Consider the following 563055-nt stretch of genomic DNA (forward strand, 5'->3'; position numbering starts at 1 on the left):
TGTTGCTGGAAATAAAATTATATAAAAATAATAAAATGATATAATTAATATGGGCGTTGTTTCCGATTTCTTTGTCCAGATAGGATAGGTGGGTGACAATATACCTAATTATTTTTTACGTCACTTTTATTTTTTAAAATACATTAATGTGATCGTTTCTATAAAAGATAAAACAATATTTGTTCAAACAATTGATGTAAACAGTAATTATTTCCCGCATGATAAATTAGCATAAATCGGCTATTCATGTAACGATTATTTTTCCCGCTAATCAAATAAAACCCTTGTGTCCCAATCCAGAGTTTTATTGGTCGCAAAAAGAATAGAAACGAATTCAGCCGAGTGACACGATTGGACCGAATCGAGCGCGGATTTCAAAATCGACCAATCGTGTGTTGTTGTAAACAGTCTGCTGTCGGCTCGAATCTAAAGTGGCGTGGGGCCGCGTTTACGAAGCCAAGTGTTCAGTAGTTTCGAGGCATCGAAAGGTAAGAAATATTAATTATTTCTGTATTTATTTATTGTCAGTGTATGATTTTTGCATAAGGGTTAGTGTTTTTCGATATCTGTTTTTTGATGTTAAAATGTTTTAGTAAAATTCTTCGAAATATCGAAAAATATTTGCCTGAAAGTCGTCCCGTAAACTCTCCATATAAAAGCTATAGCAAATGGCTGCCATAAGAAAAGCATAGGAGCCGTGCTGTACAAGTCGTTTGATTTTTTTGCGAGGTTATTACTGCTGCTACGCTTTTATGGATTTTTATACAGTTTTCTAATTTTTGTTTTGATCATTTTCCAAAGTTTCCGCTGGATATTTTTATTGCATAGGTAGGAAAATAATAATTTTCGGGTCGGGCTTTGTTCATATGGCTGGCTAGTGTACAGCGTATACGACTCCATTTGCACTGGGTTTGCCGTATGCTATGCTTTCCTTACGGCATATACGGTTTGTATAGGGTATTTCTATTGGAGAAATTGATATATTTCGGGTAATTTTACGATAAGTTTTTAGTTTTTAATGTGTTCAAGAGCTTATTTGTGTATTATAAAAAATCACCTCATTGATGACGTCGGCTAAAATGACGCCTTTTTTACGTTTTGGGCGTTTATTGGAAATATTGCGAGTTTTGTTACATTTTGCCGCCAATTTTGTCCGTGTAGGTGTTAGACTCTGTTTTTTTTTTATGGAAAAGTTATTTTTTTATTGCAATTTACGTAATGAGTTATAAATATTATGGACAAGCGTTGATATAAAAAAAACTCCATATTTAGGTCGTTTTGAGAGGGAATCCATTTTGGCGTCACATTGTATAGGTACCTTCTTAATTGTTTAGGTAGCCTGAGTAGCATCATTTTTAATTGTCGCCGGTGAGATGTGTTACCTTTTCGATTTGTTAATTTTTTTTCTTAATTGTTTTTTAATCAATAGAAATATGGGTTTAATTGAAATATTTCCCAATAATAATTAAATTAGATTTTAGTTCAAGTAATTTTTGTAACAATAAAAAAGGCTCATAAAACCAGAATAACATATTTTATATTTTGAAATTTTTGCAGATACCTACCCATAGCTTCTTGGGAAATATGAACATAATATAAATATAATAAAATAATAAATAAATAACATAATATAGGTAATATAATATAAAGATGAATTCAAAATTAAATACTAAAAAAACATACATAATTTACTAATTAATGCCCGCTTGTAAAACTACCCTCAAGTACTTTAATAATTTAAATTATTGTTAATGATATTATTATTGAATTTTAGACATACTCTGCTGCATAAGAAAATTGTATTTTATTTTTTATTTATTTCAATCCTAATAGTTTACATAGCATGTCAATATACACTTTAAAACAACCTAAGAAAATCAGCCAATATAGTAAACACAATTAAATTTTTCTTGCAATAATTTGGCGGCACAATTAATTTTGAAAATCTATGTGTGCAGACCTTGATAATAAATCTACAACTAAATACTAAATAATGACGCTGTAAATAATATAATTATTCTTGTGTTACTTTTTCTAATTCAATATAAATTAAACTATCAAGATAGTGAGTCAAGTCACTCCTTTTTTATAAACTCTTCAGATTCATATTGTTATCTTAAATCCCTTTATTTATTGGTTTTTTTCATCACACATAAACCTTTATTTTAAAAGTTAATGGTAATCTATAGTAAAGTTTGAGATCTAAAAAAACAAATAGGTACATACATATATACTAATAAGATTGTTAGTTTCACCTGTCGTACATTTATATTTCCAGTGTTAAAATTATGTAGGATATTACATTTGAATGAGTAAATCTATGCTAATATCTTATAATTGTTTTGAAAACTGTTCTAAAATAACAAATTGCAACATTTTAAAACAACCTAAGAAAATCAGCCAATATAGTAAACTCAATAAAATTTTTCTTGCAATAATTTGGCGGCACAATTCATTTTGAAAATCTATGTATGCAAATCTTGATAATAAATCTACAACTAAATACTAAATAATGACGCTGTAAATAATATAATTCTTATGTGTTACTTTTTCTAATTCAATATAACTTAAACTATCAAGATAGTGAGTCAAGTCACTCGTTTTTATAAACTCTTCAGATGCATATTGTTATCTTAAATCCCTTCATTTATTGGTTTTTTTCATCATACATAAACCTTTATTTTAAGAGTTAATGGTAATCTATAGTAAAGTTTGAGATCTAAGAAACAAATAGGTATATAATAAGATTGTTAGTTTCACCTGTGGTACATTTATATTTCCAGTGTTAAAATTATGTTGGTTATTACATTTGAATGAGTAAATCTACGCTAATATCTTATAATTGTTTTGAAAACTGTTTTAAAGTAACCAAGTGTAAATCATAAAAAAAACAATTGCTAGGATATATTCTTTTTTTTAAATAGATTATTTTACTGATGTAACATTTGAGCCACACAATGAGACTATAACTCAAGGTAGCTGTAACCAATGAGAAGTATGCCACTCCACAAGGATTTTTATCTGAAATATATTGCTTAAAAGTTAAAAATAACTTTTCTAACCCCTCCTATTTACAATGGCCAACAAAAGTATAGAAACATTTATAAATCTTTAATATTTTTCAAACTATTACAATTTTTTAAAATTAAATTAAATTTTTGTATTCTGTAAATGATAGAAAACAATACAGTTTCAACAATTGTCATTAAATGGACAAAATTTAATATAATATTATATAATATAAGAATGCAATATAGCATACAATAAAAAGATAAATATATTTTGTAGATTTTTTTTAATTAAAAAATATGTAAACAAAAGTATGGAAACATTTTTAAATTATAAACTACTATTCATTCAATAAATCTTTTTTTTTTAATATTTAGTTGGCCACCCCTTAGCCTTAATGACTGCTTGGCATCACCTTCCTATTGAGTCAATAAGCTTCTTACAATATGATTTGACAATTCATTCAAGATTCTTACAATGAAATTTTACTCTATTCTTGATCTTCTTGATTTTTGGTGTTTTTTTTCTAATTGGATTTTTCAAGTGCTGCCAAAGATTCTCTATATCGGGTGATTGGGAAGGCTAATCCAATGCTGGATTTTTAAGCCAATTCTTAACTAATCTGGAGGTGTGTTTAGGATCATTATCCTGTTGGAAAATCTATGATAATGGCAGATCCTCTTCATATGGCAACAACATACGCTCCAATATGTCAACATTTTGAGCATTCATATGGCCATCAATTCTGACTAGTGGACTAATCCCATATCACCTAATACACCCCCACACCATGAGATTTCCTCCACCATATTTGACAGTTGGAATCAAATACTTTCGGTCAAACCTTTGACCATGAGGCCTTCATACATATCCTGTAGTCACTCCCAAATAAATTAAACTTGCATTCATTGCTAAAAAGTACTAAAGCCCACTGATTTTGTGTCCAGTCTTTGTGCTCTCTAGCAAACATCTAATCTGGCCACTCTATGTTTCGTCAACAATGGTTTTTTAAACGCATGTCGACCATTAAGATTTCCAGTTATAAGGCATGTCAGAAAGCTTAATGTTTAGGAATTCCTCCTTAAGACTTATTAATATCAACAGCAGTTTTTTTGGGTCACTTCTGGGTTTCATTAAAATTGCTTGGTCTATTTTTGACCCAGTTTTTCACAGTCTTCCACTTTCAAGTGAAGGTTCTACAGTTCCTTATTGCAAATAACTCTTAACAATTTTATTTACTGTACTCCTCCTTATGTCAAGATATTTAGAAATGTCCATTTGCTTCACACCTTTTTGGTATAATACAACTATTTTCTGTTTAAAGTCAGCATCATAATACTTGCACTTTGGCATTGTTCTTGGTAATATTTTGTTAAACCACAAGTGACTAAGGCCAAGCAATAACTAAAGTAAACTTTATAGAAGAATATATACAAATTTTTCCATCCTTTTGGAACAACGAAATTCTATTACAATCTGTCAAAAACAAGTTGAAAGTTTTATATGCTTTATCACTAAAATTGCTGGGTTTTAACAAACATGCATAGAATATACTCTTGGCCGTAAATAAGGTAATCATAAGAAATAGTTTAAAAATAAAATGTTTCCATACTTTTGTTTGCCACTGTTCACTGAACATGATTTTTCCAATTCAAGCTCTCATCGATTAACACTCCCAAATATTTAATAAAACAGTTTGTTCTTTTAATTTTACCCTACATTAACTTTCTCATTTCATTTCATCCCAATGAATGAACTGTCGTTTCTTCAAAATTTGGTATATTCAATTTTTTAAATTATATACTTATCTTTTCACATTTGTTACATTTAGTAAAAGCAAACTATGTATAATCTAACTAGTTCTTAATTTTCATAAAAATTTGTTCAGCTTTTATTATCACTGATTCTTGAAGTAAAGAGTCACAAGTCAATACAGTTGGCATATCATGCACAAAACAAAAAATACCCTCACCAATTATACTCAACATTTTATCTGTATAAATATTAAACAAAAAGTTCCCCAACCCTATGGCACACCAGACCTAACCTACAGAGAAGTGAAGGTATTTATGGCCAACCAAATAATAATAAATATATTTATTTCCGTACAGCAAAATATAACAATTACATAAAAATAAATCAAATTTAGAGAAATAGGTGATATTTAACTTAATAGCTATTCTTACATATATCCTACTACATTACTATAAATAATACTTTTAAGTAGCTGAGTAGCAATATTGAAAATTTATTCACAAATGACTAAGCAAAGTTGTAAATATCACAGTGTTTCATGTAATAAAACATAACATACTTATAAATATAGTTTGTATTAAAATGATTGTAACCATCATATAATGGATTAAAATTAAAACATATAATACAAAGTTGAGTGGGGAAGAAAATCCTTGACTTCCCAGCTATATCTATCTGGATTAGTTAATTTTTATTGCTTTGTATTGAGGTCCTCTGCAAAAAAGTAGACTTGTAGGATAACTTAATTGGTTCCAGTTTCTAGTAACTATTCCCATATTAAAGGGTAACTAAAATAGTTTCGGTCATCCTCCACTAAATTTATTTGAAAAACCAGTTATCCTACATGTTTCAGACATATAAGATGTCCATCATCAGGGATATACAAAGAGGGTTTTCATCACAACACATAAAAAGCCACAGTGCTGCCACTAGTGTGGTAATTATGTGATTTTAATGTTTGTGTAGACCCTGTTTAGTCACTTTCTCATGCATCTTAATAAGCCCTTTTTATTTATTGTTAGTAATTTTAACCTTTGACCTTGCCAGAAGCACTGTGGCTTTTTATGTGTTGTGATGAAAACCCTCTTTGTTTATCCCTGATGATGGACATCTTACATGTCCGAAACATGTAGGATAACTGGTTTTTCAAATAAATTTAGTGAAGGATGACCGAAACTGTTTTAGTTACGCTTTGACAAATTAACTCCACTGCAAGTATGGACTACTTCTTCAACTTTAAAAAGGCTGGTCTAGCTACGTTAGTCCAAGAGTACAAAAAGAACCTCCTAAGAAGGAAACTAGTACAACTCGATATTTGGTTCAACCAAGAATGTGTAAGGAATAATCTAAAACCTAATTTTGTCAATCTGAAGGCCAACAACTCTTCAACTTCAGCCGCTAAAGCTATAAATTTAGCTACGAAAGTATGGTTAAAGGAAGAAATTAAGAAACATTACTTTAGACTTAACATTATTGATCTTAAACTAAAATTCTTGTATTTTAGATTAAGTTCGTTGTTGCATGCTGCCGAATGGGACACCTTAATTTCACAATTTTTAGACTTTATTTATGATCAAAAATATATTAAATTCCAAGGCTTAAAAAATAAAATTCACATTTTAAAATCTAGAAAAGAAAGGTCAAATATTTCCATATTATTAGAATATTTACCAGCATTTGTTTGAAATACTTAAACATTTTTCTTTACATATTGTACTAAGGAGTGTAAGAAGTTTAAATGAATACCATTACAATTTCTAGTTTGGCAAATTCGGGTCTTCAGGGATGCAGACCAAAAACATAATAGAATGCATTTTTTGGTGCCTTAAATATCAAATTTTTTCCTTTCCAATATTTGCAAAAAAGTGAACAGAGATTTTGAGGTTTATTGTTGACAGTTTATTTAAGATTTCTCTGATTACACCATCCTCTCATCAGTTCAGCTAAGGAAAACATATATAAGTAAAAGTTTCTTTTAGTCATAAAATGACTGGTGTCTTTGTTGATAAATTACTGATGTATTACCTTACCCCCTACTCCATAATTATTTAGTAAACTGGTTTAGTAAAATCTGATGATTAATGGTTCAAGGGCCTTAGTTCAGCCATATGTTCATTCCTATTTATTTTGTTTATAGTAAACTCGACAGCTTTGTAGGTAGTAGATTCAGTGTTCTTTTATTGATGATCAACTAACAGATGATGTTTCTTAATCACAAACACAAGCCTGGATAACCTTTCTTGTGAAAACTGGTATTACTTTTGCTTTTTTTAATGAGTTTTGGAATATCCCACTGTCAAAGTGGGCATTTATTATATGGTTAATAATATATGAATTAATAATTTAAAAAAATTTCATGTTCAGAAGTGCATTTAAAAAAATTTTGCTCTAGCTTTTTTATTTTACAAAACTGGTATAATCTTATTACTTGTTTGAAAAGTCATAAAACTGTTCTCTGAAGGCCCTATTTACCTCAATGGGATTATGATTGCTAGTAAGATTGGATTACATTTTTAGTGATCTAAAGTTTACTAGTATTTTGAAGCTTCATCAAAATTTAAATAAAAAGATAAAAAAATGTGTTGTATTTCCCGTCTATGTCAATAGCTCATTTTACTTCAGTCACAATTGTGTTTCAGTCTCCATAGATTACTAAGGATTTTCTTGTGTTATATGTATTTTATATTAAATCTTGAAATTCTAATAATGAGTAATCAAAATGTTCAATGATTTAACATTTTTCAGTATATATGTATAAAACAAATATTCAATATGAAAGTTCTATGGTGAGACCTTCAATATTCCATGTTTTTTCTGTGTTTCACAAAATTTCTGGCCTCTTTGATCTATCTCTTTATGAGTGTAACATGGGCTTAACCAAGGCAAAGATAATCAAATCGACAAATTAAAACACATCACTTTCAACATTGTAGCATTATTAGCCAAAAGGCGAATTAAAGACCTGTAATTAGAGTTGTAGTAATACCATAACTTGGAGTAACATAATAAGTAATCGGTTCATTATATTCAAGGATTCAGTTTTATCCCTTTATTTTGAATATTTTTCTGAAAAGGGTAATTACTATATAATATTATAAGATTATGTTTATTTTAGTCAATCCTAAACTTATGTTTCCAATGATCATTTTTATTTTTTTCTATGTGTAGGTTCTAACAGAGCTCATTGTTATTTTTCTATATATTTTGGCCTTATATATTTTGGACTTATTATTTGTAATCACCCATTTATCTTTGGCATATACTATTGACATGAGGTCCTATGGTTTGCTTCGCCTAAATTTGTTTTTAAATAAGAATGTATATAGAATTTTAGTATTCCTCTTAATAGAACAAGAATAATTTGTTACTAAACTATGTTTCTGCATTTAAAATAGCTTTCAATATGAAAATCTTGACAGTTCTTAAAACTAATTTTAAATATGTCACAGGTTTTATAAATTGCTCCTTTCACCACTTTCCCTTCAAAACTTTTTGAATGAAAATGTTTGTTTATTGAAAATATCAATTGTTAATTTTTAAAATAAAAATGTTTATTGCTTTTAAAACAAAGCTACAATTGTTTTTTGAGTTATACATAGCCATATATACCCAGAACTCTTTGATACCCTGTTGAGTCTTTGCTAGCAGTCGCCTTGTTTTAGAGCAGTCATGATCTAGCCTAACTATTTAAATCATACTAGTGAATACCATATTTTAATATATATGAAACAAATGGGTCAAAAAAGTAATGATGCAGAGTAATATCTTATAGTACTAAAAGATACCATACTTAAATCCAGTATTATTAATTAAAATTCCTACACGGAATATAATGTAAAATGAAATGTATTATTTTAGATGAAAAATATATAAGTTTTGGTAGTCACTATCTACAGTGGTGGCCAAAAGTATGGAAACTTTTTTAATTTGTATTTTTTTTTAATAAGAAACCAGGAACTATAATAAAGTTACTCATATTGTGATAAAGTATATATAATATATTACCTAACTTAACATATTAATTTGAAATTAAACGTATTATAAAAAGAAAATAAAAAAAAACTAATATTTTCTTGGCCAAAAGTTTGGCAACTGAAGAAAGTTATTTATATAAATTACATCTAAATCAAAATCTGCTAATATTTTGTGGCATATCCCTCCGAATTTATTACTTCTCTACATCTTCGTGGCATAGAATCGACAAGTCTTGCACAGTCTTCACTGGAAATGGCAGCCCACTCAATTTGCAGTATTTCCCACAGTTGAGCCTTGTTTGAAATCGAATGGTTTCGAATCTTCCTGTCCAAATGATCCCATAAATTCTCTATGGGATTCAGATCTGGGGACTATGAAGGCCAATCCATTAAAAGCAATGCTCTGTTCATTTAATCAGTTTTTCACAAATTGGGACTTGTGTTTAGGGTCATTGTCTTGCTCAAACAACCATCTCAATGGCATTTCCTCCTCAGCATAAGGCAACATGTTGTTCTCTAATATGTCTTTGTATAGAAAACGGTCCATTATTCCATCAATTTTAACCAGGGGGTCAACACCTGATCGGGAGAAACAGCCCCACACCACTACGCTTCCACCATCATGTTTTACCGTAGGCATTTGGTATTTGTGGCTGTACCTTGTACCTTTTGGTCGCCCGACAACGTCTCCTATCACTCTCAAATAATTGAAACTTACTTTTGTCACTAAACAATACAGTTCCAATTTTGGTGAGACCAGGTATGATGATCTCATGCAAATTTCAAGCGATCCTTTCTATTTTTCTTTGATATTAGTGGTTTCTTTACAGCAACTCTTCCAAAAAGCCCCACTTCATTTAGCCTTCTTCTCATCATGCGAGCAGACCCAGAAATCCCAATTTTACCCATTTCTCTAGAAATATCTATAGAAGTTTTCTTTGGGTCGTTCATCTATATTCTTTTCATTACCTTCATAGCCCTTTTGGACAACTTTCTTGGTCTTCCTTGCTTGTGGCTTACCGAAACATTTCCTCTCTCTTCAAATTTTTTAATTATTTTTGAAACAGTGCCTTTTAAAATGTTTAACTTTTGACTTATTTCTTATGGTATAAATAAAAATAAATCTGAAAAAGATAAGGAAAATTTTATAATTCCAACTCCACATTAAATTTAATTTGTCACAAAAAAAAAATATTATTTGTGCATGTTTAGCATTTTCTTTCGCCCGCTTGGCATTTTCAATGTTTGCGCTGGTTTCCGGTACCTTCATTCGAAACGATTTATTGTTTTTGTGATTGCATTTTACTTATTGTTCGATTATCATTGACACAGTTAATTTATATTGATGGTATATAATTTAAATTGTAGTATCTGAATGGAAGGAGCAGTTATGTAATAGATATGGGGCAAGCATTCCAGACCTATAGGTCTGGATTTTATCGTGATCTGGAACCCTTCTTCTAATGCCAACCAATCGGAAACACAAATACAGTAATTGTCTGTACATTTCTCTCAAAAGCAATATTTAATTTTTCTCTCAATAAAACTTGGTTAAAGCAACATTTCAGTATGATTTTTTTCCTTACTTCCTAGTAATATTGCACCTAATGTTTTACAGTATGCCTTTAGGACCAGTTACAACATTTTAATTATAGTCTATTATTACTTATTACATTATATTCTAACTTCCTTAGTTTTATGTTTCTGATCATTTGATGTTAATACAAAAGTAGGTAATTAATTTAATTGTCAAGGGAAAAAATCTTCAATACATTTAGTATTGTCTAGTCCTTTTCCCTAGTTTCATTTTTGGACATATATTAAAGGTAGAAAAATAAGTCTATATAATATTATTTGGACTAAGGACGTTTTGTTTCTCTATTATATTTATTATTTAATTTTTATTCTAATAAAATCTGCATATATATATTAAAGATCATGAATATTGTCCCTGTCAGCAAAAAGTTAACTTGCTATGCTAAATCGTTAAATCAATAAGTCTTTAAATTTTACCCATTTTGCAGCACCTTATTATTTTAAGAAATTAGACGTCTTATAACAGCAGTTACTATATTCAGTTTCCCAAACAGTTTTAATTAGCAAGACGAAAATATACTTATACTGCATTTAAAATGCCTTTCAGTAGAATCACATTTTGTACCAAATAAAATTAAAACCCCGATTTTGACAGTGGCAAAATAGCGATTTTTTTTGTATCAGATCCGCTTGGTTCTTGGTGTTGCGATCCTCGATTTCAGTCGGAATATATCAGTCTCAAGTTTTTATATCAATGGAGTTCGATCGTTCTGTGTTCAATATCAATAACAGGAATATTAATTCGTTATTTATTTAAAAAAATAAATGAATGTTAGAAATTTATGAATAGATAGCACTGATTTTCTTAAATAGCACAATGATTATATTTTGGTGTGTTGCTCTATAAAAATGAAATTACGGTCCTATCTCTCCTTACGCCACCCTTTTTGCCTGTCATGCAAAAAGGGACGCCCCAGCGTCCTGGGATTTTTCAGAGCGGTGGGGGAAACTGCGGGGCCCCAGCTCCTAACAAGAAAACAAGTCTCGCAGAATTATTAACGAGCTGGGTTTAATTACGCAGCGTACATTCCCAGATGGAAGACACTGTTGTCTTTTTTCAATTTTTTCTCCAGATTCTAGATTAAGAGCTGTTTACATAAGAAAAATTTTAACTGTTAAAAAAAAACATAAAATTTAGGATTTTATAAGAAAATAGAACTGTTTCAATATACATGGTTGCCCAGGATAAAGGGATCACTATGTCTATAACCTCTTTGTTAAGCAAATTAAATTTGATATTTCGGACTGAGCAGAAACGCGCATTTTGACAGAATCAATTGCTTTCTTCCATTTCCAAATGAGAAATTGCCTTAATTTATTTAGTATAATACGAACATAGTGGCAAGTAGACATCTCTGGATGCTTTTTTATTTACTTCACTACTTACAGTCTTAACAGATTTTCTTTCTGCAAACAAAGCATTGCCACCATGTTCTTGTTTCAATTTTATTCTGAAGTCATGCATATTTGTGGAGGCCATTTTATTCCCTAAGGGCATTTAAACTGGAACAGATGAATGTTAGAAGCAAAGCTGGATATATTTGGATGGCATTGGCAGGAATTTGCCGTATTTATTCGTAAAACCGATAATATTATTTTTTACTATTTGTTGTCGACAATTCTATTTAATCTTTGGTGACCTTACACGATAGTTAGGTAAAATTTCTTATATATTTTGTGTAGTAAACCTAAAATCCTTCTCAGTGGGGCTTTGTCATTGGGGCAAATAATTCTTCTATTTAAAATTAAATTCTTGGAATTTGGTACCTCTTTGTAATTTATTCTTTAAATGGTCATTGCTGGAATTTAAATTTTGTTTTGAAATAGATATTTATGCTTAAATTATAATGTTTTTTTTTTCTCTTTTACGTTTAATTATTTATTATTACAAAGCTATTTAAATTTAATGTCTAATTAACAATTAGAATTCATTTTGAAGGGTCGAAATACCAGTTCAGGTGAAACTTGCAATTTGAGCAAAATTATATCCATAAAAATCTCATTTAGGCGTTATGTTTAATTTCGCATTTTAAGCAATATAAAATAACTTGAAATATTTTAGTTGTTTCAAAAAACCATGGTCCATGGTATGAGTCACAGCATCCTTGACCGAAAATAAGATAAAAAATATTTACTTTCTATATACAGGAGATTTAGTAATACAAAAGAAGAAAAGCTTTAGCTTCTAGAAACATAATGAATGCTCGGAAAGCATATTTTTTTTAAAATTTACATGTTGTAACCTATAAGTACCAGTGAATCGCATTTCTTACAAGTTTTTTATTGGCGGAGGTAATAATTACTTTAAAATTGAATAACAAAAATTGGACTAGTTATTTTAATTTTTCATGAAATTTCCCTTTCGTAATATCTATATTTCTTGTAGGAGATAACGTTAGTAAAAGCTCCCATTACATTAAGTAAAATAACATGTTTTAACTCTCTTTCTCTGAGAAACTATTACGTTATTAATTTATGATTATTTGGTAGCCGAATCTTTACATTTGTTTAAACTTAAAATTTGAATCTAATTAAAAACAGTTCTTTTCTTTGGTCCCATGATCTTCAATATAAAAAGTCCTGATTTTGAGATTTACACCTCCTAACATTATTCTACTATAAACATAATGTACTTGCTAAATATAATTTATAAAGTGTTTTCTCGTTTTTTATTCCTCTATCAAGACAAAATGTTCATTAATCTATCTTTACCCAAGCAGCTGCACCACCATATTTTATTAAAAAAAAAAAGAAACGGAAAGTTCCCAAAAGCAAGCCAAACGATTTAAAGCATATTCCCTTAACGCCACCCAAGTTACCTGGCATGGTTGATATGGCAACACCGCTGACATCCAGCAGCCGTCTTATTGACCGTTGCATGGCAAAGGGCCGCGGGTCAAGGGGGGGCACCGAACCGGCTTCGCAGAATCGATTGCGCATGCCCGGTCGATTACCATTGGCCCGCGTTGGGCCTGTCGGCGTTGCCACATCGATCTCGTAGCATTTTTACCGCGTGAACCGAGCCTTACACGACGTCGTCGCCGTTGTTCTGAAATATATGGTGTATGCGTGTATAAGAGTTATGGTGGGAAGAACGGCACAAGGATAGTAAAGTCTAGTTCGTAAAAGTGAGCGGCTATTTCGGATTTACCGCCAATAAATCGTTGTCGGTTGTGTGGTGACGCCGCGTGGTTCGATTTAACGTTGTTTTCTCATCCGTTCGTGCTTTAAAGTTGTGAATATATTTCGGTGTCTTGAAAGTGGATTTAATGTAAAGGTCTTGTGTGGTGATCGTGCGCGGTATAAGGGCCTTTTGCAGCCGCCGCCATGTCGGACAGCAGGGCTTGGGAGGGTAACAATATGTGGTGGGCTAACCCGGAACAACAAATTCAGATGCAAGGGTCACCCTTGCAGAACCAACCAGGGTTGGAACACAACCCCGCGATTAGTTCTTCCGGTCAAACTCCCCAAAATCAAATGTTTAGTTACAAGATGGCCAGCACCTTCGAAAATACTAACACTTCGAACTCGAATTGTGATACTCAGTACAGTAGTCAGCAGCAACAGCAAATTGATTATAGTCAGCAGGGACAATGGTGGGGATTCCAGCAGAGCCAGCAAGATATGCATGGTACTGGGTTGCAAGGGTTGCAAAATATGTCCAACCAGCAGCAGCAGAGTATGCAGAATCATGGGGTAGAGAAACCATCTTTTTCCTAATTTGCTAAATTTAAACATTCAACAAACACAAAATATTCTTAAACAGTATAAATGGCAAGTGTGGCCTAGGAAAATATGTTATTTTACGTTTTGCTTGTTGGCTGCTGAAACTTCTAAGTGAACCGTTTTTAACGTACAATACGTAAATATTTTACTTGTAAACGTTTAGTGCTTTAGTTGTCTTTCTATTTATTAAATATTTTCCATACATACCTAGTTAGGTTGCATCTTACATTTAAACTTTTTAGGAACTTATTCTTCTTAATAATAATTCACAATCAGTAAGTAGTATGAATATTTCACTTCTAACACTTAAAAGGGTAGGATAAATATGCACACATTCTTCAAATAGAGGGCTTCTATATTATATTTAATTAAATAATTTTATGACCAACATTTGCAGTATGAGAATTGTAAGTGGTAACCTGTTCCTATACTGTATAATAGAGCCTGATTTGTAAGGTCTAATTAATAATTTGGTAGTTAAATTCTATCGAATGTTAACAATTTTATTGATGCAATAAACAATTTCAATAACATTATTGACCAATTGATTCAAATTATCAAACACTCTGTCATCACATCCTATAATAATCATATGCCAAACAGATTTTGATTTTCTTTATTATTTACAATGTTGGTAATGAGTCAACATTAAATATTTGTATGTAAACTGATACCAGTAATGCAAGCATTTCATTTAAAACCATTCATTGAATTTTCAAGGCTCTTTTTTTAGGAGTATTTTTTGTACATCACAAGTTCTGTTATTATTATTTTTTTATGATAACATAGTAATTACTATTCCTATGTTTTTATGTCTTGTTAAATCCAAATACACTTGATTGAACTCATCACTAAAAGATTTTTGAGATTGTAAGTAACTGTTCTGTTAATTCTTTAGTGAATTCTGACCAACCTAAACATTTAAATTCGCCCTTTAATAATGTCAGCTATTTAACAAAGTAGAAGGTACAATTATTTCCAACCCTTTTTCTTTCATTATCAAGTCAATCAACATGACCTTAATTAAACAATCAAAAATTCCACTCCCCTACGCCCCTGGACCAGTCCAGTGGCGGAAACAAAGGTTGAATATCTTTGTTGTCCGCCTACCTGGCCGTAACCTGGAGGCACTCACCGGTCCACCAAGAGGATCTTGATCTCGACCCAAGAAAAGACGATGGCGCTGCGGGCACCATGTTTCGACCCGAACCGTGATGTTCCGCGATGGAGCGGAAAAAAAATTTGTCCGCAATCATTTGTGCGTTTAATTTTCGGTGTTTTTTACTTGTAGGATTTTATCCGGAGATTAAGAGACCCCGCATAGACGAGCGTATTTTTTCAATATGCGATTTAAAGGATTTTGATCGTATCTTGCCGTTTAGAAAATCATGCGTGCCGCCTTAGGAATATCTTCATCGGTAAATTTTACACGAATGCTTAATACTCATTAGCTTAAAATATGCATTCCATTGGGTTAAGAAATTGCCATTGGTGGCCTTTGCTAGTCTGAAGAGGTTATATTAAGATTCGTAAGCAATTTTCTTTAAAATGTTAAATTTTCATTTAACTTTCTTTGATCTTCTAGCTTATAAGCTAATCTCGCTAGTTAAAATACCAAAAATCATTTGTTCATACCCATATAATATTAAGACTCTTGATGTTACATATTTTTCTTAACTGAAGTAAATATTCTCTAATAATTTGATATCTTACAATTTGAAATATTTTTAAAGACAATAATTTAAACAAATATTGCCTGGTGTAAAATAGACGGCAAGATTCTAAGATTAAAATTCCTCAAGATTTCTATCAGGTCTATTTTATAATCTTGACACAGTAAAAATCAAATAGTTTTTTAAACAAGCTGGATTTGCAAGTGATATGACAAAACTGGTTTTGAATATAAAATGCTTAATATAAGGATATTTTTTTTAAGTTATGCTCAATACCGCCCTTTAACATTTTGGACAGCAGTATTTTCTACTTTTAATTTAAAATTTTCCAAATAAAATAACCTCATCCGAGCTTTTTATTTTTCACAAAGAACTATCCTTTGTAACTCTCATTAAACTGGAATTTGTTATTACAGTAAGTGCAAATGATGAAAAAATGTCTATCGCCTTAGTGGATTCCATCTTAAGTCTGTTGTAGAGACGTCATTTCACTTTTAAGATTGTAAAGTATGTTTATAAATTTATTTCGTGACAAGCTTTTAAAATATATTATTTTTAAAACGCCGTTTTAAAATTATATGATTTTATAAATTAGTCTTATTTTATCATAATAATTAACTTTAATTTTTAGTGCAATAATAATTCAGTTAATAACTGTAAATCTGAAGAACTATAAATATTGAATTGTTGGTTGGAAATTTTATAACATCAACTTCAGGACATCCTTTATTAGTCTGTGATTAAATTTATTTACTGGAGAGGTTTGTGAATTGAGACGACTGGACAGTACAGGACTTTTAATAAGGAAATGCTTCGGTAGCGCGATTCATAATTTGTAAACTCCAATTGAATATGTCATATTTTAATTAGGTTTAGACTAAACTAACATTTATTTTGTAACATAAATGGTAAAAACGGACTCGTATATATACTATCGTATTTTTTACATTTTATTAAATAAAAAGCAGTTAATATAATCAAGCCAGGCATATTTTTGTTCTATGGAGAATATATTTCATTATAAAAAATAATTTATAGAATATAATAAACCTAATTAGAATGAGGTGATTTGTTAGCCAACACCTTATTTAATATGGTGCTTTTTCTTCGCCCACACTCGGCAAATCTCAATAATAAAATAAAAGATCGTAATTACAAAACCGCTCGCTGCCATTTGATATTCCGAGAAAAGTCCATTTCCGAGGCAATAATTAAATCAAAGACTTCGAAATGGAAAAAAAGAAATAAAAGCCTGAAAGGTGAGGGCAGGTGCTCTCAGTTCGAGTCGTGGCCCCGCCCGTTGAATTTTTTACGCTTGATTTTTTTTTTTGGGCTTGGGCTCGGAGCGCTCGGAGCTGTTCAAAGCTAAAATCTATTATCTCTCCTCCGTTGTGAAACTCTCTTATTATTTTAAGATTTTTTTTGTATGCCTTGGTTTGCATAATATAATTAGAAACGTATTGGCTTGTGTAATATCGTGAATCTAGATTGATAACTGGTTGTGCGTGAGTTTCATAAAGTAAAATGTGCGTCTTTTGTGCTCGACAATAAATCACGTTAATTCCCGATATTTTCTTAACACCTGCCAATCTTTATTTGACATCTGATTTTTTTCTCGGACCAATAGTTTTTTATACAAAATTTAACACTGCGTTTTGACTGTAAAATAAGTGTTGGAATCAGATGGCTGGGAATAGCGGATGGGTTCCTGTTCCCATGCGATACTCAAATGTTTAGTGTATAAAATAATTTTGTATAATACCTGTTTATGTGTATATTACGTATGTTTTGGTATAATTCTAAAATTTGTTACAGCAACAGGACGCTCAGTCTAGACAGGAAGAAGCACAGAGACAAGAAGTAACCCGACAGCATCAGGAGGCTGTTCAAAGGCAGCAGCAAGAGGAATACAGGCAGGTCACATATTGTTCTTGCTATTATGAAAATTTAATTTGACTAAATTTTTAAAAATTAAGCTTATTACTCAGATTGTAGACATTTTGTCATCAATTCCTTAAATTTTTTTACAGGCAGCATCAAGAAGCTATCCAACAACATCGTCAAGCAATAGCCGAAGCTCAAGCCAGGCATCACCAGCTACAACAGCAGACGCATCAGTTGCAGCAACAACTTCAGCTGCAAAACAACCACCACCAGGTAATTTTTGATTTTTAATATTTTGTATTTATCAGGGCGTCTTAAATTTAGGGGTTGGGTGGTTGTTCATTCTCTTGGAAGCTTGATTTTGGGTCTAAGTTCACAATGTGGAGGTGGAAGTATATGGTTAGTTGTATGGCAGGGGCTCAGTTTTGGTGACGTCAGGAGCTTTGAAGAAGCTAAAGGAAGAATATGGTGTTGGGTAACTCAATATAACATCCTGCTCAAAATCAAGCTTCTCCGTTTTAATATGTGGTTCAAAATTTATCCCAAGGTCAACACATCACATCTGTCTTTTAAAATGACCTTATATAAGAGTTAGGAAAATAGCTACCATGCAGCAAGAGCAGAGCTGAGCAGGAATTCATTGTTTTTATTTTTGAGTTACCCATCTTCATTCTTAGAAATAATCCTAAAATGCTCCTAACGTAACCTCTTGGCATCTTAAACATATAGACAAAGGAGAATCAGTTTCTTTAAAAATTAGGCATTTATTTACAGACTATGTATTTTTTTATTAAGCAAAAATTATACAGCAAGTACAACTTTTTAATATTATAGGACTTATTGGTTAGGACAGGGGCGACTCTATATTTTGAAGAAGCTCATGTTATTGTTTCATGTTAATGTTAATCTTAATGATTTTGAACCGTATATTTTGATCATATTATGTTTGACTGCATAATTAAACGCAAATCTGTAATATAGTTACCAGTAATGTAGATAAATTGTTGGTCGCATATATATGTTCATTCGTACTTAATCTTATAAAAATAATGCTTAGAGGGATGTTCGCATTATATTTTCGAAATCATCATTGTTTTGCACAACTCTGCCCATCCTTCTGTTGTATTTTCTCTATTCATGTTTTAGAACGGATTGTATATAAATTTGGCATACTTGGGATGTTCACGTTGCGAGACCTTCACGTTATCGAGACTCTACTGTTGTTAATTACTTTCATTCCGAACTTTTGTCACGATAAATTAGATATTTTAATGTCGGGTGTCTTTACAAATCAATAATTTAAGCACGTCAATGCCCAACTTTCCACAGTTATCGTCGGTCAGAATTTATCCTTGTTATCCGAATGAAATTTTTACGGACAGTTAACTTTTTGGTCCAAATAGAAGATTTTACGATGTTATGCAATATACGAAATTTTAAATAGTATCACCGAAATAGATGGTTCATTGATTATGTTGTGTAAATATTTTTAACTCAAAAATTGGAATTGTTTCTTAACTCCCGCAATCTTTAGAAATATATCTCGCTAGAAATAAGTGTATATATTGTTCAAGACAAACTATTGCTATGTTGCAATGGGCACCAAGTGTTCAGAAATATTTTAAAAGAGTGCTTCCTATCTTTAAGCCATCATCAGTGCTAATTGAATATGTCAACATTTTCAACAGAAAAAACGATCAAATCGCAGCGATAAAAACAAAATAAATATTTTTTTTAATAAATGTTTTTTTTAAAGTAGTTCGAAGCATTGTTTTATTAGATTTGCCATCGTGAAATATGTTCATTATTTTACCTATTATATTAAAACGAGGTAAGACGTACATTTTTGAAAACTGTAAATCGCACGCCATATTAAAAAAAATACCTTAAATACTTGAAAAATTGGTCTCCTTTAAATTATATGTTTACGATTAGCATCCAGTCTCTATCATATAACTTAACACTATACTAACCTGAACTTAGACCTTTTTTTTAGGTTCCATGAGGGACTCACCTGGATAATCTCCACGGTACCGACGTAGTAGGGTCACCATGATGCCTGGTAGCCCTATGAATTCAAAACGCGGTCGACCGCCGAAAAAAACAGTGTCGTGCACCTGGTGTAATGAGGTGAAACTACCTCTAAAATATGTCTATCCCACAACAAACGGCAAACGAGAATTCTGCTCGGAAACTTGCCTCGCGGAATTCCGCAAGGCATACGTCAAAGGCCAGACTTGTATCCAGTGCAATAACATTATCCGCGGCTCTAACAAAGATTATTGTTCGACTTTTTGTATGAATAAGCACCAAAAGAACAGAGAACTTTCGAGAGTGGCAAACGTAGGGCCATCTACTTCGGCGGAAAGTTCTCCTATTTCATTTCAAACGTTCGACTGGGAAGATTATTTGCAAGAAACGAGCAGTATTGCAGCCCCACAAACATGTTTTAAACAAAGTCCTAAGCCACCCCTTAATGACTTTAAAGTTGGTATGAAATTGGAAGCAATTGATCCAAGAACCACTACTTCTACATGTATAGCTACTGTGATCAGTACTTTAGGACCTAGGTTAAGGCTTCGTTTGGATGGGAGCGATAACAAGAATGATTTTTGGCGACTTGTTGATTCCAGTGAAATTCACCCTATTGGACATTGTGAGAAATCTGGTGGCATGCTTCAGCCTCCATTAGGATTCCGTATGAATGCCAGCTCTTGGCCGATGTTCCTCCTTAAAACATTAAACGGAGCTGAAATGGCACCTGCAAAAGTGTTTCAGCGTGAGCCACCCAGCCCCAAGAATAATATTTTTCAAGTGGGGCAAAAATTAGAAGCTGTTGACAAAAAAAATCCGCATCTAATATGCTGCGCCACAGTGGGAGCTACAAAGAACGACCAAATTCACGTTACATTTGATGGATGGAAAGGCGCTTTTGATTACTGGTGCAGATATGACAGTAGAGATATATTTCCTGTAGGATGGTGTGCTAGATCCGGACATCCCTTGCAACCTCCTGGTCAGAAAAATAATATGGGCGGTGTGAGCAGGTTCAGTTTTAAACCTGCCATAATTCCTTTTATTCCGACAAGCACTGTAATATCTTCTGTCACAGAAGTGGTTCAATCAGAGGCTGACACGTCAGCTTCATCTCTTCCGCCAACGGTTATTTACTTTCGAAGAAACTGTAATGGCGGTGGTGTAATAAATACTGCGACATTACCAATCAGTTTAGATGACGTTTCTGTGATGGCACTCCAGAAAAAATTTCTGGAAGAACTCTTTAAGGCTTCAAACGAACCTGATAAATTACTTGACCGATTGCAAACTCTAAACGGTGAAGAATTCGAAATACACTTTAAAGGAGATACGCATATTTTGACTGTACCCAAAGCAACTTCCGCTTCGGACTTGGAAAATTTATTTCAGCTAGTCAGTCAAGCACTTGAATGTTGTCAGAATCTCTTTGGAATTGAGGAGCCCGCCAAAGATTGTACTTTATGCGAGATCAAAGAGACTCCTAGGGTGCCCGCTATAAAACGCAAAGCACCTCCAGAACAGGAACCCGCAACATCAACCACTACCACCACTCCGGTGGGACCTTCAAGTTCGACAGCGACACCACCAGCTACAGTGAATTTGAGCCAAATCCCGATACAAGAATGGGGTATTGAAGAAGTGATTCAGTTCATTGAATCTACAGATCCCTGCTTGGGAGCCCATGCGGAGTTATTTAGGAGACATGAAATAGACGGAAAGGCATTTTTATTATTGAACTCCGACATGATGATGAAGTACATGGGACTAAAACTCGGACCTGCTCTGAAGATCTGTAATTTGGTGTCGCGGTTAAAGGGGCGTCGGTTCGCAGTGTGACTGCGAAGTTCTCATTTAGTTCTCCAGTTAAGATTTATTATGTATTTTACCATACTTTGTAGGGTATGGAGTTAACCATTTTGAAATAAATTATATTTCAGTTTAACGATTTTTCTTTATTTTCTCTAATAATTTTCATCGATGACAGGTGAAACTTCAAAATGTACTCAAATATTGCATTTTAAATATACAGAATGTCATTAATAGCAGATATAGTAAAGTTTGTCTAACCTTTAAATAGTTATTATAAGAAAATTGTGGAAAATTTAAAAGGTTTCCCAAAGAAAAGGCTTTAAAAGACAAATTCCATTTAATTAGAAAAAAAAGGATTGGATTTATTATTTTATATTAGAGATAGCTTATTCAATTCAGATAAGTTTTCCATGAAAAAATCAATCTGAATTCAGAAAAAAATTAGTTTGGTAGAACCACTAAGTTCTATGAAACAGATGGCATGCAGTTGACTTCTCTAGATAAAAAAGGTAAAGTTTTTAATACCTGCACGCATATTTTTAAGTTTATATTTTTAATACCAATACTCTTACTAATAAGTTTAATTTACTATATTATATTCTTAATGAACAATGTTTTGCTGTCATTATGAGATATTTTTATTACATGCTCATTAGATACACACTAAGATGCTTGTGCGATGTTTTATTTTTTATGATTATTGAAGCTATTATAAATTCATTTTTGTTAAGTTAGGTATCACCAGTACGATCATTACCAATTTTTAATTCGGGCATTTTTTTACGGAATTCTTTTTTAACCGGCTTTTTTTTCTAAAAAAAAAATATTCGCGTAAATGTACAATATTTGAGACATTCACTCGGCTATACAACATCTCGCCCAAGTGCCATTATTTTTTTATTCCGTTCTAAAGAGAATTTTTTTTCTTAAATAAATAATTCATCGAAATTATTAGACAAAATCTCGGAATAGGTAGCCAAATTTGGCTTAGCAGAGAGGTACCTTTATTCTTATATTTCACAATAAATATTTAGAGATGTTTTAACATTAGTAGTTCTTACAAATCTTTGGCTAAATATAATGTAAGTCATCTATTGTATTGCTTAGACAGAGTATCTTTATTAGACCTTTTTGACGTTTTTATCTTTTAATTGATTGTTTTAAATTCAAACCCCTTACAAGTTTTTTTTAAGGAATAACTTAAGGTTTGAGAAGCCAGCCATTAATTGTTTTTCGATTTTAAAATAAAAGCAATTTTCTATATTTTAAATTTGATAATGCTCATCGATTTTACCTGTTTAGCGTGATTTTCCTTCAGTTTTACTATGCCCAATTATAATGAAGACTTTCAAAAATCTTTTAAAGCAACAAATAAAATTAAAATATTTTGAAAATTAGGAATCACTAGTCTGACATATTTTTTTGATGCAGTGTACATCATATTCAGATTATTTTCTTTTCAATAAATCATAAATTTAAATAACTATTTTAAGTTCATCTGTTAAATCCTCAATTTGTAATAATCTGGATGAAGACTTGTACTGACCATATTGTTGAAAATTTGAAGCCATACATTGTGTACCGAAAATTGGAAATACGAAATTTAATGTAATCTTGCCAATTTAAAAACAGTTAAATCTATGCATCGAAATTAATAATTTTTTCGGCAATCTTAAACCATTTATCTCCTTTCTCCCAAAGGTTTTACAGCAACAACAGCAGTTTACTCAGCCACACAAAGGCAGAATGCCTAAAAAAGCGGACGCCAAACCAAGGGGTCGTATGACCGCCTACGCGTTCTTCGTGCAGACCTGCAGGGAGGAGCACAAGAAGAAGCACCCCGAAGAGAACGTCGTCTTCGCCGAATTCTCGAAGAAGTGCGCCGAGAGATGGAAGGTAAGAGAAAAAAGCAAACTGGTTTAGTTTAAAGTTAATGAGATTACCTCGTCGGTTCGTTTTCAAGGTATTATTAAAAGTATGACGGAAATTATTTATTGATAATAAATTTTTGGACAACATAGGTTTTATAGACATATAAAATACTGTGATTTTTTTCACCCTCGACATTGCTAGTTGCGCAAGTCAAATGTGATCTCCCTGTTCATTCAAATAATTTAATTTTGTTAAAAATATTAATGTTACATAGGATTGTGAATCATCACTATATAAAATATGCTCTTGAAATTTTTTTCGGTGGTAAAAAAAATGTCAGTAGAACGTTGCCTTTGGTTGAGGAACGGCAAAAATCGGATTGACCTTAGGTCTTAAGAATGCGTTTCTAAACGACTTTCAAGGTCATTGGCAGACTTCGGCGGCTGTAAGCTAGATCGATCCGCTCGCAGTTTTTGCACGGTAACAGAATTCGGGCGCGCAATAAACCCTAATTTCGTTTTGATCTTTGTTTTAAGTAATTTGGGTACTTTTTATTGTAAAGATGAAAAGGCAGCTTACTTTTTCTATAGGGATTCTAATAACCAAATAAGATGGAAAATATAATAATATAGATATATTTTATGGCTTCTGCTGGATTGTGTAACCTTAATTTTAGTATTCTTATAATTCTCTTAACTCTCTGTAACTAGATTAATTTGGACAGGTTTATAATTCAAAAAAAATATATATATTTTTTTAAAAATATCATTCCGTTAACATTAATTTTTTATTCTAAACGCGTCTAGGAAATCATTCTTGAATTGACATATTATGCAACCAAAATTACCTGACGGTTTTTGTTTAATTATGTTATATATTTTTTATTTTAGGTTTTATGTAACGCTATAAATAGAAATATTGATCGGCGACGATCCTTAAACTTCCTATAATATATTAATGCGGCATTTTTAAGCCCTTTAAAAGTCTATACGAGTTTAATAATTGTTTAAATATATACTTTCTTATATGTTGGTTCATTTACTGGGATCTAGTCAGAACTATTTTAACCAAGCTTTTTTATTGTCAAAATTTATGTCAAGAAATACATGTAAAAAAATGATATAAGATTTCTCATCTTAGACTGATCTTTGCTTAAAGCGATGTGATTCGAACAACAAACATCAGAATATTAATAAATCATAATCACAAGTAAGCATAGGTTTCTTCATTTTAGTTGTAGGTTTGTAAGATATCGTGAAAGTATCTATTTTTCTAAAGGTTTTTATTTCTCATAAAAAAATATAATAAATATTATAATTTTCTAGATTGTCTAAGTGATGGCCTTTTAAGAAACTAGGGACTAATAAGACATTTTAAGAAAATAATAAAGGGCAGTAAACATCATTTGAATTAAACGAAAGTGAACCTTGCAAAAACTCCTAAATCCCAACCCATTAATTATTATCGTTATATCATAAAAAAACACTCGCTAAAGCGTTCCCGTTTGGTTTTAAATTACCTTTACGAAATTAGTTTCTTGATGGAAGATTTCAAATAGGATTTATCATGTCCATGATAATTAATTTTTAAGCGCTCGCTGGGTAAATCGTTATTTGCTAATCTTAAACACATTTTGGTAATAATTCCCATTTACTTGTTTTAAGATGAGTGTTATATATAATTTTTTTTTCTTAAATGGGTATATTCATGTAAAAATGATTATGTAATATTATAAAAGCTGTTCAAAAGATTAAATTAAAAACAAGAAGTACCGAGAGTAACGTTTTCAAATACCTCAAAATCAAGATTTTAAAGCTTATTTAAAAATATTTAATAATGTTACCTTAATTTAGATTCAACTTCGCGGATTTTGCAGAGAGACGATTAATTATGTTATTTCGATAAACTTCAAGCCTCTTGCAAATTGTATTTTAAAAAAATCGAATCGGTGTAGTAAAATAGTAAAACTTGTTCTAGACCATGTTGGACAAGGAAAAGAAACGCTTTCACGAAATGGCTGAGACCGACAAGAAGCGTTATGACACCGAAATGCAGAGCTACACACCCCCCAAGGGCGAAAAACAGAGAGGCAAGAAAAGGAAACAACAGAAAGATCCTAATGCACCAAAAAGATCATTGTAAGAATCGTCTTTATGATTTGCGATAAAATTATTAGGAGCAGTGACTAGAATGCGGTTTTGTTTCAGGTCTGCTTTCTTTTGGTTCAGTAACGATGAGCGTGCTAAGGTAAAGGCACAAAATCCCGAATACGGAGTCGGTGATATCGCCAAGGAACTGGGCAGAAGATGGGCTGATGCCGATCCTGAGGCCAGGGCAAAATTCGAAGCCTTGGCTGATAAGGACAAAGCTAGATATGAAAAAGTAAGTTTAAAGATTGATAAAAATTGTTACCGATTTCTGTAGGGCACAGTTTGATCAGTCATCATCTGAAATATTTAAATGTGTTGGCTATAATACTGTGCTAAATTATTGTTAAAATACCATTATGAGCCTTAGAGGAATATGAATACTTTGAGGGAAATTGTAATTTTATACAGTTTTTTTGGTTCTTGTTTTACGATTTTTGAATTCTATTTATGTTTGATTGGAGAATTCTGATATTAATATTTTTTTCTAAAATAAATTGAGATTTACAGTAATTCTATATTTTTTGTTTCTTTAGAATAATAATTAAGCAGTAAATTGAAAGTTACTTTCAATAGGCATTTTTCTAGATGAAAGTCACATGTAATTTAAAAAAAAATAGGCTATTGTTTAGTTACCCCAACTAGTTGTTATAATATTTATTACCAGTTTATAAATCATTTAAATGCCACTAAGTTTAGAAAACTTTAAAAAAACTAGTTTTTTTTCGTAATTTTCTCTCAATTTTTCATTTTACTCTCTGAAACATTCCAAAATTCACTGTGAATTGAGCTCTAGCTTTGTGCAATCATTTGCTGGTTTTGTATAATAATAGCTTGTAGTATAGTGATAATAGCTTGAAAAGAACAACAAAACATGCCTCTAATGTTAATACTGAAATTCAGCCAACCAGAGTTTTTTTTTTTTAAAGCAATATCATAATTTTAAATGTATTTATTCCGTGCACGACACAATGTGAATACTTACTACGAAATGGTTCAACTAAACAGGCTGATTTTTTGGGAACTGAATAGATTGATAAAGAAAATAGTGAAATTTAGGCAACGAAAATATTTTGATATCCAGTGATACCTATTATACTCATAGAAAAAAATTAGTTTTTTTCTATGAGTATAAAACAAAAACTAGCAAATGCAGCACCATTGTTCTCAAAATATATTTTTCTATCGAAATACGTAATAACATACCTAGTATCTCATTTAAAATAAAAAAGTAAGTGTCACTTCACCAGTACATTTTTAGATTTACCTAATAATCTAAATACATTTTATATATAATTTACTTACTCAACTAACTACTAACTCAACAACCTATATGATGATTTTTATTATGATATATTTAGTAGTATTTGACAAATAGTAAAGTAATACAAGGTGATTGTAATTGTAGTTACAATTTAAACACATATTCCAGAACATTTCAAAAACCACAAATTGTCGAGACTTTACCTAAATAAGGTATGTATACCTAAATAATTTTGCTTCTTTTAAAATTTTTGGTACGGCAAAATTTGAAAATATATGGAGTTCTATTCAATAAAAACATTTCAATTGGCCAATCAAAAATTCAATTTTTGCGGTTTTTTCTTAACTACTCTGGATTAGTATTTATCAAATATTAGGCAAATACGATGAAAACCTATTTAATTTTAGTGCCCCAGTTAATTGTTTTTAGATTTGGGATCTTATGGGGCCCCAAATATTTCCAAGGCTTTTTAATATTTTTTTTATGTCAACATTTCGACCTACCCTCAAGACAACAATTAATAAAATATTTTAAATACCTATATTTTTATTACTATTATTACTCAATCACAATTAAAAATTAACAGTTTAAAATAATAAAAAGAAAAGAATTTTTAATGAGTATTATACGTATGCGATCTTTGTAAAACAAATACTAAAATACTCACTTTTTTTTTAAATATAAGAGTTAAAAAATTAGTATTAAAAGGAGGGAATATTCTGTGTAAGTACATTTGAATACTTTTTATTTTTTTAATGTTATATTTACTTTTAATTGACCATTGTTAGACATTTTTTTAAATCAATTTTAACTGTTTACAAGCAGGTCATTGAGAATAACCCTGCATACACAATGGAAATCTTTTGATATAAACGAATGTAAAAACTTACATTTCGTTTTTCTTTCAGGAAATGACAGCTTATAAAAAGAAAAACAACCCAGCTGCCCAACAGTCTGTACCTGAAGAAGAACCAGAGGAGGATGAGGAAGTCGAAGAGGAGGATGACGATTAAACAAGCGACGTTTCGTTTTAATCGCCCTCTCATTCCCTCAGGTTTCAGACTGACCCCCAAACATTGCCCTTAATTAATTATTAAATTAAAGTCTGTGTTATTCCCGATGTTTATTTTATACGTTTAATACTAAATTGTATGTTATACTGTCTTCGAGCCATAAGGGTTTTAATGATTGGCATTCAGTCGGATTTTTGTAAATAGTTATCCCGTAGCATTGTAATTTTTTGTTCTTAAAATATGTTTTTTACCCATTCAGTGTGTACTTATAACAGATTATAATTTCAGGATTACTCAATTTTGACAGAAAATTTAATTTGTCCCTTTATGGGGTAAATTTTACGTTTCTCTCTGTATAAAGTCTTGACTTTTGAACTCTGTTATCCAACTGACAGTTTGGGAGAAGCATGCACAAGCCAGTTATTTACAAATGACGATACTTTTCTAACGTATATAGTTGCTTAGACTTGCTTCATGTTTGAACAACTTTTTTAATAATATGACTGGTTCATATTATATTACTTGTCATTGTTAATAGTCTAAAAGTCACTGTATTCGCTCAGTGTTTTGCAATTATTATAGTAATTTTTTAGTTTTTCATTCGCCTAATTTTTAATTTACCTCATATATCAGCTCCAATAGATTTCAAATTTTGGTTTTTGCTATGAAAATTAATCATACCAGCAGCCATGTATCATAACAATTTGTACAGATTAAATATAATAATTTAAAATGGATAGGTCATTGTCATCTTAAATCTTAATGCATAAGGTGGCCTGTGAGTTTCGCCCAACCATTGTATGGTATAATATAAAAGTTTTTCTGTATCGCAGTGTTATGTTGTCTTTTATATGGCCAAAATTACATTACTGTCCAAATTTCTCTTGGTAAAAAGTAAATATCCTTTGGGATTTCGGTTAAATTCAACATGTGTAATTTTGGTCCAAAAAAAGAAAGCAAAGTATTTTTTAGACGTATTTAATAAAAGAGATAAAATTACACTTTCCCTAGTGCATAAGCAGAGCATATTTTTTTTAATTAATTTGACTTCATTTAAATATATTACATTGAATTGATAACCAAAGTGGGGCAGCCGTCCTCTTATTTACATGTTAGTGAATGTATATTCTGTCATAACGAACAATACTTTTTTAAATAATTAGTACAGACTGAGTTTGAAGTGTCTCTTGGATATATTTAATATTTTTGCAAATTTCAATTTAATAATCTATCTCATATTATCGCCAATATGGTGTAACTCGAGAACATGTAAATTTTTGTAAGTGAAATGTCTATTAGTTTACTATATTTAAGTTAGTCATTTAAAGATAATTTGTTAGTATTTTTAAGGTACTCCATGTGGATCCATTAAATGGAACATTTCACTTTCATAGCTGCGCTCTGTTCTTAATCGTAGGACCAGATTGATATAGGAAACAATGTTTGTTTTTTATAATGTCTAGGGATGAATAAAAAAAACAATTAATTTTTGTTTTATTGTCCTAAATTTTACGAAATAAGGGTAATGTTTATAAATGATAATTATTATAGTGACTTTACATTTTCAGTTTTTTTATATGGGGCCGAAAAAAAAACTTCAAGATGTTTTATTTTTTTTCTTTTGGGCCAACGTTTTGGCGTACTTAGGCCTTCTTTACAACGAAAAGCCTTAACTTACTTTCGTCGGCCTGAAGAAGTCCTCACGTTGTCAAAACGTTGCATAAAAGGAAAAAAATTAAAATTTAAAGCATGACACTGAGACAACTTATTATTCCGTTTTAGGCTTTACAAATCTCTGATTAAATACTATTGGTATCTTTGTTAATACTTGAGATACAGGGTCGGGTAAAATAGCAAAATGGGATTTTTTCTACTGATTTGTTGATTTTCACCATTTTCTAGTGAAAATAGAAAAAAACATCGTGTTTCGAGAAATTGTGAAAAATGTACTTTTCAATTAAATTGAATCCCCAGATTTTTTTACATAAATCAAAAGAAAATATTTGTTTAAGTTTATGTACGCTAATAGCCTGAACCTGGAAAAACAGTTATAGCGATATTAATTTAGGCAAGTTGCAAGTATATGCATAAAAAGTATTTTCTACGTTTTACGTAAGAATCTTCTTACATTAACTCCAAAATTAGGAGACACGCCATCTTGTTGAAACCATATTTGATGAAAATTCGCATTATCATATCTTATTTCTGGTAAGATCTGATTTTCCAGATATCGGGTGGCGTCTAAATTATCCTCAATGAGAAATAGACCAATTCTATTGCCAAATATATACCTCCAAAACCTTTACTTCTTCAGGCATCCAGTGCGCATTTTCATCTGACAAATATCTGCAATTTAGGTCGATTCGCTGCGCCATTCAGCATGGCCATGAATGTCGACTCATCAGAAAAAAACGACGTTTTTTTTTAATCTATTTTTTTCACGTTTGCATAAAATATCACAAAATTCTAAGCAGCGGTCAAAATCATCTTCACATAATTCATGTACTAAGGTGATTTCATAAGGATGAAATTTATTGCGTTGAACCGCTTTTCCACATTTCTGTGGCATTCTTATTCACGCTTAACTGATTTCTCGAACTCGTTCTCTCCTGAAATCATTTGTCGGATTGTATGCCTGCCTCTGTTCATGTTCTTGGCAGCTTCGAATTCAAAGCCCGTGTTAGTGCTTAGTGCATCTACTAGCTTAGGTAGATGTGCCCTATGTTACAGGATTCAGGAATGCTTGGATTGCCAAATGTTCCAAGATCCTTTCCTAGATATCTGGATATGCCAGTCGAAGCAATCGTGCTATATCAATTCTTCAAATTTTTGCAAAGACTCTGATTTTTGCCTCACTAGGTGGTCGTACACGTCTTGTCCTTCTGGAGACATTTGGGAAAGATGGCATCTCCTTTCAAGACCAATGTAAGGGCACTGACTTTCTCCCTAGATGACCAATCTTTTGCTCTTGCTACCCGCTTCAAACTGGCGCTGGCAGATATTTCAGGATATAGTAAGTCGTTGAGTCGCACCACAGATTTTGTATTGCTAGCTGGTCTTGTGGTCCACTGCTGAATGTCTACAGGGTAGCTCATGAAAAGTATTGACGTTTAATGTTGCAAGATATTTAGTTTTACTGTATTTATTTAAAACTATTTAAATTTTACGCCAATATGCCGAACTTTACTTCACTGACAACTATCTGCGACGCGTCTCCTTATATACTTGACAGAACACTGTTTTTGCTAATCTTTCAGATTGTGCGATCCACCACTTATGTCATTACGGAATGGCGGAGAATCAATTGGTTTCTCGGTGTTTACAATATCATAAAATCTCCAATAACTAAAAAAGCCTGAAATGAGCGTAGTATTAGTAGCCCCGCCTCGAAACACCTTGTATACACCCAGGTTAATGGCTTGCGAACATAGTGAATATTGTATTCCATTGAAATTTTAATTCAAAAAGGAAAAATCGGCGAATGATCTCTTGAGCTAAAGAGGAAACTAGTCTTCGGCTTATTGCAGAAACATATCAATGCTCTGCACCGATAATATCGTCTCTGTGGTAACTAAGCCACTGTCCTGTAAGAGCAGTTTTACTCCCTATCTCCCGTTACTTAACATCTTTATACGCGTTTTACCACATTAGTAGGCTAACAGTAGAATCGCGTTGAAATCTGCTTCAATCCACAGATCATACTGCGATAATAACTGTACATTCAATAATAAGTGTATATAAGATCTCTTTTACACAGGCACATTTAACTTACCTACTCTTGGATGAAACCATGGAGACTGAAGCAGGTCAACACCAGATGGTCAAGATCCAAGTGGCGTTCTTTTCCAAAAAAAGAAAGCTGTATTTGGCGAACTGAAATTTACGGAAATACCAATATCTGATTTTTGTCCGGGCCCATTATTTAGTTTCATTTCTATCATTTACGACCAGGGGAAAATAAGCTAAGGCTCATGCTGGCAAAGGTAAAGGGCAGCAGGTAAAAGGCGCTCTCTACTCCCTTCTCCATCCCAACAGCAAGAGGGTACAAGCTTTTAGATCCAAATTTATCAAACTGACTTTCAAATTAAAATAATATAGGTTATTATTTAGAATTTGTGTATGTGTTAAGTAACTCAAGTCTGATGATGGCAAGAACACTTGCCGAAATGCATCACTCCTGAAATTAGAGGATTAGCATTTTATTTGTGGAGAAAAGACTTCCCCTACTAACTTTTCAATATTATAAATGAATATTATTCATTCGTTTATATTAATTGTAGTTGTTGCGCTAAGTAAATACTGTAAGTGATTATTATTGTTTTTGTACTTTTTGTTTGATCCTGATCTAATATGACCGACATATCCAAAAATAACTGATCGTAAGAATTATAAATGCCTTTTAACTAATAAAAATCAATTTTTTGTCTCAATCAAAGTTTTAAATATAGTAATATTCATATTTCCTATAGTTTTTAATGTTTTATTTTTACCCACAAAATCCTAATATATGGAAAAATATTTTTTTTTGGCAAAATTTACAGGTGTTAATAGAAGTACAATAATTTTGATATGTGATTATTTTAATGGTAATTAATTTTAAGACAGGAGATCAAATAAGCATGTGTCAGTAATGGCTTCGTTTACGAGATACGAGAGTGTGTTAAAGTAAATAAATAAATTGTTTTTTCGTAAATATCCTTTATCCAATTTTTGTTGTAATTTGGAGGTGTAATTTATACAAGTAAAATGTTGATTTAGTCCTAGTTTAATTACATTTTTAGGTTTAGTGGCATTCCGAGCGATACCCAAACCAATATTTTTGACTAACAAACTGCACGCCACCAAGTCTCTTTAAATTATTTGATTAAAAGAGAAGTTTTCTTGTGCCCTTTTTTTGTACCTTACTTAGTTTTCGAGAAAAGAATTTAATGAATATAGTTTTCTTAACCCTTGGCACAAAAAAGATGAGTTTTTTTTTTGGAAACAATTTTTTTATTAACAATTAATCAATAAATAAGCATTAAAGTAAAATAAGTAAACTAAGGAATTTTAGTTTTGGAAATTTATATTTCTTCTTATTTCAATTCGTAACCATCAGAAAAAGCAGTTATATGGTTAGGACATAATGTAATTATGGATATTCTTATGACTTAATAATAGAAACGTATCATCCATTTTTTCTCTAAGAGACCAAACGAAAACAAAACAAAGGTAAAAACACAAAGTCACGGTCTCATCAAATCCATATAATTTTTTTAAAAGCTACACGTGTTTCGCTCCTATCGGAGCATCATCAGGCCTAGACCTACACAGATCACATTACAACATTTGTCAACATCTCACTGTTAAATAATTTAGGGATAACAAATGAGAAAGAACGCTGAAAAAGAGTAGTTCCATGGCGAGATATATTGAGTAAATTATTGTAGCCTGCCCGGCGGTTATCAGTACTGGACCGAAATGTGAGCTTTTCATATAAGTTCTTGGGCTTCCTTGTCTCAAACAACTTATGCACTTGAAGCATGCCAAATGAAGCTTAAGCCATCTTGCATATTCAACCAGTTTAATAAGCTCAACTTGTGACTTACATGGTCCCTATTTGTAAGGGAAAATATGAAACGAATACAAGAATTTTGTATTCTTTATAGCCTAGCTTTAGACTGGACATACAAGCAGGGACCATACACAATATTTGCGTACGAACACTGGGAAAGAACCAATGACTCAAAAAGTTGTTTTTAAAAGGATAATATTTAATATTCCTTTACTTTTATAAAGAATTTTGAGTAAAATAATTATCCTTTGCACAAGTTCTTGTCACAAAAGTTGCATATTTTATCGAGCTTTGTCTGGACCAAAAAACATCACAGCTGATTTGGATGGATTAAGTTTCAATCCATTATTGTGAGAATATGTGTAAATAGATTCGAGAGATTCACTTATTATTATAGCAGTGTCATTGATTTTATTTTTATTAAAGCTTATACACAATTGTGTATCGTCTGCATACCTCTGTATGTCACAATTTCTAACACACCTATCCATATCAAATGTATATATTAAAAACCATAACGGATCTAATATGGATCGCTGAGGCACTCCTCTAAGCACAGAAAATGAATCAGTCATTTTTCCGTCAACGAGTACTATCTGAAACATAATTCCTCAAAAAAACGTAATGCATCGTCAAAAAAATCATAATAATTTAATTTTGCACATAAAAGCCGGTGGTTATCGAATGCTTTACTACAGTCCAAAAATATTAGGCTGGATGCTTTACCACTATCCGCTGCACAAATTATGTCAAGTATTTTGATTACTACTGAGGCCGTGCTATAGTTCTTTCGAAATCCTGACTGAGTGTCCGATTGAAAATCATTTTGTAGCAAATATTCTAATACCTGTGAATAAATTATTTTCTCAAACAGTTTTGATCATCCTCTGGCACGACTCTGATATTTCTCAAATACGTGCAGATTTGTTAAAAATAAAAGACTGGTGTGATGCAAATTTTTTGACATTTAATGTTTCCAAAACAAATATCCTTAATTTTAAATGTAATACAAATGATATATGTTTGAATAATGAAGCCATCACCATGCCATCACCGTTCAGTAAGTTTTTGGGTCTTTCCATAGACAAGTTCCTTAAATTTGAAGATCATATTGTGAATGTATGTAGAAAAGTCTCATCAGGCTGCTACGCCCTAAGAGTTATTGCCACCAGTCTTAATTTCTCCATCGCCACATCTGCATACTTCCCGATTATTGAGTCGCACCTTCGATATGGAATTTGCTTTTGGGGTTCATGTTCAAATTCACTTTTTAGTTCAGTGTTTGTACTCCAGAAAAGGGCCATTAGATATCTATATGTGGCCAAGCCTCGTGACTCACGTCGCCCGCTTTTTGTAAGTCATAATATTTTAACCCTGTGTTGCGGTATCTTTATTTTGGAAACAGTTTGCTTAGTTTTTAGAAAATATAAACAGGAATTCCACTTAGGAAGCCACTATAATACGCGACAAAATTATTTGTTGAGGCTGCCCATTCCTCATTTTGAACTTGTCCGTAGCTCTATCATAAAGCCTACGTAGGGTTTATACATACAAGGGCGAAAATATTTCTTGCTAGTAAAGCGTACTATAGTTTAAGTGAATTTTTTGATTAGCATTTAAGTATTTTTCAAAGTTTTATATAATTTTATTTTATTTTAAATTAGTTTCTCGTTTTTATTCATTTAATGTACAGTCTATTGGCTTTGTCTACAACTTCTATGTTTATATTGACAATAAAGCATTTTTGAGTTTGAGATACAACCGGCAGCAAACTAATGGGTCTTAATTCCGAGATGACGTATAGCTGTTAGCCTCTCGAGAACAACCATGTTCCAACTTTTGAAACTGCCCGTTTCAAAAATTTGAGCATGGAGCCCATAAGGTATTACACGCTGAGAAAATATGTCTCCATAAATGCGTCTTGCAACATTGACATTTCCATGAGCCATTCCAACTGTCAAGTTCCTCACTAATGTTGCATTTGTTGTCCAACGCAACCCTTGATTATCAACTACTACGTATTCCTTAATTACTTAAGTAAAAACGGATTAGCTTAGGTATTTATGAAGCGTAATTTAATTTAATGTTTATTAAAATTTATCGCTGTGGTTACCTAATAAAAAAAAAAACTTTTTTCCATGTTTCTCGTGTGGTCTAGAGATATACAATTGAAAGCAACGTGTGTTAACAACATAAGCATGTGAAAATAAAGTTGTAAAATCTAACTGTTGTTTCTGGGTCAAAATAATGTTGACATGGTCTGCAGATTGTTGTATCGCGAGTGGACCACTTTAGAATAATATTTTAATTACTTTTTAGGTTGTGGGCTTACAAGACTTTTTCCGAATTTTTAATCTGTCATGAAATATCTTTAACTGCGGGTTAGCACTCCATTAGCCTTATCTTGCGAGGTGTAACTTGTGATTGCTTTGACTAAAGTTAACTCTACAGACTCAACATTGATCTAATTCGAACAACTTTAGAGCCATAGAGTTAAAAGCGCTGCCAATACGATCTCAGTCTATATAGAATTCAATATATCATATTAATAATTGCGTAGAGGAAAAAGTTTTCACGGAAAATAAATTCTTTTTTAAAAACAAAAATGATAATGATGAAATAAAAGAACATGCTTACAATATTTAATTATATTCATAAACCAATATAACGTACAAATCAAAACAACCTTTAGTACAATTTAAATAAAAAACATTTCGAAAAATACACGAGCATCATGATGCTCTTGCCACCCTGAATAACCACATATAATGTAAAATTAATAATAAGGCAATACGAATATAGTAACCAATAACTGGCTCAGCAAAAATTGCCAAAGTATTTAACGCCTTATTGAACACACGGAACGCTGACCTCGGCAAATATATGAATAGAGATAATATATAGGTATATAATATTTAGTATTTTTTAAGATAATGTATATTTATATAAGAGTATGGAGTTTATAGTCATTAAAATACTGAAGCTATAGTTGAACAAATTTAACTGTTAATTTTGAGGTTAAGCAGAGAAACAAGAGTGCGTATAGCCTATTTATGATTATTATATAAATATAGGTATCTCAAAGGTACATAGATTGTTACAGTATTGATAAAAACAGTGAGCCCTGGCAGAACAACTGATTAATCTTTTTAACCAAATATTTGAAATGTCAAAATTACAACTATCATCACGTACTACGTTCTGCAAGAACCACTGAATATACAAATTGAAAAAAACATTTTCTATCAAAAACACAGAAAAACCACTTCTTGATAGAGGCGGGAAAATACTTGCTTGAGGTTTCAAAACAACGACACACTGTGGCACGGCATCTATAAAATAGAAATTATGTGTTACTATTTCAATATATCAAATTTTATTATTTGTCCCCGTCTCTAACAGAATATAATGCATTTAACATTTGGTACACGTGAAATGTTGCTTTTGTAAATATCTAGGAATATATCATTATGGCATAATAGCACGATTATATTATTTAGTAACTTATCACTAAAAATCTTTGGAAAGAGTTAACAATATTAGTCAAAAATGTATACATTTTTCTTAATTCGTTTAATATGACAGGACTAAGACACAGTTAATTATTTCGTTTATTACTAAGATAAAAGTGTCGATTCTTCAACCGTGACACTACTTTTAATTAATTTTAAGGTGTCTATTAGCAAAAAGTAGTACCAAAGTTATAACAGGACACTTTCAATGCCTTGCATACGCATTCTTAGGCCAAATTAGCAGATAGCAATTTAGGACGGGGAGAAATAGGACGGGACAAGGAAATAAATAAAATTGGATAAACTTTTTTATCATTTAGCATGTTATGAGCCTTTTTTACCTAGAAAAAAAATTGCAAATTATTGAACATGGTGTCTCAAATTCTAGAGAGACCATTGGAATTTCAGAAACTGTAAGAGATACAAGGTTGGTTCAATTAGGACAAAGTTTGTTAATTTGATGCTTTTAATGCTAGTTTAATAATTAAAAAAAAAAATCCCCTTTTTACATAAGGTATGATCATGACAGTGATCTAAAAATTATAATACAATGTCTTTTACCAACCATTATAAACTTTTTTTTCTTATGGACACTATATTGTAATAAAAGCAGATATACATAGACCTTTCAACGACGACGTATCATGATTTTGAACTAACCAACACGAAGGGTGAAAAAAGTAGCCATAAAAAGTTTCATTTATGATTATTTTGGCTCCATGGTTTGAAATGACAAAAAATATATAAGGAAATAATATTTTTCGTCTAATTTTAGATATCTATGAAAATAGTATTTAAAAAAATTAAATGGTTTTTGACATTTTAATAAGTATGAACTTATTTTTTCCCAACTTATATCTCTTAAGGTTACCAAGAGTCGCCCTCAAATTCGCGACATTGTACAACCTGAACCAACCTAAATAGTTAGGACAGCTTAATTAAAAAATCTTTGTATAGGCAGGATTACAAATCTAAGGTTTATAAGATGACACCTCTCTAGTTAATGCGTAAAAATACAACTGCACAAATCAAGAGATATTAAATTTAAGGTCAAGCAAATGTTGAATTGCCTAATATAGGTTTCCTACAAATTGTTAAAATTATTTAATTGCCTCAGAAAATATATTTATTTTACTGTTCAACGGAAACGTTATGAAAAAAGAGCTTAAATCTAGTTATCATTATTAACTTAATTTATCCCAAACGGCTCATTTTATAGAAAATTATTCTGTTCTTAAAATAGCAAAAATACATGCTTTTGTTAGCAAGATTTCCCCCAAGCCCCAGTAGACCAAGTTTGGGAGAAACAGATGGGAAGCATGTCGGTAAATACTACCAAAAACAGCTCGATTTTTTTTTATTGGCGCTAAATTAAGGAATGTAAGAAAATACACTATCCATAGATGGTATCCAGAAATTCATATTTTTTCCAACAAAATACCTTTGAGTGAATTAGGGCGCTATAAGACATGAGGTTTGAAAAGTCATCATAAGGAATGAAAAAAATATGGGACGAATAATAATAAAAACCTTTGATGATAAATCGGTCAGTTTAGAAATATTATAATTTTACAAATAATTGTTCTTAGATCTATAAATCCTAAATATTAACTAGTCGCAGTTTTAAAATGCTTTTAAGATTAAGAAGATAATAAGTTAATTAAAGCAATAATTTATTGACTTTTACTAATAAGACCATTTCTTAGAACTATTTTTATAGCCTTCGAAATGTGGCAATAATAATTTTTAAGAAATACCCAGCATTTGTAAATTGAATACTTATTGAATCGTATGTTGCGTCAGATTAACGGCCCCTCTAAGGTGCTAATAAAAATATAATTAAAAAAAAAGTTTAAATATTTTTCTATATAATTTTAAGTAGAACCAATTAAATAAATTTCAAGAAATATACTGTTGTACCAATAAACATTAACATTCAGCTACAAAGGTGTTCAAACGGTAAAATCGGTAAGGGGTTTCTAAGGTATTGGTATAAATATAGCTAGTTACGCTTGGCAACAGAGCAGGTAGGTCCAAAAATATAAGTTTAATTAAAATGTGAAAACTTTGTATATAACATTTAGAATTGAATTAAATTCTTAACGTATGCAAAGCACGAGCCCATTACTAGATATTACTACTATTAATTCCATTAAAACACTTTTTGTAATGACATAAAACTTCTTAGAATATGTTGTTGAATAAAAGGGCTTTTTAAACATGATATGTTATACACACATACTTTTACAACCATTTGTACTTTAAATACGACTACTACGATACTAAGATTGAAGCCACGATTGAAATGCAGGAAACATCTAAGAATGTGAATTGTTAACTGGTTATTTATGTTTAAACAAATTTTATTCCTGGTAGGTGAAATACATATTTTCATGCATTCCAGTTTTAGATAACAATAACCAATAGTTAAAATTTCACATCGAGTAACAACAATTTTGGTACAGGAAGTGTATAGTATAATATTTTAAATATATTATTTAACACCTACTCTTTAAATACTCGTCGAAAAATGAAATAAGACCGAATACAAAATATATTTTCTCAAGGATTTTTAAGTATATGTATATAATTTTTGGTTAATATTACTTTTAGTGCGATTTAAAATTAGCTTATTGCTCTAAAATCCTTTTAATGATAGCGAGAAAGGTTATATAACATGGGCAATTACGGACGTTCAAAAGAGAACCACCTTTAAAACGTATTTTATTTCAAGTACCTTCAAATTAATTATAAGTTTATGTAAATACACACAAAAGTTAGTATATATAATAATATACGGTGTATAGAATACTAAAAAAATAATTCTCAGTATAAATAAAACTATCTAAAAAAACAGATAAATAATAAAAATAAAACAATATTAAATTCCTTTTTTTTTTGAAACGTGAAAAAGAACTTTGAAGTAATTGTTCGTTGTCGGGTGAACTATTATGCGCCGATAAGTTCAGTTTCAAACGAATCTATATATATATATATAAATAATACGACGATTCTTTAAAAACAAAACCAATATGGGTTTAAAAACATTGTAAAAATCATCTATACCTATTTTCTTAAAACTAACACGTTTTTTATATGGCCATGTTTTAGGCTACAAATAAATAAATTCTCAGACAGTGTAAATACTATGACAGCAATATAAGGCGTAGTTAAAAAAAAATGATGACCAAAAACATAGCCAAAATAATATAATAACACCCGAAGTGAGTACTTGAAACAATATTATCACCATTTAAAAAGCATAACAAAAACCTTCATTTCAAAAAGGAAATATTGTACTTTTTGATTGTGCCTAAAATGACGAAGCACAAATGGTTAAACAACACTTGACATTTTAAAACGATTTTTTTTAGAATATTTTTTTTATTTTATTTTTTAAAATTTTCAAATACCTCTAGACATAGAAACTAGTTTAAAAATGTCAAAATACTTAGTTAATCTGCGTTAATCCGCGAGTAACTAACGTCTCGAGAGAAAAGTGCCAATAGTATGGAGGACTGTATAATTCATTATTATTGTAAATATAGTTCTGAATAGCGCAGGTGGGCGAGTTTTTACATATATGGTTTTAGCAAGCTAAAATTGCTTTCTCTATACATATATAGTTCGACATAAAAATTACCATAAATAATGTTAATTTATTAACTGACTATGTCAATTAATTAAGGAAACAAATTATAGGTTCTTTTAATACTTTTAATTATCAATTTTAAATTGCCCGAGTTACTGCATGTTTCAAACTTAAGTGAAATCTGCATAAATATTATTATGACGTTTCAGTTTTTTTTAGGATCGTTATATCTCAACTCTTTATTAAAGCATGGACATTAAAAAGAAAAACAAAACTGTAAAACATTACAAATAGATTTTTTTGAGAGTAAAAAACAAATTTCATTTTTTTTTAATGTGTTAGCAAAAGAACTATCTTTTTTTTTATTAAAACAAAAACCCCATTCTGTAACTCGAGCAAGTATTTTGTATATTAGTGAACACTGAAATATAAGAAATAATAAATCCACTTAGATAATAATATAATAAATTTAGAAAATAGCCCTCAATGGCCTGCTAAAAAAAAATCAGTCCTCACATACAAGGGAACTAACACCTACAAAACTTTTAAAATTCTACCCTAAATACTACAACACTGGACTATGAAGAGGAAAGATAAAATGTTTCGAAGGCAATAGTTTTTTGTTAGGAGCTTGGGAGTCCAAAAAACAGACCGATTAAAAGTTTAGTTAGGAAAGGAAAAAAAAACGGTCACAACCATTTTGTAACTGGGGTGTGGCAATTTGCGAAAGGTAAGCCAAAAGGGCTTCTACAGTACACTGATATATAGATATTTATATTATTAGGTATATATTAAGTAACAATGCATTATATTAATATATTTCTTACTACATCTGTCAAGATTTACGAGTCACAACCCGTAAACGTTGACAAATTTGCTACACCTTACTATATCATGCGCGAAAATTGTAATTTTCAAACAAAATTTTCTTCGAGAAAAAAAAATACAAAAAAAGACCAAAAATCAACAGATGATACGACCGGTTTCCATGCAAAAACGCGACCGAAATGGAATGATTAATAAAAAAATGGTTATGCTCTGAATACTGAATCGAGAAAATACTTATTGCTAAACGAATATATATCATAAAAATTTTCCTTCGTAGTTCAACTAAAAAAAAAACTCTAAAATACAAACGAAAAGTGAAAATACACTTTTTTGTAAAGTTATTATGTATATAATATTATGGCAAAAATTACTGGTATACGAGTATCTAAAAAATGTTTGGTACACACATTTACTAAAAGTTGTGATTGTAAAAATTATCGAAAATTCTATCACATTGATAATGTATCATATTACAATAAAATAAATAAAAGTATAATATTCTTTTATTTTTTGGTTTTTTATTTTTTTTACATTCCAGGTGCAGTGGTTCTCTTAAAATTGTAATATTTTTTTCCTTGAATAATTGACCCGAAATAGTTTGTAAAATTGCAGATATGTAACACATTCGATGTTCCTTCTAATTGCATAATACATGAGAATTTATGTTAGGTATTATTTTAACATTTAATTCAAACACAGTGTCTTATTAAAAATATCGCGCATTTTTTTATTTATATTACTCGTTTAGAGACACTTCTATAATAAAAAAGCCTCTTATAAGCCTTAATTTAATATATTTTGGATGGAACCTGGACTCAGATACTGATAATAAAAATATTTAATTCGTTTATTATAGTTAGACAAATTAAATGATATAACCACTTTAAAAAGACATTTTATTCGGCACGCAACACTGTGTGATATATCGAAATTCAAAAACCACAAACTTCTCTAATTGTTAATAAACTGACCTTAAGAGCGTTATTTTTAATAAGCAAGTCTACAAATGAATCCGATCAAAAAACCACTGTACCTGGAAAAAATTAACTTAAGTGAGCAAATGCAAGAACGCTACGCGACCTAGACGGACTAAAAAAACCACGTGATATAACCCTAAAAAAATCAAAAAATCCACTCAGTAAATAAATAAAAAATTCACATTGTAAATATATGACTATAATATGTCAAATATTGAGATTATTGACATCACATTATCATACGAACTTTTGAAGAACAACGCCTCATTGGTACGAGACTGCCTGAAAATACAAAATGTAAATGGAATTTCCTTTTCTTATTTACATAAAATATAACAAAAAAAAAAACAACCAAAGCAACATTTTTTAAAAGCAACAAGAACCCACTATTTACATGAAAAAAATGGTAAAATAAAAATATATCTCTTTGTATACATATAAATATAATCGAGTCGAGGAATAGGCTTCACACTCGAAGTAATACATAAAAGAAAAAATATATATTTTATAAGTAATATTATGTATATACATCTGGCGTGTCTGGTTAGGTACCATCACCAATAAAAAACTAGCATAAATAGCGATAATTTTGTCCAACAAACCTTATCTTTTTTGTACCAATACCTAAAACGGTATAAAATCATCAAAAGGCGTGGATATAACATAAAACTGGAGGCAGTCTCGTACCGTTTAGACAATGAAATAGTGTATATAAGATACGATTATTTTAAATACATAAACACTCTGGCTTAAAATTCGAGTTTTTTTTTTTGTTTTAAATTTTATTTATATACATATAATTTTAAAAACCGCTTGGTAACACGAAGACAAAAGTCTCACGCGCAGCTTTCGCGGCATGAAAAATAACAACAAGAGACTAAGGTCACAACTAACCTGAAATACTATTATCACAGGCATTTAAGACCTTTACAGGCTCGCGTCAATGAACGCTGATTGGTTTAGTTATTAAATTCCTTTCTTTTCTTAATTTGACCTAAATGAGGTAGTTTACATTTTTTAACAATATATATTTTTTTTGCATTTAAAGGCATTTGATATTGCTATTCCTTGGTGAATCACAAAATATTTATGTTGATTGTTTATATTTTTTAAATCATTTGGCAGCCTTCAGCAAAGAACGGTATAAAGTAATCCTGACTTTTAGAATAATCCACAAATAAAATTATTCGATCTAAAAATAAAAAGCTCTAATTAGAATTGTTTACCCCAATTGATCTGGTTGGCTCATCTTTGTTGACGGATTATCTGAGGAAAAAAAAAATTTTGTTCATTGCCCCTTTAGTTCAAGGACTTTAAAAAAGAGTTAAGGCCTCTATTTGATATAGATTTTATATTTGATGACCCTAAACACCTTAATAACTTTATTTTTGCTTTAAAAGTCGTTAGAAATATATAGGTCGGCAACGTCATCATTTTTGTCAATTATTAGATTACCGTAAAAACTTTTGTATATTAAAATAACTGCAACGAACCATGTAAAATGTGACTTAAACGAACCGTTTGGTTTATTTTATTTATTCAGTCAACATGTGAACTACTAGGGTTAATTCTTTAAAGGTTTATACCTTTCAATATTAAAAATGAAAATGGCACTCAACATGAAGTTCATAAAACATATTTTTTGGCTCTTACAATTCAAAAAATTATAAAACTATGCGGCAATGAATGGAGTCACGAAAAAATATATTTTTTTACGGAATTACAAAAAGTTAATAATGTTACCAAGAATGAAAATGTTAAAGAGGATAATCGTCAGTAATAATTTGAGTTTTGTTGCGAGTACTTTCAAACAATGTACTTTTCTGACAGCAGACTCATTCTATACCAGATAGAACTTAGCTTAAAGAGAGGAAGTTAAGTGTACGTCTGATGATTTTATTAATACTGTACCAGAAAGATTTTCCTTCTGCCTATAAATGAAAAAAGAGTAATCCTTGTAATATACCTCGGGAAAGGTGCAAACAATAAAGGCGAATACGAATTATCTTACTCTTACAAAAACTCTTTTGAAATTAACGAAGCGGCTACTGAACCAATGAACAAATATAAATTAGTAGTATCGTAAAAATCTAGATACCCAAATCATAGTATATCCAAATACAAAAAAGATGACGTGATAAAAACCTTTTCTAGCTTGATCCTTGAAAATCGATTGAGATTTTGGCAAAATGTTCCGGTTTTTACCGGATCTCAGATCATTGATTTAATGCTAAATATTAAAAAATATGTTAACTAACTTTTTCTGCAGTATTTATTAACTTTTTTTTTGTATCATATGCTCCAATGAAATTTTATATATTTTTTTAATATTTAAATAAATATTAAAATGTAACTGAAAATGATCTTATGATCATAATTTAAAACCATTAATAACTACGAATGTTTTACTAAAATACTTTAATAAAAATCAGTCGAAGTTAAGACCTATTGTTTAAAATAAAAATCTCCTTTAGTAAATTAATTAGTATCTGCTTATCGTCCTCAAATTTTTTTTATAAAAAAAAACATGTTTTGATATGTAATTTAGAAACATAACCTTATTAGAAGAAATTAGCGAGCAATAAACTTTAGCTTGAATTTTCTCAAAACATACATTTCTGCAAATCTGGTTCCCTAATCAGTAGAAACCTAATCAGTTAAACATTTTAGAGCTAGCTATATCAGAGTATTTATCTCATCAAGATGATGCCATCTTTGGAGAAACAGGTATCGAATGATAAAGGGGCAATTTGGGGAACCGGTAATAAAGTAAAAATACTATATGCAGCAGACTAAGCAAAGTTTAACCAAATACAGCAAAATAATCCAATTCTAATAACAATGAATCTTCTTCTTTAAAGAAACTTTATTCCAAAATGCAATAAATAAATATACGTTAAGCGTCCATTTATTCTATTGAATTAGAAGAACTAGTTAAATTCTCTGTACCTCTTCGGAAGCCAATTCATGAATACATTGTTTAATAAGAAATTTATAAATTTAGCATTTTTTAAAGATTTCTTTTAAAATTTTAAGCTGGTATTAACTATTTTAATTTCCTGTATAGGAAATAATAATCCATAAATGTATTTTTAATCTATTATAATCTAATTATATCAGAAAGTTTTTAAGAAGAAATAACATATTTTATAGAATTATAATATCTGATAGAGGGATCATTTTGGTTTTAATTCCAGGGTATTTCCGTTATTTTTAAAGATAAAACAGAGCATAGATAGTTCAAACAGGAACAAACAACATACGTACAAAATGATGATAGCTTTACTAGCATTATCGTAATATTCGCTTTTGTTTAAATAAAAACTATAATCAATAAGCTTTCATTACCTTCACATTTTTTTAATAGTGTTTTCTTTACTATACTCCGAGCTTTGCCCTTTTAAATTGAAAAAGAAGTTCAATGAGGAAGAATTTGCTCGAAGTTGATGTTTCCGTTGTTTTCAATTAGTACAATATTGCTACAAAAATACTAATTTAAAAAAATTAATACCGATTTTTGGTCAAATGATTTGTAAAAATATAAATTTTCAAAACCAAAGAAATTTCGTTCAAAAACAAATTTAAAACAATAACGGATTTTTATAACTAAACCAACTCATTAAGAGGCGATTGTTCATAAATATATTGGGATAATGCCTGTAAAGGTTTAGTTTCTTCCTGAGACCTCTTTTTTTTTTTGAAGATTATCTGACACTGGAGTGAATAGTAAAAATCAAGCTTTCCTACTAATTAAAATACATACTTTGATTTATAGCCACTGGGCGAAAAAAAGTAAAGACTAGATTGTTAGTGCCAGAAATCTCTTGAAATATATCCCAGGAATATGATTATATAAAAAAAGATGCGGGTAATCGTAAATCCGATCGATGAACACCGATCCTTGCTTTAGAGCGACTGCTGATTATAATGTAGAGAATACAATCTCAAATAAAAATTCTTCAGTTAGGCTGCGACTTTAGGACCTATTCTACAATGGCACTTTATTTAATGCGAGCAATCGGCGAATTTTTTAATATGAAATCCGGTAATGATTTGAGCCAAAATTTCTTTTGCTGAGATATAACTTAAAAAAATTGTATGTTTCATTTTTTTTGCGCTTTTTTCAAGCATTTTTTAGATTTTTTTTAACTATTGATCTTCAACTTTTGGTTACCATTTTTGGTCATTATAGAGGGAAGGAAAATTAACTATTTAGACTCTAACTCGACTATTTTGATCTCAGCAAAGGATCTTTGGTAGTAAAATTTTAAAAAAATACCGAAAACCTGAGGTAAAAACTGGTAAATATCGAGAAGACGTTTTCGGTTCCTTAGAACAACTTGGAATGAGAGCTTTATCATTCACTACCCGAAAAAATTAGATTACGATAAATCGGAATTAGCTTGTATAACTTTTTTCGGTAAAACCCAAAAAAAACTAGCTTGCCGAAGAACGCGTCCTCAATAACGTGAATCATGCAATACTATCTTTACAAGTAACTGTTCAAAAAAACTTTAAAAGGTTATACGAACATATCTTCCGTATCATACGCACATTTAAATATTATAATAAAAAAAAATAACAAAAAAGCGAAAATTCCAAGCTCTTTGCAAATAGATAAAACCTAACTAAAAAAAATAAAAAATGGCACTATTAACGGCTGAACTCACACTTCCGTAAAAATAAATCTTAAGTCATAAAATTATAATATAAGAAAAAAATAACAATAGAATATTGTTTTAGGAACCTTCAATATATGTATGCGCTTTCCGCTAAAAAAAATGTTATTTACGTCAGTTTGCGGTGTGCTATTGCGAGTATACCAAATTAATTAATATTATATTCAACAATAACTAATATACTATAAAATAACCCCTCTTAAATATACGGCAAGTTGAGTAAAAAAACTTGGCTCCACTTGCAAAAGCATATACCTAAACCACCATAACACAAAAATATTAAATTTATGTAAATAAATAAAAAAATATATATACACCCTAATATCACACGACTCGCAAAAGCGCACCGCATGCGCGTGTAACTAAAAGCAGATTAATAAATGAATCGATAAAAATTAAACTAATATTAAATTTGCCCTTAAAAAATAAACTTTGGATAAATGTCAGTTACCTCGAAATGAATAAAAACCTAAGCTAACTAGTTTAATTGAAAAAAATCAGTTCTTCGCTATATACAAGAGTACGTGTGCGAGATCAGTGGTCTGGGCGAAGGAGGCTAGAGAATGTACAGAGTGTTCAACACTAGCACATGGTGGTTATTCTTTGCCAAAGTTACCACATAGCCCTCCGACGTTATCTTTAGACCACAGCAGCGAGACACCTGAAAACAAAAAAAAAATGTTTTAAGCCCAAACGAGATATTTTATTATTAAAATATTATTTAAAGAAAATTATACACTAGGATAGCAGAAACACGCAGAATGTTAACCAAGGAAACCAAGGAAAGAGAGAACGTTTATGGTTATAAAAAATAAAATCAAATAGCAGCTAACAATAAGATACAAAAACCAATAAAAACAAACCAAAATTTTAGATTTTTTAATGGCTAACTAGACGGTGTGTCCAGACTGACGCCCAACATTAACCTCTCCATAACACGATGAATTACTTGTATTTTATTTAATATCTTCTCCAAGTGTCTCTGCTTCATACGAAATCACTGACAAAACATTGATCAAATGCTATACTCTTCTAAGATTATGGGAATTTCCGATTTATAAACTTTATTTTATTTTTTATTTTTTAAGGTTACCAAATGCCGTTCAGACCTAATCTTTTTTGGATCTCGGTGGTTTGAATAGGTAACTGTCCAGTTTGTTTGTAATTCTCTTTGTTATAATTTTCATGAACCGCTTGTAAAGATGGGATAAAAAGCTATTGGGTCGATAGTTTCTTAAATCAGCTATATAGCCCTCCTTATACGTGGGAACAATTATTGCATTGTGCCATTGAGAGTACCTTCTATTCAGAAAATATGCGTTAGAGTTTTTGAAATATGCGTGTTAAAATATTGCCTCCTTCTTTAATTAATTCGATAAGTATATCATCGTCTCTAGGCGATTTATTATTTTGCATTTCAGAGAGGCGAGCTTTTATTTCAATAACTGTTACTTCAGGCATATCTTCAGATCCTACATTTTGAATTATTGGTATCTGCCTTGGTTCCTCAACTTTTTTAATAAAGCTTTTTGTAAAAGTTTTCTGCCATCTCAAGAATATTCTTTCTATTGGTTTTTGTTGTCTCAATTTTATTAAGCAGGTTGCAAAGGTTTCTTTTACCTTCACTAAGTTTTATCAGTAGCACCTTCAAACTATTATTCTAATTATTTGTCTATTTAAATCATTACGCTGATGCTCTATTAGATTTTCAAAGCTCTAAACCTTCAAAGCTATATTTCCTTCGTATTCCTTTTGATCGATGTCCATTCGTCCAATTTTGCTCTTTCCTTTATTCATCTTTATTCTTGCTCAAACTAGTCGATGGTCACTGCCTATAGGGTTAGTACGGTAATATTTTGGATCACATTCTTTTCAACAAACAATTTAATTTTTTATTGTGCCATCGGTTCTTATTCAGGTCTATTTCCGTTGGAGTGCTTTTTGGAAGAACGAGTTCATAGTATAGAATATATAATAAAACATATAATTATTAAAAAGTACAACTTAACCATATCCAAGTGGCCGATGGAATTTAGATGTATAGTGACAAGACCCTTTAATGAAGACCGTAACTCAACTTAGTTATAAGCCGAGTGGTATAATCGAGATAATTTTTAATTTTTCATAAATACTCTATAACACTTTTTATTTTGCGTTTTACAGCTATAAATTTTTTTCCACATTCTCAATAGTTTTCGAGAAAATGTTAAGAGGTTTTTTCTAATTTTGTGGAAAACTACTGAACTTAAAAATTATTTTTCTATTGCATCTGATGCGCATTGACATGCCAAAAAACTTTTGTTTCTACAATTTTTTTTAACCAATAGTTTGTCCAGAAAAAAAAATTAAAACTATTTTTTGAAAAAATTGGGGATAACTTTTTTTATTGGTCCATTTAAACAAAAAATAAAAAAAAAAATGAATTTCTCGAAAAAAAATTATTTAAAATTTTTCACTCAAAAATTTATCTAATTTTTCGAAAATCTTTCATAACTCTTTTATTTTTCGATTTAGTGTAAAATGGTATTGCTTATGATTTGTTCTATTTTTGATTGAGATTTCAATGCTAAAAGAAAGTTTTTAATATTCTCAATAGTTTTTAAGAAAATAAAGAAAAAGTCCTAAAAAATTTTTCCTAAATTTTTGGAAAAATGTTGGACCTAAAAAATATTTTTCTATGATCTGATGCGCCCTAATATTCCGAATAATTTTGTCTTAACAATTTTTTTTTGAAAATAATAGTTTTGCAGAAAAAACATAAAAATCAAAGAAACAAACATTTTCCCTTTGGATTTTTTAAGGAAGACTTTTTTGGGAAAATTGGGTATAACTTCTTTCTAGTTATTTTTCAAAAAAGTTTTATAAGATTTAAAAAAAAAAATTATATTTTTCACTCTAAAAATTTATCTAGTTTTCCAAAAATCTTTCATAAGTCTTATATTTTTCTGAGATATTTTTATTTTTCGATTAAGTGTAGTAAAATATTATTCTTTCTGAATTATTCTATTATTGATTTGGATTTTAATGCTAAAAGAAAATTTTCCATAATCAAAATAGTTTTGGAGAAAATGAATAGAAACTGTTAATAGGTTTTTTCCCAGTTTTCTGGAAAGTTTTATAAGACTTTTTCAAATCTTTTTTATTAGTTTGTAAAAAAATTTTTTCTCATTTTTGATAGATAAATTTTGGTTTTTTTTTTAAATCCATCATAACTTCTTCACTTTGAGGTCTCATCAAACCGTAGAATCAAACCGTATAGAATACCATTTAGTCGTAAATAAATATTTTTCTATACGGTTTGATTAGGATTTCAATGATAAAAGGAAATTTTTTTATATTCTTAGTAGTTTCATAGAAAACTAGAAAAAAAATTGTAGAGGTTTTACTCAAACTTGAATTTTCGCCTCTTTGACTGGGATTTTTAATCTTCTTTTAGGCCACATGGTTATAAGAAAGAAGTCTTATTTTCACTCCAATAATACGCTCTAGAAATATGAGCACCAAATTGTGTAACTTCCTGTATATAAATTTCCAGCTCCAAAAATTTATGGCTAACCACAAACTAAAATTAAGAAGTTAAAAACCCATATTTATCTTCAAGATTTAAATATTGAATAGAATTTTAACCGAGAAAACAATTATTCTAAGCCGATTCCTCCTTAAAAAATATTTTCGTTATATTATGCTAGTTATATCTACGATAATGGCTAACTGTCCAGTAAACTTATCAAAATATTAAAACTTACTGTACAGGATGAGTCAGGAGAGGTTATCATTACTGTTTTCTACTACTGCTATGTATTATACTGATTTTAGTTTTTAAATAAATAGTAGAGCAGATCCCAATTTATTTCCAGGAAACTAGTATATAGTATTCTGAGATCCGCTCTTTTAGAATTATAGAAGACATTTTCTACTTTAAGATGATTGTGAAATTGTTTATTAGAAGTGTTTTTAAATTTAATAAGAAGTGATGGATTAAAAATATCCTCTTTTAACAAAAAATCATGGCAATTTCAATGGAAAAAAAACTTAGCAGTTGGCGAAATAACGAAATCTAGTAACCGTTCTTAAAAATTATATATTGAAGTCAGCTGCCAGTCAAAAAATTCAAAAAAAATATTAGTAAAAAGCAACTTTTCTATTTAAGTTTCTCGTATTACTATACTCAGGTAAGTTAAAATGACCAAACAATATTACCTTAGCCTGATAAAGATATGTTAAAGACGAAAGATATTCAAATAATAATTCGTACGTCGCAATATTTTGATTCGGTGGTATATATATATGAGAATAGTGTATAGGCAGCTAGTGTCAGTCACTATTTTTATTCCTATTATATCAACTATATTACAAATCGATCGATTGATCGAAGCAATAATTTTAAATTAGAGACCGCAAAGTTCTGCCTAATAGCGAGTATTACACCCCCTCCACGATTGTTCCATCTTTCTACGTATTTTCTATCGCATTTGTACACAGAGTATTCCTGTGAGAAAAGTTCTGAATCGGAAATGCTATCGTTTAGCCACGTCGCGGTTATAGCAAAAATATCAAAGTCGCAGATTTTGTTTTCGTTCGTAGACCTTTAATACTCTGATAATAAATGCGAAGGTCACTGTGAGCCTGTTGCTGCCGCCAGGCAGTCTGCGATAATTGAACAGACGAGTGGCTTTAAGAGCGAGATGCAAGTAAAATGACCATTACATTTGAAGTAACGAGTGACTGAGGTTGCATCATAGACCTTGCAGTCATCCAAATATCTATTATTCCCACGAATCTATTATTATGTACTTTGAGACGATTGTATGCGATAACATCCAACTGTAAATAAGCCTGAAATATATTGGCGTTATTTTTAGTGGGTCATATTTTAATACAGATGAATTAGTAAAAATATTTTTATTTTGAGACTGAATAAAGTTGTGGAGATCTTCCCTTGAATACTCTTCTGATAGTCCCACGATGGTAACTTTTAGTTGCACAAGCTTAAGTTCTTTTATTTTATAATCCTCTGTAAGTCTCTCCCTGGCAAGATTCTTAACTATAGTAGCGCCAATAGAATCAGCTGTCAAAAAAATACCTCCATATGCGATATTCTGAACCTTGCTTAGTTGAATTCTTTCGTGTGCTGGATTAATGTGAGTTAAGATATCTGTCTTCGTCTCAGTGTGGTCTTGATTTGCTTTGATTGTGTTTTGACAAGAATTCTTTCAAGCCTGGAACCAATGGAGTGTAAAATAGAATCCTTAACCGAATATATATATTTTTCGTCGATGTCTGCTTTAAAGAGTGCTTAATTACATCCAAGGAAATGCTTTTATTTATGGAATTTTTAATTGTATTTTTAATATCCATGTCAGGAATATGTCTGCATGTTGGGCAACACCAGTGTAGTCCTGGGACCGGAGATAATAAATTTGCTTCTTTACTAGGTTTACGCATACAATCAAGGGGATATCGCTTGGAGCAACAGCCAGAGCATGTCACGTATGGCTTATTTCGGGTGCTGGACGCTGATGCATTACAAAAGCCGCACTGAGACATGATGTTTCGTTTCTGTCTTGCTCATACACACATGATGAGAATTAGGAGCATGCGGCATCGACACATTTTCAACACTTGATAGACCACTCACCCCTATTCCTCTATACTTCAGGAAGGCCTCAGAGACTTTTCAAACTTTTTGCACTTATTTACTTCATAAAATAGGCATTATAAGTATTACAGACAGAAACATACGATATACTCTTATAGACTCTCTACTCTAATTATTGTGTATAAATTTCGACAACAATACCCAAGAGAAAACCAATTTATATAAAAATATTTACGTACCTTTACATAAGGGCATTCAAACTCTGTTATAAGCGAGCCATCACGGGCGAACACCGCAACGTGGAAGCGGTTTCCGTGAGAATCACCAATTAGGACATCGCCCGCGTCAGAAATATCAATTCCGTTCGGAAAATTTGTCAGGTTCTCGCATCCGATGCGTCGAAGAAACTGACCATCTTCGTTAAACACGACAACATTATGTCCTTTAAAGTCGCATACGTAATATTCTTTACCTAAAAAAGATTTTTGATGGCTATAGCAATTTGAAAAGGTTTGGTAAATACATGATTATAGTTTATTATTTATTGGACCAATTACACTGAGGAATACATAAGATTTTTAAACTAGAACAAAATGTATTTTTAATAAATAAATAAATTTTCATTTCATTTAACAAATAAATTTCCAGTAATGAACATTTTTGCATCTTGCATAAATATTGTTTTAAATAAAATCTCTCTACTAATTTTAGAAATACCAGGTGGGCCAGATAAAAGGAGCACTATATAACTTGTTTTCTGTGACTTCCGGTTTAACGGGAAATTGTCTTAAATTTTAAATGGGATGTTCACTATATTCTTACATATCTGTAGAATATTATATTTTAAAAACAATGATACTCCACTTAAAATTTTTTGTCACGTCAAAACAATTTTATATTTTTAATTTGGAATGCAAATTATGAATAGGTTAAAAAGCTTGCTTATCTATTGAAAATATGTAAACATGTATTTTTAGTGTTTAATTAATATTCAATAATTTTTTGTACATGTTTTTCAAATACCGGGTGTTAACGATTTGACCAGAAATGTTTTTTTAATTCTTTGAACAAATCAAAGTAAAAGAAAGTCTATTTCTTCCGAATATATGTGATAGTTTTATAGATAATGTTTAATTTGAAAACTTAAACATTATCTATTTATTTATGTATTTGCATATATTATTTGTTAAATTTTGAATATTTAGTTTTTGATTTTTTGCTATTCAACTTTAAAGCTGTTATCCTCAAATACATTCAATACAAACCGCTGAATCTTAATAACCTCCGTTAATTTATAAATTATTTTTACTAAAAAACTTCTCTTATATCTTTAATACTTTTGAAGATATTTATTATTAATTAATTTCAGAAAGCGAATTCGAAAAAGCCCTACTTAATTTCACTTGTTTCGTTTAAAATACACTGAAGTTCTACAGAGTTCCCTTTATCCTGGGCCACCTGATACATTTCACAATGTTACAAAGATATTATTGACTCTTTAAAAGTGGACTTAGTAATTTAGTTTTAACTGTACTATCCGCTGCTGTTTTAGAAATAATTGTTATTAATAGCCTTTTATAGTTTGGAAGCGGAGTTCTTAAAATTCAATATATAATTCCTCAGATTCTTTAAATATTTTGCAACATCCAGATTTTATGCTTTTCTTTGGTAACTAGCCCCAAACTACGTTATACCACTGATTAAGCTTGTGACTATTTGACTAATATAAACTTTAGAAGTATGGCCTACAGAAAATTGCAAACCTCAAGTGTTTCTTGTTAAAAATTGACATTGGTATTTTTACAATAAACCATTCCATGTTTTAAAAGCTACTAAATAATTAGTAAATTGCTGGGTAAAGTATGTCAAGAACAAATAAAATCAAATAGTGCAAATGCAATGCGACTTTTTCTTTTTGTCATAATAATATTAACAATATAATATTAACTGTATTTGCACAAAAAAAAAAAAAATTACCATGAATAGCAATATCAGATGGTTCTCTCATGTAGTCGCTACAATCAAACCAGCGCAAAAGATCTCCATTTTCATGGATGATAAAAACAGTCGGGCTCACGCTATCAACCGCCACAATTTCGCCGGTGGTTGTAACTGCCAAACCAGCTACAATATCAATGTACCTACAACAAGAACGTGTTATACACAAAGGTATATATTACTGAAATAGATTGTTATACGTAGAGGTTTTAATTTAATTTTGCTGATATTTCAGGTGTTAAAATTGGTAACAAATATCTTTTGCCAGCTCTTAAATTGAGTTTTGGATAGGAATAAATATAATGCAATCAGGAATTCAGTCGGTCAATACTTTTTCCTGAAGATGAATTAAAAAAAAAAAAAAACGACAAAAATTATTAACTCTCACAATTTACATTTATATCCAGATAAAAAACGAAAAAGTCTATTCTGTCTTTGTAGAGTATTCGAGTTAAAAAAATAAAAAGATAGTCTGTTCATGGAAAGCAAAATAATCCACATAAGTCTTCTGATTTTTGAAATTTTACAAAGTATCTTAAATATATATATATTTTTCTTGCGAGCCATCCAAATCCAGGAGATTGCCCACATATTCTGAGACAACTTAAATATAAATATAATTTTAGTTAAGTGTATAAATCAATAACTCTTTCCGGTTAACTTCAATCAACGTAGAATTTGACACGTAGAAAGCGACAATAAATGGAAGTTTCCTGTTATTGAATATTTGGGGGTGCTACACATTTTTACACGAGTACACATTTTATTGTTTAAATTAAATTGTATACTACTTTTTTATGTAATTTTATTAAACTGGTGGTTTGAAGAGCTATGCCGGGTTACAGATCTTTTTCGAATTTATTGCAAAGAGTATTATTCCAAATTATATATTTTATAAATATATTATTCTAAGATAGTACCGTAACATCCAATAAAATAGGTAACTAAGAATAAAAATGATACACTTTAAAAAATCGCATTACTTACCTAATAGCAATTTTCTTTAAGAAATGCCCATTTTTGGTAAATATCTGCATGCGGGACCTTTCATTTCCGCGATCACAAACCACATATTTTCCGGTACTGCGCATTACAGCGACCTTTCTTGGATACCACAATTGCCCCTCATCTTTACCGGGAATACCAAATTGGAACTTAAATGCACCAGTTTTCTCAAAAATCTACAAAACAACACAAAATTTAAAAAAATGGAAGAAAGTGATCAAAAGATGTTTTAATTTTTCGTGTAAATCTTCCGCAATTTAAAGATTTTTAAACTCATGCATTTCATTTTAATTAGCATAAAATTACGCAACTTGTTATAATTGAACTAAAACTGTATCTTTGATCGTTTCCACGATCCCAATGGTCACCCTTAAATTTCGAATTTCCCGCTGCACACTGAGAACATTCAAACCTAAATCATCTTACGCCATAGCTATATTAGATTAAGTTTACCTAACTCCATCATAAAAATGGCTAATTTGTAATTAAAAAAATCGAAAGTTTATTCCTTTTACAAAATAAGAGCCTAAGTAAGATTTACGGTCATGTGACTATTATAACTTACTCGGTAGATATCACTTTTTGTTATGGGAATCAATTGAAATATTATTTTTGAAACTCAGAATTTATAACACACTAAAGGTCTTTATTATTACTCGAATTATTCTTTTTGTTCATGTTACTCTTGAAAAAGTAGTTTTCTCAAGAATTACTGCAATTTTAACCTAAACGTTCTAAAATTAGTCCCCATGGACTAAGTGATATACTTCTTTTTGTAGTAACTAACCTGAATCCTATGGTTGTTAGTATCAGCAACAATAATATCTTCCTCTAAGCCCAGACAGAATCCGTGAGGAGAATTGAACTGACTTTTACTTGGTCCCAACTGTCCAAATTTACATCTAATCTGCATCGGGCTGACCTTATTAGCACGACTTGGCAATGGGTTGCTGCTGGTGGTACTCGGAGGCAAAATACTGCTTAATGTGCCATCTAAAAAATCAACAAGGCAATCTGTAATGCCCAAAATTTTATTAAAATATGCTTCTAAAATTACTATTATTGAAATTAAATGATTTAATTATTACCAGTGGACATGATATCTTCTGGTGTAGATAAAAGCGGTGAGGTAGATGTAGATACTCCTCCAAATCCGTTAATCATGTTGTTGTTGCTTAAGTGTTGGTGCAAAGAGGCAGATGAAGTGGAACGCACTAACATATTTGCCCCATTTGGCGTAATCGTCGAATTAGACTCAACTGAAATTAAAAAAAAAAACGATTAGCTTATTTATTTAACTTCAATTACTTTATACAATATAGTACAAATATTCAAAAAAAAATTTAAAAAAAAATAGAAAATTAACTCTCTTAAAAGGCTTGTGGTTGTACAGGATGTGCTTTTTATTAAAAGCCTAAATCTGTTCTTAGAACCTAAGCGTTTTAAAAAAAAACTTTAATTGCAAAGTCTTTTAGCTGCAAACAGTTTTATAGACAGGGTGTTTTGTTTGTAGGGATGGTACCAACTATGTTGAACTATTTTTTAGCTGAAATACGTCATGTATTTGACATTGTGTGGTGCTTATGCGAAGTAGCTTTAATAACTAATGACAATGCTGGTTAATTAACTAAGATGTCGTTTTTATTTTTTTTTCATTTTTCTTTCGGATCTTGACGTTAAAATTTTATAATATTTAACTTAAGTAAACTTTGATTTTTTTTCTTTTTAATCAGGTTCCCTATACATATATTTTTAAGGTTACAATGTTAAGTGAAAATTGTTAATGTGGCAAGATAGAATAACTGGCGATATAGTGATTTATCCTGCCCTCCATTATTCAATTTTAAGTAGTTATAGATATATTAAAAATGCTCTATTGGGGCACATAACTATGAATATTCGTTATAGTAATTTTTAGATTTTCCAATAAAATAAAGATTTTTGCTTTATCTTATACTTTATTTTGTTCTTTCATAATTCTAATTTAAATATATTTCTTAACTAATATGTTAAATACATAATTTGTACAATTCGGGCACTATGAAATACAAAATGTATGTGCACAAATTTTTTCCTAATTATTAATAATTTTCTTATAATTATAACAATACTAAGATAAATGTTTTTAGGTGTATATCATTTAGCGAATTTTAGAAACCAGACATATATTTATATTTTGGACTTTATCTGGAACAAATTCGATAAAGAATAAATGGAGGCTAATGATCCAATAGTAAAAAAAGATAGTTTTTAATTAATAAATAGTAAAATCGCAAAAGCGCTTGTTTGTACCTTGGTTATGAATGGTTAAGAATGAGGTAATGAAATTAGTGCCTTATTATGTATTTATAAATAAGTGTCCGCAGATTTTCAACCGGATTTAAATCGAGCGACTGCTACTGTCGAGGCAAAACATTGATATAACCATATTATGTTCTTTCATTCGACGGTGAGAAAAAGGTGAGAAATATGACGTGACAGAAAATCAGGACATCGAACACAGAAAGCCCACCGCATCGAAATAAATTTAACTTTGATTGGTCATTGGTCGCTAATATCGGTCGTCACAAATTTATTTCCATTGATCGATATTTGTATATATCATATTGATCGATGATATATTGATATGGTCGACGTGCCGTTAAAAAACTGTTGTTGACGAAACTGCATAGAGTGGACGGATTTAAGTTTGCTAGAGAACACAAAGACTGGACACAAAATCAATGAGCGTCAGTAGTTTTTAGCAATGAAAGTAAGTTTAATTTATTTGGAAGTGATTCTACAGGATATGTACCAAGGTTTCCTAGTCAAATGGTGTTTTAGGCGATATGGGTCTGGTCCACTAATCAGATTTAATGGGCGTAAAAGTATGTTGACATATTGGAGAGTAACTTGTTGCCATATGAAGAGGATCTGCCATTGTCATGGATTTTCCAAAAGGATAAAAGGATAATGATCCTAAACACACCTCCAGACTAGTTAAGAATTGGCTTTTAAAGGAGAAAATTCGAGTATTGGATTGGCCTTTCCATTCACTCGATTTGAACCCTATAGAGAATCTTTGGCAGCACTTGCAAAGTCAAATTAGAAAAAGAAACATCAAAAACCGAGAAGATCTATGGATAGTTTTGCAGGAGGAATGGAGTAACATTTCAGTTGATTATTGAAGAAGCAAATTGACTAGATGAGAAGGCGATGCCAAGCAGTCATTAAGGCTAAGGGGTAGCCAATTTAAAATTAACAAAAAAAGATTTATTGAATGAATAGTAGTTTTTACCGTATAATTTAAAAATATTACAGATTTATAAATGTTTCCATACTTTTGTTCGCCGTGTTTATATAGGAGTTAAATATTATAAATTTTAAACATCAATATTACAAAGCCTTTATAATCTTAAACAACTTCGCTTTCGCCTAAAAAGATACTAATATAAAATTAATATTAAACAAAAGCAAAATCGACAAATATTACTGAAAAAACAACAACATGATAATGACAGTAAAAATAGCATGTCAGATGTGATAAGATCGATCAGATTGAAAACTGGATATATATAAGTGTCAAAGGATCTATTTAATAAAGTCAGAAAAAATAAAATAGATATTGTTAAATTTTCATTTTTCCAAAATATTGTATAATGCATAACATGAAAACTTTTCAAGTTTGTCAGGGGGCATGTAAGAACGCTTTAAAGAACTCAACTAATTCCTAATTTAACCTAAGCTGTATCTTTAACAGTTACCGAGTTCCCAGGCTTAGGATCTTAAAAAGGAATAATCAGGTATATTTGTTTTTTTGTTAGGTATGAATTCTTATCGCCCATATTGATTGTCGCCTGCGTATTGCTCTCGTTTTCTTCAAGGCCTGGTTAATTAAATATTCAGCTATTGTTAATTTTTTATTGTCGACTTTTTTGCCATGAGACTTTTTCTATTTTACTTAGCCTATCAGGTATATAATGTCTGTAATAAATATAAGTATGAACTTCAATAATAAGAAGATTTGAAATGTATGCGAGTAAAGATGCGACAGTTAGGTTAGTTATTGATTGTAGTTTTTTAAAAACGGTAAGAGGACGAAATTGTGATCACATTGTATTCACTTTCATAATCTCATTGTTTTTCGTAATTGCCGCCAACAATAATTAAAGTCTTGTGATTTTTATAGTCTCTCTTTGTTATTTGGGCATTTAAAAAAATATTTTAATTTGTATATACATCTTTAATAATAGTACAATAATTATAATAAAACATACTGTGATCTTAACCGCCGCGAATATCCCAAATGTTCTCAGTCATTCGGGAATCATCCGGAGACACGTGGAATATTAGCGAATCTTCCGAAATAACGGTCTAACCAATATAAAAAGCCTTCACCGCTAGGAAGCCACGAAAAGTTCGACACAATCGAAATAAATAGTAGGAAATATTTTTAGTAGTGTAAGTTTGTAATAAATAAGTTGACTATTTTTATGATTTTTTTTATCCTGTAGATTCTGAAAAAAAATATAGGTCTCTAATAAAATCTCCACTCTGTACATCGTAAGGACCATAATTAGGGTAAATAAATACCATCTGCATATCTTAGATTATATGGTGTCTCTATAATTTTTCTCAATTTTATAGATGGTGAGACAATGTATATGTTTAAAAACGTTATGTTATTATGAATTCAAATATTTTTTTACTAAATCTCATTAAATATCTTATCCTGTTATAACCATTTTTCATTTTCAATACATGCTTTCTAGTCACTACTTGAAATAATATTCAACTTACCACCTGCATTTAATCCAAGCTTAGCCAAAGAAGCCAAATTTTTCACCGCAGTATCGTTGCTCAACAATTCAGCAAAATTAAAACCAGAAGGGGTGGGTGAAGTAGCTGCGCTACTGCTAGTTTCCGCCAATGTTGCCAATTGTGCCAAATTAAATTCAGCAATACTAGAAAATCCTTGCAAAGCGGGTGTAGCAGACACTTGAGGATAAGTCGGGCTAGATAGCTGTAAATATCGAATATTTGTTATCTTTTGCAGAATTGAAACTAGATGTTATTTTCAAATGGAAAAATTACTTAATTGATAGTTAAAAAAACCAAAATGGCAAAATTACATACTTGAGTAAAGTTTTGAATATTATTTGTTAGGTCACCGTCAAAACTTGATTGCATTGAAGTCGGTAAAGAAATTGGACTTCCCCCGTTCGTAATGGGAGATGGCTTACATAGAGGTGATTTATTTATACCATTGATAGCCAATGGGGCTATCTCGTTTAAAGAACTATTTGTGGGACTCTGAGGACTATCAACAACCAAAGTAGTCTCAGTCAAAAATGTGCCAAAATTCTCCTTCAATACCTGTAAAAAGTATATTAAATAATATTACTTCAATACGATGTTATGAATTATAACGAACCTTCTCAAATTGTCCAAAATCAGATTTAAATTCCAAATTAATAAAGCTGTCGCATTTGGGAACCCTAGTATTTAGTGATAAAAGTCGGTTGGCTACCACTTGACGCAAATAAATCATCTCTAAAACAGTGCCGTTATCTAGTAGTTTAGAGGTATATCTGCAAGCATCTTCAAAATTGCTGATTGTTTTTCCAAGATCATCAGATTGCTTCATCATTTGCAAAAATCGGTCGTGATACAATTTATTCAATTCCTCAAGGGCTTCATCCTAAATGACAAAGAAATAAATAAATAAATAAATAAATAAATAAATAAATCCATAGGAATAAAATGTATTTTTAGATAGACTGGGTGTCCCAAAAAAGGGAGGCCAATCCGCCGGCCACATATCGGGTGGACCAAAATAATGCGACTTTCGTTATGCCATTTTTTAATTGGGCGCTCGGTTTTAAATATACAGGGCGTCAAAATGAGAAATATAAAATGGTTTTTAAGAAGTAAGTCTAGTGTTTCGTAAGATATTAAATTAAAATTAGGTGTGAGGGGGTTTTTCGGAACGAGAAATTAAAATCCGTTCACGGATTCGCTATACCATGTGTTGCAATACTTTTATGCACTAAAACTTTTTTGTACCCATGTATAATAAAGTTCTAGTAAAAAATTCTAATTATCCAATCTTTTCTTGTAAAAAAAGTATTCTTAGTAAATGTCGGACTGAGAATCCGTTTATTATAAATCTTTTTTGAAATCTAGATTTTAGACATTTTAACAAGTTAATAAAATAAACGTAAATTATTTTTTTCTAAATTAATGCTTAATTACTTATTATAATAAAAATCATAGAATAATGACCCTAAATTATCTGTTCTAAGTGATTCATTTACAAGCCCTCTTTATTAAAGAAAATCTAAGGCTTTGAAAAATATTTGGTTTCAACCTGAAATGCTCTCCAGCTGCAATGATTCTTTCCCTTAAATGATCCTCGTTTAAAATCAGCAAAAAAACTATGTATACATAAATTATGTCCAATACCAAAATTTAATAGTTTAGAAAATATTTATTAGAGTGATATAAATTCAACTCTACAATAACGTACAATAATAACGCTCTTTGAACAAATTTTGATAATTTAGTATTTCACCATAGTAGGTTGCAAAATAACAATAGTTAATATCCGCGCTTGTCGTATGAGGTACAGAATAATATTTAAACCACTTCTGTGACATTCGAGATTGTCTACCAAGACAAAATATTTTTGATTTTTACAAATAACTTGTTGAAATAGCCATTTCATATAGTATAATAATATATATAAATATATAAATTTATTATAATAGTAAAAAAAAACAGCAACATAACGGTAACTAAATTCTAAAGTAAGTTTTCAATATGCCCTCTATTTTGAATAATACATATAGGTAGTATAAACTATACAACTTCTAAATGTTCTATAGCATTGGATACAAAATCTGTTTGATTTAAGTAGGCTAGAGCCTCTCTAATACTTCTTTGCATTTCATTTACCGTAGTAAGCCTTGGATTGTATTCTATCCTTTAATCTTCCCCACAGAAAGAAATCTAACGGAGTAAGATCTGGACTTCGAGCTGGCCAAGGGATTGTTCCATTTTGCCCTATCCAACGGTTGTAATGTTGGTATAGGAAGTTACTTATTCCATCTTGATGCCACATTAATTTAGCACGTTGGTAGGCCGGTATTTCATTTTCTATTAGCGGTTGTATTTCATTCCTTACCATATCTAAACATCTTCTTGAATTCAAATTTTCACTAAAGAATATCCTATAATTTTTGATCGATAAATTCCGCACCACACTTTTACGGATCGTCTTCCCTTCTTTTGCACTTCCAAAATCTTTGTCTTATTTTATCACTCCAGTACTGCATATTTTTCCTATTGAAAATTAGTGTTGATGTTTGTTGATGAAAAATTGACGTCATCAGTCCAAACAATCTTATTAAACAAATTTTCATCGAAATTCATGTTTATTAACCATCACAAAAGTTTATTCTTCCATCATAGTCTCTTTCTTCTAAATGTTGAACAGGTAAAAATTTAAATGATTTACGATTATTTAACTCCGAAGCGGTTTGGCTGGTGGAGGTTTCAGGGGTATATCCTCAAAATGTAGAATTTCTAGCTGCTTCTCTTCTGGTAGAACTCTTCGGAGTCTGTCCTTAGGTCTTGGGAGTAAATTACCATCTTACTTGAATTTTGCATCAATTTTGCCAAAAAAACTTCTTTTCCAGAATTTGCCCTTACGGAAATTTTCTTTAAATCACCTGTAACTATTAGTCCCTGGATCATTTTGCTCAGAAAGAGCTGTTAAGGTCATGTTATTCACCTTGTATTGCTCCTTTGGATTGTTTGGTCCAATTCTGAGTACTGTGCATTTGGACTCATTTAAGACTGACTCATTTAAGGATATAGGGTATTATCCTTGACCATGTTTCTACTTTCTAAAGATCTATTTTCAGCTGCTCTCCATGTCTAAGAGGATTTGCATATATTTTAGCATTATCGGCAAAGTTTTTGATTCTTGTTTCTGAGATCTGCAAGGTCAAAGAGATATAGTGTAAACAGTATGGGTCCCAACACCGACCCTTGGATAACTCCACTTTTTACTAGGTATTGCTCTGACATTACTCCAGTCACTTTGACTTGATAATATCTTTCCTTCAGCAGTTCTGCAATCATATTTAGTAATTTTCTTTTTACTCCAAAATGTTCGTTTTACTAATAAAAAGTTATGTGGGACTTTGTCAAAGGTTCTCTCATAATCCAGATAAATGACATCAGTTGGCTTAGAGTCATCATGATTTTTAGTCCAATCATTTAAACATTCAATGAGGTTTGTTGTATTGGAGCGTTTTTATATAAATCCATGCTGCAATGATGGTAGTAAGTTATTAAAAAAAAAGGCAATTAGTGCTTGAAGTAATTGCCTTTTTTTAGGTTCTAAAATACTATATAACTGTGTTCCTTTAAAAAAAACTTAAATATTGCGCATTGAAAATTTATATCTTATAACCTAGGACACCCTGTACAAATATTAAAATACCTGGTCACCGTCGATTAATAGCAGGTAGTCTTCTTAAGTCCTGGTAGGAATTTTATTAAAAAGTCTTAATTACCAGCGTTACAAAACGCTTTATGACGAAGACATAAATTTGCTAAAAGAAACGCAAAACCTTAATTTCTGTCTAAACTACACAAAATTCGAATATTAGTTCTTATAAGAGTTACCTTTACTTCGCCCAAGGAACCTAAAAAATATAATGGTTGTCCCATTTAAAATTCTAATGTTAAAGCCGGTGCAGCGCTTTTTGAACACCCTGTATTGATGAAACTCAAATAATTTAAAAATTCGCCTAAAGCGAAAACACTTCTGTAAATTTTTTTTTTGCACACCATGTAGATTCTGAGAAAAAGGTATAGGCCCCTAATAAAATGGCCACCCTGTACATGTTTTTACAATGTTCTCTATAATGCAATCGATCTATCACTCTTACAGCTTTTCGTTGTATACTAAAAATTCTTTTCATGTGTGGAAAATGTCCCCAGCATAGCATTGCATATGAGACTCCACAAAAGCATAATAGACGGTTAAAAGAACATTATCAGAAACAACATCCACCAGGCCACGTAGAGCAATAGTCTCCTCCATAGCATCTACAATATGTCTTTTTGACAAAGCCCTCTATATTACTGTAGGGTCATCCGCAAAAATTACAAAACTTTGATCTGGATTAGAACTAGGGTTACAGCTCTCCAGATACTTTATATAAATTATAAAGAACCACGGCCCCAGCACTGATCCCTGCGGAGCACCGATCTCATTTTCCAATAACTCAGATTTTTCATTATTAAAATATGTAAGCTGATTCCTGTTTGTGTATTCCGGTTAAATAAGAGATTATTAAGGTAATATTGGTTTTTCTCAAATTTGTACAATTTTTCGATAAGAATATGTGGGGGAACACAATCAAAAGCCTTTGTCGGTATTTATAATTTTCATTAATTCATTCACGGCTGTTGTTGAAATAGACTATCTAAATCCAAATTGACCCCGATTTAGAAGTTTATTGTTTTCAAAATAATTTGTGATTCTACCTTAAGAAGTTTTTCGATTACTTTAGATACAATCGGCACTTTAGATACGTATTGGTATATAATTGTTTACTATTTCTGTTGGACCTTTTTTGTGGATGGGGTTAACTTTAGAAATTTTGACTACAGATGGAAATACCCCTTCTTTAATACAATGATTAATTGAGTTATTTAAAGTATTTTTTTATATTTTAACATTAAATCCATCACCTTACCTTGGGATGTGAAATGCACTCGAGGGATGCTTTTTTGGTACATACAGCCAAAGGTATTGTTTTGAATTAACTTTAGAGGATATAAAATTATAAAAATAGTTGTTTTTCTTTGTGTAACTAAAATGATAAACCTTTGGATGCCTTAGAAGTTCCCAATGGTCACTATACAATTTCCGAAACCATTTTCATTTACTTAAATTTCCTTTAGTTCAAATTTAAATAAGATTTAATATGCTATATTGCAGCATTTACGCTAAAATTGTGTATTAATTAATATAATATACAATTAGGTAACACTTATTATCAGAAAAATATAAAGTATTAAGTATATTTTGGTCGAACCAACATTCACAATAAGGGCATTCAATAAATAATTCTCGTGAATGAAAACTACACTAATAAATTAAAGGTACACATATATTTAAATTTTGATACCATAATTTTTTAAAAGACGCAGCAAAATAAAAATTGTACGCGGGCGACAGGAGCGTTCCTATTTGTACATTAATTCATACATCATTTCGTTAACTTACCTTACATTTTTCTAAAACAGCCTTATAACTTTGGTACGTTTCATTAATCAGGTCTTTAGCAGCACTGCGCTGATGTGCCAATTCCTCCAAATTATTTTCGAGGTCGCTAGCGCATTTCAGTAGCGCGTCCACTTTTTCTTTGCTTTTGGTGAGCAATGACTCCATGTCTTGCCTCACTCTCATTTCCGAATCGGCTATAGCTTCGGTAGGATGTCCTTTATGATCTCCCTTGGCGCACTGAGCGCAAATCAAGCAGTTGCAACCGGCACAGTTGTATATTATATTTTCGCCAGGGTGTTGTTCACAGTCTAGTGGTTTGTGGATCATTATCTTCTTTCCTTTCTATAAGAAAGAGATAATTAAATACAGCCAGATGCGTGATATTTGTTGGCAGATTCAAAAAAAAGTTAATAATAAAAGGTTTTCTGATTATGGTCATCATACATTCTACAGTGGACACAACAATAAGCATATTTTTTGGGAAAAATTGATAGATCTACCCTAAAGCCACGCAACGCTTTAGTATTTCCGGTTTACAAACAAAAAGAAGAACAGATACGAAATGATATAATGGCAAATGATAGTTGCACTGAATTACTGCATCGCTTTGCAGTACTATTCAAGTATATCTTAGTAATCTGTTGTAACCTTCGGAAACGCTTTTAATGCAAAGACACTCTTCTCATCACACTATTTTATTTAGCTCATAGAACTTACCTTACGCATTTCCTCAAGGTCAATAACAACATGAGACTCAAAGCAACGCATGTAGTGATGAGCAGTGTCGCAGTTGTTGCAAAGCAAGTTGTGGCAGGTGTTACAACAAGACTTGGCCACCTCTTTCGCGGTGCACGAGGTGCAATTAGGGTTTTCCGTGTTAGATACGTCCGATACGTTTGTTTTTATTACATCCAAAGGAAGAGCACCTACCTTTTTCAAACCCACCTGTAATTAAAGTACAAAGGTAGGTATTGCAAGGATTTCATTTGAAATTAAAATTGTGTGAATGTAAGAGTTATTTTAGGTTGTATTCGTGTTAAGTAGGACTAGCAACATTTAATAGGTCTACTATCGTTTAACTGGTTTGTTATTTGTTTATTTGTTATTGTTTACTATTAACCTCAGTAAAAAAGCGATGTTTGAATGTTTCGTCAAAGGTTTTGTTGGTATTTCAAAGCGCCATATTCTCTAAAAGAGTGGATTGATTTTTTAAAACTACACAGCAACGTATGGAGAAACTGGGAGAGGACCCTTCTACTTAGAGGGTTGAAGATTTTGCTGTTCTCTGCTTCAAGCCTTATCCTCCTCAGAAACAAACATGACGTGTTTTTGAATCTTGCAGAAAAGTTCTTTGTCATGCTGTAATGTCTTGCGGTACGTTTTTGTTGGGCCATCCTGTATCGTTAATTACGTTTACAAAAGCTTCTTTTTATATCTAACTAAAAAAATCACAATAATTTCTTTTCTATTCCCAATCGACTGAATCCAAATGATATGAAATCCATTTTTACATTAGGAATCTGCTTCTGATATTTTAATTTAATTGCAGTCTGTTTTGAGTAGAGGAGTTGACAAGCAAAACCAGTATTCTTCCCATAACACACTGATTATAGTAATACGTAAAATCTTTTGGAAATTTGCATGTCCTAAGGTTCCTCTTGACATTTTCCTTCCCAAAAATGGTAAAAATGGTGTAAACCCAACTTTAGGAAAGGATTCAGGAAACATAAGATATGGGCCTTTTGATGGCCCATATCTTATGTTTCCAAGAAGAAATTTGAAAATGTAGAACACCATCTAAATGAAAATTTTGCATTTTTAAATCAAATTAATTTGATTTGACAAAAAATAAAACAGTCACAGCCCACTTCGTTTTTTCTAATTTAATAATGCTCCCTTTTCGTTTATCAGCGATTTTCTCGAAAACGCTTAATTATATCGAAAAAATGGAATAAACAAAAATTTTATGTTTTTTCACGGCAAACTAGATGGTGTTGCTAGATTTTAAAATTTCTTATAGGAAATAAGATATATAAGATATACATAAGATACGGGCCATCAGAAGGGTAAGGTCCCCTAAAACCTCCTTTAAAATTGGATTTACGTAATTTTTGAGACGGAAAATAAAAAAGAGCACCCAAAAAACGGCGACATGCAAATTTTCAGACGAATTGTTGCATAATTGCAGTTACGGGTCTAAATTATCCACTTTCTTTAAGCAATTTGCGCTGGCTGTAGCTCTGAGGGGATGCATTTTAGGACACATGTTTATATGAAAAAAGTCTTATTTTAACTCCAACAATATGCTCTTAAAATATTTGCACAGAATTTTGTAACACCCTGTAATGAAATGCTTTTTTATTAAATTTTTTACTTCGATTTGGTGCAAAAGGGTATAAAAAAGGTTATATTATTACGTCAATTATTTACGTTTAATCAGCGTACTTATTTCTTTGGAATTATCTTCAATAAAAATATAATTCTGTTAAATGTCAACCTACGTCGACAAAATATTACAAATTTCGACAGGTTGGTTTCACTTCTTGACAAATATCTTGCCTAGTCAGGGCTTTCATTTCTTTTTATGTCCTACAGAAAAAAATGCAATGGCGTAAAATAAAAACCGTAGGAGCTATGCAAAAAGTGTCTAGGGCTGATCCATTTTTGCCGATATTCCCGATCTAAATATTCCATAACTTTACAATGAAAAGTGGGGAGAGAATCTTGTTGACACCACATTTTTTACATAGATTAAGAGGTACTTCATAAAGCCTGACGTAATTCAGTCAGAATTTTTAAATATATACGGCGTGAGTTTCCAGGATATTATTTCACTCTGGAAATTTTAACAAAGCCTGACCCAGATTTGGAAATTGTATGTAAAATTCAAAAATTTCGTCAAATACAGCATGTTTCATTAAAGGAAATATTGCAATTGCAAACATTTATAAAATGTAGAGAATATCCAACTATTCAATAGTCCATTATCTTTTCTTGTGTCTGACGCGAAGGAAAAAAATATAACAAACAACTTGTGACAAACCACCAGTGAAAATATGAAAATCAAAATTTGTGAGATTTTCGAACTTCTATTTTTAGAATTTAGGAACTTCTATATTTATTTTCGAATTTTCTATGTTAAAAAAGGTTAGTGACTCATTTTCAAAAAGGACTAATGTTTGCCCAGAAAATTAACTTCAGTCTTTAGCAGGTATCTTAGACCAATTAAATTATAGTACAAATTTTCAAGTCTAGGTTCCATCTGTACTAGTTACAATTTTTTAAAATGAACCCTCTAAAAAACAAAAAAGAAGAAAAAAACTAATTACTTGGCAACGCCGCATGCAAATTTAAAAAATGTTATATAAAAGTAAAGTTCTCTTCATGGCTAATCTTTTTGTAAAATAACATAAGAGGGCATTCTATTAAAAAAAAAAACATATTTTATGATAACTTTGTTGTGACCAAGCCTTCATATGTGAAAGTATTTTTAGTTTGTAAATTTTTGGCAATCCTACAACTTTGATATAGAAGTGTTTGCTCTACCTTATATTTGTCAGACTTATAGTACAATGGGCTGCCGGAGGCTGTTATCCACATGCAATTAGGATTACCAGGGGCCTTGGAAAAACCAATAAGGCTCTTCGATTTGAAAAACTTAATGGCTCGGTACCCTTCTTATGGCTAATAGCGCTATCTTTGCCATACAACGTTGACGCAGACCCAGTATATAGATAACAGTATTTAGATAACAAATGCCAGATTGAAGATATTGTCAAAGATTTTGTGACAGCTTTTGACAACTTCATATATTCCACCGGGTTCTAACTTAGACATCTCCTTTAGAGCATATTCCATAGTACAGGATGTCCCATTTTCGGTACTTTTGCAGGATATCTCCGTTAGTTTTAGAGATAGAGAGTCGCTATGTCATCTTTGCTACGGCATCTTTAGTTGTAAAATTAAAGATGCCGTCAACAAAATTTTCATAGCCGTTTTAGTTTTTAAGACACAGGGCATTTTTAAAAATTTTGCATTTTGGGACCTCTATCTCCTTTATCTTTAAAGTGTTTGTAAAAGTAAAAACTCATTCTTATAGATTTTTTTCCGTAGAATCCAGTGGTGTAGATATACAGGGTGTTCATTTGAAAACTTCCCACCACGGATTTATCAAAAACCACTGTTAAAAAAAAAAACGCCGAAATACGTCAAAAGGTTTGTCAAGGGGGACAACTTTCTAACCTAAAATTACTTCACCCCTTTCACCCTCTGCCCCCCAGAGTCATCCCCTTAAAAATTTTAAATGGCAAGGGGTATCGAGTAATAGCTTGTTTAAAAGGTCTGTCGAAGTCTTTTATTTTTTATATTTCGTTTTCGAAAAAATTAGAAAAATCTTTATTTATCTTAATTTGCTCAGATAGAAAACAAAAACATGAAAATATCAGTTCTTATTTCAATAAGTGTTCAAAATGTTGCCCGTTTTTGGCCAAACATTGATATAGGCGATGTTCAAATTCCTGACGGACATTTTCAAAAACATGTTAAAAGTAAAAAGTAATTTTAGGTTAGAAAGTTGTCCCCCTTGACAAACCTTTTGACGTATTTCGGCGTTTTTTTTTTAAACAGTGGTTTTCGATAAATCCTTGGTGGGAAGTTTTCAAATGAACACCCTGTATATTTTTTTTGATAAATAGTTTTTGAGTTCTTACCCAAACTTATGTTTTTTTTAAATGGAACACCCTATATATTTATATTCCATAATATTGGCCTTTTTTACCTTTTTAAAAAGATATAAGAGTATGGACTTATTTTTAAAAATAAGCAAATAAATAACTAAATTTAAACGATCAAATTCATAATTTAATGGGAGGCCATGGCTATTTATAACAAGAAATAAAAAACTGACAAATAAATAAATAAATGTCAACTATCTTCGGGTTTTGATTGACATTTCTGTTTTTGATTGAGTTTATGCTCCAAAATCCATTTATTTTCGTTATTTGTTAATTTTGCCAAAAAAATGGCAGCATTTGAAAATTATGATATGCTTGTATGTTTTATCAAAGCAATGAAAATGCTGAAGAAGCTTCGGAACCATATTTCCATAGGTAAGTTAGAAGCCGTTATATGACTAGATCCATTTTCTAATCCACCAATTTCACTACACCAATAATGTTGTAATTTTATGCCTCTTAGATATCCAGAGAGAAGGCAACCGTTTTTTGGTATATTTGCTCGTTTAAAGGACAATTTACTTAAGCACGGATCTTTTGTTCATCCGTGTTCTAAAGCATACAATAAAGAAAATAGGGAAGAAAAAGAAAAATAGAGTTTTAGGTTATATAGAAGCGACACCCACAACCTCATGCAGAAAAATTGCCAAGTGTCTTTGGAGTTGGAGTGTCTTGTTTTATTTTTGGAAAAGAAATAGTATACCCATTTTTGAAGGGAATCTTACAGCACGTAGGTACCTAGAGGAAGTTATTCGAGAACTTCTGGAAAATATCCCTCTAGCCCAATATAACACTGTCTACCTACAACAAGATGGTGCCCCAAGTCATAACTCTGGGCTAGTAAGGGCATTTCTTGAAAATAACTTTGCTCAAAGATGGATAGGTACCAACGGACCCGTTAGATGGCCTCCACAGTCTCACGATCTCTCGATTTTAGATTCTTTTTTATGGGGGTATATATAGGATCAAGTGTATAGAAGACAATGCAATAATCTAATAGAACTTCAAGATGCAATTCATTTAGCATTTCAAAATCTGAGAAGGAGACAAATTATTATTTTGAATGCTATTCAAACGGTTACAAAGATGTACCAATTTTGTATCAGAGAGGTCATTTTGAACATTTCTTGTAAAAATATTGTTTTGTTACATTGTTGTTTTGTTATATGATTGTTTTCTTATAGGGTTTATTAAATTTATATATTTGTTTTTTATGTTCTTTTATTACAAAAAAAAAATAAGAATGATGCAATTTCCCATTCATCGTTATTAATTTGTAACTTTTTATTTGTTTATTATTGTTATTCATGGCCTACTATTAAATTATGCATTTAATTTAGAAAATTTCTAAACCACTAGATTCTACTCTATTCTTTTACTTTTACAAAAACTTAAAAAATAATGGAGATACGAAGGAGGTCCCAAAATGCAAAAATTTCAAAAATGTTCTGTATCTTATAAAATAAAAGGGCTATGAAAATTTTGTTGACGGCATCTTTAGTTTAACGAAAAAGTAGCACAGTGTCGCGAAAACCGCAACTCTCTATCTTCAAAAATAACGGAGATATCCCGCAAAAGTACCGAAAATGGGACACCAATAAAGCCAAAGTGGTTAATAACAATTGTATAATATTGCTACTTTCTTAAGCTCTAGAATTGTTATTTAGAATTTTGGTTGTAAAATGACTGTTGGATACTTTAGAACAGAGAATGATAAATAAGTAAATAATTTAAATTTGAATAAGTTTTTTATTAATTTTGACTAAACAACACGGGTCTATGTCATACAAATTCGAAATCTTGGGGTCAATTTTGCTTCAGAACTGTCTCTCAAGAATTACAGGCTTGACATCAGGGGCTTTTAAAATGTATATTACTGTTAGACATTAAGACCTATTTGTTTTCAAACACACAAAGCATTTGTAAGTTACATATAAATGTGAGAGATATGTTGGAATATTGTTCATTTGTTTGGAGTCCTTAGTGTTTGGAGTGCTTTTTTAAAGAAATACAATCTCAAGTCTCTCTATGTGGTTTTTGTACATATTTAGAAACAAATACATGACTGATCCAGACTTGTTAGCATATTCATGTTTTTTCTGTGCAGCAAAAGATATCAACAAGACAGCATGGTTTCCAAAGTAAGAAATCTATGTATACAAATCTCTGTGAGATTATAGAAGATATTACTAAAGCTCTTAATAGGAGGTGTCGAATTAATGTAATATATACAGATTTTGTGTGCTTTCAGACAGGCAGACAGAGAAAATTTAACCAAATTCTTTACATCATACTTGGAGATGAGACCTCAGCAGTTTGTCATAAAAGACCATTATTTTGCAATATCAGATATTCCCCAGGGATCCAACCTTGAGCCAATGCTTTTTCTCTTATTCATAAATGAGTTGGTTAAGCAGGTAACTAACTTGCAAAAAATATATGCCTGGTCTATTAGACACAAATTACATTGTAATACCGATAATTACTTTGTACTTGGCTTCAATAGAAAAAAAGCCCAGGTTGAAAATAATTATAAGTTGGAAGAAGCAGTTTTGGCAAGGATTGATGAAATGCGCAATCTTGGAGTGGCTTTTGACTCACAGCTATTTCTCATCTTTCAGTAATTGTGAGGCATTGAATGTAACTTTAGAAAGTAACTTAGAAATATTAAAAGAATTCTAGAATATTACTCTGCCATATGGAGCCCCTGTTATGAAACCTTAAGATATTTATATTATCAGCAAACATGTGTATACGAAATGCACATATCTAGGTTAGAGATAATGAATTTTCACAACCTTTCAGGCTTAGAAAGCATTAAAAATATTCTTGCAATATTGTTTTTATATAAATTAATAATTTTATAAATGCTTCAGATTAACTCTGCCAAATTAACTTCTATGCACCTAGGTATACAACATGAAATCCTATGACTTTTTATATGGACAGTACTTGTACCTTACAAGTACATATTTACTATACAAATTCACCACTTTTATGTGCAAATTACATAATTAAATTTGATCTCATTGTGACTGGTGAAGTTAATAGCCAGGCTTAAAACAATGCTCTCAAAAAATCCTCAAAGTCTAAGATTGAGAAATTTAGTAAAAAGTATCTGTAAATATAAAACTACCAGGCATGTAATAACCATTGAATTGTATTTATTCTTTTCTTAAGATGTCTTAAGATTTAATGTTTCGGCATACAGAACAAGAGTCTTCTTTATTTTATGCAGATAATAAAAGAAATTAATTATTCTAGAAATACTACTGAATTAATGTTATGTGCAGTGCACTTTGTGCAATAAAATTAAGAGTAATTTTTAATATTCTGTAACTGGATATATCGTTTGTGGAGTTATTATGAAATAAAGCATATTCATTCTATTAGCAACGACACCCAAAAAGAAGTATATAAAGTGAGCTTTGCAGGCATAATTTTCTAAATGAATCAAAAAAATACACTTACTTATGAAACCTTTGAGAATACATTCAAAATGTATATCTGTTACCAACTTGTAAACCTAATATTTATTACCTGCAGTTAAATTTGATTTGCAAGGTTATAAAATTATAATGACTGAGGTATTTCTTTCAGTTGAATATGAAATATAATATGTTCACACCCACACAAAATAGACTGGCATATAATAACCACATTTTGAAACTTTTTATTCAAGTCAGTAACCCTTTTTTTCTAACAGTAGTGATGGAAGTAACTAAATTCCAAAATAAAGATAATAACACAAGTTAAATTTGATGTTGATGTTTAATATAAAATAAATATTAATGCAGTGTTTTTAAAATATTTATATATTTAGGAAACTTAATCTGCCTACCCTGACAAAAATATTGTTTGCAGGTAATAATGGTTACCTGAATAATTATTATTAATACCACAGAATATCATATATTAATATCAATACCAATTACTGATTATAAATCAAGTCAAACCGCTATTCTGAAATTAGTCAGGTTTCTGTTTATTACATTATCAAATTTTTAACATGGTTATGTCTTTAAAGCTAATAAAGAAAATTGTTAAAATATAAATTAAGAGATATGTACTCTAATAGGGTAGAAAATATTAGTAAAAATAGTATATTACTACAAAATACAATGAATTTGAGGTAATAATAATATTCTCTATGAATATCAGCAAATATCTGATTAAACATAAAATTTAATATCTTACCTTAGTTTCATAATTGCAAGTAGGGCAAACAATGGAAGTGTTAGGACTGCCAGCATCTCCTCCTTCCCCAATGAGGGTCTTTTCTAAGCAATGCTCACAGAAAACATGAAGGCAGTGCAGCATCCTTGGCCTTGTCAGAGTTTCCCTAAGCACATTTAGTATAAGATTAAGATTACACTACAATAATTGCCCTAGTAGAAAATATATTCTTACCCGCAAATCCCACAATTATCGGGATCATCCAGAAGAGCATCTCCAAGCTGCTCTCCACATATTTTTCCATTGATTTCTATTCCTCCGTCAATAGCATCAAACCCTTCGGACTTCATGAACTGTTCATCTGATGAATATTCCTCCTTCCCGTTTGTACTCATAGTTGTATGAACATTGACAATCTCACTTACTGTTTTATAATGCAATCTATTTCCAGTTAGGCTTTTAAGAGTGCACTGTATGAACAAATGTTTATCTAAAACAAAATACAACATTTATTTAGTATGTATGTTTATTGCCTTCACTAAAAGAGATATGGTATATTTTCTTAATTTTAATTCCAAAGAAAATAGCTGAAATTTTATTTCATAAAATATAAATAAAAATTCTATTCTTTAGAAAACTCTTAGGCTGTAAGAAACCTACTACTCAACTAATCCAAATCCAAGTGGCTAATGAAATGCACAGATGAAAGAGACAGTGTGCAACAGGGATAGAAAATGATTAACTATACAAAATGAGATGTATTGATCCAATGTCTTATTTAAAAAACAGATCTGTATGGAAATCCAGTTTCCTATCCATATCCTGACCAGCTTTTGTGTGTGCCTTACTATTATGTTTGCTTTCTTTTTTGCAGTACTGCATTGATAGTCCAGTGAAATTCAGAATCCATTGTTGGTCCTGCACAATATTATTTCCAACCTGAGCAGCTAAGGTGTTATATTTGCAATGAAACATTTTTTTCAATGTTACTGTGATTCATGTAATAAACCCATGTGTAAGGCTTGTAGTGGCATAAAAAAAGCGATGGAAATTAGAGCTATTCCTTTAGGCCAAAAACAGAACATTGTACAGAGAAGAACGTAGTTTTATTGCAGAGAGCAGATGCTCCAGATATTGGTTCAGTGAGTCATACTCCCTTGTTCTCGATAACTTCCAATGTTTATACTGTTAATAAAGCCCACAAAGTTAAGAAAACATTTAAAAATGCTAAAGAAGAAGACTGAACATAAAAATGATATTTTAAAAGAAAACAACTTCTTAAGCAGTCCAGGTAATTGAGCACTGTGCCCAAGTCAGAGATCCAGATATTCAGGTATTCTGTTTGGAGAAGCGGACTGGGTACAAAAATAGAACTATGGTAATATGAAAATCAACCGATGTCACTAATGATATAATAAAACGCTAAACAACTGAGCAACAAGACAAATTTAAAACACCTTTTGATTAGTGAGAATAGATCACAGAAACAGTTCTAGAGTATAAACAAGCTAAGACAGACAGATTAAGTGCTGAAGAAAGTCATCTAAAGATTGTTTATCATAATGGTAAACCAATAATTTTATTGAATCATAATTTAAACTAGCATGGTTGTCTAACATGCATATGACTTTCACCTATCAGAATGTCAGAAGGCTTAAACATAAAAACTGGGGTAATTTTATGTCTGTGTCTTTTAGTAATAACCACTTGGTGGTAGTCACAGAAACCTGGGTCCAGGATGATGTTTTTAATGGTGAACTATTTAACCAGAACTACAATGTATTTAGAAATAATAGGAATTTGGATGTGATGAATGTAGTCAGAGAAGGAGCAGCTTGGTGTTAGGAGTGAGTACGTTGAAAGTTTTAAATCAGATACACATATTGGGGCGTAAGCTACTAATCTCATTGAAACCCATATATATTTTCGTTATTTATATTCAAGCACAAACACCACTGTCTCAATATCAACTTTTTTTGATTAATTTCCTGTGTATAAATTTATACAAAATAATAAGGTCATCAGGTATATTTAATATTACATGTATTCCCCAACTTAAGTTAAATGATTTTATGACACTACGCAACTTAAAAGAATTTAATACATTTAAAAATTCCTACAATAATATATTGGATCTTATGATAAGTAATTTTAAGTGTGAAAGTACTAAAGAAAATCATTAATTTGTCCCTGAAGATAAATCACATCCCAGCATCAATATCTCCCTAGTCTTAAAGAAAAAATTATCATGCAACTTGTTCCAAACAAATTATAACAGCAAATGCTACAACTTTAAACAGGCCAATTACCCTCTGGTGTATATACTCTCAGAGACCGATTGGCAATTTTTGAACTCCGCCTCTGATGTCAATCTGACTGTATCTTAGAACTTGCTGTATCTGGCTGTATCTAATCAGCAAATTGGTGCATTTGACAAAGTGTCAAGCTTGATGTTGTCATTAATATACAAGGCAAATGTGGATACTTCCCTGTGGAACTTCACAACTATTTCACATTTATCAGAAAGAACATTATTACATTTGACCATTTGATATCTGTAAGATTCAAAAAAAACTAAGACTATTCCGTTATTTTATTTTTAACAAAAGCCTTTTTCAACAAATTGTTTCGAAGGTTCCTAATAGGTCCAAGAACACAACTTCAATGGTCTGGCCACCATCCCTCATGTCCTTCCAAGTATGCAAAAGCAAATGTATAACAGGCTCACATGAGTGATACCTTCTAAATTAATTCAGATTGATTTTTATTTAATATCTTATTTTCAGCACAGTACTACTTTTGTTTTGTAAACTGTTCATAAATAATTAATTCTACTAATTTTTTAATTGCTGGACGCATATTTATAGGGCAATAATGTTCTGCTTCCTTGGGTTATGTGTTTTTGGAATGAGTTTTACAAATGAGCACCATAGATCTTTTGGCAGTTTACCAACTTTCAGAATTTAATTGATAAGATTCAACAATGAGTATCCTATAATGTAAAATATAGATTTAAGAAAAATGAAGAGAAGTCCGCACTACTGATGACATTTATTGTCAAGTGTTATTGTCACAATCTTGATCAAAGTTTGACTGAATTATTGTTAATATGTCTATGATGACTATAATAGACATATTAACATATTAACGATATGAGTTGACTATAATATCCTGAATGCTATTGAAGTAGAAGAGATTTAATGACTGCACATTTGTTAGTGGATCAGAGACATTTTTATTTTTCAGTTCAGAAATGCTATCATCTATTTTTCCATTTGTTACGGATTTAAGAGTTTTCCATATTTTTGTAGATTGTTTGTAGTGTGTTATTTTTGTAGATTACTTTACGTCAATTTTTGGCTAATAAAATACTTTTCTTCCTCCCTTTATGTATTCTTAAACCTATTTCTACAAAGCTTATAATTTTCTCATGATTCAGGTCTATTTCAAATTTTACATTCATTCTAACTATGGATTTCATTTTTATAATCCTCTTTAACCATATTATTAAACCATGGAACACCCCTTTGTCACCCCATATGAGAGACCCTCATTGGTGTTGCTATGTCAAGACCACTTTTCAAGTTAAGTCAGAGAACATTTTGTAAAATGATATAACATTACACCTATTACCCAGTTACAGGTCACAAGGTATACCATGACCATCATGTACTTTTACAAATAATTTTTTATATCTGAAGCATTCTGCTATTCCAAGCAGCCAGTTTCTTTTTTATTTATACTATCCCACCATAAAATTGATGCACCTGATCTTTTAAGGGACTTACACTTTTTTGTTCACCCCATGCAGACTAGAAAACAACTTCCCTTTTATCTAGAAAATAGATTCAATAAGTTAGCAAGAAAATTTATGTTTATTTATGTCAAAGACTTTGTTCATGTTAGAAAGCTTAAGTTGGTATATAATTCTGTTGAACAGTCATTTTTATTATGTAAATTAGGTGAAGGTAGTTTTGTACTTGGTGGGGTATATATTCCACCAAATTCAGAGGTGAGTTTGTATGAAGGGCACTGCCACTCAGTTGATATCCTTAGGCAGGAGTATTCAGGTACTGATTTTTATATTTTTGGCAATTTTAATATAGCCAGCTGGAGAAATGGTGACTCAGGGGTAGCTGTTTCTTGCCCTTTGAATTCACATGGGTCAATTTTACTCATACCTGAATTTTTATCAGCAGATAACAATTTCTAACAAAGACTAGAATGGTCTTTTTAGATTTGATTTTTTCTAATATATCTAACCTTTTAGTTAATGATGCTACTGATTATCTTTTTAATGAGTCTATTCATCATAAAGCATATTGCTTTTCAATAGTTGCTGCTAGTGCTGCAACTAAATTGGTGCTAGTGCTAGTACTAGTGCTGCAAATAGGGAAAGCACTTAATTTGTTGATTTTTACTATGCCTTTAAAATGGCCAATTATAATGGTATCAATAATTATCTAGGTGCAGTTTACTGGTACGCTTTATTAATGTCAAATGATATTAATGTCATAGTCGCTCAATTTTATTATATTTTAGAAATAGCTTTAGCACTCTCTGTGCCATAAAAAAGGTATAAAACATCTCAGTTTTCTTATTGGTTTTCAGCTGAATTAAGATCATTGGTTAAATTAAAGAAAGGGGCTCATAGGTGTTACAGGACCAGTAATCGAGCAACTGACTATTTAAATTTTTCTAATCTCAGAGCAAGATGTAAAACTTTGAGTGATATTTGCTATCAAAATCACCTTTTGAAGCTTAATCAGCAACTTTATACTGACTCTAAAAGTTTTTGGTTTAATTTAAATAATGATAGAGAGGTAAATAGAATACCTAATTTGATGAATTACTAGAATAAGGAATTCTTTGGATATGAGGAAATTGCAGAGGGTTTTGCTTATTTTTTTTCCACTGTATATAAACAGAATAGCCCAAATAATCTTAGTGCTTGCAATCAGACTAGGGTAAATAATACAATTATTCCCAATGTACATTTGTTACTTGAATTAGTACTTTATAACATTTTTAAGCTAAAGCGAAAGCTAAGGTGTCCAGATGGTGTTTCCAATAATTTTCTGCCAAAATGTGTTTGTACCATTTCTCACCCTTTTATTATCAAATATGTTAACTTTTATAGACAAGTTTTATGAACATATTTTATAAACAATGGTGTATTAATAATAATTTATGTTTAAACATTAGCAAGTATATTATTAAGTTTTTACCAGGGAAATAAGAGGAAAGATTCATCTTAAAGTGTTGCTGGCCATAATATTCAGTACTGCAGCATGATAAAGGACCTTGGGAGATGGTTTGATGAAGAACTAATCTTTAATACCAAAATTAATAATATAAAAGTCGTCCAGAGTTGGCTTTGTGCTTTGCAAATGTAAGGATGTCTCACTGGAGACCTGCAAGAGAGTTTATATCTTGCTTGTGATTTCTCTGCTCGATTATGGTTCAATGGTTTAGTCACTAATTTAAATGAACAGCTGCTTAGCCTTGGAACAGGTTCAGAACAAGTTTGTTATATTTTGTTTGGTTAAGCTAAATATGAGATTTCCCAATAATCATATATATGACTATGCTTTCGAGATGCTAGATCTACAAACTTTAAAACAAAGACATTTACTTTCAGCTCTCAGTTTTATATTCAAGTTGTTAAAGGATCACATAAATTGCCCTGAAGTTCTAAGGATGATTTTTTTTAATGTGCCAACTAGAAACCTAAGACATAATTGTTTGTTTTCCCTGCCTTTTCACACTAATTATGCCTCTCACTCTCCAATTGAGAGGACTTTAAGATTGTTAAACTAAGGTGAAGTGGACATTTTAGGCATTACCTTGTCTTAGTTTAAGCATCAAATTAGGGAAATTATTTAATTTTTTTATTAATTAATCTTTTTGGTTGTAATTTTGTTTTTGAGTTGGAGAAGGTGTTAAAATTTAGTAGTTTATTATGTGGTTAGGTTCTAAATGAATTATTATATTGTATTATCCTTTTCTGTAATAGGGTTGATCCTGTATAATAATAAATAAATAAAAATAAAAGAAATGCACCATTATATCAAACTTGCTATTTTACACATCAATAATCTCTCTTTCTATATAAACACTTCATTTACTTTTCTTTTGCCTGTAGTGTACTATGGAGATGTGATCTTAAAACTTTGGTTGGTTCTGAATCATTTCAATTTTTGTAAACCATTGAGTTTTTATATGCCGCTAACTTAAGCTATATAATTTTTAGTTTTTTACTTTTTTTTTTAAATAAAAATTTTTGCTTTGTATAATTGCTTCTAGATCTGTAAAGCTTATTATTCTATCTTATTATTAGCAATTTCCGTTACATAATGTTTAATAAATAAAATAAACAAGGGTATTTTTCCTGAGAGCTTGCAGATGGCTTTCATAAATCCATTTGTCAACACTCTAAAAAATTATCAAAAAAATTGTAATAAAGCAGGTAGTTGTTGGGCAACACTTGCCCTGTTCCTTATTTACATAAATAACTAGCTTTCATGAACAAATTAATATGAACATTTCATGTTTGTTGACTTTTTATATTATTTATAGTAACTTGTTTAATTGGCGTTGGACTTAATGTTAATATTTGTTTGTCTTGGTAAATTAATTCTTTTTTTTGTTAGTATTGTATCATCTCAACAACTTTAGTTTCTGTATTTTTTCTTCGGGCCTTATAAATGAGGATATACACTCTATACAATAAAACATTTTTTGAAATGCAATTTTTTATTAATATTTACTTTTACTTTCTGGCCACATCAGGATTGCAGTTGGCTAAGTGGAGAAATGGCCTATTGCTAAACTCCACCAATAGTTGTCCTGGGTGTGTGCGTTATGATATACAGGGTGTTGCACCACCAGATGGGACATAGGAAATTCCATGTAATTTTTAATAGGGTCAAATATTGGCTCCTCTAATTTTTTTAGAGGAAAAATGTATTTGAATAATTTAAACAGCACCAAAATCTGCAACCAACAACATAACTTTAATTATTCTTGGTTTGTCCATTTAAGAATAAGAGCCAAAAATCTTTAGGAAAATTTGTCTTTTTATTGCCTCATATTCACAGGTATGTCAGCCAAAATTTATTACCTTGACTGGTGATATCATCTACAATAAAAAAACTGAGCTATAAGTTACACTACTGAAAAAAAAGTACTAATGGTTTTCCAAGGCAATAGTTATATTGAATATCAATAGAGTTAATCAATAAAAATTTCAGACTTGTTTGCAGCTTTTTTTCCTAATAGGCCAATAAAGAGAATGAAGAAAATGAGACTTGCATGTTTTTTTACATGTGTAAGAAAATGAGGAAAAATAAGTATAAGAAATCTTGGAGAGTTCATAAGCATTGATCATACAACTGCGTTTCGGGCTTTACAAAAACAGAAATATTTCTTGCACAACTAAGGCATCAGTATATTTAAGGCAACAGTAATATTATATATATTATATATATATATATATATATATATATATATATATATATATAATTTTAATTTTGTGTAGGGCAATGATCCATTTGTGATACCAAATATGTAAATATATATATATATATGTAAATAAGGTTTGGTATCAAATGGATCATTGCCCTACACAAAATTAAACCAAGAAAAATAATGCTTTCAATAGGAATGTTATTGGCCTGTAACACTTAATAAATTGGGCATCAAGGTCTCCTAATATCTCTCCCAATAATTTCTATCTGTGGGGCCATTTAAAAAATAAAATTTACAAGGATAAGAATTATCCAAATCTTGAAGAGTTAAAAAATGCAATTTCTCTGGACTGTAGCAAAATTTCAGTTATCAATTAGGGAATGTTAGTCAGTCAACAATTAGGGTGAAATATCAGGCTTTATATAAGATATTAAATTCACTGAATAAATGTCGGGTAACAGTTGCACTGATGCTTGACCTATCAAAGGCATTTGACAGAGTTGATCGCAGCCTTCTGCAGGAAAAATTGGAGAGGTGTGGAGTGCATGGGGTTGATCTGCAACTACTTGGCTCTTGCTTGACTGGGCATAGTTAGTATATTGCTGATTCAGGCTATGTGTCGGGGGTAGAGGGGGTATGTTGGGAAGTACCACAGGGCTCCATACTTGCTCCTCTATTTAATATTACTTGCACCAATGTGTTACCAGAGGTGGTGAGCGACACTGTTCATTTTGCAGATGATGTGAATGTTACTTTGTCCACTGAGAATGAAGAAAATATGTCACAAAAAATCTTCAGCACCTTATCACTACTTGAAAATTGGTTTAATAATAATAACCTACTGCTTAATGTGGATAAATCCCAATTTATTAAACTCAACTATAAAAAAAATGCTGATTCATCTACCTAAAGCAGATCTCAAACAAATTGAAACTCTGGTTTATGTAACTTTTCTGGGGATCAGGTTAGACCATAGGTTGGATTGGACACATCACATTGACTCTCTTGCAAACAGAATAGCCCCTTACTGCTATCCATTAAAAATAATTTCCATGCATGTAAGTGCAGAAACATCATAAATAACATACCATGCCTATGTACACTCTCATCTAAAATATGGAGTCATATTCTGGGGTGACAGTTAGGAGGCAGGTAGGATCTTTGTTCTTCAGAAATGCTGTATCAGAAACATATATAGCCTAAAGGTGATGGAGACTTGCAGGGAAAAATTTAAACAAAGTAAAATCTTAACACTCCCATGCACTTACATTTTGGAAGCAGCATTGTTTCTTAAAGATAATTGAGACCTCTTCTTAAAAACAAATAGGGAACATCCCCATAAAACAAGGCATAAATACAATTTAAAAAATTTAAAATGTAACCTTAGTTTTATTCAGAAAAATGTTCAATATAATCTTATACAAATTTTCAATTAAATATCTATTGAAATAAGAGCACTTGAAAGCAAAAAATTTAAAACATTTTTAATTTTTTTTTTATTTATTTAATAGACAGGATCAAACCCATTACAAAAAAAATATTACAAAGTTCAATAGTTACACCTAACCATAACTTAAAATAGCTAAAATACAAATATGTTTTTACAGGCAAACCAACATAAAATCAACAGAAGAGTTTACACAATCTCTCTAATTTGATTCCTAAAACTAGACAAGCCAATGCCCACAACTTCAATATCCTCAAAATTGATTGTTCTGAGCTCTTAGAGAGGCTAGATCTTGCAAACTCTACAGCCTTACAGATGTAAAAGTGGTGTGAGCAAAATCAGTTAGTCCTTAATTCAAGTAAAACAAAATTCATTTATTTTCAAAACAAAAGGCAGACTTTGAAACTAATTGATAATGATATGCCTCTAAACATAGATGGGATTATTGTATATGAATCGGATGAAACTAAGTTTTTGGGTCTAACTTTACACAAAAATTTAGATTGGCAAAGCCATGTTGATGAAATATGTAAAAAGATAACGTCGGCAAACTTCGATATTTACAAATTAAAAAACTTTGTCAGTAAGGAATCAATAATTCAGTTTTATTATGCATATGTACATTCATGTATATCTTATGGCATAATGTTTTGGGGATCTCATGCAGAGTCAATAAAAAGAACATTTGCTATTCAAAAAAGAATTGTATGGACAATGTGTGGATCCACTTTTCGAGCCCATTGTGCTACTTTGTTTAAAAAATTAGGAATTATGACAATATATTCTCTTTACTTGTACAGGGTATGCTGTTTTGCCTCCAAACACAAACATCTCTTTCAAAAAAATTGTGATGTAAATATTAACAGTAATAAGACAAGAAATAGATTCGATTTTGCAGTGCCTAGGCATAAGACAATCATGTATGGGTTAAGAGATTCTTGTAAACCTCTCTTTATATCTCAAAAAATCCCAACTCTTTTTTCTCTTTTAATCTTAGAAACAGCTACTCTTATTCATAAATGTCCTAAACCTCCCTCTAACACTGGTCATATGACTCGCCAGGTTAACGATTTTCCCTTACCAATCCCTACATCCTCCCTCACCAAGAACTCACTTATATACCTTAGCAAAAAAAATTACAACCATGTTCCTCTATGTATCAGACAAATTTTAGAAGTTAAGAAATTCAAAAAGAAATTAAAATAACTTTTATTATCCAGGACATATTATAGCCTTGACGATTTTTTTAATGATACCTTTTGACTTGTGCTCTGACATCATTTTTGTTTGTTTCCTATTAAATATTTTAATTTACTTCCTCTAAATTCTGTTTTATTGACAGCTTTACTTATTTTTTAATCAAATTTATCAAAAAGATGGTTTTTTTTTCAATATGTTTTGTTATAATTCATTTTGGTAATGTGTGTAAATTTTATGATAAAGTGTTTTAGATGTTATGTTTGTTTGAAATTTAAAGTGAATTTTAAATTTTTTAGTTTTTAGGATGCTTGTACACAAGATTTTGTTGTCTTACGTAATATAGCACATTTTTTTTCTTTCTTTCTATGAAATGAGTCCCTATTATATGTGTGTCAAAATATACAATACATTACCCAATGAAATTAAGAAGATAGAGTGGTACAGGTAGTTCAAGCCAGTAGCTAGGACGTTTTTTGTTCAGCACCCTTTTTATTCAGTAGGTGAATAACTCATTCAGATAAGCTTAATCTATTTGGTTTTAACTGTCCATATTGCTAGCTAGTTTTTTTTTAATATACCTAGTTTGAATATGTAAGTCTATGTCTGCTGCTGAAGTTAGTGTTAAGTGGTGTGTCTTTTACTCTTTATTTTACTTAGCTCTAACTATTTTAATTTTAAACTTTTTAACTTAATCTTAATTCTAGTACTATCCTTAAATTGACGACCTTATATTACTTATGTATTCAAAAGAGCAATAAATGAATTTGAATGATTCAAAGAGTGCTAACTCAGTACCTCTTTTGCAAGAGAATGTGATGTGCCACAGTGTTAAAGGCTCTTGCAAGATCAATAAAAATGCCTAAGGTCTTATAACCCTCATTAAAACCATTCAATATTCACTCTGTTAATTGTTGATTTGCATCTTCAGTGCTCATTTTACTTCGAAAACCAAATTGAGAATCTGACAATAATTTATGATTTTCTAAATGTTTTGCCAATTTAATTTTATTGCACTTTTCAAGTAATTTATTCAGGGTACTCATTGCAAATTGCAATAGGGTGATAGTTTTCAATGCACTGGCTGTCACCAGACTTAAATATGGGAGTTATTATGGAGTTTTTCAGAATATTTGGGTAAATGCCTGTTTTTAGTACTAGATTTATAATGTGTAGTAAGGGCTTCATTAAAGCTATATGATTGTCTTTAATTATCAATGCAGAAATACCATCCTTTGTACATGAAACCTTGCTTTTAAAAGAATTTATTTGCATTATCAATTCATTTACCGTGATTTCGAAGAAACTTGCTGTTACAAGGAGTAGGCTTACTAAACACATTTATTTATTTTTAGGTATTTTTTCACAAAGGTTTTTCCGGATATTATTTATTTACAGAATCCATTTACAAAAGTGTTACATAGCATACCCATACAAACATATATATTCAGATACAAAACTATCTATAAATCAATGAAAGGTGTAGATGAGTTAATTAATTAAAGCCACTATGAAATAATATTCTTTAACTGCCCCTGAAAAGATGTTATCCTAGAGTCAAAAAAGTTTATCTGTCCTGACAGACCATTAGCACTTTGAGCCATTCATGTAATTGGCTCATTAATGCCATAATTGGTATGGTGGAATGGGACTGAAAATATTTCTGATTGTCTATTCAATCTGGAAGGCACCCTAAGTTTAAAAAGAGACAATAGCTCGGGACAATCTATAGTAGCATTTAAAACCTTATGCATAAAACATAAGTCGAGTAATGTTCTTCGTGACTCTAATGTGGGTAAGTTCAGGTTATCCCTGACCCACTGATAGTAATACTCCCGTCTCTTGTAACCACATCTAAAAGCCGCCACCCTTAAAAATTTATTTTGAGTTTTTTCAATCTGCTCAATGTAGCAGTTATATGACGGGGACCAGACAATTGAGCCATACTCCAAGATGGGCCTAACAAGAGAGCAATAAAGTAATCTAAAAGTAAACAAAGACAAATCAGTTGTAGACCGTTGGATAAAACCTAGCATTTTCATTGCTCTACCAGTCACCTGATTGATGTGACTTTTAAAAGACAACCTGGAGTCAATAAATATTCCTAAGTCAGAAACCTCTGTTTTGACACCAATTGCTACATTATTTATTTTATAAAGAAAAGCAATAGGGTTTCTTTGCTTAGAAAAAGTAATCTTATGGCACTTATTGATATTAAGGGATATTCTATTCAAGTGGCACCAATCAAAGAACAAATTGAGGTCTTTTTGCAGGAGCACAGCATCAGAAAGGGATGTAATAAGCCTAAATAGCTTCACATCATCAGCAAACATTAGCACACGACAATTTTCAAGTTTCCAAACTAAATCAATCAAAAAGAGGCAAAACAAAACAGGGCCCGAGTGAGAGCCCTGTGGCACCCCAGATGGCACCAAAATTTCAGAGGAACATGTACCTCCAAAATTAACAATCTGGGTTCTACCTCTGATGAATCCCGAGATCCACTGAAGAAGAGGCCTCACAATACCCAAAGCCCTAAGCTTCTGCAAGAGTACCCCATGGTTAACCATCAAATAAACCCCCGATCAAAAGCTTTGGAAAAATCTGTATATATTGAGTCAACCTGAAGTCCCTTCTCCAAGCAGCGGTAGAGGTAGTTGACATACAGCACCAAATTAGCATCAGTAGATCTGCCTTTTATAAATCCAAATTGCTCAGGATTAAATAAAGATTTAAAACTCCAGGCAATCCTATGACTGACCAGGCAGTCAAGCAGCTTTGGCAACTCAGATTGGTTACACACAGCCTGATAATTGGAAATTTCATTTCTACTACCAGATTTAAAAATGCGTTTTAGAAAACTTCTCTTCCAGAGAGTGATAAGAACCAGTACCTAGAGATTTGTTAAAAATGAACAGTATTGGTTTCGTAAGAACACAAACACATTTCTTTAGGAAGAATGCCGGAATCCCATCTGGTCCAGCGCAGAGCTTATTCTTAGAGGAAGTAATAACCTCATAAACATCCTGCGTTGACAGAGTTGCAGTGCTCAGACAAATCGATTTATCAAAATCAAAAGATGGTATGTCATTGACTTGCTCATCCGAATAGATGGATGAAAAGTATTCTGCAAACATATCTGCAGTATCCGAGATATTCATACTAATCCTGTTATTGTATGTCATTCTGGAGGGAAGACTAAAACCAGTTCTTTTATTTTGAATATATGACCAGAAGTACCTTGGATTGCCAGCGAGATTCATTTCCACCTTATTAATGTATTGTTGATAGCGAAACTCTCTTAAGTACTCACATTGTTGTCTCAACAATACAAATTCATCATAATCCTGTGTCGACCACTAATTTTAAACTTTTTGTGAATTTGTTTCTTTCTTATGATCAAACTGCGAAGCTCTGAAGAAAACCAAGATGGAAAAGAAGAACTTTTGTACCTCTTTAGAGGAATAAACCTTTCCATTGAGGAGTAGATCACATTATAGAAAATTGAAACTATGACATCAATAGATGTCTCTCCCAAAAACAATTGATTCCAGTCTATCCCAGCAAGACAATCGTTAATTGCTATGTAATCTCCCTTACCAAAATCATAAAAATATTCCTCATATATCATATCATCAGAATTTTCTGCACAACAAAGGTCAAAACTAATTGCTGGTATAGTATGGTGTAGGCTATTCTCAATAATTTTGTCTATTGCACATTCAACACTAATTTAATCTGAGCTACTAAATACGAGATCCAAGGCAACCCCGTTGGTATTTAAAACCCCATTTACCTGGAAAATGTTATAGAAGCTAAAGCAGTTTTTTTTTTTTCAAGTACTTTATTGTCGAAAATTTGGTACATGTACACGAATTTTATTGACAAAGCTTCAGAAAATAAATAAAATCAAATCAGATTTTACAAAACAAATATAAAAAATTTATACAACATATAAAATGCCTAAAAAAAAAATGCAAGAGAAAATGTTACAAACAAAATCTTTATAAAATAAAATACATGCATGTAGACAAAGGTAGCAGAGATAAAGGGACACATAAAGGTATGTTCAAAATTAAAATTAACAGATTAAAAGCTTAGCATCTACTACACAACATCCTCAGCCTTAAAAAAGTCTTCAATCGAATAAAAGGCTTTTAGAAGCAAATATGACTTCAGTTTACAACGAAACTGGCGCAAAGACTGAACACTTCTTAATTCCACGCTAATGTGATTATAAATCATTAAACCGCGATATATAAATGAATCTTTGATAGATGTAAAATGAGGAATAGGAAGGGGAATATTATTAATCTGTCTGGTAGGATAACTGTGATGTCGGATTGGAAAACTGTTCTTATTTTTGAATATTAAACATGCAGTTTCCAAAATAAATAATGATGGTAGGGTCAAAATACAGCTCTCTTTGAAAAGATTACCACAATGCATTCTAGAATGGGCCCTAAATAAACTTCTGACAGCCCTCTTTTGCAGCACAAAAACAGACTGAAACAGATAATTTGAACATGCACCCCAAAATGGAAGAGCATACCTTAAATGCGACTCGAACAAAGCAAAGTACACATCACGAGCAACATCTCTCCCCAGTTCATGAACGGTTGCCCTAACAGAGAAGCAGCCAGAAGCAAGTTTTTTATTTAACTTTATTATATGGTCAGAAAACTTTAAATCTTTATCAATGACTAAACCAAGAAATGCAGAATTGTCTACCATGTCCAATGCGTTCTCACCAAAATCAAGACTCTCAGCTTGAAAATTGAAACCAATAATGTGGGACTTTGACATATTTAAGCAAAGTTGATTGGAATCACACCATTGCTTTAATTTCAGGAGATCGGCTGCAACATCTCTGACAAGCTGCTTGGGATCTTTATTCGACCATTGTGTCGTCAGCAAACAATGTAAAATGTCCACATATGCTAAGAGTAATAAGATCATTAATGTATACAAGAAATAGAAGGGGACCAAGAACTGACCCCTGTGGAACACCACAATCCACAGACTCCCTACCAGAAAAGTCACCATTAAGGTACACAGACTGCTCGCGACTAGACAAATAGCACTCAAACCACTTCAGTGCAACACCCCTAACTCCATAAGCAGAAAGCTTCTGAAGCAGTATCCTATGACTCACACAATCAAAAGCTTTGGACAAGTCACAGAACACCGCCGCAGTCGCCTCTCTTCCATTAACACCCTGGAGAAGTTTGGACAAGAAATCAAACATAGCGTCAGAGGTGCTTTTCCCTGATAGAAAACCAAATTGTTCATCTCGAAGAACCCCTTCCCCCAGAAGAAACTTTAAAAGACGATCCTCCATAAGTCTTTCAATTAACTTAGATAAAGTAGACAAAATTGAAATAGGCCTATAGTTGGATGGACTAGAACGATCACCACCCTTATAAAGAGGCAAAATTTTTGCTAATTTTAGGCAAAGAGGAAATGTGCCCAACTGAAATGAAATATTAATAGCATCAGAAAGAGCCTGAATAGCACTCAAAGGAAGTTTTCCCAATAAATTCACTGAAATACCATCATCACTAGATGCCCTTTTCTTTTTCATCATGTAGACAAACAAACTACTTGAATATCTACTATATTCATATTCAATGGATTCACAATGGCTTAAATAGGCTCGAAGTGGAGATGGAGATGGTATATAAATGCAACCAACAACAAAGCTTTGATTGTCTATTGTAAAAGTCAAATAGATCTGATAAATATCCACATCAACAAGTGGGATACCAATTCTATGTGTACATAAACTCTTTTTAGCCGCAATCAATACACCACCTCCACGAGCCTTGGTAGTATTCATACACATTTGACGATCATATCTATATAAATCATAGTTTGATACACCAATTTCAGCATCTGAATATTCAGATGTTAACCAAGTCTCTGCAATCATAACAATATCATAGCAGCAGCAACTAATTGCCTGCTCAAAATCTTTTATTTTAGTTCTCATACCACCTGTATTAGCATAATACACGCAAACACCTGAACCAGAATTATTATTACAGTAATAGTTTCAGTTACTTCCTTACCATTTTCAATTATAGAGTTTATAATTACATTTTTATTTACGGTTTCTTTGGTTACTTCCCTGATGGTTTCCCATATTTTTTTTGTAACATTTATGTTTGTATTTAATTTGTTTTTAAAAAATAAATATTTAGCTCTTTTAATTTAGTGCGGACATTTCTGTACAGTCTGTAAGTTTTTTGTGTTTGGAAATTTAAAGGATGTGTCAAATACCCACATTGATATTATACTTAGGTCTTCAATTGCCATTGTGTCATGTGTCTGTGTGCTTTTTTAATTGTATTGTATTTAAAATTAGTGTAAGTTTTATTTTAGAAAATTTTATTACTAAAATACAGGGTGTCCATTTATAAACTGACACATTTTAACTGCTTATAAGTCGAGAACGAAAAATGACAACAATGTGCGGTTTTCACAGAACTTCATCAATCTTTTTAAAGTTTTTTTTGACAGTATTGCCAAGTTTCAAAATTTACCTGAGATAGGAGGAAAAAATTGAAGATTTTCAAAGGCTGATTTCTCAAAAATTTTAAATGTAACACCCTGTACTTTTTAATTTCACATGAAAGCCTGTTAAATCCCCTTTCCGAAAATATATAAATTGTCTTAAATTTATTATTTTTTTTTACAGAGCTAATTTTAGTAAATGACACCTTTTTGAAAATTTTCCTAGAATACATATTCGGTGATTGTCGATTGGCGAACATTTTCTGGTAATTGCCTATGTATCGCTTTAGCATGATCATAATTAAATAATTTGCGCTATTGCCATGTCTATAAAAGTATTTATCCTATGTATTAAGTTACAACTATTTATAACAATTTTAACAACAAACAATTGAAGAAATTAATTTTAATTTATAACTAATAAATTAGCTGCTGAATATGACCCCCATTTTGCTCGGAGTACAAATGTAGACGGAGAAATAAGTTGCCGAAGGCGTTTTGTAGCATTCGCGGTGTAATTTGGTTAAAAACGTTTACTATGTTGTTGCGCAGTTCATCCAAATTTCTTGGGGTTCGATTGTAGCAACGTCTTTTACATATCCCCATATACAAGAATCTGGAATGGTTAGATCGGGAGAATAAGGTGCCCACTCGATTGGACCTGCTCGCCCTATCCATCTGTTTCCAAAAGTAATATCTAAGGAATCCCTTGCGACCCTGGAGAAGTGTGGTGGTGCACCGTCTTGCTGGAAGTAGACCGTGTCTAAAATTCCATCCTGCTGAAGTTGAGGATAAAAAAATGTTTCCAACATATCGGTGTAATTGTTTCCATTCACTGTTGCTTCGTGAAAAAAAATGGCCCATAAATTTTAAATTTCGATACTGCACACCAAACGTTCAGCTTAGGAGAATCTCTTTCAAATTTGTTATACACTCAAGGATTTTCATTTCCCCAAATTCGGCAGTTATGCTTATTTACTCGACCACTGAAATGTTGCCTCATCAGACATTATTAAATTGGTATCCGGCTCATTTCTAAAAAGATCTAGTAGTGTTTTGCACATTAAATATCTTTTTACAAGGGCGCGATTTTCTATTTTTTGGAAAGTTTGAATTTTGTAGGGTTTAAACTTAATTATAAAAAAAAAAATAATGAATTTAAGACAATTTATACATTTTCGGAAAGGGGATTTAACAGGCTTTAATGTGAAATTAAAAAGTACAGGGTGTTACATTTAAAATTTTTGAGAAATCGGTCTTTGAAAATCATAATTTTTTTTCCTCCTATTTCAGGTAAATTTTGAAACTTGGCAATACTGTCAAAAAAAACTTTAAAAATATTGATGAAGTTCTGTGAAAACCGCACATTGTTATCAATTTTCGTTCTCGACTTATAAGCAGTTAAAATGTGTCAGTTTATAAATGGACACCCTGTACTGTGTAAGCAATCTAAGTTTTATGCTAATTTTAATTTAGTTTATAATCTTAATTTTATTTTTTTCTTTCGATACATCCTACACCTATTATTGGTTATTGTTCTTTTGGATTATAAAGATTAAGGTGGATGTTGCTGCTTACAGAGGAATATTTGAACATTTGTTATAACCTTTTTTTAAGTTAATATTTTAGGTTTAATAAATGACTTTTAATAAAAAAGTAAAGTCTTAAAGTTTCATTGTTTATATTATAATAATTTGTGTGCATGTGTACAATTGTACGAATTTTCAATACTAATTTAATTAAAACCACAATTTTATTATGACAATTTTACTTGGCAGTTTACCCTCCTTTCTCAGCTTGAGATACCTTTAAGAATGGGGTGACAAAAAAGAAAAATTTTTTACCAAGATTTTTGCCAATAACTTCTAAACAGGAAAACCCACAAAATTAAAAGTTATCTTGTTGGTTCCAGAGTTCAGTGCTCTTTAAATTACTCTGATACATTTTTTCTCTAAAGTAGTTAGTGCCAATATTCGACCCTATTAAAAATTACAAGCAATTTCCTATCTCCCGCCAGGTAGTGCAACACCCTGTATTTTTACTAGATATTAGTATAACAATTTTATATAAGTTATTTATTATTAATATTAAGGAATTTGCTGGCTGGGAAACCATGAATGTAAACATTTACTTTTTAAAGTAATTTTTTTTTTATTTGGATACTTCTTAAATTTGTTCATTTCAATATAATTTTTTTAATTGAATGTCAACTTGATGCCGTTTTAATTACTTAGCAAAACCCTAAGACACACTTATTGCCTTGATTTGGTGACTAAACTATTTACTAAGGTCTTAAATATATGAATTGAAGATAGTATTGGCAAACAGGATATTATAAATGGTAAAAAAAAGTATTAATGACTACATTATTAATTAGTCTAATGCCTAGACAATAAATAAAGACAGTTTGCTATATACTAATAACGAAAAACTTCTGTTCTTGCAATATTGGGAAACTATAATTTTGAAGCAACTGGATAGCACTAATTTAATAATCAGCAATAATTTTTAACTCACCAAATCATCAAACAACAGGCCGAATTCTGCAATCAATTTAAAGCCCTCTATTACTAGGGCAATGCTGTATTGTAGTGATACAAGTGCTTTAAACTTTTTGCCTACAAACACCACACAGGAACGATTTATTTCAACCGCGAAGTTTCGCTGATTTCGGAAGTAGTTTCTCCGAAAACTATTTGTAAGTAATTAAGGAACTTCGAACTACGTCTTGTTTACTATTTTTTTATGCAATTCCCGGTTTAAACGATTTAATTCCTCGGAAAACTTACCAAAGCCATGACGAGCAATGTTTAGCAAATGGCGCGTCCGCGTCTGCGTCCGAGCCTCAAGGGCAAAATGGTTATTGAATGAGAGAGAGAGAGTTTTTGCAATGTCCCAAAATAGATGAGTCACGTCGAAATATGATAATAATGATGGCTAATGGTAGTGTGAAGCTATAGACTAAAATGACTGTCACATTCGTAATTTTCCTGCTTAATAACATTTTGTTTTTATTGTTATGCAATTGGGTCATTTAAAAGCATAATAATTAGCTATACAACCAAACTTGCATAATATCAAATAAAAGCTAATAGGTAGGTGTAGTAGTTGTTTTGTAGAATGCTATAGAGTTGAAAATTCAATAAATATATATTTAAGATCCTATACCTATTATGTATAGGTTTTTCAGAAAGGTGTATTGTAGGTATTTGAGAAATGCGTTTTAAGGAGTAACGCAAAAACTTAAGAAACAATTTTGGAAAAATAACCAAGTGGTGCCCAGAATGTGTTGAGGGAGAAGTGGAGAATTTTCTACTAAATTCAAGGGACCAGCATTTACTAGAAAATTCTCTCTTCTTCCCCTTCCAATTTTTGAATTAATTTTAATTATTATATTTATTAAGATCAAATACAAAAAGAAATAATGTGAACAAGTGAGTAGCTTATAAAAAGTAGTTATATATCTTTAGCAGTTTTTGGCGGCACTGCGGATATTTTCACAAAAAAAAATTACTAATTTTTCATTTTAAATACCTAATAATTAGTTTAATAAATTGGAACTCCAAATCTACAGTTTACTTAAAATATTAAGTATAGTATATTAAAAACATATAGGTCACCAAATGCCTAGTTTCCGAGACATAAGATGTTTAAAAGATGTAAGTAATAGTAAATCTGTAACTTAAATTGTGAATACCTTTTGAAAGAGTGATTTTATGTAAAAAACGTTATATATCTTTTTTTGCACAGCTTTAAATTTCCTTTAAGAATCTATATTGTTAATTTCTATATATCTATTTTTTCATTAAATACAATATTCCAAAATAAAAAGGCAAATTTAAAAAATATATAGGTATCAATGTTCAAAGATTGATTATTCACAAACAACTCGTCTGGCTAAAATTTTCAAAGAAAGATTTTTTGTAGAGAATTTCCTATAAATATATGTGCTGATAATTTTGTTTACCCCTATAGTTTGGCAGCTTTGATACAAAAAAAAGCGCAAATAGAAAATCGAAATTTAAGATGATAACATAATATACCTCCTAATAATATGAAGGGCTCAACGCTCCACGATATATATTTTTTGTCACCTTAAACCATATTTTCGATATATTTTTCAAAAAAAAATCCATAAAACCTAATACCTAAAAATATGTTTCTGTTATGAATAGCGGCAAACTAAATGAAAAAATGTATAACGGTTTGGTGCAAACTCTATGCGAAAACTCTCCTAAGTTAAACGGATGGGGATTAGAGTTGGGAACGGAAAATATCTGCAGCCCGGAAAACGAAGTTACGCAATTTTCGACCCTATCAGACGCCCCATTAAGAGACTTGTCATGTGGCATGCCATAACTAATATTTTATTTGGGGTTTGTTGCAACACCAGACCAGCCAAGCAGGCCAGACCAAGTGATGACGTAATTCGAACTTTAGAAACTCAATTTATTTGTTATATTTTCGGCTTCCATAACCCACATTTAAAATAAAAAGCCGCTATTTAATTGGAATCCGCCTTATTTTACGTTTTAACACAAATATTCGTTTACTTTTTTTAATCGTATAGAAAATATTATTCAGGTGCCCGTTTTGTTCGGCGGACTGTTGCTAAGGGCGACAACGCCGGTAAAAGCTTTGTTATATTTTTTTTTCGCGATAATTTGTCTATTTTTACCTTTACAAGTACAAAAATTGGCTATAGGTGAACGTTTAAGGATATTAAAGCTTTTTTACCAAAATTTTTTATAAAAAAGATGTTCTTACCTGAAGAAAAAAAGCCAAAAAAGTTGCCGAAAAATCCACACACACATGCACAAAAATCTAAAATTACAAAACCTTTGTTTGATTGTTACCTCATTTCATTTGTTTCTTGCTCAAAACGCGGCCAAAGGGCTCTTGATCGAGAGCGCTTGGCGCGCTTTTTTAATACTGGATATATACGGGGGCAACTCGATTAGAAAATGTACCTTATAAATAAGATGCAGAGGTTAAAATTTAATTTTCGAATCTGTTTTTTCTCTATAGCTCAACTTGCTTTTAGGATATCGACATAAAAAAGGAGTATCGGGTGTTTTTGGGGATAAAGAATATGATTTTATTCTACTTTTTGACATAATGTGCAGAGGGCGCTAATTACACTATATTTACACTCTGTTTCATGCTATAACTTTCGTACTAGTATAGTTTTATTATTTTTTATTGAAGCAACCGATGAAAGATATGATAAGTTTGATAAGTTGACAAGAATGATAAGTTTTAAGAAAAAAAGGTAAATTACATTTATTTTGGTTAAACAAAGCGTTTTCCAAATATTTGCATTCAAACATTCTGTGGCACAGTTTCAACAGTTTTAAACAAGGTACTTTCTTGAAATAAAGTACCTTGTTTACCCCCGATAACATTGGTGGAATAGCGAGAGATGGATGATGGATGCTTTAGACCACTTTTAATATTTATTTTACTTATTCTATAGTCAAGTCAAAGTCAAAATATACTTCTTTCCTTCAAAATATACTTTATTTCCTACTAAGTTTATAAACTACAATATTAGTAATTATTTGGTTAAACTTAAAACAGGATACAGAATCCATTTTGATTGTACATAGGGGCATATTTCATATCATCATAGAAAAACTAATAAAAAAAGAGAAAAGGTAAGAACTAACATAAAACAAGAATTTAAAAAAATCTGATCAACAGATATATAACTTTTTTAACTTTTTTATAACTTAATTTTAATATTAAAATGAGTCGTTGAAATACTCTTCAATGCTGTAGTAAGCTCTTGGTAAGATTAATTTCTTTAGTTCCCTCCTAAACTTTTTAAGGTCTGTAACAGTCCTAATCGAAAAAGTAACATGATTAAATATTTTACGACTAATAAATAGTTTCTCGTAAGTGAGGACATGGGGATTGGAAGAGATAAGTTGTTTACTTGACGAGTATTATGCCTGGTGCAGGATGGTGGACTAAGGGACTTATGTATGAGTGTAGCAGTTTACAATATAAAGAGTGAGAAAACTGTTAAAATTCTTTCAGCTACAAAAAGGTAAACCTCTTCTTCCCTAAAGAGACTCTTAGACCAACACCACACATGTACCTTAATGCTTTTTTCTGAATAGTAAAAGTGATGTTAAGGAGCCCCTTGGAGCACAAACCCCAAAATGGCAACCCATACCGGATATGAGAGTCTGTTAAGGAGAAATAAACTGAATGAGCAAACAACCCCTTTCAACTCATGCCTGTCACCTCAAAACAGCAATTGTCAAACCTTAAACTACCATCAATATATTTTAAATTTAAAGCGAATGCGTGCACCCAAATTGCTAAAATTAAACAAATTAAAAACCAAAGACCAGCATAAAACAAAAATATATGTACATATAGTTTTAGTTATTATTTAGGTTTTGCTCAGGGCTGTTGTCCTGGTCCGGTTGAATGCTTCGCAGAAGCATAGAATGTAAAGAGTGGTTTTTTTCCTTTTCTCCCACAACCTCTACACAGCGGTGTATACATATACTTTCACCAAGTCTGTGTAGGTGTTTCCTGCCGGATGAATGGCCTGTAAGCACCCCTGATACCTTTCGGAGCTGCTGCCTGGAGTGGCCCAGTATGTTCTGCCCCTCTCTGAATGGCGGGCTGTCCAAAAGTTGTTTGGAGAGTTTCAGCTTTGACAGTTCTTCCCAGTTGGTTTCATGTTTCAGTTCCAACCTTTTCGATGTTTTATCGCTGACACAGCATATTGGTTCTGAGCCGATGAGTCTGTTGCTGGCCCCCTTCATTGCAAGTTCAATTGCCCTTCTTGCATCACCATGAATACCCACCCATATTCTGTGATGATCTCTGGCCTGTTTTGATCTTTGACTAGGTCCGCGAGATCCTCCCAGCAGTTTTGTATCGTCTGAAACTGTCGTAAAGCATTTTTTGCTGCGTGGTCTCCTGTAATGATTGCGAAGGTTTGGCCCCTTAGTCCCCTTCTCTAATCAGTTGGACACAGATATGGATACCTATTATATTTGCCTGTAAGTCTGTTACTTCCTGGCCCAGGTTCAGTATGCATTGCCTGCCCTGTTGTCCATCCTATAGCACTGCTGCCCCGATCTTCGAAGGTGTGGCCGCAGTATACCAAACTGAATAGCCGTCATGCCTAAGCTGGGTAACTTTTGTTCCCCGTGGTTTCTTTCCTTCCTTAATTACAAAGAGTTTGTTTAGCTGTGTAAACCAAGGTAGGTTTTATCTGTTCTTAGTGTCATCGGCCAAGGTCCTGTATTATGTTGAACTTTCAATATGATCGTTGCGCCATTCGGCAGTAGCCTTTTTGCCCCTGATATTGCTTCAACTCGTGCTAGAAGGTGTATTGCGCTAAGCCCTGTCAGGTTTTCTAGGGCAGCAGTCGGTATGGTTCACATCACTCCTGCTATACCTAGACACTGTGTGCCATGCCTTTCTACTGTATGCTACGATATTGGTGGTGCGTATGTAATGATGGGTCTCACCATTGTTGTGGATACCCAGTGTATCATTTTTGGTGATAGTCTCCATGATTTGCCGAACATTCTCTTACAATACATAAGAGTGTTCGTCACCTTGTTTGTATTATTTATTATATGCTTTTTGTAGGTAAGTTTTTTTATCGTCCCTAGATAGTTGACCATATCTGTGAGTCGCAGATGCTTGCCAAAGATCATCAGGTATCTTATGAGTTATAGTTTCCTTCTTTTTGTAAAGGAAACTAGGCTGATCTTTGCAGGGTTTACCCCTAGTTGTTCTTCCATGCACCGGTGCTCAACAACGTTCAAAGCCCTTTGCATTTTTCCGAATACATGAGCCTGGTTGCCCCTCCGTGCTAGTAGTATATTATCTGCGTATCCCACAGCGAAGATATGCTGTCTCTCCAGTAATCTCTGCAGGTTGTCCGATACAAGATTCCATAGCAGCGGTGAGAGTACTTCCCGCTGCAGTGTTTCTCAGCATACCTTGGCTTTTACCGTGAGACTCGGTGAGATTATAATTCTATAAGCTTGTATTGACTTAAGCATCTATCATAGGATGTATGTGCAGCTATGGCATGGTTGATTGAGTCATACGACCTGTTGTCAAATGCCTCAATGTCTAAGAAGGCTCCGAAGGCGATTTCTTTGTTGTTCAAAGATTGTTAGATCCTCTGAATTATCTCGTGGATCGCTGAGATTTTTGAGATTTACCTGTTTGAAAGGCATATTGGTGTCGATATAGAGAGCTAGCCATCGTTCTTGAGATACCTTTCTATAAGCTTGTCCCCTATTTTCAGGAGGAATGAAAGGCGCAATGGTCGGAAGGATTTGGATTTCGCGTATAAGTCGCGTCCCACTTTTGGTAGGAATACTATCTTTGATGCCCTTCAACTCTCGGGCATATACGCCGTGGCTAGACTGGCCTACAATATGGTTCCCCTTTCTCCTTTTTGTCCCTGTTTGGAATAAGAGGAGTCCGGTGTTGGGCCTGTGTTGATTGGAGAATTTCCGATCCCGGGAAGTGGGTGTTCAGCATTAAGCTGAGCGTTTCCTTCTCGGTTACCGTATATCCTCCATTGGAATTTATACACAAACATTCCAAATGCTGGTATCTCAATAAGGTCCCTGCATAATTTCCTCCATTCTCCTCTTTTTGCATTTTTTATGGCATCATAGAATCTGGTTAAGCTTTGTCTATATTGATTCTACTTTCCAGTTTTCTTTGTTCTGTTAAATAGTTTTTTTAGTGTCCGCCTAAACTCACTTACTTCTTGGTTCCACCAGAAGATGTTCCCTGCCTGATATGGTTTGCTTAGGGGACACAATATCTCAAATGCGTCTCTGATAGCCTTTGCTCATTGATGTTATATATAGAAGATGGAATTTGTTGCATTGATGTTAAGATTATAATCATTGGCATAATTAAATATTACATATAATTGTAAATAATACATATTGTAATTGTAGTGTTAAAAAATACAACTATTATATAAAAGGCAATAGAATTGATCTTTGTGGAACGCCTTTTGTTATTGGTTCATACTCTGATTTGTTTACCCCAGATTCAGTTGCGATTGATACACAACACGCTCTATGAAGCAAGACATCTGAAAAAAAGTTTATTGCGTGTCAAGAACAATTATAGTACTGCAGTTTTGCAACCATCATTTTGTGAACCAAGATGTCAAATAGCTAACTTACTAAAGTCTAGTTTGTATTATAGTAAGGAGTGTCCATGACTTTACCTCCTTATGTCACATGTTTCATGTCTCCTCCTCCATTATGTTTCATGTCGTTAAGGACTTTGACCAAACATGACTGCGTACTAAACTGCTTTAAAAAGCCCTTACTTACTTACTGACAGATTGGAATAATCTAATTTTTTTCTGAAAAGTTTCAGTTTTTTCAGTTTTTTCTGAAAATTTTTTCTGAGAAATTTTTATGTTAAAACATTTGTTTTTACATTATGACATGGCCGTTAGTATATACTGATGTGCTTAAGATCGTTAAGACTAGCCAGTTCTGCAGTCTTTGGAATCGGCTTAACTATGCTCTTCTTCCAGACATTTTTGTAAGATTAGCCCGAATGTTAACTATTTTTATGGTATAGATCTAGACATTTTGATACCTATAACTGAAAATACAACATACGTGTGTATTTTTAAATTCTGGTATGTTCACTGTACTATAGGCCTGTAAACAGGTCATTATTGATGATATACGCTTGCGGCGACATGCGGTTCAAAACCATTCTTATCTAAACATGCTCGATAAGATATAAGAAAATAAAATACAATAAAATTTATTTATCGCTTACGGTAAATAAAAGTAATATGTCAGTGTCCTTTCTGATGTACATAGGTACCTACATTTTACATCTGTGTAAACTCGAAATTTTCATAAAAAAGACATCAAACAAAAGAATAACTTAAAAACTTCAAGATATTTTTGGTAAGTCACATATTATCACTTGTAGGTATGTCACATAGGTTTGTAAATAATATGAACTTCTTGAAAACATTATAGGTATTTGTTGATGCGCCCTCGTATTTTGTCTTATATTATTTTACTTTTGGGGGTCCCAATCAAAATATTTGGCATAAGTCACGTGCCAAGTCGTTCATAAATAGGCTGTTTTCACGTGACTTGTTTTATAACTGTTGCCCTCGACAACTGTCAATTAATAGACAGGGACTAGAGGCAGTAGCAGTTGTGAGTTTGTTTTCAAATTGTAAAATGTAAACCACTGTAGTTTTTAAAATCAAGGAGTTGTGGAATAATTCAATAATTCTAGTAGGGTAATATTTAATAATTTTTTTTACAATGACGTATTTACTATGACGTACTAGATGTCGTACTGACTAACCTCATATTATAAATAAACAAACAAAAACAAACTGATATGTCATGAAATTCAAAAACATTATATTTTATTTTCTCTTTTTTTACAAATTTAGGTGAGGTGGCAGGTGCAACTGATTGCAAGTGTAGATCATGTCCATGTCCGTTCCCCTAGCTGGAAAATTATATCAGTTTATCAACTGCCAAATTATTAGGGACCACAAATTTATCAAAGAGGACTTATGGGTTAGAGATGGAAAAATTGTTGACCCAGAAAAGATATTTTATGATGAACAAGTTGTCGCAGATGTTAAAATCGACTGTAAAAGTAGGATGATTACCCCAGGATTCATTGATTTGCAAATTAATGGTAAAGCCGATTTATTTAAAGTATCCTTTCAAATTAACTTTTCCTTATTTCTAGGTGGATTTGGTTTTGATTTTTCATTCCATGAAGATACTCACAGGGCCTTAGATGTAGTATCAAAAGGTATATTGGAGCATGGAGTTACTGCCTATTGCCCCACAGTAGTAACATCACCACCAGATATTTATAGAAGAGTACTGCCACGAATTTATGCAAAGCAGGGAGGTAAATTCGGTGCTACTATACTTGGGGCTCATGTTGAAGGACCATTTATCAGTAAAGAAAAAAAAGGTGCCCATCCCATTGACTGTATTCTTGACTTCAATCAGGTAAGCCCTTACACTTTTTTTACATTACTACATGAACTGAGAACACCTTTTTCCTCTATTCTGTTAGGACTACTATTGCAATTACTTATTTTATGATTTCAATAGTGTACAGGGTGTCATTGAAATGGTGTTTAAATTTTGGGGGTTGATAATACTCCTAAAAATAGTAAAAAAAGTTTCTATAAGTATAGGACAGAAAATGCACATTAAGGGAGTTAGGGGCACTGAAAGGGTGAATTTAAAAAATAGTTTTTCTTTAAAAAGATAGGCTTACAAAATGAAATAAAATTTCTAAAAAAATTTATCTGTTATAAATTTTGACCCTAAATCAAATGATGATACTAAAATATTATTTGAAAAATTGTATAGCGTAGCTTTTGCAAGAGTAGGAGGTTGTTTTGTGAATGCCTTTTTTGAAGTTATTTTTCCATGATGTGGGTTTGTTTTTGAAAATTACATACCTTTGCTTAACAAAAAGGTATTCTTGTTGCACATCACCCAGAGCAATGGTTTTTGAGAAAATTAATGGTAAAGAGATTGCTTTGATGGGTTGCTAACTGGTGAATCAACATAAACTTATCAGAGTTATAGCTATTTAAAACTAATCAAGTAGTTTTTAAATAATTAATTAAAAAATCAAAATTTCATGATTTTTTAAATTATCTTATAGCTTTAAAACACTGAATAAACCAAGTGCCAAAATACCTTAAATTCTGTAAATGAATTAATAAATAATCATTTTATTGCATGATCTCAAATTACAATGTATTGATCTCAATTGACAAAGTTTGCCTAGGCAATTACCAAAAACAAAGCAAAAGATATAAGGTCACACAAAGGATATTTGCTGATTGATCCCACAAAGTATTTTAATAATCAGACTAAATTCAATTAAAATGAACACCTAAATAGGTTAAGTATTTATGAGTTTACAGTAACGATCTATGGGAGAATTTAGCCATAGTATGGTGAAATCGAATACGGAAAGATTAAAAGACACACCTTCCAATCCTAGCTGGTAAATTCAAGTTTATGCACTCCAACAAACTGCTACCATTAATTGCATCTATGCAATAATTAATTAGCTTATGTACAAACATCATACCCGACATATTCCGCCTATGTTCCAACGTAACCAGATGTAAGCAACTCTCAATTAATGAATAATCATGATTAGCAATAAACAAACCCATCCTAAATGCGCAAAATCTTAAAAATGTATGCTGAACTCCTTCCACAGTCAAGTTGTATACTGCCTGATAAGGTGACCAAACTATGGAGGCATATTCAAGCTTAGAGAGAACCAGCAAGCCATAGACACACTTTATAGTATCCAATGAAAAATTCTTACAATGCCTTACAAATCCAAGCATTTTGGATGATTTAACTGTAATTTCAGATGTTAATTGAAAGATAGATTCTCTTGAAAAACTACCCCCAAATTTCTTACATTGGTTACATATTTTAACTGTTCCCCATCAATAAGATAGGAAGTAGTGTGTTTTCTGACCCCCTTATAAAAGCTAATAAAACAGCACTTCGACACATTCAGACTAAGCTTATTATCCCTATACCAATTGGCAAGTCCAAGTCCTCCTGCAAAAGTGTCTGATCCTCTTGACAGTGAATTGTAAAGTCATTAGCGAAAGCCAAAGCAAAACTGTTCTAAAAAGCAATTAAAAATAGTATTTGCAAATAAATTAAAGAAAATTGGGGAACAGTGTCCCTCTTGAGGTATCCCTGAGGTAATAAGAATTGCTTCAGACAAAAAAGAACCTATTTTCACCCTCTGCTGATGCTGATTGAGCCTACTCAAAAAAACTCCATGATTAACTTGATTGAAGGCCTTTGAAGAATCTGTCTAAATTGAGTCAACCTGTTTAAAATCCTCCAAGGCTTTGATTAGCCTATTTTATTTATTTATTTAGCAGTTTATTTCCAACAGGCAAAGTCCAGTTACAGGAAAATCTACAATTAATGCTTTGAAAGTGTAAACAAGTATTAAATTACTATAAATTAAATAACAAAAAAAAGAAAAATAAGGAAAACTTAAATTACTATAGTAACATCATGTATATATCAAAATTAAAGGAGATGTAAATTAACATTAGAATGAACAAAGAAAGGGATTCATGGGACAAGGGAAAAAAGGAAGAGAAAAGGAATTATGATAACTGTTGATTTGTCAGAGACAAAACTAGATCCTTTATGGAGCATACAAATATGTCACAGGTTAATGATACTGAATTAAAAATTCTGCACATTTGATATACGGGATCCTGAAACCTAATGTTAGTTCTGGCGCGATCTAAAGCAAAAGTGATATTTGCTCTAGAAGCAAATCGTGGTACATGAAATAGAATATCGTTCAAGAGAGGAGGAGAATTTATTTGATTATTGACCAACTTCCATAAGAGTGTTACAAAATGAATTGTTCTCCTCATGGCCAGAGATTGCAGATTAAATCTACCTAACATCAGATCATGATCATGTCCCCTAAGAGGATATATTCCATCCTCACGAAACATAAGAAACTTTAAAACCCTTCTCTGAACACTGTCAATGTCCTTTCTATGAAAGCCAACATGGTATTCATAAAAAGGACACCACACCAAGGAACCATATTCCAGTCTTGATCTAACAAAGGAAAAGTACAATAGTTTTATTGAGTTTGAGTTGTTAAAGAGTCGGCTATTTCGAATGACAAAACCCAGAAGTTTCAACGAGGAGGTCACTGTCTGTTCAATATGTGGCACAAATGTGAGCCTATCGTCGAATAAAACCACTAGATCTTAAATAGAAGTACTTCTACAGAGGATTTGATTGTCTATATTGTAATTAAACAAAACAGGATCCTTGGTTCGGTGAAAGGAGATCACACAGCATTTCGAGATATTAAGACATAACTGATTTTGACTGCACCACCCCCTAATTAGGTCCAAGTTACTCTGTAGGAACACGCAGTCCAAGATACTATTGATACACCAGAATATTTTCAGATGATCAGCATAAGCTAGTCTAAGGCAGGAAATCAATTCTATAAGATCATTAATATGAAAGATAAAAAGAAGTGGGCTGAGATTGGATCCCTGTGGGACTCCAGAAGTTGAAAGGTATTAGATCTGCAACCTTCCACCTCAACAAACTGTAGACGGTCAATAAGGTATGACGAAAGCAACGAAATTAGCCTTTCTGAGAAGTTGAATTGCTTGTTCAATTTTTCCAGCAGAATGCTATGATTTATCTGATCGAAAGCCTTACTGAAATCAGTATACATCACATCAACCTGACTTTTTCTATCGAGGGCTGAAGAAATAAAATGAGTCACATTACAGAGGTTAGTGATGCACGATCTTTTAGGAATAAAACCGTGGTGATCTATAGAGAGTAGTGATTGAACTTTGGGAAGAATTCTATTATAAACAATAGTTTCATTAGTTTCAAAATTTTTGGAAAAATTGCAAAGTATGGAGATAGGTCGGTAGTTGTCGATTCTGTTTATATCGTCTTTTTTGTGAATTGGTATTACTTTAGCACATTTCCAGACGCCTGAAAATTTGCCAGTTTTCAAAATAAGGTTAAAAATATGACATAAAGGCTGACAAAGGACAAACATGCAGTCTTTAGCCACAAAACTTGGATCAACATCTGGACCGGCTGTCAACTTGTTTTTTAGCCTCCGACTAGCAGCAATAATTTCCTCAGTGGTAATTGATGGAAGAACGTCAATGAGGTCTGAGGAATTAGAAGGAGGATAGGTTTCTGCGAGGTTGATTGGATCTTTATAGGCATTCTGAAAAAATTTGGCGAAAGCTGGCACAATATTTTCTGTTCCTTGAAAAGAATTGGCATCTCACATGATAGACGGAAGTGAAGAGTGACCTTTCTTAGTTCTAACAAAAGACGAAAACGATGAGAAGTCAGTGACAATGTTCTCCTCGGTTTGGGTCACAAATGAGTTATAGGCCTCACGGGCTTGAGATTTTACTGTCTGACGAAGCCTGTTGCATCTGGAAAAATTAAATTCAGTTGGAGAGGATCTATAATCACGATATGCTTTTTCCTTCATAAAATTATTAGACATAATTTGTTTTGAAAACCATACTGGAAATCGCCGTCGTCTTCGTTGCTTTAAAGGTGCTGAAGCAGCAGAAGCTGAATCAAGTCTTTTGTAAAGTTCCTTGCAAGCTCTGTCAACGTCAGAAGACTGCAAGACGGACAACCAGTCTGCATCAAGCAACAAATTATACATGAGTGGAAAGTCTGCTTTTCTGAAGTTAAACTGCTGTAAATTATTTGAACTTATAATAGGATTATATTTATGAGGGGAAGCCGATTTAACAGAAATTGTCAAAGCAGGATGATGCAAATCTTCGTCAATAAGCGGTGATATACTTTTGATGACACTGACGTCGAAATTTGAAAAAACGAAGTCAAGAAGCCTATTATTAACATTTGGAATATTGTTAAACTGCTTAAGACCAAGGATCTTGCATAGGTTGGTCAAAAGCTTGCACTTGACACTGCTAGCTTTGGTTCTCTGATAAGACGGAACATTAAAATCTCCAATAACGCGTTTTGTGTGGACCAGATCCAGAGACATAATTGTTTCACACAAGGTCTCAAAGTCTCTCTCGGTTGTGTGAGGAGGGACATAGATTACAAATAAATAAAATACAAAATAACCATAAGTGAGCTTACAACCTAAAATATGTATAAATGGTGTGGAGTTAAAGATGTCTTCCAAGTCAACCATCTCTAGGTGGATGTTGTGAGAAGCTGCGACCAAGCAGCCACCACCACGAGTAGCGGCCACTCTATCCAGCTGTCTGTCAGATCTGAGCACTCTAAATGTTTCTGGACACAATTCAGAGTCGAGAATATCTGGTTGAAGCCACGTTTCGGTGAAGGCAATGATGTCAAAGTCGCACACGGAGATCCCTGTATAAATCTTATCAGTCTTGGTGCGGAGGCCACGTACATTTTGATAACAAAGACGTAGGTGGTGTGAAGTGCTGGAAGGATTTAGTTTTTTGTGGCGATGACAGGCCTGCCACTGTCAAACTTGATGTACAGATTTGTTTCTCCATTGGATCGCCGATGCTCAAGTACGTCCTTGACCTTTTGCAGATCACTCCTCTGACCAGGAGTGAGGTCAGCCTCAACATAAACCGCCTTAGCAGAGCTAAACCTCCTCTGGTTCTTTAGTACATTGGTTACATCAGAATTGTTTGATAGAACTATCTTGAAACATTTACGACCTTTACTATTTGGTCTGCAACACTGCAACATATATTACAACAAATTTGTGACTGTCAATCAACCAGAAAAAAGCCATGTTGTTGCATATTGACTTACTTTCGGCACATCCACCTCAATTGATCACTTACCAAGCTATCAAAGAGTTTGGAGAGAGAAAAGGAGTGAGGTCACCATTCTCACCATTCTTAAAAACGGGGATTTCAAAACTATACTTCCATCTATATTAAACAAAATGTGAAGAGGTTTAACAATTATTATGCAAATACACTTTTTGAGAAGCACATTTGGTATGCCTTCAGGACTCAAAGTATATCTATTAGGGAAGCAACAAATCCCATTGAAAATGTCCTGAACCAGAATTGCTGCAAAATTTAGATTTTGCGAAAGATTCATTGCTGATGCATTGGACAACAATGGATTGTTCATCATCGGCAGATTTTTCATTATAAAACAAGGAGTGAGGAAGATTTTAAGTCTCGAACATATTTCCAAAAATATTTAGGATTATTTTTAAACTCTAAATCAACGTTGAACATAAATTGGGACCAGAAAACTTCTCTCTTTCTTTTAGACTCAGATCTCAACTTACATGATAATGCTTCATGGTGAATGTGTAATTAATGGTTTTAATCTTAAGAGTTTTGAATGTAGTGATTTTAGTTGTGAAATGAGCTTTTCTCCAATATTTTAATCCTGTATATATTCTGAGTTTATGGTTCTTGATCGTCTTGTTCTGAGGTCTTATTGCTTGACTTAGAATTTATACTGGAAGCCTTACTTTCATATGCATCTGTATTTGGTTTAGAAATGCATGTTGATTATTTCACGAATAACAGCAGATACGTCCTCTATCTTGGACTAAGTCTGTTCAAACATTGGTAAACAAACACACAAGTAGTTCTGTAATAAATGCTGAGTTTTCAGGTCATGAGACAATTTATTCTGAATTTTACCTCGAGCAGGAAATATGCACTAAACGCAAAAGACGTGGTCGACAATACTCCAGGCATAATTTTACTAAGTTTGCCAATGCATGTCAGAGGTCGTTTATTAGACCATCTTTTAGACTCTTAGAGGTCTTTGAAAAAGTATTTCCTATTATAATAAGATCTACTCCAAAAAAACCTTAGATCACCAAAGGCCTACGGATAGTCTACTGGTAGAAATATGAAATGTTTGTATTCAATTCGCAAGTTTGCAGTTTATAACAACCATTTTGTGAAATATTTTAATAGATACCAAAGCACCTACCGAAGAAAAATCCGGCAGTCGAAATTTAATTATTATGAAAGTAGGATGCAAAATGCTCCCTATAAATGAAAATAATTTCTTTGCCGTAAGAGGTAAAAAAATATTCTAAAAAAAAGCCCGCAATTGAATACAAATATTAATCCTTTTTATTGTTCAATTGCTGCTGGTCTTGCTAAGACTAGTGCAGCTTCTACAATAAACCCTTTAACCTATTCATAGAATATATCTGGGCGTAATACATTTTATTTTATATAGAGGGTTAAGAAGGGCGGGCAGACTTTTCTCCACAAATGAAAATGCCACTCTTTTTGTCAAGAGTAATCCATCTTGATGAGTTCACTCATCATTATAGACTTACACTACATAGCTCCGATGTTACAAACACTAAATACACACTAATATTATGACTGAAATAAAAAAAACTCTTCTGGCTGGGATGGTACTTCTAAATTATTGTACAAAATAAATTCTTCTACTGATGGTACTTCTAATTTATATATACTTAACTGATTTGAATGAAATATGCTTTATTTTTACAAAACATAAAAAATATTGTTGACAAAGCTGCCTTAAACATAAAGTAAACAAGAATACAATAAAAGAAACAAATATGAACACGTAAAAAATAAATTGATCAATGAAATTAAAATATCAGAATATATAAAACATTTAAATATCACATAAAAAAGCATTATAAAAACCTTTAAAATAGTAGTAACTAAAATTGGTCAAAATCTGTGTCGTAATTATTCATCATGCAATACTCTAAAAACCACCTTAAATTAACTTTTTTTGCATCAAATCTGAACTTCCTACAGTAAGTCATTAAAGTCAAAGTCAAATATACTTAAAAATGGTCCAAGAAGTATTCTTCTATAGTGTAGTAGCCTTTTACAACTAACATCTTTCTTACCTCTTTCCTAAATAACTTATAAAAAACTGTCTTACGAAAAGGCCGTGGAAGATGGTTAAATATTCTTTTACTTTCGTAAAAAAATGCTTTTTTGGTTAAGGAAGTTGTAGGAATTGGTAAATTTATATTATATAAGGACCGAGTATTATTATTATTATAACTATAGAATACTTCTCAAGGAAACAGTCTCCAGTATAAATAAAGATGGAAGACTCAACATTTTCTAGATAATAAAGTGAGCTTTGCAAGACTCATGATACTTAAGAAGACATAAATGTGTTTGCGGATGCTTGCACCCTAAAACAAATCCCATAGCGTAAGTATGATTCGACCAATGAAAAATTTACGTGGTATAAATATAAATATTTACGGCGTATTTAGCTACTAATATACCTAGATTACTTTTAATTGTTCGTATAGCAAAACATCCAAATGCCAACTTAGAACAGAGCTGCTCGGTGTGATCTTCGGACTTTAATCTACTGTCAATAAGTATATCTAAGAACTTATTAAAATTATTAATAGTAACGATTTATGAAATCAAAGAAACATCTAAAATACATTTAAATTTTAAAATATTGGTTTCTGAAACATTAAATGATAATATGTTACTGTTACACCATCCTTTAATACCAGCTAGATCCTTGTTCACCATTCCTCGGAGGATAGTTGTATCTTTATTACGCCAAAGAACAGTAGTATCATCAGCAAAACATGTGCATTGTCCATGCTTCACAGCAGATCATTTATATAGATCAAAAATAGTAGGGGACTAAGAACAGAGACCTGCGGCACACCTACTGTGACACCTAACTTTTCTGATTCAAAACCAGCAAAACCTTTGATACCTGTCAGATAAAAATGAGTTTAACAACTTCAAAATCGGACCTCTAAAGCCATACATTTCTAACTTTTGCAACAGTATTCTATGTGACATACAGTCGAAGGCCTTTGCGACATCACAGAATACTACTGCGACTGCATCCCCATCATTGAGGCTCAGATAAAGCGTCTGCAACATATGAAAGTAAAGCTTTCTATTAAAGTGTTTTTAAATCTTCTAGTCTCTTCACTGACATCATTGGCCAATTGTATTAATGATTCTTTCTTAAGTGGTAACTTTCCAAGTCTTCTAAATAGTAATAAAATTGTGGAGAAATTTATGAAGGAATGGAGAGAGCTCTGAGTACTTCTTAGTTTGGCTTTCAAGCTTTAAAAAATATTAACGATGCAGTATTTCACTTGTTGGAAAGAGTCTATTTAGGACTCAACGACGGAGAAGCAGCAGCAGTCGTTTTTTGTGATTTTTTGAAGGCTTTTGACTTAAGACCGTGTACTTACTGTTGCAGAAGCTTGAAGTATATGGGTTTAGATTGGGAATTGAGGTTCGAAGCATACGAATCGTACTAACTTAGTGATTCGTATCAAAAGATTCGTATTATTCGTAGGAAAATTAAATCATAGATATCGATAATACGCCGTGACATACGTATTGTATAAATGTATTTATATAATATGATGCCAATAGTACGAAGACGATTAATACGATATATACGAATTGCGATTGCCGATACAATCTAAACGTAGTCGATAGAACTAGGGTTGTTCGGTGCGATATGAATTTATACGAATACGAAAAGGCTATTACGATTCGTATGACTCGACAGTAGAATTCGTATCATTATTCAGGATCATACGAATACCACCCATATCTCTGATGTAAATGTTAAAAATGTTTTGCCGCGCATCTACTTGTTGCTTTAAAATTTCTGTGCTCTTCCCCATCTGCAGTTCTGCTCAACTTTATTGTATAATGATTTGAACAAATGCAGAATAGAGCAAAGAGATTTAGTTTAGGTTGTAATCTTTATTTAGTTATTCGACCTGCTTCGTACTTGGGTATTTCTGGTCTTTGACTTGGTATTTTTGGAAAACTGAGAGGCTTTAGTTGTCCACCGAATATCGGAACAATGCCTAATGTCTTCCATGAAATTACCCGAGCATAGACGACCTAGAAAACATGTTTCGTAAGACGCACGAAACATTAACACGAGCCGACCATACAACCAACCTCAGCAGTAGTATCAATTGTTGATATTTCGCAAATGAAGTGAAACGCAACGTTTAACAATTTAATCATATTATGTATATTTGAACCATTCGAGATTTTATTTATAAATGTAGCGCTTTTTGACTAAACAAATAACATTATTATTATTACTATATCTACAGGGTGTCGCATAAATAATGGTAAATAATTTAACAGCAGATTTCGTTTAAAAAAAATGAGGTTAACTTAAATTTTCCTAGTTCGAAAGCCGAAGTATGAGGGTGATAAACCTTAAGTAATTTTTTGGAATTTTGGCTATAAATTTAGCATGTGTTCTTCGTTTTTATCAAAATTTGAACAATATTTGTTTTATATGGCAAATATTAAAATGAACCTTTTTTAAATTTGTCATAGAAGGCGCCACCAACAACATTTTGATTTCTTTAAAACTCCGTAACTTTTTTACGATTACCCTCTCTACAATTTACCCTTTTTGAAATATTTACCTTAAAAATTAAAATATTTGTATAATAAATAGCCAAAATGACTTATTATAAATGTCATTGCCAGGATTATGGTCTTGTCAGTTACTTTGATTGAGTGGGGACAAGTGGTTATAAAACTTCAAACTTACATCTTTAGTAACGTAACCTTTTATTGCATTCTTATTGTTATTTCTGTTAGTTATTATTACTTACTGTGTATGTCGTGGAAATCAAAGACCTTTGCCCGCACGAAGTCCAGACTTTAAAGTTTTGCATATGGGGATATATGATTAATGGTAAAAATATTTACTGCTGAGTCATTTGGAAATGAGCAATTATATTTTAAAATGTATTGAGACAAATGGAGGTCGTGTCGATCATTGACTGGCAAATATTCATAATTTTTGTTTTGAAATTTATCTTTTATATTTTATTATTCATTCAAAGTGTAATAAAGCAATTTAAATAGTTTATGAATGTCATTTTTTTTAATGCATTGAAAACTTAAAATGTAAATATCTCGAAAAGGGTTATCGTAGTAGAACATAAAGGTACACTTTTTGAAGTGTACCTTTTTTAAGTAAAACTGATTGCGCAATGTTGCTGGTGGCGTTCTCTAGGAAATTGTTTAGGAAAAGATTATTTTTAAAAATTGCCATATAAAGAAAAAAAAAACATTTTCCAAATTTTATTACAAACGAAGAATTTAAGTTACCACCCTGTATCTTGGTTGTATTTGACTTTTGAACTACGAAAATGTAACTTAACTTAATTCTTTTTTAGAAGGAGTCTGCTGTTAATTTGTTAACCACTTTATGAGACAGTCTGTATACAGGGTTTTCTACGTTAAGTCGGCGCTATTGCTAACTTCATTATTATGGGAGCTACAAAGTCGGTGAAATAAGCCAATTAGTAGTTTTTTTTCTGCTGATAATGAATTAAAAATCGAACAAGGCGTTCGCAATTTATGGCAAAATAATTCAATTTTCTTAATGGGTATGCAAAATTTTCAATTGGTAGTAAATTTAATTCCAAACAAAAGTTGATTTTTCACCTTAAAATCAAATATAAAAAGCATGATTGATGATTTTCAAAATCGTCAAGGTGGCTGAGTTAGTTGCCATAATATTGCCTTAAGAAAAATATCCAGTATGTAAAAAATATCGTTTATTTAACTTTATTAATACATTTTTAATTAAATGCTCAAACATAACACTTCTTGGTTCCAAACATTTTCGAGATCGCGAAACGCTTCTAGTGGCTCTGCCAATGATTCTGCCCTCAATATTGTTGATTGCATCAATTATGGTTAGCTGAAGATCTTTACGAGCATATTGCCTCTTATACACAACATCTTTTAAATAGCCCCAAAAGAAATAACTCCAAATAGGCGTTATGTCAGGTGAACGAGAAGGATAGGGATAGTTGATAAAAAGCGGTCATCAAAAAGGTCGTGTAATAGGGTACCAATCTGGCGACTATTATGGGCAGGAGCTCTATCTTGTTGGAGAAGATTCCGTAAATTCAAATTATCTAAGAAATCACTAAGTATGACAGTAAACATTACGAAGTACCGCTCACCCGTCAACGCGCCTTGATAAAATATAGGACCTACAATATTCTTGAGCCGATTAAACCATAACATACACGTTAAAGCGACTCTGCGGATTACAGGGATGGAAGTTCATTCATTCGTCAGATTTTCTTGACTCCGATAGTGGAAAGTGGAGTTTTTTCTTTTAAATATACCCATGTTGAAGATATTTGATTTATTGCTCCAAAAAAATAAGTGCCAAAAATTAGCTCTAAGCCTGGCTTGATAACTTAACCATTGAAAAAATTGAATGCGCCATTCTTGATTCCTGGCGCAAGCGTCTGTGTAGGTTTTTACCTCAAGGGCACAAGTTAGGCATGGGAAATAAAGCACTATCACGTTCACGACCTCGAAGACTGTTTTTTTGACAAATAAAATAATAATAAAATATAATAATATCAGATTCTATATCATATGACATTTTTTTCTTTCATCATTTCATCAGAAAGCACAAACTCTTAAGTTATTTACTCAAGTACAAGTACCATTGTATATGAAATCATCTTGAGATTTTTAACAAACTATCCGACTTAACTTTGAAAACTGTATATACATGTATGAAAACTCGCTAATTATTATTAGTATATTAGTATTTCTAAATTAATGATGGCGTTGCTTCTGGAGTAAAGAAAGAAGTTGGAAGAGATAAAAAATTTATTTTTTAAGGGTATGTCAGAAGTACAAACCACTTATGGTGCCTTTGAGAACATTAAAATTGTAACGCTTGCACCCGAACTGAAAAATTCATCGACTGTGATAGAAGAATTAACAAAAAAACAAATTATAGTTTCATTAGGTAAGGATATTTTACGTGTTAAAATATAATACTAATTTTTTTGTTTTTTTTTACAGGCCATTCATCAGCTGATTTAGATGAGAGTGAACGAGCGGCACTGAGTGGAGCAACATTAATAACTCACCTTTTCAATGCAATGATGCCTGTAGGTATTCTTAACGTCACAATTTTGTATACTTGATAACTTTTTTGTTTCAGTTTCATCACCGAGATCCCGGCCTTGTAGGTTTATTGGCTACCGAGTTAATACTTAAAGGAAGGAAAATATTTTTTGGCATTATAGCCGATAACATTCACACTCATCCGGCTGCCTTAAGAATAGCATACAGAGTACATCCTGAGGGTAAATTGAACCATTATTAACATTCAAAATACTGCATTTTTTATTTTTTAGGTTTGGTATTAGTTACTGATGCTATATCAGCCTTAGGTCTTCAAGCAGGAAAGCACAAAATTGGACAACTGGATATTGAAATTAGAGACAATAAGGCTTATATTGCTCACACTAATACACTTTGTGGGAGCATTGCGCCTATGATCACGTGTGTTCAGAATTTGATAGCAGCGACAGGTTTGTAAAAGCCCTTACTATTACATTGTAGTCTTTTCTATCGGGAGGCTTAGAATAAAGGGCATACTAAAACCTCGTATCTGTAGAAAAACTCGATACGTAGGTATGTTACATAAAGGATAATTTTTAACAATTGGCTTATTTGTGTCTATTTTTACTTATCTTAATAGAAAATGGTATTCTTAATGAAATGATATAATTTCATAAAGTAGAATGATTTCCAATAAAAAATGTGAATTAATTTCCAGATCTTCATTAATAATTACAGAGCGAAAATAATAAATATAAACTATTGGAAAAACAAATGTTTTCAATTGTCCTCGATTAAGCAAGCCAAGTAAAATATAAGGCATAAAACTTATTTTTTTATTCAATTTTATTTTATTATTTATTTAAAAAAATAATAAAATAATTTATTATTTCAAATTTGTTATTTCACGGTCGTAATTGATTTTTATGGTATTTTGTTTTCGTGTACTTGTCTTCAAATTTTATTCAGGCTTAGGAGTGGTATAACAAATTTAAAACACAAGATTTAAAGCGTTTTATTTTTAACGGCCAAAAAACATAAAATATATTAATACTATTAATGACACAATATAACATTTGCAACAAAGAAAAACTAGATTAGAGGTTTAGCCAGGACTTACAGGACAATACAACTAACCAGGAAACTAGCTAGACGTTCGACGCCAGACCTAATTAATTTTAGAATGAAATATCAGTAAGGCAAATTACTGGGAGTTGCGGTAGGCGCGACGTCAATATATAATAACAATATTCTTGCCCCACTCTTAACAAATTCGTTAGTGTCAAGATCTTATTTTTTGTAATATTTAAATTCACGCAAATTAGTCAAATTTAAGAAACCTATTGATATAACGATATATTTAGCTGTTTTTGAAGGTGGTAGACAATGGTACAGTGAAAACATCTTGTCGGACTTGCATTGTCTTATTTATTTAATGTAACACGCCGTTTCGGTTGGCACACTTGATAACGGTTGGAGATACTTACCAACCGAAACGTCGTGTTACATTAAATAAATAAGACAATGCAAGTCCGACAAGATGTTTTCGATATATTTAGCATCGCAAGTATTGACTTTTTATGAACATAATGAAATAGATGACTCATTTTTACCTATTTTTCATGGTGTGAAATATACAGGATTCCTGCAGTTAAACTGGCACTATTGCTAACTTCATTATTTCTGAAGATACAAAGATAGGTAAATTAGTATAGAACATCGCCCTTTTGAGTTATTTAAAAAACATCTTTTGCTTAAGGTCACAACATAGAACACCTATTGAAAGATTTCTTTTTCTAAATAAATAATCTCAGATCCACTTGCCTGAGCCTACAGCAGAATAGACTGAATAATAAACACTTTTTCCTCTTAATCTCTATGTCGATGTTCGACGTAGATAAAATACATATATATATATAACTGTTGCGTATGAACCTTTGTACGGTTTATATACTGTAAACCGTACAAAGTTCAAGTATAATTCAGTTTTTCTACGGTTGCTACAAGACAGTTATTTTTATTAGTAATTGTCAATCAAATATACCAAGACTCTAAACTTTAATGCAAATACTTTAATATCAGTATCAGAGATTTTATTCAGAACAGTTTCAATGCTATATTTTAGTTCTTGCTTAATTATATTAGTTTAAAAATAGGAGAATGTTTTGCGGAAACAGTTCGTAAATTGCGGGGCATTTTTGGTCGACACGATGCACCAAATCACACGACCGTCCAAAAACTAATTGATAAATTTGAACCAAATGGTTCTGTCGTGGATGTAAAAACACCAGTGCGTCACCGTACTAGCCGTTCTGTTGAAAATATTGCCGCAGTGCGTGAAAGTGTTGGCGAGAATCCGGGAACATCCAAACATCCGAGAATCCGGGAACATCTATCCGTCATCGTGCACAGCAGTTGCACATTTCGAAGAGCACTACCTACCGAATTCTAACAAAAGATCTTCATTTACATGCCTATAAGATTCAATTGACCCAAGAATTAAAGCCAGTGGACCATGCGACGCACCGTACATTTTCTTCTTGGGTATTGCAAAAACAACAAATGGTTGTCGATTTTTCGAAAAAAAATTTGTTTACCGATGAGGCACACTCTCACCTTAATGGCTTTGTTAATAAACAAAATTGCCGAATTTGGGGCGAAGAAAATCTGGAGAGAGGCTGAAAATGCAGTTACCGTGAACAGCGAACGCTATCGTAATATGCTCACTGATTTTTATGGCCTCAATTGGATGGTATGGATACGGGCGATATGTGGTACCAACAGGATGGTGCGACATGTCACACTACACGTGAAGTAATTCAATTGTTGCAAAGACAGTTTCCCGGTCGTGTCATTTCACGGAATGGAGATCAGAACTGTCCCGCAAGATCATGCGATTTAACGCCTTGTGACTTTTTTCTTTGGGGTTTTTTAAAATCCCTCGGATACGCTAATAACCCAACATCAATTCCACAGTTGAAAAACGAAATTAGACGTATTATTAGCGAAATTGGGCCGCAATTATGTGAAAATATAATTAAAAATTTCTCAAAACGAATAAGAGTCTGTCACGAAAGTCGAGTTTGCCAGATATTATTTTTCACGTTTAATTGCAGTGTATTAGCTTTACATTAAAATATAAATAACACTCAGTTTAAAATAAATTATGACTTTTATTTACCAATTAAAACGTGCGCTCTTATTGGGACACCCTTTATAACTGACACAAATATTTTGTCAGGTGTTTCAAATACGAATAAACAGAAATTGTATAGGGGTAAAGTTTTTAAAACTTTTAAGATTCATTCTGCGGTAGTAATGAGAATGTTTTTTAACATTTATTAAATTTATTATGGAAGATACAATTTGAGCGTAATTATTTTTTTTTTGTTTAATAAACGAAAGAACTACATCGAAGATGCTTTTAATTTAATTTTTCTGGTTACACGTCAACACTATTTCCTCAAAAACCAGATAAATGCAAACTAAATGGAAACACTAAAAAAGTACTGCTCTATATTATTTAACGAAGAGCTTTAATTTTTCTGTTCGCCCTGAAGAAGGCTTAATATAGCCCGAAACCCCAAAGATTTAAACAGCTTGGATTTTAATTGATCTCACATCCAAGTTAACTCTTAAAAGTAAACAAAATTGAACTAGGTCACTAAAGCAACATATTAAATAAGTTTTTACAATATAAGGAATTTTAAAAAGTTTTTCTACTTTTGTCCGATAGTGTACATTATTTTGGTTTCCTCTCAGTATTATTAAAATTGTTATCAGCAATTTTTTTTGGTTTCTCTGATATAGCCATTGTAAGTGTCTAATTGTGTTGTATTGTCACGCTATATAACTTATCAATTTACATAGTCAATTTTCATTGCTTTCAAGTCAATTTCGGTAGATTATAAAATAATTTGTTTTTCAGCATGTTCTCCAGAATATGCTCTAGAAGCGGCAAGTTATCACCCGGCGCGGGTTCTCGGCATCGAAAAGCAAAAGGGCACCCTCAACTATGGCGCTGATGCAGATTTTGTAATGTTAAATGATGATTTTTCGGTTTCTTCTACTTGGATAAATGGAGAGTGTGTTTATGAAGCAAATCTCTCTGGCACCACTTTGTGTAATACTGAAGGCGCTCAATAAAAACTTCAGTTTCAATGTTTTATTCCGCTTGGCTAGTGATATTTTGTGGACTATGTCATTTAAAAAAATATAGTTACAAGATTAAGGATTGATACGAACAACATTGCTTTGTTAATAAATAATGTTTATTTTTTATATATAATATACGGTTTTGTTAAAAAGAAGAGAATGTTAACAATCAATTGTTGATGTAATAAATTTTATATAAATAAAGGGGTTTTTATTGCTTAGTTACTATATTTATTAGTTAATTCCTAGGAGGACCTCGTCGACTCCGAAATTCCATTGAAGTACCTGAAAAAAACAGTGTTTGTTAAATGTCTCTATTTTAAGTGTATAAAGTATTGGATTAGATTTTAGAAACATTTATTTTAAAGGAAAGTAATATGAAACGATTGGTCGTTTTGTAATTTTTATTATAATGAAACGTTTCAACCGTGGATGCTAGTTTGCATTTTTACCAAATTAAAATTACGCATGGCACAAAATCATAAACAATATAAAAATAATAGACAAAAGCAGAGCATATGGAGCTTGACACATATTGTAAAATAGGTTTTTTTTAGATTTTTATAAAAAATGTTGGTTAGAAGAAAGAGTAAGATCTAATACACATTTAAAAACATAATTTTTTTTATATAAATTATGTTTTATACAAAAAAAATTTCATGACTGACTAAATGACTTCTTAGAAACATTGCAATGCAAAAACCTCCAACATGTCAATTTTCTACAAAGAACTTTTTACAGTGTTGACATACTTCCACAAGGTTTAAGTACAAGTCGGCAGTTATCAACACAAATCAAAGATAAATTCTGGTTTTCATTTGGAATTTCTTGTGGATTTTGCATTATTCAATGTTTATAATACTAATGTAAAAGTAGTGAAATTTATCTTCTATTTGAACAAGCACTGTTAATATAATTTTTTTCCAAATAAAAAAGGTAACTGAAATTTATTGTAAGAAGTGTACCCAACCTTTCCTCAACCAACTCTAAGGTTGGTACCTTATTCAGGATGTCAGCAATAACAATTTGTTAATTATGAACATCAAAGCTCCAAAATTAATGTCAATTAATTGAAAATAACAACTTAATGAACCACTTTAAAAAAGTATTATTAAAAATATATAAGATCAATAGAAAAGTAATTAGCCCGTGACAATACCATTGTATATTTAAATATAAGTAAATAAGGATACAAATATAAAAAATAATCAAATCATCGACAACATAAAGTAAAAAATAAAAGTGGTTTCGTTAAACATGTCAAAAAAATCGTTGGGCCGTAAACTGCTCAAATCACCTCAAAAAGTATGTAAGGCTTTTACTATATTTAAATAACTCAATTTTCTATATCTATTATTTTTCTATAAATAATATGTATTTAAATTATCACTCTTACTATTTATAAAATGTTACGAAAACGTGAAACATTAAACGTCAAGTTATATCGTCTAAGGTACAAATAAAGCGCAAAATAGAATATGGGTGAAGACACCTATCTATACTATAGTTTTAAACACGCGTTTATGAAGTCATAACCCAAACTAAAGGAGAAGATACAGCAATTCATTTTTGATAAAAAAAAAGTTTAATGATGGGATCCAATAATGCCACACCATTTTAGTATTTTTATTTTTAGGAAACGAATTTTCTTTTTGCTGCAATTGAATATTGTAAAGGGATCCAAGGACATTTTTTAGACTTTTGTTAGAAAAAATTGAATCTTTAGTCTTATTTGCAGTCTCCAGATTACCTTATTTAAAGAATTGTATTTTAAGGGTTACTTTCTTTACACAGTCATTTACAGTTTTACTTTTTAATCTAAATTACTTTTTCATTTTCTCTAATCTGTCGGATAACGTTTATATTACATTTGTCTTACCTGAGAAATTATTTTGTTGATAATTATTATAGTTATTAGAATAATTTTTATTTGGCTGATTGTATATATTGGCAGTTGCTGAAAAACAGTCATTCTTAAGAACCTCCTCGATGTTCCCATAGCCCTTAAATTGAACTGCATAGGTCTTATCTGTTATTGCTGCTATTATTGCTGGATAAAACTGCAAACATAAATTATATTGAATTTATTATTTAAATAATTTATTCTATTATTAGAATTTTAAGCCGTTAAATACTCAAAAAAGGAGGGTCACACAACATATCCCGCATTTCTGCATTTGAGAACAAACAATTCAAGTCAAGGTATTTTTATTCAAGGGTATTTTTGCAGAGAAGAAAAATTTAAAAATAGGAATTTATCTGACAATGAATAACCAAAGCGCGATAAAATTTATCATATCTTGATTACAATAATACAATTAAGGTAAATAGTCTATAAATACAACAGTTAAACCTAGCCAAAAAAAGAAATTTTAATTACATTTAGTGCCCAAATATATAACTGATATGTTTTAAAAAAGGCCTTACACCAATGCATAACAATATCATAATTTTATAACATTAAAAAAAGTATCTTTACATATTTTATTAGTTTACTTTGATAATTACAAATACCTTGCCATCCTCCCAATATTTAGCCAGACATTGATCTCCGACTTTAAATTGAGGACCAAAGGAGCCATTTTGTTGCTGGTGAGGCTCTTGCTTTTTCGGAGGACCCAAATTCAAATGCTGTCTCAAAGATCTACTAGCAAATTCATTACTCACTGACATTTTCGATAAATTATTTGCTAGCTGATGCATTTCTTCGGTATTTAGCTGTGCATCAACTGCTTGAGGTATCGACTAGAAGGAAACAATATCATGGTTACATGAAGGCTTGAATTTTATTTTCCGGTATTACAGATAATAAATAAATCAACATGTTATGCAAAATAAATAAACACATTTTGGGATTTAAGACTTACAGTTTGATATGGTTGTTGATTATGTAGGTTATGATTCGGATTAAATTGTTGCTGTTGTGCATATTGCTGATTTGAATACTTTTGGTTGTAACTACTCTGCGGGGTATTAGCTGGGTATTGTTGTTGATTATAGCTATCTTTTCTGTAGTTTGTGGTATGGTTTTGCCTAGACAGTTAAATAGGTTTTTTTTATAGATTAAAAAAAATATTTATATGCAAACATTACCTGTCGTTTGAACCTTTATATTGATTGTAATTATTATGCTGTTGTTGGGAATATTTTTGAGTTTGACTATGCCCTTGATTTTGTTGCATAATATCATTAGTTGCAGTTTGGTCTCTTGAGTATTTTTGAGGGGTTCTAAAAATGGCATGTACGTGTAGTTTTATAATACGAAAAAATAATCAATTTATAGATAGCTAAGCGGATACGAAAATCGTTTGAAAGACCGTTAACATGCAATACCCATAAACAGGGTATTTGATTAAGGCTGGACACATTCCGTATATGGAAAATTACTGGTCCTATCCACTTAATTTTTTTATATACCTAAGGTGCCATGAATAATACCGAGGGCTTAATAATATAGGGACGTATCTGCCATTTTTGGTAACAGGAGTTTTTTATGACATATGCCTAGGTAATAATCTTCGAGAAAAAAGCTATAGTTCGACGTAGCAAAAAACAGATAGCTGAGTATATATTTTGCTTCTGAAATATTGATATCGTTGATCCGCCCTCGTTATAAAGCCCTCGATATAGTAAAAATACTTTAATTTTTAATAATTAACGCAAGGTCGCGCAATTGGTCACACTAAACATTTAGATGTTAACGACAAAGACAGAAGTATTACAGTTTCAAACCCTACAATCAACTTATCAACCTCTACCTCTGCCAAAAAAGCAAAACGCACATTTTTGCAGTGACTATCGTCGGACAAGCCACTTTTTAAAACTATTACGCGTTTTACATCAGGCTGTATAGAAGAAGCGAAGAAGTTTGTGAGGTTTGATTTAAAATAATGGATTTGATACCAAAGAAGCTATTTTCAGCCTACAAATACTAATCCGAACTAATAAAGAACTGCCGTAATCAAGGCAAAGGCGTTTATATACTTTATCGACTATGGGAAAGCATTTGATAATGTCAGGCACGATTTATTATTGCGATATTTAGAGGATAAATCGCAACTTCTATTGGAACCAAACCGCCAAAATACGTCTTTCCTTTGGAAGCAAAACAGAAGAATTTACAATTAAAAAAGAAGTAATATACGGATACATTTTGTCACCAACGTTTTTCAAGCTGTACATGGAGAGAGCATTTCAGGAAGTATGACAAGTACTTTAGGAATTAAAATTATGGCATTCCTTCCTATCATCAATATCAGAAAAGCTGATGATACTGTAATCTCAGCTGACACAGCAGATGATTTACAGTCAATTTTAAATGCCCTAAATGATGCAAGTAATGCGTCCAGTCTAAAAATAAGTTGCGCTAGGACCAAGCTTATGACAATGCGAAAAAACGTCCTGCGAATGTTGTTATTTCACCACTGTTTAGACATTAAATTAAGACTCAGGATGACCAATTGTTATGCGTGGCCTGTAGTCCTATACGGCATGAAAGCGTTTAGGAAAAAGTTCGTTAATTAACCTTGAAGCAGTTGAAATGTGGACCATTTCTCCAATGCTTAAAGTAAGAAATTTGAAGAAAAAAAAGTATTGTAGGAAGTTATTTTGGTTACGCAACATCCCACATTGGAGGGGAATTAAGCACTTTGGATCATTAAGAGACGCTACAAATGACAGATATAGGGTGTTCCGTTGATCATGTTACAAACTTTTAAGGTAGATAGAAAACGTAAAAAAAAAGAAAAGTTCATGGGTCCGGGAATGTTTTCTCAGAGAGCTAGAGCTCTTTGAAGATAAGCTTTAAAAACCCCTTTTTTTTCGCTACTTTAGCTACCGCAACCAATTTTGAAACATAAATTATTGTTAGTATGTTTACCCTTTTTAGCTAATTAACAAAAATTATTTTAACCAGGGGCGTGCGAACCAAGGGGGGGGTATTGGGTAAATTTAACCCCATTTCTCTAAGCATTCAATTTCTTTCCGTTTGGGCATCAGATTATGATGTTCTTATGCATTTTGCATAAAAAATAATACTTTGCTCTCAGTAAAATTAGCTATTTTTAGTATCCCCTTCTTATGAAAATTGCCAGCTCCCTGAAGAAGCATTTCTGAACCCATGTTCATATGAACTTTTTTTTTAACGTTTTCTCAGTGTTGGGACCACTGTTATTTTTACTGTACGTGGATGACTTGAGTTCATTGAAACTGCAGGGCAAGGTGGTTCAGTTTGCTGATGATACCACCATACTATGGAGCCATAAAAATTCTGACTATATTAAGACTTGTATCCTTGAAGACCTTCAGATTTTATCAGGGTGGTGTGCTTCCAACAGGCTCGTGTTTAATGTAAGAAAGACGTCTATTATGGGGTTTAAGTGCGATGTTCAGGGTCTGATGTTTGACGAAAATTCCCTCTTGCAGAATAAAGAGTGCTGCAAGTTCCTAGGAATTACCATTGATGATCGCCTTCGGTTTGACGATCATATTTTACATTTAGCTGGGAAATTATCTTCTGGATGTTTCGCAGTAAGAATGGCAAAACAAGAGCTGGGAGGGGTGGTTGCACGTTCAGTGTACTTTTCACTTATTGAATCTCATATTCGGTATGGCTTGCCTTTTTGGGGTTTAACCAATAAGAGGCTACTTAACATTATCTTTGTTATTCAAAAAAAAGCAGTTAGATACCTGTGTTCTGCTAAGCTAAGAGATTCTTGCAAACCCCTCTTCATTTCTGAAAAAATCCTAACTCTTTTTTCACTCTTTATCTTAGAAACATCTGCTCTTATTCACAAAATTCCCAAACTACCCTCTGACACTGGCCATTTGACTCGTCGTGTAAACGATGTTCCCCTACCTATTCCTACGTCTTCCCTTACCAAAAACTCATTAATTTACATAAGTAAAAAAATTTACAATCATGTTCCTTTGTGTGTTAGACATATATCGGATGTTAAGAAATTTAAAAGAGAATTAAAGTCGCTTTTATTGGCTAAGGCATATTATAACCTGGATGACTTTTTTAATGATAGGTTTTAACCTTGGACATGTTGGAAAGTTTTCTTTTTTTCCTTTTTTCTTCTCTAGTTTTGTCAACAAGTTTTTTAAAAACCTTTATTTAGTAATTGATTGTTTTATTTAGTTATCTTTAATTTAAGTATGTTCAAAAAGTTTTGTCTTCTTGTGTTTAATTTTGTTCATTGTTTTGTAAATTTTTGAAATTGTATTTGTGTTTTGTTTTTTTAGCTTGTAGGATGCTTGTACACAAGATTATTCTTACGTAATATAGCACATTTTCTTTCTTTCTTTCTTTCTATCTACCCTAGAAGTTTGTACATTTTCAGGATCAACATAAGACATAAATTACACTTTTGACACTTTTCTTACGTTGAAGTCTTTTCTTACGTACAGGAAAGAAATAAAAGAGAAGATTCACATTCTTAGAAATTGGAAACTGGGTCTCTCTGGGTCTAGGAATTTATAAGTTTTTTATAGTTCAAATTCATCTAATTTAGACATAATTAATCAGATTTTTTTAAAATGCCTTGTCGACCTACTACTATCTCAATATATAATATAATAGATCTAATAAATATACTTATTGAATATCTATTTATTAGTAGGTAACATAATCTTATTGGAGGTTAAGCCTAATTACTTACCTAGAGCTGTCAGTGCTAATACTTTGACTATTTCGTTTATCATTTGAGGCTTTTACTGTGCCATTATTTACATTGCTTTTACTACCAGTTTCCATCCTACCAGGAGCTTTTCCTTCTACATTATTAATTGTAGCTTTTTCTTTCATTGGTTTAAGACTAGCGTTACTCTCCACTGGCCTATCCTTATTAAAAGCATTTTTATCAAGGGGTTTTCCATTTTGTCTAGCTTCAGCCCTCTGTTGGATTCTTGGGTCCTTTTGGTGGTAATTTTGACAGTTATTTTTGTTACACGATGGTGAGGGAGCTGCGGGTTTTTTTGACTCCGTCGCTGGTAATTTGTCTTCCAAAAATGAGAATAAAGATACTTTTTCAGAAGGTTTTTGGGGTTTTTCAACCTCACCATCGTCTCGTGAGAACTTGCCTCGTCGGCCTCGGTCTGAATCTCCTCTCTCATTTGGTTTACCTACAAAAATTGTTTATTTTTAAACAGATTTGACAGAAAAAATGTTTTAAATCCTCGTTTTTGTTATATCAATAATAAATATTATTATGTTATAAAGCTAATACGGACCTCGATTGTATTGCTGGTTGGTTTGAACAGGTTGAACATTTTGCTTAACCCGACCACTGAACGTCTTTTTGACAGCACCTGTTGATGCTTCTGCAATTGCTTCCTTTCTTTGTTGATCAAATTCAGAATTTCCGCCTCCCTCCTTGCCTTTTTCCAATGACTTAAACCCTTTTTCATGGTTACCCGATAATATTTTGTGGCCAAAAGCAACCCATGGAGGAGCACCATCATTTGAAACTGAAACAATTTAATCCCTTGAGTATATGTTTCAGGGCATTTATCTAGATTGTTTACTACCTTGCCTATGGCTTTGTTGTACACTTTTTGCTAATAACCACTTTTCGTACATGTGTGCAACTTGTCCCCCAAGTACTGTACAGTTATTGGGGGAGATGAGTAAATAACCTGAGACTACCGGGGCTCCATTAATAAGCACCTTTGTACCAGGAGCAGTCTTTTCTCTACTTATACTACTAATATGGGTTGATTCGATTGCTTGCACATAAGATTCCCCATCAGTTAGAGTTAGTTTTAGCATTCGAGGAGCTGCTTGAGACTCTTCCCTTGATTTGGGAGCTGAAGTGTTTCTTATTTTTTGAATCTGAAGTACTACCTGGAACATTTTGTTTATTTAGTCAACTGGTATGTTTGTATGAAAAAGTAATAAAAACGTGTGTATGAAAATGTACAAAAAAAGTATACTAATATTACTTGATAAGAAACGAATATGTATAATTTTAATAAATATTGTCTTAAAATGCTTGAAATTTAAAGTTATTTATACAACTGAAAGAATGTATGTTGAAAATGATTTGGCCTTATCTACATTTAAATTGATAGAGCTAGAATAGAAAGAGTAGGATTTTTGTTTTTGTCTCCCAAAAATACAAAGAGTGCATTCAGTAATGGATACCTACTAATGAGCTATAATAATAGAAAAAAAATTAGTGTAATAAGTGAATGATCTTAAATTATTTTATAAATTAATTCTTCAAAATTACTTGAAAAAGATATAATAAATGTTGTATATACAGGGCGTCCTGTACCATTGTTCAAATTACTTATCATAAACTCCTAATTAATAAATCAAAACACATGAGTTTTGGTGATTCTCTTCTCATATGGTTGAATGCTTTTTTAATCTAATAGGCCGGTGTTTAAAGGCCAAAACTTTTTAATTATTTTGGCTACCACAAGTTTGTGGTGTGATTTAAAATTTTTCAGAACAATTAAATTTATTATTGATATAACTCTACATTGATGATTTTCATGACCTTCAGCTTTTGGAAGCTTTTTCCAAAATAACCTCAAGAGGATCAATAGAGGTAAGAAATTTGATTAGCATTTAATATTTCATGAGCACTATATTTTAATTCTTGGTAAGGCAACCAAACAACTCAATCTAGTTCTGTGCAACAATAAGGACCTCTCTCATATATATCTTGAAACGGTTATGGACTGGAGTATATTTTTCTTAAATTCCAGTCTATATATTCGTAATTACCTATGTTACATGAGCTTACAGGAAGAAGTTCTGAGAAGAAGGAGTACTATCTGATTGTTAAATGAAACTATTTATGCACCAGAAGATAGGACAGAACTGATTTAAATTTTTTACAACTCTCTCAGGTAATAAGATGTTTTAAGAGTTAACTTAAGAAATACATGTATCTTATTACATACAATATAATTAGGTGTTTGTAATAGTATAAATAAATAAGGTGCTTTTCATCAACTGTAATTGCCAATTATAAATTTTTAATGGCCTATGAGTTTGTAGTATTTAATGTTTGGCTGATAAATCGCCTACAATACATTCCTTTGGCCTATTATCCCCTCCAGAAAGTAAATATGGATCTTAAACAAATCAGTAAATACTGCAAGAAGAATCTGAAGCTTATAGCTAAAAATGCTTAGCTTCTTAACCTTTTGCCATCCTAGGCATCAAACAATACCTACGAGTATACACTTATATACAAACGTCGATAAGTTTCCTTATATAAGATAAGAAATACGGAGTAAGAAATCTTTGTCTGTTAATGTGTGTATTAGTAGTAGTAACTTAATTTCATGAATATATATCAATAGTTCCCAAAAAAATTTTCTTGAGACCCCTTTACAGAAATACTATTATCATTAACCAGAAACTAAAAAACAAACTTCGTGAAAGTATTATTTTGCCATGGATGAATTAATGCTATTTACTTCTTTCGATCAACTATAGTATAGCTAATGCAAAAGTACTTGCTGTAGATTTGTTGTGAGGACGGAAAAAATATTAACATAGAAATACCCCATTTCATGACAATTAAGGCAGCTGGAATAATGATAAACATCGATGCCAAACCCATAATGTTGCCTTAGGGCATGTTCACAGATTGAGTGTGTCTCACTTTCATCATTCGGTTTTCCTGAATCTTTATGATGTCTACTTTACTTTACAAGATCAATAAAATCCTTCCCATTTATCACCTAATAAGTTTTTACGATTGTCTTATTATGAAATAGGAATATACTTAGAGCTATATTTTGGAAATTTGTTATGTACCTTTTTGGCATGGCCTGCAACAGTTGATTATTACAAAATATATTCGATGCATCTTTGATAGTCTTATATAAACCAATTTATATAAGACTATATATGTTATTTTCTTTGTTAAGTTTTTCTATTGCACCTTTAGAGTCGGTTAGGATTAAAGCTTAGTAAATATCAGAGCGTAGAGCCCTCGTCAATTGTAGCAATTTCTGCAGTAGAAATATCTACTTCGTCGATAATTCTTTTTGAATAATTGTAGTTTTTAATTGGACAACGGACTCAAAATACCGTTCTTGTGCCCTTCTTAGATCCATCTGCGTAAATTTACGTGAATTTATCATATTTTAGGGTGCCGATGCTATCTATAAATTTTCTTTTGATATTCAAATCATTTTTTCGCAGACTAAGGTTAATACAGGAAATACACAATGCAAAGCATGCAAGAATTTCTCTTTTTATATTATCAAAAGGACCAAAATAGTCCATAGCCTGCACCAAAATATGATATATCTGATCCTTTCTAATAATTCGGATTATGCATTTTATGTTCTTTGATACTCCTGAGATTAGGTAGAAGTGGATGATCTGTAATATTATAAATTTTTGAAATATACTTCACAGCAAGCCTTTTCGTCTGTGCTTCAAATTATTAAATCCTGCCTCTGCGAATAATGCGGGACAATTCTCACACCCCAATGGGTTTATCTTATACTTAACTTTTTTCTTATACTTAATTTTTATATGGAATAGTAATCCTGTTTATGGTTATGGGAAGGATCTCAGTCCTTCTGTTTCCCTTCACAAAATGAATTGATTCACATTTGGAGCATGCTATACTAAGGTAATTTAGATTAAACCAATTAGTTATTTCTAAGAGTGCCTTTTTGATTTTATTTAAATACCATCTCGCCAGCGTTTTTTCCTTCACAAAAAGCACCAGATCAGTCAGCATAGGCTAAAATTTCCATTTCTCTAGGAATAATTTCTGAATATATATATTAAATAGGCATGAGCTTGATGTTGGATTCTTTGTTAATGGTGGCACCGAATAGTTTAAATTCTATTTTATTTTTATTTTTAAAAAATCATCTTGTTTTGGCAATGTTTTTGATGCATTGCTTACGTTGGGTAAGCTCTATTGAACAATCCTGATCCCAATCCTTTTCAATAAAAAGATAGTATTCATTCCAATTTGCTTGATTACATTTTCTAATTGGTTATCTTTTAATTTTGTAACTGCAGTGGTTACTATTTATAATAGGTTCATTGATATTTAATATAGTCAGATAATGGTCATGATTGCCAGTCTGTTATCTTATTCCATGTCATATGGTCTGCCATTTCTATGTTTGTAATGAACAGATTCAAGAGGCTAGTGTTATCATTAGGTTATTGTACTCCTTCACTATGGTGCGCATTTAGGTCGCCCATTAATACTATTGGCTGATCTAATTGGTTTATTGTAGTGGTTTATTGTTTGTTTTTCTTTCTAGCCAGTTTTTTCAATTCTGGAGTTTGATGATGTGCATATGCTCTTAATTTATTAAGGTCATAATGGGGACTATTTTACATTCTAGGTCCTGGTTTTGCTTATTATAGTTAATAGTAGGTATTGAGAATATTATATTGTTGTTGATGCCTATTGCCACCTCTCCGTAGCCATCTGGTCTATCTTCTCTGATAAGAAAATATCCTAGCAAATTGAAATGCTGGTCTGTTTTTAGTCATGTCTCATTTAAGAAAAAGACATCCGCCTTGAACTCTTGTATTATTTTTGTTAAGCCATTCTTAATATGTTCAAGGCATGTTTTACAATAATTTTCAACTCAAATATATATTTGATCATCGTTTTTATTATTATTATCTCGATTATTTAGGCTGAACTGATTCTGAGCTTGAATAGTTTTTTTTTTAAATCTACTGAAGTTGAAGGCTGGTTATTGTTTATTCTATTTTGTGGTTTTATAGGTAAGAATGTTGATTTGTTATCTTTATTTGGCCTAGAATTGGGAAAGTTTAGTCATTTATCAGGCTCTACTTTGTCATATTGCTTACTTGCTTTTTCTTTGGTAGGTTTTCTAATACTTGTTGGTAGGTTCTTTTATTCATTATGTTGCTTTAGGAAGATCTTCTTTGTCCTATGGCAATGCTTTCATAATCTCTATTATTTTCTTGACAGATGGGAATTCAATAGGTATGTATACAAAATTGTCATTTTCTGTCCTTCTATTAGGGATGGTATAAGTTTTATAACACATTCTTTGCACATCAAAGTGTGTAAGATTTTCATTAACCATTAATTTTTTAATACTTTTTTGTCTCTCAAATTCTCAACATTTTTTTGAAATACTGATATGTTCTGAACTTTTACAGTAGTAGCATTTGTTGATACCATTTTCATCTTGAACCATCTCATGATCTATTTCACCATGTTCAAAACATTTTTTTCCTCTTGCAATTATTTTTAGTATGACCCTATAGTAATCAAGTAACATTGAGTAACAGGGGAGGTTACAGCCCTTGGTAAATTATATAAAGTAATTTCCTTAGGCATTGTGCATAATGCCGTTAAAAATTATTATAATGGAACTTGTGGGTACACATATAAATTTCTAACTTTGAGGATCTTTAGATCTGAAAATTTGCCTAAATTTTTATAATCTGGTCAAACTATAAGTATATATGGTAAAATATCATTCTCTTCATAAAGTCTCTAAAACCCCTTTTTCTAGATTTATTAGTGTGATAAGTAAGTACTGTTATTAGACATTCCTGACATTTAAATGTGCATAATTGTAACAGAATCTTTACTAATTCCCAAAACCTTAGGAATTTAATTCCTATTTTCCATTTATCCATTAAATATAATTTTAAAGATTGAATAAAGTCAGTAGATTTTTAAAATTATTAACCATCAGCCATACTCATCTTTGCTAATACTGTGGATCATACTCAACATGCTAATATTCAACAATGTAACATAATATATTGTAATATGTAACATAATATTCGTCAATGTAAGTAATATATAATATATACTTAAACCATGTTAAAACAAATGTTGCTCTGCATAATTTAGTATGAAAAGCATCTACTACTTTTCATTATTTACTTGTAGAAATAAGAAACTTTAGTACTATATCAGTTTAACAGTGCTGTTAAAAATTATTTTTGAACCTATATCATGGAATGTCACAAAATATATTGTCTCTAACACCAATCCATTGTTTAGATTAAGTAAATTTCCTTTTCTTAGTATTGTAATAAATTCCAATTTATATAGTAATTATTAGGTAGGGTCGCTTAACCAGTGAATGAACAGCACCCAATAAATGAACAGTGAGTTAAATTTCTTGAAAAATAAGAATATTCGATGGAAAAGCTCTATTATCTCTTTCTAACACATTGCGCACATCTTCTTTATAGAGTTCATTTACTAGCCTCAATTAGGCATTGGCAAAACAGTTTAAAACAAGCGACTGAAGTGTGACTGTGTCACCGCGTGACCATTTTGTGTCTCTGTTTTATAATATTAAGGTAAGCACATGTTTTTTTCTAGGCTTCATAGCTATTATATTTTATGAAATAAGTATAAGAAATGCACTTTATAGGTTAATACAAGCATAATTGTTTTCTTTAAAATATTGAATGATTGAATAATTTTTTTAAATATAGTAAATGAACAGTGTGTTCATTTACTGGATTTTATTTAAAATATTTTTTTATGCGAATTTCAACCCTAAACATATCTTACATAGAACTGAACTAACTTGAATAATAGCATTTATACCCAAATGCAGTCAAACCAGTAAATGAACGTTAATAGAAAACATTCATTAACTGGTGTTCATTTATTGGACAACAATTATTTTTCAGATGGCTCCAAAATATTCACGTTTTAAATACACGGAGGAAGCTTTGGATGCAGCAATTAGTGAAATTCAAGCTGCAACTATTTCATTAAATAAAGCTTCTTCTAAATATGGCATACCAAAGTCCACTTTACATAACAAATTAACGGGAAAGGTGCCACATATTCGAAAGTTGTCAACAAGTTTTAAAACTAAGAAATGTTCTGAAACTAAGAAATTAGCTAAGAAGCTTAAAAGGGTTGTTAAAGAAGGGGGACCAGAAAAAACAAAAGATTTAAAAAAGTTGATAAACGGAGTTCGAGAAAATCAAGCTCATTTTAACTATACCTAATAAGAATTTAGAATAAAATGAAATTTAATGTATTATGCTTTTAGTTAAAGAAAAACAAAATGATGCGGAAGCGACCAAGATCCAGGATGTTGATGATGAAAATAAAAAGTTAGCCGGAAAAGAGAACAAGAAGTTGAAATTGGCTGTTAAAGAAGGGGAATCAGAAAAGTTTATTGAGTTCGAGAAAATAAAGGTGAGTTTAGTAATTATAAAAAAATGGATTAAAGAAATTATAATGTTGATATTTATGTGCTTTTAGTTGTTAAAAAAGAAATAGACGACGAAACGAAGAAGCCTGACAAAACAAGCAGTAAAAGTAAGGAAATAAATAATGTGTGTGGTCTTATATCATATAGATACATGGAAAATATATTTTAATCATATAATGTATTCACATTTGCAGCTTTTAATATTGGAGACTTCGTGGTTATAAGTTACCGAAAGAAGAGGTATCCAGGTTTAATAAAAAATATAAATCAGGGTGCCCAAGAATATGAGATCAGCGTTATGGAAAATATAAAACCAAATTTTTGGAGATGGCCCAAAAATGTGGACCAAATTTGGTATAAGAGAAAATTTGTTTTAGAAAAAATTTCAGAGCCAATATCATCCAAAGGCAGTATATATAACTTAAATATTTGATAATTAAAAAAACCTTATTAAAAATAAACCTTATGTTCATTTACTAGTCTTATAGTTTTCATTTATTGGAGGAGTTCGTTCATTTACTGGGATTTTGGGCATTTGTTATAAAAATTGGCAAAATTTAAAAAATATAAAGGGTAACATATCTCTTGTTGTTCATAATAAGAGAAAATTGTCGAGACTTTTGTCTTTAAAAATGTTATAGTACTTAAGTAAATGTATAACTGATTTACTACTACTGATTAAACTTTTCTTATTTGTTCATTTACTGGTCTAGTGCCTATTAAGTTAAACAATGTATAAAAGAAAATACTATTGTTTTGTAGTAGTAAGAATCTCTTACCTTTCCAATTTGACTCTTAGACAACTGGTTCGGTAAGGTAGACTTTCCAATGGTTTTTAGGTCTGACTAAAATTTATGAAGTATTTAGGAAATGTTAGAGTTGGAAATATTAGATTACATACGTCCAAAGCCTTTTTAAGAGCCGTTTTCGGGTCTTTAACCGTACCATTTTCAGTGACAATATTGATACCGTCTGGGCATAAACTCCTAAGAAAAATAAGTGATGTTTAATAACAAACACTAGCTTTAAATTACCACGATTTACCATTCAGGGCCTAAAATCTGGGAGGACATGGTGTTGGATCCGGATCTATACAAATCATAGATATTTTTGGATTTTTCTGTTCTGGATACAATAACTTAAAAACTAACCAACAAATTTTTTTTTTTACATCAAATTTATGACATTGACGTCATTGACTTTAAGCACTGACAAGTAAACTTGTTGAATAAAGCGTTCAAATGAATCCTCGGTCGTTTTCTCTGGTTGCAGTTTAAATTTTCTCAAAAGGCGTAAATACAGTTCATCCGTAAAGTAGCGGATAAATTCAATAAAAATGAAGGGCACAGGGGTAAAAGGGGCTCATTGCAATTTTACTCAAAACTGTGATATTTTCAGGATTGATAGTATTTCATATGTACTTTTACCTCCCATATTCCAAACTAGATAAAAGGTGCTCATTGAAGAGAAAATCTGCTTTAAAAAAAAAGCTATACACGGGTAGAACGAGCTCATTTATCGTGTAAACCGAGCAAAAACGGGCTCATTGTAGAAATGAGCGCGTTTTTGCATGCAATGCGTTTCAACCATGCTACCTATTATTAAAATTAATTTGTATCAATGTTTAGTATTATCGCGTCAGTTGGTCGGTCTACTAGACGAGAGCGTGCTTGTTTGGTTTCTTTTTTTTTGTTTTATCCTTAAAACTCAAAAAGTTCTCATTATGGAAGGTGGTGAACATAGCAGTGATGAAGAACTAAACCTGAAAAATAGTGTAATGGAGCCTAGGAGCAAAAAAAGAAAATCTTACGGCAGATTAAGGGACGTTAATAAGAAAATGAGACTCCAAAGTCATGAAATGGGCCCTGATTGCAACTGTTTAAAAAAGTGTTTTGATGTTGTACCCAGTGATACAAGATGTAACATATTAAAGCATTTTAACATGCTTAGTTCGACTAATGCTCAAAATTCATACCTTAGTGGCTTAATATCAGTACATCCGGTTCAACGTAAGATATTGAGAGAAGGTGCTAAGCACTACCGTGCATCCTACAAGTACAGGGTGCGAGCTGTGGTAGCAGGTAGCACGGAGGAATTTGACGTGTGCCGTAAAGCATTTATTGCTATACATGGCATATCAAGAAAAAAAGTGGAAATTTTGGTAGCAAGCTTGAAGGAAACAGGATATGCTCCTGAAGATAAACGAGGTAGGCACCCAAACCATTCTAATAAGCTTCCAGTAGAAACTATAAGCCTAGTCAGGCAGCATATCAATTCATTTAAAGGTCGTGGAAGTCATTATGGCCTGAAGGACTCTTCAAAAATATACCTTTCTGAAGAGCTAAATATAAAAAAAAGCATAAAATGTTTAAGGAACTTCGCCCTGGCAATAAAATATCGTACGAGTCGTACAGGCAGGTGTTTTGCCGTGATTTCAATACCTCCTTTGGTTATCCACGAACGGATACTTGTAGCAGCTGTGATGAGTTCACAATAAAAATTAAAAACTTAGAACCTGAAAAACTGGTGAAAAACTCATCTGAGGAGATCTTACAGATTTCTAGGGAGATGGAGAGATTAACTACAGAAAACGCGTTACATAAGAAAAAAGCGGAAACTTTTTATAGTAGGAAGAGGATGGCTAAGATAAACAGTAAAAAAAAATCTAATTTAGAGGCAATTTGTATGGATTTTGCTAAGAATCTTCCAGCGCCAAATATACCAACAAATGATACCTATTACAAAAGGCAGCTATCAACATACGCATTTAATGTTCACGTATTGTCTACCTCTGAGAGCTATTTTTACGTCTATCCAGAAATCCAAGGGAAAAAGGGTTCAGATGATGTGTGCTCACTGCTTCGTAACTTCATATATAAACATCTAGATCGAGAAGTAAAGCACCTACAAATATTTTGTGATTCGTGCAGTGGCCAACAAAAAAATTTTACCTTTTTTCGTTTTCTTCATAACTTAGTCAACAACGAGAAAAGGTTAGAATCAGCTTCTATCACGTTCCCCATTCGAGGACATTCCTATATGGAATGTGATAAGAATTTTGGCCTCGTAAACCAAAAAAGCAGAGCAGATCTTCCTAAAGACTGGTTGAAAATATTGGAAGAATCCCGACATTCCGCAACTCCATTTACGGTTATCGAGGTCAATCACACCTTTTTCCGCAGCTGGGGAACATTTATTGACAATAGTTATGCAAAAAAGTCGCCATTCCCATCTAGACCAATCAGAGAAATTAAGATAAATAGAGGACCTTTGATACAGTATCGCACTACATATAATGGATGTTGGGAGTCAGCTTCGCTGCAAGGAAAAAACCGAAAGTCTTCGCGATTAGCTGTTCGTCATCTTCAAGACAGCGAATTTATGCTACCTGAGTTAAGTTATGAAGGTACACATTTTTTTATTATTATTAAATCTGTTTTTTATGTATTTTATTTATATATTTAAGGCAGCTTCCAATATCTGCTGAGAAGTTTCGGGACCTGTAGCATTTAAAAAAGTTTTGCAACAAAGCAGCGCAAGATTTTTTTTCAAACCTGCCGCATCACTAATTAACGAATTGGTAAATTTTAAGGATAAGGTCGGTTTTATAGATCTACAATAGTAATATCTATTATTTTTTTAGGAATATTGTTTGGAGCCTTTCGTACTAACGACGATCGAGGTTATGATTACTGTGAAAGAACAGGCTCATTTCAATAAAATGGATCCCTTCTTCCCCTGTCACTTTTGTACCTGTATGTGATTTTATTTTTTTTTTGCACTGAACGGAAATACAAACAGTCTCAAAACACTTAGGGAGTTTGTTTATTGTTTTATCTTCACAAAAAAAAAGTTAATTGATTGAAAAATGCAACATAGCGTTCGTAAGCTAGAATTTCAACCTTAAAATCGCTCTGCTGAAAAATCACAAAAGTGCTCATGAGCTCCTTTTTCCCCTGTGCCCTTCAAATGAAATGAACCGTTTCTGAAAAAAACCAGTCGATTTTAATATTGGGTTTAGGGTTTGTCTACATGAAAATGAAATATACAGGGTGACTAAAAAAAGATATGACGTCATCAATATGTTTTTTAAATGGAAACCGCCATTTTTTAATGCAGAATCAGAAAGAACAAATTTTTTTACAAACGATGTGGTACAAATCAATAGTGGTTACATAAACAATTTTCAGCGAAAAATGATGATAAAATGTAAAATTAATCAAATACCTCTAAATTAAATGTTCGAATTGAGCACCGTTATAACAACCTGACAATAACCAAGGCGATTTAAAAATTCTTTTAAACCTTGTCAATGACATCTGGAGTAAAATATTTCTAATTTCCTGGAGTATTTGGTCTTTCACTTTTTAAGTATCCCCATAAAATGTGATCAACGGGAGTTAAATCTGGCGATCTGGGTGGCCATTCAATGAACCCTCGTCCACCTATCCGACGATTTGGAAAAACTTGTGGAATATGAAAACGTATTGTGTCTGACATTCTGTTAACCAATGAGGGTTTTCGGTCACCCTGTATCAACAATTCTGTCTGTTTACATGACCGTTTAGAGTAAACGTTGCTTCGTCAGAAAATATTATCCGTTTTTCAAAACTATTGTTATCATTACATAATTGTGAGGAAATTGCATTTCCTCACAAAATTCATTTCGGCGATCAAAATCATCTTCCGATATGAAGTAAGAATATTTTATAAGGGTGGAACTTTGCTTTTTTCAATACTTTATGCACAGTAGATCGCGATAAATTATCATTAGAAGCCGTATCTGTGATTGTGGCTTTGGGATTATCTTGGACCGTTAACAGAACGTTAAACTCATCTTCTTCAGTTATTGAACCGCGACCAGCTTTTTGAGTATCCCGAACATGCCCGAATTCACGAAACCTTGCTTCAACTCTGCTTACCATGCTTTGGCAAATAGGTGACCGATCAGGATGCATTGCATTAAACAAACTGAACCACCTCCTTTTCAGTAAGCGACATGTCTCTGAAACCAATCATGCACAAGATTTCGATTCTTTCACGTTTGGTTAATTTTCTCATATTTCAAACAATAACAGTAGGTAATAAAGTGTAGTTACTAATAAAACGCAAGATGACACTGCTTTCGCCTCTCAAAAAGAATAAACATCACTTGCAAATGTAAAAATATTTCAAATAGTTGCACCAAAATACATTCACTTTTTGACACTGACAACAACAACTAAAAAACCAAAATACTGACATTTAATTTAGATACGTATTTCTTTAATTTAACATTTTATCATAATTTTTCGTTCAAAATTGCTTATGTAACCACAATTCATTTGTATCATATACTTTGTAAAAAAACGTTCTTTCTGATTCTGCATTAAAAAATGGGATTTCCCTTTAAAAAAAACATATTGATGACGTCATAGCTTTTTTTTAGTCACCCTGAATATTTAATTTCCACGTAGAAAATACCTAAACCCGATATTAAAATCGACGGACTCGGGCATTTTTTTCAGAAACGGTTCATTTCATTTTTATTGAGTTTATCCGCTACTTTACGGATGCACTGTATGGGTTCGATCGGTTACCACCATTAAAAAAAAATTAAGCAGCATGCAGCAATCTATTTATAGTCCGACAAATTTTTTTTTCAATTTTTCAAATATAGTAAATGAAATTCCCAAAAGATTTTAATAATTTTCCGTTCAGATAAAAGTAATAAATACTACATCCTCATCATAAACAAACCTCTACAAACTAAGGTTTGTAGGTTTGTAAAGTTTTTGTGAAAATTAATGAATAATGATAATAATAAATAATCTTTTTAAATGACTTGAAAAATCCAAACATTGTTTTACTAAATAGTAATTAAATAAACTCTAAGTCACAGGTCTCATGTTTATTAAATTATTAAGTTAGAGGATTACACGTGTTTCGCCTATACTAGGCATCATCAGATCCACTCGTGTATTTACTAGTAGGCTTTATGTTTACATTCGGCATTTGTGAAGTTTTATGTTTAGTTTTTGATTGAAAAAGGAAAAAGGTTGAGTCATTTAAATGTTTTTGTGAGCTATTATGATAGTAAAAAGTTGTGCCTTTTGTGCTGCACCTTTGGAAAAAGGCGATTTAAGCCGATCTCTTCACAAATAAATACCGATATTATCATAACATCATATCAAGGGACAACCGTCGTCATAAACGTAGAATATTAAAAACTTCTATAATAATAATATAATAATAATCTATAATAATTATAAAATATTTAATTTCCATTAAAATGCTTTTTATTAGATAAGTAGTTTTACTCTAATGAAGTACGTTAAAAAGCGCATAAAGAGTTCATAAACAGTAATATTGTTTATAATTTAAAGTATAATCTATTAATCATAAATATTTATCATGTAAATATTTTTTGATGACGTTACTGGTAAAGGTTACTTGTGCCAGTGGAATCCACAATGCGATCGAGCGGCGTTGCGATGTTGTTGCCTTGTTCTCTAATATAGGGACGTTATCTACATTCATTTAATTTTGAATGTTGACTTCGTTATTATCTTATCATATTTTCTGAAAAAAAATGCTTCATATTTTATTAAAGAGTTGTTTTGCGGCTGTCAAAATTAGTATAACTATGAAATTTTTATGAAATTCCCACTGAAGATGGACTGAGTCCCCTGGTATGAGACAGGCCAAAGCGCACATAAGTGGGCTCTCTGCCATTAAAGATCTACTACGCCTAAAAAGACGCGAAAGTCGGCTAGTGACAGGTTTTTTTGACCGGACACTGGCACTTAAGAAGCTATCTCCATACCATTGGCATTGCGGACAACTCGGAATGCCAGTGGTGCTGGAAGGAGGATGAAACCGAAGACCACTTGGTGGGGGTCAGCACTCAGCGTGCCAGTTTCAAATACTTGGGTAACACCTTCAGTGCACCGAGCGACTTTAAGTTTTTCAGACCAGAGAGACTTATCGGTTTTTCTAAGGCCATTGGACTCTCGTAACCCCCGGGCATGGTGGGTCTACCAGGAGACCTATATGGACAACTGCCTCTGGCAGCCCACTGTTTGACAAATTTCAATTTCAACCATCTTGAATCGGTTTATCACACTACAATTATAACAATTCAATAATTTTTTACCAAAACATTTTGTTTGCAGACGTTTGCAGTCATCTCAAATTGGGAGTGAATGCCATTAGGACTTTTTTTTTAAATCTAACCATTTAATAATTTTTTACGAAAAAAACTTTCGGTAAAGAGGTTTGCAACCTTCATAAATCCATACACATATTTAATATTATTTTCAGAACAAAGTTTTAAATAAATCCTTTGGGAGTTTCGGGAGGTACGGCATCGGACGCTAGGTTCACACTTAATCTTTAACGAAAAAAATGTTTCTAGAAGTTTAAAACCTCTATAAAAAGACGTAAATATTTTTACAAATTTTCATTATTGGTTATTTTAGGAAGAATAATATTATTAAATTGAAGAGATATCCTAGAATTTATTAAAATCCCTTAAGAATTTCAGGAAGTAGGGGCATTATATCGAATAAATAACACCGGGCGCATACTATAAGTAGGTTGTGGGCAAACGACATATGCTGTGTTCTTGATCCCTGGCAACCGATCGGATCGGATGCTTCACGCACATAAACTTCAAATTCAAATTTCAAATGTTGACAACAAATGTCAAGTTTCCCGGTTCTTTGGAAATGGTTTCCAGAATAAATTCCGAAAATTGGCGGTTTAAGTCGCACATCATAAATTTACGTATCGTGTTAATATCTAACGTAGTTTCAAGCAGAACATCAATTCAACAAAGTTTTAATCTTTAAAAGCGTTAGTCTATAACCTCACAAATTGTGTTTACAAACAAAACATGACTGTTAAAACAAGCCCCAAAAAAGTGAAGAAAAATCCTTTAAGACCTAAGAGTCAACCTCGAAATTATAATGTAACTAGATACTTTCAACCCGGAGAAACTAGCTTGGCTTGTCATTCCAGTATCAATGCAGTAATACCTTACGTAAATGTAGAGAATCAAAACTCAGCAACTCCAGTAAAAAACATCAAAATACATAAAACAGTGTGTGGTACTGCTAAGAAAGTTCAATCAGTTGCCAAGGAACCTTCCAATAATAACGTGTCCGCTTTTGAAAGAGCAAAATCATATCATTTTAATAGAATACAAGCTGAACAAAAAAAAGCTAAGCATCGTGATATGCTTAAAAGCAGTTCATCTTCTAGCATTGATGGGAAGATCGAAAAGTTTACTAGGACAAAATCAAAGTCTTTTCATGAGACGAGTAAGAAGCATTATGAAACAAAACAGTTATATTTAAGAAGTGAAAAGGGATCCACATCTCAAGCAACTAGTAGCACTTTTAAATCTACAACTGATCCGGCACTTTTGCATAGAGTCCTCAAGGTTAAAAACTTGAAACAAGAAATTTTAGAAAATAGAAGGGCAACTTCCAATGTAAGATATCCAAGTAGAAATTCATCTTTTGGAGACAGTAGTGCTAAGATCAGTGATCTTACAAAGGAAATTAGTCAGTCGAAAACTAATAATATAGCCAAGAAGAAAATTCTAATCACAGAGCTTCATTCTGAAATTGCCCAATATAAGCAGTATAAAAACTTTTTAGTGTACAACAGTACTGAAGAACCTTCAAATTTAAAAAATGAAGCTATGGTCTCAAGCAATAATGAATCAAGCATAAATCATTCATCAAGCAGCCAGAAAAGACCATCAGGAGGAAAGAGAGTGTCAATTTTAGTCAAGCCTGAGAATATTGATATATCTCTTGACAGAGACTCTTCATCTGCAGTCCTTTATGTTAAATCTAGACACAGCAGTAGATCAAGAAGCCGAAGTGGAACAGGTAAAGATTAAATAAAGTTAGAAAATATCATATATTGTTTTTAATAAAATGTTTCTCCCTTTGCAGATCCTGCAGATTCTGTTTCTGAAACAAGGTAAGTGAAAATTCACAAATTAATAATGGTGAAAATATCGGAAACTATTTTGGTGAATGCGATAGGTAATAGCTTAATGTGCTTGAAATGATGAAATTGGAGAATTTTTAGGTATTGCCTTACAGTTGCGGCAAAGCTAATAATAGTGTCAATTATAAAGAAGAAAATAAAAAAAGAAATAACTTTGCCTATAGTATAATTAGCAAGGCTAGGCAAAACTGCACATATTATCAAGGCTTCATTAGAATGCATATTTATTACAAAAAAAATCACTAATAGTAACATGTTATAAATAGTTATAATAAATAAATAACATGTTATGTTTTTTTTTTTAATAAAATGTGTTTACTATTAGTGATGATTTTCCAGACCATTTAAATTTAATAAAGTTACATTTGTTATTCTAGGATATACACATATATTTATGTGTTTGGTATTTGAGCATTGTCTCATTAGGACAATGAATTTAAAACAAAATTAAATGAAATTTTGCCTTTAATAAAGTTCTGTTAATTGCCTGCTTACCACCAGCTAACTTTACTATGATTTGTTAAATGGGCACTCCCTTCAGGTAACACATTATTCAAGTGTACAATAAATATTAAAGCAGTAGGACTTACGAGCAAATAGTGTGCAAAAATATGTGGAAATAATGAATAATTTATTGATCTTAAACTGTGGTATGTCAAATGGCTATCCTATTGTGTGATACATCATTTTAAAGAGTATAGGATCTGCTACCTGATGCTGTTACAAAAATTTAAATTAATACCCATATCAGCAATAAAGGTTTAAAAGATTTGTAAAAAATTAACAGTTTTTCAGGCTAAAGAATTCAAATTTTTAAATCATCAGTATTTTGAAATGTGGTCTTTTAAAGTAAATTTAAAGGTAAAAGTCTACTAGTCTTGAGTCCGTAAGTGTTTTGCACTTGCATTTTTAAATAGAAATAAATCAAAATACTCTTTTTAATGGCTAATTAGAAGTATCCTTAGCCATTAGACCTCTTTTTAACTAGGAAGTTCATTAATTAAAAAAGTAAAGTCAGAAAAAAAAGGCATATATTATGCACCTCTTTTTGAAAATGGATAAGAAATTGCAAAGGTTTGAGTATATTTTTAAATTCATTAGTTTTCCTTTAAAATTCGGAAAATTTATATAAATTAATTGTACTAGGGCTCAATTATATTTAGAATATAGCTTATAAATTTCAATAATATAAATATACCTAGGTTAAAAAAATAAATACTTAAAATGATAATTCCCAATTATTAAGTTATTTTTCATGGCTGGGAAATCCATCATACTATATTTATGTCATATCCTGTTAATAAAATTTAGTGTTATAATTATATTATTCTATGGAATACTTTTGTATGTAAAATAAATGCTTGAGGATGATTGTTAAAAAATACTTCAGGTTTTATTGAAAAAAGGTAATTTTTATCACAAAGCAACTATTTAGACATCTTTGATCTAATCGTCGTTTAAACTCTAGTATCAATACATATCATTAAGAATTCTTATCTTGACACCATATACAAAAAGTATATTTATTGAACCTAACCTACCCTACCCACAAAACTTTCTATAAATAGGTTGATTGTAGGAAAACAAAATACTCATTGAGACAGATTGAGTCAATGCTAACATTATTCCAATCAGTATGGAGTAATTGTGCAATAAGGACAAACAATGGAGGTTGTTTTATTATTTATTGCAATAAATATGCACATGATTTGATAAATTAAAGGTTACACTTTTGATTATATTTAGGCATATTTTTTATATTTATCTATTTTATGAACTCTTAGATAGGATTTTTATTCTTAAAACGTGATATTTTAAAACAAAAAGCCTATATATCTTAACTTGATTCGTTTTAAACTTAAACACAAGATCCAAAATACGAAAACGTTAAACCGATTATGCTAAACAATTTAACCAAACAACATTTTCATATAATACAGGCAAATATAAATATAAAATATGTGGTAAGACCAAAGAGTCCCATTAAGTTATTTTCTATAATTTCAGAACCAACTTTTATCGAAAATTGCTCTTGGTGGTTACATTGCATGCTGATCCTTACCAAGTATAATTTTTGTGCAGGAAATTTTTTGTTGTATTTCATAGGAAAGCTTCATGCATCTGATATTTTAGAAGCAAAATTATTTTAATAAGAAAGGATGTATGTTAGAAATGTCTTTATAGGTTAAACGTGAATTATTAAAAACAGTTTATTCAACCTTCAGCATGTTCTGATTATTAGTTGGCCACATTGCTCATGAAGAATAAATGACCTCATCAAAACTTTATATTAACCAGTTTTTTATATTCGACTATTTATTTTAGTTGATTCAGTTATGTTTATATTTTTGCTTAAAAAAAGTGCGAATTTATCATTAATATACTAATTGTCAAATATTCGTAATGCCCTTTTTAATATTGATATTTTATACCTATTTTGCGTTAAATTTTGCAAAATTTCGATTTATGAAGAAAATTGGTTTTATTTCGGGAAAATTAGTTAGTATTTAGATAAAGGGATATCACTAACAATAAACAGATATAAAGTTTACGAGTTTACGAGAATATTACCAAATATTCAAAAAAAATTCGCAAAAGCAGATGCATCATGAAAAATATAACCATAGTATAATAAAATAGCCCCATATAAAGGAATGGTTTCACAATTTTGATAAATTATTGTAGTTGCTAAGATAATTCGATTCACCAGGCCTTAACCAATATTCCGTAGTCAAGACGACAGAAGAAGAGTAATTCAATTCATAAATTACATTTATGTGTAAAAAATTACCGAAATCATTTCAAAATTCAGCAACTTACAAAAAACATGACATGCTACAGTTCCCAATTATAACTTTGGTTACAATCTTTTTTTTATTCTATTACCATATCTATTACTGACGTTTTCAGAGCGATTGATGGCTTCAAAACTAAACATTCTTATGGACCTGATGGCATCTTATTAAAAATTTGTGTGTCAAAACAAATTTCTTGACTCCAATATATAAGAGTGGAGATAGAAATGACATTGGCAACTACAGGGGTGTAAGCATTCAATCTGAAAATTATTGAGAGCCGTTTTGCCAGTTTGCTCATGGCATAGTAGAAACATAATTATACATCAGTAACACGGTTTTTCTGAGGATAAATCTACCGTAATTAATTTGCGTACATATCAGCAGTACTTAAGTACGGTGGACAGTACACTGACTTCTCAAAGGCTTTTGACAGAGTGACATCTCATTCAGAAGTTGCGTGCAATGGGTCTGGGCGATAGTCTTTTGAAGTGGGTTGATAGGTGTTTGTGGAATCGTATTTAATTGGTATGTATAAATATCATCATATCTGAAAAAATTCAAGTTTTTTACCGTGTACCTCATTTTCTCCGTGCACCTATTTTATGCATTCTATTTATTAATGGCCTTTGTTGTGTTATAGGTCTGATACTGTGCTGATGTTGACAGTTTTTTTTTATGGTCAGTAATGGTTTGGAGCTTAATATTAAAAAACACTCAAGCATATTTTTTGGTCGCTCTCTATTAGCTATGCATCATTACAAAATAAATGGCTTAGTCCTCAAATTTGGTACTACTGTTAGAGTCTTGGGTATTACTGGACAGTAAATCGGTAGTCTTGAAGCAAGGAGGACTCCATCAGATTTACTCACATTTTATAAAATATTAAATGGAATTTTTTGTTGCTCTAATATTTTAAAAACTGTACCATTGAATGTCAATATCAATAATAGATCTCAGAATCCTGCTATGTTTCGTTTTCCTTTCCATCATGCTAATTACGGATTCTTTTCTCCAATCACTAGAATAATGAGAGCATTTAACGAGCTTAATCTTGACCCCTTTGTAGATAGATCTGTTAATTCATTTAAATTAAGACTTAAAAAACAAAGTGCTGAAGTTGTCTATTGGGTTATGTTTTACGATTTTGTATTTTTTGCTTTTGGTTTTTGCTATAGTTATGCTCATTTTCATATTATTGATTATGACTATATTCTTTGCCACTTATTGTATTGTACTTTATATTATATTTATATTAAATAAAAGTTGATCTTCATTTCCTACAGTGGAACTAATATTTAAAAAATTGTGGATAAGTGTTTTTTTCATTTCATTTTGTGATAGCTAAGAAGCTTAATCCTAAAAGGTAAAAGTTTGTAAGACAGGTCATTATTGTAAGCATCGTTTACTCTTTTTTGTACTCATTATTGTAAGCATCGAAACACTAATTGAATAGAAACCTATCATCCATTTTTCTCTAAGAGACCAAACAAAAACAAAACAAAGGTAAGAACACAAAGTCACGGTCTCATCAAATCCATATAATTTTTTCAAAGCTACACGTGTTTCGCTCCTATCGGAGCATCATCAGGCCTAAAAAATACATTGAGATATATTTCACAAAAAGAACGCTTAATAAATATAAATTATGATAAAACTCATTACCTAGACCTACACAGATCACATTACAACTAACAACAAAAGAAAAGCTAGGTTAAGTTAACAATTCCCACCATAGATAAAAATGTATGCTTAAAAAATAAAAAATAAAAAAGTAAAAATGTAAAATGCCACCAGTGGGGAACGATCCAGCAACCTTTAGATTCATAGGCGCGCGTCTAACTCATAGGCCACCAAGTAACATTATCAAATATGGGGAACAATCCGAACTATATTAATAAGTGTGAATATAAGTAAACAATCTTAACAATAAAAACCAAAAATATATAAAATTATAACGAAAAGGAAAAGACTTTTTAAATTCTTTGAGAGAGGTTGTTATAAATGAGGTGAGGTTCAAACGTGAAAATATCGTTCACACACACAAGGACAGGGCTCTTCTTAGCTTTAGTTATTTCCATTTTTTCCAACAAGTCCAGTTTTTTGCCTTTTGAGCACTCATGCAAAATATCCGCTTCCTGAGTTAAAGAAAAACCACGTGAGGAGGCCAATAAATAATTTGCAAACGCCGATTTAGTTTCAATCATGTCAGTATCCCTGTACCTGTCCACCAAACTTGTATGTTTCTTTATTCTGGTGGAAATTTTTCTCCCCGATTGCCCTATGTAAATGGCATTACAGTCATTACATCTTAATGAATATATCACCCATTTTGAAAAGAAATCTGCCTTATCTATTGTACTAACTAGCTGCCTCTTTAAACTGTTTGTAGTTTTAAAAGCAATTGTGAGATTTGTAGACTTGAAAAACTTTCCAAGCTGAAAAGAAATATTACCAACAAATGACATTGATCTAAAAAGGTGACTATTTTCATTATTAAGATGGATTAAGTTGTAAGTTTATATTTATTATAGAATTTAGAATAAAGGCGATTAATTATATCAAGTGGAAAACCATTATTAAAAGCAATATGTTTAATTATATTTAGTTCATCAAGGAAAGCTTCTCTAGAAAGGGGGATGTTGAAAAGGCAATAGAAAGGGAAAAGAGAACACTAATTGAGTCTAACTTGCTTGCATGCTAATGCATCAAAGTCCTTCTAAAATGTAAATTTTATTGTTCAGTAGTACTATTCAGGAACAATTGTTGCTTTCTGGAGTACATTTTTAAAGTGAGACAATTTCCCAGTTATAGAAATAATTTCGTTAGTTTTTTATAAAAATCAGTCAATCAACAAAATCTATCAATAGATATACGCTTTTAAGTACATGTATAATTTGCTTATTTTTTTGTCCAATAATTTTCCTAACTACCTGGCGTAATAGCTCCAATTACTGTTTTTTAATTTTATTAAGCTAGAGTATATAATATTCACTAAATTACTTTGAAACGACATTAAGTGATGCACTGAATATACTGAGAAAAGTATGGATTATTATAAAAGACATTGAATTGTTGAATTTCAGTATCTCAGAACACTGAATATATCTCAGAACATAAAATGGAACGTGTCCATTGCATCTTTCTATTGTGTGGCCATTCCGTAGTCCTGTCTGTGATTATAACTCTACATTTAAAAATGTGTATATAGCTTTGTACAAAAAGTGTGACAGTAATTTTTTTCAATTTTTTGCCAATGACCACTACGTTTGATTTTATTGTACATGGTGCTCATTATTTTCTGGACCGAACTTCAACATTTTTAGTCATTTATTGATGGGGTTCTTTCTAAATGGGACACCTAGTATTTAATATGAGCAACATAAAAATAATTTAACATGCTTGTTTACTAGGATAACAAAAACATAATGTTAAGTTTCTATACTATTTGTAGAAACTTAACAAAATCCAACAAAACTTTGCGAAATTTCATTTTCTATTTCGAGCCTCTGTAAAAATGAACTATGTAAGTTTGATTGATGTAATGTACTGAATTTAATATTAAAACCAGGACCATACTTATAATGTAGCGGATATTCTCATGCAATAGAATCTCATGCATAGAGAATATAGCATATAGCAAAAATATCGAGCATGCTGGTTGTGTTAAAATATTAATTTATTTTCACATATTTATCATATATACTTTCTGACAAATTAATAAACATATACAGGGTTATCCAAATTAACTGTCCACCATTGGTAACTTTGTTATTAGTGAAGATGCTCGAAAACACCACCTTGTTTTTCAATACATTTTTTGGCACGTTTTTTAGCTGCTCGAACTGTCTTAAGTATGGTCCTACCATCTATTTGAGTTATCTTTTCCCTAACTGCAGTCTTTAAAGCGTCGACGTAAACTTGGTTCGATTTGGTTTTTTAAGTAACCCCACTTGATTACTTCTTGTTCTTAGATCTGGCGATCTGGGAGGCCACTGATTGGAGCCTTATGTTCCTATCCATTGGTCATTAAAAGTAGTATTTAGAAAATGATAAGTACCTATGTAGTTGTGGGCAGGTGCGCCATCTTGCTGAAAATGCAGCCTACTTATAAGATCCAATTCTTCTAAGAAATTATTCAAAATGTCCGTCATAAAGTCACCAGTTAGGGTGCTCTCATAAAAGAACAGGCCAACAGTTTTTGAACCAATTATACCGCACCAAATGTTGAAACTGCAACCGACTTGTGCACCTCTTGCACTAACAATTAAACTAACAACAAACTAAACAACAAGATTTTTTCTTGACCAATAATGGTGGTGTTTTCTATTAAACGTTCTTCAATTTGTACTTTTTTAAAATCCTTTGAACAGTACCATAACTAAAATTAGAGTCCTTGGGAATATCTGGTATCTCACTTTAAGCTTCGAAATATCCAATAACTGCAATTTCCGCGGCCTCGCTTATTATTAATTCTTTTTTGCCCTTGTTTTAGCAAAAACATTTTCGTTGCTTCTAAATTTTCGATAGAGTTTCAAAAAATATCGTTCATACGGTTGATGCCGCATTCAACCGTATGAACGATATTTTTATAATAGGATAAATATTAAGAACGATAATATAATATATCATACTTTTCTTCATGAGAGAAAATCATTTTTATTAAAATTAATAACTGACACAATAAAGCTTATAAACGAGTATTTGACAACCACGCTAATGTTTGACATTATTTGATTTTATCATTGTTTTCCAAAGCCTTCTAGTTGCGTTTGTTTAAAATTTGATGTTTTAACAGAAAAAAATATAATACAGGGGTTTCCATAAAAAAAATGATATTTTAATGAAAAACTCAAAAATACGATTCTCAATTTTTCTTTTTTCTTCTCATTTTTACCAGCGTTAAAAATACTACTATTTTGCTAATTTAAACAACTTTGTATTGTCAGTAATAACAAAGTTACCAATGGTGGACACTTGATTTGGATAACCCTGTATAGAAGGACCCAAAGTATATGTGAAAATAAATAAAATAGATGCTATTTTGACTTAAAAAAAAAGAATCTCAAAAAATTCGGCGCTACTTAGGACATAATGCATATTAATGTTATAATATACAGACATTTTATTTTCACTCGGTTTCAGTCGGTTTATGTCGGTTTAATTCTTTAAGTATTCCTAAGTTTTATAAAACGACCTATACTTTTAACTGCTTAAAATAAATAAATACGATTTTTAGATCTTTTTTTTTGTAGAAAGAATACATCTATAGGAGATTTTAAAACTAACACAAATTTTGGATAAATCATATTTTGTACTAAAAAAATACCACGAATTGACATAATTTTGTCTTGGAATGCAAAAAGTACAAGTATATTTGCCAAAGTTATCATACCTGACCAACGTGAGCAAATTTCATCAGATTTGGGTAAAAGAAATTAAGTGAATTTCCTACCATTTAATGTGCATATATACCTAATATAGAAGAACTGTATTATATTAAAAAAATATAGTATTGTGTATGTAAACTCATTATTGTATTGAGTATTAAGGGTTAAGTTGGATGTGGGAACAAGTAAAATCTAAACTAACCCAGAACAGAAATTCTGCTAGCCCTAAATATAGTCCTAATACATGCCGAAACGTTGGCAATAAAGAGAAAAAAGATTTAAACGTCTTGAATTTTACTTGACTCCCACTTCCAACCTTTAAAACTCAATACAATTAAACTGGTCACTAAAATAACATAATAAAACTTATTATTGTATTTTAACACTATTTACTTATAAAGTATTTTAAAAACTGAAAAGTATAACGATCCCGCATTTGATATCTGAAGAAGAAAAATATAAATTTAAGGAGGAGGACTGACGTGCCTCCAACCAAACTCCATCCTCATAAAGCTAACTAGATATACCAGTAAGGCTAACAAGAGGTTATTCTCAAATTCAGTTTTTTATTTTAAACTAATTGTAGACTGTTGTGTGTTTGGCAAAAAAATAAATATTCTGGGACAGACTATTGCTCACAGTTCAGCATATTTGTAGCAGAAAACTTTTGAGAGGAATATTTGTTTTTTTTTGGATTTGATCTCTGTATTTAAGAAAATTATGAATGGAAAAAAGTGGCGACTGCAAATTGTTTTTGAAAAACTCGTTACGGCATTATTATACGACAAGATAATAAAATTATAACAAATTGATACCAGAAGCTCACTTTTTCAGTAAAATTTCTTAATTACCAACTTGAACCTTCTTTAAAAAAAAAAAAGTAAACATAATAAACAATCTTAAAATACGGGCAGTAATACTGTCACAGCTCTGTTAAAAATCGATAGTACGAAAATTTTAAGAAGATTATCTAATAAAAATATAAAATTTTAAAACATTGAAAACAATCTAACAAGATTTTGTATAAAAAAAGTGCTTGAGGATGCATTCATTTTAGGAGAAAAATAACATATTTAGAACTTTTTGTCAACACAAAATTAATCTACCAGTTCTGGATATTTCAATTTTTTAGAATTTTTTAGGCAAACAATAATAAACTTTTTCTCAAAAAGCTCCGACCCAAAGGTGGTTCTTAGAAGTGGCCAAATGAAGCCTCATCAACATTATCCCAAATGTCGTTTCAGAATAAATTCAAAACCCCTTTATTGTTATTAACCCAAAAGTTGTTAACAAAAGCTGTAAAAAAGAGAAAATAGTGTAAAAGTATTTATTAAACAAAACAAGGAAACATTATAGGTAAAGGTTTTAAAACTTATAAAGTACATGTATCAAAACTAGTCAGTAAATAACAATAATAAAAATAACATATAAAACAAAACAATATGACTAAAAATGTCTGGCAAAATTACTGGCAAAATTATGACTAAAAATGGCCGGTAAAATTCATCCAATAAGTAAAAAGCTTCACTTTGTAAAAATGTCTTTAATTTTTTCCTAAATTTAAGGTCACATTCAGTATTCCTCAAAATAAGATGTAAATGATTAAAAAGCTTCCTACCGACATATATAAACGAGGCCCTTACCCTCTCAGTTCTTGAAATAGGAAGAGGCAGAGAAAATGTGTTACGAAGATTGTACTCAGATGGAGAATTATTAAGCTCATGTTTGTATTTTTTATAAATAATACAAGCGGTTTCCATTATAAATTAGTAGGGCAAGGTTAGAATGGAAAGCCTCAGGACAAGATCCCGACAAGAAGTGCGAGAAGAGATACGGCATATCAGCGAATTACCTTGTTCTGCATAAAAAATAAGAATTAAACAGATACTGGGCATAAACTCCCCAGAAGACAACTCCAGACCTAAGATGGAATTCAATGAGAGCATGGTAAGCATTTTTGGCTACAACAAAGTTAAGGGAATTAGCAATTACTCTATATTAGTTCGATGACAATTTTTTTTGCAAGTAAGAGATGTGGTCTTCAAATTTTAAAAGCTTATCGATCGTCACACCCAAAAATTTGCTTGCGACAGATAGACTGATTGAATTATTATGCAAAGTAACTGCCTCTAGATCACACCTAAAGGATAGAATTTTAGTTTTAGAGCTGTTAAAAGCTAACTTGTTAGCATCACACCACAGCTTAACAAGAGTCAGATCCCTGTCAATGGCAGCTCTCATTCTTCAGGGTCGGTATCATGCCAAACTATAGTGGTATCGTCGGCAAAAAGTGTAAACTTTTCAGAAACAGGGACAAAAGGCAGATCATTGACGTATAACAAGAACAATATGGGACCGAGGACAGAGCCCTGGGGCACACCAGCATCAATGAGCAGCCTACCAGACTTAGTGTCACCAAAGAGCATTCTTTGAGTTCTACCCGAAAGATAGGACAGAAACCAGTTAAGAGCAACTCCCCTGAAACCATAGATCTCGAGTTTCCGCAGCAGAATTCTGTGACTCACACAATCAAAAGCTTTGGATAAGACAGAAAACCGCCGCCGCTCATTCACCAGAATTCAACCCCAAGTAGAGGCTCTCCAAAAGGTTGAAAATAGCATCGCCCGTGTCGACTCTCTCCGGAAAACCAAACTGATAAGACGCTAGACGCTAAGTCGATGCCTTTTAAGAAAGTCCACCACACGAGTTTCAACCAGTCTCTCAGTCAGCCTACCAAGAGGCAAAGGGAAGCAAAGCTATTGGCCTAAAATTTGATAGACTGTTTTGGTCACCTCCCTTGTACAATGGAATCACCACAGCCTCTTTAAGAGAATGAGGAAAAGATCCAAATAAAAAAGAAATATTGATTACGGCAATTTGTGGCAATGCAGCTCCAGTACTCTCACCGAAACTCCATCCTACCCACCAGAATTCTTACTCTTTATGCCACGCAGGACAGCTTCAATTTCATTTGGATCTGTAGGTCCAAGCAAAAATGTTTCAGAGGGTTGAATGCTAGTAAGATGAGAGACTCGATCGACATTACACTGGGGTAAATTCTCAGAGAGATACAAGGAAATACTCTGATAATAAGTGTTAAGGAACTCAGCTGTTAAAGCTTCAGAAACACGATCACATTGTACACCACCCATCATGTTGTTAACAATTGTTAACAATGTTGTTTTCTAAGTCTCCCTGGATTTATTGGATGATTGTTCAATTCTTTTAGAGTAATATAAGTTTTTTTGCCAGCTTAATAGAGTTTTGGGAAATCCTGCGGTAGTTATTAACATAAGACCCAAAATGTGCATTACCAATTGCACATTTTCTAATTACGATCTGAAATTTTTACCCGAAGTTAGCAGTCCTTTAGTGTACCAGGGTTTTCTTTTTTTTTTTCTTAATTTTAACTAAGCCGAAAGCTACATTGAAAAATAAATATTAATTAAATAAAAATCATTAAATTAATCATAAAAATCATAAATTTCAAGCTTACGAAAAAAATGCGCTTTAATACCTGATACTTTAGAAGTGTTAATCCACATCATCAAAACTTTTACTTTTAAAAGTTTTAAGATCACGTGATTACCAACTATTTGGCTATTGGCTGATTGAAGACTAAGAATTATTATATTTGACATTTATCCAGTTTATAAAGTTCTACAAATAATTATTGCTACTTAGACACACTTAGAGCAACTATGTAACACACTAGCCTGAACCAGCGGTTCCGCTCTCGTGGTAGAAGGAGAGAGAAAAATATAGAGAAGTGGTGGTTGCATACAAACCACGAACTTAAAAATATACCTGGACTGCTAATGCATATGGCCACGATACCCAAAAATGACCACTGCATGGTGGCCGCCATTTTTATAGTGGTTGTGTCCTTTTGATGTTGGTCACTCCGAAAATTTTTAGTGTTGCCAACAAAAAATATATTAAATAACGGTAATGAAGTTGACATTTGACGTGTGAGTATAGCGGATTGCCTAGTTTTTGACGATTTGTAAACGACGCTTGGGTATATCGTCTGCAACAGGCGATGTATGTTTCTCCTTATTTAATACGTAAATAATGTATCACCATCTTTATTTAAAGGTATTTGGTTCAGTTTCTCAAAACCGAATTATTGTGAATTGTCCGTCTGTGTTGTTTATAATAGAATAATATATTGAGTTGTTGACAGAATAATATATTTTTTCTATATAAACCCTTTATAATTACAAACCCTCATAAAATCATCTATATTTTGATTCTTATATATGGTTGTACCTATTAATGTGGAAACGCTGTACATGGAAGGAAAGTAAAACTCGTAATCGTAAAAATAGAAAGAAAATAAGTGTTTTTAACTGAATTTGTTAAGTAAATACAAGCAAACATTTAAATGAATATCATAATTTTCATGGCATTAGGATTTATAAGATTCAAGATTATCAGAATGATAAAACAAATATTTTAAAGTGCACGCATCTATTCCAAGTTGATTGAAACTTTGTCTCGTTTTAGGTGAGGATTATTTTCTTTCATAAATTTTAACGAAATTCTTAAAGAAGTACCAGAAAAATCACAGATCTAACGCAACGATCTTAAATTCTTACCTTTATGTAACTTTCTATTTTGTATTTTTGTAAACATAACCTCTCAAAAACTTTAATTGTTTTGTTTCCCTACAGTTGGCACAATTAAAATTTGTCAGAGTGACCAACATCGAAAGGACACAATCACGCAAAATGGCGGCCCCCTAGTAGTGGTCATTTACTTTTCATTGAATTGGCAGTCCAGGTATATTTTTTAAGTTCGTGATACAAACTGATAGAAATTCTTCCGAGAAATCTGTTAGCGTCCTCTCGCTTGGCAACGGAAACTGTTGTAACTAATTTTTCTGTTTGACGTGCCTAATTGGACCAATTAAAATGGTAGAAAGGCGTGGCCAAATTAAGGGGGGAAATTCAAATTTCATTTAATAAGAAATTGTATAATTTTATTATTTAATTACAATTACACACTTTCCACACTTCAAATGCTTGGATTTATCAATAATGTCAAAGTGACATAGTAGTTCATAGTTACGACGCCATCTAGATTTCCCTTGCCTAGTTCGCACGTAGCAGCAACGGTTCCCCATGAGGAGAATCTAGGAGAATAATATTTATTTTCCAAAGAAAAAATGTTATTTACAAAATTACAATGTTAATTTCCTGCACAAGCATAGTAAATAGCTATCTTGGTTTTTGACAGCCGAAACATAAACTAATTTTAAATAACAAGAGGACTCATGCGATACATCCTTAGAAGATATATTTTAATTTATGTACATCAAATATTAATTTTTTAAATTAAAAAAAAAATGTGGGTGCTAAAGGAAACGGCAGGTAACGAACAGAAGAGTATAGGGTGCGGAAAGAGGCGAAAAGCTCACGTGAGTTAAATGAAAAAAAAGTATATAAAAAATCTTTTTTTTCTTTCGAATTTATTTTTGGCTCTGCGACTTCCTAAACCTAACAATTCCTGATAATTTGTAATTCTTTAATTCTTCTGATTAATTTTTTTAAAGCTCTTGACTGATAACCCTTACGCTATCCTTATTTACTAATGTTATAAGGATCAAAAAATGTTTAATCTTGGTGGAGAACCAACCGTGCGACATGATTGTGAATAGTGCATTTTATAGGTGTGCACGCGCAAATCGTTTATTTTGCTGGGAGTGCATTCTTGTCATAACCTGAAAAGTTTCAGATTATTTTCAATAATGGCTCGTGCAGGTAAGTTATTATTTATTTATAGAATTTAAGGGAAAAAAGAAGTGCCTAATATTAAATAGGTATAATAAACTTCAATTAAGTGTATTGTTTTTAGAGATTGAAAATATCTTTTAAATTGTTGATTCCAAGAATGGTTTTGTTATGTATATCACAATTGTGAGCCACGGGGGTTTACGTGGTTTGGTTTTAATTAAGTTGGATACAATTAATTCTTTGTTACAGAAAGAAGTAAGGAAATTATTGATTTGGACCATCTAAGGGATGACGAGGAGGCATTGTTCCAACTTCTAGAGGAAGTTGGGTCGGATTTAGAGTCCGAGGATGAAGAAGATGAGTTTGAAATTCACGAAAAGATCCCAATTGTAGCACCAAATGAAGCTGATAGCTTTTCACATTCAGAAGATGATTTACCCCTCATACATTTCCAGACTCTCCAGTGGAAGCATGGAAACTAAAAGCAAGGATTACAACTTTACTTCTTAAGAAATAAAGACATTTTTCGGAATAAATGCTTTGATGGGATGTATTCATCTTCCAAGGATACATATGTATTGGAATGGAAAATATAAGTTCCTATTAATTGATGGGGTCACCCGTCAAAGGTTTTACATGATACGTGTAAATTTACATGTCGTTGACAATCTTAGCGTATCAGAAGAGGAACAAAAAAAGAATAGATTGTGGAGGATACAGCCGGTAATTGATTTGGTTCGCAATAGATGTAAAGCCATTGAAAGAAAAGAAAAGACAGCTTTTTCTATAGTTCGTAGATGTTTGCGACCAAATGATGGAATACTATCGATCTTTCTTTCGAACCCGGAAATGGACTCTTAAAGCCATCCTACATTTGTTCGACTTAGCAATAGTAAACAGCTGGATGGAGTATCGAAGGGATTGTTATAGTCAAAACCTTCGAAGCAAAGATATTATGGATCTTTTGGAATTTAGACTTAATCTTGGGGAATATCTGATTGCCGGTACTAAGAAGCGTGTATTGGAGGAAACAGAATGCCAAGAAAATATAGAGGAAGAGACTAGCGTTGAAGGAAATGAAATAAAAAAGAGAAGAATGCCTTCCAGTTTGCCCTGTGCAGACAAACGCTTTGGTGGTTTTGAACACTGGCCAAAGAATAAAGAACCCAGTTAAATGCAGGTTAGAAGGGTGCAAAAGTCGGTCCATAATGCGTTGCCTAAAATGTAATGTTTTTCTTTGTTTAACCAAAGATAAAAACTGTTTTATTTCATTCCATACAAAGTAATAAATTTTGTTTCACAATTGTGCTTTTCTAATGTTGGCTCCCTAGACACACAATTGTGTACTCCCTAAATCCCTCCCTTAACCCTTTCGAATATTTTTTAAAATAATTTTCCGTACCTTTTGACCCAAATTTATCGGCGTAAAATAAATATAAACCGCAAACTCAATTTTTTTTATATCGGTACTGTAAGGGATAAAACTAACGTTCCAAACTGGCCCTTACATGCTAGAAATAGTAGCGAAGCGATTATACTTGTTTTTTAAACCAGTTCATCCACTGGTAAACACATTTCTTTTTCCCAAGTTTTGTAATTCTTGTGTCATGCATTCTAAAGATATTGGTAAATATATATTTTGACATAATTGTATTATAGCAATGGGACCACAATACATTTACTTTCGTAGAATTAAACATATTAGTATAACAAGTGAATATTATTAATAAATTATTTTTAATGCACATAGTTTTTAAACTAAGGTAATACATTACCAATATAATATTAATAAATTCGAAATATGATAAGAATACGTAAACCATACAGTTATTATTATATACAAAAAATGTTTGGTACCCAATTTAAAATGACTTGTTTCACCTCGTTATTATTAAAAGAATATTTGCCATTAATTTCGCATTTGCGTATTGGGCGGTGGTATTGAAATGTGGAACTGCTCTTGGAAATTTGGTCATTCAAAATTGAACCCAGAAAATTAAATATAACACTGCAATGTGGAAACTTTGTACTAGTTAAACTTATAACTTATACTAAATGAGGGTCAATATATATTTTTTTAGTTTTTATTTTATTATACATCTGCGATGCAAAGGCAATATATTTTTTTAATAATATTTAAAAGAAGTATCTTATTATAATTGTCTATAAGCAAAGCACACCGAAAAAAGTTCCCAATTAGACTTTTTGAAATTGAATAGGAACCTTTAATTAAAAGCTTTTTATTTAGGCAAACTTATAAATGCAAAATTTAAAAACTGAGCCATGAAACCTGAAAAAAGATAGCTTCATGACAATATAAAAACTTTGAGTTACAAATTATTTAAATGAAAATGTGCCTACTATACCTAATATACCTGCCTCGTCTGACCAAATAATTTTTTTTTTCAAAATTATTGTCCTGAGCTTTTATATTTACAAACCAATTGCAGAATTCCTATTTACGTTCAGCATCACCAGGATACAGATAATCAACAAGTTTATACTTTTAAGGCCTGCATTTACTTTTTTTTATATTCTTTGTACTTCTGTTTTAGAAACACCGATCTCATATTTTCCTGCATGAGGTTTCGGGAGTGGCTTGAAAAACTGCGGAAACGTTGGTCTTTGATTCCTCGTTATCTTTGTTGTAAACTCGGGGTCGACATTTCTCAAGATTTTTCTCTCGGATTATCTTCTTTCCGGATATCTTTATGACAAAATACGTACTTAAAAAGTATATAAATTCTAAGGTAAAGATTAACTGACCTGTTCAGATAGAGTTCTGTTTGAACCATATTAAAAAATAATTAAACAAGAAAGATAATGATAAAAAAAAACAACGAATAACAATAAATATCAGCACTAAATTTGAGAACATCTAACCAGTAATAATTTTCAAGATGCACAAACGTTAAACATCAAATCAAATGTAAGGTAATTACAGAACGGTAATTACGGAACATATCTTAATGGCAAATTTAATTAGTGCATCTTTTGTTTTATTAAAAAGTAGCACGGTGTCGCGAAATTTGCATCTCTCTATCTCTTTTCATAAGCGAGAAACCCCATAAAATATATGAAAATGGGACACCCTGTACTAGTTCACTCCTTGTTCGCCTACCTCTCACAGCCTTGTGTGGAGATGATGGTGGTTAGCTTGCCGGAAAACAAAACAGGAATCCAAAACTGAAAGCCAAAACCCTAGTAATGTTTAGACGACTTCAAAAACTCCCTCATCCAGTGGCAATTTATCCGGGATTTATACCCGTCGGTAGTGATTAAAAACCTTTAACGACCCCTACAGTCCAACAAAGACCTCCCTTTTTTTTATTGGAACATTCACCCACCTTTGAACAGGAGGCTACTTTTCCAATTTTTCTCGTTGAAGGTTTTATTGAAAAAGAACGATGAACAGACTGCCATTTAACAGTTGATCCTAGGACCAGTTGAACTGCTGACAGCACTGTTGACAATTTTCTACGACATTCTTAGAGACTCTATTGAAACTTGCCATATTGAAACACCAATCAGGAAGCGGGATAACCAATGTGACCGAATTGAATAACCAAAATAGTCTAGGTCACCGTTACTCAAAGTGTGCTTCGCGAAACCTCCGGTAGGGCTCCGCCAGTAGTCATAATAAATGAATGCATGTATTAAAGTGGACCCTATAAGAATAAAGTTACCTAAGATAAAAATAAACAACCAAAACGAAACGCCTACTTATAGGTGTTACTGGTACATATACGAAAATTTAATAATTATATGAATTATTAAGTATAACATCGAAATGTTACAGCGTTACTCGTACGCCACCATTCGCCCCGGACTATAAGCAATCGAATGACCTCGGTTCGTCGCGCTGTTTCTCGTGCTCGTGCGTCGACGCGTACTTCGGAGAAAATCGTCTGGCTCTCCGAAGTTTCTGAGGAATTCGAGATGATTCGATGGTTGCTGGTATAATATAAAGGAGGATTGTTTGCCGCGCAGAATTTATTAATCAAGCAACTTACGGTAAACTGTACTCACACCGCGCTCAGTATTTTGTTCGCTTGTCTTGTTGTTCGTAGTGGTTGTAAAATCTTGTATTTTGTGCGTCAAGAGATACTATTTGTCATAAAATTGACCAAATCAAATTAGTGTTAAAGAAGAATGGAGCGCTGGCTTTATTAACAATTATTAAGAAGCCAAAAAACTATGACGTATGCGACTCAGACTGTGAATGAAAAGGCCATGGAGGCATCGTATTTGGTTAGTTACTGCAATGCCCAAGCAGGAGAAGTGCACACTATCGCTGAAAAGCTAATAAAACCATGTGTGGTAGATATAACAAAATGTATGCTCGACGAAAAATCTGTAAAGCATATTTCTATACAGTGCCGTCGAGTTTCGAACGATACAGTTACGCGCCGAACTGGGGATATCGCAGCAAACATAAAACAAGAACTGGTTTCTCGGATTCAAAATAATAAATTCGTCTTGCAAATGGATGAGTCGACTGATGTTGCTGGACTGGCCATCTTGCTAGTAATTGTGCGATATCCATATAAACATTCACTCGAAGAAGACTTCCTTATGTGCTCATCGCTGCCTACTAACACAACCGGAGAAGAAATTTTTAACACGATTAACATATCTTTTGAAGAAAACCAACTCGATTAGAATGATTGCATTGATATTTGTACCGATGGAGCCAAGGCAATGATAGGTAGAACAGCAGGAGCAACATCACGAATAAAAATGAAAGCGCCAAATTGTAGTTCCAGCAACTGCATCCTGCATAGACAATCACTCGCGGTTAAGAAAATGCCACCAAATCTAAAATTGGTTCTTGATGAGTCAGTAAAAATTAATGTTATGGATTATGGTAGCGATCATAAAACACTATTGCTCCATACTGAAGTGAGATGATTGTCTTGGGGTAAAACTTTGACCAGGCTTTTTGAACTAAGATCAGAATTAGAAGCTTTTCTGACAGATGTTCCTTTTAATTTAAAAGTTTGTCCGATAAAAGCTGGTAATTTAGACTAGCATTTTTAGCAGACATGTTTGGAAAACTTAAAGAATTAAACCTGGCACTACAAGGAAAACAGACAACAGTTTTCAAGTGTTGGTGCAGGGTTCGTGATGAATATCCACAACTTGCCACAGAAGCGTTAAATGTTCTTCTGCCGTTCCCAACAACGTATTTGTGTAAAACGGAATTTTCAGCATATACAGCTACAAAAACAAAATACCGCAATAGACTGGATGCCGAACCAGACGTCATGAGAATTCAACTTTCTTCTATCAAGCCTGACATTACCCAGTTTTCAGATTATTAATAAACAATTCACATATAACCACTTTTGCTTTTAGTTTAGAGTTTAGGGTTCCGTTAAAAATGTAGTTTTTTAAAAGGGTTCCGTCACGAAAAAAGTTTGAATAACACTGCTCTAGGTTAATTATCACCCAAAAATCAGACCTGAATTTTCATGGGAATAAGTGTGTAATATAAGTGGAATGTAGTGTCTTCGTCCGATGGATAACAAGCAATCTATAAGTGTTCACTTTTATTGTCACTTGCCGGCAGTAAACAAATAATTCAATTGCGAAAAATATGAATTTACAATCTTTTTTTGATCAGAATCACTCCGATGTTGAAGCTAGAATAACCTGATTAAAAATATTTCATTTTAAATATGTAGGCACACTTTAAATTAACCTTCATACAGTTGCTTTTCTTGGCTGTCTTAAATCACAAATATATCGCTCTTTAGACCGGTGAAAGCTTTTTATAGCTTGAATTTATTTGAAATCCTTGTCACTACTAAGACTAAATTTGCATGTTATAGTGAAGCAAGATTCTCAAATTCTTGCTCAATTCTTAACACCACCCTGAAAATTTCATTACTGTATCAGATATAAATGATTTTATAAAATGCAGTTTTTTTCTTTTCTTTCCTGTATGTCAGTTGCTCTTCCGAGTTCAAAGGAGCAGATGACAGATTATTTAATCATTTGGTCCACTTTGCATTTTTAACGGTTTCCAATATATGCACCTATGCACATCATTTTAAACGGTGCACTATGATGAATATGTGCACAAGGAAATTTATGATATTATTTCACCCTGAAAATTTTACTAAAGCCTGAGCATGATTTTTTTTATTTTGGTAGTAAATTTTGGTAGGGTTTTATAGTAACTACATCAAATGTTAACAAAAAATATCACATTGTTTAGAAATTATAGGTGAAATAAAAAAATTAAATTTTTTGCTACAACTCTCTGTTTTTTAGAAGCTCCTGTATAATTTCTATTTGCCTTTAACGATGCTTCATTTCTTAATGATGAAATTTCTTTCCCAATGAAACACCGTTATATTAAAGACTTGCTGGTTAAATGTATTTTCTTGCATTACACGTTTGCATCAATTTTATTTCTTATTCATATCGTGTGATCATAAAATACACGTCAACTTTTCTTAAATATCCCTTACCAAATTTGGAAGATGTTATTAAACTTTTCTCCATTCAATCTAATAAACGTAGTGTAATAATAACAAAGGTCTACAATTCTAGACCACGACCGGGAAATCCAGACGTACACGTGCAGCGATGCTGGATCAATGTCTTTCCCCTCTGGGTAAAGCCCCTCATTCGCCCGGGAAAACGTTGGGCTGTGTGGATCGATAACCCACTAAGTGCACACACACACTACATCGGGATTTTGGTGCGCAAATTAGCTGCGCTTTGGATGTGCCTCTTGTGATCGATGGGTCTTGTCCCAACTGTCCGAAAAAGAAAGTAAATGACCTAGCGTGGCGCACGATTCGGGATTGATTTTTTTTTCGTCTATCGAAATGGTCAGAAAGGTACTTACCATACCACATATTTAATCTAGACTCAATCATCTATAGAGGATATATAATCTATCTATGGAGTATATGATAAACATTTGTACAGACACACTATACGATTTATTTTACTAGGATCCTCGTACATTATAAGAGAAACCCATTTTGAGTCCCATATTTCCACTTTTCTCTTTATTTTTTACATTTTTGGCTAAGTCCTGTCAATTTTACTCAGCTTCAAAGGATTAATAACTGAGATACTTTTTCTTCGTTTTGCCGTAAAAATGGTAGTTTTTTTCTATTCCTTCTAGAATAGTTTTCTTTTTTGTATTTTTTTTGAGAAATATATATGCTGATAAATTTCTAAAATCTACTAAAAAATTGTTTTTTGAGGAAACTAGAACAAGGATATTATGTTTGTATTACGAATCAAGTTTCTCCGTCCTTAGACTTGATGAAAACTGCAGTAGTTGTGATAAGGAACCATGTCCCAAAAAGATCATGGCGTCAAACAAATTTATATCTATGAAAAAAGCAGAGTTTTTTTCTTCTTGACACTCATTTGTAATTCGTATTCACCTAAGCCTAAAAGACTTTTCGCTCATCACATCATACCTATATTTAAAGGGCTTTTTCAGCCATATTACATTTGCATATTTTTGGACACTACTACGCTGCCAATTCATTTAACCATTCCGTTGAATCCATCGATGCTGTCGATCATGAATACATTAATTTCATTTGTAATGCAGATGAACCTACACTTTATCTTCAGCAAATGCGAATTCAATATTTTGAACTCATTTACATCGTAATACTGTATGCGAGAGTTTCGATTAGTTCTGTCCAAGTTCTGTATACAATATCTGTTTAACCCAATGAGATAAATGCTTAATTCCTTTAAAGACCCTTGTTTGGACGGTCCATTGTTTAAACGTCTTTGTAATGTGTTCCCATAAGATAAACTGTGTAAAAAATGTTTTACCTGATGCCTAATTTTTTTATTAAAATAACAAGATCCTTCGAGGATCTTCTTATGATATATTACTCTTTTCTTGTGAAGCTTAAGGCAATAGTCACTTATTCTTGCTTGGGAAGCACACTGATATCAACCTTCTCTTCAACTCTCGTTTTATAAAGTGGATTTACTTGTTTAGCTTGTTAGTATTGTTTCTAGTTATTAAAGTCGATAAATGTTATCTCGTTTGTTACAAAGCATAATGCCCAACATGGTACATATTAAATGTTCATACTCTAGGTCAGAAGTGAAATGATTCCCTTCATTGAAAACTCGTGAGATTATGTGATTTTTTCTACATTACAATCATTATAGTACCCATATAGTAGGAAAAATAAGTTGCTTTGGATCCATACTATCTCCCAACAAAAAGAATTATAGTGAGAATTGGGGAGGTGTGCCCGATCTTTCAGAGGTAATTCCTGTCAATAATTAGGTCGAAAAGTAAAAAAGGTGTAAAAGAAAACAAATCAAAATAATAAGTAAGAAATGGAGGATGGTGAAAAAACAAAGATGCTATAAATGGTTAAATAATATGTCTATGATAGACTACTTAAATAATGGAGCTGAGGAAACTGGAAAAGTATAGTATAGAATAAAGAAGCTATATAGTGCGACAAGTTGATTTTGCATAAGAATAATACCAAAAGAAACTTGTTTTTATGAAGAAATTGTGACAGTAAATGAAAATCTATGGGCGAAAAATTTTTACATTATCAGTTTAAGCTAAAAACATCTTCTACAAAAAAAATACATTTTTGCATGGCAATGACCTATAACAATAAAAATATTGGACGTAAAAACAGTGTTAACAGAACAACGAGCTACTGAGAGGGAAAAATCAAGTACGAGAAAAATGTAAAATGTCTCTCAAGATCAGGGGCCGTGTTAGAAAATCAAATATGAGAAATACGGCAAATATGTACCAGTATCATATGAGTTCACTTTAGGTATTAGAGAGTGATGAATTTATGCCTTGCGAGAAGCATTCTTATTTTAAATACATTAGAGATGAGTAAAAGTGGCTATCCAGGGATGACTTTAAAAAAATCTCCATTTGGAGCTACATGTTATGCTATACAGCTGGAGTTTATCTTTATTATATTTCTTACATGAATTAGTGTTCACTGGCACTTAAAGCAAGCTATTAAAACGATGTACAAAAATTTACATAGCATCGGGTCGAAACAATAGACGTAAAAAACTACGAAAACTACTAAGAAAACAATGCAACAATAAACCCTTCACACCATTGTTTCTTCTTAAAGAGTAGACGTCACGAGTTCGCGAAGCAAAACGAAACGCTTTACCGAAAACAATGGGGACCATAGCTCGACGGAACTATTCCCATGACTTACAAAGTCGAGTACGTTTCTGATAGGGTTTATAATAACCAATTTGATATTAATCGTAATCAAATCAAGTAGTCCTTACCAAAATCTCATCCATGCAAAATAGCATTTAGGTTAAGAATTGTAGGTATGTAAAACTGAATACCATATAATGGATCCATAAAATAGATCACTTGCAGCAAACAACCTCAAGAAGTATTTTGGTAACCGAAGTTTCAGTGTGGTTTAACAGCGAACCTATATATCAATTCGACCTAACTGCTTTTGGCTTATTGTTGAGATTCATTTTCATTGAGACATGCAAAAAAGGTGCTTATTTTATTGTTGGTATATTTTATTGAAGGTTTTTAGTCAGCTTCCCTTCCCCATTAACAAATATTTTATAATAATCTAATTTAATTATTCTTGTGAATTGGTGACCAAAGATTGTAATTTAGATGTGGTGTTTTGTTGGCTAAATTGAAACAAAACTGTTTCTTGCCAACGTTTCGAATTATATTTTGTGCATCTTCTTCGGTCGAAGTCGTGGTTCTCTCGAGCTAACTTAAAATAGTATATATTATAGGGATAAAAAGCTAAATATCACATACCGGACGGAACATAGGAAAACTCATGTAAATTTTAAGGGGGTCAATTATTGGCTTCCCTGTACATTTTATAGAAAAAATGTAAGATAACCTTTTGAAGAGACCAATCTGGCAAACCCTTGTGCAAAGTTTCAAAAAATTTTAATAAGCGAATCTTCAATTATTCAATTAAATGTAATTGCAAAATTAGCAAATTTTTATAAGCTCCTATACCACTATTGATGATTTGTATTGTTTCTTCTGATATTATTTTTTCTCAGATTATGGTAAGCTATATTAATTAACACATACATCAAGGCCGGCAATATTAAGAGTAACGATCTTCTTTACACTCTTCTTTATTCCATTAAAAGTTAAGATCGTTTACCCCAAACATACTAATTTCAAACAAATAACCGTAGCCAGACCTCAGTCCCCTTTACTGTAAGCAATGATCAGTGTTCCTTCGTAGGACGACCTCGCTTACATGGTTCTTCCAAGCAATAGGTATATTGGTAGTTTGACGATTCGTTGTCATATTCTGATGTTTTGCACGATATATTTTATTATCATCTTCCTTAATTACTTCAGAAAATGCGTAATGCTTTTATAAAGTGTTTTTTCTGTTGTGTATTTAAAATGTAATTTTAATATGCTTGGGGTTATTCTGTTTAAAATCTTATAAATGTGACAAGGGCAAAATAAATTATGGCGAGGGTTCTGAGAAAAGATTCTTCACATAATAAATCTTCCACCACAAAGCCGTATTGATTTTACGAAAGTACGGGGCTGGAACGAGGAGAAAAAACTTCCTTTATAGACTAGGAGCGAACATGTCATGATCTTTTGCAAAGTAGTATCGATAGCGATGATAATTGCTTAAATAGATCAGTTAGGACATTTTTATTGTAAAAAGATTAGTAGGAATAAATGTGAATATGATTCCTAAGTCTATTGACAGTTCTCAGATACTTCTTTAGTTCTCAGTGAGAGCCAGGAACCATTAAAACGGATGTTTGTTGGCTAAAATATATATAAAATATACCGGGTGACCCAATAAGACTGTTCCTCGGCCGTATCTCGGGAACCGTTCGACGTATGACTTAGAGGTACAAAAAGTGTGTAAAGTAAATCAATCATGAAGAATCGCAGGAAAAAATTTTCAAGTTCTAAAGATGACCACCAGAGGGCGTAAGTGCGATCTTAAAAATTGAAAATAGCATTCTCTAAAATTTCGCATACATAAAATTCGACAAATTTAATAGTATTTAGAGTACGTGTAATAATATTTACGTACGTAATAATATTTAGAGTACGGGTGTTTGGTTTTTATATTACTATAAATAATAGGAAAGATGGATTTGCGTCGACGGCTTGGACAACGAGAGCTAGTTTGTGAAGCGCAAAGAATAATGGATGGAGAATCTAGCAGTGACGATGGCCATATCGGTGACGATGATGACTCTCTCGATGAGTACCAACCAAGTGGAAGTGAGCACTTAACCTCTTTCGATGACGAGGAGCCGTTTGTTTTAGACAGAAATATAGAAAATCATCAACAAACTGACGATATTTGGAATGAAGGTCCACAGCAGAAACTAAAAAGAACACCTGAGGATTTTATTTGGAAATTTGATGAAGAATTTACACCAAAAATATTCGAGTTCAATAACTCGAACAACCGTATAACCGATAAATGTTCATTTAGTGAAACGTCTTGCGAACTTGATTTTTTTCTTAACTTTTTTGACGAAGCCCTAATGAGTTTAGTTGTCAAGGAAACAAACATATATGGTAAGAAAAAATGTAAAAATAAATCCTCACGGAAAGATGTAGAGTTGGTAGAGCTTTATCGATTTTTTGGATTGTGTATCTTGATGGGCATTGTTGAAAAACCAAAACTGAAAGATTACTGGTCTACAAACTATCTTATTATAACACCATTTTTTTCATCGGTATTTGCCAGAGATCGTTTTCTAGAGATACTATATGCCCTTCATTTTTCCAGTAGCTAAAATCCTGAAGATGGCGCTTTAAGAAAAATCAGTCCCGTAGTGGAACAAATTAAGACTAAATTTAATTCCAGTTTTTACCCGTTCCAAGATTTGTGTATTGACGAAAGTTTATTTTATGGAAGGGTCGGCTTTCTTTTAAACAATATATTCCGTCAAAAAGACATAGATTTGGTATAAAGCTTTTTGAAATATGCGACGTGGAGAGTGGTTACATTTTGGGGTTTATTTTATACACTGGTTCAATAACTATAATGGATCAGAAAATGGAAAGTTTGGGAAAATCTAGACAGATTGTTGATACCCTAATGAAAGAATACTATAATAATAATCATATTTTGTATGTAGATAACTGGTACACCAGTCCAGAATTATTTGAGTACTTAGTGACGTAAGAAACCAGAGGAACTGGAACTGTAAAAGCCACCAGAAAGGGGATGCCCATAAAAAAAGGAGAAGTTGAGAGTGCATCCACTGAAAACATGTTAGCCCTGAAGTGGCATGATAAGAAATTCGTGCACATGTTAACTTCAGTATCAAAGCCATCCATGCCTCAAGGAAACCGAAAAACTCAATCGTAAAACTGGTGATCGTGTTTTGAAACCTCAGTGCGTGTTAGAATATAATTTAAAGATGGGAGCAGTTGAAAAAGTAGACATGCAAATTAGTTTTGTTAGAAAATCATTGGAGTGGTATAAGAAACTGTTTTTCCATTTAATGGACTTATGCTTGTATAATGCGTATATTTTATTTCAAGTCAAAACAGGAAATAAACCATCGTTTTCAGACTTTCGATTGCAAGTTGTGGCTCAAATATTCGAAAAATATCCCATTTCTACGAAGAAACGAGGCGCACCTGGTAGTGTTGATAATCCAGCTCGACTAATTGAAAGGCATTTTCCAAGCCCCGTTCCACCAACTGCAGCTCAAGGATCGAGAACACAAAGAAGATGCCATGTTTGTGCCACCACACAGCTTCGAAAGAAAGAACGCTCAGATACCCGCTTTATGTGTAAAGAATGCAATATTGCACTTTGTGTGCACCCTTGTTTTGAACAGTATCACTCTTAAAAAGTTTTAGAAAACTATACTTGTTATTTGTATTTTCGTTCGTTTGTGTTTTTAGTTTGTTCTTTGTATTTTCTATATAAGAAATTAACTTTTGTTTTTTGATACTTACGAGTTCCTGAATTAAAAAAATGTGAATTACAAATGCCTTTTACTTGCCCCTAAAAATAAAAAAATGCCGTACCTGTACGTCAGTCGTCCTGCTACTAATTAGTTTTCTAACTGTCGTACCGGTACGGCAGCAGTCTTTCAAATAGGATATAACTGACGTACATCTACGGCATTCGGCCAAGTGTGATGTATAATGCAGCAGTACATGTATGGCACCAGTCCAGAAAAAAATTAAAAACCCTAAAATGTGTACGGCAGTCGTCCCAAGCTATTGCATACAAGGTAGTACATGTACGGCATCAGGCCATCAATGTTCGCTTTGAAAAACGTACCCGTACGTCAACCGTCCTGAATGGGTTAAGCAATAATATTCGACCAACATACAGTTAATTTAACATCCAGAGAAGTCAGTGAAAACCGTTTTTCAAAATCTCGTTCCTAACCTCAAATATTGGAAAAATGAGATTAATGGATCTTTGAAGGCCAAGGATCGCGCAGTAAATTTCCTGAAACTATTAAAAATGAAGCTACAAAATGAATGAGATGTTAAAGAGGCAATTGTAAGTCTAATCATCATCATTAAACGCATCCTGAATTTATTAAGTCACTTTAATATTATAGGTATAATCGAGGGTATATTATAGTTAGTGTACTGAATTCTTTTTATGATTTGGTCTGTAGCTCTAAGAAGAACCGTTTTTTAATAAAGCCCATGAAAGGAAAAGGAAAGTGATCTAATGGCGACCCAAATGTTCAAAATAGCCTCCGTTATTTTGGATGCATATCTGCAGACGCCAATGAGTTGGAAAAACAGCAATCTCAATTTCAGCTCTTGGAATGTTTAAGGAATGCCAGATGGCATTCCTAGTTCTTGCAATTATATACTCGCTGGAAGTTGACCTTGGTGCAAAAACTGTATCCTTAATCCTTCCCCAGAGATTGTACGCACAGTGTAGTTTCAGAAGTAATTTATATTAGGACAAAGTAATAGTGGAGACTTATGATTTTATTTACAAGTTAAATGTGAGTTTATTTAAAATGTTTTTGTTAAGGTTATTGATATGAGTGAGCTATTCTTACTTCATAAAGAAAACTTTTATTGATTTTTTAAGATTCGAGGATCGTTGGGTAGGATGAGTTTGTGAGGTTATGTCTTACTAACTTTTTGTTATTGGTGTGATTTAATTGAAACTTGGTGTTTAGGGTTTATTTAAGATGCGGTTAATGAATTTTCACATATATTTGACACCCGATTTTTTGAGATTATATTTCTATTAAATGTTAGTAGTTAGGTTAGGCTATTAATAAGTTAGGTTTTTCTTTGCTATTGAGCTGATTTAATTTTAACTCGTATTTAAGATACAATTTAAGCATTTTTATCTCATTTTGATTTTAAAGTTATATTTTAATTGAATTTGGATGTAATAGTATACCTATTTGGGATTTTACACTACTTTTTAAACTAAAGGTAAGAATTCCGAAAATAATATTAAAGTGACGTAATAAGTTCAAGATGCTGTTTAATCCCGTTGGAGCAACATGAATGTTCTGATGATATACATTTTTTAATGATTTATATTTTTTAGACTTATAATTGCCTCTTTAACATCTTATTTATTTTGTAGCTAAATTTTGAATAGTTTTAAAAAATTTACCGCTCAATCCTTGGTGTTTAAGGATACATTAATCTCATTTTTCCAATATTTGAGGTCATGGCGTCAAAACTAGCTCCCTGGCCGAGAAGGATTCATTCAATTCAAGGATTAATAAATTAAAGCAGGTTATTGCAAAAACAGTTGAACGACCACCAACATCTTTATTTTTGAAATACCTTTTTTTTTTACGAAACTGATAGATAAAATGATTTGAAGTCTTCTAGAAATTTTAAGACAAAGTGAGAATATAAGGAAACAAATCGTGTTTCAAGGCACTCGGTGATGTAGGTTGCCCGCATACTAAATGACGTTACCAATAACAAAAAAAATAAAGAGGTTAGAATAATTGTAATATTCCTATACACATGAATATTCAGTATTTTTGAATAAAATTAACGTTTAATATAAGGCAGCATGCCAAAACTTTAAATCTGCGGTAAAACTAGATCTCAACAAACTTTTCAATTTAAAACATTAGATCGCATCAAATCTTTTATGGTACGCACTTTATGTGGAGGAACGGGTAAGAAAAAAAAATGTGTGATAAACTTCCGCTTACAAACAATAACAAAATCTTAGCGAACTGGTTTTTCCAGAAATTCCAGAGAGTCACAACAAAGCCGAGAATCAATACTATAGCCAGACGGGGTGGGAGTGAGAAGGGAAGGGTACATTCCTGCAAAACCGTGAAAGGGCTTTGCGTTGATCGACCGGGCTGTGTATACCCGTAACAAGGGCGTGACGCAGAGCTCATTTGGACCTACCCTATCTCTATTCATGCCATTCATCGATCTGCAGGCAGCAGGAACAGCGCAGCGGGACGTTGATTTCGTTTTTTATAGACCAAGAGCTTTTATTTATTAATGGATTAACTCTTACAAAGACAATACATCATTAAGCAAAGAGAGATATAAAAATAAGAGAATAAAACTATAAGCTTACATAAGGTCTTAAATTAAAGCGATACTCAACTATGAATAAAACAAAATAAATAAAAAACATACAAATTGCTAGGATTCTGATAGTTCGGTGTCTGAAATATAAGCAATTTTCTGTAAAAATCTGAATATCTAAAAATCTCAAAAATCTATTTTGACATATTTGCTTTAGGTGGCCATGCAAGGTCATGACCAAAAAATGCTATGCTATTGATGTTTGACGGTTACATTTAGTTGATTAATAATAAATACGCATGGGTGTTTTTTTTTTAATGGTGACCTGAAGTTTACCCAAGCCTGTAATGTCTGATGAGGACAACATCGTAAATGTTTTAGCCTACTTTCACGCATATCCACAAGCTTCCATCCGGAGTTCAGCAGATGATTTAGGCCTAATTCATTATTCTGTGCAAAAAATTCTGGACGACAATAATATCCCTTAAATTCCATCCCTTTAAATTTTGAAAAGGACATCAGCTGAAACTGGATGATTTATCCAACGTCGCGTTCGATATTGTGAGATACTTCTGACACGCACTCAAGAGGATCCAAACTTTCTAAAAAAATGGACAGATGAAGTAGTTTTCTAGAGAAGGTATTTTTAATAGAAGATATCAACATTTTTGGACTAATCAAATGCGGTTAAGGAAATAGGATTTCAAGAAACAATTAGTTTTCCTGTTTTTTGTTTACAATCGACAATCAAATAGCGTTTTTCATTTACGACGGGTCATTAAACTCTCATAAATACCTTCAGATTTTGCGCTCATTAGTAGAAGATTTTCAGGAAAATTTAACGCTTAAAGATTTTGCACTTGCTGGTTCCAATTGGTTGAGACACCCGCTCATTGCACTGACGAGGTAACACGAGGTATTTGAGAAATTCGATGACCGCTGGTTTAGGTGTTTGGGACCATGGGATTGGCCTGCGAGATCACCTGATTTTACACCACTTGATTTTTACTTTTGGAGTAATTTGAAGCAAATGGTATACATAAACAGTAATACACCGGTAAGCAGGAACTACGTCAACGACTTATCAATTGCATTGGTCAACAAGATCCTTCTGAAATACAAGCAGCGACAACACATGCTTTACAACGCAGGATTTTGAAGTGCTTAGAAGTCAATGACAATCATTTTGAAAATTTATTGTAAATTACTTATAATCTTGGGATAACTAATTAAACCATTTTTAAGTTATGAAACGAATTGTATAAAGTTATAAATTAGGGTACATTTCGTTGAACTTTTGGCATTTTCTTGTTACAATTTTGTCACATTGTCCATGAATAGATTCATCAAAACTTCATTTGAATAACTATTTCTTTCCATTTCAATTAAATTAATTTTTAGGTAACTATTTTTTGAAGAAACACCCACATGTATTACTATTATTGATCAACTAAATGTAACTGTCAAACGTCCATAGCATTGTTTAGTCATGACCACCTAAAGCAAATATGTCAAAATATTCTGATTTTTACAAAAAATTGCTTTAATTTCAGAAACCGAACTACTTAGATATAGGAATATGATGCCTCGTTAGAAAGAAATGTCAATTTCCTTTTAGAATATGTTATAATATAAAGGGTGTTCCAATTAAAAAAATACATTTTTCACAATGTTTGTATTTAGCGGTCAAATCACTAATTTTGACCAATCATGTTTAATGTAGAACAAATTTTTATAGTGAAATCTAATGTACAATACTTCCGTAAATTACGTTTCTAATTTTAATAATCTCCGTGTTCAGGTGCCGTAGTAATAAAAATTTATTTGGATCTATGTTTTGGTCAAAAAATAAAAAAAAAAATTAATTTCTCGAAAACCACTAAAAATAGGTATAGGAACACCTTATACAAAAACAATCATAAAGCGATAGCGGATCGGAAATAAAATAATATACAGGGTATTCCGTTTAAAAGAACAAACTACTTGCTATTACTTTTTGGTATAAACGGCAACGCTAAAATATTTTAAATCGTTAGATCACTACCTAAAACCCATGATGCTAAATTTAAAAAAAAAATCTATTTTCCGTTCTCCATAAACGTCTCGGGTACCATCAACCATCAATCACCCTGTATATCTAAATGGTAAGCAATTAGTTATACTAATATCAAAAACCATTAAAGACTGCATTTATAAATTGATCTTAGGGCCTAAAAATACTATATTGTTTATTAACTGTAGATTTTTATATTTTAATCTATTAATGATAAAATAAACAAAAAGAACACTTAAAATCATCTTCGTTTTTGTAGTGAGATCATTTTAAAATCCCCAAGCATGCTTTTAGATATATGATTATTTTTATGAAAAGAAACTTGAGAAATATTTTTTTTGAAATATTTTCTATCGGATTATGTCTTCCTGTGGTGATCACACAATAGAAGCATACTCTGAATGGCGTCTCACAATTGTATTGTACAAAATTTAATGATACAGTTAATAATCTTAAAATATCTAGTGTTTTCCATAAGAAAATTCTAGAGTTCGGCGAAAGTCGGTAATTTATAAGGAGCTGCTACACAGCCTATTTTTCTGGGGAATTAATTGAAGATTTTTCTATATTTAAATGTAATTTGCGCTAATTCAACCAACTACACATTTTAAGTTATGACGTAAAATCAACCAAACAAATAACATGTTTAAACATCTTAAAATCATCAGCAAACATAAGACAGAAATGGACCCAAGCTACTGCCTTGCAGCAAACCTAATGTTCAGTAATCTGCATAAAAAGAAATTGAATTGTGTATAAATATTTCCATAAATAATAGTTTGAAAAATTTTGGCTACAGAATAACATAACATAACACAATAACATTGGTCTAGGTTTTTCATTGGTGATTTACCTCCTGCCTTAAATTTAAGTGTAATAATTTCACTAACAGCGTAAGGGAAAGCTTTAGTTTTAATTAATAGATTGAATAGTACTGTGACAAAGTTTCAGCTATATTATTGGGTCAAATCTTACAGCGTCTCCTGATGCGTAGCTTGCTGAACTACTCTGTTTACTTTTCGAAGCAATAAAAGACCAGAATTAGGTGGTATCTACAGGTTGTTTCAGGAGGAATAGTGGATATTTTGGTATGTTGTAGTATCCATAATTCTGAATAGAAAAGATTATATAAACGTGTATCCTAATCTTTAGTTGCTGAGGTACATCTACTTGTATTTAATGTTAGTATTTGATAACAATTTTTAGTTAATAACTTTTAATACAAATAAATGAAAATTCGCTGTTAATAGTTCAGCGGAACGGTACGAAAATCCCACAGCCAACTTCTATATACTTTTCAGCTCTAGGAATAACTTCGAGTGTAGCTCTTTGGATGGCATTATGACATTCCTTAATGCGCGCAGTACAATGCATAATCTTAAGGATTAACTCGTCTCGCGTATTTAGTTTTTCTTGATAAACTTCATTTTTCAGCCATTCCCACAATCCAAAATCTAGGGGAGTAAGGTCGGGCAATTTTGGTGGCTGATGGGACTACTGCCGCCGATCCATTGTCCCGGAAAAGTTTGATTCAATTGTGATTATACGCTAATGTAATTAATGTAATATCCGCCATACCTTTACGTGAGGGAAACTGATGCGTACACCAATTCTCCGTGTACTCGTACCAGGACTACGTTCCACCGTTCATTCTATTTCATACAAGTTTTGTTGATTTGGACTTTCGGGTTTAAACCTACTGGGTACACTACCAGTCTCAGGCAGTTTGGCGAAGGCACGAGTAAATACTCTTGGACTCGGTAATCATATGTTCTCATCGGAAATCGCCGATCATATTCTCAACAAGATGCTTCGGCACTTAAACGAATACTATATCGGCATATTCTGCATGCGTAAAGACCTGCGGCATTCTTAACACTTTAACAATTTGCAGTAACAATTCTGGAAATGCTAACTAATTATTGCAACTGTCAACCATGAGAACATTTGTCATTCACCGCCTACTTAATCACGTATGATCAATATCTTCTGCTATGCTAGACCAACTTCAAAAAGCTGTATCTTAGCAACTATTGAGATTAGAATACATGTTTATATGAACTTTTTTTATTCAGTTTTATGGATACTACAACATACCAAAATATCCACCATTCCTCCTGAAACACCCTGTATAAGCAAAATAGATACGTTATAGATTTTTTTAATGTCTTTTTTAAAGCTAGACTCAATATCACAATTATATTTAAAATTAAATACTTCGATATGGATATTCTTTTTTGCTGCAATGACAGTCCTTCACCAATGGTTTTATCACTGTTTATCATTTCGGAATACATGGTACCTGCAGTCAAATTATTCTGCATAATAAAAGCCTTCAACAACCAATATAACCAAGAAACTAAGTGAAACTAAGACTCAGTAAGCACAATATTTTAAGACCCAAATAAGGCGTAGAAATCGTGTACTTTGCTTCTCGATTTGTTTATTACTTGTCATGTAATTTTTTTTTGATCAGTTGATTAAAGATTTTTGATGTGTCTTAATTAATTAAAGTCTTCTGATCTCTGTCGATTTCGGGACTTTTACAACATATATTTCCCTAACCTTGGGGGAAAAACCACGTGTTGCAGCAGTGTCCCTATATTGAAAAAACAGATATTATTAATCACTTGAACTTTTCAAAAGAACTTGTTTAAATGCAAAAAGTAAAAGCTTCCTTTTGACTAAGCAAGGCACATTCTAACCCACCCTCTTTTCATCTTAAACCAACTTTCAGGTGTTTAAAATTCGGCACAAGAAGATTTATGGTTTTGTGAATTGTTGTGCGCGGTAGGGCTAAGTTCGGCTTTATTACTATTGCTCTATCGTCGCCGGTTAGGAAAGGTGTCATTTTTAGAGGGTTAAGGCGTAATATTTATGCATTGCAAGGGTAGATTAAGAAATCACCTTTGCTTTGTAACATTACCAAAAAGAGCTCGTTTCAATATTTTGATTAAATTAGAATGCTTCACATAAGCCGACAGTGTACTGGACTTATGACTAATGTCCATAAAAAACTTAAACTTGAAACCTAACGAGTCAAACCTTAATTCTCTTATGTATCAATTAACTTTTATCTTCATAACTGCTTTCAATTTCTCAAAACCAACTTGAGTTCTTAATTTAATAAAGATTCGGGTCCATATTGGCTTTCTCTTTGGGTTTTCCCAAGCAGCGCAAGAGTGCTTGATATTATCATATAGCACGCTATATAACATTCTAATAAAACTTTATTGTCGTTTAACTTGCTCGTATAAGCATTTATAAATCATGTATAAGTTCAAAGAGGACCCACGCTAATAAAAAAAAAATTATTTCATTATACTCGCTTAATCGCTTTAAGATTAAAGATTAAGATTAAATTAATTATTAAGATTATATTTTCGCCTTAAGATTATAAAATCGATTCCAGTCTATAATAAAGCATTTACAAAATAGTTTATTAATGTTATATTACTAACTTATAAGACTATATAAATACAATTATAAAATATAAATATTTCCATCAACACAATTTGTATTCGGCTCAGATTATTTTATCATTCTTATTCTGCCCTACATTTATATTGTGTACATAAATAAATTAGAAGTATCACAAACTACATTGTAATTCAAGTATGTTTTTGTTAAAATTGCATATGCATTTAATTTAATTCGTAAAAGCCAACGTGGCGGAAATAAACCTAAATAAAGAGTCATTAAGAAATAGTATTATTAGATAAATCTATTACATTTTATAAGAAACACTAATATAGCATAATTATTTTATCTCACATTATAGTTTGTTGCTCTCAACCTTAGCTCACTACTGGTCTCTTTTTGACATGTTTTTTGAAATGTCAGAAAGTTTGTTAAACTTATTAGTGCTATTTATAACTTTTACTTCTTCATCATCGATATCTGATATATCAACATTCTGACCAATTTCTAATATTCCAGGTTAATAAATGTCCTCTGATGAAGACGGCGATCTAATTACCTCACTAATATTTGAATCCGAATGAAAGATTTTCCATGATATGGTTTTTAAAATATTCTTTACTTTCCTTTTAAAATTTCTACATTTTTTAAGTTTTTCCAAGAAGAAATTCTAGACATTTTGAAAAAAATTATACTTTATAAACTCTTGGCTAGAAAAAACAAAACAGATTCTATTCTAGCACATATCACAAATTAATTTAAAGTGTAGTATTTAGTAAGTTTTAATAAGTAATCTTCTTAAGCAACAATTTTGTGAACAAAAACACATATTTATTTTATAAAACTTTTATACTATATGAATAACATTTTAGAGAGTGTAATCAAATATTTTCATAAACATAATCTTTATAAGTATAAAATCACTGAAAGTAATTTGTTTTATAATGAAGTCTTCGTTCACCTAAATAATTACAAAACCTTTATAAAATGATTTTATAACTGTTTTATAGATATGTGTTAAAGCAATTATTATAAAGCAACTAAATAACAATATTTATAAATGCTTTATACCAAATTACTTATGGCATTATACAATTATTTTATTAAACTGTTACATAGTTATCGATAAAACTTTGTTGTAAAATAAAGTTGTTTTTAAAACAGAATTATTTTACATGAATCGGTTAAGTTATATTTTATTGTTTAATACGCTCTTAATATAACTAATATAAAATAATTTTAAATATTGCGGAGGGTTGTTGAGAGATAAGAAGATAGAGAGAGAGAAGATAGAGACAAGATATTGGGCCACAAACACGAAATTGAAAATAAAATAATTTTGTTTCGTACACTTTGTGTGCTGCTTGGATCTTTTCGTTTATAGGAATATTTTTATGCTGGAAGTTTTTGGTATTCTCACACACTCCTTAAGGAACTTGTTAGCCGATAGTGAAAATATAGTTTTTATGTTGTGTCCGCATAAATTTTATGCTATTCGGTCTGTAAAAAGATAATGCGGTTGGTATCATGTTCCAATCCTGATTTGATCGTCAATATTATGACGTGGAGAAGCTTTGGAATGTATTATCGCAATCAATCTGTGATAATGATATCTGGTAGACATAACTAAGTATTTTGACCTTGTTTTTACCTCGAATCATTACGGAGCCATGGATTTTGTTATGAAGATTTACGACGAAGAGTTGTTATGAAGAATAACTTTACGAAGATTCGACCCTCCTAGAGCTATAGTTGTCTTATAAAATTACTTAATAATCTTATAAAATTACTTGACAGATAAAAACTTCAAGTCAGTATCAGTTAAGTTTTTTATCAAAATAAGAGGTAACATATCCAATCTCCTCTCTGTTACCTAAAAAGACAATGTTAGCTGGCGAGCTTTTGTATATTTTTATAGATTTAAATTGATCATTAGATAAATAAAATCAATAAAAATAATTCTATTTATGTCATTAGCTATAATGAAATGATCTTTAAATTTGAAAACAAACATCCCAGACTTGGCAGCGTTGGAAAGCTTTCGCACAAAAACAAGCAAAATGCTACTCGGCTAACGTGTACCAGCAGATCAGCGGTAATAAACATATGCCTACGAGAGCTGGTTTGGTCGGCCACAACCAAACCAGTTGTATTTTTACGTTGTCGTCAAAAGTGCGACGAAAGAAGGCAAAACAGAAATGGAGTTCAAGGCTGCAGACTTGGACGCGGTTCTACGGGTACCTTCACGTTATTCTTGTATACGTGATTAGTTGTTTCTTGCGTTTTTCATGGCCACTATTAAATAGACTTGGAAGATGCTGGTAGCAGGAATTATGCCTTTAAAACACATATTCGCTTGCCAATAAATTGAACATTCTTCTCACGCGTTCTTTTAATTTCCTTGCATTATCACCCGGCTTTTATTCTGGCCATGTCTCCTCATGCGAAGCTATAACCCCTTCTTTCCAGATGCTTTTCATTAACAGTAAAAGCCCCCTTTCTCGCGCAGATTTGTATAGATCGTTAAATTTGAGTCTCGGGACGATTTTTGCATTTAAATATTATTTTTCATTTTTAAAGGTACATAAAATGCGATTTTATAGAGTGGGACGAATTCTGCAGTGTATGTAAATGATCTGGTATAGTACTGTTTAGAAGTGTTCGTGTAATTGAAAAATCTTAACTTTAATTAATCAATCCGTCTTTTTGTAATAAAACGGTAACACTATTATTTTTTTACGTCGGTTTCCCATTCCATTGTTTGTAAACTGAAAAATAATGATGATTGTCTTGAGACTCTTTATATTTCACATGCAGTAATTTTTCTTTTCCATTTTATTTCCATTAGTTGTTTGAAATTAATGGAAATGTTCAAACCTTAATTTTCTACTTTATGTCTCGTTGTCTCTGACTGTTTAATAATATTTATACATAATTATAATTCTGTTAGAATTAAAATGAGGAAGACAGATGGAAGATAAGTTGAACAAAAATCACGTTGAAAACTTTTTTACAGAAGTAATAATTTCGAAAATGTATGCCAAAATTTCTCATTATCATAAAATAAAAAGGTAATCATAAATTCTGTAATTAGACTAAACAAAAACTTCAATGTTTCTAAGATGCCGATGAATACATTTGTTATATAACGCTACGTAAAGATAAAATGTATCAATCCCATCACACCTGCATCAAATGGCTGCGACCAGAACGTGTTGTGCCACGAGTTAGCTGAACACGTTTACCAATTGAGGTCAATTCGAGATGCAAATCTGAAAAAAAATAAGCGATAAATTGCGGTTTTTATAATTTTCTTAATTGTACGTTTCAATTCCCGACTATGTAATAGCATGCGACACTTGGTGTTGCAATAATGTCAAGGTATGACTAATCAATTTATTCGTAGAAATATAAACACTTTCTCCAGATTATTTTGAATTGTAATTTTTGTTTCCAATTTTTAGAATCTGACAAGAATTCCATAATTAAAACTACATACCTATAGTACAATGTTTACAAATATTTATTTGATTTGGTTTAAATTTATGGTCTAGAAGATAAATGTTCTAAAATAAAGTCTGAAAATATGGGAATCAGTCTACTATTTATTTTAACGATAACTGTAGGAGTGAAGATGTATTCAATAATTCTCCAATGCAATTTGTATTACATATAATTAAATTTATGTGTGAAAGAACATTAAACAAATCCAATTTGCTCAATCAATAGAAATTATTAACAGGATACCAGAATATTAATGAAGCTAAACAGTAACAATCAATCTAGTTTAATGGTTTTAAATTTTTAAAAGAAAGTGTCGAAGAATATCGTTTCGAAAGAAGGTAGGGAATAATAATTATTATTAATGGAGAAGGGTTGGAGGAGGAAGAAAAAATATCTTCGCAGCCAATGGTACATCACCCGCATCTCCTGAATTAATAAACGATGAATTCTCAACAACAAGAATTAATATTTTTGTAAATATCTCTCTGTAAATACTGGGTGACATAGGAAAAAGGGAACACTTAATTACTATTTTACTCTTCAAGATAAACAAATAAAATTTAGTATATCGATGCAACAGCTATAAGAGCATTTTTTTACATATTCAATTCTTCGTCACTTCCGGTTTAATCGGAGGACTTTGGTATATTATTACGTATTTCGATTGAAAATAATATTCTGAGAATAATGATACTGAATTTGCTACTCTTTGTTTTATACTCATAGAAAAAAATCAATTTTTTAAAATTTTAAAATAGGGTCCCATGAATGCGTTAAAAGTTTTAATTTTTAATCAAGTAATCACGGGAAAATAGTTTTCATTACATTTTATGGCTTAAATCTTTTACATGCCTATTTTAAATGTCCAAACTAGTAATTTTGGAATATGCTATATTTTTTTAAATAGCACGTTTCTAGGAACAACCACTTTTAAAATGCAGTTTTTTCCCAATAATTTGATATGATTTTTTTGCAATCGATTGATAAATAAGCCTATAAGAAAAAATTTTGGTTACATAAATAAATGCATTTAATTAGTAAAAATAGCATAAAAGGCTTTGATTTCTTGAGTAGGAGTTCTTCAATTATTTTTGAATTGATATAATACATAATATCTTGTGAACTATTTTAACTATCGATATACCAAATTTCATTTGTTTATCTTGAGAAGTAAAAAAGTTATTAAGTGTTTTCTTGTGTCAACCGGTATTATTCGGCACGGTTTAAAATGATTGTAATTGGAAATTATTGGTTTAAAAAAAACTAATATTGGAATATTCTTTTACCTAATAATTTGACAAATAACTCATAAGGAAATAAATTCCTTACGTCCATTTAATTCTGTTAGAATATATATGAATTAAAGTGCTGCTTTTCGACACTCTGACTGGCAGTCTTTTATAGCTTTTACCTATACATTCAAAAATTTTGCATCACCATAAATTACCGAAAGATTTTTTTTACTGGCAAAAATAGGTTAGAAACTTATTGATTAGTTTGAATTAACAACACAAATAGAATGCTTGTAAAAAGAACTTTATTACTTTTAAAATACAGGCTTATTTTTTAATACAAATGAAAATTAACTAATTGACTTTTGAAAATGATTTTTGAAAACTTTTTAATACTATGTGTATTTCCACCTCTATCGTTTATGCCTGGAGAGCCATGCCCATACTGTCTTTGAGATTGGAGATATGCTGTTAAGGAATATAATTCTGTGCGACTATTAGACATCTCAGCCCAGAGCATACCAATATATCCGATGACTATTCTGCACCAGTCAGGAAAAAACATAATGGTCGGCCATACCTCAAACCTGTTGCTAGTATTTTCCCCGCAATGTGGGGACCGATACTTGAATTTCCAAACCATCACATATATCTCTATGGAGTGCTAGTATTGCCCTAGTTAGGTTTCTTCGGATGATTAAGTGAATATAATGGTACAGTTATTGATTAGTAACACGCCTTCTATTGCTTCTCGGTCTATCATGAAGAGAATTAATCTGGAGATAACGATTCCGAGTGCGAGATACATAACTTAGCCAAACCCTAACTCTATTAGCCGCGAACCTTCTTCAAGTAAAGGCTTATTCCTGAATGGTCAATCTCAATTATGACTTTTCGAGCCATCGTTTTACGTTAACTCGTAAACTGTAACTGTCTTGACCTTAATATAGTCCAACCATAAATGGAAAAATTATTAACATTTTTCTCGGGCAACAAAAAAGCGACGAAAACGAAAGATTGATAAACAATTTTTTCCTATACTGAAAAGATGTGTAAGTATAAATGCCACAATTGGAGCCATTTTTCTTACAAAAAAGGTACAAATAGGGACGGTAACAAATTATTAAAACAATCTCTATAAAATTATAATTAAAATGTCCTTAAAATGTTGATAAGTGTTGCAATTTGAAAACAAATTACATACAATAATATCGAAGAATCTGATATATTAAAAATAGGAACTGTTACAAACTTGAATTATCCTAGATACCCAAAAATTGAAAAATTTCCAATAATATTGTAGAGTTATTAACAAGTAATTTGACGTACCTGCATAAGTTTATAAACTGTGGCTGTTCTTCTAGGAAAATTTGCATTAGCGTTGTAACATTTTTTGTTACGTTTTATATATTAATAGCTTACTGTTTGTCAGATATTATAGAAAGAAAATTAAAAATATTGCTGATATATCTATTTATTTATTCATACCAAAAAGTACAAACTCTTTCACAAGTCAAAATACAGAAAAAAAGTATTACAATTAAAATTACAATAAAGCCCATCCAGTAACTATATAATAAGATAAGATAATTCACGATTAATGGAAAAATACATCAAGGATTAAGCGTTAAGCACTAAGTAAAACTAACAAATACAAAACAACTTTAACAGAAACACAATATAAACATGAAAAACATAATACTCCTAAAGAACCATAGTGGAGTAAAGAAATTCCTCAAATGAGTAAAAAGGATTATCAATTAAGGAAATCTAAATTTATTTTTAAAGCCATTTACAGAATGTAGCAGATTTGCCTTTTTTTAGTTTAGTTGCTATTTTTTTAAACGATATTTACTTTATTTTACAATGTGTAAAGGTAAAGTATTAGGTAAGCTCATTCATGTTTTTTTCAGTAAAATGTCCATTAGCTTTACTATATTATTATTTATCGTATAATCTGTATCTGCAAAAAAAAAGATTAACGTACTCCAATTTAAAAAATAAATATATTTTTTTTATTTTAAATTAATGGTCTGCAATATTTATTTTTACAGTTGGGCCCTTGGAGCCATGAATGGACACTTAACAAGATATGCAATGATGAACATTGTATCTCTTGTTAGTGTCTATCTCATACGGTGGGTCTCCAACCAATATTACTGGACTGTTGATAATTCATTTTCATCATAGTCATCACTGTCTAGAAAAAAATTTTGTATGATTTTATAACGTCATAAAACTTATAACTAGCTTCATTAACACATTTACGATTCAGGGATTGTCTATTTGCTTATATTTCAATTCTCTTGTACTGTTTTCGAATTTGGGTATAGTGATGGTATAATTTCTCCCTTGCTGCCTTTGGCAAGTTATCTTTTTCTTTTACATAAGTTATATAATAAATAACAATTCCACTAAGATTACTAACATCATTGAGAGTACTAGAACTACTACATTGTTCAAGGTCTAGAATTTGAGATTTTTAAAAAAGACCACTGTACCACTTCCTTATTCCTAACAGAGAGTTATCCATGAGTTCTAAAGCACTAACTACAAGATGAAAATTGAAACAAAATGAAAATTACTTTTGAAATATGAAATTTACTTTTTTAATAATAAAAATTAAGAAACGCTACTGGTGTTTATATTTGACCCACCCTTTAACTTTCAGGAACTAACTCTGTTTAGTTAGCTCATTTAGAACGACATTTTCTTCGGTTACATTACCCAAAAGAAAAGAAAACTGACCGACAAATGTTTCAATGCGCTGAATGAGATCGGGCAATCCCCATCTTTTTAATTAGTCCTCCACTGTTCAATGCACTAAAGGGTATGTTGCCCGAAAACCGGGAACACGGGCATTAAGACCGGGTTCATCTACGAGAATGGGAACCACACAACCACAGATCAAAAACATTATAGAGACTTGGTGGTTGCATACAAACAGATATTTCTGTGACAGATCTGGTAGCGACCTCTCACTTGACAACGGAAGCTATTACAACTAATTTGACAGTTGGACGTTTATGCCTTATTTATTTAACCAATCAGGATGTCAGAAACCCTAAATAAGGTGGTAACATCAAATTTTATTTGACAAGAAATGTCTTAGAGAGTAGATGTAATATATTAAAAGCAATAACTCTTTCAACCACTTCATTAGCACATGATGTGATTGTAGCAAAATACATAAAGCGACTCACTATTGGACTATTTACCACTTAACACCAGTAATTTAAAATACTGTCAGATTTGCTTTCATATGCCCATAGGATTTATTGCCACAAATAAGAAAAAATTTGCTACAATTTGTGAAAAAAAGGACGACGCCACATTGTAATAAAAAATTCAAAGCCGTTTTTTACAATGTATACAAACAAGATGATGTAAAACTTTTGAATCTATGTATGTGTATTTAGACACTGCAGCCTGTAATGTCAGGTTTACATTACAAGTGGGGCTTTTCAATATTTCCTATTTGGTATTCTATTTTCAGTGCTTTCTGATAATTATACTATTTTATCACCTATTTATCACTATATTCTTTCACCTATTTACCAACATCTATATTAGTTAAATAATAAAAATAATTTAGTCTTTTTTCATCAACATCGGGTGAAAAATTCAATGTTTCCATCTTCTTACATGTACCGCTCTTAACTGAGTTAAGAAATGAGTAATTTTTTATATAACACCATAATTTGGGACACATTTTGTGATATGCATCAAATAACACATATTTTTTGTCATGGGCGTGCGACCTATAAACCAATATACCTCTTGTAAAATTACATACACTCTCAATCACTAATAATTATTTGAATTCATAGAAAGAGTACCCCCACGTAGTGGCCCAAGAGCAGTGCGTGCAATCATTGTTATTTTCCATCCGATCGAGATTCCGATACCAGCCATCGACGAAACCGGATTTGCGAATGTCTTTTAGACCATGGCTGAAATAATTCGGCCATAATTTACTCGCAAATAATGGGTCTCCGGGTATGTTAACCGTACTGAGAACCTTGGGCCCGATCGCCGCTTTGCGTTCTTACTCGTAAGAAGTTTTTATGGTTTTTGAGCATTGGCGTGCCACTTTATAACTCAAAATATAAAACTTTTAAATCGCTTTATATTAAGGTGAAGCTATAATAGTAACTAGATTCTACGAATTCTTTTGAAAGTTTGAAAAAAACTATTACCTCTATGGCCAAAAAAAAGATTTAATAAGCTACGAAGTGTAAGGCGCTCATTGTTATACTGGATAATTACAGTACGTAAATAAATCGGTGTATTATATTTTAAACCATATCAATAAAGGATGTATTAAACAGCCCTCTGGTGGACTCGAATTTTACTTATTACATCATGTGCAAAGTTTGGAAAAAAAAATTGTTAAATAAATCTGCCGCAACAGTACCGGATATGCTCTCTCTTCTGGATGTCTCCCAATTAGCATTTATGATGCCCCACATGGTCTTGGATGGATTATCAGAGTTTCTGAGTAGGGTATCATTTGAATTAACTTTCGCTTCCTGGATACCTTTCATTTAAATGTAAGATAAAATATTTCAACAATCATAACTACAAATTATACTTACATCTGACACACGATGTTTCATATATGAAAAGGTGTGTGTCATATATTTTCTTACAACTGTAAACTACAGAGATGTATTTCCTTAAACAAACATAATTTTCTTCTATTAAAGTATTGATGTAGTTGTAAATAGTCAAGCGCCGAGCACAATTTCCTGAGGCACAGCACACTCTACCGAACAAGACTCGCTAAGTGAGTCACCAATTCTTACTTGTTGAGATATGATGTCATAAGATCATATGGTACACCTCTTATACCAAGTCTGTCAATTTACTTCAGTTGGGCAGAATGTGCCATAGTGTCAAATGCCTTGGTCAAGTCCAAAAATATCAACAAGCATTTATCATTTTGATTTAGGCATTTAGAGATAAAAGAGACCACAGCATCCTCTGCCCAAAGCCCCTAAACCCATACTGTGAAGGTGAGATTTGCTTTGTTCGATCTAGGAAATCTTTTTCTATTATTTTGCTAATGGGGCTACTTAGCGCTTTAGGGCAGTAATTATTAAGTTCTTGTTTTGAGTCAGATTTATGAATCGGTATGACTATTGTATTCTTTAAGTAGTTCGGGATACATGCGAGTGGTGAAAATTAGACTTAAAATTGTACTGCGATGTTTTCATCACCAGTGCTAAAAGTGTTCTTCAATAATGAAATTATTTTTATTAGTTCATTTTCTGTTAAAGGAGACAAAAATAAAGAGTTATTTAATAAGATATATTCTTGTTTGTTGTTTTTATTTTTTCAGTTAATTTTTTACCAATGATTGAGAAATAGTAATTAAATTTATGTGCAATATTTGTGCCTCTTGTAACTTTTTTTGTCTTCATTTAAAATGAATGTAATTTTTTGTTTACTTTTCATCTCATTACTGGAAGATTTTATTAGCTCTCATGTTTTTTTCGAATTTCCTCTGTTTAGTTCAAATAAATGTTTGTAACATTTTGCTTTGGTCTTATTATTTAATAGTTTTTTCTAAAACTTCTAAAATTATTTAGTACCAAAATATCATTGGGATTTAAAGTTACCAGCTTCTTTAAATTATTTCTTTGATATATGGAAATTTTTTTGCCTTGATAGACTTACAATAAGTAGATAATTTTATGTAATACTGAAATTTTTTGATTAGAATTTGGACGCATACATCAACATTTTAGCTTCTCTATCTCAGGACTCATTTGCTAAAAATATAACTAATTTCTGATTATCTAATTTTAATTGAAATTTAGTATTAGTTTGAGATGGAATTTTATTTAAATTTAAATTTAATAACACTCGAAGGTGATCAGAAACAGGTGCATTTATGATTACATAGTTTACGATTAATTGATTTCTATACTTGAGAAAGATATGGTCAATACATGTTGCACTATTCTTCTCTACCCTTGTTGCTTTGCTGATAACAGGGTAGTATCCTATTTCACTAAGACAGTTTAAATACTGGCTTACATCTAAATTATTTAACCATATATCACAGTATTGGTCAATCATATTATACAAACGAAAACCTGAATCTCTTAAAGAATAATGTTTAACACTTTTTTTGTCTACTATATAGTTGTTTGTTTAGGCCTTCCAGCAAATGGTAAGCTATGGTTACAGAACAGTGGAAAGTTGGTAATTTGCCTGAAAGCTAATGTCAAAAGACCATCATTCTCTGTGATATTTTGCATTGTAATTTTATATCTAGATTAAATAAATCCGATCTAAAAAGCTTAATGTCTAAGGAAGCAAAATGATAATTTTTATTGGCCACGATCAATGTTATAATTAAAAGGTAACATTCTCCACCTCTGTTTCTAAAAACATTTCGTATTCCTGCCACGACTACGGCGGGCCATTGCGTTACGTTCCCAAGCCTGTCACGTTTTATAACCCGACGGCGGTCTTGGTCTTCGTCTTATATTGATGCTGCAGCAAGTTTACGGGTTTGCTTTTTTGCTAGGGGCCCGGTTCGTGACTCTCGGTTTTAATGCCGTCGTTGACGACTACCTCGAGAACAGAACACGTCTTCGTCGGATGCTGGAGGAAGGAGAAGGCAGCAGTCGCAACGCCCAATGCCGTCGCGCTCCGTTGGACCGTACGATTTTTAGAACTGCCATCAGCTACGACTGGCCTTTTAATTTCACTTTGAACGTAAGGAAATGGGCTTCGGCTATATATATTTAGAATTGCCTTGAACCCTGGCTTAAATTAGAATGTTTGCCCTAGCTGCAGACAAATATAAGAACTCTGCTTTATGTTTTACATCAGTGGATTCTTGGGTTTGTTACGTTTCAGAAATGTATTTGTTTCGATAGCCTCTAGTTTCTTGGCCTAACATGTTACAGTACAGTCAGTGACTGTACACTACAGGACTGTCAAACAGTACGGTGTCTGTACCATTTCATTCAAATACTAATATTATTTATGAATAAATTATAGAATTATTTATTTCATGTAAAATGAAAGCTTAATAAATTCGAAATTTGTAGAACTATGATCACAAAGTATGTATTAAATGAAACTATATAATTACTTTTCTGGATTCTTCTGGTAATCGAAAAACAAACTCATGTCCATAATGTTACTAAAACAAACATTTAATCTTAATGGTAGTCACACTTTAATTCCTTTATATATTTATACAATATGCATGGATAACTTTTGTCAGGCTTTCTAGAAGACTTGTGGATAGAAGAACGATATGCCAATAGGAATGGTTGTATATAGGTATCTCAGTTGGTTTGCTTAGAGTTTACCACAATTCCCAAATAGGTTTCAAATATGCGATTAAATCTTTTAACCATTCCATCAGTCTGAGGGTGTAGACGAATTGTGCGAGTCTTATTGATGGCATACTTGTTGAAATATTCGTGACTTAAAGTTTCCTCCTTGGTCTGTATATATCTCTCTGGGAACTTTCGAATAGCACTTCAGCTACTGTGATTGCTTCTTAGTTTGGAATGGGAATCAGGCAGTAAAACCGTTCTCCACTTCTGTCAAGATCTTACTCGAAAATGTCCTCCACCAACACCGGCATGAATAACTTTAAGGACTTTTGGAATTCGTTTTCGAGGAAGGACAGTCAGATATGTCTTTACTTTTCCATCGGTACTGTCCGAAACTCTTTGTAACATCACACTGATCCTGGATTATACTAGCTGCGTTCCACTCTTCAGACTGTTAATGTCAATATGTTGACAAGTAAATATCTCTGGCTGTTGTCTCAATTCCTTCTTAAGATAATGTTGACATGTTTCCATACAAGGTCGTCTGGATAAAGCATCGGCATTTTCATGATGTTCGCCTTTCCTATGTTCCATAATAAAGTGATACTCCTGTAGCCGTTGAAGGTTTCTTGCTATTTGTCCTTTTTTTAAACTTTTAAACAGCCATTTCAGAGAATCATGGTCAGTCCTAAGAATGAATGGTTGATTAAACAAATATTTATGGAACTGTTCAATAGCTTTTACTGCTGCCAATAATAGCTCTCGCCTGGTCCCGCAATAGTCTCTTTTTGGCTTTGATAGCTTTTTACTTTAATAAGCTATCACTTGCTCGCCATACTCATATTTTTGTGAAAGACGACCCCAATTCCAGCATCGCTTGCTACAGTATCTAAAATAAAAGTTTGTCCAGGAATCGGATATTTTTTGCACAGTCTGCTGATCAAATAAATACCATTTTGTCCTCCGTGAGCTTATATAGAGGTCATGCAAAGTTAGTGGAATTTCTTGCAAATCTTCTGTAATATGTACAAAGGCCCAGGAAGCTTCTTAACTGTTGTTTGTTTGGTCGTGGCCAGTTTTCGATTGCTTCGACTTTCCGATATAACATCGAGTTATCGAACTTCTTTTTGAAATAAGCAAAATTTTTTATGATTTAGTTTCAGGTTGGCATCTCGGAGCTTAACACATAGTACAACAAATCACAACAAATCAGTACTGCCCAGATTATTATCGTGTAAGGAAAATACATCTTGATTTTCTTCAAGAAGACGTCGTAATTTACTATTATAGTTCATGCTCAAATTGGCAGAAGAATCTTCAAACAGATTTTGTAAACATACAGGAAAAGGTCTGCTTTAATCACGTATTCTATAAGCATTTTTCATGACTGCCGCTACTTTAGAGTATACCCCAGTGTTTTTTCCTTGTTTTAGGTGTTGGTCATATCCTTTCAAGTTTACAATCCAGTGGATTGCTTCTGAGTGGATAACGACTTTGCTGGAAGAATTCCTTGACCGTATACTATACATACATTACGTACATTATTCATAGGCTTAATCAAAATAGTTTCTTCATCTTTTCCTCCAGTGGTGGCATCAACCACCATCTTTAAGTTAGCTGGTATGGTAATATCCTGAGATAACTTAACAACTCGGGCATTTCCATAATCTTCATGTAGGTGGTGCATAGGATTTCTTCAATTTTCGTCATCAATATGAGGCTATATATACATCCATTTTAGATCTGCTGCTGGAATGTTGTTAAGCCAATTGCGACTTTAGCTTGACGTAATCCAATAATCAAGATCCTCCTTCCATTCGCTGACTTGAGGATTAAATTTGGTGATGGTGAAATTCTATAAAAAGGTTCTATAAAAAGGCTAGAACTAAATTCTCTTTACTCTCATCTCTAGTTCTTGGATCTTTTTTTTGTATTTACCCCAATTCTTCTTCAACTGTTGCTTTGAAGTTAGTCATTAATTGTTTCTGTTTCATTTCCAGATCTTCTTTATGTTGTAAATCTCATTCCTTTTGTTTTCTATCTTGATCTTCATTTTCTTTCTTCAGGTCGGTTCAATTGTCTTTAATAAACATTCCTGTTTCTTGTTTCGTTCTTCTTGTTCTTCCTTTTGATTCCCTCTCTTTTCTTTCTGCTCGTTAAAATTCCATCCTGGCCTGACTTCTTCTTAAAGGCATGCACTAAAATAGGCTTCCAAATATCCTTTACTTCTGACACCAATTGTAACGAAATTCAGGAAGACACTCCTACACTTACTCCAGGAATTCTTTTTTATGTCCGGAGCACACCTTTATTGAATACGTCACCTTCCTCATTAGCGTTGACTGTCGTTTAATTGTTTCCAAACAATTAAACAACAAAACTAATTAAAATGTCTCGAAACATTATCCCTTTAAAGACCCATGAAATAATTTAGAAATGTTTAGAATTTTGTACATTCTTTTTGCCAATGGAGACCAATAATTTCAAGAGAATACTAATAGTTAAAGCAAGCACGTATACAAGTTTTAGAAAATATAAAATACAGGGATTTACAAGAAAATAACTTAAATTGAGACCCAAATAGGACCCTCAAACAAGATGAACTATTTAAAAACTAGACACTAAAAATAAATGTCTAAATGTGAGTCTACTACAAAATACAAGCAAAATAGTACAAAAATTATGAGAATGATTAACCTTTTTACATGTTCATACCACTATAAAGATAACTCACGGGCAGGTAAGAATTAGTTTTTCATCCTCATAGTTGATATAGGATTACTGATTCCACTATTGTAACAAATACTTAGTTTAATTATAAAAGTTTTTTATTCTCAAATTTTACACAAGCTATTTTAATAAATTTACACAGCTTAAGCAATTTTACACAGCTAGTTCATTTTCTAAAATCGAAGACTTTTACTATAATTTCGAAAATTTTAGTTACTCTATTTTAGGGTTCTATAACAACGTCGTTAAAAGAACGTTAAATTTTTAAACTCCGCATATATTATACATATGCATATCTACGTTACAGTTACGGACCCAGTGGCACTGACTTAAACGAAACACCTTGCCCAATTCTTGACTCACCCTCTTTCTTACAAGCCTGCACGAGTTGGAAAACCTTTATAAATAAAACTACGCAAATCGGCACAATACAAACAACACACGCCATAAGCAGCTGCTGCCTTATAGTAACCCTAAGCTCAAGACATCTGCGGATAAGGCGACGGAAAGGGTCGCCTTTTTAAAAGAATCCAAGCAAGACACAATGCCTCTATTCTGTGTCTCATAAGGAAAGGTGTGCAGGGTGCTGCGATGAGACGTAGTAGCGATACAGCGGGACAAATCCACGGAAAAATGAAAAAAAACTACTATCGATAGTACTTTCTTGGCCTCTGTCTCGTTTATATTGTAAAATTTCTACATTTTTTAAAACACATGTTTATGAATGTTAATTTTGCCGACAGAATGAATAATAAAAAAGGAAATTTTACACATAAGTAACATTCAGATTATTTAACAGGATTTTTAATTTTATTAATGTTATATATTATGTTAGTAATAAAAACTTGGTAAATAAATGACAGGATCCATAGTTATCTTAACGTGTAAAATCAATTCATGTAAATAGTTATATAAATATTGTTTGAAAACAAATGTTAGAAAAAATAAGTAAATTTATAGGGCAGGCTTTATAAGACATTAATAATTATGTTACTAATGCATTTTTGTCTCAGAACATTGCATTGACTTTATATACTTGCCGCTGTACGTGTGCCTTTAATATGACTAGAGAGGGTCTCAAAAGGGATGACGTAATTCTTTAGGGACCCTTCGTTTTTTCTTTCATTATTATTCCGCCGGTTCTTTATCGATCTGGGTCGGGATAGGGAGGATTCTACTACAAAGACCCGGTAATCCTTGAGGCGATAATTTTAAAGCGCAAATAAAGGAGGGCGATTTTTCAACTGGTTTTCTCGTTTCCCTTTCTAAGGCTTCGTAAGCGATCTTATAGACTTTGCGGAAATTGATTTAGTCAACATTTATTAAAGCGATGCAGGATCCCATTAAACTATAGTAAATCACATTTTTAAGACAACCATTATTAGTAGTTCCTGATACTGTGAGAAGTGTGTCCTAAAAAACGGAGAATACTTAGGTTTTAAAGAATTTATTCCTAATTTGATTTCCTTATTTTCTCGGCTATGTAGTATTTTAAAATTTAAGCTAGTAAATTGCAATATATTAGCAGTATTTCAAAAAAATATTTAGGTTCAAAAGATATAAAGAACTTGGAGTTTGGCTGAAGTATAACTGCTACTACCTTTTAAAATATGGTACGTTAACAATGCTCCATTATTTCCTTTTTGACTACTATCATTTTCTAATCCAAAAAGTGTACATGATAAGGATACACTTACATTAAATATACATTACGTATGTGGTATGAGTATGTGGAATATTAGCTGTTTATTTGGAAAATATTATTTAGCGTATTTATAGCGTAACTTCATAATGAGAAGCTTATCATTAACACAAAAAAAAATTAAAACATAAATCGTCATGACCGCTAGAAGGACGAAAAACAAATAATCTTATGTATGTAATCATTAATGTATTTTCGTTGATAATTTTTTACTGCAGCGATAGTTCTACGTATGTAAACCTTTTGATACACACCTAAATTAATTACGAATAGATAACAAAACTTTCTTAACTTATATGGCAATACCGGTGCAACGGATTTAAACTAAAGAAAAACAATTACGTCAGCTGATGTTTACCAAGTAGAGATAACACGTGCCTTTCTCATGTCTCATTATTTTATTGTGATCCTGGTCACCCCCCAGTCATAATTATAATCTGTTTTGTTGACAGAACCGTATAAAAGAGGTTTTTAACTAGTTGATAAATCTACAAAGTATCTAAAAAGTGTTGAGTTCTAAGCTTTAATCCTCCATCACCTTACCCTTGTTCTACCTTCTGAACCCACTATTTTGTCAAAAACTGACGGGCTACGGACTATAATAGCAAAGTATATAGATTTCAATTTTCAAATTTCATTTATTGTTATACTGTGATTATTAATGAAAAAGTTTCTATACCACAGAAATTCTGAAGCCACAAACAGAAGTAATGTTGTAATGAGTCCAGATTCTGCTTACATCACAACAATGGACGAGTTCGGATATGACGACGAAAAAGTAAGCATATTTATTGACTTATTGAAATTTGATTTTCTTATTCCTAAATAACATATCCGACAGATTTAAGAGATTTAGAATTTTAACAATAGTCTTTGCCAAAAAAAGCAGAAAACGATAACTTTTGCAAAAAACTGTGAATATTGTAGACTTACAAAAACTTTTCGAAAATTTTAAATGCTAGAGAAATGCTGAGTAAGAGATTGCTATAGTGTGGAAATGTATAGAGGGCTGTAATGTATAATTTCGATGAATTTCGTGGTCGTCCATGGGTCTAGTTAACATTATCATTTTTATTAAGCTTAATGATGTTTTATACCCTATAATTTTCCATACCCAATAAGGGTTTACAATATACATATTAGCAGTTATTTAACGTAGGTAATAGAGACACATATTATAAATACTTTAGGTTGGAAAAATAAATATTGGAAACAAAAATTGCTATGAAAAAGTGAAGAGTTACTCATCTTTATAGTAATTCGAATAAAGCTTTCTTTGGGGTTTTGGGCCAACATGCTTCTTATAAAAGATGTTACCAGATTATACAGATGTTAAAATTGAGTTCCTTATAGTTTTCCCTAAGTAGTTTTATAATTTTTTTCGAATTCGTGTAATCGTTTCTTTTCATTTGATTGTTCTTCTGGTCGAAGTCTCGAGCAAATTTTTCAAAAAAAATTCTTTGGCTCATAAGTTCATCCATATTTTTATAATCACAGATAATAGCGGTATGTATGTGTCAGCCGGCGCATTATATTATATCAGTTTATTATCTAATTAGATTGATAAAACAATATTCAGGTATTAACAAATTATTTTTAAAACATCACTTGAATTTAAGTTGGCACTGAAAAAATTGAAATTATTGAAAAAAACGATTCCGATTCATTTATATGTTTTAAGTCTTAATATTCCCTGATGCCAACCCAACTATGATTTATGATATGATATATACTATATATCATATAACTATGATAACTATAACAATAACTCACATAACTATGATATTATATATACTATAGTTTTTTTAGACTTATAGTTTTTTTTCTAGACTTAATTTGTAATACCAAGTTTGTTTAATTAATCTTTAATTGAATAATGTTGTATTACAGTAGCCACAGATTGGCGCATATGTCATATTTACTCTTGTGCGTTGATATTCGATGTGTCTAGGAAAAATTGTAACCACAGAATTTCTATGTTTTTGTTAAATTTATTAATTTTCATACATATACGTCAGTCTATGGCCACCTTTAAGTATGATTGTATCTGCGCATATTTTGTTGAATTTTGTATTTATTATTTTATTCAATATATAATATAATAAATAAGGTTCTTTTAAAATTTATTACTGCACTTGATAATTTATTTAACATCACAAAATTTCAGTAGTATTTTTATTTTAGAGCTGTAAATATTACACTAAGTACGACCCTTGTTATTTATTATTGACGTTTCAAAATACAAGAGTGTCAATAAAATCGTTGTTTGGGTTATTGCAGAGATAAGAACTTTTAATTATAATTTTAACGTTTTACGCTTTGGACTAATAAACTAAACATAAAAATAAATTATGCGTAACGGAATTTTTACTATAATTGTTATTAATTTTTTTTCTATTTTTTTGATGTATTACTTTTGTTTTATATGATATTCAATTTATTTGCTTTTTATATTATTAAGGTTAAAATGTTATTCAGTATTGTTATTATTAATAAATATTATTATTAATTAAAAACAATCTTAAATAGAGTTTTTTTCCTCGTTATTTGAATATTATTAGGTTATATTTTTCGAAAATGTGAAATGATGCCTAGCTCTCGTTATATAAAGTTTAGTATTAACAAATTGAATTTTAATAATGTCATTTTTATTTTTCATCATTATAATTTTCATTTAATTTTTTTGCCATAATGGAATTTGCGTTTTCAGAATATGCTGTTATGCATCTAATGTATGGATTTGCATTATGTAATGTCTTAGAAGCTAAAAAGTTTTACACGAAATGATTTCTGAATCGTAGAATTCCTGATAAAAGGTTTGAAGGAATTCATCGTCATCTGAAGGACACTAATAAAAATTACATTTCTTTTTTTGATTGGGAAATAAACGAAAGCAAAATTTTAGTTACGTTTTGTCAAAACTAAACATAATTGTAGAAATCATTTGAGGCGAAAGCGCATAATTCATACGAGATAAAAGTTTTAAATGTGCAAACTATATACAACTGTGAGAAAATCAGAAGGTGAGTTTGACTGTCCAAAATCTACTATTCATTAAATTATTAAAGATATATAATAGATATAATAATAATGAAACTAAACTTCTTTTATTATGGACATAAATACATTGTATCCATATGTACATGTAATTAAAAAAAAACACCAAATGTTTCACTTCCCTAATGGGCGAGATTCAGTTCATTTTTCCAGATGAATCGCGAAAAATTGCCTGTCCACCTAGCCCTAGTACCATAACCGCTAATTTAACTTTATAACACAAAAAATAATTCTTTCCTGTTAACCTGGCTAGATCTGCAGTTTGAAAACCTCTTATGGAGTAGAAAAGTAATACATATAATCTATGCATTCATATGCGCCTATATTACCTACTCTAATGTTAACCAATTAGTCTCTTTAAGAGTGCGAGAATTAGTATCATATTTTCTGATTCCGTAGATAAATCGTAGGCAACTGTTTTGAAGTCTTTGAATTCGTGCTGAATCAGCTTGCCGCAGGCATGTCTCATAGGTTATATCGCAGTGGTTTAACTGGGATAAAGTATAGGCTTCACACAACATTGTTTTTTTTTTATAAGACTTGACGTTGTTGATAAAATTGTTTTAAATTTATATACGCTCTTTGTAAAGATAAATGAATGTGCTCAGTAAACCATAAATCTTGATCCATCACTAACCCCAAATTTTTGAAAGTTTTAGAAAATGGTATTGGAATAGAGTCCAATTTAATTTTGTTCCTATATGTTCTTTAAAAAGTAAATCTTTGCCTTTCCGGCCCAAAAATCATCAAGTCCGATTTATTAGAATTCAATTTAATGCAATGTTCTGTAGAAACTTGTAAAACATTATTTAAATCAAAATTTATTGCGGTTATAGCTTGATCGCTTTCTTCCATTAAAACTTATAGATACATTTGTGAATCGTCAGCGTAAAAATGATACTTACAAGTTAAAAAAGGGAGATGGAAAATGAGACACATACATAGTATATAACAAAGGACCAAGAATCGATCCCTGTGGAACTCTTATTAATACTTCTAAAAAAACTGAAGCCTGACCCTCCCAAAAGACAGCTTGCTCCTGGAATGACAAAAAGGTTTAAATGAGTTAATTAGTTGATCAGACAGCCCAATAAAGTGAAGAATTGCTAAAAGAAATGGTTACGATACGGTTTAAAGTATCGAATGCGTCTTTATAGTAAAAAATAAAATAAGCACAGTAATGTTAGCTCTATCAGTGGCTTTTAAAATGTCATCTGTGATTTCTGCCAGAGCTGTGGCACAACTATGATTTTGTCTAAAACCTGATTGATCCTGCAAGATCTTGTAGTTGATCAACATAGAATTAGTAAGACAAGTATTTATTACGTGAGTTACATACGGTAACACGTAGGGTAAACATAGTTTAATTGTTAAAGTATTTATACCATCCATTCCTGTCACTGTAGTTTTAATACTGTCTATTATTTTTAAAATATCCAGTTCTGAAATCGCAGTAAAACTTAACTCAGTTGAAGTATTTTGAGGTTCATAAAATAATGTGTTATTTAATTCAATTTATAAAGTGGCGAGTAACTTTTTCTACATTTTTAAGATCGCTTGGTAGATCGCTACGTATCATACATGTTTTTTTCTAATATTTATTTCTTTTAAATTTTTCCAAAGACCTTTCATATTTTTATCATTTTCTACTTTAAAAAAAAATTCTCTTATGACAGCGGCAGTCTTACCATATTACAAAGTTATTTGTAGGTATTCCAATCGGCAATGTATGTTTTTTAAATTTGGCAAGCATTTTGTCTCTGTCCGGAATCATTTCTTTTATCGCGATTGATAACCAGGGTAAATAAGATTTGGTAAATCGATAAGACCACCATGTATTCTTTTTAATATTTTAAATTAGATACAAAAATCTTATCTTTATACCTATATTTAGATTGTATCTCTTTTGTAAATTGCATATATGCTTAAATAGCATACTATGAACTATGGTTCGTTGAAAATCACTGAGTATTTAAAAATAGTCTTGCAAATAACAAACAATGTAGTGAAAATATGCACTTCTTCTAAAAAACTAATCTGTTTACAGCTCGTTTCCGATGAAATTTGAAACATTTAAAGATGTTTAGTCTTCAAGAATTGATTTTGTGTAACATTGGTAAATAATTTCGCTTGCTTATTGACGATTGTCACCGTTTCTTTGCTGGTTTTTCAACATTCTTTAAAATGGCTAAAACAAAAGAGTTATCGGTAGAAACAAAAGGTATTATCATTGGACTTCATAAGGCTGGAAACACTAACCGTCAAATTTCGACGGATTTGGGAATTTCAAGGCGGACTGTCGATTATAATGTTAGGAAATTCACCAGAGAAGGGACTATCAGCAACAAACCTCAATCGGGAAGGCCAAAGGCAACAAGTTCAAAGGAGAATTTAAATATTATAATTACAAGCAAACCGAATAGACGCCTTACCGCCCCTGAAATCACAGCAAAAATCAACAAGGAGCGTAAAAAAGCGGCCAGTGTTTCGATAGTAAAACGGCGACTTTATAATGCTGGTCTTAAAGGACGTTTAGCTGTATCAAAACCGCTACTGAAGGATGTTAATAAGAAGAAAAGACTTGGTGAGGCCAAAAAGGTGGGCCCAATCACACAAAGAATGGACCATTGATGACTGACTGGAAGAAAGTTCTCTGGAGTGACGAGTCGAAATTCGAGGTTTTTGGAACGAAGAGGCGAGTTTTTGTTCGCCGTTATGCCAATGAAAGAGTCGCTGAGAACTGTACGGTGGCCTCAGTTAAACAGGGTGGTGGTTCGGTGATGGTGTGGGGTTGTTTCGAAGGATCTGCAGTGGGCGATCTAATTAGAATAGAGGGAATTCTTCGAAAAGAGGGTTACAAAACAATTTTAAGTGACAATGTACTTCCTTCTGGTACTCGAATAATTTGGGAAAACTTCATCTTTCAACATGACAATGACCCCAAGCACACGTCGAAATTGTGCAAGCAATATTTAGGTCAATTACAAAGGCAACATCTTCTGAAAGTTATGGTATGGCCCCCACAATCACCGGACCTCAATCCTATCGAATTACTGTGGGATGAACTGGATAGACAAGTGCGAAAATCATGCCCCACATCAAAAGAAAACTTGTGGCGGATCATCCAAGAAGAGTGGCACAAGATACCTCAGGAAACTTTGGACAAATTAATTTATAGAAGACTACCGAAACTCTGTGAAGCTGTTATTAAGAATCGAGGCGGACATGAATCCAGGATGTAGATGAATCCAAAATTTGATTTTCTTAAATTTAATTAATTGAAAAATCTATTGTTTATATTCATTTTGTTATAAATAAACCGTTTCATAAGAATAACTGATAGATTTATTATTTTTAGTTATAACTTTAAAACTGTCATATGTGGGCAAATACTTTTGAGCGGTAGTGTAAGTCAAGAAGCGTCATAATATTACTCTACGTCATCTGTCAATTGATCTGCGAGAAACCTCTCGGATTCAGATACAGAATAAACAAATAATTTGGAACTTATACTCTTATAAAATAATTTCCTAAAGGCCCCTTTTACGAAGATACGTATACGACTTAAATCGGTTTTTCTTGAATAACTTTTTAAGTACTTGGTATAATTTAATAAAAAGTTGACGTGATCAACACTACTGTTTTATTTTAATTAGAACCAATGCATACAAGACGAAAGATCATATATGAGATGCATATCTGCATATTTATTAATCGTGAATTCCAAATTTCGACTTAATTCAATTTAAATTCACCAAGAAATTTATCATTCATCAAAAATTAATAAATTATTATGGAAATAAAGAATCAATGTATTAACAACGTGAAAAATGGCAAGTTTTGAAAAATAGGTACTTGATTATTGTGTCTCATAAAAACGTTTGCAAGAACGGTGCATTTAGAAAAACAAAAAATGCCGATAAAGAGATGCAAAAACATTTTTATTTTTGCATCCTTTTTAGGATGTTTTTTTAAAAACCATCTAAAAATTATTTTTTTTTATTTTCATGTTCTTTTTTAACTCATTAATGTACAATTGACACACATCAGCTTCGTTGTTGTTTATTAACATCTATGACTGCTACTTAGGCAAAGAAATCAATATTTCTCCTCTGATTAGCTATGATTGCTTTAGATAGATAAGGAAGAAGAAGCGACACGCACCAGAAACAGGAAGTGGGTACATAAGCCTTTGTTAAAAGGGGGAATTGATAACACTTTTTTAGGAATTATGCAATCGTGACAACTTTGACACCTGATAAAATTCCATAAATCCATGATTTTAGAATGTCTATAGATTGTTTTTATATGCTTCCTAATAAATCGAGCTCCAGTTAAGAAAACAAGATAAAAATTGGAGCAGAGCTATTACACCAAAGCGGTGTTTCATTTTTAAAATAGCTAGGTCTTTATGCATATGAAATTCGTAACTTAGTGGCATACATTATCTGAAAAAAACTTTATTTTGTGGAGATTCATATATTCATCATAACCCATACCTGCCAAATCCACCACTTTCATTTCCATTAATTTCAATTCCTGGCCTAAAATTTCTTCTCGCTCTACAAATCTCAGAGCCTTTTTGACGCATGACTTTCGAACTGCAAAATATATTTATTTAAATGTAGCGACAACACACTGAATTCGGCTCAGGAAGAATGCAAATTTCCATTAATGAAAATCGGATCGTTTATTAATATTTACTTCACAAACATCAGATATGATTCTTCTAAAAATTAGTTAGGGAATAAAATGAATCAAAGTAGTGGAAGATGGAATTTTAATTACTTAAAACTTAAAACAGTACTATGTATATTGCAGGTAAAATGATTGAACACCACATAACAATTTTTTATTTGAAAACATATACACAACTTAAAATTCAAAAATATATAAACTGTATGGAACTAATTAAGGAAAATAAATAAATATTTATTAAATCTCATTCTAATTTAATATCTTAATTTTGATTAAAAATTGTATATTGATTTTAATTAATAAGTTTTCTTTAATACTTACTTGTTTGTTTTTGATTCTAGAATTCCAATAAAGAACTAATTATCAAAATAATGAAATCTCTGCAACAGAAGTACCAAGTTAAAAAATATCAAAATAAATCTTAAATAAAAGAAAATTTAAAGCAATATTAAGTTATCTTATTAAATGTAAAGAAATATATTTTATCTAAACATCCTATACATTTAGCATTCTTTAATAAGCTTAGTATTAAATATTGAATAGCAAAAAATATAATATTAAAACTAATTAGTATAAAATAATTTGGCTACATTATAACTGATATGATATTAATTATATAATAAAATATAATATTTTTAACTTTGTTTTTTTTTTTATTGGAAACAATTTCATACCAATACCAGCTGGACAGACATTCAAAGCTACTTATAGTAATATAGCCAAAAGATCTACATGCACGCCACATTACCAGGTTCACATTTTACTTAGAATGTACTATTTTTATCTTAAAAATTAAAAAAAAATTAATTTATTGATTTATAAAAATGGTACTCCTATAAAGTAAATAATCTAAAATTATTAATTCAAAAAAAGTGGTTTGCCTCCTGTGAGGTTTGAACTCACGACCCCTGGTTTACGAGACCAGTGCTCTACCACTGAGCTAAAGAGGCTTCTATTAACGATTCGGAACGAGCCAACTTTATGGTATGGCGTAGTAAAGCGAACGAAATATTTAAAAACCAATTGTTCATTTTTTTACGTACAGTTTACATAAATATACTAAACGGAGCCATCAGTTACTCTAATGATTTGGATAGAGTGATACACTAAAAAGAGAAAAATATGAAATAATGGTACAAGTAACTGCAGGGACGGATACAGACAAAGAACGGTCGGTGAGGGGAGCCAATTACGGTCGGCCACAGACAATGAAACTTACAATTTTTGTGAGGTATAGACTAAATTAAGGTTAACTGAAAATACATGCACGTATCATTTAAATGTCTGTATACACGTAGTGAAAGATTGTTTATTAGCGATTGTACTTACATTGATAAATATATTATTACAATGTTGTTCGAACAGATATCAATTATTATTATGTGAAGTATTATTAATATGAAAACAATATTTAGCCGTATCAGTAATAAGTAAAAATAAAAAAATCTCCTCTTCATCGGCCCGTGGAAGTAAGAATAAGAGACTAAAAATAACACTATAGTAATCTGAACTGTAAATGACAAAAAACATTTTTCTTGTTTTACTTATAAATCCATGTTTATTTTCCATACATGTTTTTCAGTGTGAATTGTTATGTTTTTATGGCATTATGTGAGCATTTCGCATTCGATATACACCCCTTGGATATTCCCAGTCCCATGAGCTAGGACGTAGACAGGAATTCATTTTGAATCAGTTAAGTCGGATTTTATTCAATCAGTATTATGTGTACATGGACCAAACACACAGTGTATTTATATATTTATACAAATGCCAATGGACCCTTTAGCAAATCTATTTAATTCACTTCTCATTTTCTCATTCTCTTGAACCGTTTCTCTGTGTACACTGAATAAGAATTATCTTGTAAAAAAGAGTAGAAAAGAGAGTTCTGGGTCTTTGCAGTTTCAATCTTAACATATACAGAATCAGAAAAGAATATCCACATACTACTACGAATAAGGGTTACGTTTTACAAATATGATTCATGCGATAATGATACTCTCAATTAGTATTCATTCATCTAGTGCTTCATCCGATGCGGAAAGTGTTATGCACAACGTCACTGATGCGCCAAGTGGACTCTATACTGAATTTTATATATTGATCAAATTAAAGATCTTTGGTTTCCAGATTATTATTTCCATTTTTTAGATTTTGCAACATAAAATCATATGTTTATATAGTATTAAATACCACATAAAATCACCTCAACTATGTCACTAAACGTTAATGGCTATTGACAGCTGATTAGCATAAGTGTTGTAACAGTAGCAGTATAGCGCTGCACGGTATTTTGTCGGCTGAGCAAAACCCATGAATCTCAGTATAATGAACTTGATGTCCATGTAAGTTGGTAGTCCACTTAATTAGGAGTAAATGAAATTTAAAATAGATCGAAAAAAAAAATCAGTAAAATATCTACATGTAATACTCAAATTCGTGATTTTCAAAAAACCCGAAACAAAACTTTCAATGCTGCTAGAGCAGCTTATTTCCACATTATTGTGACGGCTGAACTGCATCAGTTGATGCACTGGAAATCTCCATCAAAATCTACAGGTAAGGCAAATGCCTCCCTCTGCTTATGCCCTTGCCCATGAGAGTTTCAATGCTAGCACACAGAATATATATTCTATTCAGAATATATATTCTATATATTCTAAGCCTAATCGGCGCTTCCTCGTATAGTAGTGCTGACCCTATATTGGAATATAGTTAGTACCACTATAGGTATAGTAAGGAAACACATGAAAGAATGGGATCAAATTAGTGTTAGGTTTTTGGGTATTAATGAACGTTTGCATGAATGTTTTTTTTTCTTTTTGCTTAATTTATTTTCAATAGAATTGCAAATTCGCATAAAAATATAAAATATTTGAGGGTTATTGTTAATCCATGTGAAGGCTGCCACAATATAATTCTTGGCATCCTGCAAAGCCTGTTTTCTGTTTTGTTCTAATTCAACTTTAATTTTAGTGCATAAATCTCCAACGTGTACTCAACTTTTGTATTTTGGCACCACCACAAGAATTTCATTAATATTGAATAATATAGAATATGGTTATTCAATTTAAATAAAAACTATACTTAACTTGCATACGGCCTATCCGCAGACGCTTTTCCCTGGCCACAATAATTGTCATTCATGCGGTTTAACTGAGACTGCTTTCTTTTTTCGGGGTCATAGTAATCGATTCGTGTTTTAGCTGGACTTTGCACCTAGGTTAGAGTAAGTTATGTTGATATCATTTTAAAACACTACAGTTCAACAAATTGATTCTAAATAGGGATTTTGATGGATATGGATGTTCGATCGAGAATTCGTTTGTTGGCCTATAGCATGTTCAGTATATTACAAAGTTCAGAACTGTATGTTTGCTTCAAAAAAATTCATCATCTTGTCTTTATTACTATGTGTTCATTTAAAGAAAATATAAAATCTTAAGGATAATGCGTTTTCAGTTTTCCTCTATTAAAAATCCTATAAATAATATACGTTTTACGAGCATCCTCTGTCACAGCACCGAATCATTGTTTTTAAAGAAATTCCATTGACCCTGTATCGTTTAGAGCAATTTAATGCCTATTGGTATATTTTCCACCAGTAATATAATTTGATGTTTCTTTTATCAGCAAAGATGCTTAACGGCCAGAAAATTAGAATATTGGTAGAGGCAACTATATATTCTAGCATTTTTTCCCAAATCCCACCTTGAGTGTTCATAGAAACATTTGTGCAAATCCAAATCCCCTATATAGTATATTTTAAGTGTATATTAAAAAATTTATGTATGAGGCGAAAATTGTGTATGTAAAGCCTCCCTTCCACTCAACATCCAGGCAAATAGTACCTTGCTGTCCCTGCCCGCTTGTATAGTACTGCTGTCCCTGTCCCACCTGCACGTTCTGCTGCTGCTGATTACTATTTTGTCCTTGTCTCTGCTGACTATTGTTGCACCTCCTGTTCCTCGCGTCCATTTCGTCCTCGGAAAACTTCCCTTCTCCATAATTTTCTTTTGTTATTTCTGTAAGCGATTGGGGAGCTAAACAATCGGTCGGGAGAGAGAAAATTTTTGGCCTAAGCGGTTAGTAAATTTGGATTTCGAACACCAAGAGTCTAATCATAATTATTAACTAGAAATTAAAAAAGAGTTGTCACTGCTATTGTTACGATGCTTTTAGCTCTAAGTTTTACGATATATGTATGTAGAGAGAGGCCGGAAGTTTTCTAAATATTGCTATTTCTTTCTACATATATACTACATTCTGTATATATATTTCTTGGTTCATTTGTTTTGGAGTGTACGAAAGTTATAATGTATAATAAGTAATGAGTATTAATGATGATTACATTATATTAATCAACTAATCCAAGTCAATCCAGATAGATCTTGAGCATTTTCTTAAATCTGAAGGACCCGTTATTGTATTTAAAAATACCACGGAGGCTTAACACATATCAATAATATGTCATTTGAAAACACCATTTTATTATTATCCTTTTGTATCCCTTATTTTTTATGTTAATTCTAAGTTAAAATATTTAAATGAAGTATTTATTAGCCTTTTTGCTTAATAAACCAATTGAAAAAATCCAAAATGTAAGCCGTATCCATTTAATTTTTGTATTCAAAAATTTTTTTCTTTCTACACCTTTACAGTTAAGGTGTTTTCCTTTTATCTTTTTAATCGATATTGTTAACTTATATGTTAAGGCGTTTCTTGAAAAATTATGCTGGTTATATAAATTTAAAATTTTTTATTGTGCCTGTGCCCCGTTTTAACGAAATATTAAAATTATATGCTACCAATGCGATTTGAAGGACCACGACAAACTTTTTCTTTAAAATCTAATATATGGATGAAAATTCAATTTTTTTTTATACTTTCATAAAATATCTTGAAATCTTTGCCAGTTAGTGCATTTTGTAAAATAACTTGGAAAGAATTAAAATTTATAAAAAAAAAACCTTTAAAGATTTGTTAATATTTTCGTTAGATAGGCTGCAAATTGACAAAAATGAAAAAAATGGCTTGGGACAAAATGCTCACATATCTGAAATTCAAAAAGTTATAGATTTGAAAATTGGAGTAGTGATTTCTGTAAAAAAATCAGTGAATAAATTCAGCATTTTGTTTTTAAATTATTATTAGCCAATAAAAAAAAACAATTTTAGATTTTTTTTCAAAAAAATATATTATAAGAAGTTCATAGCCTTAAAAATTGGAAAAAAAAATTAAATATCTAGAGACAAACTGCTCAAAAACCAGAAAAAGTTAGAAATTTGAAATGGATATAGGTTTGTTGGATGTGACTTAAATCAATCGAAAATAATCAAATAATTTATTTACATACTTAGGCCCAATACAGACGAAGCAACACGATACCCGAGCAACATGTCGCTCGAATGTTGCCGACGTGTGTCAGTATCCAGACGAGGCGATACGATATGAGATATTATCGGAACATAAAACCAAATTACCAGTTTATCTAAAGATGTCCAGTAGCGAAGAAGACTCTAGCGACGAAGAAGACTTTGCTTATTTATTTATATTTGCGAAATCGGAGAAGAAGAAGACGACGACGAAAATATTGGGTACATCCTTATATTGGAAATAACAAAAGGAGAAGACTGTTCATCGCAGCGAGAGAATTAAGGCAGACTGATAAAAAATTTCAGGCCTTTTATAGGATGTCCAAAGAAAGTTTTCAAGAATTATTAAGAGTTGTGGCACCTTTTCTTCACAAACAAAATACAGTGATGAGAGAATGTATCAGTGCAGAGGAAAGGTTACTTATAACACTTAGGTAAGTAAAAAAAAATATTTCTTTAGTTTATAAAGTTTAATTTTTTTGACATTTTAAATATTTATAGTAAATATTATAAAGTTATTGGGATTTTAAAGGTTTTCCCAAAAGGTTTGATTGGTATGAGATTGTTCTTCCCGTTCATATTTATTTGGTGGTGAAGTGATTCCTATCTGGGCCTCCGAAGTGAAATTTCCATTATTAACTTTATTTCCATAGTCCATTATTAACTGAATATATTTTATTTGTACCAAACGAATGTCGTGATGAAACACTTCTTGATGAAGACTATGGGTAATTATTTGAGCCAGTGGAGGAAAGTGGGGTTGTTATTGTAGATGGTCCTGAGCTTTTCTTTATGTTGTCAATCAAGTGCAGAACTTCTAGCTTAAAGTGTCGCATTTGATCATCGGTAAGTGTTTTAATGTCGGGTAATAAACTAAGCAAAAAATATTTTCTAGCAGTTTCATTATCATCAGTAGGGGCAAGTTTTTTTTTCTTATTCTGCAAATACTCCAAAAATGATTTGTCCAAATTATTGTACATGTTCTTTTTCCCTGTTGTGTTGTACTGTGGGTTCTTCGCCGACTTTGAAGTAATAGGGACAGAATCTTCTCTCTCGGAGTTATTATTAAATATCACTTCTGATGGTGCAGGTGATTCTTCATCTTCATGGTTATTTGCGGCAGTCTCATCCACTTGCAAAGCGACTTGAGTTTCTGAAGGATTTGGTGGGCCCTCAATATTTCCTGGTGATTTGGTTGTATTTATTGGTTTGATATAGGGCAGAATAAATAACAAATAATCATGAAGGTAGTATGGTTTCTTTGACTTTGCCGAGGAACCACTCGGGGCTGGCTTCAGGCTGCGTACAAATGCTGATCGAATGTTTTTCCACCTCTCTTTGCATTCTTGATCTGAAAAAAATACATATATGTATTAATCGTTATTATTATTATTATTATTATCATTATTATATATGGCTTTTTTTTGTTTCAGATACCTAAGATCTGGTTGCACCTTTATGTCCTTGTCATTATATTTTCAAGTAGGACACAGTACTGTGGCAGAAATTATAACTGCCACAACACTGCTTATATGGCAAAAACTGAAAGATGACTACATGAAAATACCAAATACTGAGGACTGGCAAAATATATCTCAGCGTTTTTATGAAGTCTGGAACATACCAAACTGTTTGGGACTGATCGACGGGAAACATATACGGATTGAATAACTTCCTAATTCTGGCTCAACCAATTTTAATTATAAACAATATCATTCAATTGTTTTAATGGCAGTGTGTGATGCTGATGGTTTGTTTACTATGGTGGAAACTGGATTTGCTGGGAGGAATAACGATGGTGGGATATTTAGAGAATCCCGAATGCATTATTGGTTAGAAAGAAAAGGCCTTAACATACCGGAAAATTCACCTTTGCCTCATAATGATTCGCAGCAAGATTTCCCGTTTTATTTTGTGGGAGATAATGCGTTTCCGTTAAAGCAGTATATGATGAGGCCATATCCTTTGACTTTAATAGATAACAAAAAAGAATTTTCAATTACAGAATAAGTCGTGCAAGAAAAACCATTGAATGTAGTTTTGGAATGATGACAGAAAAATTCCAAGTATTGAGCTGCCCAATTCGTTGTAGAAAAATAGAAAATACGGTAAATATAATAAAAGCTGTTTGTATTTTACATAATTTTGTCCGAAAACGGGAGGGGTCTCAGTATACAACATCATTATCACAAATAGACCGCAAAACGATATTCTTTTGCAAGAAGAACATTAATTTACAGCCGACTTTAGGCCCAACGACACTGCGAAAATATTTGACTAACTATTTTATAAAACCACGTGTTTGCTCTTCCTTGGCAAAATTAATATTGTTATTAGTGTATTTGTACCAAAATAAAATAATAAAACAACCTCAATTAGCATTAAATAAAACTTATTTGTTTGCAAACGTGTTTTAAATTAATTAAATAAATTTGTTACTTACCAGAAAACTTGGTTTCTTTTGATATTTCATGCCACGCTTTTTCGGTTATGTCCTTCCTTGAATAATCCGACCGTTTGAAGTTATACAAACATGGAAATTTTTCCACTTCAATGACAATTTTTAAATTATTGTCTCGTTCGGCGGCCATTTCCAAAAAAAAAAACAATATCGCGAGGCAACAGTTTGCTGGCGACTAAGGCCGTCGTCCCACCAAAGATACACGACAGCGACGCCACTTCTCCGTGATGTCGCCAGCGTGTATCTTTCGTGTCGAACCCATGTTTTAAAATCATTTTTTCCCCACCAACGCTGCGCCGAAGACACATCCAAATGCGTATCGCCTTCGTGTTGCCGGGAGACTGGACGTGTCAGTTGCGAAGCAACATTCAAGCTGTGTGTGTTGGCGTTTTTTTTTTTAATTTATCGAAGTTTTGTTTTTTGTTTATCATGGCACAACAAAATGCTGAACTGGATTTTAATGGATGTCTGTGCAGCTCCTTAGCAGCAACAAACATTCTTTTTTTTTTTTCTCAATAAAAGGATGCACCCACAATTTTCTTTTTTTTTGCCTTTTTATTTTTTTTTCTATTCCGCAAATACCAATACATTGCAACCACATCCTCGTCTTCACTCGACGACATTTTGAACTAAACTGAACAACCAAACGTAGGAAACACGAAACGCGTATCTTTGGCGGGGCAACTGCATGTCGTCTGAATGTGTCCAGGCGAAATCGTATCGCCTTCGCGTCGCCGTCGCGTATCTTTGGTGGGACGACGGCCTACTCTACGAAACACGATTATCTCTTAAGACTTCTGGAAATATTTATTTTTACCGTATTTATGTGCAACTATTTATGTCCGTTAAATATCGCTCCAACATTCCGAATTGCACTGCAATGGATTGACAACTGACTCCCAGGCTCTCCAGGCTTCTTATATACTCGGGTAATCATAATTCCGGAAGATTAACTGACGTTCGAGACGTCTTGCGGTGACCCACTTGTGTCATTCTGGAATGACGGAGAATCAGTTGATTTCCCGTCGTTTCCAATATCGTTACAATATCATCAATACTTCATATAGGCAAAGTTTACTGAATAAAATATTTTATTCAGTAAACTTTGATATAGGTAAACCTATGGATATAGGTAATACGCGGTTTTATGGCTCAGAAAATCCACTGACGTGTGTGATATGTTCCCAACAGTATATTTCTTATACCATTAGACCACCTGGATTTTCTAATTTGAATCTACAGCTTTGGAAAATATCGTTCCGACGCTCGTACTATCTATCCCACAATTTTAGCGTGAGACACCTGATTGGCCTTGCATGTATTTTGTGTACCACTCTTATGTACTTCTTTTTCTAATGCATTAATTTCCTATCTGTAATATTAATTTGCCAATACGGTATAAGGTGTTCGATACTAAAATAGGTCTGTACATAAGTATGAGGAAGTATGCGAAAGCATAATTCAACTAAATTTTTATCAGAAACTATTTTAATTATTTTTTTTGGACTTATCTGCAGCAAGATGTCATTAATTAAACAAATATTTAATTCTGTATAGTAAAAATCATCACAATTTCTATAATAATGTTGTAGTGCAAGAAAGCTGATTTAGCTAGATTAAGTCGAGCTACAAAATCGAGAAAGACAATAATTTTTGATGAAAATGAAAAATAAACACTTCTCGCCAGAAGAGCAGCAAGTTCCCTACTATTCGGTCGGCAGAGCAATCTGAAGAACTCAAGAACACACGTCATGTTAATATTATTAAATATAAAGAGATTGGAATTACGCCAAAGCTGGACTTGTTTAAGCACTTCATTTGTCATAAGCCGAACAAGGTACGTAATTTACGTAAACAAGAAATAAGAGATGGCCTAAGACAAAACCCTCAGGAACTAACTCCACAATAAATCTGTAGGCAGGGGTCTTTTTTATAGCTCTCAGACTGTGCTCTCTACAGTATGATTAAAACTAATCCAAGTAGTTCCTGGCGCGATTTATACTACAGGCACCATCAAAACATATTCTCTTGGAGAAATCCTGACGGTTGCGTTAATATTGCTTTCAACTCAAAAATCAATTCCTAAATATACTTAAGTATGATCATTTGCGATGAATTGCATGCTAACATTTAAGTCTAAATTGAATGCACCCTACACTCTGTGTATTGCCCCTAATTATACAATTAGCGTTAGATGTTAATTAAAAAATGGTCTACAAAGTACATTCATAAATTCAAGTTCAAAATCACTGCTGCCGGCTCACTGCAAATAAAAAACTCAAAAACGAATTTTTAAGCTCAGATCGGAGGCTAAATTGTGCGTCATTCAATAATATACAACTCGATGTACGTCAAACCGGGAAAAAACAAAATCCTCGGCTGCTTTATTATGTAATTAATTGCGGATTGCTCGCAAAAATAGGTTATCTCCCCGTATCCGTTATCGAGGTTGTGTTTGGTTTCTGAATTGGCACGTTTTTTTTTTTGCAAATATTGGCTAATTTCGTTAGATACGACCGCTCATCGGCTTTGTTTGTTCTTTAAACAGATTTTTATAAATATTTTTTATACCCAGTAATAATAAAATACAAATTTTGAAACGAATTATAAAAAAAAAACAAAACAAATGATAATTGTGACTTAATAGTCGTCACAACAAACCAAAGTACAACGTGGAGTACTTGTTTACGTTAAAGATTATCTATAAAATGTCGATATAAATATGTATTGATACGACTTAAAACACTAGAGTAGAACGTCTAAATGTTTTTTAATGTAATGCATATCCTTTAGAAAAGTTGGTTAGTTTATTTTGCTGGAAAACATTTATTCGAGGAGAAACTTGACGACCACCCTTAAGCCACGTAATGGAAAATAAGTCGATCGGCAAAGGCCATCTTGCCGCGATTCGAAGAAAAAGCACGAAAATTATGATTTATATAATAAATAGCGTAGGAGTAGTTGACTAATATAGAAATTATAGCAGGTGAAACGATGCAATTTTTTAGACGTCATATATAAATATGTACTGTTTATAGAATAAAGTTTCTGCCATACTTCAGTCTCAATGACAAATTCTGATGTTCGTGAACTTTGGTCTACCTTGGGATTTTTAAAGCAAACAGTTGATGAAACTGAAATTTTTAATAGGGTTGACTATATTTTTAAATTATCTTAACGTCATACTTAAAATCAGCAGGACAGTTTTTAAGCGATTTTTGGTTTATCTTTACAAATTGCTGGTTTGTCATTGTTTGTTATGTTTTTAATTTAATCGGTTATATGGTGTACCTACTACTACTCTGACTTTTTAATAATTTCAGAAATATCCAAGCTCATGTGCTTATTCTTAATAACCTAAGCTACTGTTGTTTGAATCTTAGTCTCCCGGTAATTTTAATATTAAAATTGAGGAGATCGGGTTAGCACCTTCTGCGTGTGAAAAAAAAGTTTGGATTGAGATTGAGAGCGTTTGGAATGAATTTTGAACTCATATGTCTCGTTTTCTTCAAAGTGCTTACGTTACGTTAAAACTGTTATACATGCCATAAAATATCCTTTCCATCAATGTTAATAAGAATTATGTGATTTATTAGTTTTCGTATTTTTCTTATAGTAATGTCGAAATGTCGATCAGAATTGTTGCCAAGTTTTGCTACGATAGTAAGAAATTTGACTAAGTAATTATTTAAGTTTATTTAAGTTTAGTATCCTAAGTGCTTAAATCTGAAAAAAAGCTGTCTTATGCATATCTCTACTTTCACCTACAAAATTGTTAGGAACCCCAACATATCTTTTCAATAAACTTCTGTCAAACACTACCACCCAAGGTCGATATACAGTAACTGCAATAACCTTGTCCTTCCTGAACAGGGCTGCTAAGTATCTAAAGAGTTGTACCTATGTACCTATAAAATGTACCTACCGAACAATAAATTAAAAAGACCATTCTTTCAAGGCGTTCATAAAATTAATCAATATCTCCGATATATTCCCTATAATTTTGGATATTCTATTTATTTATTTCCTTTATTACAAATATTTTTATTTTCGCATTATAATACTTTTTATATTAGTTCGGCTATCATTAGCTGGACGGTTAGCTGGAGTAGCTGAGCTAAATCTCGCCATCGGTTAGAATTAATCTACGTAATTTTTGAAATAAAAAGACATTTATTACTCCTATGATTTGAAAGTTATTTTATGAAATATTTATTTTAAATAATTGAAAAAAGTCCATTGAGATAGATAACCTAAGCTTAAGCATTCTTAGTTACCCAATTATCGAAAGAAAATAACATAACATTGAGCGTGTGGCAAAGTATTTTCAACATAGATATTTAATTAAATATCTTTATCGCATGGCAATTTTTTTCTAGCCTTTCTAGCCGAACTTATCACTCAGTAGTGAGCAACCAGACCAGCTACAAAACGATCGAAATGCTTAGTAGCTCCAGTAAACATAGTGGACTTCTGAGCTGAAGTATTCATATAAATTAAATGAAAATCTGTTTGTCCTTTATTATTAATGAAATAATATGGCAGTAATGGCAACCAAACCAGCAATGACAGAAAAAATTCATGCAGGTAGTTAGTAGGGAATAATTTACTGGAAAACATTCAATAATACTTTTTTGCCATTTTGTATATAGAGAAAATTGGAAATAACTAATTACGAAAACTGCCACTGTCTTTCTTCCGTCTTTTGCTAGTTCCACTATATATCGTCAAACCTGATAGAACTGAACAATTTGTCATCAGTATTAAGTGAATTAAAAACTGGCATTAAAGTTTTGCATATCGTGTACCAGTCGATCGAATTAAAACTGAAGTCATAAGATCTATCTACTCGAGCTTTGCAGGACCAAGATAAAATTTGTAATTTTTTTATGGCGTGGTAGGAAGAAAATAAGGTTTGGTTAACCTCTCCTACTATTATTTATCAGTTTAAATAATAGTAGGAGAGGCAATGCATTATCTGTATATCCAATGCATATTCGTGATGAAACAGTAGGAAAAGGTTGGCAACCTCGCTTTTTTTCGGGGAAAAATAAACGTAAGCATTGGGGGGAACCAGCATCGGGCTAAAATTAACTGAACACGCAAGTCGTCGCGGGACAAGGGGAAAATACGAGAGAGCGGTAGTGTGGGCAAGAAGGCATATAGGGGATCTAAAATTAACCGTAAAAAAACATGCGAACCTCCGTTTCGTTCGTATCAGACCAGACGAGAATGGCGTCGGTCATAAATAAAATCAGTTAACATAGGAAACAGGGCCTAAAAATACCGACTTAATGGCATAGTAAAAATATATGTACTATATGGTTTGACGCTGTTTATGATCTGGCATTGAGAGAGTCTTCATACTTTTCTTTTTAGTTTTTGAATAAATTTAGTATCCTTCACTTAATAATTTGCATGATGTGTTTCACTAATATCTTAAATAAATAAAAAATAAAATAGTTATCATTATCTCGATGATTAATCAGGATTTCGAAGATGTCCTATTACTGATATGCATAACCCTTTGAATGAGAAATTGATATGTCATTGGCATTCGATATATTGCTGCATTATTTGCTAATTTAATGCATTTAATGCTACAACTCTAGACGCCCAAGCTCTATTAAAGATATTTCTATAAGTTGCTTTTTGTACTATGTCAACAGTTCAAAAACGTTAAAAATAATTTTTCAGTAAGTTAAATTCATTATCAGTATTAGGTATTCTTTATATTTTATTATTATGATAATGATGGCTCTTCAATTTATCTACCAAATCATCGTCTATGTTTTTTATTGTTGCTTTGGCATGCACTCAATAGTGTATACCTATGCTGCAGCATGTTATCTGACTTGCAAGAGTTGGACAAGAGGTTTCCTATCTTATTTAAAGTCCTGAGTTTTAGTGCTGTCACTTAAAGGACGAATAAATTGTAAAATCTGGCATCCTATAAAATAATCCAAATTTTATAGGATGCTAGGAGCAGATTTCTTGTCTCCAGTCTGAAATTTGGTTCTGGACAATTGCAATAAATATTTTATCTGGTTGGTCTTTATACTGCAGAAGGTGCGCTTTGATTATTTACAATGCAAAACTTAGCCAATCACATCAACCACTATTCACCCAGGCGAGTATTCTCATAGTGAAGTTCCTAGCCCCGCATACAAGCATCATAAAGTTACCATAGGAAATCTGAAGTAACGAATGAATAATTTATAACTGCGTATTCCTATGTCCATTTTGACGCAAAAATATATTTCTGTGAAGGCTTTATGATGCTATTTAATCACATCTTTTGCAATTTTACAGAGGTAGAATAATTATAATTCCTACTCATTATTTTTAATAAGGTATTTGTAATTGGACAGAACAAAAATAGATTAATGATTAGTATGGGTTGTATTTTTTGATGAAGTCCATTCTAGACGCCCTATTAAACATCTTTCTACAACTGGCATCTTGTAATTTGTCATAGGGACAAAAATAATTATACAATCAACAGGTCTATGATTTCATTACTCATTATCAATATTTACGATTCTAATTTATTTATACTTTATCTGCTTCTCAGTTCGGTTTATTGAAAATGGTTACCACATCCGTATATATCTTTATCTTATTGTACACGTGTCAGAAAAAAAAAATAAAATGAACTTAAAAAATTATCTCCAATTATCTCTAGACCCATTGAGACTGGGAGGTTGTTGCCATGCAACATCGCCATATTTATATCACATGATAAAACTGGTAAATAATATGATAAGGATCCGTTATCATTTTATTTAAGCTTTATATTTTTTTAGTAAGACGCATGCATATTTACGATAGCAGCCATGATCCGCGATGGTGTTTTTCCTGTTATATAAAAATAAAGAAAATGGGACAATAACATCTGGCTGAGAGATAAATTTTGTTATTTGCGATAAGATTATTGCATCTATCATTATTGGTGGATCAGACAGACAAGGCGTGATGAGAACTTTTTTGTCATGGTTTGAACGGCTTGATTAATGCAATATTGTTTTATTGTTCAATTAAACCGCATTTTGTCTTTTGTCATATTGAGATAACTAACATTGTTTAGTTTCTGTTATTTAAATTTGCCATGTTTAGGCGAGCTTGCTGAAATTTAGATCCATTGGAAGAAGCTCCTTACCCTTATCAAACAATTTAGGCCTTCCACCAGTATTTTCCCACATGAAAAAAAAGAACACAAAGCACATCGACTACTTTTTTACTACATGCGAAAATTTCTCTTTTAATATCAGTTTCAAGAGAATTATCAGTTCTCTCCAAAGTGGCTTCAAGGGCAAATTTACTTCAAATTCAAAGATCACATATATCGAGCACCATCAAGTTTATTCAATCAATAATAAATGTAAACCAAAATAGTGTTAATTTGGTTTTGAACAAGCAATATTGGAGATGACCAACCTGACTTCGAAGACTCCATAATACTATCTTGGAGCATCTAAATTTTCATTGTTTTTTTTGTTTATATGGAGAAACAGGGTAATAGCTTTGCTTAATGGATGCTATTTGAAGTGATTTTCTGATGAACTGCAGAAGTATGTCATGTTATCAAAATAACCACAAACTATAAATAAATAAATATATCTTTATTTGGTATCAACTGCACATTACATTACATTTGCCGAAAAAGGCAAAGATTAGCTAAATTTACTTTTATCTCTTAACCTTAATAATAATAATTACAAATGTTTTGACAAACAAGTAGTAATATAAAAGTTAACCAAAGAACAAATTGAAAGAAAATTTAAGAAAATTAATTTTGCAATTGTTCTTCCAAGAAGAAAATATTATAACATTTTGAAAGTGTGATATTGAAATTGAAAAATTAGATCTTAGTCGATTGTTACGACATTGTAAGTATTACTACGTGAAAAAAGAGCTGTGCTATGGTGTGGCAATGTCACAGTCTTATGTCGTATAATTCTATAAAAGATATTTTGGCCTTTGTTTTTTATAGAGTCGATACATAAATGTAAGAAAATTAAACTTAAAAAGGAAGCCATTTTTAGCCACTGCAATCAATAGATATATCGATTTTAATGATCTATGATCAAATTTTCTTAAATTACACACAAATCGACAACACGTATTTTATCAAGACAAGGATAATAAACGATAAAACAGTAATTTAAAATGGATAACACTAAAGGATATTGAGAGTTTTTTTCTTGTCTTAAAATTTAAAATATGTTTGTTAGCATAGAGCAAACGCATACGTAAATAGCACCTCTGCAAGACAGTACTAATATGTCCTTTGAATCTTAAGAAAGAATCAATAGAATCTTGATGCTCTCAGTAAAAACCAGAGGGTTATTATCTAATTGACTGTATATATTTTTTTCAATATTAGTACGACGATTTTTATTGGCAAAAAGTAATACCTTAGTTTTATTGGCATTAATATTAAGATTGTGTTCTTTCGAGTAGTACAAGATTAAGTTTATATCTCTATTTTTAATTTCAGAAGCCTGTTCTATATAATCTGGATCTAAATAATAAATTAGCTGAGTATCATCAGCGTACTGGTACACCTCAATCTCCTTACGACTAAAGAAAGATCCGAAGTATATAGCAAGAATAAAAGAGGTCGCAGAATCGATGTGTGGTAAATCGGAGTAACTGTTATTGACACGGACTTAAAAAAAGAAAGAACAATTTCATTGCAACCACCGAACTTTAACTTGGCGACTAACTAAGTCATGATCGATTACATCGAAAGCCTTTGAATAATCTAAGGCAACTAAAATTAGGGCCAGTTTTTTATCGAGAGCTCTTATTATGTTGTCAATGATGTTCAAGAGGGTGGTAGATGTACTAATCCTTCTCTAAAGCTAGACTGTTGAGTTGAAAGTATGTTATTCAGTTATCAGTAAGATAAAATGACAACTGTGCATAGACGACTCTTTCCAAGATCTTCGATATTATTGGCAATAAACTTATAGAGCGCAAGTCTTGTACGGATTCGGATTACATACTTTGGGTATGGGGCACACAACTAACTCACGCCATGGCTGTGGAAAACTTGCTGATTCTTAACAAGAATTTATGATATTTGACAAACGAGTAACGAAATGCCATCGCAACCTAAGGCAGGTGACCGAATCTTTTGAACTATTTTATACATATATCTACAAAATTAAATATTTGATCGGAAAATTTGTTGTTAGAGTTGTTTATTAATTAATTCTATTTTGACAGTTGTTAGACTTATTAAAAATATTTATAAAGTTATTTATTGCAATGGCATTCCATAAGGTGGGAGAAAGCTCCTCAATTTCTTTAGATGTTTTAATATTTAAGTTACGCAGACCTTGCCAGAAGTTTTGAGAGGATTTATTTTTCTAGATAGGCAACCTTCTCCCTTCTCAAAGATGCCACTGCGAAGTTACGCATTTTCTCATAATGATTCCAGTTTTCAACTGCATTCTTTCTTTTATATTTGGATAGTGCTTTATCTCGCTCTTTGAAAATTAACTTTGAATTTTCCGTTAGCCACGGTGCCCGAGTTTTGCTAGCTTACTCTGACGCTTTTATAGGGCGCATGTATCTTAAACAATAAATTAATATGATCTCCAAGAAAACAAACTTTGTCGTTTATGTTATTCATATGAAATTACAACATTTCATTGTATATCGGAAAGATTATTTTGAAAATTGTGAATGTTAATAAATTTTTGTCTATAGGAGGTTTTTCAATTTAAATATTAAATAAACAACAAAATGTATATAAAAAAAGTTATATAAAACACAAAATGGCATTTTATTATCATCACTAATATCTAAACTTACTATACGGGAGTGAAGAATTATTTCTTTATTATTAATAAAAATTGGATTCAAACAGATAGATGGCTTATTAGAGATTCTAGTAGGTTCGTTAATCAACTGACAATAGCCTTAAGTATATTGAGTCTTGAATAGTGAATTTGGTTTAAGGTCCACGTTAATATTAAGACATATTAAAACGCTGAATTTAACCAGCACTAATTTTTTTTTACCCTGAAAGTAAATAATTTGTGGATAACTGACAATTTCAGAGGAGAAGAAACTCTGTATGGCGCATGTCCGGGACAATACCTAGATTTTTTCAAAAGTCAATTCCAGGTACAGTGCATTTAAACTATTCCCAACTAACTGAACCAAAAAAAAACTCTATTCGCTTCGGAATTCGAAGTTAACATTCGAAGACAGTCTTTCAGTTTTTCAACTTCCTCGAGATTTTCTCAAGTAAACAGTCTTGACAAGTCCTCTTTATCGAAACCATTTTTTTTCAAGAAAAACCTTTAATCATTCCAGATCTGCTATATTATAGAACATCTTAGATATTTAATTGATTTGTTGCTCATACTTAATACAAAAACGAAGGGCTTCATCCTTATATTCAAAGAAGCTACAGGGAGCCGCAGATCTGACACTCTATCAAAAAAGGTTTCAATTTCCTAGTGAATGATATTATATTCTAGATTTAGAGGATAATTTATTATTGGCTTTTTTATTTTTTTTTCTTATTTTTGGTTTCGTCCTGAACTCCGGTTTTCCCTTTCGTTAACCATTTTGTCTTCTTGGGTTCTGAGATAGAAACCTGATATACCGGACGGGTTGAGTTGAAATCTGGGCTCTTTCGGATTCTCAGCTTTGCGTCAGCTGTTTCCACGATTTTGATAATTGAATTGAACCATCTTGGCTTTGTGGCTGGATGAAGCGTAACTACTGTGTGGGTACTTAAGCTAAGAAGCCAATAAAATAAACTCTTATTTGTAATCTAACTATAACATTTTTTTACTTGATAATATTGATTAAAATGATATCTGTCCTTAGTTTATCATCCACATTATAAAGTTTTTACTCTATTAAGTGTACTTAAATTAATTAAATTGTTTGTATGACTTGTAAAGCATGTATAATTCCTACATTGTTTCCGGCTAAGGGTGGCTCAAAGCGAAATTTTTAGTTTACTGTTTCTTTTTTATAATAATTAATAATATAATTAATATGTTTGGTTTATAAAATGTAAACTAAACATATTTTTTTAATAATTTGATTGTTGAGTTTTTTATGTTACGCACAGGAGCTCCTTTAGTGGTTAAAGGAGACTTTAAATGATTGGTCTGTAAAAATATTTATATTTTATATTGGATTTTATTTTTCCGTATTTTTATCCTCTTTAATAAATATGACTTGAATACTACCCTAGGCCTTTTAAATAAATAGTGACTCTCATTAACATATCTCAGGGACGCAACAAAGTCACTCCTGAGTAAAGTTTAATATTAAATAGTTAGAATTGTAATTTAAATTTTAAACGGCCTGAAAACGACCTTTCTGGTCTATAAGATTTTAAATCACAATCCTTAATAGAGTTAAATATTTAGCTATTTAAATATTTTGAATTGTTATTGTTGTTGAAGTCTTTTATCATCGGTAAGAAACTGAAATTGACTTATAAATTTAAGTAGCACTGGCAAATTTAGATAACCAGTTATAATACATTTTATTTACAAAGTGTGTCCTAATTACAGTTGTGAAATGTAAAGGAATATTTAGAAGATAATTTTTTATGATTTCATAGATTTCATTCCGTTTAGTTTCTTACAAATTTAATTAGTGTTAATTTAGTTTTAATTTAATTAACATTTAGAATAATTAGGAGTGACTAATGGACAACTTATAAAATTATCTTCTTTTGATAAGTTAATGGCATATTATATACTGGATGCATCAACAAGGCGTACGGGAAACTAAATTATACGATATAAAACAAAAAGTTCTATAGCAAAGTTGTAGGATTGCCAAAATACAAACTACAAATATTTTACATATACAGGGTAGGTCACAAAAAAGTTATCACGAAATATGTATTTTTTAATGCCATTTTTTTAACGCCATACTTGCCAGCAGGAACATGGCTTGTAGCCTTCGCCCAATCATATCCCAAACATGTTCTATCGGGTTCGCATCTGGATTCAACGCTGGCTTCTCTAAGACAGAAATGGCTACACTGTCTAGTGTACGTTTCTTTTATGTACGTATTCTTGAGCCTCCTTGGTAGCCGAAGAAACCCCTCTTTAGCCTACCCTACGACTAAAGATACAATTTGCAAAAGATTCTTGTAGCCTTCGCCATGTCCTTTTACAATCATCCGGATATCGTGGGCTAAATCTCGACTCATCAGTAAAGAAAAGGCGTCCCCATTTATTTTCACCCCAGTGTTTACGATTCCCAGAAAACTGAACTTGCACAATACCATCACGTTTAAGAGGCTCTGAACCTGTTGTGGGTCTATGACTAGCAAGATTGGTTTCGCCCAATCGTCTGATCGACTAGAAGTCGATTTTTTCTTACAGCATCAGGATCTCGGAAACTGTAAGATGATAAAGCGATCATGAGTCTTAGTCCTTAGTATTATTAGTATTACCGTATAAATATGATGCACAGTGCTATCTGATCCGGGATGATAACGTTGGGCAACATCACACTCACTTCTTCCTCTTGAATCAACGCAACCAGGACAGCCGCCATTTCAAAACTAACAACAGGCATTTTTAGCTCAAACAAACTTTAAACATCTTGAACACAAAATTAATATAATTTTAATATCCAATATGAGAAGTCAATAATAAAAAAGTTCGTCACATTCTGCCTTATTATTTTAAACATCATTCCCTTAATGGTAACAACACTGCTTAAACTCTTTTGAACAACAGCAGAATGGTTTAATATTTACTTAGGGAAAAATTAAAAACTTGTGTGTGTTACTTACCTTTATAATGTGTATAAATTACGATGAAACATTAGCTATTTTGCATATGATACATTTCTTTAAAATGCCTAATCAGTATCTATACAGTGCCTTTTTCACATTCATTTAAATAAGTTCTTTGTGCTGAAGATTATCATTTACTCTAAAATGTGTTTACTATCTAGAGTGCGAAATACAAATTGGTTGATTGCTGCTGGTCCGAATCTTATGTTATATTGATTTCTTTTTTCTTGATGCTGCCAATAACAATTATAAACCATTATTATAACAGTTGTAGAATATGCAAAAAAACTTTCTTTCGTATACTTAGCTAAAATGTCTTCCTGCTAGGATGAAACATTTAGAATGGCTTTGAAGCATTTTGAGAGGTTTGTCAAACATTCGTCCATATTATTAAACACAATCAAAACTAATTTCCAACTATATAGTTTTGATTATAAAATTTTGGAATTTTTATTTTAATATACTTTTGATTAAACCCAGTTTTTTTAAATAGGCGAATGATTGTTTTAGTTAAAAACTAATAAAATCATCTAATTACTTAAAACATGGTCTTTTACATGTTTGTATGTAACTTATGAGAATAATATCACAAAAGATAAAAACATATATAAAATGTTAAGTGCGCCATTGTTCGTGCCGATGACTGTATTTACCTTCTTACTTTACACATATTTATAAGGGTGACACATTATATCAGTATTTCTAAAAATATATATTTTGTGTGATTCTGTGACAGTCTAGCCCGATTAAGATAAAACATTAAAGTCTTCCATAAATGCAAATTCTCTGTTAACATCTTTCAAATTTAGAATCGAAAGCTTCAAAAAGTATTTTTCAAAAAATATGAAACCATTCTAGTGGATATTCCCGTGACTTTTTCCGACTTCTGATGTAATTTGTGTGATGGTGTAAAACTATTTAATTAATTGCACATTAACCGCTATCAATCTACGGAACTAAGTTATGAATAAAATATAAAATATCATACAAATTGAAATTTATTAATTACTGTCAATATAGACAAATAGTATTTTCACAACTTAATACAAATGTGGAACTTTGATGCTGGATTCTCGATACGTTTTCGGACTAATATGGTTCCCGTTGTTCATCCACGTGCTATATAATTTGGTGAAAATTAAAATGTATACAAGAGCATCGGATACAAATTGAGCAAAACGACGACCCTATTTTTGCTATTTTTAATTCACTAATATAATTTCCAAATTTAACATATTGAACCTTTTCACTTAGCTAATTCTGAAAGACACTTGAAGAACATTGAATCCCTTATGCAATAAATCTGTAGTACATTCAGCAAATCTAAATGTAGTACTACAACTTTCAGGAAAAATCAAATTGTTTTTTTGATATTTTTAGATGTGTGATCTTGATATTTTTTAAATGTTTAAAAAAAATAGTCTAAATTATTAATTACACTTATGGAACGATAATTAATTGTCATACACTATGAATTCCCCTGTAAAATTTTATGAATATTTGTGTTTTTGATAAATTAATCTTCAGCAGTGTTTTCAAAAGGAATTCAAATTTGATTAATTTCAATATTTTCCAAATAAATTTCCAAATTTTTATTTTATTATCTTTTAACACCTTTATTCCCTGAACCATTTTGATGTGTATATTATGAGTCTAAAAATATGCAATTAAAAACTTCTTGTATTGAATAAAATACATTTCTTATCAGCATTTCTTTCATTTTGATTTTAAAATGTAGTAAAGACCATTCAAATATTCAACCCGTATAGTTAAAGTACTTTTTGCTGATAACACTCCACCTATACATATACTACCACCTAAGTGCGGCTATACACGATCCGGTTTCGACGTGTATAGCCGGATGTGGTAGAAATGGATGCGTTTCTACCGCATGGGATATACGCGATACACACTGCGTTGCAAACGAACATTAACAAAAAATCCAAAATTTATTGCTTCGAGACTTTCATAGATTGATAATGTTTTCATTGCTAAGAATTATTTGTGGTCTTCAAGCAGAAGATTTTTTGCGAGAGTCAGTATAACGTAAACATTGAAGGCATCCATTTTTTGAAGGTGCTGTAGAAAAAAAAATCGACAAATTTTATACATATATTCGGCAGTATAATGATAAGTTTTTCAATTATTACAGAATGTCTAAAAAATCATTTGGCGAATTGTTAACTGTGTTAAAACAAGATATTTAATGTACTATTTTGGGTCAAAATGGCTGAAACCGGATTGTGTATACCCGCACAGTCATAATTAACTAGCTTTTGTAAGATTAGTAGTAACTTATTATAGGGCACACAATCATCAAATATTTTCAATTAATTAATCAAAGTTTTAAATAATTTGTAGTTTTTAGTTTGAAAAGTATTTTAAATATTTACAATAATATTTTTACAACAATATTTTTAAATATTTAGATTCCATTTAGATTTGCTGAATGTACTACAGATTTATTGCATAAGGGATTCAATGTTCTTCAAGAGTCTTTCAGAATTAGCTAAGTGAAAAGGTTGATTATGTTAAATTTGGAAATTATATTAGTGAACCATAGCAAAAATAGGGTCGTCGTTTTGCTCAATTTGTATCCGTTGCTCTCGTATACATTTAAATTTTCACCAAATTATATAGCACGTGGATGAACAACGGGAACCATATTAGTCCGAAAACGTATCGAGAATCCAGCATCAAAGTTCCACATTTGTATTAAGTTGTGAAAATACTATTTGTCTATATTGACAGTAATTAATAAACTTCAATTTGTATGATATTTTATATTTTATTCATAACTTAGTTCCGTAGATTGATAGCGGTTAATGTGCAATTAATTAAATAGTTTTATACCATCACACAAATTACATCAGAAGTCGGAAAAAGTCACGGGAATATCCACTAGAATGGTTTCATATTTTTTGAAAAATACTTTTTGAAGCTTTCGATTCTAAATTTGAAAGATGTTAACAGAGAATTTGCATTTATGGAAGACTTTAATATTTTATCTTAATCGGGTTAGACTGTCACAGAATCACACAAAATATATATTTTTAGAAATACTGATATAATGTGTCACCCTTATAAATATGTGTAAAGTAAGAAGGTAAATACAGTCATCGGCACGAACAATGGCGCACTTAACATTTTATATATGTTTTTATCTTTTGTGATATTATTCTTATAAGTTACATACAAACATGTAAAAGACCATGTTTTAAGTAATTAAATGATTTTATTAGTTTTTAACTAAAACAATCATTCGCCTATTTAAAAAAACTGGGTTTAATCAAAAGTATATTAAAATAAAAATTCCAAAATTTTATAATCAAAACTATATAGTTGGAAATTAGTTTTGATTGTGTTTAATAATATTAACGAATGTTTGACAAACCTCTCAAAATGCTTCAAAGCCATTCTAAATGTTTCATCCTAGCAGGAAGACATTTTAGCTAAGTATACGAAAAAAAGTTTTTTTGCATATTCTACGACTGTTATAATAATGGTTTATTATTGTTATTGGCAGCATCAAGAAAAAAGAAATCAATATAACATAAGATTCGGACCAACAGCAATCAACCAATTTGTATTTCGCACTCTAGATAGTAAACACATTTTAGAGTAAATGATAATCTTCAGCACAAAGAACTTATTTAAATGAATGTGAAAAAGGCACTGTATAGATACTGATTAGGCATTTTAAAGAAATGTATCATATGCAAAATAGCTAATGTTTCATCGTAATTTATACACATTATAAAGGTAAGTAACACACATAAGTTTTTAATTTTTCCCTAAGTAAATATTAAACCATTCTGCTGTTGTTCAAAAGAGTTTAAGCAGTGTTGTTACCAATTGTTATTACCAAGGGAATGATGTTTAAAATAATAAGGCAGATGTGACGAACTTTTTTATTATTGACTTCTCATATTGGATATTAAAATTATATTAATTTTGTGTTCAAGATGTTTAAAGTTTGTTTGAGCTAAAAATGCCTGCTGTTAGTTTTGAAATGGCGGCTGTCCTGGTTGCGTTGATTCAAGAGGAAGAAGTGAGTGTGATGTTGCCCAACGTTATCATCCCGGATCAGATAGCACTGTGCATCATATTTATACGGTAATACTAATAATACTAAGGAATAAGACTCATGATCGCTTTATCATCTTACAGTTTCCGAGATCCTGATGATGTAAGAAAAAATCGACTTCTAGTCGATCAGACGATTGGGCGAATTCAATCTTGCTAGTCATAGACCCACAACAGGTTCAGAGCCTCTTAAACGTGATGGTATTGTGCAAGTTCAGTTTTCTGGGAATCGTAAACACTGGGGTGAAAATAAATGGCCTTTTCTTTACTGATGAGTCGAGATTTAGCCCACGATATCCGGATGATTGTAAAAGGACATGGCGAAGGCTACAAGAACCTTTTGCAAATTGTACCTTTAGTCGTAGGGTAGGCTAAAAGGGGGTTTCTTTGGCTACCAAGGAGGCTCAAGAATACGTACATAGAAGAAACGTACACTAGACAGTGTAGCCATTTCTGTCTTAGAGAAGCCAGCGTTGAATCCAGATGCGAACCCGATAGAACATGTTTGGGATATGATTGGGCGAAGGCTACAAGCCATGTTCCTGCTAGCAAGTATGGCGTTAAAAAAATGACATTAAAAAAATAACTTTTTTGTGACCTACCCTCTATATGTAAAATATTTGTAGTTTGTATTTTGGCAATCCTACAACTTTGCTATAGAACTTTTTGTTTTATATCGTATAATTTAGTTTCCCGTACGCCTTGTTGATGCATCCAGTATATAATATGCCATTAACTTATCAAAAGAAGATAATTTTATAAGTTGTCACACTAATGAACTTACCTCGCCACTAATTATTCTAAATGTTAATTAAATTAAGACTAAATTAACACTAATTAAATTTGTAAGAAACTAAACGGAATGAAATCTATGAAATCATAAAAAATTATCTTCTAAATATTCCTTTACATTTCACAACTGTAATTAGGACACACTTTGTAAATAAAATGTATTATAACTGGTTATCTAAATTTGCCAGGGCTACTTAAATTTACAAGTCAATTTCACTTTCTTACCGATGATAAAAGACTTCAACAACAATAACAATTCAAAATATTTAAATAGCTAAATATTTAACTCTATTAAGGATTGTGATTTAAAATCTTATAGACCAGAAAGGTCGTTTTCAGGCTGTTTAAAATTTAAATTATAATTCTAACTATTTAATAATAAACTTTACTCAGGAGTGAGTATGTTGCGTCCCTGAGATATGTTAATGAGCGTCATTTTTATTTAAAAGGCCTAGGGTAGTATTCAAGTCATATTTATTAAAGAGGATAAAAATACGGAAAAATAAATTCCAATATAAAATATAAATATTTTTCCAGGCCAATCATTTAAAGTCGCCTTGGATTATGAACCATCCGTTTTTCGACTTGATTTGCACTAGAATTGTCAAAGAATTCTCCGTAGAATCCGAAAATACAAGAATACACAGGAGGTTTCGTTTAAGAAAAAAAATATTTTTCTGCCATACACACCCTGTATATTTACACTTGATGGCAAAATATGCCCATTCTTATACTGAATTTATCCGTTATTCATGCACAATCCTGTATAAAAAAGTTATTTTAATTGTCAAGTAAAGTACGATGGACTAATTCATATAGCAATATCTATATTGTTGTGACGAATTCATAATTAGTTAGGTATTTATTTTGTTGGTGATTACGTCCCAATCTAATTAGGTAGCAATTTGGAAAATACTATCTTATACGCTAAATTATTGAAAACTAGAAGAAAATAGAATTATTTACCTATTTAGAAAAAATATGAACTTAAATGTTTAATGATACTTTTCCTTGTATTTAATTCAATTTAGTCTAATAAATCTCAAATAAAATAATTTATTTAAAGTATAATAGATTTTTGATGTACGCAGGAGCTAAGGTGTTATCCTCCAACTTCTCAGCTCGTTTGTTTTTTTTTGTGAATTGTATAAAATTCAATATAACAAAAGGCATCGTTAAAAATTTAAGTTTATATTTCTTCTAAATACGTGAATAAGTCTGTTTTCTTCTTCTTTTCAAAAATTGGCCATATGAGATAGTATTTTCGACATTGATATTTACTTAAATAGTGACGTAATACTTATCAAAATAAATAACTAATTCATTTAGCGTTTAAAAACCCAAAAATATATTTATGTTCTATCCGTAAACCTATAGTCTTAGTATAAAAAGCAACAAATATTCCCAAAATAAACTCACCTATGTTTATCGTTTCGAATTAATTTTTAGAAGCGAAAAATGAATTTCTGAATTTTGCCAGAGAGTTTTGCCAATACTGGCATGATTGATAGAATTCAGTGACCTTAAAATAGATATGTGTATACAACAGGCAGATTTTTGGCATCGGATCCATATGTATGTTTGATTTTTTTATGTATATTGCACACCTACTTTCGTTAAAATAGTTTTAGGTCATGCCGATGCTCTTTGCTAATTTTCTGTCGACACCTTTTTTTATGTTCTTTCAGTTTGAGTTATATCAAGAATCTGGACATCAACATCAGTGTGATGAAAAATTTGAGCGTGTGGGACGTAAATAATTAGTTTCTGCTTTACTGATAGGGGAGAGGGTTTGGTTGTGAATCCGCTTTTGTTTTTAGTTGTGTAATTTTTTACAGGGTAAAAATATCGGAGAATTGGCCTATTTTTTGACTCTTCCTGGCTGGGTTCTGAACCATGTGTTGAATCTCGGTAAAGTCGGTAAAACTCTTATAATTTAATATGAATAAAAAAATTGACTTATTCATAAGGCTTGTAGAAGCAAAACAGGTAAAAGACAAGTACTATATAATGGCGTTCCTAGCTGCACAATCAGTGTGTGTGTGTGCGCGCACGCATATGTGGCTGTGTTAAAAGGCTTAATTAATCAATGGAAGTGTCTACTCATCGAAAAACAGTAAGATTCCAAAAAATCAACATCACTAACGGTAGAAATATCGGTAAAATGGTCGGCAACTTTTTTGCGTATCGGGGGCCAGAGTAATCCTGCCGACTCGATATTCACGAGAGCCGCTCGTATGGTTTTTTTTATCTAACAAATTGTCTTTAATTGCACCTAACAACCAATCGAAGCTATAATTCCTTTGGATGCGGCAAGGTTTTTCGGTCTTGCGGCAGTTTTTTGTGTGGTTCACATGGCATAGAAATACTTTATTCTAAGATATTCCACAATATTTAACAATTCTAGTACAAATCAAGTCGAAAAACGGATGGTTCATAATTCAGCCGCAAAGATGGTTAACCTCACACAATTTTAGTAACGTAAAAAACACTTATAATCTTACTTAGACAACCAAATCTTAAATCGTGAAATAGAATCGAAACACGAAATAAACATGCATACACTCACCTTTTTCAGATGAATTTAGCCATTTCGATGCCATTTTAAAAATAGTCGTCAAGATTTTCTTCGATACGACGACGTCTGTAGCTGGCATAAGTAATATGCATATACACTTTGGAGTACAAAAACGTTGCCTTATGTCGAAGTACAAACTGACAGTAGATGGCGCTACGGGTCAATTAAGTCAAGAAAGAAAGTTGACGCTTCACAACCCACTACTACTATTCTGTAGTATTTGAAAAATATTGTTGATTTCAGAAAAGTTGTACAGAATATGCTATAAAATAGAAAAGACAATGAACAGTCAAGTTTGTGTATTCTGATATGATCATTGTCTCTCGGAAACAGTATAAAACTCACATTCTTTTAATATTATCATATATATACTTTTATGACAAAATTCTTTTAATTGCGTATATGTAAACATCTTGAATTCAAACACCTCGTTAAGGTTATCAATGACTGGATATATTTAAAATATATATACAGTAGCAAGGGTATTAAAAATATACTTAAATGTGGACGTCCCAAACACAAATATCAGAACTAGAAATATATTTTGCCAAGTTTTTATAGATCGATAAAATATTTATTTTAGGCAATGCTTGTACGAAGATGGAAAATTAAACAATTATCACAGCAAGTTAGTACCATATTAATAATTATAGTACTTGAATTGATGTGACAGTTTAAAGTTACTAAGTGTGTAACACAGAAATATGATCTGTTATAAGATCATACAAGTTTTCAAGATAGATACAGGGTTTTCCATAAGTAATGATCAATAACTAAATAGCAGATTATTAAAAAAATTAGGGCAAGCCAAGTTATGTTAGTTTATAAGTCTAAGATACACGACGATACATTTCATTTTGTTTTGGATTAATTTATAATTTTTAGAGGAAATGGCAAACTTTATAACTTCACATTATTTATTTTTTTGTATTTGAAAGTATTGCTACGGCTCACTTACTATTATGCGTTATTAGTTAGATAACTAAAGTACATTACACGAATGTAGAGAACCAATATACCAAATTATAACAAAGATAAATCGGTACGAAATGACCCTACAACCTTAAAATCTCGAAAAACCAAAAGACGATATTTTAATTTATTTCCGCTCAGGAGCAAGTATTGACTTTCAGCCGGAGCCTGAGTGTACAGGATGGAAATGAACACAGGGGAATCCTTGCCGCTAAGGAAACACACCACAGTTTTCTGAGCGGTGGTGACGAGAGACATTGGAAGGTAACGGGGTGGGTAGGGGGGTTGCATCTACTCCGATAGTCAAGCTGCCCTCAAGGCGATTCAGAAACCCAGGGCCAGCTCAGCGCTAGTCCAGGAATACAGAGACGCATTCGAAAGCCTTGGAGCACACAGGGAAGTGAGACTGAGGTGGGTCCCAGGACACAAACAAGGAAGAATTGGAGAAGCACAGAAGGATGTAGACAGGCCAAGGAAATGATACCAGACCATGACGGCTCTAAAGCAAGGCGACTGCTAACAAAGACCCGACAAAGTATCAAAGACTTGGTGGGAATCCTGACCGGACACAACAGTCTGAACAGGCATCTACACCTTCTTGGTATAAGAGAAAGCCCAACCTGTCCGAATTGCGGTACAGGGGAGGAAACTGCATACCACATACTAGGTATCTGTGATAGGTGGAGTCACCTGACAAGAAAAACTTTCGGAGCAGCGACACTCCAACGGGATGATCTTAAAGATCTGGACTGGGACAACGTGCAAGCCTTTATTAAAAGGACGGGCCGATTCAATCGCGAAAAGAGACTGTTCAGGCGTACTTGCCGAGCTCTAGCTCCCCCACCCTTACTACTACTACTACTACTAGTCTCCAAAGACTGAAAGTTGCAGTATTTCTAGTAATTTTGAGTCTCTTAATACGCATATCGAGGATATGTCGGCCAATAGATCTCCTCATACTTAGAACTGAATTTAGTGATAAATATTTTAAAAAAAATAAACAATAAAGCCTCTAACAAAACGTCGGACTTTACTAAATTACAAAATAATTTTTATACTTTGGAAACGTCTCTTAAACCATGTTTGCAAGATCTTAAAAGCAAATGTATCAAATAAATATTAACTCATCAAATTAGCAAACATCCGCAAATCACGCGTCTCACAGTGAGCCAGTTAAGGGCCGGTCGATCTTAAAATGGATTAAAATAAGCTGAGTGTAAAGTATTAAAGAAATATTTTTTTTATTTTAAAGGCTCATAAATATATGCTATTATGTATAGAATACAACATCGTTCAAATGTCCGCCGCGGTTTCCCACAGTGGCACGGATCTGAGTGGCCGAATCTGAGCGATAGCCTGGGTTAGGCTGGCCTTAAGGGCATCGGTCGATACCCGTTTATTGGCATAGACCGGCGACTTCATAAAACTCCACAAGAAATAGTCTAGTGGGGTCAAATCGCACGATCTTGGTGGCTAATTTATTTCACCTATAAGAGAAATAATCGAACCCTCAAATCGTTTACGCAGAATATCCATCGTGGCATCCTTTGTGTGGCAGGTAGCGCCGTTGTGGAACCATAGTCATCTACGTCTATATCGTTCAATTTCAGCCAAACCAATCAGTTATTAGTACAGTCGTGCAGTATGAGATTGGATGCAAAAATTAGATAGAGGATGAAATGTTACAACTTTTACAACTAGCACTTACAACTTTGACTCCATAAGATAAATTGTTCAGAAAAATCAGAGCTACCTTTTCTTCCACAGAGCCGAATTCATCCGAGTTGATTTAGAGGGTGTAAAAAGGGGGTGAAGTTTTGAAAAATTGGTTTTAAATTAATTTTGATAAAAAATCCCACGAATTTTGTTCAAATAATAAAGTTATAGCTCTCAAAAAGACGCGTACATTGATATATATATTGACTATGCAAAACATTTTTGAAACCCCCAAAAAAATTATCAAAAAATCCAGAAAATTTTCATTTTGAAATAACTCGAAAACTATACATCAAAGAAAAAAGTTGAGAGAAAAATTTTACCTTCAATTTGATAGTAAAAGCAACCCTCAACTCCGTACGTAAACCACCCTTATGAGGGGTGAAAATTTTGAAGAAGAAATTTTTTTGGAGAAGAAACTATCAACTGTACGATTTGCTTCTACGCAACAAATGGAAGCAAAAAGTCTAAGCTATCATTTCTTCCACAGGGCTGTAAAATTAAGGGGCGCATATTAGAAACCATTTTTTTCGAGTTATCTCTTCGGATAAGAATTTTTCAACTTTCAAAAAAGTTGATCAGATAGAATCATCTCGAGTTTAATTAGTACTGCCTTTGTTGGAGAAGATGATTTTTCTATAAGAGGTTTTACCTCATTTATCAGTTTTTGCAAAAAAAACCGCTTTTAAATATAATTAATGACTGTATTTTGGAAAATATATTTCCTAAGTTGTGAAAAAAGGCTTATTTAGCTGAAGTTTCAGACACGTTTCAGGTTTTATACTAAGGAGCCTAAAAACCGTCTGAAGAGACTCTGAGTCCGTAAAGGTTCAGTCGAGCTACTGGTCTTGTAAAACTTATTAATCAGAAGACATACTTAGCAAGGAATACCCTAAAACTCTAAAAGTTATAAAATGCGTATAAACTTGACAACAGAGAATCGATGAATATGTTTGTAAACAAAACACTCCCCTTGCCCTTGTGCACATTTTGAACTCAAAAAAAGTTGTTATTTACTAAAGGAAAAATTAAGAGAAATATAAAATGATTAAAAACTGGATTTTAAAGTTTTTAATTTTAAAGGAAGTTTTTAATGTTAATTTCAAGCTAGTAGAGTATATTTTAAAAACAAAAAAAATTAAAACAAGTTATACCAAAATAACATTTAGAATACATTTATTTTTTTCTTTTTTGCATTTCATTTTAAACTTTTAAAGGATTCATTTCATTTTTAAGAATTTCGATAGGATTGATTACTGAGACAGGATTGAGGAGATTGATTTAGATCAGCTGGCTAGTCTTAAACACGAATTCTTTAACACGAATTCTGCTCTTCCAAAAAATTTTGAGTGATTTTAGCTGAGTGTGGAGTGGCATTAAAATCAAATTTGCATTAATATCTTGCGTGCGTGCGTTTGGAACAAAAATAGAGATCTTTAACGCAGCTAAACGATCTAAAAGAACGACCTGAATTCGACTCCCAAGAGAAATTTCTGCCCATACCAAATTGTTCCTCCTCTATAATTGTGGAACCTCCTGCGTATGATGAATTCGATTTTTGTTGTGTCAGGTGCCCCCCATATAAGTATTAGCCAAATTCATCAGTAAATAAAATATTTTGCCATCGATTTTGCTCCAAGTGACGTTGACATTTCAACCTAGTCGACTGGCGCGATTCTTTTGGTCTAAGGGTTAGCATCTTCAAGGCCTTCGGCTTACTAGAATATCTTTTATCAACCTTCTGTAGATGGCATGTCTTAAAATAGTCATATAATGTGCAGATGACTATTAAGATCACTAGTAACTACTAGACTTGACAATAAAGTAATAATATTCTACATTATCAATATTGTGTATTTTTTGTGAGTAAAATATTTGCACATAAATTTAACTCGTATATTTACATCAAAGTCTATTATATTTCAACAAATAATAGTTAAAGTTTTAAACATCCTTAGATTTTGAGCATGCGTGTGTGTCATGTGTATATGATAGTCCCTGACCACGATGCCAGCCAGTCGGGACGCGTATTTACATAGTATACTACAGCACAGAGCACCAGAGAACTCTGCACTGCAGTATAATATGTAGTTAAGAAATGCCTTATTTATCACTACATACTACACTACGCTACAGAGCATTAGAAAAAAAATGTTTTATGTGATTTGTTTGGTGCTGTAAAATTGGTAGTAAAGTCCAGTTCAGAGATCTATTAGAATCTTTGATGTGTTGCAGATGCCGCACTAACTAGTCCGTGCGCCTATGTCATATTTATTGTTGCATGATATATATGTTTAAATGGCAAAATTTTATATTGTCTATCTATGAAATCATTTTAAATATACGTAAAACCCCATGTTTTATACTATTTTTTATTTTTTTTTGAATATGTAAATTTTTAGAAAGAAAATAATTTAACAAGAAAATAATATCAAAAAATTGACCGCGGACTAAAATCCAAGCATCTTACAAAATATTTTAAACACTTCCAGCACTCACAGACTTGTCACCTCTTTTTAGCCAGTCTATTAAACAAAGATAAAACACCTGCGTTCAGGCGATTCCTACTTTAGGCTGTGCAAGTGATTGTGTATCTCTCTCTATCCCACTGATTTTAAGAATTACGGGGCCGTACCCAAATAAATTTTTGGGCAGTTTTTGTATTACTTTCCACGTGTTTTTAAAGAGATCTTTAAGGATGGGTCTATCGCCTTTAAAATAGTTGTTGAATGGGTCTATCTCCTTTAATAGTTGGGAGGGAGGCCATGTGAGGGTATTATTTGATGTGTTTTGCCGGTTATGCTTTTTACACGTTTATAAAAGTAAAGAATTTAGAATTTGGCCTGTATTCGTCTAAATTTTTTGCAGTTTTTACTGTGAGGAAGTGTGTTTATTTATTTGTGTTTGTGGATTTGTTTTGGTATTATACCTAAAGACCTTAAAATGTTTCGACCCTGGGAAAATAGGCAGGAAAATTTGGCAAATGAAGAGGAAAGTGTTTGTGCGGGCTTATGGAGACCGTGGGTGTACAAGAAAGACAATAACATTTGTGATCAAAACAATAAGAGTGATCTGGACAGTGATTTAGACTTACATAGTTCTGATAGTTCATTTTCTAGTATTGAGGAAGCAAAAAGAAGCAAGGGAAGTAGAAGCTACAGAGGAAATCAAGCAGTTTTAAAACGTAATTGTTTAAGTACAGACGCCAAACAAATTTATCTATATATCTATAAGAATCTAAGGAATGATCCTCAGTTCACAAATGATTGTAGTGCTTTGCAAAAAACAGCGTTTTTAACAGGGGTTCCCTATAGTACAATATGCCTGTAAAAAAAAAGGATTTAAGACAGAATAAAAAGGAAAGATGCAGGACAATCAAAGAAACTTGACACGGATATTGCCAAATTGCTAAGGAAAGGTGTGTATTCTAAATACAAAAACAATGAGGTTCTGACCATAGACACACCTTATCGGCAAAGGACAAACATTTCTCAGTCTCAACCTTGCGGAGATACCTGATAAAACTTGGATTTAAGCTTAAGATGGTTAACAAAAGAGCTGCTGTAATGGAATTGTCAAGTGGTGTATAGAATATTTGAGGAAAATTTAAAAAAATTGGGAGGAAGAAGGATCCATATATTATTTAGCCGAAACATGATATGATACATTTATGATTGATGTATGATTTCTATTCTCTAGGAAAAAAGTCCCTTTTTTGCCATAGTAAGAAAACCATATTTTTATTAATAAAACAAGTTTAAAATTTTGTTTTTTACAGCTTACTGCCCCTGTTTGTCCTTCAGTGACACAATAAAGACTGCTTCTTCCACCAGTCTCTGGGAAAAACCCTTTTTTGCTATGGTAAGAAAAACACTGTTTTTAATAAGAAAACAAGTCTAAAATTTTGTTTTTTACAGCTTACTACCCCTGTTGTCCTTCAGCGACACAATGAAGACTGCTTCTTCCTCCATTCTCTGGAAAAAAGTCCCTTTTTTGACATGGTAAGAAAATCCAATTTTTATTAATTAAACAAGTTTAATGTTTTGTTTTTTTCAGCTTACTGCCCCTGTTTGTCCTTCAGCGACACAATAAAGTATATATAATGTAATGCTTTACTATCCATATGCTGATGTGCGAGATGAAGTTGGAATCCATGGCGGCAACAGAGAAACTGTTTCCTTCCTTAATGGAAGAAACTGCTAAAGAACAATGGCAAAAAAACAGAATTTAAAAAATTGTATTAACTTTTTGGGCCAGATTCAAAAGAGTGGTTAAATTTATAAAAGTATTTAGTATCCTCTCTGTAGTTTTAGGATCCAGTATACTTAAAATGTAGTGTTTTGTATAGGATTTTTAGTTTTTAGTAAAAGCATTTATTTTTGTTAATTTTTATCTAATCTCTCCTAATATGTATAATAACTAAATATGAGGCAAATAAATTAATAAATATTACATTCAGGATGTAAAGTGTGTTTTTTTTATAAGTAAAACTTGTGTCTTTTAAACGCATAAAGTATAGACAGCTAGATGATTTTTAATGTAAAAGTTTATCTTAAAAAATATACTTCCAATTTTCTGACTACATAATTACTTTTTATCAAAAGTAGTTTGGAAAGGTTCTAAATATAAAGATGGGGGATTTTCATGAGTATATTATTACAATAATATATCATAATATGTACTAGTTAAAAAAAACTATAATAAAGGACATTGAATATGGCAGCCACAATCCCCATTAATAATCACCACCATGTAAAAATAAATCTCAATTCCCAAAAAAAGGAAATATATAAAATTTGAAAACAAACCAAAACATTTTACACTTTTTTGTCAAAAAGTAACTATTTAATGCCTTAAACACAGAATAAATGGGCCTAAGTAATTCGTATCACCTATTCTCTGATCAAACTCAAAAAATGCTTTATTATCAATATAAACATAGAAGTTGTAGACAAAGCCAATAGACTGTACATTAAAGGAATAAAAACGAGAAACGAATTTATAATAAAATAAAATTATATAAGACTTTGAAATATACTTAAATGCTAATCATTAAAAAATTCACCTAAACTATAGTACGCTTTACTAGCAAGAAATATTTTCGTCCTTCTACGTAGGCTTTTTTCAGTCTTAAGTTGTCTTATTTCTAGTGGAAGTTTATTAAACAGCTTTCTATCTCCATATATGATAGAGCTACGGAAAGTTCAAAAAGAGGAATGGGTAGCCTTTACAAACAAATAATTTTGTCGCGTATTAGTAGTGGCTTCCTAAGTGGAGTTCCTGTTTATATTTTCTAAAAACTAAGCAAACTGTTTCCAAAATAAAAATACAACACAGGGTTAAAATATTATGACTTACAAAAAGCGGGCGACATGAGTCACGAGGCTTGGCCCCACATAGATATCTAATGGCCCTTTTCTGGAGTACAAACACTGAACTAAAAAGTGAATTTGAACATGGAAGGTGCGACTCGATAATCGCGAAGTATGCAGATCTGGCGATGGACAAATTAACTTGATTGAAAATGAACTGGTGGCAATAACTCTTAGGGCGTAGCAGCCTGATGAGACTTTTCTACATGCATTCACAATATGGTCTTCAAATTTAAGGAACTTGTCTATGGAAAGACCCATTTGAGAAACATTAGAGTTGTGCCAGAGGATGGTGGTATCATCGGCAAACAATGTAAATTTGCCAGTTACCTGCAGTTGTAGCAGATCGTTCACATAAATGAGAAAAAGTAAAGGACCAAGTACTGATCCTTGCGGACCACCCACATTTATATTAAGTTCCTTAGAGATACTACCATTAAATTTGACAGCCTGGACACGATTTGATAAGTAGGTACGAAACCACTCAAGGGCAGTTCCTCTGAAACCATAGAGCTCCAGTTTCATCAGCAGCACTCTGTGACTCACGCAGTCAAATGCCTTGGACAAGTCACAAAATACCGCTGCTGCAACTTCACCAACATTCAGTCGGTTGTACAGGTGCTCTAGAAAGCTAAAGATAGCATCATTTGTGCTCACAGACTCACGAAAGCCAAACTGCTGAAGATTCAATAGGCCAAACCTATTTAAAAATGAAACCATCCTCACCTTAACGAGCCGTTCCACTATCTTGGCTAAAGTAGGCAATAACGCTATAGGTCTAAAGTTACAAGGACAGTCGCGATCGCCACCCTTGTAAAGAGGAATAATCATTGCTCTTTTTAAGCACTCTGGGAAAACTCCAGACATAAATGAAAAGTTAATTGACTCGGCCAAGACTTGCAAAGCAACAAGAGGTAAAACAGAAAATATTTTAAGAGAAAGCCCATCTCAACCTGATGAACTCTTATTCTTAATATTAACCATTAACTGTTTAAGCTCTTCTACACTTGTGGGGGCAAAAAAGAAAGATTCGGCTACTACCACATTGCTGAGATAGCTCCTGGGATCTATTTTTTGTGAGAGATTGGCTGCAAGGTTACTAGCAATATCACAGTAGAAGGAATTGAGGACATTGGAATCTAAGGTACTTGGAATAACCAAGACATTATTTTTGCCCCTAAGCTCGTTTAAAATCTTCCAAGACTCTTTTGCTCTGTTGGAGGAATTATTTATCCTCCTTTGAAAGTAGGTCCACTTAGCCATTCTGATTGAGTTTCTGTAAATCTTGCGGTATCTGTTATAATAATTTAAAAATGTTGTTCATATCGTATTTTCTAATGTAAAAAAGGGAGCGCATATTTTTCCCAGATACTTGTAAACCCTTAGTATACCAAGGTTTTCTATTTCGTTTCTTAATATTGACAACAGGAAAAGCAGTGTTAAAACTGTTTAATACTATTTGATGAAAGCTATGCAGTGGGTTAACAGTAGTCCATACATTATTCCAACTTGACATATTGCAAAGCAAAGAGACTTGACTTGTTATAAGGGACTGATGGCGCTTAAAACTAAACTTATGAAATTAAAATTTTTGGTTAAACTCATTTAACGTACGTAAATCTTATATTTAAACTAAATATTATCTTGCTATCAACTATCCTGAATTTCTAACTTAATAAAACTAAACCTAAAAATCCCGAATAATAAAGTTTTAAATACAAATAAATTTTAAGGCCGGACCTGTGCAACTTTTCACGCTTGAGTGACTGTGACTAAGGTCAGGCGTTTAACAAAATAGTACGTGGGCGCATGTAGTCAAATTTTACGAATCAAATGTATAAATTCTTTAAAAAGATGCTTAAAACATTTATTTATTTAATGAAATGATTAAATATCGCTTAGAATATTACTTTATGACTCTTTCCACATAAAATTTTGCGATTTAAACAAGCATGTCATGTGACAATACAAGCAACACCGGCACACGGACTATTTGCGGTACATCAAAGATTCTAATAGATCTCTGAACTGAACTATAACACATTTAATTATTGTGTAAATATTTATGTTGTTATTATTATTGAATTTTGTTTTTTTTGCTGGCGATTTCGATATACAAGATAAAGGATGTTTAAATATTTAATGAATATGATGCGACTGGAAAATTTGAAAACAAATAATGTTGTGAAGGTGTGTTGTATTTCCAAAACTTTAATAGTGGCTTGTAGCCTTTTAAAGGTACGTAAATACAACTTTTAAATACGTACGCGTAAAACGCAATTTATTTATTCCATTCCTGAATTTTGTTTAATTTTAAAATATAGGTTTCGCTTCAGAATGTACAGATTTATATTTTTTATCATTAATCCTGCTTGTATGGATAAAACAGTGGGCTAAACTTTTCTGAAATAGCGAAAAAATGCCCTCAAGTTGGTAAAAATGTTCAACGTAGCCAACGTAGCAACGTAGTTCAATGTGTGAACCACAAAATAGTAATAGCGCAAAAGTTGATTTATATTATTCTGCAATTCATATGAATTAAAAACTAAATTAAAAACTCTTTCAGTGGTTAAGCTTGACTACGTTAGGTATTCTTCTGAAGTTTGCTTTAAATTTTTTTGAAAGTTCAGAAAAGTTTGCAAACTGTTTAGAATTCGAGATGTACCAAGTAAGGATACGACTATAAGAGATTATTTTATTAGATTAATTTTAATAGAAAAATAAAACAGATTTATAGGTATTAAACAAATATTTATTAAAAATAAACACAGGTATATACTTAACGTAAAATAAAAATAAAACATCTCAGTCTACCAAACTTTATGTTAGTATCTTAACCTTATTATCTAATTAGTTGTATTAGTATCTAAATTAGTAATTTTACTATAGTTAGTTAGCCTTAAACAAACTTTTTAATGAGATTTAGCGTTTTGGGGATTGCAGTCCAAGGTTTGATTAAGTGACCTTGGAACCTTACGTCTTCGGATGATTTTTTCATTTCATGATTTCTGCCTTATTAACACACAAAAATATGCTTCTAATTTTACCATTTCTAATCCGCAAAGTCTTGAGGTTTTGCTTTATTTAATACTTTAACTTAGAAACAAAGCACTATCGAAATTCAACAACAAAAACCAATAATAATAATAACAAATAATTACACATTTATTCACTCTGTTACTACCAATTTTGTAGCACCAAACAAATCACATAAAAACATTTTTCTTTCTAATGCTCCGTAGTGTACTATGTAGTGATAAATAAACGCATTTCTCAACTACATATTATACTGCGGTGCAGAGCCGCCGAGTTCTATGGTGCTCTGTGCTGTAGTATAGTATGTAAATACGCAGTCGGGACAGCTAATGAGGAAAGCCATCTTTAACCAATTTTTACCTTACTGTGTTGTGAAGTTTTTTTTTGTTGTATTTTTCTAACATCCGAAAAGTATCCATTTACGAGAGGGGGTCAGATGACGGAGAGCCGACTCAAGCGTTTACTCAATCCGGAGTTAATAATATTTAGATGAAAAGACATCTTTCCTCCATCGCTTTATTTCAACAGATACTACAAAAAAAAACGAAATTTACTAAGGCTTATTTATTATTTGTAATATCTGGTACCTAGGCAAAATTGTATAAAAATGTCATTGTGGTTATTTGCCCTAGTTGCATCGTCTAGCGGGAGTTCTAAGAACTAATGTGATTCATATTAGTTTGTTGGCGTTTCCTGCGCATTTCTCTTCACTTCGTTGCCTGCCCTTAAGCATCCACGGTGCGGCTTTTGTAATTAAAAAAACATTGTGGCTAAATTAAAAATCTATTTTTAGGGTTGTATCACGTAAGATCATTTTTATTTAAGTATGCTTGGTTCTTTTAAAATCAAGGTGCATACCATTTCGTATTATTTTGTTTAGCAAATATTTTTTTAATAATATTAAGTTAAATAAATAAAAAGCTCCAGAACTAAAAATGTACCATCCGCATTGAGCTATTTAGGATGCAGCAGAAAAATGTCTTTTACGTTTAAAACAATTCATTTACAGCACCATTTTGGAAGACCTTCATTTGTACATTTGTACGTTTCCAATTATCTGCCAAGTTAGGTTGAGATCCTAAGGATGACTAAGATAGAAAAAATAAATTTGAAAGAATGGAAAAACATAGATCTTCTTTAAATTCAAAAGTTTTATTTTATGATAAATTTTATTCTTGTCTCCAATGTTGCCATCATGCGATACCATATTTGACACCCTCGCCGCAAAAAGGTTTATCACATCGCGTGGGTAAAATGTAGCACGAAGGGAATCGTCATCGATCTCGTGACGTCAGAGATTGTTACAGTACAGTCTGCATAAAAATAGGAGGGCAGAGAAGCAGTACACTCTCCTGTGCAGTATGGGTGTTTTGGTATTGATTTCTGGGAAGGGTCGGGGGTTTTATTTTTGCTTGTTATTTACTTGGCGGGGTTGGCGAAATTCGAGGGAGGATTGTTTGTGTATGAAGGGTATCGAAAATATAGGGCAATAAAAGTGAAGTGGTGGTGAATTAAGGACTTTTATTTGGTTTTGTCATTCTGTGCGGCGTAACCAATGTTGTAAATTTATGATTGTAAATTTTAATATCTGCTCTTAGTAATAGATGAAATACACCTATGTTTGGAACCTCTGGTGTGAGCTGAATTTGCTTATTTTCTTATCTTTTTAAAATGTGGTAAAGTTCTTAAGATTAACTTTACACTAATGTCTGTTCCTGTCGTAATAGCCATTGACCCTAGTAATTATTTTAATTGTCTTTTTTTTATTAAATCTGTTATCGAAACACGTGTCGAGAAAAACAGGTTTGTTTAGTGATAAAATTGTTTTGTGATTTGAATATATGAAATGTTCTGATGTAGTTTTCCTAAATTTTGAAGAGTCTATTGTATAGCTCCATCTATCACGTTATATTGACTTAATTTATTGAAGCAAGTACTAAATGAAGAACTAAGTCAGAAAAATATATGATGGGTTCCACTAAAAGCCACGTCGATGTATACTGGATTTTCTAAATATCATATACCACTGCAAAATTATTTGGATAAAATTGCGCTATTTATTGCAACATATGTTTAAGTATACAAGGTATATTTCACCTATTCTCATTGGCCACATCTGTGAGTTAAAAAAAAGTAAGCATCAAAATAAAATCAAGTAAGCCTTGTTTTTATATGTATAATCACCTCTCAAAGTTAAACTTGTTAAATGAGCTATAGATATGAAATATGCCAATACCTCTACAGACCAAAAAATACATAAATTTTGCACTTTCACGTCACCTTTCTCCCAATCAACACGTGGCTTCTTTGGTCTTTTAAAATTCGCTTCTAAACCCCTTCCATCCCTAGACGGTGGTTAATAGAACCTCCTCATGCCCGTAACCAATCTTGATAATTGAAATTAACTACCCTTTCCGAAAACTGAGAATTCTTAATCCCACTACGCAATGTGGCATGGGTGAAAATTTTTGAAAAAGAACCTTTTGCTCAATATAGCAATATACCAATATACCAATCCTGATAATTGAAATTAACTGCCGTTCCCCAAAACTGAGAATTCTTAATCCCACTACGCAGTGTGGCATGGGTGAACATTTTTGAAAAAGAACCTTTCGCTCAATATACAAATACTAGATAGAGATGAGGAACAGAATAGCCATATCAGCTTAGAAGAATATTAATTTTATTATAAATCATATGAAAACAGAAAAAAGATTAAGTTTAACGACACGATCACCAGCACTCTCACAGGAATCTAATTATAATCCATACGAAGTCAATTGGTCCATTTAATAAATTACATTTGGTTAAATATGCAAAAAGCCAGGACTTAGTCTCACTTAAAAAAGCAAAAGTATTTTAATAAATTCACATCAAATAATTTACCGGATTATGTTTAAAAAAAAAGGACGCGTTCCCATGATTCGTAAAAAAAGCACCGATTTAACGGAATTTAGTTTTTATACTGGTCCAACGGACTTCACATAAACTATACCAAGATCATTTCACTATACACAACATTCAATATACTTAAGTTGTATTATTGTAGGACCTGCTCTATTCAGTTTCTCTTTCATTTTCGCCATCTAAAATGCTTATCTTTCTTCTTCCTCTATACGCCCATGCAATAAAATTTTAAATTTTTTTTATTTGTGGCACATGTGTAGGCATTTCATCCAATTAAAATAAGGAAATTTAAGACTAAACAAAAGTTTTCAATCAGATATCGCTAATGGAGGAGTATTACTACTAGATGTGGTGTGATTAACATATACTCTAGGACACATCTCACTATATCGATAATAATAAGAAATGGGATTATGATGGCTGGTCTAGGCTTTGAATGTTCTCATAAGATCAGATCCATATTTTGATTTTCGTAAGCAAATCTATCTATTGTAATTATTGGACAAAGAAAATTGTAGAACAACTAAAGAGATGCAAAGGAAATGATAAAGACCTTGACACAGCATCAAGGGCTTAGAATCCTAACTAGCAGCCCCTACATAAGATATGTTGTAGGTATGAGAAAATTCACCCTGTCCTTTGCATAGGGGAAAACTATGTTTTACGTTTATGTAATTCTATCTCAAAGCTATACTGGCATCATAAAGAACGAAAAAATATAGTTTAGAAATTAAATAAATCTAAAAATACGCTATAGACGCATAGTTGATGTGAGTTTATTTTATTAGAATAAAAATGTAAATCTTATGATAAAGGTGTTTGCATAAAATGTACACAAAGTTATTTATGCGCAGAACATAAACAATTGAAATTATGTATTCCTAAACACGTCGGCTGTTAACGTCAGAAAATACAGGGAACTTAAACAGTTTACTTTACTTTCGCAGTCGTAAAATATAATGGATGTTATGACCTATCAAATCGTGCTGTTTATTTTTATGAAAACGTCGTAAGTGCGCGTGATCAAGACTTTTAACATCTCGTTCTACTCACCATTATTGTCAATAATGTTTTATTTCTGAAATGACTATATCATTGCATATCCCAACGTCCATTGCAACATCTTTAGTATCCATCAGTAAATAATCTTAAAGGTCTTAAGACTGCCCTATACAGGGTGGACTATTTTAATATATGCATCCAAATTGCTTTGAATGTAGGCTAGATACAGAAAAATGATTCAGACCAAAGTTATTCAGGATAGAGAGGGAAATGTATCTGTGGAAGTCATTTAGAACTTGAGGTTGTTTTGAAGGCCAGCATTTTTTTTGTAAATATGAATTCCTATTTGTTGTAGCAGGTGCGAAAAGAGTGAAAAATTTTACGTTTAAAATAATATTTCAAACTAAACTTTCAACGATAACAAGTAACCTTGAGGTTAAATCAACGTCAAACTAGAGAAAGCTGTTTAATAATGTTTCTTTTTTAATTAAACATTTGAAAAATACTTTAGAAGATAAAGCATACAAGCACAAACATTAAAAATAACCTTAACCATCTTGACCTTGAGGTCAAATATCAAGGTTTTTTCAGGTTGGAGTAATTTAATTCATTCGGAAACAACGACGTGGCCATAGTAACTTCTGATTCCCTTGGGATGCTTGATTTGCATAAGTCTCCTTGTCACCAAATGTTTGAATTCACCTCCATTTGCCTGAAAACCGGTTACGAATGTTAAACGCCCAAGAAATTCGCGTACGGTGCTTATAATCATAGTCTTAAAATCTCAGCACATGCTTCACGAATCCGATTTTGCATGTTGTCTCGCCTCGTAGAAATAAGCCTACAAATAAAAATTTGGAGAGGTCATATCGGGTGAGCCTGCGAGCCAGTTAACCAAACCTCCTCGAATTATCGAATAGCTGCTGCAAAATGTGCCGCTGCATCTTCTTGCTGGAATATAATTCTTTGCCTAGCTTTTAAGTCGACTTCTACCAATAGTTCTGTCAGCCTTAGAAACTTCAAGTAGCTGTGTTGCTCAACATTAGCCTCAAAGAGGTAAGAACCAATCGAATAACCATTTACAATCCCACTTCATACCATAAGGCACCAGCGATGTTGCTGATTTACTTCTTAAAAACGTTCTTCTTAGTATACCATTCGACTTGGTGACTACTAAATTGCTGGTTTATTAGTGTTATCGAAGAAGGAAGCCAGCCTGAACAGACTCTCCATTAAATAAAATTACTCTATCCTGGTAATGACCTTGATCTTAAGGTCAAGATGGTAAGGATATTTAAACATTTCTGCTTTATACACCCACTAAATAATTTTTAAGATGTTTAATTCAAACAGAAATATTAATAAATAGCTAGAAAGCAGTTTTTTGAAATTTTTTGAAAAACCTTTTTTTTCAAGTTTATGTACGATAACAAAGTGTAAAATATAACTTTAAACGTAAAATTTCCCGCTCTTTTCAAATCCGCTACAAAAAGGAGTTCCATTTTAAAAAGATTACTCTGACCTGAAAAACAACCTTAAGGTCAAAAAGACCTCCACAGTTACATGTCCCCTTCTGTCCTGAACAACTTTGGTCTCAAATATTTGCCTCGCTTACTTTCGGAGCAATTTGCGTGCATATATAAATGGCCGACCCGATAGTATTATACAATCCGCATTATCGAATAATTGCTGCAGAAAAGTTGTAAGACGCTGCCGCTGGCATCTCTTCTCTTGATCTTACTAATTTTCGTCTATCAAGTCTATAAGAACTTGCTTCTGATTAATTTCTTTCGATTTTTTTAAACTTTTTTTTATTTTATTTTTACACTAGTGATGGCAGTGTAATTAAAGTGTTAGGCCAGTCAGGTTTCGGGCAATATACGTATATCAGAGTTATTTAATGAGTCGAGCAACATACATTTATCAAGTCACATATTTGCGGAATTTTAAACTTATTTCAGAAAAAATAACAGAAGTTCCAATTGATTTTAGTCATTCCAGAAATTGATTTTATAGTTTTGGAAGGTCTTAAGCCTGGCAGGAAAGTCACATTTGAATAGCAACATTTGGTTTGAACCATAATTAGGGGACTTTCTAAAGAATTCAGAAGATCTAAAGAAGATTATGAATCTGTGAGACTAGCTGAAATCAGTGGAGTACATATTATAGGGAAAACGTTTATAAAAATGTTTAGTAAGCTCAGTACATACTACGAGAATCTAGTCCTAAAGGACTAGGTTATTTATCATCAAAATCTATGATTGAGAAAGCTTTATCCGTTGGCCATTAAACAACTAAAAACATTTATTTTAATAATATGAATAATTATTTCATTTTTTAAAATAACTTCGTAGTAGTACTTAGTTTTATAATAACGTACTACTTTCTTGAAAATATTTAGTAGTACTTGTAATGTCATGTACAACCAATAGTTGTATGTAAACATATTATTGGTTTACAACTGACGCGAGACAGTAAATTTTTGTTAACATTAGTCTTTAACAACAAAAGATGTGTCGTGTATATAATTTGCAAACATTTATTTTGTTTCCCTAATGCATTAAATGTAGACATTGGTATGTCGATTGTGAGGAAAATTGTTAACATCAAAAATTTAGCGTATTTAGATCCTATTATCGTATTTAGATTGAACCTATTACAGATTTTTTTTGCAAATTAATGCTGTCAAATTTACCTATTACATGTTGGATAAATCAACAAAATGTTAGTCGTAGTCATCTTTAATTTAATAACTAGAAGTATATATTTTCTAGTACATTAATTGTATTAAAATCTGCATAGTACAATTGGAACAAAGCCTATATAACTCATCAATATCGCTTTTTATTTGGAACATATCTTGGATTAATTTTGAACATATCTTATTTCACCATATTTCACAAGAATATTGTCATTCTTCCTTAAGTAGTTCTTCAGGAATTGAATTTTAAAAATTGAAAAAGATGATGTAAACCAAAACTTTGGAGATTTTTTCCTTTTATTTAAAATATATATTTTTTAAAACTGAAGCTAATGGTTTTAGTACAGCTTCTTCCTCACTCTTATTTCACCATTATAGTATAATCGCTGGAAGATATAATTTCTTTTGATCTGTCAGAAACCTACTTGAACTTGTCAAAGAATCTGACAAACAATGTAAATAACGAGAGGCAACATAGTTGCGATAGGTAAAAAGCAGGAGTTTTGTTATATGTTCAAAATAAATTATGTCTGGCGATGACAATATATTGATCTTCTTAATTAAGCTTCCGCGTACAAATTCGGTTTTCTCTAAATCAACTGCAAAATATAACAAGTAAACTTTAAGCTAACAATCTGTCATTCTATGCATAAATTTTATTTCAAACAAGTTGTGTCTATTTTAAGAAATTATTCTTATTTAGCCATTTATCATTTTTTTAAAAAGGCCTATTTTCCAAAATATTTTTTGCCCGCTTTTCTTAACTAATAAAATACTCATCATAATGTTTCTTGGCCATAAATATATTGCTCGATTCACCTGGTCTCAAACTAGTAGGATTTTTTCTGTTCAAATGTTGAAAACAGAAAAAATATTGAACATCGCATTTTCGAGAAAATGTAAAAAATGTACTTTTGTTAAATGTAATTCCCTTTATATTTTAACATAAATCAAAAGATAATATTCACTAATAGCGTAGACCTACAAATAACAAAGTTATAGCGATATTAGTAATTTTAGCCAATTTAGGCAAGTTGGCTTTAAAATAAAAAAATAATATCAAGTACAACCTACCAATTTACAATAAATAAGCAAAAAAATTGCCTAATATACCGGGTGACACAGAAAATACAGTATCATTGTTTTCAGAATATTATTTTTTAATGAAATACGTATACCAAGTGTCCCTTTTAAATGAAAGTTAGTGTCACTTCCTGTTAAACCGGAAGTGAAGGGAAACAAAAGAATTTGTCAAATGATGCTCTTATAACTAACTATTCTATCAATATACCAAATTTCATTTGTTTATCTTAAAAAGTAAAAAAGTTATTGTGTTCCCTTTTTTCTGTCACCCGGTATATTTGAAGTTCATGACAATTCTGTATGTAATCCCAAAATAAAAGTCGACAGGGGTTAGGTCTGGTGATCTAGGTGGCCAACGAATCAGGCCACGTGTTGCCATCCATTTGTCGTTAAATAGTCTATAATAATAATATTCTTACATTATTTAGTCGATGGGGAGGTGGTTTACCCTATTGAAATAGATTTGTTGCTCTTTTCTGCTCTCAAATAATCTTCAACCTTTCTAGATATTATGAGGTTCCGGTCAAAGTATTATTCGCTTTTATTTGGCTTCCTATTAAGTCGCACCAAACGTTTATGCGAAATTGATTTTTAGTGTTTCTCTGATTAGTAAGGAAAAGATTTTCTTGGGACCAATAATGTACATTTTTAGGGTTAAACATACCCTTGTCTGGAAAATTAGCTTCATCTCTCCAAATTATACACTTTAAAATGTTATCATTTGCTCCAAAAGGCAAAAAGCAAGTCTTCTTTCGTTATCGCCAGGCACCAATGTTTGTACTAGTCGATAACTTTTTAGTTTTTGCAATATTCTAAAAACTTAATAAAATTAAATTATATTTTATTTCTTAAAACTAAAACTTAACTGTACAGAGTGTCCAAATTTGGACACTTTTTAAGATTATTTCGGTTGTTATAGATGATAGAGCCATGCGGTTTTCGCATCAACAATTTTATTTTCATGTATGAAAATAAAATATGATATTATCAAAAATTTGACAGCTGTCATAGTTTATAATCTTAAGTATCTCGGTTAATATTTAACATATTAAAAAAATATATAATGGTTTTAATCGGAATTTTTTCATAGAACAAGATTATGTTATTTGTTTTATTGTAATGATTTAGATGATATTTTTAAATAAAGAAATTCACTTTATTTTTCCTTTTCAAATATATATAACATTATGCACTTATTTTCAAAAATAACGAAATAAGAGAGAATTTCCATAAAATAATTACCTATTATTTTTATTTTAATAGTCATGCATCTCTATGGAAACAATGCCGCGCAGACTAACAGATTCTTATAAAGCTGTCAATTTAAAAAAAAGCTACAATAATTATTTTTTAATTTAATTTATATTATTTATTATTTATTATTTCCTTTTTAAAAATTGTATTCAATATTTCATAAAAATTGGTTTCATTTTCTCTTACACAAATTTCGCTGTAATTGTTCAAAATGGAAAGATCGGTAGAGATCTGGCTACGTCTACGCGACGCTAGTCTTATGTCCTGGTGCACTTCGTGTCTTGTTGAAAATAAATATTGCTTAAATTTGCCGAAATTTGAGAATGACTTGTTGTAGTACCGGTTTGCTGTTAGTACCCCTTCAACCATTCTGAAAACTAGTTGCCCACCTAAAATGAGGCATGCAACGCTAAACCCGGACTTTCTCTGCCGTTGACATTCAATAGTCATATGAGGATGTTCTTGGTGCAAATTCCACTTGATGAAAAATAGGCTTGATCGCTATATTTTACAAATCAACCAACCTTAATCTTCAATTGTGTCTGGGCAAAACAGCCATTTGCGTATTTTTAGAATAAAATTGGGGTTGCTTTTCTTAACCCTGACTTCAGGCTCTAATAATCTACAAGTTGTAGATGGATTTGCAACTACGCATGCGAAAACATTAATTTTATATTTTAATTTTACTTTTTATCCAATTGATTCCCTTTTTGATAATTTTCGTCTTGGTTTCGAAAAGGCTGACAGGCGATGACAGGTTTCAAATTTTTGATTATGGAATATTTCGTTTCATAAAAAAGTAGCCGATAATGCGAAAATCGCAAGACTCTATATCCTAAAGCAACCGAGGTAACCTACAAAAGTGATTTATGGAATCCAGGATAGTGACTCCATAATTGTGTATTTTGGATTACAATTGAATTTTCTTAGTTGAAGGTTAATCTATTTAATTTACAACTGATTTGACTCCTAATTTTTTTTGTTCTATGGATATACAAGAGAACGACAATTGTGGCGTATTTGCGCACGGATTTATTTTTTACTATGATACTCCTTTAATATTTACTGTCTACGCTACATTTGTTGAGGGTTCTTTTAAAATAAAATTGTATATATCAATTTTAATAAATTTTATAAAAAATAAAAATACGTCGTACAAGCAAAGGTCTAATATTACGGTGAAAACATGAAACACTATGAACAAACTGTGTGTAAACTGTGAGAAAAAACTCTAATTATAACTAACTTATTATACTATACTAATCATAGTATAAGCTACAATTATTATATAATTATTATTAAATAGAGCTATTCTTAGAGCTAAGTAACCAAGGATACAATTTAACTTTATACCACTATATGGTCTATGTTTTGGTTCAAAGATATGGTATTTTAAGTTTTTGTCGGCCAGTCTGTATATTTAAAGCCAACATTTTTGTTTTAGCTTTGTCTCAATATAAAAAAAAATTGTACCAGAAAAATAAAAAAATCAGTAAACACTAAATGATGATGTAACATAATTTTTTAAGTTCTTTTGTTATTTATAAATTATACATTCCTCTTACTGAATGTTATTTGAAGTTAAAATTTTGTCATTTGCCAAACAACTAAACTACGAAGTATTTAATATCATTTTCGATTGTTAAAAAAACTTCTGTGCATACACAGCCCAATAGAGAAGTCACAATCAGTATAAAAAATATCTCAGGTGCAATATTTTGTTTACAATACAGTAGCTCACCCAAAAGTACCTTTATTAACTTTATTATTAAATTTTACTTTTATTTCATCTCTTACTACAGATAATACTAATAACCTACACAATCTAACTACATTTAATCCAGTTTCACTGCCTTACCATCGTCGATGATATTTGGCAAAATAGAGATCTTATAAAAGAGCAAGAGGAGGATCTCGATATTCAGGTAGTTCTAACTACTTTAAAGAAAGGAAGGAAGCCAACTTGGGAAGAAGTATTCTTCCAGTGTCAAGTCATATTGGGCACAATGGAACTCACTAATTTTGGAAGATAGGCTCTTGCGGCGGAAAATAGATGATCACGACGGCAAAGAGGAGATAAGGTGAATCTTTGTGCCTAAATATCGGATTTGGGAGTTGCTAGAGAACATCTATTGTGACAGAAGGCTTTGATGCATCAGTTTGCGCCAAATTTGTAGCGGGATTCTTTACGTACTTGTCGTATGTCCACCTAACCTTTGACGTCGCAGGGTATCCGTTAACCCCCCTCAGTATTCCTTTGTACAGTTATAGGAGAAAAGTGGACAAAATGCTTCGGGCGCCACTCTAAGTAATTAAAGGAGCTTAGAGTTTCCTCTAGCCTCTCGGGTAAGCCTTTAAACAGTGGAGCAACCAGGTGGATGTTAAAAGTAGACTGTCCGGTTATAATGAGATCTTATTGCTTTTAATCTTTATTATTACAAATGCTAGTAAGTAAGTAACATGTTTGGTTGCTTAAAACTAAATGAACAAAAGTGTCCTTAAAATCTAACAATCTCCCATTACCAATGTCTATGATTAAGCACAGGCAGTTATTTGAGAAAATGTGCCGGAAAATTCGGCACTCTATTAATGACGCAAGACAGTATGATTTAAGGGACGGGGTTATGATGTTTTTGTACAAGCGGTTACGGATGACATTCGTGAGGCAAAGCCGGAAACTCAACACCAATCAAGCGAAGCAATCTCAATCAATCGGTCAACATTTACCCTTGCTCTGTTAATATACGGACAGTAATTATAATATCACTGACTCGGTTTACTTGTCTCTCACCACTTTAAGAAGACAAGTAATACAAGTAATACAACGTGAGAAGTTATAAGAAGAAGAATAAGTACATCGTGGTCGTGATGGACGACTTCCGCAAATGGGTTGAGGCATACGCTCTATCAAAACAGTAAGTTTCTACTATCGCCGACGTCTTAATGAAAGAATGGATCTACCGATTTGGTGTACCTTTAGAACTATATTCAGACAAGGACGAAAGTTTGAATCAAGCTTGTTCCAGAACATCTGTAAGATGCTTGGAATCAAAAAAACAAGAACTACTGTATTACATTCGCAGTCAGGTGGCATGGGGGAAAAATGAATAGGACCATTAATCAGTAATTGGCCAAAATAGTCTCCAGCCACCAAAGGGGCTGGGATAGGTTTCTTCATTTGTTTTTGGTGGTTTATCGATCGGCCTTTTATGAAAACGCAGGCAAGTCTTCGGCTCAAATAGTGATGGGAAGAGAACTCTATTTTCCATACGATCACTTTATTCTTCACATGCGATGTGTTACTGAAACTTCAAATTTGCTTGAGATGAACCTTGGGATGGGCCATACGAAGTTATGGAAGCCACCAACGATGTTTGCATCGGTTAGGATCAAGCCAGCTACATGCCAAGAAGCGAAACCGCATAGAAATTGCTGGGTATTTTAAGTAATTAGTCGACGAATTTATAGGCTTTATAATATAAAATTATAAATGGCAATTCAATTTAAAAGATAAGGCGAAAATATTAAACCTATCCAAGCAATCCCATTGATGTATATCGCATCAACACGCTCCTCGTCCATTGTGAGTTTAACTAATGCGAATAATAAATGGAAAAATAACTTTGAAGACCATGTTACAATCTTCCTATTTTTTCTTATAACTGTACATTGACTTTTAAATTAACATTACTAAACATTGCTCTTCTGTCATTGAGCTCTCGGCAACGGTGAAAATTTTTGTCGTAGTTGCAGATTCGAGAACGAAACAACTTATAATTATATTATTATTATTATTATTATTACTATGTTTGTTGTATTTTTGAGAATATTGATTGGGAGGGCAATTGACCTCATGAAGGCGTTGCCATTGCCCTGTACGGCATTGTATAATATCACATCATTGATTACAAGACACACACTTTCCAAATTCTTAAAATTTTTAAAAAAAGTTTAATTATATTTTTTATGGCATGTTTATTGAATTGACAAAAACATTTTTTTCTAAGATACGTCGTCTACTCATTTCGTTCTATTTTAAACTTATTTAAGTTTTTAATAGCCATATTTGTATTTACTCCCACATTTATTCTGTAACAATTGGCCGCATCAAAATGTTTCCTTTACTTTGGAACTTATTTTAAACACCGATTTCAAATGAATTAAAACATTATAAAAATTATGAGAGTGGAAAGATATATGGACGAGTATGTTGCTTTTATTGTTGATAGCTTTTAGCACTATAAAATAGGTCTAGTTCAAGAAATGGTATGTGATATCGGAATTCGCTTTTTTCCAGTTGTAAGCCTTTTCAGCTTCATTCGGATTTGGTCATCTGCCTCTCTTTTTTTAATTTTTGTAGATATCCACGTGTTGGTATTTATTGATATCCATCGCAATTCCAACAGAACTTCTGTCTTCTTTTCACTCCAGTTTTTCTTATTAACATTCCCTTAGAACATTGAAAGGCTAGAATAAACATTGCCGAGGAACTATGGCCAGTTTGTTTGCGTGCTATATAATAATAATAATAATAATAATAATTAACACAAACAAAACACATCACAAAGTAAAAGATACAGTCTGTTAAATGTATGTATATCATAATATATAATCTATTGCATTAATTGTTTTTGTTATCATCATCGGAATAGAGAAAAGAAAGTAAAAAGAAACAAAACAACCACTAAATTATGCTTTATTGTTCCTGTAGTAATTTCTTAAAAATGTATTTGCTTAAAGAATATAAGCTAAAAATGTTTTCGGTATTAGTTTGTCTCTGATGCAATGATGCCAAATGCTTATGTAGAAATTGCAAAGAAACACACTTTATAATATCATAAAAATTTGTCACTTATTTTAACAGGCACAAAATAATACTATTCCTTTTTAGTAAAATAGGAAGCATTTTTTTTCACAAAATATGATATGATACTCTATAAAGAAGTCAACATTCAAAGTTAAATGAATGTTATATCTCTATTAGAGAAAATAAAATCCCAACGCCGCGCAACTCTATGCGTTTTTTTAACGTACTTCATTAGAGTAAAGGCACTTATCTAATAAAAAGCATTTTTATGGAGAATAAATATTGTATAATTATTATCGATTTCTTAATAAGTTTTTGTTATTCTACGTTTATGATGATTGTTGTCCCTTGATATGATGTTATGACCATATCGGTATTTACTCGTGAAAAGATCGGCCCAAATCGCCTTTTTTCCATGGTGCGGCACAAACGGCACAAGTTTTTACTAGCAGGTTCACAAAAACATTAAAATGACTCAATTTTTCTCCTGTTTTCAACCAAAAACTTAAGAAAAAACACAGAACTTCACAAATGCCGAATGGAAACACAAAGCCGTTTGTCAAGATGACATTTCGCAAGATAACATTTCAAAGCCATTTCAAGTTTTTTAGAAGCGGTTTTAGGAATAAGAATGTTAATTTTTTGCTTTGAAGTTTTTATTTCTACTTTTCATTTTTAATCCAAAATCTAACATCAATAAGTTAAATTAACATTATTATATGTGTTGATATATAGTTGAAAATTTCCTCTTTTGAAAATGCGTGTAAACTTGACAACAGAGAATCGATGAATATGTTTGTAAACAAACACCCCCCTTGCCTCTGTGCATATGTTGAACTTAAACAAAGTTGTTGTTTACTAATTCTAGCCTTTCAATGTTCTAACAGCATTCCTAACAGATGATTTACTTCTTTAAAGGTTGCCCTTAGTGCAATTTATTCTGTTATACGAAAAATTGTACAATAAGTACTTATAAAATGAGGAATTTTACAAAAAAAACTAAAATAATTGGTTAATTAACCTAATTTCAAGGTTAACTTGGAAAAAAAATTAAGTTAACCTAAGGTTAACTTAATTTAACTTATTTTACACGAGAACAAATGATATTTAAACCATCCTATTTGTATTAATGCTCAAATTATTAATAGGAAGGCTCAAATATGCGTACTAATTTTTAGGATACGGGTATTTACATGTAATATGAGAAATAATGCATGCCATCTTTTGAATCGCGTCTTAAATATTAAGTACGTACGGTGCAGAATAATAAATGTTGTATGTTCTTAATGTAATATGCTACAGGCGTTACTTTTGCAAGTATTTAAAAAATACATTATACTCTGACTCTATAATAATCTAAATACAAATCTAAATACACTATACTCTAAAAAATACATTTACACCCGAAATAATGTTTCTTTAATTCCATTAAAATTTGTACTACGAGGTGTCTTTCAATATTCTTCTCATTTCCTTTTTTTTTTGTCTACGTTCTGCGTAAGTTTTGATCTGCCTTGGCTTTTTTAATTCTTGATTATATGCCATAAACAAACGTCTTCTGGGTTTTGTGTTTGTGTTCATAACCCCATTATAGTATTTTGGGTCATCGTCGCTCATTCGGTTCGAAGTGTATAATAATAAAATTAAAATTAGATTTAGAAAAATCGTGGTGGATAAAGGAAAAGATTAGATTCATTTACCGCCAAATGCCAACATCTCGAACGTAATATGACGTACCGACTAACACAATTCTAAAGGACGAATTCATTTGGTTGACTGGAGAATGTTGAATTCTAATTTGCTGGGCACATTTGCATTTTAATGAGTTCTAGATTATTCGATAACCTTTAATATTCGTCTCTGCCATGTAATCCGCGGTTAAAAGCCGATACAAATGACCAAATTTTAATGACGATCTGCAGGGTATAATTGCGGCAGAGGCCCAAATTGTTTGCAAATTGTGCAAAGCATGATGCAAATTTCGAACGATTAAGTCAGTTTAATACCACATGACAAGCCTAATTTTTTATGGAGAATTCATACTTTTTAAACGTTATTTGAATTCGTGAGAAGGAGCCTTTACTCATCTATTTTTGTGAGGCAATAATATAGCTCCATTACCATATCCCAATTTAAAAGGCGTTTCATTACTGTTCGTATAAGTGCCTTTGGTTATGCTATACAAAAAAATAATAGACTAAACGTAATGATCCTAAACTGGAGTAATGATCATGATCACCAAGGATGAATAATAATTTTATTTTAATTATTTATTTAATAGTATTTTTTCACCTAATGGATATATAATACTACTTATAATCTATTTTTATCCCTAAAGGTTTTAGAAGCACAATTTGTATTTGAAATAGTATGTGTACACCCATTTCAATTAATTCTAAATATAATTTTTATTGTGAGCTTGATTAGTAAATCCAATAATTTAAAAAAGGTCTATACTCTTTCTTTTTAGAAACTTTAAATACTATATATGTACTTCTATCATTAATAGTTTTGACTTTAATCTTTAAATCACATAGTAAACGGCATATAGATACACTATCAATAACCCATGTTATTAATTTCTTTTTTACTGTGAAATATACTATTCGCCGTATAATTATTGTAAATCTTGCAACCCAGACAGTAAATGTTTCTCTGCCATGCGATGTATTTAGGGTTTTACGGTTCATCTTTTCCCTGAGCAGCATTTTTCTTTATATTCATTGTATTTCATCTTACAATTGATTAAAAAAAAACTTATCTAGGTTAAGTATTTTACTATCTTCGAAAACAAACTCAGATAGGGTGTATTTGATTGAAAAGCATAATTTTTATTGCACTTTTCTAAGATACCTATAACTTGATACATTTACATTTGCCCTTTTCTCAAACTACTAAACCATACCAAACTCCACTGAAGCCAAAATAAATCAAATAGTAAAGTTTTCTAAAATTTGTTGTTACATACTTAACATGATTTTTTGAAGTAAGGATTTCATCCACAATAATTTAAAATCGACTATTATACTGAAAGTCGCAATTTAAGTCATAAATCTTAATGTTGAGACAGAAAGGGTGTAAATGAAAAATATTAAAGTTGAGAGAAATATACCTTATGGCACACCAAATTGATCTTCCAAAAAATCACTTTCGTGACTCAAGACATTAATTGTGTTTTGTTTAAGTCCAGAAAGATGGGGTCGCATGAGTCTATTTAGAATATTCCTGATTCCCAGATTCTCCAAACTACCCAAACGATATTAATGTTCTTAACAAACCCATACACTATGTTCCGTGGCTATATCTGTGGCGGAACTGCAATATTCTTCCCAAACTCTCCATAAATTCTTTTTTTGAAATGACAAAACCTTTTTATAGCTAAGACATAATCGCTGCATTATTTTATTGAATTATTAATAGTGCAACCTTCTTTTTCACCCTTGTGTACAAATTGATTGGCTTTCACTACGTATAGGTTCATTTAATAATTTTAATGTCTAGCTAGGCAGATGCTGACGCAATTATGAATGAAGCGCAGGTACCGATTTTAAAATATTAAATTTAGAGTTGGCAGTGAAATCAAATTACTAAGTATTCAGAGTTAATTTTATTATGGGATCGTAATCGTAAAACGTGCAAATTGCGAAAAATAAATTGCAAAACAAGAAATTTAAATATAAGTAATTATTGGTATATTAGTGTTTTACGTAGTTAAAATGTTATAGTTATCGTATATTTGGCATTTTTACCAAATACTAGTCAATACTGATAATCGGATTGAACCAGTCAATGTTATGATGTTGCCAAATACAGCCATTCTTAGAAAATGCTACTCCTCAATTCCCTGAAATGCAAACTGATTTCGTTTCCTCGAAGCCATGTTGCCACAATCCCATTTAATCTTTAATCATCTAATTTTTCCGCCAAACCTTAATTTCATTTGTTTTAAAAACTCTTACCTCTTTTTAGTATGCCTTTATTATTCCACGTTACCAAGTTGTTGACCTATAACTGTTAACCAAATAATAGGCATATTGTATACATATATATAGACTGTAAACCCACATGGCAACATTGCATAAACACGGGGAGTGAAGACGGCAGGGGTCGGTCGAGTAGCGTGATACCCCGGTGGGGCAATCGTTCGTTACGGTAGTGACGTCACGGCCAATGGTTGCTGCCCGCTACGTCACAGGCTGTGCGCGCGGCGCAAAGCTGATGTGTATTTGGGAGTTGTAAATTGCAAACGTTTTCGATTAGTCAGCACTGTTGCCGTGTCTTAGTAAAAATCCCTCGTTAATTTTACTAAGAACTTTAATGCGGTTAAGATTTTAAAAAATCATTTATAGGACAAAAATCTTTTGATCAACAATGATTTAAAAAAAAAAACAGCCAATCGAGAATGTCCAATCTCTTATGTGGTTAATTAAATACTTTATTGTTTATTGTATATATTAATAAATAACTTCAAAAGCGTAAGCATTAATTATATCGTAAAAAATAGTTTGTCTTTATTTTTTACAGTACAGCTTATCGATTTAGGATTTATTGGATCGATCGGTTATTTTCGTGAATAGTAACAGATTCGACTTTGCAAATGCCTTTATTCCTGTCTTTAGTTTTCCAAAAACAAATTATATGATCGCTTACAGCATACTTTCTTCTAGAATAGAGTCTTGCCAAATCTGTCTTAGAAAATGTAATACTACTAACTACAACCTATTATAATCTCTCTCTTTTTATACAATTCTATATCGATATCTTCCACGTAGTACTAAATTATGGTATCCTCGTTAAGGGGCATATTCCTTTTGTGGCAGTACTGTTTGGGCTACAGAGTACGACCATTCGAACCATGTCTTAAAATGTAACCTTAATCTCCCAATACAAACTTGAAAATCTCTTATACGTAAAGAACAACTTAAGGAAATTTAGAGTAAAATCACAGTCAGGTCTACAGTTATAAAAAAAGATATTTAGCTGCAGAAAAACTTTTACCTGCTTAGTAGAGATTAATAGATGTTAAAATGGCCCAAGCTACCCTAATCACATAATTGATTAGGTTTTATAATTTTCTATCGATGTAAAAAAGTCGATATGGTAAATCTTTTTGTTGATATGGGTAAATAGTTGTCTGTATAGTGACATTAATAAATTGAATTTGAGGTTATTTTTCAACCCTTTTTTAAATTTTAAATGCCTGTTTTAAAAATATTAGAATCAGTTCGATAAAGCATAAGAAACGTATGTTTCTTACGCCTGTGTAAAAAACAATTTCGCATGAAATGTGCCAAACATGCCATCTAATCATTGTTTTGTCTCTTTTTTTACATCTTTAATGTATTCATCCCACCTGGCAAATGACCATTGTTAATGTCAGCTCGATAATAGAAAAATAAAATGTTCTTGACGTTGGTTTTTGTCTGATGTCCTTTTTCGTTAAAGTTAGCAGGAGAAAGGAGGTACGAATATATTGTAAACATAGAGAAATATATCAAGTTCTTACTTTCGCAATTTCATATAATTAATAAAACTATTTTTAATTAAAAACAAAACATAATAAATTAATCGGTGCGTAAAATTTGTTTTAACTTAATCGAAATTTTCGTCACGCTTTGGTGATATAACACAAAGATATTATAAAAACACAATTGATCGTATATTAATATTATTTAAAAAATAATTAGTCAGAGATACTAAATTCCCATTTTTAAACTCTTAATTATATATACCTATTTTTCTACAATTAAGCATTAACCTAAATACCCTCTTTATAAAAGAACTCCATCCATCCTCTCCTTGGAGTGGTTGCTAAATTTAAAATGATCAATAACATTTATAATTTATTTTAGAGGTTAGGTCAAATATCAAAACAGTCCACTCTGTGTTTGATTATTTAATTAATAATAAACAATGTATTGATCAAGCTAAATTTAAATGAGGCCCTGAACGCATGTTTATTTACACGGATGGATCAGATGCTATAGTTGTAGAGTTTTTGCTACCCTATAAGATAGGTTTTTCGAAGGAATCCCCTTGGCTATAATAGAGCTCTCAATATGATTGAAAGTGAAAACATAGGAGATCGAATTGAACTATATTCTCTGATTCCATAAGCGACCCTTAAAATTGTTTATAATGTCTCTTGGGAGAATGTATTATACATTTCAGAGTAAGAACCACAATAGAAGAAAAAATCTCTAATTAATTTGGTGTGGTAATCCTGTCACTGTAGATTCAAAGAAATTAAAAATGCAGACGAGCTTATGATAAGGCCGGAGTCAAAGACTTTTACTTATTTTAAAAACATTTTAAATCAATGGACAGCTTAAAGCAAAACCTAAGGGGTAGAAGCACTCTTGGAGAAAAACTGGTTTAGGAAATCCAAATTGAAGAAAAAAAATAGAACCATGAATAGTAGTAAAGATCATTGCTACTATTCATGGTTCATTGCCAGGCAACTTATGTCCCGATAGAAATGTGAGATCACTCAAATACATGTTCTTTGGATGCCAAGCATGCCTTAAGGAAATAATCAGCCTATTCTAAGGTTTAACTCCATTTTTATTTATTTCCCAATATTACTACATGATAGAGTTCAAATCTTTATCTCTTAACATTTCTGACGAAAAACAATGAAAAACACAAAGTCACGGTCTCACAACATTTACTTAAAGCTACACGTGTTTCGCTCTATTCAGAGTATCAAACATACATTTAAGGTTAGGATGACTGTTTGGTTACTGTTTTGCCAACGTTAGTGGCTTTTTAAGGTTTTAGTCTTTTTAATGAAATTTAAAAAAAAATGAGATTTCTATAAAAATAATTTTTCTCAAAATGTAAATTTAACAAGAAATCAAGCTGTTTAAATAATTCTCATAATCAGTACTGTCTTGTAAAATCTTCTTCTGATACTTTTGACAGAAAAAGTAATACCTGAAGCTTGCAAAAGTTGTACTGAAGCTCTGAATGAAATTGTATTATTGTAGGATTTCGTCTGGCTATTTATGGTACCAAGCAATCTTGCCCTTCTGTAGTGACTCTTCCGTGACTTCTTGATTTATTTTTTAGTGTTTCCAGCTCCAGACACCTCAAATTCATTTTTGAAGCAACCCCTTGTCTAACCCCCACCGTTCTTACGATCTGTCTTTGTGCCATGTCTTGTTCTGCCAGATCAATAATTCTTCCCCTTTGAACTTTCCATAACCCCCCTTACAGCATTTTTTATTGAAATATGCGAAAATAAAGAAATTATAATCTGAATGCGACTTGCGAGAAAAACAAAAAATATATTGCCAGGACAAATTTGTCTACCCGTTCTTGTTAGTAAGCATATGAACTTTTTCATAGATTTTAACAAAAAAAAATTAAGCGAATATTTCATATTAATAGCGTGTGATTCCATATGAGTTTGATTGTGTCTATATCACCATTTAAAGTAATATCTAATTTGCCTTTCTACTCTATTTTGGGCTTTCCTATACCCAATTTTTCATATTTTTATAAACTACTGCAATTTGTTAACAAATATTTTTAAATAAATTTTGATATTCCTAGAGACCGATGATAATAATAATAGCTGTTAATATATATAATAATAATAATAATAGCTAGCAGAAAAATTTGAAAAGAAAAAAGTCAAGTCAATAGCTTTTTTACTTTTCTTAACAATGTTATAATCTGTCACCTACTTTTTAGTTCAACGAACATTAATAAAAACTAAAAGAGTTATAAATAATTTCTTATAATAATAATAGATTGAAAAGTAATGCTAAAATTGATGGTTTGACCTTCTAATTGTACTGTAAACATAGATATATTTTAAGAGGCGAGTTGTCTCTTAACGTATCCTTAAACAAAATTGGTGCAGTGAAATGTAGGTATAAAAAAATTAACAATGGTTGTTACTCGTTGAAAGAATGTGACAGAGACCTATTTGAAATCTTAATTTCTTAGGGAATGATTTACAATAAATTTGGCCTCAAAATCTCAACTGGTAGTCAAAAAGTTATGGTTATAATAATAAAAGTTATGCCATTATCGTGAAAGGTGCATTCATTACAAAACAATACACCAAAAATAAAAAAGTCTTCTAGAAAAAAAGAAGACAAAAAAATGTATTGTGCAAAAAACAAATATAAACCAAAGATGCCACTTGCAGAAGATTATAGGGATGACATGCTGCCTATTTTCCTAATTTTTATAATAAATTATATAGTAATATAAATATACAAAATAAAACAATTATTATCTAGAAATTTGGTTTGGTATATGGCATATTCAACTTGAATGTTTGATGAACGATCTGTGAATTTCAATTTTTTTTTAATTTGTGTGCAAAAATAAATGTAATTCGGCGTAGGAACTAAACTCAAAGAAAAAAACAAGCAAGTGTATCGGCAACGTCGCATCGCCATTATCGCAACCCGGCGCTTGCACAACCGCTGCTGCCCGCTTCAAACAAACCGAGTAGATACGTTGTCAGTAAGCTAGTTTCGGTCCTTCGAACCGGGGTCGCGTATTCGCACAGCAACTGCCTTATAAGTGTTGTGTAAATTTGCTACTTACTCCATTTTCCGGCATAAAACGTACATTTCGTATATTTTTGTGTCACTTGTGGATTTATATTATTTAGTGCCCAAAATATTGTTTATTTTTTGTGTTAGTGTCAGCATGCCACCAGAGATCTTTATATATAACCCCATGTATTGATATTAGCAACTTGGACTTGCCATCTCTACTACTAGACACTTGTAATGGTAAAAAACTTTTTTATTTTGTTTTAATATATATGGTAAAAATGTCGGTAATGCAAATGCAACAAGCCAAAAGGCAACAGTGTTATTTATGCGACCTGCCTCGCATGCCGTGGGCTATGGTACATGACTTTTCTGAAGCCGTGTGCAGAGGCTGTGTGAACTATGAAGGAGCAGACAGAATAGAAGTTGTACTTGATGCTGCTCGTCAGCTCAAAAGGGCACACGGTTTTCAAGAGGGTAGGGCCGCAACACATACTTCTAAGGGGCATAGGGAACACCAAAATGGTGAAGTTGGCGTTGGAGCTAGTAATAGAACGCAGAGCCAATCTGCTGGACACCATCAAAGTTATACTATGCACCATAGCACTCGCGGAGCTATGATGGAAGGACCCTATTCTAACCAACCACCTCCTCCACCAAGGGGAAGTCAGGCCATGCCTAGACCGCAGGTTGATGCTGCCACTGAACATGAAGCATTGGTAAGTGTCAAGCTTCAGTAAAAATTTTTGGTTTTTTTCTGGGGTATTAAGACAGAAAGCTTGAAATTTGTAATGGAACAATAATATGAAATTGGTTTTATTATCTTTATGATATTATAACAGTGTTTTTATTTCAAGTTATATTTTTTTGGAATCATGGTCTGCAATAGTGAATAATAATGCAATAGTCAATAATAATAGAATGAAAGGCTCATAATCAACTTGAACATAATAATAATATTATTGCAATATTTCTATTGGGTCCTGTGTTTTTGTAGTATTTTAAATGTTATTAGTTATCAAATGTGAGGATAAAAATTAAATAGGACACACAATTTTTAATTATGTAGTGATTTTTATTATCTTCTACTATATTTATATTATCAAGATATTGCTTATTGGGTAATAGGGCTATATAATTTTAAATGTTGGTAAGCTAAATACAATGTATATCTATATCTTATATATGTATATTTTAATCTGTCAAATCCACAGTCTGCAATATGCTTTTTAGAAATAATATTAAACTTCTTTTACATTTTATGAAGAAATTGTAATGTAAGAAAAGACATTCATTACTATTAAAGTCATTATATTAACTCACTATGTTCTATTCAAATTTCTGTGAATATCCAGAAGTAACATTCTATAAGTTTCCTACGGTGAATACGCCAAAAAAATTATCGAAAATTTCATCATTGTACCCTAAAACTTATTTTGGAAAGTGGTTCCAATTTAAATACTACATTGATCGCAGTTTAATTGTACAGGGGCAACTGGTATGTTAAGTGGTAGGAAACTTTGTTTTCTTGGAGCAACACCCTTATGCAGAGTGGGAAATGCCACTGCGTTTTACGTTCCAGCAGAATAACGATCCAAAACACTCTTCGCGAATTGTTCGAGAGTGGTTTTCGAGAATACAACGTTCGAGTTTTGAAGTGGCCGGCATTATTCTTGGATTTCATCTTAATTGACAACTTATGGGAAGAAGTATAACGTCGTATTCGAATACAAATGTTTCCGAATATTATAAACAAATGTGTTAAATGTTATTTGTTGTCATATTTAAAATGAAAAAATGTTGAATTAATTTTGTCGCACTGATTTTTAGCAATGTTGATAAATATAAATATGTTTGATCTCAAATTTTATCTAAAATAATGTTGTATATGTCATAAGATAATGTTGTGAAACATTGCTTTAATCTTAGAGATATTACTTTTTCATTAACTATATCCAGAAATCACCTGATAACTTTTTTAAACTTTCGATAAAGACTTTGTTGCTTTGCTTTCGTCAGATAGTGATATATAAACTTATTTAATGTTATGTCGACGTAATGTGTATTCAAAATAAGATGTGAGTGAATCAAGGGCATTCAAATTACTGACCAGCTTAGCAAGCTTAGTAGTGTGTTGATCAAATAACTAGTTAATTTTTATACAGGGTGTTATTAGAGTATCTAGACAAACTTTAACCAACAACTCCTTGGCCAATTTGAAGACGAAATGTTCATAATATGAACTTTAGACTGCAACTGCTTTGTTTCCCAGCTAGAGAATCATAATAAAAGATCATACATATATAAAAAAAGATACATTGTTAGTGTGTACATACATTTAACAATGTATAATAATAATAATAAGCTTTATTTCCAACAGGTTACAAAAACCCAGTTACAGGGAAAATCAATTAGATATATAAATGTACAAGTACGAATGCATATATCTATCATGTATCTACACACTATGTTAAAAATGGTGTATATAACCTGTATACAACTCAAAAATAAAGTTTTTGTGGACCCATATTGCTATGAACATTTCATCTTGGAATTATTCAAAGATTCATTGATTAAAATTTGTAAACCTTTTTGCATAAGGATAAATAAAACTGTACTACCTTTTTTTGTTCTTAATAGTTAATTATTATCAGCTAAATTTTTGTTTTGTCTCACTAGTTCCACTTATCAAGCTTCTGGTTGATTAACCTCGAAAAATCCATGTACCAACTATATCAAATATGTTTTGGCTTTTTTTTAGGTTACAAGGGCAACTGTCCGACTTCCTACACATTTAGCTGCAGCCGCACACCATCCACTTCAAGCTCACCATCATACACCCTCTACCCGTCAGACAAGTATGCCCACTCAAGGTATCAAAAGAGGCTTATCTTCGGCAGATGACGATGACCACCATCCACATCACCATTCCAACGGTGAAGTCAGTGCCAAAAGGATGCTCGCCGTAGATGAACACGGTAATATAAAGCAAGAGCCACCCATGGTGAGGCCACCATTGACGAGAGGAGAGAGCCTACCAGCGGTATCTTTGGCACAACCATTTGTAATGTCTGCGGAGAGGACTTTCAAGCAGGAAAAGCACCCTATGAGAGGCGGGTCATTCGATGCTGGAACTGGTTTTAAAGTAAATGGTAAGTTTTTGTTGATAATGCAACTATAACACTCAAATCAAATAGAGTAAATTCAGTTTACCTATGTAAAAATTTAAACCAGGTCATCACCATTTATATAATTAATTGTTTCTTCATATCTATTGCCGATAACATCGGACGGGCAGACCTTGCGGTGACGTCATAAAGATATTCTCGTCACGTCGTCTCAGTGACGACGTGACGTCAGACTGTGTACGATCTGCGTTATTGTTTTGTTTCCTGTTAGACAGAGTAAAGGATGGTTGCAAGTTGTAAATGTAAACGTTGTCGCCCAGTCTTGTCTGGCGTCAAAATAAAAGTCTTGTCTAAGCCGATAATTATTATTGTCCTATGGCGGTCGTTAAATAATTTATGGTTTTGTTTTCGATTTTCATTATCACATATCCGAGATGTGGGGACCTTTCCTGTTTATTTAATACTTTATAATTTTAAATTCTTAATCTATATATATATATATATATATATATATATATACATATATTCACATTTTTAAATATATCTGTCCCGAGTTTCAGCAGCACGCCTAAACTGGGCTACGGAATAATACAAAAATGACCACACCTACATATGTGTTTTTTCCGGAGGAAGGTTATAGATATGGTTTTAATCGCGGACTCGTCATCGATTTTGCAATATGCGAATGTTGAACACTAGAATGATATGCTCGTTTTCGCACAGCGTCCATTGATTCGCGATGTCATTCGGTACTACTTACAAAAAGTCGATAATTCATTCGATTTCCACGGAAACAATGCCGCCGGACTAGGCTAGTACTATAATATAAATTATTATTTTTTTTCATAGAGACGATAAGAGTCTTTTTTATTAAAATCTATGTTTTGGTATTATCTATTTTGTAGGATATTACGTCAATATTTCAATAAATTTAAAATTTATAAAATAATGTCTTATATGTACTTAACTCTTAATTTTTAATTCAGTTTTAAACTTTTAATTCAAATGAACAATGCTGGTAGAAAAAAAGAAAGAAAATGTGCTACACGTAAGACAAAATCTTGTGTACAAGTACATCCCAAAAACTAAAAAACATAAGAAGAACCTTAATACGTAGTTCTAAACTATACAATTTGTAAAAACACATTATCAAAAAATTACAAAACAAGCTTAAAAAAAAGTGATTTTAACTTGCTTTTAAACTTTTTATTATCTAATCTAATTTTTTTAATCTTAATTTTATTGTCTAATACCTAGAGGAGCAAGATTTTAATTTTTTTTTATAAAGGTAGATATATGAGCGAGTTTTTGTTAAGGGAGGACGTAGGGATTGGTAGGGAAAGATCAAGATAAGTGTGAAACTTGGGCTCCGAATTTCAAATTGTCTGGCATATTATAAATTAAGACGCTGCTTATTTATGTTTAAAGATTATCAATACAATAACGATTAAAACCAGTCCCGGCATATATTTACATGTAATTAAAAACTACTGCGCATTTTTTTATTGGTATACTAGAGTTTAATGAATGTGAGTCATTATTGTCTGTGTGTGGGTTGATTCATTTGAATTTTTTATTTTTGTTCAACATTATATTCTTTTTAACCAATTTATGTAATGCTTTCTTAAAAGTTTTTAGTAGAAAACTATTTATAAATTATAATTACATACTAAATGGACAGTTAATATAGAAGGTTAATTTAATTTAATTTTATAACGGTATCTTTATGTCTAAACTGCATTATTTGTCACAAAAAATTGCGACTAAGCTCTACATCCCATCGAAAATAATGGATATTATTTTGCCGGTATAATGTCAAACTAACTTTATATTTTCATGCAAATAATGTTCTGAGTAAATTTGAATTAGCAAATAATTTTTATTATCTTCAAGACATTAGCAATCTCTATGTAAACAATAGGCACTAAACCGTTCTCTTGAACTTTGTGTTTCTTTCGCATTGTTTATTGTGTTCCTTCTCGAATATATAATCCTACCTTCATTGATAATGACGCAAACGATTTTTTAATGAGCTATTTAGCATTCCAAATAAATCTCTCTATTGTTCAAAGTCAATGCAAAATAAATAATTTTGAACGCAATATTCGTTGATAACCCAACTAAAATTTTTATTAGAATGTGAAGGTAAAACAGACAAAAGTGAATACTATTTTAAACTCATATAGAGATTTATTCATATTTAACAGCTGACCTAACAAACTTCCAGATCTTTTTGACCTAGTTTTTTCCCATAGTAGACCACCGTTTTATGCTATGATCCGACGTCTCTTTCAGGCAACAAAAACTGGTTAATGGGTTGTCAGGGTATAATCAAGGCCCCGCCAAATGGGCATTGTGTTGTGCTCGGATGCATCCGAACAAGCAGATGTAAGGTTGCTGGTTACAGACATTGGGTAGACGCGTCATCCCCGAGACCGTGAGAAATGGTTGTTTCGTTCTAAATTCCAGAATATCGTTGGATGAATTAAACAGTTAAAGAGTTTTTGATGTTTTCATTCGAAGTGTTTGTTTTCTATATATTATTTCAAGAAGCAAATCGCTAATATCGATTAGTAAGAGTTAACTTACTTTATTAAATAAGTTTGAATTTGGCCTGTTGTTAAATTTATATTGAATATTTTGAAAAACTTTTAAAAATAGAAGCGTGCTCATGGTATTTTATTGCTAAGGTTATATTTGGCAATCTATGACTTAAAGATGGTAAATTAACGTTAAGGTTTAAGGACCGTAACGATGATGACCTACTGATGCTTTGATCAAAAAAACATTTTCCTATTTAATTAACAAACATTTTTGCTTATTATAAAAATTTCAACATACTTATTTTATTGAATATGCTTTCATATTATTGCTTGCCTAACTGCAAACTAAGATCTCGTCATGTGATGTGGCAACAAAGGAAGAACCAGACAGACACCAAGAATGGCGGTCGGTTAAAGTGACGTCACAAGGTTGACCGCGCGTAGTGAAAGCCCACACGCTTCTGCTTGAACCGTTGTTGCACAATCGACGGAATAATAGCGTCTACGGTTAGTACTACTGATACTCTTCTATGATGACTTGTTTATTGCCTCTTGGGTTGATGCGGTAGTCACGGCCCTTAACTATCTTTATTTCCTGATTTTAAACATGTTGACGATTATTTATAATTTTTGTCTTTTCCCAATTAACACCCTCGAAGTTGAATATATAGTTCGTTCCACCTTCATTTATCGCTTTTATAATGTTTACCGTGAAGCCTGTACCAGACAATATTAAAATAAACACAAATAAATATCAATACGAATAGAAAAGGAGTTCAAAGAATTCTTTGAAAGGCCACCATTTTATTAATAGCATCGCTTCAATAGTACATAGTGGATCACTAATTTAAACGATTTTCCTTGTAACCATTGATAAATATAATTCTGTTGCGATGGGTTTTGTTAAGAAAATATATGTACCATTTTAGTACATGCTCTATGGAAATTATTCGTTTGATATATATGATGATGAAATGATGAACCCATTGATCTAACCGAAATTGAAATAAAAATCTTATGATCTTTTATGAATGAACTATTGGATGAAATCATCGACATACAATTATTACAGTGTAAACTTGCATTTTGCATTTTAGTTTAAAAACTGAAATAATTTCTTGGCTGTTAACAATTTGCTTTTTAACTCTTGTATTAGTTAAAAGCAGGTTCAAATTTTCCATTAAGTTAGTTTCCTTGTTTATCTCTTTCTACTCTTGTTCATCCTTTCATCCTTGTATCAACTATTTTATAATGGTTATCCTTCAGCTATTATTATGAAATTTATTATAAATACTGATCATCTACTGTTTATATGTCATTGATTCTGTTTAAACCTCATAAAGAGCTTTGTGGAAGTAATCTAATACTCGTTACCATTTGTGCTTCCTCATTAACCCAATAAAAAAATATATAATCTATTACATAATAATATACATTCATATATAAGCTTTTAGCAGGGCCACTTTAGGTCGTGAGAGTTATAAAAAAATGCTATTTAATTATAAAATATTCTAAATGTAATATATAAGTCGTTTCCGACCCTTATCTTTTTTAGATAGCGTTCTAACTCCACAATGAGCAAAAGTGGATATATATTATTCTACGCTCTACAGAAAATAATACATTATGCTATAAATTATCAACACTGCATGAAAACAAAATCGATTCCATAAGTTTCATTGACCCGAGCTGTTGAAATCAGGTAAACATTTAGCCTCATATCAGCCGTTCTAGCTTCACGGTTATTACGAGCGAGAGAAAAATTCCTAAGCATCGAGTGTCGAAGAACGGTATCTATAAAAGGGGGCCAGCTCGTAGCAGGTATATTATCCGTTGTCGATGCACAATTATATTTCTCGTCTCTCCGAGCTGTCTTGGTGCAGTGAACAGACGGATTAGTGTAAAACCAGTTGTGAAAGCTGTCCTGTGACGTCACAGCAACGATGGTGGTCTCGTCTTTGGAGCAACTCCGACGCTGTTGCCGATGTGTTGGCGACGCGACGTTGTTAAATCAATACTCTATTTTAGATGATGAGCCAAGCGTATTGACTGAATTGTATTTGTTTCCTTCGGTTACATGTGTATTATTTAAATCGTCTTATGATGTCTGACTAATGTTCCATTAGTTACGTAAAGAAATTAAAAAAATAATAATTTTTGCATGCCATCAATTTTTGCAGATGCATTATTTACATTTAAGCACCAAAATAATCGCTAATTTGTATGCATCTGTCTCATCTTTTCAATTCTTTGTTCCAAATGGTGCCCCACCAGCTGTTTAAAAGGAAACAGGTACTTAAATGGCTTACGCACCTGCTATGAGTTTTATTCATGGGATCCGCTGATATGATATTCAGAGTTCGTTTTGTTTTTCCTTTCAAGCGAGCAGGTTGACGTATATGTAAATTATTTTGTATAGACCTTGAACTTAAACTGCCGAATTATATGTTACGAGTATCCTTTTGTGGAAATTATAATTGAAGTAAGATAGTGGATTGCCATAATACATGCGTGGTCACGCCATATCATGCATTTGTTTGGATGATCCGGGGCATCCCTTTTCCAAAAGTAATTTCAGTTTTAGCCAGGTCTGGTGGTTAAAACTGAAATTACTTTTTCTACGATATAAGTGACCTATTTTAGAGTGTTTGGAGTTTTTCAGATCGCCGTATCTTTCTGGTTTTACATATAATTGTAAACAAGAATTTCTTTGCAAATTACATAAACGAATTTTCTGGTACATTAATGACTGCGGTATTTTTTGTACATTTTTAATAGGACATTTATCTTATCCGATAAAAACCTTGCACATTATGTAGATACATGTAAAAGTGTTACACAAAATCAGCCAGGCAGGCAACAGCAGCGGTTTTCTGAGTTCATTCACCTACCGACTAACCTAGAAACACCACAAAAATGTTGTTTTCGTTATAGCGGGTAACTTTCATTTCACCAATTGAGCAATCGCTTATTCTATGTATATTTACATAAGCACGCGGATATTGACTTTTGTGGCACGTTCGGAGTTTTTGCTCATATCTCCTATGACGTCATAGAGTTCTTTTATCCTCTCTCTATTTTTATTATTATAAAAAGGAAATAGGACCACAAGTTACTATGTTTGTATAGTATATTATTTCCAAACAGAAGGAAGGAATGTCAATATATTTCTTCTAGGAGTAAGTTATATTCTCAGTAAATTGAACTGGTACAACTTCCGAATGACCTTCACACATTTTTAAGTTTTAGTTCTGTGGTGAGCATAGCGATAATTAGCCTTCCTTGAATTTACCTGATATTTAATATATTTTTTTGTATACGTGCGGTTTATTCTGTATATATTTGTTTTATAAATGCTCGGTGAAACAGAAATTTTTTAAAACAGTGCCCAATCTCTTCAGTAGGGCAACTTCATTGAGGGTATTTGCTCTGTTTTCTCCTTGGTTCCCTCATATCGTCTTGACCAAATACCATAGAATATTCAGACCACGCGTGCGCAATAATGTGAAGTAGGATATTTTTTATTATGTCATCAAAGGTTACTTCAATAAATCCATTATAATAATTATATTTATTGGACATTGTGCATTTAGCCATTATTTAAATTTTAAAGACAATTATAGAGAATTTTTAATAAATAATAACGTCACTATTATGCATCAATTTTTTGGTCAAAAGTACCCAAAATAAAATATTTCGCCAAAATAGTAAAAATGTTTAATTATTTATTTTTCTTTAGGAAATATCAGACATCACAGTGATAAACCCATAATATTTTTAATGAGCGCGATAGCTTTGTTTATTCCACTTTATTTGCCACATGCCAGTCTTATCAGTTTACTGAATAATTTGTAAGCTTTATTTCTACAGACAGTAAAATATTTTGATTGTGGTTATGAGGCATTGTCTTTTATTTACTTATTCAAATAAGTCGTCACTTGAACCATAAGCCATTATAGACTATTCATTCAAAATTTATGAATTAACCACACTGACCTAACCAAAAAATGCAAAAATCGTTAAAAATATCTGTCAATGCTTAGTCTTTGTTGATGACGTATTTTAATATTTTTCTAGCGCATTAAATTGCTTTATTGAAGCATATCTACAATTTCTAATATCTACAATTTATTATCAATTCGACTGTTTCAACAACAATTGCCAAAAAATATTCAAATATACGCAGCAGCCATTCCCTCATCATAATGTAGGAATAAAGAAATGTAATTTTGGTAATTTTATTTATCCATTGCGTTGATGACCTTTAAAGCCATGATTACTACGTGCAGCGTTTAACAGAAACGATGTTGTTTAACGCAAAGGTCAGTGGCCTTTATATGGCGGCTTTTCTGGAGCGCATATGTATTTAGAAAGTGAATCTTAATTTAAAATATTTATTAGGGAATTTGTATACGATCTTGGTATATTTTGGTATATACATCGCTCTTATGTTCTTACGGTATCATTTAATGACCCTTTCAATTAAAATAGCTGAACCAACGGAACAGTGACGATGATGGCATCAATAAGAAGCTACTTTTTGTGCTTTTATTCTACATTTTTTCTCCTTTGGGAATTCTATCTCTAAAGTTCTATGCGGCTTCAATAATTGGTCAGACACCGTATCTATTTCTGTTTTGAGCATTATTAGAAAATCAAGTGAGCAATTAATTGCTCCTTGGAACCTCGAAAGTAACTTAAGAGAATCAAAATTTAGAATTTCTCTAATAACTAGAAAATCTAAAAATCTTTTCTAAACCTCATAAATAAATTTAAAATTTGAATCAGCTGCTACAGTTGTACATTCTGTTTTAGTTAATGTAAGGAAATTAAAGTCTCAACAGGGAACGAGATTGCGGTAAAAAATTGCCCACTATTCAGCCTGTTTTAGGTTTGTTACCCTTGGAATATATTGTTCTACTTTATAAATTATATTATAAAGTATTAATTACTACTACTAATGACTACTTTACCAATAGTTAACCTTATTTCAAGATCATCTTTTAAACAGTTTTTATATCTACCATTTGATTTCTAACTCCGATTAGCTTCTACAGAGCATTTCATAAATAATGATAATTACTTAAACAGAAGATTCCTTCAAAAAAAAATAAGGTTAGGTTAGATTTTCCTAGTCCGAAAATCAAAGACAGCCAATGTTTTGGCCAAATTTCGCATTTATCTTTTTTTTTAAGTTGTCTTGGTGGTTTCCTCTATGACGTAATTTAAAAAAAAATAAGAAGTAAATAAATAAAATATAATAAAATAATAAAAAAAAGTAAATTTTAAGATTTGCAATACAAAAATAACCCAATGTCCAAATTTTGTCAAAAACGATGAATAAATGCTTATGACCAAAATTTAAAAAAATTACTATCAGTTTATCACTCTGTATGTTGGTTTTCTTTGAGTTTCGAACTAGGAAAATTTAACTTAACCTCATTATTTTTTTAAAAGAAATCTGCTGTAATTTGCCATTATTTATGGGACGTAGCCCTTTTTAATTTAAATCGTCTCACGAGATAAAAGACGTAGAGACATGTAGAAGCGTATATGGTATTAAAACGTTCCAATTCAATAATAAATACCTTAAAAAACTACCTTACCAAAAGTAAATACCTTCTGCAGATAAAGTCCTTATGAAATGTACAATGTTATTTATTCATGTACCTTTAGTATTCTATACAGAGTGTCCCGCAAGATAAGGGACCAAATTTCACCATGTGTTCTTTAAGAGTTAAAAATTACCTATAAACATCCGCATATCCCTCCTTTTTTCTTCCTCCTCCGGTTCGTACATTGTGCCCAGATTCACCTCAGCCTAAATGCTTGTTGTATTCACCCCGATATACATATATGCTACCCAACCTACCACGCCGCTACCCTGTACCAGCTGGTACAGGTCTTTTGCTGCAATAGTACCTAATGCTTCTGGGTCCAGTGTGTCTCTGCAGCACAAGGCCTGGTAGTAATTAAGGTCTACATTATACACTCCAATTCTGATCAGGTGTTTTCTAACGACCACGTGTTCCGTCCTGATACTTATAAGTGTTTCAGTTTGTTCCTCTCAAATGTAAGGAGGAACTCTCTAGTCATTTTTTTGTCTGTTTTAAAGTTCATAAACATGTTTTCTCTCTTCAGCTGTCTCATTTCTGTCCAGTGAGCTTGAAGTTTTCTTTTAACCCAGTCCGTGATCTCACTTCTTGGCACTCCCACTGCAGGTTCTGGTCCGATGCAAGATGCCATAGAGCCTTTTTTGCGCTCAGTTGATTAAAAACTCTCTTAAATACTAATGTATATTTCGATTTGGATACCGGCGGTGGTATTCGATCACCACTGTTTTACTACGGTCGTTATCTGTATACTAGCAGCATGTCTGCGTCTTCTTAATTTCTGAAAACAAACATGCCACTAATTTGTGCAAATTTGAGTTGTACTGACGCAACTAATGTAACAGAATCAGAAACGAAAGAAGTATCCATAGCAACCAACAAGAAAAAACTTAGTACGCATGACACTTGGCCTATTTGTTGTTGATAGAACCTCATAGTAATTATTATATATTATTATCATAACATTGCAGTTTTCGGCACAATAACACTATTAAATTAAAAAAAAATATATCTTAATAAGGAAGCATTTGTGGACCTATATTTATAGGATATTTTCGACTTAAATTTATCTAGAGGACACAGTAAAATTTTGTCCCTTACCTCGCGGGACATCCTATATACAACATAAACCGAAAATGTGACTATTGGAAAAGTCCCATTTAAAAACGTTTATGGCGTACATTTTTTGCTTTTTAAGCAATTGCTTAATCATTACGATGTTCAACTTCTCCGAGCTAAAATACATCTATTGGATTTCTTCACTTTCTTGCAAGATATGGAGATAATAAAAAAACTGTGTCATTTTTCCTCTTAAAGGGAATACCCAGTATACCCCCATCTGTTTTTCATAAAAATTTAAATTTATTATATTTATGAACTAGGTAGATCAAATTTATCTTCAACAAAGACAATTATATATTTTATTTCTATAAATCAAATTATTGACATCTAAGCATGTTCAAGTTTTGTGAGTATATACTTAATAGATCGACAGTTTATCACGCAATGATCTTATAGTGTCCGTTACGCCCACGTTTCCGCCATACGCGGCAACCTGGTACGCGACGAATGATTGGCAACGTTGCACAGTGACGACACTTCCGTTGCCGCTAATAAAAACACGCGACGTCAGAAAACTGGTCGGGGTCGCATTCCGACGTGCCGAGCTGCCCCGAAGCAGGCCGACGCCATCTTGCAGCGGCGGCGGTCCGGTTACGTCACCTCAGCGCTGATGCGTACGAAACCGGGTCACGTGACCACCATGACCTCTACTTCTCTCCTGTGATGGCGGGCGGGCGGCTCGCAGCGCAATTTATGTATGGTATGGTATGATGTGATGTGTGGCCGCCATGTTGGCGGATGCGGCAACTGTTTTCGCAATAACAAAAAAAAATGTTTTCGTCTGTGTGCGCGTCCTCGCTGTTTTCAAGTGGGGATGGAGGAGAAAACGGTTAACGACTAGATGCAGCGATAGGTTATTGTTGGCATTCGGTATGTTAGTTCATTTCTTAAGCAAGAAATAAATTATGTACTAGATAATATGTTAACAGTAGTTGATTTTAATGATAGTTTAATTTTCATGTCACTGATTCTCTGTGCTCATATTGACAACTAAAGTTTTAGCTTGGTTTGCGGTGACAGTCCTGCACCAATTCCGAATTACTTCGCATGCGCATTGTAAAAAGAACGTATCTGGTTACCAGTACTGAACTTCTAGTTCGAAATCCTGCCTTTTGCGGATGTTTTGTTATTTGTTCCGGATCAATCTCTAACTAGTTCAATCGATACTCAGCTCTCAGTACAATTTTCAGTTCTGAACTTGCGCAGTAGATTTTTAATGACATATTTGATGAATGTCGACCACGAACTTATAAATATAGCTGGACTGCTAATGCAAATGGCCGCGATCACCAAAAATGACCGCTTCCTGGTGGTCGCCATTTTTATAGTGGTTGTGTCCTTCTGATGTTGATCACTCTGAACATTTCCAGTGTTGCCAACAAGAGATATATTAAATAAAGGTAATGAAGTTGATGACCCTGGCGTTTGACATGTGATCTGTCATGAACTTAAATATATAAAGTCATGACTCGTTCAGTGTCATGCACTTTCTTCACTCATAAATAATGTAATCATATTACATAAAAATCACAGTTTAAAAATTAACGACGGTTCCTTAATTTTAAAATGCCTTAAATTGCTTATTTTATATTATTAAAATATGACTTTGCAGGAGGATATTGGATGTTATAGTCCATGTTCTGGAAAGCTTTCCTCTAAGAAGTATAGTATTCATTAGGTTTCTTGCTACATTATATTTGGCAGAAAGTTGATCAACCGTATCAATCCCACATTTGGTGGAGTTATAAAAAGTAGTTATTTCTGGCTTTGCCTGTTCACCAGTAGATTTATCGATACAATCATCTTGATGCAACGTTGACGATATTATCACCTGTTTTTTTTTTAAATATATCACACAATAGTCGTATCCTCAGTAAAACCAAACATGCTTGCCTTTTCTGGTCATTGAGTTAAAAAGATTGTTTGGAATTTATTTTTCTTAGCGTACCCACTATGGTCAACTGATGATTTTTATTAGAGTATTATCCACTTTCACCGAACTAAACTAATTATCCATTGTAAGATTCCTTCTTGATTTGGATATTGGTAATATTGTTGTTAAAAGGCATAGCGTTTCAACAACATCAAAAGAAGTGTTACTCATGCAATATTGGGCTGGAAGCTGTTTACCGCAATCCACCACTATATTAAAGGTATGGAAAGATTTTGAATCGACTAATAAAAATACTTATAAGATTACTTAAAAATACTTAAATAGATTCCATATTGGGTGGCCTTATTTGAAATAGACATTCTAAAGGGAAATCTTGCAAGTGCCATTATTGCAGGAAAAATCTCCACACCGGTACCATCCCTGGGCCAAAATTCAAACATCTGTTGGCCTTGCATCAGATTCATTTTTGGATTGGTGACATGTACTTTCAATGTATATATTCTTATTAATCACCAAATCCCTAATTATGTCGTTGTCGAAAAAAAGCTGCCATGTTTCTAATAGAGTTGATGCATTTTTGGCTAGGCCAATTACTTCAGGAAATCTATTTAAACACGCTGGTAAAATCGCAACAATATCAAACATCGTTGGCTATTTTTAATTGTTTTAATTTACACCTAACCAACGGGAATAACATTACAATACCATATAGCCACAAAGAAAGCCAAATACAGCAAGTAACTGTTTGTTTATATTGATAATAAATTACTTCATTCGTTATATTTAAATGTCTAAGAATTACGAAATAAAAGAATACAAAAAAAAATTAACTGATGAAACAGTGCCAGAATTTTATTACAAATTACAATTTATTATTACAAATTAGTAGCGACCAGCCACTGTACCCCATTCTTAACCTGGGAACTGTATCCCAAACTAACCCAATAAAATATATCTAAACAAAAAAATATAATTTATGTATTTATTATTATTATATTTTTTTGTAAAATATATTATTTAAATATATTTGAAAAAAAATACCATTGTTAGTCAAACCTAAAATATCATGCTTCGTTACCTAAGATACTTTAATGTACAAGCATTAATTAATTAAGTTTCTTTACGGAAAAAATAATATGATAAAAATAATATAAAAGGTATCTCAAATTTTCGTATGCACGCTTTAAAACAACAGACACTAACACGACAATCGTAAAAGATAGAATGGGCAGAGAAAGAAAGACAGTTGGTACGGTGGTTTGCCCCCTTTATTCTAGGTGGCGTAATATATAAGTTCAAGGAAAAGACGTTATTTAAAAGTTACCACTGTGCCCGGGTGTCTACTGTGCCCGGTCTTCCCTACTAAAGTAAGACAAGACTGGATCACTAAGAGAGACAAGAAATAACATTTCTTCCTTTCTACCACTGAAAAATAAGACAAATAAACAAAGTATATCTAGTTTTTTTTGTGATGATGCATTTTGTAGAGCTATAGTAATTTTTTTCATCAGTGCGGTTTTCAATTTTTTTTGTAATATTTGAAATAAAAGAATGTAAAGCCAAAGTATATAGATTTCAACTGTTAGACTGTGGTAAAGCCTCTAGACTAACCGTCACTGCCGTGGATTCCAAATTTTTTTTGAACGTGATAGAGAGTGGCAAAATAGCAAATAATTACTGGTACTTCATTGTCATTATCATTGGGTCAACTCCTTCGAAATATGTATATCCCGAGGGAATTAAGTAAAACCCTTAAGTCATAGGTTTCACTGACTCAATATTCGAATTTAACCGGTAATCTAAACCTCTCACCTGCTGATTCGTAAACGTAAATAGAAAGTAACTTAGTAAATAAAGTAACTTACCCTGGATATTTTGGGGATGGGTGTGGTAGGTCACGTACCGAAAAATACGCGCGTAAAACAGTGTCGACACTTATCGATCAAATCGGTTTTCGGTCAATGCCAGAATTGCTGCTACTCAATTCACAGCTTAGCATAACCTTCTCCTTTTCTCCCACTCTTTTCGCATTCGTATTCAATATAAGGAAAGATGTGTATAGTTCAGGAATATACAAAAGGTGGGAAAAGGAAAAGATGTAAGGCAAATTATGTAAAGTTAAATAAGTTATTAGCAAAACGCGTATTTTTGAATGCATAAATATTAAATACAAGTAAAGAATTAAATTAAAGTTAAAGTATCACTAAGTATTGATTAAGAGAAAATTAAAGTTAATAATTATAATTACTACAAACATGTGATGACGAAACATCCCCACGCCCATGAAAACACTGGGTTTTCATTCGAGCAAAAAAAAAAATTATTGTAAAGGTAAAGGGCACAATTTGACCAATGGTCTCTTAAAATTACCCTTAGTAGTTTTCACTACAGCAACCCGCGGTACATTATCGCGCCCAGGTAACAACTCCACGATCCGCCCTAGGAGCCACTGTAATGGATGTAGATTCTCATTTTTTATCACCACCATGGTGCCTATTTCAACCTCGCCGATAGGATCTAACCATTTGGCTCTTTGTTGCAGAGTGTGCAGGTATTCTCTGTGCCAACGATTCCAAAAATCGCGATGCATGCGTTGTAAGAGTTGCCAGCGTGAAAGTCGATTTATATTATGATTCGTAAAATCAGGGTCAGGTAAAGCACTAAGAGGTTGCATAGTTAAAAAATGACCAGGCGTAAGTACTGCCAGGTCAGAGGGATCAGAACTTATTGGACAAAGTGGTCTAGAATTAAGAACTCCCTCTATTTGTACAAGTACAGTGTTAAATTCTTCGTACGTTAATCTTTGAGTACCAACAATTCTTATTAGATGCGACTTTACAGATTTAATATTTGCCTCCCAAATTCCGCCCATGTGAGGAGCAGCTGGAGGGTTGAAATGCCACGCTATCGCTTCAGCTTTCGCACAATTGGAAAATATTTGCCGCAGATATTTATCGCTACCAACAAAATTGGTACCGCAATCGGAATACAGATTTAAGACTTTTCCTCGTCGTGCAATAAAACGACGGAGACCTGCCAAAAGGGCTTCTGAGGTAAGATCCGATAATAACTCCAGATGCAAACATTTAGTATTTGTACAGATGAAGAGACATACATAAGCTTTGTAAATTTTAGCACCCCTTAGCCGACCCATAGTAATATCAAAAGGTCCACATAAGTCTAAGCCTGTATTTGTAAAAGCCTTAGGAATTTCTGAAATTCTAAAACTTGGAAGATTTCCCATAGGGGGTGTATATGGTTTTGGATTTATTTTCCAACATGTATGACATTTTCGAATAACTTCACGTATAATTTTCTTGGCAGAAATGATCCAAAAATGTTGAAATAGAAAGTGCTGGGTGGTTTGTATACCACAATGTAAATATGTAATGTGTAGATCAAAAATCAACAAACGTGTTAATTTAGCATTTGAAGGCAGTAGTAAAGGAAATTTACTATCATAACATAGTGAGTAAGAATTACATAACCTGCCACCTACTCGTAAAAGACCCTGCTCATCAAGAAAGGGCTTTAATTTTTGTAAATATTTTGGAAGAGGCTGTTTATTTTTTATTAGCGCAATCTCAGAAAAAAAGTATTTATTTTGTACATATTTTGTAAGAAACAACAAAGCATTGTTCAATTCCTTGAGAGTGAAACAAGAATATTGATTTAATTGAGGGTGACAAGATTTATTTCTAATATTACGAAATAATTTGACACCACGCAAAAAGTAAGCAATAATTCGTTTTATTTTATGTAAGGAATTAAACTTATCAAATAAATAGTCAAGATCGGTAAGTTCATCATTTTTTTGTACTAAAGAAGAAAGTATAATTTTCCTTTTTTCTAAATTTAAATCTATGGGAATTACTATTTTAGAAAAATTCCATGTGTTACAATGATCAAATAAAAAATCAGGGCCATTCCACCACAATGAAAAATTAGCAAGCTCTGACAGAAACATACCACGGCTACCGCAGTCAGCTGGATTTAATTCTGATGGGACATGGCGCCAAACTTCGGGCGATAATTTTTCCTGAACGTATGAAACTCTATTGCTTACAAAAGTTTGCCATTGGTGTGGTGAACCTTTTATCCAATGCAATACAACAGCACTATCAGTAAAAGCAAATGTGTTAGAAAATTGTAACTTGTGTGAATAAGTATGTAAAATAAAATGCATGAGTTTGCTTAGCAATACAGCACCCAAAAGCTCTAATCTTGCTAGACTTAGAGTTTTTAAAGGGCTAACCTTTGACTTTCCACAAACTAAATACGTTCTATATATATTATCAGAGTGTAAAGTTCGTATGTAAACCACCCCGCAGTATGCCTTCTCTGAGGCATCACAAAAGCCAATTAATTCATATGAATTTGACTCTGTTATTTTTATCAAACGAGGAATTTTTAGTGTATTTAAAAGGGTTAAATCTGCTTTAAATTTTTCCCATTTATTAGTGATTTCTACTGGTGGTTTTTCATCCCAGTCTATACCCGACAACCATAGAGATTTAATGAGTAGCTTTATAAAGATTGTAATAGGGGTTAGAAAACCGCAAACATCGAATATTCTGGCGCAAGTACTTAATAAAATTCTTTTGGTACAGTGGTTATTTTCAACTGAAAATGTATAGTAAAAGCAATCCTGTCTAGGATCCCACTTTAAACCCAAAATTTTTAAAATAGTTATGTCATCTTTATCAAAAGAAATATCGTGAGCCACATGATTTAAAGGTAATTCTTTTAACAAATCGGGACAATTGCTAGCCCATTTTCGGGCTTCAAACCCTCCTCTAAGTACAAGATCGTTAAGTTGATTTTTTATAGAGATTAATTCGTAGGGTGTGTTTGAACCTCCGGTTACGTCGTCAACATAGGTCGACGTTTTTAGAATATTTGAAGCTATCGGCAAATCATTGTAATCATCAGCAAGTTTTATTAAGGTTCTAATAGCCAAAAATGGACTACAAACAACCCCAAATGTAACTGTATTTAATTGGTAATCGGAAATGGGGTCATTGGGAGAAAAACGCCATAGTACCCTTTGAAAATCACGATCTTTAGGAGTTATCAAAATATTTCTAAACATTTGTTTCAAGTCGCAAGTAAAAACATAATTATGTAATCTGAAATTTAATAAAATATTTACAAGATCCCTCTGAAGCTTAGGACCAGTATGTAGTGCTTGATTTAATGAAATTTTTTGATTTGCGTGACTACTTGCATCATAGACAATGCGTATTGGAGTTGAAGTTGAATCATTTTTAAAGACAGCATGATGACTGATATAAAAGTAATTATGCATGTTAAGTAAAGAAGGTTTTTGTACAAGTTGCATGTGATTATGATCTATGTAATCCTGTACAATTGTAGAATAAGAAATAAAAAACTGAGGATTCTGAGCAAATCTTTTTTCTAAAGATAAAAATCTGCGGAGAGCAACGGTATATGTATCTCCAAAATCTGGAGCAGTAATTTTGAACGGTAAAGAGACCACGTATCTACCCGAAGGTGTTCGATAAGTGGTATTTAAAAAATATTTTTCACAATATTCATCGTCTTTTGATTTAACACTGACTTCCGGTACTTCCTCAATCTGCCAAAATTTTTGTAAGGTTTTGTTTATAGTGTCCAAATTTGAAATAGTAGTACAAAAGGTACGAACGATTTTATCAGTAGATGTATAAGATGTTTTACCAGTTACAGTCCAACCAAAGCAGGTATTTAATAAGACTGGTTGATTAGGCCCATTTTCTATTTTTCCATCTTGCAAAATGTACGGGAAAATATCGTTTCCAAGCAAAAGATCTATAGATGATTTTTTAAAGAAATATGGATCAGCTAAGTTTAGTTCCGATGGAATAGTAAAATGTTCTTTTGAAAATGAGATTGACGGCATATCATTGCAAATTTTATCAATAATAATAGCTTCAAAATTAAAGGATTGATTATTATCGTAAAGTGAAGAGACACTGCAATTCACACCTTTTTTGGCAGTTGAGTACATACCATCGAGTCCATGCAAAGACATAGAAATGTTAGAGGTAGGTAAAAGTAATTTATTCGCATAATTTCTGGAAATGAAGCTTGATTGAGCACCTCCGTCAAGGACAGCCCTACAAGTATGCCAATTATTAAAGACATCCTTGATTTTAATTAATACAGTAGATAATAAAACCTCATGATCATTAAGTAACATACAAGCAGTGGTAGATCTAGGTGTTAATGAATTATCTGATGTTTGAGGATTATCCAAAGGAACTTGATTTCCAGAAGTATTTGTAGGTTCACATGTTTTAAAACAAAGTAAAGTATGATGTTCAAGGGAACATATACGGCATCGTTTTTGTGAAGAACAAGATCTAGCAGTATGAAAAGTAGCAAGGCAATTAGTACAAGCCTTTTGTGCTTTTACTATATCAAAACGTTCTTTTACAGTTTTTGAGAGAAATGTGGGACATCTGTACACCACGTGGGAACCCTTGCATAAGAAACAAGTATTTAGTAAATTAGGTTTTTGGTTATTCGAAAATAAAATAGAGTTATGTTTGTGTCTATTATTCGAATTATGCAAAATACGAGGATTAGTAAATGAGAAATGTTGCTTAGATGTAGAGGGCTTTGAGTTTTGAGACATTTCCAGTTCTATGGTTTCAAGAGCAACACATTGTTTTTGTAAAAACAATCGTACAGCATCGTATTTGGGCACATCATTTGATGCGTGTTGCTGTTCAAATGCTTTGCGCGTGGCAGGGTGAATTTTGGAAAGTAAAGAATAAGTAATCGGAAAATCCCAAAGACCTGTTTCAAATTTTAAGTTATTAAGAACAGCAAGATTTTTAGCAAAAGTGTCTAAGATAATTCTTAAGCTCACAGCGTTATCAGATGTCATTCGAGGACATTCCTCGATTAACTTCCAATGAGTAAATGCTTGTAATCTTCTATTACTATATCTTTCGATAATAGTATTATAGGCTATTGGATAATTTTCATTTGTAATTAAAATATCTGCTATCAACTCCCGTGGAGGACCCTTCAATGCGCCAAGCAGGTAATTAAATTTGGAAATGTTACTTAATTGCTTTTTAGAGTGAACCATAACATTGAAACTTTGTTGAAAAGTAGGAAAAGTAGTAATGTCGCCATCAAACATAGGAATAGCCAATTTAGGTAAATTATCGTAATCATGATGAGTGTAGTGATCGTGCGCAGTAAATATAGGATGAAGGGATGTATCTAAAATACCATTTTGTTCCAAAGGCAATTCAAACAGTTCATAAAAAATGGTGTCTATTTCATGACATCTTTTCATAAAATCAAGAGAAACCTTTTCTTCGAGTAATAATTGATCAGGAGTAGAAGCATGTAAGGCTAAAAGAGCATTGTTGTGTTTTTCATAATCCTTTTTAATTTTGGGCAAAGATCTATATCTAACTTTAAAGGAATTTAACTCTGCCACATCATTTTTTGCTGCTTGGGCAGCTTCTATAATTAAAGAAAGCTGACTTATGGCCGTTTGCCGCAAAGCTTTTGCTTTTAAAACTTTATCGGCGTTAGGTGGCATAATAAATTCCAAGAAAACAGTAATAAATAAATAAAGACTTGAAAATAAAAACTATATTAACTATGCAACCTCTCCGTGAATCCTTTGAAAAGTCCCCTGTATACTTCAAACACGCGACCAATACCTTTTTTTTTGTGGTATTCGATATTTCATAAAAAGATAAAATATTTGAAGTAAACAGGCTAAATACCGCTTAATTTAACGCACAAATTTGCTGCAAATCGTAAAAATTAATCCAAGGTCAAGTGTGCTTGGAATCTGGCTTGTATTTAAATCTTTTAAAGAAAATTATAATAAATTTAATAGTATTGTAAAAGTATGTAGGTACATAAGTACGTAAAATAAGTATCGACAAAAATATATTATATATATATATATATGTAATAGCACACAGGATCAAGAGTAGTAATAAGATTAAAAGACCATTGCAATTATTATATTTTAAATAATGTAGTAGAGTATGTAAATGTATGTATATATTTGTCTATAGATAAACGTAGTAAATAATTAATAATTAAATTATCCCACAAAATATAAGCTCAGGCTAATGTAAAAAAATAGAAACAGTAAAAGAGTCGTTAAATGCATTCAAAAATGTAGTAAATCAGCAGATAAGGCTGTTAGATTCCCGGTCTTATTCTGTAAGAAAAAAAAAACCTATCCAGGCTTGAAGGACCAATAAAATGGGTCAACTCCTTCGAAATATGTATATCCCGAGGGAATTAAGTAAAACCCTTAAGTCATAGGTTTCACTGACTCAATATTCGAATTTAACCGGTAATCTAAACCTCTCACCTGCTGATTCGTAAACGTAAATAGAAAGTAACTTAGTAAATAAAGTAACTTACCCTGGATATTTTGGGGATGGGTGTGGTAGGTCACGTACCGAAAAATACGCGCGTAAAACAGTGTCGACACTTATCGATCAAATCGGTTTTCGGTCAATGCCAGAATTGCTGCTACTCAATTCACAGCTTAGCATAACCTTCTCCTTTTCTCCCACTCTTTTCGCATTCGTATTCAATATAAGGAAAGATGTGTATAGTTCAGGAATATACAAAAGGTGGGAAAAGGAAAAGATGTAAGGCAAATTATGTAAAGTTAAATAAGTTATTAGCAAAACGCGTATTTTTGAATGCATAAATATTAAATACAAGTAAAGAATTAAATTAAAGTTAAAGTATCACTAAGTATTGATTAAGAGAAAATTAAAGTTAATAATTATAATTACTACAAACATGTGATGACGAAACAATCATTGTTGATAAATATGTCCAACAATATGAGATAAATTATATGATTAAAAACTTGCAGATCCGATAATTAGTCCTATTCTGTAATTTTACTTTGACCCTGCATCTATCTTTATACTTAATGAGATTACCACCTAATAAATAGGTATCGGTGTTAGAGAAAATATTAAGGCAACTTCTTGTTCTGACGGTGTAGCCTTTCCCAGGTTAGCTTAATTAGTTGGAGCGTGATTTTTTTACAAAAAGGAAAACAAGAAATAACCTGTTTCATTTTTTTCCCAAGAAAAATTTGAGAGGTTTAACTATATTACAAGTACTTTCCCAACCTAGAATTGATACACAAACCCGCATTTACAATAATGGAATTGATTAACTGTGAGTAACAATTGTTATTTCCTTTATGAACTCGTAACGAAGTTTTTCCCAGATGACTCCTTAAGCAATAAAATCGTCGGGTATAATAAAATTAGAATAGTGTATAAAATATAAATAGACTTGATAGTTATTTGTTAACCCACTTAGATGACATCAGATCGATGGGAAGGATGGCCTAATTTTAGGAAATAATACAACTCTTTTTATTATAATTAGAGTTAGATAACTATTTGCAGTTTTAAAATTCTAAGTTTTAGCATATCTTCACCTTTAGAGTATAACCTTTGCGATGCAAAATAAAAATTAGTAAGCATAAAAATCAAAAAATTTAATAAACATAATTAATATATTGTATATGTTTTGAAAAATGCTCATTGCACGCGGGTGTGACGGTTTATTGCCACTAAAATTGACTATAATAGAATAAATATACTAATCTCTTTTATTTTCATAATTTTCTGTAATATTTAGAGCATATTCGGACGAATATAATTGAGCCATTGAGTAATTCCTTGGCAAAGGCTGCAAACGGATTTTTGAGTAAATGTTGGAGGGCGATGGCTCCACAGACTCCTATTTTATTGGATACTTGTATTTTGGTTTCGATGATTCGCAACATAATATCCTTGGGCAACGGCACTGGAATACCAGTTCTTATGCCGCTTCAAAGTGAACAATGATGATGATTGGGAAGATTCAGAAATTCGGCGACTTTTCTTGCCATATTTCCTTGTTGATAGCAATTTTGCGCAAACAACCTGTTTTGCGCATTTGCCAGTGCATTTTATGTTATATTTTGTGGACGAAGAGTAAAATATTTCTTGCAAATTTCATAAAAAGGATCCGGGGTCTTTTGTTTTTGTGTGTTTTATTTTCACCAGTATTGCTGAATCAAAGTCTTTCATATCCTCAGTTGTTAATTTAACAGCCTAAGAAGTTAAGATATACTATATTAGTTTCTAATTCATGAATATTATTATCTAAGTAAAGTACATTAATTAGCAAATATTTATCGTCTGGAGCAGCAGATAGGAACTGATGACAATCCTTTTCAGTTAGAATGTTGGACTTCTTTGGAATATAATCTTCTGATTTTCTCTTTAGGAAAGTAACCAATTTCATATAATTATCCAAATCGTTGTTGGGTTTTATTTTCAGCGTAGTTTTTTAACATCGAAAATTGTTTACTGACTTATATTTGTTCGAAATGCCTTCTAAATAGACTAACGCTGCATTTTCGGAAAATGATTTTTATATTTTTGTTGGGCCTCCAAACCATGAAATTGTATAGGCAGTTTTGTAACGTTTTCGAGATTTTTCAGGTAATAGGCGCAACGATATAGTTGCGGCTTGCTCGGTCAATTCGGAAGAATTGGTGGATTCAATTGTGTGCTCTATTACCCGAAGATTAAAGGGAAAAAATTAAGGGAAATCTGATATTTAACTTGAATTACTTTTTAAACCATATGGCACTGATAAATACGTTACGCGAGAGACAATATTGTTGTCTTTGGTTTACACGGCGACAACCTTAGATATCAATTATTACCAGGAATTTCACCTTTAACGTAAGAGTACTCGAATATTGCACACTACAAAATTTGCACACGGCGTGTGAAAAACGTCACTTTTAGATTGATTTTGGCGTGCGTTTTTTACCGATTTACGTAGCAGTCGTAGAAAAAAATAATGTGCGCACTTATTTATCGTTGCATCATGTTTATGAGATATTTTGAGAAATTGATAAGATCACAAACACAGATAAAATAATGTAATCAAGTAAATGTTATTACCCACTAAACGTTCTCAGTGAATGAGAACTTTTATCCAGAAATTGCCTCAGAATTAATTCTTCATTTAATTTAGTTCAATCAGTACTTCTTAAACTTGATGGTCGGGAAATAAACTTTGTAAAGCAACAGATTCGTACAAAAATTTGTTCTTACTTTATTGATAAGAGTATTTTTTCACATAATTTTATCAAACACAAACACTATTGAATCTTTGTGAAGTATTACAGAATACTTTATGTTACAATATCATTTTACGTCTAAGCTAATAAACCGTTGACGTCTCAAGGTCTCCACTTACTTTTGCCGTTGTTTCCCAACTATATTTTTTTCACTTTAAGTGCTTACTCATTGTGTTATTCGGCACTTAAAATTTACTGACCCGTGAAAAAAAAAAAAACTAACTATAAAACTAGGCTATTAAATAAAAATAAACTGGTCGCTTGTAACAGCAATTAAGTTTGGAATTTTCGTTATTAAATGCTTATGGAAATAAATTAACTTTTTACTGTTACTGCCTAACCATAAAAATAGCGATAGGGACCTGGGTCTGATTATAAAATTTACCCGATTTTTCTTTAGTTCCAGTATCAATAGCTTCAGCAAATGGGTCCAGCAATTCTCCCTTAAACAGAACCCAGTCTCCTCCAGAAGCTAATACAATAGCTTCAGTGGCAAGTCAAGCACAGCCACAGACAGGTTCCGGCCCAAGCCCCATGGCTGCGCTGATGTCAGTTGCTGATAATTTACCCCCAGGGAGTCCCAGATCCACAGGGGGAAGTCCTCCTAGTAATGTTGCTCCAAGAAGCGCTAGTAGAGGTAGCCAACATTCTCCGAATTCAACTGGTAAGCTACTCACAAATATTTACTTTTATTTATTATCTATTCTTGAAACTTCAATAAAATATTAGAGTTTTTCAAAACATTCCATACTTTTTTTTGTGTTAAATTAATGATTAATTGAAAAATATACCAATATTTTAAACCTATGAACTATAGAATTTCTACATATTTTTGTTAAAGATATAGTCATTGGATTAGAATTTTAGCATATTATGGTAAACCTATCGTATTTTATTTGAAATCGAAGACAAAATAAGAACTATTTTTCCATACATTTTTCTGGGAGATATTCTCTCATATCTTAAATCTCCTCGAAGACTTCGTTTTCCAGAACAAGTTTCATTCAAAACCTTTGTTGTTTTCACATTCACTTATCTGTGTTTTATTATTTAAACATTATTCGAACATATGTGTTCTTTAATTTTTATCATAAAAATTAATGAACAATATTCAAGGCCAACTATTTATCGTTGTTACTATAACTGTTATCCTAGTAGCATGACGATTTCGTAAACATTCATCCATTTTAAAATAAATTATGCTAATTTACATTTATACCTTGAACTCTTGCTTTCAGCTCTTCAGTTAATAACATTATAAGAGTAGCAGTACTAGACGTTGGGTACCGTTACGATCGTTAGTGCTTTAAGAAGAAGTATCTTTAAAGAAGTACCGTTAAGATACTGGTTGTACAAAGAAATACGTTTTAATTAACGGATTGACCGAGTCGAACTGAAAGAGTTTTTTCTATAAATTACCGGTAAAGGCCGTTAGAAAGCTAGGTTAGGTACGGCTAACAGTTAGACGTAGTATTTATTAAACTTATGAAACTACGGGATTGGCATACCTTATTCGATCTTCTGATTTTCTTAGAAAAAGTGTCATGACAACATATAAAACATTTAATTTATTCGTTACATCAACCACAGCTGTGCATTTGTTTGGTAATCCCCACCATTTCGGTATATTTGCTTAATAACATAAGATATCAAAATAGCACTTTCTTTCTTATGATATTTGAATTTCAATGAGACACCTTGGATTTTAATTAGCAAATATTTGTGTAGGTTCTGCGTCATAACATAAATTATCACTTCTGTACTGCATTACATGTTGCTAATTCTGGTGACTTATTATTTACTATTCTTAGTTGAATAAATTTTTTTGTAAATAAAAGAAAAAAGATTTCATATCTCCATCACGTATTAACGAATTATCACGACAAGTATTTTACCAGCACCTCTTTTATCCAATTCTCTTGGGCGTTTTTTTACTACTAAATGAAATATTTTTATCTCCCAATTATATGTTTTAAATTAATTTTTCATTCTATTTGACGTATAACTAATAATAAGTTTAATTTAATTTGATAATTATTCAAACCCTATATATTTTCTATTTTTTTCAGCTGGATCTACAAGTGGACGCAGATCTAGTGGTTCTCGTCACGTCAGCTCCACAACGGTAACGTCAACAGAGGCTGGAGCTATGACCAGCGGTAATGAAGGGTTGCCAGGTACTACTGAGGGTGGAGTAGCTACTGCTACCACCCCAGCCACCACTGCTACGTTAAAGTGTACGCTTTGCCAGGAAAGATTAGAGGATACCCATTTCGTCCAATGTCCTAGCGTACCTCATCATAAATTTTGTTTCCCTTGTAGTAGGGATAGTATTAAGAGACAAGGCGCTGGCTCTGAGGTAAATATATTTTTACATTTACAGATATTGTTATGTGGGCTGTTAGTATATTTTTGGTAATGAAAAAAAATACATTCACGAGTATTTTGAATGAGTTTTGGTATTTATGAAACTTTTGTGACAGACCGTTGTGTACAAGTAACTTTAACTCATTATTAATTAAAAAACAGAGGCACCAAACTCCAATCAAATTTTAGATTTAGTATAAGCAAATCTTATTTTTCAGCTTAGTTCACGTATGATGAAATTATTAAATTACTGATCCGGTTGACACATGTTGTTTTATTGCCAGAAGTCTAATTAATTAAATTCATTCATGCACTTCGATTACAATAATTTAACTCGAATATTGTGCAACATAATCGCACTACGAGTTAATGTTGTTCCGAGATAGCTTCAGTATGAACGACTGTTCACTTACTTGCAGCGCAAAGTTACAAATAAATCTATTTCTACGAAAAAAAATATTCAAAGTAGCATCTCTGCAAAATTAAATCAAATACGAAAGATTAATCAATGTAATTAATCGTTAAGTAGCCACCTCAGTGTTCTTAGTCAGAAGTGTACTTTGCTCCGATTGGCTACTTTACGCGTGGCAGTATTTTATCCTCTTAGTAAATATTGCTGAAATTAGTTATCGTTCATTTTTATACCGCACGCTTAGCATACAGATCAGTATCCGTACATGTAGATTCTTTGATTCTAAACTCTCAAAATAGGTCTTATATAAAAAAATACACTTTTCTAACTCTCAAATGTCCTTTTTCTAAAGATAAATTTTAAAGAAAGTATTTCAAGGAATATTAACGTTAAATAATTCATCAAAGCTTTTATTGTATTACACTTAGTCAGCGCTTGAGATTCTCTTGAGCAATTATAGTTTAAAATATATAGCGTAATTCAGTTTCAACTGTTCACTAAGTCTCCGAAGATAGAATAGTTAAGTCTGGGTTTTATTAAGAATATTTTCATTTTTTAATCCAAAATGATATTTCTCTATGTAATTTTCTATATCACTTACCATTAATATTCTTTGGCGCTTATGGATACTCCTCAACTAGTCTCTAATGTAGATCAATCTCTCAGGGAATAAACACATCTAAGGTGTCCGTCGAACCTGCCAAAAGGCTTATTTGAATATTTTATCTAATAAGTAACTTTGAGATGACATCTGCTCTATATTCGAGTAAAACGTACGAATAAATAAATGTATATACAGTAAAATTTTATTTTAAAATATAATAGCAGCCTTTATTATAGAAATAAAGAAAACAAATTTTGGGAATTGACAATAGAACTAGATTTAGTCTTCTCTAACATATTGTTTTTTACAGGTATATTGTCCAAGTGGTGAGAAATGTCCACTAGCAAACTCGAACGTACCTTGGGCCTTTATGCAGGGAGAAATCGCCACGATTTTAGGCGAAGATTACAAAGTGAAAAAAGAACGTGAACCGTAACAGCTGGGTTAAAAAACCTTTAGGAGAAAAAAAAATTGAAACTTGACGTACTTGTTGAAGCCATGGAACGGAAAAAAATGGCGATCGTTCGATATTTTTTAGGGCTGACGAGAGGAGACGTCTTGTAAAAAGTGGAAATATATTGTTGAGAAATGGCTGTGGATTACTTAGTTGTTAACGCTGAAGAGAGATAAAGTTGATAAGGTCCAGTTAGTATGACCGAATTTAGATAAGGCCACTATCGCCGAAAGGTTTTTTTCACATAATTTAACAGCGTGGAGAAAAATGAGTATATTTGTCATGGCAGCGGCCAGTTTTGGTGTTTTTCTTTCTTAATTTAATTTCTGGACTTTTTGTAGATACATACGTGTTTGTAAATAAATCCTAAAAATTGTAAATTTTTTGTGTTGATTTTTGTTATAAAAGACTTTGCTTTCATCGGGGCTCTTGTTTGTATAGCCTCAAAAACATTTTTTGGTTGTAAATATTATATATTTGTCAGCTTTTTGGAACTTACATGTTTTGACGACCAGAAATCGACTACAGGTCGATTAGTCGGCTTATATTTGTAAATGTTTTTTATTTTATAAATGGGTCTGGCTAATATTTACTATATAACTCTGTATAATTTAAAAAAGAAATTTTGAGATTTAAAAATTATTAACCCGAACATTTCTCCCAATAACTTTTAAGATATTTCAAAATAGCAAACGTTAGAAGGCATAGTAAATATTGGCCAGAAAAAAATTATTTCTTTTATATAATGGTACGTAATATCGGCCATAGATGATTACAACTATAACATAATTATTTTAATCGTGAAGAATTATAAACTAGTCAAAAAACAGGCAAGGTTTTTTAGAACTTTGCTTAATAGGAACTCCAACACTCGCTCATAATTTTTAAGAAGAGTATTTTAAACATTTCTGAATATTATAACGAACTAACAACTGGTCAATATATTATGGCATCCCTCAACTATATATAGGGTACTGTAAACCCTGTATCATATTGCAGTTTTTATGCTATCGTAAATAGTATACTTGATTTGTGACCAATTTTTGAAAATAAAAAACCATCATTAAATTTTTCTTAAAATTGTTTTTGTGTTATCAACTCGATACCAGTTCAGTAGAAAGAATTTTCCTGTAAAGAAAATTCTTATTTTTCGCCACTGTGTAAATAACAGACATAATATATCAGCTGTTCTTTATATAGTGACATAATTGTGTAAATAGAAATTGTATCCCAGTACATTCTTACTTCTATAAATAAAATAGTTTTTAAAACTATTTATTTGTTGTTTATTTTTGTATTTGTAGCACTTAAAGCTACGAATGATTCCTGTACATTTATTGTAATGACAATGTCAAAATTGTATATTTTATACGGGGTTGTGAGTTATAACAACCGAAAGATCTACTATAAAATAATATATAAGTTATTATGTAAGGCTTGTACAATCGTTTTTGCTGTTAGTCGATGTCAAATAATTAATAAAAAAATCTTAATAAATTAGCAAAAAAAGTTGTTTTATTCTATTAATGATTTTAAAAATTTGGGTATCCAATAATCCATTGATGATAAGAAACCCAGATCTCTTAAGTCTGCTTATTACATAGAATGTTATATTTGGATTGAAATATGCAGACCTTTTTTATTGTTGGATCGTAGGATATTTTTATCTATACAGATCTATTCTGCTCCAAATGTAACATACAAAAGATACTACTACTATTAACTCTGACTTAACTCTTAAAAAATATATTTAAAATTAATGCATTAGAACTGCGGGTCTACAGTTTAGATCTCCTATATATTAAGTATGTTCCGTCCTATACATTCAGATTAAATAATGTTCAATATGTGTGATACTTTTATCAGAAAATCTAATTATTTAGTAAATTAACATTGATATTTTTAAGTAATTGGATTAAAAAATAATTACCGTCGCATTCATCAAATAAAAATTTTCAAAATACTCTTAGTCATTATATTTTTTAAAATTTAGATCAAATTCGAAAGCAGAAACTCTTTCCGATAGATCAGGAAAATCAAAGGAGCTATCAGATCCAGAATCCGCGGATGACGAAGTAATCAGATACAAAATTAAAGAAGCCAATCAGCTAATAGAACGTGTACGTAAAGCTCTTAGTAAAATAAAAGCAATACAAAGTGGAGATGAATCAACAACGCAGAAGCCAGACAAGAAAAGAGATTCTGGGTCAAGTTCTACAGATATTGAGGAGACTATTAAGGGTTTGAAGTTACAAACCAAACAGTTATTGCAAGAGTAAGTTATTGCCATTAAAAACATAAGATAATATACAGCGTGGCCCGGGATATGTGGGCAATCTCCCAAATCTGGATACAAATCCGGATTGCAAGAAAAAAGTTTAATTTTTTCTTCCTTCCAGCCATTTCTTATAAATGTATAAATTCCTATATATCTTGTTGAATTAAGATAACTCTAAAAAACTATTCTTAGTCAATATTATCGATTTAATGAACGGTTTTCGAGAAAAGGCCACTTTTATTCAATTAAATTTAAGATTTAATTTTTTACATTTTATATTAGATTAAAGATTTAATTTTTTTGTTTCTTAAAGGTTTCAAGTTCTATTTATGATAAGTAGGCAAACGTAAACTTATAGTTTTGGTTTAAATAATGCCATAGGCATTAATAAAATTACTGCATTTTACCTGACTGCCCTGTACATTGTGATTTGACAACCATAAATAAAAGTTTCATTTATTCACTAGCACTTCATTTATTCATAAAAGGGACTGAAATGTGTTTTTAAAAACTTATTTAAAATAATATTGGTCTACAGTATATCTTATCAACAATGATGTTTTCAAGATGTTTGTTGTTCTTGTAACGGGTTTGTATTTAAATTTTATTTATTTTATTTTGTTTGTATATATTTCGTTCGTTTTTATTACGCTATAGTTTCTTAAGGCACATTTAAAAATATTTATAATAAAAAAATATATGTAATAATTTAATTAAAAATTAGTGTATGCTAATCCAGTTGACATTAGAAAAGTTATTTTTTTTTAATACTTTTTTTGTTCAGATCAATATTTAAATATGGTGGATCGTTTATTTAATATTTTTTCTTTAAAGAATAAAAGAAATCGTACGTTTTGCAGAACATAACCTCTCGCCCTATTGACCCTATAAATAAAAATATTTTTTTATAAATAATCACGTTTAAAATATGTTTCTTTTTTATTTTTATTCTTCAAGCTTAAAGCTTGAATTTAATAAAATTAGATTTTTCCCGCAAATCGTTCATTTTATTATTATTAATTAAGAGTATCTTTTGTTAATAATAAGATCCGTCCCTAGAAATCAAAATTTACTAGGTTCATTTTAAGGTGACCTTTCTACTGATCATCATTGTGCCAATGATCAGCTAAGAAAATGTGCCGTTTTCTTATACATTAAAATGTTCTTAATTGATCTCTCGTATTAATTGATTTTTCGTTTTTACCATTAAAGTATCAGTTAAAGTAGTCAAAGTTTTATTAAAATTTGCACTGATTAAATTCTTCAAATATAGCTTTTTTTTACTGCCACTAGCTTATCCCCTGCGTTATCCAGAACATCATTGTTACTTATAAATTCGTATTTGCACATTTATCTATTATCTATCATTTATGATTATGGATTCTGAATCACCTCTCCTCGGAAGCCCTCGACCTCTGCGATCAGCCAAGAAATATCGGAAATTGACCTGGTAGGATGTAGAGTCAAATTTAATCATTTCATAGTCAAAGTCAAAATATACTTTATTTGCTAAGTTTACAAACTTGTACTAAAAGCTTCCTAATCCTAGAATCTATAATACTATAAGTATATATATAGTATTTATACTACTTATAGTATTTATTTGGTTATATAGGATACAGGACAAAAACAGAATACAGAATCGATTTTGATTGTACATAGAAGCATATTTTATATAATCAAAGAAAAAACAAAAAAAGAAGAACAGAAAAGGCGAGAACCAACACAAGAAAAACAAGAATAATAAAAAAAAATCTGATCAACAGATATATAATTAATTTTAAATATTAAAATGAGTCGTTAAAATGCTCTTCAATGCTGTAGTAAGCTTTTGGTAAGATTAATTTCTTTAGTTCTCGCCTAAACTTATTAAGATCTGTAAAAGTCCTAATCGAAAAAGGAACATGATTAAATATTTTACGACTAATAAATATAAGAGAGTTTCTCGTAAGTGAGGAGGTGGGGATTGGAAGAGAAGAGTTGCCCACTTGACGAGTATTATGACTGGTGCAAGATGGTGGACTTACGGACTTATGTATGAGTGTTGCAGTTTCCAATATAAAGGGTGATAAAAACTGTTATAATTCTGTTAAAATTCTTTCAGCTAAAAAAAAAGTTTACAACAGAATCTCAGACCAACACCACACAGATACCTTAATGCTTTTTTCTGAATAGTAAAAATTATGTTAAGGAGTCCCTTGGAGCACAAACCCCAAAATGGCAACCCATAACGGATATGAGAGTCTATTACAGCGAAATAAACTAAACGAGCAAACAACCCCCTCAACTCATGCCTGGCAACCCTGACTGCAAAACAACCAGAAGAAAGTTTAGCAGCGAGGCCCAAAACGTGGTTGTGAAACCTTAAACTCTCATCAATGAAGAGGCCGAGAAATCGACAATAATCCCCACCATGTATTGGGCTCTGCTCATCAAACAAAAAACCCTCTACATTACACTTAGAGCCCAGAACAAGTCTTATCAACATTGAATACAAACTGATTGCAGATGCACCACTCTTTAATTTTGTGAAGGTCCTCTACTATGAGATATCTGACTACTTTTTGATTTTTGTTATGCCACAGAATTGTAGTATCATCGGCAAACGTGGTTCCGTAGTCCATGCAGTGGTTGACCATGCAATGGGAGAGCTTAAGTCATTAACGTATAATAAAAATAAAATAGGACCTACCACTGACCCTTGAGGTACACCACATTTAAGGTGTGCTATCCTTGACGAAAATCCAGATGCAACCACCCTCTGGGTGCGGCCAGACAGGTATGACTTCAACCACCCCAAAGCCACTCCCCTAAATCCGTAAAAATCAAGCTTTGACAGCAGTATTCCACACAATCGAAGGCCTTGGACAGATCACAGAACACCGCTGCTGCAGCCTCCTTGGAGTTCATAGATAGATACACACTCTCCAAGAATCTGAAAATGGCATCCTGCGTGCCCCTAGATGACTGAAATCCATACTGATTAGGGGACAGCACATTGTACTTGGTCAAAAAAGAGATAATTCTCTTTTTTGCAAGCTGCTCAAGAACCTTGGAGAGGGTAGACAAAATTGATATGGGACGGAAGTTAGAGGGTCGGTCCAAGATACCACTTTTATGAAGAGGGATAATCATAGCTTCCTTTAAACAGGATGGGAACTCCCCGAAAAAATGACTGATTGATTGCCCAAACCAAAGCACCTAAAGCGCTCGCAGGCAGAAGTGACAGCAGACGTGAAGAGATACCATCGGAACCCGAAGACCTATGATTCTTCAAGCACTGAATTGTTTCAAGGACCTCGATGGCATCTACAGGGTGGAAAAAGAATGATTGGTTGATAGCATTCCGATTAAGATACTGCAATGAATCGCCGTCACTGGGAACTGCTTCGAGTAACTTCTCAGCAATATTAGAAAAATATTCAACCAACCGCCGACGAGAAGACTGCCTACATTCGTTAATGATTAACCAACTTATCTTCTGTCTGTTACCGGACGAGTCTAAGCGCTCATTGTAATACAGTTCCTTTCTGACTTTTTCAATTCAAATTGTTCCCACTAAACACTCTCCCAATGCGCGGCCAGATTTTTTTTTAAGTCACCAGGGAATTGGACATACACCCCCTCGTAATCCGATATACCCACTGTATATTTTTGTACTGTACGTTCCTCCTTCCATCGACTCCATGCTATTAGAACGCTTTCTCGAAGCCTTTTTCATGGTCAATGCAATCTATTCTGAACATGTAATTATCCTGGGAGACTTTATTGTCCCCACTTATATTTAACACTCGGTATCTCCCAATAGTAAACGTCAACTTCTAAGTAATTTTTTTGATTTCCTGAACTATAAGCGATTCAATAACGTGGTAAATAACAATCTTCGCTGTTTGGATTTAATCTTTGCAAGCTTTGATAACTCTGTACTTAACAGCGGTGCGTCTCTTGTCCCGGAGGACACCCACCATCCTTCTCTGTCATTTGAATTCCATGCAGGCCTTACGTCTTTCAATAACCTACCCCTTAATAAAGCTGAAATAAAGGAATTTAATTTTGGAAAGGCTAACTTTCGGCTTTTGTATCAGCTGCTGCTAGATACTGATTGGTCGCCTGTCACGGTGCAGCAGGACGTCAACTCTGCATGTGATGTTTTTTATGGTATAGTGAAACAACACTTTTGCTAGGGCGGTACTATTCAAGGTAAAATGTAAAAGACGTTTCCCTCCCTGCTTTTCGACGGACATAATTCGTAATATATATAAAAAGAAAAGAGCATTTCGTAATTTTAAGATTTTCAAGTCTAATCATCATCAAGAGATATTTAGATATCTGCGCAAGGCAATTAAAGCTGTAACTGCACAAGCCTACAAAATGTACATCCATAGTATTGAGAACAGAATAACCTCCGATCCGAATGACTTTTGATCTTTTATTCGAAGCAAACGTAATCAGTCTCAAATCCCCGGCTCAATGAAGCTTTCTAACCAATCATACAATACGCCTGGCAGCATTGTGTCAACTTTTGAAAATTATTTCAGGAGTGTATACACGAACTCACTTTCCAGCGATCATCCTGTAGTCTCTGAACCTTAACTTGCATAGACGTCATCGCGCTCGCGGCTACCGACATTATAATGGCGAGCAAGTGTCTCAAAAGCAAAATGACCTCTGTCCCAGATCTAATTCCTAGTTTTTTAGTTAAGGACTGCTTTGTTGCACTGACAGACCCTCTGCTCCACATTTTTAATCTGATCCTTAACACTGGTATTTTTCTCAATATCTAAAAGCAAGCCAAAGTTTGCCCTATCTTTAAAAAGGACAATGCTGGAACAATAGAGAGTTATCGTCCTATATCCATTCTGTGCAATTTCTCAAAGTTATTTGAGTTGGCTCTTTATACATTAATTTTTCTCAAGGTGAAGTTCATGCCTTCAAAGTAACTTCGAAGTTCATGGCTTCATTTCATGTACTACAAACCTAGCATTCTTTTCTCAGTTTGTGTGTGAAGCACTTAATGATAAAGATCAAATCTACATAGACTTTCAAAAGGCTTTTGACCAGATTGACCATTTCATCCTATTAAATAAGCTTGAACGCCAGTTTGGATTCTCCGGTCGCTTGATAAAGCTCCTTAACTCCTATTTAGTTGACCGACCTCAGTTTGTAGGCTCTAACTTGGGCCCTCTTCTCTTTATCGTTTTCGCTAATGACTTGATCTCCACCCTCGATTGCTTTCGGTTAGCATATGCTGATGACCTAAAGCTTTTCCATAGCATTGACCCTATAGCAGATTGTTATCAACTGCAAGAGAACATCAATACTGTACACCATTGGTGCACTTTCAACAGGCTTAACCTTAATGTTACCTAGTGTAATGTGGCCAGCTACTTTCGAATCAAAAGTTTAATTGTCTTTAATTACTCAGTCAATGGAGAGTCTCTGGCAAGAACTACTTGTTTTAAGGCTCTTGGAGTCACCTTTGACCAAAAATTTTTCTTTATCCCTCACATCGAAGATACTGTATCTAGAGCTACTCGCATGCTCAGCTTTATTATTAGGAATTGCAAACTTTTTTCAAACACTGCCACTGCTTAAACTCTCTACTATGCATTTGTTGGTCTCCCATTTACAACCAGCATATTTACCTATTGGAATCAGTCCAACGGCTCGAAGGGGTTTTGACCATAACTTGCTGCTCGCTAGATATACTGAACGGACACTTGCGAAGAGGAGAGAAATGCATTCGGTGAAATTCTTGTTTATTTTACTTCACCATAAAATTGACTGCCAATCCCTTTTGCAAAGGATTTGCTTTGATATATCACGCCAAGGATCTAGGCAGCGTCCAGCTTTTAACTTGGACACAGCCAGGTTCAACATTCTGTACCAGAGTCTTATTAACTTTATGTGTCAATACTTTAACATTATTGCTGATTCTTGTGATATTCACCATGACAATCTGGCTTTGAGGCACCTGCGGTGGGGAAGGCTGGGTTATTTAGTTATTAGTTTAAATAAATTTATTTACTAATTTTTTTCTGCTCTTTTGATTTAAATTTATTCTTGATTCTTATTGTGTAATGATTTTTTATTATTTATTTTCACAAACTCACTATTTTTTTATTATATACCAATTCTTTTATAGTTTAGTTGCATGGATCTAATACAGTTCATGCATTCGTACTTTTACATTTATATATTTAATTGATTTTCCTGTAACTGGGTATTTGTAACCTGTTGGAATTTAAGCTTATTATTATTATTATTATTATTATTATTATTTTTATTATTATTATTATTTATCATTTATCTATCACTATCCAACTTTCTTTAGAGCTGGTATCTTAAATTGCTATCTAGTAAAATTCTAACCGTTTCCATTTCTTAAATATTTTGTTCTGTATTATTTTTGTAATTGGCATTATCTTCGTATTCTTTAGAAATAACTTACGATTAATATTTAGCTGTTTAAGCTTAATCTATTTCTTCATGTTTCTTGTTGGTTTTATCATTCAAGCGTCTTATAAATTTGTTTTACTTCCATCTCAGTGCCTAGTATTATCAATATTTTGTAACTCCCAATAGAATAAACTGAAAGTGATCCTGAATAGAGACTTCTTCCCCTAATTTAACTCCCTAAGATACCATATGAATTAATTAAATTTCTACCGTCGAACTGAGATGGTACCTAAAACGGTATACGCAATAAAAAATAATACACAGAAGACCCTAAATTATACAAATCTGCTGTCATTACTCTAATACAGAGGATAATATATTTTTATGGTACTTTTGGAAGACAACTAACGAAGGGTGTACTTTGAATACATCTGGTTTTGTTAGAATCTGTAAAAAAGCTTCCTGAAAATTAACTTGTTGCTCAGATGGATCTGATTAGTTTGTAATTTTCTAGGGATACAACAATAAGACCAACTTTAACTAGAACAAAGTTGGCAATTCAAAGAAGCACTGATATTTTGAAACAGAAAAGCAATATATATCCAAGTCTCGATAGAAGCGCAACCGCTGTTATGATTTCAAAAGAAAAAGAAACAATCATGACTAAAGAAGAAAAAACTGTTGTTAAATCTCCACGAGACAAGAATACTGAGGCTAGCCAAATTGTAACAATTGTATCGAAATCAAAGATACCGAGACCTGTGCAGCAGACGCAGACGGAGGAATGTAGTAGAAGAGGAATAAGAGACTGCTGCCAGGTTCCGGGCCTTGATATGGAGAGGCCGATGACTAGGAGAAACGAAGCTGGTGAGTACAAAAGAAAAGTAGCTTCTTGGTAGTTTTTCCTTACTGTCTTTGTTTTAGTCAAATTTGTTTGTTATAATAACATTTCGTATTCAATTTCTATATCTGAAAAAAAATCCTTCCAAGCATTCACCTTTATTAATGCAACCCACGTTGCATCCAGCAGTTCTAGGTACAGCAGAGTTCATAGAATGAGAATGGCTAGATTAAATCATATAAAAGTTTCCATCTATGCATTGCGTATGTAGCCTTCAAACTAATTGAATCTTGAAATACCAGGGTGTCCCAAAAATCAACGATAAGCCGAAAACGGGCAAAAGACCAGGCGCTAACGGATTCGAAAAAAAAATATTTTAAAAAATCTATCATGAGTACTTTTAAAATTATAGGTATTCATAGAAAACGATCATATTGATTTTTTTTAGTACTGTGGTTACAAATGTTTGAATTTTTTAACAGTTTTTTTTATGCAATCCTGAATAACCCTTTGGTAAATTACAAAACTAAATTCAAACACAACTGTTTACATTTTTAAGAAATTATCAAATTTTTGCTCAACTTGTGTTGAAAATTGGATCTTTTGACCATGATTTCCTAAATTTAACTAACGGTCCTGGAAAAGAAAATTACTTAACTATTTGGCAAGTGATTTCAAAAGTTGGCGTATCCAGTCTAGATTTCAAAATGTTAAGATACTTGCTACATTATTGGTTCAATAGGGGTGTTTTTTTTTAGTACATAGTCAAATGTACACCGCTACTCTAAGCTAAGTTAATAATTGTACAGTTAAAATAAATGAAACGTGTTAAATTAGATTAGTGTACACTTTTTCTTAATTTTAATTTTTCACTTTTTATTTTCTTAAAATAGGTAAATTTAAATAATTTATTTAAATTGGGTAAACTTTGCTATCCTCCGTTTATTACGCATCTTTCTGTATTCGTGTTGATATCGTGTTTTATTTATTTTGGCTTTTTTGGAGTTTTTTTAATTTGGCTTGGTTTATTGAAGCTGATTTCTGGACTTGTGACTTGTGATTGTTTAGTTAGTAAACGAAACTACCAGATCGTTATACTGCGCGGGAATATGCTAACATGCATCTCATCTATGGAGAATGTTGATGCAATGCTAATGCTGCCGCTAGACTGTATCGTCAAAGATACCCACATGAACAACGAGCGTTATCCAGATTACAGGGTATTTCTGAATGAGCATTGATTACTTCGAGAGGGCCGATTCCCAAATCAAATGGGTGGTGCAGGTAGACCCCGCTTGCCCTACGAGGCCGAAGTCTTACAAGTAGTGCACGTGATCCGAGTATTTCAGAATGTGGAATATAAACGTGGAAAAGGACAGGCGTGTCTAAAAGTTTAACACATCGAGTAATGAATAAAACCAGTTACATCCGTATGTACCACGTACAACGAGTACAAAGTTTATTACCTCGAGACTACCTATGCAAGACTTGAATTTTGTCAAACAATGTTGCAAAGACATAGAGAAGATCCGCGAATCTTTGTCTCCGAAAAAATTGTATCGTCTGATGAATCGACTTTTAAGAAGGATGGATACTTAAATCTCCACAACATACATGAGTGGCATGTGGAAAATTCGCATTTACACCGAGACGACCGGTCACAATACCAGTTTAAAAAAAACATGCGAACAAAAATACTTGGTATATACGTGCTAATAATGGCAGAGTTATTGGAGCATTCGAGTTGCCGGAAAATTTGAACGCCGAAGTTTACCTAGATTTCTTGGAAAATCATTTACAAAAAGCACTTACAAAGTATAAAAAATTTAAAACTGAAAACTCTTTTAATGAATATAAGCAAATTAAAAATATGGTAACAAGCGCAGTTCGAAATGAAAAAAATCTTTTTTAAATTATAAATTTAAAGAGGATCCGGCCTCATTTTGGAACAGTTTAAAGTGTCTTAATATAGCACCTAAAAATTCAAAATTACAAGCTCAGTCTAATACTGTTATCGATGCTGAACAATTTAATTCTTTTTTTTATTAATAGTATTCCGAAAACTAATTCATTACCTCTTAATAGTGAAATAAATACCAAATATATTAATAAAGTACACCCTAGTGTTGAGAACAAGTTTAAGTTTAGGCAGATGAGTGAGAGTGATATTGAGAATATAATATCTAATATAAAGTCTGTCTCCATTGGGTCTGATACTATTGGCATTAAGATGATTTCTTTTTTAGTCCCTTACCTTACTCTTTATATCACACACATCATCAATAAGGTTCTTTCGTTATCCAGATTTCCCAGCGAATGGAAAAAGGCGGATTTATTACCCATTCCCAAAGTAAATAGCCCTGCTGAGCTCTCACATTACCATCCTATAAGCATCCTACCTACCCTTTCCAAAATACTGGAAAAAGGCATGCACCAGCAATTAAAAAAGTTTTTTATAAATAATAAAATTATTCCTGATAGCCAGTCTGGGTTCAGATCCCCGCGTGGTACGGAAACAGCACTATTGCATGTGTGCGATGATATTCTTCGCGCTATGGATAATAAAAAAGGTACTACAATGGTGCTGTTAGAATATAGTAAAGCATTTGATACTTAATCATTCTATTTTGCTTGCCAAATTAAAATATTTTTGGTCTACACGACTCAGCTTTATATCTTCTTTGTGATTATTTGGCTAATAGAGTGCAAAGAGTGCGTCTCGGCTCAGCATTTTCGCAATATGTAGTTATTGGTCAGGGAATTCCGCAGGGTAGTATTTTGGGACCACTTCTGTTTTCAGTTTACATGTCTGATTTTCTTGAGTTTCTTAAAACATGCAAGTCGCATCAATACGCGGATGATGTTCAACTTTATCACTCATTTTCAATTAATCAAATTAATACCGCCATAGGGAACATAAACTCTGATCTTGATGCTATTGTGCAGGTGTCTAGTTTCCATAAGCTGGTTCTTAATGCTGCTAAGTCAAAACTATTGGTGTTGAATATCATGTTTCTAATATTTTTCAAAAAGCTTACTATAAACTAAAAGTCTTGTACATGTATAAAGTAAGAACTACCAAATTTCAAGCCTCATATATATATATATATATATACTATATACCGGTGTTAAAATCTATAATGCGTTGCCTCATGATCTGAAGTGTAAGCACTCACTCGCTTCCTTTAAAAAAGCTGCCAAACTCTATTTTAATAGTAGTTTATAGTTTAGAATTTTACGAAAATCATGTTTCTTTTTCTTTTTTTTTTACATTGGTTAACTATATTACTTGATTAAGTGTATGATATGATTATGTCTGTGTAGCATCGTTTTGTTTTATAAGCTTAATTATAGTTACTAATTTATAGTTTGAATTTATATATATATATATATATATATATATATATATATATATATATATATATATATATATATATTATTATATATATATATATATATATATATATATATATATATATATATATATATATATATATATATATATATATTATTTTGAAGTACTATTTTTAAGTGTGCGGTTAGATAGAGTAGCCATAGGCTAGATCTCGCCGCATTTATAATTGTTATTGTAATTTTTTATTTCCGTAATATAAAGGCATATTTATTTATTTATTTAATATTTACCGGGATGGAACAATGGCGTGGCCGCAACGTTCACCCGATTTAAATCCTTCGGATTTCATTTTTTGGAGAGCAATAAATTACAATCAAAGTCTACAACAATCATTTAGAAGACTTAGTAGCTGAACTGCGCCAAAAAATTCAGGCAGCTGCTGAACAGATCAACAATGGAAAATTCGCCGGATTAATAACGCGATCTTCTCTAAAAAGGTGTAGAATGTGTATTAGGAATGAGGACAGATAATTTGAGCATTTGTTGTGACTCTAATAAAGTTTTATTTCGTTTACTTTGATTTTTTTTCATTTATTTATTTCTACATTTGACTATGTACTAAAAAAATACATCCCTATTGAACCAATAATCTAGTAAGTATCTTACCATTTTGAAATCTAGATTAGATACGCTAACTTTTGAAATCACTTGCCAAACAGTGAAGTAATTTTCTTTTCCAGGACAGTTAGTTAAAGTTGGGAAATTATGGTCACAGGACAATTTTCAACCCAAGTTGAGCAAAAATCTGATAATTTCTTAAAAATGTTAACAGTTGTGTTTAAATTTAGTTTTGTAATTTATCGAAGGGTTATTCAGGGTTAAATTTAAAAAAATGGTTAGGAAATCAAAAATTTGTATCCACAGTACTAACAATAATAAAATAAACACTAACTACAGAGGGTGTCAATTTTTCCATTTTTTATGAATGCCTAGAATTTTAAAAGTACTCAAGAAATTTTTTTTTTTGAATCCCTGAGTACCTGGTCTATTGTCCGTTTTCAGCTTATCGTTAATTTTTGTGAGACCCTGTATATGGATTAGTTGTTAGAGTTGTATTTGGTTTTTTTAATAACTAGACTAATCTTGACTTTTAATTTGCAATTGAAAAAGTAGCTCTCCAAACGCTTTATTTATTTCTACCTTTATTTCTGAATTTAACAATTTTCCATATTATTTTTATTTGAGTAACCGAAACTAGTTTATATTTTTGCAATGTCATCTTGAGTTTTTTGGTCAAATTAAACATTACCTTAGTAAATTTCAGGCATGCTGTGAATATCTTATATAGGCGTTTTAAAGCCATCCTGTCATCTTCATACATGCCAAATTGTTAGAAATCTTCCAGAATTTAATTGTTACGTGTTTTTTATTTATTTCATCACATCTACTCTGATTTTCCCTTGTTTGATCCTTCCTAGATCGATATTGATCATAAGTTTTCCTAAATCTTATGTTTTATTGTGTAAAATGAAAATCCTGCAGTCTCCCTCCACTTATTTATTAAACATTCGGTTATTCAAAACTCCCGGTCAACCCGGTCAAACAGTATGCTGTTCGGTCCTTGTCAACAAGAGAATGTAAACAAATAAAATTAAAAATAATAAAATAAAAAAAAAACAATAATAATAAATAGAGGGTTTTTTGACATGGAATCAAACCCTGGGGCGTATATCTAATACCAATTTTAAACTTTTTATCCCCTGATGATGGACACCACTTTGTCCGAAACATGTCGGGAGTTTGAATAACTGAATGTTAAATAAATAAGTGGAGGGAGACTGCAGGATTTTCATTTTACCTTTAAGGCGAGTTGTTTATAGCTGAGCCTTCTGCTAATCAATTTTTTTGGTCACAAACTTCAGTAAAGACTGAGAGTCGCCCTCGACCTTTCCTATTTTACCCGCATAAAAACATGATTTGGTAGTAAACTTTGGATTAAAAAATAATTTACTTCGAACAATAGAAAAAAAAGTTGATTCTGATTAATTTAAAAAAAAACTATAGAGAAAGAAGGTACATTTAAAGTTACAAACTATTTTTTAATATATCAATTTGCTCTCATGTAACCTCCAAGCTTCTTTTTCTACACTTACAAATATCCTTTTATTTCAATTCATTTAAATACTTCCCATAGCAATTTTAGAAGATGATCTAATGGAACAGGTTGGTGTTGATAAATTTCGGACAGTACCTGATACCAATCAACTCGAGGTTTCCAGTAGTTTTGAAGAACTACAAGAGAAGCTAAAAACCATTGCTGAAACTACTGAGAGTAACCGAAGTACTCCTAGACGAAGCGGGGAAAAAGTGCCGCAAGGTATGAAGAATTTGAATCTGTGCTAAATGGATGCTTGTTTTTCTTTTTAAGTTTGGTTAAATAGCGGAACATAAGCAACTTTAATAGCGATAGCCCAAGTAAAAGCACAATAGTCCATTGAAATTGTATATCACTTATAATTTTAAAATTCGATTTCTTTATTCTAGAACCACCAATAATTACAATGGTCGATAATTGTAGCAATTGTGTTCAACTAGTAAGCAACTGCAATCAGCAAATTCAAGTGAAACCTGACGCGAGATGCATGGGAGTAGAATGTCACTGTCAAACGTAATATTAATAATCATCAGAGAAAAAAGTACTAAACTACTTAAACAATTTTAGGCACGAAAAATCCAACCAAGGCAGAATTTTACCAGCTCTATGTGTCGCCAACAGAGTTGCTACAGACGTTGTCCCTCCAAGGAAAATAAATCTAAAGTATCAGCATAGCCCACCTCTAGAAATAGAACCAACAAAGTTAACCTGTACCCGCTGTAATACTGAATTTTTCTTTTCCGAAGTAATGCTCTCGCCGACATTAAGAAAGATGATGTGCGAAAACTGTAAGAGCCAGTTAAAGGAAGATTTCGTTGGTGGAATTTCAATTGAACCTCAAGTTGATCAAAAGGTTTGTTTCATCGCTGCCTAGTATATACAATAACTCATTTTAATTTTTTTCAAGATTCAAAACTTAAGCATCAAATTATTACCACCTGTGATTATAAAACAACCATTAAAAGTTACCAAAGTATTGGACTTATCAATTAACTCCAAGGGAGATGCCTTAAACCGGTTAAGAAACCGTACAAACGTTACTTATGTGGATGTCATACATGGCAAAGAACTTGGGTTTGATACTTTTAATCATTTTCAATCGGAGTTTGATGGAGGGAAAACCAAATCTGTAACCGAAAACGAGAAAGATGATCTTATATTAAAAAGTGAAGCTATTTCTACTGTTACTGACAAAGAAGATTTTATAGAGCAAGTGACACCTACAGATAGTAAATTAAAGCCAGTATTATTTGAAAATAAAGTAGAAGAGGTAGTTTCTGGGGATACTCATACGAACCATGAAATACCTCTTCAAACGGTTATGAAATATATACCTAAAGATAGTAACTCTGAACAGGATGAGGATGAAGGTACTACTTTGTTTTATGTTTTGATTCCAAAAAAATCATTATTTCCTACTATTGACCCATTATAATTTTTGTATTTAAAAAATGGATATTACAGTTAGGCTTAAACGTAAATACAAATTAAAAGATTTAGTAATTTCAGTCAGTTTTACAAATGCTGAAGCAAAACGATCGAATCATTCCGCCCCAACTCGCACATCAAGCAAGTCCGGTAAGCCTGAGGATTGGAAGAACGATGTTCGATACACGTTGTTGGATACATTTAATAAGCACCACAACAGCAATATTTTTGATGTCTTAGATAAAGAAAAAGGTAAATAGGTATAATTATTTAAGTTTCAAAAACCTCATAGTGTAAAAAAATTATAATTTTTAAATTTAGTTTTATAATTTTTTTAATTGATTTTTATACAAATTTTATTTATGAAAGGTAGTATTAATAATAAAACTTCTTTATTTGTTCTACTATAGTGTTTCTTAGTAATTTTGAGTACCTTCAGAACGACACCGACCGCTATCATAGAGGCTAATTAATTTAAGGTCTCACATATACTGTTATAATGTAATTAGGGCATCTACATTTGTGTAGACTATATAATGCATGAATAAAGTGGCAACTTAGCTAGAAGTGAGATTAGAATAAACCCAGCAAATATAACGCAGATAATGAATAGGCAGATAAAATGTCAGCAAATTACTATAATGACGTTTTTACATGATGTCATAATGACGATTAAAATCACGTGAATAACCCAAGTCCCGCTAAAATAACGTTAGTTATATTACTTGAATGGTACGTCTATTAGTGATCCATATTACCGGTTACTAACCTACTTTACTGACCATTTAAAGACGTTTTTACTGACGACATTTTAGTGACGCTTCTAGTGACCGCTTTTTTTAAATATTTAATTGACGTTTCTAAAGAGCCTAAAGTTTTTATACAGAGCTTCCAAATTTGGTAAAATATGCATACTCGCTGGCTAGTAAGCAGCGTATGGTCACTTATATTTATAATAAAAATGTAATAGTATCTTTCCTGTAAATATAAAATTGTAGTCGAAAATGCAATTTGCATGAGTGACTGTGTATACGTAGACAAATAATAGACAATAATAAAATGCAAGAAAAGACTATAGCAAAACGCTTTCGGCTAATAAACAGCCATCGTCAGTGCTACCTAAAAGGTGTAAAGAATATAACTTTAGTACTTCACTAAAATTATCAAACTTAATTCATACTTTACATTACTTCAAAAGTATTTTTTAGGACACCACTGTATTTTTAGGAACATGTATTTTTTTTTTAAATTAAATGACTTACATCGAAATTTTCTGGTCTTTGAATAACTGGCGTACTTATCTCATTTAAAAAAAATTAAAAAAAACATTGGCTCGTTTATTTTTTTTTTCTCCAAAACGGTTCATTTTATCGATAATGAACAAGAGTACCTTTTTTTTAGCCTAGGGTTCAAGGTATCCAAATTTATTTTTTTTAAACTTTAACATACAGGGTGTTAAAAATATACGCGTTAAAGTGTACAACCTAGTCCGCCCCTGGTAAAGTAAACAAGGTAAATGTATTTTAAGGATGTCATTTTTAAGAGGTCCCTAATAGTGTTCATCACCTAAAATTTGTATTAAATTCTACCGGGTAGTTTAAAAGTAATTTATAAAAAACCAATTTCCAGCAGCGTCCTTTAGGAGGCTGTATCTTCGTAAAAAAGGCCTGTAGGAATTTTTTTTATAGGAACGTTCGGTATTATTTTTTGATGTTCTACCTGGATCCGAGAGATTTCCCACATGAACCGGGACACCCTGTATATAGTCTTTTAAATGATGGTTATTGACCTTTAGGGAGTTTTTTTGTTAAATTTTGACTCGTGATAATTTTAGTGTAATTCTGAAGTTATATTCTTTATACCTTTTCGGTGGCACTGGTGATGGCTATTTGTTAGCCAACAGCGCTTTGCTATTATTGGATGAAAAATATACGTTGTACAAATCTCATCTCGCATTTATTATTGTTTATTAAAAAATTCAAATTTTTTTTTAAGCAACTTTTTGGTTTAACGAATAAATTTGTTAAAAACAAATCTATTTTCTTGTTCATTAAGATATGATTGAAATTACACTGAAAATAAAAATGCAAAAAACGTTCTAAACACGTTTCTAAACACTTTTTTATTTTTTTGTTCAAGTATTCATACATCACCTTCCTGATAATAAAATGGTTATTTTTAATAGCAGTTAAATAACTAACATTTTTAGTAGAGGATTTACTGCTATATTAAGACTAATGCAGTGACCTGTTAAAAAAGCAATAAATCATAAAAATATTATAGTATAAAAATTAAACATAATAAAATGTATAAACCAGTATCAAAGTAAGGTGATTACGATTGGGCCCTGCATTATGAAGAAACCAGAAACGGTCAATTGCAAAACGGAAATACTGTAAGAGTATGGTGTTAGATTATAAAACATCACAATATAGGAAAGTTATCTTTTGAAAGATATAAATATAAATCAATAGTATCACATTATTTATACCCGGAAAAGTACTGCAATCAATATCACAAATCACAAATTTTTATCAAAATGCACAACTACCAACGGCGCTGCCACTATGAACGCCATCCACTGACTAAGTGTGACCAACACTTCATCAATTTCTCATCTTTATATCTTATGGAGTTTAATTACTAATTAGTAATTTTTTGCAGGAATTATTCTGTTTATAAATTCAACATGTCCAGAAAATGGTGACCGCTAAATAATATTTTTTATTTTACCACACGCCACACCACCCAAATCGAAACTAAATTTAGTGAAGGTTACTAAAAAAAACTAATTTGGCAACACAGAACGCCATGCCGATTAAAGGCAGCAATCAATTCTATACCTAGAAATGTTAACATGGTTTTAAATTATTTTTCATATATTTTATTTATTTATTTTTATTTTTATTCTATTTTTCTATTTATTCATCTGATTCACTGACTCATTTTATACGTCAAGACTGACATTCTATAGAAACATTAATGTAAGTCTTCTTTTTTATTGTCATTTAATGACGTTATTTTATAGTGACAGAAGGGGCATTTTTCTGATTGCGTCATTAAATGACTATATTTTAACGTCATACGTCATTTTGTGGTTGTTTGGGATTTTGTCCAACAGTTTAGCAGAACTTAGCAAATTGCTCTGCAAGTGTATGCTGTTATATAAGAATTTTAATTTAACTTATTGATGTTAGATTTTGGATTACGAATAAAAATTAGAAATAGATATATGTTATTCTAAGCAAAAAAATAACAACTTCTAAGCATAATATTAACATTCTTATCCCTAAAACCGCTTCTAAAAAATTTGAAATAGCAATACCGCAGGCGAAAGCTGGGCTGGGATTCTAAAATCACGACTCGGTCTCGATACGATCACGACTTCGAATTCGATCGCGACTCAGTCACAGCATAAAGAAACAAAAAAAAGAAAGTTTCTTTATGCTGTGACTCAGTCGTGACTAGCAGGGTGATTCTAAATTTCAATCGTCGGCTAAACTCGTTTTGTTTGATTTGATTTAGGTGTATTGGTATATATTTGTTATTTTCCCTAATATTTGACAGATAGAAACGTCAATTATCTTTTATATTGATAAACACTAAGAATTTTCATTTGTTTTGTTGATTTTTTTGCCTCCGTGTTTTTTTATTTAAATATATGACCACATTATTTCTTTAAAATAAAAAAAAATATCCTTTAAAACCACCACTACCCACAGGGAAATAATAATTGAATTCATGAAAAATCACAAAAATTTGTTGTGCTCATTCACTTTTGTTTTTTGTTTTAATATGACAACATGAGTGCAATCAATAGCACTTATAGCACCAGGAAAATTGGATCTCTCCATAAATCTTAATTTATTAAGTTGTCTCTCATCTCTTGTGTTTAAAAAATTAATTAATCGGTCAGCAAGGTAATTGTCCATATATTTAGTAGTTTTATGGATCCAACAACTTGCAGTAGTTTCGCTAATTCCAAAATTAAAATTTTGTCCAATGCTTCTTTGGTAACAACCTGTGGCATAAAATCTTGACATGCTAAAACTGCTAATTCAACGGTAACTCTACGTGATCTGCCTCTATTATTGACAGGATATTGTGGAAAATAGGGTCGAATCAGATTTACTAGTTGTTGGGTTTAAGAAAGCTTTTTGATAAACAAATGAAATCCTGATAAACACTCGATGAAACAAATACGTTTAAAAAAGGATGCTGACACATTATGCACCTATTAAATAAGGAAGAAGATATATCGTCAGATACATACGATATACCCAAGCGTGCCGTCGACAAATCGTTAAAAACTAGGCAATCCGCAAGACACTCACGATTGAATATTTTATTCAGAATCAGTCATATCGAGTAATCGTGTCGAATCGTAATTTTAGAATCCCAGTAGAGACTTGACTTATAATTGTAGTTTATGGGGAGTACTCACAAATAAAGTGTTTGCCACCACCTTACGTGATATTGAAGATTTGAAAACAAGAATAGAAGAGCAATAAGGCTCCTCGGGCCCACCCAGAATTTTTTGACAAGAATTGCTTAATTATAAAGAAGCGTTCGCATACCTGTATTTAGGAAGGTGGCAAGCAAGTTAAACACCAGATGCAAAATTTTAAATATTTCAAACTTTCGTATGAAAATTACCACCAACCAATCAATAAACTATGCTTTAGTATGTTCTTATTTTCTTTTTGTTTTGTATGCGAATCGACTTTTTCGGTTACAGTATACCAGTTCTTATTTTTTTTAGAGGAAATTTACAATATGCAACAAAAACCTAATCTCACAGAAGCGGAACGAGAAGAATTAAAAAAGAAACTACTTTGGTACCAATCTTATCATATATACGACAATCCTAACCTGCATGATCCAGGACGGATGGACCAAAAATCATTGGAAAAAGTATCCCATGTGGATTTGGAGTTTTATAAAACTTTTATAAATCCAGATCCAATGATGTCAGGAGAAATAACCCCTGTTCGTGTACGATCTAGAAGTGCATCAAAAGGATCGAAAAGTCGATTTGGATATGAGTCCAAACAGGTAAGATAATTATTTCAAAGAAGTTATTCATTCAAAGAAGTTAATTAAACAATTAGCAACGCAAAATATCTATTCTTGAAAAATAAATTAATTAAAAACGGCTTATTTTTGGTGAAAACTAAATATTTATACAGTTCATATTTCTTATGCCCTTAGAACTGCTGTAATTCTTTTAGTCATTCTCCAGACTGTTCTGAAGAAAATTCATTCCATATCTAGAGTAGATTTTAGTTCAGAATTATTCTTTAATGTTAGTTCTATTTTATGTCATCAAACTTATTAATTACATTAAGTTTTAAGCTGTTCACCAAACCATTTTTTAAAATCATTTTAGCTGTATGACTGCCTTTATTTTGCTGAAATAAGTAGTTTTCATCAATGTTTAACTAAACGATACTTGGAAATTGACCATTTTGTACATACACCTACTTTTAAAAGGCAGTTTTATGGTTCGTTTTGTACAGTCCTTATAGAACGTCCTTTGATATGAATCACGCATTTTCGAGAATCATCAACACTTACGAATTTTGATTCGTCTCTAAAAATTTCGCCAAGAAGGAGACCAATTTTTTATTGACCAGAAACATTTAAATTTTACTCATATTAGCCTATCTTTTTTTGCCGTTTACTACTTTTTTTCCCTATAAGTAATTATATATATTTTTTAACATTTAATAATATGTGTATAGCTGCCATTACATCTTATAAGCTTAATTCCGCATTTATTTTTCTTTTTTTTCCATGATTTAAGAAAAAATCTTTACTCTCAATCAGAAACTTGTTTTGGTCGATCTGAGCTTTTCCCTTTTATATAGATCCTTTATTTTCCTATAATATTGAAACGGACTTCAGGATTCCTTCTAGAACACTGTCCAATATACTCTTCAAATGATGTTAACACATGCTTTTTCTAATGAAATTGAATTAATAATTTTACAAGTATTCCAAACATTAGAAGAAATAATGGTGATGCCATTTAAAAAAAAAATTGGGGTGGTTTTTAGGGGATGAATTTGTCGGGGGTAGTTTTTCTGAGTAATTTTGGGTAGTGGTCCTATAACTATTAAAAATACATTTACACCCTTCATACATTATTGAATACACATGGCATTTATTGTTCTAAGGTGATCACTTTTAAAGACCCATGGAGCAATTTGGAAATGCTTACAATTTTCTAAATTGTTTTTGCCGATGGAGACCAATAATTTCAAGAGACTACTGGAAGTCAAAGCAAGCAAGTATACAAATTCTAGAAAATGTAATTTACCGGGATTAACAAGATAATGAGCTAAATAATGTCAATTGAGGTTCAAACAAGATACCAAGCTAAAGTCCAGTTCAAAGTTCTATTAGAATCTTTGATGAGTCGCAGATGCCGCACTAAATAGTCCGTGCTATGTCGTATTTATTATCGTATGATATACATATTTAAATGGCAACATTTTATATAAATTATATATGAAAGTTTTACACTATTCTATATTTTTCTTTCGAAAATGTCTATTTTTAGAAAGAAAATAATATCACAAGAAAATAATATCAAAAAATTGACCGCGGACTAAAATCCAAGCATCTTACAAAACATTTTAAACACTCCCAGCACTCACAGACTTTTCACCTCTTTTTAACCAGTCTATTAAACAAAGATATTGTCACCATAACACAACCATAACGCCATAACACCTGTGTTCTGGCGATTCCTACTTTAGGCTGTGAAAGTGATTGTGTATCTCTCTATCCCACTGATTTTGAGGGGGCCGTACCCAGATAAATTTTTGGACTATTTTTGTATTACTTTTGTCGTGTTTTTAAAGAGATCTTTAAGGATGGGTCTATCGCCTTTAAAATAGTTCTGTTGGATGGGTCTACTACCTTTAATAGTTAGGGAGGTCCTGTGAGGTTATTATTATTTGATGGGTTTTGCCAGTTTTGCTTTTGACATGTTCATGAAAGTGGAGAATTTAGAATTTGGCCTGTATTCGTTTAATTTTTTTTCAGTTTTTACTGCGAGGAAGTGTGTTTTTTTTATTTGTGTTTGTGGATTTGTTTTGGTATTATACCTAAAGACCTTAAAATATTTCGATCCTGGGAAAATACGCAGGGAAATTTGGCAAATGAAGAGGAAAAAGTTTGTCCGGGCTTATGGAGATCGTGGGTGCACAATTGGACAGTGATTTAGACTCACATAGTTGTGATAGTTCATTTTCTAGTGTTGAGGACGCAAAGAAAGAATCAAGAAAAGTAGAAGCTACAGGGGAAAATCAAGCAGTTTTAAAACGTAATTGTTTAAGTACAGACGCCAAACAAATTTGTTTTAATTGTCTACAATAATCTAAGGAATGAGTTTACGGACTTAAATCTTACCTTTAAATTAAATATTATCTTGCTATCAATTATCCTGAATTTCTAACTTTTTAAAACTAAACCCAAATATCTCGAATAATAAAATTTTTAATTCAAATAAATTTTAATGCCGGACCTGTGCAACTTTCCACGGTTGAGTCACAGCATAAAGAAACCAGCAGTCGCACTCCGCTCGAAAATGTAAGCGAACTAATAGAATCCTTAGCCATGCCGCAGCCATGTTCTCCGGATGCCGAGCTCACTGTTTATCGAACTGTGTTCATAGGTGTATCGCCTAGTTCAGCGCCGTACTTAGTGACTATTTTAATAGCGTTTTTACAAAGCGAAGCGTTTTTTATAAAAACTTTTGTGCGTTTGTTTTGTGATTTTGATTAAAATTACTCAAAGAATAGCCTCTTAAAATTATGGTACATACCTAATTAACTTCCTGCACGTATTCTTCTATATCGTCGTTGTTAGATGTAGAAATGCGATGTTTATTTTTGCTTAAATATTTTGTTAATGTATGAACTTTATTAATATTAAAAAATAAATATTTGTACTATGTAGGTATTTTTATTTTACAAGATAATAATATCTAAAAAATGTTTATGTCCGGCAATAGCCAAGGCAAAAGCCGCGTGGACCGTAGCGAGTGTCAGCGGCATATAGCCTACTATAAGCAAATATGCCGCGCTTGCGTTGGTACACATGCACCGAACTCGCTTATTCAAGCCAATATATTTTTATTGAAGTGCGACTGCTGGTTTCTTTATGCTGTGCTTGAGTGGCTGGGACTGAGGTCAGACGTCTAAAAAAATAGTACGTGGGCGTCTGTAGTCAAACTTTACGAATCAAATGTATAATATAGAAAAAATGTTTAAAACATTTATTTATTTAATGGAATGATTAAATATCGTTTAGAATATTACTTTATGACTCTTTCCACATAAAATTTTGCGATTTAAACATGTATGCCATGTGACTATTCGCAGCACATCAAGGATTATAATAGATCTCTGAACTGGACTTACTACTACCAAAAACTAGCTACTATAAATAAAAAAATAAACTAAACGTAAGTAGAACCCTAGAAAAACTTTGCTAATTAATTTAAACTATAAAAAAAAGAGCAAAATAGTACAAAAACTATAAGAGTGCTTATAACTTGTTTATATCTTCATAACAATATTTTGTTATACATTACTTTTATTCTTTTTTGGTTCATTTTGGCAATAATTTTTAAAAATTACAAAAAACACTAACCTCATGAATTTTTGAATTTTTCGAAATTAATCTTTTACCTAAATGGTAATAAATTGATAAAGGCATGTTTGCATCACCCCATACAACCTTACTTACTAGTTACTAAAGCGCAGTCATTTTATCTTATCTCTAATCGTTTTTGCCCTATAATTTACACTATTGCAGTATTTAGTTGTGACTAGTGTTCACACATTGTCATTCTCTATCTGTATTCCTTTACTTATTGTTAATCTGAAATTTAACTTTTTATCTTTTTTATCAATTTAAAATTTGATTTTATATCTAACTTCTTTAGTTCATATAATCTTTATTAAATATAATCGTTTAACTCATATTATACCCTTGTTATCTAATTTTAATAGTTAAAAATCTATTTATTGCTGATTCTATTGTTGCTATTGATGCTACTATTGAACCTTTTGGCAACATTTTTGCATGCTTGATTAAAATAGCATGTACTGGCCGGGTGAAAAATAATGTATTATTATTATTGTTATTATTAAATTATTATTATCACTACTACAATCAGGTGTTCTCGGCCAGATTAGGAACCTTGGAGGAAAAGCTAGGACAAAATATTCTAATTCTATGGCAGGTCTGCAAACTTACAGTTCTCTGCTCTAAAGGACAGAAAATGGTAGAATAAATTCTTTGAAAGATTCTTTCACCAATATTTTGAATGAAACAATCTTGAGTTGTTTTAGGTAAAAAGCCAAGTGTCCTTACTTAGTTATTTTGTCCTTTTTTGTCTTTTTGACGTTATATTATAAAAGCACTGTGATGTCGATGGATATTTATATTTTAATGGTCTTGGCCTGGTTTGTTAAATCAACGTTTCGGTTAATAGAGATTAGCCTTTTCTGGAACAATATCATACAATACCATGGTGAATTGCAAAACACGAAACAGAGTACTTGTAGTATGATAGTGATATTTTCTCCAGCAATCCATGCTTTATTGCCAGATGCTGATTAATAATTTCGGCAAGTTGGTTATGTCTTTTTAAATATGCGTTGGTGTCAATGAAGGGGAACCGCCCATAATATGCTTTTTCCCATGCCTAAACAGCTTCTGTATTTGCCAACAATTTTTCGCCTTTATATTTTTTTTCGTAGTACCTCGTACTGCTTAACCCTATCCTATATAGCAAGTAAGAACCCTGCTGTACAGCGTTTCCTGTGTCATCCACAATAAAGACGCTTTTTAATCGTTTTTTTCAGTGTATAACAGTTTAGGGTATCTACCGCGCATTTTTCTTACCCACCACTGTGTCATATGATCTTGTGTAGGCTTCGTTTCAACTATACAGTTAGGCAGACTCAAATTTAGAGATGTTTTATCGCCTCTTGCGACTATTTAACTGATGATGTTTAAAAATCGTCGTGTCATCTTTGCCTCAATGCCAAAGCAAATGTTTTTAATATTTATGAATGATCTTTACCAACTGCCTAGCAGGAAGGATATAATTAATCTTGAGACAGTTTAATATGAATCAATTATTATGTACCTATATTTTGTCAGCGGACTTCAAGTGAACCTATCCATTTTGTTAAAATAGTTGTTTGACCATTCGTCATATTCCAAAGGAGCCTGTAAGCACAAGAAATTATTGATGCCTTCAATAACGCTTCTGCCAAACAGCTTAATTACAGTTTAGTATTAACAGTTTAATTATCTGACTTTGAGCTACACCTAGGTATGTATAAATAGGTTTCTTTCAAAAGTACCTGGGTGATATCGCAAACCTCCTCTTGTCATTATTTGATTGTTCCTACTTCATTTGTTTTCCTAGATTCATTTTTCAGCATTTCTCTGATTAACCCAGGAGGATATTCACCGCTGCATCTGACTTGTTTCTCATCGGATCTGTAATGCCGAGACCGACCAGCAGCTCCAGAAATGCAGACCAGCAATTCTTTTGTGGAAATTTAAAAATTAGAAGTTTAGAAGTGTAACTTGTTTTAGACTTATACGAAAATAAGTCGAAAACACTAGCGTGATCTAATTTAAAAGAGTTAAATGTGTTGCCAAATTTAAATTAAAAGAAGCAACAATACTACTAGGTATTAGATTACTCTTAAAACGTAGTGTACAATTTTTTCTATTGATATACCAAAAAATTATCTACCATGATTTACCTTTTTTATTATGTGTGTGTACATTGTGTTACAGGAGCAAAAATCATAAAAACTAAGCAGTAGCAAATCAACAATACAACAATATAAACAACTAAAAAAATATAGAATAAATAACAAGTAGCAAATTTAAATAGAAAATGTCTTGTGAACACTAAAAAATCCAAAAAACTCGGCTAAATTTACATAATATATTTTTATATAGATTTATTACAATAAATATTATCGCACCTATACGGTTCGTTAAGAGTGAATTAAATCACTTTATGTAGAAAAATATTTAATAGATTTATTTTACCCGTACACACTGAACACGATCACTTAATATTACTAGAAATAATTATTTACACTGTATTTATTTACTACTATTTATGTTGATTTAAAAGTCGCGCCAATACTCTGACTTGAACTGACGTCCTAGCGGCGAGGGCTCCTTATATACCAGCTATACCATTATTCTGGAAGATTCGATAACCTTTCACGAGTCTCTCTGTGCCGACTTGCGTCACTGTGATAATTCCGGAATGGGGGAAAATAGCCGATATATCCGCAACGTTTTCTATATCGGTATACTGCCCCTCTAAGCCCATTTTGTCCCAATATGATTCAAAAAATGGTGGATATCGTTATCGACATCAGGTTCCCCTCTTGCAACAGGATCTCTTGTTGAAATAACAATCCACGATTAAGGAGTATAACAGCACACAAGAATATGGATTCCTGTTAAACTAAATACCATCTCTAACAAGTATGTTGACAAGTATTGTATGTTGATGGAGGATGATTCGTTACTGCGTTTAAGTTATCAGTCCCGCATGCGAGTTTTCGAATTGCTAATGCTTCTCAGATCTTCGACAAGCAACTCCTTAACTAATTTAATAATTTAAAAAAAAATCAACTTTTATTCACACTTTAATAGAAAAATTTTATTAGAAATATTTATTTACTACTATTTATATGGATTTAAAAGTTGCGTCAATATTTTGACTTGAAGCCAGTTTAACTGAGCAACGGGAGCTCCTTATATAGAATAACAAACTTTTCTAACGTGTAATTATCTATTAGTGCAAATGAACTTTGAAAATATTTTCTTGGTTTGTGTAAAAACTATAGGGCGGCCGAGACAAAACAGTGCACCCTGAAAATCTTGAAAAATAAATTGTTTAGCCAAAAACGGCCGGACACGTCAAATTTAATATTGAGGGGGACGGAAATGCGTTTCTGTCCTCTGAGGTCATCCTGTCACCCCCAGAGTTCCCATATCAATTTTTTTAAATATGAATAGGGTTCGAGTGATAATCTTTGAATGAAAAAAATATTTACTTTTTTATTTTAACAATTCGTTCCTTAGAGATATGAATAAACATGGCTGACCTGCTTTAAAAGTTTAAATCTTGCATCTTTGTTGCCTGCATAAATTTTCTTTTTTTTTACATTCCGAAAATTCAAGTTATTTTGATAAAACATCAAAATATACAGTAAATACCTGCATATTTCTACGCTTTTATTAGTTTAGTTATTTTTATTTTGGTTTCGGTGTTTTATTGAAGTGAGCAATAACAACCGTAGTACGAAGAATTTGCTTAGTCTAGTCCTGGTGGTATTGATAGTATTGATACTAATAATTTATATGCTACAAGAAAGAATTGAGTTGGTGGGTTTTTATTATTAACAAAATAAGTCTGCTAGAGCAGCAGCACGTGCTTTTAATGGTAATCATCCGGACAAAATGGTAAATCATCCTTATGTAATGGATTTTATGAGGAAGTTTCAAGAAACAGGGTCAGTATAAAGCAGAAAACATGAAGTTCAGCATCCAGTGAGAAATGAAGGGGTATAACTTGCAGTGTTGCATGTTGAGATGGAACTACACAAATGGAATTACCCAAATATCATGCCTACAAAATCAAACTAGTATATAAGCTAAATGAAGATTTTGGGCATTTTGTACAATTTTGTGGTACTTTAGTGATAGTTTAAATCGTGAGAGAAATTTGATCTTCAATGTCTGTTTCTCGGACGAATGCTCCTTTTATTTACATGGTAAAGTCAAAAAACAAAACTGTCGATAATGCAGCGACACCAATCCTCATTTACTTCGAGAAACACATACGCAGCGAGTCAGCGACCTCAAAAACTTAACGAGGGCTGGGAGATATTGGTAAACCTTTTTTTATTAATACAAATCTTAATGCTGAAAATTACTTGGAACTTCTGCAGGACGTTCCAAGCGACGTCACAAAGCCTGATTTCTTTGAAGATCTTCAAAATAGAATTGTTAACGAGTATCAGTTAATAAGCCCCAAAACGTTCGCTAACGTGCGTAGACGTTTGGCACAACAGCTGTATTTTTGTATGGAGGTCAACGAATATCATTTTTAACATTTAATAAAATAGGTGTTAGATACTTTTTATTTTCTTCATTCAAAATAAGGTTTATTTTTTTATCCACATTCATATTTCTTGAAAACATATTGATAAAATAAAAATCATATCACTCAACCCCTATTCCTAAAAAAATTAACATGGGCGCTCTGGGAATGACCTGATGACGTAAGACAAAAGCAATTTCGGTCAATAAATATCCCCCTCATTATTAAATTTGTCGTGTTCGGCCGTTTTTTTCTAAACAATTTATTTTTCAAGACTTTCAAGGTGGACTGTTTTGTCTCGGTCACCCTGTATACATCAAAATTCATTTAACAAAAGTACATTTCCTTGGAAACACGATGTTCGTTTTTCTTCTGTTTTCACCATTTTAATTACCACAAAAAATCCTTCTGGTTTGCTAACTTACCCGATCCTGTATCTTAAATTTTAATAAAGATACCAATAATCGAAAGCATTCTGTATAGGCAAACAAATATTGTACAAGTTGGGCTTTTAATATAATTTTTTTAAACGGTACCATCCCTAGATCAAATACTTAGTTTCGAGAGAATGAATATATCGGTCGAAGTTTATTCCTTAGGTTTTTTATCAATTATCTCCAATGGCAGCTCGGCGCTTAATCAATAGGCAGGTCAAAGAAGTTATTGACAGCAATAAAAGTATTAATTTAATATTAATTTTTAAGTTTTTACCTAAATAATTAATAATAAGAACTTAAAATAGACTCATTGAGGTTTAGAAGTCAGAGGTCATATTATATTTTTAAATTCAATTTTAGTTTTCTTAAATACAAAAAGTTTAGTATTTCACTCATTCAGACATTCTAAATGGACGCATTGGAATAATAATTTTAATGTTTTTCAGGCACACTTTCCAGGTTTTTGGAATAATTTTTTTATCTTCCATACATTTAAAATAATTATTCGGTAATCCGATGCTGTTCTAATCATTTTGTATGTCTTTAATTAGTTTTTAGTAATTAATATTCTAGGCATTTTACCCTTAAGTACTTCAAATAACTATTTATATTTTCCAGACATTCAGAAAAATTGTCATATTTGTTATTCATTTGAAGTAATTTTACTCCAAATCACTTTGCAATTAACAGCTTCATGACAACTGAAGAGAATGTTTGGATACTCATTTAGGGAATACCGGGTGTTTTTCCCTTTGTTTCATGTAAATATGTAACCATTCTGGTTCCTGATTGATTTTCAGTAGGCACCTTTCTGGAGAAGATTAAAACTGAACAAGTTTGAATTACTACTGCTTAGCGAAACGCGTGTGTAGAATGAAATAAAAAATTTTGGTATATGGTAAAACGGTTTTGTGATTCCTTATAATATTATTTCATATTTTCCGTGTTATATTATTAATATTTAAAAGTTTTTTTTTCTAAAAAATGTTTGTTTAATTTTAGCACTATATTTTGGGATGAAGGCGAGCTTAGTAAAATTAATTAATTCATCTTTAGAGGAAAATATTCTGATTAGAAATGTTATGAATTGTATTTATTATTTTGGGTCAAATTTCACTCAGAAACATTTTTATAATATTTTGACTCAATCGATTATAATTATTTAGGTTCAAGTTCAACCATCTCTTCTTGAAGGACAATTAAAAGACCATGATGCTCCACAGGTGCTGATTGAATTAATTAGCGGGAGCGAAAATGCCATAAACAGAGAAATTATTAGCGAAGATACCATAACAAACAAAGAAATTAAACAATTTAACGCTGAAGAAAATCCTCTGTTACGTGCTTCACACCCACCGCTAAACCGGTCATCTAATCCGGCAATAGATAGCTGCTCTCAGGTAATCTATCAAGTTAGTAGGTGGTTTTAATAAATGAAGACAAATTTTATAAATCTGTTTTTTAACGGTAAATTTAAAATTATTGAGAAAAATAAATAAAAACTATCTCATTGACACTATCTAACTAACTTTTAACAATTTTTGGAGTTTTTTTTTCAATACAATCTAAACTTTAAGGTTTTTCACTAGAAAATCTATAGGAAAAGTTATTTAAAAAATAATAATTTTCCCAATAAATATTGCCAGCAGATAATATAAATAAGTTTTGTAATAAGTCTTCGGAACCTAACAATATAAGAAAATTATTAAATTATTTAACAAATTATGAAAATAAATTATTTCAAGTAAATTGGCCATAGTAGGTAATAACTTAGTTATTGGAACTCCTGATTCTTCTTCATTTTAATTCCCACAAAAAAATATTTTAAGTTTCTTATACTAAAATATTTTCTACAAGAATCAGGGTTAAACTAAAATAATTCCATAAAGCCAATTATTTCTACTACTTTATCACGCCTACTTTGAAGTTATTTTTCCGTAAATCTATACCCGTATACATTGTATACGGGTAATGAATGAAATTTCAAAAGACTTGATAACTTACCATATAGTGACGATGGATTAATATTCTTTAAGTAAACTAAATCTAATATCCTTAGTTTCATCAAACTTTTCAGGTAACACTTTTGAACATAAAAGAGAATGAAGATGGCGCACTTGTTTTTCAACAAACCCTAGATCCCAGGGGGAACGAGTCCAAACCAATATTAGAGGCTCAAAAAGATGATAGAGGTTCTAGTACACCTTCGGAAATCACCGTTACTATATCTTATACTTTGTCTGAAGAAGAACACAAGTAAGATAATTTATGAACCTTGTCTAATAAATATTATTTGCGAAATAACTTCTAGATCAGAGAATGGATCATTTAATAAACCAAGATCTGAAAGTCCTGAAATAGAAATAAACTCCACTCTGCTGGATCGTGATCAATTAAAAAAATGTAGTGTAGGTATAGTATAAGAAAATTAAAAAGTTGACAATCATAGTTATTTTTATTTTTGGGTAATTTTATGTCTTTTTTTTAATAGAGTTCCAAGACACTAACATTAGTAGACAAAGACGTTATGGATAAGCTCCGTGATAAACTAAGATCTGTGGATACCACAGCGTCCTTGCCAGGTTTTACAATACATAGTGACGGCCATCGTGAAACTCTAGACAATTTTCTTAAAGGACTCACAAAGATTTCTTCTCAAGGCTACAGTAAGTATAGTTTCTATGAAATATCGGCTCGATAGAATGGTTATTCATTTTTTGTATTTAACTGGCTAATACAAGAATGAATAACGGTGAAGGTAGAATCTTGTAGAAATTATTTAGAAAATGCCGTTAATTATCATGCTTCTACTTATCATCAGGATTGACTGACTTACTTTCCATATGTGTTTTATAGTCTTGTTTTGGCCTGGTTTCTGTTCTATTATATTCCGACTTCTATGACAATTTGACAACCCTGTAAAAATTTTTAATTTTAAATGATATTTCTTCTTTTTTTCATTTAATAAAAATGACACTAAAGCATTCGAATAATAGATTCAAACCAAAAATAAAAATTAACATAGAATTATTCGCGGAATTAATCGCATTAGACGAAAAGTAAAAAAACTACTGATTTTTGTATGTCTGTAAGAATATGCTTTTATTGAAATAACACGGTCATCAATATAGCACATTAAAAGTTTTATGGGATAAGTGGAGAACTGGAATCTGTAGTTTAGAGTTAAGGCAAAATAGGTTTTACCACTTCACCAAAATACAATATTTACCAATCAGCAGATCTAGTGTTTCGCTATCAAATTGATAAGCAAAATGCTACTTTCTCTATCGCATCTGTTATTCATCACAATTGTTTCGTAATTATCAATTATAAATTGTTATACAAACCCGAAAAAATCAATAAATCAAATAAGGCCAATTACTGTCTCCACTAGACGATGCCCAATTTACATTAACTCCAAGTTTCTGGTAAATAAGTTGGAAAATAATAGATGACGTGTTTAATAAAAGTACCTATATTTTAAATATTTTCGTAAATCAGCCAAACAATTGCTTCATATTTCTAAAATTAACTTTTAAAATAAAAATGGCAACCAACTTATTGTGAATATCTACTCTTATTACTTAAAATAAAAATATATAGAAGATCTTAAAGTTTCTTATTTAGCACTTGACTATCTTTAATTAATTTAACAAAAATTCATTTTCAAAAAAAAGTTTTTTTCATAAAAATTTGAAATTTTTTTTAATAATTTACAGCTATTTACATCTGTGCACATAGGTTTAAATAGGAGGCGATACACGATGTGTTAGTACCGCATCGACGGAAGAGCAACGCAGCTTGCTGCGATAGCAACGGCGTTTTTAGTCATTTTCACCTAAATTATTACATTAAATATCTTGTTTTAACACAGTTATCAATTCGCCAAATGATTTTTTAGACATTCTGTAATAATTGAGAAACTTATCATGATATTGCCGAATATTTGTATGAAATTTGTCGATTTTTTTTCTACACCACTTTCAAAATATGGATGCCTTCAATGTTTACGTTATACTGACTCTCGCATAAAAAATCTTTTGCTTCAAGACCACAAATAATTCTTAGCAATGAAGACATTATTTCCCGATGAAAGTCTCGAAGCAATCAAATTTTGGAATCCGTTTTCAGCGCAATGTGTATCGCGCATATTCCATGCGGTAGAAACGGAAACGCACCCGTTTCTACCGGATCGTGTATATCCATACTAAGATGTTCTGAAACTATGGGCAGTCTGTTTGCTTCCAAACAGTTCTGGTGCAGTAAGGCCAAGTCCTTATGTAGAAATTGAAAAAAAAAACGAATTATAATATCATAAAAATTGTCATTTAATTAGACAGATACAAAACAATTCTATTGTTTCTCCTCAAAAAAATAGCAAACATTTTTTTAAATAAACTATTATAAGATACTCTTTAATGAATCGATATTCAACGTTAAATAAACGGAGATAATGTATTTTAAAGAAAAAGATTATGACATGGCAACGCCGCGCGATCCCATTGTTGATGCCACGAACACAAGGAATCACCAGTGACGTCATCAAAAAATATTTACATACATGATAAATATTTATTAATAATAGTGTATGAGTTAAGTATAAGTAATATTTCCGTTTACGAACTATTTATGTGTTTTTTTAAGGTACTTTATTTTAGAGTTAAGATACCTGCCTAATAAGAAGCATTTTTATATAAAATAAATTTTTAATAAAATCTTAAAAATGTATGTTTTAAGACAAAGATACAACTGGCATTTGTATTAAACAAATGCCAGTTTTACATCACTTATTTTAGATCATATCAGATAATATATACTGGACTTCTTTAAGAAACTTAAAGGGGCATTATTGCTATATCCTAAAATACTTAATGTCTTTATTGAAAATACTTAATAACTATAGATAGGTGTACATAGGTATTATGCGATTTTTCTGCCAAAACAACAACAAAACATGAAATAAGTCCTGTTAGTAAAACCATGGACAAAACTCCAGTTTTCTTTTTTTTATAGTCTATTAATAAATAATTAAGTATTAAAAAAAAAAATACTATAGGGGAAAGGAGGGTAAGTTGACGAAGTAGGTAAGATGACGAATTGGCTAAAATAAACCTGTAGCAACACTTAATGCAATGGCGATCCAGTCAAAACACGCGTACTCCTCACCTAATTGGTTTGCCGGTTTGTTATCACTCTATCTATCATCACAAGCTATTTATGCATGTTGATACTGTGAGTTAAGAACCGAATTAACAACAGTTCATTTGCTTTTCTTATTTTCAACATTTTTGTTTCAAATAACGTAGAAGGGTAAGTTGGCAAATAACAAAGTAGGTAAGATGACGAATTCGTCAGGTCACTCAACACAACAGAAAGAGAAATAATTTCAACGACAATAGGAGAATCTCGCTTACATGAAATTGGACTAGAACTAAAACTCAACTTACATGAAATTGGGGAAGCCAATATGTTGGCAGAGCCAGTGCCTTTAACCTCTGGCGTAAACGTCGCTAAGCCGTTATCACTAGTAGACAGTCATTCCATGCCTTCTTGTCAATTAATGAAGCCAAGAAAATCCAAATAACAAGTGGAGTATCTCTTCTACCTCATGCAATCGTAAAAAAAACTACCTTCTCTGATCCTTTCAAGCAAACCGGTGAAAGGTGCTCTGGGAAAAAAGAAAAGGAAAAACGAGACAAAGGACAAGAACCACATATACTGAAAACGACCAAATAAATACAGATACGATAGTTATACGATTCTTCTTCTTCAGAAAGTTCAATAGAAATACCTTATCATAAAAGTGATAACGATATAGATCTGGAAATTAAGAAAACGACAAAATGTGTTTGATTTGCAATGAAGAAGGCAAAAACAACGAGTTATGGTTTCGATGTGACTTGCTCTAAATGGACTCATAGTGAATGCACGTATCTAAACTTAAAAAAAGCTAGTTTCGCAGCACATTTTTTTGTTGTTTTTCCATGTTCTATCTGTATTGTCATGGCATATCATATTACATTATCACTATGGCCATTGCAATAAGATCTTGAGGCTTGTAGATAGCACGTTGCCAAGAAAATTAATAATTGGATAAAAACTATAGACCTTGTCCTTTTTTCCTGCAGTTTACTCAATACAGTTCGTCAACTTATCAACTCTTGTGGGTAAAATGACAAACGTTGCATCTTTAAAAAAAAAATTATATGCCAAAAATGTGTTTAGCTAGAGCTTTATTATTTTGTAGGTCGATTTCTGTAACAAATAGATTTTAAAATATCAATAAAGATTTTTCGTTTGGAAAAAGAAGTGTAATCTGGATATTAGCCTTGAGCTCGCCAACTTAACCTCTCCTAAGAGAAAGTCACGAGGCAGCAATGCCTGAACTCTTTGAACATGATAAAGATATAACAAATTGTCAACTAAAATTTTTCATACCAGAAAATAAAAAAAAAATATTTAACAATCGCTACTTTCCTGGTGCTCGTTTCAGGGTGTTCTACCAGATTAACGACTACCTCTTAACCTTGCCTGGTTTCATAAACATTTACCATAGCAGGTCCGTATGTAAAATTCATGTCAGCATACTCAGCATTCCTAAAATTTACCACTTAAAAAAATAATCTTACCTATTGAGTACCTACTACTCAACTGTACGTCAAAATTACATTATGTTTAATTTTTTATATGACAACACAAACAAAACGCATTGTCTAGCGTTTTGTTTGTGTTGATCTTTTTTTCCTCATTAGAATTGTTTCACCAATAAAACACGTGATGAATCGATTATTTCAAACTCAAATATTTCGAGAAGAGAACAGGAATAGTATTTAATTAGTGTAACTAAGGCATTCATTTCTTTGGCCAAAATATAATAAGTTCTACAAGAAGTCATTAGCCTTTGAAAGTCATATAAGATACGTAGATAGCGCCCTCTAGAATAAGAGCTAAATTAAGGGCAAATTCAAATTGCTCATATCACAAGACGATTTTACCACTAATCAAAACTGTTTATTTTACCCTCGATACATGTTTCGTAACTATGTTAGCATCTTCGAAAGGAGATTACTGACTGATTTCAGTTTTACAGTGGTACCACTGTCTCTTAATTTGAGTATCAGACCAAAGGTTCCAACCATAGGACTAAACTAGGACCAAATTTCTCATGTCAAACAACCTCTAGGTACCAATTTTCATTCAGAAGTCGGCATTATTAAGAAAATTATGCAGAAAAAACAAAAATAAATCTTTGACACCCTGTAACTTGAAAACCAAAAATTCTAGATCACACATGTATACGAACTTTTTATATTAAAAATACTTAAACAAAAAATGAAATATCGGATATTTATTAAATATAGGATAAGTAGATATTATACAGGGTGAGTCGGGAGGAACGCACCAAATTCCGGGTGAGCATTATACAAGGTGTCCCATTTTGGGTACTTTTGCGGGGTATCTCCATTATTTTTAGCGTTAACGAGATGCTGTTTTCGCGATAGTGTACTATTTTTTCTCGAAGCTAAAGATGCCCTTAACAAAATTTTCATAGCTTTTTTAGTTTTTAAGATTCAAGGCATTTTTGAAAATATTGCATCTTGGGACTCATATTATCTCCCCTCATATCTCCGATCTTCCTCAACTCATCGAACAGGTAAAATAATATATGTTCCGTAAAATACAGTGGTGTAGATAATTTTTATTGCGTGTTTACTGATTTTAAGTTACAGAAGAATGTTATTTTAACTTTTCGATAAGTTGAAGGATAACGGAGATACAAGGCGGGTCCCAAAATTCAAGATTTCCAAAAATGCCCTGTATCTTAAGAACTAAAAGGGCCATGAAAATTTTGTTAATGGTATCTTCAGCTTTACGAAAAAGTAGCACAGTATCGCAAAATTACACAAAATCGGACACCCTGCACACGTATTTAAATATTTTTATAGCGGACGTGAAAATGATTTTAAAAAACCCATATGTTCTTATGTAATTATCATTTGTTTTCAAAATATAGCATAATTACAATCAAAATTTTCTATATTACCGTGGTTTTAATTACAGCGCTGTTTTAACAAATTTTCAAAAATAACGTCATTAACCTCTAAACACATTCTACTTTGTTTGCGAAGAGTCCTTGTTGCTTTTCTAAGTATATCATGCATTTCTAATGCGTCGAATTAGGGTTTTCCGAGTGTCGACTTGCATTTTATACACTTAATTTTTAAACCAGCCCAACGAACAATAGTTCAGTAGTTCTTCTCTTGGTTCAAATATTGCTTGAGCTGACTAGCGAAATATGCGGTATGTCCACCATGCTGACAATAAATTTGCATTCGGATGTTTGGAGGAATTTCCTCTAATAATGGTTTCAACTCATTTCGCAAGAAAAAGTATTCTCTTCTGCGAGACGATTTTCTAAAAGGTTTGTGCCATTTAAATAAGTATCGATCATACCGCACCACGCATTTACCGAAAACTTGTTCTGAAAATTAGTTTCGACTGTTGCGTGTGGATTTTCGTCTGACTATACATGAGAGTTGTGAGTATTCTTGATGCCATTACGGGTAAATGTTGCTTTATTGGTGAAAATATGCGCGATACAACAGGATAGTTATTATTTTTCCCCAAATTTCATACTTCTAGCATAACGTTCCGGTTTTAGGTGATATACACGCTGTAAGTACATGGTATGGATAAAGGCCTTGCTTGTGGATTATATTGATTACTTTTTTTTATGTGTTACCATTTAAGTAGAAAGTCTTCGTGAGCTGTTCGTTGCATCATTATCTATCAAACTCAGAATATTTTCTACTTCATCTAAACATTCTCGAGTGGCTCGTTCAGATGTATGCTAGTACTGAGCAGAGTTACGGTCTCGCAAAGCTTCGTAAAAACTCTAATAAATACGTCTTTACTCGGATTTCTCCAGTGTGGAAATCGTTGACAGTATTCTTGAACAGCAGCTGTAGCATTCCCATAACAAAAGCCGTAAACAAAAACATATATGCATGTTGTAAAAACAAACAGGTCAAACACGCTGATATATGTCAGAATAACCAAACGGACCAAACAATCATAAATTACGTACAGAATTCGTGATAAGAAGCGGTAAACTATTTAAATCATTCAATTAGGCTATAATTTAAAAAGAAATGAATATCGTTTGAGAATATATGAGTTTTTAAAAATTATTTTCATCTGTATAATACTCATGTATATTTGTTGTTATAAAGTAGTAACATTGATATGGAAATATTCCCTCTGTGACAATAACATTAAAGTTAACAATTTTAAACTTTAACCAACAAAAAGCAGGTCATAGTTATAAGCATCCCTAATGGTAAAGATGTACATATTTTAAACAATATTGACGACAGAGATAGCAATTTACTGTTTATTTTGACCAGTAACTAAATATTCGCGATAAGGACCTATTTAAAATTGTATTTACAGTACGAGTTATAATGCTGAAAACAAAGTCTCAAAAAAATGGGACAATTTTTAAAAATTCGCTATTTTTATTAATTCTTTAATTTTTATTATCTAGAGTATGAAATAATAATATATATGTATATAATAATATACCAGATTTAACATTTTTTTTTAAATTCACTTTTACGTTAGCGTACGCCAATAAAGCGGCTACATTTACCTCCTGTCCCACTTCCCCGGTGATGCAGGTATCCTTGTCGGTACTTTCCTATTATATTATGTAACTATAATTGATATGTTGAGTTATCTTTTAAGCGCAGTTCAAAAACTATTTTAATAATTTCAGATTCGCCGAAAAGTGAAAATACAGATAAAACTATAAATTATGTATTTACCCATAACGAAAATAATCTGGAATCCCTTAGGAGTCATTTGGAATTGGCTGAAAATGGTAGGTTATTGAAAAACATATTTATTTGTATAAATTGTTTTATTTTAATTTTTATGACCCATGTATTTCTTTATTCATAATTGAGCTCTTGATGAGTCTGTATGCTGATTATAGACAAGATTTTGAGAAAATTCTTAAATCCGAATAAAATTTAATTTAGCATTAAGCATTAGCATTTAAAATGCGTACTAGTTTTAAAGGTACATATAATGATCACTCGACTATACTTCTAGTTAAATGCTTTTAAGACTAGAATTTATTAACTATGAATGGAATTGGGAAAATGGAATTTTCTCATTATGTAGGAGTTGCTTATACAGAGTGTTCCGAAACTTATTAACCCATAACAAATCAGAGCTTTTTAGAATTAAAGTTAGGAGGACTCTTTGCAATGTTTAAAAAGGTTTCACAGCTTTTTGTTTTCAATTGAATATTTTTGGACACTCATCCGAAGCTTTAAAAATTAATTATATTTGCATGTTTTTTTGTAAACTACAATTTTCTTATAAAGATTTTAATATTAAGATAATTAGTTTCCATACATTTCATAGGGAGGTACAAAGATGAACAAGATTTGTTCACGCAAATACCCTATCCAATTTCAACAGAACAATCTAAAAAGATAGATCTTTTGTATCAACAAACCAAAAATGCACTTCACGATTCAAGACCGCCACTACATTTTAACCATCTAGACGAAGAAGTAAAGAGAGACAAATATGCTTTTATTCCAAGGCGCAAGCTAAAAAAATACTCTCCTGACCAATCCAACAGGTAGAAAACACTATCAGTAAAAATAGATTATAAAATTGATATGAGTTTAAATTTTAGTGATACAGTAACAAGCACTTCTCTATCGGAAGGAGAAATAGGCTGTAGGCACACCATAAGCATAGGGGAAGTTCACGTCTGCCGTCATAGACCACAATGTCCGAAAGCCCGAAAACGGGTATTAAATAGAGGAAATTTAACATTGTCTCCATCATCAGCAACGCCTAGACCCTATCTTTCAAGACAATTACCTAAAAAATTCGACCTTAATGACCCTAGTGTATCTATAGAACAACGAAGAACATATTTTAACAATTGGGTAACTTATTATGTAAAACCACAAGAGGTTTATCAAAGTAGTACGTCAAATTTTAGTGATAATAAATAATGACGCTAAAAGGAAATAGTATGTTTATTCATTAAACCTTTTAAATAAAAACATCGGTTAAGTTTTTTTTTGAATATCCTAAGGAATAATCACTACCTATAAAATGACACTAAAATTTTCGTTATATTGCTATTGGTATTTTAATTAGGAATAGTCTATAAACCTTGTGATTGTTAGTTTGTCTAATTTAGCTTAACTATATAGTGTACTTGTTTAATATTGGTATTTTAATACGGTAACTTGCAATTTTCGAAATATTTAGATTTATCATAAGCTGCATAACAATTAATAACAAAATATTCACTTTATATGACTAAATAGAACATTTCCATAATAATATCTGTCTAATAGGCAAGGTAAGCGGCTGTATCTGCTACCATCTGGCAACATTGGTTTTCTTTTATTATTATAAAATTGGCCATAAGAGAATTGTGAAAATATTTTAAAGTTCCGTATTTCACTAATTAAAAATTAAATAAAAATACGTAGTTTTTCCGAAAACTTATAATATACTTTTGATAATACTATTAGAAAGCCTAGGAAATTCTTTATCATTTTGATTCAAGGCTCATTGTCCTGCGAATGGAAGGCTGTTGAAGGTGTAATCATTAAATTATAAAACACTTATTCAATTTTAGTAATTCAAAATTTGCTTTTAAGATCAATGTAGCTGTTTTAAATAGATGATCTCATCACTACTCTACAGTTCCTAATAAAAGAGCTGGAATAATTAGTTTTTTTCAATTGAAAATTTGAAAATTTATTCAACATAAGAAATACATGCTTAATACAGGATAGATGTAAATAAAATTAATCTATAGTACCAATACAATAAAGTACACCTAGGTGCAAGCACCTGTATGTGTATAACTTAAAATTAATTATATTACTATACATAACATAATTATATTTACTAGGAGCCCCATACCACTAATTTACATAAACCTGAGGGTAGTGCATTTAAAATACAGGTAATACAACTATAAGACACAAATATTAAAAATTTCAGAAGAAGAGGAAAAAGTTAATAGTTATTTATAGAAGGTCAAGTAAGGCATCATAATTTTCATAGATAAATCTTTTACAAAGTTCTGAAAATTTTTGCTTATTTGTAATCTCCCGAATTGTCCGTGGTAACTTATTGAAAATTTTTGGTCCTATTACAGAATTACATCTTTGGCTTCCATCGAATCTGCGAAATGGTACATTAAGATGTCTTTCAGTTAGTTGTCTGGTTTCATGTTGGTGACTTATGTAGTTTTTATCTTTAAGTTTATACCAGAATAGACAACTGGAGTATAGATATAAGGATCTAATATTAAGTATTTTGGTATCATACAAGAGCGAGGTGGGGTACAATCTGTCTTTTTTATAGATTATTTTGATAATATAATTTTGAACAGTTTTTAAGGATTCAAGAGCATTATTGTAGAGTCCACCCTAGGTTACTATACCATAGCATATCAGAGATTCCACAAATGATTGGTACAACATTATTAAAGTTTTTTTTATTCAATATATTTCTAATAAGGAAAAATTTATGAATTAAGCTTTTGAGTTTAGATGTTAAGTTTTGAATGTGTGGTGTCCATTTTAATTTTTTGTCTATTATTATACCTAGATGTTTAGTGTTTTCTACTTCTTTTATAATAAAGTTTTGTTGTTCATCAATAACTATTTCCTTAAAATTTGGCCGATTTGCATCTGTTAGAGAAAAGGCGACATAAACAGTTTTTAAGATATTTAGGGACAATTTATACTTGTTTAACCACATCTTTACCTTCCTCATGCCATTTATGAGTTTCGTTCTTACAAGAGTCCAAGTAACATCCTTAAATACAAGAACTGTGTCATCCGCATAAGATAGTGCCATGCCACCTATATGTAAGGATAAAAGGGAGTTTATATATAAAATAAAGAGTAAGGGTCCCAGCACTGTGCCTTGGGGCACTCCAATTTGCACAGTACTAGGGTCACTCAGGGAATCTCTAATTTTTACCATTTGCTTTCTTTCTTGTAGATAGTTGCTAAAGAGCCCCAACACTACACCCCTAATTCCATATCTTTCAAGAACATGAAGTAACTTAGAATCGGGTACAGTGTCAAAGGCCTTTGCTAGATCCATAAAAACCGCAACACATTTTTTCCCTGCTCCAATCCATATTTTATGTTTTCTATTAGACTATACATTGCATCATTTGTACAAGTTTTTTCTTGAAAACCAAATTGATTTTTGTTAAGTACTTTATTTTTATTTAGGTAGTCATATGATCTTTCTTTTAAGCATTTTTCAAAAATATTTCCAAATGTATTTATTAAGCTTATTGGTCTATAGGAAGTTAGTTAGAAACATCACTCTTACTTCCTTTTTTGTAAATTGGTGTAATAATTGAAGTTTTGAGTTTTTCAGGTATCTTTGCTGATGAGAAAATAAGGTTAAATATATATTTAAGTGGTTCAACAGTATATGGATGACACAGCTTTACCATCTCAGAAGTTATGCCATCTGGACCTGGGGAACTGCTTCAAAAAGTTTTTCATTCCGATAATGACACAACACACGTTTACACTCCAGCGGAGTGTAAACTGTAACTGTACTTCCTGCTGGACTTCTCGCATCCAACAGGGATCAGCCGACCAATAATATTTCATTGGTCCATAGAATTTATGATAAAACATCGCGATTTGAAAAACTGGTTTCGCGAATAGTTTATAGCATCCATTGACAAAAATGAATTCTGCGCTCAAATCATGTTCGTTTAATGCTTGGTGTATGACTATATAATAGGGGTGTCGCCTTAAAATAATAAGAAACGCCTATATATTCGAGGAGAAAATTATATTACAAAGGCGTATTAAACAGTTTTAATCTTTGCACATACATGCGTTTAGTCATCTAGGTGGTATGTTGCAATACCCTATTTTTTATTCTTTCCTTTCTATTTTCTTAAATATCTGTCAAAATAATCTTAAAAGTTATATTTCTGACATAATTATAATATTATAAATAGGAAAGGGTACAGTGCAAGTACTATAGATAATTATAAATGGGGAAGGATGCAGAGCTGCATTAAAGAAAGGGGATAAACAGGAAATCTCTAATTATAGATCCATCTAACGGCTGCCAGTTTTGTCGAAGATACTTAAAAAGTGTATGGCATGTAACATTACTGACTTCTTTCAAAAAAACAACTTTTTAACTAACAGTGAATTTGGATTCAGGAGGGGAAGGAGCACTGTTTTGCCAATCCTTGATCTGACATAATGAATGTCTTTAAGAGTCGTAAACACATTGCTGCTCTTTTCTGTCACCTCAGCAAAGCTTTCGATTGTGTTCCACACAACTTCCTGTTAAATAAGCTAAAATTCCACAATTTTTCAGAAAACCGCATAAAACTTCTTAAGTCTTAACTTAATGAACGCACACAGACAGTGATGGTGGGAAAGGTGTCATCCGTAAAGGATGTGGTAAAGATAGGAGTACCACAGGGCTCTATTATGGAACCCATTTTATTTTTGATTTTTATAAAAGACTTGCCAACGTGTGGGCTTGCTCAATACATATTGTTTGTGGATGACACTACTCTCACCATTTATGATAACGATTTGAAAAGTTTGTGGAGGAGGTCGTGTGAAGCAGAAGAATGGTTCAATGCCGATAAACTAATGCTTGATAAATTTAAGCCTCAAAAAATGTAGAAACATATTCTCTCTGAGGGATATTGCAGATTTTAAAAATCCACCTCAAGCAAAATTTTGAGGCTGGTATTTTGATTCAAAGCTCACATGGGATGTTCATTCCGAGGAGGTATCGGGAAGGTTGAGAGGCAGTGTTCTTTCTTTGAAACCTCTATGACTGTGTGTATCCTACAAGACATTATTAAATGCTTATTATGGCGTTTTTCACTCGGTATGTGAATACTCGGGAGGTGCACCTTCGACTCCAAGATTATTTTCTCTACAGCGCAAGGCGATTAGCATCCTCGCTAAAACCTATATTAGGGATGACCGCAACCAGCTTTTAAAAAATTAAATTTACTTACTCTTCCATTAGTTTATGTTATGGATTGTGTACTTTATGTAAACAAAATATCAACAGACAAAAAATATCCATTAACTGTTTTAAACAAAAAGTTAAAAAATGTATTTTGTGCAAACAAAAATTTTTGTGTATTTTACAACACATAAGAGTTCGTTCAACAATAAATAAAACATAATGCTTTTTAATGTTCTACTTGTCTTGATTGTCATAGTGTTACACTTTTAATTTTTTTATTTTCAAGCCCCCTTTTTTTCTTGTCTTCTATACTTATCTGTTATATGTTACTTTTAATCATAATAATAATATTGTAATTACTTATGTGATTTTATTAATTATATTTTAACTTTTCTGTCATCACCAGGTTTAAATTTTAACTCTTAGTTTATATTTTTTGTGACACACAAATGGTATTATTTATTTTGACATAAATAAATTAAATTGAAATTCTCTAAAACTTTAAATTGTGAAGACATGTTTGTATCACCTTAATGTGCAATTTCCCTTTTAACAGAATTAAGAAAAACATTGGGTAATTGGCCCAAAAGTATCATTTTACCAGCATAAGTTTGTGTCCTAGACTGAGGAATAACCTTTAAATAGACTATAAAAATTTTATTTGTTGTGGGGGTGGGAAAATGAATAATTTGGATTCTTTATTAGTAATAAGTATTGTCTTGGCATTTAAGGGACAGTGACCCAATTTATTATTCTAGAGAAGTAACCATCCTAGTCATTCAGGTTTCAATGTCCATTAGAGTGAGTAAACTTTGATTTAAAAAAAGCAATATGCTATTCAAGTTAACTTAAATTTATTTAAGAGAATAAAATGTTTACATATAGCTTAAAATCAAAATTTCTTAACAAAGCAAGATATAAAAAATCCTATACTATCCATCTCCTGTCCAGGCCCAAACCTTAACACTTTATGCTTATCACTCTCACTTAAGCTTGTGCCACACCATCCTGGTCCACCAAAGTGTCCCTTTTCTGGCTTGACAAGCTCCAAACAATCAAAATTTTTAAGAGCCCAAGCTACCATCCCTTCATTTTCAGCCAAAGTGATGGTGCAAGTGCTATAAACCATTGTGCCTTTAGGTTTAAGTAAAGCAACAGCAGTACTAAAAAGTTTTCTCTGCAATGGAACATATGATTTTATCATTTTTTCAGTTGAGGTATTTCTAAATTGTGGCCTTTTCCCAAGTACACTGCAAGGTGCATCAAGAAGGATTCTATCAAAAGTTTCTGGTAAAAAAGGTGGTGCTAGACCGGAACAGTCTTTGCTGCAAATTTTACAAGAGTCTGCTTGAAAAACTGAAACATTTGCTCCAAAATTATTACAATTGTTTTTAAGTTGTTCAACTTTTTTTGGAGTTTTGTCAATAGCAATAATGGTTGCATCATTTTCAACTAATGCAGCAATATGTGTTGTCTTATTTCCTGGAGATGCACACATATCTAAAATTAGTTCACCTTTTTGGGGATTTAAAGCCTGAACACACACTATTGATGGAATATTTTGCAATAAAGCCCAATTAGGAGGTAGGAAATCACCTAAAGGTGGGCAGCCTGAAATCACCTCAAACACTTCAATAGCAACCCCAGTTGGGTTTAAGTTCTCCCCAAATAACTGTTCTCTTGTCATTTTCACTATACCATTACCAATAAAAATTTTCTTTGGATCAAGAAATATATTTAATAAACCCTTTTTGCATTTTTTATTAAGATCAGCATAAATACTAACCTTATCATCAACTTGAGTTCCTGATACCATTCCTAAGACCCCTGGTGCATATATGTTTGCACCACGAAGAACTGCTGCAGCACAAATAGTATCAACAATTATTTCATTTTGATATTTTACAAACGATGAGTGCTTTACTTCCAAGTGCTTAATTAAAACAGTATTATCTAACTTCTCAGTAGACTGACAATTTACAATATTTGCTCCATACATTTTATTTAATTTGTTCTGAAGCAATTCAATTACAGCCTCTTTTTGAGCCTTTAGTGTATTTACTCTATAAGAGGTGATTGTTGGGGCTGTGCAGAGCCATTCTAAAATTTGTACTACATTAATTTTGTAATTTTCCGAAACACCCTCTTTTGAGGATATAAGTATTTCTGTATTAAAGTCTTCGGAAAAGGGAGATTTGGGATAAGGCATTTTCATAAATATGAAATGAATTAGGAAAACATTACATTTTTTTTGTTTCGAAAAACAAGTACATAACCACATTTCTTTCCTAAGTGGGCTTTTACCAAGAAGACTGGAGGAAGGAGAGATATCTTGCCTGTGCTGGGGGCCACATCCTGTATGGCAAGACAAGAGTCTACGTAACAACTTTTCAGATAGAGCGCACTGGTATTGCCCCGTCGCCTTATCGCCCCGTGGCACCGTCAAGCCATCGCTGAAATTGTATTACCTGTATAATAAATAAAACGTTTTTCGAGGCTGAAAGCTGAAATGGTTGTTTTGAGTTAGATAGATTTACTAGTGACACGTTAATTGAGTTATTTTAGGTATATTAGTATTAATAGAATCTGTTTTTTAACAGTTTTATTCATTTTTGGCCCGTATCTAAAATATATATACATTTTGATTGTTTCAAATATTGCACTAACTTTTTGACTTTTGAACTACTTCTACTTAACCGATTGTAACAAAATTTTACACAAACATTGGGTTCTTGTCTTAATGTCTTATGACAATACAATATTATTATATTCACCAACCTTATGGAATTAACCCGACATCGGCAACCAGCAACCCCTAGGTAGGTACCTTAATAGAGGGAGGAGATAGCTTTATGATTTTAAATTAGAATAAGGACAAATTTAATAAAATACCTCGTTTTAAAGGTTTCATTCGGCCAAGTGAAGTTGTGCAGTCATAGAAGTAATAAAATGCTAATTAAAAGAGAAGCCAAAAACCAGAAAATAAAATATAATAATCTACTTTTGGTATTGATATATTAAATATGTAGGTAGTATTTCTAAATAAAATTATGACCTCGGGATCAACTTTTAACAATTTATTAAAATAACGTGAGGTGCACATTCGCCAAAAATTATAGCTGATGCGCCAACCTTACAAACAGAGAGTCTCCCAGAAAAAGAGGCATCATACGCCTGCGAAAATTGGCCAAAAAAGGGCTTTTCTGGATAGATGAGAGATCTAAGAATCTAAAAGGTTTTTTGATATGGGGTTTTAAAATATTTGTTCAGAAAGGACAAAACTAGACTTCTGTAGTTTTATTTTTTTTAATTACGCCTAAAATCATATAAAAAACAATGCTTAAACATACAGAAAATTAAGGTAATTTTCAACGCTATATTTTAGCTGTTTAGAATTTAAATTTCAAAAAATTGATTCTACAGATATCTAGATTAATCCATTAACTAACAATTTTATAAAAAAATAGTATTAAAAAAGCGCTAGTTTCTTAGATCTCATCTATCCAGAAAAGGCTTTCAACGCAGTTTTTACCGGCTAAATTCTAATATCGTTGAGTGATTGCTAATCGATATCGTTGATTGATAATCGATAGTACTAAACGTCACCCCTTCTGTACTACTTTGAACCCTTCTGTACTATTTTTGAAATTTTCTTGGCTGAATTGGATTACGCTCTTAAGGCCGCTGCACAATTCATGCCCGGAAAAAATCTTGTTCAGATACCTATAGGTATATAGAATCAACGTAAACAACAGGCTATATAATAGGCATTTTTATGTTATTTAGGATTTTTTTTGGATCAACTTTCGTTTTCTTTTTGGTTTACTCAACAATCATTCCAACCCAAAATTATGACAACGTCAAAGTCAAAAAATAGATGCAAAAATAAAAAACACTTTTTTTCGATATTTTAAGTTGAAATGAATTCGAGTTCAAACATAGTTTTGACTGTCCCACTTAATTTTCTTATTAGGATTTGTTACACATATTATAGTTTTGCACTGTATAGGGAATAAAAATAATATAATTTTTATTTAAATAATAAGGGTTTTTAAGGAAAAATGTGATATGCCTTAGTGCGAGAAAAAAAAAGTACCTACCTATCTATTTTTTTTTTCCTAAAGGGGCGTATATCGCATCAGTAGGAATTCCTATTAATGAAATATAGGTATAGGCCCCCAAAAGACGCTCTTAAAAACATTTTTCAGAAGACAAAATACTGTCCCAGAGTATGAAAGTAAATACCACACTCTCGAAACAAAAATCGACGGGTCCGACTAGACTTTAAAAAAAATTGAAAATATATTTTATTACTACCAGATATATCCGTAAAATAACTCAATAACGTGTCACCAGTATAATTAAATCTATTAAAATCAAAACAACCATTCCGTTCGGCTTCAAAAACCTAATATCTAAATACAACCAATACAGGACAATAATATAAAGTGCAAGTACATATTTAAATGAATCGACGGGGCCACGGGGCGATCAGGCGACGGGGCGAAACACTGCGCTCCATCGGAAAAGTTGTTACGTAGACACTTGTGGCAAGTCTCTACCCCACAATGTTATTCTTGGTCTGGCGATTGCGCAGTAGCGTAGTGCGCGACGCTGGTCTGACAAATGTAAATAAAACTCACCTAAAAAAAGCACAAAACATGTGGACCAGAAAGCATGCGACAACAGGCAACGGCAATGACCAGAGCACAGCTTAAATAATTACAGTCAATTAGTCTTCTTACAATTAGTCTTCCTTATGCTGTGACCAGAGCACGAGCGAGGGAGGGAAAGAGACGATGAGACGCGTGCGAGAGAGGAGAAAAATGCGAGGTAAATCGGCTCCAGCGCGATGAATGGGGCAATCATAGGAGATATCTCTCCTCCCTCTAGTCTTCTCGGCTTTCACGTAAAAATAATATAGAGAAATGTTGGCTCTAAACAAAGTGATAAGACAGATCTGCTAGTGTCGTCTCGCTTTACGACGGAAACGGCTCCAACCACAGAACACAAATGTCAAATATATAGCTTTTACACAGCATAAGGAAGACTAAAGAAGACTAAAGTAATTATTTAAGCTGTGGCTTTTAATTGAATTGTAAAGACGCCACCCGCCGAATCGGCATCGGCTCATCGGGTGCGTTAGGGGCTATACACACCACAGTGTTTTTGCGCCTCCGTAACGCGTAATGTGACCTTAAAATACACGCCTTTAAAAAGTACCCTATAGCTGAAATGAACGTTTTAAGACTAGAATGACATTTTCGTTAACTGTGCCTCTAGTGAATTTATAAAATATGCGTTCGTGTCACGAACTTATAAATATACCTGGACTGCTAATGCATATATGGCCACGATACCCAAAAATGACGACTGCATAGTGGCCGCCATTTTTATAGTGGTTGTGTCCTTTTGATGTTGGTTACTCTAAAAATTTTTAGTGTTGCCAACAAAAATATATTAAATAACGGTAATGAAGTTGACGACGCTGACGTTTGACGTGTGAGTTTAGCAGATTGCCTAGTTTTTGGCGATTTGTAAACGACGCTTGAGTATAACGTCTGGAACAGACGATGTATCTTTCTCCTTATTTAATACGTGAATAATGTACCACCATCTTTATTTAAAGGTATTTGGTTCAGTTTCTCAAAACCGAATTATTAGAGAGTTTAAATGCAGCGACGACGTAGCCAAGATTTACGCACGTTAAACGAGGTTAACGCACGCACGAGTATAACGTTAGGTGTCCTGCGAAATGAGTTTAAGCGAAATATTTTCTGCGTGTTGACGTGACGTGACAGAATTGACAGCAACTTGTCATTTGTCAAGTGCCAGGCGGGATAATTTTTATTAATTTGTCTTTCATTTACTATTGCTTTTTAGTAATAGAAATTTAGGAAATTGTGTTTTTTGATTAGTAGTAACTAATATAATCAAACTACAAAACTTTTGCACCTTTGTTTTTGTTTGGGATGATCCCCATCATAACATAACCTAAAACCTAATGCGCACTGGAATCGAGTCGAATCGTGGATGCTCGGGACGTTCCGTGTATACGTACGTGCAGTAAATTAGTCCCGTGGAGCAAGGCAGAATAACGTAAACCCGTAGCCCGTATTTCAAGCGAAACGTGAAAATGAATGAAATGCGCAGGCGCGGCATCCTTACGCACGTAGGATTTGCTGCACTTAAACTCTCTATTGTGAATTGTCCGTCTGTGCTGTTTATAACTATATAAAGAGTGTGTCAGAACTATGGGATCAAACTTCTGGGGGTTGTTCAGTGCAACAGAAGAATCCATTTCAGTATAGGAACCCATGTCCGGAAATGCGTCACTACGCCACTACGGCCCTGAGACGCGTTAAAATTTATAAAAAACATTAATTACCTAAATAGGATCTGCTGCATTTATTTTTACCTTTTGTACATGATACCATAACAACAATTATTTAAAATCAACGCTTATCAATGTCAATTCTCAATGCCATGTTTAAAAATTTTATAGCTTAAAATTTTTAAACATTTATTGCTAATGGAAAATTTTACCAATCAAGAATTGGCGGATATGCATTTGGCATACGGAGCAACAAACTGCAATGCACGAGCAGCATCGCGGTTGTATCATGAACGTTAGCCCGAACGACAGTATCCTGGATACAAAAAGTTTATTGCCGTTCATCGGCGGCTCGCTGAGACAGGCATGTTTAAGACCAAGATGCATGATACTGGTGTTGCTCGAACCGTAAGAACGGTCGAATTTGAAGAAGAGGTGCTTCAGCGAGTTGCCGATGAACCATCAAATAGCACACATGACGTCGCTAAGAATATGAATACGAGTAACACTTCTGTCTGGCGGGTACTACACGAGCAACAACTCTATCCTTACCACTTCCAGAAAGTTCAAGGTATGACTGCAGCCTATTATCATCCTAGAGTTCAATTTTGTCCATAGCTTCTGGATCACATCATTGCACAACCAAATTTTTTACGATATGTTTATATCTATCGTATCGTATATATTTTATACGATATGTATGAACCGATGAAGCCTCTTTCACAAGAGACGGTATTTTTAATAGTAGGAATAGCCATGTTTGGGACGAAGAAAATCCTTATGCAATTTTTCCAAGAAAACATCAGAATCGTTCGTCTGTCAATGTATGGGCAGGCATTGTTGATGATTATTTAATTGGGCCATACCTTCTACCGGAACGGTTAATAGGACCTATTTATCTGCATTTCTTGGAGGAAGTTCTCCCAGAACTCCTTAAAAATGTTCCACTAAACGTTAGACAGCAAATGTGGTTTTAGAATGATGGAGGGCCGGCTCACTTTGCTGTAGAAGTACGCGAGTATTTGGCTCAGCGGTTTGGGCACCGTTGGATTGCCAGAGGTGGAGCAGTTTCTTGGCCTCCTAGGTCAACCGATTTAACGTCGTTCGATTTTTTCTTGTGGAGACATGGAAAGTCTTTAGTCTACGAAACTCAGTAGAATCAGAGCTAGACTTAATTGGACGAATAACAGCAGCATTTGAAATCATTCAAAACGAGGATCAAATTTTTAGTGTAGTCCGCCGAAATCATGTGCGGCGTTTAAATCGGTGTATTGAGGTTAAAGGAAGACATTTTGAACAATTGTGGTGATGTATCATATGCAAAAGGTAAAAATAAATGCATCAGATCCTATTTAGGTAATTAATTTTTTTTCTAAATTTAAACGCGTCTTAGGGCCGTAGTGGCATAGTGACACATTTGCGGACATGGGTTCCTATACTTAAATGGATTCTACTGTTGCACTGAACAACCCCTAGAAGTTTGATCCCATAGTTCTGAAACACCCTGTATTTGTGTTCTGTGGCTTATAATAGAATAATATATTAAGTTGTTGACAGAATAATATATTTTTACTATATAAATTACAAACCCTCATAAAATCATCTATATTTTGATTCTTATAGATGGTTGTACCTGTACCTTGTTGATTAATGTGGAAACACTGTACATGGAAGAAAAGTAAAACTCGTAATAGTAAAAATAGAAAGAAAATAAATGTTTTTAACTGAATTTGTTAAATAAATACAAGCAAAAATTTAAATGAATATCATGATTTTCATGGTATTAGGATTTATAAGATTCAAGATTATCAGAATGATAAAACAAATATTTTAAAGTGCATGCATCTATTCCAAGTTGATTGAAACTGTGTCCCATTTTAGGTGAGGATTACTTTCTTTCATAAATTTTAAAGAAATTCTTAAAGAATTACCAGAAAAATCACAGATCTAACGCAACTATCTTAAATTCTTACCTATATATAACTTTCTATTTTGTATTTTTGTACACATAACCTCTCAAAAACTTTAATTGTTTTGTTTTCCTACAGTTGGCACAACTAAAATTTGTCAGAGTGACCAACATCGAAAGGACACAATCACGCAAAATGGCAGCCCCCTAGTAGTGGTCATTTATTTTTCATTGAATTGGCACTCCAGGTATATTTATAAGTTCGTGGTTCGTGTGCATTGGCACGGTAGCTATTTCAGTAAGCATCGGCACGTATCGCAATAAAACAATTTTGATTGAATTTTTGGGATAAATCAACAATAATGTTTTTCTTTGTTGTTTAAAGGTCTTTAGTAAAATAGCAGTTAACGAATTATTACCGATCAGGGCTTAGAAAATATATCAATTGTTGATTTTGTGATCCCACAATCTTTTATGCTTCTTACTAAGTGAGTTGCAGTGGCGGCTCGTGGGGTTAAATTTTGGGTAGGCCATAGCAGGAGTGCCCACTCAAGAAGAATCATATAATAGGCCGGTGTTGTCAAGTAATTATACATTTAAAACATTAACCCTTAGTATTTTTTTTCAAAAAAAAAACATTTTTTTTCTATCAAATTTAAAAAAATTGGGAGAACTGGAGAACTAAAAAGGGGGACACTATGAAAAGAAACGACAGTAATTAAGCTTAATATGTACATTTATTGTTACCTACGTACATAAAAGTAACAAGTAACTAGTAAAAATGGTACAGAAAGAAGGAGTCACTTAAAAGTATTTTGAACACAAACAAATTATCAGTTTTGAGTTTTATTACCTATAAAGCAAGTTAATTCTTCTATCTTTGTTTCGTGCAAATTTGTCAATTACCCTATCGTAAAATGTGTCCCCAGTTTCCACTAATTGAGCAAGGATATCCTTTTGAATTGATAAAATAGATAAGGATGAAAGCCGATTTTGAGTCACTGTGTTCCGCAAAGATGTTTTTATTCGCTTTAACGTAGAAAGTCCTTTCAACTGAAGCACTGGTTGCAGGTATTGTAGCTAGTAAACAGAACAACTTGTAACTTTCAAGAAGAATTTCATTTGTGTCGTTATCATGCATACTTTTAATTAGACCCAACAAACTTTTATCGTAAAATTGTTCACGGTGTATTGGTGAGAAAATGGTTTCTAGTTCTGTTTTCAATAATGATTTATCAAAAAGTGCTCCATAAGTATTTATTAACGAGTCCAATGGTTTTTGCGGCATTACTCCTCCATATTCTGAAATTTTTTTAGTATCGCACCCAACTGCAGAAATTGAAACTTGCTATAGTCCGAAAAACGTTGCTCTAATTGAGTTATATTATTGTTCAAATTTTCAAAAAATATTCGTCTAAATTTAGTTTTGGCTTTATCCAAAGTGCTTTAATTACCATCATTTTTAGGTAAACCACCAAGTTTATTACGATTTAAGGTAAATTCTGTATTTGTCTCGCTAACAGCAACGTTAATATGCTTAGAAAAGGTCAGGTCATTTCTCCAGCTTTTTAACACTTCAAGACATCTGGAAACGGAATTGTTACAAAATTGGATGTCATTATTTGTTTTCTGTAACACATTGTATAAGAGTTCTGTTTGTTGAAATATGTCGCTAAAAACGTTTAATAAAAATACGAATTCCAGATCATCCAGTTTTCTTTTAAACCCATCTGCCTGCCTGCGATTGATTTCGCATTTGATTCTGGACAATTCATTATCTCCTGAAATACTTCAATTAATTTTTTTCTCTCCTGTAATACGGCATTTAACACTTTAGCATTCGAGTTCCATCTCACTTTGCTATTTGTAGGAATTCGTTTTCCGCCAATATATTTAAGAAATGGAATCTTTTGGAGGAATGGTGAAAATCAGCCGGAATTCCTTGAAGAGTCAAAAAAAATATTTTTACTGCCGTAATATTGGAGCAACTTTGCTGTAAAACTAAATTAAGGCGATGCGCAAAACAATGGGTAAAAATAGCTAATGATGCAGAGTCTTTTACTAATTTTTGTAGTCCGTTTAGTTGGCCCGACATAACACTAGCTCCATCATAGGTTTGAGCAATTAGTTTTGCTTTACAGTCAAATTTACCAATCACACTAAACAGTAAATCGCGTAACGCTGGAGCATTTCGATCTTCCCCTAAATCAAAGAATCCTAAGAAATATTCTTGAACTATGCCTTTTGCATCTACTAACCTGCATACAATTGAACACTATGCCTTTTCAGTTATATCGGTTGTTTCATCAACAATACATGCAAAAAATGGGGAATTAATGATGGCATTTTGAATAAAAATGGAAATTTTGTCTTTAATCAGGTGATTAGTTCTGTTCATTTTGTATCGTTTTTAAGAGGCCTTTAAAATAAGTCTTTTTTTGCCAGTGATCTTTTAGTTCTGGATTTGAATTTAACATTAATTCCGAAATTGCTTTAAAATTTCCAGGATTTAGAGAATCATCTGACTCATCGTGGCCACGAAAAGCCAGTTCCTGTTTAGCTAAATTACAAGTTAAAGCAATTCATTTTTTAATAATTTATCGGTTTATTTTAAGTTCAGCATTATACTTGACTTTTGAAATTTTCGACTGTTCGTCTAGCAAGTCCCGAACAGAAAACTCTCTTTTTTTGTACATCCTTAAAGGACAAAGAACTACTTAAATGCTCTTTACAAGTTGAATGTTTCTTAAGCGGTGCAGATATATTTTTTAAATTGGAGTATCCTTCACAATTCCATACACACTTTTTATTCGAAAGCAACAAACATGGCCAACAATACAGTTTCTTTGTAATAGAACTTCCACACAGCCATTTATACACATCATACCAAGAGATATTAAAAGCACGTACTTTTTTCCCATCTTTTTGGTCAATACACAGTTTTGGAATAGGCCTGTCACTCAAAATAATTTTACCTTTCTTTCAGCCTCAGGTCTTTTAGCCAATGGTAATTCCAACAACGAAACAATAATGTCCAGTCCACTGCCAAGTGCCAACATAACATTATTGGTACTAGTACTGCAACTTGGTAAAACTTCAGGCTCAGATAAACTCATTTTTGTCTATTATATTATCTTACTATTCCAAAAAAAGTAATATTTAAGTCCTCAAACTTAGCCTTTAATTTTTAAATAAAAATTTAAAATAAAGGCCTAATAAAAGGCTTTGGCCTCTTGCGCCTTTATCTTAATTACACAACCAACTAGTGTTAAATTAAAAAAAAAAAAAACGTAATAGGCAAAAGCCTTGTAAAAACATTGCAAATTTCTGGATTTTAATTATTAGGTTCTTCACCAACTTCACTTTACCAATGTCTACAACTTTTAAATTAAAAACACCACAACTTTTTAATTCACGAAAACATTTAATCACGAACCCTCAAATTACGAATTAGCAAATTAAGAACAAATTCAAGTACAAATCGACAATTTTTTCCGCTAAAAACAAACATTCAACCGCAAAAACAAACGCAGGCCACCTCGTGTCGGGCCTAAATGACTTCCGTAAGCGCGCATATAATATCCATCCTCCGACGCGTTGACCAGCGTGGCGCGATTTTTCTGTAGGGATATATTGTGGATGGGGTCGGCCAGATTCGTTCTGGCCTATTAGTGGTTTTTTAAGTGCGTTTAAGCACGGGTTAAAATAATAAATAAATTGGTGTGTTAACATGATATTTAATTACAATAAAATATTTTTAAAATTTTATTTTTGTATTTTGTATGCTCAAAATTTTAGGGTAGGCCCGGCCTACCCTGCCTATTCCCACGAGCCGCCACTGGTGAGTTGGATGTATCAAGAAAACTTGGATTTTAGATTTTAATACTGTCGACGTTTGCCCTAGGATATCTATGCCTGAGCTACAGTACAGTCGGTATATTCTTATAAGTATAGAGACTCATGCAATATTTTGGAAATACTTAAAAGTTTTTACATTGTTTTCACCGATGGAGACCAATAACTGACATAAGAATACTTACATTCATAGCAAGCAAGTACACGAAGTCTAGAAAATTTGAACCACCAAAATTTACAATAAAATAACCAAAATTGAAGCCCAAATGGGCTATTAAACAAAATGAATTACTAAAAACTAAGCCCTATAGGTGAAACTACTGAATAAAATAATAGCAAAACAATACAAAGAGTTTAAGAATAATTAACGTACTTATATGTTTATAAGTACCTTTTAAACCTGAAGACTCAATACATTCCTTGCTCCATACAACACATATTAAAAAAAAACTGTTTAAAGCTAAATTCTAAAAAGTCTGCTAAAATAGTTTTTAGTTCCAAAAATCGTCGTGAGTAATTTGAGGAGAAAAAGACAGGAAATTGATTGAGTCTAATCCAGTTCTATTTCATAGAAATATAGGAAATTTCGGATTACTGATGGACCAAGATTTGCAATTGTACCACAATAACAAATATTTACAGAAGGGCTTTTTTAATCTAAATAATATCTCAAAATAGTGAATCTTATGTACTGTCATAGTTTTTTTTTGCTAACACAAACTAATCCTGTCTAAAGCAGATCGATTCCAATAGGGTACAGAGATTTTAAAATGCTTATCTTAGACTTATAAATAAAATACAGGACTTCTACTTTAAACTTATAAATGGTATTAGGTAACATCATCGTATAAGCCATTCATTAAAAGCAAGTAACTGTATAGCAGATAAGTAGGTAATTATAATTAGATATAGTTAGGTTAAGTGGGTTAGGTAGAAGAACAATGTCTTTATTTATCTACTAAAGAATATAAATAATATGTTACCTCAAAAGAAACGATAATAAATGAGTTTCCTAAAATGCCGATTCCATACTTTAATCTTTGGAAGGTATTGCGTTATAATTGAAATGTTAAAAGACTTATTTTCTACTGAATAATCTAGCGCAACAGATGGATTGTTATATCATGAAGGGAAAAGGGTTTTCAGCAAATAAAATATTTTCTATGAATGTGTGCAGGTTCCATCATTTCTTCACAAAATACAATACGCTTTCGTTCGTCCTCTAAGAAAACTTCGTAGGTTTGTAACTTATAATAAGTAAATTTTCTATGCTTTAAAATATTTATAGCTGCTTGGGGCTATATATATCAAGTTCTTAAGAAATTTGTATAAAATTATAGGGAATGTCAGGGAGATTCTGATCAGAGAGAAGTTAATTTTGGAGAAACTATACGATATTTTCAATTGGAAGAAGACATTGTTCCACGTCTACATGGCGACCTTTACGTCAATCTTGTAAACATCTAAATGAATTTCTTGGCGAGACGCAGAAATCGTTGTCCGCCGATATATACATACATACAATTATTAATAAATAAATTTATTCCTTCGTATCTGAACAATATTGCAACGTAATTAAATAAACATAGAAAAATGTTGTGAAAACAAAAAAACCAATTTTAACATTAAAGTACTATAATTATAAAAAACTAATACAAATTTTAACTATATAAACTAAGGCTATTAAAAATCTTGATATTAGCCATAAAAATGCCAAATATCAAGTATGGAATGCACCATGGAATCAAGTTTTTTAAAAACTTATTTTGCACTTTTTGAAAAACATTTAATTTAGTAATTTTATCACATTGAATGTATATATTACTATTATCAAAAAACATTATTCAAATATATTTACATTATATTTTATTTTAATCTATGGTGTCGATGTAAACTTTCCCTATAAATCATCTGGCCCCATGTACCAATAACGTCAGGAGATTTCTTTGAAGTTTCGTTTGATATATCTTCAGTTTTAAAAATACATTTTTCTTTAAATGGATTCCATGCCGTTATTCCAGATCCTATAAATAAATTAAATAATTATTTACATAAAAAAAGTCTGATACGGAATAAACACATTTATTGACCGACTAGCGCAAAATATTAAATTAAATTCTTAAAAATGATATGTTTTAGATTTTGTCATAATTTGGTTTGCAGATTTGCCAATTGTGTCTTGGTATGTAGTGATAGATATAGGAGGAGGCTTTAACATTAGGAGGCGTTCTGGTTTAGGACTTTCAGTAGGTTGGGCTAGAATAAATTATAACGTTTTAAGTTCACATTATAAATAGAATAGTAATTATAAAGACGGACGAGATAGACTTGCATCAAACTTGAGGACTGAATAAAAGGAAAAAAAAAATCCAATCAACGATCATATTATATCGACTAGGGTTGCCAACCGTCCTGCATGTGCTCCATGAAGGTGTTGTCCTGTGGCCTGCAAACATTCCTGACATGACATCACTCATTCTACATTTTATGATGTTATTCTGCGTACACGGTAAATATGACTCTTAGAATTTGAAATACAAAAATTTAAAATATTTTTATTGTGAATCGAAAATATTTTATTCAGCACCCAAGTTTGATTCAATTTGTATATATATTTAAAAACAAACTTATCTATAAGTTTTTCTTACCACAAACTTTTTTTTCATTTGTTCTAGGCATACTAGTTTCAACAAACTGTTTAGTGATAGTACTTAGCCTTATAGCTTTATTTCTAGGCTTAGGTTTGCAAGGATATCCACAAGTGGCAGATGGTTCGGGGCAAGGAGGAGAAATATCATTTCTTGCACCTCTTATCATCTGCATTGGTGTACCCCAAGGTATCTCCTCTAAAAATTGATAAAACACTAAAATAGATTAAAAATAAAAATATGAGTGTACTCTTCTTAAAATCACGTATAATATATATAGTTAAAAAAAACAGTCATCTGAAAAAATAATATATTTAATATAGAGCAATTTCCAATAAACAAAGACCTATGTCTTTATATTGCTTGTAAAAATGCTTCTTTTGACTGTCGGATCATGAATTCGATCTCTGATTATGAGCTGTCCCAATCTCGAAATCGCGTCTTGATATTCTGAGGCTCCTGCTGTCATGGAAGAGAGAGGTCCCTTGCAGCTTCCCACTGAAATAAAATATTATCAAATGTAGTGTCAAAAGTATTTATGATAATCGATTTTACAGAAAAATTTTCTGTTTATGCCTCAAAAATCAAGAAGAATAGATTATTTAAGATTTATATCATTCATACTTATATTTGATAAAGCAACACTAGTAACTAGAGTTCATCTTCAGTCTTTTGTAGAGAGAAGTCCGATCCGAGACAAGAGAATTATATCATTAACTTAAAGCTTTCTTTATGAATTTCATGTTATATGTTAATGCTTGTGTTTTTTTTTGGGGTTATTTAAGCATCCGAAAAAAATTTGCCTATCGTGTATATAAAAGAGCACGGAGGGATATTGCTTTACTGACCACAATATACAGCTTCCTTAGCTTTAAAGATTCCTCCACAAGGTTGACTGCTCCCTTTACTTGCGCCACCGTGGCCTCCACCACTTCCGTTAGAAGTTATTCTCGATTTGGTGTAGATTTTGCAAAAATCTCCTGGAAGTGTTACAGGTTCAGGACAGGGTTGATGACCATCTACGCCTGCTGCCCTAAGAAGTTCTTCGTAGGGGGCAGATGGATACTCATCTAAAATAAAAAGAAGGTGGTATTAGGAGTGTTAAGGGATTTAGGGCAATACTGTACCGTTTAATAATAGGCTGCAATTATATTCAGGATAAGGCACACTGAATGCGTTAATACGATGTAGGTCAAAAAAAATTTAAAATTTGTTGAAATATTTCACGTAATTTACTGAATTTTTGTTCAACAAAAATCATGTGTTTCGGGCCACATCCAATTGTAAAAATTTACAGTGTTACGAAAAGATACCGCCCAACTTTGGGAAGTGGTACGGAACAGTAAAAGAAATATTCTTGTTCAATAAGCATATGTCGGCAAATGACCGTTTTGGCTGTACTTTTTCTGGCGTACAAAAACTACTTAGCACTCATTTTGCATATTAATTAAATTACTGTATACTTATTTGTAATTTTGCTTTATTGGTGAATAAATTCTGATCTCCTCAAACATCCTCGCATTTCGGTGCTAACGTGCACCGGTATTTAAATCAGTTTTCTTATATTATTATATTTCCCCGACAATGAACTTCAACCCCCTAGATGCTTAAGTCTAAGAAACACCTGTTGATAATGAGGAAAATCTTACCAAGGATAATGACGACCATGTGGTGTCCAATTTTATCGGTGTCTTTTAGAGACAATGCACACTCTGTATATCGTTATGCAGAGTAGTATATATCATATACTACTAGCAATGAGACTATAATAGGAATCTTGATCAGGTTTTTGTAGTCTTAGAAATTGGTACTGTACCAATTCAAAAATATTCGCAATTTTTGAAACATGAGAGGTAAGTTGATACTTTTAAAAATTAACGCTTTTATTTTTGACACTATAAATACTTAATATTCTAAATAGATATTCACTTACTCATTTTACAAAAATCAACTTGATATGTACTTCTCAACCTATCCCTGTTGATTCTTGCCAGCAGATCATCTGGTGGGGCAGTCCTTAGGCATTCGTAAATAAAAGGATACTTTTCTTGAATCTAGGAAACATAATTCTTTAACACAAAAATTAATCTTAAAATTAATCAGCATAATCTACTTTAGCCAAAAACACATTGGGTTGATTAAAGCGCCCCACTTGAGTTTGAGGCGCCGAGGACACTTTTGCAGGGTAAATTTTTGGATCCAAAAGAGGTCCCATAGGACCCAATCTACTCCATGCTTCTTCTTCATAAGCCTGAGGCCCTAGCAAGTTTCTTTGATGGTTTTGGTGTACATTGTGATCACCTATGTTGTGACATTCGCATGGTATTAGGTCTGGTCTATGAGCATCTCTGTATTGGGGTTGAAACAGATGTTCTGGATGTGGTCTAAAAATGCAAAATTTAGCTTAAACTTTTTTGAAAATATCCGTATTGGGTATTACCTGAGCCCTAAGGTTTTTACATATGGCCACAGATAGTCTTTTCTGTAAGTAGTGACAAATTGGTCCATACCCATGTTGAATCATACGTTATATTGGAATATTACTCACAGTGAATTTTGTAATAATTTAAAAACTAAATAGTTTTGGATTTTTATACCTTTAAAAACGTCATTATATTTTTGACAAACTTTCAGGCTATTGACAGAATGTCAAAAGGTGTAAAATTAATACGCGGGTTTGGTGTAAAATGTTTTTAGTTTTATCGAGTTACTTTATTCCATTTTTTTTAATTTTTTTTTAGAAACTTTATTCAGACTCTATTCAGACTAATTTTCTAATGCCTAATTTTGTATGTAATTATTGATGTAATTTTAATATTTTAACTAACATCACTTTCGCATATTTCAATATTATTAGTGTACTTTTTTGTTTTTGCTATCTAATTAGATTTAGGATTTAAAACAAAAATGTTTGAAGACTGTTTGTATATTATTTAATTTTTTAACTGTCTAAATCAATCTAAATTTTCACTAGAATAAGAAATTAGTCAATTCAAACTTGTCGAAAAATTAATAAACATGCAAAAACTGCTTATTATAGAGACCAATACCACAATTTCTTTTAATGTGTTGAACCGAAGTTGTTTAGGAAATCATTTGTTGAGCGTCGAGTATATAAATTCTATTAGATATTTTCATTATCAATGTAATAGTTGCTGGAAAATTTTTCCAACCTGGAACGCTAATTTGCTGGGAAATTCTCCAAAGAAGGTCTGAAAACGATTTGTTAGAAAATTCCCCCACACTTGAAACTAAATTGATGAAAAATTTTGCAAAGATGGAAAAAAATATTTTGGAAAACAATTTAATAGGGGAATTAAAAGTAGAAATTGTGGAAATTTTTTCTTTACTGGAAAGGCAGATTCTTTGATTGGTGGATGGCAATACTTTTTATAGACCTTCAGCAGTGTACAATAAAAACGACACATTTTTATCAGCGTCTGTTTGAAGCGGCTACAAAAGTAAACGGTTGGTCACCCAGGGGACAAGGCGACTGCTCTTATGTTGGCCTTGAGGGGAGATGCTGTTGCCACCCTGCAAAAAATGTACCCTAAAGATTAAGTCTACGCCTACTTAGTGAAGTATTTGAAAATGCGTTCACACCTGAAACATATCTGACACACACAGTTGAAAAAATCGATGCCAGAAGTCAGAGGAGTCTAGGAAAGGATCATAGAACGTTTGGCAGTTCAAACACTCCTGGGTGGATTTCGCGACCTTGAAATGTGATAGCCTTTATTATTAGCACATCCACCAAGCTAGATGCACTTAATAATACAAACCTTTAAATTAAAAGTTGTCAAGCAAACCATGTTCCAAGACCATGTTCGTGTCCGGCAAGTGATTCTAGGTGAGAACGCCTTTAAAGAATTGGTAAAGAGGATCATTAGAAAGATTAATATATATTTGATGAATTTAAGGTCCATCTAATGGCCGAAAGGGTTGGTACGGCATAAGGGATAGCTGAGGTTTTCCGCAGAAAGTTCGGAAAAATTCAAGAGTTGCGTCGATCTAACCGCAGACTCAGACAAGCACTTAAGATAACCCATTAAGAGAGTGGTAAAAAGATTTTCTTTCAGAAGCCAATCTGTAAGAATATTTGGATCACTTTTTGTTCATTAAAGGAAGTGTTGCTTGTCGAGGATATGAGGAGTTTAACAATTCTTAAGCTGGCATTCAATTTCTATAACTTTGGTTAAAGAATAAATCGTAGCATGTTAAAAGTCTTCAAGTTTATCAGCATGTAAGCTAGTCTCCGGCTTTTGGAAATCATCTGATCCATCCCTAGAACCGACCCGATGCGAGCGACTGGCGGGCACACGAAAATACGATTTTAACGAATCTTCTTGAATAATGGTCTAGCTAATATATAAGGAGTGTGGAGCTATTTACGTGCGGAGACATATGTGGTTAAAGTATTATGTATTGCACATCAATAGTTCTTAGATAAAATCTAGCAAAAATATATGTCGCTAGATGGCGCAACTAGGATATTATTTTTAAATTGAAATAACCTGCTTAGTTCTGGAGAATATCACTGACGCTACTGGCGTGGTACGAGCGTGCTGATAAAAGGACGCCGATTGCAGATGACTAGACGAAGGTGGATTTTTAATTGATTTTATTCAGTCTCTTTAACTTTGGTTTCTAAAGATTCTAAGAGACTATTCCAGAACTACAGATTTGAAGAGATTTATTTGCCCTTGATCACTTTTTGTACAGGCGTAAAACTTTTTTTTTGGCTAACGAAAATAACTACAATAACAGTTTTATTTAAAAAATAACGAACATTGGACTGTTCTTTTAAACAATTGAACTATTTTTATTATGGAGTTAGACGAATTAAATCTTTCTTCGCCTAACTCCGTGACAGAAATTATTTTCACAATTTAAGGTTGCGCTATGTGTTATTTAAATTTAAAATTTCTTCACATACCTCTTTTAAACATTAAAACTCCCTGAACGTTGATGAAGATGTTTTTGATCGGAATTTTTTTATTTTCATTTCATTTGATCACTGCGTTCGAGGGTGATTATTGAAATCTCGGAAACCGAAAAATATATAGATTTAGTTCAATTATGTAACAAATGCGTAAATCAAGAAATCTTTTGTTTTATTTAAAACCGTAGAGCAAAATGAATTATGCTTATTTATGGACACTTTTTTCGCTCTACTTATTGTAAAAAACAGGAAATATCTTAGAAATTTGAATCAGCCTAAAATTACACAAGTTTACTATAATTTAATTTGAGATATTGGAGTAGCTAAAATAATTTTTCTGAAGTAAATGCTCGCAAAATGACCAGAATTTTCGCCAATAATATACACTCAGTTAGTTTAGTTTTGCTTTGGTTTAAATTAAATTTTTTAAAAAAAACTATAAAAATCAAATAATATGTAGTTTTTTAGCTAAGTAAACTAACAAGGATGTGGCCTCATAGTAGACTTTCATAATTAAATGATTAGTACCCCGAAGAAGAATATAAACATTTTTGATAGCTTGATGTAACTTAAAAGGCATATAAAATTCAACAATAGCCCTCATCAGGACCGATACTTTAAGAAAATTATTAAAAATGTTCTATTAAATTATATTTTTCAAAATGGCGTTTGCCACCATTCTGAAGGGGACCAAAAGATAGTATTTAGATTGCTAATGATGTGTGCCAAATTTCAAATTTTTATATAGACGCATTCAAAAGATAAGAGGCGGAGAAGGGGACAATTAAGAGCCGCACTGTATATTTTAGTAAGTATGTAGTTCGTTTGCAAATTTGCTGGTATTACGCGAACGGTGATTTCTTGATTATTTAGTAATTTAATTTCGTTCTTGAATAATTTTATAAATTAATTTTTTAATTATTAATTTTCAGGTGAATAATAAGAAATCAGGGGCGGATCCAGGGTAAAATTTTAGGAGGGAACTCAAGAAATAAAATGCATTTATTGGTAATAGTGTGGCATTGAAAAAAAATGTTTTATTTTATGCATATTAACAGCAATAATATACATTAAAATTAAAGCGATGTCTGCTTATTTTAGAAAATCTTTCCATTACTTTTTCTGAACTTATCTCAATATCATAATTGATATTTAGAAGAGCCAATCCATTAAATTTTTTTTGCAGCATTGTAAAATATAAAGAAGCACAACTGTTCCTTGAAGTAGTACTGCCATGAGAAAATAATATAAGTATGAAAAAGGTTCAGATTTCAACAATTTTTTGCACCTATTGCAAGAATTTTTTGGAGAAGGGGGGCATTCTCCCCCAGTTTCCCCTGTGGATCCGCCCCTTTAAGAACATATAGTAGGAAGTGATACAGACTTTGAATATAAAAGTGGTGCTCCAGGACCATCAACTAAGAAGAAATTACGTACGGAAATAGTGCATAAATATACATATGAATGGAGCTGAAGAAGTTTTATTTCAGTTGTGTGGTCTCAAGCGCACTAATTTTTTTTACTACTATTTACGTCGATTTGAAAATCGCGTTAATATTCCAACTTGAACTAGTCTCCTAGCGGCGAGGTCTCCTTATCTACTCGCTAGACCATTGTTCAGGAAGATTCACTAATCTTCCATGTGTCTCTAGAGATGTCATGCTGGGCACACCGCATGACATCTCTTGAGTCACCGCGATGCATATATTTAACACTACGTAGTGTTAAATATATGCCGCGATGGTTCCAAAATGACGGAGAACAGCTGAGTATGTTTACCGCCCGTTTAATTACCGTCCGGGTGAATTAAAATACTAGGCGCACAAAAATAGTCAGAGATTTATTACATATTAAACACGATGACTTAAGATTACTAGAAATATTTATTTCAACTACATTTGTTTTTTATTATTTATTTCGATTTAAAAGCCGCGCCATTATTCAGTTTTGAACTGTCCTCATAGCGGCAAGGGATCCTTATATACTAAATTAGCTAGACCATTCTTACGGATTCGCTAATCTTCCATGTATCTCCCGAGATGTGGCGTAATGGGCCCCATTGACAGCGACGGAACGCATGATTCCTAAATATATAATACATCTGAATAAAATATAATTTCTTCAAGATCCGGCTAAATAACGGCCAATATTATGTTTACCCACATTCTATAAACTAATTACATTTTACTTTACAAAACGTTTTTACAGACATTGTGAACAGTATAGCATCATATCGACTCAAAAGACAGGATGTACCAGAAGAGCCAGCTAATTATCGATTTCCTTTTCACAGCATACGCTGACTACCGAAAAGCTTTTGATGCAGTTGCACATAAATAGCGTATTAATGTACTTAAAATCCTTTTTAGAACTTATTATGGCATCTTGGCAAACATCAATAAAACCCCAGTGCCCAACGGTAACTCCATTGGACTAATATAAATCCTATTCGTAGGCGTATATTCCAGGAAGATTCCCTGAGTCGAATTTAGTTCTGCCTTGCCATGAACCCACTCTCTTAATTCAACTAGTTACCTACGGATTTGGTCTAAAAATTAATAATAACGAGAACTAATAAGAGTAAACCATTTACTTTATATGGATGATATCAAAATTCTTGCGACAACACGAAATGAACTAGAGCAGATGCTTAAGATAGTGGAAAAACTATCTGATGATATAGGAATGACCTTTGGACTGGATAAGTATCAAATACTGTTAAGGGTGAACTACAACCAGGTGACTTTCAGATAAAAAACGGTCAGACAATTCATGGTATGGACGAAGAAGAACCCTACAAATATGAAGGAATGAAACAGGTGCAAAAAATATACCATAGAACTAGTTATGTTTTCTGTCACGTTAATAACGTTTTAAAAAACTTTTATTTTGACAAGCCGCGATACAGTGTACTCTAAGCAAGAACGAAGATTACCTTAACTTAATATTACAAGTGATTATATAGACTAAATAATGCAAATAAAGCATGAAATACAATATAACTGAGTAAGCATATACATAAGCAAATATTATATATAGGGTGGCATAATTGTGTACATAACTCCTCCCGCCTAAGTCGAAAACAACAGGGATGGTGTGTTGTTTTTCGAGGTACCAGGGGTAGCATCTTTTTCTTCAGCTTCTTCTTTGTCTTGAAGTTCTAGTTCCTCTTCGGTAGACCTTTTCTTTTGGATAAGTGTGTAGATAGCGAAGACTATACAGCATATGGCTAGTATGGTTCCAAGAGTTATACTAAAGCTCCAGGCTGCAGGGTGAATTCTTTCTTCTTCCTCTGGAAGGGGTTTCAAGATATTGGAGCGTTCTGCTAACGATCTGATGTGGTTGAAGTCGATTGAATCTAGTTGGATTGTTTCCTCTGGCAGCTGCATTTCCAAGTCAGTAAATGTTACATCCGGTAGATGAAAAGGGTTGGATCTCAGGATATCTTCTTGATTCCAGAATTGTGATCCTAGTAAGCTTATACCGCATTTATATGGTATTTCTATTAAACTAGGTGTATCAATAGAGAATATTTGCTTGTTTTGGCACGTTTGTTGTGCTTTTATTTTGGTGCTAGCAGGAATAGCTAGAACATATTGCTGATTTATGGGATGGATAATAGGGGTAGTGACGTTAACTTTAAGCAGCTTGCAGTTTAGATTTTCTGCTTTTCTTATGAGAGACGTAGTACAGTCATCCACTTGGGGTCCTAGGGCATTTTGACAGACGTATAGGTCTTCAATCAATGGGCAGGCCTCTTCTTGATATTGGTGTGGATCAGTGCCAATTATAAGGTAAGGAAGTTTGGGAATTATAATGGTTTGGTTTGTTGGAATAGCAAACAAGTGGAAAAGTTCGAAGGTTTCTTTTATAAATATAGGAAAATGAATAGCAAAAATTATTTTATCATTTGAAAAACTTACTTGAAGTCCTGTTAATTGATAATAATAATTTAAGTCGCTAAATGATATTAGTCTTTCCTCACCATAAAGGGTGGTTAGATTCAAAATTATTTGTTCTAATTGGATAGCTGAAACTACGGTACTATGTAAGGTATTGAGTTTAGCAAACATTATCGCATCTTCTAAATTATCTAGGAAAGTAATAAAACTCTGGCAATTTATAATTAATTGACTTATAGTATTTTGAAGTTTTAAATATATGGAAAGATCATTAATTGTTTTATTCATTTGCTTTTTGAAAAGGTCAACATGATTTTTTAAAGAGTTTTGATTTTTACTTAAAGTATGTATGGTGTTATTGTAACTGTTAATTAAATCTTTTGTTAATGAAATTTGCATATTTATTTCTTTTTTATATGTATTTTGACTATAGCGTAATTCTTCAATTGCTTTGTCATATCTTTCTCCATCATCGGAGTCTAATGTACCAAAAAGCCATTTTGACGTTTTACCTAATATATTTACTAAGCCTCGTTTTTCACGGCTATGTGGTTTAATATTATTAAGTTTAGTTTTAATTTCATTAATAAAGTAGCTAGCATGTTTAAGCATATCTAATGTGTTAATATGATGTAAAAGCAAAGCGTTAATAATATTTGTTTCATTACAAGCAGCAATTAAAATTCTAAAATTATCTTCTAGTTTAGTAAGCTCTATAACTAATGGTTTAATTTCTACATAATGGAGGAAAGTATGTTTACTTTCAATAATTCTCGCATTTCCTAAGTGAAATGGGAATAAAGGGGATTTGATTGGGGTTATGATAGGATTAGTCGCTATCACTGTTGTCGATAATACTTGTAGGAGAACTGCGAAGCTCTTCTGAAGTGTCAGGAGGTTCATTATTTCTAGGGAAAAGAAAGTGTTTTTTAGGTTTTTGTATCGTAGATTTATGTACAACTTTCTTGTTTTTAGTAATGATTTTATTACCGATATCTTCTTGAACGTATTCTATTTTCTTACGCGCTTTATCTTTAGTTCTCGAAGCGGATTTATCTGTTACATAGATTTTTGATCCTGATGGGATATCTATAGGGGCTTCTCTATTTTTATTCTGTTTTTCATTTAAACGTAATTTAGTATTAAGAGATTGATTATAGATTTCGTCATAGATAATTTTTAATCGGTCTTTACGATCATTAACATATTTATTTAATATGATCTCATCTGTAAGGTCAAAAGGGTCTAAAGCGTTTGGACGTCCATTTAAGACATCAAAGGGTTTTTGTTTAGTAACACTATGTACAGAGAGGTTGTAACCTGTAATCGCATAAATCATTAGTTGTTTCATTGTCGCATTTGGGAATTTAAGTTTTAAAACTCTAATGTGATCAATTAAGGTTGAATGGACTCTTTCAATAGGACTATTGCTATTTGAATTTCCGGTAGTAGTGAAATGAATTTTTATTTTGTGAAGTTTACAAAAATCAATTAATAGGGAAGTTTTAAATTCTGTGCCATTATCACAGGTAATCTGATGAGGTAATCCATGATGACTTATAAAAATTGCTAAATTATCTAGAACTGTAATTGCGTTGCAACTGGGTTCTAATGGATAAGCTTGGGCGTAACGTGAAAAAACATCTATTATAGTTAGGAATTTTACGTTAGAAATTTGGAAAGTGTCCATGTGGATGGATTCTAGAGGTTCTCGAGGTGTAGGTGTTAATGAAAATTCTATTTTTGGAGGATGGCGGTCATACTTGGCTTGTTGACATATGTCACAATTGTTTATATACTGTGTGAGGTCTAATTTCATATTGGGCCAGTAATATAATTTTTTCAGTGACATCATACATTCATTAATACCTCGGTGGCAAGTTTTCTCGTGATGGTTCTTTATTAAATTCATTTGCATTTCTACATTTACTATATCGTTTAAGAATGTATTGGAGATTACTAATTTGTAAGAGTTATGTTTAAATGTTTTGGATAAGATTACTCCTATTTTATTTCCTAAATTGTCAATTTCAGATTGTTGAATATACATGCAGTGTACAACTTTAGGATCGATATATTCTCGGAAAAAGTATACGATTTCGTTTACATAGTTGCTAGTCAAAGTTAAGTGATATCTAATTTTGTTCTCAAAATGTTTTGATTTAAAGGCACAATATTGTTTATTTGTATTGTGAGTAATTAGAACTTGATGGTTGTAGGTATTTAAACAATTTTCTGTTATAGGTATATTTAATATTGGGTCGTCTATTGCTGAGTGAATTGTATCTCCATTTTGTGGACGTTGGTCACGAGGGGGTAATATTTGTATGTCAGAAAGAATTTTGATTTTATTCGATTTTGGTTCTAGATCTAAAGCAGGGTTAAATAGATCCGGTAATTGATCTAAATCATCTAAAGTAGCGTTTTCATTTGAAATGTATTGATCAATTTCTTCAGTGATGTCTCCAGGGCTTCCAAGTATAGAATCATTTTCTATCATGTTAATCTCTATTCTGGATAGAGCATCAGCGTTTGTATTTTGGGTTCCTTTTTTGTATTGGACTTCATAGTCGAATTCTTCGTTATTAAGATGGGCATGTCTGATAAATTGGGTAATATCGAGATTCTTATTAGATGTAGTATAATTATTATGGGATATTTCTGGGTTTGAATTAATTGAATTGTCTAAATGAAAAAATTCGAAATTATCTTTATGATAATCTGGTAAAATTTTACAGTCAATTGGACTCATTAATTCAACAGTAATATTTTCATCTGTGTTATTTTGAATATCAACACGTGAAAAACCATTTTCTGCTGTGCAGAGCGTTTCTGGTATGTATAAAGAGTCATTTATTGTTCCTTCAGGTATAATTATGTCAATAGTATCATGTGTTGTCACGGGTACCTTTGTGCTTAGAATTTCGTGGGCGTTGACCGTGATTTTAAATGTTGAGTCAGGCTCGCGATATCTGAATGACAAGGTTGTAATACCGTCTGACTTTATCAGCCTTTTATGATATCGGTCAATGTTAAACATAAATTTAGTTAATTCTCGAAGGCCTAAAATACCGTCATAATAGTTATGAAAATCATAGAGTATAAAATCGATTGAATCGTTTGTTTGCAATTCTGCAAAAGCTGGAATATTGGCTTTGTAGAGAACTTCTTTTTCTCCAACTCCGGTTTTTAATATCGATGAAAATTGATAGATTTTGTCAGGAAAATATTTTTCAGCTATGGAGGGTCGTAATATTGATGGATAACAGCCAGTATCTATTAACAGTTTAATTGGTGGGTTTTGAATTTCGATATAAGGGAGGCTATTAGTGACTTGTGTATTTACTTCATATGTTATGTTAGGGTTTTCGAAGGGTTGGTAATAGGAAAATTTTCATTTTCTATTTGTTGGTCTGGAATAGGGAATGCATTCTCATCGTAAGAATATTCTGGTCCATATTCAAAATCGTTGTAATCTGTTGATGTACAGGGGTCATTTCTATTTGTTTGGTAAGAATTTAACTGATAAGGATTTTCAGTATTATTTCCATAATAATCATCATTATCTTCACTGGGGTGGTAATTGGTTGTGACATTTTCTTCTAGATTTTTATTTTCCATTTGGAAAAGTTCTTGGGAAATGAAATTTCTTGGGCCAGATGGCTTAAAATGATTATTGGGGTGAATGTTAGAATTTATTGGCATGGTATAAGATGTTCTGGTTGACATTGGCTCAGGTTTATCAAGGGGTGTTCGACCTGTGGGTTTGAAAACATTCTTTGGGGTACCGAAAACTTGTCGATTGGTTGGAAGAGGTCTCTGAGGCATTGGCCTAGGTTGTATTGGAACTGGACCTCGTGGGAAATTTGAATTTTGATTGAAATTCTGATAACTAGGTGGAATAAAATTCTGTCTATAGTTATGTTGTTGATAAAAATTATTATTTGGGGTTTTAAAATTATTTTGATTTGGATATTGTATATTATTATTATGATTTTTGTGTTGTGAGTTATTCTGTGAATATGCTGGTGGTTTGTGCATTAGTGTTGGTTGTTTGTTATGGTTAATTGGTATAAATGGTTTGTATAAATTTTGTGTATAATGGAAGTTTTCTTCCTCTGATATCATTGTCATTGCGGTTTCTATGCAATCTGGGTTTTTTAATCGGATAATACTTTGTAAGGGGTTGTTTAATCCTCTTATAAATGTTCTTAAACATATAGTATCGTATTGTCTAAGATGAATAAGTTTTGTTTCAGCTGTCATAATATTATCATCAAAACTATTAATTTTTTGAGCTAAAGCACTACGCAATACTTGTAGTCTTTTTGCAAAATCTAATGGTTGTTCATTCTTATTTGGGATAGCTACAAACAAATCTTGTTCAAGGCATTCTATACTACGCTTATCGCCAAAACAATCTAATAAAGCAGTTCTAATATGTGCCCAGGATAATAATTCCATACGGCAACCTACTAATATTAGTGCACGATCAATTAATTTCATTCTAATAGTTCTAATAAGGTAATTTTTTAAAATAGGATCTTCTTGGTTATCATATGTTTCGAATAGAAAATCTGCAGCAGAAATGAAATTGTTAAGGGTATTAGAATCACCATTGTAAGGGTGAATTGTATCAACATACATTTTTAGAAGAGTGTAATTTATAGAATTTGATCGTGTAGTAGTCATTGTATTAGTTAATTCGGACTGTTCAGTGATTGTTTCTAAATGCGAATTTTGTTGTTGTAATTTGAGAGTTCTGAAAAATTCTTCGGCTAATGCGTCAACGTTTGGTTCACTCATAGAGTAAAATAAAAATAATGTTATTGATTAAATAACATAAACTCAATTCTAAAATTAATTTTACTACTAATTATTTGAATCTTTCTTCCTTTACGATAAAGAGAGAGTATATTCCAATAGGATTTGCTCAAAAGAAAGTTCGATGGTAATTTCAATAATATTCAATTGATAATGATAAATTCAAAATAAGTTTTTCAAATATATGTTTCAATAAAAATTTTAAAAATAACAATAATCTTAAAACTAACTTTCCACTCGCTCAATCCAAAGTAAGGGAAAGGGGTAACTTAAGACTAACTTTCCACTCGCTCAATCCAAAGTAAGGGAAAGGGTTTGAAAGGAAATTGGCACTTACCTTTTTCCAATCAGATGAATCCCCGCGTTGCTAAGGTGCTGTGGTCGTGCTGCCAAATGGTGTGTCCACTGATCTCTCGTCTCAGAGCGATTCTGATAAGGTTTGATCTCAGCTTCCACGTTCGTATCAGGACCGAAGAGTTAAAACTCACGTTTTTACGATTGATCGTCTCGATGACGTGCAAATCTCAATCGAAAACTGCCCTGATCCTACCCGACTGCGCCAGTTATGTTTTCTGTCACGTTAATAACGTTTTAAAAAACTTTTATTTTGACAAGCCGCGATACAGTGTACTCTAAGCAAGAACGAAGATTACCTTAACTTAATATTACAAGTGATTATATAGACTAAATAATGCAAATAAAGCATGAAATACAATATAACTGAGTAAGCATATACATAAGCAAATATTATATATAGGGTGGCATAATTGTGTACATAACTAACTATAAACAATTAACTGACTGCTAAGTTCACTACAAGAATGCGACGACCCCTTGAAACAAGTCTTAATAGCAGAAACCTATTTAAAGCTATTAATACATATGGAGTCGGCTCACTAACTTACTCTTTTGATATTATAGGAAGGACTAAACAGACATCAAAAACTAACAAAGAAAGGCTAAAACACACCTAACGAAAGCCAATAAAGCCCGCACAGTTCCGTAGAATGAACTACGCTACCTCGACATATGGGAGGAAGAGAAAAGGCCGACATACGAAACCTTCTGACTCAGCAGATTAGTAACTTGTGATCTTTTTTCTTAAGAAAGGCTGAAACATTCAGACAACAGACATTCATCGTATCGTATGTGAAGCAGAGGACTCAACACCACTTAAGCTCCAGCAGCTTGAGCTACCCATACACCATAGCACCGAGCAAGAAAAAATGCAAGTTTGGAGGGAAAAACCACTGCATGGAAGACCTGTTCAGGAGGTTCAACAAAAGTATGTTGACATAGCTGCATCAAACTAGTTGTTGACTTCGGGAGAGCTTTTCCCCAAAACTGAAGAGTTTCTTGAAGCTATAAAGATCAAATACTAACAAGAAATTATTTAAAGTTTGTCGTAGGTGTAAGGTACAAAGTGACAAAAGTAGGTATGGATGTAAGACAATGGAGTACATTCAGTACAAGAAAGATAAAAAAAAGATTGTTAAGTATTTAAAACGGTTAAAGGTTTAAGGAATTTAAAACACCAAATACGAAGGCAATGGGAAATAAGAAAAGTGCGAAAAATCCCAATTATTTTGTCAACAACAGGAGTAATACCTAAGAGCCAAATCTAAAACATAAAACTGCTCAATTTTAAGGAAAGCATCTATAACCTAATACAGAAGTCGACGCTATTATCAACATCTTGAATCGTCAGAAAGTTTATCGGAAACGCAGATAACGTCAATTAGTCAACAATTAGTAAACATATCCTGTAATCGTAGTCTTAGTATATGATTTGTTAATAAAGGTAAAAAACAGAGATTGATAACATTGAAAGGCTTACAAGAGCTTCATCCTTCTGATATCTTGGGAGGATAATTCACTTATCCCAAGTGAATTACCGCTTCTTCCCCAGGGGGGAGTGCGAATGCCGTTTGGCATGAAATCTATAATAATAATAATAATAATAATAATAATTTCTGTTTTTTAATTAATTTTATCTTGCGAAAATAATGCCCTAGATCGTAGTTTATAGCTTTAAGTTCTGGAAAAGGTCAGGCTAGGGTCCTTAATTCGATAAACCAGTATGTATGTTATAAATTGATTTCTATTCAATAAAATGTTGGAAATATTTTTTATGTCGCAACAATTCTACATAAACCGCTGTACCTTTGATTTTTCTTTAACACTTTTTCCTGAAATATATAATTACCCATTTGTTAAAGGTCGAAACATGCTTAATAACAAATGAATATATGTTAATCTGATATTCTAGACATTTTTATTTTGTTTATCTACATTATCATATATTCAAAATACATCCCTTAATATATTCAATGAATTTTAGTCAAATAACGATATGAATCTAGGCAAATAACGATATTCCGCATTAATTAAATCCGGCGTTCTTAGCTTTAACCTAAATACTAATACGCTTAATATGACAACGTATACACAAGTAGTAATAAATGTGGCCTCAGTAAATGAGCACTAACTGCAATTTAATTCCGTTCACATCCAATTGTTTACTAATTTATACTTTTCATTAAGTACTTTAATTCATTAATTTTAACCGTTACAATTAATTTGCTTTGTAATGCCCACTGATTTTCTAGAAGCATCTATTATATTATTTATTTTAATCTCATATGAATTTAAATAAAAAAATTAAGTGTTGATAATATGATTTATTACTTAATAATGGAGTTAAACAAATACTAAAGTTACTTGTTTATTAACACTAATATCATAACTATCAATTTCCGTTCGAACGCAAATATCTGCTCTAGAATACCCTTGTCCTAGTAAATCATAGGAAGTATCCCTTACTTCTAGTCTTATCCTATGTCCAAAATGTTTGTTTAGTTCTGGAATACAAACTTTAGCTCCATAGGGAATGCCTAGTCTATCATCCATACTTAAGGTGACAAAGGTAGATCGGTCATCCAGGTAATCCTGCAAATAAAATAAAAATTGCTCAAATGAAAGTTGCATGAAAAAGTTTTTTTTACTCATTCGGTTATAGTAATCTTGTATAATTTTTTTTATTTTTCTAAATTAATAATTAATTGTAATTATTTTTTTAAGAGCTAATATAATTTATAGTAAACGTTTCATAATAGTAATCACATATGTACAAGGTGTTATTTAAGTGGAATTTCAAGGGATTATTCTTTAAATGATTTTAAGACGACTATTTTATATAAACATACGTCTGATAATGCTTTCTTTTCATGATACAAGCGGTCAAATGAACATTTATAACTAAAAATAGATTTACAAATGCTTTATTTTATTTATTATCAATAGACAAACTAGGTATTTAAAAAATTTGAAATCCTATCTATAGTAGATAAAATGTGGCCTCAATTATATAGCGTCCTGTTTACTCCACTTATAAAGATAGAAAAAGATAGAAAGATAGAATCAAAAACAGGGGGGATTTTGAATTTCTTTAACATGTAAGATATTAGTACTTGGATTGTTCAATAGAGGATACTGTAGTAGATTTATTTGTTTATGTTTCAAATAAATAAAATAAAATAAAATAAAATATCCTTATCAATATAGTAAAATAATTTTATATTTTTTTATATATTTAAAAGTAAAATAAAAAATTATTTTAATTATAATTTTAAAATATAAATATAAAAGTCTTTAACCTTTTTTTATTTTCAAACATTTAAATAAACAAAGAAAAGATTTAAGTTATTTGGTAACATTACTTAAATCTGTTTGTATTACCTATTTTCAATGTTTAAAGCAAATGCTAATTTACCTGTAAAGTTTTTAGTTTTCTTCCCTTCTTATCTTGATATCCAAGCTCTCTGTCTGCATCTATGTAGTCGGGATAATAGGCTGTAAGGGACACGTTCTTGAATGTTTTTCCCTTGCAATTAAAGTCAAAGTCTGAAAAGTAAAAAAGTCCTGAACATATTCTGACTAATTAAGCAAAATGAAATACTTATTATAATATATTACTTTACTTTTACTTTGTACTCACCATTATCAAATAAAGAATTAACACCGCATAAAGCAATACCTGCAATGAAAATGAAAAGAAAAGCAGATTTGTTTAACATTTTGTCGATGGTTACGAACCTAATTAAATAAAAGCTGTACTTATAATACTATTTCCTAACGTAGGTAAATATGTAATTGCTCAGCACAATTGTATTATGTTATTAGTGATTTCGTTCAATATAATATCATTGGCTTTATAATAAAATGTTATATACAGGATGCGTCATTTTAAGGTGCTTAGAAATGGTAAGAGCTACCAGTCAGGTCACAAAAGTCAAGTTTAATATAAGACTTAACTTTTCATTTATTTTCATTAAAAATTTAGTTTTATCAGATTTATGTCTAATGATCATACGGTCATTAGGTACTACTAACAATGGCAGTCCTACTCTCCGTGAAAGTAATATTTTTTAAGAAAATTAATTATTTATTTTATTTTAATTTTCTCAGGAACGGGCAGTACAAATAGTATTGCCCGTTCTTTTTTACGGTATTTGGTAGTTACTGTTCTTAAGTAGTGTAAAGTCTGTAAAAAATGGCCAATTTTAATGTAATTTTTTGCTGTTTTATCGTAAGTATTGTGATAAATACGTACATATTCCAAAATTCGAAAAAAAATTAGGATGCAAAAAAGTATACGTTAAACTAAATCAACTGTGTTTTTAGATCTACCTAAACCTAGCACTTAGCCGTGCCTACGAAAACCTTGCCAAAAATATGGACAAAAGGCAAACAGACAGTTTTGTAGTTCAGGCAAATTACGGAGTCCAGACTGAACATTTAACAACATCACCCACAATAATACAAGATAATTATAATTTCGCAGCAGATAAAGGAAATCCTACAGAGCAAAAACTTCTACCCACACCAAGTGCATGGATCGGTGCTAACAACTTTTTGATCGGCTCCTATACACATGACCAGGGACATTTAAAAAATATGTCATCAGTTAAAGAGAATAAATTTGTAGATATATATAAGAGAAATCATCAAAGTTTTAAGAGACCCAAGGGATTAAGTAACTTTAGGACTGAAAAGAAACAAACATTGGACAATATAGTAATTGGCAGTACCACAGACCCTAGTATCCTAACTAACCAAATAATATCTAATAAAAGGCTCGATTCTGATCACGACGTTCATCATGTACAAGACTTGCAAAAGATCATTGAAAGTATTACAAGACGATCATCAAAAATTCATCGAGTTCTCAGAGTACCCGCTGTTTATGAGATCCATTTACAAGAAGATAACCCGATTCACAACCTGGAGAATTTTGATATTCCGCAATTGCAGAAATCTCAAACTGGCTGGAATAATTTTATACCAACATACAATAAATCTCCCAATTATTACTATTTATCAAAAAATAACCAGAGGAGTCAAAATAGCCGGGGAATGCACCATATAACAACCACCTGGAACTTGCCTACAAAAATACAATATTTCAATAGGCTTCTTGATCATAATGGTCAATACCCACATCCAAGACCTTTTGCTCCCAACAAATGGCAAAATTCACAGAATGCCAAAAACAATGTTCCATTTGAAGGTTGGAATAATCCTTCAAAATTTGAAGAATCTGATGTACAAGTACCTATTAGTCCTGGCAGTACTAGTGTGACAGTCAAAGCTTTAGATGGTCAATTATTTCATAGTTATTCACAAAAAAGCAATAAAAATATGGGAGAAATGCCTAATTTAGATTTGTATTATGCGAAAAAGAGGAAAATGGATGCAAAAGAAATTCCTTCCCGAAATTATTTAGGATCCAAACAGTTTGTCAAGGGTCGGAGTAGTCATAGTAGTAGTAGATTGGGATTTCAGAGGAGACACACGTTTAAAGAGAGGTTTCCATCATTTTCTGGAGTTAACTATATGATATATGTAAGAGAGAAAGCCTAATGAGTAACCAAATTTATTCTTCCAAAAATTTTTTGCCATGTGCACAAAATATATAGGTATGTGCACAACTTTAATCATTGTTAACTTGCCACTCTGTATAAAGTTGTTCTTTAGTTTAAAAATATATTTTTTAAATTGTAAAAGTAAGTAAAAATATAAATTTTATAGGTGCACTTAAAAAGTGTAAGAAATAAGTTTTTATGTAATTAGCATTGTCTTAATAATATATTATGTGTTTTTGCAAATTAAACTTGTATTTAAAAAAATATGCTTACAAAAATGTAATGTAATGAATAGAGAGAGAGAGATAGTCAAAAACGTGTATTTTGATAATGTTTCGATAAGTAATGTTTTATGTACTTTAAAAAACAGGTTTTTGGTAGTTATACTACAATTTCCGAGACAATTTCTGTAACTTACTCTATAGCTGTTTTGAAAATATTATATACCTGTTTTTTTATGAACGAAAACTTTAGGACAGTTATTGAACCTGAGGAATTAATTTTCAGGATAAAGCGATGATAACCTGTAATATTTATAATAATTGGTCATATCTATATAGCCATATTTGCTTATCACAGTTTCACTAATGCATAACTTATAACTATTATTTTAATACTCAAGCATAAGCTTCATTCATAACTTTAATATGGGTTTATACAACTTCATTACGATTATATATTAATAATTTGCTTTCCATATTAATGAGTTATAGTTAACCGATGGTATCATATGGAATAAATTTAATAACAATAGTATCAGAGAAGTTGATACGATTAAATAGTATCAAATATATTACATGTTAATTAATATACATTTATATTCTGTCTCCATTCTACGTTATAGTCTATAAGGATGATGGTAAGGTTAAATGACTTATGAAATGTGTTTAGCTGCATGTTTACCTTTCGCATCTCGACCACTCCAGTTTGACAAATATATAATGTTAGTAAACTCGTTTACGATAGGGGATGCGCACTCCAGACTACAGATAATACGGTCAAACTGAAGGTCGAAAACGTCACGTAACCAAAATAATGGGTCGGAGGTTGATTTTTTGTCAGTTGATAATACAATGACCGGTAAAGATATGGAATAAATTCAGTAAAAAATTAATGAGCGTGTTCGAAAAAAAGTTTGGACACGTCGATTAATATTTTTGATTGCACATTTTTTTTTAACAAAAACTTTGTATAAAGGGCGTCTTATGTAGCCGTGGTCAATACCAACTTTCTCATTTTAAACAGAACACCCTGTATGTGATTACACTTTTGGATTTTACACAAAATTATAAACATTCTGTTATGCATATTCACGCCATACTTTTGATAAACTGTTTCTAAGATACGCGGTTTTGAAAATTGCTGTTTTTGTGAATCTCCGCCATTCAGTTCTTGGCAAAATGCTAGTCTATTTGAAAAGTCATTCAAAACATTACTAAGAGTATTTTCATTAATTTGACTAATTTTACATCTAATTTAAATTGCGCGGTTTCTCTTTATAAACTTAGTCTCTCTAAGAAAAAAATCCGGGGGTGTGAGATCTGGGGATCTTGCAGACCATTCCGTAGGACCCTTCCCATCAATCCTTTGTTCAGGAAATACGGCATTCAAATATTCGGGTATCTGACGAGCAAGATGGGGTGGGGTATCATCCTATTGAAACCAAATAGATCTATTTGGTATATTAAGCTGATTTGGATTTGGAAAAGAAATTGCGCCAGTTGAAATTAAGTCATTTTGAAGAAATTTTAAATATCGGTCTCTATTTAAAATCCCTACCCAAACATTTATTTTTTGCGTAAATTGTTTATGATTTTCTCTCATCCAACGATCATCATCGTTTAGCTTATGCAGTAATCTAAGTTTGTATGGACGATATTTTTCTTTCTTTAATACACGCAACGTTATTCGTTGGCTAACAACATTATTTGAGGCTACTTCAGAAGACAAAATATGGGGACTATCTTCCATTTCTAATAAAATATTCAATCTTGTATTTTCATTAATTTTTGGATGACCTGGCGTATACGATTTTTCACTTTCCCTGTTTCTCTAAATTTTCTTTCAATTTTACTTACTGTATTCCTGTAATGGGCCTTACGGGATATTTTGCATTAAACAAATTATAAACTTTTTCTTGAGTAGAGTTTTTCTCCGTATCCCATAAGAATTAAAATTTCAATTCGTTCAGTTTCATTTTAAAGAGCCATATATACTTTAAATACGCACTGACACAAGTCATCTTTGACAATTTACTAACCATGACAATATACCTTTTATCTTACGAAATGCTTGTTTTTTTAGTAGATACTTAAACAATTTTAAGTGCATTTATTCCATATTTTTTTACATGTATTATATTTTGTATGTTTCTAGAATAAAAGAATTAAAAAGTTTTAGTAGAATAAGTTTTAGAGGCTTTTAAATTCATAAAAACAGCAATTTTCAAAACCGCGTATCTTAGAAACAGTTCAGTAAAAGTATGGCATGTGATACATCAATTAAAATTGTGTGTAAAATCCAAAAATGTAATCACATACAGGATGTTCTATTTAAAATAAGAAAGTTGGTGTTGACCACGGCTACATGAGACACCTTGTATACAAAATTTTTAATGTTTAAAATGAGTAATCCAAAAATATTAATGGACATGTGCGAACGTTTTTTCGAACACGCCCTCATTTATTTTTTATTAATTTTTTTTCATATTTTTGCCGTTGATTGTATAAGTGTCTAAACCTGAGGTGTCGTCATTCTAGCGGTGAGACCTTTTGTTAGTGGAAGATTGGGGTTAGTTGTGTATTCGGGCATTTGTATACAAAAGCTGTAAGTTTGATCTTGTTATGTTAAGAATTTTCAAAAAAATCAGAGCTGCACTTTAGCTCACGGAGTCAAGGTCGCAGAAATATATTTAGAAGATGAAAAATGGAGGTAAGCCTCCAAAAAAACAGTACTTACTCGATAACTTGTCGGGAAAAATTCGTGCAATTTTCGCTCGAATAGCAAAGCTGTAGCTCTTGAAAAGACGCTTATATAATAAGAATAATTAAGCAACAATTAATTCGTCGCCCTATAAAAATCTAGGAATCCTAAAGATTAATAAAAAATTAATTTCCTGATACTTGCACCAATAGTTTGAATATGTTAAAAACAATCACTGATATTTTTGAAATGACACTAAAAGAAATCCATTCTTAATTTTTAGCTGCGGCAATAAAATAACTGAGAATTTTATTTTTGCATTTACATCGACAAAAAACCAATCTTTCTTCTTAGCTGCAGCTCATGAGATTGACTTTTCATTCATCTAAATGCGGGATTAATATGCAATTCTTTATTTTTTATCGATCTTTACCTGTAGCAAAGGAATCCTGATGGTCTTTTATCAATGTGATTGCAAAAATCCCATGTAATTCTCATTTTACAATGTATCGCTTGCTGCAGCTAGTAAAAGAGATTTGTATATATTATAGTCGTATTTTGATACATTTAATAAGAAAAGCATAAAGTAATTACATAAATATTCAGTTTAAATAAAACGCCTTTTGGTTCCTTTTTTGATCTATCATCATACATAACATCGTCGATGATCTTGAAAAATTCGCAAGCGATGAATTGATGATGTTACCGGAGGCAGGAAAAACTGTGTTATGATTTCAATTCAATAGTATGGATTATCTTGTGCGTCGCAAGGCGTTTAATTATTGCTATTCAAAAAATATTCAAGATCGGTATATCGGTTAGAATCAGCTCTCTCTCAAAGCAAATATTTATCAATTATTTACAAATGTTAAATATAAATCATTTATGAGGTAATTTTATTATTTCTTTCAGATTAGTTTAATTTACAAAGTTGACACGTTTAAAAAGGCGACAGATATCTTTAGTATCATAAGACGTTAAAAATATAGGAAGGGTGATACAGACAACAATAAAAACGTACGGTAATGTCATACATACATACATACGATTGCAATTGCCAATAGAATCATTAGTAACTTTCAGGTTTAAGATGTGAAGTAACCTTATAAATTTATTTTAATTTTTTTAATTTTTTAAATATAAATACTTAAACTTCAAGCTAAGTTACTTCAAGTTAGATATTTGCTTTAAAATTCATAGAGTTTTTTTCAAGTTTCACTTACATTTTGTTATAGATATTACAATAAAAATATGGATTAAATGAACTAATTATTGTAGAATATAAGCAAAACATTAGTACGCTTGACACCACAAGACTGAAGTAAAACTTCTTTACCTCCATTTATATAAATATATAATATATGTATGTATACATATACTCTTTCTTGCTCCTATAGTAATATACGAGCCGTAACTCTTTCTCTCTTTCTATCTCCACTATCTCATATCTCCTTCTAAACTACCGTTCCCCTCGCCCAATCACACTTTTCGTAACGCATTGGCCAGCTTACTCCCCACCTCAAGAGTGCGTAAAGAAGTTTTAGTTCAAAAATGCTTGTCATTGTTCGATGAGCTAAGCTACTTGGGGAAGTACAAACATTTGTATTTTGCAAAATATAATTTATTGAATTTCACATCTATATAATCGGGTTTTTTCCCAAGCCACAGAAAACTACCCTTACATCACCTCCATGACGTGTATCGTAAGCAAGAACATAGCCTGTTTAAAACTCCATTATATTTTCTTTAACATACATCCATAAATAAAAACCGCATAAAATCTTTAAATCACTGAAAAACCTGTCATCTTCCCTGTAATGCAGACCAGTCAGATTTTCAACTACTCGCCTCTGAAATACTAAAACCCTGGTGACCAAAGTTGCTCTCCCCCAAGAGCAAGTATGCCGCGTAGGACAGTGTAGCAATCTTTAATGTATTTATAGAGACACAACCCTCCAAGCTTCTTATCAGAAATACTATTGCACTCAATTTTTTACAGACACATTCTGTCTGTGTGTCCCATGTCAGCTTAGAGTCAAGCTGCACCCCTAGAAACTTTAAAATTTATTGATGGCGATGTTTTGCTCATTTATTGTTAAATTAAGTAGGTTTTCTTGATAATATTTTTATTTTTCAAAGCCAACTTGCCTAGATCTGCTAACATTTTTAATATCACTGTTATAACTTTGTTATTTAGATCATTGTTAGTTAGGTTTAGACAATTAGTAAAAATAGATTTTGTTATCAAGAAAATTATTATCTTTTGATTTATGTAAAAATATACAGGGGATTCCATTTAACAAAAGCACATTTTTCTTATTTTTTCAAAAACGCGATGTTCAATTTTTTTTTCTGTTTTCACAAAAATCCCACTAGTTTGCTAATATAACTCACCCTGTTTTTTAAATATTAACTAAGATACCTATAGTGCCGAGTTAATCGGAGGCACTCTTCGATCGGCGCAATCCACACAAAACGGGTATATGGCGGTGGCGTGGGACTGGCATGGAGCTGGAATGGAGCGGACGTGGCGCGCATAATTCACATAGAAAGGGATTCAATGTGATTATTGTCATTTATCCATTATTGTCATTTTCACGTACGTGACTGTGTAGTAAAGTAACAATGCTTTCGGACGACGAAGATGATTAAGATATGTTGAACCTTATAAATCTAGCTAACATTCAAAGGCAAAGGAGATACTGGTTGCATCCCGTCTGGTTAGATAAAGGAAAAACTGGTGGTTCGTTTAATGTTATGCGGGAGCTCAATATGTACCCTGAATGTTTTCAAAGTTTCTATCGAATGTCTGTTTAATGTTTTTATAAAATACTAGCTTTAGTTAAGGGTTAATATTAAGAAGAAATCTACAAATTGGAGAGAACTTGTCAGACCAGAGGAAAGCTTGTTAATAACGCTGAGGTAAGTTGAAGAAAATATACTTAAGTGAATTTCATTTCTGTTTAATATCTAAAACAAAAAAAAAATAACGATAATGTTCTCCTAATATTAAATATTGTAATGTAAATTCACTCAAATGAAACTCGTCCGTGTTCCTGTGCGGTACTGAATCTAGATTTCTATTTACCGAATCTTCAATCCAAGATTGAGAACTATCCATTGGGGTAGTTACAGGCTTCAGGAATGATTGAGGATAGTATTTGCTCGGCTTAATTTAAAATTCCAATTTTGAAACGCCACTTCTGAACAGAATTCATGGACTTCATGTCAGGAAGAACACTTTGAAAAAACGCCAGGTCCGGGTCAGGGGGATCGATTGTGACATTCGTTTTCGATCATTGTTTTTTGATCTCCAGCAGTTGTTACTTTTTTTCAAAGTACTGGTAAGCTTGCTGGTTGACCTCATTAATAGAGGTTGAGGCTGATAACTTCTTTTTTTCTAAAATCATCTCCTTTCTGTAATAGTGGAGTACATCAGCATTGAAGTTATCTTCAGACTCATTAGATTGTGACCCCGTTTCAGCTCCGTGGTGGCTCAATGATGCGTCGGCAGACTCTTGATACACGTTGCTTTGCTCTTGCGAGACTTCAAGAAAGGATTAAAAAAGGAGAGATGTGGGGCCAAATAATATTCTTCGACTCATTTTGTTTCTTATCCTGATTTTGTTTTTAATTTGGCTTTATATTTTGAGTAGCTTCCTCCATGTTTTTCCAGCGGTCTTTACACTCGGTTACTGAAACAAAAGAAAAAATTAAACATTTAAATATACGTTAAAAAAAAGCACATATATTTCGTTATTAAAATAAATTACTGTTTTGAATAATGGTGATATTTTTTAATTTGCAGATACTTTGCGACTGGATGTTCGTTCAAAGCGCTTTCCTTCTATTTCCTGAAAGGACATTCTACGATACAAGAAATCGTGCATCACACTGCCCAAGTTATATGGAAGAACTTACAGTCTAAATGCCAAAACCTACAAAAGATGAGTGGAAAGAAACAGCGGAGCGTTTTCATGAACTACGGAATCTTCCCAACTATATTGGCAGTGTAGATGGCAAACATATTCGAATAAAACCCACCACCACGGTCGAGATCTGCATTCATCAACTATAAAAGTTTTTTTTCTCTTGCCTTACCTGCTGTGGCAGATGCAGATGGCCTATTTTTAACAATGGATGTGGGTGAATTCGGACGAAATTGTGATGGACGAGTCTTGAAAAATAGCGGCTTTGGAAAAACCTTGAAGGAACGGCGTCTGGATATACCAGAACCAGCTGTACTAATCGGAGAAATTCAACCATCAGTTCCGCACTTTTTTATAGGCGATGAGGCATTCCCCCTCTCCTCAAATGACGCCTTTTTCTCGAAGAGAGTTAACCAATAACGAATAAAAGATTTTTAATGTGAGATGTTCAAGAGCACGAAAATCAGTGGAATGGAATGTGCTTTTGGTATGCTAACAACGAAGTTTGAGCTTCTACAAACGATTCGATGTGATCCTGCTAAAGTCGATGTTCTAGTTCAAGCAATGTGTGTTGCACAACGCCATTAAGAAATGCGATGGTACATTCTTAAGGCCCCAATATGAAAACGTTATTCTCGGCGATTTTATAGTTAAATTAGAAATAGTTAAAAGATCACGCCCCAATTCCTCACCAGGATAGATACTGTATATAAATTTAATACAGGGTGGCAGGCTGGATCAGTAAAAACGAAACAACGCTGATTTTTCATAGTTCCTGACCTTTAAAAAAAAAACGTCAAGACTCATTAATTTTTTTTTTTCAGAGGGAACCATTTTATGAATCATTATAAATCTGCCATTTTTACCCCCTAGGAGGAGTGACTTCTACTCCTAAATTTTAAATAGGTTAAGGAGGCAAGTAATACCTCATCTTAAAGGTCTTTTAAATCTCTTTTTGACACGAGAATTAAAACCTTTGAAATGAGGTATTGATTCACCCATCAGTCCATTTAAAATTTTAAGGGTGAAGGTGGGGTGCTCCTCATGAGGTAGAAATGACAGAATTGAAAATATTCATAAATTAATAAAAATTAATAAATTCATAAATATTCATAATTTCGCAAGATAACATCAGCTTTTGCTTGCGGTGTCGCCATTCCAAATTTTTTAAAAGCGGTTTTAGGAATAAGTAGCATCTATTTCTATAAAATATAGAATAAGCTATATCTATTTCTACTTTTAATTTTTAATCCATGTGTTAATATTGGGTATCGGCTCGCGTTTAGCCACTCCTCTATGCAACATTAGTTAGCATCTTCCTGTTTTGAATTGGAATTTGCTTGCCAAAGGTTAAGTGTAAATTATCAACTTTCAGTTCAGATGCAAAATCTCAATGCAAACATAGTCTCTTTAAAATCCTTTCATTCTTTTATCAACAATCGAGCACCAGAAGGTATACTTGCATAATAATGAGATACGTGATTAAAGTCCGCTGCTTATTTGTACAGACCATACGTATACAGGGTGACAATTTGAAAACTTGAAATGGCCATATATTGGGAATGAAAAACTAAATAAAAAACGCTGAAAAAGTTTCTATAAAACGAAAGGGGAACAAAAGCCAGTAGACTATTTCTCCTTATCTGCAATCCCTTAGACAGGGACATACACCCTTAAAATCCTAAATAGAAAGGGAGGTCGAGTATACATCATCTTGAAGCTCTTGAAAAGTGCTTTTTGCTACTAACTGCTTTTAAATTTTTCACGTACATTTACAAATGTTTCTCGGGATATAGCACGGCATTCTTTAACTATACTGGAGTTGCTAAAACCACAGATTTTAAGTGACCCAATAAAAAGAAGTCAAGAGGTGTTAGGTCCGGGGATCTAGGTGGTCATTCAATAGGACCTCTTGTTCTAATCCACGGGAACTACATAATGAAGAGATGGTCCATCCTGTTGGAATTGTAGTAAGCGCTCTTCTAAAGATAAATTTCCATGTATCTCCCTCTGATTTTCTAATGCCCGCACTATTAGTGCTTAGAGAGGTTCGATAGACATCTGTGGTATTTCAGCATACATGTTGCCATTTAAATTGCCATACTCGTACTGGGTATGCTCTTATCTAAATACATGTGGGTTCTCATCATTCCATTAACAATAGTTTTGCTTATTAGCGTGCCCATTTAAAAGGTACACTCATCACTACAGCAAATATTTTTATCTACTCGAGGTTCTACCGTAATTGTATCATTATTTCACAAAACTGGATTCTTCTGTCCGGATCGTCGTTACCAAGTTCCAACAGTATTTGCGGTTTATAGGGATAAAACTTGATACTAAAAATGAAATTTAAGTACCTTTCTTATTGGCTCACGAGATAATCCAGCATACAAACCATCATTGCAAACTGACCCAGAGTTTTAATTTGCGCTTTTTCGTCGAATAATCTCAGTAATTGATTTCTCTTTTTATTCGTGACAGGACCAGTTTATGCAAATTTGGCTACTATAATTATTATAGTTGGTGAATATACTCCGGGCTTACATTTTGACCTGGATGTCTTTCGTTTAAACGCTGAGATATCCGTAGGAAACATTTATTCTGAGAATCGTAAATGAACATAATGTCTACACGTTCAGCTATGCTATACGCCATTGTTAATATAGAAAGTGCTGCTGTTTTTGAGTCAACTGTTCTGGAAACAATAATACTAGTACAAGTTACTTTTGAAGTAAATTTTGTGATAATAAAATGCGAGTATTTAGAAATAGCGCTTTTTTCGATAAAAAAACCATAAGGAAACCATTTGAAAAAATCCAAAATATCTATGGGCTTGACATGCTTAAAATTCTTAAGAGATATGCCAGTATCTCGGTAGCCATCATTTTGAATATTTAATTAACCCTCCATTAGTCGCGTGGATATTTGTAACGTTAAGAGTCGCGCGGATGATAGTTGTCATCCAGTTATTATTTTTCAAAAAATTATTTACAAATGAAAAGTTTAGTGGAAAAATGTTTTATTTATAATAATGTTGGATAATATAAACTAATGAATTAACCTGATACACTGATGGATTTTAATAGAACTAAAATTAATTCTAAATAAGTTACCTGTATTAAAAAGTACTGTACTAAATATAAGTATTTACTGATTCTCAACACAACTGGTACAAATTAATATTTTTAAGGTGGTCTAGACAGGCCCAATTATTACATTTGTAACACCATTTTCTGCTCATTTTGTTACGTTGCCTCCCACACTGATAGCACCGTCCTCGTGAACCGGTTTTATCAAGTTGTTGCACTGCCTCCTCCTGGATCCCAACTTAGCTCTTCTGCGAAGCCCCCTTGGGAGGGTTTCGATGCTCGCCCTCCGTTCTATTTGTGGTTTTATTAGAGCCCAACTTAGATTTTCTAGAAATTCAGCTCTTTTGGTATTTGTTGTTGAAGCTGCACAATGGTGCCTATAGATACAGAACGAATTTATTGCCGCTATGTTCAGAAAATCATAAAACAGTACCATGGGCCATCGTCTTGTACTGCGTTGCACGTTATTTTTTTGACACAATTGATCTAAAAGGTCAACCCCAACTTTTGTCATATTATAAAAAGTGACCATTTCTGACTGTTGTGCTTCGCCTATTGAAGCATCTATGGCTCCATCAAAATGCATTGTAGAGTAGTAATATTAGAACTGCTTTACCTTTTTTCGGGGCAGTAGGATATTAGACTACAATCTTTCTGAAATCCAAAGATTGACGAATTTATTTGTCGGCTCTTGTTTGGTAAAAAGTCTTTGGGTATTTCCCTCTTATTTTGACGCATAGTACCAACATACGTGAGGTTTACACTTTGTAGCTTTTTTGCTAAGGAAAGGCTAGAAAACCAGTTATCACCAGTAATGTTCCTATTTGTTCCTCTTACTGGTTCCACTAAACGAAGGACGATATCTTCAGCCGCATTGCTAATGCTATATGGCCCATCTGGCTGCTTGCCAACATATGGTTCTAAGTTTAGCGTGTAAGCTGTTTTCGAGTCGACAAGCGCAAAAACCTTCCAACCATATTTCGCAGGTTTACTTGGAATATATTGTCGAAATGAACATCTTCCTCGAAATGACAATAGCTGCTCGTCAACAGTAAGATATTCACTTGGACAAAATTACTTCTGAAAATTTTTATTGAACAGTTCCATTATTTTTCGAACTGGTGCTAGTTTATTAAGGGCCTTTCTTTGTTCCCTATCCCGACTGTAAACCTTAGACATCTCAAAAGAAATCTACGCCTTTCCGACATACATAAATAACATGATTCGAGATCGTTGCCTTTTGAATTGTCCCATAATTTACTGAAATTTTTTTTAGAACAGCGTAAAGATCCAATAAGGTATAACAAACCGATAAAAGCTCGAGCCTCTAAAGCATCAGTTTCCCTAGCATCTCTTTCCCTTCCAAATTTAGCACGAACTTTCTGGATATAAATATTTGTTGATTCTACAATGGTCCCAATAATGTCCTCGTCCAAAAATAAATTGTAAATATCAATTTCTGATTTCAACTCGCGAGCTTCTTTTCTTGGACCTGGCAAGTGCGTTATAATATTGCAAGCTCGTGTTCTAACATTGAGAGGAAAATTACCTTTTCTCCACCTCGTCATTCCATCCTTCGCAAGATATGTATCATTATCCAGCATCCCTTCATCTTCATCGTCCAGACTTTCCTCGTCAGCTCCCTGTTCACTATCTGTATCATGTTCGCTCTCATATACAAAATCATTATCCGATTCGCTTTCGTTTTCTTCCGGTTCACTTTCATCTTCCTCCATTTCATTATACCATTGCAACCATTTCATGGGATCTTTGCTACGTTCGTCTCTTGATCTTTTTGGTTGTGATATTTTCGAAAATCTAAAAAAAAATACAGATTTTTTACAATTTTTACAGTAAAATATTATACACAATGTGCCAGTTAGAAATTACAATAGCCAATTTTTGCGCCAATGCGTGGAACAGAGACGGGAGACTGTAGAAAGCAAGATAGAACTTTACTCCGCCATCTATCGTATTTATTTACATGCATGCATTCTCTGTCTAAACTCGATCTGTCTCTGTTTTACACACTGAAACTCAATTGATAGAATCCAACTGGCAAAACGTGTATATAACCCCACATTTTGTCACTGAAAATAATATACATATTTTACATAAAAAAGTGTCAATTTCAAAAGAAATTAGAAAATGCAAACTGCGATAATAGTAAAAACAAATAATACTTACCAAAATCCAATTTGATAGCACTATTAGTCGCGCGGATGACCAATGTCATCCACTGTCAAATATGTGTGAAAACCCAAACAACTGTAAGGAGGCGACAACAACTAATAATTAATAAATGATACACGTACCTAAATCACTTGTAGGAAGGTACATAGAAGCTCGCGTGATAAATCCTACCAATGAAATGCAGTATTAGACTAATGAGGCGTGGGTGACCAGTGTCATCCGCGCGACTAATGAAGGGTTAAATAATAATAAAAAATATCAATAATTGTAACTTATTGTTTTCCTTGATAAACAAAGAATTTTCTGAAATGTGTCTTTCTATGGTATCATTAGAAACTATTTTTCTAAAGCTTCAAGATGATGTGTCACTCGACCCATCTTTCTATTAAAGATTTTAGAGGTGTATCTCATCCTTTCCAAGGGATAATATAATATCCCCCTTCGTTTTGGAGAAACTGTTTTTTCGTTTTTTCAGTCAGTTTTTCGTTGCTAATATATGGCCATTTCAAGTTTTCAAATTGTCAGCATGTATGACTAGTTCCAGGTGGAATAGCATCGTAGTGAAATGATCACAGTCAAATCGCTTGCGTGTAAAAGCCGCTTAAAACAGAAATTTCAAAATTGAGGTTAAGATACACGAAGACCGAAGTGCTGCTTTTGTGAAACTCGGACGTGTTCTGTATGTATTTTTTCAAATTATATGTTTTTTTCTTGATTTTTGTATAATTATAGGGTTATGATCTGCATTTCGTAATTTTTAGGTGAATGCTGCTAATTCACAAAAGAGTCCATTCTTTAAATTGATAGCAATAAAAAGCTAGTCTACAAATTATTATAGACAAAACTTAAAAAAAAAGAAAAATATGGTAAGTTTATACCAACATTTTTTAATCAATTTTATCAGATGCAAACATTAATATCTTCCATTATTACATGTTTTTCAATTTCTGTCTTTAATTCTTTGATCATATCGAAACAGTCACCCTTATTTAAAAATCTGATGCAATAGGGTAAATAGTTCAATGTAAATTGACTTAAAATCTCTATCCTGCAGGCTAATGTTGAAAGAAAAGGTACTTTTAAAGTAGAATATCTTCAAAAGATTGAGGCAGAAGTGCAGGAGCGATGGAAAAATGAAAAAATTCATGAGTTTGATGCCCCAAAAGAGGAAAAGAAGTCTAATGATGAAAAGTTTCTCTGCACATTTCCTTATCCTTATATGAATGGAATGTTACATTTGGGACATACTTTTTCATTGTCCAAATGTGAATTTGCTGTCAGGTAAGTTCTAAAATACAAGTACAGGTACACTGTGTCCTATTTGGTTGTAAAGATAGGTTATCTACCTTACTAGATATTGATTGCCATGGTGGACTTATATGAGTGACATCATGCATACATATAAGGCCAATATTGAATTTACTTTGGGCTGCATGTCTTGTATATTGCAGATGTTAAATGGAGTTGGTCTTCTAGGCAAAAAATACAAATTTTCTATTGTGCATGATGTTTTAATTCTTTTCAAACAAAAGACATACAGGATGAGTTGTTAAAAATAAATTTTTAATTAACTTTTAAGACTGATATATGCTCTGGATGTTATGTGGAGTTCAGTGCCTAGTACTAAAAAAAATAAGTCTTCTGGATATATAATCTAAATTTCATCTTTTTTCAATGAAATACTCTATATACTATGTCTGTTAAACAATGTGTTCTCACTATCTAGATTACTGTCAACTAAGAAATTTCACATCAAATGGACAAAATGTTTTTTATTCTCTTTTAATATTTAATATGCTAACAACTATTACTACTAAATTACTAAATCAATACTACATCTAGCAATGTGGTTTTATGGTGTCAATTCTTAATTTAATTAGTGTCAAAATTTCTTTTCCTTAAGTCTTTGGTTCTTTCCAATCTGGTACAGCTTATAGTGCAGCAGAAGCTGTGTTCATACAGAAAATTGTGGGTATCTTTTTTACTATCATCAAAATTAAATACTATTATTATTATTATTTGTTTATTCCATAAAAATAAAAATACATGTATTGAAATTGTCATTATGAGTAAAGTAATTTGAAAGTAATAGTTGGGGAAACAAACAAGTATACCAACATATAAACATTAAAAAAAAACTACATAATAATAACACATCTAATATAATTGTAACACAGTACAATCAAAAAACTTACCATGAGAATATAATGTTTATCTCAGATTTATCTTAAAAAGTTTGATATTTTGGATATCCTTTAAGTTGGAGGGCAAATGGCTAAAAATTGTTAAAGATATACTAGCTCCTTCTTGACCTTGTGTTAACCTGGCTGCTGGTATGTATAGATTCTCTGATGGTCTTCTTGAGTATTTATTTATATCACTATAAATAAACACTAATATTTTGAAGTTGATCCAAATTTTTAAAAACAGATAGATATAGAGATTTTCAACTGTTAGAATTCTTTCAGAGCTAAAACTATTACGGCAAGTTTCCTTAAAAGACAAAGAAAACATTGTCCTGAGAATTATTTTTTGGTATACAAAAACGGCACTGATATTAGTGGAGTTTCTCCAAACCAATAATCCATAAATGTTAATATTGATTGGCAGCAAAAATAAAATATTTTTAATGTTACCTTATCCACATATTGCCTAAGTTGTAATATGGCAAAGTTCCTGCTACTCAATTTAGACTTTAGAGCATATGCTTTGAATGTGGTTGTTCCAAGATAAGTGCTGATCAATTGTAATTCCCAAGAAGTTGGTGGAATCTTTTTGTATAAAGCTTGTTTGTTTATTCTTAAGAAGTAGGCTAAAACCCTGCTTAATTCTAATTACTGTGAAAACTAAAAAGTTGGTTTTTGTGCTATTGAGGGAAAGACCATTTCTAATACACTGTTCACCAATATCCCTCCCACACTGATTTGCATATGTGCACAGTGATCCATAATCATGCTCACTTATAATAGCAGAGGTATCATTAGCAAAAAGTTTAATATAATTTCTGTTTGTACTCAGGGGTAGATCATTTATAAACACTAAAAAAAGAATAGGCCCAAGCACACTACATTGTAGTACTCCTACCCTTATAGATGTCCAGTCTGAAAAAGTAATACCATCACTGCCTGGGACTTCCTAGCTAAGTAACTCTCCAACTTCTCCATGAATTCCATAGTGTATAATTTATTGTATTGAAAGTAGATAAAAGATATTATGGCATCTTCAGTTGATCGATCGATTCTAAATCCAAATTGTCTATTAGTTAAAATTTTATTACATTCTAGAAAACTAATGTCTGTGTCAGAATGACCTCTCAAATATTTTTGAGAAAACTGAAAATAAGCTAATTGGCCTATACTTCTCAAGTCTGTCCACTTTTGCCTCCTGACATGTATTGAATGAATATTATCAAATCATAAATATTGATCCTTTGAGCAAGATATATTTCAATAGATAATTTTTTTTTTAATAAAGTTTATTGCTGTACATCGATATAGGCACATTTTGTTACAATTTTTAAATCAACATCGACATCTCATTACTAGAATAACATAACCCACAAATTTCAATTTTTGAAAGTAGTAAAACATAATTTTATACCTTAGTTTCTTAGGTGATAAGTTTATTTGCTTTTTTTTTTAATTCACTTTTGTCATTAGTTATTTATTAATATATATAATAAATTTACTTTCAATCTTTTTTAGCACTTTATTTATTAAATTAATTGATATGTATTTTGATTTCATAAATTAATATATTTTGCTCAAAAGACATTATTAATTAATATGTTCAAAATATTAAAAAAAAAATAATTTTGAAATTTTGTGCACTCTAGATCTAGTTCTAGCACTGTTTCTAGCAAAGGTTATACATTTTAAAGATTTTAAAGATGAACTGGGTTTTGATATAGCCAACTTATTCACAATATTTTTTTCTTTAGTACATTGTCTAAATAATCACCAACCATATCTTGAAATAGAAAAGGAATTAAATATGGTTAGGCAATATGGTTTTATGCTTGGACATTCCTGTTGATACAAACTTGGTATCTTTTTTCTAACTTCATTTCATGAAACTCATGCAATATACACCAACTTTAACAAAGCCTTTGAGAAGGTCAGCCATGTCTTGTTGCTGAAAAAACTTTCTTATTATGGTCTGTCTGGTGTCCACTGAGCTGGATAGCTTTCTATCTGTGTGATAAATTGCAACAAGCTAACACTGTCAATCATTTGTTTTTAATGCAATATCAGAGGTTGCCCAGGGGTCCCATTTGGGCCACTTCTTGTTTATTTTATTTATAAATGATGTTGACATTTCACTCAAATGTTATTTAATGGATTCTTATTATCTACAGATGACCTTAAATTAATTATTGCAGTTTAAAATCATAAGATAGTATTGACGCTGCAAAGAAATATTGACATTATTTTTTAATAGTGCCAGGCTAATGGCATTGGCATTGGAAATGATTAATAGGGCTAACCATATTTTAGCATTTATTAACAGGATGTAAAATTTTTAATAATGCAGGAATAAATCTTACTAATAAGTGACAATGTCTTATCTTGGCCTTTCATACAAGATTTAAATTATTGTATTAAGAGCTCTGAGTGTCTGGCAACTTTTAAAATTCATATACGTCTACTTACCTACCTCTACCTCCCTACCTCTACCTCTATGCCTCTCCTACCCGACTCGCCACACTCACAACCAATTCCTCTTGCATTTTTTGTACTATAGAATCTTATTTACTTCATTATCCAGTCAATAGAATCTTGTTCCCTATTAACAAGTATTGTGCAGAGCTTGATTATTTTAATTTTGTGTCATCAAATACTTTCCTAGATTTAAACTTATTATTATTGTCACTTTTAGATCTTATCTTAACTCTGTAAAATGTATTTTAATAAATAAATTAAAGAGATTATAAATCTATCGCTTCGAATAGTATTAATTCATGTTGTAAGTAGGACAATATTCTATTTTTAAATGTCATGATTTTTTATCAAAACACTAATGAATGTTACACTATTGCCAAAGCGAATCGTTTTTACATAAATTGTAGTTCTACTCATACTGTTGAGAAATGTGGTTTTAGGCATCACACTTTGATTCTAAAAACTCTCTGGAAACCACTTATTAAAGCAAAATCGGATGATTTGTTGTATAATTGTTTTTTTGATTAACTTGACTTTTCCTTTCCAGGAAATCTCGAACTTCAAGCGAAAAAATCCAAATCTTTATCAACAATATCCTGTATAGAATTTATGAATGAATATTTGTAATAAGGGTACATCCAATTGGTTTCTACTGCAATCAATTCACAAAATGCGTATTATATTCCTCATTGTTGGGTAAAATTAAGGGTGCGAAGGGGCTCTGCGGAAATTTGTCTGAGTTATCCTTAAACAAATGCTTACTTTCTGGGCCTAAGCTTTAGACTGAGCTTACTCAATTACTCTTGCCTTTTAGGTAAGTAAGTACTTAAGCATTTTGTTTTTACAGCTGTTGTTGGCAGTTTCTATGATATGGTCTTATGGAAGCCGCTTGTAACCTTTTCTAATGGAGGTTTATTATTCAGAAAATTCACTATGGTCAGATTTTTGCGTGGTCGCCAACAACAGTATTCTCTTGGAGAAAATCAGCTCCTTATGAGTGGAAGTCATTTGTTAGTATAGTTGCCTCCACCAATAACCTATTATGTTGTTTTTTTGTATCATTTTCAAATAAACCTCACAATAAAATATAGGTAAAGACAACAGAATAACATTAAAAGTAGCTCTTATCGACTAATTAGCATCATGTTTTTCAGAAAACAACGCTACTGATCTTGGTTCAAAAGGACTCTTGCCTTCTCAGCCAGCTGAGAGTTACATATAGTGGTCTAGTCCAACAGATAGTTGGTGAGAAATTGCCATTTCGCAATCTGACGATCTACCTGTGGAAAGTTCAATTTCTCTTGTTGGGACCATAGTTCAACCACATAAAAATTACAAGACAGTTTTACCACTAACCAAAACATTTTATTTTTACCCTCGATACGTGTTTCACTAACGATGTTAGCATGTGCTAACATAATGCTAGCATTAGTGTCGAGAGTAAAAATAAAGAGTTTGTATTAGTGGTCTCGTAATTTGACTGTCACACCAAAGGTTCCAATCTTAGAACATTGACGAGGTTGGCCATAGGCGAGGTTGTTTGAGTTCACCATCTTTCAGACAATGATATCAAATCGACTTTTCAAAAAGATTTCTGACAAAAAAGATAATGAAAAAAAAGCAACTTTGCAACATAGAATACTTATATGTTTAGAATGCACGTATCCGATGTTGCCATTTTGTGTTGTTTTTCTAGATATTTTTTCATATCTGTGAAGCTAGCGCTAGATCGATATCTAGCAACCAGAATATAGAACGCAGCATATGTCGTTTGCCAGCAGAAAAAAGTTTAATTTAAATCCTTTAGAAGTTAACCTTTTAATTAATTTCCTTAGTTTTCAACCACATATGTTTGATGTTCTGATTTCTAAATAATCTACTTTTGGTAAACGGTTCTGGTTTTGGAGAAGAATGGTATACGATTCTCAAGTAATTGCAATAATTGCTTCAACTACATGGATTTTTTTTGCCTAGTAACACATACAATTTACATATTTTTTTGAAGAAATAGATTGTATTATTAGAAATAATTGTTTTTGCAAAATCTAGTCATTTCTTATTAGTCGGCGCCTATTTCCTATAAGGAATGGCCCCAACGACGTATTTCCTCTTAGTCCTGGTCACTTTTAACCTTGGAAGTCTTAAATTCATATTTGGAACCAATTTATCTTCTATAGCTCGACTTGACCATTGCATTGACAAGTTCTTTAAATAATTAATCATTTTTGGCATCGTTGGGCAAAAAATATTAATTTATTAAAGCCATTTGTTAAACTATGTCTACTTCATATATATCATTTATACAATAGTTGGTTTAATTTTTTTTAGAAAAATAGATGAATTTCATACCCTATTTAGCCGCCGGAATGTTCAATTTTCATTAAATTACGGTGAATTTATTTTAGTAAGATTTTTATATTTGAATAATTCTATCATTGCTTAAACAATTTATGTCTAAACTATCTATACTGACTGGGATATTTCACATAAAATGAACAGAAATTTTGTTTTCTATTTTTATATTTAATATACAACACATATAGTGTTGTATATTATATTACTATTTTTTTTATTTACACTTATATTTTTACTTATTTACACATATTTTATTACACTTATATTTTATTTTATATAATGTCAATTTTCAACTGAATTTTATCCTTTACCTCAAACTGTTCTTCCTTCGAATTTAATACATCAAGAAATGCAGCAGAAAACCGGCTGGCTAACGAGTGTCCGTTCAGAGAATTGTAAGAACCTTTTTTTCCTACCATCAAAGTTTAAATACAGCCCCTTTTCCCTTCTAACATATTACTAATGAATAATTAATGTCATTTTCGACAAGTGGAGAATTTAGATACACAGTTTATGTTTTCAGATGTCTTAATAATAGTATGAACAAATCATTTATTTCTAGATATCATCGCCTAAAAGGTAAGCATGTTCTGTTTCCCTTTGGTTTCCATTGCACTGGCATGCCAATAAAGGCTTGTGCCGACAAACTTAAACGAGAAATGGAGCTCTTTGGTTGTCCTCCTCAATTTCCCAAAGAAGAAGAAGAAGTAAATGTTCAGGAGGAAAGTGATGGAGTACCCAAAGACAAAAGCAAAGGAAAAAAGGTAAATTAGCAAAATTTAAAGGATGAAAGACTAAAAGTTCAATTTAGAGTAAAGCAGTTGCAAAAGCTGGATCTGCTAAATACCAGTGGCAAATAATGGAAAGCATGGGAATGAAAAGTGAAGAGATAAAAAAGTTTGCTGAAGCTGATTATTGGTTAGATTATTTTCCTCCTTTGGCCGTTAGGGATTTAGATGCTTTTGGAATTCACGTAAGTTTTTTTTATTTGAATTATGAGTTATTGTATTATCTTAGATATTTCGATTTTGTGCTGTTGGTACCTTACTATTCTCGTTTTCCATCTAAATGTAGATATATACTTTTTGGTTTAAATAAATCAATAACTATTTGCCTTTTCAGATATATAGTTAAAAATAAAGCTTTTAGTGTAATATTTATAGATACTTTTGTGGCCTTTTAAGTGGTTCTCATTGTTAAATAGGTAGACTGGAGAAGGACATTCATAACTACAGATGTCAACCCGTTTTATGACTCCTTCGTCCGTTGGCAATTTTTAAGACTTAAAGAAAGAAACAAAATTGAATTTGGCAAAAGATATACAATCTACTCAGAAAAAGATGGGCAACCTTGTATGGACCATGATCGATCATCTGGTGAAGGCGTTGGTCCTCAGGAATATACATTAATTAAAATGAGGGTTCTTGATCCAGTTCCTGAGAAATTAAGGTAAGTTAAAATATAATCAAATAAATTCTTACTTCTGCTATTCGGCTACTTTTGTCTGAAAGGTATTCAAATGCGTTTTTAAGCATATGGATGGATAATTATATTTTTTCAATATCTAAACACATCGTGAAACATGTACAGAGTTTTCATTGCTATTTCTTAGCTTTTCTTTATATTCATTATGCTACAAGTTGCTTGTATTTTTTAGCTCATTTTCAAAGAAACCTATCTACTTGGTAGCAGCAACTTTACGTCCTGAAACCATGTATGGGCAAACTAACTGTTGGTTGCATCCAGATATAAAATATATCGCATTTGAAACTGTTAAGGGTGAAATATTTGTCTGCACCAAAAGATCTGCGAGGAATATGTGCTTCCAAGGTTTTACGGAAGTTGAAGGAAATTTTGATGTTATTGCTGAAGTTTTAGGTTCGGTATGTTATTTTGAACATCCTTACATTTTGGGGCATATACCCAAATTGATAGAATACTTAATATTAATATTCTTAATAACTTAATATTCTGTTCGATATGAAACTTGATATTTTATAGAAACTTATTATATTTTATTTAGGATCTTCTTGGATGTGCTCTTAAATCTCCAAAAACAAATTATGAAAAAATTTATGCTCTTCCCATGCTAACAATCAAGGATAATAAAGGCACTGGAGTTGTTACTAGTGTACCTTCTGATTCCCCTGATGACTATGCTGCCTTACAAGATTTAAAGAAGAAGCAGGTAACAATTTATTTAATTTCATATTCAACAGAACAAAAAAAGAATGATTAATCATAAACTGGACTAGTGTATATATTTAATACACCTTCATATTTAATTATAGTCTTTGATTTATGATAAGATTATTGTTATTTTACTTACAATATACTAAATATAGACTGTAAATTAATATTAAATTAAACCGCAAAAAGTTAAGATTCTAGAAAAGCATGCAAAAAAACTCATTTTTCTTTTTTACTCTTTTTCTACTTCTAGAAAAACAGAAGTAGAAAAAAGTCGTTTCACGGTTGTTTATTCGAATTTTATAAACCCTGTATGTGAGTATATTATATATATTTTTTAATCGATATTTATAAAAAATGTTAATTTTTCGCTCCAGTTAAATTATTTTATAATTAAAATGAACATAATTAGTCAACAAAAAAAAATGAAAAATTATGGTGTATCACATGGTTGTTTAAAAATAGTTTAAATAACTCTAGTATTATTATTATCATTACTCAGCAATCAGAATTAAAACTATTAAAATCGATCAACTGAAGTATTAGAGAAAGACATAAAACATTTTGTGTGCTGCTTTTCTCAAATTATAAAAAGTCCGAAATATATTTAAAAAAAAAAGGATACTCCAATGTATTTATATAAAATTAGTTTCGGTTTTTAGTTGTCAAGTAGAAAGCGGAACGATAACCATTACTCTTAAAATGTCCAGTAAGGCTTTAATTTTAGAAGCCTACATATGATAATAAAATACTAAAAAATTTAAGTCTGTTTTCAGCTATTCTTGTCTGGATTTCAGCTATTCCATTACTATGTTTGTTCTTAATTTAATTTTTCTTGACGGCCCCTATGCCGCCAAGAAACTGTTATATTAGAAGGGAAGTTTATTTACAGTCTTGAGCATACTTGGTACTGCACTTTTAAAAAAATCATTAAACTCATTTGCAATTTCTTCAGCACTTGCCCTCATTTGAAGCAAATTTCTGTTTTACCTCTGATCTAATGACAGGTAATTATCCAAGTTTTTTTCATATTTGTTTACCTCTGTAGACATGCTCTGTATCATGTATTGTGACACACTCGGATTTAAACATTCCTATAAAATTTTAACTGATTGCGAGCATTTTTTAAAAATGATTAAGTAGTGACAGGTCTACTACGGAATAAAATTTAAATATTTATACCAGTTTTTAAGACACTACAATACTTTTTTCTAGTAAACCATTATATTATTACTTTTTATTGGAATACTTTGAAATAGTCGTAACCAAAATTGAAAAAATCACTGAAACACATAAGTCACAAAAAACGCCATGTATCAATAGTCGGTTTGCATTTAAAAAATTGAACACATAACTAAATTGTTTTCATTATTTTTTACATAAAATGGACTCTCATAAACACTTCATAAAGACTTCTCTATAAACATTAGAATAATTTAACCTATTTTGCAAAAATCATTAAAAGCAAAAGCGGAAACACTAAAATACTGCTGAAAATAAAGCCTACAGACCTAGTCGACTGGTGGACACGTTTTATCTAATAATTGTATGAAATTAGGTAATAACTTAATAATATCGATAAAACATAAAAAAAGATAAAACAAACAAGTCAAAATAAAATGAAGAACACATTCAGTAAGAAAAGAAAGGATGTATATATAAAATCTATATTATATACATCTCGATTGGTGCACCAATTTTCAACCAAACAAAATCATATTCCTGATTACCACGCAACTACTTAAAAGTTATAGATAATATAATTTCGTAAATTTTATTAAATGTTAATAGTATTTTGAATATTTAGTTTATCTCGTCTATTTATTGTTTTAAAAGTGTTCCCGCCACCTTCTTATTAATAAATATATTTTTTTGAAATCTTGGTTACACTTATTTCAAGATTCTTTTAATTCAATGGTAATTTTTAAGTGGGAAAGTATTGTAGATTCTTTAAAAAGTGGACTAAATATTTAAAATTTTCTTTCTTAGTAGACCTTTCATAATTTCATAATGTGCCAAGGGTAAGGGGTACTTTGAAAAAAAACCGCATTATGGCTCTTTTTTGCATGAAATATTGGTGAAAATATTTAAGCTGTATATAATTTTAAACAATAAATATTTATTTTCAAATATAAAATTAAAAAAATTAGGTCCTTATTTAAAAAAATAATAAAATTGGTATTTTATATACTCCTTTTGCCGAGAAAAATTACTTTAAACATAAGTGTTGTAGACAGAGTAAATTGTAACACTTTTTATATTTTCCTACATATCGGAAACGATTGCCAACAAGCAATTTTTGGCCCATATTCTTTTACTCGTTTTTTATTTCTTAGTCTTATTTGTATTTTAATAGGCATTTAGAGAAAAATACAACATCAAAGATGAAATGGTACTTCCCTATGATCCAATACCTATCGTAGAGGTTCCAGAATTCGGTAATCTTTCAGCTGTAACTGCCTGTGAAAATCTAAAAATTCAAAGTCAAAATGACAAGGATAAATTAGTGCAAGCGAAAGAAATGGTTTATCTTAAAGGATTTTATGATGGGGTGGGTGTCAGCGTTTATTAATATTAATACATACATATGTTAATTGGATGTTCAATTTAGGTAATGCTAGTAGGAGAATTTAAGGGCAAAAAGATACAAGACATAAAGAAACAACTTCAAAAATCCATGGTGGACAGCAACGAAGCCGTCATTTATTACGAACCTGAAAAAACTGTAATTTCTCGCTCGGGTGACGAATGCGTGGTTGCTCTCTGTGACCAGTGGTATCTGGATTATGGTGAAGAAAACTGGAAAAAACAAGTACTGCTGATTAATTAATTAGTGTGCTAACCCGGTAATAACATAATATTTTTAGGTTTTTAAGGCTTTAGACAAAATCAATACTTACCATGAAGAAGTTAGAAAAAATTTCCAGGGTTGTATTGATTGGTTACATGAACATGCTTGTTCTAGGACATATGGCCTTGGCACCAAGTTACCATGGGATACAAAATGGCTGATCGAATCTCTTTCAGATTCCACTATTTATAACGCATATTATACTGTGGCACATCTTCTACAGGTTTTTATTCTATTTTTTATTGAGCAAGCATGTTTAAAACAACCCACTTTAAATAACTTTAGGGAGGTACCTTTAGAGGTAACAAACCAAACGCTTTAGGTATTAAAGCAGAACAATTGACACCAGAAGTCTGGGATTATATATTTTTCAAAGATGCCGCATATCCCGCTAATTGTGAAATCAAGAAAGAGACATTGGATATTATGAAAAAAGAGTTTGAATACTGGTAAATACATTAATTTCATAATCTTTATAATTTGTTAACATATTCTGTATAATTTTTTCAGGTATCCTGTAGATGTTCGTGTATCAGGCAAAGATTTGGTGCAAAACCATTTAACCTACTTTATTTATAATCACTGTGCTATTTGGCCTAATGATGAGAGCAAGTGGCCAATGGGAATCAGAGCTAACGGCCATCTTTTATTAAACTCTGCCAAAATGAGTAAGAGCGAAGGCAACTTCTTAACTCTGAGCGATGCTTTAAAGAAATTTAGTGCCGATGGAATGAGGTAAGTAATTATCATCCGAAATAAAAAAGATTTAAATTTGTAAAATGTTAATGGAATGGAACCCTGTACAATATTTAAATTAGAAGTTTGCAGCGAAATAAATACTAATAATAATAAAAAGACTTCAGGTTTTTAATTTTATTTAATTCATTACTGTTAGTATTAACAGTATAAGAATATTAATAAAATCCAACTCCATCGGGAGAATAAACGGAATCTATACATTACATGCTATCCATATTATTGAAAATCGTTTCCAAATGGAGCAACAGTTTCACCGTTATTGAGACTCTCACTCCACTTTTAATGCTCCGGTTGCATTTTTAAACAGTAAAACAGTTTTAACAATAAAAAATATATAAATACATATCTATCTATCATTTTTTTAAATAAAAGGAATACCTTAAATTTAACAAAAAGTTGACATCATTTTATTAAATTACAAAATTTGACACTCAGTTGGTCTATTTCAAATTTAGAATTAATAGATTTATTGTCATTGTTGATATGAACTATTTCCATAAACAGACGTTTATGATAATTGCCTTAGAATGCATTATAGTGACAGCATAATAATCAAATTGATGGTTTTTTTATTCAAAAAATGAACTGCCAAGGCGCAAGATTTTTTGGCTATGCGACAATCATTTTTATTTTGAGTAATCCTCCGTTTAGTCTGACCAATGTAACGTCCATTAGAACCATTACAAGGAATACTTTATACAAGATTCGATCGAAACAAGATGTTTTATCTTCAATTCTTAAAAAATGCGCCTGGATGTGCTTGTGGTAAACATATTTGGCTATTTTCATAATAGGTACCAATATCAAAACATTAATTAGGTTATTGGTTAGACCACGGAAATAGGTACTTTTTTATATTTCATCACAGTAGGCGTACCATTATCAGTAGCATTAAATCTCACCAAACATCATCTAACCAATCACACTAAAGGATTATCTTACATTATATGACATTTGACATACCAAAGTATGACGTTGATAAAATATCCATTATTCAGAGTTTTTGGTGACTATTCGCTGGTACGTCAACCAATTTAATTTTTTTTTAGTACTGTTGAATAGACATCGTAATGCTGCTTACAGTGATGTGTCACATGATGGGGATTTCCATTTAACATATAAAGATGAGGTTAGCTGTAGGTGAGGAGGTGATTGACAGAACATTGTCAAATATAAAATTAAACGTCCTGTATATCTAGATTGGCTTTTTTTAAGAAGTTATTAAGGGTGGTTCGTTTTGACATACATGAAAGCACTGTATATACAGGGTGTCCATTTAATATTGCGGTGCTTGATTGCGGCTAAACCTTTAAACGGAAGAAATCTTTAATAGGGGGGGATGTTAATTACGTTCGAGAAAACTTTTTACTTTTTAAAATTAATTTGGTTGATACAGGGTATCCCAAAAAAGCGTGGTACATAATTTGAATGTTTTTTTTGTAAGTAGAACCACCTATTTTTTTTTCCGAAATGGGAGTCCCATTTGACTCCCTCTTTAACCCTAAAACAGTTTTACCCTAAAATGCGACTTTGCCTAGTTATTAAGAATTCAAAGAATTTTTCACAAAAATCAATGTTTCACTTAAGTATTTATATTTACGCTTCCAGTATACTCTAAAAATTCTCAAGTAAAATTAAACGTTGTAATGCCTCTGAAAAAAATATGTAATTTTTCCTTTAAGAACAAATTTTGAGAAAACAGTTAGAGATAATGGCAAATTTATTGGTATCAAATTAAAGATAAAAGAATGTTCTATCAAAACGAGTTACTAGATACGGGGTGTCCCATTTAAAACAATAGCGCAAAATTGAATTGAAAATATCATTATTTGAGTAACGATTTTGTACGATCACCCCGTATAAAAAATAAATAAATTTTCGAATTTCGAAAGATAAAATCAACTTAGCCAAGGACTCTAGCTAAGGGATCATAGATTTTTCAAAAAAATAAAAAACGTTGGTGGTAAATATTAATGATAGATTTTGGTAGATTTTACTTCGTTTTAAAAGACAAACACAAAAATTAGTTTTAACATACTTTACTTAAATCAAATTTTATGTAAAATATTACAGGCGTATTAAAGGCAAATATCAAAGAACAACTGTATGTAACTGACTGAACCACGTCAAGACCCGAAAAATCAACAAACATATCCCAGCGTCTGGCGGCCTATTCAGCATTTTGGAACCGCTAACGTGACTGGCCTGATAGATTTGCCATCACTGCAGTTATCGTCTTTGATACTATCTTTTGCATCTAACATTAATATTTAAGTGAAACATTGACTTTCTCGAAAATTTCTTTTAATTCTTAATAACTAGGCAACGTCGCATTTTAGGGCAAAATAATTTTAGGGTTAGAGAGAGAGTCAAATGAGACTCCCATTTCAGAAAAAAAAAATAGGTGGTTGCGTTTAAAAAAATATATATGTACCACGCTTTTTTGGGACACCCTGTATCAACCAAACTAATTTTAAAAAGTAGCCGCTCCAATTCAATTAACATTCCCTCTATTAAAGATTTTTTCCTTTTCAAAATTTAGTAGCAATCGAACATCGCGATATTAAATGGACACCGTGTATATATATATAATATGGTTTTTCGAAATTCTTTTTTTTACTTGTGTAACTTTGGCTCTCTTCTTTAGAAGGACCACTAGTATATCTGTACATTTTGTTTTACTTTGCCTTTGATTTTTTTTATTATAAACAAATATATTGTATGGAAAGATAAAAATCAATAAATCCAAAATCCCCTTAGTGCGGGCGTTTTTTTAAAGGTTTTTATAGTATAATCTACAGTGGACTACGAACGGGGAGTTTAATATTCGATTATCTTTAAATAGGAGTATACTATTTATCATTACTAGACAGGCTTCAGGAAGAAAGAGCGAAAAAATGACATTTTCGGAAAAAAAAAATCGCCGCCATCCTTACTCCCCAGATCTAGTCCCAAGTGGCTTTTTTTATTTCCTAATCGAAACATTGCGCTCGGAAAATAGATTTTTTTTAAACTAGGAGGATATCATCTTCGTAAACAATTTAAGTTTTAGATAATGTCGACAAAAAAGAATTTAAATATTTGTAAAAATAAAAATTTTTGATTAATTTATAGAAATAATAATTGAATATCAGCAATTTGTAAAACAGTCATTTCCCCAATATTTTTTTTCTAATATAGTAGGTTAACACAATTATAACAATACAATGAAATTTCTCTACTTTGGATCCGCTCCTGATATTATAGATCACTAAAATGTAGAAACTATTAAAGATTTGTACACCGTAAAAGGATTTAAAAAAGAATCATAATTCATAATCAAAGAAAAAAGAGTATCATAATTAGCGATTTTTTCTACGCGCTCATATTTTTTACTGTTTCAGTACCAAGACACCCTGTATATAATTGCATTGTTTGCGTACTTTTAAACTAAATTTATTCTCAACATTAACAGAGTTTTAACATCGTAAGCGAAACACGTCTCGAGATTAAAAATTAAGAGTTTTGGTTAGTGGTAAAACTGTCTCGTAATTTGAGCATCACACCAAAGGTTCCAACCATAGGATTAAATTTATTCTGAGAAAACGTTAAACTAATAAAACTATTGCTTAGAATACTATAGTGATTCCTGTGCAAAAATAAATAAGACATTGATTGAAAACAATATATTTTTAGGCTTTGTCTAGCAGACTCCGGAGACTCAGTAGAAGATGCCAACTTTGTAGAAGCCACCGCAGATGCTGGTATCTTAAGGCTATACACATTCATAGAGTGGGTTAAGGAAATTCTAAAAAGTAAGGATACTTTACGGTCTGACAAATCTCACACATTTAACGACAAGGTTTTCGAAAGTGAAATAAACCTAAAGATTAAAGAAGCTGATGACTTTTACAATAAAATGCTGTTCAAGGAAGCCTTAAGAGTAGGTTTCTTTGAGTTACAAGCAGCTAGAGACAAATATAGGGAACTGTCTCTTTTAGATGGTATGCATGTTGATTTAATTCTGAGGTACGTTTAATATTTAAGCATTTTATGCGGGCGTTATATAACACATTGAAAGCTGAAATTCTTTTGCGATTATTTTTAATAGTTCTAAAATGGCAGTTGACTTATGGAAGCCTGTTTGAAATGAGTCAGTACGTCAATATGTTATGTATTTTGATCACAGGCGGAGCATCTTTAAACTACTTAGTATATCGATCACCAAATAAAAGTTAATACGTCCTTAATGGAAACGTCTAGGTACTAGACGTTTGTCTTGCTTTAAATCAATATTTTCTCCAAAGTCATATTTATATACATTTTGAATGAAATAGGAATAATTACTCTACTTAATCCCATTAAAACCACGCTTTGAAGGCAGTGTTGTCGAGCATAAAAGAATGGGTATTATGGAATCTGCAACTCCGCAGCTCTTATGTATCAACTGCCACTGTTTCAATCCTATTTTGTAAACTAATGAAAGTATGGTTGAGTAGAAACAGCATACAGGATTATACGTTTTTAGGTTCATTGAAGTGCAAGCAATTTTACTAGCTCCAATTTGCCCTCACGTGGCCGAAAAAGTGTGGGAGCTTCTTGGAAATGTAGGTTGAAAAATATATTTCAGTGAACAAGTTTATATTAAATGCCCAAAATTTTAGAAAACAAGTATAGTCAAAGCATCATGGCCGGAAATAGGAACCATTAACGAAATTGAAATAAAAGCTTCAGAATATTTAATGGAGGCAGCACACTCGTTTAGAGTACACTTGAAGAATTATTATATGCTAGGTAAGAAATGTTCAATCATGTGCAAATCGTATAAAATTTAAGACATTGACAAAACTGGCATCCATGTCATCATGTCTGTTTCTTAATTTGGTCAAAAAATATATTATTTATAGAATTCACATAGTTTAGAACATATAATCAAAAGTAAACTAACATACTTTTAGTTGTCTTTTTTATATACTGGCCCAGACTAGAACTAAAACAATTCCTATTTAAAGTTTTTTTTTTAACTGGTAACAACTAAACCTTTCATGGAACGTAACAAAAATAAAATGCCTAATAATTAAATATTGCTTAAAACATTAAACATTAAAAAACTAAATTATAATCGAGGCGTTTTTGCAAATGCATTGTCGTTCTCTTTTTAACTTAAAGCTTTGCCTTTGCAACAAAAATTTTCAGGCAGTCCGTAATGAAATATGCCGGGGGTGTATATTAACGTTCTCAGTGTAAAGTTTTAATTCCTATAAACGTAATTCCACAATTTTTAAATCTACTTTCTATAATCATACCTTTTTTCCAAATAACTTCAACAATCGATAACGAAAAGGAGTCTCTTTGGTGTGCCTTCGCTAAATTGCACTGTTCTGTAATCGTATTACTGCAAATGTGACGCGAAATACGGACGCTCTCCAGTGCAGGACCGTATGGGATTTCCAAACCTCTATTCTTCACATACTGTTTGGGACAATAATAATAGCAACTTAAAAGTTTCAATCCCTAGAATAATAATTGTTTGAATTGTATGATACCTAATCAATATTTTTTTTATATATAATTACTTGAATTAACGTTGGCGTCATACAGCGCCACATTCCCCCATGCGATTCCATTTTTTATTACGAGTTTAACGACGTCTCACATGCCACATTATTTTTGTTAATTAAAATGAAAAATGCCTTTTTTCTATTTGTTTTAAGTCGGCGTTGCGAAGGCTTTAATAGGCAATACTTGACAGTTTTATGTAAATACCTGTAACTTTGAATCTTATCACTGACAAGTTGTTTTTACAGTGAAAATCCATCCAGTTGTTTGCCGGTATAATTTTCGATTTCATTTTTATTCTTTATTGTTAAATACTTAATATTGTATTATTATCAACATGCCGAGTGGTCATTATAACTATGAAAAAAAGTTTGATATGGTGACGTTTTTTGTCACAAAAATAGTGTTGATGTATCATATCGAGAACCATGAGGTATCAAGTAGGCAAATAAAAAAAATGTAGAAGTCAACAAATCCAACACTAGTGGTATGATCACCTCACCTCGAAAAGTCCGCCAAACCAACGACAGCCGCAACTTCTCAGAATCTTAGGCAGCAACAAGTAGCTTCAACCAACAACGATATTAGAGCAATCTTGGAGTGGGGCGATAACAATCTGGTCAATTTTAACGCTAAAAAAACGCAGGCTGCAGTATTTACGATGAAGACTAACCTTGGTGGCCCGGAGCTGGTTATGGCAGGGAAAACATTGCCAATGAAATCATCTTTACATCTTCTAGGAGTCGAAGTCACCAATAGTGTGTCCTGGCATGACCACGTTGCAGAGATCGCCAGGGCAGCTTCCAAAAAACTCGGAGTACTTTTCAAAACGAAAAAACTGTATACACCAGAACAGCTGCTGACTCTTTATAAGGCTCAAATACGCCCTTCCCTCGAGTATTGCTCGCATGTCTGGAGCTCTGCACCCAAGCATAGTTTAAAGCTGCTAGATTCTATACAGAAGAGAGCTATTCGTCTTATCGACAAACCAGAACTGACAAATAGTCTGGATAGTCTGGAGCACAGGAGAAAGGTGGCTGATCTCTGTTTATTCTACCGTTATTATCACGGTAAGTGCTCCTCTGAGCTGGCAGGCCTGATCCCACCCAGGGCTGTTCCGGCGAGAAGGACGCGTTTAGCAGTTGCGGCTCATCAACATCGAGTCCACCTGCCTACCCCAAGGACATCGCTGTATCGGGACTCATTCATCTGGAGAACATCTTCTTTGTGGAACGGGCTTCCACCTCACATATTTCCCGACGCATACAACCTGCAGCGATTCAAGATAAATGCCCACAAATATCTTCGCGCAAGCACCACTCCAAGAGTGACATAGGACTTTCCTCTTGTGCTTGTGTTTACCATAAAAAAAAAAAAAAAAAAAAAAAAAAAAACCACCAAACTTTTTTGCCGATATTTTGTGAGTGGCATATACATACGCATATACATAGAGGGTTATTAAGGCAGAATATTAAAAAAAATATACGTGATTCTCTGGTATTTTTGCAATGTTATTATTGTGATATGGTATATGGCTAATATTTAAACTTTGTCAAAGTACAAAAACATTAAAGATCCTGTATTCGCTTTATTTTTCGCATTTGCCGGCGAGACCAGGTTTCTTTTTAAGCTGCGACAATTTGCATTAGTATACCATTAAAATTTACGAAGGAAAAATGTTCGCATTTGTTTATGTAATTTTTGTTTGATATAAATAAAAACTATGCATTAATATTATAGAGTAAAAAATTTTGATGTGAATTTTTTGCTCCATAAAGTTGCTATGTTACCAAATTTCTCCAAAATATCAGTTTTTGAGTTAATGAAGCGATTTTAAAATTGTCATTTCAACGCCGTCTAGCGCACAAACTAAGTAACTTTGAACAAAGGTAAAATTACTTAAACCACTAATTTTAGTTTGAAAAATATGTGGTGACAAAATATATATTGCTATCATATGCAGGGTGCATATAAGCAATAAAGTACTTACAGCTTAATTTTTACCTAATACTATAGATATTTTGCCAACAATATGGATCAAGGATCTTTGTTTGTTGGCGATTAAATTATTTTATCATAAGATTAACAAAAAAAAACCAAATAAAGAACAAAAAAATAACTCAATAATAATACATTTCCATTCAAATTTTAAATATATGCGAACCACAACTCAAACACTAAGATAAAATATAAATGCATTACAGAAAAAAATAAGAATTTAATGTCCAAAGGGATGCTTGTATGGGCAATCCAGCACTTTGGTCTTTATTTGCTGAAATGATTTACCTAAGATCATCGGGTAAAGCATTGTAGATCTTAGGACCTATGAAGCTAACATGCCTTTTTGCACCAACATGTTTTACAGATGTTCAGGAAAGATTGTGATTTGCGGCATGCCTTGTACAGAATTTATGCGTTATTACATTTTTATAATAATCATTAATAAGCTTAATTCTATTACAGCTTTAATGTATAGATGCTCCAAATTTGAAAGGTAACTCATTTATTTTTGAGCAATTATTTAAGACATTCTTGCAGGCACTATCCCAAAAATTATCCCATAATTGATAAGTTTTAATATTCTCCCGAAAATGCTAATATTGTTAGCGAAACACCTGTCGAGAGTAAAAATAAAGAATTTTGGTTAGTGGTAAAACTGTATCGTAATTTGAGTGTCACATTGGACTATCAGAAAAACCATAATTATGCAGCAAGCATAATTATATTTTAGAACCCAAAGAGCGCTCGCCACTTTTCTTGGCGCATAGTAATAGTGAGAAAAATATATTGAGACACGTACGCTTCACAAGAGACTTTATTTTATGACATGCGCGACGCGAGAACCCTATACTTTTAATATAGGAGTTTTTTTTATGACATTATTGATATACTCAAATATTAAAATTATAACCCAAAATCCTAAATTCTCTTAGGGAGTGAATAAGGAACACATTTTTTAGACTTGTTTTTAAGATTTTTTTTTTAGAAATCGAAAAATTATAGATTTGCTTGGAATATTTAAAAATTATATTCATAATTCTCTAAATCATATTCCATATATTATATCTCCAAAATATAATGTGTGTAAAAAACGGGGTTATCACCTCACTTATAGATTTGGATTATGGAAAAAAAATTGAAATTTGCATTGGCTGATAAATAAAAGGTGACTAAGTTCATTTACCATTTTTATAAATCCTAAAGAATTAACGATTTTATACGTTTCAAAATTATTACTGTAGTATGTATTTTAAATACAAATATTTTTATCTAAAAATATTTAATTTATAGGTGCCAAAAGTAAGCAAAAAGCAAACATACCCCCAACTGAAAAACCGAATATTTGCACAATCTGGGTTGCAAAATCATTCCCAACATGGCAAAGTTGCATTTTAGGCGTTCTTAAGGAACATTTCGTTGTAAGTTACATGCCGATGTAATTACGTAAATAACTACAGGCGTATTTTACTTTATAATTTTCAGAAAAATGGTTCTCTCCCAGATAACAAAACACTATCTTCCGAATTCGCCAAAAAGGAAGAATTGAAAAAATATATGAAAAGAGTTATGCCATTTGTACAAGCTACTAGAGAAAAAGTCCAGCAATTAGGGCTTAAGGCTTTAGCTCTTACTTTAGAGTTTGATGAAGCTAAAATACTTTCTGATAATAGCATTTATTTAGCCAATACTCTTGATGTAAGTTAATAAGCAAACTTTGTTATAACTTCAATAATTTGGACATATATTTTTTGCCTCAATAAATTTTCTTGCTTATTATGATAGACAATTAAACGTAGTGTTAAACATTTTAAAAATTGTCTACAATCAAAAACCTGTTATAACTTTTTAATTATAAAATTTTAATTTTTATAAATTCCAGGTAGATGAAGTATTTATTAAGTTTACTGATGATCCGGAAGCCACTGACAAAATGAAGGAGTGCTGTCCAGGTTCACCTTTCGTCGTATTTTCGATAAAACCAGTTGAATTATAAATGTATTAAAACGTATTGCTAAAATATATTTATTTATTAAGATTTTAAAATTTTTTTTGGTGTTTCTTCAAATAGTCAATTAACGCAGATAGCTCAGTTCTACTATTCGGAGGCGACTTTCAATGAAATATTGAAAATTATGTTTTATTTTAGTATACTCGGTTACAAAAAATAGAATTTAGATATCTTGTCTGAAAATATTTAAGAGTAATATGAATGAAATGATTAACTTCAGCAAAAAATATATATTAAATTTGCTAAAAGGAAGTTAAAAGGTCAATCAAAGGCAACAACAATGAAATTATGATAAAACAAACTAAAATACATAATATACATATGTATGTGATAATATACATATATGTGCACGAAGAAATCTACCTAAGCGTCTAAAAATCCAATTTTTCTTTCTTATAGATTTTAACTGTTGTGCAATCAGAAAATTGTTTTTTTTTTTTTTTTTTTTTTTGGGTCGGTGGAGAAATTCTTTATGAACACTGGTTACGCGGCGCCGCCCCCAGTAGTGTGAGACTCAGTGTCGAGTCTGTTTCGTCCTATACCCACTAAAACTCCACCGCTGGGTGGTGCCTTGTGGCTCCCTACACTGTGGTCTGCTAAGAAGCAGTCCTATTGTGTCCCATATGTTTAGTCCCACAGGTTCAATTCTGTAGCTTCAAGGAAGTCCAGGATTGTGCCCAGTAGTAGATTTCTTATACCCTCTGGTGAGGGTTTCTCTTCCCCCAGGAATGTTGCCCTGGTTTGATTAAATGCTTCACAGAAGCACAGTATGTGAAGAGTTGTTTCGTCCTCCTCATTGCATCCCCTACATAGCGAGGTAACTGATTTCCCTAGCGTATGCAGGTGTTTCCTGCTGGGTGCATGGCCTGTAAATAGCCTCGCGACCCTTCGCAGTTGTTGTCTGGAGAGGCCCAGTATGTTCTCACCCTTCTTGAAGGGTGGGCTGCCTATAAGTTGTTTGGATTGTTCCATCTTTGGCAGCTGTTCCCAGTAGATATTGTTCTGGTTTGTTAGCCAGTTGCCGATTTCCCTCTTCCAGGTCTTATCGCTGACACAACATGTTGGTTCAGGGCCTACCAGGCTGTTGCTGGCTCCCTGGGTTGCAAGTTGGATAGCCCTTCTTGCAGCCTTATTGTTGCCTATATTCTCTGCTAGGATTATCTCTGGCCTATTTTGCGCTTCGGCGAGGTTCCTGAGATCCTCCTAGCAGCTTTGCACCGTCCTTGACTTAGTCTCGAACTGTTGTAGTACAAGTGTTACAGCCTGGTCTCCTGTGAAAATTGCGAAGGTTTTGCCTCTTGGCAGCCGTTCTCTCATCAGTTGGAAACAGGTTTGTATTCCTATTATGCTTGCCTGTAAATTTGTTTTTCGAGGCCCAGGTTTAGCATAAGTTGTCTGCCCTGTTGTTCGTCCTCCACCATGCCCACAGCTACCCCGATCTTGGATCGTTTGGTTGCCGTGTGCCATACTGAGTAACCTCTTTGCCTGAGCCTGTCTTCTGCGTCCAGTGGTCCCCTTTTCTCTTTGATGACAAAAGGTTTGTCTAGGTATGTCACCTTGGTTCTGTCTGTTCTTAGGGCCAGGCGCCCAAGGTCCTGTATCTTGTCAAATAAGGCATTGTGCCCATCTTTCGATAGGATTGTTGCGCCATTTGACAGCAGTCTTTTCGCCCCCGATATAGCTTCAGCCCGTACCACTAAGTGTAGCGGGCTTAGTCCTATCAGGTTCTCTAGGGCAGCAGTCGGCGTTGTTGACATCGCTCCTGTTATGCCCAGACATGCTATTCGTTGTGTTTTGTTGAGTATCTGTATTACAGTCCTCTTTTCTGCCGCATGCCACCATATAGGTGCTGCGTATGTAATGATGGGTCTAACCATTGTCGTGTACATCCAATGTACCATTTTTGGTGACAGTCCCCATGATCTACCGAACATTCTCTTACAGTACATAAGAGTTTTTGTGGCTTTATTTGTAGCCTGGATTACATGTTTCTTGAAGCTGAGCTTTTTATCCAGGGTTATACCTAGATATTTGACCTCGTCTTCAAGTCGCAGATCTTCTCCATAAAATTTTATGTTTCTAATGGGCTCTAGTTTCCTTCTTTTGGTAAAGAAAACCAGAGTAGTTTTTGTGGGATTTACCCTTAGTTGTTCTTTCTCACACCAGTGCTCGACAGTAGTCAGGGCTCTTTGCATTTTTTCGAATACATGAGCCTGACTACCCCCTCGTGTAAGGATGACTATATCGTCAGCATATCCTATAGCGAGGATAAGCTGCCTCTCCAGTCGTGTCAGCAAGCTGTCCGATACAAGGTTCTACAGCAGCGGTGACAGTACGCCTCCTTGCGGTGTTCCCCTGCACACTTTGGCCTTAACCGTTGTGCTGTTGAGATTTGCTGCTACTTTCCTATGATTTAGCATTTGGGTTATCCAGCCGCCAATCATGGGATGTATTCCTCGTGCTGCTATCGCACGGTTGAGTCATATGATGTATTGTCGAATGCTCCCTCAATGTCTAAGAAAGCTTCTAGGGCGATCTCTTTGTTCAGAGATTGTTCGACCCTCTGGGTTATCTCGTGAATCGCTGATTCGCAAGATTTACCTGTTTGGTAGGCATACTGGTGTCGATGTAGAGGGTTGACCCGTAATACATTGTCCCTGATATGCCTTTCTATGAGCTTTTCCTCCGTTTTTAGGAGGAATGATGTAAGGCAGATTGGTCGGAAGGATTTAGGTTTCGCATAGGAGTCGGTCCCGTCTTTGGTAGAAATACTACCTTTGCTTCCCTCCAACTCTCTGGTATATGCGCCGTGGCTAGACTTGCCAGCATTATTTTACATAGTGCAGGCAGCAGCAGTTCGCTACCCCGCTGTAACATGACTGGCATTATGCCATCCATTCCGGGAGATTTAAATGGTTTGAAGGAATTTATCGCCCATTTAACCCTCTCGTAGGTTACTACCTTTTTTGCTAGTTCCCAGTATTCCCTTTTGCCCCTGTTCGGAATGATAGGAGTTGGGTCCTGGGTATGTTCTGGTTGATGGAGAATTTTCGATCTCGGAAAGTGCGTGTTCAGCATTAAGCCAAGCGTTTCTTCCTCGGTTGTCGTATATTCTCCATCGGGTTTTAGTCAAGAGCCTAGGGTTTGTCGTGGCCCTTTGGATATTGCCTTGTGGAGTCTAGCATATGCTGGTGTCTCTGTTAGGTCCCGGCATAGCTTCCTCCACCCTTCTTTCTTTGCTCTTTTTATAGCATCATTGTACCTGGTTAAGTGTTGTCTGTATAGATTCCACTCGCCAGTTCTTTTGACTCTGAGCAGAAAATTGTTATTACTTTAAATAAAGAAGTTATTGAATTTCAAAGTTTGCTATTTTCCACCGTCTTTCAACGTGTTCGCGTACCGATCTTTTTTCCTCCTTCCACAGTGGTGTGATGAGTAGTGTAAACTACTCATCTAAGTCTCGTGTGCGTGTGCAGCTGGTGCCTTGAATACGCTCGTTCAAGAAATCATGCGGCCTTTTAGTGACCGTCCTGTAAAACTTGAATGAACTTGAAACTCTATGAACGAAAAAAATCCTCAGCCATAAATTTTGACCCTAAATCAAATGGTGACACTGAAAAATGATGTGCACAATGGGAAAGGGTAGTTTTTGCAAGGGTAGGGGGTTGTTTCGTGATTAACTTTTTAGAAGTTTTTTTCGCAACGTGGATGCATTGTTTGAAAACTATACTTTTTCCTACAAAAAATGTCGTTGCACATCGCCCAGAGCGATGCTGTTGGTGAAATTTAAAGTTTGCTTTGAAGGGTTGGTAACTGTTTAATCACCATAAACTTATAAAAGTTATGGCGTTTCAAAATTAATGAAGTAGTTCTTAATAATGCATAGAAACCATTAATTTTCAAAAGTTCAATCAGATATTCCAAAGTCTCTGGTATACTGTTTCGATGTATCTTCTTTCTTACCAAACATTCATATACAGCGTGTCCATTTAATACTCCCTTTCTCCATTGTGGCTAGATTTGTCAAGCAAAAATTCAATTTCTTTTGTACGGGGGATGAAAAAAGCTAAAATTTAAAATTGTTTTAAATCATACAGGGTGTCCACAAAAGCCGTGGCAGTAGAAATTTATTGTTTTTTCAATGGAAGACTTGATTTGATTTTTAGATTCTTCATAACATTCTAAGAAATTTGATGTCATGCATGTTATACTTTAATCCAGTAGTTTTTGAATTAGAGACAATTGAAATTTTTTTAGATCTTAAAAAGTGAAGATAGGAACATGAAAATCATTTTATCATACAACGAATACTTATGGATCTATAGACTCTTAAGTTGAAAAAAGTCTATTTTCCACTGTCTCTTATTCAAAAACTACTTGATTAAAGTATAACATGTAATATATCAAATTGTTTAATTTTTGACGCAGAATGAAAAAATCAAATATATTAGATACCGTTCCGTTTAAAAAAATTTACAATTCTGTCGCCACGCCTTTTGTAAACACCCTGTAAATGTCAAAATAATTTTAAAATGTAGCTTGTTTCACCCTCTATCTACAAAAAAAACCATTAATTTTTGCTTCACAAATACAGCCACAATGGAGGAAGGGAGTACTAATACACCACACACTGTATATTCCCTTTGATAGGGTTTTTAGGGACTTAGGTCGAAGAATGTTCTATCGAAGTGTGTATCTTTTATTAATTTAGTATTATAACGACTGTAAATGGGAGTTAGCTACATTGAAGAGCTACTTTTGCAAGAAAAAAATTATATAAATATTGCTTTAGATTGCTATTGGAATTTGCCTACAGATCGTGTTTTCGTTCGTTACTTATAGGAAACCGCATAATGAAAATTAAAGCGTTATTCTAATAAAAAATAAAATATCAACTCTGATAAAAATATAATAAAAAATCAGAAATAAAACTCTAATAAATAAACATAACAACATATCATTTTTTAAATAAAAGGCTCAAATAAACCGCCTTCTTTCGCTAAACAAAAATGTAACCTATCGTAAATGCTATTTCGCACCTCCAAAAGAGTTTCAGGTAAAATGGAATTGGCACCTTCGACAATTTTATTTCGCAACTCCTCTAAATTTGTTGGCTTACTAAATTTATGCTTGTAAATGGTCTGCTTAAGGTAACCCCACAGATAAAAGTCATATGGAGACAAATCTGGAGATCTAGGAGGCCATTTAATATTATATATACCAGTCCCACTAATAAGGCGGTTAGGAAAAGTATTTGTTAAAAATTCTTTTACCCTAGCCGCGTTACGAGCAGGACAGCCATCTTGCTGAAAATAAACCGATCCCAGGTCTACATCAGGTAGGATTTAAATGGCAGGAAGAACTTGGTTTTGCAGCAACGTAAGGTACTTTTGGGCGTTTAAGTGCCATCAATAAAAAATGGCCCCATAACATTGTCGCCCAAAATACCTGCCCAAACATTCAATTTCTGAGGATACTGGGTACGAAACTGAAAACTTCTGTGCTCGTTTTCCTGAGACCAATTACGAACAATGGAAGGATTGTGTTTGCTATGTAATGGAAAAGAAGATTCATCAGAAAACAAAATATTTTTTTTTAAATATTCGTTTTCAATTGCCTTTTCCATCATGGTTTCACAAAATTTCATTCTTCGCCACTGGTCTTCAGGAAATATTTCCTGAGTTTTTGAATACTTGAAACATTTGTACCCATATTTTTTTCAGATACGAGCAACAGTTTTATTGCTCTTTCCCAGCTCCTCTCCAACACTTCTAGTGGCCCGTGTCGAATCAAGTTCTAGGGTACTGCAAACCATTTCTTCCCGCCGTTAATTATCCTGGACCACTTCAACAGGTGGTTCTTGACGTTTTGTGTGGCATTTTTTACAATCTTGAAGACAAAAAGATGTCTCAAAATTCGTACCCACATTTAAAACCGTTTTTGCACAAGGAATCGGTCTATTCTCAAATGTCACTGAAAACAAATCTCTACATTGTACTGCCTAATTGCCTCCATAAAACCATTTAATTAGTTGAACTCTTTCGGAAGGGGTATAAACAGCCATAGTGAAAAAAACATGAAAATAACGCTCAAAAATGATTAATGCAACGTGCAGTAACACGGCAAAGTGAGGTCTGCTGACTCCCGGTTCAAAAAATAAAAACGAAAAATTCCGCCGCCTGCAAGCCGCAACCAATCGGTGTTGCCATTATTTTGGATAATACTTAGCTCACGATAACACGATCTGTATATAATTCGGTTGTTTTTTTAATTTTTGCATACAATTTAATTTATTCAAATAGCCACATCCTAAGAAAAAAAATTCATATTGCCAAATTTTCTCGTCGATAACTCTTACATCAAAGATTCTGGTTTCATAGTAAAGGTATGTGTGTAATAAATTTATACCAACAAAGATACGTTGTTTACTTCTAAAAGTTTAATTTAATAAACAAATAATACTTAGAATTATGGTATAAAAAAGGTAGAAAACTTATAAAAAAACATTAACAAAAACTTAAACAAATATAGGTTGGATAAATAACCATAACTGATTAGTTTGACTGATGGCTTAGCAATCCTTTTATAAATTTATTATCACTTATTTCCATTTCATTTCTTACTTTCCCCACAAGTTGTTCCAAATTTTCTTCCTTCTTACCTTCATCAATTCCTTGTTTCAAAGCTTTTAAGGCTAATTTAACCGTTTTATCCCCTTCCTCAATTATTTTCTTCTTCAGAGGAATCTCATAATCCTTAATTAACGCCATGCCTTCATGATGCTCCAACTCGCTTAAATTCTCAGTTGCCCATTTTAAAACATCATGAGGAAAATCTGCTATTTTAGCACAGTGAATTCCGTAACTCTTATCGCATTCTCCCTCCTTTACTTGATATAGTGGAGTTATAGCATTATGGGTAGTAACAGCAGTCACATGGAGATTCCCTACGCTTGAACACGTATCAGCTAATTTAGTGATTTTGTGAAAATGTGTGGCAAATAGTGAAAAACACTTAACTTCAGTGGCGAGATACTCTGCTATCGCCCAAGCTATCCCGCATCCGTCATATGTAGAAGTACCTCTACCAAGCTCATCAATAATAATTAAGGAGTTTTTAGTCGCACTTTTGATTGTGGTGGCGGTCTCAATCATTTCCAACATAAAAGTCGATAACCCCTTTACTTGACTGTCACTAGCGCCTACTCTCGCAAGGATACCATCAACTAGAGATATTTCTGCATAGTCGCAGGGTACCCAACAGCCAATGTGAGCCATTAGGACGCACACACCTACCGAACGAATGTATGTACTTTTTCCGCACATATTTGGGCCGGTGATGATATAAAACGTCTTGTCTAATTGATCGAAATTAACGTCGTTTGGGATAAACTCTAGCTGATCTTGCTGTTCCAGGCATGGATGGCGTACCTAAAAAAAAGTAAGAATTTTAGTGTTTCTACAAACCTATATTAATATATCTCTACTATTTTGAGATGACAATTGAAAAGATTGGATTATTGTTTATCTGGCGTTTTTCCGGTAACTAATTAGTTTGCGAGTTTCTATGTAAGATTGAGGTGCGATATTTTCATATATTCACACATTTAAGAAGATATTTTAAAAACTTAACTATTTTTTTTACTAGAACAAATATAAATAAAAAGTAACTATGAAGTGTGGTACTTATCAGGTCAAACCTTAAATCTAAGGGATCATATTTTAAACCCTAACTATGTGATTAGTTCAGTTTAGTACATAGAAAACATAAATGTCGTATGACGTTTCTGTTTGTTAAAAAAAGAAAATTAGTAACCTATAATTATTTGATACACTTAATCAATTAAATTACCTAATTGCAAAAAATAACATTTTATTTTCTCAAATAATAATAGTTCACCTAAACTCAATATCATCATTTTTCTAACATCTTTAACTCTTTGATATGATTGTTACTTGCTGTGAAATAAATAGATATATAATACTTCATAGCGTCGGTTTTTCGCTGTCGCGTGATTTCGATAGGCCACGATAGATCTTCAATAAACAAAATCTTGATTTTTTTCGCCAAATTTGTACGATGCTCTCTTAAATTCGCTCGATTCAAAGAAATAAACGAGAAATGATATAAACAAGATAATAAGAAAATTATTTTCAAGAAGATACATAAAAAAATATTCAAATAAATAATTATACTATAATGCATTGAAAACGAAACATAGGCATTTACTGGCAGTTCAATTAATTTTTTTTTTTAAAACGCTCAGAACCGTCTATTTTCCTTTTGAGAGCGACACGCGTTTGGTAAAAAATCAAGTTAACACGTCACCCCTGGGCGAGGGTCACACCACTCCTAAAATCTTAAATGGAAAGAGGGATTAAGTGATACCTTATTTTATAAATCTTTCCCTTCATAATGACGTGAAATTCATGTTCTTTAATTCAGTTTTGGAGAATTGATTAAGATTGATTTAAAGCTTACATAAAATTAATACATCATCATTACTAGGGATCAATACATTTGGCAGGAAAGTAGTTTAAGTTTGAAGAATTAACTGACCCATCATGCAACTCAACGTTGAAGATGACCATTATGACTCTCCATGCAGTAATAAAGATTTTGTTCAAATCATTGCTGCACATTTTACAATATTTGAGGAGCCATTTGACTGGTACTCGTTCACAATTTTTTGCAGAAAAGATAACGATGTTGGCTGAGTAGCATAGATTTTGCTTCTTAAGTGACTTTACAAAAAGCAATCCAAAGTTGATAAATCTGGCTATCTTGCGGGCCATTAAATGGCACTTTTTCTGCCAATCCATCGATCTGGAAACATCTGATCTAAATATAGTCGGACACGTAATGCGTAATATGGTGGGTCACCATTCTGTTGAAACATCAACCTATTTTTAGCAAGATACCGCTGATAACTCTCATTTTCAATTATGGCAGTTAATGCAGGATCTATGACGCCTTCCAGTAATTCCAAATACATAGCACCGGTCAAATTTCCAGGTAAGAAAAAGGGACCAACAAACTGATCGCCAAAAATAACAAATATTTAATGTTTCTGGCTGCTGAGTCTATACTTCATCATAAATTCTGAGATTAGAATCGGATAAATAACGGCAGTTATGGCGATTTACTATGCCATTTAAGAAAAAAAAACATTTTTCGGAAAAGCAAATGTTGAATAGAAAATGTTCATCGTTTATAATTCGTTCACTCCTTCACAAAATTGTAATCGCCGATCAAAATCGTCCTCATTAAGTTCTTGTACAAGGTAAATTTCATACGGATGAAAACTATGGGCCTTTAGAATCTGTTGGATACTACATCGACTAACACTATACACAGTTGTTAAGGTACTAAACGTAGAATCTATATAAACTGGCCTTAAAACCCCCACTTCTATTGCTTCGTTCATTATGGGATTTCCAATGATGCGTTTTAACAAACGCGACAGTATAGCGAAATTTAGCTAGAAGTTAAAGAACATATTTTTACTATGAACACGTTACTGTTCTCATATCGTTTATTAAATATTTGTGCTCTTCTATTAGCGCACTGATTATTTCAGAAAAATATCTCTATAATTTCAATCCTTTCTGCCGTGAAATATATGTATAAATATATAATGTCAATTTATGTATAAAGTATTAAAAGGCATTTTAGCAACAGTTTGGTAACAAACTATGTACTAAATTCCTGCTAAAAAAAAAGTACAAGACATTCCCTTGTTACCTTTTTTTAATAAACAACTTTTTTGCCATGAAAAACGCTACACTCAGGTCGCAGAAAAGACTTGGTTCTGCAGAAAATACTTAAAAAAGTTATTTTAAAAAACTGAAAACTAAAAATCAAAATAAAGAGCCATCAGAATCAGACCAAAAATCCTATCAAATTGCGACAACAGTACTAATAACACATGTGAGTTAAATCCTTCTTCTGTCGATAATAAACCTCAAATGCAGGAAAATCAAACCGAACCTATATGTGTGAATTATGCGATATCGGAACATTCAAAACATTTAACAGGAAACCAAACGAAATTTTTGAACAGAATAAATGTATTAGATGATTTTGCTTGTTTTCAACTCCTTACAAATCATTGGTTACCAGATTCTGATTATATTTTTCCATATTCGAGTCATATGAAGAGAGGACGACAAGAAAAACGTAGGCCAAACCTAGGGCATTTTCAAAAATACGAATGGATCGTATTTCCCAGAGAAAAGCAGGGAATTTTTTGTAAATATTGCTCTATTTTTATATTAGAATCTTTAGTTGGTGGGCAGAAAACTGTACAACCGAGAAAACTCGTGATACATTTTGCAAAGTTTTACAGCAACACCAAATGACTGGTTATAATTCTGAGGCAGTTTTAAAAGGGAAGTACTAGGTACTTGCTATTTATTCATCACGTTTGTGTTGTATTTTTTGTCCGATTATTGAAGTTATTGAATTTTATTATTGAAGGCAACCCAAGCGAAAAACCCTTTAAATTTTAAAATTACGTTCCATCGAGAAGCATGTAGGTAGGTAACGTACATATATTTATATAATTATATTTTATCATAAAGCTCAAGAGGAAACTTTCTGATAATCCAACCACTGTTTTCTGCCCTGCGTTAGAGAAATAATTTGTGCAGATCATTTCTGGCAGACTTGTACGAATTTCATTTTTTGTTACTTATTTATGTTATCCTGATAAACTTATGTTTTAATTTCAGGACGCACCTTTATTGCGACATACAACAAACCGGAGCAAGTCGTAAGAAATATGATTTCAAAAAAAAGAAAAAAGCAAGTGTTTGAAAATCGTTCTCCGTTAATTCCTATTAAAAAAAATGCCCTTAAGGGGTCACCGAGGGTGACTTTAATCTGGAGCAATCTAATGATGGTTGTTTTAAGGCTCTTCTTCGGTTTAGAATAGATGCGTGTGATAAGCTTTTACATGAACATTTAAAAAATATATATACGACATATTGTATACGATATATAACGACATACATAAGCAAGAGGGTAGCGAATCAATTAATAAATTGCTGTGAAGAAGAAATTTTATCCATTTTATCAAAAAAAAAAGTGATTCTGGATTTTCTTGTTATTTTTGACAAGACCACTGATATTGCTCATATATCGCAATTAAGCATTTCTATAAGATCTATAAATAATAAAATAATGTGTGAAGATTTCTTAGGGTCTATAGATTTGCACAAAAGCAATTATAATTGGTCCGATATAAACACAGAAACAATTATTGCAGGGGAAATTTTGAGACGATCTGTTATAAATAGACTAAAAGGTTTGGGATTGCATTTAGGAAAGTGTTTAGGAATTGGTTGTGATGGATGTTCAGTAAACATGTCAAAAGTTAAAGGGGAAGCTGTTGAAATTCAGAAAGATGCTGAAAACGCTATTATTTCTCCCTGCTTCAATCATGCATTGACTTTATCTATTTTTAAGTCTCAAAGACTCAACGGGCCAATTTTTCAAATATAAATCAGTTACCAGTTTTATTCCTATACTTGATTTTATCATTAATGACCTAAAAGAAAGATTTTCAGATAAATTAATGGGTGTCTCTTAACGTCTTCCTTCCAGCAAATATTAAAAATTGTAGTAACACTGAACTACACCAAATATTATATATATTTTTTAATTTTGCGCCCTCCCCCTTGGGACCGCGCCTGACCGCTATGCAAATTATTCAGTTCCTACAAAATTTAGCGCAAGGGACTTGTTAAGTTTTGCGAGCAAGCTAATGAAATGCTTTTACTAACATTTTTTCTGAAAGTAGTAGAAACTAATCTGATAAACCTATTCAAGTCTACTTTAAGCTGTAAATCAATAAATCTCCAAAACTATTGAATTCAAGTACAGGAATTTTACATCATCACAAAGAGAATTGACTGACCTGCAAAAAAAAATTAACTGCCAGTCAATGCCTCTGTTTCGTTTTTGATTCGCCGTATAAGAAAAAAATACTAGTTATAATATTACATTTTCTCGAGTAATCTAATTACTAAATAAGACAAATTAAAATAGTTGAATAGAAGATAGTATTTATTAAGAACATGTTAAACTGGTTTTGACTGCCACTCAAAATATCAAATACAACTGATGAAACACCATTTTTTTTTTTAATTTTGATTCTTTTAAGTGATATTTTAAGATTCTGTCATAAAACATATTCTATTTTACCTTTGTTAATTTTAGAACTTGCTGATTTATAGGTTTCATCACAGGCCTCACATAAGGTACCTTAGCACTAGTAGCAGCAATGGCAAAGGATGTCAGGACATCGAGTGTTGCTAAAATGACATTAATGCTCTTTACTGTATCAGCATAACCAGCGGCAACTTTTATCATCTCATCCACCAATTCTTTCTGTAATTCTTCATATTTCTCATTTAGTGATGAATATTCTTCGTTAAGAATAATTAATTTTTCTGTATTGAAACGCACACCTCCAGCTACAGCATCTATTATTTTGTAGCTTTTAGCCTGTAAATGAAAATATCAATAAGACACTTTAATACTTATAGGTATATATTTTTACTTCACCTGTCTTAAAGCTTGTTCTTCTTTTTTAGTTATTCTAAAGAAATATCCATGTTGAGGATTGTTCTCGAGCTTAATACTTTTACCCTCTTCCAACCCCAGATCATTGGCAGCCTTCTTAAGTAACTTCTGCATTTTTTCTTCAATGGCATTTTTTGACTTTGCCAATTCATTGATTTCAGGGTTAACATTACTTTTTATTAAGAACTCATGTCTAAAATAATAAGTGATTTATTTAATGTATTTTTTTTTTTGAAAACTATTACTCTGAAGTATACAAAATATATATGGTGAAAGGGTAAAACACAATAACTCATATCAATTTAACATGGCCACATCGTTTAGTTAAGTATATTCAGAAAACACAGATTGTTTAAAGACATTACTAGCATATATTATTTGTTTCATAGTACCAGAGTTAAAAGTGACTTTTTTAAAACCACTTGTATGTAGGTTTAAGAAGTTCAGAACCCAAGGGTGGGTTAATAAAAACAATTTTAGCAAAAAAAGGCTTATTTACTAACATTCTTTTAAACAATGGGAAAAAGGCTTAATAATGGGAATAGGATCAAAACTGTAATACTGCTAAAAAGACACTTTCTTTAACAAAAAATCAATACTATTTATGAAAATAACTGTTCTAAGTGTCTACATTCACACTGCAAGTGTGGCATAGCTGGTTTTCTGACTTAGGGCTTTCCCAATCACATGCTTATTACTGAGCCCTTAGTGATATTATTAATTTCACAAAACAGTTCAGCCTAAGCATGTGACTTTTTCATATGCTCAAAATTTTTCATGTCCTCACAAGTCATTCCATTAAATGAATACATGTACCAAATTTCATAAAAATGTCTACAATATTGTTTAAGTTATTATTAAAAAACTGATTTTTTTTGAAAACTTTAATAGGACATATGTTTACACCCCCTTAAATATTAGCATGTTTTTAAGGAACACCCTTTATATGTATGGACGCATTATTAAATTTGAGTGATTTTTTTATTAAAAAAAAATGTTTTTAGTTGTAGTTGAATAAGATGTTATTCAATAAATAATAATTTTTTTTCAAATGAAAAGTTCCTATTTTCTGTCATGACCTTGGAATAAAAATATAGGTCAGTTTGTATTATAACCCTTTATAGGTTTCTGGTACATATATGTACCACTTGATGTTTCAACAAAATAATAATAGATGGAGGTATAATAATAGATGGATAGTATGGTGCTTCTTAAAATGTAGGCGTAACATCTACTAGCGAGCAGTGGTCTATTTGTATACCTTTATTCTCAGCTCCAGCTAGTACAAAAGAAGTACACTATTCGTCTTAAAGTGGTACAAATATATACAACTGGCATTTTTAAAAACTACAGTGCTCTTAGAGAGTTTTTTAGAGTTTTCGGCCTTTTTTTTTAAATGTGGCAAGAGTTTTTTAGTGAAAATTTTGATATAGATGGTAAGTACAAACTAGTTAGTTATAGATTCATTTAAAAGTTTTAGTATGTCAGTATAAATAATCCTTGTTTACGACGAATATTGGTAAAGGTTAATTTTTAGGTTATAATAAACATTTTCAATGACCTGATATATTTTGTAGGAAATACTTATTACAGAGTTTCTACTACTTTAAACTAGTGTGGTATATACCATAGTAAATATTTATTCCAACCACGGATGAAATATCAGTGCCGCTACGATGTTTTTTCCAAGAAACAAAAGTGGTACATATTTGTACCACTAAGCGTTAAACATAACTCTTAACGAAATTTGTTTACTTTTGTTTTTTGTCGTTATTTTTAGATGAATGATAATAATAAACATGTTTTTGCCAGGTCTTTTTTGAAGATACGTATTTTGGCACAAAAGTCGTAAATTAGGCTTATTTTTATTGAAAATCTTGTTGTATAACATCTTTTTTTTATATAATTTATACACATATACCATAATAAAGTATTTTTTTAGATGGATAAAAAAAATAAATTCAATCTAGAAAATCCCAATGATGTCGAGTATCTTTTATCGGTCATAGATGATGACATGGCCATAAATTCAGAAGCTGAAGGTGATTCAGACGCTGATCACGAATTGCCTCTATCTACATTTGCGAATACTTCTTCAACCCGATTTTCAAGTCCAACTCTCTCTGATCAATCTTTTCTAAGTAATTACGTAGATGAAGGTGAGATTAGAGAAGAAAGCGCGAACGAAGAAGAAGCAACCAAATTTGCCGAAAAACCGGAAAAAGCTTCTCCTCGAATTATAAATGAAGAGGAAAGGGATGAAACAAGCTCATCAGATGTTTCGGATGAAGAGGCGGGCCCAACCACATGGGCGCGCCAATCACAAACACCAAAGCAATATAAAGACCATGGAGAAGATTTCTCATGCCTTTTTGGTGTTTCTAAAAATATAAAAATTGATATATTTCGGCCATGTAATATATTCTTATCAGTACTTAGTAATATATTTTTGCAATACATTGTCGAGCAATCAAATTTATATACGATTCAGTGCAATAAAGTATTAGATTTAACTTTGGACGAGCTAAAGGCGTACATTGGTATACTTGTAATTATGGGATTTCATTCTTTACGCAGTATGAGGCTATTTTGGAGCTGCGACCAGAATTTTGAAGTGACGCGAATAAAAAATGTATTGACTGTCAAAAGGTTTCTCAAAATTACGCGCTTCTTGCACCTAAATAATAAAACTTGTATGCCAAAAAAGAGAGAAGAAGATCACGATAAGCTCTATAAAGTAAAGCCATTTTTAGAGTACGTCACAAAACGTTTTAAGCTTATTTTTTGTCCATCAAGATTCCTCTCCGTCGATGAATCAATGATAAAATTTAAAGGACGAAGCAGTTTGAGGCAATATATGCCAATGAAGCCCATAAAACGGGGATTCAAAATGTGGGTGATAGCATGTGGTGTTACAGGTAAGACATAAAATATCTAAGAAAATTATGATGACTTTATTTTGATTATTTCAGGTTACTGTTTAGGGATTTATTTATATGAAGGAGCTGAAAAAGAAGGGAGCATGGGATAGCTATGGGTTTACGAGAAAGAGTAGTATTAAAATTATCACAGTTTTTTGAAGGGCTCGGATATTGTCTTTTCTTTGACAACTTTTTTTCATCAATAGCACTGGCAAGAAAGCTTTTGGAAAAAAAATTCTTTTCATGCTCCACCATTCGACAAACTAGAAAACTGTTTCCAAAGACTATGCTAAAAGATGATAAAAATATGAGTATTGGAGAAATAGATGGGCTCCTATAAGGGAATTTGTGAATATCTAAGTGGAATGACAGGGGTAAGAAGTCTGTTTGTATTATAAGTACTATGCATAATCCCCTCAAAGAAACTGAGGTTCTGCGAACGCAAAAAACAGGAGAAAGAGCCAATGTCAAATGTCCTGAAAGAATTGCTGACTATAATCTCTATATGGGTGGAGTTGATCATTTCGACCAACTGCTTTCAGCTTATAGTATTTCATGGAAAAGTAGAAGATAGTGGATGAGAATTTTCTATTACCTTTTAGACTCATGTATTGTAAAAAGCTATATAATCTATCAAACAACTGTCAAGCAATCGAACAGCAAGGATAAGCCCATGACTCATTTGCAATTCCGATGAAAATTATCGACAGAGCTAATAGGTTCATTCTGTGGACGACTAAAGGCCGGGCCAATTTCACAATTTGGACGTGCAAGAAAAAGAAATCATTTGGATGGTAGACCTAGTGTTTTTAATGCTGTACGACTTAATAATGTTGGAACCCACTTACGCATAAAAGGTACAAGACGCAGGTGTGCTCATTGTAGCACAAAAAAATTACAACAAAGATCAAACATTATCTGCAAAAAATGTGAAGTTCATCATAAAACAATAATATTGTTTTATGATAACTACCTAATGATAAGGGTTTATTTGTTATAATATGGATGGAGATTGATTTTATGTATTATTAGAATATAACCTGATATGAAAAAAGTCTGATGATATAGCAAATAATATGTATTTCTTTAAGAATTAACTTTTTTATTTACTGTTTTAACTTTAAATAAATAATAAATGCTATTTTAAGTTTTGTTAAATAAATCAGATACAAGCAAATGCAATATGTTTCATTTATTATAAATAATTTCTTATAATATATTATGTGGTACAAATATGTACCACCCCATAACTCAAAATAAAATCAAAAAAACTTTCTTTTCACACTTTCTTAAAAGGAAAATACTTAGAAAAAATTTCTTAAAAGGAACATATTTAGAAGATATTTTTCAAAATTGTCTGTATTAAGTAACCCCCAGAGTTCTGCCCTATAAAGGGATAAGGTAATCTACCATGTGTTTGTTTTCAAAGTTTCATATTATTGTAAGCTTCAGATTGAAATATTTTATGCATATATGGGTGTTTTAGTATTTGTTTTACAGCTAAATCAGCAAGATCTTAGGATAATAATTAACATATTTTGAATTTCAAAGCAAAAAGAAATGGTACATTTTCCATGATTTTGTCTAATCCAAAAATTAAATACAGGAGATTTAAAATATATATAAAAGTTGAATGTGAATTTCTTAAAAAAAAAAAAATATATACAATCTTACTGAGCTGAAAAGTGTATATAAAAGATTATTTATTAAACATACATTGTGAATTATATATTATGAAGATAGTTAGAGTTGAAAAATATATGAAGAAATGTGTTTTGTTATTAAATAGAGCTTCAAATATTCTGCTGTACCTGTCAACTAAATTCAAATCCAACATGGTCTCAATCATAGATTGATATTTCTCCATATCTGTTATAAATTCACCAAGAGGGTTTATAAATACATCCTTAATAGACCTGTTTTCCAATTTTCTCAATGTATATAGAAGTCCTGGTAGATAGTTTATAGCCTGATATAAACGATAGCAATCCTGCAACTTTGCTTTCTTACTCCATAACTTTTTTGACAATAACATCAGATCAGGCATTTTTGTCAATGCATCTTTGCTAATAATTCTTCTGATTTCTGAATCCTTGATCAAACATTCCACAACATCTAGTCTTTCATTGATGAGATTGAGATCCTTTAGAGGTTGCTTAATCCACTGTTCTAATAACCTTCTTCCTTGAGGTGTAACACAATGATTCAAAATTCCTATGAGATTATGATTCTTAGGAATATTGGTAAATACTGGGGCACCTTCTTCATTAAAACTGGGTTTTGGCAAAATGTTTAATGCATAAAGAGCAGCATTGTCTACCCTCACATACCTTTTAATATCAATTGTCCCAATTTTATACTGGTTAAAATTAGACTGGCTGCCAGTAAGGTTCAAAAATTTTATCACAGCTTGCAAACAATCCATGGCATCTTTGAGGTTGGTTTCTGGAAATATCTCTGCTTTCTTTTCCTTGCCTACTTGGAAAAACAATAACCTATTTAGGTCTTGCGTAATGTCTGATGAGTCAAAGTCACTTTTCTTGAGTTGAGCTACTAAAATACCATTTTTTTCAAGGATTGCTTTAATATTGTTTAACTCGGGCCCACCACTACTGGGTATAATACATTCCCTCGGGCTAACTTGAGCAAGCAAACCTTCCAACTCAGTAAAACATTCATTATCAATAAATTCTGATACTTCAATGGTTAAATCTGTTGTATTAACATTGCTAACAGCAATGGTTCTATTATTCTTACCTATTTTTAAGCCCATTACAGAATTGGATGAGTCTATTGTATTGTTCTCAAACAAAATTTGCTCAAATTGAGTAAGATTTCCAGGTGAACCATTATATTCTAATTGAAAGTCATTATTTTTTCCTGGAGTTTTTACATAAATTTCCACTCTATACTGCCTGATAAGTAAGAGTTCCCTAACTAGTGCTTCCATTTGATTCTTGTTGATACATACATAGCTAAGCTTGGGAGTTTCACCCATGTACTTGATGATTTTCGACGTAAAATCAGCTCCAAGTTTCGCGTCTTCTTCATGCAATGTATAAAAGTCGGTTCTATTAAACAATCGTACAGTGGAGGCAGCTTTTTGTGGCAAGTTTCGAAAATACCTAACAAAGCTTTGTTGCTGGTTTATATCCATGTTTAGAGCTTGAAGTTCTTGGTCCCCCATCTTTAAAATAAGATGGTTTCTCTCGCAATTTTATGGAACAAGATTAAATTATATTTTAGTAACTGATTCACAAATTTTGAGGTGAGAGGGATAATAGTAGAGTGTATAAACAAAAGACAATTTGCCGCCAAAGCAAAACTGACATTCCTGACATGTGTAGGAAAAGAAATAAAGGTCGGCTCAGACGAAAATGTAGAATGTAGGACGAGCAGGTATGCCGATGGAAGGCTCAAGATTTCTATGAAAATTTATTTATTTAGTTCTTAAGTATAGTAGAGATCAAATTTATAAGATTTCCGTTAATATTATTAAAATCGTATTGTAAATTTAAGATTTAGGAATTTTATTTTTTTATAAAAAATTTATTTAGAGTTGTGAGATGAATTCAATTGCATAAAATCTATTGGCATGAAATAGAATCCATTACAAAATACAAGATCAATAGTCATATCATAAAACTTGAAATAGCTATATATTAAGAATGAAAAACTGAATAAAAGAACAATAAAAATTCAGAAATAATAATCTTAACTCTAACACTCTATATTGAACTGTCAAAAATTGAAACTGTCAAATTTTATGTAAGCATTTTCTTCAGATATGAAATTTATTCAAATTTGAAGAAGATATAAGGTATAAAGAGCAGCCTGTTATACCACCCCATAGATAAATAATAAGTTATAGCAGTTTTATATTGCTATGAATAAAAGAACAATAAAAACTCAGAAATAATAATCTTAACTCTAACACTCTATATTGAACTGTCAAAAATTGAAACTGTCAAATTTTATGTAAGCATTTTCTTCAGATATGAAATTTATTCAAATTTGAAGAAGATATTAGGTATAAAGAGCAGCCTGTTATACCACCCCATAGATAAACAATAAGTTATAGCAGTTTTATATTGCTTCTCATACATATAAACTTCTTAAGCTTTTTATTATTTAATGCTGTTGTGTATTTTAAATTTAATTTTAATTATTCATTATAATATTTAGGAGAGAAAATAAATATAAATTTCAAAATAGTTTTACCACTAACCCAAACTTTTTAATTTTACTCTCCATACATGTTTTACTAACAATGTAAGCATCTTTGGGGAGAAGATTAAAACTGGAGTTTTGAGTAAAAAGTAAAGAGTTCAGTGATGGTGTTAAATCAGTTTTGTGGTTTGAATGTGATGCCAAAGTTTTTAGCCTTAGGAAGAAATAAAGGTAGTTGAAAAGTACAGCATTTTTAGTGTTTATTTTGCTTGATCTTGAGAGTCTTTCTAAAAACATCCACTTTGGTCCATAGGTCATGGTACTGATTGTTTCATTTAAAGATCACTCAACAAACCCACATTTCCTAATGTAGTTTCCTGTTTCAAGGTTCAAAGAAAATTTAAAAAACTCATAAATTATAAAAGCTATTTGAGCAGATTATTTATTTTTATGTTGACTTAAACTTCTGTCACTTATGGTGCAGAGATCTGTACTTTTTTGGCTTGACTTTGAAAGAATTTTTAATAAATAAACTTTAAAGCTACTTTTAGCTTTTGATCTCTACAATTATAGGGAAAAGAAATATGTTGCCTTTTTGCAAGACTTTAAATATTCAGAGATTGTTTAAGTCAATAAAAACTGATCAAAATGCATTAAAACCAAGATTATTATTAAAGCATTATTATATTGTTATACTACCTTAATTAATAAAATATCGTAAGCTTGTGTCGCTTGCATTTTATTCTATAGCGAAACTCTTAAAACAGTTACCAAAAGATTCAGCAGTAATATTGTAAGTCCCTTACGATATTTTGTTTTTTTAATCGTCATGTTTCGCGCCAAAATTAGGGTTAGAAATATCACAACCGCCCAAAATATTCATATAAATAAACGTATCCACCTGTCGCTTACGATATTTTTGTTTTGTTTGTCATTATGTTTTGCGCCAACATTAGGGTATGAAATATCGCAACCGCCCAAATATTTGTAGAAATAAACGTGGGTCGCTTACGATATATTGGAAATCGTGGTATATCAGATACGTTGGTTCTCGTCGGATGTTAAATAATCGTAACGACCAAACTAAATCAGTTTTTTAACCCTCCTCGTGGAAAGCGGACGTGTTTTCAGTGTGTTTTGTTGTTATACTGTTATTGATTTATCCTAAAAATGTCTAGGGGCTTACGGTGTCTGAATTTATGTATTAAAAGTAAAGAAGCTGTTGAAACCCTGAAATTGCGACTCACAAACGAAGAGTTTTCCGAAGGAACAACAATGTCTCAATAGGTACGTTATTTTTAAATTAAATTCGCGTAATAATAATAAATTAGAAAAATTAATTAACTAAATTCATGTTGTTTAATTAACAAATGGTGCCATTTTGTTATTGTAAATAATTATACATTTTTAGACGTTGGCGGTACTCCCACAAACAAAGGGAGACGAATCTAAAGATGCTCCAGACCCCATGACTATTCTTGACAATGTTAATGATAATGCTTTTTTTGAGGTAAGCAACTGAAAACTCCAACCATAATACGTCGTATGCACAATCTTATAAAGTAGGCAAAACGGAAAACAAAATTTGATTTTTTTAGCAAAATCCAGAATTATCCTTTCAACCCAAGCCTGATCAAGAAATTATTGTTAATAAATTAGCGGGACATGAAGCTACGGTACATTCACAAACAAACGGAGACGAACCTAAAAATGATCCAGAAACAATTATGACCTACACTATTCTCGAAAATGTTATTGACAGTGTTATTTCTGAGGTAACTGTGAGAACTCCACTCTAACAAGATGTATGCAAAATCCAACAAATATTGACCATTTTTTAGCAAAATCCAGAGTTATCTCTGCAACCCAAAGGTGATCAAGAAGTTATTATCAATGAACCATTAGCAGGAGGAGCCGCTGAAACTACCGACCTTGATAAAGACAACATCCCTATTATTATTATACAACCAAATGGAACAGTTGTTTCTAATGAGGAAAATAGTATTGCCATGAATTCATTCAGTGCTGCGGTAGGTAAGGATAAAGCTAGATACATCAAACACGTTATGTGTGTTTCTTTTAATAATTGCTTAATTATTAATAAATTTCAGCTGACCTCAATCTTACTGGTGTATCAGACCTTGACTTCCTGACGAACGAAAGTGTTCTGGAACCATCTTGCAATAAAACAATAAATGCTGAAATTATGACGTTTCCATTCGATAATAATAGTTATGATCCCGAGTCTAAGGTAACTTCTTTTGGTACACACATTCTTTGCTAAGATTAACACTAATAAATTATTTCCTAATCACCTTTTCTAAACCACAGTCAGGACATTTTTCTTTTAGCAAACAGTGACAACTCTTCAGAACAATAAATCCACAGATGATAAACAAGCAATGGCTATGAATATTGACAGAGAAGATAATGATAATAATGAAAAAGACATTATTTCAGAAGATTAAAGCAGTGATTGGGCTAGCACTGGTTTGTCCAAACATAAAATCAAAAAACCAAATAAAAGGCTAGAAAAAAAGAAACTAAATCATCAGTTCTATCAAATGAAGAGGGAACAAAAACAAACATATTATCTCACCCTTATCTGCAACCCATTGGACAGAGTGAGATGTACTCCTAAAATCTTAAATGGAAAGGAGAGTTCGAAAGATTTATCACCTTAAAGCTCTTGAAAAATACTTTTCAAGGCATAAAAAGCAACATTTCAGAAAACTAAATAAACACACTATTTCGAATTTTTTATTATTATTTAATTAAATGTTTACAATTGTTCTTGATATGTTGATGTCAAAATAACGGAAATCTTCTTTTCCGTTGTTTTGAGGACAATAATAAAGCCCATTTTCAAATTCTTCACGTACACTTACAAATGTTTCTCTGGATATATCACGGCATTCCCCAACTTTATCCTGTTTAAATTGTAGTACTCTTCTGTAAAAGCGTTCTTCTAAAGATAAATGTCGGTGTATGTTTCTCTGATTTTTATGGATTCGTAAACGTTCATGACCAGAATTCAAAAAAATTACATTAGGTTCATTACCCTGTATATTGTTTATATTTGGCTTTCGGACTAGGAAAATTTATAGTGAAATCTATTTGAAAAAAAATGTGGTTCGGTTTAGGTAAAAACTCCGCACTGTTGCACTGCCAATGGTTTTTAGATTTAGCCTTGAGGGAAAAATTCCAAAACTTGCTGTTAGTTGAGGTTATGTTTTACGTTACTTCCCTTAAAATTCAGTTTTGTTTATATGCAATTATTTACCAAATTCTCTAAATAATAACCGCCATGTTTTCTACTTGGGATAGGAACTAGAGCCGCACGACCTGCTATAGCTCGTGCGGAACTGGGTGCACTCAGAGCAAAAAGTGCCACCTTTGAGCCCTAATGGATTATACAAACCTGCACTAATTACACCAATGTTACACACCGACATTTTTTCCCCAATAGATTTCGCTATTAACATAACCTCATTTATTTTTTATAAAAAATCTGATATGGTACATTATTTACCAATATTTATGGAACACCGGAACACCCTGTATACTTGCTGCCATTTCTTTATTGGTATAATTTGCCATTACTGATATTCAGAAAAATAGCGTGGAAACGAAATAACTTCAATAAATAGTTAAAAATCAAATAAATGACGCGCTATGAGGGTTTTTAGCAATTTGATATTTAAAATCACAGGTCGTTGCCCATAGCAACGTCCAATAAGAAACATGCATAGGCGACTCTGCAACTTTATTTGCGTTAAATAAAGACGCGTTACGGCACTTTTTTACTCCCATTTACTTTTTAAACGCGTTAAAAACATGAGTATTTCTTAAATTATTTAAATTTTTAACTTTTCATACTTCTGATAATAAATCTGATCCCTTAATTTGCTTGCAATCGATGAACAAATATTTTCATAGCGCATCAGATTTTTAGAAAAGTAAAATTGTTTTTATTTTTTTAAGCAAAAACCATGCGTCGGACGAAAAAAACTAAGAGATCAAATTTGCTAAAAAGTGATTGAAGATTTCAAAAAGAATTTTTATTTTAAGAAAAAGCAGTGGCGTAGTATTTTTTTTACTAAAAATATTCAATAGAAGACTTGTAGGGACGCTTCTGGCAGAGAAAATATTTTTTTTGCACACCAAAAACATGCGTCTTGATGCATAGAACACATGTACCAAATTTCATGAAAATGTCTAGAATATTGTTTAATTATTAAAAAAAGTTAGTGAAAAAAAGTGTTCCCTTTTTTCTGTGTCACCCGGTATATATATATACCTACACACTCAACAAAAAGACGTAAGAAATCTTATTTATATTGTATATATTTTCTACTGTTTATTTTCATTTAAAAAGTCTCATTAATATTCAGACCTAAACTGGTCTCCTAGTGGCGACGCTTTCTTATACAGGGTTTCATTTGAAAACTTCCCACAACATATTTATCGAAAACCACTGTTAAAAAAAAACGCCGAAATACGTCAAAAGGCTTGACAAGGGGGACAACTTTCTAACCTAAAATTACTTCACCCCCTTTCACCCTCTGTCCCCCAGGGTAATCCCCTTAAAAAATTTAAATAACAACCTGAATTTTTTTCCGCATTCTTTTCATCAACACAGATATCCTGGGCGAACTGTATTTCTCATTATACCTGCTTAGTTATTTATAGTTGCTAAGGAAAATAAAGAATTTATTTTGCCGTCAGTTACATTTGTGACAGTCTTGGAATAGTGAAAATTTATTTGTTGAATTGAAGATTTTACTTCCAAAATAGTTTACACACTAGCCCAAAGAGTGGGAATTATTCTAATTTATGGTGCCCAAAATCAATGTGCACGGCAAACTGCCGTCACGTTTAACGCCAGACATCCGGAGAAGATAACTTCGCATCGCGCAAAGGTATGTTTTGGACCTTGTTACTAAGTTTACTGAAACTGGATCTGTTGCAAATAAAAAACGTGATCATCGGCGAATTTTGGATGAAGCCGCTCAAGTTGAAGTTTTGGGTCATTTTGGAATAAATCCTAATACTTCATTACGCAAAATTGTTGCTGCCACTGGTACTTCATTAGGTTCTGTTCACACAGTTACCAAACTTCATAAATTTAAATGGAGACATTTATTTGGATATGTTGGAAAATACCATCAATCTGCTTATCAATAAATCCATTGAAAACCAAATCGATGATGATGGAAACCCTATCCTTCGCCCTATAGCCTGCTAGATCTCCTGATATAACACCGTTAGACTTTTTTCTATGGGTTTGACTTTTTTCTATGGTATTTCTATGGTCATTTGAAATCTATTGTGTTTAGTCCCCAACCTGAAAGTTTGGATGAACTTCGTCAACGCATCATCGACAGCTGCCATGATATCCCACAACAACATCGGCTATATCATTGTTTGGCCAAAAACGGGCAACAACATTTTGAACACTAATTGAAATAAAAACTGATATTTTCATGTTTTTGTTTTCTATCTGAACAAATTAAGATAAACAAAGATTTTTCTAATTTTCTTGAAAACGAATCGACCCATTAAAAAAAATCAAACGTCAAAATAAAAGTTTTCGAAAGACCTTTTAAACAACCTATTACTCGATACCCCTTGCCATTTAAAAATTTTTAAGATTTTTTTTAAATTTTAAATATTTAAAATTTTAAATATTTAAGGGGATGACCCTGGCGGGCAATGGTTGAAAGAGGGTGAAGTAATTTTAGGTAAGAAAGTTGTCCCTCTTGACAAACCTTTTGACGTATTTCGGCGTTTTTTTTTAAACAGTGATTTTCGATAAATCCATGGTGGGAAGTTTTCAAATGAACACCTGTATATTAACTAACTACTATTTTGGTAATGCAATATAAATTGTAGATCTATTTTTCGTTTATTTATAAGAATAAAAATTAAATAAAAAAAAATAGTTGCCTTATAATTTATATCAAATATTTTTGCTTCTGTGTATAGTAGTTCTGCCAAAAATAATTTTGATTTATCTAAACAAATCTTTAAAACCAATTTTTGAATTACTTCTAGTTTTCGTATGTAATTCTGCCGTACCGTTCCCTAACCCACATACCATAATTTATATGAGAATGAATTAACGCATAATATAGGTCTTTAAGTTGTGCAAGAGTCAAAAAGATTTCAAAAAAGAAAGGCGTGATATCAAATATCTTATTTTGAACTCTTTGCTTATCCCAGCGTAAGTGTTTATCGATTATTATACACAGATATTTGATATTATCTGTTTGTGCTATGACGTGTATAAAAATATTTAAAAACTGAAACTCAGGTAAGCCAAACAAAGGGAAATGTTTTGCTTTGGTTCAATGTTAATTTATTAATTTGAAACCAATTAAATATATTATTGAGATCCAATTCAGCCAACTTCCTTACATGAGACCCATGTTTTTCCAGTATAAAAAAATCGCTGTATCATAGGCAAAGCTAACATGCAATCTGTCTCCTCCAATCGCCTGTAAGTAAATTATTGATATAAATAGTAAATAAGAGTGGTTCCAAAACAGTACCCTGAGGTACTCCATGCGCGATGGTTTAACATCATTCTTTACTTTGTCTAATTTGACGTATTGTACTTTACCTGTTGCTTTGAAACAAATTATATACGATACCCTGTAGTACCAGTTTGATTTAATTTTTTTAATAAAGTTTTATGGCAGACCGTATCAAACGCCTTTATTAAATCAACAAAGATGCAAAGACATGGTATTGTTTTACCTAATGCATCATATATTTGTTCTATAAGGGCCGCTATAGCATCTTCTGCGGACATTCCCGCTCTAAAACCAAACTGGTTATTGGAAATAATAATTTGTTTTTCTAAATATTCAGTCACTATACGATTAATAAGATAAACTTATGCTTAATAATAATAAACTATTTATTATCCACTCATTTTTTGCATTTTTTGTATTACTTTGTTTTATAATTTTTGTAATTCTAATTCTAGCAATATAATCTTTTACATTATTAATAAAATTTGACGTTGCGATGTCAAGACTTGGGCTTTGATAAACGCTGGTCCATGATTCCTGTTCTAAAACGGATCTCAATTTTTTATAATATAAGTTTTTGTTTTTCCACCTGCTAACTTATCACTTGTTTGAGTGACATCACTATTAAAGCAAAAAGCAATTGAGTAGTGGTGGGTAATTTTATAGTTGACGCTCTTATAATCCTCTATGTATGTTTTATTGGTTTTAGGTAAGTCCAAATTAATATCACCGGTAATAATATGTTTCTTTCTAAAATCTTTTTCTTCTGAAGATACTCAGATAATTTATCAACAAAGGTGTCTTCATTTATTGCTGGGGATCTATACAGTGAGGATGCGTAAGTTGGAACAAATTCATTTAAAATTAAGGGGTGTATTCGAAAAAAACCCAATAGAAGCTTAATATATTTTACTTTACCAATAAATCCAAAGGAATGCTCTACCTGAATGTCTTTCGATGCCATACATTATAATACCATCGCACTTATTAAAGCTTCCTTCATTATAAATTGTAGTATAGTCACTTAACCCAATAACTCCTATGTCATAAACAGTGTGTGTCTCTGACAGAACTATAACCTCAAAATTCCTCTTAATTTGCTTTAAAAAGCTCAGCAATACGTCAAGGTTGGTCTTAATCCCGCAAATATTTAAATGAAGAATTTTGACATTATAGCTCTCAGCAGTATCATTAAAAAAATCAAATTCTTGACTATACTGGGTAACACCGTTTGTTCGTTGAATTCTCCAATAAATGGATGCATCAAACAAAAATAAAACCCTAGATAATATATAATATGTATACAAATATCCTTTAAGGATCTAATTAGAGTAAAAGACTAAAATCTAAGACATTCAAACTTATAAAAGAATAAGTAAACCACAATTACATATTTTTGCCCTTATTAGTTACTTTGTTTTGCATTGGAAGTTTATTGCTTGTAGAGCCGGATCTACTTCCGATTCTAGTTGGAGTATCATTCAGCAAAGCACCCGCAATATTAAAACATCCCATCTAAGCGATTGCCTTAACCGTGACGTTATTTGACATTTTTGACATTAACCGTTGGTTCCTACCAGACTAACGCTTTAGCAGGCTGCAGTTGAGGAGTTCAGTGTTGTGCTCAAACATTTCCCGTGACGGAACCCTTTTAAAAAACTAAATTTTTAATGGAACCCTAAACTCTAAACTAAAAGCAAAAGCAGTTATATATGAATTGTTTATTAATAATCATACAAAAAAAGATAGATACAGTAAGTAGTGAGTTAGTAAGCATCTAAGTTACTGAGTTAGTAAGCAACTAAGCACTAAGTTCATTTAATGCGAGGCATGTAATTGTTTTTTATTCCTTATCAACTGGGTAATGTCAGGCTTGATAGAAGAAAGTTGAATTCTCATGTCTGGTTCGGCATCCAGTCTATTGCGGTATTTTATTTTTGTAGCTGTATATGCTGAAAATCCCGTTTCACACAAATACGTTGTTGGGAACGGCAGAAGAACATTCAAAGCTTCTGTGGCAAGTTGTGGATATTCATCACGAACCCTGCACCAAAAATCATTTAGTGAAATTGTCTTGAGCAATGATTCCATGCTTGTATCTGATGTCATTTCTAGAAATGATTCATAGATCTGATTTGACGTTTTGACATTTGACATTTGAATCCATGAGTTTATTTTCAGTTTTGTATTCTGTTCTTCAGGACATGTTCTTCAAGTAAGATTCAAAAGTCCCTCGCAGATCATTGAGATATTGCACCAATTCAACAAATATTTCATTTTGAAATATTTCTGTATGACTAAGACTATCGTGACTAAGGAACTCACTTGGCAATGCTTTCGATTTCTCTCTTACCAAAACAAGTAATCCAAAAATCTAATTTTCTTTTAAAGGTAGTTATTTTGTTGTTAGCATTGAAAACTGTTGTCTGTTTTCCTTGTAGTGACAGGTTTAATTCGTAAAGTTTTCCAAACATCTGTCTGCTAAAAATGCTAGTCTAAATAACCAGCTTTTATCGGAAAAACTTTTAAATTAAAAGGAACATCTGTAAGAAAAGCTTCTAATTCTATTCTTAGTTCAAAAAGCCTTGTCAAAATTTTACCCTGAGACAACAATCTCACTTCAGTATGGAGCAATAGTGTTTTATGATCGCTACCATAATCTACACATAATCTTGAGAACAATCGGGATTGTAGTGGACGTGACTTGACAAAATTAATTATTTTTACTGACACATCAAGAACCAATTTTAGATTTGGTGGCATTTTCTTAACCGCGAGTGATTGACTATGCAGGATGCAGTGGCTGGAACTCCAATTTGGCGCTTTCATTTTTATTCGTGATATTGCTCCTGCTGTTCTACCTGTCATTGCCTTGGCTCCATCGGTACAAATATCAATGCAATCATTTCAATCGAGTTGGTTTTTTTCAAAAAATATGTTAATCGTGTTAAAAATTTCTTCTCCGGTTGTGTTAGTAGGCAGCGATGAGCACATAAGCAAGTCTTCTTCGAGTGAATGTCTATATGCAAGTCCAGCAACATCAGTCGACTCATCCATTTGCAAGACGAATTTGTTATTTTGAAGCCGTGAAACCAGTTCTTGTTTTATGTTTGCTGCGATATCCCCAATTCGGCGCGTAACTGTATCGTTCGAAAGCGGCACTGTAAAAAGATGCTTCACACATTTTTCGTCAAGCATACATTTTGTTATGTCTACCACACATGGTTTTATTAGCTTTTCAGCGATAGTGTGCCTTCTCCTTCTTGGGCAATGCGGTAACTAATCAAATACGATGCTCCCGTGGCCTTTTCATTCACAGTCTGAGTCGCACACGTCATAGTTTTTTTGGCTTCTTTATAATTGTTCTTTTTTACGTAGAAAAAATTCTTTATTGTTGTTTTTGAAGTCGGGATGTACAGTTTCTAAATGTTGGCGCATCTTAGCAGGTACCATCGAACTATTGGGAAGAAGTTTGCTGCACAACATACAAAGAGGTGAGCCGTTGGAATCAACAAATCTGAGATTAATGTATGATTCGTTATACTTTCGTCATTAGATCTTTTACTACTTGAACTTGAAACCATAAACTAGAACTTGACGTCGTCATATCACCTTGATTTGAATTTGACGCATCATCCACGCGAACCACATTTTTTGCAACACCTTTAAGCCAGCGCTCCATTCTTCTTTAACACTAATTTGATTTGGTCAATTTTATGACAGATAGTATCTCTTGGCGCACGAAATACAAGATTTTACAACCACTACGAGCAACAACAAGACAAGCGAACATAAAATACTGAGCGCGGTGTGAGTAAATTTTGCGGCACGTTGCTTGATTAATAAATTCTTTGCGCCAAACAATCCTCCTTTATATTATATCAGCAACCATCGAATCATCTCGAATTCCTCAAAAACTTCGGAGAGCCAGAACATTTTCTCCGAAGTACGCGTCGACGCACGAGCACGAGAAACAGCGCGACGAACCGAGGTCATTCGATTGCTTATAGTCCGGGGGCGAATGGTGGCGTTCGAGTAACGCTGTAAAATTTCGATGTAATAGGTCGGGCATTTACTTAATAATACATATATTAAATTTTCGTATATGTACCAGTAACACCTATAAGTAGGCGTTTCGTTTTGGTTGTTTATTTTTATCTTAGGTAACTTTATAACCCTATAAGAGGTTCACTTTAATACATGCATTCATTTATTATGACTGCTGGCGGAGCCTTACCGGAGGTTTCGCGGAGCACCGGGGCTCCGCGGAGCAAACTTTGAGTAACGGTGGGCTAATTGATACATAATCACGGATCCGTTGAGACCACGTGATTGCTATCATTAAATAAGAGACTCGAAAAAGGTTTCACGAACTTACGTAAAGGAACACACTGGTAGAAGTTGGTTAATTCAAACTTTATTCCGTATTTTTGGTCCGTTGTGCTATTTGATTTCTATTGTTATTTTTGAATTTTTACCACATTTTTTAACTAGTTGTTATTTTGTACCATTTTTTTAGAATGCCGAGTTTTGGTTTGACTCCGGGTTCCGCATATTTTAAATGTGACCAAATGTGAGGAGAACCAGTGTTTTACTTTTGAGCTGGGTTTTACTTTCGAGAACCCTTTACAATTAAGGCATAAAAATAGGTTGAAGCAATTGTGGGAGGTCAAAACTGTAAATACCAAAAACTCGAATAAAAATATAACGTCATTTTACGGATACGCTTGTCTTTAGTGAATAAAATAAAAGTCACGGATAAGCTTGACAGCCCCACGTATTTGTAATTACGTACCAATGTGGATTTAGGCACAGTCTGTGTGTTCTGTTTGTCAATTATATGATTCGTCGAGTTCGTTGTAGAACTCGACGAATCATACATTGTCCGAAATCGCGAACTGCGCATCGTTTGTAGCGAGCTTTATACACGGTATCGAATATTGATGGCTTCTGCCTTGTCAAAGAAAATGACAGATACCAGATGATTAATCAATCTGAAGACTGAAGTCATAGATGTATTTGAAAATATTTATAAATTTTGTTACAACAATAATTATATGAATTGTAAACGTCCCATTAAACTGATCAAACATCAAATCTTATTAAAAAATAAAAGCCACAAAAACAAAGCATTGCACACATTTGCTATAAATAATGGGATGTTGCTGGAGCTGGTTTTGCAAAGATGATAATTCTTTACAAGTATGATATTGCATGTTATTGATAACAGTTTATGTTTTTAAAATTCCTATTTTGGCTTGCAGAATGAACCGAATGAAAGAACACACCTTTTAGTAGATCCCGTATCAAACAACATTAATATATTAAATCAGAGAGGTCACAGGTAAAAGAAATATCTATTTATTTTATTTATTTATCAACAGTATCAATTTACATTATACCTATAAAAATATAATTATAAGTTATATCTTTAAGTTTAGTGAAAAGCATAACACTCCATATCACTCAGTATAAAAAGTCCATATCATGTTACTCAAAAGCACAGTAAGTAATAAGTACATCAGTTAACATAAATTACTAACAAGACTAGGATTGAAGAAAAAACAGTTAACAAAATTTGGTTTAGTTTTTGCCTAAAAGTACTAAATTTAGAGTCAAACAGATTTGTTCGTCCTAGCAGGGCATTAGCTCTGCAAACCAGTTGTGTAGTAGGTTCATTCATGCTATAATTAGTGTGGTGAAGTGATATTACAAAAGTTTCAGACCGATTTTAAAAAATGACAATAACTGAGGACATCTATAGATGTATTTATTATAAGGTGAATGTAAAAAAACATTATTTCAATAAATATAAAAACACCTATTTCTCCAGAAAATTTCTATTTTTATTTGGTTTTTTAAAGAAACCTTTTGAAAGTGTATTTGTATTTTAAAAAATTTGGAAATTTGAAAGAAATTGATGTATGTCATCTCTTGGCAATATATGTGACAATTTTCATTTTAACTAATCTACCTTAGTTCTTTTATAATAATAAGTGAGCCTGCTTATTAGGGCCTAATGCATTTACTTTTGTTTCGTTGTTTGTTTTTTGTGTGGTCTCTTGGGAAAAGAATGGATGATATGTTTTTATTTGTATCCTATTTGTTTTTTTTATAAATGGCTTAAGGGTAAGTCTGCTTCATATTTACATAGAAGGATTAGATTCTGTGCATAACCCAAGTATTAGAAGAAAAAATTTGCTTACTATCCCGGTGCCCTATAATGAATTGCTTTAAATGTCATTTTTCTATGAATAAAGTCAAACTGAAAGTCATGTTTTTCACACCCCACCATGTGCAAATTTTGTAGTATACAATCTTCGCAGACACTGACCTTAAAGGTAGTTACAGGAATTTCTGGTAATCATTGGTATCTACGATTGTCACCATGGAAACCAGACACAACAGCATTGCCAGCATTGTGTGTGGTCAAATATTTATCAGTGTTGTAATTTTTGAAAAGTTAAATATCAATTCAACTTAAATATCAGATTTCCCTTAATTTTTGGGTAATGACTCAATGGTAATCAGAGACCCAATCATATTTATCTGAGTACAATTCTCTAAATATTAACAGAATTATGCCATAAGTTACACTTGCCATGGCTCATGGCAATAAACCATCACACCGGTGTGCAAAGAGCCTTTTTCACAATATATTTGTTACACAATATACTATTTCATACTGGGTTGCACACTACATTAATAAGTTGTATGTTCAAATAAATGTTATGTTGACAGAAAAAACTTTTAAAGTTAACATTAAGCTGCTCTTCCTTAGATAATTATGTGTATTAGTGATTTTATTTTTTTTATGATATGTACTTAATTGAATTTAAATTTTTATTCCTAAAAAGCTTTGAATGTTATCAGAAATGATTATATAATTTCCTTTATCTTCCCTTCTCCTCATATTTTCTTTCATAACCTGATCCTCTTCCCGCTTTTCCACTGCTTATGTTCTTTCTTTTTCAATAAAATTATTAATTTTAATAATAATCCTAAATATTATTGTTATTATTATTATTTATGGCTTTCACAGAATTCAGGGAAGCTTTGGTGTAAGAGATATTACTGAAAATCTGTATATTAGGGTCTGTTGGTCACCTTGTATTATTAGCTTTTTGTAGTTAGAAATTCTTCGATTTTTTTTGTTATTGGTAAATGGTGAAAGACTCAATATTTAGTCAAATTTTCTGACATTTAATTATTAATTAGATGAATTTTTTCATTCTGTAACAGCTGATATATTTTTTAGTTTTATATTCTGTGATTAATAGTTTATTGGTTATTATTATTATTATCAGATTTCATGCCAAACGGCAACCGCATTCCCCCCTGGGAAAATCGTTCACTTATCCCAGATATCTGAAGGATGAAGCTCTGGTGGAGTCCTTTACATGTTATCAGACTCTGTTTTTTTAACTTTATTTACAAAAATAAACTTAGACTAAAAGTACATGATGTGTTTTTTTAAACTAGTTGATGTTATCTGCGTTTTCAATTAACTTTCTGATGCTTCGAGATGTGGATAATAGCTTCGACTTTTGCATCAGCTTATAGATGCTTTCCTTAAGGTTGAGCAGTTTAATGTTCAGGCTCTATGGTATTCTTCTCAGTTCGATCAGGCTCTTTGGTATTACTCCTGTTGTTGACACAATAATTGCAACTGTCTGCACTTCTCTTTTTTCCCATTGTCTTCGTATCTGGTGTTCTAGATCCCTGTACTTAACAATCTTTTCATTATGTTTTGCTCTTCGGTTGTTATTATTGGGAATAGCTACATCAATAAGGACCGTCATCATAGAAATTTCATCGATTAGGATGAGGTCAGGCCTATTGTTACTTACTTGTTGGTCTTTGAGTACAGTACGATCCCAATACAATTTGTGTTGGTCATTTTCAAGAACTGGTTCCGGCTTATAGATATAATATGGTATCTTGGCTGCCGATAAGAGGTTTAGTTTTTCTGCAAGCTCTTTATGCAGTATCTTTGCCACTAGATCATGTCGTTCTTTATATTCCGTTGGTGAAAAAGTTTGACATCCACTGGTGACATGCTGAATAGACTCCGTTGTCTCACATCCATACCTACATCTGTCACTTTGTACCATCGGATCACCTACGATAAACTTAACTAACAAACTTTACTAAAATAAAATTTAAAATAATTGAGCTCTAACCTCGAACACCAGCCTACTGTCGCGGCAGCGGCGTTGCAATATCTCGCCTGTTAGGAACTTTATATCTGTAGTGATTCATTCGTCAATCTGTGTATTTTCCGTTCTACTAGTATATATGTATTTATAAGTCTTATGGTACGCACTGATAAGGTGTCGTTTTTATATTTTACAATACAGTTTTAATTGAGCTCAAGAAGAAATAACAATAAAATAATTTTTCAAAAGTATTCGAACTTCTATACAAAAATATATAAAACCATTCATATTAGCAATAAATTCTCTCAGCAAAAACCTTGTAGGATTTTCTCCAGAAACCTATAGAGCAACTCAATTTAAAAAACAACAAAACAAGTCACACAGGTACAAAGATTACTTCTCTGCCCAACTAGTGCCTTAATGTTAGCTTTGTAACAACAAAGTTCAAAAATTCCAAAAAAACTGCTAAATTTCTTTTTATATTACAATCATTGGATATTTAATTGAAGCATTTAGTTTCGTCCGGAATCTCCATTCTTTTTTACTCGTTAACAATATTAAAAAAAAACTGTCTTGATATTACTAACAAATGTAATTTTATTTATATTTTAGTGATACCTTTTTAAGTGGGGATTTAAATGATCTCCCAAAAAAGACTGATGAACAATCTGCGCTAACCAGAATCCTGCAAGAAACCGCCACGTAAGTAAAATAATTTATCCTAAGTACACTGCTTAAAAATTAACGATGTTTGGTTTTTGTCTTTAGTAACGTAATAGATGTAGCAGCCCTAGATTCTCATAATCTTCAACAACATGAATACCTAGAGAGAATAAAATTGTACAATATTAGGGTACAACAGGTGCTGTCGGCCAACAAGAATACCATCTCCAACAAATTAAAAAGTTGCGTGCTTGTTGACGTACCAGTACCAGAAAAAATGCTTGGTGCTCCTTTATTAGGTTTTGAGGACAGGGAATTGGTAAGATTATTTCAACCAATATAGCTTAACTTAATACTTTATTGCGCCTTTGTTACACCCTTTTTCTTTAAACTGTTTAAACGTTTTTAGTTCTTTTGAAATGAAAAGGAAAAAAATCTAATTAGTTATTTACTAAGAGCTAATAAAGATTAAACAGAAATCAAAAATGAATAACAAGAGCTACAATAAAATATAATATTTATTAAAACTGCAAAAAAGTGAGAAGCTCGATTTTGTCGGAAGTGAATAAGATCTTGCAAAATTATACATGTATAGTATTTTTCAGTTTTAAATAAAATTAATTAAACCATCCATTCTTCTATTGTTAGGATCTCCTTAATAAAATATTGTCCAAATGTTTACCTTCTTTGAATATTCTCTTGGTCTTTGTTTTCATCGCAAGTCTAGTAACAGCAATTTTATTTACTTAGATGCCCATTTAGAAAAAAACATTTGTCTTTAAAACAAATGTTGCATAAGAGATTTGTATATATTAATTTATTAAAATAAATACTTTGTTACTATAAAATGATGGAACGTTCTTAAATTAACATCTTGTATATGGAAAGCACTTAATTAATTTTTTTCCTGTTCTTTTAAGATTGAAAGAAATTTGTGAAATTACGTATGTTTGTGATACATATTTTGAAAAGACATTAATTTTTTTTTCCTTTTTAAATTTGAGGTAGAAGTTGTACGACAACGGAATTTTATAAATCTTACTGGGCCTGAAAATTGTCTACTTTAAAGATTAAGTCCTAAAGTCTAATAAACAATATTAAAGTGATTATGCGGCGGTGTATAATAACTATATAGTCGTCATTTATATATTATAGAAGAGAGATTTCAAATCTTGAGGTTTGATTTCTGTCCTTAACCCGCTATACTTCACCTCTACATCTATTGGAGGGACGTTAATGTTTGTACCATGCATTATAGAAAGAATTAATATGTTAGTAATTAAAACATAATTGGAGACAACTATCACGTATTTCTTTCAATTGTACAAAAAATATTTAATGGGAAGTTAACTTATGACGAGAATTAACCAGAATCTTTTATGTATGTTATTTCTCCACAGAATAAGTGTTTTACGTATAAACTTTTGTCCAAAATTTGTAACACATATTGCGATTGCCGAAACTATTAAATGGGATAAGATTTAAGCAATATTTTATGTAGAAAACATAAAATCTTTTTCAAATTTTATTTAGGTTTGTGTTACAAAACATCAACTTCCTTGTTGCACTCTGGTTAAAGACACAAAATAATTTCATTACAAATCTGGATAATGAATCATGTTACTTTTTTTCAATATTTCTAAAATCTTTATTCTTCTATTGAACCATTTTCATCCCTAACAGTTTTCGGGAACACAATATTTTATTTACCACCAATTTTAGACACTCTGGGCATTTTTTTGTTTATACTAAATTTATTATTTTTCAGATCACTTCAGCCTTTACGGCGGCTTTAAATGCTATAAATGACATAAAAGTGGACCATAAAGAGGACTTAGTAGTTCCATTTGGACTAAGTTGCTAAACGCACTATTTTATCTGTCTTATGTTAACCTGAAGTTTACCAGTGAAAACTTATTATTATAATTTATGGTGTAAAATAAAGTTAATACTCAACTTTATTGTTACGATAAAAATTATATTAATCACTGTAATTCGTTAGGTAAATTTGTCTTTGTATATAATATGAATGCGTTAATATATCACTAATTTTAAGAATAAAATTATTAAGTCACATAGCTTTAAGATAATAAAAGAGAAAAAAATTAAGTGAAAACCTAATTAATAGTTGATTTGTTTTTAATAGTAGTGTTTTTGTATCATATGTTAACGTATTGGTCTATTTTTTTAAATACATTTGGCCTAGATGGCTTAGTACTATCTGTGTAATGAAAAAGAAATAGATTTATTTACATAGAAGATTTGATTTTTATTAGTATACTACTCTAACCATAGAACTGACACTTAACGCTGCTCATTGATTTTTCTACTGGGGTGATTTCTTAAATAAAAAGTGATTGTACAGTGGCGTATTAATGTCTTTGTATTCGTTTGATATGAAGTTACTGTTTTTTTATATTTTTTCATTAATATTAAGATGTTTTCCATTTCTATTATATAGTTTCGGTCAGCCCTAACCCTGAATAAAGTTTAAAGGTACAGGGGAATAAAACAACATAAAAAATTGTAATCATCTCTCAATAATCTAATGTTTATGGTCACCTTTTTCAGATTTTTTTTGAAGCATTTATTTTATGCTCGCGGAATTGGAATAACGCTCCCCAGCGGCAGAATTGGGAACCTAAAAATCGTTTTCTGATTAAAACCTGGTGTCTAAATAGGATTTGTAGTGAAGGTATTTGGGGTAATAAAATGACATATTTAAAAAGAGAAACCCGTACTCTCAGAAATTTTAATGCAGATAATATTTTTTACAAAACTATTGTAAACAATAAAATAACATTAATTAATAATCTGATATTGAGCCTATTCGAGAGCCCAATAGCGTAAGGCTTCACCTTATGCTATAGCTTACAGCAAATTTAAAAATTTACCGGAAGCAAAGGCATAAAGCATTACAAAGTTTTAAAAAAACAAGTAGAATATTAGAACATTTAAAAGAAATTAAGAAACTTAGTTCATACTTGAAGTTCGACAGCCAAAAAAAGATATATAGATGCGTTTTTTTTTGTCAATAAACGAAATCCGCAGCATCTTTGGAATGCATTAAAGAATTTTAATATTTGTAAAAATAACAATTATTCATTGCCGCCATGTCTTTTCAACTAATGGAATGAATATTATAATAAATAATTTTTCTCAAAGTAATGCATCCCAAGATGACCAATTATTATCTCATTATAATGATGACCATTTTTTGATAAGGCCGAGATTCTGGCGTTAAATTAATGTAAGAGAACTGAATAAAAATTTAAATAATATAAGGCAGGAGTATTAAGGGTCTTCGATTTGGATGTGTTCCAACTTTTGTACCAACTCTCAGAGAATTTTCCCCGGCGTTTATATTTTCCTTCAAAAACATCATACATCTTAACTTTATCTTCTTTAGGCTATTCACACCAAGTATCTGGGCGGTTCGTAGACCAATACCTCACCCGCTAAACGATAAGCAAAAAAAGGTGAGCGCGCAACTTCAACACTGAGGACTAAGCTTACACTGAAAACTATTTATAAGGTACATGTGAGGCCAGTCTTTACCTATCAGACAATTCGAACGAATTATTTATCACGGGAATATCCTGGTTTGTTAAAATCACCTCTTTGTATAGTGATTTGGACGCAGACCTACTGCAAGAGCACGTATAAAAACTAAACAAACAATACTTCCTAAAGATACACAACACTCCACTTAAAACACGGTGTCTCTTAAGAGAATTTTGTTTGGTCATAAAAAAACAACTATAATAATTTTAACATGTACAAAAGTTTTATTTTTCTTATGATACATTGATGATACATATGTATGCGATAGGAAGAGATTGGGATAGAATGCTACTAGAGGTAAACGATGATTGGAAGAGAATATAACTGTGGATATGCGATAACAATTTAAGAATTAATGCCATTAAATCAAAGTATTATAACTTTATTGAAAGTTTAAAAAAAATATAAATATAGGTATATTATGTTTTTAATAATAAAAAGATTAATTTTTCGTGATCTGATTTAAAAAAACATTAATAAAATACCATAATTAATTTTCAAAATTATTTAATATACATACATAATTAAATTATAAAAAAAATATAATCTTCGTCATCGGATAAAGACCTGTCATGACCCCGTAAAATAATAATTAAAGAGTCAACCGACTGACTGATCAGGTTTCCCAGATCCTTCTTACCTCTTTTCACCTCCTTTTTAATGACATGCGCGACTGCTTTTCGCCAATTTTTTGGAGTCAAATAGTATCGTTTGCTCGAATCGTACTTTGTCTTTCATTTTAAAAGTGGTATGCTGTTTTGCAACAAATCCTTTCATGTGCACCCAAATTAATTGTTAATAGGATTTAATTCGGAATTATATGGCAATAAGGCATATTTTTGATAGCAAGATTTATCAATATTTGCTATGCTTAGTTACTCTTTTTTTATCCCAACATTTCAAACTCATTATTCTTGTCAGTCAGCCAATCCATAATTTTTTGTTTTCTCCAGAATACAATGCAGGTCTTCTCTATGTGCCATGAGTTATCTTCGCCGGAAGTTTTCAGCAAACAATTTCATCGCTTTCCAGTAGAGCCGATTTGCGAATGTGCTTTTCCTATGCAAAATCCATGTTTTAAAGTGATCCATAAGAGTTTTTTACTCATCAAAGCAATACTATCGTCTCGGCCAAGCTTTAATAAAGTTTAGTCCAAAGTTGGAATTTCTTTCTTGAATTAAAAAGAATAAACTTTTCTTCTAACCAGAACTTTAGTGACTTCATCAAGGACTCTGACTGGCTTTCCTGTACTATGATTTGGAGGTTCAACTCGTCCCGCATTTCTTTCCCTCGATAGATATAAACGGTAGATTTTCCTTTTCCAGTCATTCGGAAGCAGCCCGTACCACTTCATCCACAGCCAAACTAGGGTCTTCGTGTTTTAAACAATCATGCACATTTAAAACAATAACTTTTTCTTTGACTGACAATGCAGGAGTATTGTAGGTCTATTAGAATTTCTTTTCGTTAGAGTAAATGTCTACTCCATTTTTTATATTGTGATACACTTTGTTTTATATTATTATATTATATATAACTAAACAAAAAATAAAAAAATAATACCATGTTTTAACACTTGGAGACAGTATCGATTTATCTGCGATAGATTCCGGACGGTTAACTGCTTCGAGAGATAACGACGCGTGTTAAAATTACTTTTATAAAGAATAGTGGCCCTTTAAATAGGATTAAATTCAGCAGCAATTCTGTAAGTTGTATCTATTTCAATTTAAATAAAAACAATTATTACGCCGCTTACCCTCTCATATTCTTAATATGATTGGGGAAGGCAGTGTTGAAGGGGACCGGGGGGGGGGGGGGGTAGTGGATATCACATATGTCGAAAAGAATAAAGACGTATCTATGCATAATTTAATTTTCAAAGAAAATATAATTCAGGTGCAGAAAATATATTAGACGATAATTCCCAAGATAAAATTATATCAGAAAAAATAAATAACATAAAATAACAAACAATAACAAACCCAACCCAACCCAGTATTTAAAGTAAATGATTAAGTTGCTTATATTCCTTAAGATTTAATACAAAAAAAGGTCTTTTCAGAAGAGTAGATACTTCATATTCGGAAGACAGTTTATATAGTGCTATTAAGTGTGCAACCCCTATAAAATCACTGCAAGGAAAATACAAAACTATTATAAATGATGAAGATAAAACGGTTAGGGTTCCTAAACAACAAATTCTTGTAACTTTTGAAAAATCTTTGTTTATCTTAATTTGTTCACATAGAAAACAAAAACATGAAAATATCAGTTTTTATTTCAATATGGTTCAAACCATCTTCCAATTGTCTTAAATTTAAATAACTTAACAATACTAATATTTCAGCATTTGGGTTGGAAACTTACACAAGCTAACTGGAATAACTATAGACAGTAATTAATCACAAAATGTCTTGTATAATAACCGCTAAGTTGTTATAAGTTGCTAATAAACTTTTCCCCAAAAGAAAAACACAAAATAATAAGTATTATATTCCCTGGTGGGATCAAGAATGTCAAAACCTTTCAAATGAACGTATTTATAACTTTTAAATTTACAATTACATAGCATATAAAAAAATATCGGCCAAGCTAGCCAAAACTATACTATAAAAAGAAATCTAAAGAGAGCTGAATTAATTTTTGTAGTAGTCTTAAGGCTCAAAGCTCTCCAACAAAAATTTGGAATAGGGTAAACTGCATCCGGAAATCTTTGGTTGACAGTAATATGTCAGCAACTAATGATAGTGCTAGTGAATTTTTAGATAAAGCAGCAACTATTTCGGTTTACCAAGAAAACAGTCGAGAAAATTCCGAGAAAACAATCGGATAAAAACCACTATTTAAGCCAACCAATTTCATTTTCAGAATTAAACTTTCATCTTAAAAGACCTAAAGATACAAGTCCTGGTCCCGACAAAATCACATACAGCATGTTGCTAAATCTTCCTAATTCTGCCGAACAATTTTTAATTAAAGCCTTTAATAGTGTTATTATTGATGGAGAAAATATTATTTCCAAGTCAGCAATAGTTTTAATTAATAAGCCAGGCAAACCTGGTGAATTCAGACTAATAACTTTGTCCTCATGTATTAATAAAACTCTTGAGCGAATTTTAAAAAATCGTCTGGAGTGGTGGTGTGTAATAGTAATGTAATACAAAATAGTGATGTAATACCTAACAAAATAGATAACCATTTCATTTAGTATCCAAGAATTATTTGATACTTTTTATCCATTTGTTTCAAAAATTAAAATATTGACCGTTTTGACATTATTTCATTCCTTGCCTAAATATTTTGAAAAAAAATTATGCACATTTTATAGTAGCCATATGTGTACTGTGTATCGTTAAAACTGCATTAGAATATTATATATTTTATTCAAAATATTACAAACTAAATTATAACCCTTATGCAAAGTGAACAACTTATAAAATTCGTACAATATGCATAATTGCTTGGCAACTTAAGGAATTGCAAAATTGATAATTATGGAAAAATACAAAATATTGAAATTACAATAATAACAAAATTTCAGTTTCAGTAATGTCAATAAAAAAATGAGTACTAAAAGTTGTCACATAAACGTAAAACATCTACTTTTTACATTTAATTATTAGATTCACTAACTTATAAAATAGTATCACCCAAAATTGTATGTACAATCAATTATACCTAGGAATCAATTTATGTGTGAACTTCTATGAAGATTTTTAGGTTTTAAAAATGACCCAAATATGAAATTTTTAAATAACAAAGAAAATATAAACTCATTTTCAGGCCAGCTGAATACTCTCGTGCTTGAAGTTTACATACATTCTTTCCATTCATGCATTTACAATATTTACAATTATTTTTCAATTTTTCAAGTTCTTTTCATTTTTCAATAATTTCTCAATCTCCAACGATTTTTGAATCACGACGGTGGCTTCCATCATCTTTTTAATTTCCCGCGAAGGCTTTTGTGTAACATTGTAAACCAAGGGCTCAGTGTCATCGAGTATGAGGACCGGTGAGTTGGTCCTTAAATTAGAAGCTTTCGACGAAGGTTTTTGCTTCTTAAAAGTCCGCCGTTTTCCTGATTCTGTTGATATATCTAAAAATACAGTTTTAATCAGTTTTTTTTTTAAACTTAATGTCTAATAGATAGAGTCAAGGAGGTAATATATTAAACAATTAAAATACAGTCTCGTTCATCCAATTAAAATAACTGAATAAAAAATAATTAAATGGGCAAGTAATTAAAATAAAATAATATGCATACTCATTAATCTCACGAAATTACAAACTTCTAACCGCATCAATAGTCTATGTTACAAGCAAAAGGCTAAATAAGTACTACTTAAACCCTTACTACTTAACATCCGAATATTGAATAGCATTATCGTGTTTATATTTTATAATTATATATATATTTCTCGTACATTTCCTCTAGTTTTTGAAAGATAATATTAATAATGAGTTACCTATATTCTTGGGTATGTCATTATTGAAATAAATACCGATTTAGAAAATACTATCTTATATGCTCAATTAATAAAAAAAAGAAGAAAATAACTACATATATCTTTCGTTATACTTAATTCAATCCAAGTCCAGTACTTCTTAAATACAATAATTTATTTGAGGTATAAAAGATTTTTTTATTTACCCAAGAGCTAAGGCTTTATCTATTTATTAATCGTTGAGACGATTTTTAAAATTTTCAATACCCTAACTAACTTAATTCAATGTTTCTATAATTAATTTTATAACTGTTATCAAGGTAAATAAAATCAAATTAAATAAACATATAGATAATGATAATAATAATATTTTTATTCAATAAAATAAAATTTGAAATTTAAATGTCTAAATAAACAAATCACCTACAAAAGGTTGTATTAAAAAAATGCCATAAACATTTGGAGTGTCCGACTTAGTTTCAAGTATAGATGGTATAAACTACGGTAATTGTAGTGGCTACATGCCCACAGCGCAAAGGTAGGCATTTGCCGAAATTAAAAAATATATAGAAAAGCTGCTATTATTTTGTATATAACTAATGTAAATAACTCTTGCCATAATAGTAATTTTTTTTTTACGAACTTCATTAAATCAAAATATGGTTTTTTGCATTTCACATTTTTGTTAGGAAAGATTTGAAAAATAACCAGAAATGGCGTTTATGGCGAGAATTTCCATACATATTTTGTATATCTATATTAATAAACATTTTCCAATTATTTCAAATACTATGTACACGTGGCATTTTGTATTCTAAGCCTTATTTTCTGAAAAAATGTAAATATGTTAAACCTACCATTGTTAATTTCTAATGGATCATCTGGAACTTTTAAAGGATCTTCTTTTTCACTAATGGGTGATGTCGGGTCATCAGGTATCGTAATACACTCTGATGGAACTGATTGGAGTGATACGAAAGATCGCACCTGGAAAAAATATAACAGATGAAATATATTGTAAATCTAATGTTCTGAGTTTCTGAAAATAGTTGAGGTTTATTATTTTGGTTCATATTTTTCGGCTGCTCAGACCGTTTAATTTATAATGTAAATATATCAAAATGTAAAGAAATTTTAAAGAAGATATATAGTAAAGAATAATAAAAAGTCATTACACCTCAAAAAAAAAACTCCGAAAAACTCAGTGTGCAATGAAGGCAAATATTGTTCACACTTGAACACAAATTGAAAATCAAAAATCCTTTCATCTAGTGGTTGGTTGCATCGATTCAGAGAATTATTTCCATTTAAGGCAAAAAGATCAATGTCGATAAGCAATAGGAAGTACTGGAATTTTGCCATGTACTGGATACCGCAATTGCAGAAAGTTTTAGAAAATATTCTACAACTTTCGTAAACTCATAACGCTAACGAAAGACAATTACACTGGCAGCAATACCTCCAACTTATTAGAGTTAAAAAATGCACGTTGATGTCAATTAACTGCATATCAAATTCCATTAGTTTACGTTTAAAAAGTAAAGAATGCTATAATATTCCTCTTATTTTATAATAAAACTATTTTAAACTCACACGTCCTTGTTTTATTTAACTGTATGTTATATTTTTCATACCTATAAAAAATACAATATGCGATATAAAAAACAACTACTGCGTTTATTACTCGTTTCTTATACTTTTTAGGCTACAAGCATTTTCTTCAGAAATATTTTGTCGTAAAATTTTTGCAGCGACTCCAATATCACAAAATAAATCCCATTTAAATAAGCATCAAATTAAGCAACTCCATAATTTAACTATGAAATTGTATCTTTTACGGGTTTTTATGTCTAACGGCAATAAAATTGCTTTTAGTCCCATTTGTTTAAATATTTGCCTTTGGAGCTAATTTAAAGTAAAATGAATACATTTTAACACATTTGACCTATGCAAACATTTTCGTATCTAAAAAGTCCGATGGACTGGAATCCAGGTTCCGTATTTAGAGTTGATGATTAAGGACAAATATTGAGTTTTAAGGTCACGTTACTATCACCAGCTTTTTGCCATTGTTAGGATTTTGATGAAATTTGGTCTTATTTAGAATATAGTTAATGAGCGTATAATGTATTATTAAGATTTCTGGAAAATTATTTTTATATCACATGAACTTTAAACGGTTCTTAATTCTCAAAAAAATATATTTGATCAGCGTTCTGATTTGTCTTTCCAATGCCATTTAACCGAAAAGGACCATTTACCTTTTCTTAAGTCAGATCCGAAAATTTTATTTTTCTTTAATATTTTTTAGGGGTAACAATTGGATAATTATATTTTCAGAAATTAAATAATAACTGTTTATTATTTGCAAATATATATAATTTTCCAACTCTAATAGTTATTGAGCTATTTGAATATTCGCATTTTATTAATGTTCAGATGGCCTGTATGCTAAAATGAGACCTCATATAGGAGCTCAAAGATAATTCCAAGACTTTAGAAATAGAGCTCATAATAGTAATGGGCGATAGCTCTTAATTTCATCTATAAAGCCAGATTTGTATATAGGAATTATTTTGGTAATTTTCCACCACACATCTGGATAAATTGAAGTTTGGAGAATAATATTAAATAGATATCATAGCGGCTTCAACAAATGATCACAGCAACCCTTCAACACATAAGCTGGAATGCTATCTGGATCAATAGGCCTGTTTCCTTGTTAATTTTATTGATGGCCTTTATAATCTGATCTTCAGCGACCAGTGGACCACAAAAAAAGGACATGGATTTAAAAGGCAAGCATTTTAAATCGTTATCATTAATATACACGGAAGAAATTCGCGAACCCATCTGTAACATCTCGAGAACTTGAATAAATCCTGCTCCCAAATGTCATTTCCTCCATGATATCCGCCGAATCTCTCAAGGATTTCACAAAGGACCAAAACATTCTGGAATTTGTTCGTAAGGCAGATTCTACATCTCTTGGGTAGTTGGTCAAGTTTCCAGTAGAAAGATCTGGATTTTCTTGATTTAAGATAAAGTTTATACTTAAGCTTAATAAGTCTGATAATCTCAGTTGTAAACCACACTGGGTATTTTCTATTTTTTTGAATAGGTACTTATTTGTCAAAAATGTGATTAAGTATAGAATAAAAAGCCTCAGTGATAATATTAACATCAGTAGATACCTCAAGTTGTTCCCAATTCTGGGAGACAAAGATATTATATACATCAGTAAAAAGTTAGCATTTCCAAAGTTGAATTTGGTAATTGAGGTAGCCTTGCAATGTCTAGAACGTTCTTTACCTTTAAGGAATACACGAATGATGAGAATCAACGGGAATCAAAGAATTTTTAACGCCATCAACCCCAACATCATCAAAAGATGCAATAACAAGATTTAGAAGTACACCATTACTGTTTCTGATTTGGTTTACGTAGAATAAATTGTTAAAAGAAATAAATGACTGAGAACATTTAAACAGTCGCTGCCGCATATAGGGTTTACATAAATAGTAATATTAAAGTCGCCGATAATGGTGAATTGTATGTTGCAAGATTACTATTACAATTACCTACAAGGATTGCGTCAATTTTCTCAACAAAATGTTCATACACATTACACCCATTACAATGACATACAAGCAGGAAATAGCACCAAGTGGTATTCTAATACACAATGCTTACTGATCAGTATCAAAACTAGTAATATATCGGTATATTATTCATTGGTATACTGTACACCCGGCTTGACAAATAGAAGAAAGCAATAAAAATTTAAATGTTTGAATAATATTTTCTTAGGTAGGTATTAAATGCGACTACTCTCAAAATTCATTAAAAACTGTTAATCCATCAAAAAGGAACCCGCACAGTAAATAAATAACAAATAATCTTCGAGCTGATGCAAAAGTTATGCAGGAAGTTAGTTTCAATTTTCTTAGGTCTGTGAATGTTTGTATTCATGAAAAAGGGGAACTTTTTGAACAATTTCTATCAAATTCGTATTGCTTCATAAATTAATTTCGTGCTTAAATAAAACTAACTTTTTATATTTGCGACACCAAATGTCTATAAACTGAATTATCATAAAAACGACTAACTTTAGCGGGTTTAACAAAAGAGCCTTTTTTGTTTATTATTGATGAAATTATTTTTTAACAAAAAAGTAAGGAACTACACTGAGAAAAAAGTTATGGACATTTTAAACCATAGTGCAGTGTGAAGCGCCAGCTGAAGGTCACAGTTAAAGGATGTGCATATTCGGGTTTCGCATCCCAAAAAAAAACCTAAAGACAAATTTCTAAAGTAATGCGTTAAAACAGTTTCATAAATTAAAAAAAAAATACATTTTAATTTTTTAATAACTTCACCTGTAGGTCGGAATCAAAGCAATTTTGGACTACGGTAAGTTGCTTTAAATCGGCCTATTTTGATCTCAGGAATGTCGGAAGATTTTATAAAGACCTTTTGGGGGGGGGCACCCTGTTTGATATTTAAAATTTTGTGGTACATTTTTTTGGAAATATCCTTAACAAAAAAACATTATATGGGGCAACATCACAGAAGAATAATATAATCCAATGTTTGTTTATTTTGTCATAGGTATTTTTGCTGTTTTACATATATGTAACTACTTTCTTCTTTGACTCCATATAATAATAAATAAATAAATATGGCTTTATATTACGGAAATAAAAAAATACAATAACAATTATAAATGCGGCGAGATCTAGCCTATGACTACTCTATCTAAAGCTACGTTTCCACCGGAGGAACAAATAGCAACATTTTTGTTGCCTTGTGTTTCTTCTTGTTTGTGAATTTAGGAACTTATTAGCAACAAATGTAAACTTTTTGTTTCCACTGATAGAACTTTTCGATTCTGGCGGTTTCTGGTAACTGAAAGAGAGCAACTTAGTGCTTCCACCGCGGTTGACAAACATGGATCAAGATGATGAAATAGCTGCAGCAGCAGCGGCCTATATAGTGTTGTCGGCAAAAAAGAAAGCACAAATATTGGGTGAAACCAAGTCTCTGTGATAGAAGTGAATATGGTGGCATGCACCTACTCAATGCATTAAAAAAGACGATCTACACATAGGAAATAATATAAATAATGGTAGTGTCAAAAATTTTTTACGAATGTCCAGCACCTTTGAATGGTTATTATGTCAAGTTGTCCCAAAAATACAGAAAGAAGATACCAATTATAGACAAGCCATTTCACCAATGGAACGATTGCTGCTCACACTGCGATTTCTTGCAACAGGCGATTCTTACCATTCCTTGATGTACTGGTTAAAAATGTCAATACCATCAATTAGTAGAATTATACCAGAAGTATGTCGAGTAATCGCTGAAGTTCTGAAGCATAAACTTAAGGTAAGTAGATACCTCGGTAAATACACAGCTTTTCAATCAAATGACATAATGTAATGAGTAGGCATTTTAATAAAAACTTTTTGAATTGTGAGAAAAAAATTAACGAGGATATTAAATTTTAAATAAAAAAGAACAAAAATTTCATTAGAAAATTAAAGAGGTATTCTATTTTACAAATAATGTTGCATCAGTAATGTACATCAAGTCCTGCATCTGACATTGCCAGACGTATCGCATCAGATATGGATGATTCTTGAAGATTACTACAAGGCTGCTTTTCTTTTGAGAGTGTCGTGTTGTTTGTCTCTGTTTGGGGAAGATAGTTAGTTTCATATGAGCTATTTGGCGATTGCATAGGTGTGTGTATTGTTGAGGCTGGTGTAACAGAAGCATTGGAACTGGATGAGTAATAGTTCTGGTTATCTGAATAATATCTTGCTGTGTTGTTATTGGCCGAAGATGTATGCCAACCTTGATACCATGGAAATGGCCGATTATATTTACCCATAGACGCTTCATACAAAATATTACAGATTTGCTCTACCGTGTTTTTAGCGTTTTCATTTTGAAGATTTTCGATTTTACAGGCAACTAAGTCGCCGAAAATTTGAAAACGATTACGTGGCTTTTTAATTTGTAGCTGCTTCAGCACTAGATATGCCTCTTCCTGTCGTTCGTCAGTTTCCACCTCAGCTTGTCTTTTCTTACATTTTAGTGTTTTTGGACTTTTAAAGAGCTTAGTTCCCTGTTTACTTTTTTTAGTGCTGCTTGTGGAAGGCTTTGTAGATGTTTCAGTAATAACAGCAACGGTTTTGTTCTGATTGTCGACGTCATTGTTCGCCTCTCCAACAATCAAAAAAGAATCGTTTAATTCATCTGCCTCGTCTGCTATATTGGAATTTTGCGATTTAACTTCCCCACTGTCCGTTGTACTGCTGCCTGACCCATCATCTTCAGTCTGAAAATTAAAAGTTACCCCCTTAAACATAAAAATATTAAATGGAAATGTCTAATTTGTAGTACTTTGTCTTAACTAACCAAAGCTAAATAAATATGAAATATAAATTATATTTATAGCAAGAGAAGTTTTGGGTAAACAAATTTACCGAGTTTTTTATTATTCAGATGCCTCATAGTAGAGAGGAGTGGCTTATTCCGGGACATCAATTCGCTAATCTTTGGAATTTTCCTAAATGTGCCGGGATTATGGATGGCAAACACATTATGATACAAACACCAAAACATAGTGGCAGTAAATTTTATAATTACAAGTCCTTCTTCAGGTAGTGTTATTTATTCTGGCCAACGCAAATTATGAGGTGATGTATCTTAATGTGGGCAGCCAAGGTCGTATATCCGACGGTGGAGTGTTTGACAGTACTCGTTTCAAAAAAATGTTATATGAAAACACGCTCAATTTGCCTGAATTAGAACCATTGCCAGGAAGGACCAAAGCTGTTCCGTTTGTTTTTCTAGGAGATGAGGCTTTTCCCCTATCACCAAACTTATTGAAAGCTTACCCTGGCACTCAAAAAAAAGGTTCCTCAAAACGAATTTTTAATTACCGCTTATCACGCGCTAGGCGTATTTCTGAGAACGTTTTTGGAATTATGTCTGCCAGGTTCAGGGTATTAAGAAAACCCATGCTACTTGAACCAGAGAGAGTTGAATTAGTTGTTGCTGCATGTGTATATCTCCATAATTTTCTGAGAAGCAGTTTACATTCCCAAAAATCATACTCACCTGGCACCTTTGATTCTGAAGACAAAGATACGGGCAAAATTATCCCAGGTTCTTGGAGAAAAGAAATAAACAACAATATGTTTGCATCACTGCAAAAACAAGCACGTAATTCAACGTTGGAAGCTAAACAAGTTCGAGATGAATCTGCTCAATATTTTATGTCACTCGAAGGAATGGTTCCATGGCAAAATAATTTTTAACTTTGTATAAAAATTACAAATAAAAAAAAATACGTACCTCACTCGTAGTTATTCCTTTTTTAGTACATTTTCTAACTTTGTTCCTGCCCGTAAGAAATAACAAGACTTCATAAGCAAACCACTTTGAAATAAAAATGGCGCCGGCTCCCGACTTTTTTAAAGTACGATATTTTTTTCTTTTTCTATAGAATTGTGCAATAATATTTTTCATTTTTCTTTTCACTTCTTCTATATTTGAGCCTGTTTTTTCTGCCAATGTTGTCCAAGCATCGTGTTTCGTATTTCTACATTTATACTGGGCGTGCTTTTTATTCCATAAACACTCACAAAGCTTATAGTTTTCGATTAATTCAAGCATTAACTCATTTGTCCACATGAACGGCATTTTTCTATTTATTTCACACGTCCGACCGACTATAAATTATTCGACATTCGCCGTCGAGCAGCACTAGACAAAAACAAGTTACTACAAGTTGCAGTATCTGTTTCCACTCAGACAACAATATGTTTCTGTTCCCTGTTGTTACCGAATTTCTTTTGAAGTTTACCGCTAAAACTGGAAACCACCAACAATCGCAAACATGCAACATTTTTTATCGAAACAAGAAGAAACACTTAGGAACTTTGGGAAACATTTTTAAGCAACGAGCAACAGAAACACAATAGTTCCTTCATGTTTCTCCGGTAGAAACGTAGCTTAACCGCACACTTAAAAATAGTACTTCAAAATAATATCTATATATAGGTTCAAACTATAAATTACTAACTATAATTAAGCTTATAAAAACAACATGATCCTACACAGACATAATCATATCATACATTTAATCAAGTAATATAGTTAACTAAAAAGTTTGGCAGATTTTTTGAATGAAGCGAGTGAGTGCTTACACTTCAGATCATGAGGCAACGCATTATAGATTTTAACACCGGATGGCTAAATGAGGCTTGAAATTTGGTATTTCTATGCTTTGGGACACAAACATTTTTAAAATTACGCATATCACGACCATGAATGCTACTGCAGCTTACCAGCTTCTCATACAAGTACCTGGGGACTCTATTGTGGACAGTTTCATAAATAAGAACATATAAACTTTGAATCGTTCTTCCAGCCTTAGCCATTGAGATTCGATAAATAATGGTGTTACATGGTCATATTTTTGCTTACAATAACTAAATTTTAGGCAAGCATTTTGTAATTTTTGCAAGCTATATTTATCTCTTTGAGCAAGGGCTGGTCACAATAAAACGCCTCCATAACTGATTACTGAGAGGACTAATGATTGAGTTTATCAATTTTAACTTAATGTAAATTGATAAAATATCTTTATACATGTACAAGACTTTTAGTTTATAGTAAGCTTTTCGTAAAATATTAGAAACATGATTTTATATTTACATGATTTATTCTTCAAAATTAAGTTTATTATCGATAAATAAACCTAAGCTTTTTTCGCAGCTAGTCGGCTGCAAACTAACCCCCTAGATGGAGAGATTCACGCCCATATCATTCCACACAGAAATCCCGAAAACCAATAGTTTTGACTTAGCAGCATTAAGAGCCAGCTTATGGAAACTAGACACCTGCACAATAGCATCAAGATCAGAATTTATATTCCCTATGGCGCTATTAATTTGATTAATTGAAAATGAGTGATAAAGTTAAACATCATCCGCGTATTGATGTGACTTGCATGTTTTAAGAAACTCAAGAAAATCAGACGTGTAAACTAAAAAAACAAAAGGGGTCCCAGAATACTACCCTGCGGAAGTTCCTGACTAATAACTACATATTGCGAAAATGCTGAGCCGAGACGTACTCGCATGCACTCTATTAATCACAAAGAAGATACAAAGCTGAGTCGTGTAGGCCAAAATATTTTAATTTGGCAAGCAAAATAGAATGATCAAGAGTATCAAATGCTTTACTATAGTCTAACAGCATCATTGCAGTACCTTTTTTATTATCCATAGCGCGAAGAATATCATCGCATACATGCAATAGTGCTGTTTCCGTACCATGCCGGGATCTGAACCCAGACTGGCTATCAGGAATAATTCTATTATTTATAAAAAACGATTTTAATTGCCGGTGCATGGCTTTTTTTAGTATTTTGGAAAGGGTAGGTAGGATGCTTATAGGACGGTAATGTGAGAGCTCAGCAGGGCTATTTACTTTAGGAATGGGTAATAAATCCGCCTTTGTCCATTCGCTGGGAAATCTGGATAACGAAAGATTGATGATGTGTGTGATATAAGGAGTAAAGTAAGGGACTAAAAAAAAATCATCTTAATGCCAATAGCATCAGACCCAATGGAGACAGACTTTATATTGGATATTATATTCTCAATATCACTTTCAATCATCTCCCTAAACTTAAACTTGTTCTCAAAATTAGGGTGTACTTTATTAATATATTTGGTATTTATTTCATTATTAAGAGGTAATGAATTAGTTTTCGAAATACTATTAATAAAAAAAGAATTAAATTGTACAGCACCGATAACAGTATTGGAGTGAGCTAGTAACTTTGAATTTTTAGGTGTTATATTAAGACACTTTAAAGTTTTCTAAAATGAGGCCGGATCCTCTTTAAATTTATAATTTAGAAAAGATTTTTTTAAAATTTCAAACTGTGCTTGTTATCATATTTCTAATTTGCTTATATTCATTAAAGGAGTTTTCAGTTTTTAATTTTTTGTACTTTTTAAGCGCTTTTTGTAGCAATTTTATCATGAAACGTATATATTATCAGTCATCCAAGGGGCTCTGGCCATGGTGAATCTCGAAGTTTTAAAGGGTGCATTAAACACATCAGTCACATTTTGCTGAAAAAAGGAAACCATTTCATCCACATCAGACAGATTAAATATATCTTACCAATTTATGCTAAAAATGTCATTAAGAAAATCCACAAAAAACAAATTGGAATAATCTCGAGGGCGTGTTTTTTGCAACTTTAATTCGGTGTAAACCAAACAGTGATCAGAAATGTCGTCCATGTTGATTACTTGGACATTAGCCTAATATGAGATTGACACAAATTGATAACAATTAACATACATACCTTTAAAAACCCTCCACCCTTAACTGGAGTAGCAGACGAAACTGTAGCAACGGAAGCAGTCTTCGTGGTTGGTGTCACAATTTTGTTTACTATACTAGTTGCTTTTGTACCAGAGGTACTGGGCTTTGGGTGTGCGAATGGATTGGTGACACTGTTAGACGAGTTTATTTTCGTCAGACTTACTGTTTTTGAAATTATTAGCTAAAATATAGATGCGATATTATAGAAATAATAGCCAGCGTGAAATATTGGCATTCATTTCTTACAGGTGGCGGCTGGGTTTTACTAGGTCCCGAATTTGTAGTATTGACAAAAATAACATCATCATCATCCTTGACAACGATTGGTTTGGCAGCTAGTGGCGGAACTGGTTTTGGAGGGAACTTAACATTTTTGATTCCTAGAAAAACAACTCCACATAAGCAGTCGCAAATCAAATAGATCACCTTATCAACCAACCTGCTATAAATTCCGTCCTTAGATTCTTCCTTATCTGTATTAAAGAGTTTATGGAAGTACTTAGGACTTCTTGTAACTTATTATGCACCATGGCTAAAGCTTCTACACTACTTGCTTGAGATTGTTGCCTAAAAATGCAATAGAATTTTGAAACTTGAAAAACAAAAGCATTTTAGTACTAACAGAATTAAATATAAATCTAACCTTATCTAAACTTGTCAGAGTTACTTAATAGCTTCACATAAATTACTAATTCCTAAGCCCTATTTGTTTTATTTAAACATTTTAGTTAAATTATAAAAAAATGATTACAGTCTTTACTTTGGAAAATATGTGAGTACGTTAACAGTGAAGGACAAAATTGATTTTCTGAGGAATTGAAGGAAAATGTTAAAAAGAATATAAAAAGATATACATTTTAAAGCGAAAAATAGATAAAGTAATTGACATTAAAAAATATAGGGTGTTTCAATTAAAAAATACCAAATTGGGATCATAACTCTTCTTTAATCTTTTTTTTTTGAAGCAGATGATGCCAACGAATTCTACTTAAAACTATGCAAAGCACCCCGAATCTCAGATGCAGAACGAGTTAACTTTATTCTGTTTGCATTATTATCAGTTTTACAAAATAGTGGCACAGGTTTGCGGAAACCTCAAATTTCTATCTTTCAAAATAACCGAGATACCCTGCAGTAACCCAAATTGGACACGGTGCACAGTACGTCGAGTATATGAGGATACGGGACAAAATATATACATATTTTTTAACCGGTCTGATAAAACATTTAAATAGGTTTTTGAAAGAACATATATAGTTTTATACACCAGCAAAACAATATTTTATTTCATCAAGGAATTTTAGAGTTACAAGGTGTTTAACAAATAATATATCAATTTTTATGTATAGAATTAACCGCACACCGCAAAATTATATGCTTTATTAGAGAGGCTTTAGCTTTATAGACAGACATATAAAGGTAAAGCCTCTTCAGTACGGATTGTTTTCTCAGCTTTAATCGCTTTTCTTGATACCGAAAATTCTCGCGGATTCTTCCGTTACAAAACATAACTCCTCGAAACTCTAAGAAGTTACTAACTCTTCGACCCGCCTTATTTTTGTTTTTTGAGAACATTCTTCAAAGGACTTTAAAGGACGACCGCGACTCGATTGAGGTCATACTCGAGATACTTCTTGACATTGAAAATCCAGCAAAACATCCCACAAATAGATTTTCCTTTTTCGTTTTTCCTTTGACATGCTTGTCAATATCTATTCATTATTAGGCAAAAAAATTTGGCAGCATTTTTACAGGTCTCAAGAAAATCAGTAGAGGGTTCTGCCTTGCCAAAAAACTCTACTATTTTTTCACAAATTGTAAGTTCGACCTGATCTTTTTTAAATAGTTGCTAGACTTCAAATAAGGTATAATTTTTCAGAGGTACTCCAGACACTAACATATTTAAAAAAAATCTTAGCGCAGATCTGCGCAAAAGCAAAAAGTGACGAGTGTAACTTCAAACAGCCTAAATCAATATATCTTTTGCTGTTAAATTTTTACGTTTTTGAGAAAATGTCTTTTAAATTTGATAATAAAAAGATAGGTTTTTAAAAATTTTAAATATAATCAGTTACTTAAGTAATTAGTTTAAAGTTATGATTTATATAAAGTACATACCAAAGCATTTTTCACACATGTCAATGATTTTTTAAAAAACCTTTTACTCCACTGTAAAATGCAAACTAAACAACCAGAATTTAAGATTATCTAATGGCCTCAATTTAAAGTATTTTTAACTCCGAATTTTCATAAATATTTGTAACTCTGGTGGTGACGGGCATACAATTGTTTGGCATTTTTTTATCATATTGGTATGCATTCTTGATAAAAAGATCATTTATTTTTGTTTATATATGTATTATGTTTTTTATTTTTGTCCACGTATCGACGCACTGCGCGGTCCCTCATTCGAAACTTTATAAATAATCATTCTCAGTTTGTCTCTGTTGTTGTCCTTTCGGGTCCTAGTTACTAGTTATTCACCGAGTACCTTTCAAGAGCATATTCTTTTTTCCTCTTCATTATACCTCAAATCCAAGAGTAAGCAATAAAAAAAGGGATGACGAGGATGAAATCACAGAATAATAACTGATATTATGAAGATATTAATTGAAAAGAACTGCAATTATACAAAAGTTCTGAAAAAAATATTACAACATTCTCAATAAAAGTATTCGGCCTCAGAAGGCATAGAAGTTGCGAAATAAGTAGTAAAGATTATCAATATCGTGCTTCCGGGTAATGTAAAGAATATAAAGATTTTAGATTGGGCAGAGGTGGCAATAGATCTTCAAAATTAAAATATATTTTTAAAATAATAGTAAGGCTATTCTAGTCAATGACAATAGTCTTAATATACAAAGTATGCAAAATAGATTTGGTGAGCTTCATGTAACTCAATGCTTTTTAAACTTAAATATATTAGGTTTAAAATAAACTTGATTGACAAAAAATGAGATCTGCTTTTTCAACATAGAAAATTTTAATGTAGTACATTCCTGCTTAAAAGGAAAAGGGGAAAACTACAAATATCAAAGAACCCAAAATAGAAAACGCCTGAGGTTGACTATCCACGACTGACATTCAGTTTGAAATATTCGAGGATCTTTACTCAGCAAAACATGAAGAACTTAATTACTGGGCGATATTAATGTAAATTTATTAAGTTTTTTTAAATCTACAAGAGAAAAGCATGAAAAGTGCAGTCAGTATTGTTAACTCATGTAATACCACAAGAACAACAAATGATACGTTGTCTATAATTTATTATGTAATGAAAAAATAAAAACCATATCTGACCTTAGACCGATTGTCAACAACTATTTTTTTAACAAAATAAACAAACAGCACATACAATAAACAACTTACGATTAAATGATATTAATTATTATTCAGATCTACTTGACATTGTAAACCAATTAATTTTTCATTTATAGGTCAAAAAATTAAGTCTATTGGACATCATCACCAAAGTTTACTGAATAAAGTACAAGTTGCTTCACTCGGCGAAAAACCTTTTATCTTTCGATCTCAAAGGCAGGCCGCCGAGCTCCTCGCCGACGGGAACCAGCAAAAAATGTAAAGGGGAATTATGGTAAAAAATAGCTATTATTTTACGAGTTAAAATTATTATTTAATGTACCTACTTGGGAAAAATATGTAAATTGATAATACTATAAATTATTTGTTTTTATAGCCACCAAACTAAATAAATTTTACATTATCAAAGTTTACGTAATTTAAGAACTAAATGGTTAATTTTTTTTTGTTAATAATTAGGTACTGATTACCAAAGACATTATAAGTAATAAACGTAATGTTTCATTCATGACCAGCCCAAAAATGTGGAATTTTATTGTTTTAAAATTAGTAGTGAGAGAGAAAAGGATGGAGAAAGTGTTGTTAGTACCCCTTGGCAACAATGCATATTTTCAACTAATTTTTGTTTGGTTTGTTGCCAGTGGGGTAGAGCTTATGTACTAGTGCAAATAATATTATAATAATCGACAAATTTGTAATTTTCATTTTCCCTTTCTCACAAATCGGGTTAGGATTATGTACTGTACAAATAATTTTTTATATATATACGTATTGTTTTCGTCGTTCTTGTGCAATTTTAAATAGAGGCGAAAAATGTCATTACATAATTAATTAACCTTAATATTTTTCATGTGACGACGCTGGTGGTAAAAATACAAGTCTTTTGCTGTTTAAACGTAAACAAATAAACTTACCGATGAAACGTTAAATTTTAATGCTCTACTCTCTTTACTACACAAGAATCGTGCACCATGATCGTTTATTTTGTCATTAATTTTCTCCAAAAAAGTACGAAAACAACAAAAAACTGATAAAACACACTCTAAACACAAAATACGCCCTTAGACTCAATAATTTAAAGCGTTTATTTGTTTTAATTCCTTGGCAACATCGCTCGGGATTCATTCATTCATAATTTTTGACAGAACTTGAAAAATAGTAAAACGTGCGTAATACTGTAGCGCAACGTTGCCGACTTGACGAAATTTTTTAATGCTCCAAGATATTTTTGTTTTGACTGCTGCTTTTATTAATATTTTTGCTTTTAAATTAAGTCGATTTTTCTATGAATTTTATTAATTTTCGATTAGTTTTTTTCCTTATAAGCTCAGTTATGTTTCCGACTCAAATAACCTTTAAAAGGTATTACATTTTTAATACTTAAAAAAGCGGATAAATAGCTCTGGCAAAAGTGCAATATTGTAAAAGAAGGACAAAAGATTGAGAGGAAAATATATTTTGCCATTTTAAAATGTAAACAATGTAGTCTCTTAAGCTGGATTTATACAGACAAATAAAGTAAAATAAGAAATAAAATAAAAATAAAATAAGAGTTAAATGTACAAAAGTTCCATAATGCATTTATATAGCAAAATAATATAAGAATAAAATCAGAAGTTGACCAAAATCCTTCTTTCATATTTTATTTTATGTGAAAACGAAACTGCGCAAGTTATTTTGGTCACAACACACCCTCTCAAGAAAGAGAGGTACTATAACCTGGCATGTAATTGGTTACCTTTATTTCTTATTTTATTATATAGATAAATATATATTTTATATATATATTTTCATTTTTCGGACATCTAAAAAACATTCAACCACTTCCACGCTTTGTAAAACAACTGTCTACCGAACAATAAGTCGACATTTTAATATAATAGATTATAATAATTTGCCAGTCCACCCGGTACAACTAGTAATAAAACACTCGCACATCAAAACGATTTAAACTCTACTCACTATAACCCAACAGATTCGATTGTAGGAGCGTCGTCCGGCAAATGAAGTGAGGGGCGATGAATAGGTAATTCGGCGCGTGGAGCCGAGTGAAGCAACTTGTATTTTATTCAGTAAACTTTGTCATAACTTATAATTCGGTAAATTCCAATCGGTCAGTTCAATGTTATTGATTGTATATATATTTTCTATGGCCCTTCTAAGCCCTCATCAGATGATAGAAGTAATGATTAAAATTACAGACAGTTTTTTGGCGTTTTTTGGCACTTTTTCAAAGGTAATTAAAATTCTAGTAAAATTAAACTAACAATGGGCTCCTTAATGCAGCTGGGATTAAAAGAGCGTAGTTTTACATTTGAAGATGACACAATATTTGTATCAAAATACTTAAAGAAACAATAGATAATGATCTGACGAAATAATCTCTGTTAGTTCACAAAATGGAGAACCATCTACTACTTCTCCAAACAAAAAATATTCTAAATATGGAAATGCATCTAAATATAAACAACTAATCATTCTTGGCCAGAATCAATGATGCCAAATATGTGGAGCTAATTCTTTATCAAAAAGTTAACTATAGTTAGTAATAAAGTAATACCAATGAGAGAGCTAAAGAGTTATATAGAAAGTATAGTTTTATCCATATACATAGTTTTCAGTGTTCCATAACATTTTGAATTTGCAAGATCTCTACAGAGTAAAAAACAATAAAAAGTGTCCGAACTAAGCAACTTTTTACTAAGTTACTGCAGATCAAAACAAAATAAATTAAAGAAAATAACGATTTTTTAAATCATACATATTTATATATTTATAATATGATATAAATAAATATTTATTATTATTAAAATTATTGAATTAAAAAAAACATTTTAAGATTTTTAATTCAGATCAGAAGCTCTACTTCTTAATATGTTTGATAATTTTTAGATCATTCCCACCCTACATGATAAATACTAGCCAGGTTTTTATTTGGAAAATAAGTTACGTATTTTATTAAAAAAAACACCATTATTTTATAAAAACTCTTACCTGTTTAATTGTGTTAAAGTATAGGACAGATTCGAGTTTACCCTGGCAGCAGCTCTCACGGTTTTTTCAAACCATTCGTGCTTCATTTGTAAATCTCTCTGCTGGAGTTGTGTTCTGAGAGGAGAGGCTCCTGTTGGCTTTGTGGAATTTGTAGCTAAAAATTCATAATAATTATAAATAAATGTATAAGCAATCTTTTTTAATTAACTATAAACGTTTTAATAGTAACTAAATCATAATATTCAATTTTCCTAAATATACTTACTAGAAATCGAACCCAGCGGACGTACCATTCGTGTGCTTGTAGGAACAATTTGGATATAACCGGTACTAGCTAAATTAAAACAAAAAAGTAATTGACTAACTAAATGAAGGCAGCGCTGATGAAATACGTACCCTTTGAAGAAGGAACCGTAATAAATGCTGGACTTTTAATGTTGGTACCTGAAAGTAATATTTTTTAATGAATAGATAATATATCATACCTTACATAAAGTGAGAACGTGAAGTAGAACACGAGATTATTTAAAAGAACGCGTTGATTTTTTTTGTTTTAGCTGATGTAAAATATGTTTCGGTTAACAAATTCTTGTTTTAGTTAATTAGAACTTAGTAAACCATAAAAAATCGTTGTAAAAAAACTTTAGTCCCTTCTACACTTAAAAGATCAAGAGCCGACTTTTAGTATCATTAAAAAAAAAAACTCTTATATCAAAGGAAAAATCCTTGAGAATGATCGTTTTACGTATTATATTAAAATGCCTTCACATAAGTTTCAAATTCAACTTTCACTATTTTTTTCTTTTTTTACAGGTAGTCTATTAGAACAGGCATTTAAACAGTCTATATAGAGGGTGGGTATTTTATTAGAGCCTTTTTTCGAAGTCTACAGGGTCTAAAAAATTTAGTATAAATCCTTTCAGTTTAAAACGAAGTTTTATATTATTGCTTTTTTGCATATACAGAGTTTTTTTTGTCGAGGATAGATACCAGTTATTCATAGTTTCGAATTCAGTCGTTGATTTGATATAATTTTTTTATTAGTAGATGTATATACAAATATTTTTCTCTTTAAGATATTCAATGTTTTTTTAGCTGGTAATAATGTTGTTTAAAACACTAAAAGTGGTTTTCTCATATTTTTTAATCGTTCTTAAAACATATACAGAGTGTTATATATCTTCAATAATTAACTATCAACTTTTTTTAATAAGATATTCTCTATTTTCATATACTGTCTATTTAGGCCTTGTTTTAAAAAGCCTGATTTTAAAAATGAACAAAATTTAACTTAGAACTTTTGTCTTATTATTTAATTGTAAATATATTTATATCTAAGCACTTCTGGATTCTATTTCATTGTGCACAAATTACGTAATACTACTTATTAGTTGTGAAATATATTTAAACTTTAAATTATAAAATACAAAAAAATGTAAAACATAATAAGAAAAATCTTTATTTTAATAAAAACATGTTTATTTTACAACAGCTGCGGTGCATTAACTTGTCGTATCTAGTAGGTTGTCAATGAATTATGCAATTTCCGTTTGTAATCATTTTAGATACCTATAACCATTTAAATTACAGTTTTTTCTTCCGTAAAAGAGTTGTTTAAATAAGTGATTTGTGAAGAAAAATTCGTCATCATTTTAGAACAAAATACTTCTCTACCATTTTGCTTTTCTGTAGTTAGTAATTAGGCAGATTAAAACTTATATGAGTTATATTTATTTAATTTAAGAATTTTTTAGATGTTGCTTCGACTTATTTCTTGTATTTGAGAAGTCCAATGATTGTTCTTTTCGAAATATAAAAGAACTTCTGGTTAATTTTGTTCAGTAAGAGCAGTTCTTTTTATTTACGACTCACCATTATTTTATCATCACTATGTCTCTTCTTAGATACGTATTCAATTATAATAAAATTATAACGCTTTTTTATAAAAAATTTACGAGTAAAAGAAACCATACGTAAAAAGAGATGTATAATGTTTGTAATGTCTAAAAGTATTAAAATAAAAATTTTATTTTAACACTTGGTCGTAATTACTCGTATATATTAAATTAAAATATATAAAAAATAAAAATAATTTTCTTTACATAAAAGATACAACCGATTTTCCGTTGAGAGTCCAATTTTTTTGAATGGATAATTAACAACCCAAACTTAATTCATTTTAATTTATGGACTTGTGAAGCCCTTTCCACTTCATGCTCATAAACACTTTCGTGAATATTTAAACTACTTTTTAAGACTGATCGAGGTGTCCCATTTTCGGAAGTTTTGCGGAGTATCTCTATTATTTTTAACGTTAACGGGATGCGGATTTCACGATAGTGTGCTACTTTTGTGTGAAGTTAAAGATGCCGTTAACAACATTTTCATAGCTCTCTTAGTTTTTAAGATGCATTTTGAGACTCCTCTCGTATCTCCGTTATCCTTATCGAAAAGGTAAAATAATTTTCTTATAGATTAAATTTTAAATAAAATAAAATTTGATACAAGGCCATGGCTATTGTTTATGACAAGAAACAAAAATAAATGCTAAATATTGGTGTATCTTATCGGTTTTTTGATCGACTTTTGGTCTATTTTTCAGTTTATTTTCGTTCTTTTGCTTTTTTTTAATTCATGTTTATCAAGTTCTTCGAATAATCGCGTATGAAAAATATTATACGCTAGTATATTTTATACAGAGTAATAAACATTTTAAAAAAGCTTCGGAATTATATCTCCAAAGCTAAATGTGCTATTATGGCTATGGAAATCTCTAATATCATTATAAGTTTTTGCTTGTTAGATAACCATAAAAATGGGAACCATTTTTGGAAATATTTTATCATTAAAAAGCAAATGTAGATAATCACGGATCATTTGTTCATCCGCGTCCTAAAACGTATAATAAAGAGAACAGGGAAAGAAAAGAAGTAGATTTTTTGGGATATTAGAAGCAACACCTTCATCATGTAAAAAAATTGACAAGAAAATTGGTGTGCTAAAAACTGACACTCAGTAGATTTTGAAGAAATATCCATAAGAAAGTTATACATACAAAATTCATAGAGTACAACTATATGAAACTGTTTTTCCAGTGGTATTTGCAGCAAATCGATGCTATCGGTTTATTTGGAAGACTTACTATTTTATCAGATGAATGCTTTTTTCGAGTGCGAGCATTTTGAATTTTTACAATACCAAAAACTAGCATACAGAAAATCAGCATTTAATGTATGAGAACACAAAACAAGGAAGATTCGGAGTTGAAGTGTCATATTTTATAGTTTGGCAGACTAATAGCTAATAGGATTTATTAAGATCTTATAGCACGTAGACTAGAAATCCTTCAGGAAGTTATTCCAGAACTGCTCAAAAATATTCCATTAGCTCAATGTAATGCTGTTTACCTCCAGCAAGATGGTACACAAAGTTCTAAGTCTCTTAAGGGCGTTTCTTGATAATTACTATTCAAACAATTATCAATTGCCAATTTGGTGTTAGAGAAAATGGCTGTCCTTTTAAACATCACCTTTAAAAATTTGTTCTTTCTTTTTTTTAATACTGGGTAAAAGTGCATACCATTATATATTTTTGAAACGGTAAAAAATGATGTAATTACTTATAGATAACTAATACATTGATGGCCTAGGTGCAATACTGTCAAACGAAGATAATTCATTAAAAAACATTTTAAATTTTATTTTATTAATATAAAAATCACTTAAAAATATTCGTTCGGTATACCAGGTCATTTACCCACAAATTGTGTAAGTAACAATTTCCTGATTGCATGATGAAATAACCAAGTCATTTCCATCGTAAAAAGATTGCAAAAGTACTTTGTCGACAGAACGATGGTTTGGAAAAAACCGGAAATTCTGCTGACAAAGAAAATTAACACCAGGGTACGACGAACGAAATTTGGCAGAGTTACGACCGGGTCTCGGGCAAGAAGAGGTAACCGAAAGCAGTGCGGAAAAGCTTTGTGAAATGTTTGCTCCAAGAATAATAATAATGTAAGTACAACATTTTATCATATCGAAGAAGATCACAATTATTGTCACTTTATTAAGTTACGTAACATTACTTTCACTTTAATTATAGAATTCGCTACATATTCCCATGTACTTAAATTATTAATCCTGTTATGTCGATCTTAGTTTATCTCTTGTCAAATTAGCTCTTTTATTTGGGTAACTCCACTTAAATCGTTATAATTATATTTTGCTGTTAATACAAGGTATTTAGTAAACTATATATTTTGTTTCAATGCTAAAGCGTACCTTAAGGTCCCAGTTACATACAATGTATGTAACCGTCACACGGCCTGGTCCTAGACCGGGCCAACCCCCGGTGTGACAATACCTCGTATCATCAATTTTGACTAAATCGAGTTATTATGTTCCTGATATTAGGTGGAATATTGTGCGCTATCTATCAAAAGCTTAACGCACTACTTGCAAAATAAACGCGGGAAATCGGTGTCCGCATTAACAGGTATCAACGCGAGTCGGTAACCTAGTGGAAATAGCTCGTATCAACAGTTTTTACATGGCCAGTAGGATAGGTGGTTTTTGCTCTAGTGATTTTTTGGTTTTCTTGTGAAAAACAAAGGTAAGTTTCGGTTTGGTTTATCTGTAAAACGCATAAGGTTTGTTTCTTTTATTTGTTTTTATAATAATTTTGTCCAATATCAAAATCAAATCCGGTTAAAATTACGTTTAAAGTTGCTTTTGTTAATACAGGGTATTACAATTTTATATAAATTTTTGTTACGTTGTATTTCAAATGGAAATTGTAAATTATTTAAAGTAATTGTGCATTATTTATGCGACCCTTGGGGTTAAAACATTTCTAATAGAATTTTTTTTTTAGTTTTCCACCATGACATCCAGGGGTAAACGTTTGGTTCTGCTAGCACGCGAAAACACACAACCTCTCAGAGATGATACAGACAATTTTAATAACCAAGAACCTTCATCAGATTTATTAACAGAATGCATTACGGAAGAAACAAATACAATTAGAGATAATGACATACTTTAACAGGCACTGCAAAGCAGTTTTCTCTTTGAAAATAAAGAAAATATTGATAATATTTTGCCATAAAATATTGGTGAACTGAGTTATCAGAAGCTACAGGTTTTAGAGAACGTTCAGTCTTATTCTATAGAAAACAACATAGAAAACATTTTTGAAAAACCTGATGAAAAAGAAAAAGCTATAATAAATGAAGAAATACCTACAAATTACAATCGAACAAATAAAGGAGATGATGCAGATTTTGTTCTTTATGAAGAAGAAGATGTCCCGGGCAATTCTGAGTCAAAATGAAGAGGTTGGCTGGAGAAGAATACCTAGGGTATACTAGAAATAACAAAAGTCAAATTTTTCAAAACAAACAAAGAGCAGCGCGAGGTGTACATCGTCCAAGTGTTTGAAATACAAAACTATATTTTGGGGCTCAAAATCTGAAAAAGAACGAAACCAAATTTTTTCCAGCTTTTGGAAAAGAATGAACTGGGACCAAAATTATGTTATTGCGCTTATAAATATTAAGTCTACTGACAGAAAGTATGTTGAAAATTCCAGACGCAGTTTAGCATACGACTATTTCTTACAAGTTGGTACAGAAAAAAAAAGCTTGCAAAAAACGTTTTTATCTACACTAGGAGTGAACGAAGCGATGGTTTTTAGTCAAAGGCAAACTTATATAACATATACCAAGAAAAGTGTCAGGAAGATAAACAAAAGGTTTTAAATTATTGGTGCTTTTCCGAGTTACTTGAGGATCTTAACATAGCACTGTATACTCCGAAAAAAGATCAATGCAATACCTGTGTTGCTTATAGAGCGGGAAATATTGAAACAACAGAATACAATATTCACATTGCTCTTAAAGAGAAAGCAAGACAGGCAAAAAATATAGATAAAGAGAAAGCCAAGGAAGGTAAATTTGACTTCAAAACTAGATTAAAGGTTCACAATTTTACCATTTATAATTTAAAAACTCATGAATGCTGCAACTATTATGGTGGAGTGAAGTTAAGGGGGATTTATGTTCTTCGATATTTACTACAATTATTATTAATCATTTGGAAAAGTATTGTCAAGACGATTTGCCAGTGATATTTTGGAGTGATGGGTGCGGCTACCAAAATCGGAATGTAGTACTTCCAAACACACTACTGCAATATTCTGTTAAAAACAAAAAACTGGGGTCACACAAATATTTGGAACCCGGCCGCACCCAAATGGAGTGCGATGCTGTCCATAGCCTGATAGAGAAAAAACTAAAAAATCAAGAAATCAAAGCAAGAAAAAAGCCGACCCCATTAATTGCAGAAATGTTGACACATGAAATATTTAAAAACTACGCTAATAAACATCTCATGCGGTACAGAAGCATAAGAACAGGGCGGTGTACCGATGATCTCACTGTCAATAATCTAAGAGAACTACGTTATTATCCTTATACCACAATAGGATATAAAATTGACTTTTCCGATCAAGTTCGATATTTACAAAATCTGTTGCATTTTATTTTTATTGTATTCGTGGACAAATAGCACTTATCAGCATGTGATTCAATAAGCAATACCACGTATCAAACCACATAGCTAAAAAAACTAATGTTCAATATTTTTGTTATATATTATATGTTATATATTATAATAAAGTTGTCTAACAAATACGATTTTTAGCTAGGTAAATAGAAATTGCATAGGAGTGTCTTGTAAAAAGAAAAAAATACAGTTTTTTGTTTCTCCTGAAAAGTTGTTAAAATGTTAATACGAGGTATTGCGCCTAGGCCATCGACATGTTATCTTAAAAAAATATTTCTTTAATTTCATGTTACGTAAATATTAAAAATGTTAAAACTAATTTTTAAACTTAAACACGTTTATGACCAGAAAGTATTTGTCATTGTGTTATGTTCATACCCAACGGAATTTTCAAGATACCTTTCAATTCTATTAACCATGATAAGAAATACCTTAAGAGTTCACCAAAAAAATTAGAAAACGACTTTTAATTACATAATATAGAATAGAAAGACATAAACATATTACATAATATAGAAACCCTCTTCTCATCTAAAATAACAAAGTTGCTATAAATAATATAAAAATAACCTCCTGTATACCCCAATAAACATAACCTCCTGTATACGCAAAAATTTAATAAAGTAAATAAAGTAAAACTTTGTTTAAAGCTAAAAGGCTTCGCACTTTTGTTTTTGTAAGTAAACACCTTGTTGATTTTGAGAGTCTTTAATAAAACGTCTATCCTGTACAACGAATAAAGGAAATGGAAAAAAAGATTAAGGGAAAGGAGAGGAATACCTTATTTTTTCTCTAGGACATATATGAGTGTGGTAGTAAATTTATTTCCTAAAAAATCAATCAAACCAATGAGATAAGGGATATTAAATAGGCTAATTATTCCCATTTCAATAAACAATTGTTACTCTACAAAATGTTAGTCCAAGCGCACAATTAGATCCAAGTCAAGTTATATAATTTTTTTGCTGATTAAAAAACCGTTTGTCATAATTAAAAAGCTTCAATATTTTCTCATTCAAATTTGATCGTTTAGTTTGAGGTAAATTCTTAGCCACAAATTGATATTTGTCGATAGTAAATTCATCTTTCTTTATAATAATCTTTCTCTTATAAAACAACTTTTCCTCATCCCACCAAAAATAAGGTGAAAAATGTCCCTTATTACTTTATATACTCTTACCTTGCGCCGTAGTCTTTTGTAAGGTATAACTAGTAGGAGTGGAAAACCTGGCATTGGCTGGCTGGGTGATTCTAAAAACTTGATTGCCGGTACTCGATATCTAAAAGAAAAACAAGAAATACAATAAAAATATTATTTTATTTTGCAAAAGAAGTTCAAAAAGAACAGTGCGACTTACCTGTGGTCGGACTAGCCCTGGAGTTAAAGAACGGACGATGTTAGATTTGGGTGCGATTGGTCGCAGTAATGGAACAGGAGTTGTAGTAATGGGTGGAGTCGGAGACAGTTTCTAAATTTAAAGATAAAATATATTTTAGCAATAATATAATATTTTATTAATGGTGAGTCTAGTGGTGACTTTGCAAAAAAAATCTACCAGAAAAATAAACCCGCAGTTAAAAATAGTTTGTAAATTTTTCAAACCTAATATAAAGTAAAATTTTAAAGAGTTAATAGTACTTTTAAGGAAATTACAAATTAATTTATGTTTTTCTTGAAGATATATAAAAATAACAATATACAATTTTTTCTCCTTTACATCTAATAAGTATCAGTATATATCGATATAGCTACATTTATTTTATATTTTTCTGGAAAAAAAAAACAAAAATATTGATTTTTGTTGTATATTTCATGCTTCATCCTGTATGATAAATACCATATGTTTTTATTAAAATATTATGTCAACGTTTTGCAAATCTTTATAGCCTTTTCTTAAAAATAAAAACAAAAAAGTTAAATTACTTATATTAAAAAATTAAGGAATTTTTACTCTATAAACGCAGTTTTTTTGTGCAGTGCATGGCACAAAAACACTGTACGGCATTTTTATTTTCGAAAATGGAATATATAATATTTACAAGTGATATACAATCAAATGCAATCAAGGAGACTAGAGGTAAATAGACCGATCTGTATGTTAGACGTGTGTACCCAAGAATGAACGAAAACTAGTTTCGGAAAGTTGCCACATGGGCGTTGTTGGTCAGAAAGGTACCTTATTCTGATTGGCTGAACGTACCTTTTGATAATGTTAGTGTTATATACACTTAATGATAATGACAGCTGAAAATAATTGTAAATATAAAATTTGGCAATGTGTTATTTACTCCAAAGCTTTTTTATTATATTAAAAAAAGTGCCGCCGGGGAAAAATTCACCAAATATGTTGTTTTTTCTAAATTTTTGTATGAAATACTAGAAAAATTATAATGATAATGAAAATTAATATTGTTATTCCTGAGCGTCATCGAGAAATTTAACCGCAGCTCGAGAAAACTGTATAGCGGACACAACAACATGATTTCCCCATAGCTTTACGTAATCTTAAAGAATTAGAATTAATTATAGAAATAAGATCAATTTAAACGATAAATGTTTAAATGGATGCAAGGCGCAGCCGCTAATAAAATTAAGAATTAATCTCAAATAGTAATGTAATTCAAATTGTAAAGACTAAAAAACAATAAAAGAATAACTAAATAAAATTATTGGTTTGTCATGACAAAATTAATAAAATTAAATAGCATATATGAAATGATTTATTTTGTAGGTCTGGTCAGGATTTCGTTAACGTCTCACATTCATTCTTCGAAAAAAATTCAAAATCAAGACTTTAACGCATATAATATAGATATGAAATATTGATTAGAAAATAATTCATATAAAACTATTATAAATTTCTTGAAATATTAATTTTCGTTCCACAGAGAATGTTGAATGTAGAAATTGTTTGATATAAATTATATAAAAGGAATACATTAAATTAATTTAAATAATAACAAATACACAATTATTTTACTCAAACACTAATTTTGATTTTACCCGTATTTAATATATTAAGTAGAAGTTAAAGTGAAGTGGCTATAATATAAATTAAAGGAGTTTAATAATGGGGCTATACCAGCTACGTGATTGACAATTACATCTTTATTGATTTTCTCTTTTCTACACTGTTTTTTTGTCATTGGGACCTTCTTTGGACAAAGAGGCGCAGGTTACATTACCTGAGACTTAAACCACTGCATTAGATTTTTTTCCGAGTATTTTTCTCATCATCATTTTGTAAATACTCTTTGCTCAATAAGATTTCAAGATCATCATGCAAAACAAGTCCAAATAATCGCAAACCATTCATCATCGCACAATATAAGCAATAATTGATGCAGTTGCAGAAAATTGTTGAATAAAAATGCAAAATTTGGCAGCAAAAGGAAACTAAATTACCAGGGAAAAAATTTTTCTTTTGAAAAAATTGTTATTAATTGAAACCAATGTGAAAATAATTCAATATATGCCTAAACATTTAATTCTGTAAAATTGATTATTAACCAATATTAAAAACACAAAACGGTTCTCAAAAAATTACTATATCCTATATGGAATTTAATATTTATATATTTTTTGCATTATCAATAAAAAAAAACAAAAGTTACAACAATGATTTACCATATCCTGGTTCTTTAAATGACGATTTTCGACAATTTCCAGTAATGGACATGCCATTCTTCGTAAAGTTGCCTTGATGCCTGGTATCTGGTAAGTATCTTATAAAGTCGAATTTATACCCATTTGTAATGACGTCATTTTTGTTTATCTTTGTTTAGCATATTCCAAACAGCGGCGACAACAAACTTTTGAAAAAAATTGTTGTCTGATGATTATTCATCTTTTATATACTAGGTTATGTGAAATATCCGTCACTGTCAATCAAAAATATTGGTTTGTCAACTTGTTCTTGAAAGTTATTTCGAAAAGTGTTAGATAATGTATAAAAAAAGATATAATAGGTATAATGAACAATCGCAGCTGATGATTTTAAATATATTGGCTTTTTTTCAACTGTAAAAGGAACAAGTCCGAAACGGAATTGCACTTCAAATTGAGAATGTGATACGGCGAGCCGCAGATGCAACAAAATTGAGCACAACAACGATCGAAAATATAAAGAAGTATGGGATAAAATCAGATCAGGATTACGCAGCCTGTATATCTTCCAAGTAAAAGACAGCAAAAACCAAAATTACAACATATTTGAAACATAGAATTCGGGACACAATTTATTCTATGTACGCCAGAAAAGAATATGTAATATTGGCAACAATAAGAGAAAAGTTCAGGGAAGAAATTGAATATTTTGAGTTTTTCATTGACTCCTTAAGAAGATGGATCAATAGTATAGGCTTCAAGTGGAAAAAATCAAATAACAGAAAATATTTGATGGACTTGCCAAATATTGTTCATAAAAGAATCAATTTTTTAAGGGAGTATAACAAAAATATAAATGTAGGTCCGGAAGGTTTTACTCCAGTTTTCATTGACGAGACGTGGATTTTTAGCAAGGGATCATTTCGTAGTAGCTGGCAAGATGACACCAAGCACACGGATTCAAGGAAAAACAGTGAAGGTAAAAATTACCTGGTTATCTTTTTAGATTTTTTTTTGAATAAAAACTATTGCCCTTGTAAGGGCCCTCTAACTTCATAATTTCATCTGTTTCATATAATTTCTCTCTAAGACAATATGAGGGAATTTAACTCCATCCACTACTCGTATGTGCATGGAACATTACTTATTAATTATATTAAATGTATGTTCTGGAAGAATGATTTATCATATATTATTGAAGAGAATTGAATTATCTTTTATTTTTAAGGTCATCGTTATATCGTGGTCCACGCCGGAACTAAAGATGGATTCATCAAGGGTGCAAGTTTAATATTCAAGAGTGGATTAAAGACGGGAGATTATCATGACAATATGAACAGAAAAAACTTCGAAAACTGGTTTAAAACTCAGCTGGTTCCAAATCTTCCCCCAAAGTCATTTATAATCATGGACAATGAAAGTTACCATTCTGGTTTATTAGAAGAAATCTCGAGAAAATCTTAGACAAAGCAGAGACTGACCGAATGGTTGAAGAAAAAGAATATTGGCTTTCCAGAAAAAGCCATGAAAGATAAAATATGGAGTATTGCACGCAGAAACTGCCCTAGTGAAAAAAAGTACTTCCTTGATGAATATGTTAAACCTTTAGGACACAAAATTTTGCGACTGCCACCATATCATGGCCAGTTTAATGCAATTGAAATGGTATGGTCGGAATGTAAACGAAAATATGATCAATATATTTCCAAATTTAAGGGTCATTTAAGTGATCTTCAGAAGTTCTGACTACATGGGAAAGGGTAATAAACGAAATTTCTATAGATCATTGGCAAAAATATGTTTTTCATACAGAAAAGGTAATTGAAAAGGCTTGGGAGGCAATACAAGTGTGTGATGCCTATGACATTCTGCCACTTGTGATTACGACTGACGAAGACAATATCTCTGATTTCAGTTCTGACTCTGACAATACTGACGAGATTGATTAAGCTTTTTTTGTTCTAGCAAATTTTATTTTATGATCTTCGTTTAAGTATTCAATCATATCGTTGCAATTTCATTAACTTGGTAATGCAATATGGCGTGTTTTTTTTTAAATTGTATGTTTTATTTTTTGGAATGGTATTTTCATTTTAATGTGTTAACATATTCCTTCAAGCAGCATTTTTTTTCATGAACAAGTAAATTAAATTGTCAGTATTTAAATTTTTCCCAGTGAGTTAAAATAATTTTATACCATTATTCACAATTTTTGTAAGCTCGGTTTTGTTACGTCTACTGCTAGTGCCGAATTTTACTTCAAATATGTTGTAGATTTGGTTTTTGCGGTCTTTTGCTTGGAAAATATATGAGCAGCGTAATCCTGATCTGATTTTATCCCATTCTTCTTTATATTTGCGATCGTTGTTGTGCTCAATTTAGTTGCATCTGCGGCTCGCTCTATCACATTTTCAATTTGAAGTGCAATTCCGTTTCGGACTTGTTGTTTATGTCCTATTATTTATGATTAATTATAATAATATTTATTAATTGTTAAGTTTGTTAATAATACAATAAATACTACAAGATTTTTTTAAATTTTTTGGGAATGAAAGTATATACACAAATATAAAAATATAATAATATGCTGCTAAAATAAATCATTTGTTAATTTATGAACGTATAGAAATACATAGCAGACTATTAATTTCTGAAGGCGATGGTAAAGTTTCTAACCTAATATTGATTGGCAAAAATATCTACGCCATACGTTTTTTCTCACCTGGATGACGTAACTACAAATGGGTATAATTTCGACTTTACTACTATCAGGATGGATTACTTTACGCCATATCTTGACAACATCTTATTTAGAAAAGAACAATTCGCATACATGAATACCTTTTTTAATGTAATCAAATATCTCTCACCAATTTCAAAACTTATTTTCATCCTGCACAAACGAAATTGATGCAAAATAGTTTTTGCAATATAAAATTCGAATAAATATGATGAATACGAAAAATTAATTCATAGTAATTCAATCATTCTACGCTAAGCTGTGGAGTCATAAAAAGAGTTAAAACTTTTCTTTTACAACTTTAATCCATAAATTCATGTTAAATGTCTTATCCGCATTTAACATGAATTTGAAACGATTGTTATCAAAAATTCTCCTTTTGAAAACCAAATTGGCGCGAGTGAAAATATGATAAAATGAAAAACACAGTGCAGATTGACCAATCGGAGCGAGGTACACTTCTGACTAACAGGCTACTTTGGAAACCCCGTTATCGTTAAATTTTGCGTACACGTTACCTCATTTGGGAAGTGCGGAGATCAGTCTCCTTTTATCCAGTCTCATTGAATGCAATGTATGTCAATAAAACGCCTAAATTATTTACGTCCTTAAAATAATGACAGAAAAATGAGTGGTGTTTAAGTATTTATGGCAATGGATATGCGGCCGCGGTTCCGAGAGAAATTCCCAAGAATGACTTAGAATAGGGAAATTATTGCAATATAGTGAGTGATTTTTTTTTTAAAGAATTCGAATCATAAGATTTAAATATAAAAGAGATTGACGATAAAGGTGTACCTCACAACTTGGCCACACAAAACATTCTTGATTCGTCCACATCTAAATTTGGATAGTAAAAATACAGTTGTGGAAGAAAAAAAAATATATATAGAGAAATATATAGAGAAAAATATCAACTGTGTAAAAAAAGTATAATGGAAATGACATACAGGTTGGGGAATTGGAAATTACGCATTGTCCAAAATAATGGCGACACTACATAATCTCGTCAATGAGCGAGCGCGTCAAGAGGTCTGTCATTTAAAATTTCGATTTTTTATTTGGGTTTTCGTTTTTGCGTCAAAGCTGCAAAAATTGTTAAGTAAAATTAAATTTCCCATGAAAAGTCTTTCTTTGAAAATTTTTGTCAGAGAAGCCGTATAATTTTTAGAATTTTGCAACTAACGAACAAATAAATATATAGAAAACAACAACATAGATTAAAAGAGTGATTTTATGTATAAACCTTAAGAGACGTTTTGTGGAAAATCGCAAAAAATCGCCAAACTCAGTCATCACACGTAAATAAAATTTACGTTGAGTTGCGTGGTATGATATTCTAAAATCTACATTTTGCCTAGTTAGCCAGGTTATAAAGACTCGATGGCTAGTCATAAAGGCTTAAAGACAGCTCCTAAGAATCCCTCCCTTCTAAGAATTACGTAAAAATTTCCCAAAACAAAATTCTAAAAGCCACTAAAAAGAAAATATACCATAACACATTTTTAAAATATACCTTTATATAATCATTACTTATTATCTAATTTCTATGGGATAGGATTAAAAGGTAAATGCTAGTAAGGAAAGGGATCTACATTACCTTTACCTTGGATGGTGGCTGATCGTCGTCCTTGATAGGAGTATAATCGGGGTCTACTTCGTAATCACTACGTTTTCGTCGGTTTCTATTCACCGCCGGGGTCTTAGACTCGTCCTTTTTAGGCTCAGGGGATAAACAGCACGTCGTGTAGTCTGTTGTCATTACCTCGGGATGCGATTCTGCTAGAGATGAAGCCCGTCTAATGAAAAAAAAAATAATAAAAAATGAAATCAGTAAAACCATTACCAATCTAATTCCATTGATTTTGAAAGTAATTGAGCTCATACTTTAGACGCAAGCTTTTCGGTTGCAATAGTTTGCTACGGGGAGTAATATTTTGGTCATGCCCTAGACTAAATAGTAAAAAATTATAATCACTTGAAAAATAACTAAGCAATTCAAATTTACAAATCGAAGTTTTGATAAACTCCGTATTGTATACGTGGTGGTGTTCTGTATCAATGTAGTTGTACCGATAGCGAAACTATTAATATTATAAAAAAAAAATTGACAGTGGTGTAGTCATTAATAAGAATCAATTAAAATATTTTGATAGTTTGTTATTAAAAGATGAAATAAATAAGGTTTTTTAGAAATTTTAGGGTGCAGAAAAATTCTCAACCATCTAGCAAATACTTCATACTTAAAATATATATAAAAATAAAACAATGTGAAACCTGTAGTGATATAGCTACTTCAGAGCTCATATATATATCACTCAGAAATCTCTATAAGTACAAAGACATGCTGCCCTGAAAAAACTTTTATCCGAAAGCCTGGTCTTGTGACACTTAAATTATCGTAATTTTGTGTATGGGTCTTTCTTAGACTTTGTTTCCAGGCAAATACTGCAACGTGTACAAAACTCTAGTATTTGATTTATATAATCTTAGGGCGGGATACCACTGCAGGTATAAACTTTCAGAGCTTGGTTGGCTCATTATTTAAGATCACTAAACCCTACAAGTCACTTGTTTTATAGACCGTCTGGTAAAAACCAATTTGTCGGCCTATCTGAAGAAAAGACTCTCAAAAAGAAGCCCAGTAGATTTAGCAACTTTATAAGTATACTAAAGCACCGTATCTTTTTTATCTGGGATCCAAAGTGTACAATGACTTAATTTGCAAAAAGCTCAATGATCTCTCTCAACAAACAGTAAAGAGAAAACTAAAAAATCTTTTGCTTGGCCAATTTTCATAGGACTCTATTGCTGTTTTACTTCTCTTTTATCTATCTTTATCTGTTCTTCGAATTTGTATACTTAGCATATTGATAATCTTGGTTTTTAAAGTATTGTAATTTTTTTTCAATCATTAGTATTATGTACCTACTCTATTGGTACTGATATTATTTATCAATGCTCTATTAAGTTACCAGCCTTAACTGCCCTAACCAGAGTCTATTTAAAATCAAGACTATTTATTATTATTATATACACGCATTACATTACATTTTCGCTAGAGTACTCTGGAAATTTATGCAAAAGGGTACTCCTGCTACAGAAAAGGTCTATTCGAGTACATGTGTCAGAGATTAGCTTACAAGAAGAAAAGACCACCACCTTATAAGAACGCAAAGTACGATTTTCTAATGTATAATGTCTGTAAACGATTTAATAATTTAAGTAAATGATATCTTCTATTAACATTTACATACTTAAAAGTTTGTTTCAATAAGATTTTGAAACAAGTTACCGAGAAAACGAAGTTAAGACTTTCAAGCAGCAAATTCTCGTTTAATACCACCAGACAAATCGGTAAAAAATTTTGTAAAAACAAGACTAATAAAAAAAATGACTTTACAAAAATTGGAGGGTTCGATAAAACAAATAACGGGGATCTTAAATTTTACTTTCAGGTTCATTTCCAAGGTTACTTGAAAGTGCATTTTTAATACCGTGTTCAAAAAGAACGAACAATTTTATTTTGAAAATGGTATTTGTTTTTTTTGTTGACAATCCTGCCAACATTAAATACATAAAAAGCTGGTAAATGTTTTTTAAAACGCATCATGCAAATAACTGTACAAACAAGTAATATCAAAATGTAGGGTACGACGGGAATAACGGTGACCTTAAATTTTACCGTTAGTTTTTATTTTTAAAGTAATTTGAAAATCAAGGTTAGTTTACGAAAAAGAAAAAAACAATATTTAAGCTTGCATTTTTGAAAAGTTGTTAAGCAGCTATTATTTGAACGGTTTTTTTAAAGAATAAACGTTGAAATGGAAACTCTTATAGGAATGAATGATTTTAACTATGACAACGGCAATACTGCTTTGAGCCCATTTTTCAAAGCTTAAACATAAATTCAAAATAATCATCCATTATTCTCAAAGAGACATAGGTATATGACTACGAGGTCTGGCTATTAAATAACGAGACTGCATGTCCAGAGGCGCCCTAGACGGATGGGAAAAAAAACGAGTAGTGCGTTGGGTATCTAGATATCTTGTCTATGCATGTACCAAAACACATTTTCGTCACTATTATAGTATTCGTGGAGTAGCGGTTTGAAACGAACGTGTTTTTTTCTCGTGGCGAAAACCATGTGTGATGAAAAACAAGAGTAACGCATCAAAGTCAAAAATAGCTTTATTGTTACGTAACATCATCTGTTGTTAACAAAGCATTATATAAAATCTTAAAGATAGTTGACAACATAATCTTTTACAAAAATATAAAAATTTTAACAATTCTTACATACATAGAATATAGAACACACCCAAAGAAAGGGTAATAAGAATTCACATTACGCTGCGCAAAACTCTTCACTGTCAAAAAATTGTATTTAAAAACTCGTCTACAGAATAAAATGCTTTAGCAAGCAAAAGTTTCTTTATATTCTTCCTAAAACGTTTTTCACAATTTATTAGCCTTATATAAAGGGGTAGGTGGTTAAAAAGCCTTCTGCCCCCGTACACAAAAGAGGACTTAATCTGCTCACTTTTTGGGATAGGCAGAGGTAAAGAGAAGGTTGTTCGGAGATTGTAACCCGAGGAGGGGGGGCCAAGTTGATGGCGATATTTTTTGTGGATAAGACAAACAGTCTCTAAAATAAAAAGGCATGGCAATGTCAGGACAGAGTGTTTTAAAAATAATGGCCTACAGGGGCTACGAAAGGGAGCTGCACACATGTAGCGTATGGCTCTTTTTTGCAAAATAAATAGAGAGCTGAACAAATACTGAGAGCACTCACCCCAAAACACAATACCGTATCTCAGATAAGACTCTATAAGAGCATGGTAGGCAATTTTGCCCACATCAAGTCCCAGAGAATGTGTTATTACTCTAATAGCATAACAGTTGGATGATAACTTCCCTAATAAAGAGGAGATATGATTTTCAAATTTTAATTGCTTATCAATCGTCAGGCCCAAAAATTTGCATGTTTCAGAAGGACTTATTGTTTCATTTTGCAAAGTGACAGTTCCAAGGTTACATTTAAAAGTTAAAATATTAGTTTTAGAAATATTAAAGGTTAATCTATTAGATTCACACCATGACTTTACAAGAATTAAATCTTCATCAACAATATTCCTTAATCTCTTGGTGTCAGTGTCATGCCAAAGTAATGTTGTATCATCCGCAAAGATAGTAAATTTGCCCCTAATTGGAATTTGAGAGATATCATTGACATATAGCAGGAACAATATTGGTCCAAGAACAGAACCCTGGGGTACACCAGCGTCCATATTCAGACGGGATGACATATCATTGTCAAAGAATACCCTTTGTGTTCTTCCAGATAGGTAAGAGCGAAACCAGTCGAGAGCAACTCCTCTGAATCCGTAGGTTTCTAGCTTCTGTAGCAGTATTCTGTGACTTACACAGTCAAACGCCTTAGATAAGTCACAAAACACCGCCGCCGCACTCTCCCCATCAGATGTACCCAGTTTCGTCCGGAATCCAAATTGCTGATGGTTAAGAACATTATGCCGTTTCAGAAATTCCATCATCCTAGTTTTTACCAATTTTTCTACAAGCTTGCCAAGCGTGGGAAGCAGGGCTATGGGTCTAAAATTTGATGGGTCATCATAGTTTCCACCCTTAAATAATGGTATAATCAAGGCATCCTTGAGTAAATGTGGAAAGGACCCACTTGAAAGTGAAACATCAATCTTAAATTTCTCGTTAAATTGAAAAAAACTCCGACTGAGTGCTATAAGTTGTTGCAAGAGGCCTATGGGGAAAATTCTCTCTCTCGTGCGCGTTTTTGAGTGGTGTAAGCACTTTAGTGAGGGCCGAGAGAGCACTGAAGATGACCAGCGCTCAGGTTGCCCTGTCACTGTTTCAACTCCGGAAACAGTGACCAAAATCAACCAAATTGTGCATGCTTGCGTGCAGATCGTCGAATGAGCACCCGGATGATTGCCAGGCTGTAAACGCCGATAAAGAAAAGGTTAGAAAAATTTTACACGGGGAATTACACATGACAAAAGTCTGTGCAAAGTTGGTGCCAAAAAACCTGACTCCTGACCAAAAGCTCTTGCGTCAACAGGTCTGCTCAGATTTCCTTGAAAGGTTAGAAGAAGATCCCGGACTGATGAAAAACATTATTAATTGCGACGAAACGTGGATTTTTCAATACGATGTTGAAATCAAGCGGCAATCGATGCATTGGAAAACGCCTGAATCGCCCAGAATAAAAAAAGTAAGGATGTCCAAATCAAAATTCAAGGCAATGTTGATCGTTTTTTTCGACAGTATCGTGATGACTGAATGGGTTCCAGAGGGTCAGACTGTCAACGAGACTTACTATTTGTCAGTTTTGGCAACACTGCGAGAACAAGTTCGTAAGAAACGGCCCGAGTTGTGGAAAAACAACTCGTGGATTTTGCACCAGGACAACGCACCTGCCCATAACGCGCTATCTGTGAAGCAGTAGTTTGGCCGGTAAGCGCACTCCAGTGCTCGAACACGCGCCGTATTCGCCAGATTTCGCCCCGTGCGACTATTTTTTGTTTCCGAAGATAAAATCTGCTTTGAAAGGGACCCGATTTGAGTCGATGGAAGCGGTAAAGCAAAAAACGGCAGAGCTCCTAAAGGCCCTCACCAAAGAAGATTTCCAGCACTGCTTCGATCGATGGAAAAAACGTATGGAAAGATGTGTGGCGAGGGGAGGGGAGTATATTGAAGGGGAGCATTCGAATGTATAATACTTTTTTTATTTAATAGCCAGACCTCGTATACCCACTTTGAGTATATTTTCTCTTCCTTTGGTCTTAAACATAAATCTCCAAGATGAAATTTAAGGTCATCCCTATTTGTTGTTATATTTTTATCTTCTAGGTTTTTTTTGCTTTATGAATACATTCTTGTTTTTTTAAAATTAAGAACAAATTACTTTGGAGATTTACGGGGAATTACCTGATCCGACAATTTTTTAAAAATACAAAAAATTTAAATTATAGGCCTCTTGTTTTTGTCAATGTATATTAAATTAAATATAATTTAATTTTTATTACCTGCGTAATGACTAGATAAAACAAATAATTTTAGGACTGAAATTATGAGTAAATAAATCATTTACTTCACTTTCTAAAACAAGTGTCAATTGATTTAGCTTTGTAAAAAAGGTATTGGACACATTATAGTTTCATACTGAATGGAGATCAAATTTTAATTATCCATCAAAAACAAAGTTATAATAGTGAAGCACTTACGATAGTTCTCTTGTATAATATTCCATAAACTCTGCGCAGGCAGCTCTTAATATTGACAGCTGTTCTGGCTCACACCTAAAGCAATTCCAGTCGTCACTTTCCCTAATCTCTTTAAATTTTTTTAGTCCAAAATTGTTTTTTATGCAGCGCTAGAAATATAATAATAATAATTTGTGAAAGCTAGAAATTAAAAAGATTACTTCTAAAAGGAATTGTTGGAGAGGAGCTCAACGGGATCAGAAGCCTTTTAACTGAAGTGCTGATACATGGATGAAAGTCGAAATATCAACATTATATAAAAAGGCCTTTGTTTCATTTAGACCTTTACCAACAATTCTTTTCATTAAATGATTACACTTACCTTGCAAAAGACGTATTCGCAAGACGAGCAACACAACACATGGCCACCTTGCCCACACCATCTGAAAGATAAGTATTATAATGATTTTAAGAAATAAACTGTTAAGAAAAAAATATATTTTTTTACTGACCTACAATATAATTCACTTCCATCTTCATCCTTTTGAAATTCACCACTTGTGTAAAAATGATAACAATTCTTGCAAATCAATACTTTCAAAAGTGGGTGAACAAAACGATTGTTTGCTCCAGATAAGGCGCTTCCTAGGTGAACATTGCAAGCAGTACAGTGGACTTTCGTCTTCTGAACTGGATTGTCTAAAGTAAATTGATATAAAGATTAAAGAGTGTTTAAAACATACAACACATGTTAGAATAGTCGAAATAGAGTGGCTCTTACCTTCAGTGAACATTTGTTTCCTCATCTCAATTTCTACAGGAGTAAGATCAAATTGCACTAAAAAAACATTATGTGTATCATTCATCTGAATTTACTGTTTTATTGCAATATAACATACATTCAGCTCCAGTTATTTCATCAACAAGGGTAGAGAATATTGGTTCGTATGGTAAAGGACTGTTAGCAGTTTCTCTAGCATCTATAATGAAAATAAGTAAATAACGAGTCCTATCTATTATGGAAACAAATTTGTATGTTTAATTTCCAAACTAAATAGAATTTCATAAGTTTTGTGACTGGTAACTAGACTTATTTATAGGTTAAGTGGCAGCTACAAAAAATACAAAATTTCTAACGCGAACAGTCCTAATTTATATCTATTATACATTATACAGTTATTATATAGTATAACATACATTATAAGGTTATCAAGACACGGGTCAATTATGACCCAGCTTCTAGTTCTTGCCCAGTATGACTGACCTGTACTTGAAACTAAATTTGCCTACTCCATCTTTAGTTTCAAGTAAAACATCATTTATTCTACTGAAATGTACGAATTATCCAATTTCATGAGTTCTCAAATAGCATATTGCCTATAGGCGGTACAGGAGTAAAAAAAAGAATTACCTTTATTTGTAATCCAGAACACGATTGTTAAAAAATGGGAATAAGGTGTTAATACAAAGTACATTCTTTACACAAGTCAATTAAATTTAAAGGATATAACTTTAAATTTTAATTTCTAATATAAATCAACGTTAAGTATGTCACAATTCTATATCACAGTATTGCTATTCACCAATTTTACATTAGTTTTAGTTAGCTAATTTTACATTGCAGACCTCCAGCTAACCTCACTTTGATATCAATGGATCAAATGGGAACCGCCATCAGTGTGTTACACATCATTGTAAGCACCATTAAGTGTCTACTCAACAGTGCCAAAAAAATAAAGAAATCGATCGACGTACCAGCGGATAGAGAGCTAAAATGTTTGGTAATAATGAATATTTTATCATCATACTTTGGTATGTCAAATGGATATCCTATTGTGTGATACATGTTTATAGACTTATAATTTGTAAAAAGCTGTTTGAAAAATAAAAAATTTAAACAGTTTACGGAATTTATTGAAAGTGAAGTGCTCAAAATGTACTAAAATGTCACATACCTAAAAAAAGTTTTCTGTATTAATGTTAATTTTTATTATTTTTTTTGACTTAAGTCCAACATATTGAAGTCGCCTTTGGACTTTTATTTTATTGATCCCTAAACCCAACACTAATCCAAACGATATAGACATTTTAATGTTGCTTACAATGATGTTTCACACAATGGGGGCTCCCATTCGACCAACATATCAAAGTGAAGCTAGCTGGAGGTGATTGACAGAACTTTGTCAAATATAAAAGCGTCCTCCTGTATATCTAAATTGACGCATTTTTTTTTAAGAAGTTATTACGGATGGTTCGTTTTGAAATAAAAGCACTGTATATTATATATGCATATTGTCAAGCCCTTAAATGCACAAAGATTAAACTATTACAGATGTTGTTATCGGCTTTTTAATCCCTTTACAAAATCTACTCATGAAATAAATAGTTCTTAAATAGCTTTTGCTCTTATAGACAGCAGGTGACAGATTTCAATCACCGAAGAAAAGTGTGGTAAAGCTAAATTAAATAGGGATAGATGTATACCATGCCATTCATTAGAGGGCAATTTAAAATTTAATTAATAGAATACAAAATAGGACTCAACGCCTATAACGGTTGCCATGTATATATTATATAAAATTAAAATATAAAAGGTATGTAAGCTAATGTAAATAGAAGATTTAGCTTACCATCACTATGGACTACAGGAGCATCATCAACATCCATTGTAATATCTGGACAGAACATGGAAGGATCGAAATCTTCTTCATCCATGTCCATGTCTTGTGATTCTGCACTATCTACAAAGAAATTGTTTATTTATTTATTCATACCAAAAAGTACAAACTCTTACACAAGTCAAAATGTTATCTCAATAGTGCAATGCTTCAATTTATTTTAACAAAATTGATTGATATTATATCTTAAAATCTTTTAAAATAAATTTAAAAGGTTATTATTACACTATGAAAAATATAATTTAAGTACATTTTGAAATTAAAAACTTTTATAAAATGTATTAAAACCTTACCACTCTTATGTTTTTGAAGGCCTGAAATGCTGGGTTCACTGGAGTTTGTTTTATTGCCCTTTTTATGTTTTAGGGTTTCTTTCTTTTTTTCCATAACTTGTTCCTTAGCAGATTCCTCTTCATTGTCAGTGTTTTCTTCTATAATTTCAATTACTTTTTCCAGATCAGGTTCTTTACATGGTTTCTCCTTGTCACTCTGTGATCCTCCAATTTCAATTTGTTTTTTAATAATTGACGGTTCTTCACTAGGTTCTTTCTTACCATTTCCTGCATCAACAATTTTAATGTCTTCAACTGATTCATTAATTAATTTTTTCTCATTGTCATTATCTTCGTTATTAGATTTTTCCTCCTGAGTTTTGGAACTTTCATTGTTAACTTCTTCTTCAGAGGCTTCCTTTATAGCTTCTGTTGTGGGTTGAATGTCTTCTTTGTTTTCACTATCTGAATCGTCACTTTTAGGATCAGTTTTCTGCAAATCTTTACTAGCACTCTGTCCCTCGTTATCTAATTTATTTCTCTCAGGTTCTATCTGGGGAGTGTCAGGAGAAGCAACCATTTCAACATTACTTGAGGTGCTTGATATACCATTTTCTTCATCAATATTATTGCTTATGTTTATATGATTAGGCTCACTGCTACTCGTCACATTTTCATCAATTTTGTGCCCTTCATTTTTTGATTCATACTCCATTCCTTTAAGATCTGGCTCACGATCTTCGAGTTGTTCGTTTTCCGTATGACCGTCTTTTTCTGCGTTATCGCCATTTTTAATGGGTCCATCAGAAGTTCCATCTGAGGATATTCCATTTTCTAAAGGTATTATAGTGTTAATAGAAATATAGTAAATTGATTGATTTTAAAGATTCAAAATATAAATGAAGGAATTATAATTATTGATTGTTAAATAAGTACCTACTATAGATACCTCCTATACTTTAATTATTAACTGGCTTAATAATTAAAGTCTTAATTTAAATGAAAGTTTAATATAAATTCCTCCTATATCTATAGAACTATTGTATATTCAAACTTTGAATTAAAACATTTTTGACACCAAGGAATTGTTTGTTAAAAAATTAAGCCATATTTATTGGGTTATTATGGAAGTAGTTTTCCCACCATTTGACTTTCTTTCATTTCTTTTCATTTGATATTCAATTAGTGTATTTCATTTGAATTGCATAGTAAGCATTGAGGTATTATTAACACTAACATTTTTAATTTGCTGAAAACGACATCTGGTGATGCGTGAGGTAACCTAATAACTAACTTACATTTTAATTAAAACATATTATAAATAATAAAATGTAATGCAATGAGCTTTATTACTTATTTTAGAACGTCCAAATACTAAGACAAACAACCAATTATCTTCATCGGTATCAGAAGATCTATTTGCAATCTATAGCAAGTAGAAAAGATGTCGATTGAATTCCCTCGGGCTTGTGTGATTAATTGTGAGACTTAAGTGAGATTAACCAAGAAAATTAAGGTATTGTTGAGCCTAAAAAGAAAAAAGAAGAAAAGCGGTTGAAGAAGAAATACTAAGTCTTCAAGAAATAGTGGAGCTGAATAGTACAAACTGAATGAGAAATTATTCAAAATAAAAGAGCTGTCAAGCCGGTTTGGAAAAATTGCAAAAATAAATGTACCAACACATTTTCAGAAAAAAGTCCAAATATCCAGTATTTACAACTTTTTGAGAATTACACATCATTGTAATTGGAAAGCGAAAACCAGCTACAGAAAGTATTAATCGACAGATTTTTAATATAGAATTTAACATTCCATTTTTCCAACCAAAGAAAGATTCATGGCATTGGCATACAAATATAACAACTCGTCAGTGGAAATACAGCAGAAATGGAAAAGCAGTATTTGTCAGTTCAATCAAATGTAGTATATGCACCTATAATTTTAGTATATTTAACCTTGCCACTAATGAATGTCAATATTATAATTATGTGGAATGAGTCAATTCCTAAAAGAGGCTAATCTGAAATAGGTGGTTGTTTGCTAAAGTTTGTTGAAACTTAATTGAAAAAACAAATCAAAATAAAAAAAAAGTAAAATGGGTAGTCTATAAAGTAAAGTAGAAATACTGCTTCAGGGTAGTAATCTTTACTGTTTGCAATTTTCATTAACAATCTACCTGAGTGTGTTCAATTTTCCCAAAGCCTAGTTTATACTGATGATTTTAAAATATTTAAACAAATTAGTTCTCTTAATGATTCTAAAGATTTACAGAGGGATTTACATAATATGAACAAATGGTTTTTAGACAATAAAATTAAATAATATTGTAATTAGTAATGTGTAAAAGAAAGACTGAATGCCATGACTTAGACAGGACGGGGGTTTATTTGCAATCAAACCTAAAATTTAATAAGCACTAGGATATTATTATTAAAAAAGCATATAGGGCACTGGGTTTTGTTATTAGAAACTCAAGGTGGTTTAAAATAGATACTGTAATCTGAATGAAATTAATAGAATCGATTTTAATGTCCCCAAGGTAGCCCTTAGACCTACAAACTATTTTTAATATAAATGTTTTAAGTCTTAAAAAAAAACTACTTAGTGTGGGATTAAATTAATTTTACAATCCGCTGTTCTAGTCCTTATTATTATACTCAATCTTATTTTATTGTTGTATGTATCTTAGTACTGCCTTTATTGACCTGTAACTTTTCCCTATAGTCTAATTTTATTGTTTTATTTAGTAATTTTATTGTCTCTTTTTTATTAGGTTAGTTTGGTTTTGTTTAGTTAGTTGGTAGACACACCCTCATTGTAATTACATTATTATAATGTGTTTTGATTGAAGCTTAAATAAATAAATGAAGAAAATAAATAAGTGTAAATTTGGTGCAAAAGACATTAAATAGGAACACCAAGAAAAATCTGCTACACAGCAGGACCTATAGACCAAGCTCAATAAGATGGTGGATGTGAGGAAAACTTTAATGTGATTTATTTCACAGTTCCAAGAAATAATCAAAACAGAGTGGCTGAATCCTATCAAAGGTCAAAACAAAAGAAAGGAAGGAAGGAACTAAACCAGCATAATGGTATCACAGAAATAACAATCTTAACTCTAACATCTCTATATTGAAACTGTCAAATTTTATGTAAGCATTTTCTTCAGATATGAAATTTATTCAAATTTGAAGAAGATATTAGGTATAAAGAGCAGCCTGTTATACCACCCCATAGATTAACAATAAGTTATAGCAGTTTTATATTACTTCTCTAATGTATAAACTTCTTAAGCTTTTTATTATTTAATGCTGTTGTGTATTTTAAATTTAATTTTAATTATTCATTATATTATTTAGGCGAGAAAATAAATATAAATTTCAAAATAGTTTTACCACTAACCAAAACTTTTTAATTTTACTCTCCATACATGTTTTACTAACAATGTTAGCATCTTTGGGGAGAAGATTAAAACTGGAGTTTTGAGTAAAAAGTAAAGAGTTCAGTGATGGGGTTAAATCAGTTTTGTGGTTTGAATGTGATGCCAAAGGTTTTAACCTTAGGACCAAATAAAGGTAGTTGATAAGTATAGCATTTTTAGTGTTTATTTTGCTTGATCTTGAGAGTCTTTCTAAAAACATCCACTTTGGTCCATAGGTCATGGTACTGATTGTTTTATTTAAAGATCACTCAACAAACCCACATTTCCTAATATAGTTTCCTGTTTCAAGGTTCCAGGAAAATTTTAAAAACTCATAAATTATAAAAGCCATTTGAGCAGATTATTTATTGTTATGTTGACTTAAACTTCTGTCACTTATGGTGCAGAGATCTGTACTTTTTTGGCTTGACTTTGAAAGAATTTTTAATAAATAAAAGCTAAACTTTAAAGCTACTTTTAGCTTTTGATCTCTACAATTATAGGGAAAAGAAATATGTTGTCTTTTTGCAAGACTTAAAAGCATTTAATTTATAAGGAATATTCAGAGATTATTTAAGTCAATAAAAACTGATCAAAATGCATTAAACTTAAGATTATTATTAAAGCATTATTATATTGTTATACTACTTTAATTATAGCGAGACCATCGAGAGCATTGATATATCGTCAGTGTCCAGGCAAAGTATCGTAAGCGACATTTTTTGCAAAATTGCGATATTGGTGTTTCCGGAATTGTCTAGGTGAGCTGCATCGACTTAGAAAAACATCGTTAGCGCCAAAGGTCACAGAACGTCATAATTTCATTTTTTAAATATACGATCGTATGCGCCTTCAATATGTAAAATATCGTAAGCTTGTGTCGCTTGCATTTTATTCTATAGCGAAACTCTTAAAACAGTTACCAAAAGATTCAGCAGTAATATTGTAAGTCCCTTACGATATTTTGTTTTTTTAATCGTTATGTTTCGCGCCAAAATTAGGGTTAGAAATATCACAACCGCCCAAAATATTCATATAAATAAACGTATCCGCCTGTCGCTTACGATATATTAAAAATCGTGGTATATCAGACACGTTGGTTCTCGTCGGATGTTAAATAATCGTAACGACCAAACTAAATCAGTTTTTTAACCCTCCTCGTGGAAAGCGGACGTGTTTTTAGTGTGTTTTGTTGTTATACTGTTATTTATTTATCCTAAAAATGTCTAGGGGCTTACGGTGTCTGAATTTGTGTATTAAAAGTAAAGAAGCTGTTGAAACCCTGAAATTGCGACTCACAAACGAAGAGTTTTCCAAAGGAACAATAATGTTTGAATAGGTACGTTATTTTTAAATTAAATTCGCGTAATAATGATAAATTAGAAAAATTAATTAACTAAATTCATGTTGTTCAATTAACAAATGGTGCCATTTTATTATTGTAAATAATTATACATTTTTAGATGTTGGCGGTACTCCCACAAACAAAGGGAGACGAATCTAAAGATGCTCCAGACCCCATGACTATTCTTGACAATGTTAATGATAATGCTTTTTTTGAGGTAAGCAACTGAAAACTCCAACCATAATACGTCGTATGCACAATCTTATAAAGTAGGAAAAACAGAAAACAAAATTTGATTTTTTAAGCAAAATCCAGAATTATCCTTTCAACCCAAGCCTGATCAAGAAATTATTGTTAATAAATTAGCGGGACATGAAGCTACGGTACATTCACAAACAAACGGAGACGAACCTAAACATGATCCAGAAACAATTATGATCTACACTATTCTCGAAAATGTTATTGACAGTGTTATTTCTTAGGTAACTGTGAGAACTCCACTCTAACAGGACGTATGCAAAATCCAACAAACATTGACCATTTTTTAGCAAAATCCAGAGTTATCTCTGCAACCCAAAGGTGATCAAGAAGTTATTATCAATGAACCATTAGCAGGAGGAGCCGCTGAAACTACTGACCTTGATAAAGACAACATCCCTATTATTATTATACAACCAAATGGAACAGTTGTTTCTAATGAGGAAAATAGTATTGCCATGAATTCATTCAGTGCTGCGGTAGGTAAGGATAAAGCTAGATACATCAAACACGTTATGTGTGTTTCTTTTAATAATTGCTTTATTATTATTAAATTTTAGCTGACCTCAATCTTACTGGTGTATCAGACCTTGACTTCCTGATGAACAAAAGTGTTCTGGAACCATCTTGCAATGAAACAATAAGTGCTGAAATTATGATGTTTCCATTCGATAATAATAGTTCAAGTATAGAAAGTTATGATCCCGAGTCTAAGGTAACTTCTTCTGGTACACACATTCTTTGCTAAGATTAACACTATAAATTATTTCCTAATCAATACTAAACCACAGTCAGGACATTTTTCTTTTAGCAACCAGTGACAACTCTTCAGAACAATAAATCCACAGATGGTAAACAAGCAATGGCTATGAATATTGACAGAGAAGATAATGATAATAATGAAAAAGACATTAGTTCAGAAGATCAAAGCAGTGATTGGGCTAGCACTTGTTTGTCCAAACATAAAATCAAAAAACCAAATAAAAGGCTAGAAAAAAAGAAACTAAAGACTTCTGGTGTAAATAAAGTAGTAAAGCCAAATCCATGTGCTGGGAATGTCAGAATAATTGTAAATCAGTAAGTGAAACTAACAGAAAGCAAATATTTAATGCCTATTATGAACTTGAGACCTATGAAGAAAAGAAAAGTTGGCTAATTCAATGTATGAAGCAAAAAGAAATAGGAAGAAAACGTACCAAGAATAATAATTCCAAGCAACAAAAAACTATAGAATATAACTTAACAGTACAAGGAGAACAAAAAAGAGTTTGTCAGCAGTTCATACTAAAAACCCTGGATATCAGTCAAATGTCTTTGCGACAAACCATAAACAATGTTTCTCAGACAGGAATGATTAAAAAAGACTCGCGAGGTCGCTATGCACCAAAAAATAAGACATCTGAGCAATCTATTAAACATGTCAATGATTTTATTAATAAAATACCAGTGGTGCCATCCCATTATTACCGCTCCCAAACAAAGAAAGTTTACATGCTTTCTGAAATTGGAAATTTTCAAATCTATACAGATTGTATAAGGAAGATTGTAAAATGCAAAAAATGGATCCAGTGAGCAGAGCAACGTTTTTAAGGATTTTTAAAGGTTACAATCTAGGCATTCATATAAAAAAGAAAGATAAATGCAGTCTTTGTGAAAGGGTCCTAAGTACAAGCGAAAAAAATGTAGAAGCAGCAGATTTAGAAAACTATCTGCGTCACAGAGAAGAGATAAAAAACAGTCATGATAAATTTAAAAAAGATCAAGAAAATTGCGACCCAAATTTCATGTGTGCATCTTTTGATCTACAGAAGGTGTTAACTACTACACACGGAAACAGTATGCTTATATATTATGCTTGTAAATTAGCTGTTTACAATTTCACAGTATATGAAAGTATAACAAAAAACGGTTTTTGTTTCCTGTGGAAAGAGACTTTGTGAAAAAAAGGTTCAAACGAAGTTTGCGCTGCCCTACAAAAATACCTTAAACTTTTGGATCAAAGTATTTCTCCTGAAATATCCGAACTTTCCCTGTACTGCGATAATTGCAGTGGACAAAATAAAAACAAACAAGTTTTGGCAATGATTAACACATTTCTTAAAACATCTATTCACATAAAAAAAATTACATTAAACTATCTAAATGCCAGCCATACATACATGCCTGTTGATTCTATGCATTCCACTATAGAATCATTTATATCAAAAAGAACCATTTACGCACCTTCAATGTGGAAATCTGCTATAAGTCTTGCAAGGCACACACCCGGACCATATTTTGTCAATTTATTAAACTATGACAATTTTCTGAACTATTCAACCATTGCAAAAGGGATTTCTAATTTTTCCCAGTAAGTTGAAGACACAGAAACTACTGAACAACCTAAATCAATTTTAAAGAAAAAACGAACTAAAACTAGAAGCAAAAAACCTAAATTAGTCAAAGGTAAGCCCCTTCAAATTTCCAAAATTCAGGTAGTAAAAATGGAAGCAGAAAATCCAAAATACATAACAGTTCAGTATAGTTATTTGCAAGGGTTAGCCAATGAACAGCACTTTACTATTAAAAATGATGGAAAGCCCCTTAATAAATGCTACACTTCCCTACTGCCGATATCGGCGTCTAAATACAAAGATCTCAGCAAATTATGTTTGCAGTCAGCTATTCAGGATACCAACTATTATACCAAACTCATTACTCTGCCACATTCGCAGGACATTATAGACGTATTACCGGACATAGATGAAGAAGATGAAGAGGACAAAGGCGTTTAATTTATTACTATTTTTTGAAATGTTTGGTTAATGTTGCTGCTGTTACTGTCGATTTTTTTTTAAATAAAGATACCATGACTGTAATAAAACCTAATTATTTTAATTTGGTGCTTACGATATTATAAAAATAATTCGAAAGTTATTTTGATACAAGCAACATTTCAAGCAACATTAAAAATATCTTAAGCTCCATGGAATTCCCAAAACGCATTTTTAAAATATCATAAGCGACCTTTATTAAATAAAAATAAAAGTAAGTTTTTTGTGTTTCCTGTAAAATTACTAAAATGGCGCATAAGATATTTTGCCTGGACAGTGACGATATGAGAGATATATCTATTCAAATTCAAAACTTTTTTATTTGTCCTCAAGATACAGAGTTATAGTTACACCACAATAATAATAGAAAAAAGAAAAAAAATATGACAAATGAGGACCACCTCATGATTTAATCAATCCACAAGACTCATTTGAATACTAGTGTGTGAAGTAACCCAACTCACTATTTTAAAGAGATATACTCTATTACATTTAAGGGAAATACCTAAATAGTTTATAAATTATGTTGAAAATTAAAAAGTTTATATTAAAATTAAAAGAAATATTCATTTAAATTGCACTAATAAATATGTTACAAAAGGCTGTAAGTTGTGTTTATTGCTTTCCTTATTTAATCTTAGAATAAGCTGTTTTTTAAATCAGGGAATCCTAGAATATCAGAAACCTAGAACAAATTTAAAAGAATAAAAAAAATATTTTACCTTTCAACTTTAGAGTTTCTGTTTTATCTAGTGTATTGGAAGTGGAACAGTCTGAAATTGAGAGATCATTTAAATATAACTTCTTTGGGTTGAGTTGGATTTCTTGAATTAAATGCTTACCAATAGTTTTGTCATTGCTTTTTTCCCTTACATAAAACCCAGATGTTGCATATTCTTCATCTTGAAATAAAATGCAGATATTTTACAGAGAAAATTAAAATATAAGCTTGTGTCTTACCACTATTTGACTCATCACTGTCCAATTTTCCGGCAATCACTGACCTTTTACTTGTTGATGTATTAAAACTAGCTATATTTTCTATAAATTACAATAAGATTTATGTAGAAAAATACATTAATAAAGTGAAAATTTAAATATTTACCTGTCTGCGGAGCGATCTTCTCCATATTTTGAGGTTAGCAAAATATAAACTTCAAAACAGCTTCTGTTTATGAGGGAAAACAATGAAGAGTTTAAAAATCTGTCAATTTACGACAGTCGAGAATGCCGTGCCGATGTAAGTTCCTGCACCAAAAATGTTCTTTGCCCACTTTTTTCGGAAATAAACATAAATATTTCTTAAAAAACTTATTAAAACTTTAAATTCATATTTTTGCACACACGTCTTAACGCATTTAATTCTACCGGACAGGTACGTATTACGGATTTTCTTCTATTAAATTCGAGATCTTACAACAATGGCGCCCGACGCAAGGCAAAGGAGGTCGATTGCGATTCTGGTCGGACATTTTCAAGCACAAAATGTTTCTTCATCCTTTTTTAACAAAGATAAAACACGGGACGTATGTCGTTGATTTATTAGTCCCGATGGTGCATTGGCTTGGCAACGTTTCGACTTGTGATTTTTCTGAATCTGGCCAGGTGGCGCTTCTGTTGGGTTAGGAATGACATTGCCGCCATTTTAAGGTTATGTCTGTCATTATGACTGTTTTTTGACAGATTTTTAGGTTTTTTTTTAATGAAAATCCTTTTAACATTGTGTATATTTCGGAAACGCGGCACAATCAAAGTAAAATTAAGCATATAAAATTTGAATGCGAAATATAATACTTTTAACATTTTAACAATGTTGTCAAATCGAGTTGTAAATTTAAATTTATCATATCTATAATCATTATACCTATTATTTACAAAAAGTAAAAATACAGATAATTTATTATTTCTATTAACAAATGTTGTTTTTTGTTAATTATTATTATGAGGTCATTATTGTTACATTTTTTTGTAAAAAAATATAATCTACAGGGTGTTACAAAATTCATTGCAAATATTTTAAGAGCGTATTGTTGGAATCAAAATAAGACTTTTTTTTCTATAAACATGTGTTCTAAAATGCACCCCCTCAGCGCTACAGCCAGCACAAATTGCTCGAAGAAAATCGATTATATGGACCTCTGGACTACAGTTATACATAAAATCTATTGAAAATCTGCAAGTATTTTTTTTGGGGTTTTTTGAGTATTTTTGACATTTTCCGTCCCAATAATGATGTAAACCCACATTCAAGGAGGCTTACCTTAGGCTAGATATCTTAGGTTATCTTAGGCTTCTGATAAAAATGTTAAAAATTACAACATCATCTAGTTAGCAATGAAAAAATCTAAAATTATCGTTTCTTACATTTTGTTGTTACAATTAATTTCATTTGAGAAAAAATTTAAGCAGTCACGGCCCACTTCGTTCTTTCTAATTTGATATAATTCTTTTTGATATAAAAAAAAATCATTTATATCTTACTAATATAAATAATTTTATGACTGAGTTTGAAACTAACATTTGTAGATATCTTTTGTCGTGTGACAATCTCCTCTGTCTTGGCGATTTTAATATAAACGTAAATAACTTGGAATCTATCCATACGCAAAGGTTTCTTTCTCTACTTCAGGTATACAGCTTAAGTCAAATTATCAATGAGTTCACTCGGCCTGGCTTAGCTGGAAACGGCTCCCTCTTAGATTTGATTATATGCTCAAACATAAATTTTGTACAGAATAGTAGTGTTGATTCAAATTTTCAGGTATCAGATCATTTTGTCGTTTTATGTAAAGTACGTCTTATGATTTTCAAACCTCCACCCTTCCTATTAACTTACAGGGATTTTAAACATTTTATACATGATAATTTTTACCAAGATTTATTAAATTCTCGATTAGATGACATATTTTATATGGAAGATATTAATGCTAAAGTTGATAGGTTTAATGATTGTATACCCAATCTTTTTAATATACATGCGCCATTTAAAACGGCCAGAATTACTAAAGGAAGGAGTCCTTGCATCACAAATAATATCAAACATCTTATTTATCTTAGAAATGGGGCCTTGTCCAAGTACAAAAGACAAAAAACTGAATTAAATTGGGAACACTATCGCCAACTTCGGAACCATGTGACAGCGGCTGTTGAAATAGAGAAGAAGTGCTATCTCAATAACACCTTACAAAAGGGTGACTCCAAAAATAACTGGAAGGAAGGTACTACGTCAGCTACATTCCAAGCCTCAAAACACCATTCCTGACCACTTGGGTGACCCTGAAATTATAAATACCTTTTTTATAAATGCTGCATCTTCCAACGCGCTTAATCCAGAAACGTTGTCTTATTATCTACTAAATGTTAAGGAAGGGGTAGGAAACTTCGAGTTTCAGCTAGCAACGCTTGAAGAAGTTAAATCTACTTTATTCTCAATGAAATCTGAGGCCATTGGGACAGATGGTATAGGCTTGTCGATGCTGCTCCACTGCTGTCCATATATTCCTCCATTTCTAGTGCATCTTGTTAATTGTTGTATTGAATCTTCAACTTTTCCCGATTCTTGGAGGTCCTCATACCTTATCCCTATTCCAAAAGTCCCTTCTCTAACTGAATTATCCGACCTTAGGCCTATTAGCATTCTCCCTGTCATCTCAAAAGTTTTAGAGAGGGTATTGGAAAGCCAAATCAGAACATACGTAAACAGATTTGATATCTTGCCGGTTATTCAGTCCGGGTTTCGAAAAGACTTCAGCTGCTCTACTGCTCTTCTAAAAGTAACTGACGATATTATACAGTCAGCTGATTATAATGAACTAACAATCTTGACTCTACTTGATTACTCCAAGGCCTTTGATAAGTTAAATCACCTACTATTACTGGCTATACTAAAATTCTTAGGTTTTGGGGAGAGTGCTCGCTCTCTAGTTCGGCAATATTTGACCGGTCGATTTCAGATAGTGAAGCTCAATGGGAAGCAATCCTCGGCTATGGATCTCTCTTGCGGAGTATCACAAGGGTCTATTCTTGGTCCTCTATTCTTTACCCTGTATACGTCTCAATTGTGTAAGAGTCTCAAATATTCAAAAGTCCATCTATATGCCGACGATACACAGGTTTATGTCTCTTTTTCTCCTAACAAAATCTTAGAAGCTAATGATAAGGTATCTTAGGACCTTAACATGCTAGCAAAGGCATCGGAAAATCATTGTTTAAGTTTAAACCCAAGTAAATGTAAGGTTCTTCTTTTTGGTAGGTTGCATTCCAGAGACACATGAGACATTTGTTCAGATTAAATAGAATGGTCAACTGATAAATTGTAGTAATGTGGCTAGGAATCTTGGAGTTTTATTAGATGTTAAGTTGAGGTTCACTGAGCACATTGATCAATGTATTAACAAAGCTTTTATTAACCTTATGCTACTTTATAGTCAGAGGCAGTTCCTTAATGAGGAACTAAAAAAAGTCTTATGTTACAGTCTTGTATTGTCCCATTTCACTTACTGTGATGTTTTGTATGGCACCTGCCTTTTGATAAGTGATATAAAAAGAATACAGTACATTCAAAATTGTTGTGTAAGGCTAATTAATGGAATGAGAAAATTTGATAGAGGTGTGAGTAGTGAGTTACGCTTGATGAGATGGCTAAATATGAGTGAAAGGAGGTTACTACATAGTCTTGTCTTCTTTAATAAAATTGTCTTTAAAAAATGTCCTAATTACCTTTATCAGAAAATTAAGTTTAGATATGACGCTCATGTTTTGGACTTAAGAAATAAGCATTTTATTATACCTCATCTTCATAAAACTGTTTTATTTCAGAGGAGCTTTAGTTACTGTATTCATCTGCAATATAATAAAATTCCTCCTGAGTTAAAATATATTTCACCTTCTATATTTAAGCGAAAAATAAGCAGTTATATTACTGATCTCTGTTAGCCTAGAGTGTTGTTAAATATCTATTTTTATATTTCTAACTTATTGTAAATTTCATAAGTCTGTGTGGTTATCAAACATTGTAATGATAATCGGTTGTGCATATAGGTAGTTAGAACTTAATATTTTGTAACTATGCAATTATTTAAGATACATTTTGAAATTCTTTGTAATATCTAACCTCAAGCTGATTTGTATGGTTAAGCTAGGAATTAAGCTTCAACTTCGCCATTTAGAATTTACCAATTGTAAATTTTAATAAAGACATTATTATTATTATTATTATTATTATTATTAATATTATTATTATTGTTTAATCAGGTTTAATAATGCTCCTTCGTTTATCACTGATTTTCTCAAAAACAGGTAATTGTATCAAAACATACCAGACACCAAAACTTTAACTCCTAATTTTTTTCATGAATAATTAGACGGTGTTGTGTGCTAGATTTTTAATTTTTTTTTATCGAAAACATAAGATAGAGGCGATCAGAAGGGTAAACCCCCCTGAATCCTCCCCTAAAATTGCATATAAATCATTATTCAAACAATCAGTTTTCATTTATCGAATACGCTCTGAAAATATGTGCACCGAATTTTGTAACACTTTTTTTTTGTATATAAAAACACATTTTTTTGAGATTTGGCAAAATGTAACTCAAAGAATAACTTCGCTGTGTAGCGGGTTGTCTATAAACGCATTAGACAATCATTAGAAAACAAATATACCGGGTCGACAAATGTCCAGATTTAATTTATTTTTATCAGAAACTGTCCACCCTATCACTGTCCTTTATTAATACTACTTATTATGAATTTTTATTGTTTGAAATAGTATTTACCTAAACCTAGTCGATTATCGAGATTGACAATTTAGGAATCCAATACGAGAATGACCATAGACTCTCAAAAGTGGTAGATTTTCAAAAATTATAGAACTAGCTCTAAGAATTATGTGCAAACATCAGAATGTTAAATTTGAGGTACATACCAATATTTTACCAGAAATACAACGTCCAATAAGCATTTGGACTCGAGTTATGTGACCCAGTTCCAGTACAACCCGGACATCGACCTCAAGGTTCTGATGAAAGTGCTTATTTTATATTATTGTTATGCTTAGTTTATATTATTTTGTTATACTAATTAGCTTACGATTAATCGATATTAGATATAGAAAAACACTTCATAATTAATTCTCGTCTTGAAAGTAGTTATTTTTTAAAAAAGTGTATTTTCAATATAAAATACACAACTGGCGCAGTCGGTCGTAACTGAGAAGATCTTTTGGACACCTATGTGTTTGGAAACCGTGTGCGAGATTCCTGAAACCACAAAATCCAAAACTCGTTAGTTTTTACTATTTACTAAGAACCTAGAAGAAGTCACCGTTGCGACTTGAAGCAGCATAATCATGAAGCACTAACTGGTCCTTCTCGTACTACGCATCGTTACAACCTTAGAAATAAAAAAAGTTCATAATCCTCTCCTTCCAACATCTCTAAGCAAAACCTTTATTACGATTTCCCAGCATACTGCTCTTTACCATATTAATTTAACACAGATAGAAAACTGTTTATTTAATATAAAACACATCCTAGATGCCTCAAATAAAACTCTAACGAACCCAAATAAAGCAGAACATTTTGCAACCCTAACAAGACAAAAATTTTCACAAACATATCAATTTTTAGAATCCATTCTATCAAATACCAAGTTGTTTCACACACTACCCCTAAGACCGAAACGAGACCGAAACAACTATTCAACGCTGTTGGTAAAATTAATAAATGGTTATTTGGCTCTCTCGACTCAGACGACGAAAAAAGATTCGACCAATACTTTGACACTCTTAACCAAAAACAAGAAAACTTAAAACAAGAAGTAACTAATAAAAATATCATCTTGACCAGCGTTATGGAAACCTATACGAAAAGCATTAAAGAACTCACGAATAATCAAAAAACGCTTTCAAATCAATTAAAAATATTAGAAAGTTTAGAAGTGGATCTAAAAAATATCTTATATGCATCCCTTATATTGAATAACATAATGTTTCAATTAAATACCATAAACCAAATTATAAATAACATAGAAAACGCAATATCCTTTGCTCATGCAAACATAATGCATAACTCAATAATAAACCCAAGTTGTGTCACCGAAATGATAAATAATATTACAAATTTATATGGCGAAAATTACGTCCCAAAATTCGATGAACTTATTAATTATTACAAATTCTTATCAGTTCAGTAATCATGAAAAATAAAATAGTTTTATTTTCTGTTCACACACCAATTACCTCTCTAAAAGAATTCACACTATACAAAATATACCCCATTCCTATCCTAAACCAAACAATCTGTCTATCCAAGACTTAAGATATTATGCTTGCGAAAAACGACTACTGGACTTCAAAAGAAGAGTGCCCCCAAATAGAAGACATTTTTGTATGTAAACAAAATGCACTATCCAAAGACGATCCATGCCTATATCAACTACTAACTACAACTATAAACAAATGCCCGGTAATAAACGTCTACTACAAGAAAACAAGCATCCACCGTCTCAACGGAGAAGAAATCCTTGCGATACCATCTGGAGAAACCATTATACGAAGCCAATGTCACCAAGGACTACACAGAATCAAAGAGACCAGCATTATAACCATACCGGACTGCCCTATCGAGATAGAGAACAAAATCTACGCGAAGGAGAAGAAAACAGAATTTCAGTATGTGATGCAGCTACCGAAATTCTCAGACATAGGCCCAAAAATTCCTATGTCAAACCTTCAACTAGAAGAGGTGAACTTGGAAGAATTGGCTGTAGCTCAAAAAACGTTGTCTTCAGTCAACCTTCATCTCATCGAAACTTCCACCACAAATTACCACTGGATAACCCCCACAGCGATGCTAGCCATTCTCATCCTATGTGCAATGGCTTATGGCTCATGGAAATATATGCAGAGGAAGAAGCAGCCTAAGAAAGAACACCCCGATGCCCGGATTTCTCTTCGCAAAACAAAGTTACCCATGTTTTCCGAACTTAAGGAGGGAGGAGTTATGTGACCCAGTTCCAGTACAACAAGGACATCGACCTCAAGGTTCTGATGAAAGTGCTTATTTTATATTATTGTTATGCTTAGTTTATATTATTTTGTTATACTAATTAGCTTACGATTAATCGATATTAGATATATAGAAAAACACTCCATAATAAATTCTCGTCTTGAACGTAGTTATTTTTTGGTTATCATATTTAATAAAACTAGTTTTTTAAAAAAGTGTATTTTCAATATAAAATACTTAACTCTCGTTATGATACTCGTTCATCATGAATGAAGGTATAAAAAAATGTAAAAATTAATTAAAGTGAGTAAAAACCCCTTAAAGGTGTAAGGACCCAATTTAAAGTTCAAACTGTAAAAGGCTTCTATAACTATTTAAGCCTTATTTTTTTGCAGTTCATTATTGTATTAACATTTTATGTAAAAGTTAAATTTGCTCAAACAGCTCTAGATAGACTGGGAATTGTAGTGCTTTTCCTCAATGAAGGAAGTACAATAATATGTAAATACTGATAATTATAAATTTGATTTTTTGATATTGATTTCCCGTGGGTTCAACAACACGTAAACACTAAAATTTTATTTACAACTTCACTCATAATCAATTTTGATTTTTAATCAATTATTAACTATTTAGCGTATTAGGTTCCTATAAAGTGCGGCTCTTAATTGTCTTCCCCCTCTTACGGCGGTCGCTCATTTGGTCGGTCTCTAGCTCATTTTGCAAAACTTTAAAATGGCGACGCGGCGCCATTTTGTGATCTATAACATTTGATTGTTTATCAAAATTTAAAACGTATTAACTGAACGAGAATAATAGTATTAAAATATATAAATTGATTATATATATAAATTGATTGATGATTTGATGTGGGTTTATGTTTCGTATTCGTCGCATTGGTCATATCTCAAAATAGTACTTTCTTCTGCAGTGGACTTATTAAAGTTGCTTAAATATTCTTTGGAGTATTATGAGCTTCATCTAGAATCCAATAATTCGTACGTTTTAAGAAATAAAAATTCATATCTTTGGCTTTGGCTGAAATTTAGCATGTGACCACTTAAAATTAAAAATTTGTAAATAAATAGGCCAAGTTTTTTCTCGTCTGTAAAACTCAAAGCATTTCCTCTAAACGAGCTAAAAATTTTAAGATTACAAGGTCCAAGGGAGCTAAAGGGAAAAGCTTTTTTCACCGAAATTTTTATGACGCACATAGAGGGCAGGCAAAAATGAACTTTTCTTAAAAAGCTCAAGATTTTATTTTCTTTAATAACTTCTAGGGTAGAATTTTTACGATATATATTTTCAGTCATTAGAATTTATCTACTTTGAGCGTTCTGTTCGCTTTTTAATAAATGTTAAAAGAAAGGAGAAGAGAGAAGAACTTTAATTAAAAGAAAATGTAATTTTTTCAACAGGACTGCTAATTTGACCATTATCTTTATCTACAATTTTCTTCCAATTCTATGTAAAATCCACTTCGTTCGTACAAAAATCTTCTCATATATTCCCAGTGTTTTTAAAAATAACATAAAAATAGGAAAAACCCGTTTTCTTTTATGTTTTGTATACTTTCAGTAATAACTTTTAGTTTTTCGAAAAAATATTTTCAATCCTTTTCCCTGACAAAAAACGTCAGTTTAGATATACAGGGGAACGTTTAATTCTATATTTGGGAAAGCTCTATCAATCACCTCCTCATCTCCAGCTAACCTCACTTTGATATATCAAATGGAAACCACCATCGTGTGATACATCATTGTCAGCAGCATTAAAATGTGTATTCAAAAGTTCTGACAAAAAACAAAATCGGTTGATGTATAAGCGAATAATAAGCAAAAAATGTGTGGTAACAAAAGACATTATATCAACCTAAGCTTTGGTAGTCAAATGGTTGTCTCATAGTGTCACACATTAATTTTAAATGGCGAACAACTTTCCATAGTACTTCTCTAAAAGAATTGATGCAGTTTGAAGTGATTTACCAGTAAACATATATAGTAATAAATGTTTAAAGTTCATTGAGTCCAAATATTTTTGTGTGGATGAAATTGGTGTTGGGATATAATTTCTATTTCCAACAAGATGGAGCTCTCCCGCACTATGCTTTGACACTTCTAAAGTGACCTAATGAACAGTTACCAGATATGTTTATTAAATGGCCCGCATGCTCGCCAGACTTAACATCACTAGATAACATAAGAGAATTGAACTTAATAACATAAATTCTGTGAACTGATTAAATTATTTATTTTTTAAAATCCTTTTTACACCGTTGCTGTTTATAAGTCGATAAACTTAAATTTTTTATATACCGTTGGGTGGCAGATTGTATGCCCTTTAAAATGATGTATCACACGTTCGGTGACACAAGAAAAAGGGAAATCTTCTAAAAACTATCTTCAATCACAAATGAAATTTGGCATATTGATGGAATTGCTATATAGTGCATTTCAATTGACATGACATATAACAATTGCACTTGACATCTTGTTATTGGAATAAATTTGACGCAATTTTTTGAAAGAGTTTTAGTGGTTACTAATACTTGAAGTGTCTATTGACAGTATTTCTAAAAAACTGCATTTCAAAAGTGCTTAAAAATTTTAAATTGAAAAGTTTTTAATGTGAAAGATTTAAGTAGCAAAATATAATAAATATTATTTTTCCGTGATTACTTACGCACTCGTGTCACCCTATTTCAGAATTTAAAAAAATTATTTGATGATGACAGAAAAGAGCTTAGTTGGTATTATTCCAATAATATACCAATTGTCCAATTTAAAATCAAAAAGTCAGTGTCTATTCCTGGTAAACCGGAAATGGCGAAAAATAACAGAATATGCCGAAAGATACTCTTATAACTATTCTAGCACTGTTAAATAGTCATTTTAATGCTGCTTATAATGATGTGTCAAACGATGGGGTTCCCATTTGACATATATCAAACTGAGGTTAGCTGGCGTTGAGGAGGTGATTAACAGAATGACAGAACTTTGTCAAATATAAAATTAAAGTCCCCGTGTATACACGTGTTTTTTTCAGAAGATATTAAGGTGGTTTGTTTTGAAATGAAAGCACTGTATAATAATACATTTTACAACTTAAAATGTAAATTAAAAATCAACTACTGATTCGAAAAATAATGTGAAAATTAAAAAAAAACTCTGACCCGTACTTTTATTTTCAAGGGCACACTGTTACACAAATTCCATCAACATAATTTCAACCCCTTAGCAAAGGCAGCATTCGCCCTTTTTTTTTTAAATCCGAAAGGGTATGTTGTGATGCAGCTTTTAATGCTGTGGTGCAGCTTACCTTTATGCAATTGTACAAATTTGGTATTATCCTACGATAGATATTGTGAAGAATATTAAGTGTAATTTGATGGCATCCGTTGATGATGTGGTTCCCAAATCTTCTAAGAATTTAGGCTTAGTTATTTTAAGACTAATTCCTAATAATTCATAATTTGTTCCAAGTCAAAAACTATTTATTTTATCATTTTTTTATTAGCTTTAAGTTAACACAAATATTATTAATGCCTTTATAAACTGAAAAATTATATTTTGATACTATTCTAATAATATGACAATATTTCTATGTTAAAGCCCCTTTCAATATGGAGTATATTAGGCTTAAAGCATTTAATATATATTGAAGGTTTTAAACTAGTAGTCAGTTAAACTAATAAATGTTTCGAACAAATTGGATTGAAGAGAATTTATGAGTACTTTATTAAGATAGAGTAGAAAGCGCATAAAATATACACATTTATGCATTTTAATTTTTTAAAAATATTTATGCCTACTTTTAATTTAAACATAATATTCAAAAACTTGTCATAATAAACTTGTGTCTTTTCGAGTTTAATATCAAATATATCGTTAAAGATGTAAAAAAAAAATAGAATACTTGGTAAACTTATACTTATTTTATAATACAGGATCAGTAAAAATGAATTAAAGAAGAATTTTAAAAGAAAACTTATTTGTAAAGAATTACTTATGTTTGTCTGAGTTTTTTATTCATTCAAATTTCTTGCCAATTCTTATTTGCAATTAAAAAAGAAGGAACAAAATTACTTCAAGATCAATAGGTCGCTTTATTGGTGTAAATTAACTGTAAAATTCTTCGTGTGGTAAAAGGGCTTCCTGATTGATTAAGCGATAATAAATCTACAATATATATAAGGATGACTATGACTTCGTATATTCAATGACTATTAAACCACTGAAAACCTTAGGCACATCGTAAATATTATTATGGATCTCTTATACCCATATAATAAACTCTAAATATTTTTCCTATATCAAAGTTAATGTTATTTTATTGTACTGGAATTTCTTAACTAAAGACAAATTTTTTGGCGATTCTGTAGAAAAAAAAATGGCTTAGTACGTAAAAGTATGTCCTCAAATGCTTCGTTTTCTAAAATAGGGAGTTTTTAAATTTAAAAATTTGAGGCGAATTACTTATTATAAATTTAGTGGGTTTCAAGACTTATGGCGTCTTTTTTGACACTCAATTAATTGATTCGATTTATCATTGGCGCACATACGGGTAGTGATCTTAATTTTTTAAACGCAAAATAATGGTACCTCACTAAGATATTTCAAACTGAAAATCTTTTTTTATATGAGAGGCCGTTTTTATGCAAAATATAAACATCTCAATGCGTATTTTTTAATTTAAGGCGAGAAACTTAGAAAGAAATGTTTTTTTTAAGTTGTTACAAATTTTTTAAAACCTTTTTAATAAATTTAAGTAATGGTCTCACTCAGGAAGAGATCATTTTGTTTAGATACTATTCAAAATTTTTATAATTCAGAAGTCAAAAAAATCATCTTTGGTTTTTGGATAATATCATTATCAAACGTCCTCCGAATATTTCTAAAGAAACATCAAACTTTTGCTTTCTCTCAGACTTGGTAATATAAAAAAATATTGGTAATATGTTACCTAAACAAAATACAAATACAGAACAAAATACTGATACATAATAAAATATTAATATTTTATTCTATATAAATATTAATATTTTATACTATTTTATTATATAACTTTGCCTGAACAATCTGGATCCTCAAAAAGTCTCTGATTGGTATCAGACTTTAAGATTTAATAAAGAAGTCTAGAATATTCTGTTATTTGATCTTAGTCTGGCCAAGCGAAACCAGGCGCAGCCGCCAAGCTAACTGCGCGAACACCACTCGATTTGCGGTTATCAAATTTTAATCGCCTGTTACTACATTATGAAAATTAAGTTTAAACCTAATATACGAAACTAATAATTTTCATACAAAATATCAATTCATTGCACTTTCTGAATTAACTTTTCCTAAGTCTAAAATTTTATTTCCAAAGTCTTTCGAGCAGACCACGCCTAAAATATACCCATCCTTCTTCTCTTATATTCTCGCTTGATTCACGTACGACGTACGTTCCAAATTGTGATCTGCTTCGTCGCCGACGGAAATAAGTATTGCTTCAACATTTCTTGTTTTCCCTGGCGATTATTTCCGTTTATACAACAGACCCGATGTTTCCCGAGTAACTGCGAACCTATATACGATAAAACGGTTTTAAAGGTCACCTTGGACTGCCAGGGATTGCCTAGAAACGAAATAAAACCGTTGAGCAGCGGTTTATCGGTGGTTCGATATAAATAGTCGTAGCGTCGTAGCTAAAACGATACACGTTGTACGATAATTTTGGCTACGGCGTAAACATGTTATGTCTTTTGCAGGAAAGCGCCTATTATATTGCTACATAACCGTATACTTTTCTTTCTACGTATTTCGTAGAAATGTTGGTATTTTAATTAAATCATATTCTTATCAACTATTTTGGTTTGTTTGTTGATAATTAGTTATTTTTAGAGACTAAGTGATTTTTCACGGTGAAAATTCTTAGTGGTCTCAAACGTAAAATATAGTATATACATAAACGTTCTCAATATAGTAAATGTATAATAACAAATACCATTTTTTATTATTTAATAGCCAAAGTGATCAGTTATCTTAGTATTTGGGTTGCTGGCTTAACGGTGGAAAACATTTTTATTCTCTAATCTGTACATTTTTTTTTATTTACAATGTTAGTAGAAGAAATTTCTCTAGAAGCCATAAAATACAAGCATTATCTACTACTATAGACCATTTTGTTATACATTTTCCAAATTGCGGTGACCCCTATGAACTCGATCAGGAAGTTTTTCAACAGATCAAACAAAGATCACGCATGCATGACATGATATATCTGAATAATATTGAAACAGATTTATATAACGTTAAGATTTCTGAAATAAAAGCACATTGTTTAATTGGCAAATGTAGTTCTAGAAGTCTAATAAACCTACAACTTGAATATAGATATTTTACTAATTTTATTTTTAGGAACTTCAATTTTCACAACTAAGATTCTTATTTTTATTTCTAATATTTCTATTTTTAAAATCTTTTTTACATATGCAACCATAAACCATAAATTTTATTTATTTAATTTTTTCAAAAAATATGATGAATTTATTAAAACTGATATTTTAGAACCACTTGAGGTTTATATGCAAAATTATAACAATCCAATAATTTTCATATCTACTAATGAAACCTCTACTAAAATTGATATAATTATGTCATTTGAGAACGGACCAGTAAATTCTTTACATGTGAAAAAATCAACATAAATTCGATATTACAAACACGATATTAAAAGAAAATCTTAAAAATTAAATCTAAAATACTGTAATCTAAAAGAAAGTTAAATAACAAATTTCCAAAATATTTCAACAAGAAATCATCAGTCTTGACCTAGTCCCATATTAATTGTCTGCATTGTCTGCAAAGAAACTCGATGCATTATGACCGTAATGCAGAGTTTTCCTAAGGAAATTAAAGCTTTCTTAGATCTTTTAGGATATTACACAGGTTTTATTCGAAATTTCTCAAAAAATACTAAGCTCATGACAGCTTGCTTAAAGAAAAATTCAAATGTTGCTTATTCTCAAGATTTTAATCCTTTGCAACTACTTCTAAAACTACTGCTCCAGTTCTGTAATACCCCGACTTCCACAAACCTTTTATTTTGACCACTGACGGCAGCAATTTTATTGTTCGAGCCGTTCTATTCCAAGAAAATATCCCGAATGATAAACGAATTGTGTATGCAAGTCGTATTATTAATGATTTAAAGTAGTTATCTATAAAACTATAGGAAAATATTGAATAATGGCTAAAATATTGTTTAGGCTCGTAGATATTTTCGCTCTTATCTCTACGGAAAGTAAAAACGTAAAAATATATAGTGATTATTGTCACCTTATTTGGCTTTTTAGTCTTAAAGAACCTAATGATCTTGACCCCTGAAACTTGACACTTGGCTTCTGAATCTTGACTCTTATTCTACCCTCCGATCAATATATCATTTCAGGGTCGGTCATGCAAGAATACGGTAAAAATATATTTCTCCTCTACGGTCAACACATCATCAAAGAGATGTGAAGAAATAAAAGAGCTTGCAAAGGTTCTGTAGTGAACTGGAAACGATGTCCGATTTCGCCGGAACGGTCAAACTACGCAGCTGGGATAAAGGACGTGAAACAGGTTCTCTAGAGTTAGGCGACAGCTTAACAAGCGCTAAAGAAGAGATACTAAAACACCTCTTTAGTGATGCGAAGAGTCTGGATTAATCGTCCGTTCAATCCGAATATCAAATTATTCCGAATCAATCCGGATATCTAAATCGTCCGGATACACGCCGCCCGTCGTCCGTTCGACCGACAATGATAATTAGCTATTTTAGTTTTAACATCATGTAGAAATCCTAAAAAACGAAATGTCTAATGGGTTGCATAATGCATACCTTATATTCGAAAAACAGCTATAAAAAACGTTTATCGGACGGGCGAGCATCGAGCCCAAAGGCCGAAACATGGCATAATTTGCCGAACGGGCAAGACATTGAGCGGATGAATTAATCCGGATGAAAAAACCGAATTTTCAATTCATCCGAATAAATACTGTCCGGATATTGAATTAATCCGGATTTTTACAACACTACACCTCTTCATGACTCCAGGAGAGGGCGATGCGGTTACGGATCCGGTTGAGTATCTGAAGAAACACAATTGGGGATTGGCTGGACTAATAGTGACTAACACCGCTACCAAATATGCAGGAAGTGATTCTTGTACATACAGCTGGTTCAGGGAGAATAATCTTAAAGATAAGGCAGTTGCGTCTGGACATAATCATTCCTCAACTGAAAGATCTTTTGGGAGCAAGCCTAGTAATAGATTGTATACCGAAGACATGGAGAGTAGCGAATGTGGACTTTATTCCCAGATGGGTCTTTATTCCCAAGTGGGCGAAAAAGAGGACAGCCTGGGGAAGTCTTATAAGCCCATTAGTTTATCAGCCAGCTCTTTCTAATGGAACCCTCAAAGAGAATGATTGATAAACATTTAATTACGGCAATGTCAAAGGCAAATCCACTTCCTAGAATCAACACTCGTACATCAAAGAGCGCTCTACTGAAACTGCTCTACACGTCGTAGTTGAAAAAAATAAGGAAGTTACATTAGCAGTCTTCTTTGACGTTGAAATAGCCTTCGATAAGGTGAAAACTAAGGAGATCTGCGAGGCTCTACAGGTCAGGAACACGCCGGTCTCTCTGTCAATCCTGCTAAAATAGAGCTCATACTTTTCACGAAAAGGAGAAATCTTATAGGACCAAGGCCGCCGGTAATGTACCAGAAACTAATGCAAATCAAGCAAGAGGTCAAGTACTTACACAAGCGATAGCAAGCTAAGGCAGAATAATAACACTTCACCGAAGCATTCCACTAAAGAATTGAAATTTTCTCGCTTTCGATTTTGAGGGTAGTTGGTAGAAAAAAAAGTTTAAAGCCCAATATACTACATTGACTATATATATACTGCTGTGATCAGACCTAGAGTAATGTACGATTCGGTAGTCTGGTTGACGGCAACAGATAAGGTTTTAAATGCTCAAAAGCTGCCTGGATTGCAAAGGCTGATCGGTTTCGCATTGCAGGTGCGATGAATATACGACGTTAATCAAGTAGATAGAAGCTTACTTTAGATTTGTCGAATGGCTTTCACCAAATTGAGATATATCCACATGACTTGCATGGCATGTTACAGAGTCTGGATACTTCGAGTTTTGTCAAATGCTCTTTGGTTAAAAGAACGTATTTTCTTTATTTTTATGTTGATTTTAACCGAGTTTACTTTTAAAAAAATCTTTATATTCAAAAATCGCTAAATTTACAAAAATAGTCAATGATGTTTATGGTGAACAGAATGAAAAAAAATAAAATGTAACCATAGGTTCATAATTAAACACCTTAAAAGAAACTATAACTGGCCCTCAGTGAAAAGGGATGTTACTAATTACATAATTTGCCAAATATTCTATGGCTAAACTGCATGATCCCTTCATTTTGTTAGAAATAAATTCCAAAAGATCTCATTTGAAGTCCTTCTTAAACGCACCTTTTATAATGTTATGTAAATAATCACAAAAAAAGTTGAACCCATGTATCAGAAAGTTGCTGAACAAATAGGTAATAATAATTTAAAAACGTAATACTTATATTACAATAATAGTAGAAATACAAAACATAAATATTAAAAAATAAATTTAAATTCCCTATGAAATTTTACAACATAATAAAACAAAAGTAAAAAAAAAACAAAAAAAGGTACATTAAAAAAATTAAGAACAGCAGGGGTTTTTATTATGGACTCCTCCCTTTTGCTAAAGTGGAACTGACAACACCTTCCAAATTTTATAACCACATTTTATCTTTTGTTCAAATTTTTGACTTATGTATGGAATAAATAAATTAATTAATAAATAAAAAACTTTATCACTTCAAGAAAAAATAAGGTTTAAGTGTACGTACCTGCATTTATATGTATCTGTGAAATGAGCATGTTAACTTTCGATTTAATTAATACAGTAAACGTGGATTTCTTAATTGTCGAAGATCTATTGTAAAATCTATTACATGAAATAGAAAAATAAAGTACAAACACCAAGTCAGGCTCTCATTAAAAATATATATAATTTTTTAAAGGGCTATATGCGTTTCTCTTCTATAAGAGCATCATCAGGCCTAAAAATATTTTTTTTTTTTGACAAAAAGAACGTTTATAAAATATGATATAAAACTTTGTACTGTAGAAGTCGCTCGCGAAGTATATTGATTTTGTTCGTGTCAAATGATTTTTTTAAGGTTATACTTTATTTTAAAAAATAATATACCGTAATTATTGTAATATTATAAGTATTAACAGGATGTCTTGACTGTTAAGATTTGGTACTTTAACACTCCAACTGGATACCTTATAAACTACGAATCTCAGCAGCAACTCTCTTACAAATTATTGACGAATTATCTAACAAAAAGACATTCAGATACAACTTTTATCGACAGTCTTTTTACGACTGCAAGCCTTTGTGGACTTGTATAGACTGTTTTCAAAATTTTCATTGTCGATTAAAATATATTTTCCATACAATATTTTTTTACATTTTTGTTCAGTATGTGTATTTAGAAATAGACTCAGGTCTAAAGGTTCCATATGGGGACACTTGTTTTTTTAGTTATTTTATACACAAATGTTGTAAAAATCTTGAATTCATGCTTTGGACATAGTGTAACAAGCCAAATGCTAAAAACGCGTCAAAGTGAAAAAGAAATTATTCTCAGCTTTAATAAGTTAAGAAACACACGCATATGTTTAACCCATAGGCCATCAAGTCACACAATAAACCAGCAAAATAATCCTAACTGTATCAATAAATATATATAATATTTTATCAATAAAAATTAAAAAGAAAAGGACTTAAATTTAAAAAGATAGGCTGTTATAAATGGGGTGAGGTCCAAACATAAAAATGTCATTAACACACACAGCAGACGGAGCTTTTCTTAGCTTTAGTTACTTCCATTTTCTCTTACAGGTCGAGTTTTTTGCCTTTTGAGCATTTGTGTAAAATATCAGCTCCTTGCGTTAAAGAAAAACTGTGTGAGGAGGTCAATAAATGATTCGCAAACCCCGATTTAGTTTCGATAATATCAGTATCCCTGTTCGTAAACCTATATGTTCTTTTACTCTGGTGGAAAATTGACACCCCAATTGCCCTATGTAAATGGCATAACGGTCATAAATCAGCCTTAACTATCACACTAACTAGTTGCCTTTTTAAATTGTTTGCTCATTTAAATGCAATTATGAGATTTGAAGATTTAACAAACTTTGCAAGCTGAAAAGAAATATTACCAAAAAAAGAATATTGATCAAAAAAGGTGGCGGTTTTCATTATTGAAATGAATTAAGTTGTAGGTGAGTTTGCATTTATTACAAAATTTATAATAAAGGCGATTATTAATATTAAGCGGATAACCATTATTAAACGCGAAATGTTTAATTATGCTTCTTTAAAAAGGGGAAAGTTGAAAACGCAATAAAAAAATGGAATTAAAAGGGTCAAATTTGTAGGAGTGTGGGGAGTTCGAGGATATTGTATAACATTGACCGCAGTTGTAAATTTGCGGTAGATTTCAAATTTATGTTTGTTGATATTTTTTGAAATAAGCACATAAAAAAAAGTAATATTCTATCTTTTTCTTCCTCAATTGTGAACGAGATATTTACCTGAAGAGAGTTTATAGAAATGAGGAAATCCGCCAATTCTAGATCATTGTCATTCCACACGACAATAATATCATCCACGCATCTCCTATATACGGTGAGAAAAGCACCAAACTTACCATTGACAATCCTTTTCTCTAAATCATTCATAAAAATCTCGTTCAAAAGAGGTAAGAGGCATTGTTAGTCTAGCAACTTGTCTGAAAAATCTGTTATTAAAAATGAAAATATTCTGATCAAGTACTAGCTTGAAAAGCTTTAAAAGATCATCAACAATAAGTCTGTGAAGGGTTGAGCAAAAGACATCTGACCAAATCAAGGCAATCACCAGGTAGAATGCTTTGGAATACATTTTTAACATCCAGAGAAATTAATTTTGAACTCTCTGGTATGTTAATTTTTTTTTTTTAATAGTTAAATCTACTGATCTTTTTCGTAGAATGAGTGTTCTAAAACCAGTTACGCCTCTCACTGTGGTATTTAACCAGGTTGACAAGTTATAATAAGGTGGTTTGACAAAAAACACTACTGGTCTAATTGTGAATCTTAGAAAGGCCATAGAGGACAGAAATTCTAGAATTCATAGGAAAAATTTCCTTTTTAAGATATACCTTGCTTGCTTGTTACTAATTATTCAAGTAATGAAACCAAGTCAGTTTCATAAAAGGTACTGGCTTGAAATTTTTACTTTGGTTCAATATGCCTTATATTCAGGGTGACAATTTCAAGAGTAGCCATGGCTTATAATTTTTAAACCGTAAAAGATATAAAAAAATGCTTAAAACCGTTTCTATAGTAACACGGGGGAACCAAAATAATGAATTTTTTAGGGATATACTATCATCCCCCTAACCCCCAGAGCCACCCCCTTAAAAATTTTAAATTGGAAGGGTAGTCGAGTGATACCTTGTTTGAAAGGTCTATTAATTCCCTATATTATGCGACCCTACTTATAATAATTAATGCATTTATTTTAGGGTTATGCCAATTTTAATATTTTATTAAAGGTTATTTAAGTGTTTTTTAATTTCTTATAAAATTAACATATTTTGAAAATGTCATAAAATATTTAACATTAGAACATTAGTACAAATGGTTAAGAACTAGGAAAACACTCTGCAATATTGTGTTTATTCTATTTTTAAAACAATAAAAATCTGCATTGAACTTTAATTATTTTATTAAATGCTCAAGGTGGCATTATTTTGCAAGCAAAAGTACAATCTGTTTTCAAACTCTTGACGAACATTTCTAAAAACTTCAGTTGTTAATAATCGGCACTCTTGTGTAATTCTTTGTTTTAGCTCCTTAATGGTGGCAGGCTGCGTTTTGAAAACGACCGATTTTAGGTGACCCCAAAGAAAAAAATCGAGAGGGGTGAGATCTGGCGATCTTGGCGGCCACTCAATAGGTCCTCTTCTACCAATCCATTGGTCTGGATAATGATTATCTAGCCACTCTCTAACAGGCAATACATAATGTGGTGGGGCCCCGTCTTGTTGAAAATGCAATAAATTTTCATCAAGAACAAGATCTCCATTTTCATCCCTTTGGTTTTCCAATTCCGTTATTACTAAAGGCTCAACAGTTGTTTCTAACATTTCAGCATAAATTTCTCCATTTAGATTATCATCAATAAACAATGGCCCAATTATATTATTCCCTAGAATTCCGGCCCACACATTTATTTTTTGGGGATATTGGGTGTGCCCTTCCCTAAAAATATGGGGATTCTCATCACTCCAGTAACGGCAGTTTTGCTTATTAACGTTACCGTTTAAATAAAAAGTGCACTCGTCACTGAAACAAATGTTTTTTATAAAACGTGGCTCATTTATTATTTTTTGGGTCATTAATTCACAAAATTCTATCCGCCTGTCTGAATCGTCATCACCAAGTTCTTGAACAATCTGTAGCTTGTAAGGATGGAATTTATTAATTTTTAATATCTTTCGTACTGATTCACGAGACACTCCTGTGGCAGCTGCTGCTTGATGAGTCGACATACCAGGATCCATAGCAAAATGCCCAAGAACCTCAATCTGAGTTGCTTCATCCAGTATTCTTGGCTGATTTTTCTTTATATTACCTACAAACCCAGTTTCTTCAAATTTTCTTACCAACTTCTGGATGTAATAATGCCCAACCTGCTTATCTGGGTGCCTCTCATTAAATATTGTGGCACTTCTACGAAAACAGCTTGATTTTGAGAACCATAAATAAATATCATTTCAACTCTTTCGGCGATCGTATAAACCATTGTAAAAATAAAACTAGAGCAGTGAGAGAACTTTAAATCACAAAAAGAACCACGATATTACTAACCAAAGCAAAAGTTGAACATTTTAAGGCAAAATTTAAATAAACAAAAAACAACAAATATTTCGAGAATGGCAGGCATCGAAAATTTTCCTTTTTTTACATCGCCAAATACCATTCCGACAATTCAATAATTTCAGTATAAGTGTACTATTTATTGGAGTTTTGTTTTGGCTTTTAACAATTCATTTTTGTATCATAATAAATATTTTTATTCTGATAGTAAAATGAATTGACTAACATTTAAAAGGACATACATATCTCGGAAATGGTTGCATTGATTTTAATGAGTAAGACGGCAAAATATAGGGAATTAATAGACCTTTCAAACAAGGTATCACTCGACTACTCTTCCAATTTAAAATTTTTAAGGGGGTGGCTCTGGGAGTTAGGGGGATGATAGTATATCTCTAAAAAATTCATCATTTTGGTTCCCCCTTGTTTCTATAGAAACGGTTTTAAGCATTTTTTTATATCTTTTACGGTTTAAAAATTATAAGCCATGGCTACTCTTGAAATTGTCACCCTGTATATTATAATATAACGCCGCTCGACACAAGGAATCACCAGTGACATGATAAAAAAAAATTTACATGTCAAAGATTTATTAATAATAGAGTAGACTTTAAATATAAGTAAAACTACCTTTTATGAACTATGTATTTGTATGTTTCCATGCACTTTATTAGAATAAAGGTACTTACATAAAGAGAAGCATTTATATGTATATTGAATATTTAATAGATTATTTAATAATTCATGTTTTAAGATACAAATTTTTAAAATTTTGCACATTTTTATTGCAATAAACAAATATTAGTTTTGCACTTATTTTATATCACAACATAGTTGACAGGTTGATCGTAAAGTAAGGAATAAATTTAATATGTCGTAAAAATATTTTTTTTTCCAAATCGCAACCCTATTTTTTTATTGCATTTTTGGATTGCCCTTACAATTCTAAACATTTTTCATGTAGCATATGCTATATCTAAGTCCAAGCGTTTTGTAGTTATTCTTATTCAAAATTTGAAAATTAAAAAAAGGTCATGAAAAAAAGGAAAAATAAAATACTTCTAAAACGTTTTATTCTATTGAAACTAAACCATCGTAAACTTAAAAATAAATTTATTTCAGCAAATATTCCAAATGTCCTCGGTTAGTCAACTGACAATAGCCTAATCGATCTACAAATTCCTGCTGCACATTTCGAACATTTCGGCCGTTATTCGACGTATTTCTGAACGGATGTATTGTTTCAAATCATCGAGATTTGCCGATTTTAAATTCGTCTTCCTTAAGGTATCCCCATAAAAAAAGTCTAGTGATTCAATAACACCGCTCCTTCCAATCTACCTGTTTGGGAAAGTGTCGTGCAAATAAGTTCGAACTTCCACAGCAAAATGGGGCAGCACTATCTTGTTGGAATCAGATGTTATGGTGTGGCAAATTCTGACATTCTATTTCGGGAAAAAGGATAGCCAGACCGAGAACAAGTTCCTCTTCTAGAAAGCTCAGGTATCTCTCACCTGTTAAATTTTCTTCAGAGAAGAAAGGCGCGATAATAATGTCACCAAAACCCGCCCACACGTTTATTTTTCGATTGAGTTGTGTATATCCTTCCGTCATCTAGTGGGGACTTACACCGAATCAGTACCGATAGTTATAGGTCCTTACGCCTATTGAAGTGGTTTCATTGGAAAAAAGTATATTTTCTACTGAATTTAAATTCTCCAAATACATTTATTTTGCAAAAGCTCACAAAATTCAAGATTTTGATGAACTTGCATCTTATAAGGCTAGTATTTATTTGTATGAAGTATTTTAACACTTGGTTTTCCAATATCCACGTCTTTTGCTGTTTATTTTCGTCACCTTTAGGACGACCACATATATAGCTGAGAATGTGCTCTTTTGGAAATATATGTAAACGTGACGACAGAGAATCGGTAAATATATTTGTAAACAAAACATCTCACTTGCCACTGAGCTATTTCTATTCTAGTTTAGAAATAGATTCCTAGAGAGAGAGGTAAGTATGTTTCGAAAAGTTAAATATGGCAACGTGCTTTTTCAGTATGCCTTTTATGCCTTTAATAGTACTGACTTAGATTGGGTAACTGTATTACTTGCAATAAAATTTCGCAAAATATTACAACAGCAGCTTAACATACATCACCGTACAACCCACATAAGATCGTAATTTTAAGAATTTAATTATGTTTGGTATTGCCTAATGAAACTGAGAACATTATTGTAACATTTGAACACTATTCAAGAATAAAATTAAAACTCCTTCGGAAGGAGTATAAACAGCTAGGCATAGTTCGTAAAAAAAATAAGAATGCTTTCTTTGCAGCATGCAGTCAGACAGCAAAATAATGCATGCTGATATTATTATTATTATTCTGTAATAAAAATGCTGTAAAACAAAAGCAGCAAACAACTGGAGGTGGCCATCGATGGCCATCGGGTCTGCCATTTTGGACAATGCCTAAGCTTCAATTCTCTAACCCTAAAATCACTTCTAAATAGAGTCCTAATCCGTTTTTGGTAAAACTGTTTTGTGATTTATAATTAATTAAGTTTTGTGTTAATAAGTTATCACGGTATACAGCCTTAGAGGTGCCCTAGTATATGATGAAAGGTGCAGATATGTATTTCATTAAAATTGCACATGTTTAAAAGAAAATAAAACTTTATCATTCCTACGTTTCCCTGTCGTTATTTTATATAGCATTATAAACACTTACTTAAAACTGGACTTTACTAGTAAAAAAAATATGATTAAAAAATAAATTGCATTTTAAATTTGAAAGATGCCAGGATAATGTTGGAAATTATAGTAACCTTTATTCAGAGCCTTTATTGTATTTCACCGTATAATTAATACGGTCTTTTAAGCTATTGAAAAACGAGAAATTTCTTAAATTATTTTTATTCCCGAATTAAAAAAAAAAATAGGGAACAATTGAGTTATCCACATTTTACATTACTTTACGACTTTATGTGAAACTCAAAGCAACAAGACAAAGAACAAGAAATAACAAACGTGACTGAAAACAGAAAGACTAAAAAAATAATAGATCACGCCAACTAAAATTGATATTAAGCAACGCCAAAGGTTCATTGAATGCTGATGTTTTTTTATACATGCTATGAAATACATTACTCTAATATATTGAAGCATTTTTAATAGTACATAAGATTTAATCTAAGACTATTAATATGCGACCATCTTTTCACCCTAATCTTACGAAGTTAAATCAATATTGGCATGACTACCTCGTTACAGGAAAAAGTCCAGCTCTGTGAACAGAAACTATAGCACATACCCTTAAAGAGTGTTACCAAATTAAAGTAAGGCCTCTATTTCGCGGTTGGCTTTTTTGGAGGCTGTGTTTTAATTCTTCTTATTAATCTTTTGTGTGGTATTCTCATCTTAAAAAAGGTGAGTTGAGCTTAGAACTGCAAACCTAATCTTTTGATGACGTACTGTGCTTCTGCTATCAAATGTTACAATTTTCTTGTTTATATATAGTCTTGTGCATGCTTGTATCAGTAGTTTTTGTGATTTAAACAATAAATGAAATACGGGGGAGGGAGGTAGAAAGGGCGGCCAAATTTCTTTGCATATGTCTGATGATAGTCAGCCTAGCTATGTGGATAATCTTTGTATATTCGACAAAAAAACTGTTTTTTTATTCAAAACTTTAAAACATTTATAGTTTATTTGGAATCTACTGAAAAACTGGCTTTTAATAGGGGCAGATACAATAATATTAGGATTGCTAGATACACATTTAATATAAATCTTGCGGATCTGAAAGATGTTGAAAACAAAGTTTTGAATAGGATTCAAGTTGAAATTATTAATATTTAAGCAGCCAATCTTATTTATAAAAAAAACTGTATTAGAAAAAGACTATAATAAATTTATACCGTTTAATTTTGTATCATGTAAAAGGTTAGCCAGGCAAACTAACCTTGAAATAAAAAAGGATGTATTGTAAAATTTTGTATAAAGAAATCATGTGGAAATATTAAACGTAATATTATAGTAAAAGCTTTAAAAATGAAAAAACAAATTATGAACCCACAGAAAAAGTTCTGTTCACTTTTTAGGGGATGTATAAAAATCTAAATCGTTCTAAATCAATCGTCTTTTATTAACTCGAAAGACCAATATCCATTTATATTTCAACAGTCACTCAATGTTTTTTTTTTCAAAATAAAGTTATTTCCCAAGAAAATTTGACAGAATTTTTAAAGAACGATTGATCAGAACGTTTCAAATCCGACTCAATTAAAGGTTCTTTCTAAAATGCATTAATTTAAAAATTCTAAAAAAAAATAAAATAATGCATAAAAGCTAGATACACAGACAAAAAGATATACTAAACAAAAAAGCATATGAAAAAAGCTTGATTTTTCCAAACAGCTTAAGTCCTGACATTTTGAAAAAACTTATTATTATTAATCCAAAAACATCAGCATTATTTCAGTGCTCATTAATCCTTATAGAATAACTGTACTACCAAGAAAGGTGGAAACGTACTTAATGATTTGGTGTTCGACGGTGGTGTGATTTGGTGTGAGTGATAGCTCAAAAATTTGTTTCCAATTATCGGATGACATATCAAGTTTTGTAGACCTAACAATGTTCAGTGCAAATTTAGCTTTACACACTAATGGGTATAGTATGATAGATTGAGGCAATACCAAACATTTTCCGACCTGCCTCATAATCAGCAAATGATAACTGCAACCTCAATATAAATCTTCTCGCCAATCTAAAAAAACCTGCTCTCAGAAATATACCAGTTATAAATATTGACCCTAGTTTTCAATTAATATTCCCGAATAAAAATGGAAGCCTTCTTTTCTTTACTCTAATAGAACTAGAGAGCACATTGAAAATCATCTAGCCGAGCCTATTCTGTCGCACCAAATGCTCTCACCTAACTTTTAAACAAATCATTCTTAATGTTTATATTAGAATTTTACAGATAGATTGTCTACCAGATTCATAGAAACAATTTAATATTATAAAGTTCCTTAAACCTAATTCCCTAACGAAGATCCTACCTTCTCCGGAAATTACTTATCATCAAGTGGGTTCAAAATGGTGCAAATCATGATTAAGACTCGCTTAGATTGCATTTGAATTTTGCAAGGGGAACGGAATTTATGACAACATAGTTTTTCTAATGTAAAATATCTTTACTGCATTTTTTTGAATGGATCCTAGCAGCTTAATATAGACTATAATAATGTCTTTTCATTGTCTGTTAGATATCTCTATTTACTTGTGCAATGCCATTTTTAACTTACTCAAAAATAGACTTCTATATTGTAGGCATTATACCATCTCATTTTTGGGACCAATACTTACTACCACATGATGAAGGGTCCGTTCTTAGTTCCGTCCTTATATTAATCCTTATAACAAGACAGTACTTAATAGGTTAGAAATTGTATTATTCGAGGTTTTTGTGAATTTGTTTGGGGTTCATGAAATCAACTACTAAAGCGATCTTACTAGCTGAGGCATCTGTATAGGCTGCCTTCTTTGTTCCGACTGGAATACAGAAGGAAGAACAGAGCTTTTTGCTATTAAACTTTCATAAAGAAAAATTCATACAGAGCTCTTAAATAATACTCGAATAAATTTAAGTTATAGGCCTGAATTCTGGCATTAGGAAAAAATCGACTATTTAATTCTAGAATTCCGAGAGTTCCGACCGTATATTAAATCAGTAGAGGAGTAACTTTTCTTTGTTATTAATTCAATTTTCAAACATTAATTGCACTCCTAAAAATCTATTATAATGAATCTTAAAATAGGATAGGGTGACATTTCGATAAGAAAAAAATGAATTGAAAGATTTAAAGATAACTATTATACTTTAATTCCAGCGTTTTATGGTTGCATATCCCAGACTAAATTATATTTTTTTTACAATATTACCAGACTGTCATAGCATCTACAAAACTAAAATAAAAAAAAGTTATAATTCACGATGCGCTACGGAAAAACGAATAACGAGTATTTTAACGATTAAACAAATAAAGATTTTTTGTTCGAATTCTATCAGTGCAGTCACAAAACTCAAAAACAATATTTTATCTACAAGGATAGAGCGCTAACTATCTTAACAAAGCAACTACGAATGAAATGGAAATATTAAGCTGAGAATAAACATTACAACTAGAGCAAAATTCAACAATATCATCATTCGACAATATCAAATATATGGACAGAAGACACCTCACCACCATTATCAGAAAGCGTACTGGTCATTGCCTAACTAACTTGCATCTATTTAAAATAAACATCAAATATAATCCTCTATATGATTGCGAAATATAGAATGATTTAAATCATATCTTTTTTGAAAGTTATGTCTATGTTGGTTATAAAATTTCATTAAATGCGGTAACCAACATGGGCCTCTTTGTACTTATTTACTCACATTCCAAACGGCGCAACTATAGAAGCAATCAAGAGTATCGTAAACACCAATAGAATCAAATTTTAAAGCTTAACCTGCGTATATCCTGATCTTCCTAATTCCTTTGTTGTATTAGTGATATTTTTGTTTATTTTGCTGCCTGTGTTTTTCTACTAATTTTCTTCGTTTTTCAGTAATTGCTCAATAACTTGAAGTCTTTAGTTTAGTGTTTTTTTTAAAGCTAAAAAGACTAAGTCTTATAGTGGAGGGATCTCTTCATGGTTTCGAGTCAGACGCAGAGGGATCTCGGATACGAATCGTGTTTGCAATTGCCTTGCAGCAAAGCCATCAAAACAAGAACAAGAACAAGACTGATTTGTGCAATATTTATTTAGTTTAAATTATAGAGATAAAAAATGGATGAACTAAGAGATCGCAGCATACATCACACGACTATCAAAATTTGCGAAGACCTGAAAAATTATAGTCAGTATAAAACTTTGTTTGATGATATCCAGGTAATTTTTACAGCTTTTTTAAATATTTTTTAAGACAAATATGCTAATTTTAACAAATATTAGATTCTAATTTTATTCATGCGAATTAAAAAAAAATTACAGCGCAATTATTCTTCTAAGGTATTTGCAGTTCTCAAATACAAGCATTCTTGACATTACAACGTCACAATATACAGGGCGTTCTAATTAAAAAAATTAATGTTGCCGACATAGCTTCTTTAGATACCCTTTATACAAAATCTTTATTTCAAAAAACAATGCCAATCGATGTATTCCCAAAAATAAAAAAAAAATAAAATACCTGAATTTTAAATGAATTTGTTCCTTTCATCGTAAATGCTGAGAATAAACTAATATAAATAATATATATAATAATAGATAATATACTCTGCCCTTTATGTGGTTGCAAAGTGTATAATTAAATAATGAAATATGAAAGTAAAAGCTCAAACTTGTTCTGACAATTTTATTTGTTCAAGGCTTTATTAAACGCAGCCTGATTCTAACCTGCAAATTTTTTAGAATTAATAGACCGAAGATTTTCCAATTCTTAATCAAAAATCTCTTCTCCAATGTTTGCTATATGTGAATTTATAAATTAACAGAACAGGACGCAAATAAGCGGATGCTAATTATATCAATTAGCTTTAAGATCACTTAATAATTCTAAGGTAACACCAAAGCTGTGTGATAATGGAATAAAAAATCCGGAAGACCGATAAGTAAACGCGGTACGGATCTTGGTGCCGGGACATATCGCACTTGTAAATTTTGTATATTTCTTCTCAATTCGGGAATGAATTTCCTTAAAAAAAAACTAAACTAAGAGCTGACATTTTTGAACGTTTCTGTTTATCAAACTGACACTACTTTGGCAACTATTTCATTTAAACGTAAAAATTCGGTACTTTTCAGAAACTGGTTTCGACCCCAGCAGTAAAAGTGGATGATTTTAAAAATTCGTTGTTAAGAGCCATGCAAGAGAACGGTCTAGATGCTGAGCTAAAAAACAACATTTACAGATGGGTAAAGTCGAAGAAAAAAGAAACCAGTCAATACGACTCGTTTTTTAGGTATTTATTTGAAAAGTTTCCTAATAAATGAACCCCTATAAAAATTATGATTTTTGGACTTTAGGAAAGCCCAAATTCATTGGGATAAAAGAATTCATAAGTCGCTAAATTCTATGTCAAGTGAATTAGGTATAAGTTTGGCGAGATTACGAGGAACAAACGAAAAGGAAGAAATTTGCAATAAATGGAACGAACTTAGTACATTTGAGGTCTATATAATGTTTTCATAGAATTTGAATTAATAAAAAGATGAATTGTTTTAGACAGACGTTCACAAATATAGACCCGTATATGCACCTAAAGATTTTTTGGAAGTTCTTCTAACACTTAAGGGACCTTATAAAGATAGGGGAAAATGGTAAGTATAAAATACTTAAAGAAACTCTATGGCTTATACTACAATCTAACTATAGCGTGGAAAAGCAGTTGGAAATAAACATTTAATATATTACATAGATGCGTTTTAAAACATTGTCTAGATGCTAATTGATTAACGAGGACTCTTTTTTAGAGCTACAAGTATTCAGGTTTTAAGTATTCAAACAGTCTTGAACATATATTTTATAAGCTCTATTAGAGAAAAAATATATAATATTTTTCTAGTCCTTCCTAATTTCAGTTTTCTTAATTTAATAACGAAACACTTTTTCCAGGATTTAATATTTTTTTTTTTAAGAAATATCTTTGAAACTTGTTACAAAATTACCTTTTTTTAATATCACGAGTAGCGTTAATGCTAAAAAGGTGTCTGTGAAATGTTAGAAAAAGTCGTGCTTTGGGAGTTGATTCTACAAACTTGGACTTCTCCATAAGAAGAGTCTGGATACAGCGATATTCTAGGAGTCTGCAGATACACTCGATATTTTAAGTCATACCTGCCCTTTGAGTAGATCTTGCATGTATAGCTCTAGGTGGAATAATATAAGCCAGTTCTTAACATGATTTACTGTGGTTGTATCGATAGAATAGAGTTCCCTACCACCCAGTATTAGCTGAAGCCGCTGAAGTCATCTGGATGGTCGACCTAAAGAAGGACACTAATGACTAATGTACTGTCATCAGCAAATCTGTAAATTAGAAGTCTTGTCGATAGAAATTTTATATATAAAATTTCTCGATATTCTATCGATTTTAGAAGAATATTGAAAATTTACTATAGTAAAATTATATTTAAATTAATTATATTAGTTACTTTTTCTTTTTTTGCTTAAGAGCTTAAACTTTAATAAATTTGGTAACAATTTCTAGATAAGAAAGTCATAAGTTATGCATAATAAAATATGTATAATCTGTACGTGCAGAAATCCATACGAATATATTTATAACAATATATTTTTAGTCAAATGTAATAATATTTTGTTCATTTTAGAAATCATAGATATTATAAACATTTAAAGAAAGTCTAAATAGACAACATAAAAATATATAAAGTATTCCGTTTGAAATTGTTTTGTTATGTTAAATATCGTGATATTTTAATGGCAATATTTAAAACCCCGTATAATTTTAACCAACCAATGAAAAAAATAAATTAAAAACGAGTCCTAGTTTTTTATAATAAAGTTACTTCGTTTTAGCATATTTTCAAATTAAAAATCTTAAATATCTAAAAAAGGGTAAAAATTTGCATATACATATGTATAGCAATAAGTGATATATATATATACTTTGATTGAACAGTAGAATGCAAAACTAATATAAAATGTTGGGTATCCCATTTAAAATAACAAAGTTAGCCTTACATGCCTATTTTAAACACTAGACGACACAGGTTTGATATTATGGGAAAGTTGCGTAATGTGATGGTTATTCAAATGGAGTCTAAGAATTTTAAAATGTTGAATATTTACGGCGAAAATCAAAAAAATCCTATTTTTTTCTGACGTGCTTGTTCCATTTTTAACAAAGCTGTATTTACAAAAATGCAATAAATTTAAAATTCGCTTTAAGCTTTGTACTTAATTTGTTTTAAATATTCTATAGATTTCGTGGAAGGATATATCCTGTAAGTAATTGCATTATTTTATTTTAGCGATAACATTAAATGGGAATTCGCTCAGGTGCCTATTAAAGTGAAAAATTTATCAGAACTAGTAAGCTGATATTAAACAAGAATAAATTCTAAAGTATGATCAAATGTTTTAACTTCTAGAGAACCTTATATATAGAAATGGCCAGGGGAGAATATATATTAAACAACAACAATTTCGTTCATAATCAAAATTTTCCAGTGCTGGAAGCTGAAAGAATAGCATTGGGTGAGAGAGTTTTAGCAAAAAATTATGCACCATTAGCGCAGGAGTATTTAAAAAAAGGTTGCCCAAAATGCCTTAGATCCAAGGTATGGACCCTGTTATTGGGAGCGGAAGTAAAACCGACGGTAATTTTTATTAAGTTAATAGTCCTAATTATAATAACAAAAAAATCAATACCTAATAGATTATTATTTCAGCAAATAAATTATTTTGAAAATTTGAAAACGAGTGTTCTGCACTATGATTTGCTGATCGACAAGTTGATTATAAAAGATATTTGTTTAACTGCTTCGAACGACGATCAATATTTTGTTTTTGAAGACGTTTTATATCAAGTAGGTAGATTATCATCTTAAGCAATTTAAATTACAATATACTATAATTCGTAGGTTATGTTGTGTTTTTCCAGAGACTCAGAAATTCTCAAACAGCTTCCAAATCAACCAGCATTCATGCAAGTGGGCCTTAAAGGAAGACCCAATACACCAGAAAATGTTTTGGTATTTCCTCCAAGTGGGGTAATTCCTTTTCATGGGTTTACTATGTACGGTAAGCTGCTTCCAATTATGCAAAATCAAATCGCATCGTCAAAGGCTAGTTTATAATGTTTTTTTTTAATTCGCTTATTTCCTTTCTTTCAGCTGCGCCGTTCTGCTACCTATTTAATAACTCAGTCGAGTTATATTTTGTCTTTCGCGCATTCTATTTGAGATATTGGCATAAACTCCATCGACTCTGCGCATCACCTCAGGGAATCATTGCTTTGTGTCTGCAGTATGAGAAACTGTTGCAATGCTATGAACCAAATTTATGGAATCATTTCAAGAAGTGCAAAATACATCCGTAAGTATTTCATCATCTGCTTTCAAAGGGTAATCGAAATTAGGCTTCCAGAAAATGAGGCTGAAATCCAAAAATTTAGACTTAGCAATCGCACCAGAGAGCTTTCTCTAATCAATTAAAAGAGTGAATTTTAAAGCGGCGTATTCGGCGGTCATACTAGACTTCCGGTTTAAACATTTTTTCACAGATGGCGCAACTAACTTAGTTAACTAGGTTAGGAGTTAGATTTGTAAAAGACTGCCGTTAGCGTTTAGCGTCAGGTCAGGAGTGAGAAAGTACGGACGCGCGGGTAGTGGCAAAAAAATGAAAATAGTTTTATCTTTGCTTTTATTTTTGGACATTCATTTGTTTTGCACGAGACGCCTGGAAGGTTAATGAATCTTCCGGAACCAAGAAACCCGCGCCGCCGCGCCGCACCCGAAACCAGTTCAAGTCGGAGCATTAGCGCGATATTTAAATCGACAGAAATTAAGTAGTAAATAAATATTTCTAGTAGTCCTAAGTAATCGTGTTTAGTATATACGTGTAAAATAGATCAGTTGACTATTTTTGTGTATCTAGTGTTCTAATCCATATGGTGATACACGGGTGCCAGATGTGGGATGTGAATTAGACATCAGTCAACTGGACATTGAAAAATAAATAATAGCGGACTGAAATAAATCGAATGAATATGAATGAATGAATAGGCGCTGGAGAAAAGAAACTGCGATATGATCGGAAATAAAGCGAACTTGCAGGAGCGGCTTTGCAACGCATTACTTGACATAGGTGTGAATATAGATAACTTTGCTTTTGCTGGTGCGAATGATGAAGATCAATACTTACCAGGTTTTAAGAATGATTTGCTGGAAAAAAACTGTAAAGATGCAAAAAAATTCTGCCAATCTGGAAGCTCAATCGCTGGAAAATATTACAAAGGTGGAAAAAGGTATAAAGAAAACTGCTTAAAAATTCCGCCAACATAGAAGCTAAATTGCTGAAAAATTCTGGAAAATTATGAAAGAAAACTTTGCCACGCTTATAGAAAATTATGCTAGGTTGGAAAAAAAGATTTTGGGAAACGCCAATTTGAAAAAGAAATTAAAAAAATCTTCCTTCCAGGAAAAGCGGATTCTCTCATATCTGATAGAGTACAGGATCCAGGAAGTTCGTTCAATCGGGCTGATGCGTCTTAAACCGCCTCAATTTGATATATTATGGAATATTTATTAGAATCAATTTGAGGCGGCTGCAAAAGCAAACGGTTGGTCATCTAGGCAGATCTAAATTTCTCGGAAAGAATTATGGAACGTTTGGCAGTCAAAGAATTCTTAGATGGACTTGAATGGTGAAATGTACTTATTCCTAGCACATTCACCTAAGCTAGTAGATGCCCTAAGCGGGCTCTCGAATTCGAAGCTACTAAGAATACAAACAAAAGTTTTCTTGCTCGTGTCTGGCAAGTGATTCCATAAGAGGACAACTTTGAAGAATCAGTTAAGTAGATGATTAGAAAGGCGATTGGAGAACATAGTCCAGATATCCGGATACCGGGATCTAGAACCTGGTTAACGGAAGGGAAGAAACTAGCTTATAAAGACGCTTGTACTCTCTAAAGGAGGATCTGAGAAGTCTAGCAATTCCCAAATTCGTATGCTGACTCGATAACTCATTAATTATTATTTCTACAAGAAGTCCAGTTGCAAAAGGGGAACCTTCTGCCAATATCGACATCTACTATCTTTGGAATCATTCGGGATGAAATGAACTTAGGTAGAGGTCAGTGTAACGTTATTGGCAATGCCGTGAGTACCAGCTGTTCTCTTTCATTCCGGAATGACACAAACGGGCACACCGCACGGCATCTCTGGAGACATGTGGAAGGTTAGCGAATCTTTCGGAACTATGATCCGCCGATTTTATAAGGAGCTACGTCGCCGCTGGGAGGCCAGTTGACAGTTCAGTTTATTTTGGAATATTGGCGCGATATTTAAACCACATAAATATTAGTAAATAAATATGGTATAAATAATTGTTTGTAGTAGTCTTAAGTGTGTTTGGTAGTATAAGTGTGTAAATAAATCAATTGACCATTTTCGTGCATTGACTATTTTAATTCACACCTAACGAACGGGGAAAAGCGCTACAATATATATGCGCGCAGACAAGATACTTTATAAATATAAATCTTATCTATATATGTGGATTATATTTTTTTATTAACAATCCTATATCATATAAAACAATTAAAAGTTATTATTTACAGGTGACAAATATAAAAATGTTTTATTTCGCAACCATCCAAAAACCTTTTAACATAAATTTAATAGATTATATTTTTAGATTAAGAGTAGTAATTAAATGGATCATGCGTGCATTCAGCGGCCACCTTCCCCCGGAACAGCTACTCACCCTCTGGGACATGATCTTAGCCTACGATTCACTGGAAATCATACCATTACTGGCAGTAGTCATAGTTATTTTTCGCAGAGAGAACTTGATGAAAGTGAACACTCTAGCCAATATAGAAGCTGTTTTGGCGGATCTCAGCTCGATCGCTGTGGTGCCACTATTACAGATGGCGCTTATGAAAGAAAGTTAAAAATGCATTTTTGATTAATAAAAAATTAAACGCTTTTCCTTTTAAACCTTAAATAAAACAAGTTGTGTTTAGAAAAATAAATCTATTTCTCTTTCGTGTCTTTCATTTGATGATGTTGTAAACAGTTGCAATCTGGATGGACAATTTTTCCATGCATCTGTTCGTTGACGATGAAATCTCCTAATTTTCCGATAACCATATTGTATTCACTATTACCTGTCTTGATTTGAAGAATATTATTTATTTTCTCTAAAAATAAATAAAAAGTTATAATATAAAATTTGTCAAAAACTGCCTCGGCAATCATTTGCCTGCCGTATGATAAAGAAATAAAATTTTCTGCCTGTTTCGAATGAATCTAAATTTTAAGTTTTAAATCATTATGAAAAATTACTTTTCGCCCCTCTTATATAAGATTTAAAGTACTTATTTATACCTACCATTTTGTCCTAAATTATCAGAATGTTTTATTATTAAGGGCTTATCCATAGCATGTTCGCTCAGCTGAAGGGGTTCTCTAAAATCATATTTCTGAGTGGTAAGAGGTATTTCCCAATGTTCTGGCAATTGATATTTATCGGCATTAGACTGTCGAAGCTTGCGTTTAATCTCCGCTTCTAAAAAAATAAATTTAACAAAATTATAATTATGATAATAGTCATAATTTAGATAAGGCTAACAACCTATATCGCAATAATCTACTTGATAAACGCTCTTCCCATTAAGTAACATCTGTCCTTTAACTATAATTTTATCCACGGGTTGTTCAAAAAAGATTTGAGCTACCTTTGGTTTTTCTTTTTTGACCTATAAACAAGAAAATATATGAGAATACAATAGTAAGAGATTACTAAAACACTAATATTAATTGGACATATTTATGCAAAATTCAACCCAGTACCCAAAAAACAATTTTAGGTCTTTGAAAATCGGTATTATAGTGATAATGTAAACATCGAGAATCAAACTAATTTTCTGTCATCTTGGATTGACAAGTGGCACACTGCACAAATATCTAGAAGGTTGACGAGAATCATCCGGAATAGTCGAATCCAGAATCAGCCGAATATATACGGAGCAGTATCGCCGATAGTAGTCAGTTCACTAAAGCTCGAAATAATAACAAAAGATTTAAAGAGGAATATGTATGTAAATAAATACAGTACCAATAATATCTCTAGTAGTCGTGAGTGATTTCATAGTGAAGTGTATAAATAAATTAGTTAACTATTTTCGATCGTTTTAATTCACACGAATGGAGGTCAATCACCCCGGATTGGTGAAAATAAATAATAATGAACCAGAATAAATCTGATTAAATTCTATAAAAATTCAAAAGCTGGCGGATTTAAAAGTTGTTCAGCTCAAAAGGGAGCTGGAGGAAAGGAATTACGATACGATTGGGAATAAAGCGGTCTTGCAGGAGCGGCTCCGTAACGGATTACTTGAAGAAAGCGAAGACCCGGACAACTTTGTTTTTGCTGGTGCAAGCGATCTTGATCAAATGTTGCAAGATTTAGAAGGTAGAAAACTCCGCCAATCTGGAAGTGAAGTTGCAAGAAAAATCTGTCAACTTCAAAGCTAAATTTCTGAAAAAATTCATTCAACATTTTAAGGGGTATTTGCCAGGTTAGAAGAAAAGATTATGGAAAATAATGCATTAAAACAATTTAAACAATAAGCTTCGGAAAAAGCTAAAAGAGAATTCTGCCACGTTGGAAGAAAACAGTTTAGAAATAACAAGAAATTATTTTATGAATGGAGGACAGGGTTCAGGAAGCTTAAAACAAATTCAAAATTGGACGTCAACACTACCAGTGACCAGCGTTGTAGACCTCCAGCAGTGAACAATAAGAGCGAAGTTTCTGGCTATATGGAATTTCTGGGGCTGATGCTCCTCAACCCGCCTCAATTTAATGGTACTACATCCTGGAATATTTATAAGCGTTAGTTTGAGGCGGCTGCAAATGCCTATAGATGCTTATCAATGCCCTTATATTGGTCTTCTTATGAGAGATGCTGCTGCTATCCTGCAGTGAATGTCTTTAGAAGAACAAAAAGCAGGGAATGTCCCTAGAAAAATAAAAATACCACCTAGTGAGGCATTTGGAGATGCGTTATGGCCAGTCACTCCTAAAATATGTCTACCATATGTAGCTGAAAAATCGATGCCAACAATCAGGGGAGTCCTTACAAGAATTTGAAGGTGACATTGCACCTCTGACGGGCATATCTGGATTTTCCTTCTTTCCGGAAAATCCAGAAAACGTTTGGCAGTCTGAGAATTCCTGAATGGACTCCGGGATAGTAAAATGAGACAGTACTTGCTGGCAGCACATCCATCTAAGTAGATGCACTAACACGGGCTCTGGAATTCGAAGCTGCCAAGACCACGAACAAAGTCAAGCTCGTTTTTGGCAACTAATTCTAGAAAGGGAAGAGTTTGAGGAATCTGTCAAGCGCATTATTCGAAAGCCAATTGAAGGACATATTGTTGGAAGCGTAACAAGGCAAGTCATGTAAAAAGATACCCTCAAGAAGACGCTAGTTCCACTCTAGTCAAATTAAGGTAGGTCGATCTGTCTTCAGTAAGCCATAGCAATAAGTTTCTGTCCGGTCAAGGTCTGACAGCGGGCAGAAGAGGAAGATTTTAACTTATTAAAAACCACAATCATCAATCATACGTGGCAAAATGTAGATCGAATAAAAGAACAAGATCCCGGTATCCAGGTAGTCCTAACCTAACTATAGAAGGAAGCCAATTTAGGGAAAAGTCCCTAAGTCTTCTCACAATGTGAAGTCATATTAGGCACAATGGAACTCCCTAATATTGGAAGATGACTCTTGCAGAGAAAAATAGTTTACCACGACGACAAAGAGAAAAGAAGGGAAATAATTTTGCCTGAATGTCAAATTTCAGAGTTGCTGGAGGAAATTCATGCCGGTGTGTCAGGAGTAATAGAGACTCCGGGAAAAGTAAGGACAATATTTTACTGGATCAATATAGGAAATGACAAGTATCACACCGCACGACGTCTAGAAGATTGGCAAGAATCGTCCATAACAGCATTCAGCCGAATATATAAGGACCCGCATCGCCGATAGTAGTCAGTAAAGTTCGAAATATTGGCGCAAGATTTAAATAGGTGTCATTAAATATAGTAAAAATAAATATCTTTAGTAATCGTGAGGGATCGTGTTTTCGTAGTGAATTGTCTAAATATACTAGGTGACTTATTTCTATTGTTTTAATTCAAACCTATCGAATGGAAAAAATGATACAGCATAACTATATTATGATACAAAAAAAAAACAGAAGACAAAAAAACAGTATTTTAGAAGATTAAAATGGATGCTTGTTTAGTTATGATTTTTATATCCTCTTATATTTTCCATTATTTAAAAACTGCACGAGAAAATAGTCATATAAGACGTTCATGTAAATTCGTATATTAATTTTTAAAATAAACTTCTTCTTCTTATTCCTTAGGACAGATTACAAATAACTGAGAAAATTGTTAATTGGCTAAAAAATTTCATAAGACTGGTGTATAACTCTTTCATTTTAATAATTTTCAACGGATGACCTTACTTTTCACTTACTGTGTATTGAGTCACCATCCTGTTGAAACATATTTGTTGAGAGGAAAAAGTCAAAAAAATTCATTCTTCACTATCTAAAAAGCGTAAATAACGGTTTGCATTCAAAGATTCATGAAAAAAATGTACAATTATTTTATTTTGGTAAATTGCAGAGCACAAATTTGCCTCGAAGTAAACACCGAGAAACCAGTTCATCATCTATAATTTCGAAATAATACAAGTAGTAAATATACACCGCACGACATCTCGAAGGTTAAGCGGGACTCTTCGGAAATTTGGCAGAAAGTTCAGTAAAAATATTTATATAGTAGTCGTGAGTGATCATATTTTCTATTATAGTTGACTATTCTCGATTATTTTAATTTACACCTAACCAAACAAAGTATGTCTTGTTGACTTGATCGCTCTGCTGCTAGGCAATTGCCAGCCCTATTGATTCCAAACAAAGTAGTTCATAGTGTTGTTATATTTCATACATTTTAGCCTGCTAATAATAAGGTCTGTGTACTTAGTCATATCTGATATAATTATTTTCTTTCCGTAACACCATTTTTGACGAATAAAAACAATTTTTAATATATGCAAAGTATATAAAAACCAAATATGATCAAACTATTATTATTCATTGTATTTATATTAGTACTGCGTACCTTGGAATAAATAAGTTATATTACATTTCTTTTTTGTTGAAATGTTTTTGTATATTTTGTGTTTAATAAAATAAAAACATTCAGCTTTGTTAACCTATAATATAAAAAACAAAAATCAATATTCACTAAAATGTAGGTCTAAAGGTAAATAAATCAAGAATATATAGCAACACAAGGGCGTACAATACAATAATAAAAAAAAATAATTTTGTTTTAATTAAAAAGTGTGTGGGAAATTAAAATTAATTATGAATAAAAAAGTCGTTTACTTCTTACAAGGTTCTCTCCAGTAGGTACGATTTTAATGCTTTGCGAAATGATGGAAAGGAAGGTATGAACTTTATTTGTAATGGCAGATGATTGTGCATTTTTTCGCATTATACAGAATCGATTTTTTGACTAACTCCGAGCGAGGGGTTGGAAGATAAAGATCATGTTCTGCGTTCCTGAGTAAGTAACTGTGAAGTGGCTCTTCTGAAGTAGATGTAACGTGCTTACGGATTAAGCAAATAGATTTAAAAATGAATAAGGAAGGAAGTGTTGAAATTTTGAATCTTTTAAGAAAATCCTAGCAATGGGTTTTACTGTTTACCCCAAGTGAGTAACAAACAATTCTTTTTTGAAGCTTGAAAATACGCTCAAATTGAGTTACACAACACGTACTCCAGAATGGAAGGGCATAAGGGAGATGCGACTCAAAAAGGGCATAATACACTGTTCTAGAAATGGACAAAATAAGCTCTTAGAAACTGATCTGAGCGCAAAACAGGCAGAGCTTAATTTTTTTGATAAAGCGTCAATAAGCAAATCTCATTTTAAGAAGTTATCTACAATAAGTCCCAAGAATCTTACTGAATCAATGACGTTAATAGTGGTGTTATTTAGTATAAACGATTGCAACGTACTTTTATACGAAAAGGCCTTAGTTTTAGAAATGTTAAGGCACAGGATATTAGAATTTTATGGTCAATAAGGCAATAGAAACGATACTATCGAGTGTTGTGTTGTCTGGAATGCTTCAAGTGAAACTGGTATCGTCTGCGAAGAGACAAATTTTCCCGCTAATATTCAGGTTAGCAATGTCGTTGATGCACAGCAAAAACAAAATAGGGCCTAAAACAGATCCCTGAGGTGCTCCACATTCAATTGGCTTGCAAGAAGACATCGTCGAATCAACCCTTACAAGCTGACTTCTGTTATTAAGATACGACTTAAGCCATTTAAGAGACGTACCTCTGAATCTGTAATACTGTAACTTATTAATTAGAATGTTGTGATTTACACAATCAAATGATTTTGAAAAATCACAAAAGATTGTCGCTGTTGAATGATGGTTGTTCAGGCTAGTGTACACATTATTAAAAGGAGAAAACATAGCATTATTTGTGCATTTGTTAATCAAAAATCCAAACTGGTGAGGAGTGAGAATTTTGTATTTGGACAGAAACGATAGGAGCCTTTTTTTAACTAATCGTTCGATTTTCAACAGCGTGGGGAGAAGTGCAACTGGGCGATAGTTCGAAGCCTCCTTTTTATCTCCTCCTTCATGCAAGGGAATAATTATCGCAGTCTTAAGACAGTTCGGAAAACTCCATTTGACAAGAATGACAGGTTAATATGCCACATTTCCAAAGTAATCTTTTATGCTGTTCGTTGAAGTAGAGATGTTGCTAGATGTGGGAGCCTTATTTCTTAAATCATTTACAATAGACCACGTTTCTCTAGCAAGATTACCGGAGTTAGCCAACCTCCTATTATAATAAATGTTCTTGGCAGCCTTTATATTCTTATGGTAAACTTTTCTGTAAAGTTTTTCGTAATTAAGAAAGCAAATGCTGTCTGAAAATTTTTTTAGGTGGGATAATAAGCGCATTTCAGCTCATAGAATTACTATCTTATAGAAAAAGGTTTGTTGTTTTCCTAACTGAAATATGATATATGTATGTATATATTTATATGTATATATGTATATAAGTACCTTTAACTTGAGGACCGAATTTAAAAAAGTACTGAATGCGTTTGCAATAATAAGACGTGAAAACTATCAATTGACAATTAAAATTATTGATAGACTATCGAAAAGGATTTGAGTCTGGGTGTGTGATGTTGTCAACGTTAAATTAATGAATTGTCTTGTGCATGAAACTGTAATAGTTTGAATGCATTTCTTATGGTCAGTTTAAAGCAGCTGGAAAACAAATTGTTTGTTGTCCAACTACAAGACAGTTGGAGTAACTATGTAGTTGAGAGGAGATGCTACTACCATCCAGCTAAGAGCTCGACAGTCATTAATTCTTATAGTTATTTTTCGCTTGTTCCTCTTTTTCAGAAATTAAATGAAAATAAGACATAAGTAAAAATTAACAAAAACTAAAATGCTGCCGAATGGATAAATTATCTGTCATAAAACCCAAAACTTTAACAAATGTACGCAAGCATGTTTAGACTATGGAGCTAATTATTTTACCAAAAATGTTTAATTTCTTTACCAGAAGCGATCTTTAATTCATGTGATGCGGTGTAATTGCATATTTTGCTTAAAAGTTTTGCCCTATACTATGCCCTATATTTTGCCCTATACTATGTAAAATACGGGTTTTTGTTGATAATTCTATTTTTTTTTAATAGAAGAAAAATGTAAACAAAAGTTTTTCATGAAAAGTTGATAATTTATAATACCTTCTCCAAAAATTCTTCATTGGCCTCTTGGGGAGGCTTTATATCAGAGGTTTTTTCTAGCTCTAGGAAATTTCTGAAGCCTTCACATATGGGATCTTTAAATTCCTGCTCCGTAGTTTTGACTATTTTACTAAAAATTAAATAAAAATGTTAATAATTTCAAAATGTTCAACTACTTACTATAGGTTTAACTTTTAAATTAGATTTTCTTTTTTTTTTAATCCGCAATGAAAAATATAAAAAATGAAATTTTAGAACTTACTTTTTTATCGATCTTTTAATAAAATCTTTATTATAAATTGTTAAATACGGTCCATACTTAAGTCTTCCTTCTAAATTTTTCATTTTAGTAATAATGCGGTCTGCAAATCTAAATGAAAATAAATGATTTTGTTTATCTATGTTTAAAGTTGGAATTTGACATTTATTTCACTGTCAGGGTCAAGTCAATGTACCAGTAACATTACATAATCTTAGAAAAAATTTGTAGTAGAAAGGATAAACTTTTATAGGAAAGAAAAATGGCTCAAGCATTTGTTTCCACTTACCAAAACCATTTCAGATGGCACTGTCAGCCGAAAATACCTCCGTAAGCTTTTTATATTTTTTAATGCATTTTTGTATATGGGTTATTTATGTTTATAAAATAACATAGGCTAGCTTTAGATTACTTTCATGTAAAAAAGTTCCTTTGTTACCTACAGTAAATGAGTAACAAAAGAAGCATAATAAAAAAATGCTCGACATCGCAAATAGTTATGAACAAACGTACAATCAAAAATACTACAGTTCTGTGATTAGGATCGTAATTTTCTGGTTTACTGCATTTTGCATCCTTATAGAAAACTAAAATCATGAAACTGAAAGTTCTTACGACAAGTTTTTATTAATTTATTTAAACTTTCAGCCAAAATATTATCACTTTAGTATAAACGAACCTCCTATTGAAATAAATCTAAAAAATTCTTTCTAGTTTTACAATTTCTATCAATATACCTTTCTGCACTTATTGTGACGCCATTGACGATGGTTTAATTATTATTAAATTTAATGTATTCCTTTAAATGTACACAGTAGGGTGGAGCGAATTTTCGATTTCTGGAATCTTAATTACCCTATATGCTTAATAGGTGCTTATTGTAGTCGTTAGTAAGCCAAAAAAAACTTAACGTCAGAAAACAACTTCTTCGGCTGCCGAAAGTGCCTTAAAATTTCGGAAATTATTATGTTTTTTATTAATTTAGCGAATTTTTTATTTCTTAAAATGTAACAACCCTGTATGCTTAAAAGGTGCCTATTGTACTCTCAAGTGAGCCAAAAAAAACTAAACGTCCAAAAACAATATCTTCGGCTGCTGAAACCTCCTCAAAATTTCGATAATTAAAGATAGAATCCGACCAACCTAGGAAAGATACAGCCAGATGCAAAACAGTAGAGCAAAAGATTTGCGGGAGCCATTGGTAAGACCCTTGAATCGTGTGAAAATTTACCAGTCGTACAGTTTGAGAAAATTGAAACAATTTTACCATTAGTTGATCTAGAAACCGTAAGTACCGATGCAAAGTATTTATATGAGATGTGTCAAGGAATGTCTACTGGAGTTTTAAAAGACGATTGGGCTCTAAAAGCGCCAGGGAAAATGTCACACTCTAGATAGCTTACCACAGCCAATAGAGTCCTAAGGTTATACGTTGCTACCAATGAACCCTCTTAAAACCTTAAAATGTTAACAGAGTTTATAGTAAAAGTGTATGCCGTATGCTGGTTTCAAATTAAATGCCATTGGTCTTGTAAGGATGGTGCTAGGCACTTGTTTAGCATTATAAATAAATCTCGTTACCTCCCTGAAGAAATAAAAAAAGGTATTGATGCCGTAATTGAGAGAAATGGATTTTTTTCGCACCCAGAAAATATTTTATTAGCCATGTTAGAAGATGATAGAAAACATATTCGAGAGTTAGCTTTAAAAAGGATTTTAAAATGCAGATCAACCGCAAAAACCGAGGATGTTAGAATATTTCGCGTGAATAAATTGAATTTTGATTGTCAAGATTATGTCGACTTAATTGACTGGCAAAATGTTGTTATAAGCGAGCCCCCATTAATAATGGAAATTTCGAACGAAGAACTAACTAACATGATTTCTTTGGTTCCTGATGAAATAGGGTTATTAAAATTCCCTTGTCATTCACAGGCAGTTGAACAAGCAGTTAAGTTACTTACTGAAGCCTATATGGCGGTTTATGGCCCTGAAGCACGAGACGGATTTATTAGAGCTCGTATTGAATCAAGACAAATATTGCCGCAATTTGATACTAAAAAACGATTCTTAGCAGTTCTAGAACAGAAAAAATAAAAAAAATTATTCTAAGGGTGGGAGGGTAGGGTGGAACTCGAGATGCAGCCCCTCCACGTGGTGAGTTCTGAGTAGTATTTCATGAAAAACTAGCTGAGAGCTGCATGTTTGGCTTTTTTTGCAGTTTTAAAGATTTTTTTAATTTTAAAATTTTCAAGGTCATTTCGGCAGCCGATGGAATCGTCATAAGTCATTCGGATTTTTTTGGGTAAATAAGAACCCCGAAAGGCCTCTTTTGCACACCCAGGTATATTCGTTTTCGAAAATTAGTTATTTTGGTCCAGTTTTCGCTCCATCCTAGTACACAGTCTATATGTATGTAAATACAGTTATTGTTTTTAAATTAACTGTAGTAAATAATTTATACAAGATTATTATACATTTTAACTTAACTATATAAGCCAATATTAAGTGTCTTGAGGATGATTTTATAAAAAGATTGAAACCTGAACCAAAAAGAGTCTTATTTGGACTAATTTAAAAAGTTCTTTAGTAATTTTAATCACTGTTACATTACGTTTTTAAGGTACTGGGCAGACATGTGTTTTTTTTTGTTAAACCTGTGATGTCATTCAGCCTACGTAGTTGGGCAAATTCTACTTTAGCAATAGCTAGAGGGGTTGATAATAATTTAGTATTCATATAAAAATAATAATTATTCTAGATGGGGCTTTAGCCGATCTCTTCCAAGCGAAGCAACTTAAGGCTTTTAATTTAGTAACGCCAAAAACAACTTTTTCTAGAAACTGGGCGGTATTATGCATAACCCTACTAATTAGGTTTCGCAAATTATAAAAAAATTCTTATTCTACCAATGTATGGAGAAAGTGATAATGTTTATTCTGTAAACCTAAATTTGCTTAGGCACTCTTCGTCAAAAATCGACTCAATTTATTTAGACATCTTAAAACTAATATTTAGAAGAATACAAGAAAGTTTACCTTATTTTATCAACACCGGAACATGGAATCTGAGACTTATATTTGTAACGAGAAAAGTCGAAAATCGTGTTTTTCATACTTTTTTGTGTTTTCTAGAATTTATTTTACGAACATTTTTTATCATATTGACCATCTGACCTTAGAAACAAAATATGTTAATTACGAGTATTCCTACTCGTATTTCTACTCGCATTGCATCACATAATAATTTTTTTTTTAAGTTTTTTTATTATTCAGCAGGACATTCCCTCCTCAATTGCTGTATGTGCTTTTTTCTGAGTTCTTTTTAATTGTTATTTAAATTGTTAATAGTAACTTATAAATTGTTTTCTTTAACTTTTTTAAGTGTTGTGATATTTTAGATTTTAACAGAATTTAAAAGGAAAATAATTACAAGAGATTACAATTATTATATTTTTAGCTTGGTCAGAAAAGTGTAGTTTTCCACTGCCACTTCCAATACATTTGGACATATAGCAAAACCGGCATTTCAATAATTCTATATTAAAGTTTTATTGGTACTAGAGTACTCATAATGCAGCATTGTGTCTTGAGATAGACATTATGTAAACCGGACGAGCTGACGTAGACTAGGTGCATTATCGTATCTGGCTGTTAACATGTTCTACACCTAACATTTAAGTACAAGTTACACCAATTTTAGATAATCGAAAAAAAAAGACATGTAAATCAGTAGTTATATAACTGATGTTATCTTGCAAGGTAATAAAAGTTTAATTGTCATCAATCGCAAATCTGCGACATCAGCAGGTTGATATAGGAGTCGATCTTCTGCTATAGATGCAGCATTAAAGATCTTCTATGTCTTATTTCGTGGTCTTAAACTATCTGCTGTATAATAATGGGTCTGTACAGTTGGGCATCTTGCAAGGTAAGCTGATTAGCATTTAACCTCTTTAAGCTCGGACGATCCGTTGGCGCGGGGGCGAGATATATTAAATACAGTGTCAGATAGTTCAGTTAATTAATAATCAAAAACTTTAACCTATTAACTGGAAGCTAGCCATTTAAACTTTTCCTAGATGTTTAGAGTGATCGTAAATTATAGAGCCGGGTACAACGAATCTTACAATTTTTAATTGAAATAAATACATTTGTAAAATTGGTATAGCTGACTAAACAACAATTAATTGACTATGAATAAAATCAACTCAATTAGCGAAAGATTCTTAAAATTTATATTTAACAATATTGAAAAAAAGCCAAACTGATAAAAAGCTATTTTTGAAGTTACATACACTATGTATCTTTGCTGAAGTCATATCTGTGAGGTAGAGAGCAAACAATATCCAGCATCATAAAAAAACACACTATTCTTATATAAACAATTTTTCTTTAATACCAAGAGGATCTGGATTGCTGAATTCGATACAAAATCACAAATACTACAGCAAGCAAGTATTTTGCATGATTTTTTTTCTTTATCATCTATCTAGGAAACTTAGCCAGCTCAATTTTATAATATCCAGTATCCCCAATTGAGTAAGTACTTCGATTCTTCCTAATTCTTCGATGCGTAAGTATATTTTGCTACCACCGGTGTAGATATAGGAAAAGGTCTGAGAATGGTATTTATGGATAGGACAAAAGAGAGAAGAACCATATGTTAAATAAGTGAATAATGACGTGGTAGTCGTATTATCTTAGTATGATTATTTAAATTCATTTTATTTCTCGATTCTTGTCATTCATATATAGATTTCTAACTTTATAAAATTAATGTTAAATTCACAAAAATACAAATGTTTTTATTATCATAAATTTGAAATGAACTTTAGAGAAAGCATTTAGAAAAATTGGTAAGCCTATCATCAAAGTAAATACTGTTTTTCTGTACCGGTTTAATGATATTTACACGTCAATAATGTCAAAAATAAAGATGAACTACATATTTGTACTAGTAATAGTCTCTTAAAGAGTAAGGTTCCAGCTTTACTAATATCTCATTAATTGCAGCCCTAAAACTTTCAATTGATATAGTTCTTTTTATGTGTTCTGGTAGCAAGTTAAATAATTTTATTATACATGTAACTATAATGTGAAGATTTTTCCGTTAGTAAAAGGCAACCCATTTATTAAAATGGGTTATCTTTAAATGGGTTAAAAAATATGCTATACTTATTATTAGATTCAAAGTTAGTAAAATGCAGCAAGGAATTTTTATTCATGTATTTTCCAACTACTCTAATCACATAACTAAAACTTATTTAACTTTTTTAGTAGCTGGTTTATATGGTATGCCCAGTCAGTATTTTTGCTTATATTTAAATCACCATTGCCAAATTTAATTTCCAAAAACTTTTCTATATTATGTTATTTGTTCGGAATATTATAATATTTGTTTTTTCTTTGTTTGAATTTAATATATTTGTATTAAACCAGTATGTCATCATGTCAACGAATTTTTCTGCATTAGATAATAAATTTTTCAATGATTTACCAGTAATAATAATATTAGTGTCATTCACATATTTACCAATATTCTGGATAGGTGAATTTATTAGAAGATCAAGATCATTAAATATTATGAACAATATCGGACCGAGTATGCAGCCTTGTGTAATTCCTATATCACTAAATAAAGTTTCTTCTTTTAACACTTTTACTGTTTATTTTCCGTTATTATTGTAGCATCTAAATTACTCTATAACATTACCCTTTATGCCATATTTTTCTAGCTTTTTTTTCACAGGAGCCTATTCAAAAAATCCAATGCTTTGGTTAGATATAAAAGAGTTCCCAGAGAAACTTCATCATTTTTAAAATGTTTTACAATTTTTTTCATGTAAAAAAGTAAAAAAAAATCAGTCTTGGCTTAACAGACTCTTAAAATTATTTATAAATGTGTTCTATTGAATATTTATATCTTCCACAGTACAACTATTGAATGTGTCGCTGATTAAGTCGGCACTATTGATATATTTGTTCAGTGGCGGACCCAGAACATCACTAAAGGGGGAGGGGGGCACTTGCTACTATAAATACAAATAATGTTGATAAGAATTGTTTAAAATAATAGTTGATTGAAGTATACATATTATAAATTGTTTATATAATTTTATATAATTATTGCAGTAAGTAAGTATATAGATAAATATAAGTATAACTTACGTAAGTACACACAAAGCCAGAATATTCGATACACCTTTTATTATAGGTAGATTACACAAAATCTAATCTATGTTTTGATTTTGAAAAACGATTGATAATATTTTCTATACTAATATCTAGATCGAATTGTACATGAAGTAATGCTAAACCTAAATGTCTTTGTCGTGACATTCTATTTCTCAGCCATGTCTTCAATCTGCGTGAAGCTGAAAGGGTGGGCTCAGCTGACGCTACACTAACCGGAAGAGTGATTAAAATTTGTAGTAGGTTAATGTAGTTTGGATAAACCTCTTTATTACATATTTAAAAAATATGTATTAGACAATTTTTTTTTAATCTTGGCGATCGTGTCTACTTCCCTTAGGAGCCTCATTTTCTAGAGCATAATTGCAGACTTAAATGCCGTTTCACAGGTTGACATATCATAAATAGATAAAATCTGGTTATAGATTTTCCACAGACTACTTACACATGAATTAATTGTTTCATCGTCGGATTTAAGTAAATTGCTTGGTAATACAATTGCAAGTTTAAAAACTGTTATTCATTCACTACTGAAACAAACATTTAAATCTGAAATGATATTATCTAATAATACAATGTATAAACTTATCCGAAAGTCTTCTTGAACCGTTTTCACATTTCTGCTGAGGCACGATTTTGGATTTTTGTAAATTATCAAATCTCTCAGCCTGAGTTGAGATGTCGTTCCATATTCCACTGAAAGTAATATCAGCGTTTTCTCTTTTGGTTTTTAATAATTTCAAAACATCAGTGATAAGGTTTCCAGCGGAAACTAGATCCATGCTTTATCTGTCGAAAACTATTGCTTAATATTATAGTTGTTGAGAATATATAGATTATGCATTTTAAAGTAGCATTTTATAGCCTTAGGGCTGGAAATATTGTCATTCTAGTTCTTTATATTATCTAGTACTTCTATGGTAAATACGAAATTGTTTTGGAAATATATAGAAGTTTCATGTCGTTCTACCCCTCGAGTATCACAAAGTCGGCCAATTTGGTATCTAGGTGTTTTTTTAATAATTAAGTTCTTTTTGCAGACGCATGAAAAAATCATCACTTCTCTTATAATTCCAAAACAATTTCTAAGACCTTGAAGTTTTATACAATTTGATAAACTTAAATTTAAAGAATGACTATAACATGATATTTTAAATGCTATTTTAGCTTTCTTTCTAATTTCACCTACAGCGCCGTCTTGCACAGATGTCATTTAGAAATGATTTTCAAAAATTCAAACCGGTGCAAATTCCGACACAATTATTTATTTTAAAAAAGTGTTTTTCTAATATCCCATCGATTTTGAGTTCATTCTCAATACTAAGAATAGACTACAACTACAGAAATACCGGTGGTTACCTCAAACATTATAGAAAAAAACTTTGATTCATTGACAAAAATTATTAAAAAATTAAACTAATTATGCATAAAATGTCTTCAGCACAATAGCCAATTATGGAGTTTCGGGTACTTTTAGATATATATGTTGCACGTGAACTGATTATTATTGTCACCCGCGCGAAGTCTCATTTTTAAAAGTTCTGTAAAATTACCTTCATTTGTAATTGACTTTTGTGTAGAATCTGATGGCAAGTCTAAGAATCCGCCATCTCTGTGATCTCTAAAAGCTATATTTTATTTTGCCATGGTAATTATTGTATCATCAATAGGTACTAATCCTTTTCGATTTTCGATCTTGCAGTGGAGAGTTGGTTTTGAATATCAAATTTTGACTTGTCAAAGCTTTCTAAGAAATTTATACCTTTTTCAATTGCTGTTCTGTGGTAAGCATTATTAAGTCACCATCCTTGCTAAGTAGTTTATCAATTTTTTTTAACGTTTTCCAACCAAAAAGTTTGCCTTTATTTCACATCAGCTTTTATCTACGACTTCAGATTCTGCAAAAAGAGAGCAAAATCGATAAAAAAGGCCTATTTTGAGTAGGAGAATAAACTAAGAATAAAATAAAAGAAAGATAAGTTAAGAATATTTCTCTAAATGACTATAATTTAAGTACCTTTTTATTTTTTGGAGGAAAAAAAGGATTTTGCAACAATTCTTTTTCTATGAAGTCAGTTAAACGTGCCTTGTTTTAAATATACAATTCGTATAGTGCAAGATCATTAACATTTTGGGCACAGTTTACTGAATAAAATACAGTATTTTATTAAGTAAACTTTGTTTTGGGTTACAGATGAGCCGAGTTTTGTCGTTTCTTTAAGGGTCTCAGGATCTGTCACACTGGTTCTCGTAGTTTGCATTATCAGTAAACTATAACTTGAAAAGGAGTGTGTGTCTTCACTGTGTTCATTATTAAATGATAGGCTTCAGTCGTTTTTAAAAAAAAATCTTTAGTTTTTTGTTTCTTACTGGAAAGTTCCATCATTCAAAAATAAACTAAAATTTAATAGAAAGTTACATACAGTACTAACAAAATTTAATCAAGAGATAAAGAATTAAATATTAATAAAAATACTTACGATTTAATCTTAATAAAATACTTACTCAATAGTTTCGGAAATACTTAGTAATTCGGGATACAAGTAGAGAATGCACAAAGATTACAGAACATATCCAGAGTATAGTCAAAAACCTAAATACCTCACTTTAATAAAAACCTTTATAAGTCTTATCCAATTCAATAATACCTAGTAGGTACAGCAACACAACCGATTGAACCATAAAAACGGCTGATGGGACAGAGGCAAATTGCGTAAGAAATTTAACGGCCTCAGTGGCGGGCCAATTTATTTTTAATTTATTAATATAATTTTTTTAATTAGATTTAATATGATAAATTAGTATAAAATAATTAAAAATGGACTAATAATTTACACAAGAATTAAGTAAAAATAATATGAAACTTATAATAAGGTTATGCAAGAAGTTCGTTTTTAAATTAAATATTCATAAAGTTTATATTGCATATTATAGAGATATAAGAGTCAAACATTGTAGGAGGAGTTATTTAGCAAGAACAGCACAAACTAAGACAAAGTTATGAACGGTACTTTCGGGTAATTATACATTACATATACATATTAAAAATGAAATTATTTTCTTACTAAAACGCCTGTATGTATTAATTCCTGTTTTAGAAATAAATTGAAACTTTACATAAAAACAAGCTAATAAATTTTCGGTCAGATTGGTATTTGATGTGAGTATATAATTCTCAAATAACATCAGTATACAATCAAAATACCTATATGTATACGAAAAGCCAGGTTTGTGCTTGTTTCGTTAAATTATTTCAAATAATTCCCATTTTCGTACAGCTGGGTCGTGTTGAATTCCTTAAAATATAAATGTTAATTTAATTTACAGAAAAAGTCCTATATGATGTCAGCACTTATAAAAAATATAATATTAATGGAATTTAAAAATTATCATTCTTGGTTAGCCATTCTGTCATATCCTTTTTAATAAAATTGGCTTTATTCATTTGGCCATGATAGTCGCGACTAGCTTGACCCGCTTTAAAAACAAGACGAGCGTTGGGTACAAAGCCACTTTGAGATCCGGCATGAACAATTACTAATCGACCTAAAAATCGAAGTAAGAAGGAAAAATACATTTAACTTTTAAATAAACTATCAATTATTACCGCTGATTCATATTTAAACCTATTTATTATTGGGTATTTCATCGTTAAAAAGTAATATTAATAAATATGAAATAAAAAAAAAGCTTTAATAAAAAGCTTTTCATAATGCATTTGCAAGCCTTCTCCGCCATATTCTTTAACAAAGATCAGTAACAAAAAACAGAAAATAATTTAGTCGCCAATTTTAGTTTAAATAGAGTTCTAATAAAACTTATACCTGGATCTTGGCAATTTTCTGACAATTTTAATTTTTATTTAAAAATTGGCATTTTATAATATTACTTTAAAAATTATGGAATAATAAAAAAAATAACAATATTCTGAATATGTTTCAGTACGTCCTTTAAAATGAGCGCACAAAAACAACCCCAAAAACTTCATTGATTTGCCAAAATTTTGCGAAAGTTAAGTCATTACCCCATGTTTCATCAAGATACACAATATTTTTTCGTTCTTCCCTATATTTTTTAATTGCCTTATATATTTATAGCGCCAATGAATAATAGCAGGTCGCTTCACCAAGAATTTTTTGACATTTTCTAAAGTACAATCCGTTGACCTTAAAAAGCTTTCTTAAGGTTTCTCTGTTATACGGAAAATTTATGGTTTCTCGTAACTTAATAAGTAAGTTATTTATAGTGGGAACTATCTAAAGCTCTAAATAAACATTGTTGATTATGCATCTTATAATTGGAAAGTCGTCAAAAGACAAAATCCCTTAGATTCGAGATTTGTTATTAGGTGGGGAAGAAACCATCTTATCTGGTTCTGCTTGTCGTTTCATATCTTTCTTATGAATTTGACTTTCTCTTTCTTTAGAAACGCCAGTATATAGAGCAACTCGATCAATCTTTCTTTTAAAAGGCAATTTAAATGCGCTGGCTAAAGCCTCTTCATCGCAAACCCTATAAACATTTGTTATTATCTCCCTAGATTGACCGCTTAATGGCTGATGTCTATGTAAGAATTGGTTTCTTTCCATAATGAATAATTCAAAATAAAGTAAAAATTACTTTAAAGCTCTAGAAATAAATATAGATTTGAGTTATAAAAATCGTATTTGGTAGGTTAATCTATACTAAGACTTATTTCAAACTTATTACTTATTTTAAGACTTAATCAAGGAAAATAAAATGTCCAATGTCTTTAACAAAAAAAATAATAATCCGTCAACAACCTAAAACAGAAAAAAAAGCAACAACAACAAATAGCCAATAACAAGAACAACAACAATAACAGTTAAATATAATCGCAAATTAATACGCCGAAATCGCAAAATCGTCCAAAAACGGGGAATCTCTACGCCTATGACAAGATAACGAGACAAGGACGCTTTAATCCTAAAATATGCAAAGGTGTCACGTGCCAAACAACCATCGGAGGTCGTGTGTATGGCTAAACCACAAAGTTAATAAATATACCTGGACTGCTAATGCATATGGCCCCACGAACTTAAATATACCTGGACTGCCAATTCAACGAAAAGTAAATGACCACTACTAGGGGGCCGCCATTTTTCGTGAATGTGTCCTTTCGATGTTGGTCACTCAATTACAAGCCCTCATAAAGTCATCTATATTTTGATTTTTATAGATGGTTCTACCTTATTACTGTAGAAACACTGTTTATAGAAGGAAAGTAGAAGTAGTAAAGTAAACATAGAGAGAAAATAAAAGTGTTCTTAAGTAAATTTGTTAAATAAACACAAGCAAAAATTTGAATGAAGATCATCATTTTCATGGTATTAGGATTTATAAGATTCAAATTTATCAGAATAATAAAACAAATATTTTAAAGTGCATACATCTATCCCGAGTTAATTGAAACTTTGTCTAATTTTAGGTGAGAACTACTTTCTTTCATAAATTTTAACGAAATTCTTAAAGAAGTATAAGAAAAATACTCACATCTAATAACGAAACTATCTTATCGCATCTATTCTTAACTAAATGTAACTTTTTATTTTGTTTTTTTTTTAAACATAACCTCCCAAAAACTTTAATTGTTTTATTTCCCTACAATTGGCACACCTGAAATTTGCCAGAGTGACCAACATCGAAAGGACACAATCACGGAAAATGGCGGTCATCTAGTAGTGGTCATTTATTTTTCATTGATTTGGCAGTCCAGGTATATTTATTAAGTTCGTGGGCTGAACGAATCAGGAGACAGCACGAACTTGATAAATATACCTGGACTGCCAATTCAACGAAAAGTAAATGACCACTATTAGGTGGCTGCCATTTTGCGTTATTTTATTTATTTTGTAAACTGATTAGTTTACACTTGATAACGGTTGGAGATACTTACCAACCGAAACGTCGTGTTACATTAAATAAATAAGACAATGCAAGTTCGACAAGATGTTTTCACTGTACCATTGTCTACCACCTTCAAAAAATCTTTGATATTGATATCTTTGTTTCGCCGATATTAAATAGTTTTAATTATTATAAAAAAATGATTTTTAAAATAGAATTTATAGAAACTGGATACAACGTATATAATTTTTCTTATTCTATATGATTTTTTTTAGAATTAATCCGAATAGATTAACTACCCTCCAACCCGAAGGAGATATTTGGCTCTTAAATACAGAAGAAGCAATAGATGAAGATGTAAACATACAAATTCTCTTAATTTACTGTAATTTTTTTACGCTTTTAAACTTTATTGTACTTTCTAGGTGGATAATATTCCAAAAATTAAAGAAGCCATTCACAACTTGTACTTGAAACGCATGCGTTCCACTTATCAAATATCGTATTGCCGTAACATAAAACAAAAAAGTATATTAATATTATTCGTAGTTGCGATGCAGTCTATTAACTTAATTTTATGTTGTTAGAAATATCAGATCTAGATCTTGGCGAATCAAAACAAAATATGCAAGTACAGAAACCAAGTATAAAAAAAGTTGAAATTGAAGAGGAGGCGCTTGGAAATGAAGTGCTTGAGCACTTCAGAAAGTATTATATACCCCATAAAATTTGCAAGATTGTACCTCCTTTACCATCTGCCAGAACATGTAAGTTTAAAAATTAAGTGTGTCTTGTTAGGCTAAGCTATTTTGTAACCTGAGTTCATCGGATTTTTCCGAGAAGTTAGAATTGCTATTCTACATGTTTAAACTTTACCTATTATTATATGGGATGGCGCACCGAAAATTTTTCACCCCGAATTTCTCCGAAGTTTCGTAGGAAATAAAGAAACGCTCGCACCCGTCGACTTTTGATTTAAGATTATTTTGATTGACAAAATAATCTCGTATTTATAAATCTTTACTATAAACCTTTACGCGGGAGTGACAGCTACCCTTAAAATATTAAATGGTAAAAGATTTTAAATAAGAGTGACACCTCATTTTAAAAGCTATTTTAACTTAATTATAATACACAAATTTAAAGTTGCTACTATTAACCTCGTTAATATGACAGCACGTTAAAATCTTTATAAAGCTACTTTAAACTTATGAAAATATTAATGAGTCTGTTATCTGTACTGCTGTTACTAAGTGAAGTAAAGCTTAATTTTTATAAAAAAACGCCCCTCTGATTTTTTATAAGAAATCTAATGTTATCGCACTCAGTGCTTATACATTTATGCTTAGTGATCTTAATACCCAAAATAACACCAAATATTATTACAATAGTACTTTGGAATTTTGTAATGTTACCATGCCGTCCAAACTACTACTAATTATTAGTCTACCTTTAGTATCGGTTTAATTGACTGTATGAAAAGGGTTGCCGTATTTTCGTTTTGCCAAGTTGCAGGATTGAGTCATATTCAGTAGAAGTCAAGTGAGTGAAATATCAGCTGTTTCACGTAGCAGTGTCCAGAGCACTTAACTAGTGCAGGAACTTAAGTTGGATGGTAATGATTCCATTGACAGTTTTGAGAAACTATGAGTGAACAAATCATTGGCAATCCAGAATTTGTTTATAATAATATGGTAAAAATATTTCTTAATAGTATTGTGAACAGACATAATTGCAATTATTGGTCAGATTTCAACCCAACATTATTTAGGAAAGTACATACCCAATATCCCGAAAAATACAGTAACCGCCCATACAGTTAGTATGGGCTGGGATTTTCGGCAACCGCATTATTAGGCCATATTTTTTATCTGGAAATTTAACAGGGAAAATGTACTTTACTGGAAACTATTATAGAGCAAGTTTTGGTTACTGCCATTGAGGAAGATGAGCGCTATCGGTGAAAAAATATAATTTTTCAGGACCTCCGCATTATGCGCTTCTTGTAAGGCAATTTTTGAATGAAAATTTTCATCAATGATGCATTGGACGGAGAGGTCTAACAGAGTGGCCTGCAAGATCTCCTGATTTGCGACCCCTTGACTTTTTGCCGAGTCATTTAAAATCAAAAAATTATACTATATAGCCCAATTCTTTAGATGATTTGCAACAACGAATAGTGCACAGGTGCCAATAAATTACACCTGAAATGCTACATAATGTGCGCAAGCATTTTGGATAGTGTCTCTACTTTTGTATGAAAGTTGGACGTGCGCATCTTAAATATTTAATGAATTATAAAGAAATTAAATATAAATATTTGAATATTTTTATTGGTAATTTAAGTTTTTTCTTAAGCGTCCGATATTCTTTTTATTTAGTAATTCACTGAAAGAAACTAAAATGCACAATTTTTCTTCCTATTCTGTATGTTGTTATTTAGTCATGAAAGTGATAATATGAAATCACTATTTAAAAAATTTTGAACTAACAATTTATTTGAAAGGTCTTTTGAATATTATTTGTTACCCTAGCTCGAAACAGCTCACTCTTACACGTATAAAATTAATAAATAAAAATAAGATTCTTTTTTAAAATTTTGACAAGCAGTGATATTGTCACGCCGTTCAGTCGACTTGGTCCTTCAACTCCTCTCAGATAAAGTAGTTCCTGCGCAGCTGCGTTGTTTAAAGGGTCAGTAGGCCTTTCTGGCTCCTTGAATATGCGCAGCGTACGGGGATGGGGAACAGATAGCTCAAAGAAAACGACTTAGTTTATTTGATAAATTTATTGTGTCGCCTTAGGCTGTACAAAGGGCTTTTTAGCTAAGGGGCGTTATCAACAATAAAAATACCTAAACTAAGAAATAGTTTTAAATCCAACCCTTTGGATAACTATGCCCCGGGATTCCCCAGAACCTAGCTATCCGAGCCAACTCTTTCCTCAGGTAAGGAGACCGACTGCGTACCTTGCAGGTAATTTGTCGGTTCCCCCAAAGGGCAGAGTTACCCCCTTACAAGGGTGTTCCACCCCAAGGCGGAGACCAACGACTTATAGTCCAACCGGTTCCTACCTGAGGGTAGAAGATCAGCACGAAGTAGTTATCGAATAACTGATCATCTCCCTAAATTTCGAGATTGTATTTATACCTAAAAATTATGTCAATGACCCATAGTAAAATGAAGATGAAATACGCACAATTGCTAAGGTTGCATTCTGTGCCTCGCAAATTCGGTTATGTAATTGATTAGTAATTATTAATTATGAAGCAAGATATATGATCCTGTCACATATCTTGTATTCTCTTGTGCTCTATATGTAATATTTATATCGTGCTAATCGAAAGTCCATTTAACTTCTAACTAATTTTTGAAGCACCTAAATTTCTATAGTTTAAGGTGGTTATAAATGGTGGTTGGTATGTGTGACTTCATAAGAGTAGTGTAACAAATATAATGTTAAATAAAATTTTTACATTACGAAAAACAAAGTGTAAATTTTACTTTCTCAAAAAATATCCTTAATACTTTTTATATATGAGACCGATTTATATATTTAAAATTCAGATCTTCAGACAAGAATCATGGAACGTATGGCAGTTCAAGCATTCCTGGATGAACTACGCGATGGTAGTATGAGGCAGGTCTTAATACTTGCACATCTACCTAAGCTAGTAGACACAGTAGCACTAACAACGGCCCTTGAATTCGAATCTGCCAAGAACATGAACAAGGGCCAGGCTCGTATCTGGCAAGTGATTCCAGGAGAGAACGACTTTGACCAATAGGGTAAATAAATTATTAGGGAGGTGAATGGAGAACGTATCCGCTAAGACCAATAGTTGGAGTGTTCTAAATGTGGAAAAGCAGGTCACATAAAGAAACTGAAGTCCACAAGGCATTAGTGACAAACTCGCATATCCGAAAAACTAAAGAAGATCAATGCTAGAGACCATCCTTGATCTGTATTCAGCAAGAACTAGTAAATACTGTCTTGATCTTCTCGCTGCAACACCATACCAATAATGTTTTGGAATCCTCCGCACTGTGATGTCGGATACAGATAAAGAAATACAACAATAAGTGTTCGAGTCCTACTTCCTGAAGAAACTTTGTTACCAGAACGAAGCGAAATAGTTCTAGAGAACTACAATTTTCGAGTATAATCACAAAAACAGAAAGAGTAAACACACTGATTTAATAAGAAGGAAGTGACAGCCTTTTTAAATGTCTCATTGTTTGGTGTTATTTGCATCTTCTTAGGAAGTTTACAAAATGATCTAAATGCTGTGTAATAAGAACCATTTTGAACAGAAAAGTGCGCTGTACCTCGAGATAGTTTACTCATCATTGCTTCAGGCAACAATGTTTAGATTATTTAAAAAATTTTGAACTAACAATTTATTTGAAAGGTCTTTTGAATATTATTTGTTACCCTAGCTCGAAACAGCTCACTCTTACACGTATAAAATTAATAAATAAAAATAAGATTCTTTTTTAAAATTTTGACAAGCAGTGATATTGTCACGCCGTTCAGTCGACTTGGTCCTTGCTTCAGGCAACAATGTTTAGATTTCGATAAAAATCACTTTTAGTATTAAAAACATCTGCATTCTTTGTATGTACAAATATAACTAATTGTAAATAATACAAAGCAGGAATAATTAAAATCCCCTAGTTGTGAAAAATATGGTGTACACGATATTCTCGGCGCATAATTTAACGTAGGTCTAATTATTTAATTGTGAGCAATAAATGTCTTAATTGCAAATTTCAAAGAGCCCCAGATATTTATTGCATAATTAATTAATTAATTATTGCAACTTTGAACATGAGCAAAATAGTAGGCCTTAAAACAGGTCATGCTCAGGTCATCTCGGAGCCATCTAAACAAATAACAAGAGATTGTCAGTGTAGAATACAGCCTCATAATACGACCTTTCCAGCTAATTGTATTATCTATGGTTACTCCTAGGAATTTAATCTCATCGGATGTAGAGGTTGATCAGTTATGCAGTCTTATGTACACTGATTTAGTAGGAATACCTGATTTTCTGAACGAAATTAAACCTGTCTATGTTTTAAATTATGGATAGATCGATTACATTTAATTACTAGATTAAATTTTTCACACCATTCTGCTATATCTGATGACTGACTGTGACTGCGCAATCATCAACAAATAATGTTCAATTTGTAACCAAGCCTTGTTCTTTATTCTAGCAGATTGTAGTATTCAAAAAATTTTATCATCTGGCTCAAGAAAAATTGTCAGGTTATTTGATTGACTTATGTACATATTTTTATTAAGATAAGTTTTATGATAATAAATAATATGTTCAAAAAAAAATTCAATATTAACTGCGTATTTAATTTTTTATGAATTTCTTTTTTCATTAAGATTTTTAAATTCTCCGCACTAAAACTATCGATTAGCTATCTTGAAAAAAATGGGCAAAGTCAAAAATATGTCGCTTTGTACAATTGCTTTATTTTGAAAAATAATTCTCTTTTCAGTATTTGGATACATCCGACCTTCAAGATTGTTGACACCCATGACCTTGTATCAAAACGGATTAGGAAGAGTAGGCTTTGATATTTTAAATGAACAGTATCGTCGGAGTACTATAAACCAATAGTACAGATGCATAATAATACACATTTGTTTTATTTAGAAATTATAACAAAATAATAAAACAACCGTTTTTTAATAAAAAATCCGTTTTATTACTTATATACAATTAATATTTGACAGATACTTATCACGACTCATCTTGTTTCAACTATCAAAGCTCAATTTTAAATTATATAATGTTTATAATTCAAAATACTAATATACACTGTACAAGAAGAATAATTCAAATTTGAGCTTTGTTAACATGCAGAATGCAAGGTTTATATTTTATTTGGTTTAAGATAATTTAAATTGGGTCTGTAAAGATTTCTTTAAACAAACGTTAAAAAAAATTTCTAAAGAAAGCATTAAATTTTTATAATCTGGAACTGGAAATGCAAGAATAAAGTTTCTTACATTAAGATATATTGCATTTAGAGAAATACTGATTCTCAGATTCAGTCTTAAATTTATTTTGAACCTTCATATCACCAATTTTATTAAAATACGCCTAAAATAAATAAAATTATTTTAGGTGTATATAATACTTTCTTTCATAATATATTACACTCTTTACGCCAAAACAAAACATTGTCTATAAAAACATAAACACATTTTCTCTTCATAAACCTGAAAAAAATATACAGGATGTTAATTTAGTTAAAATTATTTAAAAGAAGCTTTCGGTGTAAAATATAACACCCTGTACAATTAAAATATTTTAGCACCAATTTTACTTTGTTTCTTATTAAGGGACCTTGATAAATTATAATACAGACATTTATGGAGCCATATATCTTATATATTTTTTAATTTACAAATTTGTAAATTAATTCTATTTAAAGTTGATTTTGAAGTAAACGTAAAATCTTCTAAAGAATGTTTTGGTTTCTAAGATCAGCAATAGCTAGAAAGCATATTTATCCAGTTTGGTATCACATATACGTGAGGAACTTAATAAAATAAATAAATACCCTTTTCTGTTTTTTTGATATTAAAATGTTTGCGAATATCACCTAACCCCCATGAAAAAAATAAACTCACATACTTAATATTTGACTTGAGAAACATATTCTCATAGCAATCTATGGAAGTGTGAACTATATGAACAACCTATACAGTTTGATCACTACCAGCTCTACCGGTCTAGCGCTGCAACAGAGTAAATCAAAGACGTCTTCAATAGGAGGTTATAAATAGGTAAATAATAGAACAAAGTGCTGCTATTCGGTATTCCAACTCTTTTATGTTTTATCTTAAATAAGTTTAAAAATAAATTAAAAATTATCTTTAATATTATTTAAGAATGGATTATAACTTTTTTGATATTTCCACTAATCATTGGCAGTGGGGTATTGAAAGATAAATTTAAGTGCAAATAAAATTATCATAATTTTCATTTAGCCTTATGCTTTAGTACCAATAGAGAATGAGGTAAATTAAATGAGAACAGAAAAAAAGGTTAATTTTAAAAATACGTGTTAAGTTTAAAATTGAAAACTTGGGCTAATAATTCTAAAGTAAAAATTAACTATAAATAAACCTTCAAAACAACATTTATGATATTAGAGGATTATAAGATAATATAGAAAATGATATAGGACAACCCAAATCTATAGTCATCACGAAGTTATACAATTATTTGTTAATATTGAATTTTAACAGATATATCCACTATTCTTTATAATATTTCGTTAACTTATACCAAAAATTTAGATCATTTAATTTTCTATACCAAAATTTAAAATACATTGGTTGTCACGAACACTACAGATGGTTCACGGAGCACCCGTTGCTTCTATTATTGTTAGAATGTTCTGAAATATTTATGGTATGTTTAATATTGTTATTCGTTAAAAAAAGGAAAATGTTTTAATTTTCCCTTATAGCTACTAGGGTCGAGTGGGGTAAATGCAAACAGGGGTAATTGTAAACGCCATAGGCAATCTTTTTAAATTTGCCGCTAAAACCTTATAACTTCCGGGCACAGTCTATTACCCCCTCCTTTCATACTATACAAAGATGCAGGTGTCTGCAGGCTCGATTTTAGTATGTTTTGTGCTTTCATTCTAACCATAACAATAATTCTGTTTTTCCATTGGTGACCACTGTGTGAATATTTATGTGAAAATTTAATTTTAAAGGTAAGTACTATAAAATAAGCTTTGTATTGTTAAAAATACCCTAATTGTTGTGCCTAAATATATTTTTAAAGTGAAATATTACCTTAATATCTTAGAAAAAAGTGAATGGGGGTAAATGTAAACGCATGGTTGGGGTAAATGTAAATAGACTTATGGGGTAAATGTGAACATAAATTTTAGTAAATACATTTGTTTCAGATGCCCAGAAAGTATATTAGAAAAACTAATGGGCCAGCTTATACCAAGGAAGACCTAGAAAATGCCGTTCGAGATGTGCAGAATAGAAATATGTCTTACAGACATGCACAAGAACACTACTCTGTACCAATTTCCGTTATTTCCCATCGCCTTAATGGAAGAAGAACCGCCATTCATTCTACAGGGCGAGGTCGTAAATTAACGTTTGCTCATGACACAGAAAAGAAAATTGTCGATTGCTTGTTGGCTCGTGCAAAAGCTAGATTTCCGTGCGATAAGGACGAACTGTTGGATCTCATTCAGGAGTATGTAAATTCACGTAATATATCTACACAGTTTGTTGATGACCGCCCAGGTATAGATTGGTATTACTCATTTTTAAAACGGCATAAAAATCTTTTATCTTTAAAAAAGCCTGAACATCTGAAAAAATGTCGGATACTAGAAGGCCGGATGTAATTTACAAGTTCTATGAAGATTTAAGCAACGCATTTAATCAATTCCAAATAACATCTCCAGAACAGGCATGTTTCCTTTTTAAGGCGGATTAGACGGGCTTTAAGTGACCCAAGTTGATTAAGGGCAATCGGATAAAAAGGCAAGCCTTTAAGTCGCGTTTCTGGTGGATCAGGTCGCGAATCTACTACAGTCCTAGCATGTGTAAGAGCAGATGGTTCTGTGCTTCCTCCTCTTGTTGTATTTAAGGGCGCCGGTGTACAAGCACGCTGGGTGTCCGAGAAAGCGTATCCTGGAACTCTGTATGCAGTGTCAAAAAATGGTTGGATGGAGAAACCACAATTTTTCACTTGGTTTACCAAGGGTTTTATCCCTCATATAAAAAATATAAGACAATTAAAGAATCTTCGGAACCAAACTGCGGTGCTAGTATATGATGGACATGCTAGCCATATTAGTGCTCGCATAGTTGAAGGAGCTATCTCTAACAATGTTACCCTGATTAAGTTATCAAGCCATTTGATGGATATGTTGCAACCCCTTGACAAATGCGTGTTTGGTCCTGTCAAGACTTTTTGGGAGAAAAAACTTATCGCGTATGGAAAGAAACAAATGGGTAAGGGAACCGGAAGATTGTCTAAATCGGAATTTGTGGAACTACTAGCCGAAGTTTGGACTCATGCAATAAAACCAAAAAATATTGTATCTGGTTTTAGTAGTTGCGGGATTTTTCCCGTCGATAAAATAAAATTTCCGATAGCCTCCTTCAAACAGCGTGAATTAGAGCAGTATCTGCATAATCAGAATACTTCATCAAAAGAACCTAATAATAGTTTACAAAAAACGGACAGCCCAAGAAATAATTATGAATTTGAAGTTCCAGAAATCGAAGAATATCCGCAGAATGAAAACAGTTTCTCTAAGGAACCTAATGATGGTTTACAAGAAACAGATATAGATACTTCTAAAGATGTTCCAGAATTCGAAGAATATCTGCAGAATCAAAACGATTCATCTAAAGAACCTAATAATGGTTTACAAGAAACAAAAAGCCCTAAAGATACTCCTGAAAATATCCCACTTGGTATTTCCGATAATCTCCACGACGATTCAATTACGTCGCTAGAGGTGAGGGTAGCAACTCCAACACTTGACCAAAAAAAACAATCTTGTAAACACCTTACCACTGAAACTTGTACATCTAATTGTAATATACTAGACACACCACACACACTTACCAAATTGTTCTTTAAGTCGCCAGAAAAAAAGGAAACCCCAAACAAGAAAAGCAAAAAAGGAAAACACTAGAAACCGAAGAAAAACTAACAAAAAAACCTAAAAAAACAGAACAGTTAATCAAAAAGAAAAGCAAACAAGATAGTTCAAGTGAAGATGATAATATTGATATAGCAGCCATTGTAAGTGACAGCGAAAGCCCTTGAGATTGGGAAGATGAGAAAATTGAAGACCCAATTGATATAAACAAGACAGCTCTTCCGGATTTAAAAACTGGAAGTTTTGTTCTTGTCCAATTTAAAGGCGGGAAAAGAAACACAACAATCTATAAATATGTTTGTTCAGTCGAAAATATCATAGATAATGATATTGAAGTCGTAGGATTAAGAGCTATTGATGACACCAAACAAAATTTTGCAGTCAATTCTAGCGATTTGAGTTATGTTAAGCATGATCAAATACTAGGTGTTTTGCCTTTCCCCATAATTAAAATGAAAGGAGAAAGGATATATTACTATTTTGAGAAAAGTGTTCCAGTAGTAGAAGATTAATGTTCTAGTATTACATTTTTGTAAGAGTACCAACCTTTTTTATGACTAATAATAAAAAATTACCAAGTTACCAAATTCTCCCTAGGTTTTTACATGTTAAACAAATCTTTATGGTTTTCTTTGTTATTATTTGTTATAAGGCAAAAAAATAAGTTATTTTGTATTCTATTTTTAGTATTTTTTAATACTTAGCTAAATAAAAATCAATAATAAAATAATGCCTTTTACTTTTTAGGGGTAAATGTAAACAGCCACTCAAACTAAATATGAATATTTTTTGTACTTCAGTAATTCAAATGTTTACTATTGCCCCACAAATTTTCTTATTTACTTAAATGGTTTTTGTATGTAGTAGCTGTTTACAATTACCCCAATACCATTGGGGTAAAAGTAAACAGTGACAACTTTTTTTGTTATTGAATTTTTTTTTAATTCTTAGCTTTTTAAATGTTTTTTTGGATTTTCGCAAAATATAAGGTCTATGCAATATAGTAAATTAATTGTAGCTAAAATATTTAATAAACAGAAGTTGCGCCACACAGATAATAACCGAAAATTTTTAAACTTGACAAAATCATTTACAATTATCCCACTTGACCCTAAATGTGGATTATGTTAAGTTTCAACTAAATTAAATGCACTTTTGAAAATATTGTTTTATCAGACGGTTAACGTCTATGGCCACATACTATAATGAATAGGAATTAATGGTAGAATATGCACAGTTTACATTTATTATAAAAAAGCCTGAAGATATGAAAGTGATGGGTAAAAATTCTATGCTGTCAATGAAATCAAAGTCTTGAAACGTTATTATAATTAGAAAAAAATCACGTAATAATAAAAAACGAATGTCGACATCAAACTCAAAGAAATGCTGAATGAAATTGCTTTAATTTTTCTTGCAATATTCCCAGTGTTGAGTTTGTTTATACGCCACATACATGATTACAAAAACGAAAGATCTATATTTAACTCAATAAAGACAAGAATTCGGAAGGTTATTCGGAAGGTTCGGAATAATATTGAAATAATAGTATATTTAAAAGTTTTGTTGCTTAAGCTACAGGTGCTAGCAGATGAGCTTCAAATTTCAATTAATATGCTGAGAGACATTTTGTA

The 563055-nt window shown here is 31.8% G+C and overlaps 18 protein-coding genes, 4 long non-coding RNA genes and 1 other non-coding gene across 43 annotated transcripts; 13 read left to right on the forward strand and 10 right to left on the reverse strand.

Annotated features, from left to right (window-relative positions):
* The first annotated feature begins 267 nt into the window (after nt 1-267).
* Nucleotides 268-29245, forward strand: LOC126738348 (polycomb protein Scm-like). 9 transcript variants are annotated; one of them, XM_050443629.1, is made up of 7 exons: nt 13453-14030; nt 17549-17650; nt 17768-17890; nt 23165-23359; nt 25313-25473; nt 25543-25717; nt 27655-29245. In XM_050443629.1, the coding sequence occupies exons 1-7, from the start codon at nt 13662-13664 to the stop codon at nt 27757-27759; spliced, it is 1230 nt and encodes a 409-aa protein (XP_050299586.1). In that variant the 5' UTR covers nt 13453-13661; the 3' UTR covers nt 27760-29245. The 9 variants fall into 9 exon arrangements, with proteins under 9 accessions (XP_050299578.1, XP_050299579.1, XP_050299580.1 ...); XM_050443621.1 differs by lacking the exons at nt 13453-14030; nt 23165-23359; nt 25313-25473; nt 25543-25717; nt 27655-29245 and adding exons at nt 268-488; nt 19614-21596 and having other exon boundaries at nt 17764-17890; XM_050443622.1 differs by lacking the exons at nt 13453-14030; nt 23165-23359; nt 25313-25473; nt 25543-25717; nt 27655-29245 and adding exons at nt 268-488; nt 19614-21596.
* A 6701-nt stretch (nt 29246-35946) lies between these two features.
* On the reverse strand, nt 35947-96261 carry LOC126738157 (brain tumor protein-like). 3 transcript variants are annotated; one of them, XM_050443343.1, is made up of 15 exons: nt 96098-96261; nt 74935-75190; nt 74722-74866; nt 66509-66736; nt 65792-66133; nt 60917-61183; nt 60619-60858; nt 60283-60505; nt 56592-56762; nt 56291-56496; nt 55486-55679; nt 54478-54641; nt 52740-52972; nt 47353-47562; nt 35947-36645 (listed from the first exon to the last, which is right to left on the reverse strand). In XM_050443343.1, exons 2-14 carry the CDS (start codon nt 75093-75095, stop codon nt 47458-47460), a joined length of 2679 nt encoding a protein of 892 aa, XP_050299300.1. In that variant the 5' UTR covers nt 75096-75190; nt 96098-96261; the 3' UTR covers nt 35947-36645; nt 47353-47457. The 3 variants fall into 3 exon arrangements, with proteins under 3 accessions (XP_050299300.1, XP_050299298.1, XP_050299299.1); XM_050443341.1 differs by having other exon boundaries at nt 56291-56517; XM_050443342.1 differs by lacking the exon at nt 96098-96261 and adding an exon at nt 93848-94019 and having other exon boundaries at nt 56291-56517.
* A 4894-nt stretch (nt 96262-101155) lies between these two features.
* LOC126738461 (N-acetylglucosamine-6-phosphate deacetylase) lies at nt 101156-119174 on the forward strand. 3 transcript variants are annotated; one of them, XM_050443824.1, is made up of 8 exons: nt 101156-101277; nt 101784-102037; nt 102092-102363; nt 114585-114714; nt 114771-114859; nt 114913-115057; nt 115109-115285; nt 118744-119174. In XM_050443824.1, the coding sequence occupies exons 2-8, from the start codon at nt 101821-101823 to the stop codon at nt 118959-118961; spliced, it is 1248 nt and encodes a 415-aa protein (XP_050299781.1). In that variant the 5' UTR covers nt 101156-101277; nt 101784-101820; the 3' UTR covers nt 118962-119174. The 3 variants fall into 3 exon arrangements, with proteins under 3 accessions (XP_050299781.1, XP_050299780.1, XP_050299779.1); XM_050443823.1 differs by lacking the exon at nt 101156-101277 and adding an exon at nt 101527-101624; XM_050443822.1 differs by lacking the exon at nt 101156-101277 and having other exon boundaries at nt 101706-102037.
* Nucleotides 119065-134352, reverse strand: LOC126738460 (tudor domain-containing protein 3-like). The gene is made up of 11 exons (XM_050443821.1): nt 134196-134352; nt 134053-134137; nt 133931-133996; nt 126501-126816; nt 126204-126440; nt 125633-126095; nt 122064-122198; nt 121838-122003; nt 121485-121715; nt 120850-121030; nt 119065-119255 (listed from the first exon to the last, which is right to left on the reverse strand). The coding sequence occupies exons 1-11, from the start codon at nt 134222-134224 to the stop codon at nt 119209-119211; spliced, it is 1956 nt and encodes a 651-aa protein (XP_050299778.1). The 5' UTR covers nt 134225-134352; the 3' UTR covers nt 119065-119208.
* LOC126738463 (uncharacterized) lies at nt 131832-133602 on the forward strand. The gene is made up of 4 exons (XR_007661344.1): nt 131832-132276; nt 132987-133135; nt 133202-133258; nt 133346-133602. It is a non-coding gene; the product is annotated as an uncharacterized LOC126738463 (long non-coding RNA).
* A 2262-nt stretch (nt 134353-136614) lies between the features above and the next one.
* On the forward strand, nt 136615-136962 carry LOC126738464 (uncharacterized). Its single transcript, XR_007661345.1, has 2 exons — nt 136615-136731; nt 136795-136962. It is a non-coding gene; the product is annotated as an uncharacterized LOC126738464 (long non-coding RNA).
* Nucleotides 136963-140794: 3832 nt separating this feature from the next.
* Nucleotides 140795-333182, forward strand: LOC126738979 (uncharacterized). 3 transcript variants are annotated; one of them, XM_050444497.1, is made up of 17 exons: nt 140797-142033; nt 142100-142127; nt 294054-294335; nt 301252-301604; nt 307128-307310; nt 307478-307601; nt 307656-307941; nt 307996-308458; nt 308589-308768; nt 313279-313571; nt 323291-323524; nt 324202-324380; nt 324436-324532; nt 324616-324790; nt 331903-332007; nt 332559-332781; nt 332839-333182. In XM_050444497.1, the coding sequence occupies exons 1-17, from the start codon at nt 141028-141030 to the stop codon at nt 333164-333166; spliced, it is 4539 nt and encodes a 1512-aa protein (XP_050300454.1). In that variant the 5' UTR covers nt 140797-141027; the 3' UTR covers nt 333167-333182. The 3 variants fall into 3 exon arrangements, 2 of the variants coding, with proteins under 2 accessions (XP_050300454.1, XP_050300456.1); XM_050444499.1 differs by having other exon boundaries at nt 140798-142033; nt 308598-308768; XR_007661508.1 differs by lacking the exons at nt 332559-332781; nt 332839-333182 and having other exon boundaries at nt 140795-142033; nt 324436-324536.
* Trnat-cgu (transfer RNA threonine (anticodon CGU)) lies at nt 202173-202244 on the reverse strand. The gene has a single exon. It is a non-coding gene; the product is annotated as a tRNA-Thr (tRNA).
* On the reverse strand, nt 207124-209729 carry LOC126738981 (uncharacterized). The gene is made up of 2 exons (XM_050444501.1): nt 209116-209729; nt 207124-208023 (listed from the first exon to the last, which is right to left on the reverse strand). The coding sequence occupies exons 1-2, from the start codon at nt 209261-209263 to the stop codon at nt 207395-207397; spliced, it is 777 nt and encodes a 258-aa protein (XP_050300458.1). The 5' UTR covers nt 209264-209729; the 3' UTR covers nt 207124-207394.
* Nucleotides 234092-236462, forward strand: LOC126738982 (uncharacterized). Its single transcript, XR_007661509.1, has 3 exons — nt 234092-235937; nt 235994-236077; nt 236133-236462. It is a non-coding gene; the product is annotated as an uncharacterized LOC126738982 (long non-coding RNA).
* Nucleotides 262702-292440, forward strand: LOC126738980 (interferon regulatory factor 2-binding protein-like A). The gene is made up of 5 exons (XM_050444500.1): nt 262702-263476; nt 265519-265909; nt 288624-288887; nt 290293-290582; nt 291917-292440. Exons 1-5 carry the CDS (start codon nt 263030-263032, stop codon nt 292040-292042), a joined length of 1518 nt encoding a protein of 505 aa, XP_050300457.1. The 5' UTR covers nt 262702-263029; the 3' UTR covers nt 292043-292440.
* A 4818-nt stretch (nt 333183-338000) lies between the features above and the next one.
* LOC126738467 (tRNA (cytosine(72)-C(5))-methyltransferase NSUN6) lies at nt 338001-339587 on the reverse strand. Its single transcript, XM_050443829.1, has one exon. It carries the CDS (start codon nt 339442-339444, stop codon nt 338056-338058), a length of 1389 nt encoding a protein of 462 aa, XP_050299786.1. The 5' UTR covers nt 339445-339587; the 3' UTR covers nt 338001-338055.
* Nucleotides 339588-351046: 11459 nt separating this feature from the next.
* Nucleotides 351047-354547, reverse strand: LOC126738454 (uncharacterized). 3 transcript variants are annotated; one of them, XM_050443808.1, is made up of 6 exons: nt 354350-354546; nt 354023-354293; nt 353843-353963; nt 352758-352979; nt 352256-352407; nt 351946-352107 (listed from the first exon to the last, which is right to left on the reverse strand). In XM_050443808.1, the coding sequence occupies exons 1-5, from the start codon at nt 354421-354423 to the stop codon at nt 352256-352258; spliced, it is 840 nt and encodes a 279-aa protein (XP_050299765.1). In that variant the 5' UTR covers nt 354424-354546; the 3' UTR covers nt 351946-352107. The 3 variants fall into 3 exon arrangements, with proteins under 3 accessions (XP_050299766.1, XP_050299767.1, XP_050299765.1); XM_050443809.1 differs by lacking the exons at nt 352256-352407; nt 352758-352979 and adding an exon at nt 351047-351285 and having other exon boundaries at nt 351910-352107; nt 354350-354547; XM_050443810.1 differs by lacking the exons at nt 352256-352407; nt 352758-352979 and adding an exon at nt 351330-351517 and having other exon boundaries at nt 351910-352107.
* Nucleotides 354548-368243: 13696 nt separating this feature from the next.
* Nucleotides 368244-372585, reverse strand: LOC126738732 (uncharacterized; the record flags this gene model as incomplete). The annotated part of the gene is made up of 4 exons (XM_050444169.1): nt 368244-368526; nt 369350-369480; nt 369575-369613; nt 372405-372585. Coding segments are annotated over 4 exons (600 nt in total), but the record flags the coding sequence as incomplete, so codon positions are not given.
* An 11669-nt stretch (nt 372586-384254) lies between these two features.
* On the forward strand, nt 384255-406027 carry LOC126738597 (leucine--tRNA ligase, cytoplasmic). 2 transcript variants are annotated; one of them, XM_050444001.1, is made up of 19 exons: nt 384255-384316; nt 384399-384503; nt 384692-384918; nt 391216-391417; nt 391465-391626; nt 391858-392102; nt 392311-392536; nt 392677-392841; nt 395200-395394; nt 395455-395655; nt 395711-395917; nt 395980-396143; nt 396205-396429; nt 400129-400461; nt 400961-401039; nt 401097-401226; nt 405283-405410; nt 405475-405687; nt 405872-406027. In XM_050444001.1, the coding sequence occupies exons 2-19, from the start codon at nt 384501-384503 to the stop codon at nt 405983-405985; spliced, it is 3219 nt and encodes a 1072-aa protein (XP_050299958.1). In that variant the 5' UTR covers nt 384255-384316; nt 384399-384500; the 3' UTR covers nt 405986-406027. The 2 variants fall into 2 exon arrangements, with proteins under 2 accessions (XP_050299958.1, XP_050299959.1); XM_050444002.1 differs by lacking the exon at nt 384255-384316 and having other exon boundaries at nt 384349-384503.
* Nucleotides 406028-412417: 6390 nt separating this feature from the next.
* LOC126738645 (DNA mismatch repair protein Msh2) lies at nt 412418-424824 on the reverse strand. The gene is made up of 4 exons (XM_050444069.1): nt 423321-424824; nt 418571-418781; nt 418208-418510; nt 412418-413430 (listed from the first exon to the last, which is right to left on the reverse strand). Exons 1-4 carry the CDS (start codon nt 424694-424696, stop codon nt 412555-412557), a joined length of 2766 nt encoding a protein of 921 aa, XP_050300026.1. The 5' UTR covers nt 424697-424824; the 3' UTR covers nt 412418-412554.
* Nucleotides 419819-422565, forward strand: LOC126738646 (piggyBac transposable element-derived protein 4-like). The gene is made up of 3 exons (XM_050444070.1): nt 419819-420024; nt 420531-421506; nt 421561-422565. Exons 1-3 carry the CDS (start codon nt 420022-420024, stop codon nt 421617-421619), a joined length of 1038 nt encoding a protein of 345 aa, XP_050300027.1. The 5' UTR covers nt 419819-420021; the 3' UTR covers nt 421620-422565.
* Nucleotides 424825-426809: 1985 nt separating the features above from the next.
* Nucleotides 426810-427711, forward strand: LOC126738941 (uncharacterized). The gene is made up of 4 exons (XR_007661493.1): nt 426810-426966; nt 427091-427189; nt 427278-427454; nt 427521-427711. It is a non-coding gene; the product is annotated as an uncharacterized LOC126738941 (long non-coding RNA).
* A 9497-nt stretch (nt 427712-437208) lies between these two features.
* Nucleotides 437209-443299, forward strand: LOC126738927 (ragulator complex protein LAMTOR1). Its single transcript, XM_050444412.1, has 5 exons — nt 437209-437420; nt 437483-437562; nt 440990-441079; nt 441146-441359; nt 442809-443299. Exons 1-5 carry the CDS (start codon nt 437373-437375, stop codon nt 442902-442904), a joined length of 528 nt encoding a protein of 175 aa, XP_050300369.1. The 5' UTR covers nt 437209-437372; the 3' UTR covers nt 442905-443299.
* Nucleotides 443300-447970: 4671 nt separating this feature from the next.
* LOC126738929 (uncharacterized) lies at nt 447971-498205 on the reverse strand. Of its 3 annotated transcripts, XM_050444417.1 has the most exons (23): nt 497848-498205; nt 497703-497783; nt 497585-497644; nt 497465-497515; nt 489185-489736; nt 488924-489127; nt 488583-488693; nt 486852-486932; nt 486734-486790; nt 486465-486651; nt 486335-486395; nt 485974-486122; nt 480309-480507; nt 473720-473830; nt 473542-473641; nt 466192-466239; nt 466061-466129; nt 465796-465949; nt 459920-460047; nt 459727-459860; nt 459461-459661; nt 449913-450042; nt 447971-448706 (listed from the first exon to the last, which is right to left on the reverse strand). In XM_050444417.1, exons 1-23 carry the CDS (start codon nt 497870-497872, stop codon nt 448468-448470), a joined length of 3132 nt encoding a protein of 1043 aa, XP_050300374.1. In that variant the 5' UTR covers nt 497873-498205; the 3' UTR covers nt 447971-448467. The 3 variants fall into 3 exon arrangements, with proteins under 3 accessions (XP_050300374.1, XP_050300373.1, XP_050300372.1); XM_050444416.1 differs by having other exon boundaries at nt 480315-480507; nt 488924-489736; XM_050444415.1 differs by having other exon boundaries at nt 488924-489736.
* A 27301-nt stretch (nt 498206-525506) lies between these two features.
* On the forward strand, nt 525507-532576 carry LOC126738931 (TBC1 domain family member 19). Its single transcript, XM_050444422.1, has 10 exons — nt 525507-525727; nt 526643-526800; nt 526865-527009; nt 527064-527158; nt 528833-528893; nt 528953-529180; nt 529253-529390; nt 529445-529604; nt 529697-529898; nt 532224-532576. The coding sequence occupies exons 1-10, from the start codon at nt 525626-525628 to the stop codon at nt 532480-532482; spliced, it is 1548 nt and encodes a 515-aa protein (XP_050300379.1). The 5' UTR covers nt 525507-525625; the 3' UTR covers nt 532483-532576.
* On the reverse strand, nt 532545-548537 carry LOC126738932 (uncharacterized). Of its 2 annotated transcripts, XM_050444424.1 has the most exons (6): nt 548373-548537; nt 539677-539784; nt 539415-539544; nt 533166-533289; nt 532923-533099; nt 532545-532731 (listed from the first exon to the last, which is right to left on the reverse strand). In XM_050444424.1, exons 2-6 carry the CDS (start codon nt 539757-539759, stop codon nt 532565-532567), a joined length of 681 nt encoding a protein of 226 aa, XP_050300381.1. In that variant the 5' UTR covers nt 539760-539784; nt 548373-548537; the 3' UTR covers nt 532545-532564. The 2 variants fall into 2 exon arrangements, with proteins under 2 accessions (XP_050300381.1, XP_050300380.1); XM_050444423.1 differs by lacking the exon at nt 548373-548537 and having other exon boundaries at nt 539677-539847.
* Nucleotides 539838-557452, forward strand: LOC126738934 (uncharacterized). Its single transcript, XM_050444426.1, has 5 exons — nt 539838-540003; nt 552011-552092; nt 552161-552263; nt 552323-552502; nt 557252-557452. The coding sequence occupies exons 1-5, from the start codon at nt 539936-539938 to the stop codon at nt 557371-557373; spliced, it is 555 nt and encodes a 184-aa protein (XP_050300383.1). The 5' UTR covers nt 539838-539935; the 3' UTR covers nt 557374-557452.
* The last annotated feature ends 5603 nt before the right edge of the window (nt 557453-563055 follow it).

The sequence above is a fragment of the Anthonomus grandis genome, chromosome 7, assembly GCF_022605725.1.
Source record: "Anthonomus grandis grandis chromosome 7, icAntGran1.3, whole genome shotgun sequence".
Taxonomy (NCBI): domain Eukaryota; kingdom Metazoa; phylum Arthropoda; class Insecta; order Coleoptera; family Curculionidae; genus Anthonomus; species Anthonomus grandis.

Coding starts and splice junctions, on each gene's coding strand:
- LOC126738934 (XM_050444426.1), top strand. CDS start 539,936: ATGGCTCAAGCATTTGTTTCCACTTACCAAAACCATTTCAGATGGCAC. Junction 540,004..552,010: donor TGTCAGCCGAAAATACCTCC/GTAAGCTTTTTA, acceptor GATTTTTTTTAG/AATTAATCCGAATAGATTAA. Junction 552,093..552,160: donor AAGAAGCAATAGATGAAGAT/GTAAACATACAA, acceptor TGTACTTTCTAG/GTGGATAATATTCCAAAAAT.
- LOC126738157 (XM_050443341.1), bottom strand. CDS start 75,095: ATGAGTACAAACGGGAAGGAGGAATATTCATCAGATGAACAGTTCATG. Junction 66,737..74,721: donor CTTGCAATTATGAAACTAAG/GTAAGATATTAA, acceptor CTTTAATTACAG/GTGGGTTTGAAAAAGGTAGG. Junction 54,642..55,485: donor TTAAAGAAAATTGCTATTAG/GTAAGTAATGCG, acceptor TTCTTGTTGTAG/GTACATTGATATTGTAGCTG.
- LOC126738646 (XM_050444070.1), top strand. Junction 421,507..421,560: donor GATAGCATGTGGTGTTACAG/GTAAGACATAAA, acceptor TGATTATTTCAG/GTTACTGTTTAGGGATTTAT.
- LOC126738980 (XM_050444500.1), top strand. CDS start 263,030: ATGGTAAAAATGTCGGTAATGCAAATGCAACAAGCCAAAAGGCAACAG. Junction 265,910..288,623: donor AACTGGTTTTAAAGTAAATG/GTAAGTTTTTGT, acceptor ATTTTTCTTTAG/TTCCAGTATCAATAGCTTCA. Junction 290,583..291,916: donor GACAAGGCGCTGGCTCTGAG/GTAAATATATTT, acceptor TGTTTTTTACAG/GTATATTGTCCAAGTGGTGA.
- LOC126738929 (XM_050444415.1), bottom strand. CDS start 497,872: ATGGAGAAGATCGCTCCGCAGACAG. Junction 497,516..497,584: donor AAGCAATGACAAAACTATTG/GTAAGCATTTAA, acceptor TCTCAATTTCAG/ACTGTTCCACTTCCAATACA. Junction 459,861..459,919: donor AAGGACGGAATTTATAGCAG/GTTGGTTGATAA, acceptor TTGTTTTTCTAG/GAATCAAAAATGTTAAGTTC.
- LOC126738645 (XM_050444069.1), bottom strand. CDS start 424,696: ATGGGGGACCAAGAACTTCAAGCTCTAAACATGGATATAAACCAGCAA. Junction 418,782..423,320: donor GATTTGAATTTAGTTGACAG/GTACAGCAGAAT, acceptor TTATTATTTTAG/ACATGAGTTCTTAATAAAAA. Junction 418,511..418,570: donor AAGAACAAGCTTTAAGACAG/GTGAAGTAAAAA, acceptor TTTCATTTACAG/GCTAAAAGCTACAAAATAAT.
- LOC126738467 (XM_050443829.1), bottom strand. CDS start 339,444: ATGTGGTTATGTACTTGTTTTTCGAAACAAAAAAAATGTAATGTTTTC.
- LOC126738932 (XM_050444424.1), bottom strand. CDS start 539,759: ATGAAAAATTTAGAAGGAAGACTTAAGTATGGACCGTATTTAACAATT. Junction 539,545..539,676: donor ATTAAAAGATCGATAAAAAA/GTAAGTTCTAAA, acceptor TTTAATTTTTAG/TAAAATAGTCAAAACTACGG. Junction 532,732..532,922: donor TGATAATTTAGGACAAAATG/GTAGGTATAAAT, acceptor ATTTATTTTTAG/AGAAAATAAATAATATTCTT.
- LOC126738927 (XM_050444412.1), top strand. CDS start 437,373: ATGGGATGTTGCTGGAGCTGGTTTTGCAAAGATGATAATTCTTTACAA. Junction 437,421..437,482: donor AAGATGATAATTCTTTACAA/GTATGATATTGC, acceptor TTTGGCTTGCAG/AATGAACCGAATGAAAGAAC. Junction 441,360..442,808: donor GTTTTGAGGACAGGGAATTG/GTAAGATTATTT, acceptor ATTATTTTTCAG/ATCACTTCAGCCTTTACGGC.
- LOC126738597 (XM_050444001.1), top strand. Junction 396,144..396,204: donor AAAAAAGAGTTTGAATACTG/GTAAATACATTA, acceptor TAATTTTTTCAG/GTATCCTGTAGATGTTCGTG. Junction 401,227..405,282: donor GAAGAATTATTATATGCTAG/GTAAGAAATGTT, acceptor TTTAATTTATAG/GTGCCAAAAGTAAGCAAAAA.
- LOC126738981 (XM_050444501.1), bottom strand. CDS start 209,263: ATGGCCGCCGAACGAGACAATAATTTAAAAATTGTCATTGAAGTGGAA. Junction 208,024..209,115: donor AAAAGAAACCAAGTTTTCTG/GTAAGTAACAAA, acceptor TATTTTTTTCAG/ATCAAGAATGCAAAGAGAGG.
- LOC126738931 (XM_050444422.1), top strand. CDS start 525,626: ATGGATGAACTAAGAGATCGCAGCATACATCACACGACTATCAAAATT. Junction 529,181..529,252: donor GAGCGGAAGTAAAACCGACG/GTAATTTTTATT, acceptor TTATTATTTCAG/CAAATAAATTATTTTGAAAA. Junction 529,899..532,223: donor AAGAAGTGCAAAATACATCC/GTAAGTATTTCA, acceptor TTATATTTTTAG/ATTAAGAGTAGTAATTAAAT.
- LOC126738454 (XM_050443808.1), bottom strand. CDS start 354,423: ATGGGTATGGACCAATTTGTCACTACTTACAGAAAAGACTATCTGTGG. Junction 354,294..354,349: donor GTAAAAACCTTAGGGCTCAG/GTAATACCCAAT, acceptor TTGCATTTTTAG/ACCACATCCAGAACATCTGT. Junction 352,408..352,757: donor TAAGGAAGCTGTATATTGTG/GTCAGTAAAGCA, acceptor ATTTTATTTCAG/TGGGAAGCTGCAAGGGACCT.
- LOC126738979 (XM_050444497.1), top strand. CDS start 141,028: ATGACTGTTAAAACAAGCCCCAAAAAAGTGAAGAAAAATCCTTTAAGA. Junction 324,381..324,435: donor TTGTCTGAAGAAGAACACAA/GTAAGATAATTT, acceptor AATAACTTCTAG/ATCAGAGAATGGATCATTTA. Junction 324,533..324,615: donor ATCAATTAAAAAAATGTAGT/GTAGGTATAGTA, acceptor TTTTTTTAATAG/AGTTCCAAGACACTAACATT.
- LOC126738461 (XM_050443824.1), top strand. CDS start 101,821: ATGTCCATGTCCGTTCCCCTAGCTGGAAAATTATATCAGTTTATCAAC. Junction 102,364..114,584: donor GTATTCTTGACTTCAATCAG/GTAAGCCCTTAC, acceptor TTATTTTTTAAG/GGTATGTCAGAAGTACAAAC. Junction 114,715..114,770: donor ACAAATTATAGTTTCATTAG/GTAAGGATATTT, acceptor TTTTTTTTACAG/GCCATTCATCAGCTGATTTA.
- LOC126738348 (XM_050443621.1), top strand. CDS start 19,670: ATGATGCCTGGTAGCCCTATGAATTCAAAACGCGGTCGACCGCCGAAA.
- LOC126738460 (XM_050443821.1), bottom strand. CDS start 134,224: ATGTCCTCCCAGATTTTAGGCCCTGAATG. Junction 122,004..122,063: donor TATAAAGGTTCAAACGACAG/GTAATGTTTGCA, acceptor TTAACTGTCTAG/GCAAAACCATACCACAAACT. Junction 119,256..120,849: donor TCAACAAAATAATTTCTCAG/GTAAGACAAATG, acceptor TGTTTTTTTCAG/GTACTTCAATGGAATTTCGG.